The sequence below is a fragment of the Ranitomeya variabilis genome, chromosome 2, assembly GCF_051348905.1.
Source record: "Ranitomeya variabilis isolate aRanVar5 chromosome 2, aRanVar5.hap1, whole genome shotgun sequence".
NCBI classification, from domain to species: domain Eukaryota; kingdom Metazoa; phylum Chordata; class Amphibia; order Anura; family Dendrobatidae; genus Ranitomeya; species Ranitomeya variabilis.
The window spans coordinates 252239787-252816502 of NC_135233.1; the positions used below are offsets into that span (position 1 = coordinate 252239787).

Below are 576716 nucleotides of genomic sequence, written 5' to 3' on the forward strand. Positions count from 1 at the left end.
CTATCAGCTATGCAGCGCTTCAAGGGATCAGGAGCTGCTGACAGATTGGAAAAATATGCCAGAGGTGACCCCTCGGATGGTGTGCGAACCCTTAGGAATAATAATTTGTAGATTGTAAGCTTGCGAGCAGTGACCTCACCCCTAATGTCACTGTTTAAATTGTCTTAACTAGTACTGAATTTATTGTCTGTACATGTCCCCACTTAATTGTTAAGTGCTGCGGAATATGTTGGTGCTGTATAAATAAAAAATTATTATTATTAATCCCTCGCAGGCTCAGCGCAAAAGCCGCCCTTTTGATAGTAATGAGGAGGGTGAACAAGAACTGACCCTCAAACAGGCATCTGAACAATTAATGTTAACCAGATCATCTTACTGAAAAAATAGAAGATGTGCACACTGAGGTGGGCCGTCTAAGGCAGGATATGCAAGCCATGACAGGACGTATCAAAGAGGTGGAAACGAGTGTCACAAATAGAAGACACCATCACGCCCATGGAGGCTAAGTTGACAAAGGTAGCTGGCTCTATAAATGCCTGGAAACAAAAAGCAGATGATTTGGAGAACAGACTGCGCTGGAATATCCAAATTATTAGTCTGCCGGAACGCTCAGAGGGCCAGCAACCTGAGCAATTTTTAGAGGGCTAGCTTAAAACCTCTCTGGGAGATGAATGCGCATATTCCTCACTGTAATGAGCGGTCCCACGTGACCGCTCACACAGGACAGGCTGCCGGCGCTGAGAGGAGACATCGCGGGAGCTGGGTGAGTATTTCTTCTGCAAGGGGCCGGGCGGCGCACTGGGGATGGGAGGCGGGAGGTCCCAGCAACTTTATTTTTAACAAAAAAGAAAAAAAAACTTGATCATTCATCTCTTCTCTCCTGCGGGGAGAAGAGATGAATGCCGCCTTCAGCACAACAGCGGGGAGGACAGCGCTTACTGTAGCGCTGTCTCTCCTGCACGGTCCGTGTGGTCCTCAGGCGGCACACGGGCGGCACATGGATGCCGCACGTGTGCCACGTGAGCACACGAACACAGATAACTCCGGTACCGATTTCTCCGGTACTGGAATTATCTGGACGTGTGAAAGAGGCCTTACATAAAAAGGGTGACCTCAAGGGAAGATGACGAGATGGAGCAACGACTGAAAGACTCGGAGACCACATATATATCTGATCCAACTAATGGTAATAGAATTGAGTGGCTAACTTCCCAGAGGTTATATGCTCAGCATACAGACACTAAATCTATAAACGTAAATTATTTTTTACTCGTCAATCCTATTTTGAATTAGGAAACCAAGCTAGCAAATTTCTGGCCTTCTTGGTACGCCAACACAACATATCTAATACTATATTATAGATTCGAACACCAGACGGATCACTTGTATCCTCAACTGAAGAAATACTTCACTGTTTCCATGATTATTACAAGTCGCTATATACATTTAAATGTGACTTTGATATTCTGTAAAACCTGGATTATTTAGCGGATGTAGCATTTTCCGCACTGAGTTCAGCCCAGCGAGCCTTCATGGATGCTGAGTTTACCTTGGAGGAGATAGTGTGCTATGACTGATATGGCCTCTGGGAAGACTCCTGGTCCAGACGGGTTTCCCATTGAATTATATAGGAAATATCGTGACACACTAGCACCACTTTTATTGAGTGTTTCGGGGGATGTGGGAGGAAGGATCTATTATACTTAAGAAGGAGGGGAAGGACCCTTTGGAATGTGGATCTTACCACCCCATATCGTTGGTAAATGTAGATTATAAAATTTTTACTAAAATTCTAGCTACTAGACTAAACTCGATTATGTTAGACCTTATACATCCGGACCAAACGGACTTTATGACGGGTAAAAATACTTCTATTAACATTAGACGAGTCCAGTCGGTGGTTCAATATAGCTCATTGGTACCAGACAACTCCTGGGCATTGGCATCGCTGGATGCGGCCAAAGCCTTTGACTCCCTCGAGTGGCCCTTTCTATCAGCATGTCTGGAAAAATATGATTTCGGTGATAAATTCTTAAAATGGGTAGGTCTATTATATATGAAGCCTAGAGCCCGTATAATTGTAAATTGCTCCATTTCTAAACCCTTCTCACTATACAGAGGGACCCGCCAGGGGTGTCCCCTCTCCCCGGCCCTCTTCGCCCTCGCGATAGAGGCACTGGAGATACGCGTAAGGTCCTCTCCTGACATTAGAGGTATAGACATAGCTGGTCGTGTGGATACCATCGGTCTATACGCTGATGATATGGTGATATTTATGGATAAGTGGAGGAAACATTGCCACAGGTAATTGCCACTATAGACACATTTAGTAAATACTCAGGCTTGTACATAAATTGGGACAAATCCGCGTTGATGCCCCTCTCCCATATCCCAATGCCTCATCTTGAGACTCTCTCCTCCCTCCCTATTGTACCCAGTTTCAAGTATCTAGGCATCCACATTTCTCAATATAGTAGATCTGATTTACAACTTAATATATTCCCATTGTTAGAATCAATCTAATTAAAATGATACTGCTCCCCAAGCTCAGTTATTGTCTTCAACACAGTGCTGTGCGCATACCTAAATCCTTTTTCGCGAATTTGAACTCTCAAATCACAACTTTCATATGGGGGAGGTCTAGGCCCAAACTCAAGTTATCTACGCTACAGAGACCAAAGCAGGGGGGTGGAGCGGCGTTGCCGAATTTTTATCTAAATTACTTGGCTGGTCAGGCTTGAGCAATCAATAAATGGATGCCCAAGAATTGTCTCCCTAACTCTGTAAGCCACCTGCTTCATTCGGCCCAAATTGGTTGTCCACTAAACTTTCTGGAACTGGAGAAAATTAGTGTCCCCCGTTTACTACCCTTACTTCGTCTGGAACGATCAGTCTGGAGGCAAATTAAAAAAACTATTGGATTCATAGATATTATAGTGGAAATGCCCTTGTGAAAAAATGGCTATTTTTCAGCTCTGTTGAATCACCCGTCCACTAACTTTTGGATCTTGCATGGTGTCTCCTCAATAGGTGATCTGAATGGCGAGGGGATCTTTGTGTCTTTTGAGCAATTACAAACTAAACATGGTATACCAAGATCCCAATTTTTTCGATATCTACAACTAAGGTCAGCCGTTCTATCGCATATGAGACATACAGGTTCAGGCCGAGCTATATGCTCTCTACCCTTGATAGGAATTCTTAAGACCTTGGGGACCCTGCGAGTGATCTCCTCTTTATATACCTATATGCTATCTTCGGGAGCTATATCCACCATAAGATCTATTAAGGGGAAATGGGGGGGACTTCTTTCCAATATACAAGAGGAGGAATGGGAAGATATTCTTGAATCTCCAATTAAAGTATCCCCATCAGTTAATAATAGGATTACCCAGCTATACATAATACATGAATCGTACTTAACTTCGATACGACTTTTTAAAATGGGTCGATTCCAAACACCAGTGTGTCTGCGATGTCACTCAACGGATGCAGACTTTATTCACATGATATGGAGGTGCCCTATCATTCTTCATTACTGGAAAGAGGTGACGTCACTACTAACGTCTTTGCTATTAATTCCTGTTCCCCTTGATCCATTAATTTGTATATTTGGAATATGGGAGGAGGAGACTTGGGATTATTATATTGATATTTTCTTACGAGAGATGCTCTTTATGGCACGGAAGGTGTTGGCACTGCGGTGGATGGGGGGCTCATGTCCATCTCTGAGAACTTGGATCAACCTGGTAAATTAGATTATTCCATATGAACGTACGCTGTACCAGAACAGAGGGTGTCCAGGAAAATTTGAAAAAATCTGGGGTAGATGGAATTCTTCCCATCTTACTCTATAGATATGTCATGATTGGCTTTGGTGCTGGTTGGGGACATCGCATGGGGGACAGACAAGAGGTAAAGTTTCTTTTCCTTTCCATTTTTCTAATGCGGCAAATTAGTAGTTAGTGTAGTTACAGTTAGGCTATGTGCACACGTAAGAAAAGAGGTGCAGAATTTTCTGCACAAAATCTGCATCTCCTGGCAGAATCCGCAGCTGCGTTTTTTTAGTGCGTTTTTTGTGCAGATTTTACCACTGGATTTCTATTAATGGAGGGGTGCAGAAACGCTGCAGAAACTGCAGCACTTCTTTGAAATCTGCAGCGTTTCTACGCAGATTTTTCTGCACCATGTGCACAGCTTTTTTTTTTTTTTTCACATTGATTTACATTGTACTGTACATCACAGTGCAGTTCTGCAGCATTTCTGCTGCAGAAAAAAACGCTGCAGAACTGCACTAAATCTGCATCGTGTGCACATACCCTTATAATTCAAGATTTATGATTTTATGTTTCTACTTACATAACAAATATGGTGCAGATCACCTAACACACAATTTATAGTTACAAGATAACACTTGTTATAAATAAAATATGCATTTTATTGTATGTTTAACAATGCATAAAATTATATGTACTATATATTATGTTCAATAATGATGGATACAAATGTGTATGTAACATAGTTTATTTTGTTGTTAATAAACAAATTTAAAAAAAAAGTTTATTTCCACTGGTTGCACAGTCCCAAAACCATAACAATAAAATCCCTACCTGTCCATGTGCTAACTAAACAATGCAGACCCTGGCTACTCACGGCTGAGCCAGTCCCAGTTTGGTCACACAAAACCGCTATCGTCCATAGAAACCAGTAATGCTTGCAGTTTGTTGCACACGGACTGTGCAGTCTCTTCTCAGAGAGAGATTCTGGCTCGTCTCTTTCCAGCTCCAACACAACCGGCTCTACTCAGCTCCCCCCAGCTGACTGACTAGTTAACACATGGCCTGGTTTTAGTCATATCCAGGTACACCTGATCGGGGCTTGTAGTGCTAGGATTTATCCCCAGCCTACCTGGCTTTCCTACAACTGGTTGTGCATGACGTACCCATCCATTACCAATGGTCTCTGTCCTGACCACTTATATAAACAGATATTCCCCTTAATCTTATCCAAAAAGTACAAGAAATAAGATCCCACAAGTGCTGCCACCCAGCTTTTCCAAGATCTTGATTGCGTATTATGCCTAAATAAGTAATTAGAGCATTGGGTGTATCGCTGCACCGTTAGTCTGAGAAAAGTGGGTACAACCTGCTGTCAATGTTGCTCTGTAAGTATTGCCTGTATTATCCTTTAGAGCTAAACTCAGAATTCTGTTCCCATTTGAGACGACTTTAAAGTGCATGGTACATGCTGAGCCAGTTTTGTACAAGACACTGAAGAAGCAGGAAGTGTTGGGAGATTTGCCTCCAGATGTCTACAGAATTGTTAATGCAGCTCCTGAAGAATTGTCAATGAAATTCTAATGGTTGAGTGGGACTCCTACATATCTTTACTGCTATGAGGCTTCTTGTGTGCATTCACGCTCTATAAAGTCTGTGGGACGGCTAGTAAAGTCAGATTTATAATGCCAGATTGGGCTCAATAACCGCTCACTGGTTAAATTAAAACAATATATTTGTGAATCGCTATTTCAGCAATTGTCCAAAACGCAGACCGCAGATGTGATCACCACATATTATCCACACCGTGGCGTGACGCCCACTCCTCTCCACTACACGCAGGAGTCGCAGTCTCCTTCTTCTAGGTTAGAAAAACATTTTTAAGTAGATTTTAACGAATTGTTGCCTATGAATAAATAAGGATAATCCTGGCCGAGTCCTGACCTACTTTATTGAGAAGCTAATGATCAATAGGATGGAGAGCAGAGGTACCCGCTGGCACAGAGGAAGTGAATGCAGGGATGATAAAACCAAGCCTGAGCATCAGGGCACCAATTATAGCGACTAGGGACAAAGAACCGTCTGAGCACTCTCCATATCCCCCATTCAGTCGCATACTGCAATGTGATTAAGATAATGCACCAAGTAAACAACAGTATATATGGTCGTGTAACTGTATAAGTATATAACGCCTAAAAATATGAAACAACAACCAATAATTAAGGATTAAAATATAAATTTTATTGAAAACATAATAAGAACAATTTAAAATTCAGGAAAGGACCACCAGGTGGCAATAGAATGCAGGTTATCATACACGGGCATGACAGTAAATTTTTTAGGTAATTTTACATATTATGCACTGTTCATTTTTCATAATATATTCCATATGGAAAAATAAAATATAAAGTGCATATAGTGCATATAATAGAATTAATATGAAAAATAAATACTCAAAAAGTAAATACAGTGATAAAAAAATCAATTTTGCCCAGATAGTAAATTACCTCTAAAGTGCACTAAGTAAATCGCATAATATTGCGAAAAAATTTAATATAAAGTGCATATATCAAGAAAGTAATACTGTGCATGAGTAAACTATATACATAAATAAATATTATGCCTCCAAAAATAGATATAGTAAAGTGCCGTGCACAATAAATAAAGGAGGAAAACAAAGAAAAATAAACTCAAATAGTTACAAAGTACACCAAAACATAATCATATGAAATGTATCCATGATCAGACATACCCTGATGATAAACCCGCACGGCCCAACACGTGTTTCGCTTCAGCTTTGACGAGGGAGTCACGGATCGTGCCGTCGTAGCGATCAAAATTGCACTGTGTGACGGTACCCTAAGAAGTATTATCCTTTCAACAAACTTTGCATCAGTTAACTGTGAGTACATGAGGAATAACAGTATTACTGACCACTATATCAGTTGTACGACCTGGCAATAATTTTGTACAATTGTTTTTAGGAAAAACAATTGTCATTTGGATTGTGAAATGCAGAATTAAAAACCTGAGAATGTCAAAGAAGCGTCACATTAAATCAGCTGTATTTGAACATTTCACCATCACTCAAGATAGAAAACATTATGTCTGTCAGTGTATGACAAATGATCCAGACGAAAACAAATGCTGTGAAGCCAAGATCAGTGCATATTCAGGCAAAGATAAAAATGCTCCTACCAGAGCTTGTAATCTAAAGAGACATTTACAGCGCTTTCATCCAGAAGTACTGAAAGCAGTGGATGAGAGACTGCATCCAAACCAATGAACCAGTGCCCAGCTCTTCCAGCCAAACAAAGGAGCAGAGAACTTTACAGCCATCAGTTGCAAGATATTTTGTCAGTGACAAAGTTACTGTGACAATGACAGTAGATACATTTAAAAAACAGATCATAGAGCTTGATGTAAAGGATAGTGTGCCTATTTCATTATTTTCACGACCAGCTTTTATGTGTCTGAATGGGGAAATGGCCCGCAAGCTTGGTGTTTCTCTGGAGAGAGAGAGTATTAGAAAATTAGTAATCGAAGAAGCTTTTAAACAAAAGGAAGAACTTAAAAAAACTCTCAAGGGACGCTTTCTGTTTCTTAAAATGGATGCCTGCACACGTCACAGAGTGAACTATTTTGCCATCAATGTCCGATTTGTTTGTGACAAAAATGAAATCGATACCAAGACATTGGCAGTAAAAGACACCAAAGCTCATCACACCAGTGAGTTTCTCCAGGTCTTAGTGGAAAAGGTTCTGCAAGACTATGAACTTAAAAAAGAGCAAGTTCTTTCTGTCGTAACTGACAATGCTTCAAATATGATAAGTACTATTAAGCTAATGAATGAGAGTAATGATGGTGACCAGCAGCTAGAAGAACATTCTGGGTCCACAGACACAGAAATGTTTGAAATAGAGGAACACAGTATTGTAACTGAGGAGCAAACTGAAGTTGCTTCAGATGAACAGCAACATGATACTTTAGATGATCTTGTTAAAACTGTGTCAATACGTTCTTTCATTCATCACATGTGCTGTGTTGTGCATACGCTACAGCTGGCTATAAGAGACAGTCTGCAAGAAGGACATGCTGCTGCACTGATTGACAAGGTGAGAAAATTGGCTACTGTTGCCAGAACCCCTAAAGTTGACTCAATTTTGAAGAAACGTGCTGGAAAAGGGGCAATTATTGATCAAGTCACACGATGGGGCGGTACTTAATGATTCAGGGCTTGGTTGAACTGAAAACCTTTCTTGTAGACATGGCTAACCCTCAACTGACGCTAAATGAAAGTCAGTGGAATCAGGTGACTGAGCTGGAAAAATTGCTAGAGCACCCATTTACAGTGACTAAAAAATTACAAACAGAGGACTTAACTCCAGGTATTTTCTTAAAGGAGTGGAAGAACCTGATGTTTCGCCTGTCCCAAAGAGGAGGGTTAATTGCAAGTGGCATTGCTACATCAATGAAACGGAGAAAGGAGCTACTATTACAAAATAACATTCTTTTGGCAGCTGTTTATGTAGACCCAATGCATCGGATTCTTCTAGATGATCAACAGCTAACTAAAGGAAAAGAAGCTCTGTTTGAAATAGCAGTAAAGATGAAAGGGTTGCAGAACAATCAGGAGGAACAAGAAGAATTTGGTCGTCCTGCCACATCTTCACCCTCATCAACTGATGAAGAATTTAATTGCGAAAAATATTTGAATCACAAGGACCGTGCAAAGCGTTCCCGCATAGAAGAAGAGTCATCCCCATCAAAGAACACAGCCAGTACATTTCAGCAGAATTTTTCATGTGCACTAAAAGAAATTGAGAAATTTGACCGTTCATCAAAAATAACAGTGCAACAAGCGATTCCTCTGTATCCTGACATTGTCAGAGATGTTGCCCGAGTGGTTACTGCTTTGCCACCAACCCAAGTTAGTGTAGCGAGGTTGTTCTCTGCTCTCAAACTAATTAGATCAGATTTGAGGGCATCCATGAAGGCGGATCTGACAGAGGCAATACTTTTTCTGTGGACAAATTTATAGATTTCTTCTTATTAACTGCATAACAGTGTTTATTGCATATTTACTTACAAGAGTTTAGAAAAGTTTATAAAAGTTATTTGCTATATTCTAATTGTATTCTAATAAATATAGTTTTTGCTCTAAGTGGTCTGATTACTTATATGATGGTGAGAAACTGAATAAGCACGATGTTAATATTTTACAACAGTACTTTTATTGTTACAAATTGGCCATTTATGAAGGAGCCGGAGTCGGAACCTGATAAAATCCAGGAGTCTGAGTTGCAACTGTGGCTTACCGACTCCACAGCCCTGCTTATCATACCTATAACCTGCAGCCACCACTAGGGGGAGCTCCCTGTATACAGAGATACATTATAAGGTTTTGTCTGCAGCCACCACTAGGGGAGCTCACTTTATATAGAGATACAAAAGATTCTGTCTGCAGCCACCACTAGGGGGAGCTCCCTGTATACAGAGATACATGATATGATTCTGCCTGCAGCCACCACTAGCGGGAGCTCCCTGTATACAGAGATACATGATAAGATTCAGCCTGCTGTCACCACTAGGGGGAGCTCCCTGCATACAGAAATATAACATTATGTATGCAGCCACCACTAGGCGGAGCTCCCTGTATAGAGAGATATATGTTAATATTCTGTTTGCCACATTACTGGGTCAGTCACGGACCCTCTGTGCCGGACTGCTGGGTCAGACACTGATCATGCTCTGTGTCAGATTAATCATCTAATATATAAAGCTGAATGTGTGTGTGTGTGTATGTATGTATGTATGTATGTATGTCCGGGATTGGCATCTGAACCGTAGCAGCTACAGCCACAAAATTTTGCACAGTCACACGTCTGGACCCCGAGAGCGTCATAGGCTATGTTGTGAGGTGAAATTTTAACCCCGCGCTTTCCAATTCACCAAACAATTTTGCCCCTATCTACATAATGGGGAAAAAGTGAAAGGAAAAGTGTTGGAGGCGTCGCAGCTACAGGCACAAAATTTTGCACAGTCACACGTCTGGACCCTGAGAGCGTCAAAGCTATATTGTGAGGTGAAATTTTAACCCCGCGCTTTCCAAGTCACCAAACAATTTTGCCCCTATCTACATAATGGGGAAAAAATGAAAGGAAAAGTGTTGGAGGCAAATTAACAGCTGCCAGATGTGAACAAGGGGGACTTAAAGAATGACAGCGATGGCACCAAAGAGTATATACTGTACAGTTGCTAAGGTGGGGCCCCAACATGGGATAATCACACCACCACGGGGATATGAACACACACACAAAATGCGCCACACACTACCACGTGCTCGAACACATATACCACCCTCAGTGCACATTTCACCACACATACACCAACCTCGCCACATAAAAGTAGAAACACAAAAGTCGCCGCTCAAAACTCGCCACGCGCAAAACTCTCCACATGCAAAACTCGCCACACGTGCAAAACTCGCCACACGCAAAACTTGCACACGCAGAAAAATTGCCACACGCAGAAAAATTGCCACATGCACAAAAGTTGCAACACATGCAAAAGTTGCCTCACACAAAACTTGCACATACTCAAAAGGCACCACACATAAAACTCGCCACGCGCAAAACTCGCCATGCGCAAAACTTGCTGCACACAACTTGCTACACTAACCTGTCACATGCAACTCGACACACAAAAAGTTGCTACACGCATGTCGCCACACAAAACTCATCTCACAAAAGTCCCTACATGCATGTCGCCACACGCAACTCAACACACACAACTTGACACACGAAACTCGCCCTAAAACACACACAAGTCTGGTATCCTTCAAAAATAAAAATCTGATTAATAAGCAGACAAACTACAAGAGCAACAAATGTACCGTATAGGAATCCGGCAGCTGTCAGTCACATGACCAGTCTATTATGTGTATGTGTGAGCTAATATATACTGCCAGGGGGTGGGCTTACTGTTGGCTGGGGATTTATCAGGCTGCCATTTTAGCTTACAAATACTGAGGTAAAAATACTGACCAAATAACGTGTGAACGAGGGCTAATACAGGAGGAGATGGCATACAGCTATATACTATATACAGGAGATGACACACAGGTATATACTATTTACAGGGGAGATGACACACAGGTATATACTATATACAGGAGGAGATGACACACAGATATATACTATATACAGGAGAGATGACACACAGGTATATACTATATAGAGGAGGAGATGACATACAGGTACATACTACATACAGGAGGAGATGACATACAGGTATATACTATATACAGGAGGAGATGACACACAGGTATATACTATATACAGGAGCAGATTACCTACAGGTATATAGTATATACAGGAGGAGATGACACAGGTATATGCTATGTATAGGAGGAGATGACATACAGGTATATACTATATACAGGAGATGACACACAGATATATACTATATATAGGTGAGATGACACACAGGTATATACTATATACAGGAGATTACATACAGGTATATCTAATATATAAAGCTGAATGTGTGTATGTATGTATGTGTGTATGTCCGGGATTGGCATCTGTACCGTCGCAGCTACAGCCACAAAATTTTGCACAGTCACACGTCTGGACCCCGAGAGCGTCATAGGCTATGTTGTGAGGTGAAATTTTAACCCCGCGCGTTCCAATTCACCAAACAATTTTGCTCCTATCTACATAATGGGGAAAAAGTGAAGGGAAAAGTGTTGGAGGAAAATTGACAGCTGCCAGATGTGAACAATGAGGACTTAAAGAATGAGAGCGATGGCGACAAAGAGTATATACCGTACAGTTGCTAAGGTGGGGCCCCGACATGGGATACTCACCACACACGGGGATATGAACACAAACACAAAATGCGCCACACACTACCACGTGCTTGAACACATATACCACCCTCAGCACACATTTCACCACACACACACACCAACCTCGCCACATAAAAGTCGAAACACAAAAGTCACCACTCAAAACTCGCTACATGCAAAACTCGCCATATGCAAAACTAGGCTCACGCAAAACTCGCCACACGTGCAAAACTCACCTCATGGAAAACTCACCTCATGCAAAACTTGCACACACAGAAAAATTGCCACATGTACAAAAGTTGCACCACATGCAAAAGTTGCCTCACACAAAACTTGCACATACTCAAAATGCACCACACATAAAACTCGCCACGCGCAAAACTCGCCATGCACAAATCTTGCTGCACACAACTTGCTACACTAACCTGTCACATGCAACTCAACACACAAAATGTTGCTACACGCATGTCGCCACACAAAACTCATCTCACAAAAGTCGCTACATGCATGTCGCCACACGCAACTCAACACACACAACTTGACACATAAAACTCGCCCTAAAACACACACAAGTCTGGTATTGTCCTTCAAAAATAAAAATCTGATTAATAAGCAAACTACAAGAGCAACAAATGTACCATATAGGAAATACGGCAGCTGTCAGTCACATGACCTGTCTATTATGTGTATGTGTGAGCTAATATATACTGCCAGGGGGGAGGGCTTCCTGTTGGCTGGGGATTTATCAGGCTGCCAATAGCAACCAATCACAGCTCAGCTTCTATTTTGCTACAGTTAATTAACCTGAGCTCTGATTGGTTAATATAGGCAACAAAGACATTCTCAGTATAACAAAGCTAATATATGTTGTGAAATGCTTCTATTTGCTTAGTTTTTGCCTTTTAATAATTACATTTCTATCTATTTGTTTTGTGGTTTTTGTGTGCAGAATAAATTTTTGTTAACACATTCTATTTTGCTAACAGCAGTCATTAACCCGGGCGAAGCCGGGTAGTACAGCTAGTAGAATCATAAAATGTTAGCGTTGGGGGGACTGCAAGGGTCATCGTGTCCAACCCCCTGCTCAATGTAGCTTCTCCCTTTCAGTTTCATTCCATTGCTTCTCGTGTTTCCATATGCAAATGAGAATAATGATGATCCCTCTACACTGTGACATCCCGTAAGATATTTGTAGACCGCTGTTAAGTCTCATCTTGGCCTTCTTTTTTGCAAGCTAAACATTCCCAGATCCTTTAACCATTCCTCGTAGGACATACGCTCACCATCCTGGTAGCTCTTCCATCCTAGAACTGTGTTTGCCTTTTTTCTGCTGCATCACACTGGACTCATGTGCAGTCTGTGATCTATTAGTATACCCATGTCTTTGTCACACGTGCTGTTGCTTATGTCTATTCCTTCCATTTTACAGATATAATTTTAATTTTCCTTGCCCAGATCTGGAATCTTGCATTTTTCCATGTTAAATACCATTCTGTTAGTCATACCCCTTGTTCATGCCTATCTAGATCCTTCTGAATCCTTTCTCTGTCTTCTCTAGTGTTAGCAAACCCTCCTAACTCTGCATCGTCTGCAAATTTGATTAGTTTACCTTCAGTTCCCTTATCTAGATCATTTATAACAATTTTGAACAACACTGGGGCCAGGACAGAGCCTTGTAGTACCCCACCTGAAACACTCTTCCAATTGGATGTGCAAACATTTATTACCACTCTTTGAGTACGATCACTGAGCCAGTTATGAATCCACCTAACCGTAGCCTTGTCAATCCCATACTTGGTCATTTTTTCAATAACAATAGTTTGAGATACTTTATCAAATGCCTTGCTGAAGTCGAGATATCCTATATCTACCGCATTTCCGTGATCCACCCAGTCAGTGATTCCATCATAGAAGAAAATTAGATTAGTATGGCATGACTTGTTTGCTCATGTGGAAAAAAGGGAATCCAGCTCCAAGAGATAAAATCACTTAAATTTAATGGTATTCATTTAAAATAGAAATAGGAAATACCGCGCTACAAGTGCCTGAGGCTACTCCCAAACTTAGCAACTCCGTGGTCGGTCCTAAAGGGTCATAAGCACCCCCCGTACACAATACTGGTACGCGTGCCACCTCAATAGTTTCTTGTGCATAAACTATTGAGGAGGCACGCGTACCAGTATTGTGTACGGGGGGTGGGGGTGCTTATGACCCTTTAGGCCCACGGAGTTGCTAAGTTTGGGAGTAGCCTCGGGCACTTGTAGCGCGGTATTTCTTATTACATAATTGGTATTTTCTTATTGACAGATTAGGCGCAGTATCTTGACATACCAGCAGCACCTGTGCGGTTGTAGTTTTAGTTGTAGCACCAGTGTATTTTACAAATCTCTAAAATAGAAATAGGCTATAAGACATACAAAAACCGGGTATACCGGAAGGAGTGTGCCTGGCTAAACTCTACATGTGTTTTGAACACACAAGTGTTCTTAGTCTCAGTTTTCCAGAGATTTTGGTGGCTAGTGGTTCTGCAATTTCCTCTGCTAACTCTTTCAGTCCTTTAGAATGTAATTCATCTGGACCAGGAGATTTATATTCATTTAAATTAGCTCAGTGTTCCCTCACCGTCTCTCTGTTTACAGATAGTGTGGACTCTTTTATTCCTTCTATGGCACCGTGAAGATCAGTTGATGTTACAATTGCTTTCTCAGACAACACCGATGCAAAATAGGAATTAAAAAGTTTGGCCTTCTCAACATTGTTTTTGACCACTTCACCCTTTTCATGCTGTAATAATCCTATAGCATCTTTGACTTTTCTTTTGCTTTTGACATATCCCCAAAATACTTTTTTGCTGATTTTGCTCTCCCTTGCAAGCCTTACTTCATTACTGGCTTTAGGTCTTCTAACTCTGGCCCTGCAAACAGCATTATATTCTTCTTTAGATATAATCCCATCTTTACATTTGATTGCTGGGTCAGTCACTGATCATCCTCTGTGCCGGTTTTCTGGGTCACACACTGACCCTCTGTGCCGGATCGCTGGGTCGCACACTGACCCTCTGTGTTGGATCGCTGGGTCACACACTGACCCTCTGTGTCGGATCGCTGGGTCACACGCTGACCCTCTGTGCCCAATTGCTGGGTCACACACTGACCCTCTGTGTCGGATCGCTGGGTCGCACACTGACCCTCTGTGTCGGATCGCTGGGTCACACACTGACCCTCTGTGTCGGATCGCTGGGTCGCACACTGACCCTCTGTGTCGGATCGCTGGGTCACACGCTGACCCTCTGTGCCCAATTGCTGGGTCACACACTGACCCTCTGTGTCGGATCGCTGGGTCACACGCTGACCCTCTGTGCCCAATTGCTGGGTCACACACTGACCCTCTGTCGAATCGCTGGGTCACACACTGACCCTCTGTGCCGGATTGTTGGGTCACACATAGACCCTCTGTGCCGGATTGTGACATGCTGACCCTCTGTGCCGGATCGTTGGGTCACACACTGACGCTGACCCTTTGTGCCGGATTGTTGGGTCACATGCTGACCCTCTGTGCCAGATTGCTGGGTCACACACTGACCCTCTGTGTCGGATCGCTGGGTTACACACTGACGCTGACCCTTTGTGCCAGATTGCTGGGTCACACACTGACCCTTTGTGCCGGATTGTTGGGTCACATGCTGACCCTCTGTGCCGGAGTGTTGGGTCAGACACACTGACCCTCTGTGCCGGATCGTTGGGTCACACACTGACCTTCTGCGTTCTGGGATCCGGATTCCATTAGGTTAGAACTCTCCTATTATAAAAATCAAACTGAACGTCCGCCACGTTCTGACCAATCAGCGCCGAGCTCAGGTGCTCTGTACCCAATCAGTGGTGAGCAGGAGGAGCACATTGTGACGTCACGCCTGGGTCCGCTCACTCTCGGCTCGCCGTGTGTCCGTGCGCTGCTCGCAGGTTTCGGGGTACATGGCGTCCGCCCCCGGCACACACGGGCTGCCCCGCGCCTTCCTCCACAGCCTGCGCACCCTGTATGACATCCTGGACGATGAGCGCCGGGGGTACGTGCACATCCAGGAGATAGAGAGCCGCTGGCGGGGGGCGGACACCCGAGCGCTACCCCCCGGGGTGCTGCTGTGCCTCAGGAAGGTGGCGCCCCCCGATGGCTACCTGACTTTCGATCGGTTTGTTCATGGCCTCCGGACTTCAATGCTGAACTCACAGAACCAGGAGAACTACCAGGCGGGGGCGCCGAGAGTGCCTGCAAAAGTGCCTGGGAAAGTGGGGTACAGCTGCAAACCCCAACCCCTGGGGGTGCGGTACATGAACGGCAGCAGGCCCGGGGGAGAGGCGCTGCCCGCCTGCAGGAGTGTGGAGCCAGAGCGCGGACCGAGGCGAGGTAATGGGGGACAGGAGGGGATAGTCACTGGAGGACATGTAGTGCTCACCTGCAGTCCTGGGTGAGATCACCAGCCCAGCTCTGCTACATCGGCATGTCTGCCCCACAGCCAGCAGGACTATCCAGCACGTCACTGCACATACTATATGATGATGTGAGAAGCTGGGTGAAATCTGCTGTAGACCCCATAATGGTAGCCATATTGATTGTCACCCAGCTTTTCCTAGGATAGCTGTGTTGTTTTTAAAGGAACAGTACCAATTACAGCAGCCATGTGTCACTGGGGGCTTTCCTTCACTGCACACTCTGGTCCAGGTTGACCCCCACACCCTACAGGGTCATTACTGGTTATTGCTCACAGGAATACTCCACATGTGCCTTTATGCTGCAATGTTTACACAGCTGCAGGTGGAAGTCCTCACACCCCACAACTTGTCCTTTTGGCCTCCATCTGGATCAGGGTCAAAGAGCAAATATTGGTGACCAGGTGAGAACCGCCAGCCCCACCCATGCTACTGGTAACTGACAGGAGTATACTGCAGTCCTCTCCTATTCCCAGGATCCATCTTATTCTGTACTATTTTTCCTCCTTTCTCCAGTTACATCCAGAGCTGCATTCACAATTCTGCACGCTGTTGAGCTTACTTCCCTGCCTGTGCAGAGCCAAATCTGAATGCAGCTTTGGATGTGACTGGAGCACAAGACTCTGGCTCAGTACTAGACAACGAACAAGTTTGCTTTCCTAGTAGTTGGCCTGAATGTTTTGTAAAGCTTTGCAGCGACCACCTTGCATATATTTATGTGCCCGTGTATATTTCCACAATAATCATACTCTGCCTGATTTCTCTAGATTGTAGGAATGTGTGGACGGGCGGTGACCACCTTGGGAATGTAAAGTGCGATTATTCGCCATATAATCACTTCCATGTGACGCTGTAAAGCCCCCTCCCCTGAGCTGAGGAAAGCCAAGGCCACACTTCCTTGCTTGTCAGGTTTGGACCTGCTCGCACAGTTGTTTTACTAGAGATTCCTTAAAGTCGGGGTTATTGAATTTCTCTTTGAGAGGGGAGAGTAATTCTATTCACTGATGACAAGCAGAGATCTTGAGAATGTTCAGGAAGTATATTAGAAAATTGAGAAACTTTTCAATGATAAAAGGGTACTCTCATTTCATTAAGTGATGGCATTTCATCACATGTTAAAGTGCAGGCAGCTCTGGTGTGGTTTTCTCTGCACAGCGGCTCCTCGTCCATCCTGCTGTGCAGGACATTGCAGTGTGGCCACAATTAACGAGGAATACTTGTGTCCTGTCACCACCTCAGAGCAAGCACTGGACTCTCTGGAAGGACTGTGCCATCTGGCTGTCACAGGACTGCTGAATCCAGTGATTGGCTGCAGTGGTCAAATGATCGGAGCAGTGTTTATAGATATTTCTCCGCTAACTCTGTTTATTCACCTGACTGCTGCTGCCAATCAAAGGTTTCAGAAGAGGTCTTGTGACAATACGGCCAGCACCATCACATGTGCCCAACAACATTTTTTCAAAGGAGCGAACCTCAGTTTCCTTGGACAGTTGCATTGTCTAATTGCCTCTGTGAAAGCTTAGAAATGGGTGCAGCGCTGGTTTAGAATTGGTGAGGTTTTAGACAGACCCTAGTGATACACGCTCACTTTTTAAGATGAGAAAACCCCTTTAAAGGGAATCTGTCAGCAGGGTCTTACTTTGTAATCTGAAGACAGCAGGAGATGGAGGCTAATCACAGAAGGGAAGTGTCACTTGTCAGAGTGCGGTTTACTCATTGTAAAGGATTTATCACTAAGATATTACCATTGGGGACTACACTAGTCCGGCAACGCCCCCTCCTGTTATAAGTACCTCACTGGCTATAGACACAGAGCCTGCTGTGGGCGGGGACAGCTTGCTCAGCTCTGCTTCATGCTACATCAAAAAAGTCTGTCAGAACTGCTCCACCCAGTAATCTTAAGTGATACATCGTTGGAGTCACCTCCTTACCTACATTATCTGCTCTCAGATGAGGTCACAAAACCTGCTGACAGATTCCCTTTAAGTTTTCTGTGTTTTTTGTTTTGCTTTTTTTTTTTTACAAAAGGGAGAAGAATTCATGACTCCTAAGCATATTATGTAAGTGCCAGCGCTCTTGCACAATCTCCGCTCCGGAGTTCGGGAATTTATTTTTCTTCCCTTAATATATTTATTAGAAGCAGGTGACTAATTCAGTTAATCAAAGTCTCTGGGTCATGTGGACCCCATTCTACCTACCCCCTCCTTCATATGGGGTTGCTCCTGAGCTGCACCATAAATTTGCTGTATTTCACAGTTCTATAACTCCGATCATGAACGTCAACTACAGAGTCATCTGGAAGTTATGGTAAATGTCTCCCCCGTTATATCTGGAAGGGTCCATGGTCTCCTGGACTCGGTGTGGACTGTTTGTGGTCACTGACTTCTCATTTGTATCCCCACCAGGAGAAGACGTGAAGCCCATGTGTAGGTCCCACAGTGATTCAACAAGTCAAGGCCTAGGGGACCAGTGCCGGCACCAGCGCAGGCTTGGAGAGCACCGACGACACACCATCACTAATGGGGTGGATTACAGCGTGGTAAGGGTTCCTGGCAGTTGGTTATATCCCCCCAGGAGAGTGCTGTATGCTCCTGGAGCATTTGGAGAGAAGACAATTGTGTACCTTCCTGCAATAACTATAACGTGGGAGGGGGCGCTCCACAAGGTGGCAATGTAAGGTGACAGTAAAGATCAGGGGAACTTTGGTCCTAAGTGACACTTACAGAAAACTCTCATTAGTGACCGCAGCAGTTATCAGTGAGAGCCTGGGATGTTGGGGTTTACAGCAAAATTTCAGTAATCGGATGATGACTATTTTTCCAGTCCTGTAGATGTAGTGCCACCATCTCTTGGTGAATGGGCAGCACTGGGATCACTGGAAGATTGCTAATAATGCCAGGCTAGTACAACTTTGGCCAATCGCTTGCACTTTTTTTTTTCTCGATTCATTGTTGCTCGTATGCCACATGGTACATACAGGATCTCAAAGCTGAGCGTTCTCTAATGATGGATCTGTCTGTCTACAGCTAAAGAGGATGAAGGAGATGGAACATGAGAAGGATCTTCTGCTGCAAGGACTGGAGCTGGTGGAGCGAGCGCGGGAGTGGTACCTCCAGCAGATCCATAATGTGCAGGAACAGCAGAGGAACCTGGGAAAAACAGTAGGCATCACAAGGTGGCATTACAGGGTGCACTACCAGCCTCAGATTCAGGACATCTAGCGGGCTATGTGATTCTGCTGCACTTGTGGCACGATTTTCATTCCTTGAACTACTTCTGTTTAAGGGAACCTGGCAGCTGATAATGGCCTGATCCATGGGAGGGATGGATCACATGCTGGCTGCGTGATTTCAGCCATTTATGCTTCACTCTGAAATATTGAGGAGTTTCAGAGGAAAACTGCTTAAAGGGAATCTGTCACCTAATTGTAGCCCTATAATCTGCAGCCACCGCCATCAAGGGCTTATCTACAGCATTCTGGAATGCTGTAGATAAGCCCCCGATGTAACCCGAAAGATAAGAAAAACAAGTTAGATTATACTCACCCAGGGGCGGTCTGGTCCGATGGGCTTCGCAGTCCGGGTCCGGCGCCTTCCATCTTCATACGATGATGTCCTCTTCTTTGCTTCCTATTGCGGCTCCTGCGCAGGCGTACTTTATCTGCCCTGTTGACGGCAGAGCAAAGTGCACAGGTGCCGGGAAAGGTCAGAGAGGCCTGGCGCCTGCACACTGCAGTACATTACGCTGCCCTCAACACGGCAGACAAAGTACGCCTGCGCAGGAGCCACGACACGAAGCAAAGAAGAGGACATCATCGTATGAAAATGGGAGGAGCCGGACAGTGACGCACATCGGACCGCCCCTGGGTGAGTATAATCTAACTTGTTTTTCTTATTTTTCAGGGTACATCGGGGGCTTATCTACAGCATTACAGAATGCTGTAGATAAGCCCCTGGTGCCGGTGGCTGCAGCTTATAGGACCAAAATTAGGTGACAGAATCCCTTTAGGCTACGTTCACATTTGCGTTGTTGGGCGCAGCGACGCAACCAACAACACATGTACACAACGCAGCGTTTTGCGACGCATGCGTTGTCATAAGATCCTACAGATCGGGACTTTCGGCGCAGGGAAAACGCTACAAGTAGCGTCCCCTGCGCCCTGGCTTGTGTGTCTATATGACGCATGCGTCATAAAACGCAGTGCAACGCATACCGGCGCATGTCCATGCGCCCCCCATGTTAAAGATGGGGGCGCATGACGCATGCGTTGGTATGCGTCGACGACGCTGCACCCAACAACGCAAATGTGAACGTAGCCTTAATAGTCGCCAGGGACAGAGCCGCACAGGAGAGTAGTCGGACAACGGTTCCCTGGCGGCTTCTCCCCACTGCTCCCTTTGATTGATTGGTCTGTCCCTATACACGCACACAGGGAGAGGCTTGCCATTAGAGCTTTTTAAACTGTTTTTCTCTGCAATCATACAGCCAGTGTCTGATCTGTGGCTCGGGCAGAATGTATCAGCTTTCGCCGGGTTCTCTTTAAGGCTACTTTCACACTAGCGTTAACTGCAATCCGCCACAATGCGTCGTTTTGCCGAAAAAACGCATCCTGCAAAAGTGCTTGCAGGATGCGTTTTTCCCCCATAGACTAACATTAAGCGACGTATTGCGACGGATTGACACACGTCGCAACTGTCGTGCGACGGTTGCGCCGTGTTGTGGCGGACCGTCGGGACCAAAAAACGCTACATGTAACGTTTTTTGCTCACGACGGTCCGCTTTATCCGACCGCGCATACGCGGCCGGAACTCCGCCCCCACCTTCCCGTACTTCCCCGCACCTCACAATGGGGCAGCGGATGCGCTGGAAAAATGCATCCGCTGCCCCCGTTGTGCGGCGGAGACAACGCTAGCGTCGGGAACCTCGGCCCGACGCTAGTATGAAAGTAGCCTAATATGTGAATTCCTCCAGTCCTTGTCCCTTGCTGTTTGGAGCTACATTTAGATTTCCATCAGCCTCAGGTTACATAGTAACATAGTTATTAAGGTTGAAGGAAGACTTTAAGTCCATCTAGTTCAACCCATAGCCTAACCTAACATGCCCTAACATGTTGACCCAGAGGAAGGCAAAAAAAAAACATGTGGCAAAGAGTAAAGGTACCTTCACACTTAACAACGATAGCGATCCTTGACGTTGCAGCGTCCTGGATAGCGATATCGTTGTGTTTGACACGCAGCAGCGATCAGGATCCTGCTGTGACATCGTTGGTCGGAGCTAGAAGGCCAGAACTTTATTTCGTCGCTGGATCACCCGCTGACATCGCTGAGTCGGCGTGTGTGATGCTGATTCAGCGATGTCTTCACTGGTAACCAGGGTAAACATCGGGTTACTAAGCGCAGGGCTGCGCTTAGTAACCCGATGTTTACCCTGGTTACCAGTGTAAATGTAAAAAAAACCAAACACTACATACTCACATTCCGGTGTCTGTCGCGTCCCCCTGCGTCCGCTTCCCTGCACTGTGTCAGCGCCGGCCGGCCGTAAAGCAGAGCATAGCGGTGACGTCACCGCTCTGCTTTACGGCCGGCGCTTACACAGTGCAGGGAAGCGGACGCCGGGGAACGCGACAGACACCGGAATGTAAGTATGTAGTGTTTTTTTTTTTTTTTTTTTTTTTTACATTTACACTGGTAACCAGGGTAAACATCGGGTTACTAAGCGCGGCCCTGCGCTTAGTAACCCGATGTTTACCCTGGTTACCTGGGGACTTCGGCATCGTTGGTCGCTGGAGAGCTGTCTGTGTGACAGCTCTCCAGCGACCACACAACGACGAAACAGCGACGCTGCAGCGATCGGCATCGTTGTCTATATCGCTGCAGCGTCGCTTAATGTGACGGTACCTTTAGCTCCACTTTGGGGAAAAAAAATTCTTCCCGACTTCACATATGGCAATCAGACTAGTTCCCTGGATCAACGCCCTATCAAGGAATCTAGTATATATACCCTGTAACATTATACTTTTCCAGAAAGGTATTCAGTCCCCTCTTAAATTTTAAGTAATGAATCACTCATTACAACATATGGCAGAGAGTTCCATAGTCTCACTGCTCTTACAGTAAAGAATCCGCGTCTGTTATTATGCTTAAACCTTCTTTCCTCCAGACGTAGAGGATGCGCCCTTGTCCCTGTCTCAGGTCTATGATTAAAAAGATCATCAGAAAGGTCTTTGTACTGTCCCCTCATATATTTATACATTAACATAAGATCACCCCTTAGTCTTTGTTTTTCCAAACTAAATAGCCCCAAGTGTAATAACCTATCTTGGTATTGCAGACCCCCCAGTCTTCTAATAACCTTGGTCGCTCTTCTCTGCACCCGCTCTAGTTCAGCTATGTCTTTCTTATACACCGGAGACCAGAACTGTGCACAGTATTCTAAGTATGGTCGAACTAGTGACTTGTATAGAGGTAAAATTATGTTCTCCTCATGAGCATCTATGCCTCTTTTAATACATCCCATTATTTTATTTGCCTTTGTAGCAGCTACCTGACACTGGCCACTGAATATGAGTTTGTCATCCACCCATACACCCAGGTCTTTTTCATTGACGGTTTTGCCCAGAGTTTTAGAATTAAGCATATAGTTATACATCTTATTACTTCTACCCAAGTGCATGACCTTACATTTATCCCCATTAAAGCTCATTTGCCATTTATCAGCCCAAGCTTCTAGTTTACATAAATCATCCTGTAATATAAAATTGTCCTCCTCTGTATTGATTACCCTGCAGAGTTTAGTGTCATCTGCAAATATTGAAATTCCACTCTGTATGCCCCCTACAAGATCATTAATAAATATGTTAAAAAGAGGGCCCAATACTGATCCCTGTGGTACCCCACTGCTAACCGCGACCCAGTCCGAGTGTGCTCCATTAATAACCACCCTTTGTTTCCTATCCCTGAGCCAGCTCTTAACCCACTTACACATATTTTCCCCTATCCCCATTATTCTCATTTTATGTATCAACCTTTTGTGTAGCACCATTATACCAGTTCTCGTCTTTCCCATTTCCCCATATCTCTTATTGTGCTGCTATAAGTCGCCTCCCTCGATGAGATGACTAAAAGGGTATTCCTAGAGTTGATATCCCCCAGTCATTGGGACCCCCAGTGATCCTGTGTATGCAACATAACCTCCATTTGTTGTCAGTGGGACTTCCAGAAAAAGCCAAGTACAGCACTCAGCTGTTTCCGGTCAGTTTATAGACAATGAGTGGACCAGAGATGAGCGTGTGCACCTTCTGCTCCTTTCAAATTGGGGCTTTTGAAAACCTGATTGTTGGTATCAAGAGCACTATTCTCAGAAACACTAAGGGTCCAAATTGTCAGATTTTCCCCACCCCCAAAGATCAGCAAGTGTCCTCTATACCTTTCTAGGAATATCCTCTGACTATTTGTTTTTTTTTTTGTTTTTTTTTTAAACTTCCAGGACCCCTTCAGCGAAGCACCTCTCAACCAACTGCTCCCCAAACTCAAAGATGTGAATCGATGTCTGAGTGAGCTGGTGACTCCGTGCAAGGTGAGAGAACAAGGGACAAAGAAAGGATGCTGGGTATCCCGTGCGTGACGTCTCATGGGTGAAGCAAGTTGTTTTAAAGGGGTTATCCACTACATTATTTAATGTAACAAATGGGCCCATGATGGTCTAGGTCAGGGGTGAGCAAGTAATTTTTCCGAAGGGCCACATGAGAGACCGTGACTGTTGTGGAGGGCTGAAGCAATAGGCTGAAATTAATTATGCTCACTATTAATATATTATAATTATTTTATAGTATCACTTAATATTGAGCAGAATTAAGTATACTGACATCCCCTTATATATGGTGTGGGCCCCCTCCCACGGCCTCCATGTATATGGGCCCCTACATGGCCTCACTGTGTACGGCTAAACATCCCATACACATATAAAAGAAAAAAAACACCTACTCTCCTCGCTCCCGTTTTCCCCGGCGCTTTTCTTCTGTCCCCTGTGAACTTACTCTCCGCTGCAGCACAGCGATGAAGTGACCTCCAGCCCTGTATTCACCGCTGTCTGCATCCTGAGGCTGTAGACAGCGGTGACAGCTGGACGCGGCAGAGACTATGATGCTGCCTGTACCTCACTGTTTTCAGCTCCTCAGCTGTCTCAGTCCGCGGGTCGCATGGTAATAGCCAGAGGGCCAGATGTGACCTGCAGGCCGCACTTTGTCCAGCTCTGATCTAGGCCTCTGTGCTCTTCATTCCAGTAGAAACCTCACATGATCACTGTAGTTTTGATATTGAATCAATTTTTCTTGTAAAACCACTAATGCTCACTACAGTTAGCAAAGTGAAAGCTCCCGCACAACTGCTTTAAGGCTCTCTTCACATGAGCTTTTCCTGTCTTTGGAAGAGCTGAGTAATCCCCACTTTGCTTGCTATGACCGCTCCACAAGTGCTACCCCGTGGTCTAAGAAAACTGGATGACTACTGGATCTCAACAGTGAGGGACTTCTGCATCTGGAGGCCATTATGTAACAGTCTTCTTTATCCTCTTCAGGCCGCTGTACAGTCCTCATCCTCCTCTTCCTCTGCGGCCGCCACACCCCACATCCCCGGACAGCAGCAAGCAATGAATATGCTGAAAGAACAGAACCGTCTACTCACAAAGGTGAGTGTGTGTCTACAGCAGAGGTCTCCTGCATGTTAGGAGTTGTAGTTTCACAACAGCCACAGTTTGGAGGGCGCTCGGTAAGGAGATTCTAGACCATTCTGGAAAACTCTGCATAATGCGGGATTGTGAATGCCAACCACAAAGAAAACCGCTGGGTGTCTATAGTCTCCAGAAAATGTAAACTTTATTGAAAAACGCCAATTTAAAACCGTGGCAATCTCAGAGTAACATAGTGGACTAAATAAGCGCAAGCATTGTTAGGGTAAGTTCACACATGGCGTTTTTGCTGCTTTTTTTCGGCAGCAAAACCTGATCTTGGCAGGAAAGAAGATCAGGTGCGTTTTTGTTGCGTATTTGGTGCGTTTCTTGTGCGTTTTTTTTTCTTTGTCCTTGGATTTTCAGCAGCAAAAACGCAGCAAATGATACCTGCGTTTTTGATGCGTTTTTTTCAACACCCATTCAAGTCAATGGGTGAAAAAACTTTGCAAAAATGCTGAAAGAAGTGACATGCTGAAAGAAGTGACAGGCTCTATGTCCAAAAAACGAGGCAAAGCACAAAATACTGATCACACAAAAAACTAACGTGTGTGCATGAGATTTCTGAAATCTCATAGGCTTTGCTGGTGTTGTAAAAAGCAGCTGAAAATTAGCATAAAAAAACGCAGCAAAAACGCCTGTGTGAACTTGCCGTAAGTCACATACCATTAGCCCCCGGAGGTTGTTTGCACGTTAATGACCAAGCCAGTATTTACAATTCTGACCACTGTCACTTTGTGGTTATAGCTCTGGAACACTTCAACGGATCCCACTGATTCTTAGACTGTTTTCTCGTGACAAATTGTACTTCATGATAGTGGTAACATTTCTTCAATATAACTTGCGTTTATTTGTGAAAAAAATGGAAATTTGGCCAAAAGTTTGCAATTTTTAAACTTTGAATTTTCATGCTCTGAGGGAGAAAACCACTGGGCGCACGACAGGGCTCTGAAGGGAAGGAGATCCATTTGACTTTTTGAATGTAAAATTTGCTGGAACAATTGGTGGACACCATGCCCTGTATGGAGAGCCTGATGTGCCTAAACAGTGAAAATCCCCAACAAGTGACACCATTTTGGAAACTAGACCCCTCAGGGAACTCATTTTACAAACTACACTCTCTCTCCAATGAATTCTTCTAGTGGTGCAGTGACCATATTGACACCATGGGTGTGTCACAAAATTACCGTATTTTCCGGCGTATAAGACGACTTTTTAACCCCCGAAAATCTTCTTAAAAGTCGGGGGTCGTCTTATACGCCGGGAATCGTCTTGTACGCCGGTGTATATGGTGGGTGGGGAGGGGGAGTGATCCTGATGACGAGGGGGCGTCTCACAGGAAAGTGAGTAATCCCCATTACCTTATCCTAGCGGTGCAGCGTGGGGGTGTCAGTGCTGGGAGCGGCGGCGGCTGCTGTGTTCTGGTGCGGCGGCTCCTCTTCTGTGTGGGGCCTCTGTGCTGTGGGGTGGCGGCGGCAGCGGCGTATCTTTATCCAGTTGGGGCTCCTCCGGCATCTCCTTAGCCCTGGAGGCCCCGCCGCAACTCCATCGGTGCAATGTGGTGGCCTCCGGGAAAATGGCCGCTGCTCAGATTCAGATCTCGTGTCCCGAGATTTCGGGACGAGATCTGAATCTGAGCAGCGGCCATTTTCCCGGAGGCCACCGCATCGCACCTATTGAGCTGCCTCCGGGAAAATGGCCGCTGCATTGCACCGATGGAGTTGTGGCGGGGCCTCCAGGGCTAAGGAGATGCCGGAGGAGCCCCAACTGGATAAAGATATGCCACCGCCACCCCACAGCACAGAGGCCCCACACAGAAGAGGAGCCGCCGCACCAGAGCACAGCAGCCGCCGCACCAGAGCACAGCAGCCGCCGCCGCCGCCACTCCCAGCACTGAGACCCCCACGCTGCACCGCTACGATAAGGTAATGGGGGATACTTACTTTCCTGTGAGACGCCCCCTCGTCATCAGGATCACTCCCCCCCCCCCCCCCCCCCCCCCAAAAGGCACATATTCACCGGCCCTATAAGACGACATAGGGTGTATAAGAAGACCCCCGACTTTTAAGAAGATTTTATATTTTAACTGGTAAAGTTGGGGGGTCGTCTTATACGCCCAGTCGTCTTATACGCCGGAAAATACGGTATATACCATTGGGCAGCGAAGACAAATTAACTACATTTTTACCACCAAATATTTGTTTTGACCCCAGATCTTACATTTTCGCACAAGAAGTGGGTAAAAATGGCACCAAAATATTTCCCACAATTTCTACTGAACGTGGAAATCCCCCTTATGTGGCTGTACAGTGCTACTTAGCCATACGGAGAAACTCTGGAGGAACAGAGCGCTATTTGCCTCCTGGAGCACAGATTTTCCTAGAATGGCTTGCTGACTCCTTATATAGAGCCCCTAATTGCTAGAAGAGCACAATTTCCCCCCCCCCCCCCCCCCCCCTCAAGTGACCCTATTTGGGAAACTATACCCCTTGGGGTATTTATCTACAGGTCTAGTGGCAACTTTGACTCCATGGGTATTTACCATGAACAAGCAGCAATGAATGTTGCCAAGTGAACATTGCAGACTGCCTTTGTAGTGACCGGTATGTTATTCCCAGGTGGTACTTCTGGAGACATGCGCCTGTAAGTTACACGGGCTCTTACCGATTCAGGAATGGCAAACGTGAACGATATATGTGGTTTAGGTACACTGTGGGGCTCAGAAGGGAGGGGGCACTTGGCTTTGGAAGCAGAAACTTTGCTGAATTTCTTTTGGAGGGTGAGCGGCCATCTCGTTTTTCCAGAGCCTTAGTACTACCAGTAACGTGGAAGCCCCCTATATTTCCGTTAACAGATGACAGACCTGAGTGGGGACTTGGATTATTTGTGGATTGAGTTGAAGCTTTTATTGGGACCTTTTTACATAACGTTTGGGATCACAGTTATCTGGCACGCTACACTGAGCGCTTACTTTGGGGTTTCCATCTAAATCTCCGAGTGACATGATGGATGAAATCCCCAATGAATCCATTCACTATAATGAGGCAGCAGAGTTACTGTGGACTCCGTCTGGCCTCTGTTCAACGGTGTCCTTTTCAGAAGTACTCAAAACTGTGTCTGACGGCACTTTTATGCAATCCTAAAAAGACACCGCCGGATCACAGGTCCTTTGGCGTCAACCGTGCCTCAATCTGCCTCATTATAGGGAATTTTCCGTTGAGGGTTCCGTCTGAATCACGCATTTGAGACTTACACGGAAACCCCAGTGTGACCGCTCAGTGCAGGATAAATGTGCACAGAACCTTACTGCTATCTTTGGGAGGCAGAATGAAAAAACAGCCGGTGAAGAATTGGTTTTATTTATAATTTACGCTGTTCCTCATGTGGTATGAGTGATTAAGGCTACTTTCACACTAGCATCGTACTCGGCCCATCGCAGTGCGTCGGGCCGATGTACCGACGCTAGCAGTGAATGCGCCGCACAACGGGAGCAGCGGATGTTTTTTGCAGCCGACGGTCCGGCGCAACCGTCGCATGACGGTTGCGACGTGTGGCAATGCGACGCTTATGCAAATCAATGGTGCAAAAACGCATCCTGCAAGCACTTTTTTCAACCAAACGACGCATAGCGACATGCAGTGCACGACGCTAGTGTGAAAGTAGACTAAGAGACTTTATTTTATCTATCGCTTCATTGGGGACATAGGAAACCATGGGTGTATGCTGCTGCCACGAGGAGGCTGACACTATGCACAAAAAAATTAGCTCCTCCTCTGCAGTATACACCCTACCTACTGGCACTAGGTTAATCAGTTTTAACTTCGTGTCAGTAGGAGGTGGTCACGGGTCTTTTACTAGACCTAGATCTACCTCAGTTTTGAGTATTTTCTTGTAACGTCTCCATTTATTTCTTAGATGGATCTTCTCCCTTACCTCAGATGGGATACAGTGTGAACAGTCACACTGTACTCCCACATAGAGACTGAGTTTGGCGTGTACTGCCACCCCGTATCCTCATGTGTCTAGCCGGCAGGACCCCAACACCTAACACATGAAGAGTGTTTAGGTGACTTCTAACTTTGGGCCTGGTGCCCATCTCCCACCCACTCGCCCACCAGAACCTGTCTGTTTCATGAGGCATGGAAGTCACCTCAATCCAAGAGGCTCGGACTTCTATCGATGGTCTTCTATGGAGAGGTACATCTCGTTTTCTCTCCCTCTCAGGTTCCTGTCCAGAGCTGTTGAGGAGAAGGTTCAGTTAAGGATGAAGAAAAGATGGAGGAAGACCAAGAAGAAAGATCTAACTTTCCCTTATTTTATGTTTCTAAGGATTTAGGGCATGTATAGACCTTTCCGTCTATACTGGGCTTGTTTCCTAGGTTTACTGCTTAAGGTATGTTTACTGGTGCAGCTGTTCCCCAGGCTTCCTATGTGGGCAGGCACTGGGGACGAGCAGCACAGCAGGGATCGGGGATGCAGGGTTATGGCACCGTTAACTTTAGGGCCTCCGCGTCGCCCTCCCCCGGTTTCATCGGTTATTGTTTTCCAATTTAGGCTTTAGCGCAGCCTAGCCTCAACTGCCAGCTCCGCCCATTTTCCCAGCATCATCAGGTTGGCTTTTTTCCCACCCCTCGTGGACACGCCCCCCTCTTAACTCCGGTTCCCCCTGCCTCACCGTGCAAGTTTTCTGCACACGCCCCCTTCCCTCCAGTGGCTCAGAATCTCTGAGCACTTTTCACTCTGCGGGCCCTCCTCTTCCTCCCTGCTGTCGCCATTTGCCTGCATGGGAACCTGGAAGGTCTATATCTCCTGCAATTGTCCTGGAGCTCACCTACAGCCTGGAACCAGACAGGACCTGCAGACTGACACTCCTCAGCTTATGCCTTTCCGTCCCCTAACCTTCTGGCATTAGTTAGTGGGTCTGCTTATCATTCCTTATCCTAAAGGAGAGCAGTTTCTCTTCTTCCTCTGCTTGTCAGGCACTTTGTTTACTCTTCATGTAAATGCAAACTCCCTTCAGGTTAGTCTCTCCCCTCTGTCAGGTCTGCTACAACCCCAGGAGAGAGTGGTGCCCCCTATCCCAGTGTGGGCTACCACTGTCGCAATCTGTGATAGACCTTATCAAGATGTTGCAGGCCCTGGTGTCTGTTCTTGACACCACAAAGAAAGGAAAAAAAAATGGTTCCAGCTTCTTGTAAAATGTAAAACTTTAATCCAACACGGTAAAATCAGAGTAACTCCTGGGACAACACCATAGCACTGTATGAGGCAAGCAATGCGTTTCGACCGACACAGCGGTCTTTGTCACAGCTGTGACAGTACTCAGTACATCTCATCAAGACGGAGTTCTGGGTTTCTTTCATCTATCGGTGAGCTGGCTTCTTTTGTCTTTTCCTTTGTCTGTTCTTGACAGACTGCCCATTCCTACCTCCGCCATTGCTAGTGGATCGCAGGACTCGCCAACTGTGCCTACCAACATGGGCCATAAGAGATCTAGCAAGGAGCGTCATTCTAGGTTTTTTCCCCATCCTCCTCCCCTGAGTCAGGCAAGGCGGTTTCGGATGTACTGTCCGAGGATCATTCGGACCTGGATTCTGACCAGGCCTATATAATATGAGACATTGTCCAGAGCCTCATTGTTGCGGTCAACCAGACCTTTAGCATTAAGGATACCACTACGGAACCTGCAGAACAGGCGGTTTAGTTTAGATGGTCGAAACTAGCTCCCACACAGCAAATTTTTGGAGGTACTTTCCAGGGAATGGGAAAACCTGACCAGACGCTTCCAAAGAGGGAAGCACTTCGGCATCCTATATCCTGAGCTTCTCTGACTGTGGACCCTCCAGTTTCCAGAGTGTCCACCAAACACGGTCCTCCCTCAAGGACTCCAATTACCTGATCACAGAGTCCTTCGCAAAGTCTGCCTATGAAGTGGCCACTTCTACATTGTGCCCTGCCTTTGCCACCACCTGGGTGTCAAAGTCCATAGCTGCATGGGATAAACAACTCTGTCAGGGCATTCTTTATGGAGCCCGACCAGAGAAATTGGTCGACCTCGCGGACCAGATTTCTCAAGCAGGGAAGTACATGGTATCCGCTTCACTGGATGCCGCTTCGTGTGCTTCTCAGGCGTCCAGCAATTTAGTGGCCATCCGACGGACTATTTGGCAGGCGGACTTATCTTAAAAAAGTCCCTTACCAACTTTCTTTTCCATGGTTCTCATCTATTTGGCTCCAAGTAAAGGAGGCCACCGGAGGGACCAGCTCTTTCCTTTCTCAGTTCAAACCTCGCCGTCCTCTGAAGCGTAAACTTCGGTCCTTTCGCCATTTCTCTTCAGAGGATTTCTCCCGCCAAGAGAGGCCACAGGCTCTCCAGGATCGGAAAAGGGCTTCCTTTAAAACCCACCCCCTCCTGGCGTCCCTGTAATGCACAGGGTAGATCCACCAGGTGTAGACCTGGCAGTTCTTTTTCTGTGTAACTCCTCCCCAGATTCCAGAGAATCTCCCAAGCTGGGTTGCCGCCTCCGGTTTTTCAGAGATGTCTGGTTCAGCTCGGTTGATGACACATGGGTCAGGGATGTTGTATTCTCAGGATACAAAATAGATTTGTTCGTGGCCCCGAGATCGATTCTTCGAATCCCGTCCTCCAAGACATGCTTCTGTGGTTCTGGAATTATTCGCGTCCATTGCCTCCCTTCTCATTTCAGGTGTCCTCATTCCCATCCCAGACCAGAAAAGTTTCACAGGGTTTTATTCAAACCTATTTTTTGTGCCGAAGATCGGCTTGGTTTGACCCATTCTGGATCTAAAGTTACTGAAAAGGTCCGTCTGCGACATTTCAAAATGAAGTCCCTTCATGCAGTAATTGCTTCCATGGAGCCGCAGGAGTTCCTGTGCTCCATGAACATCCAGGACGCCTATCTCCATGTCCCTATCTTCCCAGGGCATCAGAGATCTCTGCATTTTGCTGTACGGTAGGACCATTTTCGATTTGTCGCTCCCAGGGTTTTCACAAAAATCATGGCAGTGATAACTGCCATTCTGCGGATCAGGGGACTAGTGCTCATCCCATACCTCAACAACATGCTCATCAAGGCTCCGTCCTTTTACCAGGTCTAGGAATGTCTGTCCATCGTTTGACACCTTGTCTCAATTTGGATGGCTAATTAAACAAGGCGCAAAGTCTTGCTTTGTCCCGTCTCAGCGCCTCATTTTTATAGGCACGCTGTTTAACACCCTTCAGACAAGGGTTTTTCTTCCCAAGTAGAAGAGAGCAATCCTCCAGCGGGGTGTTCGCTCTCTGCAGGGCCCTCGGCCTCTATCTTTCCGCTCTGCCATGGCATTCCTGGGAAGGATGGTGGCAGCATCGTAAGCAATTCCATTTGCGCAATTCCGTTCAAGACCTCTTCAGATACGCTGCAGACACAACCACAAATGTGAAACCAGCCTAAGGCACACTCTACCTGGGCAGTGGGCACCTCCTTTTCTTTTTTTTTGGTGGAGTGGGAATTGTCGTTCCGCGTGCTGTAAAATTACAGCGGTACCTCATTTATTTTTTATGTTTTGCCACTTTTACACAACAGAAACTTTAATAGAAAAAAATAATTTTTGCATCACTTTTTGTTCAGCAGAATGATAAAAAAAGGCAAAAAACAATGCTTTATTTTTTTTATGGTATTCACTACAGGGGTTAACTAGTGGGATAGTTTTATAGGTCGGGTTGTTCCAGATGCGGCAATACCAAATGTGTGCATTTATTGTTTTTTAATATTCATATGAAAAAATATACTGTACATATTTATGGATACATGTTCTTTTTTTGTTTGTTTTTTTAAAAATATTTTTACAATTATTTGTAAAAAAAAAAAAAATGCTTTTTTTTTTTTTTTCTTTCTACTTTGTCCCACCATGGGACATTTTTTGCAGGTTGATCGCTTGTATAGTATGGGGCTGCAGCAGAATCTCCATACTAATCCAAACTGTACTGACAGAGTAAGTTGCTGATCATGCTCTGAGCATGATCTAGCAACTTTCCTAGCTCAGGTGACCCAGATGTCGTCATGATGAAATCAGGTCGCCATGGCAACGAATGGGACCCCGCGATAACGATGCGGGGTCTCCGATTCAAGGGCACAGTGGCTCCTGGAATGCTGCGACTGAGTTCAATTGCAACATTTAGGTGGTTAAAGTGCCGGGAGTGGTGCGGGCCACTCCTGGAAATGAATGCCGGGTATCGGTTGTTAGAATCAGCTGACACCCGGCGGCGATCGTGCACAGCCTGTGTGCTCACGATCGCGTGTACATAATAAAACGTCCCACGTCAATAAGTACCATAGTGCAGGGATGTATTATTATGGACCACATCGGAAAGAGGTTAAAGTTGAAAAAAAAACTGTATAGGGATTATTTAAATTGCTACATAAAAGACATCGAACACAAAGGCTACTTGGCCTCACTTATGTGCTGAAAACTTGTGAGATGTGGTCTTGGTGCCCTGACGTACAGTACGTTTCACCCTTGCTTCAACAGGGGGCTGATAGGCATCATAGCAGATTTAAAAAAATAATCTGATGGTTTGCAAAATCCCATAATCTTGCATCCCAGTTACAAATTACCTGAATATAACAATTACTATAAATTTAGTATGTGTCCATCTATATTCTCTCTTTTTGCATGTCCAGGAAGTGTCTGACAAGAGTGACCGCATCACCCAACTGGAGCAGGAGAAGTCTGCATTGATCAAACAGCTGTTTGAGGCGCGGGCCCGAAATAATCAGGAAACTAACGCCATGGACTCCACCTTTATATAGCTGGACTGAATCCCTGCATATCTTGCAGGCTTTGTGGGCAACTGGCACCGTGGCAGAAGCAAGAATGGCAAGTATTTGGCGGTGGTACATTGTTCTTACGGTACATAGGTGACTGATGGCAGATACTTGGCATTTATGCACCAAAAGACTTAATATTTGATGAAACACTCCTAGCGGCTAATGAGATTTTGTTAGTAATGTTTTATTCTCCTTGGGCCTGCGTGAGATTTTATTTCTAATGTTTACAGCCTTAAATGTGCTGCTGGACAGACTTTAACTGTTTACAATGACTTAAAGGAGGATAATAAACTCTGCAAGACAAAACAGAAAATCGCTCGATTGTCAGGAACAAGTGCGTTCACAGTAATGCAAGTCTTCCACAGGGTGGCAGCAGAGTCCACCCAGCACTTTGTATGGCGCGATTCACTCCAACCCTGCATGATGTTCCACGGGGACAATTTTATTGAGTTCTATGGATATTTAAGCTCCTGCTTTTTTATGTCATGCTTCACTTGTAATGAAGGTACTCTCGTTTAAGGATTGGATTTAACAATTTTATGCACAAGTGAATTATTATTTTACTGTAATAGACTGTACAGGTGCTATACTTTTCCTGCAGTTTGACTTGTATCTCAGATGAGAAATCAAAACCGTCAGACACTAAGTGAATGCCATGAAAAATTCACAAAAGCAAATTCAGATTTTCATGTTTGTTTGTTTTTTTCTAAATAAAAGATATATTTGCACATCTTTTTAATTCAATATATTGACTCAATCGCTTGTCATTTCATAGCAATCAATTATGTTAGAATTGAACAGCAGCACAGTGTATTTAAGGTGTTCCTTGGGGCCAGTACTACTGATTTCCGTCACGTAGCTATGAGTGTCTCTGGAGATATGTGACCTCTGGCACTAGTCCTCTGGACCCTATTGTCTGGTGCCCTGGATGATCACTGCTCAGTAACTTGTCTTTCATTCACTGTATTGGGTTATTCTACTGAACCGTCTTCTTCCAGGCCTGAAATGGCTGATAACAGGGAGCAATATCCAGAATAGAACTGTACAGCAGAAGAGCGATGCCAGCATTGGGCTGTTCCGGTACCGGAGACCTCACCCGGAACTGAATGGTTCAAGTCCTGATGGTGTGCCAGTCATGGCAATCTTAACATGTAGCGTTTTACTTTTCTACTGATGTAACTGTGTAAAGGGTTCATGTAGATAATTTTTTTTTTTTTAATTCAATTTTGGGGAAACGGGTAAAGTTCTGATCGCTTTATTTATTTTTTTAGGGACTGAAGAACGGCAATATATATATATATTTTTTTTTTCCTTTTGCCTCTTTTCAGGGTTTTTAACGTACAGGTTAATTTTCATGGATTGGACTTGGACACAGCACTAGATACGTTTTTTTTTCTGAACTGGAGGAAGGATTGAAAGATGTTACAAGGGGACCTGATAGGCACTGGAACATTTGCATGATGTGATCGTTCCACGTAAATGCTGCTGTCAAAGAATTTATGCTTTGCAAATAATATATACTGTATATATTGCCATTTTATAGCTTTCCATAATTTCTTTGCTTCTCCATATTCTTGTTCAGATGCCCTTGTTTCTAGAAATGTCATAAATGAATAATTGTAATTAGGCTCTTTGGAAGGATAAATCAATAATTACTAATCACACAGTGAACGAGGAATCAGACATTTGTTATTGACAGTAGCTAAGTTATGGGTTGTATCCCTGCCCCAAGTAACAATGTAATCATTGCCTCCTACACCCTCAATAAATAAATAAAGGAAGTGGACTCTGACAGGGAGAGGTACCAGACGTGTGACTGCTGATCTATCGTAATGAGAACATACAAAATCCATCTCAACAGAAAATAAATTGTAAGAACCGTCTGTCTTGGTTTATGAATATAAAGCTCCTTTTTGGCTCGGCCATGTTGATTTTCTGGAGAAGCAAAGACAATGTCATGTTGTAACGTCTGGAACATCCACATCATGTTCCAGCCAACTTGCCTCTGGCCATCAGAGATCTGCAAAAGGGAGATTTATTTCCTTCCTCTCTGTACACCCAGCAAATGTTTTAATTGCCCGTGTCTGCTCCGGAGAATAATGGCCTTCCCAGCAGTAATTATTTGGTCCATCGGCCAGTGCAGATCACAAGTGTTCTCTTGGCTTCCACTTGTGTGTGTCTTTTAATCATTTTTACACCACACAAAGGCCATGTTCTCCAGCTGCCAAAACTTCACAACTTGCCTGGCTGCACTGTGGCATTTAGATAATGAGAAAGCTGGATGGAATTCAGGGTAAAAGATTGCAGCAAGATAAGACGGCATTATACCCCAGATCACAGCAGAAAGAGCACAATTATGTATCGCAGATACAAGGTCAAGACCATCAGGAACACATCCAGGAATAGACGAGTGTGCACTCAAATATAAAGGCACCAAGAATAAAGCCTATATACAGAAATATAACTGCTATAATACTGCCCCTATAGTGGTAGAGATAAGTATTTGATCCCTTGCTGATTTTGTAAGTTTGCCCTCTGACAAAGACATGAACAGTCTATAATTGTTAAGAGTAGGTAAATTTTTCCATCATACATGATGGCACCACGAGAGAGGGGATCCGCCCATCAAGGAGAGGAAACCTTCAAGATAAAAGGGGCGGCTCCTCTCTCCACATCAGTTCTGAGGAAGATCAGGGAGGACAAGGCCAGAGTGATTGTAATAGCTCCCTTCTGGCCGAAAAGACCATGGTTTTACTGGCTGAGAGTGATGTCAGTGACGGACCGGTGGGTTCTCCCGGAAGACCAGGACCTTCTAACACAGGGTCCCTTCAAACACCCGCAGAATTCTGGGCTACATTTGACAGCCTGGCATTTGAACGGTCGTTGTTAGAGAAAGAAGGGTTCTCAGCTGGTTTAATATCCACCTTGCTCAGTAGCAGAAAACCAGTAATGACCAAGATCTATGGGAGAATATGGAAGAAATTCCTGTCCAGTTCAGGGCCAATACGGGAAGGGGAGGTCCCGATAGTGGCAATACTGGAGTTCCTGCAAAAGGGCTTAGATCTGGGGTTAGCTGTTAGTACCCTCAAAGTACACATTTCAGCCTTAGCAGTCCTTTTCAACTGTGACCTGGCAAGCAATAGGTGGGTGGTGAGGTTTATCCGAGCCTGTAGTAGAGCCGACTCTGTTCCATCCCTTACTCCTCCACCATGGGATCTAAATTTAGTGTTAACAGCTTTGACAGAAAGCCCCTTTGAGCCGTTAAATACAACATCAGATAAAGTACTGACATTAAAGACAGCTTTGTTAGTGGCACTTACATCGGCCCGTAGGGTGGGGGATTTACACGTGTTGTCAGCTGACCCCCCCTTACAAATTATGGACGATAGGGTTGTATTAAAATTAGATCTGGCATATCTCCCCAAAGTGGTATCGAGATTCCATAGGGCTCAGAGTATAACCCTACCCTCTTTCTGTCCCAATCCTAGTAACAAGAAAGAGGAGAGACTCCATTGCCTAGATGTCAGGAGATGTATCCTACAGTATCTAGAGGTGACAAAATCCTGGAGGAAGCAGAGGGCTTTATTTGTTTCATTCCAGGGGTCAAGGAAAGGCCTTAAAGCCTCAAAACAAACTATTGCTAGATGGGTGAGAGAGGCCATTATTCTAGCGTATAGTAGTGCAGGCAGGGTTGTTCCACAGGGTCTGAAAGCCCATTCCGCGAGGGCCATGGCGACGTCTTGGGCGGAGAGAGCAGATGCTACCATCGACCAAATCTGTAAGGCGGACACTTGGTCCTCTCCGTCTACATTTTTTAAACATTATAGGCTAGACCTATCTGCTACCTCTGATCTCACATTTGGGAGAAGAGTGTTACAAGCAGTGATCCCTCCCTAAAGAGAATACAAATCTCTGTAACTCTCTCGTGGTGCCGTCATGTATGATGGAAAAACACGGGTATTACATACCTGGTAATGTGTTTTTTCATGAGACATGACTGCACCCTTATATTCCCACAATTTTGATCACGTCATTAGTTGGGTGCATTATTTGTATTATACACTCCCTGGGGTATCGGTGAATAGAACCGTATAGGATGTATTATTTATGTGTACACTAACCAGCGGAGTTCCTCTCGTACTCTGTAAAACAACTGATGTGGAGAGAGGAGCCGCCCCTTTTATCTTGAAGGTTTCCTGTCCTTGATGGGCGGATCCCCTCTCTCGTAGTGCCGTCATCTCATGAAAAAAACACATTACCAGGTATGTAATACCCGTGTTTCAGATGGACAATCAACTTTGCTGTATTTGGTTGAATCGGAGCAGAGAGTATCGCCCTGTACACACAGGATTCATCCTGCTTCTTCAGTCACATCATCAATAAACACTAGTGACCCAGTGCCACTGGAAGCCATACATGCCCACGCCATCACACTGCCTCCACCATGTGTTACAGAGGGTGTTCTGTGCTTTGGATCATGAGCCGTTCCGAGCCTTCTCCATACTTTCTTCTTCCCATCATTCTGGTAAGGTTGATCTCCGTTTCTTCTGTCCATAGAATGCTTGTCCAGAACTGGACGGCTTCTTTAGATGTTTTTTGGCAAAGTCTAATCTGGCCTTTCTATTTTTAAGGTTGATGAACCCCGTCACGATATTCGCTGTACATGTAAGGCGCATGTTGAAAGCGAGTTTATTTAGTGGATTCCTGCAATTTACCCACCCCATTCCCGGCAGGTGATGGCTGCGTATTACAGCAAGGATCTACCAACAATCATGGGTGAAGCAGTGCTCTGCTCACAATTGTTGTCATGACAGCTGAGGGTGAGCTGATGACCCCTATAAGGGCTCATACTCATTTGCGAGAAAAACGGACACGTGCACTCCAAGAAAAAAAAAAAAAAAATCGGATTGTACTCTGACCAGTGTTATTCAATGGGTTACATCTCCTCTGCAATTTTTTTTTTCTCCGCTGAAATCGGACTGAGAAAAAAAAAAAATCGCAGCTTGCTGCCTATCTCGGACGAGACTCGCCAATGCAAGTCAATGGATGTAGTAAAATCACACTGACAGGTTAGTATAGATAGAATAGAAATATACACATAGAATACACATATATACACATATGTCAGTGACACACATATATGTATTTATATTACATAGAGAGAAGAAAAGCCGGTAATTCATCTGCCGGCTTCTGTAAAATCACAGCAGGAGCCAAGATAGAAGAGCTGGATTACATACAGTAAATATACATAGAATAGGTAGATATACAGATGTCAGTTACAATTAGTACAGTGTGTATCCAAATTACTGGACATGTATTTAATAAAAGATTATTTTACGGAAAACAATGGCGTGAGCTCACGCACAATTTTTAAAACCAGCAGAGGGAAAGCCAACGACTGGGGCAGATGTTTATAGCCTGGGAAAGGGGTAATACCCATGGAGCTTCCCAGGCAATTCATATCAGCTCACAACTGTATACTTAGCCTTTACTGGCTAGTAAAATGGGGGACCCCCCAAAAAAAATGACGTAGGGCCACCCCATTATTAATAACCAGCAAAGGCTATGCAAACAGCTACGGGCTGATACTAATAGCCTAGGAAGGGGTCATGGATATCTCCTAAAAACAAAAGCACTCAGCCACCCCAGAAAAGGCGCATCTCTAAGGTGCGCCAATTCCGGCACTTAGCCTCGCTCTTCCCACTTGTAGCCAGGTACGGACTGGGGCTGAAATTCAGTCCTGGCATTTGAAATCACACAGGCCCATATTGTCCCCGTCCCCATAAACCAGATGGGATATATTACCCTGGATGGAGGAAAGGAAGATTATCTACAAGACTAATATTTCTAATGCTACCCGTGACCTGCTGGGGTAAGTGATGGAGTTAGCAGCTTTGTGCTCCATCACAACTCTTAACAGTATGGGTATCTTGAGAACACTGATTCTGTTAACGTAGCAGACAAGCCAGCCCACAACCAGACAGGCCCTTCTGGCATTTGCCAGATGGCCAGTCTGGCCCTGCCTGTAGCGGAGGCAAATGGGGTAATAGTTGTGCAATGTGACTTTTTCAATGCAAAATTGGCTGGAAATGAGATCGGACGCCATGTCGTGTTTGGAGAGCCCCTGATGTGCCTAAGCAGTGGAAGTTCCCCACAAATGACACTATTTTGGAAACTAGACCCCCCCCAAGGAACTTATCTAGATGTGTGGTGAGCACTTTGAACCCCCAATTGTTTCACTAAAGGTTATAGAGGCGTGAAAATAAAAAATATTTTTTTCCACAAAAATTATCTTTTAGCACGCAATTTTTTATTTTCCTAAGGTATACGGAGAAAGTGGACCCCAAAACTTGTGCAATTTGTCCTGATTTTTGTACGCTGATACCCCATATGTGGGGGGACAACCACTGTTTAGGCGCATGTCAAAGCACGGAAGGGAAGGAGCGCTGATTTGCAATGCAGACTTTGATGGAATGATCTGCGGGCGTCATGTTGCGTTTGCAGAGCCCCTGATGTGCCTAAACAGTAACCCCCCCACAAGTGACCCCATTTTGGAAACTAGACCCCCAAGGAACTTATCTAGATGTGTTGTGTGAACTTTGAACACCCAAGTGTTTCACTAAAGTTTGACGCAGAGCCGTGAAAATAAAAAAAAAATTTCCACAAAAATGATTTTTTTAGCCCCCAATTTTTTATTTTCACAAGAGTAAGGCTATGTGCACACGTTCTGGAATTTTCGTTTTTTTCTTTCGCTATAAAAACATGATAAAACCGCAAAAAAAACGCATACATTAAGCATCCTATTATTAGAATGCATTCCGCATTTTTTGTGCACATGCTGCGTATTTTTCCGCGGCGGAATCGCATTCCGGAAAAAAACACAGCATGTTCATTCCTTGTGCGGAATTGCGGGGATTCCGCACACATAGGAATGCATTGATCCGTTTACTTTCCGCATGTGGCTATGCCTACCATGCGGGAAGTAAGCGGATCATATGCGGTTGGTACCTAGGGTGGAGGAGAGGAGACTCTCCTCCAGGCCCTGGGAACCAAATAATTGTTAAAAGAAAATAAAAATAAAAAATCACGATATTCTCACCTTCCGGCGTCCCCGGCAGTCTTCCCGCTCCTCGCGATGCTTCCGTTCCCAATAATGCCTAGCGGCAATGACTGTCATGACGTAGCGGTCTTGCGAGACCGCTACGTCATCACAGGTCATTCTCGCAATGCAATACTGGAACGGGAGCTGCCGGGAGCATCGCGAGGAGCGGGAAGACTGCCGGGGACCCTGGAAGGTGAGAATATCATTATTTTTTTTTATTATTATTATTTTTAACATTTAGATCTTTTTACTATTGATGCTGTATAGGCAGCATCAATAGTAAAAAGTTGGTCACACTTGTCAAACACTGTTTGACAAGTGTGACAAATCTGTCAATCAGTTTTCCAAGCGATGCTACAGATCGCTTGGAAAACGCTAGCATTCTGCAAGCTAATTACGCTTGTAAAACGCTAGTGTTTAGCGGGAAAACGCATGGCAATTTCGCATGCGTTTTTCCCGCGGCAGGGAGTTCTGGAATTGCCACGAAAATTTCCGCTGCAATTCCGGACGTGTGCACATAGCCTAACATGAGAAATTGGACCTCAAAAGTTGTACAATTTGTTCTAAGTACGCTGATACCCCATATGTGGGAGAAAACTACTGTTTGGGCACACTTCGGGGCTCGGAAGAGAATTTGTGACGTCTTGGAATGCAGACTTTGATGGAATGGTCTGCGGTTGTCATGATGTGCCTAAACAGTAGAAACCCCCCCACAAGTAACCCCATTTTGGAAACTAGACCCCCCCCAAGGATCTTATCTAGATGTGTTGTGAGAACTTTGAACCCAAGTGTTTCATTAAAGTTTATAATGCAGAGCCATGAAAATAAAAAATCATTTTTTTTCTACAAAAATTTTTTAGCCCCCAATTTTTTATTTTCACAAGGGTCACAGAAGAAATTGGACCGAAAAAGTTGTTGTCAAATTTGTCCTGAGTACTGTTACCCCATATGTGGGGGTAAACCACTGCTTGGGCGCACGGCAGATCTCGGAAGGGAAGGAGCACCGTTTGACTTTTTCAACACAAAATTGGCTGGAATCGAGATCGGACACCATGTCACGTTTGAAGAGGCCCTGATGTGCCTAAACAGTGGAAACCCCCCAATTCTAACTCCAATCATAACCCTAACCACAACACACCCCTAACCCTGACACACCCCTAACCCATCATCCGTAAACTTAATCCAAACCCTAACCCCAACTTTAGCCCCAACCCTAACTTTAGCTCAATTCACTTTAGCCCAACTCTAACCCTAATGGAAATAAATATATATTCTTTTTATTTCATTATAGTTCCCTAACTAAAGGGGAGTTTTATTCATTATTTTTTTATTTTGATCGCTGTGATAGGGTCTATCACACTGATCAAAATGAACCAATATGAAAAATCTATTGTTGCATTGTGCCGGTCGGCAGATCTCTGCGCATGTGCCCACCATTTTCTTACTGGAAGAAGACGCTGGCGGCCGTGGGGGTAGCAGGAAGACCCAGGGAAATCAGGAGATACCTGGGGGGGGGGAGGGGAGAGAAGAAATTGAATGGCAAATGTGGCTTTTTTTTTTTTTTTTTGCGGTCGCCGTTACATGGTTAATAACGGCGATTGCAACCCTGGGGTCGGTAAAAACCGACCCGAATCATGTTTTCTGGGGTCTCGGCTACCCCCAGCAGCCAAGACCCCAGAGAAACTCCAACTCTGGGGAGCGCTATACACTTTTTCCACAGCATTAACAGCGCTGTGGTTTAAGTACCCTTAACTACTGCCATTAAAAGGAGTATTAGCGGCTGTTAAAGGGTTAAGTCCCATAAGGTGGCTAGCCATAACGGTGAAAAGTAAATAAAAAAAAAATTGCTGCATTCAGAGAAGTCCGATCTATCGAAATATAAAAACAATTAATCCGTTCAGTAAATACCGTAACCAGGAAAAATAAAAATTTAAGAATGCCAAAATTACATTTTTTTCGTCCCTGCAATTCCACAGAAAAAAAAAGCTGTAACAAGTGATCAAAAAGTCACATCTATCCCAAAATGGTACTAATAAATACGCCATCACGGCCCGCAAAAAAAATAAGCCATCATACAGCTGCATTGGCTGAAAAATTAAAAAATTTTGACGTCTCAGAAAATCGCATGCCACTGCGATTAGGAATCAGCTGACTCCGCACAGTCTGAAGAAGGCGGAGGGAGATGAGTGAGAGGCGAAGATATGCACTGCGCATGCCCAGGAATCCCAGCCCCGCAGTGAGAATAGATCAGAAGACACTGCGGGGCGTGATGTCTGGCAGGGCGGCCGCACAGGCGCAGTCAGCTAGACTGCAAATGAGGACAGAGGACGGGCAGCGCTCACTGCGCAGGCCCAAGGCATGAGAAAAGAGCGCGGGCGCCGGCTCATTTGAAAACAGCGTTGAGGAGGTGGCGCCCGGAGTGACAGCTGTGCTGCGTCTGATTAGCAAGGAATGACATCGCCTCCCTGGCGATTTCAGGGTATGAGGGGGCACATTTTATGAGCGTTTATTTCAGCATGTGCAGGGAGCATAACTAAAAGAGCCACCTTGTCACAATGCAGCATTTGTGCTGCACATGGTGGCTCTTTTAGTTACAAACGCCTGAGGATGGGGGACAGGTTCCCTTTAACAAATTAAAAAAATAACTGGACATGTTTGGTACTGCCGTACTGATGAGAATCAGATTGCAAGGTCATTATCGCCACAAAAGGTAAACCATAGAAACCATTACCAAAACCCAGTCAGAATTTTGTGAGGGTTTTTTGTTTGTTTTTTTCTCGTTCTCCAGTACACTATGTGGTAAAATGAATGGTGTCATTCAAAAGTACAACTCGTCCCTCAAAAAACAAGCCCTCATATGTCTATGTTGGCAGAATAATAAGTTATAGCTCGGTGAAGAAAGGGAGGAAAACACAGAAACGCAAATTGGCTGTTATGTGAAGGTGTTAAATACAAAAAAAAAATGCACATATGTGTTATCGCAGTGTTCAGAAAAGTCTGATATATCATAATTTAAAACAACCCGATTGGAAAACAGAAAAAATTCAAGAACGCCAAAAGTACTTTTTTTGTCAAAGTAATTCCACAAAAAATTCTGTAACAAGTGATCAAATATTCACATTGATCCCAAAATGATAGTAATAGAAATGTCGTCAGGCCTTGCAAAAAATAAGGCATCACACGGCTCCATCGGTGGAAAAGAAATTATTTTTTTTTACCACTAACATAATAAACAGGACTTGTTGGGTATCACTGTAATCATTTTATCATTCATTGACCTATCTTTAGATTTAGCGCGGTGACCTCTTACCGATATCACTGTAATCATATTGATGAGGAGAATCATATTGCCAGGTACATTTTTACCACAAAATGTACACCATAAAAACAATTCTCCGAAAACTATGTCAGAATTGCATTTTGTTTTTTACATTTGGATTTTTTCCCCCCATTTTCCAGTGCACTATGTGGTAAAATGAATGGCGTCATTCAAAAGTACAACACATCCCACAAAAAATAAGCAGTCATTTCTATGAGGACAGAAAAATAAAAGTTATGGCTCTGGTAAGAATTGGAGGAAAAACAGAAATGGAAAATAGCCATGGTGTTAAGAGGTTAATAGTTTGCAGATTGTGGGGAACCCTCTGTATTTGCTCTCATGCAGTCTTCTTTTTATGGTTGACTTAGATACTGAAACACCTGCTTCACGGAGTGTTCTTCACTTTCGTGGGGTTTTTCTTCACCATGGATTGAATCCTGTGATCATCCACCGCTGTTGTCTTTTGTGGATGTTCATGCCTTTTTGAGTTCCCCAGCTCACCTTTTTTTCCCAGAATGTACCAAACTGTTGATTTGGCCACTCCTAACATTTCTGCTATCTCTGATAGATTTCCTCTTTTTTTCTGCCTAATGATGGTCTGTTTTTCATTCACTGAGTTATCTTTGACCGCATGTTATGGGTTCACAGCAACAGCTTTCAAATGTAAATGCCACACCTGGAAGCAGCTGACCTTTTTCCTGCTTAATTGATGATGGCTTAACGATGCAATAGCTCATGCAGGCCATTAAATAGCTTTTTATATAATTGTCCAATTGATTTTGGTCCCTTTTTGAAAAAGAGGCAGTTACATAATAAAGAGCTGTAATTCCTAAACCCTTACTAGGATGTGACTACCCTCAAATTAAAGCTGAGTCTGTACTGTAAGCCCATATTAATTATATATCTGTATCTTAAGGCTATGTGCACACGCTGCGGAATGGTGTGCGGATTTTTCCGTACTGATTTTGATAAATCCGCAGGGCAAAAACACGCAGCATGTGCACAGCGGTTTTTATTTTCCATAGGTTTACATGGTACTGTACACCGCATGGAAAACTGCTGCGGATCTGCAGCATCAAAAACGCAACGTGTGAACATGGCCTAAATGTGTTTTCGTAAAAAGCTAAATGCCAAAATTTGTCACTGTCCAAATATTTCTGGACCTAACTGTACACTATAATACTGCCATGTATGTATAAGAATGTAACTGCTATAATACTTCTATAGGTAGATCTGTCAGTTAAAATGCACGGTCTTGTTCTGTGATTGCATTGTTGTTTAGTGGGCTGCTCTGTTCTCCTCTACACATGGGTTGCGTGCTATCTGTCCTGCAAGAGTTTACATAGATACTTGGCTGGCTCAGGATTTTTTGCATTTTGTGGTGGATTCAGGAACAGACCTCCGTTTTTTTTCAGACATGTTTTGTAGTTAAGACAGACTTGGAAAAAGTTGAATGATTTTTCTACAATGGCTTTTTTTTTTCCAGGTGGGAGATCATTGACTGCACATTATAATAATGTTATACCCAAACATAGTTGGTTCCTTCTCTTATTAATATAATTATGTCCATGCTCTAAAATTCAAGTTAATTGCAGATATCTGGTTATGGACAAATAACTACAAAATATGGCAGCAGTTTAGAATGAGCACCCCACAATGCTTGCATATCTCCAGCTCTAAAATATTTTCACGATGTAGATTTACAATTGTTATGCTGCAATAAAGTGAACATTTACTTGGTTTGAAAGTAAAAAATATTTAAAATGACAATATAATCAGTCATATTCCTGGGGGTGCTAATTTATACACCGTGACTGTGCCAAAAATAAACACTGAGAATTTAATGTATCTGGTTCTTCTAATTCTGCACTAATTGGCCACAAAATAATGAAAGTGAATATATGATCCCGTATTGGGGCTTGTGCAGACATTTGGTTTTGAGTGCAGAAAAATCTACTGGAAATATTGGAGGGTTGCCATGAAAAACACTGCGTATAATATATACTAGTATTTGCTTGCTGTTTTTTCTCCCGCATTCATTTGAAAGGGAGAAAAAACTATGAAAGGATGTAGATTTCATGGATGGTTTAAAGCTGGAAGGAAAAAATAAGCAGCACATGCAGAAGATTTCAGAAATATCCTAGTATGTAGGGAAAGTATTATAGCAGTTATATTCTTGTACATAGGAGCAGTATTATTGTAGTTATATTCTTGTACATAGGGAGCAGTATTATAGTAGTTATATTCTTGTACATCGTAGCAGTATTATAGTAGTTATATTCTTGTACATAGGAGCAGTATTATAGTAGTTATATTCTTGTATATAGGGGGCAGTATTATAGTAGTTATATTCTTGTACATAGGGGGCAGTATTATAGTAATATCCTTGTACATAGGAGCAGTATTGTAGTTATATTCTTGTACATAAGAGCAGTATTATAGTAGTTATTCTTGTACATAGGGGGCCATATTATAGTAGTTATATTCTTGTACCTAGGAGCAGTATTATAGTAGTTATATTCTTGTACATGGGGGCATGTTGTGAATTTGGTTTCTGGGCTCCCCCGGTGGTCACTGGTGGTACTGAACTTGTGTGCTTCATTTCCTCTGTTCACCTGTTTCCATCAGGATGTGGGAGTTTTCTATTTAACCTTGCTCCTCAGTCATTTCTATGCCGGCCAACAATGTTACCAGAAGCCTTTCTGTTGCATGTTCCTGCTCCTAGACTACTATCAGCTAAGTTGGACTTGTAGTCCTAAGTTTGTTTAGCATTTTTGTTCCAGTTCTCTGTGATTGATTATTTCTGAGGCTGGAAGCTCTTGTGAGCTGAAATTGCCACTCTGGTGTCATGAGTTGATATTAGAGTCTTAAAGTAATTTCAGGATGGTGTTTTGAAAGGGTTTTCAGCTGACTGTGAAGTTCCCTTTTCTGTCTTCCTACTATCTAGTAAGCGGACCTCAATTTGCTAAACCTATCTTCATACTTCGTATGTCAATTTCCTCTGAAATCACCGACAATATATGTGGGGGCTACTGTCTGCCTTTTGGGGAAAATTTCTCTAGAGGTAAGCCAGGTCTGTATTTTCCTCTGCTAGGGTCAGTCAGTTCTCCGGCTGGCGCTGGGCGTCTAGGGATAAAACGTAGGCACGCTACCCGGCCACTGTTAGTTGTGCGGTAGGTTTAGCTCACGGTCAGCTCGAGTTCCCATCTTCCAAGAGCTAGTCCTTTTTGTATGCTTTACTACGTTCTCTTGCCATTGAGAACCATGACAGTTTGGCCGGCCAAGGGTTAAAATAATTGGCAGAAGAAAGGAGAGAAAAGAAGTCTGCAGAGAATTTTTTTTTTTTTTTTCTGAGTTTGCTCATTAGTTGATTCACTAGCATCTCTGCTTACTGCAGCCTTCGTCTCTCTCTCCTTCTAATCCTTGAATGGTTCTGATTTCACCTGATTAAAATGGATCCTCAGAGTTTAGCTACAGGTTTGAATAATCTCGCTATGAAGGTTCAAAGTTTACAGGATTTTGTAATTCATGCTCCTATATCTGAACCTAGAATTCCTTTACCTGAATTTTTCTCCGGGGATAGATCTCGCTTCCAGAATTTCAAACATAATTGTAAATTATTTTTGTCTCTGAGATCTCGCTCTGCTGGAGATACTGCACAGCAGGTCAGGATTGTAATTTCCTTGCTCCGGGGCGACCCTCAGGATTGGGCATTTGCTTTGGCACCAGGGGATCCTGCGTTGCTCAATGTGGATGCGTTTTTCCTGGCTTTGGGGTTGCTTTATGAGGAACCTCATTTAGAGATTCAGGCTGAAAAAGCCTTGATGGCCCTGTCTCAAGGGCAAGATGAGGCTGAAATATACTGCCAAAAATTTCGTAAGTGGTCTGTGCTTACTCAGTGGAATGAGTGCGCCCTGGCGGCGAATTTCAGAGAGGGTCTCTCTGATGCCATTAAAGATGTTATGGTGGGGTTCCCTGTGCCTACAGGTCTGAATGAGTCCATGACAATGGCTATTCAGATTGATCGGCGTTTGCGGGAGCGCAAACCTGTGCACCATTTGGCGGTGTCTACTGAGAAGGCGCCAGAGATTATGCAATGTGATAGAATTCTGTCTAGAAGCGAACGACAGAATTTTAGGCGAAAAAATGGGTTGTGCTTCTATTGTGGTGATTCAACTCATGTTATATCAGCATGCTCTAAACGTACTAGGAAGGTTGATAAGTCTGTTTCAATTGGCACTTTACAGTCTAAGTTTATTCTATCTGTGACCCTGATTTGCTCTTTATCGTCTATTACCGCAGACGCCTATGTGGACTCTGGCGCCGCTTTGAGTCTTATGGATTGGTCCTTTGCCAAACGCTGTGGGTTTAATTTAGAGCCTCTGGAAGTTCCTATACCTCTGAAGGGTATTGACTCCACGCCATTGGCTAGTAATAAACCACAATACTGGACACAAGTAACTATGCGTATTAATCCGGATCACCAGGAGATTATTCGCTTCCTTGTGTTGTATAATCTACATGATGTGTTGGTGCTTGGATTGCCATGGCTGCAATCTCATAACCCAGTCCTCGACTGGAAAGCAATGTCTGTGTTAAGCTGGGGATGTCAGGGGACTCATGGGGACGTACCTTTGGTTTCCATTTCGTCATCTATTCCCTCTGAGATTCCGGAATTTTTATCTGATTATCGTGACGTTTTTGAGGAGCCTAAACTTGGTTCACTACCTCCGCACAGAGATTGCGATTGTACTATAGATCTGATTCCGGGCAGTAAGTTTCCAAAGGGTCGTTTATTTAATCTATCTGTGCCTGAACATGCTGCTATGCGGGAATATATTAAGGAGTCCTTGGAAAAGGGACATATTCGTCCTTCGTCATCTCCCTTAGGAGCCGGTTTTTTCTTTGTATCTAAAAAAGATGGCTCTTTGAGGCCGTGTATTGATTATCGGCTTTTGAACAAAATCACGGTTAAATATCAGTATCCTTTGCCACTGCTTACTGATTTGTTTGCTCGAATAAAGGGGGCCAAGTGGTTCTCTAAGATTGATCTTCGTGGGGCGTATAATTTAGTGCGAATTAAGCAGGGGGATGAGTGGAAAACCGCATTTAATACGCCTGAGGGCCATTTTGAGTATTTAGTAATGCCTTTTGGTCTTTCAAATGCCCCTTCAGTCTTTCAGTCTTTTATGCATGACATTTTCCGTGAATATTTGGATAAATTTATGATTGTGTATCTGGATGATATTTTGATTTTTTCGGATGACTGGGACTCTCATGTCCAACAGGTCAGGAGGGTTTTTCAGGTTTTGCGCTCTAATTCCTTGTGTGTAAAGGGTTCTAAGTGCGTTTTTGGGGTTCAAAAGATTTCGTTTTTGGGGTACATTTTTTCCCCCTCTTCCATTGAGATGGACCCTGTCAAGGTTCAGGCTATTTGTGATTGGACGCAACCCTCTTCTCTTAAGAGCCTTCAGAAGTTTTTGGGCTTTGCTAATTTTTATCGTCGATTTATAACTGGTTTTTCTGATGTTGCTAAACCGTTGACTGATTTGACTAAGAAGGGTGCTGATGTTGCTGATTGGTCCCCTGCTGCTGTGGAGGCCTTTCGGGAGCTTAAGCGCCGCTTTTCTTCCGCCCCTGTATTGCGTCAGCCTGATGTTACTCTTCCTTTTCAGGTTGAGGTCGACGCTTCAGAAATCGGAGCTGGGGCGGTTTTGTCGCAGAAAAGTTCCGACTGCTCCGTGATGAGACCTTGCGCGTTCTTTTCTCGTAAATTTTCGCCCGCTGAGCGAAATTATGATATTGGTAATCGGGAGCTCTTGGCTATGAAGTGGGCTTTTGAGGAGTGGCGTGATTGGCTTGAGGGGGCTAGACATCAGGTGGTGGTATTGACCGACCACAAGAATTTGATTTATCTTGAGCCTGCCAGGCGCCTGAATCCTAGACAGGCGCGCTGGTCGTTATTTTTCTCTCGGTTTAATTTTGTGGTTTCTTACCTTCCGGGTTCTAAAAATGTGAAGGCGGATGCCCTTTCTAGGAGTTTTGAGCCTGATTCCCCTGGTAATTCTGAACCTACAGGTATCCTTAAGGATGGAGTGATATTATCTGCTGTTTCCCCAGACTTGCGACGGGTCTTGCAGGAGTTTCAGGCGGATAGACCTGATCGTTGTCTGCCTGGTAGAATGTTTGTTCCTGATGATTGGACCAGTAGAGTCATCTCGGAGGTCCATTCTTCTGCGTTAGCTGGTCATCCTGGAATCTTTGGTACCAGGGATTTGGTGGCTAGGTCCTTCTGGTGGCCTTCCCTGTCGCGAGATGTGCGAGGTTTTGTGCAGTCTTGTGATGTTTGTGCTCGGGCCAAGCCTTGTTGTTCTCGGGCTAGTGGATTGTTGTTATCTTTGCCTATTCCGAAGAGGCCTTGGACTCACATCTCCATGGATTTTATTTCTGATCTCCCTGTTTCTCAGAAGATGTCTGTCATCTGGGTGGTGTGTGACCGTTTCTCTAAGATGGTCCATTTGGTCCCCTTGCCTAAATTGCCTTCCTCATCCGAGCTAGTTCCTCTGTTTTTTCAAAATGTGGTTCGCTTGCATGGTATTCCGGAGAATATCGTTTCTGACAGGGGAACCCAATTCGTGTCTAGATTTTGGCGAGCGTTCTGTGCTAGGATGGGCATTGATTTGTCTTTTTCGTCTGCTTTCCATCCTCAGACTAATGGCCAGACCGAGCGAACTAATCAGACCTTGGAGACTTATTTGAGGTGTTTTGTGTCTGCGGATCAGGATGATTGGGTTGCCTTTTTGCCCTTGGCGGAGTTTGCCCTCAATAATCGGGCTAGTTCTGCCACATTGGTTTCTCCTTTCTTCTGTAATTCGGGGTTTCATCCTCGTTTCTCTTCCGGTCAGGTGGAGTCTTCGGATTGTCCTGGAGTGGATGCTGTGGTGGAGAGGTTGCATCAGATTTGGGGGCATGTGGTGGACAATTTGAAGTTGTCCCAGGAGAAGACTCAGCATTTTGCCAACCGCCGTCGTCGTGTTGGTCCTCGTCTTTGTGTTGGGGACTTGGTGTGGTTGTCTTCTCGTTTTGTCCCTATGAAGGTTTCTTCTCCTAAGTTTAAGCCTCGGTTCATCGGCCCGTACAAGATATTGGAGATTCTTAACCCTGTGTCCTTTCGTTTGGACCTCCCTGCATCTTTTTCTATTCATAATGTCTTCCATCGGTCATTGTTGCGCAGGTATGAGGTACCGGTTGTGCCTTCCGTTGAGCCTCCTGCTCCGGTGTTGGTTGAGGGTGAGTTGGAGTACGTTGTCGAGAAGATCTTGGACTCCCGTGTTTCCAGACGGAGACTTCAGTATCTGTTCAAGTGGAAGGGCTACGGTCAGGAGGATAATTCTTGTGTGACAGCCTCTGATGTTCATGCCTCCGATTTGGTCCGTGCCTTTCATAGGGCTCATCCTGATCGCCCTGGTGGTTCTGGTGAGGGTTCGGTGCCCCCTCCTTGAGGGGGGGGTACTGTTGTGAATTTGGTTTCTGGGCTCCCCCGGTGGTCACTGGTGGTACTGAACTTGTGTGCTTCATTTCCTCTGTTCACCTGTTTCCATCAGGATGTGGGAGTTTTCTATTTAACCTTGCTCCTCAGTCATTTCTATGCCGGCCAACAATGTTACCAGAAGCCTTTCTGTTGCATGTTCCTGCTCCTAGACTACTATTAGCTAAGTTGGACTTGTAGTCCTAAGTTTGTTTTGCATTTTTGTTCCAGTTCTCTGTGATTGATTATTTCTGAGGCTGGAAGCTCTTGTGAGCTGAAATTGCCACTCTGGTGTCATGAGTTGATATTAGAGTCTTAAAGTAATTTCAGGATGGTGTTTTGAAAGGGTTTTCAGCTGACTGTGAAGTTCCCTTTTCTGTCTTCCTACTATCTAGTAAGCGGACCTCAATTTGCTAAACCTATCTTCATACTTCGTATGTCAATTTCCTCTGAAATCACCGACAATATATGTGGGGGCTACTGTCTGCCTTTTGGGGAAAATTTCTCTAGAGGTAAGCCAGGTCTGTATTTTCCTCTGCTAGGGTCAGTCAGTTCTCCGGCTGGCGCTGGGCGTCTAGGGATAAAACGTAGGCACGCTACCCGGCCACTGTTAGTTGTGCGGTAGGTTTAGCTCACGGTCAGCTCGAGTTCCCATCTTCCAAGAGCTAGTCCTTTTTGTATGCTTTACTACGTTCTCTTGCCATTGAGAACCATGACAGGGGCAGTATTATAGTAGATATATTCTTGTACATGTGAGCAGTATTATAGTAGTTATATTCTTGTACATGTGAGCAGTATTATAGTAGTTATATTCTTGTACATAGGGGCAGTATTATAGTAGTTATATTCTTGTACATTGGGGGCAGTATTATAGTAGTTATATTCTTGTACATCGGAGCAGTATTATAGTAGTTATATTCTTGTACATAGGGGGCAGTATTATAGTAGTTATATTCTTGTACCTTGGAGCAGTATTATAGTAGTTATATTCTTGTACATGTGAGCAGTATTATAGTAGTTATATTCTTGTACATGGGGGCAGTATTATAGTAGTTATATTCTTGTACATAGGGGGCAGTATTATAGTAGTTATATTCTTGTACATAGAGGGCAGTATTATAGTAGTTATATTCTTGTACATAGGGGCAGTATTATAGTAGTTATATTCTTGTACATAGGGGCAGTATTATAGTAGTTATATTCTTGTACCTAGGGAGCAGTATTATAGTAGTTATATTCTTGTATATGGGGGCAGTATTGTAGTTATATTCTTGTACATAGGGGGCAGCATTAGCAGATCAGTGGACTGTGAGGGCCATTGTAAAACCTCCAGCTTGCACCTTTGGAGGTTGTCTGTTGTTGATTTTGAAGTGTATTTAGGATTGTTATCTATTTGTAGAAACCAAGGTTATATCGGTTTCACACATCCTGATATTTCCGGTACCGGAAAAAACAATGCTGGAGATATCAGTGTCCGTGTGTGTAATACATGTGGCAACTGTGTACCGCATGAGTACCACATGCAGTAGCACCTGGGAAGCATCGGTACAGTAAGCGTTGTTTCCCTAATGACACATGGTTGTCAGTGTGCATGTGTGTGACGTTTTACAGCCCATGCAGCTGTTAAACGGCCCCTCAAGGTGCTCAAAACCACACTCAAGAAGTTTATTAACCCTTCAGGTGTTTCACAGGAATTTTTGGAATGTTTAACAAAAAAATGAACATTACATTTTTTTTTTCACAAAAAATTTACTTCAGCTCCAATTTGTTTTATTTTACCAAGGGTAACAGGAGAAAATGGACCCCAAAAGTTGTGGTACAATTTGTTCTGAGTACCCGAATACCCTATATGTGGGGGTAAACCACTGTTTGGGCGCATGGCAGAGCTCGGAAGGGAAGGAGCGCCATTTGACTTTTCAATGCAAAATTGGCTGGAATTGAGATGGGACGCCATGTTGCGTTGGGGAGCCCCTGATGTGCCTAAACATTGAAACCCCCCACAAGTGACACCATTTTGGAAAGTAGACCCCCTAAGGAACTTATCTAGATGTGTGGTGAGCACTTTGACCCACCAAGTGCTTCACAGAAGTTTATAATGTAGAGCCATAAAAATAATAAAAAAAAATTTCACAAAAATGAACTTTTCGCCTCCAATTTTTTATTTTCCCAAGGGTACCAGAAGAAATTGTACCGCAACAGTTGTTGTGCAATTTGTCCTGAGTACGTTGATACCCCATATGTGGGGGTAAACCACTGTTTGGGTGCATGGCAGAGCACGGAAGGGAAGGAGCGCCGTTTGACTTTTCAATGCAAAATTGGCTGGAATTGAGATGGGACGCCATGTTGCGTTTGGAGAGCCCCTGATGTGCCTTAACATTGAAACCCCCCACAAGTGACACCATTTTGGAAAGTAGACCCCCTAAGGATCTTATCTAGATGTGTTGAGAGCTTTGAACCCCCAAGTGTTTCACTACAGTTTATAACGCAGAGCTGTGAAAATAAAAATTCTTTTTTTTTTCCCACAAAATTTTTTTTAGCTACCCGGTTTTATATTTTTCAAAGGGTAACAGGAGAAATTGGACCCCAAAAGTTGTTGTGCAATTTGTCCTGAGTACGCTGATACCCCACATGTGGGGGGTAACCACCGTTTGAGTGCATGGCAGAGCTCGGAAGGGAAGGAGCGCCATTTGGAATGCAGACTTAGATGGAATGGTCTGCAGGCGTCACACTGCGTTTGCAGAGCCCCTAAGGTACCTAAACAGTAGAAACCCCCCACAAGTGACCCCATATTGGAAACTAGACCCCCCAAGGATCTTATCTAAATGTGTTGAGAACTTTGAACCCCCAAGTGTTTCACTACAGTTTATAACGCAGAGCCGTGAAAATAAAAAATCATTTTTGTCCCACAAAAATGTTTTTTTAGCCCCTCAAATTTTTATTTTTCCAAGGGTAACAAGAGAAATTGGACCCCAGAAGTTGTTGTCCAATTTGTCCTGAGTACGCTGATACCCCATATGTTGGGGCAAACCCCTGTTTGGGCGCACGGAGAGCTCGGAATGGAAGGAGCACTGTTTTACTTTTTCAACGCAAGATTGGCTGGAATTGAGATCGGACGCCATGTCGCGTTTGGAGATCCCTGATGTGTCTAAACAGTGGAAACCCCCAATTCTAACTGAAACCCTAACCCAAACACACCCCTAATCCCAACCACACCCCCTAACTCCAACACACCCCTAACCCCAACCGTAAATGTAATCCAAACACCAACCCCAGCCCTAGCCCCAACCCCAACCCTAATGGGAAAATGGAAATAAATAAATTTTTTTATTTTAAGGGAGTGATGAAGGGGGGTTTGATTTACTTTTATAGTGGGTTTTTTAGCGGATTTTTATGATTGGCAGCTGTCACACACTAAAAGACGCTTTTTATTGCAAAAAATATTTTTTTGCGTTACCACATTTTGAGAGCTATAATTTTTCCATATTTTGGTCCACAGAGTCATGTGAGGTCTTGTTTTTTGCAGGACGAGTTGACGTTTTTATTGGTAACATTTTCGGGAACGTGACATCTTTTGATCACTTTTTATTCCGATTTTTGTGAGGCAGTATGACCAAAAACGAGCTATTCATGAATTTCTTTGGGGGGGGCGTTTATGCCATTCTGCAGGACCCGGATGTAGCCCCGCGGCCATTTTGGATCCGGGGCCTGTAGGGAGGAGACGCTCGGTAAAAGGTGAGCACATCGCCTTGTACCGAGGGTGTCAGGGAAGCCCGCAGGGAGCCCCCTCCCTGCGCGATGCTTCCCTATACCCCCGGAACGCTGCGATCATGTTTGATCGCAGTGTGCCGGGGGTTAATGTGCTGGGGGCGGTCCGTGACCGCTCCTGGCACATAGTGCCGGATGTCAGCTGCGATAGCTGACACCCGGCCACGATCGGCCGTGCTCCCCCCCGTGAGCGCGGCCGATCGCTATGACGTACTATCCCGTCGGTGGGGATACGGGCCCACCCCACCTCAATGGGATAGTACGTCTAATGTCAGAAAGGGGTTAAGGTCTGACACCTTGGTCAAAGTTATCTGAGCACACAAATCTCCAAGGGTGCCTAAACTTTTGCATCGACCTGTTTTCGTTTTTGTAATTTTTAAAATTAAAAAAAGGCAAAAGTATATAGTCTAAAATACAAAGGAAATGTGTCATCTTAAACTTTAACCCTTTTCGAGATCATTTAGTCTTCACCTTTTTGACCAGAGGTGGTAACTTTTACATGTCACTGGATATGATAGATATACAAATTTATAACTCCATTTGGAAGTGTATACATTTCTCAGCAGGAGGTGGCTTTGAACACAGGTAAAGTACTTACCATCCTAAGGATAAGGGCTCTTTTATACTTGAGAGAAAAATGTGATTTTTTGTTTCACGACATCCGTATTGCTGTCCAATTTTTACGCACCGGTGCCCTTTGAAAAGCCGGTAATTCAGCGCGGTGTACAGTAAAATCACACTGACAGATTAGAATAGAAAAGATAGATATATACACATAGAATAGGTATATATATATATATATTTTATATTTAATACAGAGCTAGATAGCAGAATAGCCAGTAATTCATTTGCCGGCTTTTGCTATCTCCTTCCCAAACCTGACAGGATATGAGACATGGTTTACATACAGTAAACCATTTCATATCCCTTATTTTATTACATATTCCTCACTACTAATGTAAGAAGTGTCTTTGTGTAAAATTTGGTGGCTCTGTTAAAATAAAGGGTTAAATCCCGCGCAATTTTCACCGCCAGAGTGGTAAAGCTAGTGACTGAGCGCAGATATTAATAGCCTAGAGAGGGACCATGGTTATGGCCCCCCCCCCAGCTAAAAACATCTGCCCCCAGCCACCCCAGAAAAGGCACATCTGCTAGATGCGCCTATTCTGGCACTTAGGCCGGGGACACACTTAACGTATAATAAAGCGGTCCGTTTTTCACGGACGAGAATCGCGCAAATGTTTCCAAAACAGTGATCCATGTGCAGTGCGAGTATGCGATTTCCTCGCATCAAATGATCCCTTTGACATCCGTATGGCATCCGTATGCCGAGATTTTCTCGCAGGCTTGCAAAACCGACATCTCATGGATTTATGTGCTCAAATGTTCGTTAAAAAATATATACAGTATACATATATATAGATATGTCATTGAGACACATATATATATATTCTGTATTTATATTTCATTCAGCGCGATATCGGTGAAAAGCCGGTAATTCAATTGCCGGCTTCTCATTTCTCCTTCCCAAACCCGACATGATATGAGACATGGTTACATACAGTAAACCATCTCATATCCCCTTTTTTTTGCATATTCCACACTACTAATGTTAGTAGTGTGTATGTGCAAAATTTGGCCGCTGTAGCTGCTCAAATAAAGGGTTAAATGGCGGAAAAAATTGGCGTGGGCTCCCGCGCAATTTTCTCCGCCAGAGTGGTAAAGCCAGTGACTGAGGGCAGATATTAATAGCCTAGAGAGGGTCCATGGTTATTGGCCCCCCCTGGCTACAAACATCTGCCCCCAGCCACCCCAGAAAAGGCACATCTGGAAGATGCACCTATTCTGGCACTTGGCCACTCTCTTCCCACTCCCGTGTAGCGGTGGGATATGGGGTAATGAAGGGTTAATGCCACCTTGCTATTGTAAGGTGACATTAAGCCAGATTAATAATGGAGAGGCGTCAATTATGACACCTATCCATTATTAATCCAATTGTAATAAAGGGTTAATAAACACACACAGACATTATTAAAAATTATTTTAATGAAATAAACACACAGGTTGTTTTAGTATTTTATTGTTCTCTCAATCCATCAGAACACCCTCGCTTGGCAAAATAATTAACCCACAAGGTGGCATTAACCCTTCATTACCCCATATCCCACCGCTACACGGGAGTGGGAAGAGAGTGGCCAAGTGCCAGAATAGGCGCATCTTCCAGATGTGCCTTTTCTGGGGTGGCTGGGGGCAGATGTTTGTAGCCAGGGGGGGCCAATAACCATGGACCCTCTCTAGGCTATTAATATCTGCCCTCAGTCACTGGCTTTACCACTCTGGTGGAGAAAATTGCGCGGGAGCCCACGCCAATTTTTTCAGCCATTTAACCCTTTATTTTACACGCTACAGCGCCCACATTTTGCACATACACACTACTAACGTTAGTAGTGTGGAATATGCAAAAAAAAAGGGATATGAGATGGTTTACTGTATGTAAACCATGTCTCATATCCTGTCGGGTTTAGGCAGGAGTAAAGAAAAGCCGGCAATTGAATTACCGGCTTTTCTCTAACACCGCTGCGTATTTCTCGCAAGTCACACTGCTGGTCCGTGTGGAATCCGATTTTTTCTCGCACCCATAGACTTGCATTGGCGAGTCTCGGCCGAGATACGCTGACAATCGCAGCCTGCTGCGAGTTCCCTCGGATCCGAAATACGGTGGAGAAAATATCGGATGATGGGAGCTGGACCATAGATTAACATTGGGCCGAGTGCTATGCGATTTTTTATCGCATAGCACTCGTCCGTATTACGGTCTAGTGTGACCCCGGCCTTAGCCTCTCTCTTCTCTCTTCCCACTCTCGAGTAGTGGTGGGATATGGGGTAATAAAGGGTTAATGTCACCTTGCTATTGTAAGGTGACATTAAGCCAGGTAAATAATGGAGAGGCCTCAATAAGACACCTATCCATTATTAATCCTATGTTCATAAAGGTTTAATAATACACACACACACATTAGGAAAAAAGTATTTTAATGAAATAAAGACACAGGGTGTTGTAATAGTTTATTATACTCTCAATCCAAATGACGACCCTCATTCTGTAAAAAAGGAAAAATAAAAATACAACAATATCCCATACCTTTTTGCCGTTAGAGTCATGTCCCACGCTGTAAATCCATCAGAAGGGGTTAAATAATTTTACAGCCAGGAGCCTGTTAATGCAGCTGTGCTCCTGCCTGTAAAAACTGGGGAATGAATGGACTGCAGGGGAATGTAGCTACCTAGACTTGCGGTGCTGCGCCCCCTGCTGGCATAAACTCATATGAACTCTAGCGTGAGAAAATATTCAGAAAAATTCCCTGTGGCTCTGTGCTGTATACTACGTCAGGGCTGTCCCACACGTCCAGATAATTCCGGTACCGGAATAAATCGGTACCGGAGTTATCCGTGTCCGTGTGCCTGGGAACTCACGGAGGCCATACCTGCGGCACACGTGTGCCGCCCGTATGGCGAGTGGGTACCACACGGAGCGTGTGGTACCCACTCTGCATGGTGCTGAAGCTGCGATTCATATCCTCTCTGCAGTAACGTTTGCTGCAGAGAAAATATGAAGAATAGTGTTAAAAATAAAGATTTAGGTGTCCGCCGCCCCCCCACCCCCTGTGCGCCCCCCCGCTGGTCAGAAAATACTTACCCGGGTCCCCCGTCGGCTGTCGCTCCTTCTTGGTCTTGCCGCGGCTTCTCCTGCATGCGGTCACGTGGGCCCGATCATTTACAGTCATGAATATGTGGCTCCACCTCCCATAGGGGCGGAGCCGACTATTCATGATTGTAATTGATCGGCCCCACGTGACCGCATACAGTAGGAGGCGCGGCCAGACCAGGAAGGAGCGACAGCCGACGGGGGACCCGGATAAGTATTTTCTGACCAGCGGGGGGGCGCACAGGGGGTGGGGGGGCGGCGGACACATAGATCTTTATTTTTAACACTATTCTTCATATTTTCTCTATAGCAAACGCTATGTGGCGCTTACTGTAGCGCTGTCTCCGGCACGCCACACGGACCCCAGACGGAGAATGTCCGTGTGAGGTGCGTGTTTTACGCGGACCCATTGACTCTATTGGGTCCGTGTAAAACGTGCGCTCCCACGAACACTGACATGTCTCCGTGTTTGGCACACGGAGACACGGTCCGCACACGGTCCGCAAAAAATCAATGACATCTGAACAGATGCATTGATTTTTATGGGTCTACGTGTGTCAGTGTCTCCGGTACGTGAGGAAACTGTCACCTCACGTACCGGAGCCACTGACGTGTGAAACCGGCCTCACTGGGCAATATACTACGTGGACATGCATATTCTATAATACCCGATGCGTTAGAATCGGGCCACCATCTAGTATGTGTGTATATATGTATATATATATATATATATATATATATATATATACACACACACCTATTCTATGTGTATATATCTATTGTATTCTAACCTGTCAGTGTGATTTTACTGTACACCGCGCTGAATTACCGGCTTTTCAAAGGACATCGGTGCGTAAAAATCGGACAGCACTCGCATGGTCCGAGTGCTGTGCGTTTTTTTTTTGTCGCACCCATTGACCTACATTGGCGAGTCTCATCTGAGAATCGCAGCATGCTGCGATTTTTTTCTCAGTCTGATTTCAGCTGAGAAAAACATTGCAGATGAGATGTCACCCACTGAATAACATTGGTCCGAGTACAATCCGATTTTTTTATCGGGTTGCACTCGTCCGTTTTTCTCGCAAGTGGAAATGAGCCCTAATAATAAATCTCCATTCTAAGGTATGATAGGAAGGGTGCTCTGATTAATCTTTATCATGATATCTGAATGATCATTCCCGGCAGCCTCCTCTTCTTTGTCACCAGCTGCACTTGCTTTGTATAATAGGATTGCTCTGCTGTGTGTAGAGTACACATTAGTCATTGGGCATCTTCTACACCGCTCCCATCATCTGCAGCTACTCCATTGTCTTATTCTTAAGAAACCATCAAAGCTTTGGTGTCTTGTGTCTCTAGTGAGATGCCAACATCCACCACATCACAAGGTCACAGCTTTACATCAGGGACAATTGGGCTAAATATGAACTTTGGGGGAGGGATGGTGAGAAAGTTGCTGGAGAACATGGAAACAGAAATGCCAGAACAATTTTAAAGAGGTTGTTCACTACTTTATCATTGATGATCTATCCTTAGGAGAAACCAGAAAACTGACCAGCACCCCCTGAGGGTATGTTCACACGTTGCGGATTCCATTGCGGATTTTTCCGCAGGTAAAACGCCCTACGTTTTACCTGCGGATTTAGTTCAGTTTTTGTCCGGAATTCGCCTGCGTTTTTACACCTGCGGATTCCTATAAAAGAATAGGTGTAAAATGCTGCGGAATCCACACAAAGAATTGACATGCTGCGGAAAATAAACCGCACCGTTTCTGCGTGTAATTTTCCGCAGCATGTGCACTGCGGATTTGGTTTTCCATAGGTTTACATGCTACTATACAAAGCTTGGAAAACTGCTGCGGATCCGCAGGGCCAAATCCGCAACGTGTGCACATAGCCTAATTAGTGTGAACACGTGCACAGTGCAATGACTTCACAATGTACAAACAAGGATAGGTCATCAATGTCTAATTGGTTGGGGTCCGACACTCGCCACCACCGCCAATCAGCTGTTCTCAGTGTTGGCCGGAAATGCTTAATTGCGGAGCTGCTCAGTCTTCTGATAGTGTCCTATCAGACACCAATGCAGCATCAATAGTAAAAAGATATAATGTTAAAAAAAATAAAAAAGTGATATTCTTACCTTCCGGCGGCCACCGTAGCCTTCCTGATGCTTGCGATGCTGCCGGCAGCTCTGGTTCCCAGTGATGCATAGCGAAATGACCTGATGAAGTAGCGGTCTCGCGCTACGTCATCACAGGTCATTGTCTTGCTATGCATCACTGGGAACGAAGCATCGGGAAGGATGAGTGGGATGCCGGAATGTAAGCATATCGCAATTGTTAATTTTTTTAATTTTTATCATGGGTTGTGTTGTGTATGCATTTTTGCAGTGAAAAACCACGGTGAAGACGCATACACAACGTGTGCACATAGCCTTCTAGGATGCACTAGAACAGTAAAAAAAAAAGGGCAACAGTGAATCCGTTTTTTACAATCAGCCCAGGATCCGTCTTTTCAACATTTTGACTGATTGTAAAAAACGGAAGTGTGAAAGACGCCTAAATCTTCAAGCAAAGACTGTAAACAAGCAGGGCTGCAATGTAAAGCATGGTGGAGAACACAGTGTGAGCTTTGGACAAGCCACGGCAGGAATTTTACAGAAAATCAGACACTATTAAAGAAAATGCATCCAAGTTTAAAGTCCTGGAGCATAGCTGTGTATATGACATGAGGGATATATATCCGTGGTAAAACAGGAGCGGAATTAGAGACCAACCCAGAGTTCACTAGATACAAGACCTGCTCATAGCTGTGCTGTAATGGATCCGGAGTGAGGGGCAACTGATACTGAGCCCAGGAGCAAATACACATTGGTCACTGGGTGAGTTAAGGACACTTGTGGGTTGTTCTGAAAATAGAATATATTCCCAGTGTTATATAAAACTCTGTTGTCACGTCGCAATCTTATCACTACAAGAATAGCAAAATGTGAAATTCATCCCACACGTATCATATAGTCCAGATCCGCATCTGGTATCATATATTGCTCCCAATATCTCCAAAATAGCCATCATGGAAGCCAATGTCGCAAAAGTGTCACATCAAAGATCTGCCGAGTGACAGCCTTGTTGCGGTGTTTTTTAGGGGGTTTCCATGACAACGATGATCTCAAAGGCAGAAGTGTTACTTTATTTACCAAGATACAAGCCACAATGCCAGCTGGGCGGGGGTGCCGGCTTCCTCATTTGGTACGCTTCCTGCCCAGTGCCCTTTAGTTGTTAATCCACGCTTGTAACTTCTATGTCTAACAACCACCCCCGCCACCGCACGCTGAGCCATCAGATGTCCTACACCCTGGTCCTCTGCACATGCAGGATGAATTACACGTGTCACTATCTCATGTCCCTGGTGTCGGCCCATCATTTCCCCATAACCCGACATGTGCGTCATAGTCCTGGTTTCCCTAATATTTCTGTACTAGGGTAATACTAACAGCGTCTATACTCACCCCTTACAAAGTCACACTGTGATGTCGAGAAAGTGTTACTTTAAGGGTATGTGCACACGTTCAGGTTTTTTCGCGATACAAACGCTATAAAAACTCATTAAAAACGCATACATTATGCATCCTATTATTTATCTTTATTATTTATGTTTTGTGCACATGGTGCGTTTTTTTTCAGCGAAAAAAACGCATCGCGGTAAAAAAAGCAGCATGTTCATTAATTTTGCGGATTTTCCATGTTTTTCCCGCAATTCTATGCATTCGGAAAAAAACGCACAAAAACCGCATCAAAAACGCATGAAAAAACGCAAAAAAAATGCATGCGGATTTCTGGCAGAAATATCCGGTTTTTGTCAGGAAAATTTCTGCACGAAGTCCTGACGTGTGCACATAGCCTAAGTGTCGTATGCTGTAAGATTTGGAGTTGGTGTAACGGTGTCCATTCCCAATGACACCGGCATGCCGATATCTGACTTGACAGTGGATATTTTAACACATGGAACGCTGTGCTGTCACCCTGGGGTATATTCACACTGTCTTTGCATAGAGAGCGGCAGCTGTAACTGCACCCCCAGCACTGACTGACAGCCAGCTCATTATCTACAGATTAGTAGCGATTTTTCCATGACAGGTTCCTTTTAAAAAAAAACCAACAAAAGATTCTGGCAGAAAACATTAAGAAAAGATTTAGGAAACAGATACGTCCATAGAAACTAGTGTTTTTTGACACCTATGGCAAATGTGTGCACACTGAGCAGTGGTCCAGATAGGGGAAGCCGCTGAGAATCCCACCGGAGGTGGTGGGGGGGTAGACTGAGGTCTGGAGATGACTGAAGCTTGAAGACCGCAGACCATCTGAGACAGCATAGAGATGGGCTCTGGAGGAACAACCCCTGTACAGCAGCAGACGTTGGAAAGTTAGAGACTCCGTTGTACGAGAATCATGGGCTACCTACTGTCAGGAGCACCTTTTCAAATTTAGCAAAAGGGCTGGTTACCCAGAGTCTTCTCTGAGGCCTCAAGAGATGATCAGTGAACGTGTAATGTGAAAGAAGAGGAAATTGTGTCTGCAGGTGTCCACACCAGGAAGATGAGTAATACTAAAACCTGTGTCTGCTTTGCAGCAATCCCCCTGCAAAAACAGTGTCATGAGTAAATACCACCTCAAGTAAAAAAAAGTGTGAGCACTGAACATTGATAAAGATAAACACCGCTGTAAATCAAAATTGTTATTCTTAAAGGGGCGAGGAAAAGTGACTGAAGGGAGAAGCGCACAATAGGGTAAAACCCCAATATAGCGGACAGTAAAAACAATAGGTTTGCTCACCTTTGATGGTTGTGTGAAGACATCACCACTATAAGGGTATGTGCACACGTAGAATGGTCCACTACAGATTTTTACGCAGTGGATTTGATAAATCTGCAGGGCAAAAACGCTGCGTTTTTGCTGCAGATTTATTGCGGATTTCACTGCGGTTTCACAACTGCGGTTTTCTATTGGAGCAGGTGTAAAACCGCTGCGGAATCCGCAGAAAGAAGTGACATGCTGCGGAATGTAAACCGTTGCGTTTCCACACGTTTTTTTCCGCAGCATGTGCACAGCGTTTTTTGTTTCCCATAGATTTACATTGTAATGTAAACTCATGGGAAACTGCTGCGGACCCGCCGCTGCAGAAACGCTGCGGATCCGCAGCAAAGGCTACTTTCACACTAGTGTCGGGCACTGCACGTCGCAATGCGTCGTTGTGGAGAAAAAACGCATCCTGCAAAGTTGCCCACAGGATGCGTTTTTCTCCATAGACTTTTATTAGCGACGCAGTGCCACACGTCGCAACTGTCGTGCGACGGTTGCGTCGTGTTTTGGCGGACCGCCGCCACAAAAAAAGTTACATGTAATGTTTTTTTGTGCGTCGAGACCGCCATTTTTGACCGCGCATGCGCGGCCAAAACTCCGCCCCCTCCTCCCCGGACCTTACAATGGGGCAGCGGAAGCGTCCTAAGACCACTTCCGCTGCCCACATTGGACATTTTTTTCACAGTATGCGTCGATACGTCGGGCCGAAGCAGCGCTACAGCCCCGTACCGACGCTAGTGTGAAAGCAGCCAAAATCAGCAGCGTGTGCACATACCCTAAAGGCTTACCTAGCCGGCTGCCGCTGCTCTGTGGTTGGGGAATATCCGCCAGATTTAATTAATTTATTTTTTTCCCGGTAAATTCAAACAACTTTAAAAATTGTCTGCGCTGCTGGAAAAAAAAAAGCCTCTTGCTGCGATATTCTTAGAAGGTTCTTTATTGTCCACTACGCATTTCAATGCCGCCCTGGCAGCAGCTTCTGTAAAAAACCAACAGGTCTGTTTTGGTAAACTCTTAAAGAGGTGGCATCCCAATTAGGCTGTGTGGACTCAGACTGTGCTGGAACAGGGTCTGCTCTCTAAATACTGCAAATGTGAATGTATTGCAAATTACAAGGCACACACAGTCTGTGGTCGGGTGGACTCTGTAAACTGGTAGTAGTTTAGTGACTTGCAGACCCCCAGTGAATCAACAGTCTAGGACAAGGTGCGAGGCAGGCTCCCTAAAGGTACCTTCACACGAAACGACATCGCTAGCGATCCGTGACGTTGCAGCGTCCTGGCTAGCGATATCGTTTCGTTTGACACGCAGCAGCGATCAGGATCCTGCTGTGATGTCGCTGGTCGCTGAATAAAGTCCAGAACTTTATTTGGTCGTCCGATCGCTGTGTATCGTTGTGTTTGAAAGCAAAAGCAACGATACCAGCGATGTTTTACACTGGTAACCAGGGTAAACATCGGGTTACCAAGCGCAGGGCCGCGCTTAGTAACCCGATGTTTACCCTGGTTACCAGCGTAAAAGTAAAAAAAACAAACAGTACATGCTCACCTGTGGGTCCCCCAGCGTCTGCTTCCTGACACTGACTGAGCTCAGGCCCTAAAGTGAAAGTGAAAGCACAGCGGTGACGTCACCGCTCTGCTGTTAGGGCCGGAGCTCAGTCAGTGTCAGGATGCAGACGCTGGGGGACGCGCAGGTGAGCATGTACTGTTTGTTTTTTTTACTTTTACGCTGGTAACCAGGGTAAACATCGGGTTACTAAGCGCGGCCCTGCGCTTAGCAACCCGATGTTTACCCTGGTTACCCGGGGACCTCGGCATCGTTGGTCGCTGGAGAGCGGTCTGTGTGACAGCTCTCCAGCGATCAAACAGCGACGCTGCAGCGATCGGCATCGTTGTCGCTATCGCTGCAGCGTCGCTTCGTGTGAAGGTACCTTTAGACATACAGCAGCACAAGTTCTGCAAAAGTCATCAACAATCTTGGGATTCAATCTGACCACTATGCCCAATAAGTGGGAGAGTGACCACCAAGCCATATACCTATGCACAGACTATAACCACCCCCCGTCCCATCCTGACACTGCTGTCACAGTCCAATGTAGGTACATGAAGCGGACTCCGGAGAGGAGTCTGCGCCATAGGGGGCCGGTGTCTACTGCGTTACACAGCAAGCACCTGCAAATAACTGCGGTCTCTGTTTATCCAGAGCGTTCGTTATCGCCTTTATCCTTGTGCACACTGCAATCTGTCTGACTGATGAAGGTCATTATATGACGTCTTCTTTACTTTTGGATTGCCAGTACACAATAAGATATCTTCTTATAACATTTACCTGAGTGCCAAGTTTTCTACAAGATTTACATAGGATAGGATCCTACTTGGACACCATCCACAGGAGTGACGTAATTACTATTTTGATCCAGTTTAATTCCATGTCATGGAGTGCTGATGGTTACTATGGCTGCTGGAGACCACCTCAAAGCCCTCATCATCGCTGCCATGTTGGCTGCGCCCAGCTTGTGCCTTCATAAGTGAATGTCAATATAATTATATATCAACAACCAATTACAGGTTCAAATCCACTATGAGGACTAGAAAAACAAAGTAAAAGTAAAAGAAAAAGTATAACATGTTAAAACAATATAGAGGTTCAAATAAGCCCCATTTTTCCACTTCAAAAATAAATAAATAGAAAAAAAATGTGGTTTTGTTGTGTCCATAAAAGTCTGATCTATCAAAATATACAACTAAGCGCAAAAGAAAAAAAATTCTAAGAGCCAGAATTGTCGATTTTTTTTTCTAATGTATTTGCAACCAAAAATTATACCAATTAGTACGTCAACTCAAGAAAAATAAAAAGAGTTTACAAAAATGGCAGAAATCTAATTATTAGTTCTTGTTCACAAAGTTGTAATATCTTTTAACGCAAAAAAAAAATAAAATTATATATATATATACACATACATACACACACACACACACAATACAGACCAAAAGTTTGGACACACCTCATTTAAAGATTTTTCTGTATTTTCATGACTATGAAAATTGTACATTCACACTGAAGGCATCAAAACTATGAATTAACACATGTGGAATTATATACTTAACAAAAAAGTGTGAAACAACTGAAATTATGTCTTATATTCTAGGTTATTCAAAGTAGCCACCTTTTGTTTTGATGACTGCTTTGCACACTCTTGGCATTCTCTTGATGAGCTTCAAGAGGTAGGCACCGGAAATGGTCATCCAACAATCTTGAAGGAGTTCCCAGAGATGCTTAGCACTTGTTGGCCCTTTTGCCTTCACTCTGCGGTCCAGCTCACCCCAAACCATCTTGATTGGGTTCAGGTCTGGTGACTGTGGAGGCCAGGTCATCTGGCGTAGTACCCCATCACTCTCCTCCTTGGTCAAATAGCCCTTACACAGCCTGGAGGTGTGTTTGGGGTCATTGTCCTGTTGAAATATAAATGATGGTCCAACTAAACGCAAACCAGATGGAATAGCATGCTGCTGCAAGATGTTGTGGTAGCCATGCTGGTTCAGTATGCCTTCAATTTTGAATAAAACCCCAACAGTGTCACCAGCAAAGCACCCCCACACCATCTCCTCCATGCTTCACGGTGGGAACCAGGCATGTAGAGTCCGTCCGTTCACCTTTTCTGCGTCGCACAAAGACATGGTGGTTGGAACCAAAGATCTCAAATTTGGACTCGTCAGACCAAAGCACAGATTTCCACTGGTCTAATGTCCATTCCTTGTGTTCTTTAGCCCAAACAAGTCTCTTCTGCTTGTTGCCTGTCCTTAGCAGTGGTTTCCTAGCAGCTATTTAACCATGAAGGCCTGCTGCACAAAGTCTCCTCTTAACAGTTGTTGTAGAGATGTGTCTGCTGCTAGAACTCTGTGTGTCATTGACCTGGTCTCTAATCTGAGCTGCTGTTAACCTGCGATTTCTGAGGCTGGTGACTCGGATAAACGTAACCTCAGAAGCAGAGGTGACTCTTGGTCTTCCTTTCCTGGGGCGGTCCTCATGTGAGCCAGTATCTTTGTAGCGCTTGATGTTTTTGCAACTGCACTTGGGGACACTTTCAAAGTTATCCCAATTTTTCGGACTGACTGACCTTCATTTCTTAAAGTAATGATGGCCACTGGTTTTTCTTTACTTAGAATTTGTATTATGGCAAGAAAAAAGCAGCTAACAGTCTATTCAGTAGGACTATCAGCTGTGTATCCACCAGACTTCTGCACAACACAACTGATGGTCCCAATCCCATTTATAAGGCAAGAAATCCCACTTATTAAACCTGACAGGGCACACCTTTGAAGTGAAAACCATTGCCGGTGACTACCTCTTGAAGTTCATCAAGAGAATGCCAAGAGTGTGCAAAGCAGTCATCAAAGCAAAAGGTGGCTACTTTGAAGAACCTAGAATAAAAGACATATTTTCAGTTGTTTCACACTTTTTGTTAAGTATATAATTCCACATGTGCTAATTCATAGTTTTGATGCCTTCAGTGTGAATGTACAATTTTCATAGTCATGAAAATACAGAAAAATCTTTAAATGAGAAGGTGTGTCCAAATTTTTGGTCTGTACTGTATATATATCTTCCTTCTCATCCCCCAGTGGGAGTTTGAGGGTTCTGCGCAGGATCTTAGTTGTTCCCTGCATTGCGCTTTTCTGGTCAGAGAGCTCAGATGTTGCTCCTGGGATCTGTTGTAGCCATTCTTCCAACTTAGGGGTCACTGCTCCAAGTGCTCCTATCACCACTGGAATCACTGTTTCCTTCACCTTCCACATCTTCTCCAGTTCTCCTTTGAGGCCCTGGTATTTCTCCAGCTTCTTATATTCCTTCTTTCTGATGTTGCTGTCACTTGGCACTGCCACATCTATTATCATTGCTGTCTTCTGCTCCTTGTCTACTATCACAATGTCTGGTTGGTTAGCCAACACCTGTTTATCCGTCTGGATCTTGAAGTCCCTCAGGATTTTAGGCCCTTCATTCTCAACCACTTTCTCTGGGATCTCCCACCTGGACTTAGGGGGGACTTAGCCCATAACCTGCACAGTTCCTGTATAAACATGGTCAAAATTGTTGGTACTCCTCAATTAATGACAGTAAAAACCCACAATGGTCACAGAAATAACTTGAATCTGGCAAAAGTAATCTAATATATAAAGGTGTGTGTGTCCGGGATTGGCATCTGCACCGTCGCAGCTACAGCCACAAAATTTTGCACAGTCACACATCTGGACCCCGAGAGCGTCATAGGCTATGTTGTGAGGCGAAATTTTAACCCCAAGCTTTCCAATTCACCAAACAATTTTGCCCCTATCTACATAATGGGGAAAAAGAGAAAGGAAAAGTGTTCGAGACCAATTGACAGCTGCCTGATGTGAACAAGGGGGACTTAAAGAGTGAGAGCGATGGCGCCAAAGAGTATATACCGTACAGTTGCTAAGGTGGGGCCCCGACATGGGATAGTCGCCACACACAGGGATATGAACACACACACAATGTGCCACACACTACCACGTGCTTGAACACATATACCACCCTCAGCACACATTTCACCACACATACACCAACCTCGCCACATAAAAGTCGAAACACAAAAGTCGCCACTCAAAACTCGCCACGCGCAAAATTCGCCACATGCAAATCTAGGCTTACGCAAAACTCGCCACACGTGCAAAACTCACCTCATGGAAAACTCGCCACACGCAAAACTTGAACACACGGAAAAATTGCCACATGCACAAAAGTTGCAACACATGCAAAAGTTGCCTCACACAAAACTTGCACATACTCAAAGCGCACCACACATAAAACTCGCCACGCGCAAAACTTGCTGCACACAACTTGCTACACTAACCTGTCACATGCAACTCGACACAAAAAGTTGCTACACGCATGTCGCCACACAAAACTCATCTCACAAAAGTCGCTACATGCATGTCGCCACACAAAACTCAACACACACAACTTGACACATGAAACTCGCCCTAAAACACACACAAGTCTGGTATTTTCCTTCAAAAATAAAAATCTGATTAATAAGCAGACAAACTACAAGAGCAACAAATGTACCATATAGGAAATACGGCAGCTGTCAGTCACAAGACCTGTCTATTATGTGTATGTGTGAGCTAATATATACTGCCAGGGGTGGGCTTCCTGTTGGCTGGGGATTTATCAGGCTGCCAATTTAGCTTACAAATACTGAGGTAAAAATACTGACCAAATAATGTGTGAACGAGGTCTAATACAGGAGGAGATGACATACAGATATATACTATATACAGGAGGAGATGACACAGGTATATACTATATACAGGAGATGACATACAGGTATATACTATATACAGGAGGAGATGACACACAGATATATACTATATACAGGAGAGATGACACACAGGTATATACTATATACAGGGGAGATGACATACAGGTACATACAATATACAGGGGAGATGACACACGTATATACTATATACAGGAGCAGATGACACAGGTATATGCTATATACAGGAGGAGATGACACAGGTATATACTATATACAGGAGGAGATGACATACAGGTATATACTGTATACAGGAGGAGATGACATACAGGTATATACTATATACAGGAGGAGATGACATACAGCAGGTATATACTATTTACAGGGGAGATGACATACAGGTATATACTATATACAGGGGAGATGACATACAGGTATATACTATATACAGGAGATGACATACAGGTGTATACTATATATAAGGGAGATGACAACATGTATATCCTGAGGGGAAAATGAGAGGTGTGAGGTGAAAATGAAAAGGTGTGAGTGCAAAATGAGAGGAGTGAGGGAAAATGACCGATGTGAGGTCAAAATGACAAGTGTTAGGGGAGAATGAGAAGAGTGAGGGGGAAAATGAGAGGTGTGATGGGAAAATAAGAGAAGTGAGGTGCTATAACTAACCACAGATATTTACTATGCCCAGGCAAAGCCGGGCTCTTCAGCTAGTAATAAATAAAAGATCTATGAAACTGAACAATTGAATGTCAGACATTGCCTTTCAACCATGCTTCCACAGAATAAAAAATAATAATAAAAATAAAACTCATGAAATAGGTCTGGACAGAAATGTTGGTACCCCTGAAAATAATGTGACAAAAGGGACATGTTAAATCAAGGTGTGTCCACTAACTAGCATCACAGGTGTCTACAATCTTGGAATCAGTGAGTGGCCTGTATATAGGGCTACAGATACTCACTGTGCCGTTTGGTGACATGGTGTGTATCACACTCAACATGGACCAGAGGAAGTGAAGGAAAGAGTTGTCTCAGGAGATTAGAAAGAAAATTATAGACAAACATGTTAAAAGGTAAAAATTATAAGACCATCTCCACGCAGCTTGATGTTCCTGTGACTACACTTGCACATATTATTCAGAAATGTAAGATCCATGGGACTGTAGCCAATCTCTCTGGAGGTGGCTGCAGGAGGAAAATTGATGGCTATCGCGGCGGCCATTTTCGTGAAGCCGAGATGCGAACTCTGCTTCACGAAAATGGCCGCCGCGATAGCCATCTGCGCACGCGCGGATGCCCGCGGCCATTTTCCTGAAGCCGCGGCCAGCAGAGCGCCGCTTCTGCGCACGCGCGGCCAAAGCAAGATGGCCGCGCCCACCGACCGCCAATGAAATAACCGACATCGCTGCTATTTTCACTCCCCTGTGCAGGATTCGGGACCTTGGACATGCGCACACCACTACGCCACCAACGTAATGATGAGCCTGATCTGGGGGAGAAACGGCACTGTGACCACGCCCATCCGACCTGACCAACTTGAGTGACAGGACAAAACGGCCACTTCACAAAGGTATTTCGGCAGCCTAACGGGGGTGTAAAGGCACCGAAAAGGCACTAATGTAAAGCCCAGCTCTGCCCCTATTTCACACTATTTTTATCTAATTTTTAAAAAACGGGGTGATAGGTTCCCTTTAAGGGTATCATTTCTGTCCAGGCCTATTTCATAAGTTTTATTCAAAAAAATTCTGTGGAAGAATGGTTGAAAAGCAATGTCTGACTTTCATTTGTTCATTTTCATAGATTTTTTATTTATTATTACTTTTGTCAGATTCAAGTTATTTCTGTGACTATTGTGGGTTTTTCTGTCATTAAACGAGGGGTACCCCAACAATTTTGACCACGTGTGTATACAATTCCCGCTACTTGGTTGAGGTGTTCGGTATACGCTGTTCCTGCCTGCATCTTGTGTCCTGCCACTATGTGTTGGACCGTTTCTAAGGTTTCTTTGCATATTCTGCACCTTGGGTCTTGCCTTGTGTGGTAGATTGCTGCTTCTATGGATCTGGTACTTAGTGCTTGTGCAGCGCCCCCACCGCCGCAGGGCCGAGGGGTACCCGGTACCGGGCCTACGAGTCTCTGCTTCTGGGGGTTGTCACGGCGGCTAGGCCCCGGTCCGTGACCCTGCCGTGGGGCGCACAGTAAATAATAGGTGTGGATGTTGGTGTTGTAACGGTGCAGTTGTGGGGTGCAGGTCGCAGTAAATAACGAGGACACCAGGTTGCAGTCTCTTTACCTCTTTACTGGAGATCTCTGAGTCCTCAGTCCAGAATACGGCTCACCAGTCTGCGCAAGTCCGGCCGGTCCAATGGCACCTCCAGAGTTCTCTTCACAGGTGGAAATCGGTGCCTTCCTTCTTAGCGCTATGTGTTGTAGTCCTCCCCTGCTGTGCTTACGGAAAGTACCCCACAACTGTTGTGTCTGTTTCTTAAGTTCCCTCACAACTCGATTAAATGATGTTCTTCTAATCGTCCGTCCCTTCCTGATGTTACGGTTAGAACGGCACCCGTTTGTCGGGTAGGCCTGGAGTTCTTCCGGGACCCTAGAGACGCCCCTCTCCCGCAATTGCCTCCCAAGACTTCATAGGTGATATGTGTTAGACAGCCCGCCTTAAACTGACTGTCCTGCCGCTGTTTAGAGTATTGCTTGAAGCTGAATGTTATAATACTCCCTCGGCGTTCCGGCCACCGGTAGTGCGCCTCAGTAGGGTGTTGCTACGGTCTTACAGCACGACCCCTACTGGAATTCTCCTATCGCTTGATCTCGTTTCTCACTCAGCACAATCTATCTCGCTTCTAGTCCTTTCTTGGGCCCCGCCGCTTCCCGGAGCTGGCGCGGACCCGTTACGTTCTTTCCAATGCCAAGCCTCTGTCAGGATCCCACCCCTGACAGAGACCCTACTGTCTCTTCCTCCACAACACCCTCTGCCACTGGGTGTTGCTTCGTCCAATCCAGTCAGCTTTCTGATCTAACTTCCTGCCTGACCCCCGGTTTACCCACTATGGTGGGGAGTGGCCTAATGAATAGCACCCTTAGCTCCCCCCGGAGGCCCAGCTGTGAAATGTATTGGTGTCTGTGATACCTGATCAGATGAACTCCTTCAGTGCCATCAGACGCACCGTAGCTCCCCATAGTGGCGGAGCCACAGTACTGCAACGACCAGGACTCTGGGGCGCTGCACTCCCCCCTGGTTAAACACAGTACTCCGGGACTGGGAAGAAAACAACAATACAAGTTAGCAAAAAGACATACAATTTTGTTGAGTGCAATAACAATAAGTATACTTGAACAGGCTTCCCTTTATGGGAGGTAAGGACACTTGAACGTTACAAACATAGTAAAATATCATAGCAACATGCTATATTTAACTTTTCTTACCCAACCGGGTATTCTACTAAGTGCAAACATTATTGAACAATAATTTAACTTTGCCCTTAAGGATATACACTCTTAATCCACTAAAGACCTTCCTATAATCACATTATAAGGTATTTCAACTTTTCATTCTCCTTCTTTAAATCTGCAGGACCGCCTGTCCTATCGGCACCAGACCTACTGCCTCTCCTTTCAGTTACAGGACCGCCCCGTTCAGCCAGGGCCTACTGCCTTTTCAACTACTATACACAGTATAGAACATAACTTTTCTTTCAGTTTGAGAACACCGAGCCGGCTCTACTTGGCTCCTATAAGGACTCACCCACTAACCCCTACGGGTTCACTTTCTGCCCTTAGTAACACATTACTAACTTTCGATGGGGAACGCAGGGTTTACCTTCTATCCCCCCCCCTTTTCTTATCAACATTATCAACTATCTTCTTTTCACAACATTACACTTTCTCATTACTTCCTTTTACTTTTTCTTCCAGAGAACATTATCAGCATTACAATTAACTAATGGCATACATATAACCTTTACATGTAAATATTATCATCATTTTCTTCCATTGTCATTATTGCTACCGATCTTAAAGCAATATCACCATTTACGTGCAACAAATGAACATCCCCTTTAAGAGGGTACCAAGTCTCTATGAGGTAGCGTATCTTCTCAGGCTACCAGTCCATACTCAGCAAAGGTTCCAGTGCGGTATCTTCGCAAAGAGTCCTTGTTTAAGTAAAACCAGTAGGGAGCGCCTTTAATAAGGTGCAAACTATATACAAAGAAGTTCTGATCACGCACTGTTCATGATTTCTCAGTTTTTCTAAAACTTGTGCAAAAACTTGTAGAAACGAGACAAACAAAACAACAAGGATCCCGGGTCAACAAGGGGATCCATAAAAGGGGTTAACCCTGAACGGGTTGTAGCAGCGGTACAGTAACTATATACAGTTAAGAGGAACAGTAGAACCTTACTGTGGTGGAGCGGGAGGTGGTCTCCTATCCGGTCTCACCAGGCCCACAGCTCGCACTGGTGAACCAGGACGCCGTTCCGGTCCCAGCAATGATAATATCCCTCGGCGGGAGGTCCTCCTTACTGGCAGGCGCACACGTCCCTCCGGGGCACGGCATGGCTGGGCTTCTCGTGGCTCCGCGGGGCCGGGCTCTGCTGCTTTCCCCACTGGATCATCCCCTTCTGGTGTTCCGGCAGCAGCCTGGAGGGCAATGCATCGCTGCACGCCTCGCGCCATCCAGCCAGCCTCCCCCGTAGCCCTCCTCCATCGGGTGTAGGTGACGGCATCGCCCGGCTCCAGATCGCGAGCGATCCTCCCGCTGCAAGGCTCCACCTCCTCCCGGTCTACGCGGACCTGTATCGGCTCCCCGATCTCCTGGATCACTCCCCTTCCACACTGGGGATTAAAGGCCACCACCACATCCCAGTGTGATGGCGGGATCTCCGGAGCACTAATGAGGTCAACCGGTTCTGTAGGCTGGGGCCGGCTCCGCCATGCTGCCATCAGACGCCGTAAATGTTCGGCGTCCGGCATGATCTTCAGGCCCGGCGCGGGTAGCGTACCTTCAGCCGCGGCCAGGTGGGAAGCAACAGGAGACAACCTGATCTCTGTGGGCTGGCCTAGCCGGTTAAGTACACGGGCATCGGCCTTCAGCCGGCGGGCTAGCTGTCGGGCCTCGGCTGCAGCCACACATTCGTCAGACAGCGGCAAAGGGGGTCGGCCCATTGGTGACTCTGTGAGGGTCAGACCCCGCAGCGTTGGCGTTTCTGGGGCTATCCCAGGTTGCGCAGCCTCAGGCCGGATCGGGTCAGCCCCGCGTGGTGCTCCTGGTGCCGCCATCTTGGTCTCTCTTCCCGCGTCTTCTTCCCGCGGTCTCTTCCGTGGGCGGCCCCGTCCCCATGGTCTCCACCCTCCGACCAGGATCAGGAGGCGGACCTCGGCCGTTGACGGGCACGTCCTCAGGACACAGAAATATTTAGACTGGGCGGCCATTGCTGTTTGCGCTCTCCAGCTTGCCTACGCCCACTCCACGCCCCTCCTCTCTTCCCGCGCTCTCCTCAGCGCTGCAATGGCGGCGGATTTTGGCGGCAACTGGCGCAGCACAGTCCTTGCAATAAAGTACAGTCCAAACACAATAAATCACAGTTCCTAGGCACACATGACCTGACTCTTCAGGCTTAAGTAGATCCTGTTCGTGACGCCAAGTTGCAGCGCCCCCACCGCCGCAGGGCCGAGGGGTACCCGGTACCGGGCCTACGAGTCTCTGCTTCTGGGGGTTGTCACGGCGGCTAGGCCCCGGTCCGTGACCCTGCCGTGGGGCGCACAGTAAATAATAGGTGTGGATGTTGGTGTTGTAACGGTGCAGTTGTGGGGTGCAGGTCGCAGTAAATAACGAGGACACCAGGTTGCAGTCTCTTTACCTCTTTACTGGAGATCTCTGAGTCCTCAGTCCAGAATACGGCTCACGAGGCTGCGCAAGTCCGGCCGGTCCAATGGCACCTCCAGAGTTCTCTTCACAGGTGGAAATCGGTGCCTTCCTTCTTAGCGCTATGTGTTGTAGTCCTCCCCTGCTGTGCTTACGGAAAGTACCCCACAACTGTTGTGTCTGTTTCTTAAGTTCCCTCACAACTCGATTAAATGATGTTCTTCTAATCGTCCGTCCCTTCCTGATGTTACGGTTAGAACGGCACCCGTTTGTCGGGTAGGCCTGGAGTTCTTCCGGGACCCTAGAGACGCCCCTCTCCCGCAATTGCCTCCCAAGACTTCATAGGTGATATGTGTTAGACAGCCCGCCTTAAACTGACTGTCCTGCCGCTGTTTAGAGTATTGCTTGAAGCTGAATGTTATAATACTCCCTCGGCGTTCCGGCCACCGGTAGTGCGCCTCAGTAGGGTGCTGCTACGGTCTTACAGCACGACCCCTACTGGAATTCTCCTATCGCTTGATCTCGTTTCTCACTCAGCACAATCTATCTCGCTTCTAGTCCTTTCTTGGGCCCCGCCGCTTCCCGGAGCTGGCGCGGACCCGTTACGTTCTTTCCAATGCCAAGCCTCTGTCAGGATCCCACCCCTGACAGAGACCCTACTGTCTCTTCCTCCACAACACCCTCTGCCACTGGGTGTTGCTTCGTCCAATCCAGTCAGCTTTCTGATCTAACTTCCTGCCTGACCCCCGGTTTACCCACTATGGTGGGGAGTGGCCTAATGAATAGCACCCTTAGCTCCCCCCGGAGGCCCGGCTGTGAAATGTATTGGTGTATGTGATACCTGATCAGATGAACTCCTTCAGTGCCATCGGACGCACCGTAGCTCCCCATAGTGGCGGAGCCACAGTACTGCAACGACCAGGACTCTGGGGCGCTGCACTTGCTCTTGTGTCATTATGACTAGTGCCTATATATAGAGAATCATGTTGCCAGATATAAGCCTAGTATGACCATGATCGGGCTGACCTAGAGAATCATGTTGCCAGATCACTTTTACCACACAGTGGATGTTCAAGAAGACAAAAACACAACAAATCAAAAACAAAAAATATTGTCAATGTCGGAGATTTTTTTTTTTCACCTTTACATGTCAATGGGAATTTTTTCCCTTCTTTCCAATACATTTTATGGCAAATTGCTGAATGAATACCAGCCTCGCACGGCTACGTCAATGGAAACATAGAAAATAGAGAGGAATAAGCAAAAGTGCAAAAAGTGTAGAAGCTTTAAGCTTCTCCGCCTCCCTAAGGGGGGAAAAAGGAATATTCATGTCTGACAATTCAGCGGGACATAACACCACTTTTTTTCTGAGTATGAAAGAAAGCTTGTGCCCTGAAATGAACTGCAGCTGCGAGATCAGTATCACCAGCGGGAATGTTCTGCATCTCTGTATGTCTCAGGCTGCAGTAACCGAGGGGGTCCTGATCCGTCACGGCATGTGATTATTCCACGTGACTGCGCCTCCCCTGCAGTGCTGCCGGCACCCCCAGTACATAACATTGTCACACACTTATATTTCTAGGACAAGTAACCTCTGAAGCTTGTAAGTTGGGCCTCCATTACTGCATTATATTGGGTTGTATGATTTTTTATTTATCACGGCGCTGTCTGTCTGCAATTAATTACCACTTTTTCTAAAGTTCCACCAGCAAGCAAGCTCCCTTCCCCAGTTCTGTAAAAAGATTTGAGTGCGGCTCAGAGTCCTCTTCTCACAGATGAAATTGATCCCCAGTCCCCTCTTCTGACCCCGCCTCGTATGTTCCTCTTTGGCACATACATAAATGTGGACAGGATGGACGCACAGCTGTGCTGAGGAGTTGTCCTGATCTGCAACTCCCCAATGCATTGATTTCCTGTTCACAAAACAGTTATCCAAGAAGTAACATATATCACTGGATGAGTTTAGTAAAGATCCAGGAGAGACAAGAGTATCATATATACACACGGGTCTATAACGTCACTCCAGCCTGAGAGAAGACTGAGGCCACAAAGATCATTTACACAGAGCAACTAGAGGAAGGACATACAGTACATACAAGTCAGAATATGTAATGTATGTGCACAGTGACTGCACCAGCAGAATAGTGTGAGCAGCTCTGGGGTATAATACAGGATGTAACTCAGGAGCAGTAATGTAATGTATGTACACAGTGACTGCACCAGCAGAATAGTGAGTGCAGCTCTGGAGTAGTATAATACAGGATGTAACTCAGGATCAGTAATGTAATGTATGTACACAGTGACTGCACCAGCAGAATAGTGTGAGCAGCTCTGGGGTATAATACAGGATGTAACTCAGGAGCAGTAATGTAATGTATGTACACAGTGACTGCACCAGCAGAATAGTGAGTGTAGCTCTGGAGTAGTATAATACAGGATGTAACTCAGGATCAGTAATGTAATGTATGTACACAGTGACTGCACCAGCAGAATAGTGAGTGCAGCTCTGGAGTATAATACAGGATGTAACTCAGGATCAGTACAGGATCAGTAATGTAATGTATGTACACAGTGACCACACCAGCAGAATAGTGAGTGCAGCTCTGGGGTATAATACAGGATGTAACTCAGGATCAGTACAGGATCAGTAATGTAATGTATGTACACAGTGACTGCACCAGCAGAATAGTGAGTGCAGCTCTGGGGTATAATACAGGATGTAACTCCGGATCAGTAATGTAATGTATGTACACAGTGACTGCACCAGCAGAATAGTGAGTGCAGCTCTGGGGTATAATACAGGATGTAACTCAGGACCAGTAATGTAATGTATGTACACAGTGACTGCACCAGCAGAATAGTGAGTGCAGCTCTGGAGTATAAGGGTACGTGTCCACGATCAGGATGGCCGGCGGTATAGTCGGAGCGGCTAAGCCGCTCGGCGCTAAGCCCCGCCCCCTTCTGGGACGCGATGATGCCGGATGTGTTAACTGTACACATCCGGGATCATCGCACCCCTCACATAGGGCCCTGTGATATTCCTTGCGGCGACGCAGCATCGCCGCAAGGAACACGGACATGCTGCGATCTGAAAAGACGCGCAGCATGTCCGGAATCGCAGGGCCGCCGTGTGCGTGTTTCCACGCATAGTGGACACGGGATTTCAAAAAATCCCCTCCACTATGCTGGAACATCTGGACGCTGCGTGTTTGACGCTGCGGCCCCACGCAGCGTCAAACACGCAGCGTTAACTGACCGTGGACACATACCCTAATACAGGATGTAACTCAGGATCAGTAATGTAATGTATGCACACTGACTGCACCAGCAGAATAGTGAGTGCAGCTCTGGAGTATAAGGCTATGTGCACACGATGCAGACTTGCTGCGGATCCGCAGCGGATTTTTCCACGCAGAAACGCTGCAGAACCGCACCATGATGTACAGTACAATGTTATTCAATGGGATTAAAAAAAGATGTGCGGAAAAATCAGTGCGGAATTGCCGCGGATTTCAAAGAAGTGCATGTCACTTCTTTTGTGCGGATCTGCAGCATTTCTGCACCCCTCCATGTTAAAAATCCGCAGTGGCAAAAACCGCAGAAAATCCGCGGCTGCAGATTCTGCCAGGAGATGCAGATTTTGTGCAGAAAATTCTGCACCTCTTTTCCTATGTGTGCACATAGCCTAATACAAGATGTAACACAGGATCAGTAATGTATGAACACAGTGATTGCACCAGCAGAATAGTGAGTGCAGCTCTGGAGTATAAAGCCCTTGGTTGTTGTTCTTATTGTTACTTCTTTACAATAAGATCATATGATTTACATAGTTGTGTAGTGACGTATCATTAAATTTGGTAGAACACAGCTAATATCTAATTAGTGGCTCTTTGGCAGTTAATAACGTACTAATGAAATTAAGCAATTAGGGTTGCACAGAAAATTACCTAAGAAACACAACGCGATAATTTGCAGATACTTGTACTACTATCTTACTTGCTTGTCTTGTGAAACTGCAAAAACTTGTTCACACTGGTAGTGATCATTGGGGCCAACTTTACATAGTATTTTGCAATTTATCCAATGTTGTTACCATGTCAAGAACATTGGGAGCATTCTCTCATGGGATGTGCTCGGAGTCCTCTGCATATGAAGGAAGACCTAGCAACAATTTATATTATGTCCACTAGAACAAGACCTTTGCCATGGGGGAAGAAATAAGCAGCAGTGCCAAAGAGCCCAATGGACCCAGTTCTTCCCCAGTCTTGACATTTTCTGTGAAGCAAGGGTAGAGATAACACATTAACTCCTTCACTCTGCAAGCATTCCAGGCCTTAAAGGGAACCTGTCAGCAGGATTGTGCTCAGTAACCTACACACAGTGTCAGGTCGGCGCCGTTATACTGAATAAAATTATACCTGGTGATGAAATCCGTCTTGTGGTTGTTTCTTAATCTTTATTTTCAGTTTTGTGTCAATGATATGCTCGTGTCCTAAGGTGGGGTTCATGTATGTGGTGCTCTGATTAGGTATTCATAATGCAGACTGCTGACAGGTCACTGATCCCTCACTGAACTGCCCCTAGTTTACATAATGAATACCATTATACACTGAATTTAAAAAATCTAAACACTTCTGCAGGTAGGTTCCAGCCGTGGCACCTGCGCTGCAGCATAATCGCATGGTTACTGTGCACTTAATAATCCCTTTTGCAGGTTTACTGGGGCTAGGAAAAACAAAGTAATTTTGAAAATGGGGCCCGGGGTGCCTGCACAGTAGCAGCTATTCGTGTATATAGAGATCTGATAGCTGCTGTTGCGCAGGTGGAGCCATCTTCATGGAGAAGAAAAAAAATGTCCTCCTCCAAGATGGCGCCATCATAGTGGAGGACTTTTTTCTTCTCCAGCAAGGTGGCGTTTTGTTTTTTTTCTTCAGTATGTACAGGTATTCATTATGTAAACTAGGGGGCAGGTCAGTGACCTGTTAGCAGTCTGCATTATGAATATATAATCAGAGCACCACATGAACCCCGCCCCAGGGCACGAGCATATCATTAACACAAAACTGAAAATAAACAACCACAAGACGGATTTTATCAACCAAGGTATCATTTTATTCAGTACAACGGCCCACCTGACACTGTGTAGGTTACTGTGCACAATCTTGCTGACAGATTCCTTTTAAGAACCAAAGCAAATTTAGCAATTCTGCTAGGGAAGGTTTTAACATCATAGCTTTGTGAAATTGTATGTATCCCCATAAACGTGATAGATAGATAGATAGATAGATAGATAGATAGATAGATAGATAGATAGATAGATAGATAGATAGATATAATTGTCTAAGGGGTACTTCCGTCTTTCTGTCGGCAACTTCCGTCACGGATATTCATTCGCTGATTAGTCTCGCCAGCTGCCTGTCATGGCTGCCGCGACCAATCAGCGACGGGCACAGTCCGATTAGTCCCTCCCTACTCCCCTGCAGTCCCCTGTGTGTAACATCTAATGTTAAAAATAATTAAAATAAAAAATCATATACTCACCTTCCGACGCTCCGGTGACCGGTCCATGCAAGCGGCAGGTTCCGCTGCTAAGATTGGTGTGTGACAAGGACCTGCCATGACGTAACGGTCATGTGACCGCGACGTCATCGCAGGCCCTGCGCGCCTGCGCGAGAAGGACCTGCCGTGACGTCACGGTCATGTGACCGCGACGTCATCACACCCTCGGACCAGAAGCTGCCGCCTGAAACGAACACAGGTGACAGAACTACAAGGGGCCCTCGGAAGGTGAGTATATGTTTATTTTTTATTTTTTAACCTGTGACATACGTGGCTGGGCAATATACTACGTGGCTGGGCAATATACTACGTGGCTGGGCAATATACTACGTGGCTCTGTGCTGTATACTACATCGCTGTGCAATATACTACGTGGCTCTGTGCTGTATACTAAGTCACTGGGCAATATACTACGTGGCTGGGCAATATACTACGTCACTGGGCAATATACTACGTAACTGGGCAATATACTACGTGGCTGTGCAATATACTACGTAACTGGGCAATATACTACGTCACTGGGCAATATACTACGTAACTGGGCAAAATACTACGTAAATGGGCAATATACTACGTGGCTGTGCAATATACTACGTAACTGGGCAATATATTACGTGGCTTTGCAATATACTACGTCACTGGGCAATATACTACGTCACTGGGCAATATACTACGTGGACATGCATATTCTAGAATACCCGATGCGTTAGAATCGGGCCACCATCTAGTATATGTATATATATATATATATGCGGATGTATGCGGATGATACGCTGCGCACACAGACGCAAATGTGAAAGCAGCCTAATGTACACACATATCAATATAGTGGGCCCGTGGCAGCTATGCCAGTGGGTGTCTGTTCTCACCCCAAAATATAAAAAGTGCCTAGATAAGCGAGAATCTGCGGAGAACACCCTGGCTTCTTGTTAGCCAGACTGTGAATGAGGAGACCGGCCTACCTTATTGTGCTGCTTGCCCATTAATGACCATGTAAAAAGGCATGTCCATAGTCATTAAAGGGTTAAGGCTGCATTCACAAGTTATTATGCTTTTTTTTAGCCACAATCACTGTAAAACTACAATGTTTTTGCAATGATTTTTTTGAAAGTCATCAGAAACCGATGCATTTCTGTTGCAATAGTGCTGTAAAAACACACCATGACCATGATGTGTGAGAGCAGCAAGCAAGATATGAAGCCCCCTGTTCACAATATTATTACACTGGGAGGACACCACTCAGGATTTTCATCTATTGGCCAGAGCAGAAACCACCTACAAAAAACACCTCTCCTTGGGGGATTGGCATATTGGGTGCCGACCAACATGGACAACTTCTTTAGCAATCCACAGTGTATTTATGCACACGTCACCCAGCTCCATAGTGGAGGAACATGTTAATAATCCTGTGAATTGAGAATCCTAATCCTCCACCGATTTCCTCCCATCTGGAGCATTCACAGTATTACAGATGAACCCTGTATCTCCACAGTAGATGCACATAGGGACCCATAGGCTGAGTTATGGTGTGGATTTATGAAAGCTTCCGCCACTGGGAAATGGGCCAGCTCTGCTTAATGAGCTGTCCTGGATTAAATATCTGGAATGGATTCCCCACCTTTCCAAATGTACAGCTTAACCCTCTCCTTCCCTCCTGTAAAGTACACCATGCTCACTCAATAAAACAGGCTGTTAAGGAAGGAGTTCAGATTTCCATTCAACAAAAACAAAGCTTAATTGTTGTGAATAGTAAAGTTTCACAATTTTTTTTTATTTTCTTTATTCTTTGAGCATTAATTCCTCATGTTTTTCAACATCTCTTCAAAGAAGGGAAACGTTCTAATCCATATTGAGAGATGGCGACAATTTCCCCCTCATGTCCAGCTGACACACGCGGGGCCCCAGACCATGTATCAAGGCTCGTCGTTGGAACAAGTTGTGCACAAGTCAATAAGTCATAATGTTCGTTTTCAGGAGTTAAAAGGAACCTGTCAGCAGGATTGTGCACAGTATCCTACTGTCAGGTCAGCACTGTTATACTGACTAAAATGATACCTTGGTTGATAAAATCCGTCTTGTGGTTATTGTTTAACCCCTTCGCGACCTGCGCAGGTCGCTTCCCTCCCTGACCACCGGGACCCTGACCGTTTGTTTTGAACAGCTGATATGGGCCCGGTACAGCCGCGGGTGGAATCGCGATCCATCGGCGGCTATTAACCCTTTAAATGCCGCTGTCAAACTCTGACAGCGGCATTTAACGCGCGCTTCCGGCCATCGGGCCGGAAATCCGCCCATCGGTGACCCCCATCATGTGATCGCGAGTCACCGATGGGTTGGCATGACAACCAGAGGTCTTATGGAGACCTCTATGGTTGTCACTGCCAAATTGCTGTGAGCGCCGACCACCAAGTGAGGTATTCTGCTACATACAGGTGATCTGATTTATTATAAAAAAAAAAGTTTAACTCCTTAGGCTGCCGTCACACTAGCAGTATTTGGTCAGTATTTTACATCAGTATTTGTAAGCCAAAACCAGGAGTGGGTGATAAATGCAGAAGTGGTGCATATGTTTCTATTATTCTTTTCCTCTAATTGTTCCACTCCTGGTTTTGGCTTACAAATACTGATGTAAAATACTGACCAAATACTGCTAGTGTGACAGCAGCCTTAGTGACAAGCCAATTTTTACAATTCTGACCATTGTCACTTTATGAGATTACAGCTCTGGTACACTTCCACGTATCCCACTGATTCTGAGACTATTTTTTCATGATATAGTGTACTTAGTGTTATATATGTTAGTGGTCAAATTTCTTTGATATAACTTGCGTTTATGTATGAAAAAAATACAAAATTTGGCAAAGATTTAGAGAATTTTTTAATTTTCAAACTTTTAATTTTTGTACCCTTAACTCAGAGTGGTGTCACACAAAATAGTTGATAAATAACATTTCCCACATGTCTACTTTACATCAGCACAATTTTGGAAACATAATTTTTTCTTTTTTTGTTAGGACGTTTATAAGGGTTAAAAGTTGACCAACGATTTCTAATTTTTTCAACAAAATTTACAAAACCATTTTTTTTAGGGACCACCTCACATTTGAAATGAGTTTGGGGGTCAATATAACAGAAAATACCCAAAAGTGACATTCTAAAAACCATTAAAGTAGCCGAGACCCCGGAGAAATTCCGACTCTGGGGGGCACTATACAGTTATTTCTCAGCGCCGCTAAAAAGCGGCGCTGAGACATAAGTACCCTTAATTGCTGCTGTTAAAAGGAGTATCGGCGGTCATTAAGGGGTTAAATCACCCCCCTTTTGCCCCATTCAAGATACAAACAAAAAAATCAAACATACACATATTTGGCATCGTCGGGATCAGAATCGCCCGATATCAATGAAAAAAAAAGGATCATTACGTTTTTTTGGTCGCCACAACATTGAATTAAAATGCAACAGTGCGCCATCAAAATATCGTATCTGCACCAAAATGGTATCAAAAACGTCAGCTTGGCACGCAAAAGATAAGCCCTCACCCAACGCAAGATCATGAAAAATGGAGACGTTACTGGTATCGGAAAATGGCGCAATTTTTTTTTTTTATACAAACTTTGAATTCTTTTCCTCCATTTCAATAAAAAATAAATAAAAAGAACCTAGACATGTTTAGTCTCAATGAGCTCATAATGACCTGCAGAATCATAATGGCAAGTCAGTTTTAGCATTTGGTATTTTTTTTACAGTTTCACCGCACTTTGATTTTTTTTCCCATTTTTGAGTACACGATATAGTAAAACCAGTGGTGGCTTTCAAAAGTACAACTTGTCTTGCAAAAAACAAGCCCCAACATGGCCATATTGAAGGAAAAAATAAAGTTATGGCTCTGGGAAGAAGGGGAACGAAAAACAGAAATGCAAAAGCGAAAAAGGGCAAGGTCTCAGAAGGGTTAATCTTTATTTTCAGTTTTGCGTTAATGATATGCTCATGCTCCGGGGTGGCCTGTGGGCGGGGCTATCGGTGGAGCTTTATGTGGTGCTCTGCTATGCCATTTTGCTGGAGAAAAAAAAACCTGAATCAAAATGGCGCCGGAGGTGGCGTCTGCGCAGTAGCATCTATCAGTGATCTGATAGATGCTACTAGGCAGACGCATTTTGATAGAGCCAATTTTTTTTTCTGCCTGTGCAGTAGCATCTATCATGTTCCGAATGATGCTACCAGGGCCGGACTGGCCATCGGGCAGTTCTGGCAAATGCCAGAAGGGCCAGTGCCAGTAGTGGGCTGCTGCACGCCGCATTACCCTTCCCCCCCCCCCCCAGCGCCGCCGCATTCAACTATACCGGCGTCTATAACGCCGGTACAGTTGAGTGCAATGATGGAGGAGAGAGGGTCACCTGACGCTCCCTCTCCCATCATTCCCCGCTCTGCCTCTGACACTGCGGGTGCGCACGCACTCACTGTGTCCCAGGCAGTGCAGCGGCAGCCGCATAGACAGGAGCAGGGAGCAACGCGGGCACGAGGTGAGGTGTGTTTTTTTTTTACTGGACTGTGGGGCAATTCTAGGGGGGGAAGAGAGATGTGGGCTCTGCTGTATACTACTATGTGGGCAGTGCTGTATACTACTACTGTGTGGGCTCTGCTGTATACTACTATGTGGGCTGTGCTATATACTACTATGTGGACTCTGCTGTATATTACTATGTGGGCAGTGCTGTATACTACTGTGTGGGCTCTACTGTATACTACTATCTGGGCTGTGCTGTATACTACTATGTGGGCGGTGCTGTATACTACTATGTGGGCTCTGCTGTATACTACTGTGTGGGCTCTGCTGTATACTACTATGTGGGCGGTGCTATACACTACTATGTGGGCTCTGCTGTATACTACTATGTGGGCTGTGCTATACACTACTGTGTGGGCTCTGCTGTATACTACTGTGTGGGCTGTGCTATACACTACTGTGTGGGCTCTGCTGTATATTACTATGTGGGCTGTGCTGTATACTACTATGTGGGCTGTGCTATATACTACTGTGTGGGCTGTGCTGTATACTACTATGTGGGCTGTGCTATACACTACTATGTGGGCTCTGCTGTATACTACTATGTGGGCAGTACTGTATACTACTATGTGGGCAGTGATGTATACTACTATGTGGGCTGTGCTGTATACTACTGTGTGGGATGTGCTGTATACTACTATGTGGGCAGTGCTGTATACTACTATGTGGGCAGTGCTGTATACTACTATGTGGGCAGTGCTGTACACTACTATGTGGGCAGTGCTGTACACTACTATGTGGGCTGTGCTATACACTACTATGTGGGCTGTGCTATACACTACTATGTGGGCTCTGCTGTATACTACTATGTTGGCTGTGCTATACACTACTATGTGGGCTCTGCTGTATACTACTGTGTGGGCTCTGCTGTATACTACTGTGTGGGCTCTGCTGTATACTACTGTGTGGGCTCTGCTGTATACTACTGTGTGGGCTCTGCTGTATACTACTGTGTGGGCTCTGCTGTATACTATTGTGTGGGCTCTGCTCTATACTACTATGTGGGCTGTGCTATATACTACTGTGTGGGCTGTGCTGTATACTACTATGTGGGCTGTGCTATACACTACTGTGTGGGCTGTGCTATACACTACTATGTGGGCTGTGCTATACACTACTATGTGGGCTCTGCTGTATACTACTATGTGGGCAGTGCTGTATACTACTATGTGGGCTGTGCTGTATACTACTATGTGGGCTGTGCTGTATACTGCTACGTGGGCTGTGCTGTATACTGCTACGTGGGCTGTGTTATCTGCTATGTGGGTTGTGCTATATACTATGGGGGGGTATATTATATTCTATGGGGAGGCCGTGTTATATACTATGTGGCTGTTATATATACTATTGTGGGGGTATATTATATTCTATGGGGGAGGCTGTGTTATACTATGGGGGGCTGCATTATATTCTATGGGGAGGTGCGCTATATTATATTCTATGGAGTGGCTGCATAATACTCTGGGGTGGCTGCATTATATTCTGTAGGGTGGTGGCTGCATTATACTATATGTGGGCTGCATTATACTGTATCGAGAATTATGGGGAATACGTTATACTATGTGAAGAACTATGGGGTGCATTATACTATGGGAAGTGAATTGTACTACATGGATGACTATGGCAGTGCATTATACTATATGGAGCACTATGAGGAGTGTATTAGGCTATATGGAGGACTATGAGGAGTGTATTATGCTATATGGAGGACTGAGCAGTGTATTTTAATATATGGAGGACTATAGGGAGTATATTATACTATATGGAGGACTGTGGTGCACATTATAATATATGGAGAACTATGGGGTGTATTTTACTAAACAAGAAAAATGCTGCATATTCAGATTGTTTTTGCTGGAACAAAATATTGTAGTTACTCACCGATAATGGTATTTCTCTGATCCCATGACGGCACCACGGAGAGAGGGATCCGCCCTCAGGGACAGGAAACCCACAGGTTAAAAAGGCGGGACCTCTCCTCCACCCCAGTTGGTTTACAGAGCCTTAACAGGACTTCAGCTGTAACTTAATTGGTTATTTACATGCACAGAAAATATCATATACATATATATGCATTAAATTTCTTAATATTATATATATATATATATATATATATATATATATATATATATATATATATATTTTTTTTTTATTTTTTTTTTGCGACACCTCGTGACTAAACAAAAGAAGTGTGTACACCCACACGTGAAAAGGGAGGGAATATATGGGTGCCGTCATGGGATCAGAGAAATACCGTTATCGGTGAGTAACTACGATATTCTCTTACCCCCATGACAGCACCACGGAGAGAATTTCATAGAATACATTTAGGGTGGGATTATTGCCTCCAGGACCCTTCTACCGAAGGTTAGGTCTGAAGAGGTAGATAGGTCAAGTTGGTAGTGCTTGAAAAATGTAGAAGGTGAAGACCAAGTGGCTGCTCTACATATCTGGTCAATGAATGCTCCAGCTCGCTCTGCCCAAGAAGTTGCCACCGATCTGGTCGAGTGAGCCTTAATTGTGCTTGGAACCGTTTCCTTAGATGAGGTATATGACAGGGTGATGGCGTCCCTTACCCATCTTGCCAACGTGGCTTTTGATGCTTTCTGCCCCTTGTTTGGCCCCTGAAAACAGACAAAAAGAGCCCTCCCTTTCCTACACTCCCTCGTGGCTTATATATAATGGGTCAGACACCTTTTCACATCTAGGGTGTGCAATGTCCTTTCTTTTTCATTTTTGGGATTTGGACAAAAGGATGGTAATGATATTTCTTGATTTCTATGAAATTTTGACGCCACTTTAGGAAGGTAGGCTGGATCAGTTCGGAGGACTACTCTGTCTTCTAATATCTGGGTTAAAGGTGGATAGGCTGATAAAGCCTGTAAGTCACTGATCCTACGGGCTGAGGGCAGGGCTACTAGTAGACAAGTTTTCAGGGACATTATCTTTAGGGGTGCTTGCGATAAGGGTTCAAAAGGCGCCTTAGTTAGTGCCGACAGCACCAGATCAGATCCCAGGGAGAAGAAGTGTGATGCATGACGGGTCTAGATCTGGATGAAGCCCTAACAAACCTTTTTACCCAGTGGTTCCCTGCCAGGTCCTGGTCTCTCTATACATAAGGCACATAGCTTTTTTGCCCATGTAGTTGGTAGATCTGCCAAGCAGAGCGGGCACACTTTATGCTGGATACGGAAAGCTGTGGGTTCCCCATCAGGGACAGGAAACCGAACTGGGGTGGAGGAGAGGTCTCGCCTTTTTAACCTGTGGGTTTCCTGTCCCTGAGGGCGGATCCCTCTCTCCGTGGTGCCGTCATGGGGGTAAGAGAAATCCTTGTTCTCAGCAGCACATCGCCGGTGTAAACTGTAGATGTGCTGCTGATAACATGATACTGTATGGTGATCGGTTAGTGATCTATTAGTGATCGTTCTGTCCTATCATTATTCCTCAGCTGGTGAAAAGAGGCTGGGAAACAAGCATTGAACAACTTCAGTATTGTTGATCAAACTCATTTAGCGGCCTGAACTCAGCGCTTCTAAATAAAACCGAAATGCTTTTGTGTGATGTGCAGTATGTTAGCATTTGGGGCCCCATTTTAAACTTTGCCTAGGCGTAGGGCCCCACTTTGCCTAAAACCGTCCCTGCCTACAAGTGTACAAAGATATAATACAGTCACCATGTGACAAGTGAGCCTGTGTAACTTCAAATGCCAGGGCTGAATTTTAGTCCCAGTCCGGCTCTGGATGCTACTGGGCAAGCGCAGCCGCCATTTTGATTAAGATAATTTTTGAATGTTTTTTTTTCCTCAATAAATTTATTTGACTAAATTAAATGAAAATATGGATATTATAGATCATATCATGCTACAGTGCAGGCTCCGCCGCCTGCATGATGAATGTGTATTTTTTTTTTTAAACAATAACCTATACAGTATGTAAAATAGGGGGCAGGTCAGTGAGGGATCAGTGAATCCGGGGGCCGCCAGAAGGTGAATATATAACTATTTTTTATTTTAATTTTTTTTTTTAAGGGCCTGAGAGTCTTCTCTCCTCCACCCTGGGTACTATCCACACATGATCCGCTTACTTCCCGCATGGTGGGCATAGCCCCATGCGGAAAGTAAGCGGATCAATGCATTCCTACGTGTGCGGAATTGCCGTATTTTTCCACGATGCGATTCCGCAGCGGAAAAATATGCAGCATTAGCACAGCATTGTGTTATCCCATTGAATTCAATGGGTTTTGTTGTGTATGTGTTTTCGCTGGGAAAAAAAAAGCGGCAAAAACGCATACAATCCGCAACGTGTGCACATAGCCTAAATGTCAAATCACATATCAGAATACCCTTTTTTGACATATAAACAAATTGTTCATTAACTTCTTGCCATCAAATTGGGCTTTGTCAAGCCTGACAAAGAAGGGAAAAGAACTTTTAGTAGAAAATTATAACAAAATAGAAAAGTCAAGAAGAGATCCTAAATAATGATGAGCGAGTGAACTCGTTGCTCGAGTTTTCCCGAGCACGCTCGGGTGACCTCCGAGTATTTATGACTGCTCGGACATTAAGTTTTCATCGCCTCAGCAGCATGATTTACAGCTATTAGCCAGTTTGATTACATGTGGGGATTACCTAGCAACCAGGCAACCCCCATATGTACTCAGCCTGGCTAATAGCTGTAAATCATTCAGCTGCCATGATGAAAACGAAATCTCCGAACACTAACAAATACTCGGAGGTTACCCAGGCGTGCTCTGGAATACCAGAGCAACGAGTACACTCGTTCATCACTAATCCTAAACGGAGAGGAAGAGAAGAGCAAGGTTTATGAATCCACCCAGATTAAGGTATGTACAAGTACAATATATGGTTTCTTTATCACCACATATTGTACTCCGTGAAATCTCTGAATAAAACCCATCCTTGCCAAGTATGGAAAAAGTTGTCTGAGCTAATTTTATTATGAGCAGAGAGTCTTTCCATTCTTCACAAAAAAATAATTTCAAGAGACCATTCTTGGATAGATGGAGTGATTCTAGAACGCCAGTGTCTGGGAATGACTGTCCTAGTGGCGGATAAACAGTGTCTCAGCAATCCTCTTTTGATAGATTTAAGAAACTGGTATCATAGAAAGAAGTCCGATCTGGGGAGTTCTAGATGATGATGTGTTTGTGAACATCAAAGACTTTGCTCCAGAGTCCACTTATTTGAGGGCATTCCCATCATTTTCACACCTCCAGCATTTATTGTAGACAGAGGGAAATATGTTATGAAGATCCGCTGGGCAACTATACCATCTAGTTATGATTTTCTAGTTTTTTTCTTGAGCTTTGCAAGCCAATGCAAGTCTGCGTGTGCAAAAGAAAGTTTTGTTCCATTCCTCCTCCGAGAAAGTCATCCCAATCTCTATCTCCCATTCTTTAACCAAAGGAGCTCTGTATTAGGCTGGGGTCACACTTGGCGTAAGACAATAGGCCACGTATTATACGTCCGTACTACGGCCGTAATACGGAGAAATGTTCCCAAAATATTGATCCGTAGTCAGGGTGTGTCAGCGTATTTTGCGCATGGCATCCTCCGTATGTAATCCGTATGGCATCCGTACTGCGAGATTTTCGCGCAGGCTTGCAAAACCGACATCTAATGGATTTATGTGCTCAAATGTTCGAGAAAACATATATACAGTATATATATATATATATATATATATGTCATTGAGACACATATATATATATTCTGTATTTAGATTTCATTCAGCGCGATATCTGTGAACAGCCGGTAATTCAATTGCCGGCTTTTCATTTCTCCTGCACAAACCCGACAGGATATGAGACATGGTTTACATATAGTAAACGATCTCATATCCCCATTTTTTTTGCATATTCCACACTACTAATGTTAGTAGTGTGTATGTGCAAAATTTCAGCTCTGTAGCTGCTAAAATAAAGGGTTAAATGGCGGAAAAAATTGGCGTGGGCTCCCGCGCAATTTTCTCCGCCAGAATGGTAAAGCCAGTGACTGACGGCAGATATTAATAGCCAGGAGAGGGTCCATGGTTATTGGCCCCCCCTGGCTACAAACATCTGCCCCCAGCCACCCCAGAAAAGGCACATCTGGAAGATGCGCCTATTCTGGCACTTGGCCACTCTCTTCCCACTCCCTGTAGCGGTGGGATATGGGATAATGAAGGGTTAATGCCACCTTGCTATTGTAAGGTGACATTAAGCCAGATTAATAATGGAGAAGCGTCAATTATGACACCTATCCATTATTAATCCAATTGTTTGAAAGGGTTAAAAAACACACACACACACGATTTAAAAGTATTTTAATGAAATAAACCCAGCGGTTGTTGTAATAATTTATTGCTCTCTCAATCCATTTGCAGACCCTCGCTTGGCAAAATAATAAACGCACAAGATACATACCCTCAGCTGAACCGTCACGTCCCACGAGGTAATCCATCTGAAGGGGTTAAAATATTTTACAGGCAGGAGCCCTGCTAATGCAGCTGTGTGCTTGTGCTTGTAATTCCCCGGCGAATGAATGAAATGTAGGTCATTGACCTACATTTCCTTCAGTCGCGGTGATGCGCCCCCTGGTGGATGTCCTCATATGACCTGGAGCGTGGGAAAAAGTTCCCAGGCTGCAGTTCATGAGAACATCCAGCAGGGGCGCATCACCGCGACTCAATGTAAGTACAGATCCAGCTTTCCTTTCAGCACCCGGGGATTACAGGCACGAGCGAGTGGTTTATCGCAGCTCGTGCCTGTAATATTAGTTAACCCCTTCAGATGGATTACCTCGTGGGACGTGATAGGACATCAGAAGGTATGTATCTTGTGCGTTTATTATTTTGCCAAGCGAGGGCCTGCAAATGGATTGAGAGAGCAATAAATTATTAAAACAACCGCTGTGTTTATTTCATTAAAATACTTTTAAATCATGTGTGTGTGTTTTTTAACCCTTTCAAACAATTGGATTAATAATGGATAGGTGTCATAATTGACGCTTCTCCATTATTAATCTGGCTTAATGTCACCTTACAATAGCAAGGTGGCATTAACCCTTCATTACCCCATATCCCACCGCTACAGGGAGTGGGAAGAGAGTGGCCAAGTGCCAGAATAGGCGCATCTTCCAGATGTGCCTTTTCTGGGGTGGCTGGGGGCAGATGTTTTTAGCCACGGGGGGGCCAATAACCATGGACCCTCTCCTGGCTATTAATATCTGCCGTCAGTCACTGGCTTTACCATTCTGGCGGAGAAAATTGCGCGGGAGCCCACGCCAATTTTTTCCACCATTTAACCCTTTATTTTAGCAGCTACAGCGCTGAAATTTTGCACATACACACTACTAACATTAGTAGTGTGGAATATGCAAAAAAAAATGGGGATATGAGATGGTTTACTATATGTAAATCATGTCTCATATCCTGTCGGGTTTGTGCAGGAGAAATGAAAAGCCGGCAATTGAATTACCGACTTTTCACTAACACCGCTGCGTATTTCTCGCAAGTCACACTGCTGGTCCGTGTGGAATCCGTATTTTTCTCTCCCCCATAGACTTTCATTGGCGATTTTTTTGCGCAATACGCTGACAAACGCAGCATGCTGCGATTTTCTACACCCGTACAACGCCGTATATTACGGATCCGTAATATACGCCTGATAGGACTAGACCCATTGAGAATCATTGTGCCGTATGTAATGCGAGTTTTACGGACGTAGTTTCTGCGCTCTTACGTCCGTAAAACACGCATGTGTGACCCCGGCCTTAGTCTGGGATGACAAAATAAAATATATTTGGTAGATCGTATGCTTGGGTGCAGCTTCTCCAATCAGCAGTGAATCAAACTGAGAAGGGTCGGATTTGAGCACCGAGAACAGCTGAAGGGAATCAATGAATGAACGGAACCGGAGGTATGAAAACCAACTACAACTACTTGATTGCCACTGTTTGGGGCTCTTAGTGGGTACAATGGTGCCCTTTATATATACAATATATACATAAGGGTTCATTGGAGCAAAGATGTAAAAGTGTAGGGGAGCTGCATACTATTTGAGCCATTACGATCATCATCAATTATTGATTTACAGCTTGTCACTTCTGTACTGTCAGCACATTTCAAACCACAGCAGACACAAGGAGATCTCCGCTGTAAGATTACAGCCTGGTCTGAGTGCTGCCATGCCACATAAAACATCCATGTGCAGTAATGTTTATGCCGGACGACCATTCAGTGCAAACCAGGGATGCAGAAACCGGTCAATACAAAGCAATATCCCTCCCTCATATGGGAAAACTGAATGCAGAGCATCCGATCCTCAATACCACAGTCACGTTATCTCCCAATCTCATCATAAATCTTTCATGGGGTTTAAGGAACTTACTTTAGTAACTTTCCTCTAAGATGCAAAGTCACTAAAGTCTTGGAGCTGTCCTCTTATATCCCGTATCTATTAATCTATGGGAGAATAATATGCTTTTCCAAGGTCTCTGAATGGCATCTCTGCCCAGCTACAATCAATGGTGAGAACAAGCTCTGTGGTGGGTTTCCAGTACTCGAATCGCTGCGTCTAGCAGGCTTCCTTTACTTCTAATGTCACTCGTCAATGGTCCTTTTTTTTTTTAGATTTCATACCTTAACCCCCAATATCATGGAAGTATATGACGTTATTGACAAGCAGCACTCCTGACCATTTACTACATGGATAGCGCTGCCTCCTCACCCAGTGCCACCTCTGCATGGCCAGCCTCCTCCTAGTGTCCAATATCAACTACTCCTCTTCACTTTTCAAGTCACAAATACAGTCAGAGGTGAAAGTCAAAGCAGAGCGCAGAGTCTAGAACAGAAAGAGGGGAAAACCTGTGACCTGCACCAGTGTCTGTAAGCGAGCGCCTGATTGCTACAATGTAAATTGTAAAAGTACTTATTTTCCCAAAAGGAAAGCCTAGCAATAATTTTACCAAATCCTGGAAAACCTCATTATAGGGAATCTGTCGGCAAGTTTTTACTGATGTAGGTGCAGAGGCCCTGATTTCAGCCACGTGTCACTTACTGGTCTGTATTTTGTTGTTTAACCCCTTTGTGCCATGGGACGTACTATTCATCAAAGCCAGGACATGTCAGCTGTTTTGAACAGCTGACATGTGCCCGCAATAGGCGCAGGTGGAATCGCGATCCACCCGCACCTATTAATTAGTTATATGCCGCTGTCAAACTCTGACAGCAGCATTTAACAAGCGCTGCTGGCCATCGGGCAGGAAATGCTCACATCGGTGACCCCTGTCACTTGATCGGGGTCAGCGATGCGTTGGAATGACAACCAGAGGTCTCCTGAAGACTTCTATGGTTGTTGATGCCAGATTGCTGTGAGCGCCACCCTGTGGTCGGCGCTCATAGCAATGCTGTAATTCAGCTACATAGGAGCGATCTGAGCAGACATGTTTTAAAAAATATGAAAAAAATAAAAAAAAAAGTATCAAAAGTTCAAATCACCCCCCTTTCACCCCATTCAAAATAAATAATAAAAAAAATATATCAAACATACACATATTCGGCATCGCTGCGTTCAGAATCACCCGATCTATCAATAAAAAAAAAAAGGATTAACCTGATCGCTAAACGGCATAGCGAAAAAAAAATCAAAACGACAGAATTACGTTTTTTTAGTCGCCGTGACATTGCATTAAAATGCAATAACAGGCGATCAAAAGATCATATCTGCTCCAAAATGGTATCATTAAAAATGTCAGCTCGGCACATAAAAAAAAACCCTCACCCAACCAGAGATCACGAAAAATGGAGATGCTACGGGACTCAGAAAATTGTGATTTTTTTTTCTTTTCCAGCAAGGTTTGGAAATTTTTTTTCCCCATAGGGGTGGAGCCGCATATTCATCCCTGTAATGAGCGGCACCACGTGACCGCTCACACAGGACAAGCTGCCGGCGCTGAGAGGAAGCATTGCGGGAGCTGGGTGAGTATTTTAATGCAAGCGGGCGGACGCACAGGGGGTGGGAGGCGGGAGGTGACCACAAACTTTATTTTAAACACAAAAAAACCCCAAACCTTGATTTTTCATTCCTTCCCTCCAGCGAACGCTGCTGGGGAGAAGGAATGAATGCCGGCTTCAGCACCCAAAGCAGAGGACAGCGCTTAACTCTAGTGCTGTCTCCTGCATGGTCCGTGTGGTCCTCAGTCGGCACACGGCTGCCGCACGTGTGCCACACTGATGTGCCACGTGAGCACACGGACACGGATAACTCCGGTACCGGAATTATCTGGACGTGTGAGACTGGCCTAAAGCAAATTCTGAAGAATCACATATTTATACACAACATAGCACTTGTATTTTTTTTCCCGTTTTCTAGTACACAACATGGTAAAACCCAATGGTGTTGTTCAAAAGTACAACTCGTCCTGGAAAAAAACTGGCCCTGATATGGCCATATTGACGGAAAAATAAAAAAAGTTATGGCTCTGGGAAGAAGGGGAGTGAAAAACGAAAACAAAACAAAAAAAAGTCCGGGGGTTAAATAACATTACTTTACAAAGCACAAATAACACCATCATACAGTATTCATATTAAAGAAAACCGTACTGGATTTACATAACATGGTAAAACCCTAGCTAGATACTTTGTCACCAATTAACAGTGCTGAAACAATGCAAAAATGTAATCATGCTGAAATAAAAAATATCTCCATACAGTGTTCCTATGATACTGCTATGAAGTGCACAAATAAGACGCCATACAATACAGTACTCAATACTGCAACAGTAAAGATACGCGAATCAATTCACAGGACCTGGGTCACCCGGCCAAATCAGTGCTGTGGCCGCCGCTGACAAGGTGCCTCTTCTGATTAGTAGATCCAGGGTGATCCCATAATCATGACACTGTTCTGGGGAAGCAAATCAGAAGAGGTGTCGGGAAAACCGGCGTGTAGGAAGCAGATCGCAGGTCTCACATCCGGGGGCTAGAAACTACTGATGTAGTGGTTGATGAACGCTTGGGATGGGCTGAAACGTATCCTACCATTTCATCAATTTCATGCCAAAATAAAATAAGTTGCATTGAAGTTGTGAGTGCCAGGACCACACACAGCGAGATACGGCCGAGTCTCGCAGGTTAAAACCAAGCTCTGGCACCGGCACTCCAGAGCGGAGCGTGCGGCCGCACAGCAATACATGGAGCCGCACGCTCCGCTCCGGAGTGCCGGCGCCAGAGCTTGGTTTTAATCTGCGTGACTCGGCCGTATCTCGCGTATGTGTGACTTCGGCCTTAGATTTATTTCCATGTGCACCACCTGATTACACGAATATTATGACTATTATACAAGATATTTGTCTGAACTTGCTCACTAATCTGCAATTATCCTTGATGGCTGGAGGACTGATCTTTCCTATTATTTGGGCCATCTGCCTGCACTGGGGACTTTTCGTCACCTAATACATAATTCATGTTCCACCTGCTCACCACAGTTCACCCTCCTCCATAATGTGCTCAGATGTTTTGAAGATAATGACTGAGCTAGAAAAAGTTGAGTAACTACATATTTATGCTAACGTTTGTATCCAGACTTTCATTTGTATGGAACCTTGTTCCTTCACACTTATAACGGCTCACACATTTGTTGCTTGGGGTTGATGACATTAGCCAGGCACCTCGGCCACAAATAGGTCCTAGCAGAGAACGGATTCTGCCACCTGAGCTCCCACAGTGCACTGCAGTCTAAAAACAGAAAAAGTTGTGAATGGAGAGAAAAAACTCATGTAACTGTAAGATCTGAGCAGATTATTGAAGCGAAGGATTTACTGCATTACTTCACATTCCAGTTGGATTGTAACTGCAGAGATTGTTGTATAGTGGAGACGAGTCATTCTTTAAATTCCCCCTTTAAATGCACAAAAAAGATGACGAAGTATGAATGATATGTGGGTGCTCTCAGCATTGTGTGTATGAATACAAGTATATTGATTGTCTGGTAACTCTGGGAGTCTGAACCCCTGCAGTCCCTCTCCTCTCTTAATGTGAATCCTAGGACTCCCCCATGTGATACTTTCCCTGGGCCTCTTGCCCAGAGCCTGGTTAATTTCAAGAGTTACCATGACACAAAATACCTTGTTAGGCAGCGAATGGGACCCAGCAGGAATGTAAATGAGATCAGGATTTCCAGGACCTGCAGCTCAATCCAGGACACATCCCTGAAACTCAGACTTAACAATTAGTGATGAGCGAACGTGCTCGGATAAGGCGTAATATGAGTATGTCTTGCGACTGTTTGAGAGCCACAACACATGCAGGGATTGCCTTACAAACAGGAAAGTGTTGCGGCTGTCCAACAGCCCGAGCATGCTCAGATAACACCTTATCCGAGCACGTTCAGTCATATCTAATAATAATACATGGTCCTGTAAAATGATATATCACACTTAGTAGGCATAAGATGCTAAACATTGTCATGTTTGTTTTTGTATAACTGAAGTGGTTTTCTGCAAATCATTCCATCCAGCATTATAGTAGTCATATGCTATGACTAAAGACAAGCGTTTGAAGGCGTTTGCTTCTAATTTTATATGTTTTTATTATCAGTGTGGTGATGGAGTTGTCATTTTTGTTCTTCATGGAATTTTTTTTTTTTTTTTTTTTTTTTTTTATGGAAGAACCTGATGTTGGAAATTCATCCTTTTCTACAAATCCTTGTTGCACCACAAGCTTCCGTGCAGTGATCTCCATATATGTAAGCTGACTATAGAAGGTTTTCTTTCATTACTAATTGCAGTATTATGGCAGTTATATTCTTTTACATAGTGGGCAGGATTATACAGTGGGGAAATAAGTATTTGTTCCCTTGCTGATTTTGTAAGTTTGCCCACTGACAGACATGAACAGTCTATAATTTTAAGGTTAATTTTAACATTGAGAGATAGAATATCAAAAATAAAATCCAGAAAATCACATTGTATACATTATATACATTTACTTGCATTTCCCAGTGAGAAATAAGTTTTTGATCCCTCTGGCAAACAAGACTTAATACTTGGTGGCAAAATCCTTGTTGGCAAGCACAGCAGTCAGACGCTTTTTGTAGTTGATGATGAGATTTGCGCATATGTCAGGAGGAATTTTGGTCCACTCCTCTTTGCAGATCATCTCTAAATCATTAAGATTTGAGGTTGTCACTTGGCAACTCGGAGCTTCAACTCTCTCCATAAGTTTACTATAGGATTAAGCAAACTAGGCCACTCCATGACCTTAATGTGCTTCTTTTTGAGCCACTCCTTTGTTGTCTTGGCTGTATGTTTTGGGTCATTGTCTTGCTGGAATACCCAGCCACGACCCATTTTTAATGTCCTGGCGGAGGGAAGGAGGTTGTCACTCAGGATTTTAAAGGTACATGGCTCCATCCATTCTTCCATTGATGCAGTGAAGAAGTCCTGTTCCCTTAGTAGAGAAATACCCCCAAAACATGTTTCCACCTCCATGCTTGACAGTGGGGATGGTGTTCTTTGGGTCATAGGCAGCATTTCTCTTCCTCCAAACACAGCAAGTTGAGTTAGTCCCAAATACCTCAATTTTTGTCTCATCTGACCACAGCACCTTCTGCCAATCACTCACAGAATCATCCAGGTATTAACTGGCAACCTTCACATGGGCCTGCACATGTGCCTTCCTGAGCAGGGGGACCTTGCGGGCATTGCAGGATTTTAAAACTTTACAGCATAATGTGTTATCAATGGTTTTCTTAGTGACTGTGGTCCCAGCTGCCTTGAGATCATTAAAAAGTTCCCCCTGTAGTTTTAGACTGACCTCTCACCTTCCTCATGATCAAGGATACCCCACGAGGTGAGATTTTGCATGGTGCCCCAGATCGATGTCGATTGACAGTCATTTTGTATTTCTTCCTTTTTCTTACTATTGCACCATCAGTTGTCTTCTTCTCACCCAGCACCTTACTTATGGTTTTGTAGCCCATTCCAGCTTTGTGCAGGTCTATGATCTTGTCCCTGACATCCTTATAAAGCTCTTTGGTCTTGCCCTTGATTTAGAGGTATCAGTCTGACTGATTAATTGAGTCTGTGGACAGGAGTCTTTTATAAAACGTGACTATGTAAGACAGCTGTCTTTAATGCAGGTAACGAGTTGATTAGGAGCGTCTAACTGGTCTGTAGGAGCCAGAACTGGTATGTGCACACGATGCAGATTTAGTGCAGAATTGGTGCAGAACTGCAGCAGATTTTTCTGCTGCAGAAACGCTGCAGAACTGCACTGTGATTTACAGTACAATGTAAATCAATGGGAAAAAAAAAAAGCTGTGCACATGGTGCAGAAAAATCTGCGCAGAAACGCTGCAGATTTCAAAGAAGTGTACGTCGCTTCGGGTATGTGCACACGTAGGAAATGTGGTGCAGAATTTTCTGCACTAAATCTGCATCTGCAGATTTGATGCAGTTTCTATGCAGTTTCTGCGCAGATTCTATGCAGTTTCTGTGCAGTTTCTATGCAGATTCTATGCAGATTCTATGCAGTTTCTGTGCAGTTTCTAGGCAGATTCTATGCAGATTCTATGCAGTTTCTATGCAGTTTCTGTGCAGTTTCTGTGCAGTTTCTATGCAGTTTCTGTGCAGTACAATGTAAATCAATGGGAAAAAAAAAAGCTGTGCACATGGTGCAGAAAAATCTGCAGCAGAAACGCTGCAGAACTGCACAAAAGAAGCGACGTGCACTTCTTTGAAATCTGCAGCGTTTCTGCGCAGATTTTTCTGCACCATGTGCACAGCTTTTTTTTTTTCCCATTGATTTACATTGTACTGTAAATCACAGTGCAGTTCTGCAGCGTTTCTGCAGCAGAAAAATCTGCTGCAGTTCTGCACCAATTCTGCACTAAATCTGCATCGTGTGCACATACCCTTCTTTTGTGCAGTTCTGCAGCGTTTCTGCTGCAGATTTTTCTGCACCATGTGCACAGCTTTTTTTTTTCCCCATTGATTTACATTGTACTGCACAGAAACTGCACAGAAACTGCACAGAAACTGCATAGAAACTGCATAGAAACTGCACAGAAACTGCACAGAAACTGCATAGAAACTGCATAGAATCTGCATAGAATCTGCATAGAAACTGCATAGAATCTGCGCAGAAACTGCATAGAAACTGCATAGAAACTGCACAGAAACTGCATCAAATCTGCAGATGCAGATTTAGTGCAGAAAATTCTGCACCACATTTCCTACGTGTGCACATAGCCTAGGGTATGTGCACACGGGTCCGCAGCAGTTTCCCATGAGTTTACATTACAATGTAAACCTATGGGAAACAAAAAACGCTGTGCACATGCTCCGGAAAAAAACGCGCGGAAACGCAGCGGTTTACATTCCGCAGCATGTCTCTTCTTTCTGTGGATTCCGCAGCGGTTTTACAGCTGCTCCTATAGAAAACCGCAGTGAAATCCGCAGAAAAACCGCAGTAAATCTGCGATAAATCTGCAGCAAAAATGCTGCATTTTTTGTCCTGCAGATTTATCAAATCCGCTGCTTAAAAATCCGCAGTGGACCATTATATGTGTGCACATAGCCTAAGGGTATGTGCACACGTAGAATGGTCCACTGCGGATTTTTCCGCAGCGGATTTGATAAATCTGCAGGGCAAAACTGCTGCATTTTTGCTGTGGATTTCCCCCGGTTTTTTTGCGGATTTCACTGCGGTTTTACAACTGCGGTTTTCTATTGGAGCAGCTGTAAAACCGCTGCGGAATCCACAGAAAGAAGAGACATGCTGCGGAATGTAAACCGCTGCGTTTCCGCGCATTTTTTTCCGCAGCATGTGCACAGCTTTTTCTGTTTCCCATAGGTTTACATTGTAATATAAACTTATGGAAAACTGCTGCGGACCCGCAGCTGCAAAAACGCTGCGGCTCCGCAGCAAAATCCGCATCGTGTGCACATAGCCTTAATGCTTGGTAGGGGATCAAATACTTATTTCTCACTGCAAAATGCAAATACATTTATATAATGTGATTTTCTGGATTTTATTTTTGATGTTCCATCTCTCAATGTTAAAATTAACCTACCCTTAAAATTATAGACTGTTCATGTCTTTGTCAGTGGGCAAACTTACAAAATCAGCGAGGGATCAAATACTTATTCCCCCCCCCCCCCTTTACACAGGAGCATTACTCTACAAGACATACCGTATATACTCGAGTATAAGCCGAGATTTTCAGCCCAAATTTTTGGGCTGAAAGTGCCCCTCTCGGCTTATACTCGAGTCACGGTCGGCGGGTGAGGGAGAGAGGGCGCTGAGGCATACTTACCTGCTTCCGGGGCTCCTGGCGCTCCCCCTGCCCGACCCACGGTCTCCGGGTGCCGCAGCTCTTCCTCTGTCAGCGGTCACGTGGGACCGCTCATTAGAGAAATGAATAGGCGGCTCCGCCCCTATGGGAGTGGATCCCATAGGGGCAGAGCAGCCTATTCATTTCTCTAATCAGCGGTGCCGGTGACCGCTGACAGAGGAAGAGCTGCGGCACCGAAGACCAGCTGTCCGGGGGAAGGAGCGGGACGCCGGGAGCAGGTAAGTATGTCATATTCACCTGTCCGCGTTCCACACGCCGGGCGCCGCTCCATCTTCCCGGCGTCTCTCTCTCCGCACTGACTGTGCAGGTCAGAGGGCGCAATGACGCATATAGTGTGCGCGCAGCCCTCTGCCTGATCAGTCAGTGCGGAGAGAGAGAGACGCCGGGACGGGACGCTGAGGAGCTGCAAGCAAGAAAGGTGAGTATGTGATTTATTATTTTTATTGCAGCAGCAGCAGCAGCACAGCTTTCTATGGCACATCTATGGGGCAGTAAGGAACGGTGCAGAGCACTATATGGTACAGCTATGGGGCAATAATGAACGGTGCAGAGCACTATATGGCACAGCTATGGGGCAATAATGAACGGTGCAGAGCACTATATGGCACAGCTATGGGGCAATAAGGAACGGTGCAGAGCACTATATGGCACAGCTATGGGGCAATAAGGAACGGTGCAGAGCACTATATGGCACAGCTATGGGGCAATAAGGAACGGTGCAGAGCACTATATGGCACAGCTATGGGGCAATAATGAACGGTGCAGAGCACTATATGGCACATCTATGGGGCAGTAAGGAACGGTGCAGAGCACTATATGGCACAGCTATGGGGCAATAAGGAACGGTGCAGAGCACTATATGGCACAGCTATGGGGCAATAAGGAACGGTGCAGAGCACTATATGGCACAGCTATGGGGCAATAAGGAACGGTGCAGAGCACTATATGGCACAGCTATGGGGCAATTATGAACGGTGCAGAGCGCTATATGGCACAGCTATGGGGCAATTATGAACGGTGCAGAGCACTATATGGCACAGCTATGGGGCAATTATGAACGGTGCAGAGAACTATATGGCACAGCTATGGGGCAATAATGAACGGTGCAGAGCACTATATGGCACAGCTTTCTATGGTAGAGCTATGGGGCAATAATGAACAGTGCAGAGCACTATATGGCACAGCTATGGGGCAATAATGAACGGTGCAGAGCACTATATGGCACAGCTTTCTATGGTACAGCTATGGGGCAATAATGAACGGTGCAGAGCACTATAAGGCACAGCTATGGGGCAATTATGAACGGTGCAGAGCGCTATATGGCACAGCTATGGGGCAATTATGAACGGTGCAGAGCACTATATGGCACAGCTATGGGGCAATTATGAACGGTGCAGAGAACTATATGGCACAGCTATGGGGCAATAATGAACGGTGCAGAGCACTATATGGCACAGCTTTCTATGGTAGAGCTATGGGGCAATAATGAACGGTGCAGAGCACTATATGGCACAGCTATGGGGCAATAATGAACGGTGCAGAGCACTATATGGCACAGCTTTCTATGGTACAGCTGTGGAGCAATAATGAATGGTGCAGAGCACTATATGGCACAGCTATGGGGCCATAATGAACGGTATGGAGCATCTATTTTTATTTTTGAAATTCACCGGTAGCTGCTGTATTTTCAACCCTAGGCTTATACTCGAGTCAATAAGTTTTCCCAGTTTTTTGTGGCAAAATTAGGGGGGTCGGCTTATACTCGAGTATATACGGTAATTATAGTTGCTATATTCCTTTACATAAAAGACAATGTCGTAGTGAAAAAATTAAAATCCATAAAGACATCTCCATTGAGGGGACATATCACCCTCACATTAAACATGAGATTAATTATAACTGGGGAAGTGAGAAACTAATTATAACTGGGGACGTGAAAGTGAACCAACAATTCAACCTCCATTGAAATAGGATCTCCTGCTGTGAACAGGTAATTACAACAGAAGATCTGCTCTGAGAACCAGATACCAAGGCTACGATGTGTATATTCAGAGGCAGAGAAGTGCACTTCCAAGGCAAGAGTTTCCCCTGTTCAAAGCACTGATTGTACACTTTCGGAAGACAGTGGTCAGTGATAAATATTGGCATTTGCATGGATCCGATATTTATGGGAGATATATTTTCGGCATCATAGTGAAGGGATAAACATAAGGCATTCACTTACATCACAGTAAGGCCATTCTAACCCCTCCAACTTAATAACGTTCCAGTAGATAAGGGTATCCATGCCATATTTCATCACCATAGAAAGGTAAAATCATAATATGAAACATGATGACAATATCTACCCCCTGGAACCTCCAGGGGTAAAGATATCCTGAAAGTTCAGGATCCCAAACTTCTAAAAGCTCTAGCATATCCAACAACCAGCCCACATGAGCTTACCAAGGGGATGTATGTGGGCGTAACCTTGACCTAAAAGAAAAAAAAAAGAAGAATCAGAGGTTCGGCTTCTGTCATTGTTCATTTCTGGAAGACACAGTTCTTTGTGAGTGTGTTCCATTTTCCAAATTGGAGTGCTTGTCTGCATAAAGATAAGAGCCATTCATGCAACATCAAGTTAATTACTTTTTATTGTATGTAACTGTATATATCATATGCTTTTGTTGACATTTTGTAACATCTTTGCAAAATTTTTTTTATAAACACTGCCTACCTTTCCATATTAAATGTATAAAATGTAATAGCTCTGTTTCTGGTGCTCTGTAAGCCGCACCCCTGAAGCCATACGCTGCCTGTAACGGGTATTCAATCGGCCTGTATAAATTATTGATGGTGGCAGCTAGTAGTACCTTTATGTTATAATGGACTTGGCGGTGACCGCTCCGGGGTATATATGTAGAGTCCATGCATTGAAATTGGAGGTGTATATACTATATGCTCAGTGTGTTCCCCAATAACTGGCCTACTAGTTGAAGCAAATGTGGCCTCATCCATCCCTTATCAGTCACTTACCTAACTGTCCTGACGATTGGAGGCAACAGAGTTGCGTCCCATGACAAATTGGTGGCAGTGGTGGAATCTACGTGATCTCCCCTGCTATTCTCTTTGACAGACAATATTAATCATAATATATACAGTATTTATGGGACAGTATTCTAGCGGATTAATTATTGTTTGTGACGGTAGCATTTAATGTATTGTATTTGTGAAAACCATTTTGTGCATTTTAGCCTAAAGGATTACCCTTCTAGAATATGCTGGATTGAAATAAATGGTGTGTGATTGGCTTCTAGGACAGACCTATATATGACCCCTATGTGCTGCCCTTAGCCTTACAAAGGAACTTCTGGATATGGGCCCTCAGGCCCCTGGCAGCGAGGTTGGCGTATTTTACAATCACACAGAGATGTTGAGATAAAACGTCTGTCTAGTCACTGGTACAAAGCCGCTCTCTGTATATCAGAACAAGACACTTCTTGTATTAATCCATGTTACAATGACTTTCCTTTAATGCGTTGTAATCACATGTATTACAAACCACTAGATAAAAAAAAAAAAAAAAAAGACATAGATCATTGCCGGCAATTCATAGCAATGGAGACCACAAAAATAGCAGAACACACATTAGCCAAAATTACAATTTTAGAATTCTGAAAATTTTGGAATTAGTCCTACGTTTAGATCAAACATGAAAAACAAGTTCAAAAGTTCACTTCATAGAAGAACGGACCACCCATATAGGTTTTTCTACATCAAGCATGTGTATGGTTTATCAAAGGAGGCAGAGGCCATCAGGGGAGTCTTCTCACTGATGAGAAGCAGCTAGCCATGCGACCTCCTCTCTGCAGAATGGCTATAAGGGCTGGCAGAGGCAAAGGGCAGTGGCGAGGGGCACAGGCAGAACGCTATTTTCCAGCCACCTAATTGCCCCGTTAGACGGATCAGCCTGTTGTGATTTCAAACATTGTCAAAGAAAATCAAGCTTTTTTAAAACAAGCACGAAATGATCGTGGGAGACTGAACTTTATACACCTGTATCTTTTATATTTTCTGCATGTAACTATGAATAATTCATATGATATGACTGATAAGTTTATTTAGCATTGTTTCTTGCCCTGCAGGACCGCTCACAGCCCTATGATTTCTATTTTGAACTGTGTAATGCTACTTTTTTCCTAATCGGTAATTAACTCTTTCTGACTGATTCCCCAAGAGATTACAGGAAACGCAACAAACGATCAGCTTATTGGCAGGGGTTCTTGTAGGTGCAACATCTTCGAAGGAAGCACAGATCGCGGATCCAACTCCCTAGAGTTATGTGGAGTTTTATCACTTTTGCTAATATGATTAGGAAATGGTTGGGTCTTTTTTTTTTCCATATCAATCTTGTCAATACTTAAAAGCTTGAAATATTGGAGACATGGTGCAGGATTAGAAAAATCTGGCAGTTGTCCTCTAATACAGCGCCACACCTGTCCTCAGGTAGCACTTGGTATTGCAGCACAGCCCAATGCACAGCGGCAAAGGAGAAAAAAAAAACAACCTATGGATTAGGCTGGTGCTATTTCTGGAAGAAAGCGGTCATGTTTTAATGAGGATTTTTTTTCTTACAATGGCGAATAACCCTTTCTTGGTACCTGGTTGGGCTCTTGAATTTGCCAGTTTTTCGGTTCCAATAGGACAATTCCTGGCGTCTAAATCACAAGACCTGCGATTATGTCCTGAAATGAAACAGATGTCACAGCTCCAACTCCTCACACCTTCTTATTACTGAATATCTCACACAAGATATCTATAAAAAGACATGCCAGTGGACTCGGTGGGACGGAGATAGGATGTATTGAAAACATTTTGCTTCCCACCCTTAGTACTTAATGCCCCAATTGTAAAAGTGAATGCATGCTTATCTTTCCTAATAATTAGAAAAAAAAAGCCCAACACTAGTGGTCACACAGGCGCCATGACACTTCCCCCTCATTACATATGACGTAGTTGTGGAAACATTAGTTTGGGTCAGGATCTCACCGGACGGCCTTTCCTTCGGCCGGGGTCACACCAGCGTATTTTCTCTTATCAGGAAGCATCAGGCTGATTATGCTAATCACACTCTGATCATAGTTTGAAAAAAAACCAAAACATTTCTCCACCTTCTCCATTCTTTCAGTCCATAAAAATAGGACTACACCCGAGTGCAGTCCGATTTTTTTCCATGGACGTATTGACTTACATGGCTGAGTGTGGGTGGATAATTGGATCCAACCCAGGCATGTTGCAAGAAAACAAAATTGGACATATGCATGACCCCATTGAATAACATTGGTCTGAGTTTGATCGGATGTTTTGTTGGATGGCACTCGAACACAAAATTATTATGATATGTACACGAGCACTTGGGCCAAACAATCACCACCAATTTCCACCAATCACCAGCAGCCCATTAAATGATTACATATGCATAATATATGAAGAGTGTGTTCTGATGGTGTGTACAGTGTGGAGGAGCGTCCTGTGTTCACCACCCTGTGTCCCCTGGGCAAGGTGTGCACAGTGTGCATCTGTTGTGTATATACCATGTGTCATATAACTGCATATGGTGGGAATATTTTATATATCGCGTATGATGTATTTGAAGGCGGTGTACATGGTATGTGAGTCATACATCAGTAGTCCTCAGCCTGTGAGGATTATTAAGTAATGGCGTTATTGCTCATTCTGTGCTGCTATCCACTGTATAATTAAAGGGGTAGTCTGGTCCAAATCGATAAGTCTGCTGTCACTCTGTGTGTCTGCAGGCTTATGAATCCCCCCAGAGCTCGCACTGTGTGCCGAGGGAGTTTTCCAGTTTCTGAGTCAGTGGAGTGAGGCCACACCCTCTAGTAGGACACTGGAAGACCACATCACTAGATGGGCGCTGTAAGAGTCATGTCGGTCTGGTAGTCGGGGGCAGATATATCTCGCCCAGGTACTTGTCCTATGTGAGTTAGGCCGCTCAGTATCTTCAGGATACCGAGGGGTTAATAAGTGCAGGAATAAAGGATGACCAGCTGGGGGTTTCCGTCGTCAGCCTGGGGCACACAGATTGCCTGTCTGTGTGAGACAAACGTGAGTGGGAGCTGTGCTCAAGGACTATGTGTTGTTAGCTGGGTGGGAGAAGCCCCCCCAGTTGTTAAGATAGCAACGTATTGGTTTAGTTAGTGCCGGACAGGCTAGGATTTATTTTTATGTTTTGTTTTTTCTATGTTGCTTTCACTTTAATAAACCTGACCTAAGGTCAGCCAACTTGGAAACCTGCTGTCGCCTCAGAATTCAATGCACAAACCACGTGACCTTTGACCCCAGCAAAGGCGATCCCGGAGTGTTTTGTTACATTGTGGTGGAGAACGCGGGCATTAACGTGGCACAGGCGACAGTATGGAAGACATGGTGAAAGCCCTAGTACAGTCCACTGCCGTACAGCAGCAGGCCACTGCCGCACAGCATGAAGCTAATCGCTTGATGGCCGCACAGCTGAAGGAGTTAGTGGACATGACGGGTGCAGACCGCCAGCTTCTTCAACAGGTGGCGCAGCGCCTGGTGAGCATGTCTGAGGCGGACCCGGAAGCAGAGTCCAGAAGGATCCATGTGAGTCGATACTGGCAAAAGCTGACTGCAGAAGATGACGTCGAGGCATACCTGACAGCGTTTGAGCGGACGGCCTTGAGGGAGAAGTGGCCGAAGGCACGTTGGGCCGATTTGATTGCCCCGTTTCTCTCCGGCGAGGCCCAAAAAGCTTACCATGACTTGGACCCGGAAGACGCTCAGGACTTTGAGAAGCTGAAAGCTGAGGTCCTGGCCCGGCTGGGGGTGACGACGGCTGTCCGTGCACAGAGGGTACACCAGTGGATATACCAGCCAGATAAACCGCCGCAGTCTCAGATGTTCGACCTGATCTACTTAACAAAGAAATGGTTGCAACCCGAGGTACTGACAACACCAGAAATAATCCAGCGGATTGTCCTGGACAAATACCTGAGGGTACTACCACCAGCGCTGAGAAGGTGGGTAAGCCAAGGAAATCCCACGACCGCGGATCAACTTGTGGAGTTGGTCGAGCGTTATTCCGTGGCAGAAGGACTTCCCGACGAAACCGCTAGCATCCGGTCCGTGCCTCCTCCTCGTGGAACCGGTAAGACTGTTCCAGGGACTGCGGGTGAAGGAAAATCGCCTAAGACTGTGGGGGAGGAACACGGGACTGCTCGCACTCCGAGACCGAGAGTGTTGGATGGTGATCTCAGTAGGGGGCCTGTTAGGTGTTTCCGCTGCCATGAGAAGGGCCATGTTTCTGCGAACTGTCCTGTTACCACTGAACCCATGCAGTGCGACGTTACAGACTCTAAAAAACGCATGTCTTTGATTACAGGGCTAGTGAGTGTGAATGCGGGTCAAAATGATACAGCGAAGCACCTGTGTGAATTATCTGTTGATGGGAAGAATGTTGTGGCATTACTAGACTCTGGAAGTGTGGTGACTCTGGTGAAAGCCAGTCTGGTGGCACTTCCATCTGGTCCGTCTGACAAGTTTTCTGTAACATGTGTGCATGGGGACACTTGCTCGTACCTAACAGCAGTCATATGGATTTCCACTCCCTATGGGTCTGTACAACACAAAGTGGGACTCGTTCCCGCATTGTTACAGGATATAATCCTGGGCAGGGATTTTCCCCATTTCTGGCAGTTGTGGGAGAATCAGTTGCTCCTTCACGGTAGCTGTGCCCGTGAATCTTCTCCCATGCCATCGGGAGGTCCCGAGCCCCTAGAGGAGGCCAAACAGGAAGACGTTGCTGGGGAGGTTATTAAATCTAACTTTCAGTTCCCCTTCTCAGTTATGGCGGGGGAAACTGAGGAAACTCAGCGAGAGGCGGAGGCAGACAGCCATCCAGCACCCTGCCTGCCAGATTTGGAAGTCCAGTTGGATGACTTCCACAGCGAGCAAATGAAAGATCCCACCCTGTCTCCGGCTAGGAAAAATTTAAAAATGATAGATGGGGTACCCGTAGAACCTAACACTAGGCTGGCATACCCATACATGGTATTTGAGAATGATTTGCTCTACCAGGTAGAGAAAAAAGGGGAAGACACTGTACAACGGTTAGTGGTACCAAAACCTTATCGGCGGAAGGTACTCGACCTGGCCCACGGGCATATAATGGGGGGACATCTGGGGGTACAGAAAACCACAGAAAGGATATCACATTGTTTTGTGTGGCCCGGTATACATAATGATGTGCGTAACTATTGTGAGTCCTGTCCAGAGTGCCAAATCTCTGCGCCTAAACCTCGGTTCTGTAGCCCTTTGGTACCCCTCCCTATCATAGAAGTCCCATTTGAGAGGATTGGGATGGATTTGGTTGGGCCCCTTCCCCGGTCCGCACGTGGGCACCAACATATTCTCGTCATCGTGGACTATGCCACTCGTTACCCGGAAGCCATCCCTTTGCGTAACACAGCTACCAAGACGATTGCCAAGGAATTGGTACAAGTGTTTAGTCGGGTGGGAATTCCAAAACAGATACTCACCGACCAGGGGACTCCCTTTATGTCGAGGGTAATGAAGGAGCTCTGCCGACTCTTACAAATAGATCCGTTGCGTACATCTGTCTATCACCCCCAAACAGATGGCCTGGTTGAGCGGTTCAACAAAACCTTAAAACAGATGCTCCGGAAGGCGATAGACAAAGATGGGAAGAACTGGGATTACTTGTTACCCTATTTGCTGTTTGCCATTAGGGAAGTTCCCCAGTCTTCCACAGGCTTTTCGCCTTTCGAGCTGTTGTACGCCCGTCGTCCCCGTGGACTGTTGGACGTCGCAAAAGAGACCTGGGAAGGACAAGTCACTCCCTTTAAAACGGTGATCGACCATGTAACACAAATGCAGGACCGTATTGCCGCTGTGATGCCCATTATTAAGGACCATATGCTACAGGCCCAGGGAGCCCAGAGGCAAAGTTATGATAGAGGTGCTAAGGTCCGTACATTTGCATCTGGGGATAGGGTGTTGATCCTGATCCCTACGGTAGATAGTAAATTTCTGGCGAAATGGCAGGGTCCCTTTGAGATCGTAGGTAGAGTTGGTGAAGTGAACTATAAAGTGTACCAGCCTGGTAAGAGAAAACCAGAACAGATTTATCATGTGAATCTGATAAAGCCCTGGAAAGACCGCTCTGCCCTAACGGCGGATCTGCCCCATCCGGTTTGCTCACCTACCGTACCGGAGGTGCAGATTGCCGAGACTCTCTCGGAACGACAAAAATCTGAGGTTAAGCAGTTTTTGTTACAGAACCGACAGTTTTTCTCGGAAAAACCTGGCCGGACTAAGCTGGTGAAACATGAGATTGTCACAGAACCTGGGGTCACAGTTCATGCGAAGCCCTACCGGATCCCGGAAGCGCGCCGTGAAGCCGTCTCCCGGGAAGTAATGGCAATGGTGGACTTAGGAGTCATTGAGGAGTTGCACAGCGCCTGGTCCAGTCCAATCGTGTTGGTACCTAAGCCGGATGGCTCCATCCGGTTTTGTAATGACTTTAGGAAACTGAATGCGGTTTCTAAATTTGATGCGTACCCTATGCCCCGGGTCGATGAGTTAATCGACCGGCTTGGTAAAGCCCGATACATTACGACCCTGGATCTAACAAAGGGGTACTGGCAGATCCCTCTGGCGGAGGCGGCCAGAGAGAAGACGGCATTTGCTACACCGGAATGTCTGTTCCAGTATGTCTACATGCCGTTTGGACTTCACGGAGCTCCAGCAACGTTCCAGAGATTGATGGATCGAGTCTTGAGGCCCCACAGGCAGTACGCTTCGGCCTACCTGGATGACATCGTAATTTACAGCATGGACTGGGAAACTCACCTCCGGAAGGTACAGGCAGTGATTGATGACCTACGAGACGCGGGCTTAACGGCGAACCCCAAGAAATGCCACATCGGACTTGAAGAAGCCCGCTACTTTGGCTACGTGATTGGCAGAGGAGTGGTTAAACCACAGATCGACAAAATACAGGCAATTCAGGGCTGGCCGCAACCAGTGAACAAGAAACAAGTACAAGCTTTCCTGGGGATTGCCGGCTATTATCGCCGGTTCATACCCAATTTTGCAGCCATGGCTACCCCTTTGACGGACCTTACCAAAGGGAAGGGTTCCGTCATGGTAAAATGGACCTCGGCTGCTGAAGAGGCCTTCCACAGCCTGAAACGGGCTTTGTGCTCTCAGCCAGTACTAGTGGCTCCTGATTTCAGCCGCGAGTTTGTGGTGCAAACTGATGCCTCTGATACTGGTGTCGGAGCTGTACTTTCACAGGTGAGGGACGGAGTGGAACACCCGGTCCTCTACCTCAGCCGGAAACTGAATGTACATGAGCAGAGGTATGCCGTAGTTGAAAAAGAGTGCCTAGCCATTAAATGGGCTCTCGACTCCCTCAAGTATTACCTGGCGGGTAGGAAGTTTAGGCTGGTCACGGACCATGCCCCTCTCAAGTGGATGCACCTACACAAGGACCGTAATAGTCGGGTAACCCGGTGGTTCCTTGCTCTGCAGGCGTACTCTTTTACGGTGGAGCACCGCCCCGGGATGCAGATGGGGAACGCTGATGCCCTGTCCCGAGTGCACTGTTTCAGGAGTGCTCTTGCTCGACCGGAGCGGTCTGAGCAAAGGGGGGGGATATGTAAGAGTCATGTCGGTTTGGTAGTCGGGGGCAGATATATCTCGCCCAGGTACTTGTCCTATGTGAGTTAGGCCGCTCAGTATCTTCAGGATACCGAGGGGTTAATAAGTGCAGGAATAAAGGATGACCAGCTGGGGGTTTCAGTCGTCAGCCTGGGGCACACAGATTGCCTGTCTGTGTGAGACAAACGTGAGTGAGAGCTGTGCTCAAGGACTATGTGTTGTTAGCTGGATGGGAGAAGCCCCCCCAGTTGTTAAGATAGCAACGTATTGGTTTAGTTAGTGCCGGACAGGCTAGGATTTATTTTTATGTTTTGTTTTTTCTATGTTGCTTTCACTTTAATAAACCTGACCTAAGGTCAGCCAACTTGGAAACCTGCTGTCGCCTCAGAATTCAATGCACAAACCACGTGACCTTTGACCCCAGCAAAGGCGATCCCGGAGTGTTTTGTTACAGCGCCCACTGAAAGCCCACATCACTAGACGGGCACGTCACTAGAAGAGCGCTGACTGGAAGCCCACATCACTAGACGGGCGCCCACATCACTAGACGGGTGCTCACTGGAAGCCCACATCACTAGACGGGAGCCCACTAGAAGCCCACATCACTAGAAGGGTGCTCACTGGAAGCCCATATCACTAGACGGGCGCCGACTAGAAGCCCACATCACTAGAAGGGTGCTCACTGGAAGCCCACATCACTAGAAGGGTGCTCACTGGAAGCCCACATCACTAGAAGGGTGCTCACTGGAAGCCCACATCACTAGACGGGCGCCCACTGGAAGCTCACATCAGTAGACGGGGTGCAGCCTTGCTCAATACAAGTGTATGGAGGGAGGCCACGGCCACTAGACAGACTCTGGCTGGGAATATGTATAAGGGTGCGTGTCCACGGTCTGCAATGACGGCGCTTTGGACGGAGCGGAAACACCGCTCCGCCCAAAGCGCCGCCCCCTTCTGCACACGCGGTGATTCCAGATGTGTTCATTGCACACATCTGGAATCTCCGCACCCTATACATAGGGCCCTGTGATTTACCTTGTGGCGACGGAGCATCGCCGCAAGGTAAACAGACATGCTGCGGTCTAAAAAGACGCGCCACATGTCCGTTAACGCAGGGCCGCCGGATGCGTGTTGGCACGCATAGTGGAGACGGGTTTCATAAAATCCCCTCAACTATGCTGTAACATCTGGACGCTGCAGGTTGAACACTGCGGCTGTATGCAGCGTTCAATTCGCAGCTAACCCGGATGTAATAATGAATGTGGACACATACCCTAACTCATACATACCCTCCAGGCCTGGGTCTGAAACCAACGAATCCCCGCAGCGCATAGTGCGAGCTCTGGGGATTCATGAGTTTGCAGACACACAGAGTGGACTGCAGACTTATCGGGCAGCACGGTGGCTCAGTGGTTAGCATTGCAGCGCTCGGGTCCTGGGTTCAAATTTCACCAAGGACAACATCTACAAGTTTGTATGTTCTCCCCGTATTTGCGTGGGTTTCCTCTGGGTACGCCGGTTTCCTCCCACACTCCAAAAGACATACTGATAGGGAATTTAGATTGTGAGCCCCATCGGGGACAGTGATGATAATGTGTGCAAACTGTAAAGTGCTGTGGAATATTATTATTATTTATATAGCACCATTAATTCCATGGTGCTGTACACGAGCAGGGGTTACATACAGAGTTATAGATATCGTTTACAGTAAACAAATTTATGTTGACAGACTGGTACAGAAGGAAGAGGACCCTGTCCTTGCGGACTTACGCTCTACAGGATAATGGGGAAGACAGAAGGTCGGGGGTGCAGCAGCTCTGGTGGTGGTGAGGCAGAAGAATGGTTATTGCAGGCTGTAGCTTTCCTGGAGGTTCCGTCTGAAGGATCCGAGGGTGGTGAATAATCGGATGTGTTGAGGCGTGGAATTCCAGAGGATGGGGGATATTAGGGAGAAATCTTGGAGGCGGTTGTGTGAGGAACGAATAAGTGTGGAGGAGAGAAGGAGGTCTTGGGAGGATCAAAGATTACGTGAGGGAAGATAGTGGGAGATTAGTTCAGAGATACAGGGAGGGGACAGGTTGTGGATGGCTTTGTACATCAGCGTTAGCATTTTGAACTGGATTCGTTGGGGAATTAGGAGCCAGTGGAGGGATTTGCAGAGGGGAGAAACAGGAAAGGAGCGAGGATAAAGCTGGATTAGGCGGGCAGCAGAGTTGAAGACAGACTGGAGTGGTGCAAGAGAGTTAGCGGGGAAGCCACAGAGGAGGGTGTTGCATTAGTCGAGGCGGGAGATGATTAGGGTATGCACAAGAGTTTTAGTAGATTGAGGGCTGAGGAAGGAACGGATTCTGGCAATATTTTTGAGTTGGAGGCAACAGGAGGTGGCAAGAGTTTGGACGTGTGGTTTGTAGGATAGTGCAGAGTCGAGAGTTACTCCGAGGCAGCAGATTACAGATGCGAGAGAGAGCGTCATGTCGTTTACCATAATAGATAGATTGGGTAGGGGACATACGATAAGTGGAGGAAAGATGAGGAGTTCGATTTTGTCTACATTGAGTTTTAGGAAGCGAGCGGTGAAGAAGGAGGATATGGCTGATAGACACTCCGTTATTCTGGACAGCAGAGAGGTGACATCTGGGCCAGAGAGGTAGATCTGAGTGTCGTCCGCATACAGGTGGTACTGGAATCCATAGGACTTTATGAGTTATCATAGGCCAAGGGTATAGATGGAAGAAAGTAGGGGCCCCAGGACAGAGCCTTGAGGGACACCAACAGAGAGAGGGCGGGATGAGGAGGTAGTGTGGGAGTGGGAAATGCTAAATGTGCGGTCGGAAAGTTATGAGGAGATCCAGGACAGGGCAAGGTCTTTGATGCCAAGGGAAGAAAATCTGTAGCAGTAGGCAGTGGTCGACAGTGTCGAAGGCAGAGGACAGGTCGAGAAGGAGGAGGATGGAGAACTGTCTGTTGGCTTTGGCTGTGAGTAAGTCATTAGTAATTTTGGTCAGGCCAGTTTTGGTGGAGTGGTGGGGGCGGAAGCCAGATTGGAGGTTGTCAAGGAGAGAGTTAGGGTATGTGCACACGTTGCAGATTTCCTGAGGATCCGCAGCGATTTTTCCGTGCAGAAACGCTGCAGATCTGCAAGTGATTTACTGTACAATGTAAATCAATGGCAGAAAAAAAAATGCTGTGCTAATGGTGCGGAAGAAATCTGCACGGAAAATGCAGCAGATTCAGAAAAGGACCATGTCAATTCTTTTTGCGGATCTGCTGCGTTTCTGCACCCAATCCATAATAGAAATCCGCAGGGGTAAAAAACAAAAAACAAAACACCCAGATTCTGACCTGCGTTTTCTGCCAAGAAATGCAGAATCTCCACAGACAATTCCACAGTCAAATCTGCAACGTTTGCATATAGCCTTAGATGAGAGGTGAGAGGAAAGTTGAGGTTAAGTTTGGTTAATTTTATAATTTCAGCCAGAGAAATTTTACAGGAACAGCAATGCCATTCATTTATTTTATTTTCTAATTTATGTACTGAGAAAAGGGGTGAGAGCAAAACAAACACTAACATAAATTAATTTTTATTGCTCCTTTGAGATTTGAACTTGTGATTGTTTGATCACTTGTACTATATACTGCATATTTCAATATATATTAAAATTACTGATCACCTTCAAAACGCAGACCCAGGCTGTGCTTCATGTCATATATAGGTGGCAATCTCCGGCTGCTGTGATAACCCATTAGCACCCCACAGTCGTGACCCACTCCTACAAGGATTGAAACCATTTAAGTGCTAATGTCTGAGTGATTGGGTCATCTAAAATAATTAAACAGCAATGATTGAAACGATAGGCGCCGACTATGCGGAGTTGGCTCAGCTCCTGAGGGTGCTCTATACAACTGCACCGACACAAGACGTACCGGTACGTCATAAGTCAAGAAGGAGTTAGAGCTACTGCACTTCAAATGTTAGGTACGCTTCACAAATGATGGAGGCCGAACCGTAATAGCAGCTCATAATTTTCTCACCCTACTGAATGTATATATAAGGTGGGTTATGACTGCTTGGCCAGTCAGTAGGGCGAGATAAATGGAGTCCATTTATTATGGCACACACAGTCGTATAGGAAGATAAAACACAATCATCTGAAAGGTGCCGGTGTAAGGCTGTGTGCACACGGTGTGTTGCAGCAGTGCTTTTTCTGCATGGAAACAGGCCAAAAATGCTAGGGAATCCTTATGCCAGCTACAGTGCCTGGTGAAAGTATTCGGCCCCTTGGAACTTTTCAACCTTTTCCCACATATCATGCTTCAAACAGAAAAGGTACCAAATGTAAATTTTTAGTGAAGAATCAACAACAAGTGGAACACAATTGTGAAGTTGAACGAAATTTATTGGTTATTTTAAATTTTTGTGGAAATTCAAAAACTGAAAAGTGGGGCGTGCAATATTATTCGGCCCCTTTAACTTAATACTTTGTTGCGCCACCTTTTGCTGCGATTACAGCTGCAAGTCGCTTGGGGGATGTCTCTATCAGTTTGGTACATAGAGAGACTGAAATTCTTGCCCACTCTTCCTTATCAAACAGCTCGAGCTCAGTGAGGTTTGATGGAGATCGTTTGTGAACAGCAGTTTTCAGCTCTTTCCACAGATTCTCGATTGGATTGAGGTCTGGACTTTGACTTGACCATTCTAACACCTGGATACGTTTATTTGTGAACCATTCCATTGTAGATTTTGCTTTATGTTTGGGATCATTGTCTTGTTGGAAGACAAATCTCCGTCCCAGTGTCGGGTCTTTTGCAGACTCCAACAGGTTTTCTTCAAGGCTGGTCCTGTATTTGGCTCCATCCATCTTCCCATCAATTTTAACCATCTTCCCTGTCCCTGCTGAAGAAAAGCAGGCCCAAACCATGGTGCTGCCACCACCATGTTTGACAGTGGGGGATGGTGTGTTCAGGGTGATGAGCTGTGTTGCCTTTATGCAAAACATATGGTTTGGCATTGTTGCCAAAAAGTTCGATTTTGGTTTAATCTGACCAGATCACCTTCTTCCACATGTTTGGTGTGTCTCCCAGGTGGCTTGTTGCAAACTGTAAACAACACTTTTTATGGATATCTTTGAGAAATGGCTTTCTTCTTGCCACTCTTCCATAAAGGCCAGATTTGTGCAGTGTACGACTGATTGTTGTCCTATGGACAGACTGTCCCACCTCAGCTGTAGATCTCTGCAGTTCATCCAGAGTGATCATGGGCCTCTTGGCTGCATCTCTGATCAGTCTTCTCCTTGTTTGAGATGAAAGTTTAGAGGAACGGCCGGGTCTTGGTAGATTTGCAGTGGTATGATACTCCTTCAATTTCAATATGATCGCTTGCACAGTGCTCCTTGGGATGTTTAAAGTTTTGGAAATCATTTTGTATCCAAATCTGGCTTTAAACTTCTCCACAACAGTATCACGGACCTGCCTGTTGTGTTCCTTGGTCTTCATGATGCTCTCTGTGCTTCAAACAGAACCCTGAGGGTATGTGCACACGTTGTGGTTTTTGCTGCGGATCCGCAGCGTTTTTGACGCTGCGAATCCGCAGCAGTTTTCCATGCGCTGTACAGTACAATGTTACCCTACGGAAAACAAAAACCGCTGTGCCCATGCTGCGGAAAAATGCAGCATGTCAATTCTTTGTGCGGAATCCGCAGCGGTTTGACACCTGCTCCATATTAAAAAAACGCAGGTGTAAAACCGCAGCAGAATCCGCACAAAAACCGCAGTAAATCCGCGATAAATCCGCAGGAAAAACGCAGTGTTTTTTCCCTGCGGATTTATCAAAATCAGTGCGGAAAAATCCGCACACCAGGACGCAACGTGTGCACATACCCTGAGACTATCACAGAGCAGGTGCATTTATACGGAGACTTGATTACACACAGGTGGATTATATTTATCATCATTAGACATTTAGGACAACATTGGATCATTCAGAGATCCACAATGAACTTCTGGAGTGAGTTTGCTGCACTGAAAGTAAAGGGGCTGAATAATATTGCACACCCCACTTTTCAGTTTTTGAGTTTCCACAAAAATTTAAAATAACCAATACATTTTGTTCAACTTCACAATTGTGTTCCACTTGTTGATTCTTCACCAAAAATTTACATTTGGTATCTTTATGTTTGAAGCACATGTGGGAAAAGGTTGAAAAGTTCCAGGGGGCCGAATACTTTCGCAAGGCACTGTAATTCAATGAGAATCCTCAAGTGTTGTACATACGATCAGTTATTTTCCTTTGAGTGCGTTTTTTTTCTGTAGAATGTCAATTCTAACGTTTATCACCCACTGCCTTCAATTGAGTCAGTCAAATCTGCAGCAAAAAAAAAAACAGGTATAAAAATGTTTGCGGACTTCCTATGGTGTTTCCCTCTCTGTCATCTGTACGAGAAACACTGGCGGTTCTGATCAGCGGTAACGTTATGGTCGATAAGATAGTTACAGTCGGTCAGAGCGCTACAGGGTCATGCTGTCAGCGTACGATTATATTCCTACCAACTGCAGCTTCTGCATGCAATATGTTAGCGCTATATAAAAATAAAGATCATCATCATCATCATCATCAATTTGGACCAGCCACCCCTTTAACCTAGCTTTATAGTTTTAATAGATGTGTTAACACATATAATTCATCTCTCCAACCCACAGTACAATTAATGTCACCATCATTCATATAATTTAACTCATCCACCCCATTACAATTGATGTCACCACCCACTCCCAATACTTAGAATGTCGTCATACCCTGTTCAAAGTATATTGAATTTACAGATAAATAATTTCATACTAGAATCCCCCAAATCGAAACTTTGTTGATTTGTCCAAATCCAGGCACCAATGAAACACAGGCTGACTACAGGCTTCATGTCAGGTGACCCATGGTCAGCTCACAGCAATCAGTATCTGGACCTTGACATACAGATATCTGAATTTGGCTTTAAGGCCGGGGTCACACTTGCGAGTGCAATGCAAGACCGGAACATGCGGCTGCATGTATTTCTATGCAGCTGAACGCTCCACTCCCGAGTGCCGGCGGCAGTGCCGAGACTCATGCAAGTTTCTCGCATTGAACTCGCAAGTGTGACCCCTGCCTAAAGCTTGTTCACATGTCTTGTACCTACAGGGCAGTGCAGACATCCGATATTCTCGTACCTACAGGGCTGTGCACACGTCCGATATTCTCGTACCTACAGGGCTGTGCACACGTCCAATATTCTCGTACCTACAGGGCTGTGCACACGTCCTATATTCTCGTATGATAGCACTCGTACCTACAGGGCTGTGCACACGTCCAATATTCTCGTACCTACAGGGCTGTGCACACGTCCTATATTCTCGTATGATAGCACTCGTACCTACAGGGCTGTGCACACGTCCTATATTCTCGTATGATAGCACTCGTACCTACAGGGCTGTGCACACGTCCAATATTCTCGTACCTACAGGGCTGTGCACACGTCCGATATTCTCGTATGATACCACTCGTACCTACAGGGCTGTGCACAAGTCCAATATTCTCGTACCAGAGCACTCATACCTAGAGGGCTGTGCATACGTCCGATATTCTCGTACCTACAGGGCTGTATACACGTCCAATATTCTCGTACGACAGTACTCGTACCTACAGGGCTGTGCACACGTCCTATATTCTCGTATGATAGCACTCGTATCTACAGGGCTGTGCACACGTCCAATATTCTCGTACCTACAGGGCTGTGCACACGTCCGATATTCTTGTATGATACCACTCGTACCTACAGGGCTGTGCACAAGTCCAATATTCTCGTACCAGAGCACTCATACCTAGAGGGCTGTGCATACGTCCGATATTCTCGTACCTACAGGGCTGTATACACGTCCAATATTCTCGTACGACAGTACTCGTACCTACAGGGCTGTGCACACGTCCTATATTCTCGTATGATAGCACTCGTACCTACAGGGCTGTGCACACGTCCAATATTCTCGTACCTACAGGGCTGTGCACACGTCCGATATTCTCGTATGATCCCACTCGTACCTACAGGGCTGTGCACAAGTCCAATATTCTCGTACGAGAGCACTCATACCTAGAGGGCTGTGCATACGTCCGATATTCTCGTACCTACAGGGCTGTATACACGTCCAATATTCTCGTACTACAGTACTCGTACCTACAGGGCTGTGCACCCGTCCTATATTCTCGTATGATAGCACTCGTATCTACAGGGCTGTGCACACGTCCAATATTCTCGTACCTACAGGGCTGTGCACACGTCCGATATTCTCGTACGACAGTACTCGTACCTACAGGGCTGTGCACACGTCCTATATTCTCGTATGATAGCACTCGTATCTACAGGGCTGTGCACACGTCCAATATTCTCGTACCTACAGGGCTGTATACACGTCCAATATTCTCGTACGACAGTACTCGTACCTACAGGGCTGTGCACACGTCCTATATTCTCGTATGATAGCACTCGTATCTACAGGGCTGTGCACACGTCCAATATTCTCGTACCTACAGGGCTGTGCACACGTCCAATATTCTCGTACCTACAGGGCTGTGCACACGTCCGATATTCTCGTATGATACCACTCGTACCTACAGGGCTGTGCACAAGTCCAATATTCTCGTACCAGAGCACTCATACCTACAGGGCTGTGCATACGTCCGATATTCTCGTACCTACAGGGCTGTGCACACGTCCGATATTCTCATATGATACCACTCGTACCTACAGGGCTGTGCACACGTCCGATATTCTCATATGATACCACTCGTACCTACAGGGCTGTGCACACGTCCGATATTCTCGTACCTACAGGGCTGTGCACACGTCCGATATTCTCGTACCTACAGGGCTGTGCACACGTCCTATATTCTCGTATGATAGCACTCGTATCTACAGGGCTGTGCACACGTCCAATATTCTCGTACCTACAGGGCTGTATACACGTCCAATATTCTCGTACGACAGTACTCGTACCTACAGGGCTGTGCACACGTCCTATATTCTCGTATGATAGCACTCGTATCTACAGGGCTGTGCACACGTCCAATATTCTCGTACCTACAGGGCTGTGCACACGTCCAATATTCTCGTACCTACAGGGCTGTGCACACGTCCGATATTCTCGTATGATACCACTCGTACCTACAGGGCTGTGCACAAGTCCAATATTCTCGTACCAGAGCACTCATACCTACAGGGCTGTGCATACGTCCGATATTCTCGTACCTACAGGGCTGTGCACACGTCCGATATTCTCATATGATACCACTCGTACCTACAGGGCTGTGCACACGTCCGATATTCTCATATGATACCACTCGTACCTACAGGGCTGTGCACACGTCCGATATTCTCGTACCTACAGGGCTGTGCACACGTCCGATATTCTCGTACCTACAGGGCTGTGCACACGTCCTATATTCTCGTATGATACCACTCGTACCTACAGGGCTTTGCACACGTCCGATATTCTCGTACCTACAGGGCTGTGCACACGTCCTATATTCTCATATGATACCACTCGTACCTACAGGGCTGTGCACAGGTCCTATACTCTCGTACGATAGCACTCGTTATGTGCACATGTCCGATTTTTTTCCTTGGACCGAGTAGTCCATGGAAGATATTGTAGACATGTCCCCTTTTGATATGAGAGCCAGATCAATATCGGCAATGCAAGTCTAGGAGTCTGTGAAAAAGATCAGACTGCATTTGAATGACATCTAAGTGCAGTCCGATTTTTACTGACGGTCACAAAGGGGAATGTTGTAAAACTTTCTTTTCTCTCCACGTACGATAAACTGGTGATACTCGGACTGCACTCTGATCAAAGTCTGATCAGAATAATCCGTCTGTTTTTCTCGTACATGGGAAATACTTTGTACTGAGGGTGGAAGATGGCATAAATTGCACTGGAGGTAATGGCGGCATTATTTGTGTTAAGGGTAGATTGTGACATTAATTGAACTCCATAGAACTGGCAGTATATTAATACTGGGAGTGGGTGACACTGATTGAACTGTGGATGGTGGCATTATGGACGTACGTAGTCAGAGATCGGGACGCAATGCTCGGACTGTCTGGGACTTTCCCGAGCGCAGCGTGACAGCTTCATGTCCTATATGGCTGTCTGACTGCGCCCTATATGTGACATGTGACAACCAAACAGCAGCAGTAATTGTACTGCTGATAATGCCCCTGGCATCATACCTTATTAATGGATGCATTAGTAAGTTAATTATCTGTGGAGAATTAAACATTGTTATGGGGTACTGAGCAGACAATGTATGTAATATAAATAGTCAAAAACACTTTGTCCCTTCACATCAACATTCACTTTCACTGGTGTCGCTTGTTATGCCTTTTGTATTTCCCTATTCGTGAATGTTTTATGCAGGAAAATAATCTACTGGCAAATTAGCAGTGTGATCTCCTGCCTGCTGAGCACCCCGAGGTTGCATTCTTACCATGGGCTTTGGTGCGTTCTTCATGATACGTCACAAATGCAGCGTCTTCCAGTTCCAGCAAAGTGGATGGGATTTATAGAGATCTCCTGCCTTCTGTGCTTTTATTTTACTCAGCGTAAACTGACCTGCGGTGCATTCTTCAAATCCGCAGCATGTCACTTTCTTTTGGTGGTATACTGGATTTTCTGTGCTGATTTTTCCCCATAGACTTACATTAGACGTGGAAAATCTGCAAAAAACCCCAACAAAACGCACAAATGCAGTTTTAGTGCGTTTCTGCAGCAGAAACACATTAAAACGCATGTAGTCTGCACCCAAGTTTTGCCAAAATCAAATACCAGTAAGTATCAAAAACAAAGCAGCTTTATTTAAAGCAGAACACACCATAAATAGACAAAGCCTGCAGTGCCAAAAAATGGAATGAAAAAATTCAAGTAGCCCATACAAGAAGCTCCAGAAATGCTGCAGCTTCAAAAACTCACCAAAGCTCATTGTGGGAATGTAGCTTTACTTTAGGATGCAATGGACAGCAGCCTTGGGAGCACCTGGGTAACATGTGTTTGACTAGGGAGTTCTGTAATGTGCATGCTGTTGGGTTGTGTATACGGTCAGCTCTGCACTTCATCTGTGTGTTGTATATTTCTGTGGTGGGCATGTTCTTTGTGCAGAGTGTGTGCAGTCTTGCTACACCCCAGACTCAGCCTTCTTGTACCTTGTGCACCTTCCCACCCAATAGCCTGTCTGCTGCCTCCTCCCACCTCCTTGTAAGAGCTGCAGGGACCAGACACAGCTCACAGCTGTTAGAGATGGCTAAGAAGCTGCTAGCTGTGTTCCTGCCCATTCTCCTCTGCCTCATTGGGGTGATAGGGATCCTGTTGTTGTCTCTGCCTGCAAAGGACATCAATGAGCCCCCCAAATACAAGGTGAGTGAGTGCAAAGCCTGCATGGTCAGGAGCCCCTGACAGCAGCTTGGAATTGCATGTACGTTCTGCTATAGCAATGCTGGTCTCCAGCAGGCAACATGAGGTTCCACCCACAGCAAGCAATGTATGGAAGGATTCCCCACAGGTATGCTGTGTGTGAGTACGGGACGATTCCCCACAGGTATGGTGTGTGTGAGTACGGGACGATTCCCCACAGGTATACTGTGTGTGAGTACGGGACGATTCCCCACAGGTATACTGTGTGTGAGTACGGGACGATTCCCCACAGGTATACTGTGTGTGAGTACGGGACGATTCCCCACAGGTATACTGTGTGTGAGTACGGGACGATTCCCCACAGGTATAGTGTGTGTGTGTGTGTGTGTGTGTGTGTGTGTGTGTGTGTGTGTGTGTACGGGACGATTCCCCACAGGTATGGTGTGTGTGAGTACGGAACGATTCCCCACAGGTATACTGTGTGTGAGTACGGGACGATTCCCCACAGGTATACTGTGTGTGAGTACGGGACGATTCCCCACAGGTATGCTGTGTGTGAGTATGGGACGATTCCCCACAGGTATGCTGTGTGTGAGTACGGAACGATTCCCCACAGGTATAGTGTGTGTGTGTGTGTGTGTGTACGGGACGATTCCCCACAGGTATGCTGTGTGTGAGTACGGGACGATTCCCCACAGGTATGCTGTGTGTGAGTACGGGACGATTCCCCACAGGTATGCTGTGTGTGAGTACGGAACGATTCCCCACAGGTATAGTGTGTGTGTGTGTGTGTACGGGACGATTCCCCACAGGTATAGTGTGTGTGTGTGTGTACGGGACGATTCCCCACAGGTATGGTGTGTGTGAGTACGGAACGATTCCCCACAGGTATAGTGTGTGTGTGTGTGTGTACGGGACGATTCCCCACAGGTATGGTGTGTGTGAGTACGGGACGATTCCCCACAGTTATACTGTGTGTGTGTGAGTACGGGACGATTCCCCACAGGTATGCTGTGTGTGTGAGTACGGGACGATTCCCCACAGGTATGCTGTGTGTGTGAGTACGGGACGATTCCCCACAGTTATACTGTGTGTGTGAGTACGGGACGATTCCCCACAGTTATACTGTGTGTGTGAGTACGGGACGATTCCCCACAGTTATACTGTGTGTGTGAGTACGGGACGATTCCCCACAGTTATACTGTGTGTGTGAGTACGGGACGATTCCCCACAGTTATACTGTGTGTGTGAGTACGGGACGATTCCCCACAGTTATACTGTGTGTGTGAGTACGGGACGATTCCCCACAGTTATACTGTGTGTGTGAGTACGGGACGATTCCCCACAGTTATACTGTGTGTGTGAGTACGGGACGATTCCCCACAGTTATACTGTGTGTGTGAGTACGGGACGATTCCCCACAGTTATACTGTGTGTGTGAGTACGGGACGATTCCCCACAGTTATACTGTGTGTGTGAGTACGGGACGATTCCCCACAGTTATACTGTGTGTGTGAGTACGGGACGATTCCCCACAGTTATACTGTGTGTGTGAGTACGGGACGATTCCCCACAGTTATACTGTGTGTGTGAGTACGGGACGATTCCCCACAGTTATACTGTGTGTGTGAGTACGGGACGATTCCCCACTGGTATACTGTGTGTGAGTACGGAACGATTCCCCACAGGTATGCTGTGTGTGAGTACGGAACGATTTCCCACAGGTATGCTGTGTGTGAGTACGGAACGATTTCCCACAGGTATGCTGTGTGTGAGTACGGAACGATTCCCCACAGGTATACTGTGTGTGAGTACGGGACGATTCCCCACAGGTATGCTGTGTGTGTGAGTACGGGACGATTCCCCACAGGTATGCTGTGTGTGTGAGTACGGGACGATTCCCCACAGGTATGCTGTGTGTGAGTACGGGACGATTCCCCACAGGTATGCTGTGTGTGAGTACGGGACGATTCCCCACAGGTATGCTGTGTGTGAGTACGGGACGATTCCCCACAGGTATGTTGTGTGTGTGTGTGTGTGTGTGTGTGTGTGTGTGTGTGTGTGTGTGTGTGTGTGTGAGTTCGGGACGATTCCCCACAGGTATGTTGTGTGTGTGAGTACGGGATGATTCCCCACAGGTATAGTACACACCAGGAGTTAGCACAGTGGTCACATACAGTATGTATACTAAGCTATAGGACACCACAGGTTCTAGCATGTCCTGGTAAAGATCTGAAGTCACACTATCCAGCTACACTGTTGCAAGAATGCATTAAGTTGCAACCCAACTTGCATTTGGTGTGATTTTCAACTGAATAGAAGTGAATGGCGACAAAGCTGCTCATGTAACTTTTCCTAAGTGTGTGTGTGTGTGTGTGTGTTATATTGCAACTAAAATATTTTTGGTGTTTTTAATCCACAACTTTTAAGATGTCTGCTTGCTGTCAGTGAATGGAAATGTCTCATAATGTTACATGCTTCTCACAGCTGAGCATTTGTTTCATCTGTATCCAATTGAGACAGTTCTCTGAGCTAAAAAGTCTGCACTCCAGAACAATACAATAGTGTAATGTATCAGGACAGGATAAATCCCTCTAATACTGGAACCTGTTCATGAATTTTGGGCAAAATACCGTAAAACAAATTCTATGTCTGAACCATTTTACAACCTTTTAGTGCTAAAAGTCACACGTTTCACTACATGACGCAAAATTTTGCGCCAAAAATAAAGCTGGCCTATGTAAAATCACTCCAGGGAAGAAGTGGAGGACATCTACGCCAAACTTTGCAACTTGTTTTAAAGTGATAATTGACAAATCGGCCAAAAACCTCTGGGAAAGCCGTGCCCAAAATGACAAACACGAAAATAAATGGCAAATAAAGGATTTAAGAAAGGCGCAAAGGAAAAATGGATAAAGGACAAATGACGAGGTTGGTTTTTTTAGTCGCACAAGTTGAGACCATGACAATATTGCCATGTAATGTATGATGACTTGTACTACATTAATAGTAGCGCCCATCTCTTTTTACAAAAACAAAATATCTGGAGGGTAGCGTTGACCATACATGACCTGCTCCACACATTGCATAACTGTCAGCCAAACCACTCCTTGTCCGTTCGCTGACTCTTCCAGCTCCCCCTTGGAGAAAAACACTTGGCCAATAGTTATCTCTGCAGACTCCCCCCAATGCATAGAAACACTCAGCCAAGTTATTTCTATCAACTCCTCCATGAAGAAAAATGTTTGACCAACAGCTATATCTCCTGACTCCCTCATGTACACAAACGCCTAGCCAACAGCTACAGCATGTGAAAAGTATTTTACACGTCACCAATTTTCTAAGTATTTCTAAAGCTACTATTGACATGAAGTTCTCATCAGATAGGTGTCTGTAAGAATCCATCCAATCCACACAGGAAAATAAAGAACCCAATTTATGGTTTTATGTGTAATAATGAGAAATGACTCGGGGGGGGGGGGGGGGGGGAAAGTATTGAGCAGAAAGCCATGACAGCAGCTCAAACCTATCAGTAATTAGAAAGCAATCCTGCCACTTGGTGAAAAATATCAGCTGGTTTAACTGATGGCCTATAGAAAAAAAAGACTCCCCACCAAGGTGCCACACTTGCATTAATTACTTCCAGTCTCTCATTGTTGATTCTTTACTTGGTTGCTTAAAGGGACTCTGTCACCTGAATTTGGAGGGAACAATTTTCAGCCATAGAGGCGGGGTTTTCGGGTGTTTGATTCACCCTTTCCTTACCCGCTGGCTGCATGCTGGCTGCAATATTGGATTGAAGTTCATTCTCTGTCCTCCGTAGTACATGCCTGTGTAAAATGGTGATGGGTTTTTTTTTAAATCATAAACAGTGTTGATACAGTAACTGTGTTCAGCCACCAGAGGTCACCCTTGAGTAATAGACAGGATAATTACAATGTTGTTGCAGTAATTTGGTTCAGCCACCAGAGGTCACCCAGGAGTAAAAGACAAGAAGATTCTGGAAACAGGACAGTTACCTCAGAGAGAGTTTCTGGGCGTTTGAGAAGAAGCAGCGCGGTGATGGAGAGTGGGGAATCCAGATCTTGAGGCATTCCTGTTTGGGACTGTGTGATTTCAAGAAAGCTATTCTTGTGAGTAAACAGAGAAGTGTGACCAGTCACCGACTGTGTAGTTAGCTAGGGATAGCTAGATAGGAATCACAGCCTATTTAAGGACACTCTTGTATGAAGAATTGCCTGACAACTAATAGACACTGTGTGGATTCCTGCGCTTCACGATTCTGGCTGTGGGATATTCCTGGAATTATTTGTGAACTTTATCTGGATCTGCATCAGAAGATTTGGTGGCTCAAATACCTATTTAATCCGCTGCTGGATGTCTGTATAACAAATTCAGTTATTTACCGCTGAAGCATATATTGTGAAAGAGTATACTGTGAGCACTCAACAATAATACCGTGCACTGCGTATACACTGAGTATATACTGTGAGATATATATATATATGTTGGGAAAAACCGGGTACCCGTGATTTATTGTAAATTAGGCGGGAGGCGGGTGTAAGATTGTATTCCTGAGAGGACCACGTGTCACAGGCACAGTATAACCCCGTGTAGGCCCGTTACAGTTAAGGGAAGGAGTGGTATAGTTGTGGGGTAGTCTGATTCCTGTCTGTGAAGCTGGCACTTGGGGTCTCTCAGGCTGTATAACTTGTATTCTGTGAGTTGTGGCTGTTGTGGCCCATATTGTGTTGGGAGAGAAATTCTGTTTTTTTTTTTGCAATAGTTATAAAGAAAAGTTGGTTTAATATCATATTGTGCCCTGAGTCATTCATAGCAGCGCCGTATTCTGTTCTCGAGCAGCGACCGGCATAACGGTCGTTACATTTTGGCGTAGTCGGCAGGATACGGTGCTCGCTATGGATGTTACTGATGGAACAGAAGGCGCTGTCACTCCTGCTGTAGTTATTCACCCCCCTTCCCCCATTGTTTCTGTTAGAGATCGATTAGTGGGTTGCTCTGCCACGGGAGCGCTGCTTAATCATCTGGCCAAGTTTGATGGATACAATCTGCTGCTCAGTGATTGGGAAGGCAGGTTAAAGAATGCCATTGCCTTGCTCGGTGTTAGCCCCCGACTGCAGCCAGAAGTCGCGCTGAATGCTTTGGAGGGGGATGCCCGCAAAGTTGTCTTGTTGAAATCCGAGGATAAGCGAAGAACAGTTGATGACATCATTCGGATATTGAAAAATGCATTTGATCACGTGGCAGCGGCAGGGCAACTGCGAGTACAGTTTTTCGCTCGGACCCAGAGAGACGGAGAAAGTCTGATCCAGTATGCTATAGCATTGGAGGAGCTGCATCAGGAGGTTAAAAGGAAGTCAACTGTGACTGTGGGTACTGAGGCCGAGGTTGACAGCATTCTTCGGGATCAGTTCATTGAGGGGATCCAAAGTGAGACACTAAGGAGTGAATTGTTGCTGAAAGCTCGAAGTATTCCTGGTATTACCTATGCTGAAATTCAGGAAGAAGCAGTAGCACGGACCTTAGAAGTAAAGCCCGTTCTGCAGAGGAGTAACCTGCAAGTGGCTGATACACAAGGGCCGGGGCCAGATCCCATCCAGACACAGCTGGCAGCTTTACAGAAAACCGTGGAAAGCCTGGCAGAGCAGATGCAGCAGATGCAGGTTCGGGAAACACCTCCGATGTACCCGGCACCGCCTAACCCCTCTATTCCATTGTATGGGCGGTTACCCTATGCCTCAAGGGAAATGTCGACTGCTATAAGACCCTGGCCATCCAGAGGTTTGGCAAGAAGACCGGTGCAATGCTGGCGATGCAGGGAATTTGGTCATTTGCAGCGAGACTGCCAGAGGAAGCTGGCAGATGAAGCTTCATCATCAGTAAAAGAGAGGCCCTCGCTGTAGTTGGGCATACGGCGGGGCAGGAACGAAAATCAGTGCCCAATGTCTGTTCTGAGGATCTGATTGAGGACAGTCCAACTTTGGAGGTGCAGTTTGCAGGCAAGAAGGTGGCATGTCTGGTGGATACCGGGTCGGAGGTGACTACGATGCCAATGAAGTTTTTTAAGGAGCACTTCGAAGGGACTGTCAAACCGGAGTCGGGACATTTATTAAAACTAAAGGCTGCCAATAATGAGGAAATCCCAGTGGCGGGCATTGCGTGGATGAAGGTACAGCTGTGTGGTCAGGAGTTGGTGACCAAGGGAGTGGTGCTCGTGACGACGCAGGCGAGACCAAACCTTCCGGTGGTTCTGGGAATGAACATCCTGAGAGAGCTGGATTCCCTTCTGTTTGAACGTGATGGTCCGCGTTATTGGAAGCGGGTGACGCCCCACAAAGTCACTCAGAGAGTCCTACAGCAGGTGGTCCGTTCATGCGGCATTCAGAAGAGTTCGGCAGAAGGAAGAGCAGTGGGAGCGGTGTATGTCCCACGCGGGTCTGCTGTTGTGATCGGTCCGGGTCAAGAGAAGCTTGTATTGATGCCGGTAGGGACACACAGAAAACTGAATGGTGTGGAGGTGATTCTGGAACCGACCAGTCGGTCAGAAGACACTAATAGTCTAATGGTAGCCCGAACAGTGGCCGTTGTACGATATGGAAGTGTACCGATAAGGTGCTTGAATCTGCAAGATCATGAGATGACTCTGGCGGAAGGCACCAAGCTGGCTGATGTATATGTGTGCGGCGAGAGAGTCATTCCCAAAAGTCAGTTTACACTAAGAGCAGACCACAGGACTGCCTGGACCCTGTCAATGCAGACGACAACCGAAGAGTCCCCCACACCTGCGTGGAATGGCAGGAAGATCATGGAGATTATGGGGGTGGATGAGTCCCAGTTAACATTTGAGCAGGCGCGCAGGCTGGAGGATACACTGTGGGAATATCAGGCTGCTTTCTCCAGGGATGATGAAGACTTTGGTTGCACAAAGGCAGTGGAACACGAAATACCCACAGGAGATACCCCTCCGATTCGAGAGAGAGATATCGTCAGATCCCGCCGAACCTCTATCAAGAGGTTAAGCGGATGATAGCGCAAATGCTAGACAATGGGGTGATCCGCCAGAGTCAGAGTCCTTGGGCCGCACCAGTCGTGTTGGTACGGAAGAAGGATGGGTCCATACGGTTTTGTGTTGATTACCGCAAGCTGAATGCACATACTGTACGTGATTCTTATCCATTACCAAGAATCGAGGAATCCTTGTCCGCACTAGGGAAGGCAAAGTATTTCTCTACGCTTGATTTAGCCAGTGGCTACTGGCAGGTGCCCGTGGCGGCTCGAGATCGGCAGAAGACAGCATTCATCTTGCCGATGGGTCTGTTCGAGTTTAATCGGATGCCCTTTGGACTGGGTAATGCCCCAGGAACATTTCAGCGATTGATGGAGTATTGCTTGGGTGACTACAATTTTGAATCTGTGTTGATCTATCTGGATGATGTAATCGTATTCGGAAATTCATTCGATGATCACCTGAAAAAGCTGCGACAAGTGTTGCACCGACTGAGAGACAATGGACTTAAGATCAAGCCAAAAAAATGTCAACTGTTCCGGACGCAGATTGAGTACCTGGGGCATGTAGTGTCGGCTGAGGGTGTGCAACCAGCACCGAGTAAAATTGAGGCCATTCAAGGGTGGCCCAGACCCAAGACCCGGAGAGAAGTACAGGCATTTCTCGGTCTAGCCGGATACTATCGCCGATTTGTAAAAGACTTTGCTAAAGTGGCTGAGCCACTGAATGAGCTGTTGAGAGGGACGGCGCGAGGGCCCAAGAACCAACCCATCCAATGGACAGATCGACAACAACAGGCATTCGATCAGATCCGGGATGCCCTTGTGCAGGCACCTTTGTTGGCGTATGCACGTTTTGACCGACCTTTCATTCTGTACACTGACGGGAGCCTCCATGGCCTGGGAGCTGTGTTAGCCCAAGAGCAGGAGGGGCGTGAACGGGTTATTGCATATGCCAGTCGGTCTCTACGAGACACCGAGCGAAACCCAGATAATTATAGCTCATTTAAGTTGGAGATGTTGGCCTTGGTGTGGGCTATGACTGAGAAATTTGCAGAGTACCTTGCTGGCTCTGAGATTTTTGTGATGACTGACAATAACCCGCTGGCACACCTAGAGAATGCCAGGCTCGGAGCCCTAGAGCAGAGGTGGGTAGCACGGATGTCCAAGTTTAATTACCGGATTCGGTTCCGTTCTGGTAAAGAGAACTCCAATGCCGATGCACTGTCACGAGTGACTTGTGGTACTCCCCGGCATGTTGTGGATGAAGACCTTGAGGATACCGAGATTCCTGACCTGAGACGATTACCTGTGTTTGTGGATGTGGCACGGTTAAGTGGGGTGGCGACACAGGTCGCCACTTTGCTGGGAAAGACTCGTCAGGAGTGGGCCGATTTACAGGATGCAGACTCCGAGCTGTCACGAGTAAAGAAGTGGCTGAGTCAAAAGTCCTGGCCCGACAGAAGGGTGAGAGCTCGGCTGGGTGCAGAGGGGCAGAAACTGCTACGGCAGTGGGATCGATTGGCCATAACGGAAGGGGTACTGTATCGCTGGATCTACATAGCGGCAGAGCTGGGGTACCGTTGGCAGGTGGTGATCCCAGCCTCAATGGCTCCAGACATTGCCCGAGAGGCTCATACGCAGGGTGCACATTTTGGACCTGAAAAGACGTATAGATGGTTGCATCGATTTGTGTACACACCTGGCTTGGAAGAAGTCGTGAGAGAGGTGTGTGCTAAGTGCCGACCCTGTGAATTGAATAAGTCTCCAGAACAGAGAGCTCCAGTTCAGACAATCGTGACGTCTGCCCCGCTGGAAGTATTAATGGTGGATTATCTGTCCATTGGGTACTCCAGCAGCGGTCATCACTCATGCCTGGTCATGACCGATCATTTCACAAAATTTGCTGTGGCCATTCCCACTAAAGATCAAACTGCTAAGTCCGCAGCAGAGGCGATCTGTAAACATTTCATGCCGGTGTATGGCTGCCCCCAAAGAGTGCATTCAGACCAAGGTACCTGTTTTCAGGGTCAGCTCATGACTGAGTTGCTGCAGGTCTATGGGATTCAGCAATCACGGACGACGCCCTATCACCCGCAGGGAAATGGAGCTTGTGAGAGATTCAACCGAACGCTGCTCCAGATGCTGAGAACGCTGGAACAAAGGCAAAAGGGGCGATGGCCTGAGTTTCTCCCTGAACTTATGTGGGCTTATAATAACAGAGTCCATAACACTACAGGGTTCACGCCTTATGCGATGATGTTCGGCCGGCCAGGACGAGAAATTGGAGAGCTGAGTCTGACAGTACCGGATGAGCCGCAGTATCGTACAGCCAGTGAGTGGGTCCAGGACCACCGAAGAAAACTGCGAGAGATCCATCAGATAGTGAAAGAACGTGTACGGGATCATCCACACCGAGATCGAAAACCAGTGCACGGGGATGAGTTCCAGGTGGGTGACAAGGTGCTAGTGCGGGTTACACGTCCAGAAGGGAAGTTGAGTGACAGGTGGGAGGATACGCCTTACACAGTAGTGGAAAGGGTGTTCCCAGGAGGAAGTGTGTACACTGTGGTCCCTGAGGGGTGTATCGGACCTCGTCGCACGATGCATCGGAATTGGTTAAAGCGGTGTATATCCGACGCACCTGTCTGTTCTCCTGAGTCATCTGATCCAATGATGGTGCAACCGAGCAATGTTGAGTGTTACTGTTGGGATGACTGTGATGGCGACCTCTCAGAAATGCAGAGTCCGACAGTGCAAACTCCTGATATGCCCACTGATGTTACTGTTCCACCAGATACGACAAATGTTTCGTTGAACCCGACAGGTACTGGCTTACGGAGGTCAGAGAGGAGCACAGCCGGAATTCCTCCGATACGATATAATCCTGATGAGTATGTGTTGCGTGTGAGTTGTGAGAAGCCATTTGTCGGGACGCCAAATTGAAAGTGGGGTGGAGTGTAAAATGGTGATGGTTTTTTTTTTAAAATCATAAACAGTGTTGATACAGTAACTGTGTTCAGCCACCAGAGGTCACCCTTGAGTAATAGACAGGATAATTACAATGTTGTTGCAGTAATTTGGTTCAGCCACCAGAGGTCACCCAGGAGTAAAAGACAAGAAGATTCTGGAAACAGGACAGTTACCTCAGAGAGAGTTTCTGGGCGTTTGAGAAGAAGCAGCGCGGTGATGGAGAGTGGGGAATCCAGATCTTGAGGCATTCCTGTTTGGGACTGTGTGATTTCAAGAAAGCTATTCTTGTGAGTAAACAGAGAAGTGTGACCAGTCACCGACTGTGTAGTTAGCTAGGGATAGCTAGATAGGAATCACAGCCTATTTAAGGACACTCTTGTATGAAGAATTGCCTGACAACTAATAGACACTGTGTGGATTCCTGCGCTTCACGATTCTGGCTGTGGGATATTCCTGGAATTATTTGTGAACTTTATCTGGATCTGCATCAGAAGATTTGGTGGCTCAAATACCTATTTAATCCGCTGCTGGATGTCTGTATAACAAATTCAGTTATTTACCGCTGAAGCATATATTGTGAAAGAGTATACTGTGAGCACTCAACAATAATACCGTGCACTGCGTATACACTGAGTATATACTGTGAGATATATATATATGTTGGGAAAAAACGGGTACCCGTGATTTATTGTAAATTAGGCGGGAGGCGGGTGTAAGATTGTATTCCTGAGAGGACCACGTGTCACAGGCACAGTATAACCCCGTGTAGGCCCGTTACAGTTAAGGGAAGGAGTGGTATAGTTGTGGGGTAGTCTGATTCCTGTCTGTGAAGCTGGCACTTGGGGTCTCTCAGGCTGTATAACTTGTATTCTGTGAGTTGTGGCTGTTGTGGCCCATATTGTGTTGGGAGAGAAATTCTGTTTTTTTTTGCAATAGTTATAAAGAAAAGTTGGTTTAATATCATATTGTGCCCTGAGTCATTCATAGCAGCGCCGTATTCTGTTCTCGAGCAGCGACCGGCATAACGGTCGTTACACCTGCACAAGGCAATCTTCCCTTACGCAGGTGTGTACTATGGAGGACAGAGAATGAACTTCAATCCAATATTGCAGCCAGCGGGTAAGGAAAGGGTGAATCAAACACCCGAAAACCCCGCCCCTATGGCTGAAAATTGTTCCCTCCAAATTCAGGTGACAGAGTCCCTTTAAGATCTTGGTTGTTGACCATCGATCAACCTTATTAGAGATTCCTATCCCCAGATACTGACAATAATACAGTGGTACTCCTCTTTACTGCTAGTATCATTGGTGCTCCTCTATTTTGTAGATAACCATTATAAGCAAGTTTATTTCTATTTGTTGGTGGTCCACCACATTTTAGGAACCTCAGTACCTAGTTTCTCCTGGGTATCGACTTGATTAGGCTACGTTCACATTTGCGTTGCGCAGAACGCATGCACAACGCAGCGTTTTGTGATGCATGCATTCATTTTTTGCATGATTTTTGGCGCAGAAAAAACTGCATCATGCAGCGTCCTCTGCGCCCTGACAGTTGCGCCAAAATGACGCATGCGTCACAAAACGCAAGACAACGCATGTCCATGCGCCCCCCATGTTAAATATAGGGACGCATGCGTCGCCGCAGCTGCGCCCGACGCTGCGCCGCACAACGCTAATGTGAACGTAGCCTTAGCTGTAATCATTGGAGGATCCTTTTTATAAGATGACCCTTCATCCCAGTGGGCATCTCTGTCAGCTGTTTTTGAGGACCACTTTTTAGTTTATTTGAGTGCTCTATGACCTATGATTATAAAGCCTTTGTATAATGTAACTGTGGGGCAGAGCTTTGTGAGGACAAAAGTTCATGGTCTTGGTTATTTTATCTTGGATGCCAATTACTTGGTAAACATGATCATGGTTGTAATGGTTTATATGTGCTCAGAGGTGTATCTAGCCTGTCCTGCACCCGGGGCAAAGGATCAGTTTGGTGCCCTTCCCCCCCCCCCCCCCCAACCCCTCCCCCAATTGAATCTTAACTCTATTGAAACTGTATGACCAAGCCAAGGTGCATTCCTGAATCCCCATTATGTTAAAATAGATACCAATATAAGTAAAATTAATTGAGTCATCAGTAGGTTAAGTGTTTTTGAATATCCATATTGAATCAGGAGCAGTATATAATCCTGCATAAAGGTTAATAATGGCCCCATAAGATCCTCCACAGACACATTTGCCCAATACAGTGCTCCACAAATGTTGATTATGGCCCCATAAGATGCTCCATAAATATATTTGTCTCATATAGTTCTGCAGAAACATTGATTATTCCCCATAAGATGCTCCATACAGACACTTGCCCCATTTGATGTTGCTGCGATTTAAAAAAAAAAATAAATAAAAAAAAATTAAAAAAACTCACATACTCACCTCCTCCGGCGCTCAGGCCCCCGGCACTTTCAATATTCACCTGCTCCTCGTTCCAGCCGCCGCTCCATCTTCAGCACTGGTGCTCAGGCAGAGGGCGCACACTAATCACGTCACCGTGCCCTCTGACCTCAGCGTCACTGCTGAAGACAGAGCGACGCGGGAACGAGGAGCAGGTGAATATTGCGCAGCGCTCCCCTCCCCGTTATACTCACCTGGTGCTGTGCAGTCCCTGCTTCCCCGGGGCGGCACTGCAGCTTCTCCCTGTACTGAGCGGTCACCGTTACCGCTCATTACAGTAATGAATATGCGGCTCCACCCCTATGGGAGGTGGAGCCGCATATTCATTACTGTAATGAGCGGTACCATGTGACTGCTCAGTACAGGAAGAAGCTGGGGAACGGGGAACCGGAGACCTGCAGGGACCGCACCGCCAGGAGTAGGTGAGTATCTCAGTGTGGGGGCGGCAGAATGCCGACGAGGAGCCTCCTTGTACTGCTGCATCATCAGGTGGCCCGCTGGCGCCCCCTGTCGGCTGCGCCCGGGGCACATGCCCCGGCTGCCCCCCCCCGGATACGCCACTGTATGTGCTGACAAGCAATGAATGGGGAAATCCCTCTACAGCGAAGCAAAGAAGTGCTTGATTACTGCACCACTGAGTCTCTTCACAATACTCCTCTGTCTTTCGGACCCCATGGACCCTGTAGATAATTAACATCTCACAATGGCAGGAAATAGATGGGATTCTATTCACGGACTGTTTAGCATTGCAACATCTGGAGCTGAAGTTTACAGTGACTACAATAGTTAGGCTACTTTCACACTAGCGTTAACTGCATTACGTCTCAAAACGTCTTTTTTCAGAAAAAACGCATCCAGCAAAAGTTTTTGCTGGATGCGTTTTTTCCCCATAGACTTGTATTGGCGACGTATTGCGACGGATTGGCATACGTCGTGTGCGTCGTACGACGGATGCGTCGAAATTTGGCGACACGTCGTCGGCAAAAAACGTTGCTTGTAACGTTTTTTGTCTCCGCCTAAAAAACGTGTCGCGACGCATCCTGCGGCATGCGTCGATGGCTACAATGGAAGCCTATGAGCGACGGATGCGTCGGGACACGTCGTACGACGCAATGCAGCGCTGCAATACGTTTTTTTACACTGAGCATGCTCAGAAGCTGGATTTTGTTGCCAATTGGCCAGACACCCCCAAATCTATATAAACCTGGCCTGGGCCTTCAACCCCACATATATGGCCACGTACTTAAGTGCCATGTATATAGGTGCCACGTATATAGGTGCCACGTACTATTAATACTATAACCACGTGGTTATACGTGGCACTGAAATATCGTGGCACTTAAATGCGTGGCACTGAAATATCGTGGCATTTACGTGAAATACGTGGCACTTATGTACGTGGCACTTGTGTACGTGGCACTTATGTAAGTGCCACGTATGTAAGTGCCACGTATGTAAGTGCCACGTATGTAAGTGCCACGTATGTAAGTGCCACGATATTTCAGTACCACGTAGTTATAGTATTTATAGTACGTGGCACTGAAATACGTGGCACTGAAATACGTGGCACTGAAATACGTGGCACTATGACTGTCAGAAAATGTTCATTAAACGGTTAGGTGTGAGGTTAGGGGTAGGGTTAGGTTTTGGATCCCTTTATCATCATCCGTAGTTCATTAATCTGATGTATCCAGAGTCGCCTCCGTCTCCGTTGCTGCAGAAGCATCCTACGTCTTTCCGCTGCCGCCTCCTTCTCCTGCACTATGATATCCAGGCGATTCGTCTCAAAGATAACGTCGGTAACCAAACTAGCAATCCTCACAAGAACACCTTCCATCGCTGCCACAAAACTAAAACCCTCAAAGATGGGCTGTAAAAACAGTAACTATATAGTTTTCCATATTTTCCAGTAGCCAATCAAATTTGGGAGCCTCCCATTTTAAAAACGGATCCGTCGTAAAAACGGATGCAACGGATGGTAAAAACGGATGCAACGTATGCAACGCATCCAGTATTTCGACGGAAACGTTTAGCGGATTTGCGACGGATCCGTCGAAATGCTGTATGCGTTGCATACGTTGTTCACTTTTTTTTTACGCATCCGTTTTTTCGGTAAAAAACGGATTTGCGACGTAATGCAGTTAACGCTAGTGTGAAAGTAGCCTTATACAAATATTAAAAAAACATATACTCAAGATTATAGTGGTTGTAGACATGTCAGTATTAGTCTCCCCATTAATATTCAATTTGTAGAAAGTGGGATACTACATTGTACAACCTGCATAGGTCACTTTTTTTTGGGATATCTATAGTATGTAAGACTCCAAAACAGGTGATACTTAGAATTTAAAATGTAATTTATTGAAACAAAAAAACTTAAAACCAAATATACATATCGATCAATCAAAAGATAAATAAATCAACAAGTGCAGATTCCATTAAAAGAGGGACTGTTTAGCCATAGGGAAGCCACCAATTATCAACAACGCTATGAAGTCTGGTATATTACAGTAATGAAAGTCACTATTAGATGCAAAGCTGAATTGCAAAATGATATACTGCCAAGTATTAAGTCCCGTGAGTGACCATAATAGCCTTTGTAAATAATATAATAACAAGGTTCTAACACATAGGTAACCCTGATATAATTACATTCAAGGCTTTACGAAGTTACATGGGCTAATAATCGTGTGGTAATAATGGCTAAAAGTAAGATGAAAACAAAATAACAATGTTACTTTACCAGAGCGATGTGGTGTGGCTGTGCCTCAGCGTCCCTCTGCCCCAAGGGGCAGAGGGACGCTGAGGCACAGCCACACCACATCGCTCTGGTAAAGTAACATTGTTATTTTGTTTTCATCTTACTTTTAGCCATTATTACCACACGATTATTAGCCCATGTAACTTCGTAAAGCCTTGAATGTAATTATATCAGGGTTACCTATGTGTTAGAACCTTGTTATTATATTATTTACAAAGGCTATTATGGTCACTCACGGGACTTAATACTTGGCAGTATATCATTTTGCAATTCAGCTTTGCATCTAATAGTGACTTTCATTACTGTAATATACCAGACTTCATAGCGTTGTTGATAATTGGTGGCTTCCCTATGGCTAAACAGTCCCTCTTTTAATGGAATCTGCACTTGTTGATTTATTTATCTTTTGATTGATCGATATGTATATTTGGTTTTAAGTTTTTTTTGTTTCAATAAATTACATTTTAAATTCTAAGTATCACCTGTTTTGGAGTCTTACATACTATAGATATCCCAAAAAAAAGTGACCTATATATTATGCTTAGTGGTACTTGATCCTCTAGTAATGGGGCAAAATATTGAGGGCAAACTTATGTGAGGTATTGTACAACCTGCATATGAATACAAAATATCCCCAAAAAAACACCACTCCAGAAACATAAAATGGAGTTTTATTGCAAAAACAAAAAATAAATTAAATATGAACCAGATCATAACTGATGCATGATAGGGGCTTCAAAAAAGGACGGTAAATCAAGTGTAGAAAAAGGAGGTGGTGAGTAAAGTCTGACCATGGGTACATTAGAGATTATTATGCAATGTGAAGCAAAAAATTACTGATCAAATTCCAAAATACGTATAAATATCTATCATTAGAATTGGTTAGCCCATATAGAAGCAAACGCAGAATATTGCTTACCCATGATAGAATCAGCAGAACATAAATGTTACCACAACCACCTCAGTTGTTACCCAGTTGTGGTAATGTTTATGGTCTGCTGATTCTACCATGGGTAAGCAATATATTGCGTTTGCTTCTATATGGACTGACCAATTCTAATAGTTATTTACACTTTATATGTATTTTGGAACTTGATCAGGTTTTTTTTTTTTTTTTGCATAATCTCTACTGTACCCACGGTCAGACTTGGCTTGCCACCTCCTTTTTCTACACTTGATTTATTTATTTTTTTTTTTTTATCCTCTAACATGCATCAGTGACTACAATAGTCTGTCCAGGATACAGAGGTGGACATAAATCATGTTCTTTAAGGTTAAATTCGATTAATTTTGCCTTCAAGGGATTCAACATGAGTCTGGAATACCAAGAAGACCTGGAGAAATGCAAAAACTAAGGGCTCTTTCAGATGTCAGTATGTCCGGTACGTGTGGTTTTCACACGTACCGGAGACACTGACACATGTAGACCCATTCAAATGAACATGTCAGTGTGTTTCCACGGACCCTGTGTCCGCAGGTAAAATATATTGACATGTCACAGCACGAGCCGCAAAACGTCCCACACACGGATAACATCAGTGTGCATTGAACTGGAAATTAGTACAGACACCTTTCCATTTTCTAATCTGTGGGCTTGATGTCACCAGATAATAGAAATGTGACATCAACACCACAAATATTACCCTACTTGCCACTGCCATAGGGCAAGTCGGAAGAGCCAGCCAAAGTGCCAGAATTGGCGCATCTAATAATGTGTGTGTGTGTGGGGGGGGGTCAATATCCATGAACCCTTATCAGCCTGAGCTAGATAGATATATCATAGCGCACGAATACTCGCTTAGCAACGGGATTCAAGGTACACAGGAACACTTTTTAACACAAACAGTCTCTGCGGTTTATTAAAGAATCATAAACCGTATCACGAACAGTCCAATACACACTGTATCGGGACATCACATTAAGTTGTGGTCACTAATCATGTTGGACCTCAGTCCGTCCAGTTACCGCACAGTTCATAACGCTTCTTAGTACTCGGCCTTACTACGGAGTCTCTAAATACGCCAGACTTCTCTGCCCAGTTTGCGCAGGAGACCACACGCCGAACAGTTCATTATATCCACTGGAGAAGCTGCCTAACGGGATCACCAACTTGCCTGACAGACATACACCAGTTGGTTCCAGACCCACCGAAGGACAGTAGCTTCCCCCACACAGTAGCCGTCACCGGCTCTGCAAGTCATTGGCCTCACCTCGTGCTCTTCAGTGATCCAGTCCTACTCCCAGGACCTCCCAACACAGGCTATTCAGGATGTCCGTACCCGGTTGGGATTGTCCAACACAGGCCACTTGTGCCAAAGCCCCACCATGTGCCATTCAGGGAGATAGCACTCCCAACACATAGGCTTTTCCGGGACCTTGCATACGGACCATACAGATCCAAACACTCCACCATGTGACCCACACCCTGGTCACATTATCAACCTGTAACCACTCCCATAGATGGGTGGTGTGTGTGGCTAGTTCGACCCGCACAGCTCTCAGAACTAGCCCTGCCAGCCTCCCTCTAAAATAACACAATTATTTGTGGGACTACAGGTCCCAGAACAACCTTACTTAAGGCTGACAGCGCAGAGTATCTTCCTCTGCGACACATATAATGGCCATTCACAATAATGCTGGACTTTGTCTCATCACCACAGTTAAGCCTGCGATTGCCATGCATTCCTATGGCCTCAATACGCCTCCATGCGTATTCTGGGGAGACTGTTATGACCCCAATGGCAGAGGGTCTCTGCAATAAATACCAAGTCTGCAAACACAAAAAACCAGCTCATAGGGCAGTGGTAACTGGGCTGACCGTATAGCTAATCCTAGCACCACAAATAGCAGCAGCCGGGGAACGTGCCTACGTTGGTTCTAGACGTCTCGCGCCAGCCGGAGAACTAACTAACCCTAGAAGGGAAAAGATAGACCTTTCTTGCCTCCAGAGAAAAGACCCCAAAAGTTGGATACAAGCCCCCAACAAATAATAACGGTGAGGTAAGAAGAAAAGACAAACGTAAGAATGAACTAGGTATTAGCAAAGAGAGGCCCACTGACTAATAGCAGAATATAGTAAGATGACTTATACGGTCAGCAAAAACCCTATCAAAAATATCCACGCTGGATATTCAAGAACCTCCGAACCGTCTAACGGCCCGGAGGGAGAATACCAGCCCCCTAGAGCTTCCAGCAAAATCAGGAATCACATTTAGTACAAGCTGGACAAAAAATAAGAGCAATACAAATAACCAAAAAACAAGGAAGCAGGACTTAGCTTAATTTTGCATGAACCAGGACCAGCAGACAGGAGCAAACAGAAATGACTGATTACAACGATGCCAGGCACCAGACTAAGAATTCAGGAAGTTCATATAGCAACACCCCTGGACTAACGACCCAGGTGGGTGCCAAACTAGGGAAAGACAATCTCAGAGTCATACCACTAGTGACCACAAGAGGGAGCCAAAAAAGTCTAATTCACAACAGGAGACTATGCAGTGCCTCCTACCTGTAACACTGCATCACTAAAATTATATATATTTATATTTATTTATATTACTATACAATATATTACATTAAAAAAAAAACACAGCTTGGGGACCCCTCTACTCTTCCTATCCGGCATTGCTGAGGGTTGCAGCCCGCAGCTGTCAGTTTTGCCTGACTGGTTATCAAATACAGGGGGACCCACACTGTATTTATTTATTGTGCAAGTGGCGGATGATAATTACTCCCATCAACCACCGCCTTCTCTCACTGTAAGGGTATGTGTCCACCTTCAGGATGGCCGGCGGTTTGGACGGAGCGGCAAACTTGCTCCGCCCAAAACTCTGCCCCCTTCTGGAGACGCGATGATGCCGGATGTGTTCAATGCACACATCCGGCATCATCGCACCCCACACATAGGGCCCTGTGATTTACCTTGCGGCGGCGCAGCGTCGCCGCAAGGTAAACGGACATGCTGTGATCTAAAAATACGCGCCGCATGTCCGTAATCACAGGGCCGCCGAGTGCGTGTTACCACGCATAGTGGAGACGGGATTTCATAAAATCCCCTCCACTATGCTGTAACATCTGGACGCTGCGGATTGAACGCTGCGGCTCCACGCAGCATTCAATCCGCTGCTATTCTGGATGTAAAACGGCACGTGGACACATACCCTTAGAAGAATACAATGGGACATGCTCTGAATTTTATAAATGCAAACCCTTCCCAATACACCAGGAAAGCCCTGCTATTGTTCCCTGTGGTGATAGGGGAGATCTGCGTATAGTAAGCTCCATGTCCTATATCGGGGTTTGGACATTCTTATAAACCATTTGACATCTTTACACTAGGTGGGGAAGTGATGGGAAATAAACACTGGGAGATTGTTCGCATTCTCTCAGATACAAATATCCGTGAGATGAGAGGCGCTGCTGGTCTGCAAGCAATTAGAGATTTCTCAATATATAAACAAAGTTCATATTATCCTTCTTAATATCATGTTCTTTGTAATCCTGGATTTGTCCTCAGGTTTCTGAGGCTGGGTACAACCATAAGTGCTCAGAGCTTGAATGGCATTTTCTTTATCCAGCAGACTCGGGACTGGGCTGCCAGAAGTTTGTTGTTTGTGTACATTGCGTGTGGGTGACTCTATACTCTCCTTTCCTCTAAGGGCTACATTGCTTTATAAAGGCTGACTTTACTAGATACAGCTGCATTTTCCCTATTGTATGAGTTGTTACTCTGTGGCTTGCATCCGTTTCCTCTGGAAACTTCTATTTTTTTTGTCATTTTTCACGAGTCTCATTTCTTCTAAAAAAACAAACAAAAAAAAACGCATTCTGTGTCTAATTGGTACTGGATTTTCTGAATTCAGGTTAGGATGAACTTGGGCTGGTTTTACCGAAGTTCTTAAATGCAGAGCGGAGAAGGACTTTGGCTACGACTCTGGTTGCAGGCGAGTTGATAACCCTAGGGTACCTTGAAAACGACAGTCGGAACTAGTAGAACAGTGTTTTGTTTTTTTGTATAACTGCAGCGCCCCAGGGTCCTGGTCATCGCAGTGGTATTGCTTTCCTCTCGGGGAGAGTGATGCTACGTTTGGAGGCAAAGAAGGATAACTGCATCCAGGTATCACAAACATGCAATACATTTCACACTCCAGGCCACCAGGGGGAGCTTCTGCTCCTATTTATTAGGTCACTCCCCACATAGGTAAAACTGGTCGCCTGTAGGGAAAGTTAGCTAGTTGCTGGCTGAGCTCAGCTCAGTTAGTTGGTCCCTTACAGGGGTGGGATCGTGTCAGTGAACGAAGGAGAAAGGACACGGAGCTGTGCATGCCCTCAGAGCTGCAGCTCCTAGGAAGAGATATTCAGAAGGCAGAACTGTGTTGCAGCGAGTGTGAAGGAAGTCGTAGCAAAGGAGAGGATACCAGAAGGGGACCAGCCCTACACAGGCTGCCTCCTTCTGAGGCGCAGAAGCCCGGTGACCAGAACACCGAGGCAGTAAGCACCTTTTATGCTTTGCTCCAGAGACCGGCAAGACAGCTAATTGCAAGTTACCTGTCCGCCCTACACCCAGGAGGCACGGTGGCAACCTTTGTTTGCCGGGGCGTGCTAGAGTCCCTATAAACAGCCTCAAGCCACCAGTGATACGGGTTTTTCCTATCCTATATGGGGGACAGAGAGAAAGACATTACATCTGTGAGGACCTTATGTGAAGCCTTAGGCAGTAAGGAACTACAACACTGCAGCGCAAGGGAAGGCTACTAATTTCCACCTGTACAAGGGGACTCTGGACTTGCCTCCAAACCATCTGGACTCTGCCTGCCCTGTGGTCTGGTGCCCTGGACTGTGGATGCTGAAGTCTTCAGTAAAGTGTCTGCAACCTTGTGTCTTCGTTCTTCTTTGCGCCTCTCACCATCTACACACCGGGAAGCCCTGGGGATATACTTCACCTGTGGGAAGGTATACCATCTAGCTGCCATATCATCCCCCCCCCCCCCAGCGGACCCCTTAAAGCAGCGTCGATCACCCTGACCGAATACCACAGGTGGCGTCATGAACATTCCCCTTAAAGACCTTTCCCTTTTGCACGGATGTCCCAGGGCCACGGACTGGGTCAGCCACCGTGACATCCCCCCCCCGTGAACCGCAGGACCCCACGGCCCCATGGGGGCGCTCCATAACATGCATGTTTCAGTATTTTGCGAGTCACAATTTGATCCTACTCGCCTGTGTTATGGAGCATCTGCACAGAGCAATCTTTGGCCGCATCCTCACTTATCAATGGAAGCCATGATGCCAGTAATTTTGGCAGCCCATCAGTGCCAATGTCTTGTAAACAAAGAGTGGGAGTACTGTTGGAGCATCAACGCTGGGCTACCTTTTTTATCTTGGTATTTTATTACATCCGCTTTTAAAACGAAAGTTGGGCAACCCCCCCCCCCCCCTTCTTTATCTTTACTTGGAGGTGAGGGGGCAAAAGTTCAAAATAAAAAATAAAAATGTCAACTACAGTCACTGGCTTACAGGAATGTAAAACTACAATATAAAATTCAACACTATTAATAACTATAGGCAATAAACAATGTATAAACAAATGCCATTAAGAAACAAATAGTGTTTTCCCTGTAAATCTTGGATATTTTTGTACTATTTTTACACACTTAAGTTCCCAAGACCTATGAAGAATTTCCTGAAACTTTATAATGGTGGCTCATACAATGGAGAGGAGCGGTGGAGTATAGTGTTCTACTTCTATATTGTTCCATAATCTAATCCAAAAATAGTCCTGGGAATCCTTGTGAGGCTGTAAGATCTCATCACACCTCTCCACTACGCAGCATCCAGGAAATAACTCTGCTATGTGAATCTTGTAAGTGTTTCGGGAAAGGTTGAGCCTGATAGAAATAGCGCACTCAGGCAGGAATTACATTAGGTGTTGAGAAAATCCATACATTAATGACTAATTAGGTGAGAGCCTGAGTGTTCCCCATTCATAAAGAATGGATCACTTAACAGACCCTTCCACTGTTGGGGGAGGGAGAGGAAAATGCCTATAAATTAATCATGGCACATTTATGGCATAACTTTTTTTCATAAATTTTTATTTTTTTCATGCTGATTTCAGAATTGACTTCAGATTTTTCCTATCATGTAAGGATTTTGAGAAATGATACGAAACATTCTGTTATAATTCTAAAAACTCATATATGACCTTTTTTTGAAACAGTATATTCTGAATTTTCCACTGAAATAACATAAATTGCTGATCTACACATGCAAGCACTTATTATGCGAATTCCATGCTGTGAATCGTTCGGCTGACCGTGTACGGAGCATAGCACATCTCCTGGGCAGGGGAGGAATCAAAAGACAATACTGACTTTACAGCAGGGGATCACTGAGGATTCATTTTGTGAGGTAAAATATTTCACTGACTGTTTTTAAATGATATTTTACCTCACAAAATGTATCCTCTGCGATCTCGAGAGCAAAGACGGGAGAAGTCAGCACATGGGGAAAGAGAGAGTGGATAGGTGGGTGAGCACATGGGGTGGGGGGGGAGAGATTCTCAAGCTGCAAAGCCTGCCTCCATTGTGACATTACCGCCCTCCCGATGTGATAGCATCGGGCCTCCATATAGTTGCTATCATATATGCAATTTGCCTGAATACTTTACCATTTTAAAAACTGAAGATTTTGAAATGTCAGTGTCTCGACAGCAGTAATAATTTCTGCTACATAAGCGGAGAATATATATAATGAAAGCACAAAAGAAGGAAATTACTCCACTTGTTAAGAAAGCATGTGAACTACAGTTAAGTCCATATATATTTGGACAGAGACAACATTTTTCTAATTTTGGTTATAGACATTACCACAATGAATTTTAAACAAAACAATTCAGATGCAGTTGAAGTTCAGACTTTCAGCTTTCATTTGAGGGTATCCACATTAAAATTGGATGAAGGGTTTAGGAATTTCAGCTCCTTAACATGTGCCACCCTGTTTTTAAAGGGACCAAAAGTAATTGGACAATTGACTCCAAGGCTATTTCATGGACAGGTGTGGGCAATCTCTTCGTTATGTCACTCAATTAAGCAGATAAAAGGCCTGGAGTTGATTTGAGGTGTGGTACTTGCATTTGGAAGGTTTTGCTGTGAAGAAAACATGCGGCCAAAGGAGCTCTCCATGCAGGTGAAACAAGCCATCCTTAAGCTGCGAAAACAGAAAAAAACAAGCCGAGAAATTGCTGCAATATTAGGAGTGGCAAAATCTACAGTTTGGTACATCCTGAGAAAGAAAGAAAGCACTGGTGAACTCATCAATGCAAAAAGACCTGGGCGCCCACGGAAGAAAACAGTGGTGGGTGATCGCAGAATAATCTCCAAGGTGAAGAGAAACCCCTTCACAACAGCCAACCAAGTGAACAACACTCTCCAGGAGGTCGGCGTATCAATATCCAAATCTACCATAAAGAGAAAACTGCATGAAAGTAAATACAGAGGGTTCACTGCACGGTGCAAGCCACTCATAAGCATCAAGAATAAAAAGGCTAGACTGGACTTTGCTAAAAAACATCTAAAAAAGCCAGCACAGTTCTGGAAGAACATTCTTTGGACAGATGAAACCAAGATCAACCTCTACCAGAATGATGGAAAGAGAAAAGTATGGCAAAGGCGTGGTACAGCTCATGATCCAAAGCATACCGCATCATCTGTAAAACACGGCGGAGGCAGTGTGATGGCTTGGGCATGCATGGCTGCCAGTGGCACTGGGTCACTAGTATTTATTTATGATGTGACACAGGACAGAAGCAGCCGAATGAATTCTGAGGTATTCAGAGCCAGACTGTGTGCTCAGATCCAGCCAAATGCAGCCAAACTGATTGGTCGTCGTTTCATACTACAGATGGACAATGACCCAAAACATAATGCCAAAGCAACCCAGGAGTTTATTAAAGCAAAGAAGTGAAATATTCTTGAATGGCCAAGTCAGTCACCTGATCTCAACCCAATTGAGCATGCATTTAACTTGTTGAAGACTAAACTTCAGACAGAAAGGCCCACAAACCAACAGCAACTGAAAACCACCGCAGTGAAGGCCTGGCAGAGCATCAAAAAGGAGGAAACACAGCGTCTGGTGATGTTCAAGACTTCAGGCAGTCATTGCCAACAAAGGGTTTTCAACCAAGTACTAAAAATGAACATTTTATTTAAAATTATTTAATCTGTCCAATTACTTTTGGGCCCTTTAAAAACAGGGTGGCACATGTTAAGGAGCTGAAACTCCTAAACTCTTCATCCAATTTTAATGTGGATACCCTCAAATGAAAGCTGAAAGTCTGAACTTCAACTGCATCTGAATTGTTTTGTTTTAAATTCATTGTTGTAATGTCTATAACCAAAATGAGAAAAATGTTGTCTCTGTCCAAATATATATGGACTTAACTGTATACTTTGAATGTTTAATTGGAGATCGGGACAAACAGTAGGCACCTCATGTTGAGCATCTTGTTCTAGAAGCCTTAGAGCATGGCTGAATGGATCACTACTTTCAATGCCGTTCGCTGTCCCAATGATATGGAGAGAGCAGAGAAATCATGTAACAGATTGCTATTTCTGCCTTACAAATGTAACAGGATATTCAGCAAAGAACAAGAAATCAATAGAATATCCTAATCTTCCTTCAGTCATAAGACCAGGGCCCCCTGATGAAAGTCTTCGTGTTTCAAAGCCGCCCAAAGTATGGACAATGGAGGATGCCGAAGATGAACTAATAATATCAGTGGAAAATGAAACTGCTGCAGACCCAGACTTTGATCCTTCTACATCTAATCTACATCTGTTCAGTCAAGCTGATCTAAGTGACTTGGTCAGAGATTGGAAATTGTCAAGAGGCAGGCAGAATTATTGGGATCAAGGCTACAAGAACGGAATCTCTTATTACCATTAACAAGAGTTTCTGGTTTTCGCAGTCCTCAAGAAGACCTTAATCAATTTTTCAACCATGTCGACAGTTTAACCTTTTGCAACGACGTCTTGGGGTTGTTTGGTGCTCTTGGATGCAAACATGACCCGAAGGAACGGCGACTGTTCATTGACTTGTCAGTTTTTTTGGGTTTTTTTAAGTCTGAAGGCTGTTTTACTACACAACGGAATTATCTATCCTTCTATACCTATTGGACATGCCGTACACATGAAACAAAAGTATGAGAATATGGAGTTACTGTTGACCCACATAATTATAGAAATTATAACTGGAACACATGTAGTGATCTAAAAGTTGTTGCCCTTCTTCTTGGACTGCAGCTTGGATATACCAAGTATTGTTTTATTTGTGAGTGGGACAGTCGTGCACGAGAAATGCACTATTTCAGAAAAGACTGGCAACTCCACAAAAACCTTGTTGCTGGACAGAAGAATGTTAAACATTAATCCCCTCGTTGATCCTGCAAGGTATTTCTCCCTCCTTTTGCATATTAAACGTGGGTATGCCAACCAAAATCTATTGAGATCCTAGACAAACAATGGGAAACCAAAGGAAAAACAAGGATCCCTAAAAATTAACTTTTAATGAATAAAGTTTAAAAACATTCCAAAATTGGAGACACAGCACCAAGTATTGAAGGAATTACCATAGGAAAATAAATATATCTCAGTAGTGTCCTACTGTGCCCTGCAGGTCCATTTGTCTCATTGTCCTGATGCAAGATGGCAAAAAAGGGAGGGCTCCGCAATCAACAACTGTTTAGCCGTGTATCACCCATAATAGGGTTATGCAAAATAATACATGCAATAAATGGTTTCAATAGCCATATACTCATCTGAGCTGTAATGCATCAAAATAGAAGCGGAGATAACCGTCCACATAAAGGTTACTGGTCACCGATGCGTTCTCCCCCCGTGGGAATAACTGGTATCCATCAGGGGATACTGGCCATCAAGATAACAAAAGGCTGAAGAAACGCCCACTCACCTGGTCTTTTTATATTAATCTGCATGTAAGTGTGCGCCGTATTCCGGAAGTGAGGTGACAGAGTGGCGACATGGAATGCAAATGCGCTCCACCGATGTAAAGAGTATCTGGTTTAGTTAGCTGCACTTATATGTTATTTGGGCAAGTGGGTGTAACCAGAGTATACTTTCATAGGCCAATCAGTGTGTAATCAGCATTTAGTATGGTTGGGATCTGCTATGGACCACCATGGGTAATACCTTTTATGTCGCTTCGTTTATTGACATACATGATGTTGGCACGAATACATATTACTTGATCCAACTTCATTAACAAACCGTACTACTATCTTTGGTATATGTGGCCTTTTGAAGTTCAATAAAGGACGTTATTGGGACACTTTATTTATCATGTCATGACGTCGTGCATGTTTGATCATTGTGTGTGGTTATCTTGTCTAATCAGTCCCCTTTATTGGGCTCTTGTAAGGCATTTGATATTTAATATATTTTAATATGTACTATTCGTTTACATCTTTATATATTAATATACATGCGCATTTCACAGCCACATTGAGCGTGACGATACTAGGGTAAAATCCTCTTCTTAGAACACGCAGCCGCCTATTGCTGCAGTGATTATGATATTCTCCTCAAGTGAATCTCCCTCCTTCTTGGGGGTGGAGTTGTGAATCGGCGCGTGCGCATAGATGTTTCCTAGCGGCCATCTTGGTACTCAACTTCTTAATTAACGGCACTCCTATATTTGTGGTTGGCGCATGCGCATTTCTCTTCTTTGTGGCCATGTTTGTACTCCTCTACTTACTTCCTTATTGTATCATCATTTCCGGTGTCCAGCACGCTGGTACTCTGTGCGCCGTCACTTTACCATGCCGTCCTCTCACAGCTGATTTGGATGTTTCCATTTGGGTATGTAACATTTGTATATATAAGGTAGTCAGTGGTACAATTCGGCACCTGCTCCTGACGAAGCCACTTGTGTGGCGATACGCGTTGGGCTTCTGCCCCCTGGACCTCTGTGGTGATTGGTATCATGGTTATGTTCTCTGAGCAGTAGCATCTATGGTGGTATAAGCATTCGCTTTGCTTGGTGCCTATTTGTACTTTCTTGCCGCAATAATTTCACATTCTTGCACAGAGATATAGTATAGTGGGATAATGTTTTGGATTATTTAATCCAGACCACCTGCACCTATATAACATCCCCACTATACAGGATATGACTCTACCTGTTACTATAGGTTTACCTAGTAAGAAGATTTTCAACTGTTGTTATTTCTAAGTTTCTTAGTTTTCCAGTATACTTGATATATTCCTTTTTATAAATATTTGACCTATCAGATCCCTGCCATCATTTTGTATTTCAGGTATGCACTGTGTTAAAAAAAAACAAAAAAAAAAAAACTGATTAGCAGCTAATAGTGATGTATATCCTTTACCACATCATGCTGCGAGCTGGGCCACGCTGGTTTTCATAATTGTATTTCCTGTTATACTTATATTTGGGGTTCATAACCACCTAAATTTGCTTAGGCTCTTAAAATTTATAAACTTTAGATTGTAATTGTATACCTATGTGTATTAACATACTGTGTCCTATCACCTATCATGTCCAGAGGAAGGTTCCAAATTTGGAACCTATGTTGTTACTTGGTTTTAAATTGTTTTAATTAGTGTGGTGTGTCGTTTTGATTGACAAATAAACATTTCTTGTATTTCTATTAGCATTTTAGTGGTGGTCCCTATGTTATAGCTTGACATCTTCTTTTGGTTCTGTTTGAGTTATATTGCAAGTCAAGCTTTGGGTTGACCGCCTATTTCTTGTTATTATATGGGATGGTGCCCTCCACCCCCCCTTTTTGTCTGCGCTCCACCGATGTAAAGGAAGCGGCGCTTCAGAATAAACATACAATTGTAATTCAATATGACATAAAGTATAAGTATACCTGGCAGAAAAAATTCCTATACATTGAGTGGCACTAGATGAAGCTCGTAAAGGACATCTGCTCATTGAGGCCCAGCAGGCTCAGTGATTTAAGCAGATGGATCCATCAAGTGCACAAAAGACTTGTGCGGACAAAAACAAAAAAAGGAACATAAATGGAGAATACAATTGTCCGCACATCTTTTGTGCACTTGTTTATTTTGAGCTGAATAAGTTTACGCCCCCTTATTATAGTGCCTATATTGTTGAGCGCAGTGCGTTCCACGAAGCTATATGGTATCACTCACGGCATCATGGGTACGGCTAATTTAGCCTTTATTCTGAAGCGCCGCTTCCGTTACATTGGTGGAGCGCATTTGTGTTCCATGTTGCCACTGTCACCTCGCTTCCGGAATACGATACGGTATGGCGCACGCTTACATGCAGATTAATATAAAATGACCAGGTGAGTGGGCCTTTCTTCAGCCTTTCGTTATCTTGATGGCCAAGTATCCCCTGATGAACCCCTGTTATTCCCACGGGGGGGGGGGGGGGACGCACGCATCGGGCATTGCTCAGGGATGTCAGTTTTGAATAGTCTGACCAGTGACCTTAATGTGAACGGTTATCTCCACTTCTATTTTGATGCACTACAGCTCAGATGAGTATATGGCTATTGCATTATATTCTGTACAATCACACTATTGCAACCGTTTTTTTTGCATGTATTGTTATTATGAATAGCCCTATTATGGGTGACACATAGCTAAAGAGCCGTTGATTGCGGAGCCCTCCCCTTTTTTGCCATCATGCATCAGGACAATGAGACAAATGCACAACTATTGCATCCTATTTGCCCACACTTTACATTGGCTTATATAGGGATGTCTATATTGTTTAGATCTATGGTGGCTAATTGTCCATTATAGCCTCAAATATCAAGGAAAAAAATATCCCGTCAGACTTGATATATACTTGATATATATATATATATATACTAGATGGCAGCCCGATTCTAAAGAATCGGGAGTCTAGAATCCATATATACTTTATTTATTCAAATGTAAGAATAATACAATTAATAAATAATAGTAAGAAAGAACAAAAAATGGCTGCACTCACCAGCTCTTGACAATTCTTGACAGTACGGCACATTTCTGATTGGTCGCTCGCAGCAGGCGGCAACCAATCAGAAAAGTGCCGCACACCACGAAGGCATATATCTTTGTCCACCCTGAGCGGGTGTAGGACGCTGGTGACGTCGCTTATCTCCGGACATTATCTCCGGACAAAGCCACAGAAGTTGGCACAAATTGCCGGAAGTAGTATTCTAGGCAATTATATATTAGATTTTAATGTTATCAGTGTTTACCTTTGAACGTTTATATTGTATTGTCCTGTCACCAGCCATGTGTACGATTATCGGCCGAAAGCCTCTCTGGAACCAATAATCACCCCATGTAAAGGTATCTTTATAAGTTAAAGATTCAGAATACTATGACTTTTATCATATCCTGAACAGTCAAGTTTTTTATGAACCGTTAAGGTTTTCTCGTTGAAGTAAAAAAAACTCTGAGTGTTTACAGTTTGAAACCATAAAATGTTGAAAAATTATGTCATTCTTGAGTATATCACTCAATGGTGCTCATAAACGTGTCAAATTTGATCTATAATATACTTTAATATACGTTACTTTAATCTTTAATATACTTAAGAACAGGGCCCCAGACATCACACAGGGGGTCTGAAACACCGCACAGTGGTCCAAAATATCGCTGTGCTCTGCCTGGGGCCCCATATGCTGCCTGGGGCCCCTGTGCTCTGCCTGGGGCCACTGTGCTCTGCCTGGGGCCCCATAGGCTGCCTGGGGCCCCTGTGCTCTGCCTGGGACCACTGTGCTCTGCCTGGGGCCCCATATGCTGCCTGGGGCCCCTGTGCTCTGCCTGGGGCCCCATATGCTGCCTGGGGCCCCTGTGCTCTGCCTGGGTGTACGACACTGGTGACGTCACTTATCTCCGGACAAAGCCACGGAAGTTGGCACAAATTGCAGGAAGTAGTATTCTAGGTATATATATATATATATATATATATATATATATATATATATATATATATATATATATATATATATATATATATATATATATATATATATATATTTATTTTTTATTTTTTTTCCCCCCCTACGGTAATCCCTTCAATATTTATATTAAACTAGATGGTGGCCCGATTCTAACGCATCGGGTATTCTAGAATATGCATGTCCACGTAGTATATTGCCCAGTTACATAGTATATTGCCCAGCCCCGTAGTATATTGCCCAGTGACGTAGTATACAGCACAGAGCCACATAGTATATTGCCCAGTTACGTAGTATACAGCACAGAGCCACGTAGTATATTGCCCAGCCACGTATGTCACAGGTAAAAAAATAAACATATACTCACCTTCCGAGGGTACCCTTGTAGTTCTGTCGCCTGTGTGCGGTGCAGGCGGCAGCTTCTGGTCCCAGGGTGTAATGACGTCGTGGTCACATGACAGTGACGTCATGGCAGGTCCTTCTCGCGCAGGCCCTGTGATGACGTCGCGGTCACATGACCGTGACATCATGGCAGGTCCTTGTCGCATACCATCCTTGGCACCGGAACCTGCCGCTTGCATGGAGTGGTCACCGGAGTGTCGCAAGGAGCGGGAAAGGCGGCGGAAGGTGAGTATATAATGATTTTTTTATTTTTTGTATTTTTAACATTAGATGTTTTTTACTATTGAGGCTGCATAGGCAGCATCAATAGTAAAAACTTGGTCACACAGGGTTAATAGCGGCGGTAACTGAGTGAGTTACCTGTGGCATAACGCGGTCCGTTACCGCCGGCATTAACCCTGTGTGAGCGGTGACTGGAAGGGAGTATGGAGCGGGCGCCGGGCACTGACTGCAGGGGAGTAGGGAGGGACTAATCGGACTGTGGCCGTCGCTGATTGGTCACGGCAGCCATGACAGGCAGCTGGCGAGACCAATCAGCAACTTGGATTCCATGACAGACAGACAGAGGCCGCGACCAATGAATATCCGTGACAAACAGAAAGACAGACAGAAAGACTGAAGTGACCCTTAGACAATTATATAGTAGAAGTTACTTTTTAGGGATCCTTTGTTTTTCCATTGTTTGGGATCTCAATAGATTTGATTTTGCTTGGCATATAGATTGATATGGCAGGTTTCCTTTCAGGACCATTGGACACTAAGTGGTCGGATGATGCGAAGGAGGCCTTTTCTGACATTGAAGGGACTAGCGACTCATTGACTACTCCTACTTTAAAATCCCTCTTCACAGACCTTCTAATTGCTTATAAAAACAATATAAAGTCATGGTGGGAAGTAGAATCGTAGGAGAATTACATTAAACATAAGATTATACCATATGGACTAAGGATACATCTTGTACCAGCCCCTAGGTGTATTTCCTCAACACTTCTTGCAAGGTGGGAGGAGGAATCAATTTCATTGTCTCTGAGATTTCTGCAAATTCTAGTAGACAAAGAAAAAAAGGACATTTGAAAACACCTCCATTATACTCAAAGACCTGACTGAAAAATGTTAAAATTAAGACTGACTCTGAATTCCCGAATAGGGAGGAATCATATCTGTGCTATGTTGTGCTTAAATATGTGATTCATCAGAATTTGTATTAGTCTATGCATGATGAAGAGACCTGTGTAGTCTCGAAAGCGTGCAATTTGTTACCATCTTTTTAGTTAGCCATTAAAAGGTATCAACCACTGAGGACTCTCAATTCTAAACATTTTTCTACTGGCTAACACGGTACCAAGATATATATCGTTCCTGTATCGAATAGGGAGGAGACACTTAAACAGCAGTGGAGAGATTCCACTTAGAGATAAAAGACAGAAAACATAAACTGTTTTTAAAAGACTGTTCGGAGTTCAAAGATAAACGAGCTTACCCCTCCCTACAGGTAAAACCTACATCGAATACACAAGTATCATCTTCAGAAGTAGACTCTGCACCTAGGGAATTTCTATCTAGACAACTCCCTACATCTAGGGGACATGGGGAAAATGGGGCCACAGATGGCAGGCCCATGGTTCAGAGAGGGTATTTCCCTCTGACTCCTCTTCGTCATCTTTTTTAGAGGATCGGGGGGGGGGGGGTCTTACCTATCATTTGAGTAATCAAACTCCCAACAATCAACAGAAATAGGGGTACTTCCAAGCAAAAACCAAATTATTAATCTTTCTTCCTATGACCTTACCATGATGGAGAAGAGTGTTAACTGAGGACCTTTGCTTTTGTCCCCACCAGAAGATTTGATCCTTTCAATTGGATTAAGGACCTAAATCTTTTCACTAGAAAACTTAAGTGGAGACGTTTCTTTCAAAAAATGATCTACAGAAGTGTCAACAATTGGTGATCTCACATGGTGAATTGGCTTACTTGGAGGTACTCACTAGTTTGGCAGCAAAAGGGAGTAGAGGAATTGGCGAGGGCCCCTCTTCGGAATTAAAACCTATTAGTAGAAGAATGCCACCCCTAGTAACTACGGAAGTGTTGATTTTTTTTTTCTGAAATTGGTGACTGAGGAAATCCATAAGATAAATCCTTGTTTTGAGTCAACCCACCCTAAAATGTCTGTCATTGAGAGGAGGGCACTTGAGGATTTGAAAAATAACTCCCATTGTAATCAAGCCTTCTGATTAAAGGCGGAAACTTCGTTATAATGGATAATTGCAAATATGTGGACATGTCTTGCAATTTTATCAGGTCATCATATGAAGTCCTTAAGTATGATCCTATAAAATAATATACCCTGGAGTTATCAGATTGTTACACGGGCCCTCCAATTTAGGCTTATTTCAAAAAATGAATTTGATTTTCTTTTTCCCAGGTTTCCTACTGTAGCGACCTTTTATGCACTCGAAAGTCCATAAGGGCATCAGCCCCTTAAAAAGACGTCCTATTGTCTCAGGGGTTGATGCCCTATCTCAAAATTCTAGCGTGTATCTGGATAGATTATTGCGACCATTTGTTGGCCCTTCCCTCCTACATCAGGGATACTAGTGACCTCCTGACCAAATTGGAGGGGATTACAATCGCTTTCGGACACTATCATTGCCTCCATAGATGTGGAGGCACTGTATAGCAGTATCCGACATCTGGATAGCCTTAAAGCCGTGAAATTTTTACCTGGGTGGTAGAGAGATTAATCTTGGGCCACACAACCTATTCCTGATTTGAACTTCGGGGCTTTGTTTTACAGCGGAATTATTTTCTCTTCCATGGTAAATTCTACCACCAGCTTTGGGTTACAGCGATGGGCTGGTGGGAGGACACTTTCATGTTCCGAGACGAGGATGAGGTGTGGGACCCCAGTATTATTTTCTGGGGCTGCTATATCGACATCCTTGTCCTCTGGAAGGGAGATGTCGAGTCTTTCACTGGATTTATGCAGTACCTTAATACAAATATTGTGGGTATGGCATTCACTTACGAGATCGGCATATAGTATTACATTCTTGAATGTCTTAATTTCTAGACAAAAAGATGGCTTATTGAATACTATGATTTTTCGAAAACTCACGGCTACAAATAGCCTGTTAAGATGGGAAAGCCACCATCTGTTTCCATTGAAGAGAGGTATTCCTAAGGGACAGTTCCTTAGATTACGAAGGAATTGCTCCTCATTAGGAGACTTTGAGGCCAAATCATTGGATCTGAAATATTGCTTCAGAGAGATAGGGGATACCCTAATGACATCATTAATTCCACTTATGGCGATGCATCTAACTCTAAGGGTATGTGCACACGCTGCGGATTTTGCTGCGGAACCGCAGCGTTTCCGCAGCTGCGGGTCCGCAGCGGTTTCCCATGAGTTTACAGTACAATGTAATCCTATGGGAAACGAAATCCGCAGTGCACATGCTGTGGAAAAAAACGCGCGGAAACGCAGCGGTTTATATTCCGCAGCATGTCAATTCTTTGTGCGGATTCCGCTGCGGGTTTACACCTGCTCCAATAGAAAACTGCAGGTGTAAACCCGCAGCTGAAACTGCACTAGAAACCGCAATAAATCCGCAGTAAAAACCGCAGCGGTTTTGCACTGCGGATTTATCAATTCCGCTGCGGAAAATTCCGCAATGGAATCCGCAGTGTGTGCACATACCCTAACAGAGCCTCTCTTTTGGTACCTAAAACAAGAATGGACATGAAACCTATCACACGTCTCATTGGTCATCAAAAGTACCAATCAAAAAAGGTGTATGATATACATAGGACACACTGGCAGATTCTGAGATCAGACCCAGATATTTGTGATTGCATCTGTCACCTACAGGAGAGGGAGGTCAATAAGAGATATTGTTGTTCACAGCCACTATGATCCCCCTAAAAAAAAACGAGCACATGGTTGGCAAATAGATCCAACGGGACTTTTAAATGTGGGCACTGCTCTTTTTGTAAATATCTACAGCCCTCCAAAACATTTAAAAGTTCGGTGACTGATAGGAGCTTTCACATGAGATTTTGCTAATTGCAAGACAGCGGGGGTTGCTTATCTCTGCAGGTGCACTTGCCCCAAGGACTATGTTGGCAAAACAAAACGTGAACTGCGTGTACATATTGGGGAACACCTTGGGGACATCAGGCACGGCAGGGATACGCCTCTCGCGTGACATGTGAATGAGATACATCAGGGTGATCTTGGCTCAATATCATTTGCCGTCGTAGAGGTCATTTCCCCCTCAGCAAGACAAGGGGATTGGGATAAAAAGATTATCCAAAGAGAAACCAGATGGATATATCTGCTTAAATCAATGAGCCCTCTGGGCCTCAATGAGCAGTTGTCCCTTACGAGCTTCATCAAGGGCCACTCATTAATGTATAGGATTTTTTTCTGCCAGATATACTTATACTTTATTCATATTGAATGACAATTGTATTCTCTATTTATGTTCCTTTTCTGTCGGCACAAGTCTTTTGTGCACTTGTTTATTTTGAGCTGAATAAGTTTACTCACCCGTCTTGTAAGCTAATTATTACTAATGGGGCTACATGCCCTTCCCAGAGAACTTTTATATTATAGTGCCTATATTGTGGAGCGCAGTGCGTTCTACGGAGCTATGTGGTATCACTCACGGCATCATGGGTACGGCTAATTTAGCCTTTATTCTGAAGCGCCGCTTCCGTTACATCGGTGGAGCGCATTTGCGTTCCATGTTGCCACTCTTGTCACCTCACTTCCGGAATACAATACGATATGGCGTGCGCTTCCATGCAGATTAATATAAAATGACCGGGTGAGAGGCTGAAGAAAGGCCCATTCTTTATCTTAATGGCCAGTATCCCCTGATGAACCCCCCCCCCCCCTTCCCCGTTATTCCCATGGGAGGGAAACGTCGGGCATTGTTCAGGGATGTTTGCTTTGAATGAAGTCTGACCAGTGACCTCAATGTGGACGGTTATCTCTGCTTCTATTTTGATGCACTACAGCTCAGATGAGTATATGGCTATTGCAACCATTTATTGCATGTATTATGCATAACCCTATTATGGGTGACGCATAGCTAAAGAGCCGTTGATTGCGGAGCCCTCCCCTTTTTTGCCATCATGCATCAGGACAATGAGACAAATGCACAACTATTGCATCCTATTTGCCCACACTTTACATTGGCTTATATAGAAAAAAACGAACAAAGTGATCACAAGGCTATTTATAATATCAAAATACAAAAAATGTTTTTATTGTTCATATAATGCATAGTTAAAAACCATAACACCAAGATTCAGAGGGACAAATAACCCACCCTTTACAATCACCCATGAAGGACACACAGCTCCACAAACCAGCAGCTACCATGGATAAATAACTCCTATTGGGTGACTATTAATATAAGAAACAATGGACCTATCACAATCACTTGGGTCAGCCACATTGTATGTCATTATCAATACCAGTCACCCATAGCTTCACCCTACTATTGCCCTGCGTGTATAAGGAAAATCTTACAGGACCGTGCTTAATACAAGGCTTAGGTATAATTACCAGTAGGGGCCCGTGATATTGAATGCCGCCGAGATCTGCAGCAGCGCGTCCGCCCCTTGGCTTATATAGACATTGTTTTTTAAAGGACTTATTAATAGGCATTTTAAATTGTGAGCCCCATCGGGGACAGTGATGATAATGTGTGCAAACTGTAAAGCGCTGCGGAATATGTTAGCGCTATATAAAAATAAAGATTTTTATTAAATGGATATCTATATTGTTTAGATCTATGGTGGCTAATCGTACATTATAGCCTCAAATATCAAGGGGGAAAAAAATATCCCTTCATTCTTGTTGGTGGCTTTTTTTTTTTTTTTTTTCACATGGGCAATGGGTGTATTGGGACACAATTTTTGTAGCTATAGGGATTTGTATAGATCAAAAGAAGAGGCAGCACTCCATTTTCAAAAAAAGGTGCAGGATTTATTCAAACCCACATGTCTGTGCGACGTTTCAGCTCTACTGAGCTTTTCTCAGGCTTGAGAAAAGCTCAGTAGAGCTGAAACGTCGCACAGACATGTGGGTTTGAATAAATCCTGCACCTTTTTTTGAAAATGGAGTGCTGCCTCTTCTTTTGATCTATACTGAATGTGGACGACCAGATAAGTTATACCAGTGTGCTGTTCCTTTTTTACTATTTTATAGGGATTTGTAGGGACATCAGGGCGAGCCGCCATTGAGTGGGAGCACCTTCCGCTGAAACTTAGGGTGCCAACCTCTACTGCCAGACACAGTGGTAAGTACAGTGGACCTGCAGGGCACAGTAGGACACACTACTGAAATATATTTATTTTCCGACGGTAATAAGGCTTTCACACATCAAAATTTGCCGGATTGTGCCAGATTGACAGCAAAAAAACTGAAGGGGGGGGGGAAACAACGGATCTTACAAAAGTTGCCGCCGGATCTGTTTTTTTTCTCATAGACTTGTATTTGCGACAGATGGCCTCACGTTTCATCCGTTTTTTTTGCCGGATCCGTCAAATTGTTGTTCTGGTGTTTGGAGAAAACTGACATAGTAACTTTTTTTGTGTTCGTCGGAAAAACGGACAGCGACCCTCCCCTCTGTATCAGTCTCATTGTTAGTCTGCTTACTGTAAGTGATATTTGTATTCTGATGTAACCCCTTCTCGTTTACAGCACCATGGAATTAATGGTGCTATATAAATAAATAATAATAATTTACTTTTTAGGGATCCTTGTTTTTCCTTTTGGTTTTCCATGTTAAACTTGGGCTTGGGCTTGGGCAGCATGGTGGCGCAGTGGTTAGCACAGCAGCCTTGCAGCGCTGGAGTCCTGGGTTCTAATCCCACCTTGGACAACATCTGCAAAGAGTTTGTATGTTCTCTCCGTGTTTGCATGGGTTTCCTCCCACATTCCAAAGACATACTGATGGGGCTCACAATCTAAATTCCCTATCGGGGACAGCGATGATAATGTGTGCAAACTGTAAAGCGCTGCGTAATATGTTAGCGCTATATAAAAAAAAAAAAAAAAAAATAAAGATTATAAAAAGATTATGAAAAATTGTCAAAGCAATGAACAAAGAAACAGAAGCCTTTTCTTACTTTCTGCCAGCTGACGGAATAGTACGTTTTGAGGTGGGCTCCGGCGGTGAGCCCACCTCAAAGCCGCGACATGTCAGCTGTTTTGTACAGCTGACATGTGCGCGCAATGAGCGCGAGCGGAATCGCGATCCACCCGCGCCCATTAACTAGTTAAATGCCGCTGTCAAGCGATGACAGCAGCATTTAACTAGCGCTCCTGGCCGCGCGGCCAGGAGTACTCGCACCGCTGACCCCCGTCACATAATCGGGGGTCATCGGTGCATTGCCATAACAACCAGAGGTCTACTTGAGTCCTCTATGGTTGTTGATGGCCGATTGCTTTGAGCGCCACCCTGTGGTCGGCGTTCAAAGCACACCGGCATTTCTGCTACGTAGAGGTGATCGAGTTGTGCGTGCTTCTAGCCTCCTATGGAGGCTATTGAAGCATGCCAACATTTTTTTAAGTGTTTAAAAATATAAAAAAATTAAAATACATAAAAGTTCAAATCGCCCCAATCAAAATAAAACAATAAAAAAATCAAACAGTTTCATCACACTTGGGATTTTTTTCCCGTTTTCTGTTACACGGCCTGGTAAAACCAATGGTATCGTTCAAAAGTACATCTCGTCCCGCAAAAAATAAGCCCTCACATGGCCATATTGATGGAAAAATAAAAAAGTTGTTATGGCTCTGGGAAGGAGGGGAGCGAAAAACGAAAAAACGGAAAAAGCTCCGGGGTGAAGGGGTTAAAGAAGGTATTTTTATTGACCCACAGATCAGAGATATAATGAATGACCGTAGCTTTGATGGTCTTTTTCAAGGTGCTGAACAAGTGGCATGGAGAGACTTAAAGATGTGACCTTCAACTTCCTTGGCAACAGCAGGGCACCGAACTTTGGACAACATACTCCCAGCATATAATTTGATGAAATGCAATATGTCACTAAAAAGGCATTTTCTACATTCTCACTTAGACTTTTTTTCCAGCCAATCTTGGTGCCGTTAGCGATGAACACAGTGAAAGATTTCACCAAGACATTGCGCTGTTGGAAAAAAGTTGCCAGGGAAAGTGGAGTACGTCAGTGCTGGCTGACTACTGCTGGAATCTTATTTGAGAAGCATCTGACACGGATTATAAACGAAAGTCGTCTGGAAAACACTTTAGAACAATTGCTTTTGCTACTGACATCGATGCACATGTATGTAGTGTCTCGGACGTCATAATGTAGACTATAAACTGTTGTTTCTTAACCCCTTACTGCCAACTGACGGAATAGTTAGTCAGCTGGCAGTATCTCCCGCTTTGAGGTGGGCTCCAGCGGTGAGCCCACCTCAAAGCCATGACATGTCAGCTGTTTTTAACAGCTGACATGTGCCCGCAATAGGCGCGAGTAGAATCACAATCCGCCCGCTATTAGTTAAATGCCGCTGTCAAACTCTGACAGCGGGTATTTAAATGCACTTCCGGATGCCGTTCCAGAAATATGCGCAGCGACGACCTCCGTCACATGATCTGGGGTCATCGCTGCGTTGCCATCACAACCAGAGGTCTCCTCAAGACCTCTATGGTTGTTGATGGCAAATTGCTATGAGCGCCACCCTGTGCTCGGCGCTTATAGCAAGCCTGTAATTCAGCTGCATAGAGGTGATCTGAGCATCACCTCTATGTAGCAGGGGCGAGCGCTCTATGGCAGCTTCTACCCTCCTATGGAGGCTATTGAAGCATGCCAAAAGAAAAAAAATTGTTTTAACCCCTTAGTGACAGAGCCAATTTGGTACTTAATGACCGAGCCAATTTTTACAATTCTGACCACTGTCACTTTGAGGTTATAACTCTGGAACGCTTTAACAGATCCCGCTGATTCTGAGATTGTTTTTTCGTGACATATTGTACTTAATGTTAGTGGTAACATTTCTTTGATATTACTTGCGATTACTTATGAAAAAAATGTAAATATGGCGAAAATTTTTAACATTTTGCAATTTTCAAACTTTGTATTTTTATTCCCTTAAATCAGAGAGATATGTCACAAAAATAGTTAATTAATAACATTTCCCACATGTCTACTTTACATCAGCACAATTTTGGAAACAAATTTTTTTTAGTTATAAGGGAGTTATAAGGGTTAAAAATTGACCAGCAATTTCTCATTTTTACAACACCGTTTTTTTTTTTTTTTTTAGGGACCACATCACATGTGAAGTCATTTTGAGGGGTCTATATGACAGAAAATAACCAAGTGTGACATAATTCTAAAAACTGCACCCCTCAAGGTGCTCTAAACCACATTCAAGAAGTTTATTAACCCTTTACGTGCTTCACAGGAACTGAAACAATGTGGAAGGAAAAAATGAACATTTAACTTTTTTTTTTCAAACATTTTACTTCAGAACCATTTTTTTTTTTTTTTTTTTTAATTTTCACAAGTGTAAAAACAGAAATGTAACCATAAATTTTGTTGTGCAATTTCTCCAGAATACGTCGATACCCCATATGTGGGGGTAAACCACTGTTTAAAGGGCCACTGTCACCCCCCCCCCCCAGCCGTTATAAACTAAAAGAGCCACCTTGTGCAGCAGTAATGCTGCAGTCTAACAAGGTGGCTCTTTTAGTTTTTGATTCATTTATTACCTCAAAAAAGCGTTTTAAAAATTGGCCACAAATACCAGATATTATACCTGGAGGCGGTCCGAAGCGTCCTGTATGAATCCCCCAACTGCCGTCACTCATCTCTTCAGGGGCGATGGCCCCCGCCCCCTGAGCGCTGTTATCGTCTGAAATCCGGCGCCTGCGCTGTGCGTGCCTGCCTGGGGCCTGCGCAGTGTTCATTGTCAGTGCGGCCACACTGTTACTGAATCCCCGCCCCGCACTGTGTTATTCATTATGCACAGTGCGGGGCTGGGGTTCCTGGGCATGCGCACTGCCCTGTTTAGACGCTCCCCAGCTCCGACGCTCCCCCGCCTTCCCAGGAACCCCAGCCCCGCACTGTGCATAATGAATAACAGTGCGGGGCGGGGGCTTCAGCAACAGTGTGGCCGCACTGACAATGAACACTGCGCAGGCCCCAGGCAGGCACGCACAGCGCAGGCGCCGGATTTCAGAAGATAACAGCGCTCAGGGGGCGGGTACCATCGCCCCTGGAGAGATGAGTGACGGCAGTTGGGAGCTTCATACAGGACGCTTCGGACCTCCTCCAGGTATTATATCTGGTATGTGTGGCCAATTTTTAAAACGCTTTTTTGAGGTAATAAATGAATCAAAAACTAAAAGAGCCACCTTGTTAGACTGCAGCATTACTGCTGCACAAGGTGGCTCTTTTAGTTTATAACGGCTGGGGGGGGGTGATAGTGGCCCTTTAAGCGCACCGCAAGTGACCCCATTTTAGAAAGTAGACCCCCACCAACCCTAACCCTAAATTTAGCCCCAACTTCTCTAGCTGCCGGCCGGCAGATCATGGCGGGCACACTGTGCATGCGCCCGCCATTTTCTTACCGGATGAAGAAGCCGGCGGGCAGGAGGGCACACAGGAGGACCCAGGGACACCGGTAAGTATAACAGGGTCCCCGAATCCCCCTATTTCTCTGTCCTTTGATGTGCGATCACATCAGAGGACAGAGAATTACACATCCCCTTTTTTTTTTTTTTTTTGCGGTCGCCGGTAAACAGTTAATTACCGGCGATTGCAAAACAGGGGTCGGTAAAAACCGACCCCGATCATGTTCTTTGGTGTCTCGGCTACCCCCGGCAGCCGAGACCCCAAAGATCTTCCTGGTGCCGGCCGGTGGGCGCACTGCGTATGCGCCCGCCATTTTTTGGCCGGAACAAGATGGCGGCGCCCATAGGGAGCCACGAGGAGCACCGGGGGAGACAGGTGAGTATCGGGGGGCAATCGGGGACCCCATTTCTCTGTCCTCTGATGTGCGATCACATCGGAGGACAGAGAAATTAAATGGGAAATCGCGTTTTTTGGGTTTTTTTGCAACCGCCGGTAAATAGTTAATTACCGGTGATCACAACCCGGGGGTTGGTTAAAAAAAAAACAGAATCATGTTCTCTGGGGTCTCGGCTACCCGCGGTAACCAAGACCCCAGAGAAAATCCGACTCTGGGGGGCGCTATTCACTTTTTCCACAGCGCCGTTAATTAATGGCCCTGTGGTTTAAGTACACTTAACTGTCACCGTTAAAAGGCGTATCAGCGGTCGTTAAGGGGTTAAAGATATATTAAAAAAAAAACATAAGTCCAAATCGCCCCCCCTTTCGCCCCAATCAAAATAAAAAAGAAATCAAACCTACACATATTTGTATGGCCGCATTCAGAATCACCCGATCTATCAATAAAAAATAAAAAAAAAAACCTGATCGCTAAACGACGTAGTGATAAAAAAAAAAATAAAAATTAAAAAATCAAAACGCCAGCATTGCGTTTTTCTGGTTGCCACGACATTGCATTAAAATGCTATAATGGGCAATCAAAAGAACGTATCTGCACAAAAGTGGTATCATTAAAAACGTCAGCTCGTCCCACAAAAAATAAGACCTCATGCGGCCATATTGACGGAAAAATAAATGGCTATGGAAAGAAGGGGAGCGAAAAGGAAAAAAAAAAAAGCCATGAAGGGGTTAAAAACCTTACGTGATTCAGACTTTTGGATCACCTATTTGTGTTCAGCATATCAAAATCTATAAGATACAATGAAATTTTCTCAGGGGACAAGAACTTCCCTGAAACTTGTTGCGCAGTGTAACCTTCCATATTTTGTTGTCAATTGTGTACTACAAAGTGAACTTTTATGTGCGCTTTATGGCAATCACAATGGACAGGGGTTGAATAATGACCAGAAAAGTATTCATAGACTGGAAGAGATCAGGGAGTGTTAAGAACTTGGTACAGGGTGGTATTTGTGTAGAAGAGTTGCTATTCTCTTGCCTATGCCTTCAGCAGTATAGAGCTGTCATCTGTCAATATATCCAGGGGCATAGTTATAATGTGTGCAAGTATTGCAATAACACCTGGGCCTTGGAGCCTAGGGGGCCCAAAAGATCACTCATGTCCATATGACAAGACCATTATTATTATTACAGATTTGCAATAATTGAGTGCCACAAGCTTCAGGTTATGCCATTGAATATATCCCGCCTTTTAAAGGGAACCGGTCACCCCCCCCCCCCCCCCCAGTTGTTTCAAACTAAAAGAGCCATCTTGGGCAGCAGTAATGCTGCATTCTGACAAGGTGGCTCTTTTAGTTCTGGGTGCTGTAACTAGAGAAATAATCCGTTTTATAATTTGTCAGAAATACCTTGTCTTCAGTCAAGGAGGCCGGCGTTTCCCCCCTGCTTCAGACGCCACACAGCTGTCACTGAAATCTTCTTAGCGGTGCCGCCTCCTCAGCGCTGTTTTGAAAGTAGCCAGCGCTCTTTTTTCCTGCCTGGTGAAATTTTTAAAACAGCGCTGAGGAGGCGGCACCCGGCGCCGCCAAGAAGATTTGAGTGACGTCTGTGTGGCGTCTAAAGCAGGGGGGAAACGCCGGCCTACTTGACTGAAGACAAGGTATTTCTGACAAATTATAAAATGGATTATTTCTCAAGTTACAGCACCCAGAACTTAAAGAGCCACCTTGTCAGAATGCAGCATTACTGCTGCACAAGATGGCTCTTCTAGTTTGAAACGACTGGGGGGGGGGGGGTGACAGGTTCCCTTTAATGATGGTGAGATGACTGCTTACCCTGATCTGCTAATATAATGAGATGACTTGATCAGCCCTAAAGCTAGGATCCTACAGTGTGGCTGCAACATACCTGTAGCCACCAATAAGAGCTTCACTGTGCAATAACCTGCAATCTTGTGGGCTTAATCGCAACTGTACTTGGGTGTGGCTGCAATTTCTGTATGCAGTGTGAACACTACTCTTAGACATTGCTGAATCTGTCCCAGTCTACACAGTAAAGCCTGTCCCACACGTCCAGATAATTCCGGTACCGGAAAAAATCGGTACCGGAGTTATCCGTGTCCGTGAGCTCACGTAGGCCATCCGTGCGGCAGCCGTGTGCCGCCTGGGTACCACACGGACCATGCAGGAGAGACAGCGCTACAGTAAGCGCTGTCCCCCCAGCATGGTGCTGAAGCCGCTATTCATCCGTTCTCTCCAGCGCTCGCAGGGGAGAAGGGATGAAAAATCCTTTTTTTGTTTTTATGTGTTTAAAATAAACTTTAGGGCATCCTCCTCCCCCCCCCCCTCCCACCCCGTGTGCCCGGCCGCCGGCATTAAAATACTCACCCGCCTCCCTCGACGCTTGCTCTCCGCCCCGCAGCTTCTCCTGCACTGAGCGGTCACGTGGTGCCGCCCATTACAGTTGATGAATATGCGGCTCCACCCCTATGGGAGGTGGAGCCGCATATTCATGACTGTAATCGGCGGCCCCACGTGACCGCTCATACAGTAGAAGGTGCGGCCAGGACAGGACACTGCGAGGGAGGCGGGTGAGTATTTTAATAACAGCGGGCAGGCACACAGGGGGTGGGAGGGGACAGGGATCTTTATTTTAAACACGAAAAAAAAAATGGATTTTTCATATCTTCTCTACAGCAAACGCTGCTGCAGAGAAGATATGAATGGCGGCTTCAGCACCACGTGGGGGGACAGCACTTACTGTAGCGCTGTCTCCTGCACGGCACACGGACAACGTCCGTGGGCGGTACGTGTTTTACACGGACCCATTGACTTTAATGGGTCCGTGTAATACGTGCAGTTTCACACGTCAGTGGCTCCGGTACGTGAGGTGACAGTTTCTTCACGTACCGGAGCCACTGACACACGTAGACACATTAAAATCAATGCATCTGTGCAGATGTCATTGATTTTTTGCGGACCGTGTCTCCGTGTGCCAAACACGGAGACATGTCAGTGTTCGTGGGAGCGCACGTATTACACGGACCCATTAAAGTCAATGGGTCCATGTAAAACACGTACCGCCCACGGACGTTCTCTGTGTGCCGTGCAGGAGACAGCGCTCCAGTAAGCGCTGTCCCCCCCACATGGTGCTGAAGCCGCGATTCATATATTCTGTGCAGCAACGTTTGCTGTAAAGAAGATATGAATAATTCATTTTTTTTAGTGATATTTCGTGTTTAAAATAAAGCTCCATGTCCCCACCCCCTGTGCGCCCCCCGCTGTTCTGAAAATACTCACCCGGCTCCCTCGTTGGCTGTCGCTGCTTCCTGTCCTGGCCGCACCTTCTCCTGTATGCGGTCACGTGGGGCCGCCGATTACAGTCATGAATATGCGGCTCCACCTCCCATAGGGGTGGAGCCGCATATTCATTACTGTAAATGAGCGACCCCACGTGACCGCATACAGTAGAAGGTGCGGCCAGGACAGGAAGCAGCGACAGCCAACGAGGGAGCCGGGTGAGTATTTTCAGAACAGCGGGGGGCGCACAGGGGGTGGGGACATGGAGCTTTATTTTAAACACGAAATACCACTAAAAAAATGGATTATTCATATCTTCTTTACAGCAAACGCTGCTGCACAGAAGATATGAATTGCGGCTTCAGCACGATGCAGGGGACAGCGCTAAACTTTAGCGCTGTCTCCTGCACGGTGCGTGTGGTACCCAGTGGGCACACGGGAGGCACACGTGTGCCACACTGATGTGCCACAGAAACGCAGGGGCACACGGACACGGATAATTCTGGTACCGGAATTATCTGGACGTGTGGGACAGGCCTAAAGCTGTAAGGCGAGATACATACATACATACATACATACATACATACATACATACATACATACATACATACATACATACATACATACATACATACATACATACATAGTTCTCAACTCCTGTGTACAGCTGTATTTCAGATCCCACTGGCCTTCTGTGGCCGTTGAGTGAAGCGCTGATACAGCCAAGTTGCCAGTGATATGCAGCTGTTGGGTCACGTTTTACAAAGGTATAGAGCTTTGGATGTGATTGGGGGAACTTTGATATGAAAATACGCACATAAACAGAGAAGTGTTTGCAGTATTCTTTGACTTTATATGTCGATTTCCATTTAGATGCTATTAAAAAATGGAATTGCACTTTTAAATGATTTGCCAGGATTCTACAAATTATTGATTAATTTCTGTGCCCTGCAGCATTGTAGTAATTGTCAATATTTTCCATCCTGATGCTAGTCTGGCCCTTTTCAACTCTGCATTGTACTTTTTCAGAAATAACACAATAATTGGAGAATGCTGAGACTGTTATTGTATGGGTAGATGCCAAATTTCCAGGCTGTGCGTTCTCCAATCTGCTGGATCGAACTACAGTAACTTGTGCATCATTGCGATCTCACAAGATCCTCACCCTAACGATAGCTGCAGTTTGCAGATGCTGTAATTTCATTTGAGCGTCTACGGACTTTGGTAGTTCATTATAAATGTCTATTTGAAAACTGCATAAATAGTACTTTCACAATTCAAAAAAAAAAGAGGACCTCCTAGATTTTTGTAGGTGGTGTCAGACCTCCCTTTTGCCACTGACTCACCCAAAACCTCCATAAAAGCAAGGTTCATGAGGAATAGGCAACACCCAAATGTACATTTGGAGGGATTGGAAGAGGTGACGTGTAGGTGAAGATTGGAAGGGGCCAGGAAAGTGGCTGTGATTGCATGAAATGTAATGTCTATGCCATAATTGTGCTTTAATCTATAATTGTGCTTTAATCTATTTAATTTCTAAGGTGCCAAATTGAAATGGCAGACATGGTGGTGTTATACAGTATCTGTGGTTGTGCCATATGGTCAATATGAGTAGTATACAGTACCCCCAAAAACACCACCTTACATTAGCAAATAACAGTATTCACAGCCCCCACATAACACTGCTATATGCAGGGGTGGACACTGACAGCTTGGGGCCCCTGTGCAAGAAATGTCTGGACCCTCCCTCCTTGCCCGGCACGCCGCTTATTATGAGGGCAATCTGGCAAGTCCTGCTCCTCCTCCACTATTGTCTCCAGCGTGCTGTGTGGCCGGGCCTGACTACAGGTAAAACTTGCCATTGGGATGTGCCATGCAGGACAAACAGCAGCCAGTGAGCGCTCTCATCAGGCTGGTGGGGAAAGTGTTCACTGGCCAGCGTCTCTTCCTGCATGATACGCCCCCTTTAATTCCTACGTTATGCGCATCGGTCTCTCCCCGGCTCTGGGTATCAGAATGATTATGGGTGGCAGTGAGGGGCCCAATGCTGCATGACACCAAGCCACTCCTCACACCCGCTTGTAATCTTGACTGGCCCTATGGTGGCTGTGTGGTTCACCACTATGGGTAGTGTGCCCCTGATTGCAAGGGTCCTCTTCCACCTCCAAGCCTCGGTTATATGGCCATTTAGTGACAACATAATGTGATGTAGTAAATGACTAAAACTGCTATAAAGTCAAATGGCACTATATGCTTACCAAACAAACCTCCAAAGAACCACTGTTTATAGCTGCACCAATTTGCTTTAGAGACATGAGCCTTTTTTCCCCTGAACTCTGACCATGTTTACTAGCCTGTCAGACTCGTCATGTTTTGTGCCTTGAAAATCTCTTCCACATTATGTTAAGACTTGCCTGGATTCTTGCACCTGTGAATCCAAGATTCAATCATTTAGTGCAGAGAATGGCGTCACTAGAGGCATCTTGAGTCTTGGTAGCGACCTTGCACCATGTGCTCAATAAAAAATGGCCACTAAGTGCGAATATAGTGGATGGGGAGTGTATAAAGTAGGGCAGCTCCCTAAGGGAATGTTCAGAGTCTTTTTTTTTTTTTTTATGAGTTTTTAGAGATAAAATTTAGTTTTGATAAGGACCAGAAACTCTTCAAATCAAGAAGAGAAAAAAGTAAAATCACACTGTCTATATGCATCCTGCGTGTTGCCCAATTTATTTTGTTGGAGAGCAAACGGATCCCCCAGAGCCTGTCCCATTCTGATCATCAAAATCCGATCAGAATAGGACATGCTCTTTGTTTTGTGGATCTCATTCCTGGATATAAAAACAGGATGGATGTGCACCCTTATTTTATTTCTAACGACGACTCAAATGTCTGAATCCATTTAGGATATACAGGCATACAGGTCTTTCAGAAGTGTAGCAAGCATAACAAACATACTTAATCATAAAAAAGTCGTCATTTTCCTCCTTTTTCATTTTTTCTGAGTGTGTTTGTTTTGTAAAATATTACTCTTTACTTGAAAATGTTTATTACTATAGTATAAGATTGGCTGTTAACCTATAAATGATAGTGAAAAAGTTAAATGGCTAATTTTTTATTTTCCTGGAAAAAATGTGCATTTTTTTTTTTATTCAATAAAAATTACAAAAAACAAAGTGTGCATGTGACGCTAGTCACTACTCACCGACAAGCCGTGAGGCAGGGTATTGAAACGTTCCGGGGTCAGATACCAAGAGAGCAAATGGTAAACAAAAGGGAAAGGCAAAGTCGGGTCATGGTCAGAATATCAGCAAGATGGCGGATCAGAACAAAGGGGCTAGGCAAACGAATTGTCAGAAGAGGTCCAAGGTCAGGCAGCAATAAATCATTTAATAGAGCACTGAAATACAAGGCAAACCACTGAGCAGATGCTACAACTGGCAAAGTTCAGTGACCGACAGCTTGGCTAAGTAGTTGGGTAATCATGTGGAACAGGGAACACCTGTAAAAAGCTCAGCACCTCCCAGACTCAGATTGGACACCTGAGCTGTCCATTAAAACGCTGAAAGATCAATACACCCATGCACCAGATTGGACGACTGAGCTGTCAGTAACTGCATCCAAGACATACTGAGCAGAGGAATTGTAAGCTGTAACCGTACCCCCTATTCTGGGGGAGGGCAGTGGACCCCCAGGCTTCCCAGGAAACCTAAGATGGAAGGCACTGAGCAAATTATCAGCCTTCGTTTGGTTCAATGAACCAGAAATTGGATGGAATTTTGGACCTGTCCCTTGGAAAAACACCAAAGGAACAAACCCTTTTAATGGGGATCTGTGGAACACATTGGGTATATGAAAAGACTGAGGAAGTTTTTAATCTAGAGGTAACCGGATTGACGGACTACCTCCAGAATGTCGTACGGACCAACAAATTTAGGACCCAACTTACTACCAACCGATGGTACTTTCAGCTTAATATATTTGTGGGAGAATAACCAAACCTTATCCCTTAGTTTTGAAGAACTTTCCCATTAGCTGTCTGGGTGTTTGTTTGTTTTTTATGCAAAGTTGAGCCACCCCAATATTCTTTAGAACCTCACTCCACAAATACCCCCCCCCCCCCCTTCAGTGGACTGATTGACCCAACTGTTAAAAGCGAACCTGGAAAGATGTAAAAATGAAGACCAGTCCTCCTGCTGAGCCACAACGAAACATCTTAAAATTTGAGCCAATGATTGATTTGTCCTGTCTGACCGTTGGTTTCAAGGTGGTAAGCAGATGACAATTACAAATTGATCCCCTATTTCTTACAGAACGCTCTCCAGAACTTGGGAGTCAAATTGTGCCCCCTGTTGTGAACTCTGTTTTTGAGCTCCCTCTTGTGGTCACAACTGGTACTGTGTGAGTGCTGTCTTTGGGCTCCCTCTGGTGGTTCTTTCTGTCATTCTGCAGGTCTGAGGCAGGATCAGCTGTCTCGTTATCTCTTAGCTGGTTTCCTATTTAGTTCACCTGGACTCTCATTTGTTGCCTGCTGTCAATGTCTTCAGTGCTATTTTGGAGCTCTCCTGCAGTCCTTCGTTATCAGTCTCTTCAAGAGAAGCTAAGTTTTGCTTGGTTCATTTTTTGACCATCAGTGGTCACATGTTTCTTGGTTTAATTTTGTCCAGCTTGCTAATATGTGATTTCCTTGCTTGCTGGTAGCTCTAGGGGGCTGAGTTTCTCCCCTCACACCATTAGTTGGTGTGGGGGTTCTTGTATTCTCAGCGTGGATATTTTGCATAGGGTTTTTTACTGACCGCACAGTTCCCTATCTGTCTTCTGCTATCTAGTATTAGCGGGCCTCATTTGCTTAATCTGTTTTCATTTCTACGTTTGTGTTTTCCCCTTACCTCACCGTTATTATTTGTTGGGGGCTTCCTATATCTTTGGGGTGATTTCTCTTGAGGCAAGTGAGGTCTTACTTTCCCTCCAGGAGTAGATAGTTTCTCAGGCTGCGTCGAGACGTCCAGGATATTAGGCACGTTCACCGGCTTCCTTTAGTGTGTTGGTTAGGATCAGGTTTGCGGTCAGTCCAGTTACCACCTCCCTAGAGCTCGTGTCTATGTTCATAAACTTAGCTAGTCCGTTTTGTGATCCTCAGCCACTAGGATCATAACAGCCCCCAATCAGAAGCAATGTTCAGAGGATTACCATGCAATCTCGCCACCTGATTGATAAATAACCTGGAAAGCGTTTTTCAGCATTAGGTATCCCTGATAATGGAACAAATTGAGAGCTTGTTTACTGAATTGGTCAACTACCACCAAATAAGTTTTTCTACCAAAGACAAATCGGTAATGAAATCCATGGACAAATGAGTCGTTGGTCTTTCTGGAATTGGCAGTAGAGACGGTTATGACAGACTTTACATTGTGCTCAAGTTTCGCAAGTGTATACAAAATTCTTATTATACATGGATAATCACCAAAACAGCTTAGCAATAGCTTTCCATGCAGCAGTAACCCCAGGATGACCAGTCAAGAAGAAAACGTGAATCTCCTGCAACAGACTTTAGTCTTTGGTTTACTGGGACAAATAATTTGGACCCTGAAGTAGCGGAAAGGGTTGGGCTTTGCAGAGTTCCGCATCCAACTCCAAGGATACCATAGAAAACACAATACCCTGAGGAAGTATGAGGGATGGAGGCTCTAGAGGAGAAACCGAATCCAGGCTGTGTGATGGTGTCAGCCCTCACATTCTTGGACCCCCGCCTGATTGTGATAGAAAAATTAGGATCATCTGGCCTATAGTGGGGGTTAAACATTTAACTGATTTCAATATGATACTACTTTTTTTTTTTTTTTTTTGTTACGTGATCTGATGAATGGAGCCCTCTTAAGAATGTCTCCATTCTTCAAACATAATTAAACTGTGAGCAGCCTGCAATTTCCAAAACCATAATTTCTCTCCGCAGACAAAAATTTCCTAGAAAAAATGCACATGGTCGCAAGCCTTGAGATAACTGCCCCTATCCTGATTTCTAAAGCATCCACATCCATAATGAACTGTTTCTGGAGGTCGGGTTGGATTAAAACTGAAACATGCATAAAATATTTTTAATTTATTAAATGCCCCAATAGCATCTGCGATCAAATCTTAAGAACTGCCCACTTACGTTTTAGATCGGTGAGAGGTTTAACAATCTGTGGAGAAACCTCTAAAAATGTTTCTGTAATTGGCAAATCCTAAAAATAAATAGCAATGCTTTAACCCCCAAGGGTGGTTTGCACATTAATGACCGGGCCAATTTGTACAATTCTGACCACTGTCCCTTTATGAGGTTATAACTCTGAAACGCTTCAACGGATCCCAGTGATTCTGACACTGTTTTCTCATTACATATTTGTACTTCATGTTAGTGGTAAAATTTCTTTATTACCTGCGTTTATTTGTGCAAAAAACAAAACGGAAATTTGGCGAACATTTCGCAATTTTCCAGCTTTAATTTTTATGCCCTTTAAATCAGAGTTAAGACACACAAAATACTTTAATAAGTAACATTTCCCACATGTCTACTTTACATCAGCACAATTTTTTTTGTTGTTGTTAGGGAGTTATAAGGGTTAAAAATTGACCAACAATTTCTCATTTTTACAACACTTTTTTTTTTTTTTTTTTTTTAGGGACTACATCACATTTGAAGTCACTTTGAGGGGTCTATATGATAGAAAATAACCAAGTGTGACACCATTCTAAAAACTGCACCCCTCAAGGTGCTTAAAACCACATTCAAGAAGTTTATTAACCCTTCAGGTATTTCACAGGAATTTTTGGAATGTTAAAAAAAAAAAAATGTAAAACTTTTTCTAGCAAAAAATTTACTTTAGCTCCAAGTTGTTGTACAATTTGTCCTGAGTACGCTGATACCCCATATGTGGGGGTAAACCACTGTTTGGGCGCATGGCAGAGCTCGGAAGGGAAGGAGCGCCATTTGACTTTTCAATGCAAAATTGACTGGAATTGAGATGGGACGCCATGTTGCGTTTGGAGAGCCCCTGATGTGCCTAAACATTGAAACCCCCCCACAAGTGACACCATTTTGGAAAGTAGACCCCTTAAGGAACTTATCTAGATGTGTGGTGAGCACTTTGACCCGCCAAGTGTTTCACTACAGTTTATAACGCAGAGCCGTGAAAATAAAAAATCATTTTTTTCCCACAAATTATTTTTTAGTCCCCAGCTTTGTATTTTCCCAAGGGTAACCAAAGAAATTGGACCCCAAAAGTTGTTGTCCAATTTGTCCTGAGTACGCTGATACCCCATATGTTGGGGTAAACCCCTGTTTTGTCGCACGGGAGAGCTCGGAAGGGAAGGAGCACTGTTTAACTTACAATGCAGAATTGGTTGGAATTGAGATCGGACGCCATGTCGCGTTTGGAGAGCCCTGATGTGCCCAAACAGTGGAAACCCCACAATTCTAACTGAAACCCTAGCTCCACCACACCCCTGGAAGTAAATACATTTTTTTTACATTTTATTATTTTTCCCTAACTAAGGGGGTGATGAAGGGGGGTTTGAGTCAGGGTGGATAAAAATCAATGTTTTTTTAAAAAAATCAAAAAAATCGGATTTTTTTGATTTAAATCGGATTTTTTTCAATAAACTGCTTTTTGAGGAAAATATTTTACCATCCAAAGGTTCTTCCATCATGAGATAAAGCTGAGTTGTTTTAACTCAGTAGAATAAAGGCTGTATATGTGTAACATTCACAATGCCATGCTCTTCCAGAGGTTTCTGTAGGATGCTGACTATCCAACAAGTTTGGGCATGTCAACTGAATGGAAAAAGAAACTAAACCAAAAGTGAAACCAAGCTAGAAGTGTGGAATTAAAGGGGCAGTATGAACAAAATGTGGAGGCTATTAATAGTTTATACAATTAAGACATGCTGCTTTTAAACACCTACCTATTGCCATATAGTAAAACAAAAAAGATTTTTACTTACTTTGGGGTCCCCCCCTCACCCTGGCGTTAGATCGTTGCCCCTAGTTTCGTCCGTGTAACTATGGGCGCACATGCGCACTGCTCTCACTTCTCATTTTAATCGTGATTTATATTAAAAAAAAACCTTTTGATTTAAATCAGTGATTTAAATCATGATTAAAATCATGATTTAAATCGATCCGATTTAAATAGAAAAAAATCTTTTGATTTAAATCGTGATTTAAATCATGATTTAAATCGGCGTGATTTAAATCAATCCACCCTGGTTTGAGTTACTTTTATAGCGGGTTTTTTAGCGGATTTTTATGATTGGCAGCTGCCATACACTAAAAGACGCATTTTATTGCAAAAAATAGTTTTTACATCTCCACATTTTGAGAGCTATAATTTTTCCATATTTTGGTCCACAGAGTCATGTGAGGTCTTGTTTTTTGTGGGACGAGTTGACGTTTTTATTGGTACCATTTTCGGGCACGTGACTTTTTTTTTTTTTATCGCTTCTTATTCCGATTTTTGTGAGGCAGAATGAACAAAAACCAGCAATTCGTGAATTTCTTTTTATTTTTGGGGGGGGGGGGCGTTTATACCGTTCCACGCTTTGATAAAGCAGCTTTATTCTTCGGGTCAGTACGATTACAGCGATACCTCATTTATATAATTTTATGTTTTGGCGCTTTTATACGATAAAATCTATTTTATATAAAAATAATAATTTTTGCTTTATTCTGAGGACTATAACTTTTTTTTATTTTTTTGCTGATGCTGTATGGTGGCTCGTTTTTTGCGGGACAAGATGACGTTTTCAGCGGTACCATGGTTATTTATATCCGTCTTTTTGATCGCGTGTTATTCCACTTTTTTTGGGGGGGGGGTATGATAATAAAGCGCTGTTTTTTGCCTTTTTTTTTTTTTACGGTGATCACTGAAGGGGTTAACTAGTGGGACAGTTTTATAGGTTGGGTCGTTACGGACGCGGCGATACTAAATGTGTACTTTTATTGTTTGGTTTTTTTTCGTTTTATTTAGATAAGGAAATGTATTTAGTGGAAAATATATATATATATATATATATATATATATATATATATATATATATATATTGTAAAATTATATAATTTTTTTTTAACTTTATAACATATCATGTTATAGTGTCAGATCGCTGATCTGACACTTTGCAGTGCACTGTGTCAGATCAGCGATCACACAGGCACTAAAGGAGGCTTGCCAGCTCTGAGCAGGCGCTTGCAAGCCACCTCCCTGCAGGACCCAGAAGGCCCCCCACGGCGATTATGGATCCGGGCCCTGCGCAATGCTTCCCTATGCTGCCGGAACGCTGTGATCGCAGTGTTCCGGGGGTTAAAGGGAACCTGTCACACACCCCACCCCCCAGTCGTTTTTAACTAAAAGAGCCACCTTGTGCAGCCGTAATGCTGCATTCTGACAAGGTGGCTCTTTTAGTTCTGGGTGCTGTAACTGCCGAAATAATCAGTTTTGTAATTTGTCCTAAATACCTTGTCTTCAGTCAAGGAGGCAGGCCTTTCCCCCCTGCTGCAGACGCCGCACAGCCGTCGCTCAAATCCTCTTGGCGCCGCCTCCTCATCGCTGTTTTGAAGTGATTCGGCGCCTGCGCTCTTTTCTCCTGCCTTGGGCAGGCGCAGTGAGCGCTGCCCGTCTGTCCTCATATGTAGTCTAGCTGACTGAGCCTGTGCAGCCGCCCTGCCTGTGAATCCCAGCCCCGTAGTATGAATAAATAAGAAGACACTGCGGGGCTGGGATTCACAGGCAGGGCGGCTGCACAGGCTCAGTCAGCTAGACTACATATGAGAACAGACGGGCAGCGCTCACTGCGCCTGCCCAAGGCAGAAGAAAAGAGCGCAGGCGCCGAATCACTTCAAAACAGCGATGAGGAGGCGGCGCCCGGCGCCAAGAGGATTTGAGCGACGGCTGTGCGGCGTCTGCAGCAGGGGGGAAAGGCCTGCCTCCTTGACTGAAGACAAGGTATTTAGGACAAATTACAAAACTGATTATTTCGGCAGTTACAGCACCCAGAACTAAAAGAGCCACCTTGTCAGAATGCAGCATTACTGCTGCACAAGGTGACTCTTTTAGTTAAAAACGCCTGGGGGGGTGACAGGTTCCCTTTAATGTGCCGGGAGCTGTCTGTGACCGCTCCTGGCACAGTGCCGGATGTCAGCTGTAATAATCAGCGCGGCCGATCGCCTATGACGTACTATTCCGTCCATGGGAAGTAGGGCCCACCCCACATGGACGGAATAGTACGTCTAATGGCAGAAAGGGGTTAAGGTCACAAGGTTGAACCCAATCATTTAAGGCCTGCACCTTCACAGGACCCATCTTAAACCCTTCAGTCGATTACAATACAATATATCCTAGGAACGATATCTCTTGAAAAGAAAAGGTACGGTTCATTTTTTTCAGTTCAACAAATAAAGAATTCTTTCTAAGCTTTTGTAAAGCAATACTGACATGTTCCTTGTGCAAATCCAGATAGAATATCATCAAGGTATACCACAATAAACCTTCCAATACAATCCAAGCTATTGTTTTATAAAATTTTAAAATACTGTTGGTGCATTATTTATTTAACTCCAAAAGAGCATGAAAACATTTTCAAATAACCCCTCCAGATGTTAAACTTCATCTTACACTCCTCACCCTCCTGGATGGGTATCAAATTATAAGCCCCTTTTTTTTAGATCCAGTTTAAAAAAAAAAATAATAATAATTTGACCCCATAAAGTGATTTACACAGGTCAGGGATAAGTGGGTATTTTTTTAACTGTAATTTTGTTTAATTCACCAAAATCGAGGCACAGATGAAGGCCACCATCTATTTTCCATAAAATAAATCCAGCAGCTACAGGCGAGGAGGAAGGACTGATATGACCCGTCCATAAACTCTGGGTATCGAGACTGCTGGTGGTGGTATGACTGTCCTAATCAAGCGTTACACCACCATTCCCACAAAGCAGACACAGACCTTCACCACCTACTGACAAACAGCCTGGTGTCTTCATTCAGGTATATGAAGATGAGAGAGCCATGACAAATGACAATAACCTACTGGGCAAGTTTGAGCTGACTGGCATCCCTCCTGCTCCTTGTGGTGTTCCAAAGAATCAGGTGACATTCAACATTGATGCCAATGGTATCCTGAATGTGTCTGCAGTGGACAAGAGCACCGGCAAGGAGAACAAGATCACAATTGCCAACGACAAAGGTAGTCTCAGCAAGGAAGACATCGAGCGCATGGTCCAAGAGGCTGAGAAGTACAAGGCGGAGGATGACAAGCAGAGGGACAAGGTTTCCACCAAGAACTCCCTGGAGTCTTACGCCTTCAACAAGAAAGCCACCGTAGAGGATGAGAAGCTGCAGGGAAAGATCAGCGATGAGGACAAGCAGACGATCCTGGACAAATGCAACGAGATCATCTCCTGGCTGGACAAGAACCAGACTGCAGAGAGGGATGAATTTAAGCATCAGCAGAAGGAGCTGGAGAAGATCTGCAACCCCATAATCACCAAGCTGTACCAGAGTGCTGGTGGCATGCCAGGAGGAATGCCCGGCGGCTTCCCAGGAGCAGGCGGCGCTCCCTCCAGCGGTGCCTCATCTGGGCCCACAATTGAGGAGGTCGACTAAACAAGAACGGGAAAAGCATTCCCTCAATGACTCATAGGGCACAAATGTTCAATGGCTGTTCCTAATTCTCAGTTAGGCTGTGTGCCCACGTTGCATTTTTTTTTTATGCATTTCAGCCGTGTTTTTGCCGCAGAGAAAACTCTTAAACGCATTCCCATGCAAGAATATGGGATTCCGCAGTTGCTGTGCCCATGCTGCAGATTTTCCCGCTGCGGAATCTCATAGCAGTAACATCCGCAGCATGTTCATTATTTCAATTATTATTATTAGTTCAACATTCTATCTTTTACTATAGATGCTGCCTATGCAGCATCAATAGTAAAAAGTTGGTCACACTTGTCAAGCACTATGCTTGGTAAGTGTGACCAACCTGTCAATCACTTTTCCAAGCGATGCCTCAAATCGCTTGGAAAAGCGCAAGCATTCTGCAAGCTAAAAACGCTTGCAAAATGCTTGTGTTTTGCGGGAAGGGAGTTGCGGAAATGGACCTTTCCGCAGCATTTCTACAACGTGGGCACATAGCCTTAAGCTTCTGTTTTGGGGCGTTAATACTTGAATTCACTCCATCAGACGTGGAACGCCGTGGCGCTTTACTTGTACTGTAACAAACCGGTCCAGAGAAATAAAGTATTTAACTGGCAAAAAAAAAAAAAATTGGGGAATTATCTTGTAACCACTACATCACTCTCTGCTGCAGTCACTGATTTAATTGGTCCATTCTATTCACTGGCCTCAACCTATTTTTGGAATTTTTATAATAAACTGCATTGTGTGTAATTATGAAAATCCATTTCACACATTCCAGGACCATATTATAATTTATTTTTTTTTGCCATTCCCCTAAACAAGAAGCCCCTTTTAGCGGTCTGGGGTTCTCCACATTCCAACTCTGTACAGTCACAATTGAGATCCTCATCTATTATATTTCTGGATCTCAGAGGGGATGTCAATGAGGACAAGGTCAGTGGAACCAGAACTGTGTCCAATCTTGGCTGGAAATATTTGAATAAGATAACAGGCCCACAGCTGCTGGATGAGAGAATTTGGGTGGAGAAAAAAAAAACAATTTTTGTTGGAAGAATAAAAAAAAAACATGGAAAGAATTCTGTTTTCTTTTCCAACTTGGCACAGGAAACGTATAGAAAATTTGTTAAAAAATATCCTGCAATGTATTTTTTTTTTTGGTCCTTATTTGTTAAATTATTGGCAGATGGCTCTTAGTCATATGAATTTCTTTGAAAACAAACTGCCAATTTGTCATTATTTTTCTCATAAAGGTTGTCATTGTCTATTCATAGGCTCATACACTGTTAACCAAGCAGATTTAAATTAATCTGTCAGGCCTCATTCACATGTCAGTATTTTTGCATCAGTGTGTTTTATACCAAAGCCAGGAGTGGAACTTACAAAGAAAAACTATAACTGAAAGATTGACACCTATTCTGTGTTTTGGCATAGAAACACTGATGCAAAAACATATGAATGAAGCCTCAAAGTGATTTTTCTCCACAATCAATTTGCTCAGAAATCCCCCTCACCTCACATTGAGAGGATTGCAGCTCGGACGACAGCATAACACTGCTGCTAATTAAAAGCTTTATTTTGAATCCGTACCCTCCTATGTATGTGCGCTCACAGAAGCTGCGCACCCCTCTTGGAGGAATTTTTCAATGGTGGCGGTCTCAAGTATTGGACCCTCAAATGTTATAAAGGTTTACTTTTTAAATTGAAGGTGTTAAAATATTTATTTTGTATTAATTATTGATCATTTTGTAATAAAATTAAACACCACTTTTTTTTTATTATTATTTATTAATCTTTACTTCAGCCACTGGGGGCTGCCATTTGCATTTGGGGTGTGTGTAAATGTCGGAGTACGACACTTATACGGCAGCATGTGGGCATAATAGTCTGCAGTTGCTGTCCACCTGCATCTTTTATATTGAGGCTGCTCCTCCGGCCTCTAACTGTAACTGTAACTATAAGCCCCCAGTTGTCTGCTTTACTTTGGCTAGTTACCAAAAATAGCGGAGACCCAACTTTTTTTTTTTTTTTTTTTCATTTAGTTGTACTGGTAAACACCCTTTTAGTCACACATGAAAGACACTACGGCTATGTGAACAGGTTGCAGATTTGCCTGTGGAATTTTCTGTGCAGATTCTTCTTCTGTGCAAAAAATAATTGTGACGTAATTCCTTGTCCAACCTCTTAATTTACATACTCCATTGAAAAATGTTTACACACACAGATCCATCTATAAATAGATCATCTATAAATAGATCCATCTATCGATGGATAATACCAAGCCTGTTGAATTAAAAAAATAAATAAAAAATTAGCGTGGGCTCCACCGCAATTTTCTGCGACAGAGAGGGAAAGCTGGGGGATCTTTTTAGCCTGGGAAGGGGTTAATACCCATGCATCTTCCCAGGATATGAATATCAGCCCGCAGCTGTATATTTAGCCTTCACTGGCTATTAAAATAATAAATATATAAACATTAAAAAATGACGCGGGGTCCCCCTATAATTTATAGCCAGAAAGGCTATGCAGACTATTCATAGCCTAGAGAGGGGCCAATTCTAGCTCTTAGCCTCTCTATTCCCACTGCCCCGTAGCAATGGCATATGGGGTAATAGGGGGTTAATGTCACCTTTTTGTATTGTAAGGTGACATAAAGCCCGGTTAGTAATGGAGAGGAGTCAATAAGACACCTATCCATTACTAATGCAATAGTAGTGAGAGTTTAAAATAAAAAAAAAAAAGCCAGAAAAAAGTATTTTAATATTTTTAATTTCACCATACTTACAACCACGCCTAATTCCCCGAAGCCATCGATCACCCGCAAAAAATAATAAACCAACAGTATACTCCCTGTTCCGATGTAGTCCAATTAATAACGAGTGTCCCACGACAATCTCCCCTATAGAACAGTGACATTGGGTGATGTCACTGCTCTATAGGCCTCCCACGATGCACTGACAGGAGATAATGGATCCTGCAGTGCATCGCTGAAGAGGTTACCTTAGTTCATTCTCTCGCTTTACGGCAATGCTGCTTGGGAATTTTCTCAGCGTTGCCGGCGAGAGAATGAACTTAAGTGACCTCTCTCCCGGCAGCGGTGGAGGGATATACATAGCGCGAAGATTACCCCCGCTTTCAGTTCATCTCGAGGGGGGGACCTGTAGATCGCTGACATCACCCGATGTCACTGTTCTATACGGGAGATCGTCGTGGGACACTCGTTATTAACTGGACTACGGCGGAAAGGCAAGTATAGGTTGGTTTAGTTTGTTATTTTTTTTATTACAGGAGAATCGAGGGCTTCGGGGACTAGGTGATTGGTTGTATGTTATGTCTGTACTGTATGTTATATGTCTGATGGGACTACTTTCCCATCATTGGCAATGCTGTCACTGTGAGCATTCCTTGCCGGATGGGAGCAGTAGTCCTTATCAGACAATGGAGACACACACACACACACACACACACACACACACACACACACACACACACACACACACACACACACACACACACACAATCCACACTCAATACACACACACTCAATACACACTCAATACACACACACTCAATACACACACACTCAATCCACACTCAATACACACACACTCAATCCACACTCAATACACACACACTCAATCCACACTCAATACACACACACTCAATCCACACTCAATACACACACACTCAATCCACACTCAATACACACACACTCAATCCACACTCAATACACACACACTCAATCCACACTCAATACACACACACTCAATCCACACTCAATACACACACACTCAATCCACACTCAATACACACACTCAATCCACACTCAATACACACACACTCAATCCACACTCAATACACACACACTCAATCCACACTCAATACACACACACTCAATCCACACTCAATACACACACACTCAATCCACACTCAATACACACACACTCAATCCACACTCAATACACACACACTCAGTCCACACTCAATACACACACACACGTCCACACTCAATACACACACACACACACACACGTCCACACTCAATACACACACACACACACACGTCCACACTCAATACACACACACACACACACGTCCACACTCAATACACACACACACACACACACACACACACACACGTCCACACTCAATACACACACACACCCCGATCTGCAGCGTTTCATCCGCAGCAAAACCGCAGATCTTTTTTACATCTGCGGGTTTGCTGCGGATGTGCCTGACACAATGGAAGTCAATGGGTGCAGAAACGCTGCAGATCCGTCAAAGGAATTGACATGCTGTGGAAAAAAAGCCGCAATTCCACGCATTTTTTTCCGCAGCATGTGCACAACAAATGTCAATTTCACATAGACAAACATTGGCTGCGCACTACACTGCGGATTTGATGCGAATCTGTGCGGTCGAAAACTCCACTGAAATGCATCAAAATCCGCAATGTGTGCACATAGCCTAAGGGTGCAAGTTTATTTGTAGGGGGCTTGTGAATTGTATACCACTGCACCCATAGAAGTGGACAGAACAGGGTTGCACATTTCTAAGGGAGCAATGGTGTAATGTGACCCCCCTACATTACCTTCTGTGAGAGCAGTGGTGTAATGCGTGACCATACCCCCCCCCCCCCCCCATCTACTTCTGTGGGAGCAGTGATATAACATGACCATGCTCGCTCTACTTCTGTGGGAGCAGTAATATAGTGGATGGAGCGGGGTCACACATTACACCACTGTTCCCATAGATGTGGGGTTACATCTTGCATACATTAGATACTGCGTAGCTAATCCCATCCTGTGTGATACATGCCGCTGAGCTCAATATCTACTCCCATTGTGATAAACTACACTTAGCCCTGTATCTAATCCAAGAGCGTTAAGGTACCTTCACACGAAGCGACGCTGCAGCGATAGCGACAACGATGCCGATCGCTGCAGCGTCGCTGTTTGATCGCTGGGGAGCTGTCACACAGTCAGCTCTCCAGCGACCAACGATGCCGAGGTCCCCGGGTAACCAGGGTAAACATCGGGTTGCTAAGCGCAGGGCCGCGCTTAGTAACCCGATGTTTACCCTGGTTACCAGCGTAAAAGTAAAAAAAACAAACACTACATACTCACCTGCGCGTCCCCCAGCGTCTGCTTCCTGACACTGACTGAGCTCCGGCCCTAACAGCACAGCGGTGACGTCACCGCTGTGCTTTCACTTTCACTTTAGGGCCGGCGCTCAGTAAGTGTCAGGAAGCAGACGCTGGGGGACGCGCAGGTGAGTATGTAGTGTTTGTTTTTTTTACTTTTACGCTGGTAACCAGGGTAAACATCGGGTTACTAAGCGCGGCCCTGCGCTTGGTAACCCGATGTTTACCCTGGTTACCAGTGTAAAACATCGCTGGTATCGTTGCTTTTGCTTTCAAACACAACGATACACGGCGATCGGACGACCAAATAAAGTTCTGGACTTTATTCAGCGACCAGCGACATCACAGCAGGATCCTGATCGCTGCTGCGTGTCAAACTAAACGATATCGCTAGCGAGGACGCTGCAACGTCACGGATCGCTAGCGATATCGTTACAAAGTCGTTTCGTGTGAAGGTACCTTTACTCTAAGTATATCTAATTGCGCACCTGATACACTCCACGTATCTAACTCCAGTTAATGATAAAGCGAGTAGCACAAATTGACATAATTGGTGCTGCCAGCCGTCCTCGGTTACACGGTTTACCTGTCAGTATCGCTGGCAGTTGCCAACAAAATGGCTCCTCGCTGTGATCCTAAACTTGCAAAAAGGGGAGGAGTGGGGAGACATCAGATACATGTGCATAAACTCTGCCCAGTTTTACTGCAGTCGTAATGTGAGCTAGCACTACACTAGGTTTTCCGGGCAAATTTCAGCAGCTGCTCTCCCTAGTGTTCAAAAGTGGAAATGCAAAACTTTTTTAAATTTTTTTTCTTTTTTATATTTTACATTATTTTTAAAAAATATATCAGTAATACATTTTTTTTTTTTTTTAAATATGGCATCTTCCCTTTTTTAATACAGCTTATAAAAATGCACTGAGAAACTTGAAGGTAACCCATGTAGTAAAAAAAAATAGAAATGTTACATTCTGGCTGATAATGTCAGATTGACTGGCAAGTTTTACAACCAAACACTGTATGTATGTTCTTAATCTTTATTTTTAATTTAAAAAACCATGAAACTCATGCCTACATGGAATAATTTACAAAAGATGCTTGGTTGAAATGGTTAAAATCTCATCCAGACTGTGGGGGAAAAATTGGTAATAAAACATATTTGGTAACTGCACTTTCAGTCTAACTTACTACCTCCTATTTACAAGACTATAAGGCTATATTCACATGTTGCGTTTTTTTATTTTTTTTATTTTTTTTATTTTTTTCCTCTACTGCATTTTTAGCAGGTTACGTTCATCTCTTGTTTGTGTATGCTGATAGTTTTGTGCATAAGGCTGGGTTCACATTGCGTTAGTGGCGTCCGTTAGACTGACTACGTTACACCGCGGCATAAATGCGGTGTAACGTAGTCCGTTACGGCCGCCATTGACTGCAATGTCGGACGCCCACAATGCGCTAGGGATGTGCCGTCATTGAGTGACGGACCCGGAGACGCGGGCTGCAGCGTTTCCGGGTCCGTCACTGCTAGCGCAGATAGAGCTAGCAGATGCTCTATCTGCGCTAGCGTGCTGCCAGAGTCGGCACTTGCGTTACAGCAGCCCGTTTGACGTATGTGTTGAACGGGCTGCTGTAACGCAGTGTTAACCTAGCCTTAAAGAAAAATCTAATTCCACTTATTCAGATTTTGGCACCAAAAACACAGCAAACCTGATACCTGTGTTTTTGCTCTACCCATTGCTTTCAATGGGTGAAAAACATTGTAAACCAGATGTGTCCATGAGATTTCAGAAATCTCACTTTGCTGGTTCTGTAAAATGCAGCTGAAAATTTGCATGCAAAAACGCAACGTGTGAACATGGGCTCATATTGCCCCTATGTACAAGAATATACCTACTATAAGGCTATGGACACACGTTGAGTAAAATTTCTGCAGTTCTTGTCAGGAAATACGCAGGGCAAAAACGCACAGAGAATTGAAATGCAGCAGAATATTTTCTGCACCAAATCTGCAAGTCAAAAATAAGCAACATGTGCATGACGCTTCAGGTTTCTTATTCACTTTTCTGGCTTCAGATTTCTTCAGGTTTCTCTAGAAAAAAAAAACCCATGAAATCTGCAACCTGTGCGCACAACTACTGATCTATATACTTATGTACCCCATTACTTACAAGTGCTGTTTTCTCCCACAGTATGGTATTGTGTTGGATGCAGGCTCCTCCCACACCGCACTATTTATTTACAAGTGGCCGTCAGATAAAGAAAATGACACTGGTATTGTGAGCGAGCACAGCATGTGTGATGTACATGGTAAGTAAAAATGCCTCACAAGCTCCCACTCAACTATTAGTTTACATAAGATCATGACATTGTCTTTTAGGCCGGCGTCACACTGGCGTGTTTTACGGACGTATGAGAGGCGCAGAAAATACGGATTGCATACGGTACCATGATTCTCTATGGCCCAGCTCCTATCTGCCGTATTTTACTGATCCGTATTATACGGTCTTGTACGGCCGTAGAAAATCACAGCATGCTGCGTTTGTCAGCGTATTGCGCAAAAAATCCGCCAATTAAAGTCTATGGGGGCGAGAAAATTACGGATTACACACGGACCATGCGTGTGACTTGCGAGAAATACGCAGCGGTGTTCTCTAGAAAAGCCGGCAATTCAGTGCGGTGTACAGTAATATCACACTGACAGAATAGGTAGAATAAATGTGTACACGTAGAATAGGTGTGTGTGTGTGTATATGTATGTGTATATGTATGTATATATGTATATATATATATATATATATATATATATATATATATATATATATATATATATATATATATATATATATATATATATATATATATATATATATATATATATATATATATATATATATATAAAAATTTATATTTCAATATCAGCGCAAGATAGCATAAAAGCCGGTAATTCAATTGCCGGCTTTTGCTCTCTCCTTCACAAACCCGACAGGATATGAGACATGGTTTACATACAGTAAACCATCTCATATCCCTTTTTTTATTACATATTCCTCTTTACTAATGTAACAAGTGTCTGTGTGTAAAATTGTGACGCTCTAGCTATTAAATTAAAGGGTTAAATCCCGGAAAAAAATTGGCGTGGGCTCCCGCACAATTTTCTCCGCCAGAGTGGTAAAGCCAGTGACTGAGGGCAGATATTAATAGCCTAGGGAGGTACCATGGTTATAGGACCCCCCTGGCTACAAACATTTGCCCCCAGCTACCCCAGAAAAGGCACATCTGGAAGATGCGCCTATTCTGGCACTTAGCCTCTCTCTTCCCACTCCCGTGTAGAGGTGGGATATGGGGTAATGAAGGGTTAATGTCACCTTGCTATTGTAAGGTGACACTAAACCAGGTTAATAATGGAGAGGCGTCAATTATGACACCTATCCATTATTAATCCAATAGTATGAAATGGTTAATAAAACACACCCACACATTATTTAAAAAGTAATTTAATGAAATAAAGACACAGGGTGTTTTTAATATTTTATTATACTCTCAATCCACCTCAAGACCCTTGTCATCTGAAATAAAGTTAAACAAAACAAACAACAATATTCCATACCTTCCGTCGATCAGTCATGTCCCACGCTGTAAATCCATCTGAAGGGGTTAAATAATTTTACACCCAGGAGCTCTGCTAATGCAGCTGTGCTCCTGTCTGTAAAATTTGGTGAATGAATGGAATGCAGGGGAATGTCCTGTAGTTACCTCGAGTCGCGGTGATGCGCCCTCTGCTGGATGAACTCTTATGATCTCGAGCCTGGGAACTTTTCTGAAACGTTTTTAGCCAGGGGGGTCCTATAACCATGGTACCTCCCTAGGCTATTAATATCTGCCCTCAGTCACTGGCTTTTCCACTCAGGCGGAGAAAATTGCGCGGGTGCCCACGCCAATTTTTTCCGGGATTTAACCCTTTAATTTAATAGAGCTTCAAAATTTTACACACAGACACTTGTTACATTAGTAAAGAGGAATATGTAATAAAAAAGGGATATGAGATGGTTTACTGTATGTAAACCATGTCTCATATCCTGACGGGTTTGTGAAGGAGAGAGAAAAAGCCGGCAATTGAATTACCGGCTTTTATGCTATCTTGCGCTGAATTATGTATATGTGTGTGTGGGTGTATATATGTATGTATGTGTGTGTGCGTGTGTGTGTGTGTGTGTGTGTGTGTGTGTGTGTGTGTGTATATATATATATATATATATATATATATATATATATATATATATATATATATATATATTTATTGTTTTTAGGAATATTTTAGCCGATGGCTCCATGATTTGTCCATTTTGCAAGCCTGCGCCAAAAAATCGCCATACGAATGACACACGAATACATTTGTCCGTAAAAATCGCATCCTCGCATTGAATACGGAACAGTGTTTTGGGAAAAATAATGCGTATTACGGCCGTAAAATACGGACCGTATTTCCCTACGCTGAGTGTGACGCCGGCCAATTCATCTGTTAGAGCAGCTCTGGACAACACACTTCTGATCAATCAGTTAAAATTGTGTACCATTTTTATGGACTATGGACGGCTCTCATAAGGTTTTTATTAATTTCAGTTAAAGGGTATTACCTGGTTTGAAATTACTATAAATATTTAAGAACTAAGAGTTTTACAACTGTACCTCCAGGGTGTTATCAAAGGCATTTTGAAACCAATAACTGGAAACACTTGGTGATCATATTTATAAACAAGTGTTTCTGCTGTCATACTTTTATTGTTGTATAAGAATGTTATTTCAATGGTGACTATTGCTCCATATCGTGGATTTGACATGTGACGTCTGTTCTTAGGTCCTGGGATATCCAGCTATTGGCAGAATCCACCTAATGCAGGGAAGAGTCTGGAGGCCTGTCTGCAGAAGGCTGTGAACGATATTCCGTCCAATCGACATTCCATCACTCCACTATACTTAGGCGCAACGGCGGGGATGAGATTGCTCAAGTATGTACCGGCAGACAGTCCAGGTCTTCACTCTTCATCGGCACTAGTAATTTCTTGCCGAGGATACCTGGCACAGTGCTTATCTTGTAATATTCTGTTCAGTGCATGAAGGTCTCTGCTCCAAAGACCATACTGAATTCCTGAGATGTTAAGTTGTGCACCAATTCTTCAAGAACTACAAATGTTATCTAACGATTCATACAATAAATTAGATTCCCCCTCCTACAGAGCTGCATTCTTGGGTTGATGTTTCTGACACATCCTGTTCTTGGGCTATATTGGTGGAAAATGTTGCCAAGTGATCACCTGACTCCCTTCCTAAAGTGTGTAACTGAATGTAAGCCTATTAAGGGGCGACACCAGTCACGAAGATATTATCATTTTCATAGAAAATAGGGAGAAGATGTTTCAACTTCATGAGCTAGAGGCAGTCCCACTTCTAAATAAGTGTCATGCGTCTGGGTTTGAACCCTTGAGCCTGTACTTTGAGTTCAGCTTCTCTGTCCACCGAGCCACACCAGATTTACTATTTCTCCGGGTGTTTAGTTTCTGTTACCCTAAAGAGACTGAAGCTAGGATAACAGGTGTTATTTGCGATGAAGGAGAGAGACCAGCAGCACTGTCCTCTTTATGTATAGTTTGCTCAAAGAAGGGATTTGTGGTCAAGACTAATCGCAGTAGAACCATACCTGTTATGACTCCTTGCCCGATCAAAATAATAAAACACTACAGCAAGACATAGTCTAATTTTATTTTTTTTGTGGTGCTGAGGTATCTACTTTGAGATGTCTTCATTTACTCATTTGTATGCCCTATTACCTTTTGGGTGCAGCTTTATATACTTTCCCCCTGCTGGTATTTCCTGCCAGTGATGATCTCATTTGAATGTTCAGTCATACTGCTGTAGTTTAAGCCAGTCAGTGAAAGACCAGCTAGGGTTCATCTCTCTGCTGTTTATGTTCTTTTCCCTGCACCTATCTTCTATTTCTCTTAAAGGGAACCTGTCACCTACTTTTTCGTATATAAGCTTCGGCCACAGCGATTAGTGGCTTATGTACAGCATTCTGTAATGCTGTAGATAAGCCCCTGATGTAACCTGAAAGATAACAAAAACAAGTTGCATTATACTCACCTGGGGGGGCGGTCCAGTCCGATTGGCGTCGCGGTCCGGCGCCTCCCATCTTCATGCGATGACATCCTCTTCATTGCTTCCTGTCGCGGCGCCTACGCACTGCAGCACTTTACTCTACCCTCAACAGGGCAGATAAAGTACGCCTGCGCAGAAGCCGCGACAGGAAGCAATGAAGAGCATGTCATCGCATGAAGATGGGAGGCGCCGGACCTGGACCACGATACCGCCCCCCCAGGTGAGTATAATATAACTTGTTTTTCTTATCTTTCAGGTTACATCGGGGGCTTATCTACAGCATTACAGAATGCTGTAGATAAGCCCCTGATGGCAGTGGCCGAAGCTTACATACAAAAAAGTAGGTGACAGATTCACTTTAAGGAAATAGCTGGCATACTCTCTAACAGTACGTACTTTATCCTTTATTTTGTAATTCATGGTTTGTTTTACTCGCTCTTTCAATTTCAGCACACCTTCCCTTCTGTAGGTAATTTACATTCTACGCTCTGCCCTTTTGGCTGTTTAGGAGGAACGTGAGCACTAAAAGCCCTTTAAAGGGAACCTGTCAGCAGAAATGACAAGGTAACTTGCAGGTTTGCAGATAATTTGCAGGTTAACGGCATTATGCTGCCCAGTGCCTGCATGCACCTGAATGCAGTGGGGAGAAAATTATTTTAGGCTATGTGCAGACGTTGCGGATTTGCCTGCGGATCCGCAGCAGTTTTATATGCGGTTTACAGTACCATGTAAACCTATGGAAAACCAAATCTGCAGTGCCCATGGTGCAGAAAATACCGCATGGAAACGCTGTGGTTTTCCGCAGCATGTCAATTCTTTGTGCGGATTCCGCAGCGTTTTACACCTTCTCCTCAATAGGAATCCGCAGGTGAAATCCGCACAAAAAACCCAGGAAATCCACGGGTAATCCGCAGGTAAAACGCAGTGCGTTTTACCTGTGGATTTTTCAAAAACTGTGCGGAAAAATCCGCACACTAATCCGCAACGTGGGTACATAGCCTTATTCTCCCTGCCAACATTCTGTTTCGGTCATGGGGGCAGGGGTGGCACCAGTTCACTGTTGTAACCGCGCTCCCGGCCCTGACTGACAGCCGTCCCAATGCAGAGCCAGTGTCTGTTAGTGCCAGGGGTGTGGTTACAGCGGCCACTTTGTATACTCAGAGCAGAGACTGAACCGGCCCAGCGTCCGTGATTGAAACCGAATGCTGACGGGGAGAATAAAGTTTACTTTCTCTCTGCTGCGTGCAGACGCCGGGCAGCATTACAGCACTGTTAAACTGCAGATTAACCCCATATTTGCAGGTTAACAGAGTTAATTTTCCGGTGACAGGTTTCCTTTAAGGCAGCATAGGTCTGAGTTGCCATCATCGAGTCTGTGTTTAGGACACGAGTTTATCTCCACTCACGCAGGAACCACAAGGTCAGGATCTCTAGTCTGTTGAGGACCCGGCAGGGTCAGTTGCAGTCTTTAGTGTGTGACATTTTTCCTGAGTGAGTTGCTACATGATCATAACAAAATGAAGCTATATTCACCAGCAAGCGCAGGCCACAACTGTAGTTTTCACCAGGACAGGAAGTGATTGGAGATGAGCGAATTTTATCGGGGTCCCTGCTTGTTCGACAACTAGAACTGTTAACGAATAAGCTACAGCAGGAACCCGGATACATGAGCACGCCGGCTGATAAGTTGTTCGGCTGTGTCAGTCACAACACATGCATGGAGAGCCTGTGTGTTGGGCTCTCCATGCATGTGTTGTGACACTGACACAGCCGCGACACATATAGCTGCGGAGCTGATCAGCCGATGCGCTCCATGTACCCGGGTTCTCGCTGTAGCTTATTTGGTAAGCGCTATAGCTTGTCGAATAAGCAGGCACCAGATCAAATTTGCTCATCTCTAGAAGTGATGACCTGTGATTACCTACAGCGGTCAAGTGTCAGAATAACGTGATTTCAGTACTTCCTGTTCCAACAAAGATGACTGAAGTTTTGTGTGTGTGTGTTTTAAATGAAGGATGCCTCACTAACTAGGTTTAGTTATGTACAAGAATAACTATTATAATACTGCCCCATGTACAAGAAAAAAACTACTATAATACTGCCTCATGTACAGGAATATACGGTAACTACTATAATACCCCCCCTCCCCCATGTACAAGAATACAACTGCTACAGTGCTACCTCCTACAAAGGCCACACAGTAATTTTACTAAAGTTGGTGACACAAGGTGTAACCACATGCACTTATGGACATCATGTAAAGTGAAGCTGTGACTTGCACATCTGAGTTTGTTCCTTTTTATTCCCAGCTGGACCAATCAGAGCGCCTCTGACCATGTACTAGAAGCCGTGAGCAACACAATGAAGTCCTATCCCTTTGAATTCCGCGGGGCCAAGATTCTGTCGGGTCAGGATGAGGGGGTGTTCGGCTGGGTCACAGCCAACTATCTTATGGAGAATTTCATCAAGGTATGAACCAGTACTGTTTGCAGATATACAGGTCCTTCTCAAAAAATTAGCATATAGTGTTAAATTTCATTATTTACCATAATGTAATGATTACAATTAAACTTTCATATATTATAGATTCATTATCCACCAACTGAAATTTGTCAGGTCTTTTATTGTTTTAATACTGATGATTTTGGCATACAACTCCTGATAACCCAAAAAACCTGTCTCAATAAATTAGCATATTTCACCCGTCCAATCAAATAAGTGTTTTTTAATAACAAACCAAAAAACCAACAAATAATAATGTTCAGTTATGCACTCAATACTTGGTCGGGAATCCTTTGGCAGAAATGACTGCTTCAATGCGGCGTGGCATGGAGGCAATCAGCCTGTGACACTGCTGAGTTGTTATGGAGGCCCAGGATGCTTTAATAGCGGCCTTAAGCTCATCCAGAGTGTTGGGTCTTGCGTCTCTCAACTTTCTCTTCACAATATCCCACAGATTCTCTATGGGGTTCAGGTCAGGAGAGTTGGCAGGCCAATTGAGCACAGTAATACCATGGTCAGTAAACCATTTACCAGTGGTTTTGGCACTGTGAGCAGGTGCCAGGTCGTGCTGAAAAATGAAATCTTCATCTCCATAAAGCATTTCAGCCGATGGAAGCATGAAGTGCTCCAAAATCTCCTGATAGCTAGCTGCATTGACCCTGCCCTTGATGAAACACAGTGGACCAACACCAGCAGCTGACATGGCACCCCACACCATCACTGACTGTGGGTACTTGACACTGGACTTCAGGCATTTTGGCATTTCCTTCTCCCCAGTCTTCCTCCAGACTCTGGTACCTTGATTTCCGAATGACATGCAAAATTTGCTTTCATCAGAAAAAAGTACTTGGGACCACTTAGCAACAGTCCAGTGCTGCTTCTCTGTAGCCCAGGTCAGGCGCTTCTGCCGCTGTTTATGGTTCAAAAGTGGCTTTACCTGGGGAATGCGGCACCTGTAGCCCATTTCCTGCACACGCCTGTGCACGGTGGCTCTGGATGTTTCCACACCAGACTCAGTCCACTGCTTCCTCAGCAATCTTCCTCAGGGTCCGGTCACCTCTTCTCGTTGTACAGCGTTTTCTGCCACATTTTTTCCTTCCAACAGACTTACCATTGAGGTGCCTTGATACAGCACTCTGGGAACAGCCTATTTGTTGAGAAATTTCTTTCTGGGTCTTACCCTCTTGCTTGAGGGTGTCAATGATGGCCTTCTTGACATCTGTCAGGTCGCTAGTCTTACCCATGATGGGGGTTTTGAGTAATGAACCAGGCAGGGAGTTTTTAAAAGCCTCAGGTATCTTTTGCATGTGTTTAGAGTTAATTAGTTGATTCAGAAAATTAGGGTAATAGGTCGTTTAGAGAACCTTTTCTTGATATGCTAATTTATTGAGACAGGTTTTTTGGGTTATCAGGAGTTGTATGCCAAAATCATCAGTATTAAAACAATAAAAGACCTGACAAATTTCAGTTGGTGGATAATGAATCTATAATATATGAAAGTTTAATTGTAATCATTACATTATGGTAAATAATGAAATTTAACACTATATGCTAATTTTTTGAGAAGGACCTGTAGTATTGTGCAGTACATCTTGATGACTCCTATATTGCAATGCTATAACTGTGTCAGCTTTCTAGAGTGCCTGTGTATGTGTATTTTGCCTGTGTACCTATCAGTTTTTAATATGGTTGGCCACTTTTTTCCCTTTTTTGTGAAACTCTCCTTACAAACTTTTAAGAACTTCTGTCCATATAGTGGCTGCTGATAGAGAAGCAAGTGACTAGACCAGTCCATCACACTCCTCCAAATTAAGAAATCAAATCCTCATAGAGGAAAGATGTTGTTCTTTTGGAAGAGGCTGGTCATCTGTTACTTTTCCATTAGTATTTGAAGGCCCAAATCAGGAATGGGTAAAAAATGCACAAGTGGTACAAATGTTTCCATTTGTTCTTTTTCTCTAGTTGTTAAACTCCTGGTGTTGGCTTACAAATGCTAATGTAAAATACTGACCTGTAAATGTGGCCTAACATGGACAGCAGAGTTAAGGTACCGTCACTCTCAGCGACGCTGCGGCGATATAGACAACGAGCCGACCTAAACTAGATCGCTGGAGCGTCGCTGTTTAGGTCGCTGTAGAGACGTCAAACACAGCAACTCCAAAACGATGCAGGAGCGATCCAGTGACGTAACGGCGACTCACTTCTCGTTCTCGCTGGTTGTTAGCTCCATTACATCCACTGTTAGCGTCGTTGCTTTTGATGTCAAACATGACGATACACGCCGACCTGGCGACGAAATAAAGTTCTGGACTTCTAGCTCCGACCAGCGATGGCACAGCGGGATCCAGATCGCTGCTGCGTGTCAAACACAACGAGATCCCTATCCAGGACGCTGCAACGTCACGGATTGTTGTCGTTCTCTTTGCAAAGTTGCTGAGTGACGGTACCTTTAGGTTTGTGAGGAGAGCTGCACTAAGAGAAAATGGCCAATATCTGCTAATATCCAAATAGCATTATATGTATTAATCTGGGTGACAATGTTTGATTTGATAACATAAGCATGATACAATTGGCTTTGATCATGCAAGTAGTGTCAAGAGTGCCAACTTTACAAGAGCAACTATTCATTGCCTCTGGGCAGTTGGCATCTAGTCTTGGGATTGTCTTTCGCTTTGCCGATGTTTTTAAGATGGAAGATAAAACAAAACATTATTGGAGCATTATCAAGGCTTGAAAACAGACAAGACATTTGGGCATGGCTTTTGTGGCTGATGCCAGGAAGCAGGTGAGGTGCACTGTCTATTTACATCCTATCGCAATTCGCCAGGAGGTCTGATCTGGTGAAATTTGTAGGCTGGTCATGTTCTAATGAATAATGAAATAAAATGCAAACAAACCACTACAATAAGGGTCGTCTGTCCTGGTTGAGATTGCAGGCAGCAATCTACATTTGCTGACTTAGTTTTTGATGCACTTGCTCTTTTTTTTTTTTTTTTTTTTTTATAGTGGATTTACTTGCAGAAAGTGTAATACGATACCAACCATGTGAATGAAATAACACTGCAAATTTTTAGTTATTGTGGATTTTGCAATTCTCAGTATGTCAAGTCTTTCTGGAGATCGTAATTGTAACAGTGATGACATTTGTGGCAAATCTGCATGTAATGTAGTGATTTTGTGAAAGATTTTAAGTTACCAGGTGAATCTGCATTGAACAAGTTCTCCTTGTCTAGGGCTACTATTCTGTAGGATGGCTGTAAACATTGGGGTATTACAAAGCTACAGTTTTGGATGAGCTGTATAATATGTTAAAGGGGTCTACTTTTGTAAGGGTCAAAATTGTAAAGCAAATTCCCATATAAATGGGATTCAAAAGGATGCACATGTGCTGCTACTTCCCCATTGATGGAGACGTGCAGCTATCAGCTAGGTCAACAGATCCACATCACCCAGCATAAAGATTGTTAGCCCCCCTACAAAAGACAAAAGTATAAATTGATGGTTACTGGTATTCCCACCACTGGGACCCATAGCAATCCTGCAATTGGAGTTTTAGAACCCAGAGAACAAGGCTTGGCAGCCCTGCCCTGGACAGAGCACAACTGCAAATGCTCGGCCTAAAGCGGCATTCATTCTCTATGGGACTGAAAGAAATGGCTGCGCACTGTACTTGGCAGGCAATTCCATTAACAATCGATGGAATGGAGGCCAAGCATGTGAACATACTCTCTATGCAGAACAGGGCGTAAAGCCCTGATCTCAGGATTGTTTGGGGGTCCCAGTGATCAGCAAGTTATCCCATAGCCTGTGGCTAAGGAATAATTTTGTTATTTGAGAATAACCCTTTTAATAAGTTATGATGGATTCCTTATAAATGCTGCGTTTGCTATTCAGCTTTTATGCACAGTACAGACCAAAAGTTTGGACACACCTTCTCATTCAAAGATTTTTCTGTATTTTCATGACTATGAAAATTGTACATTCACACTGAAGGCATCAAAACTATGAATTAACACATGTGGAATTACATACTTAGCAAAAAAGTGTGAAAGGATTTAAAATATGTCTTATATTCTAGGTTCTTCAAAGTAGCCACCTTTTGCTTTGATTACTGCCTTGCAAACTCTTGGCATTCTCTTGATGAGCTTCAAGAGGTAGTCACCGGAAATGGTTTTCACTTCACAGGTGTGCCCTGTCAGGTTTAATAAGTGGGATTCCTTGCCTTATAAATGGGGTTGGGACCATCAGTTGTGTTGAGCAGAAGTCTGGTGGATACACAGTTGATGGTCCTACTGAATAGACTGTTAGCTGTTTTTTTTCTTGCCATAATATAAATTCTAAGTAAAGAAAAAACATTAAAAAAAAAAAATGGCCGCCGCGATCTCCATCTGCGGCCTCCCGCGGCCATTTTCCTGAAGCCCCGTGAAGCAGAGCACTCCAGCGCGATCTCCATCTGCGCACGCGCGGCCTCGGGAAGATGGCCGCCACCACCGAAATTCAACCCGGCTCTGCTGCTCACATTGCATTCCGGGCCACTGCGTCACCTCACCGGTGGAAGGGACCCTGTGCACGCCATGCCGCACCTCTGCCGTCGCCACACCACTGCTCAACCCCCCCCATGGACACCAGGCCGTGGCGTCGCCCACCTAAGCAGGAAGGGACCCTGCTCAGGTGCACGCCACACCGCATCACCCCACCTCTGCCGACACCATGCCTCCTGTGACCCTGCTCTGCCACCGCCAGCCTTCAGCTAAGGCTACTTTCACACTAGCGTCGTGCACTGCACGTCGCTATGCGTCGTTTTGTAGAAAAAACACATCCTGCAAAAGTGCTTGCAGGATGCGTTTTTTCTCCATTGACTTGCATTAGCGACGCATTGCCACAAGTTGCAACCGTCGTAAGACCGTCGGACTGTCGCCACCAAACGTTGCATGTAAAGTTTTTTGGTGCGTCGTGTCCAGCATTTCCGACCGCGCATGCCCGGCCAGAACTCCGCCCCCTCCTCCCGGCACCTCACAATGGGGCAGCGGATGCGTTGAAAAAAGCATCCGCTGCCCCCATTGTGCGGCGCTTCCACAGTGTGCGTCGGTGCGCTGCAACGTCGCATTGCAACGTGCAGTGCACGACGCTAATGTGAAAGTAGCCTAAGATACTGTAAATTCGGACAATAAGACGGACCGCCATCTTATAAAAAATCTTTTTTTCTGCAATTTTCACCCCAAATTTGGGGTGCGCCTTATAGTCCGAAAAATACGGTAATTATATTAGTCCGGCCCTCTAAAACCATCCCAATTTCTCATGCGGCCCCATGGCAAAATTAATTGCCCACCCCTGAGCTAAAGGGTCTGGAGCTGGTCCCAGATATGGCATTTGCATTTGGAAGCTGTGAACCCACAACATGCAGTCACAGAGGCTCTCAATGGGAAACAAACAGACCATCATTACGCTGGGAAAAAAAAATCCATCAGAGCAGAAATGTTAGGCTAGGTTCACATTGCGTTAGAGCAATCCGTTTAGCGCTAGCGGATTGCGCTAACGCAATGTTTTTGTAGGGGCCGCGTTTAGGGGTCGCACTAACGTCCCCGCTCTCGCAGATCCCCGATCTGCGAGAGCGGGGAACGGACCTCGGGCGCGTCGCGGACGCTGCAAGGAGCGTCTGAGGCGCGCTACAAAAGAACGGCACATCGCTAAAAAAGGCCGAAAAAGGCACGCGCTAGCGATGCGCTGCAGGCGAAATTTACATTGCTGTCAATGGGTGCGCTAACGGACCCGTTGCACGGCGTTAATTGCGACATTTTCGCCGTGCAACGCTGTCCGTTAGCGTGCACACATTAACGCAATGTGAACCTGGCCTTAGGAGCGGCCAAATCAGTAGTTTGGTAAATTCTACAAAAAATCTTGGTGTCACGAATAACAGCCAGGAGAATCGTACATGCTGCCTCCAGTCGTCAGGACAATTACACAGTGGGCTGGCGAGATGGATGAGCACGCTGCTGCTTCCATTACTAGGTTGGTCATTGGGAGAACCCACAGTGATCGTATGGTATATACACCTCCGGTTCCAAGTGTGTGTGTGTGTGTTTTGGCCCTTTCCAGAGATCTTGAAAATGTAAATCGTGTGACTAGGAAGTAAAAACTCCATATTCTCCTTATGAAATCCTATCTGACTGGGGGAAGCAGTTACACTGCTTGGTCTTCACAGGGGGTCATCCTATATGAGCTTGGATACTAGCTGGTGAGGCTGGACCACCTGCTGAGCTAGGTGTCATTTTACTGCTGCACATGCTGAAGGAGAATTGTAAGCTGCCATTAAATGCCCCCCCCATATTCTTGACACTTGGGTACTCCAAAAAGGCCCAGACGTCCACGGAAGACAACAGTGGTGGCTGATCGAAGAAAAACCCCCTTCAGTATCTAAGCCTATTGAAGACTTCATGAAAGCAAATACAGTGGGTTCACCACAAGGTACAAACTATTAATCCACCTCAAACCTAGGCCAGATTAGAGTTTAGATGTGTTTGGCAAAGACACCAGCCCAGTTCTGGAAAAGCATTCTATGGACAGATGAGACCAAGATCAACCTGTACCAGAATGATGGGAAGAAGAAGAAAAGTATGGCGAAGGCTTTGAATGACTCGTGAATCAAACCAAAGCATAATCTCTGTAAAATGGGGTGGAGGCAGTGTGATGGCCTCATCATGTATGGCTTCCAATCGCGCTGGGTCACTAATGTTTATCGATGATGTGACTGAAGGATGAATTGTGAGGTGTATAGGGTGATATTTTCTACTCAGATTCAAACAAATGCAGCAAGGTTTATTTGGACAGCGCTTCACAGGACAGATGGAAAATTACCCAAAACATACTGTGAAGACAATCCAGGAGTTTTTAAAGGCAACAAAGTGGAATATTCAGCAATGCAGCAGATCTCAACCCTATCAAGCATGCAATTCACTTGTTATTAGGGGGTTGCCTGATCTAAAATGACTGCATACTTGTGAATCCTCCCAGTGCACGCACTGTTCTGTGAGGATTTACTGGTGTTCATGCTGGGAATGGCGGTCAGTTATCTGGAAGTATGTGATATGCATACTCCTAGCCAGAACCAGGTGACTTTCTGGCTTTGTGCAATACATGTGTATTGAGTGTGCTGGAAACAGTCTAGTTGGCTTCTGGCCTGGAGTATAGACATTAGCGAATTTCATCAGCTCCCTCCTTATTCGGCAAGCTGTAGCGCTTACTGAAGAAGCTGCAGCGGGAACCCGGATACATAGAGCGCTCCTATAATCAGGTGTCCGGTGCCGCAGCTGCATGTCGCGGCTGTGTGACAGTCACGACACATGCAAGGAGAGCCTGTGTGTCGTGACTGTCATGCAGCTGCGGCGATGGATACCTGATTATCGGAGCGCTCCAGGTATCCGGGTTCCCGCTGCAGCTTCTTTGGTAAGCGCTATAGCTTGACGAATAGGAGGAAGCCAAAAATATTCGCTCATCTCTACTGGAGTATGCATATTGTATAATAATGATCATGTGACAGCCGTTCTCTGCGCTGACATGGGTGAATCCACACTGCACTCAGTACATGCCCCAGGAGGATTCGCCAGTCTGCAGTCACATACAGTGACTTGTCATTTTAGACTGTACAACCCTTTAAGACAAAACTTAATGCAGAAAGACCCACAAACAACTGAAGTAAAGGCCGGCAAACATCGCAAAGGAGAAAACCCAGTGTTTAATGACATCCATGGCTTCAGGCAGGCATTCCCTGCAAAGGATTCTCTACAAAGTATCAAACATTAACATTTTTGTTCAACCCCTTTAGTTGAACCTGAAAGTCTCCACTTCAATTGCATTTTGGTTGTTTTCATTTTAAATAAGTGTCACGTAGAGCCCAAATCGCAAAGGTTCGGTCACCAAATATTTCTGGACCCAACTGTAACCTTGAATTCTAAACTCCCTTACAATCTACATGGAATGCTAAATCTTAAGACTATTCTGAGTACAATTAGATTTATTTGCCGGTGTCAGGTTTCTAATTATTTAATATGTCATGTGAAAAACTGCAGTAACCTGGCCGACTGGTTGGAACCTGTATATTACTCTTGGCACATAAACTGTGTATAAAGCTACAGGGTCTCAAAACAGGAGAGTCTGTGTTTCCTTTCCGAGTGATAAGTTTCTGTATCCCTTGGATGTCTCTGTGGATCGGGTCATTTATGTGATTTGCTTGCATAAATAGATCCTTGTATTTACGTTCTATACCTGGGGGCTGCTGCTTTTTGTGTGCAAAGGGACCTTTTACGTTTATACATGCCTGGTATGAGGGGGTGATAAACTGTGTATATTCTTTATACATACAGTATATTTTCTAATGTTATGCATCTCCTGAACTGAGAATTGTAGGGTCTGAATAGGTGAACACTCATACAGCTTGTCCATAGAAGTAACATTAATATACACTTTTTTTTTTTTTTTTTTTCAGCTTTGGACAATCACAGTTTTAGACAAGTGATTTGACTGTGAGGAAACCTGACAATAAGGCCCCTTCCACACGTCCCGTGTCTCCGGAACGAGTGGTGACAGTTTTCACACGTACACACATTCAAATGAATGGGTCTATGCACATGTCAGTGTGTTTCCACGGACCATGTGTCCGTGGGCAAAACACGCTGACATGTCCGTTTTTTACCGTCAGCACGGACGGCAAAACGTCCCACACACGGAGAACAAACTTTCATGTCCTCTGTGTGACACGGACAGCCGCCGGGGAAGAAGAGCTACTGTAAGCGCTGTTCCCCAGCGGCTGGTGCTGAAGCTGGCTGTCCCCATTCTCCCCTGCTCTAGAGAATGATGAGCGTTATATTAAAGACCCAACGACAGCAGGTGTGAGATTTTGGAACTGTTAACCCCATCAACCGACACCTGCTGTCACTAAGAACAGTGGCAGTAGGTGCGGAGGATGGGGTTACTCCACAGCCACCGGCTGCGATCGTTCGGAAATAAATGAATGAAAATCATGACGTGGGTTCCCCCTATTTTATTAACCAACCAGACAAAACTCACAGCTGGGGCTGCAACCCCCAGCTATCAGCTTCTGCAAGGTTGGTTATCAAGGATAGAGGGGTCCCCACTCTGTGTTGTTTTTTTGTTTGTTTGTTTTTTCCAATTATTTTAAATAAAAAAAAAAAAAAAAAAGGCATGGGGTCCCCCCCATTTGACAACCAGCCTTGCTGAAGCTCACAGCTGGGGGATGCTATTCTGAGACTGGTAAGGGGCCATTGATATGCCCCCAGCCTAAAAACAGCTGCCTAGAAAAGGCGATCTCCTGTAACAAAAATTAAAATAATAAACCAACAATATAGCATGCCTTTCCGTCATTGTGTCGCACGCTGTAATCCAAGTCTGGGAGCTAAATGGTTTTCAACCAGGACGGTGCCAAGATGCAACCTTCCCGGCTGAAAACCACTGGTGAATGAGCCTGTTGAGAGCGCAGCATCATTCACCAGCGGTGACATCAAAAACCGTCCCAAAAGCCACCACCTGCTGTCGTTAGGACTTTAATATAACGCTCAGCATTCTCTTCTGCTCGCCGGCATTGTAGGGGAGAATGTTGACAGCCGGCTTCAGCACCAGCTGCTGGGGAACAGCACTTACTACTTCCCCGGTGACTGTCCGTGTGGTACTGAGGCCACACATGGGTGGCACACGGCTGCTACACGTGTGCCACACGTAGTACACACACGGACACTGATATCTCTGGGACAGGACATGTGAAAACAGGCCTAGGTGTTGCTGCAGGGAAAACTAACACTAACGGACAAATTCAGCATTACACAGTTCTCACTTAGGCTACGTTCACATTTGCGTTGTTGTGTGCTGCGACACAACGCACGCAAAAACGCATGCAAAACGCAGCGTTTTGTGACGCATGCGTTAATTTTTTTAGCGCAAACAAAAAAGCAACATGCTGCGTCCTCTGCGCCCTGACGCTTGCGCCAAAAAAACGCATGCGTCACAAAAAGCAAAACGCATGTCCATGCGCCCCCCATGTTAAATATAGGACGCAAATGTGAACGTAGCCTTTTAATAGTGGACTGTCAATGTAATGCACAATAGTCTTGGGTCCTCCGGAGTGAGGGGATGCGCTTCTATAGACGCTATAATGGACAGATTCTCTTTGATATAAATGAGACAGATTTATAGTGAAACAGGAGTCCAAATTAATATAGTTTTGTGCAAATTGGTCTTATTCTGCTGCGGTCAAACATTTAATGATCGGGAATTTAGGTATTGAAATAGTTAAGTGCCCTTTTCAAGGGAGGTGTTTTTTTTGGATACAAAATACCCCAATGGTATGAATCTCAAAAACGATCTATTTATTGAATAATACTATTTTAATAACTGCATTATAACTTTTCCAAGACCCTTCTCTTTTAGCACATACAATCACCAATGCAACATATTCAAATATTTGTATACAGCTTTACGGATTGGTTTTAATGGATCTCAAATGTTGTTTCTATGATCCTTTGTGATTGACTACATGCGTAACACAGCAGAAAGGAGTTGGGTGCTTTTACTTTACCTTGTGCCGTTTTTAATGCTTTACAAATAAAGCATATTTTATATATTTAACCAGCTTAACATGCCATAGACCTTTTTCGTTACTGAGGAGCAATGAATGCTGCAACCCCTTACAAATATTTAGGCTATAGAGAAGGAACTAATATAAAACCAAAAAAGTTCCCAATTGGGTCTGGGTAGAGTAATAAATATGCCCAAAAGTACCAATGAGGAGAAAAACTGGGGTATAGATACAAATTAATAATTTTATTGCATAAATATCAATGGAAATTTACAGACAAACAGGTGATACGATGCAAAAGACAGTTAAAGAGAGTCAGCAGTATAAACATGGATAGATGCCGAACAGAGAAAATTGAAAAACTGCATGGCCACCGGCATCGCAGCATAAGGTGCAAAAAGCAATAATAGCACCTGAAGCACTGCACTAATGAAAGTCTGCCGTCAGGAGTTAAATATCAATAGGGAAACATGGTCCACGTAGGTAAAGGTAACCAATAAGTATAAATAACCAGTCAATACAGCTAGTTACACATAATCCACTATAGAGAAGGAACTATATGCCTTCCCCCTTCCTTTCTTTTTTTTTTTTTTTTTTGAGGAATTGGCACTGTGCCTATAGGCCCAGTTTATAATAATGTAAACCTGTAAGATGGTTGGCTTGTACATTCGACATGTTTCTGCTGATATATACACTTCAGAAGTACAGTGAGATAACTACCTTCTTCTTTCATTGGTCCTGCAGTACAGCTGGATTGGACAGTGGCTCCGGCCAAAGAAGGGGACACTGGGAGCCATGGATCTTGGTGGAGCATCAACACAAATTACTTTTGAAACCTCAGACAAGATTGACAATCCGGAGAATTTGGTAAACCTGCGATTGTACGGCCAGTCCTATCGCCTGTACACCCACAGCTTCCTGTGCTACGGGCGAGATCAGGTCCTCAGGAGGGTCCTGTCAAAAGTGCTAAAGGTAATATATGTTGTAAAGGTAATATATGTTGTATCCTTAACTGAAGTGGTTATCCTTACACCGTACTAGCAAAAATAGGTTCAGGGCTAATTTGGTACTATATATTTAATACACTGTAAGGTTAGGTTCACACATAGTGATCTCCACTGAGCACTGTATCGTGGTTCCCATGGAAGTCGCAAAAAAAAAAATCTCTATAAACAAACCAGGATTCCAATAGTAACCCAGACTAGGCCCCGCTGAAGCCTTTCACTATTGAGGCCTACAGTTACTTTAGACAATGGTCTCCGTCTTGGCAGTTTTTTTTCCACTTAAAACAAGGACATTTTTTATGCATGTCTATTTGGCCTTCGTACATGTTTTTTGTGCCAAGACTGAGGCCAGCCAGTGTCTAAAACTACCCCGTCATATAATGATTGTGAATGGCTGTATTGGCGTTTCCTGGTCAGTATTTTATCTCCTGTATTTGTTCCCCTCCTGATTTCGGCTTCTAATCAGCGAAAAAATTATAAGAAACACGTCATCACTTCTGTATTTATCACCCAGTCCTGGTTTTGGCTTACAAATACTGATGTAAAATACTGAACATGTGAATGTGAGCTAACAGTGAAGACCAGAGAGCACCAATTGCTGATGTTTAATTTCTTAAATTGCTGTCAATCTACTTGCTCCAATTCTTGCACCAATCGACCACCCCACTACACGCAACTCAGTGATGGCATGCCACTGAGTTAACCTGGTAGTTGGTGACATGCTGAAGGCCCCCATGGCTGCAATCCTAATACACCAGTAACTGCTAATAGCCATTGTTTTCAGTATATACTGTAAATTGTGATGCCATAGTATTGCAGAACAAGGGATCAAACAATCAGAGGATCAAGTCTTTAAAAAAGAAGAAACAAGAAGTTGAACTACTTTTTGTTTCACAGCACTTGGAATTTTTTTATTTTCAATTTCCAGTACTTGATAATATAAAATGAATGGTGTTCTCCAAAAAAAACTCTCATTTGTATAGCTTTGGCCTGAAATTTTTTTTTTTTTTTTTTTTTTTTTTAAAGTCCTAAAAATCACGACCTTTGGAAGAAGGGGAGGGAAAATGATAGCAAAAATTGTCTACGGTAGGAAGGGGCTAAAAACCAATGGCTGTCTGATTTTTCTCCTTGTAGAAGGATGTTTATGACCGTTGGACAATGATTGAGATTAGGTTTATGGCAAAATACCAACAGTTAAAAGATTTACAGCACCATCTAGTGGAAACTGTGTAAATGCACCACAGTAAATTTTTCAGACACTGTGAAAATAAGCTGCAAATACAACACTACATAAACCGTTTCTATTTAAAGGGATTGTGTGGGATTTTTATTTTAGATGTAGAAATTTTCAAACAACGCTATAGTAGCCCTCCACGGGTCAAGCATTGTCCCAGTCTTTGTTGACGGGCTGCATTGGTGACGTCGCACCTACAGAACGCTTGACCACTACATCCAATCACTGGTAGCTCATTCTGTTTGTCGGCATCACAGTGGGGGCCCAGATGGCGGCGGTCTGATTTACTGCGCAAATTACGCGCAGGAGCAGTGAATCATTCGGCTGATCCCGGTAGCAGATGCGTGACGTGTCTACAGGCAGAGGAAGCCGGTCACATTAAAGGGGTTTTCCCACGAACGAAAGTTCATTTTAAAAATTGACTGTGTCTGACCATGTACGGAGCATAGCACATCTCCTGGGCAGGGGAGGAAGCAAAAGATAATACTGACATTACAGCAGGGGATCACAGTGGATTCATTTTGTGATGTAAATATTTCACTGACTGTTTTAAAACAATATTTTACCTCACAAAATGTATCCTCTGCGATCTCCTGCTGTAATGTCAGTATTGTCTTTTGCTTCCTCCCCTGCCCAGGAGTTGTGGTATGTTCGGTACATGGTCAGACACAGACTATTTTTAAAATTAACTTTTGTTCGTGGAAAAAACCCTTTTAAAAAGCGAATATTAACGCCAACATGGCTCCTCCTAAAAAGTATGACAATGAAAGGAAAGCAGCAAAGGCACAACGTCGAAGACCACAAAAGGCAAATGAGACTCTTGAAGAGTGACAGCATCGCTGGGACAAAAACAATACATATAAGCGTAGGCTTCAAGCACATGAGTCCCCTGATGCAAAAGTCATTAGATTATCACAGGATGCCATTAGGCAACAACAGCGCCACATGCCTGCCCCATCGTGACATTACCGCCCTCCCGATGCGATCACAACAGGTCTCCATCTAGTGTCAAAATAAAAATGAATCCCACACAACCTGTTTAAGGTTATGAATCTTTATCATAAAATAAAGAAAATCTGAGAGTGGGATCAATTCTCCAAACCGTCTATATGGGCATGTAGGGCATTGGAAGCTGAATAAAAATATCTTTACATGTGATTTGATGAATCCTTCCTGAAAAATCTACATTTTTCTTAATATGGAAATGAGCTACAGTAGATCACGGTCAGTCATTACATGTCTCTCACTGGTAATTCACCCTTTCATTCAGTACAAGCTCTGGAGGCAAATTCTAAGATTGAGCGATGACCTGCCCATAGATCGTAACGGCAGATTTACGAATTAAAATGTGGATTTATCTGGAATAAAACGTCAGATCGCCGACATCAAGTTATCGATTTATTCATCTTCCTAGACCTACATGGCCAAATAGACGGCTTAGAAGGGTTGATCTTATTGACAGATTTCCTTTAACATGGGAATCCTCTTGTGTGCAGTAACGTAGTGCATGCTGGTAGAGCCTCGGTATCCTGTATCCCCTTAAAGACCGCCAATAAGCCTTTTAACGGCGGCAGTTAACCCTTTCACGACATGCGCAGTAATAGTACGGCGCATGTCGGGTCCCCTGCTTTGATGTGGGCTCCGGCGGTGAGCCCACATCAAAGTCGCGACATGTCAGCTGTTTTGTACAGCTGACATGTGCGCGCAATAGCGGCAGGTGAAATCGCTATTCACCCGCCGCTATTAACCTGTTAAATGCCGCTGTCAAACGCAGACAGCGGCATTTAACTACCACTTCCGGCCGGGCGGCCGGAAATGACGTCATCGCCGACCCCTGTCACATGATCGGGAGTCGGCGATGTGTCAGGACAGTAACCATAGAGGTCCTTGAGACCTCTATGGTTACTGATGCCGGCCTGCTGTGAGCGCCCCCATGTGGTCGGCGCTCACAGCACACCTGCATTTCAGCTACATAGCAGCGATCTGATGATCGCTGCTATGTAGCAGAGCCGATCAAGTTGTGCCAGCTTCTAGCCTCCCATGGAGGCTATTGAAGCATGGCACAAGTAAAAAAAAAATGTTTTTAAAGATATGAAAAAAATATAAAAAATATAAAAGTTTAAATCATCCCCCTTTCGCCCCATCATAAATAAAACAATTAAAAAAAATCAAACCTACACGTATTTGGTATCGCTGCGTTCAGAATCGCCCAATCTATCAATAAAAAAAAAGCATTAACCTGATCGCTAAACAGCGTAGCGATAAAAAAATCTGAAGCGCCAGAATTACATTTTTTTGGTCGCCGCGACATTGCATTAGAATGCAATAGCAGGCGATCAAAAGAACGTATCTGCGCCGAAATGGTATCATTAAAAACATCAGCTCGGCACGCAAAAAATAAGTCCTCACCCGACCCCAGATCACGAAAAATGGAGACGCTTCGGGTATCGGAAAATGGCACGTGTGTTTTTTTTTTTTTTTTTTTTTTTTTAAGCAAAGTTTTGAATTTTTTTTCACCACTTGAATAAAAAATAACCCAGACATGTTAGGTGTCTATGAACTCGTAATGACCTAGAGAATCATAATGGCAGTAAAAGTTTTAGCATTTAGTGAACCTAGCAAAAAAGCCAAACAAAAAAGTGTGGGATTGCACTTTTTTTTTGCAATTTCACCGCACTTGGAATTTTTTTCCCATTTTCTAGTAAAGGACATGGTAAAACCAATGGTGTCGTTCAAAAGTACAACTCGTCCTGCAAAAAATAAGCCCTCACATGACCATATTGACGAAAAAATAAAAAAGTTATGGCTCTGGGAAGGAGGGAAGTGAAAAACGAAAACGCAAAACCGAAAAAGGGCCGCGACTTGAAGGGGCTAAGGGAACTTAAACCACAGCGCTGTTAATTAATGGCACTGGAGAAAGTGTATAACGCCCCCCAGAGAACATGATTCGGAACAGTTTTTCCTGACCCCCGAGTTGCGATCGCCGGTTATTAACCGTTTACCGGCGGTCGCAAAAAAAAAAAAAAGCGATTTGCCCTTTAATTTCTCTGTCCTCCGATGTGATCGCACATCAGAGGACCGAGAAATAGGGGGATCGGGGACCCTGTTATACTTACCGGTGTCCCTGGGTCCTCCTGCTTCTTCTCCTGGCCGCCGACATCTTCCTCCGGGAAGAAAATGGCGGGCGCATGCGCAGTGCGCCCGCCATGATCGGCCGGCAGAGGAAGATTCTTCCTCTTGTTTTATTTTGGTCACTGTGAGATCCTATCACAGTGATCAAAATAAAAAAAAAATAGTAAGTAACCCCCCCTTTATCACCCCCTTGGTTAGGAAAAAATAATAAAATTTAAAAAAGTATGTATTTCCATTTTCCAATTAGGGCTAGGGTTAGGGTTGGGGCTAAAGTTCGGGTTAGGGTTGGGGCTAAAGTTAGGGTTAGGGCTGGGGTTAGGGTTAAAGTTAGGATTAGGGTTGGGGCTAAAGTTAGGGTTAGAGTTGGGATTAGGGTTTGGATTAGGGTTGGCATTAGAGTTACGTTTGAGATTAGGGTTAGGTTTGGGGTTAGGGTTAAGATTAGGATTAGGGGGGTGTTGGGTTTAGGGTTTTGATTAGGATTAAGGTTAGGGTTGGGATTGGGGGTGTTTTGGGATTGGGGTTGTGATTAGGATTTTGGGTTGGGATTAGGGTTAGGGGTGTGTTGAGGTTAGGTTTTGAGTTAGAATTGGGGAGGTTTCAACTGTTTAGGTAAATCAGGGGGTCTCCAAACGAGACTCAAAAAGTCAAATGGTGGTCTCTCCCTTCTGAGCTCTGCCGTGCGCCCAAACAGTGGTTTACCCCCACATATGGGGCATCAGCGTACTAGGTACTAGTTGGACAACTTTTGGGGTCCAGTTTCTCCTGTTACCCTTGCGAAAATAAAAAAAATTGGGGGCTAAAAAATCATTTTTGTGAAGGAAAATTTTTTTATTTTCACGGCTCTGCGTCAAACTTCTGTGAAGCCCTTGGGCGTTCAAAATGCTCACCACACATCTAGATAAGTTCCTTGGGGGGTCTAGTTTCCAAAATGGGGTCACTTGTGGGGGGGGGTTCTACTGTTTAGGTACATCAGGGGCTCTGCAAACGCAACATAATGCCCGCAGACCATTCTATCAAAGTCTGCATTCCAAAACGGCGCTCCTTCCCTTCCGAGCTCTGCCATGCGCCCAAACAGTGGTCCCCCCACATATGGGGTATCAGCGTACTCATGAGAAATTGGACCACAAAATTTATTGGGCAATTTATCCTGTTACCCTTGAGACCTCTATGGTTACAGATCCCCGGCAGCTGTGAGCGCCACCCTGTGGTCGGCGCTCACAGCACACCTGATTTTATGCCGCATAGCAGCGAACAGCAGATCGCTGCTATGTAGCAGAGCCGATCGTGCTGTGCCTGCTTCTAGCCTCCCATGGAGGCTATTGAAGCATGACAAAAGTAGAAGAAAAAAAAATGTGAAAAAAATAAAAAAAAATTAAGTTTAAATCACCCCCCTTTCGCCCCAATCAAAATAAATCAATAAAAAAAAAATCAAACCTACACATATTTGGTATCGCCGCGTTCAGAATCGCCCGATCTATTAATATAAAAAAGCAATAACCTGATCGCTAAACAGCGTAGCGAGAAAAAAATCCGAAGCGCCAGAATTACGTTTTTTTGGTCGCCGTGACATTGCATTAGAATGCAATAACGGGCGATCAAAAGAACGTATCTGCACCAAAGTGCTATCATTAAAAACACCAACTCGGCACCCAAAAAATAAGCCCTCAACCGACCCCAGATCATGAAAAATGGAGATGCTACGAGTATCGGAAAATGGCGCAATTTTTTTTTTTATAGCAAAGTTTAGGTTATTTTTTACCTAAGTGGTGAAAAAAAATTCCAGTCATGTTAGGTGTTTATGAACTCGTAGTGACCTGGAGAATCATAATACCAGGTCAATTTTAGCATTTAGTGAACCTAGCAAAAAAGCCAAACAAAAAACAAGTGTGGGACTGCATTTTTTTTGCAATTTCACTGAATTTGGAATTTTTTTTCCCGTTTTCTAGTACACGACATGGTAAAACCAATAATGTCGTTCAAAAGTACAACTCGCCCCGCAAAAAATAAGCCCTCACATGGCCATATTGACGGAAGAATAAAAAAGTTATGGCTCTGGGAAGGAGGGGAGCGAAAAACGAACACGGAAAAACGGAAAATCCCAAGGTCATGAAGTGGTTAAATGTGAGATGGTCCATAAAAAAAAATAAAAAAAAATGGTTTTGTAAATTTTGTTGTAAAAATTAGAAATTGCTGGTCAACTTTTAACCCTTATAACTTCCTAACAAAAAAAATGTTTTTTCCAAAATTGTGCTGATATAAAGTAGACGTGTGGGAAATGTTATTTATTAACTATTTTTTGTGACATATCTCTCTGATTTAAGGGCATTAAAATTCAAAGTTTGAAAATTGCTGAATTTTATTTTATTTTTTGCCATATTTCCATTTTTTTTTTTCATAAATAATCACGAGTAATATCAAAGAAATGTTACCACTAACATGACGTACAATATGTCACGAAAAAACAGCCTCAGAATCAGCGGGATCCGTTAAAGCGTTCCAGAGTTATAACCTCATAAAGGGACAGTGGTCAGAATTGTAAAATTGGCTCGGTCCTTAAGTACCAAATTGGCTCTGCACTAAGGGGTTAAACTAGACTATATATATATATAATATTTAGTACTAAATTAAGTTGTTGTGTTTTTGTTTTGTTTTTTTGTCTTTCAGGAACAAGGTTACTCATCCAATGTTCAGAATCCATGCTGGCCAAAGAATTTTAACAAGTCATTAACATTTGAGGATGTGTATGACAGTCCATGCACGGCGAGTGAGAGGCCTCCGAACTATGACCCCTCAAAGTCCTTGTTAATGAATGGCGGTGGGGACGCAGAGCAGTGCCGGGGACTTGTAGAAAACCTTTTCGAATTTTCTGACTGTCCATTTTCCTCCTGCTCCTTTGATAAAATCTTCCAGCCCAAAGTGTCTGGGAATTTTATTGTAAGTTATAAAAAGTTATCTACTTCTGAGGTTCTAATTCTGTATGATCTCGGGAAAGCTGGTTGACTGTCAATGCAGCTACAACAGCCCCTTACCCCCTGGGGTCATAGCCCAGCATAAATATAGGAAAGTTGTTTTGTGGGTCTGTTTCTGAGAATTTGCATTTACTAGGAATAATATTTCATTCAAAATTGACCATATACTGAATTCTTGACAAATAATACAATTAGTGGAGTTGCCTGCTATTGTCATGGAAATTTTTATAGTCACATTTTATCATGTATTAAAGTCCATTCTGTGAACTCACAACTTAGTGCAATAATAGTTATTGTTCTCTTTCAGGCTTTTGCAGCTTTTTTTTACACCGTAGACTTCATAAAATCTGTGATGAACATGCCAGTTAACTCTCTAGACGATCTGCGGACAGCGACCGATGCCATCTGCTCCTCCAGTTTCAATGAAGTGAGTCACTGTAAACACACTCAGCGCAGTCACTCAATATCCCTATGGAAAATCTTGATTCGCAAGCACTCATTTACTGTAATTGTAGAACTCCTTTTTTCTCCAAATGCACTGGAGTTTAGTGCTAAAATATATAATAAAGCAGCTGCTGTATTGCACATAGACTTTGGTACAGTGGATACGTATCACCCATGGCTTAGATACACTGGCTTGGATATAGAGTTCTTCTTGCTGGACTAAGGTGTTCAACTTTTTACGTGAAATAATTCCTAAGTGTGTACAGTGCTGCTCATAATTATTGGCACCCCTTAATTTTTTTCAGAGACTGTGCAATATCTTCAGAAATAAATGGAGATATACCAAAGTTATATCTTCAGGATTTTTTAATTAGTGGTCCAAAGTAATACAATAAAACATTGTTTTTCAGCTTACATATTGCAATTTCAAAGAAGAAACAAAATAATGGGCAGCAATAGTCACCCCTAATTAATACTTGGTTGCGCACCCTTTGGCACTGATGACAGCCTCCAAACGTTTCTTGTAGCCATCTATAAGCTTCTTGCACTGCCCAGCTGGTATTTTCGCCCACTCTTCTTTTGCAGTTTGTTCAAGCTCTTGAATGTTTGCAGGGTTCTTTTTCCCAATGGGAGATTTCACCTCACCCCAAAGAGTTTTCAATGGGATTGAGGTCCAGACTCATTGCTGGCCATTTTAAAACGGTCCTTTTTTTAAATTTATTTATTTTTTTCAACCATTCCTGTGTACTTTTGGATGTGTACTTTTGCCATTGTCTTGCTGGAGGACCCAAGATCTTTGACTCAAACTAAGTTTTCTTACACTGGGTAGGACATTTCACTCTAAAATCTGATATTTCATTGATCTTCATCATTCTTGTGATAACAGTCAAGGCCTCCAGTACCAGACGCAACAAAACAACCCCACAGTATTATGGATCCTCCACCATGCTTAACTGTTGGTATGGTGTTATTTTCCTTATAAGCTTCATTGCGCTGTCTGTAAACAAACTGTTGCTTTGCATTGCCAAAAAGCTGTCCTCAGAACATTTTCCCAGAAGGATTGTGGTTTGTCAAGGTACTCTCTGGCAAAGAACGGTCATTCCTTTTTATCTTTTTCATCAGTGGTTTCTTCCTTGGCCTTCGCCCATAAAGCTCTTCTTGGTTTCAACAAGTACCATACGCTGCACACTAAACCATGACCCCAGACTGTTTCAGGTGGGCCTTCAGGTCTTTGGATGTTTGAAGCAGTGTTTTGCTTTGTTTTTTCACCTTTTGCACCAACCTTCAATGACATTTCTTGCCAATTTTACATTCTCCCCCACCCCGTCTGGGGAGGTTCTTAAAGAGAACCCGTCACCCCCCCCCCCCCCCCCCCCCCCCAGTCGTTTCAAACTAAAAGAGCCACCTTGTGCAGCAGTAATGCTGCATTCTGACAAGGTGGCTCTTTTAGTTCTGGGTGATGTAACTTGAGAAATAATCAGTTTTATAATTTGTCTGAAGTACCTGGTCCTCAGTCAAGTGGGCCGGCATTTCCCCCCTGCTTCAGACAGCACACTGCTGTCACTCACATCTTCTTGGCGCCGGGCGCCGCCTCCTCCTCACCGCTGTTTTCAAAAGTAGCCGGCGCCTGCACTCTTTTCCCCTGCCTGGTGCAGGCGCAGTGAGCGCTGGCCGTCTTTCCTCATATGCAGCCCAGCTGACTGCGCCTGTGCGGCCGCCCTACCTGTGATTCCCAGCCCCGCAATGTGAATAAATCATAAGTCACTGCGAGGCTGGGATTCACAGGCAGGTCGGCCGCGCAGGCGCAGTCAGCTGGGCTGCATATGAGAAAAGACGGCCAGCGCTCACTGCTCCTGCACCAGGCAGGGGAAAAGAGCGCAGGCGCCGGCTTCTTTTGAAAACAGCGGTGAGGAGGAGGCGGCGCCCGGCGCCAAGAAGATGTGAGTGACAGCAGCGTGCATTACTGCTGCACAAGGTGGCTCTTTTAGTTTGAAATGACTGGGGGGGGGGGGGGGGTGACAGGTTCCCTTTAACGGTCCAATGCTTCGCAAACTTCTTAATAACATTGGTATCCCAATTTCAGCAGTGCTCAAAGTCTTTCGGGGATGGCTTTATACCCTTTGGATGTCTTGTGTTTGCTAATAAAGCGGTTTTGATGTCCTTGGACAGCTCCTTTCCTCTTCATCATTCTGACAAAGGAATAGGGCCTACTATGTGGCTTTTTAAAACACTGAAGTCACCATTCATTGGCTAATTCATGTCACATGGGCACAGACAATCGCAGGTGATTATCATTTGTGATTTACCATAGCCGAATCAAAATGTTTCCATACTAATTTAATGTAAAGAGTGCCCACAGCAAGCTCTTTTTTGTTGTTGTTTCCCTCTCATGGTTTTGTTTTTTAAATTGTTGCTTATCATTTGCGCTCTTGTATTTAACACAAGTGCTCTATACAAAAAAAAATCACTTGATTCATTTTATTTTTTTTTTCAGGAGATATTCCACATTATGTACTTTAAACTTCATGGGTGCCAATATCCTATGAGCAGAACTGTATTTAATCCATGTATAACTGATGCGGAGGCTAGCTAGTCACATGTGATTTTGTGGTGCTCCCAGTATTGGTCCAATAACTTCAACTTGCTAAAAACGAAAATGTTAGGTGCGGTACGTATTATCAAAGATATAACCCTGGGAATCACCTTTTTTTTTTTCCTCCTCCTCTATAGCTTTCCAGCAAAGCTCCTGCAAGCGTGCAAAAGCATCTCAACGGTTACTGCCCCACAGCTAACTTCGTATATCTGCTGATCAGCAAAGGATACAAATTTGATAATGAAACCTTCCCCGACATCAGCTTTCAGAAGAAGGTGGGTATCTTTATTAAGGTGACACGGGTCTCATAAATTGTCACTATTCACCTGGCTTTTGAGTCTATCCAGTGCAGTATTTACCACAGGGGTCTCCAACTCTGCTGGATGTATGGGCCGCACATAGAAAATAAGAATTTAAGAATTTTGAATCTATAACTTGAATTTTTGGAGGGCAACATTCTTTGCAGGTCAAAGTGACATTTTTCGTGATACCATTTTTTTTTTTCAATACACCTTTTTGAACATTTTTGCCGTTTTTTTATTTTATTTCTTTTATAGGTTGGGTTGTTATGGATGTGGCAATAACAAGCGTACACTTTTTTTTTTTTTTTTGTTTGCTTCCTTTAGTTTTTATATAAAACAGCATTTTTAGTGGCAAAATAATTTATTTATTTTTTTAAACTCAATCTTGTCGTTATTTGCCCCATACTTGTCTCCATCCAGGTCCCCATATTGTAGTTAAAGTATATACTCGAGTATAAGCTGAGATTTTCAGCCCATATTTTTTTTAGGCTGAAAGTGCCCCCCTCTGCTTATACTCGAGTCATTGTCCCAGGGGGGTCGGCGGGGAGGGGGAGTGGTGGCTGTGACATACTTGTAGCGCCCCCACTGCCGCAGGGCCGAGGGGTACCGGGCCTCTGAGTCTCTGCTCTGGGGTTGTCACGGTTGCTAGACCCGGTCCGTGACCCTGCTGAGGGGCGCCCAATGAAAGGTGTGGGTGGTGATGCTGTAGTGGTGCGGTGCAGGTCGCAGTAAATAACGAGGACACCAGGTTGCAGTCTCTTTACCTCTTTACTGAAGGCTTCAGGATCCTCGGTCCGGAATACGGTTAACCGGGCTGTGGGAGTCCGGCCGGTCCGATGGCACCTCAAGAGTTCCCTTTGCAGGTGGAAATCTGTGCCTACCTTCTAGCGCTTTTGTGTTGTGGTCCTCCCCTGCTGTGCTTACGGGATAGTCCCCACAACTGTTGTCTGTTTCTGAAGTTCCCTCACAACTCGATTATGATGTTCTTCTTCGTCCCCCAGATGATATGGCTAGGATGCACCCGTATGACGGGTAGGCTCGGAGCTCTTCCTGAACCCTAGTGTCGCCCCTCTCCTGTTGTTGCCCCCTATGTCTTCTTAGGTGATTTGGGTGAGACAGCCCGCCTATAACTGACTGTCCTGCCGTAGGTTTGAAGTAATGCTTGGAGCCTAATACTTCCTCGGCGTTCCGGCCACGCGCCTCAGTAGGATGTTGCCTCGTCTTACAGCACGACTCCTACTGGTGTTTCTCCTTGTTGTGTTGATCTCGTTTCTCACTCAGCACAATAAACCTCGCTTCTTGTCCTTTCTTGGGGTACCGCCGCAACGGAGTGCAGGCGCGGTCCCGTAACGTTCTTTCTGTTCGCTAGGCCTCTGTCAGGATCCCACCCCTGACAGGGACCCCCCTGAATCTTCCCCTGCAACACCCTCTGCCACAGGATGTTGCCTGGTTCCAACCCAGTCAGCTTTCTCCCTAACTTCCTATCCAACCCCCAGTTTTACCAGATTGTGAGGAGTGGCCTAATACATAGCACCCTTAGCTCCCTCTGGAGGCCAGACTGTGAAGTGTATTGGTGTCTGTGATACCTGGTCAGGTGAACTCCTTCAGTGCCATCAGACGTACCATAGCCCCCCTTAGCGGCAGAGCATCAGTACTGCAACGACCAGGACTCTGGGGCGCTGCATACTCACATGCTCCTGGCATGATCCCTGCATCTTCGATGGTCTCCGGGCGCTGACAGCTTCTTCCAGCGTTGAGCAGTCACATGGTACCGCTGATTACAGTAATGAATATGGACGCGACTCCACTCGCATAGGGGTGGAGCCGCATATTCATTACTGTAATGAGCGGTACCGGTGACCGCTCAACGCTGGAAGAAGCTGTCAGCACCCGGAGAAGACCATCAGGGAAGCTGCTTTGGACCGCGCCGGGAGCAGGTGAGTATAATGGGGAGGGTGAGCAGCATTGCGTGATATTCACGTGTCCTCATTCCGGCGCCGCTCCCTCTTCCGCGTTGTCTGCTGTGACGCTCAGGTCAGAGGGCGCGATGACGTGGTTAGTGCGTGCCCTCTGCCTGAACGTCAGTGCAGAGGACGTGGAAGACGGAGCGGCGCCCGGCGGTGGAATAGGACAGGTGAATATTGCAAGTGCCGGGGGCCTGAGCGACGAGAGGTGAGTATGTCTTTTTTTTTTTTTTAATCGCAGAAACAGCATATGGTGCAAATATATCTATGGAGCATCTTATGGGGCCATAATCAGCATTTGTGCAGCATTATATTGGGCAAATGTCTCTATGGAGCATCTTATGGGGCCATTATTAACCTTTGTGCAGCATTATATGGGGCATATTTTAATATGGGGCATCTTATGGGGCCCATCATGAACTGTATGGAGCATTATATGGGGCTCCTGATTCAATATGGATATTCAAAAACACTTAACCTACTGATATCTCAATTAATTTTACTTTTATTGGTATCTATATTTTTATTTTTGAAATTTACCAGTAGATGCTGCATTTTCCACCCTAGGCTTATACTCGAGTCATTAAGTTTTCCCAGTTTTTTGTGGCAAAGTTAGGGGTCTCGGCTTATACTCGATTATATACGGTATATCCCCTATTGTGCCATTCTTCACATACACATAAGAGGAAGGGGGAAAAATTGGACACACATTCAATTGAAATATATTTGCAGCGCCCCAGAGTTCTGGTCGTTGCAGTACTGTGGCTCCGCCACTATGGGGAGCTATGGTGCGTCTGATGGCACCGAAGGAGTTCATCTGATCAGGTATCACAGACACCAATACATTTCACAGCCGGGCCTCCGGGGGGAGCTAAGGGTTCTATTCACTAGGCCACTCCCCACCATAGTGGGTAAACTGGGGGTCAGGCAGGAAGTTAGATCAGAAAGCTGACTGGGTTGGAACCAGGCAACACCTTGTGGCAGAGGGTGTTGTGGGGGAAGATACAGTAGGGTCTCTGCCAGGGGTGGGATCCTGGCAGAGGCTTGGCAACTTGAACGAACGTAACGGGACCGTGCCTGCTCTGGGTAGCGGCGGTGCCCAAGGAAGGATCAGAAGCGAGATAGATTGTGCTGAGTGAGAAACGAGATCAAGCATTAGGAGAATACCAGTAGGGGTCGTGCTGTAAGACCGAAGCAACACTCTACTGAGGCGCACTACCGGTGGCCGGAACGCCGAGGGAGTATCATAATATCTAGCTTCAAGCAATACTCTAAACAGCGGCAGGACAGTCAGTCTAAGGCGGGCTGTCTAACTCATATCACCTATGCAGTCTTGGGGGGGCAACTTGTGGAGAGGAGCGACTCTAGGGTCCCGGAAGAGCTCCGAGCCTACCCGTCAAACGGGTGCCGTCCCAACCAGGACATCAGGGAGGGACGGAGGATTAGCAGAACATCATCTAATCGAGTTGTGAGGGAACTTAAGAAACAGACACAACAGTTGTGGGGACTTTCCGTAAGCACAGCAGGGAAGGACCGCAACACCTAGCGCTAGTAGGAAGGCACAGATTTCCACCTGTGAAGAGAACTCTGGAGGTGCCATTGGACCGGCCGGACTTGCGCAGCCTGGTGAACCGTGTTCTGGACTGAGGACCCAGAGATCTTCAGTAAAGAGACTGCAACCTGGTGTCCTCGTTATTTAACCGCGACCTGCACCCCACAACTGCACCGCACCATCACAGCCTCACTATTACAGCAACACCACCATCATCCCATCATATCTTTCACTGTGCGCCCCACGGCAGGGTCACGGATCGGGCCTAGCCACCGTGACAACCCCGGAGCAGAGACTCAGAGGCCCGGTACCGGGTACCCCTCGGCCCTGCGGCAGTGGGGGCGCTACATATTGCTGAGCAAAGACCAGCTCTCTGCACAGCAATACAAATCAGAGGCCAACTGCGGACATCTGTGTGCCATGCATGGCAGTGACGTCATACACAGGCACGCAGATGTCAGCTGCTGGCATTGGTATTGCTGTTCAGAGAGCAAAGTCCGTGGGCCGCATGAAGCAGTCTCAAGTGCCGCGTGTTTGAGAACCCTGATTTACCGGAAGCTGACTTTTATATGTAATTTTTATTTACTGATCTGATTAATTTTGTGCTTGTTTTCTACAAGGCTGGTGACACTTCCATTGGCTGGGCCCTTGGATATATGCTGAACCTCACCAACATGATACCTGCAGAAGAGGCTTCTGTTCTCAAAGCCACCAACTTTAGCTCCTGGGCTGCTCTCATCTTTCTGTTCGTGATAATCATTCTTGTGGGTCTGGTTATCTTCTTCAGCACCTTCAGGTCCAGTAAACAGCAGCAAACAATATGATGTCAGACAACGATGGATGGGTCACGTCTTATTAGTTTTTCTCTGCCCAACAGAGAGGATTATTGCATATCCAATTGAGTTCCTGTATAATCCAAACTGGGTTTGATATCTTCATATATTTTAATTTGAAGCTCAGGCATGGAATGTGACAACGGATGTCTATACTGCACCCACAAGGAAGATCCATAATGATGTGTATAAGTTTTACAAAGGAAGAAGGCTTTTAATTGACATTTTTTATTGTATTTCTTTTCCGATGTTAATGTGATCAGTTGCTAACATAAGCACCATTTTTTTTTCTTTTTTTATGGTGCAAATATTTCTACACATTTTGGGTGTTTGTTCGGATACAGCCCTTCTATTGATGGTAGTATTTTGGGCTTTTAATAAGTATGGCTGCTCACAGGAGAGGAGTAATAAAGCTGCCCATGCATAGGTTCACACATTCCAAAATCCGTCTATATCCAGATTTGCATATCCCACTAAATATTTATGCTAAAAATAAGTAAAAATAAAAATAAGTTAAAGAAAAAAATAAATTAAAAAAAAAAATAAAAAGCATGGCAGCTGGAAAATCCTATATTCTGCTGCTGGTATGTTTTATATGTGTCTAGAGTCCAAGATGGACCTGGAAATGCACAAAATAGTTCTAATTCACAAGACTTAAATGCTTTCTTATTTTATTTACATGGGTACATAAGGACAATGGATATTACAATTCTCCCCATTGAAGACTTTTTGTGTATCGGGGCAGCTGTATATTACATCTACAGGTGTTTCTCACAAAATTAGAATATTATCAAAAAGTTAATTTATTTCAGTTCTTCAGTACAAAAAGTGAAACTCCTATATTATAGTCATTGCAAACAGAGTGATCTATTTCACGTGTTTATTTCTGTTAATGTTGATGATTATGGCTTACAGCCAATGAAAACCCAAAAGTCATTATATCAGTAAATTAGAATATTTTATAACACCAGCTTGAAAAATGATTTTAAAATCTGAAATGTTGGCCTACTGAAATGTATGTTCAGTAAATGCACTCAATACTTGGTCGGGGCTCCTTTTGCATCAATTACTGCATCAATGCGGCGTGGCATGGAGGCGATCAGCCTGTGGCACTGCTGAGGGGTTATGGAAGCCCAGGTTGCTTTGATAGCAGCCTTCAGCTCCTCTGCATTGTTGGGTCTGGTGTCTCATCTTCCTCTTGACTATACCCCACAGATTCTCTATGGGGTTAAGGTCAGGCGAGGTTGCTGGCCAATCAAGCACAGTGATACTGTTGTTTTTAAACCAGGTATTGGCACCTGACCACACTGCCAAAAGTTGCAAGTCCTGCTGGAGAATGAAATATCTCCCCTGATTGTGGAAACTTCACACTAGACCTCAAGCAGCTTGGATTGTGGCCTCTCCACTCTTCCTCCAGACTCTGGGACCTTTGATTTCCAAATGAAAAGCTAAATTTACTTTCATCTGAAAACACCACCTTGGACCGCTGAGCAACAGTCCAGTTCTTTTTCTCCTTGGCCCAGGTAAGACGCTTCTGGCGTTGTCTATTGGTCATGAGTGGCTTGACTCAAGGAATGTGACACTTGTAGCCCATTTCCTGGATACGTGTGTGTGTGTGTGTGTGGTGGCTCTTGAAGCAATGACTCCAGCAGCAGTCCACTCCTTGTAAATCTCCCCCAATTTTTGAATGGCCTTTTCTTAGCAATCCTTTCAAAGCTGCGGTTATCCCGGTTGCTTGTGCACCTTTTTCTACCACGCTTTTTCCTTTCACTCAACTTTCCATTAATATGCTTGGATACAGCACTGTGTGAACAGCCAGCTTCTTTAGCAATGACCTTTTGTGGCTTACCCTCCTTGTGGAGGGTGTAAATGACTGCCTTCTGGACATCTGTCAAGTCGGCAGTCTTCCCCATGATTGTGGAGCTACTGAAACAGACTATGGGACCTTTTTAAATGCTTAGGAAGCCTTTGCAGTTGTTTTTTTGTTAATTATTCTAATTTTCTGAGATAGTGACTTTTGGGTTTTCATTGGCTGCAAGCCATAATCATCAACATTAACAGAAATAAACACTTGAAATGGATCACGGTTTGTAATGACTCTATATAATATAGGAGTTTCACTTTTGGTATTGAAGTTTAACTTTTTGATATTCTAATTTTATGAGAAGCACCTGTATATTAATACTATTGTTTGCTTAGGTTATATGTGCACTTTTTTTTTTTTTTGTTTGGAGGGGGGGTGGGGGGGGGGAAGCGTTATTTTCATGAAGTAGTTTTCATTTTTGTTTTTTCTGAAGCTTCTCTGCAGCTGTTTGTCTGGAGACATCTCCCTCAGGAGATTCTTCAGAGAAGTGACGTACAATTTTGTTCTTCTAAATCTCTTCTGGAAAAAAGATAACCTTGAAAAGATCCACATATCAGCAGCAAAATGGATTTACAATAGCAAGCGTTTTCGGGAGGATACACTGTGCGCACATACCCTAAGTTTTGCAATAGTCATGTTGATAATTATTAGGCATCTGATCATAAAATGATGGGGAAGGCCATGTAGACTAACGCCAAATGAAGGGTAGATGGTTCATCTACAGTCCGCATAGCTGACCTATGTATATATGTATACTAGTTTAGTGATTTTCCCCCAAGCCTTATGCCGTTACCGAGGCAATTGTGAAGTCTAGGCCACATATGGACTGAATGTAATACACAATTTTATGTAGTAAGAAGTTTACTGCACGATTATAAAGGGCATATAACATTACTTAGTTATATATACCCACATAATGTAACTAACTATACATGGATGATTTTTTTTATGTTGTTGTGCAATACTGCCACCTACTTTAACACTGTATTACTACATCTGGATCTGTTTATAGGTTTTGAATGACGCAACCCTCTGACCAGTGGCATCAATCCAGCCCTTTATGGAGACTGTATATCAGATTTATTATCATTAGGGCAGTGGTTGCTGACTATGGCTTATGTCAGGTCTTTCTACCCGATGATTTTAGTGTTCTAACAAATGGGCATGAGCAATGTTATAACTATTGGTTATTATTGAATGGCATTAAAGGTCATAAAACTGTGCATCTACTCTATTTCTAATTATGTGCTGCATTATGATTATTTAAATTGCATATATTATGTTAGAAAGCTACAGTGTCAATAGATTGTTGTTGTTTTTTTAACACTATCTATTGTATGAAGATCTGATTGTGGTCAGTGAATGGAAAAATGTCATTTTCATTCAGATTGGTAAAGTGTCCTGGTCGCACAGGTGCAAATCACATCACAAAAAAAGTACTAATACTTTTAGCGATACAGCAGTGTCTGCAGGACTGATTTGTGACAAATTGTCAAGATCTGGAATGTTTCTGTTCACTGACGGCATGCAGGGATCTTAAATGGTAAGGAATTGCCGAATATTTAATTATACAGGCCATTCAGTTGCTACATTGCCTGGAAAAATTGCTGTATCTACTGAAAGACAGTCGACCGTAATGAAATTTGGATTTTACATACTTTTGTCGCCAAGATTCACTGTGCTTTCACTTCTCATTGACCAAGAGACTTCTCATGCCGAGTGATCTCGCTGACTTGTCGCCTGGCTGGTCATCTCCAGTACGAGACACTTGCCGCACACCTTTTTGTGTGATGTTTGCATTTCACTCCTACCAAATTCATTTTCCGTTTTTGCTCCCCTTCTTCCCAGAGCCATAGCTTTATTTATTTTTTCTAAAAAAAACCCAAACTTTTTCAGTCAATATGGCCATGTGAGGGCTTGTTCAAAAGTACAACTTGTCTCGCAAAAACACCACCATTGGTTTAAACATATCATGTACTGGAAAACGGGGAAAAAATATTCCTAGTGCGGTGAAATTGCAAAAGTGCACGTAGAAGCGTCTTGGACGCGAAACGGCCGTCGTCCTTCCCCGAATTCCTCCTGCACCTGCCTGTCCCATGAACTTTGTCCACAGATCCACAATGGTTTAATAATGGACTTCGTTGAAACAGCTCATGGGTGAGTGCTGCATTTTTTCTGCTCTTGCACATTTTTTTGCTAAACTGACCTGCCGCTATGATTCTCCAGGTCATTATGAGTTCAGACACCAAACATGTATAGGTTCTTTTTTTATTTAAGTGGTGAAGAAAAAAAATAAAAAAACTTGTTTAACCCCTTTCTGACATCAGACATAATAATCTGACCATGTGACCTGGGTCTATCTGACCAGGGACGGATTATTACATCCGCGCAATTGCCCGCACACACGGGCAAATAAAAATCTAAATATATTGTATCTATAAATAAATATTTGAAAAAAATATAAACTAATTGTTTCCAGCCAGCTAACGCTCGGCATGCTCATTGCTATCTAATTAACGCTGCTGGTGATTAAACTAAAGATGACAACATTCAATAGCGCTTACGCAGGTGGTAAATTAACGTGTGGTAATGTGTGAGGACAGAGCCTCGTATGGTAATTTGTGAGGAAGGAGCCTTGTGTGGTAATGTGTGGGGACGCAGCCTTGTGTGGTAATGTGGGGGGGCGTTATTAGCTGTGGTAATGTGGTGGGTAGGCGGGATTATGTGTGATGTGGTGGGGGGGCGGGATTGTGTGGTAATGTGGTGGGATTATGTGTAGTAATGTGGTGGGGGCGGGATTGTGTGGTGATGTGTTGGGGGGTGGGATTGTGTGTGGTAATGTGGTGGGGGGCGGGATTATGTGTGGTGGGTGGTGGGATTGTGTGTGGTAATGGGGTGGGCATGTGGTGGGGGCGGGATTATGTGTGGTGGGTGGTGGGATTGTGTGGTGATGTGTTGGGAGCGGGATTGTGTGTGGTAATGTGGTGAGGGGTCATGATTGTGTGTGGTGGGGGGCGGGATTGTGTGGTGATGTATACAAAACTCCCAAATACATTTTGTGAGCGCACGAGGTCTGGCAGTAAATACGCCAAAAGACCCCGACCTCACCAAATCAGCTCAAAACAAACCATGCCAAAAGGAGAAAAATTCAGAGCAATGATTTATAAAACAAACTTTAATTGCCATAAATAGTACAAAAATATATATCAAAACATTACATTATTTGATGACTAGAGCACAGGATGAATGTCCCAGGAATGCTGGAAAAGCGCCCATCCCCCCGCTCCCCCAGATGTAAATACCCTTGTAATGGTATGCATAAGGAAAAGCACCTACACTATCCAACCAAGGTCACCCCAAAACAGTGGGATTCTATAGTAATGCCATTAAGTATGGTGGTGGAAAGAGGGTGCTAGCACTTACCACTACACAGAGGTAGGAGGGGGCGGTCGGGCGATGGTCCCCAAGGCACGTTTCGTGGCCACCAGTGCCACTTCCTCAGGGGGATAACCATATACTGCCTAACAGGACCTTAAAATAGCCCTTGGCCCCGGTCACATGGTACACAGCAGCCAATCACAGTGGCGCCATCGGCACATATGCACTGTGTCTGGCAGGTCCCGGCCGTGAAACTCAGTGTCAGACCAGGTGCGCACGCCCAGGGCAAAAAAATGCCCGGAGCGCACACACCGGGCCCTGAGACGCCGGTCCACACAGGGACAGGACGAGTCACAGCGCGATGCGCACGGCCACTGATGAGGGAAGATACTAAGATGCACAATATAGGTATAAAAGCTACTCCCTCCACATCCACTACTCATAGCTACTACCAATACAGGACAATTGGGGACCCATCAAAAATACAGCTCATAATAAAAACCGGTAAATAAATAAATATACAAAGTGGAACTAAGCCGTTTTCTATACATCGGCTTCACATTATAGTGGGAAAGGTGCATCGCTTCAGTATAACAGTCTCCATAGTAAGAATATTTGTCCCATTTTCTCTGAAGCAGATGTCTTGATGAGTCCACTTTGCCCCGATTTGGATGGTATCCACGCTGGTTACTTGAATGGAGCCAAGGACATATTCAAAAGGCAAACCTTAAGGCCATGTGCACACGTACAGTATTTTTCGCGTTTTTTTCGCGTCTTTTCGCTATAAAAACGCGAAAAAAACGCTAACATATGCCTCCCATTATTTTCAGTGTATTCCGCATTTTTTGTGCAAATGTAGCCTTTTTTTCCGCGAAAAAATCGCATCGCGGAAAAAAAAGCAACATGTTCATTAAAATGCGGAATTGCAGGGGATTCCGCACACCTAGGAGTCCATTGATCTGCTTACTTCCCGCACGGGGCTGTGCACACCATGCGGGAAGTAAGCAGATTATGTGCGGTTGGTACCCAGGGTGGAGGAGAGGAGACTCTCCTCCACGCACTGGGCACCATATAAGTGGTAAAAAATAAGAATTAAAATAAAAAATAGTCCTATACTCACCCTCGATGTCTTCCCGCCTCTCCGCTACATGCTGCCGCTTCGGTTTCTGTAGCTGGTGTGCGGTGAAGGACCTGCCGATGACGTCACTTTCTTGTGATTGGTCGTGAGCGGTCATGTGACCGCTCACGTGACCGTGACGTCATGGAAGGTCCTGCGCGCACACACCAGCTATAGGAAGAGGAACGGACGCCGCCGAGGAGATGTCTGGGTGAGTATAAGCATTTTTTTATTTTTTTTATTATTTTTAAACATTCTATCTTTTACTATAGATGCGGCATAAGCAGCATCTATAGTAAAAAGTTGGTCACACTTGTCAAACAGTATGTTTGACAAGTGTGACCAACCTGTCAGTCAGTTTTCCAAGCGATGCTACAGATCGCTTGGAAAACTTTAGCATTCTGCAAGCTAATTACGCTTGCAGAATGCTAAAAAAAAACGCGAAAAAAACGCAAAAAAAAAAAGCGGATTTCTTGCAGAAAATTTCCGGATTTCTTCAGGAAATTTCTGCAAGAAATCCGGACGTGTGCACATACCCTAAGGCCTCGGATCAATTATTATCACTAATAATGTAAATAAACCAGAGGTTAAAAACACAAACATAAAAACAGATGCTAAAACCAAAAAATCCCGAACCATACATGGGATAAGGACGCCCAGGGCTGGAAGGGTCATATACTTAAATACAAAAGGAAGCAGAGGATGACACCTTGGCACACACAAATAAGGAATAAACAATAGGGAGTACAAACGGTACCAGGGATTCCCAGCCAGTCTCCCATGCTGGTCCTTGCCTAGCCTCAAGCTGCTTAGCATTTACGATCTGACGAGGGCAGGCACATTCAGCTTAGTGTGGCCATTAAGTACTCATAAATAGGGAGCAAAGCTTAAAGCCTCATTCAGACCCGCTGGTGACATAGTACCAAGTCTAACTATCCACCTAGTTTCTTTTTGTGCTAGAAGTTTTTTATTGTCCCCACCCCGAATACCCAAGTGCAAGGCATCAATACCCCTCACCTTTAATAGATTTGCATTGCACTTATGGTGCCGCAAAAAATGTCGTGGAATGGGTTTAAGGTCCGACGTGTCGGTCACTGTCTTGGCCGCACCAATGTCCCGGACACGCTCACGGACACGGACTCTCAGCTCCCGTGTGGTAAGGCCTATGTAAATCATAGGACACTGGCATGTCGCATAGTAGATTACATTAGTGGTGCTGCATGAGATCCGTTCCCTGATGTCAAATTCTCTCGTTCCATCGGTAGAAGTGAAACTGGAGCATCGCAGGACATTGGTGCAGGCAAGACAGTGCCCGCACGGGAAACACCCCAAAGTGGGGCCCCTCGAACCAAATGGGTTACTCGGACCGGGGACATAGTGGCTACGCACCAGCAGGTCATTCAAATTTTTGCATCTCCTAGAGGTCATCTGAGGGTATGGGCCAAGGGAGGCCGCCAGGGAGTTCTCGGCCCCAAGAACTGACCAGTGCTTGGCAAGGATGGAGCGCATCCCATTCCACTCATGATTGTACGTAGAAATAAAGCGAATGGTGCCAGCCCCATTCCTGCCAACCTGCCGGTCACGTGGATGCAGTAGAGTCTCACGTGGGGTCTTTCTGGCGCGATCATAACCATGTTTTATGGATCGCCGGCTATACCCCAGAGCCAAAAATCGGTCCCTGAGATCAGAGGCCTGTGCCTCAAATTTTGACTCAGAGGAGCAGATTCGCCGCATCCTCAGGAATTGTCCGATCGGGACGGCCCTAACCGTGGATGGATCATGTGCCGATGAGGCATGCAACAGTGCGTTAACAGAGGTCGACTTCCTGAAGACATCCGCCTGGATACGACGATGGTTGTCGATCTCAAGACGGACGTCCAGAAAGTCGACCGCAACCTCACTGTAAACGTGCGTAAGTTTAATATTAAGAGTGTTGTTACTCACAGCACCCATAAAGTCCTGGAGCTGCTGGACAGTCCCATCCCACAAAAAAAGAATGTCATCAATGAAGCGATACCAGCACAGCACATGGGAGGCGGCCGGTGGGCCCTCGTCGCCAAAAAGGAATCTCTCCCAATAACCAAGGAAGAGATTACCATACGAAGGCGCACAGGCCGCGCCCAAGACAAGGGGGGGGAACATTGTGGTCTGGCCAAGTGATAAATATGAGCGAGAGGCATTCCGCCAGCTCCGGAACTCTGACACCTACATTAGGTTGTCCTCCAATCCGATGGTGATATACCTGCGGGAATTAGAGCAGGTTCTATTTGGAGCTTTCGAGGGGGGTATTATCCCCAAAAAGGTCTTCGATGGTTTGATGGTCAGATCCCCCAGAACTCCTACCTTTTATTTGTTGCCCAAAGTCCACAAGGATGCCCTCAACCCCCCGGGACGTCCGATTGTGTCTGGGATTGGGGGTTTATGTGACCGTGTGTGTCAATTTATTGATTTCTATCTGAAGCCCCTAGTCCAGACATTACCTTCTTATATCAGTGACACCACGGATGTCCTAGCACGGGTTGACGGCATCCTTGTGGACAAAGCAACCCTTCTCGTCACTGCTGACGTTGAAGGGCTGTATACTTGCATAGAACACTCTTGTGGGTTGGAGGCGGTTCGCTTCTTCCTCGGGACCTCCGATCTGGACGGCCCTTTACGTGGATTGATACTTGAGCTGCTGGACTTTGTTCTCACACACAATTTTTTCGTCTTTAAAGACGTTTTTTATTTACAGAAGCGCGGCGCAGCCTGTGCGCCTTCGTATGCTAATCTCTTCCTTGGTTATTGGGAGAGATTCCTTTTTGGCGACGAGGGCCCACCGGCTGCCTCCCATGTGCTGTGCTGGTATTGCTTCATTGATGACATTCTTTTTTTGTGGGATGGGACTGTCCAGCAGCTCCAGGACTTTATGGGTGCTGTGAATAACAACACTCTTAATATTAAACTTACGCACGTTTACAGTGAGGTTGCGGTCGACTTTCTGGACGTCAGTCTTGAGATCGACAACCATCGTCGTATCCAGGCGGATGTCTTCAGGAAGTCGACCTCTGTTAACGCACTGTTGCATGCCTCATCGGCACATGATCCATCCACGGTTAGGGCCGTCCCGATCGGACAATTCCTGAGGATGCGGCGAATCTGCTCCTCTGAGTCAAAATTTGAGGCACAGGCCTCTGATCTCAGGGACCGATTTTTGGCTCTGGGGTATAGCCGGCGATCCATAAAACATTGTTATGATCGCGCCAGAAAGACCCCACGTGAGACTCTACTGCATCCACGTGACCGGCAGGTTGGCAGGGATGGGGCTGGCACCATTCGCTTTATTTCTACGTACAATCATGAGTGGAATGGGATGCGCTCCATCCTTGCCAAGCACTGGTTAGTTCTTGGGGCTGAGCCCTCCCTGGCGGCCTCCCTTGGCCCATACCCTCAGATGACCTCTAGGAGATGCAAAAATTTGAATGACCTGCTGGTGCGTAGCCACTATGTCCCCAGTCCGAGTAACCCATTTGGTTCGAGGGGCCCCACTTTGGGGTGTTTCCCGTGCGGGCACTGTCTTGCCTGCACCAATGTCCTGCGATGCTCCAGTTTCACTTCTACTGATGGAACGAGAGAATTTGACATCAGGGAACGGATCTCATGCAGCACAACTAATGTAATCTACTATGCGACATGCCAGTGTCCTATGATTTACATAGGCCTTACCACACGGGAGCTGAGAGTCCGTGTCCGTGAGCATGTCCGGGACATTGGTGCGGCCAAGACAGTGACCGACACGTCGGACCTTAAACCCATTCCACGACATTTTTTGCGGCACCATAAGTGCAATGCAAATCTATTAAAGGTGAGGGGTATTGATGCCTTGCACTTGGGTATTCGGGGTGGGGACAATAAAAAACTTCTAGCACAAAAAGAAACTAGGCGGATAGTTAGACTTGGTACTATGTCACCAGCGGGTCTGAATGAGGCTTTAAGCTTTGCTCCCTATTTATGAGTACTTAATGGCCACACTAAGCTGAATGTGCCTGCCCTCGTCAGATCGTAAATGCTAAGCAGCTTGAATTTTTCTCCTTTTGGCATTGTGTGGTGATGTGTTGGGGGCGGGATTGTGTGGTAATGTGGTGGGGTTGTGTGTGGTATTGCCAAGAGCAAGCGACACTACTCCGTTCTCCTCCTCCTCGACCTGTCGGCTGCCTTTGACACAGTGGACCATTCTCTATTATTACAGATGCTCTCATCCCTTGGCATCACAGACTTGGCCCTATCCTGGATCTCCTCATACCTAACAGACCGGACATTCAGCGTCTCCCACTCACACACCACCTCCTCACCTCGCCCCCTATCTGTCGGAGTCCCACAAGGTTCAGTCCTTGGGCCCCTGCTCTTCTCCATTTACACCTTTGGCCTGGGACAGCTCATAGAATCTCATGGCTTTCAGTATCACCTCTATGCTGATGACACACAGATCTACATCTCTGGACCAGATATCACCTCCCTACTAACCAGAATCCCTCAGTCTGTCCACTATTTCATCCTTCTTCTCCGCTAGATTTCTCAAACTTAACATGGACAAAACAATAGAATTCATCATCTTTCCCCCATCTCACGCGACCCCCCCAACGAACCTATCCATTACAGTAAATGGCTGCCCACTCTCCCCAGTCCCACAAGCTCGCTGCCTCGGGGTAATCCTTGACGCTGATCTCTCCTTCAAACCACATATCCAAGCCCTTTCCACTTCCTGCTGACTTCAACTCAAAAATATTTCACAAATCCGTTCATTCCTCAACCAAGAATCTGCAAAAACCCTAGTCCATGCCCTCATCATCTCTCGCCTCGACTACTGCAACCTCCTGCTCTGTGGCCTCCCCTCGAACACTCTCGCACCCCTCCAATCTATTCTAAACTCTGCTGCCCGACTAATCCACCTGTCCCCCCGCTATTCTCCGGCCTCTCCCCTTTGTCAATCCCTTCACTGGCTCCCCATTGCCCAGAGACTCCAGTACAAAACCCTAACGATGACATACAAAGCCATCCACAACCTGTCTCCTCCATACATCTGTGACCTCATCTCCCGGTACTTACCTACACGCAACCTCCGATCCTCACAAGATCTCCTTCTCTACTCCCCTCTTATCTCCTCTTCCCACAATCGTATACAAGATTTATCTCGCGTATCACCCCTACTCTGGAACCTTCTACCACAACACATCAGACTCTCGCCTACCATCAGAATCTTCAAAAAGAATCTGAAGACCCACCTCTTCCGACAAGCCTACAACCTGCAGTAACCACCGATCAACCAACCGCTGCACGATCAGCTCTATCCTCACCTACTGTATTCTCACCCATCCCTTGTAGATTGTGAGCCTTTGCGGGCAGGGTCCTCTCTCCTCCTGTACCAGTTATGACTTGTATTGTTTAAGATTATTGTACTTGTTTTTATTATGTATACCCCTCCTCACATGTAAAGCGCCATGGAATAAATGGCGCTATAACAATAAATAATAATAATATTGGGGTGGGGGGCGGGATTGTGTGTGGTACTGTGGTGGGGGGCGGGATTGTGTGTGGTACTGTGGGGGGGGGCGGGATTGTGTGTGGTAATGTGGTGGGGGCGGGATTGTGTGTGGTGGTGGCGGAACTACTGTGCAGGGGGCGGGATTAGCACGTAATCGCGAAGATATATATATATATATATATATATATATATATATATTTGGTATGTCTGCGTCCGCAACAACCCAATCTATAAAATTGTCCTACTAGTTGACCTCTTTAGTGAACACCATAAAAAAGGCAAAAATAATGCTTTATTATACCACTGAACAAAAAGTGGAATAAAACGTAATTAAAAAGAAACTCAAAAACCTGGTACCGCTGAAAACGTCATCTTCTGCAAAAAAACAAGCTGCCATACAGCTCCATCAGCAGAAAAATAGTTATAGCTCTCAGAATAAAGGGATGCAAAAATAATAATTGTCTATGAAAGTTTGTGTAAAAGCGCCAAAATATAAACAAGATAAGTGAGGAATCACTGTAATCGTACTGACCCGAAGAATAAAACTACCCTATAAATTTTACCACACACGGAATAACATAACCCAACCCAAAAAAAAAAATCCTGAATTGCTGGTTTTTGTTCCTTCTGCCTCCCAAAAATTGGAATAGAAAGCAATCAAAAAATCTCATGTGCCCGAAAAATGGTATGTGATATATGTGATGGTGTAGCCCTGTGGCAGCTAGGGGGCGCTCTGTGCGCTCTGCGAGATATGCATGGAGGCGTATCTGTTGTGGTGATATTCGTGGTGAACCTGTAATCGGCAGTGTTGTGAATGGCTGATATGTGTCGCAGAGGGAGTCTGCGTAGTAAGTCTGATGTTTTGTGTTTATGCTGGGACCTGTAGTCCCTCAAGAGTTTCTGTAATGTGTATAGTTAAGTTTGGGTGACTTACTAGGCTAGTCATGAAAGACGGGAGGGTCAGACTAGCCACACATCCACACACACATCCAGGGGTGTGGTTTCAGGTATATAATGTGACCAGGATGTGGGTCACATGGGAGGTGTGTCCGGTAGGTCCTGTGTGGTTCCTGTGTGGAACCTGTGTATGGACCTGACCGGTGAAGGTGCTGGATCGTCCTGGGAATGACTAGGGTCCGGAGAGCACCTGGGAACGGTGCGGGACTGTCCTAGGAATGACTAGGGTCCCGAATGGTGCTGGATTGGCCTAGGAATGACTAGGGTCCGGAGAGCACCTGGGAACGGTGCGGGACTGTCCTAGGAATGACTAGGGTCCCGAATGGTGCTGGATTGGCCTAGGAATGACTAGGGTCCGGAGAGCACCTAAGACCGTGAGACTTGGCTTCGGGTGGCCTGGGTATTGGATGTGCCCGGCTGCGGAAGGACGTCCTGAAGAATACCCGGACTAGGCCACCGGCGTGATCCTGGTAACCTGAGGTAACGGGTGGAGGACGGGGTCCAGGACCTAAGCTGACAGGTGGAGGACGGGGTCCAGGACCTGTTGTGACAGGTGGAGGACGGGGTCCAGGACCTGTTGTGACAGGTGGAGGACGGGGTCCAGGACCTAAGCTGAAAGGTGGAGGACGGGGTCCAGGACCTAAGCTGACAGGTGGAGGACGGGGTCCAGGACCTGTGGTAACGAGGTGAGGACCAGGATCTGCGGGGCCAGAGACTGTTCCTGTGTGGGGAAGCTGCAGTCCTTCGGTGAGGTCCGGACTGACTACTGTGTGCCGGACAGGCAAGTTGGGGACCCCCGTTAGGCAGCTTACCCAGAAGCATGTTAACAGAGTGTGGGGAAGCTGGAGTCCTTCGGTGAGATCTGGACTGACTACTGTGTATTGACCAGGCGAGTTGGTGATCCCCGTTAGGCAGCTTACCCAAAGGCTGTTGGAAGAGTCGGCAAGGTGGAGCAGGAGCTCCCGTCAGGTACCAAAGAGACTGTTGGTGCCTGTTGTATTCTATGTAATGAACTGTGCTTAACCCGGTTTATGTGGCTTAAATAAACCGTATGGACTGCTTTCTTTTATAAACCCGTGCTGTGTGCTTAAATATCGCGGTCAAGCGAGTGTCCCCCAACACTCTCAGTAAGAGAAACCTTACAGGTACCAATAAAAACGTCAACTCGTACCTGCAAAAAACAAGCCCTCATATGACTCTGTGGGCCAAAATATGGAAAATTATAGCTCTCAAAATATGTTGATGCAAAAACTATATTTTGCAATAAAAAACGCATTTTAGTGTGGAAGCAGCCATACATAAAAACCCGATATAAATCTGGTATCGCTGTAATCACACCAACCCAAAGAATAAAGTCGCCTAATCGCTTATACCCCATGAGTAACAGCACAAAAAAATAAAAACAATTCTTCACCTGCTATTGACTTTTTTTTTTTCATTCTGCCTCCCAAAGATCTCAGTAAGGCTCGGCGCACATTTATCCTGCGCTGAGCGCTTGCATCGGGGTCTCAGTGTAAAGCTATGTGCACACATTCAGGATTTCTGAGCAAAACCGGACATTTTCTGCAAGAAATCGACATGTGTTTTTTGCGCGTTTGACGCGTTTTTTTCCGGAGCATCCCAATTCATTAAATAGCTGGAAAAAGCGAAAAATCCGCAAAATTAATGAACATGCTGTGTTTTTTACCGCAATGCGGTTTTTTCCGCGAAAAAATCATGTGCACAAAAATTGCAGAATGCATTCTAAATGATGGGATGCATAATGTATGCATCTCTTATGCGCTTTTATAGCGAAAAAAAACGTGTGCACACAACCTAAGTCTTTGAAATACGTGATTCAGTCGAAACCCCCAGCGGAAGATTCCCTATAATGAGGCAGATGGAAGCACTGAGGACGCAGTCTGACATGTGATCCGGCGGTGTTCGTCTTTTTAGGCCGGCGTCACACTAGGCGTATGAAAATACGGTCTGTTTTTTATGGCCGTAATACGCAGTAATTGTCCCAAAACACTGTTCCGTGTTCAATGCGAGGATGAGATTTTTACGCACAAATGTATCTGTGTCATCCATATGGCTTCTGTACGGCGATTTATTTTTTTTTTGCGCACGCTTGCAAAATGGACACATGGAACCATCGGCTCAAATATTCTTAAAAACATATATAGTGTGTGTGTGTGTGTGTGTGTGTGTGTGTGTGTGTGTGTGTGTGTGTGTGTGTGTGTGTGTGTAACATAAATATATATATTATAATATATACACACATAATATTACAGCGCTAGATAGCAGAAAAGCCGGTAATTCAATTGCCGGCTTTTGCTATCTCCTTCACAATCCGACAGGAAGTGAGACATGGTTTGCATACAGTAAACCATCTCATATCCCTTCTTTTTCTGCATGTTCCTCTTTACTAATGCCCCCCCTCCACCCCAGAAAAGCCACATCTGTAAGATGCGCCTATTCTGGCACTTAGCCTCTCTCTTCCCACTCCCCTGTAGCGGTGGTATATGGGGTAATGAAGGGTTAATGTCACCTTGCTATTGTAAGGTGACATTAAGCCAGGTTAATAATGGAGAGGTGTCAATTATGACACCTATCCATTATTAATCAAATAGTACAAAATGGTTAATAAAACACACACATTATTAAAGTATTTTAATGAAAGACACATGGTGTTTTAATATTTTATTCTGCTCTTAATCCACCTGAAGACCCTTGTCACCTGAAATAAAGTTAAATCATTTTACACCCAGGAGCTCTGCTAATGCAGCTGTGCTCCTGCCTGTAAAACTTGGTGAATGAATGGAATGCAGGGGAATGTACTGTAGTTACCTCGAGTCGTGATGATGCGCCCTCTGCTGGATGAACTCATATGAACTTGAGCGTGGGAAAATATTCAGAAAAGTTCCCAGGCTCGAGTTCATATGAGTTCATCCAGCAGAGGGCGCATCACCGCGACTCGAGGTAACTACAGTACAGTCCCCTGCATTCCATTCCTTCACCAAGTTTTACAGGCAGGAGCACAGCTGCATTAGCAGAGCTCCTGGGTGTAAAATGAGTTATCCCCTTCAGATGGATTTACAGTGTGGGACAAGACTAACGACGGAAGGTATGGAATATTGTTGTTTTTTTTTTTTTTTACTTTATTTCAGGTGACAAGGGACTTCAGGTGGATTAAGAGTATAATAAAATATTACAACACCATGTGTCTTTATTTCATTAAAATACTTTTTAATAATGTGTGTGCGTGTTTTATTAACATTCCGTACTATTGGATTAATAATGGATAGGTGTCATAATTGACGCCTCTCCATTATTAACCTGGCTTAATGTCACCTTACAATAGCAAGGTGACATTAACCCTCCATTACCCCATATACCACCACTACACGGGAGTGGGAAGACAGAGGCTAAGTGCCAGAATAGACGCATCTTCCAAATGTGCCTTTTCTGGGGTGGTTGGGGGCAGATGTTTTTAGCCAGGGGGGGGGGGAGCAATAACCATGGTCCCTCTCTAGGCTATTAATATCTGCCCTCAGTCACTGGCTTTCCCACTCTGGCAGAGAAAATTTGCGCGGGAGCCCACGCCAATTTGTTCAAGAATTTAACCCTTTAATTTAATAGCTAGAGACCCCAAATTTTACACAGAGACACTTGCTACATTAGTAAAGAGGAATATGCAAAAAAAAGAAGGGATATGAGATGGTTTACTGTATGTAAACCATGTCTCATATCCTGTCAGGTTTGTGAAGGAGATAGCAAAAGCCGGCAATTGAATTACCGGCTTTTCTGCTATCTAGCGCTGAATTAAAAAAAAATATACCTATTCTATGTGTACTCATTTATTCTGCCTATTGTATTCTATTCTAACATGTCAGTGTGATTTTACTGTACACCGCACTGAATTGCCGGCTTTTCTATAGAACACCGGTGCGTATTTCTCGCAAGTCACACGCATGGTCCGTGTGTAATCCGTAATTTTCTCGCCCCCATAGACTTTCATTGGCGTATTTTTTTACGCAATACGCTGACAAACACAGCATGCTGCGATTTTCTACCTTAACATACCGTATATTACGGATGCGTAATATACGGCAGATAGGAGCTGCCCCATAGAGAATCATTGGGCCGTGTGCAATGCGTATTTTCTGGACGTATTTTCTGCGCTCATACGTCCGTAAAATTTGCTAGTGTGACGCCGGCCTTAGGATTGCATGAAAGGAAATGGACACTGCTAAACAGAGGCCAGACTGAATCCAGAGTAACTCTACTGCCTCATAGCAAATGGATCCCTCAGGGGTTTCATCTGAATCACGTTACTCCGATTTAGATGGAAACCCCAAAGTAAGTGCTCAGCGTAGCATGCTGGAGATCTGTTCCAAAACGTTTTGTAAAATGTTCATAAGAGCTTCAACTCAATCCACAAAAAAACATGCCCCACTCAGGTCTATCATCTGCTAATGGAAATATAGGGGGCTTCCACGTAACAGGTAGCACAAAGGCTCTGGAAAAGAGAAATGGCTCTTCACCTGGCAAAAGAAATTCAGCAAATTTTCCGCTCCGAAATCCAAATGCCCCTCCCTTCTGAGCCAAACAGTGCATCTAAACCATATATTGCGTCCAAGTTTGGCATTTCTGAATCAATGAGAGCCTGCCGAACTTACAGGTGCATGCCTCCAGAAGCACGGGCTGGGTATAACATACTAGTGACTACAACGTACTGGTGACTACAACTGCAGTTTGCAATTTTCACTTGGCAACATTCCTTGATGCTTTTTTTTCTGGAAAATACCCTTTGGGGAATTTATCTACAGTTGTAGTGACAATTTTGACTTCAAGGGGTATAGTTTACAAAATGGGGTCACTTGAGATGGGGATTCTGCTCTTCTAGCAATTAGGGGCTCTGTATATGGAGTCTGCAAACTGCCTCCTGGAGCACAGATTTTCCTAGAACAAATAGCTCTCCATTCCTCCCGAGTCTCTCCCTCTGGCCGGGGTCACACTAGACCGTAATACGGACGAGTGCTATGCGATAAAAAAATCGCATAGCACTCGGCCCAATGTTAATCTATGGTGCAGCTCCCATCATCTGATATTTTCTCCACCGTATTCAGGATCCGAGTGAAATCGCAGCATGCTGCGTTTGTCAGCGTATCTCGGCCGAGACTCGCCAATGCAAGTCTATGGGTGCGAGAAAAAAATCGGATTACACACGGACCATGCGTGTGCATTGCGAGAAATACGCAGCGGTGTTAGAGAAAAGCCGGCAATTCAATTGCCGGCTTTTCATTTCTCCTTCCCAAACCCGACAGGATATGAGACATGGTTTACATACAGTAAACCATCTCATATCCTTTTTTTTTGCATATTCCACACTACTAATGTTAGTAGTGTGTATGTGCAAAATGTGGGCGCTGTAGCGTGTAAAATAAAGGGTTAAATGGCGGAAAAAATTGGCGTTTTTAATATAGGTGACATAATTGACGCCTCTCCATTATTAATCTGGCTTAATGTCACCTTACAATAGCAAGGTGACATTAACCCTTCATTACCCCATATCCCACCGCTACACGGGAGTGGGAAGAGAGTGGCCAAGTGCCAGAATAGGCGCATCTTCCAGATGTGCCTTTTCTGGGGTGGCTGGGGGCAGATGTTCGTAGCCAGGGGGGGGGGGGCAATAACCATGGACCCTCTCTAGGCTATTAATATCTGCCCTCAGTCACTGGCTTTAACACTCTGGCGGATATGAGATGGTTTACTGTATGTAAACCATGTCCCATATCCTGTCGGGTTTGGGAAGGAGAAATGAAAAGCCGGCAATTGAATTACCGGCTTTTCACATATATTGCGCTGAATTAAATATAAATACAGAAAATATATATATATATATATATATGTGTGTGTGTTTTGACGAACATTTGAGCACAAATACATTAGATGTCGGTTTTGCAAGCCTGCGAGAAAATCTCGGCATACGGATGCCAAAAGGATCATTTGATGCGAGGAAATCGCATCCTCGCACTGCACACGGATCACTGTTTTGGAAACATTTGTGCGAATCTCATCCGTGAAAAACTGACCTTTTTTTTTTTATACGTTGTGTGTGTCCCCGGTCTATGGCTAAGTATTCAAATTGCCTCTTCAGTAGTACTGTACAGCCACATATGGGGTATTGCCATGTTGAGTACAAATTGTATGACAAATTTTGGTGCCATTTTTTTTACCCACTTGTGTGAAAATGTAAAATCTGGGGCTAAAACAAAATTTTGGTAGTAAAAATGTAGTTATTTTATCTTTACTGCCCAGTGGTAGAAAATTCTGTGACTCACCCATGGTGTCAATATGAACACTACACCTCTCAATGAATTAATCTAGGGGTGCAGATTGTAAAATGGGGTCACTTATTGGGGGTTCTGCTCTTCTGGCACTTCATGGGCTCTCCCACTGGGTCATGGCACCTGCAAACCATAACGGTAAAATCTAGCGCTCCTGGCCTTCTGAGATTGGCACTGTGCGTGAAGAAATATTTCCCGATTTACATGTAAGGTATTGGCGCACTTACGAAAAATGGACCTCAATTTTTTTTTTTTAAATCCTATTAGCCCTTACAAAAATTAACAGCTTGGTGCTAAAACAACATTTTAGTGTTAAAAATGTAATTTATTCTTTCTTCACTGCTCAGTGGTATAAAATTCTGTGAGGCACATGTGGTGTCAATATGATCACTGCACCACTAGATGAATTCATTGGGGAGTGTAGTTTGTAAAATTAGTTCACATATGGGGGGTTTCTGTTGTTCTGGTCCTCTGCCAATGTGACATGGCACCCTCAAACCATTCCAGCAAAATCTGAACTCCAATATGGCGCCTCTTCCCTTCTGAGCTTTGCACTGTGCCTCAAAAGTAGCATTCCCCTACATATGGGGTAACTGCGTACTCGGAATAAATTGTACAACAAACTGTATGGTGCAGTTTCTCCGGTTATCCTTATAAAAATGCAAAGTTTGGGGCTAACATAACATTTTTGTGAGGAAAATGTCCCTGTCCTCGTTACGTATCACCCATGTCCAGCAACAAGCGCACCCTGGCAGAAACCTTGCACACCCAGACACCCACAGGCTCTCTGACTCTATTCTACCACTGGCATCCATATCCTCACTCCACAACACACAGTGCCACTGCTTTCTACAATGCCACTCTTGCATCAGCTATTAACACGGTCGCCCCTCTTGTTCATTTCCGAGTGCGACGTTTCAATAGACAACCCTGTCACAATAACGCCACTAAAAAGCTCCGGCAAGTGTCCAGGGTTGCAGAGCGTCATTGGAAGCAAACAAATTCGCCAGACTATTTCACTGCATTCAAACAGGCAACACTCGCTTTCAAATCAGCTCTCACCTCTGCTAAACAGGCCTACTTCACAACCCTCGTGTCTTCCCTATCCTACAACCCCAAACAGTTATTCAAAACCTCTAACTCCCTCCTCTGCCCGCCCCCCCCACTGCCCCCTCCATCATCCCTCATCTCTGCTGAGGACTTTGCCACACACTTCAAAAATAAGATTGACCAAACAAGGCAAGTTTTCATTGTTCAACCACAACGCCTTTGTATACCAGACCAATGCCAAAACCCCATAACCTCCCTCTCCAACATCACTGATGTACAATCTGATTTACCCCCATCACTCCACTAAGACAGCCCTGTCCAAAATTACTAGCGACCTACTTATAGACAAAGCTAACGGACAATACTCTACACTCCTCCTTCTAGATCTGTTCTCTGCTTTCAACATAGTTGACCACGGCCTCCTACTACAGATCCTCTCCTCCTTTGGCATCAAAGGCCTCGCCCTTACCTGGATCTCCTCATTCCTTTCCACCCGCACATTCAGCATCTCCCACACTACCTCCTCATCCCACCCTCTCTCTGTTGCAGTCCCCCAAGGCTCTGTTCTAGGACCCCTACTCTTAATCTATACACTTGGCCTGGGGCAACTCAAATTCCCATGGATTCCAGTACCACCTTTATGCTAATGACACTCAGATCTACCTCTCTGGCCCAGATGTCACCTCTCTGCTGTCCAGAATCCTGGAGTGTCTATCAGCCATATCCTCCTTCTCGTCTCGCTTCCTCAAACTCAATGTGGACAAATCTGAATTCATAATCTTTCCTCATCTCACAGATCTTCCCTACCTGACCTATCTATCACAATTAACGACATCGCGCTTTCCACCGTACCGGAAGTCCGCTGTTTCGCAGTAACTCTTGACCCTGCCCTGTCCTTCAAACCGCACATCTAAGTTCTTTCCACCTCCTGTCACCTCCAACTCAAAAATATTTTCAGAATCCGTCCTTTCCTCAACCCTCAATCTACTAAAATGCTTGTGCATGCCCTCATCATCACCCACCTCGACTACTGCAACATCCTTTTCTGTGGTCTCCTTGCTAACACCCTCGCACCTCTCCAGTCCATCCTTAACTCTGCCGGCCGACTAATTCTTCTCTCTCGTCGCTACTCCTCTGCTTCTCCCCTCTGCAAATCTCTTCACTGGCTCCCATTCCCTCAGCGTATCCAGTTCAAATTACTAATACTGATCTCCAAGGCCATCTATAACCTGTCTCCTCCATATATCTGAACTAATCTCCCGATATCTTCCCTCATGTAATCTCCGGTCTTCTCAAGACCTCCTTCTCACCTCTACACTTATTTGCTCCTCACCCAACCGCCTCCAAGATTGCTCCAGAATATCCCCCATCTTCTGGAATTCTTTGCCTCAACACGTCCGACTATCAACCACATTCGGATCCTTCAGACGGAACCTGAAAAACCCACCTCTTCAGGAAAGCTTACAGCCTGTAATAACCCCGCTTCCTCCTCACCACTACCGGAGCTACTGCCTCACCAACACCGGAGCTGCTGCAACCCCCAACCTACTGTCTCCTTCCACACCATCCAGTAGAATGTAAGCCCACAAGGGCTGGTTTCCCTCTATCAGTCTGTGATTGTTAGTTTGTTTACATTACGTGATATCTGTAATTTGTATGTAACCCCTTCTCATTTACAGCACCATGGAATCAATGGTGCTATATAAATATATTTTTTTTATCTTCACGGCTCAACATTATAAAACTCTGTGAAGCACCTGGGGGTTCAAGGTGCTCACTACCCATCGATATACATTCCTTGAGGGGTCTAGTTTCCAATATGGGGTCACTTGTGGGCGGTTTCCACTGTTAAGGCATATCAGAGGCTCTCCAAATGGGACATTCGCCAATTGTTCCTGCAAATTTTGCATTCAAAGTCAAAAGGCGCTCCTTCCCGTCCGAGCTCTGCCGTGTGCCCAAATAGTGGTTTTCTCCCTCATATGGGAATATCAGCATGCTCAGGAGAAATTCCACAACAAATTTTGGGGTACATTTTTTTTTTTATGTTACCCTTGTCAAAATAAAAAAAAATTGGATCTGAAGTCAATTATTTTTTTTTCTGTGGAAGAAAGTGTTTTTATTTATTTTTCACATTCCAAAAATTCCTGTGAAGCACCTGAAGGGTTAATAAACTTCTTGAATGTGGTTTTGAGCACCTTGAGGGGTGCAGGTTTTTAGAAAGGTGTCACTTTTGGGTATCGTCTATCATATAGACCCCTCAAAGCGATTTCAAATGTGATGTGGTCCCCAAAAATTTTTTTTGTAAATTTTGCTGGAAAAATGAAAAATTGCTGGTCAACTTTTAACCCTTAACTTCCTAACAAAAAATATGTTGGTTCCAAAATTGTGCTGATGTAAAGTAGACATGTGAGAAATATTATTTATTAACTATTTTATATGATATATCTGAGATTTAAGGGAATTAAAATTTTAAGTATGTGTATATACAGTATGTATACATGTGTGTATGTAAAATATATATATATATATATATATATATATATATATATATATATATATATATATATATATATACACACCGTATTTTCCGCTTTGTAAGACGCACTTTATTTCCCCCAAATTTGGGGGGGAAATGGGGGTGCGTCTTACAAAGCAGATATACCGCTTACCGTTACAGGCTGGGATGAGGGGGGTGTCCGCTGCCGCCCGCTGCTGCTGCTGCCGCCCGCCACCGCTGTCGTCCACTGCTACTCCGGTGCTGCGGGGGCTCTGGCGACATTTTGTGAAAGACCAGAGCCCCCCAGCAGTTCGTCCATGCGTTCCTTCCTGTATGACTGACTCCGGGAAAATGGCCGCCGAAATCTCGGGAGATGAGATTTCAGCGCTGAGATCTCATCTCTCGAGATTCCGGCGGCCATTTTCCCGGAGTCAGTCATACAGGAATACATGGACGAACTGCCAGGGGGCTCTGGCCTTTCACAATATGTCGGCAGAGCCCCCGCAGCACCGGAAACAGCCCTGCAGCCCCGAAGCCCCCCTGCAGCACAGGAGCCCCCCGCAGACCGCCTCATCCCAGCCTGCAGCACAGGAGCCCCCCTGCAGACCCCCTCATCCCAGCCTGCTGCACAAGAGCCCCCCTGCAGACCCCCTCATCCCAGCCTGCTGCATAGGAGCCCCCCTGCAGACCTCCTCATCCCAGCCTGCAGCAATGATCCACTCCTGCCTCCAGCAACGACCCTGGGACCCTGATCCACCGCAGCCACAACCCCTGGTAAGTAATAAGACGCATGGATTATAAGACACCCCACCAATTTATTAAAAAAAGTTTTTTCCTATTTTTCTCCTCAAAATTTGGAGTGCGTCTTATAATCCGGAGCGTCTTACAAAGCGAAAAATACGGCGCGCACACACACACACACACACACACACACACACACACACACACACACACACACACACACACACACACACAGCTCAAAAAACAAAGGGAACACTGAAATACCACAACCTAGATATCAATGAATGAAATATTCCAGTTGTAAGTCTTTATTCATTACATAGTGGAATGTGTTGAAAACAGTAAAACCTTCAACTTCAGTGGAAATGCCTCATGACAAGGAAATGATGCTCAGTAGTGTGTGTGGCCTCCACGTGCCTGTATGATTTCCCTACAATGCCTGGGCATGCTCCTGATGAGGCGGCGGATGGTCTCTTGAAGGATCTCCTCCCGGACCTGGACTAAAGAATCTGCCAACTCCTGGACAGTCTGTGGTGCAACGTGACTTTTGTGGATGGTGCAAGACATGATGTCCCAGATGTGTTCAATCGGATTCAGGTCTGGGGAATGGGCGGGCCAGTCCATGGGTTCAATGCCTTCATCTTGCAGAAACTGCTGACACACTCCAGCCACATGAGGTCTGGCATTGTCCTGCATTAGGAGGAACCTAGGGCCAACCGCACCAGCATATGGTCTCAGGATCTTATCTCGGTACCTAATGGCAGTCAGGCTACCTCTGGAGAGCACATGGAGGGCTGTGCGGCCCTCCGAAGAAATGCCAACCTACACCATTACTGACCCACTGCCAAACTGGTCATGCTGAAGGCTGTTGCAGGCAGATCGCTCTCCATGGCGTCTCCGGACTCTGTCACATGTGCTCAGTGTGAACTTGCTTTCATCTGTGAAGAGCACAGGGCGCCAGTGGCGAAGTTGCCAATCCTGGTGTTCTGTGGCAAATGCCAAGCGTCCTGCACGGTGTTGGGCTGTGAGCACAACCCCTATCTGTGGACGTCGGGCACTCAGACCATCCTAATGGAGTCGGTTTCTAACCGTTTGTGCAGACACATGCACATTTGTGGCCTGCTGGAGGTCATTTTGCAGGGCTCTGGCAATGCTCCTCCTGTTCTTCCTTGCACAAAGGCTGAGGTAGCGGTCCTGCTGCTGGGTTGTTGCCCTCCTATGGCCCCTTCCACGTCTCCTGGTGTACTGGCCTGTTTCCTGGTAGCGCCTTATGCTACCACGAGTGTGAAAGCGCAACTAACATTCAAAAGTGACCAAAACATCAGCCAGAAAACATTGGTACTGAGATGTTGTCTGTGGTCCCCACCTGCAGAACCACTCCTTTATTGAGTAGGTCTTGATAATGTGAAATTGATTGTCAAACAGTGTTGCTTCCTGGACAGTGGACAGTTTGATTTCAAAGAAGTTTGATTTACTTGTAGTTATATTCTGTTGTTAAGTGTTCCCTTTATTTTTTTTGAGCAGTGTATTATATAATCTCTCTCTTCCTTCTCACCCCCAACGGGGGTGGTCTTTTGTTGTCCTTTCTCATTCCTGGGTCCTCTACCAGAGGCCTGGGAGTGTGAGAGTTCTGCGCAGGATCTTAGTTGTTCCCAGCATTGCGCTTTTCTGGACAGAGAGATCAAATGTTGCTCCTGGGATCTGTTGTAGCCATTCTTCCAATGAGGGTTCACTGTTACAAGAGCTCCTATCACCACTGGAATCACTGTTGCCTTCACCTTCCACATCTTCTCCGATTCGCCTTTGAGGCACTGGTATTTCTCCAGCTTCTTATATTCCTCCTTTATGATGTTGATGTAACTTGGCACTGCCACATCTATTATCATTGCTGTCTTCTGATCCTTGTCTACTATCACAATGTCTGGTTGGTTAGCCAACACCTGCTTATTTGAAAAGAGAAGCTCTTCGTTTATGCCCCTGGGTGCTAAACTACCCAAGTCATGAATCCATATGGACTCACACCTGTGTAGTTCATCCATGACACTTCCTCCCCTGATGGGATGTGGGGACCCTGTCCACTACCATCACCTGTAGTTGTCTACATGATCCATTATGAAATTCCAAAAAATGAGATGCCACTGAAGCAATGGGCTTACCAAGTGATTTATCCTTCTTGGCACATACAGTATATTGGGCGTGTTGCTGCATTCTCCGGTGCAGTTCTTGGCTGGTCTGGCCTACGTACAGTTTGGGACAGCCACAAATAAGGAAATAAATCACACTTCTGGTGCGGTAGCTAGAGTAGTGCCACGTATAAATAGGGTCCGGATGAGACAGCACGGTGTTCCTTCTGTTGGTAACAACATAGAGGCAGATGTTGCAGCTGTCACATGGGTATGTACCGACCAGTATCGTGCCACTTCCCAGAGTCATGGTTGGTCATGTAAAATGGCAGGAGCAAAGTGAGTCTCTGAGATTTTTAGATCTCTCTGCAATGAGCTTGGGGGAGTCCTTGATGAAAGGAGTCAGTCTAAGTTCATTGAGGAGAAAGACCCAGTTCTTTTCCAGGATCTTGTATATGTCATTCCAATGGTTATTTTAGGGAGAGATGACATTGATTTTGGCCAGTTGTTGATATGACCGTGACCTCAGTAGGTCCTTACGGTCGACTTGTTCAGAAGCCTAAAAAGTGCTTTTCCAAGTTCTGGGGGCTTTCTGTTCTCGACTGGGGGTGCAGCTCCTCTGCCTTCCATCCACAGTCAAATGGACAGACCGAGCGCATTAACCAGAATTTAGAGACCTACCTTAGGTGTTTTGTTGTCGAAAATCAGGAGGAATGGGCATCCTACTTGCCGCTGGAAGAATTTTGCTATCAATAATCACCATCAGGAATGTACCGGCAGGTCATCGTTCTTTGGTGCATACAGTTACCATCCTCAGGAGATCCTGAAGAGGAACATTTTGCTTCATCGCACTCCTCAGTGTGATGGGGGGGGTTCTGAGAAATTTGAAAATTATGGGAGACGAGTACGAAGTATGGCTGACAGAAAATGCATGTCAGGTCCGGGCCTGAATGTGAATGACTTTGTCTGGTTGTCTACCAGGAATATCAGGTTAAAGGTTCCTGGAAGTTGGGACCTAGATTCATTGGTCCCTATAAAATAACCGCAGTCATTAATCCAGCATCGTTTCGTCTTAAGCTACCTCAGTCTCTTAAGATCTGTAATGTCTTCCATAGGTCTTTTCTCAAGACATATGTGGAACCTCTTGAGCCCTCACTCCTACCACCGCCCCCAAGAATGGTTGATGGAAATCTGGAGTTTCACATTTCGAGGATTGTAGATTCTCGCCTCCAACGTCGTTCCCTACTATACTTGGTGCACTGGAAAGGTTATGGCACAGAGGAAACAATGTGGGTCTAAGCATCAGAAGTGAATGCCCCCAGGCTGGTTTGTTCATTTCACACCTCTTGTCCCGAGAAGCCTGGTCTTGAGTGTCCGGAGGCCATTCATAGAAGGGGGGTACAGTCATGGGTGTGTCAGAGGCTGCAGACAGTCACACTGCATTTAGCTGCAGAAGGTCTCAGCTGTTGGTTTTGCAGACTCCTTCCTAGTCCTTCTGACTTTAGAGTCGGGGGAGGTTGCCACTGGATCCTAATTGACACACCTGGACCGGGGTGTATATAACTCCGAGCTTGCTGCTTGAGGTTGATATTTCTATCAGGCTCAGAGAGAAACACAGATGGCCATCTTCCTCCTTAGTGTTGCTGGAGGACAACTGCTATGGCTCCAAGCCTCAACCGGAAAATGGAAATAGAAATATCAACCACAAGTGCTAGTCACAGTGCAACTGTCTAATATTTTATTGTATTTTGTATGTTAACATTTTTTTGTGGTTAGTTGTTCACGAAGATTTGTGAAGATGGACGAGGTCTCCAAGCAGTTGGCTGACTTCTGACAAGGGGCGGTGTCTAGCCTCTTTATGGGACTTGTCACCCCCTCTCCACCTAGGACCCTGAGAAGCGCAAACCGGCACGAAACGGACGTCTTCCGTTGCGTCTCCTCTTCACACTTCCTTGCTGTTTTTATGTGATTTCCAAATAAAGGACATGAATGGGACGGAAGCATTGTGTGTTGCCAATTTATTTTTTTACGATGTTCACTGAAAGAGTTAACTAACTTATTTACTTAAATGTACAGTTGTGCTCACAAGTTTACACACCCCGGCAGAATTTTTGCTTTCTTGGCCTTTTTTCAGAGAATATGAATGCTCCCATCTTCTTACGATCACGTCCTCTTCTTGTCTTCATGCCGCAGCTCCGGCGCAGGCGTATTTTGTCTGCTCTATTGAGGGCAGAGCAAAGTACTACAGTGCGCAGGCGCTGGGAAAGGTCAGAGAGGCCCGGCGCCTGTGCACTGCAGTACTTTGCTCTGCCCTCAACAGGGCAGACAAAGGACGCCTGCGCCGAAGCGTGAAGACAAGAAGAGGACGTGATCGTAAGAAGATGGGAGGCCTCAGACCGGACCGCGACGATCATCGGACGCCCCTGGGTGAGTATAATATAACCTCTTTTTCTCATCTTTCAGGATACATCGGGGCTTATCTACAGCATTCCAGAATGCTGTAGATAAGCCCCTGATGCCGGTGGGCTTAGCTCAACTTCCATTTTGAGTGTGACAGGTTCCCTTTAATATTGCCCCCTCTAACATCAATGACTGACACCCATGGAGTCAAAATTGTCACTACATCTGTAGATAAATTCCCAAAGGGTTATAATTTCCAAGATGGGGTCATATGGGGGGTTCTGCTGTTCTGCCACCTCAGGGGCTCTGTCAATATAACATGGCACCCTCAAACAAGTGCAGAAAAATCTGCACTGTAATATGGTGCTAATTCTCTTCTGAGCTTTGCACTGTACCTCAAAAGTGGTTTTTGACCACATATACGGTATCTGTGAACTCAGGAGAAATTGCACAACAAACCTTGGGGTCCATTTTCTCTTTTTGCCCTTGTGAAAATATAAAATTTGTAGCTAAAAAAGATTTTTGTGGAAAAAAATATTATTTTTTTAATTTTCATGGCTTAACATTATAAACTTCTGCGAAGCACCTGGGGTTCAAGGTGCTCAATACACATCTAGATAAGGTCCCAAAGGGGTCTAGTTTCCAAAATGGTGTCACTTGTGGGGGTTTCCACTGTTTAGGCACAAACGCGACATGGCATCCGCTAATTATTTAATCAAATTTTGCATTCCAAAAGTCAAATGGTGCTCCTTCCCTTCCAAGCACCCAAACAGTAGTATTCCCCCACATATGGGGTATCAGCGTACTCAGGAGAAATTGCATAACAAATTGTATGGTACAATTTGTCATTTTACTTTTATGTAAATGCAAAATTTGGAGCTAAAAAGTTTTATTTGGGAAAAATGATTATTATTATTATTATTTTTTTTTTTAATTTCCACGGCTCTACGTTATAAACTTTTGTGAAAAACCTGTGGGTTCAAGGTGCTCAATACACCTAGATAAGTTGCCTATGGCCGGCGTCACACTAGCGAGTTTTACGGACGTATGAGCGCAGAAAATACGTCCATAAAATACACATTGCACACGGCCCAATGATTCTCTATGGGGAAGCTCCTATCTGCCGTATATTACGCATCCGTAATATACGGTATGTTACGGGCGTAGAAAATCGCAGCATGCTGCGTTTGTCAGCGTATTGCGCAAAAAATCCACCAATGAAAGTCTATGGGAACGAGAAAATTACGGATTACACACGGAACATGCGTGTGACTTGCGAGAAATACGCACCGGTGTTCTATAGAAAAGCCGGCAATTCAGTGCAGTGTACAGTAAAATCACACTGACAGAACAGAATAGAATAGGTAGAATAAATGTGTACACATAGAATAGGTATGTATAGGCTGTAGGCTAATAATATCTGCCCTCAGTCACTGGCTTTCCCACTCTGGCGGAGAAAATTGCGCGGGAGCCCACGCCAATTTTTTCCGGAATTTAACCCTTTAATAGCTAGATACCCCAAATTTTACACAGAGACACTTGTTACATTATTAAAGAGGAATATGTAATAAAAGAAGGGATATGAGATGGTTCACTGTATGCAATCCACGTCCCATCCTGTCGGGTTTATGAAGGAGATAGGAAAAGCCGGCAATTGAATTACCGGCTTTTCTGCTATCTAGTACTGAAATATATATATATATATATATATATATATATATATAGAGAGAGAGAGAGAGAGAGATCGTAGGGATTCACTCGCTCAGGTGCGTTGGAGGAAACAGGAGGCACGTTCTCTTTAAAAGTTCACAGGTTTATTTGCACCATAAACCATACAGCAAAACAGAAAACAAATAGCCTGGACACAGGGATCTCTATCCACCATGACAGATTCCCACACTCCCCCTGGAGGCTAGCATTAGGCTTTCTTTAACCCCTTCATGACCCAGCCTATTTTGGCCTTAATGACCTTGCCGTTTTTTGCAATTCTGACCAGTGTCCCTTTATGAGGTAATAACTCAGGAACGCTTCAACGGATCCTAGCGATTCTGAGATAGTTTTTTCGTGACATATTGGGCTTCATGTTAGTGGTAAATTTAGGTCGATAATTTCTGAGTTTATTTGTGAAAAAAACGGAAATTTGGCAAAAATTTTGAAAATTTCGCAATTTTCACATTTTGAATTTTTATTCTGTTAAACCAGAGAGTTATGTGACACAAAATAGTTAATAAATAACATTTCCCACATGTCTACTTTACATCAGCACAATTTTGGAAACAAAGTTATAAGGGTTAAAATTTGACCAGTGATTTCTCATTTTTACAACAAAATTTACAAAACCATTTTTTTTTAGGGACCACCTCACATTTGAAGTCAATTTGAGGGTTCTATATGGCTGAAAATACCCAAAAGTGACACCATTCTAAAAACTGCACCCCTCAAGGTGCTCAAAACCACATTCAAGAAGTTTATTAACCCTTCAGGTGTTTCACAGCAGCAGAAGCAACATGGAAGTAAAAAATGAACATTTAACTTTTTAGTCACAAAAATGATCTTTTAGCGAAAATTTTTTTATTTTCCCAAGGGTAAAAGGAGAAACTGGACCACGAACGTTGTTGTCCAATTTGTCCTGAGTACGCTGATACCTCATATGTGGGGGTAAACCACTGTTTGGGCGCACGGCAGGGCTCGGAAGGGAAGGAGCGCCATTTGACTTTTTAAATGAAAAATTGGCTCCAATCTTTAGCGGACACCATGTCGCGTTTGGAAAGCCCCCGTGTGCCTAAACATTGGAGCTCCCCCACAAGTGACCCCATTTTGGAAACTAGACCCCCCAAGGAGCTTATCTAGAAGCATAGTGAGCACTTTAAACCCCCAGGTGCTTCACAAATTGATCCGTAAAAATGAAACAGTACTTTTTTTTCCTAAAAAAATTATTTTAGCCTCAATTTTTTCATTTTCACATGGGCAACAGGATAAAATGGATCCTAAAATTTGTTGGGCAATTTCTCCTGAGTACGCTGATACCTCATATGTGGGGGTAAACCACTGTTTGGGTGCACGGCAAGGCTCGGAAGGGGAGGCGTGCCATTTGACTTTTTGAATGGAAAATTAGCTCCAATCGTTAGCGGACACCATGTCGCGTTTGGAGAGCCCCTGTGTGCCTAAACATTGGAGCTCCCCTACAAGTGACCCATTTTGGAAACTAGACCCCCCAAGGAACTTACCTAGATGCATAGTGAGCACTTATAACCCCCAGGTGCTTCACAGAAGTTTATAACGCAGAACCGTGAAAATAAAAAATAATTTTTCTTTCCTCAAAAATGATTTTTAGCCCAGAATTTTTTATTTTCCCAAGGGTAATAGGAGAAATTGGACCCCAAATGTTGTTGTCCAGTTTGTCCTGAGTACGATGATACCCTGTTGTGAATTTGGATTCTGGGCTCCCCCGGTGGCCGCTTGTGGAATTGGACTTGTCATCCTCCTTCCTGTTTCACCTGGTTCCATCAGTAGTGGGTGTCGCTATTTAAGCTCATTTCTCTGGTGGTTTCTTGCCGGTCAACAATGTTATCTGATGCCTCTCAGTGCTTGTTCCTGCTTCTAGACAACTACTAGATAAGTTGGACTTTTGTCCATGTTTTGTTTTGCCTATTTGTTCCAGTTCACAGCTGAAGTTTTGTTACTGTGTCTGGAAAGCTCTCGTTGATCAGGGATTGCTACTCTGGCGTTATGAGTTAATACCAGAGTTTAAGGTAATCTCTGGATGGTGTTTTGTTAGTGTTTTTCTGCTGACCATGAAAGTATACTATCTGTCTTCTGCTATCTAGTAAGCGGACCTCAAATTTGCTAAGACTATTTTCCTGCTGCGTTTGTTGTTTCATCTGAACTCACCGTCATTATATGTGGGGGGCTACTGTCTTCTTTGGAATATTTCTCTAGAGGTGAGCCAGGTCTTATATTTCCCTCTGCTAGCTATTTAGGTCTTAGGCCAGAGCTGGGCATCTAGCGATAAATAGGAAATGCTACCTGGCTATTTCTAGTTGCGCGGCAGGCTTAGTTCATGGTCAGTATAGTTCCATCTTCCGAGAGCTTGTCCCTCTATAGGCTTGCTATGATCTCTGCCTGCAGAGATCATGACAGTTTGACCGGCCCATAAAGTGTTAAAGACCCAGGTTGAGAAAGGAGAGTTATAAGAAGTCTGCTGGAATTTTTTTTTTTTTTTTTCCTCCAGTCTGCCTTGCTGCAGTCTTTTTTCTCTCTCTCCTCCTAATCTCTGTATGGCTCTGTGTGCACCTGACAATAATGGATCTCCAGAGTGTAACTGCGGGTTTGAATAATCTCATCACGAAAGTACAAAATTTACAAGATTTTGTGGTACATGCTCCGGTATCTGAGCCGAGAATTCCTTTGCCGGAGTTCTTCACAGGGAATAGAGCTAGCTTCCAGAATTTCCGAAATAATTGTAAGCTTTATTTGTCCCTGAAGTCTCGTTCAGCTGGAGACCCTGCTCAGCAGGTTAGGATTGTGATTTCCTTGCTCAGGGGTGACCCTCAAGATTGGGCCTTCTCATTGCCAGCAGGGGATCCTGCGTTACGCGATGTGGATGCGTTTTTTCTGGCCTTGGGCTTGCTTTATGAGGAACCTCATTTGGAACTTCAGGCAGAAAAAACTTTGATGGCACTATCTCAGGGGCAAGACGAAGCTGAAGTTTTCTGCCAAAAATTCCGTAAATGGTCTGTGCTTACTCAGTGGAATGAGTGCGCCTTGGCGGCAACTTTCAGAGAAGGTCTCTCTGATGCCGTTAAGGATGTTATGGTGGGGTTCCCTGTGCCTGCAGGTCTGAATGAGTCCATGACAATGGCTATTCAGATTGATAGGCGTCTGCGGGAGCGCAAACCGGTGCACCATCTGGCGGTGTCTATGGAAAAGACGCCAGAAAGTATGCAGTGTGATAGAATTCTGTCCAGGAGCGAGCGACAGAATTTTAGACGGAAGAATGGATTGTGTTTCTATTGTGGGGATTCTACTCATGTTATATCAGCATGCTCTAGGCATCAGGTGGTGGTATTGACTGACCACAAAAATTTGATTTATCTTGAGACTGCCAGACGCCTGAATCCTAGACAGGCGCGCTGGTCTTTATTTTTTTCTCGCTTTAATTTTGTGGTGTCATACCTACCGGGTTCTAAGAATGTTAAGGCAGATGCCCTTTCTAGGAGTTTTGACCCGGACTCTCCTGGTAATTCTGAACCCACAGGTATCCTTAGGGAGGGAGTAATTTTGTCGGCCGTTTCTCCTGATCTGCGGCGGTCCTTGCAAGAGTTTCAGGCGGATAGACCGGATCGTTGTCCGCCTGATAGACTGTTTGTTCCGGATGATTGGACCAGCAGAGTCATCTCTGAGGTACATTCTTCTGCATTGGCAGGTCATCCCGGAATTTTTGGTACCAGGGATTTGGTGGCAAGATCCTTCTGGTGGCCTTCCCTGTCACGAGATGTGCGAGTCTTTGTGCAGTCATGTGACGTTTGTGCTCGGGCCAAGTCTTGTAGTTCTCGGGCTAGCGGACTGCTGTTGCCCTTGCCTATTCCTAAGAGGCCTTGGACACACATCTCGATGGATTTTATTTCAGATCTGCCTGTTTCCCAGAAGATGTCTGTCATCTGGGTGGTCTGTGACCGTTTCTCTAAAATGGTCCATTTGGTTCCTCTGCCCAAGTTGCCTTCTTCTTCTGAGTTGGTTCCTCTGTTTTTTCAGAATGTTGTCCGATTGCACGGTATTCCTGAGAATATTGTTTCTGACAGAGGTACCCAATTTGTGTCTAGATTTTGGCGGGCATTCTGTGCTAGGATGGGCATAGATTTGTCTTTTTCATCTGCTTTTCACCCTCAGACTAATGGCCAGACCGAGCGGACTAATCAGACCCTTGAGACATATCTGAGGTGTTTTGTCTCTGCTGACCAGGATGATTGGGTTGCTTTTTTGCCATTGGCAGAGTTCGCCCTCAATAATCGGGCCAGCTCTTCCACCTTGGTGTCCCCGTTTTTCTGTAATTCGGGGTTTCACCCTCGATTTTCCTCCGGTCAGGTGGAATCCTCGGATTGTCCTGGAGTGGATGCGGTGGTGGAGAGATTGCATCACATCTGGGGGCAGGTTATGGACAATTTGAAGTTGTCCCAGGAGAAGACTCAGCGTTTTGCCAACCGTCATCGTCGTGTTGGTTCTCGGCTTTGTGTTGGAGATTTGGTGTGGTTGTCTTCTCGTTTTGTCCCTATGAGGGTCTCTTCTCCTAAGTTTAAACCTCGGTTCATCGGCCCTTATAGAATATTGGAGATTCTTAATCCTGTTTCTTTCCGTTTGGACCTCCCTGCGTCCTTTTCCATTCATAACGTTTTTCATCGGTCGTTATTGCGCAGGTATGAGGTACCTGTTGTACCTTCAGTTGAGCCTCCTGCTCCGGTGTTGGTTGAGGGTGAGTTGGAGTACGTTGTGGAGAAAATTTTGGACTCTCGTGTTTCCAGACGGAGACTCCAGTATCTGGTCAACTGGAAGGGTTACGGCCAGGAGGATAATTCTTGGGTCAATGCATCTGATGTTCATGCTTCTGATCTTGTTCGTGCCTTCCATAGGGCTCATCCTGGTCGCCCTGGTGGATCTGGTGAGGGTTCGGTGCCCCCTCCTTGAGGGGGGGGTACTGTTGTGAATTTGGATTCTGGGCTCCCCCGGTGGCCGCTTGTGGAATTGGACTTGTCATCCTCCTTCCTGTTTCACCTGGTTCCATCAGTAGTGGGTGTCGCTATTTAAGCTCATTTCTCTGGTGGTTTCTTGCCGGTCAACAATGTTATCTGATGCCTCTCAGTGCTTGTTCCTGCTTCTAGACAACTACTAGATAAGTTGGACTTTTGTCCATGTTTTGTTTTGCCTATTTGTTCCAGTTCACAGCTGAAGTTTTGTTACTGTGTCTGGAAAGCTCTCGTTGATCAGGGATTGCTACTCTGGCGTTATGAGTTAATACCAGAGTTTAAGGTAATCTCTGGATGGTGTTTTGTTAGTGTTTTTCTGCTGACCATGAAAGTATACTATCTGTCTTCTGCTATCTAGTAAGCGGACCTCAAATTTGCTAAGACTATTTTCCTGCTGCGTTTGTTGTTTCATCTGAACTCACCGTCATTATATGTGGGGGGCTACTGTCTTCTTTGGAATATTTCTCTAGAGGTGAGCCAGGTCTTATATTTCCCTCTGCTAGCTATTTAGGTCTTAGGCCAGAGCTGGGCATCTAGCGATAAATAGGAAATGCTACCTGGCTATTTCTAGTTGCGCGGCAGGCTTAGTTCATGGTCAGTATAGTTCCATCTTCCGAGAGCTTGTCCCTCTATAGGCTTGCTATGATCTCTGCCTGCAGAGATCATGACAATACCCCATATGTGGGGGTAAACCACTGTTTGGGCACACGGCAGGGCTCGGAAGGGAAGGCACGCCATTTGGCTTTTTGAATGGAAAATTAGCTCCAATCATTAGCGGACACCATGTCGCGTTTGGAGAGCCCCTGTGTGCCTAAACATTGGAGCTTCCGTACAAGTGACCCCATTTTGGAAACTAGACCTCCCAAGGAACTAATCTAGATGTGTGGTGAGCACTTTGAACCCCCAAGTGTTTCACAGAAGTTTATAACGCAGAGCCATGAAAATAAAAAATAATTTTATAATAATAAATATTAATAATAAATAATTTTTTATTTTTGCAAGGGTAACAGGAGAAATTGGACCCCAAAAGTTGTTGTCCAGTTTCTCCTGAGTACGCTGATACTCCATATGTGGGAGTAAACCACTGTTTGGGCACATGCCGGGGCTCGGAAGGGAAGTAGTGACGTTTTGGAATGCAGACTTTGATGGAATGGTCTGCGGGCATCATGTTACGTTTGCAGAGCCCCTGATATGCCTAAACAGTAGAAACCCCCCACAAGTGACCCCATTTTGGAAACTAGACCCCCCAAGGAACTTATCTAGATGTGTGGTGAGCACGTTCAACCCCCAAGTGCTTCACAGAAGTCTACAACGCAGAGCCGTGAAAATAAAAATCATTTCTTTCCTCAAAAAAGATGTTTTAGCAAGCAATTTTTTTATTTTCACAAGGCTAACAGGAGAAATTGGACCCCAATATTTGTTGCCCAGTTTGTTGTGAGTACGCTGATACCCTATATGTGGGGGTAAACTACTGTTTGGGCACACGTCAGGGCTCGGAAGGGAAGTAGTGACATTTGAAATGCAGACTTTGATGGAATGGTCTGCGGGCGTCACATTGCATTTGCAGAGCCCCTGATGTGCCTAAACAGTAGAAACACCCCACAAGTGACCCCATGTGTGATGAGCACGTTCAACCCCCAAGTGCTTCACAGAAGTTTACAACGCAGAGTCGTGAAAATAAAAAATCATTTTTCTTTCCTCAAATTATGTTTTAGCAAGTAATTTTTTATTTTTGCAAGGGTAACAGGAGAAATTGGACCCCAACAGTTGTTGCCCAGTTTGTCCCGAGTACACTGGTACCCCAAATGTGGGGGTAAACCACTGTTTGGGCGCACGTCGGGGCTTGGAAGGGAGGGAGCACCATTTGACTTTTTGAACGCAAGATTGGCTGGAATCAATGGTGGCGCCATGTTGCGTTTGGAGACCCCTGATGTGCCCAAACAGTGGAAACCCCTCAATTCTAACTTCAACACTAACCCCAACACACCCCTAATCCTAATCCCAACTGTAGCCATAACCCTAATCACAACCCTAACCCCAACACACCCCTAACCCTAATTCCAACCCTAACCCTAATCCCAACCCTAACCCTAATCCCAACCCTAACCACAACTGTAACCCCAACACACCCCTAACCATATCCGTAACCCTAACCACAAGCCTAATCTTAACCCTATTTCCAACCCTAGCCCTAATTCCAACCCTAACTGTAATTCCAACCCTAACCCTAAGGCTATGTGCCCACGTTGCGGATTCGTGTGAGATTCTTCCGCACGATTTTTGAAAAATCTGCAGGTAAAAGGCACTGCGTTTTACCTGCGGATTTACAGCAGATTTCCAGTGTTTTTTTGTGCGGATTTCACCTGCGGATTCCTATTGAGGAACAGGTGTAAAACGCTGCGGAATCCGCACAAAGAATTGACATGCTGCGGAAAATACAACGCAGCGTTTCTGCACGGAATTTTCCGCACCATGGGCACAGCGGATTTGGTTTTCCATAGGTGTACATGGTACTGTAAACCTGATGGAAAGCTGCTACGAATTTGCAGCGGCCAATCCGCTGCGGTTCCGCGGCCAATGATCCGCTGCGGATCCGCGGCCAAATCCGCTGCGGATCCGCGGCCAATGATCCGCTGTGGATCCGCGGCCAAATCCGCACTGTGTGCACATGCCATAACCCTAACCCTACCCCTAACCCTACCCCTAGTTCTAACCCTAGTTGAAACCCTAACCCTAGTGGAAAAAGAAAAAAAAAATATTTTCTTTATTTTATTATTGTCCCTACCTATGGGGGTGATAAAGGGGGGGGGTTATTTATTATTTTTTTTATTTTGATCGCTGTGATAGAACCTACCACAGCGATCAAAATGTACTTGTAACGAATCTGCCAGCCGGCAGATTCGGCGGGCGCACTGAGGATGCGCCCGCCATTTTGGAAGATGGCGGCGCCCATGGAGAAGACGGACCGACACCGGGAGCCTCGGTAAGTATAAGGGGGGGAAGATCGGGGCACGGGGGGGGGCGTCGGAGCACGGGGGGTGACATAGGAGCACAGGGGGAAGCGGACAGGAGGACGGGGGAGCGGAGCACAGGACGGAGGGGACTACGGGACAGATCGGTGGCTTGGGGGGCACTTCAGGGTTTCCAGCCATGGCCGATGATATTGCAGCATCGGCCATGGCTGGATTGTAATATTTTGCCAGTTTTTTAGGTGAAATATTACAAATCGCTCTGATTGGCTGTTGAAATTGAAACTGCCAATCAGAGCGATCGTAGCCACGGGGGGGTGAAGCCACCCCCCCTGGGCTGAAGTACCACTCCCCCCTGTCCCTGCAGATCAGGTGAAATTGGAGTTAACCCTTTCTCCCGATCTGCAGAGACGTGATCATTCCATGACACCACATAGGCGTCATGGGTCGGATTGGCACGGGTTTTCATGACGCCTACGTGGTGTCATGGGTCGGGAAGGGGTTAATAGGTCTAACCACACCCAGAACCCATCACATGATCAGACATGTGGTTGTGACCTCACCACAGGTCCTGCAACAAACATAGACAGGCATGGTTATGCCCCTTACCCAGGGTGAGGTATATGGGTAGCCAGACCCTCCCATCTCTCATAGCTACCCGTAACCCGGACCCAAATATACTAAGCAACTCCTTATTGCTTTATGTGCAAACACAAAACACTCCGACAAGCCTTCTCTGTGATACATACCTCCTGTCGATTAGACACCCTTTAGCCATGCTACATACCTCCCCCTCTGCCTAAAGCCATGGGGCTTGGCACTTGTCCTTAACCGACTAGAGACCTCTCTCAGTCGTCCCTGACAGTCAAACAGTCTGCTACAGGATCCCCTGCTGAGGTCACTTAACCCTGAGCTAACTGGGGCACCACTGCTTCTACCTGTTTCATCAGGCCACCTTCTCCCATGGTCTTTATTGCCTGAAAAGCAGTTCTTCCCTGTATCTCTATATCCTCTGTTAGCTTGGGGATTTCGAATCTTTAGAGAACCTCTTCGTCTCTCTATACAGCAAGTTGAAGGTGGTGGCAATCTGTTTGCTAATATTGACCTGTTCCCTCTCACATCTTAGCTGCTCAACTTCTATTAGGTAACTCATGCGATACCCCAGGAGCATCCGGATATTTTCAAGACTCTCCATGGATCCGACAACAAGGAACGGAACCATCTTATCTTCACCCACGACCTGGGCCTCGTCATCACCCAGAACTCTCAGTCTCTTCACACCGGACCTATTCACCATCTCCTGCATCACTCGGCCAAGCCTCCCGATGACTTTTCCCACCAAATTTCTGGATACCAGAATGATGTCTTCCACCAAGCCAAGCCGATTTTGAGCTTCTCTCGCTAGCTCCAGACGTCGAGCGGCTTTCTCATTCTTCAACGTGATCATTTGTTTTGTGCGGAGGCATTGTAGATGCATCTCTCTCAGGACAGCCACCCGCTTCACTGTGACTTCTCTAGACGAAAGTATGACCAGTTGATGAGTCTCAGGCGCCCAGTGCACACTACACACCTCTACTGCCTTTCTAAATGCCTCATGCACACCTTCACCAGTACAGGCTTCTTGCACCTCTTCAGGTACATCAATCACAGTCTTGAAGAGCAGGGTCTCACTCTCTTCAAAGACAGACGGCTCCCTTTTTGCCTCTGACTTTTCCACCAAGACGTCTGTCACGACCGGGTGACTTTTCTTCCGCTTTTAGCACGAACTTTTCCTCAGTCTTTTCTTCCGCTTGAGCTTTCGCCAAAATGGGTATTGGCAACTCCTCTGCCAGGCAGCGACGTTCCTCCTCTCTGGAGAAGCTCCTGCTGATGTTTTTATTGAGCCATTCTGAGCACATCCATATCTTTCAATATGGCCCTATTCATGGCCTGACACGCTGATAGGTGACCTGAGTTCAACGACCTCCTTCTCTAGGTCACCCACTTTGTGCTCAATTGCTTGCCTCAGGACCCTTTCTTGTTCAACAGTTTCTTTAATCCCTTCAAGTCGCGGCCCTTTTTCGTTTTTGCGTTTTCGTTTTTCACTCCCCTCCTTCCCAGAGCCATAACTTTTTTATTTTTCCGTCAATATGGCCATGTGAGGGCTTATTTTTTGCGGGACGAGTTGTACTTTTGAACGACATCATTGGTTTTACCATGTCGTGTACTAGAAAACGGGAAAAAAATTCCAAGTGCGGTGAAATTGCAAAAAAAGTGCAATCCCGCACTTGTTTTTTGTCTGGCTTTTTTTGCTAGGTTCACTAAATGCTAAAACTATCCTGCCATTGATTCTCTAGGTCATTACGAGTTCATAGACACCTAACATGACTAGGTTATTTTTTATCCAAGTGGTGAAAAAAAATTCCAAACTTTGCTTAAAAAAAAAAAAAAAAGTGCCATTTTCCGATACCCGTAGCGTCTCCAATTTTCGTGATCTGGGGTCGGGTGAGGGCTTATTTTTTGCGTGCCAAGCTGGCGTTTTTAATGATACCATTTCAGCGCAGATACGTTCTTTTGATCGCCCGTTATTGCATTTTAACGCAATGTCGCGGCGACCAAAAAAACGTAATTCTGGCGTTTCGGATTTTTGTCTCGCTACGCTGTTTAGCGATCAGGTTAATGCTTTTTTTTAATTGATAGATCGGGCGATTCTGAACGCGGCGATACCAAATATGTGTAGGTTTGATTTTTTTTTTTATTGTTTTATTTAGGATGGGTCGAAAGGGGGGTGATTTAAACTTTTATATTTTTAATGTTTTTCACATTTTTAAAAACTCTTTTTTTTCACTTTTGCCATGCTTCAATAGCCTCCATGGGAGGCTAGAAGCAGGCACAGCCCGATCGGCTCTGCTACATAACAGCGATCATCAGATCGCTGTTATGTAGCTGAAATGCAGGTGTGCTGTGAGCGCCGACCACAGGGGGGCGCTCACAGCAGGCCGGCATCAGTAACCATAGAGGTCTCAAGGACCTCTATGGTTACCATCCTGATGCATCGCCGACCCCCGATCATGTGACGGGGGTCGGCGATGACGTCATTTCCGGCCGCCCGGCCGGATGCGGTAGTTAAATGCCGCTGTCTGCGTTTGACAGCGGCATTTAACAGGTTAATAGCGGCGGGTGAATAGCGATTTCACCCGCCGCTATTGCGCGTACATGTCAGCGGTACAAAACAGCTGACATGTCGCGACTTTGATGTGGGCTCAGCGCCGGAGCCCACATCAAAGGGGGAGACACGGCATGCGCCGTACTAGTACGGCGCATGTCATGAAGGGGTTAAGCAGCTCTATGTTATGGTCCTGCTCTCTTTTGGCCAGCACATGTCGCACCACCAGTTCTTTAATTAAACTTTCAAACGGGGGCTCTTGCCCACCCACACTCTGCCTCTTCAGAGTTCCACCTGTTTCTGCATCCACCTCTATGGTCTCTCCTAGGCTCTCTGTTTACTCTTAGGTACCTCTGGACTCTTGGTAACTTCAGAGTTCTCCATCTCTTCAGCATCAGGTACTTCATCATACTGAGCCAGTTCAGTCTTTCCAGGCATTGCAGATGTGGGTCTACTACAGGTCTGTTCTAACTCCAGCCCTACCTCTGTGTTGGGTTGTCAGAGGTAAAGTGACCTCCTTATCAAAGACAGTAACCTGATCTGTAACTGACCCTGTCTCTTCCTCATCATCTCTCTTCTCAGAGGGCGTAACCTGTCCCGTCTTTTTGCGTCCCCCGCGACGAGATGAAGATTTGTGATTTTTACTGGGCTCCTCCTTACTGAACTCTTTTCCCTTTTCGCTCGAGTCACAGTCTGGATAGGAGTCACCCCCTCTCACTGTCATCCTGGAACAGCAAGTCCCCACTTAAACAGGTGTCAGACCCACACTTTCTTCCAGTCTCCTGTAACTCTGGACTATTGACATTAGGTGGCGCTACTTTCTCTTTACACATCACACCACTCGGAATCACTACAGCCGCCTGTTGTGGTGAGGCTCCCTTAGGGTCACTCAGACTCCGTCCTGAGCAATCAGACACTCCCCTTTCCTCCCACAAGTCCCAAAACCTTTCAAAGTCCTGGCCTATAACAACAGGGAATGGCAAGTCTGGGACTACAGGCACATCATGGCTGGCAAGAACAGTGGGCGTCTCAATGATTACCCTGGATACCGGATAATCCCTAGTGACCCCATGAACGCAGTGGACTTCCATCTTCCTTCCGGGAATCAGATAGACAGGGAGTGTGGCGCTCACCAGCGTCACCAGGCTCCCTGAGTCCAGAAGTCCAGTCACGCACACTCCATTGACTTCTACAGAACAGCTCTGTGTCATTTTGTCAGATGCAAAGTCAGTACAACATTCTGAACATGCGCTGTTCAAACACTGAACTCGGCAACAGTCCATCAGCGCATTCGCCGCCACCCCTTTTTTGGACTCCACCCCCTTTTGGGTTACCGCCCCCTTGTGGACCATTTTCTTCTTTAGGGGCTCCACCCCCTTTAGGGACTCCACCCCTTTTGGGCAACTACCCCCTTTTGGGATGCCGCCCCTTTTTTGGGATGCCCGGCCCCTTTTTGGCCAACCATAATTATTTGGGGTCACCGCTCCGTTTTGGGACTTCACCCCCTTCTAGGGACACCACCCCACTCTGGGGTACACCCCGTGGACTTCCCACAGCACTCTCAGGCCCCAGTTTGCACAACACAGCAATGTGACTCTGGCCCTTTAAGAGTCTGCACACATTAAACCAGCAATGTTTTTTGTTTTTTTTTCACTCTCTTTGCTGCAACTGCCGCTACACTTTACAAGGCTCTGCACTCCAAACTTCGTGGACCCGCCGATCCACAGCAAGCCGCTTGTCACCTTCGTGACCCCACCGAGCCACAGCAAGCTGACTCTCAGGAAAAAAAAAGAAACACCTGGACTCGCCGGTCCACAGCAAGCACCTGCACACGTGCTTTATAGAAAAAAAAACAGTCTTTCACTGACCCCGGTCAGTACAGCACACAGACTTCGGTCTGTTTCACACCCGGCTTTACAGCCCAAACACAGTTTTTCACTGATCCCGATCAGCATAATACACGGTTTTCAAACCGTCACCCGTTGGCAACTTCACGGGTTCCTGGACACCCCTCAGCCTCAGAGGTGCCCAGACACACTGTCTCTCTTTTCTTCCACTCTGACCCCAGTCAGAACACACGGACACCTGTCCGTTACCTGTTGGTGCTGCCACACAGGTTCCCGGATCCCTCTTCTCCTCAGAGGTATCCACAAACTGCAGTTCTCACTGACCCCGGTCAGTTTTTACTCACGGTTTTTCAAGACCGTCCAATCTTCTGGCTCAGACCAGCCAGCGCTGCAAGACGTGCTCCTTGGATCAATGCCCCGCATCCGAAACACCAATTGTAGGGATTCACTCGCTCAGGTGCGTTGGAGGAAACAGGAGGCACGTTCTCTTTAAAAGTTCACAGGTTTATTTGCACCATAAACCATACAGCAAAACAGAAAACAAATAGCCTTTAGCTCAGGAAAGGAAAATACAAATGTCCAGTCCTTCAGGCTCAGTTCTTTGGAGGCTTTCTCCTCCACACACACAGACTCCTGTCTGTAGTGTCCCGCCTGGACACAGGGATCTCTGTCCACCATGACAGATTCCCACACTCCCCCTGGAGGCTAGCATTAGGCTTTCTTTAATAGGTCTAACCACACCCAGAACCCATCACATGATCAGACATGTGGTTGTGACCTCACCACAGGTCCTGCAACAAACATAGACAGGCATGGTTATTCCCCTTACCCAGGGGTGAGGTATATGGGTAGCCAGACCCTCCCATATACACTCACCGGCCACTTTATTAGGTACACCTGTCCAACTTCTTGTTAACACTTAATTTCTAATCAGCCAATCACATGGCGGCAACTCAGTGCATTTAGGCATGTAGACATGGTCAAGACAATCTCCTGCAGTTCAAACCGAGCATCAGTATGGGGAAGAAAGGTGATCTGAGTGCCTTTGAACGTGGCATGGTTGTTGGTGCCAGAAGGGCTGGTCTGAGTATTTCAGAAACTGCTGATCTACTGGGATTTTCACGCACAACCATCTCTAGGGTTTACAGAGAATGGTCCGAAAAAGAAAAAAAATTCAGTGAGCGGCAGTTCTGTGGGCGGAAATGCCTTGTTGATGCCAGAGGTCAGAGGAGAATGGGCAGACTGGTTCGAGCTGATGGAAAGGCAACAGTGACTCAAATCGCCACCCGTTACAACCAAGGTAGGCCTAAGAGCATCTCTGAACGCACAGTGTGTCGAACTTTGAGGCAGATGGGCTACAGCAGCAGAAGACCACACCGGGTACCATTCCTTTCAGCTAAGAACAGGAAACTGAGGCTACAATTTGTACAAGCTCATCGAAATTGGACAGTAGAAGATTGGAAAAACGTTGCTTGGTCTGATGAGTCTCGATTTCTGCTGCGACATTCGGATGGTAGGGTCAGAATTTGGCGTAAACAACATGAAAGCATGGATCCATCCTGCCTTGTATGGAGCATCTTTGGGATGTGCAGCCGACAAATCTGCGGCAACTGTGTGATGCCATCATGTCAATATGGACCAAAATCTCTGAGGAATGCTTCCAGCACCTTGTTGAATCTATGCCACGAAGAATTGAGGCAGTTCTGAAGGCAAAAGGGGGTCCAACCCGTTACTAGCATGGTGTACCTAATAAAGTGGCCGGTGAGTGTATATCTATAGATATATATATATATATCTATATATCTCCTGCGAGAAAAAATTGCCGTACGGAAGCCATACGAATGCCATATGGATGACACATGGATACATTTGTGCGTAAAAATCGCATCCTCGCATTGAATACGGAACAGTGTTTTGGGACAATTGCTGCGTATTACGGCCGTAAAAAATGGACCGTATTTTCATACACCTAGTGTGACGCCGGCCTAAGGGGTCTAGTCTCCAAAATGGTGTCACTTGTTGGGGGTTTCCACCATTTAGGCACATCAGGAGCTCTCCAAACGCGACATGGCAACCGCTAAGTCTAAAGGAATATTTTTGTAAATGTTTATTTTTTCCTTCCACATTCCACAAATTCCTGTGAAGCACCTGAAGGGTTAATAAACTTCTTGAATGTGGTTTTGAGCACCTTGAGGGGTGCAGTTTTTAGAATGGTGTCACTTTTGGTTATTTTCTTTCATATAGACCCCCTCAAAGTGACTTCATATGTGATGTGGTCCCTAAATAAAAATGTTTTTGTAAAATTTGTTGAAAAAATGAAAAATCGCTGGTGAACATTTTAACCCTTATAACTTTCTGACAAAAAAACATGTTGGTTCCAAAATTGTGCTGATGTAAAGTAGACATGTGGGATATGTTATTTATTAACTATTTTGTGTGATATGATTCTCTGACTTAAGGGCATAAAAATTAAAAATTACGAAATTTTCACCAAATTTCCGTTTTTTTTTCACAAAGAAACGCAAGTCATATCAAAGAAGTGTTACCGCTACCATAAAGTACAATATGTCACAAGAAAACAATCTCAGTATAGCCGGGATCCGTTGAAGCGTTCCAGAGTTACCTCATAAAGTGACAGTGGTCAGAATTGTAAAAATTGGTCTGGACACTAAGGTGAAAAAAGGCTTCATCCCAAAGGGGTTAACAGATTTTATGGTCTTTTATTAAATCTTTCTACTAGACAATCGGTTTGTGGATGGTAGACTGACGTGCACAATTGTCTGATCTGGAGCAGTTTACACAATTCTTTAGTGACCTTGGACATAATAGGAGTCCCCTGACCCATAAGGATATCCTTTTGGTAGCCCAAGGCGGCAGAACACGGCAATAAGTTTCGCCGATGTAAGACAAAGAGGGATCGCGTCCTGGGTAACAAGTTGCATAATGTGTTGGTAACCACAGACTGATTTCACTATTGGCCCTACCAGATCAACAGCAATCTGTTCAAAAGATACCTTTATAACAGGCAGAGGAACCAGCGGACTACGAAAGTTTGCTGTGGGTGCAGTCAGCTGACACTTTGGGCATGACTCACAAAACTTCTGAACAAACCCTGGGCCAAAAGAACTGCTGCAGAATATGCTTCTGCATTTATTTAGCTCCCAGATGACCTCCCAGGGCGTGTTTGTGGGCCATCTCAAGCACCGCCTGGTGGTATGACTGGGGCAGTATTATTTTGTTGTGGATTTTGTCATTATCACTCATTTATCATTATCACCCATTTCCGGGCTAGTGTGGGATCCTGGAGCTGAACTGTCCCAAAAGACCCCCGGTATACTTCCAGCTCCGGAATTGATGTGGTCTCCTTGACTTCTCCTGCCAAGACATCTAGAGGAAACCCAGAGTGTAATCCCAATTCCCTATGATAATGATCCATATGGCAGGTATCCCTGACTCTGGATCTTCTGGTTCTTCACACGGATATACGTCATTCATACAGGGTCCCAGGCATTGTGCTCCTGCGCAGGTGTACTTCCCTGCCCTGACTACAGCAGAGTAGAGTATTACAGTGCGCATGTACCGGCCTCTTTCACCTTTCCCAGCGCCTGCACACTGCAGTACTTTACTCTACTCTAGTCAGTACAGAGAAGTAAGTCTGCGCATGGGCGCAATGCTGTTGAGACTGTGTGGATGACTCATGGACATGTCATCCACAAGAAACAAGAAGGATGGCATCCCAAGAAGTCATGCGCAGGACCAGGACCAGCAACACCCCTCAGACCAAACTGCCACAAAGGTGAGTATACTAAAAGCTCTTTTTCTTGTCTTGTAGGTTGGATTGGGGTGCAGATATATAGCCTTATAGAATGCTGAATATCAGGCCTGAAAGGTGGTGTTTTTATCGAATATCGGTCAAACCTGGTGACAGATTTGCTTTAAAGTAAATTATAGTCAATGCTGCAGTTTTCACATGTAGTGTAGCTCTTAAGCATTTTTTTTAATAATACAGGCTAAAGCCAGAAAACCGCAGTGGAACTTTTTTAATTTGTAAGAAGCCATTTTGATATTCAATGGAAAAAAACTGCAGTAAAAACACTGAAATAATTGTCAAGTTGGATTGTTGTTGTTTTTTTAAATGCAAGGAAAGAATGCACCATTTGAACGGGATTTTTAGACATTTCATTTATTTTTCTGTTCCTGTAGAATGCTACAGAGGATGGGGTGCTTGCCCAAAAAACATAAAAAAGGCATTAAAAATATTACATGCGAGCAAATTCTAAAGATATTCATCTCCAAGTTGTAAGGGAATGCTGGGAGGTGTAGATGTCTATTATTTTGTAGTGTATTTCCCTTTATACTATCCTTAATGATTCAAGGGTGCATAGTAAAACCTTTCTGGATATACAATTCTCAGCATGGCTTGAGTGATCAGACTGAGTATCCCACAGCATCTCAGTGAAGTAATTTTGTAATATTCATACAAATTTGCAGACGACAGCGTAATTTAGAATGTTTCAGACTTCATCAGCATTAACGTGCAGCGTTTGGGCGGATCAGGGTTTGGCCTATTCTGTCCCAGATTCCAGCTTTATCTGAATGAGGTCATCTTGCCACAGAAGACTGATACTTAAAATTTAATGTGAATGTGCAAAGTCCTTTGTTTATTCTGGATATGATTATCCAGGGAGAATGGCGCAATAAAATTTTAAGTGTTCATTTAAAGGGAACAAAAGACAGAGAATGTGGTGCATGCTAAGAAGCCAGAATGATTTAGAGCAGAAAAAGCTAAAATAAAAAACATGTATTAAACAGATAACTTTTTGCATATGGAGTCTATGGGTGCCAGAATACAATGTATGGCATTCATTATAGGCATATCTAGGGGTATGTGCCTATAATCAGGAATTGCAGCAGTTTTGACGCTGCGTATTTATGCAGTGTCAAAACCACAGCGGCCAGATGTTACAGCATAGTGGATGGGATGTTATGACCTGGTGGTTACGGAGCGGTACTGAGATGACCTGGTGGGTAAAACCAATCATGGACAAGCTTAGAGGAGGTAGCAGCTCCACAGACAGTAATCACTGATATGACCTAGTGAATACGGAGCAGCACTGAAATGACCTGGTGGGTAAAACAAATAATGAACTAGCTCTGAGGAGGTGGTAACTTTACTGACCGCAATCCCTACTCCTAACACCAACACTAGAAATGGCCGTGGAGCGTACCTAACTCTGCCTAGACGCCTCTGCACAGCCTAAGAACTAGCTACCCCTGAAGCTGGAAACGGAAAACTATCTCGCCTCAGAGAAACCCCCAAAGGAAGATAGCCCCCCACAAATATTGACGGTGAGTGGAGAGGGAAATGACAAACTCAGACATGAAACTAGATTTTAGCAAAGGAGGCCAATACTATCTAAATAGACAGAGATAGAAAAGGCTACTGTGCGGTCAGTATAAAAACTAAAAGTCCACGCAGAGTTTACAAAAAATAACCACCACACCGACTCACGGTGTGGAGGGGCAAATCTGCGACCCCAGAGCTTCCAACTAGCCGGAATATTTCATAATGACAAGCTGGACAAAAGAGACATAAATTAAACTGAACAGAAGGTCATAAGCAGGGAAACACCCAAAAACTAGCAGAACTTATCTTAAGCTGAAAATGGACTGGCCAACAGAGAACTTCCAGGAAAGGACTGAATCCACAGGAGAAACATTGACAGCTGGCATCAACTACAGCCTAAAGCCCAGTTAAATAACAAGGCCAGGGAACCGATTAGTGAACGCAGCTGCTAAGTTCCACTTGAAACCACCAGAGGGAGCCCAAGAGCAGAACTCCCAAAAATACCATTCGCAACCACAGGATGGAGCCCAAGAACGGAATTCACAACAATGGGATTTCTAGAAATCCCATGTCCACTATGCATGTATTTGCACCTGTGGATCCCCAGCGAAAACAGACATGCGGCACATTTTTCAGGACTGCAGCACGTCAATTTCTCTTGCAGAGATGCTAGTCTCTGCAACAGAAATTTCATCAATAGAATGTATTGAATGCAGTAAATCCCCACAGTTCAGTGTACACAAGCGGATTTACCCGCATTCAATAGAACGCAGCAAAAATACGTTGCATCCAAAGTGCTACTACTTCCAGATTTCCAGATCGTGGACACATATGGCTTGGGGCACATGGGCTTTTTATAATGGATCCATTAAACATATGTCATTAAGCCTAAGAGTGACAAATCATTTAAATGGATTCCTAACAACAGAAGAAGCTTTCAATCAAAAGCTGAAATGACATCAGTTTTACAGAATCATCATGGAAATCCATTAAATAAATCCATATTAGTCTATTTTGGACAAATGACAGCTTCCCTGTACCTTCTATGTCAAGAGCTTTTTCCTGGTGTAAACACTATAACGAGGCAAGAATGCATGATGTGATAAAACCTTATTCCAAACACAATCCTCCAATGTGTGATTATGCATATCTGTCAAACGTTGAGTCCCTCCTGCCCTACAACATGCTGCCCACAAATAGGGCTAAAATGTAAAATACGTAGAAGTTAGTGAAATGTGTACAGTATACTGATACAGATCTGCCAGTAGGGGGCATCATGAGGCAACATAGTAATGGCAAAACTTCTACAACCATCCTAAATCTTTGATGAAACCTCAGAAAAATAATGACTCCAATCCAAAAGAAGATGCAGAGGATTAGAAATAATTCTGTGGCAGCTGTACGACAACAGAAGTGAATAGGGAAAACAGCAGACTAAGGCCGGCGTCACACTCGGCGTAAGACAATACGGTCCGTATTTTACGGCCGTAATACGGCCGAAATACGGTGAAATGTTCCCAAAATAGTGATCCGTAGTCAGGGTGTGTCAGCGTATTTTGCGCATGGCATCCTCCGTATGTAATCCGTATGGCATCCGTACTGCGAGATTTTCGCGCAGGCTTGCAAAACCGACATCTAATGGATTTATGTGCTCAAATGTTCGGGAAAACATATATACAGTATATATATATATATATGTCATTGAGACACATATATATATATTCTGTATTTAGATTTCATTCAGCGCGATATGTGTTAAAAGCCGGTAATTCAATTGCCGGCTTCTCATTTCTCCTGCACAAACCCGACAGGATATGAGACATGGTTTACATACAGTAAACCATCTCATATCCCCATTTTTTTTGCATATTCCACACTACTAATGTTAGTAGTGTGTATGTGCAAAATTTCAGCGCTGTAGCTGCTGAAATAAAGGGTTAAATGGCGGAAAAAATTGGCGTGGGCTCCCGCGCAATTTTCTCCGCCAGAATGGTAAAGCCAGTGACTGAGGGCAGATATTAATAGCCAGGAGAGGGTCCTTGGTTATTGGCCCCCCCGTGGCTAAAAACATCTGCCCCCAGCCACCCCAGAAAAGGCACATCTGGAAGATGCGCCTATTCTGGCACTTGGCCACTCTCTTCCCACTCCCTGTAGCGGTGGGATATGGGGTAATGAAGGGTTAATGCCACCTTGCTATTGGAAGGTGACATTAAGCCAGATTAATAAAGGAGAGGCGTCAATTATGACACCTATCCATTATTAATCCAATTGTAGGAAAGGGTTAAAAAACACACACACACATGATTTAAAAGTATTTTAATGAAAAAAACACAGCGGTTGTTGTAATAATTTATTGTACTCTCAGTCCATCAGGAACACCCTCGCTTGGAAAAATAATAAACGCACAAGATACATACCTTCTGCTGTCAGATCAGGTCCCACGAAGTAATCCATCTGAAGGGGTTAACTAATATTACAGGCAGAGCTGCGATAAACCGCTCGCTCGTACCTGTAATCCCCGGGTGCTGAAAGGAAAGCAGTGATCTATACTTACATTCAGTTGCGGTGATGCGCCCCTGCTGGATGTTCTCATGAACTGCAGCCTGGGAACTTTTTCCCACGCTACAGGTCATATGAGGACATCCACCAGGGGGCGCATCACCGCGACTGAAGGTAACTATAGGTCATTGACCTACATTTCCTTCAGTCGCGGTGATGCGCCCCCTGGTGGATGTCCTCATATGACCTGTAGCGTGGGAAAAAGTTCCCAGGCTGCAGTTCATGAGAACATCCAGCAGGGGCGCATCACCGCAACTGAATGTAAGTATAGATCACTGCTTTCCTTTCAGCACCCGGGGATTACAGGCAGAGCGAGTGGATTATCGCAGCTCTGCCTGTAATATTAGTTAACCCCTTCAGATGGATTACTTCGTGGGACCTGATCTGACAGCAGAAGGTATGTATCTTGTGCGTTTATTATTTTTCCAAGCGAGGGTGTTCCTGATGGACTGAGAGTACAATAAATTATTACAACAACCGCTGTGTTTTTTTCATTAAAATACTTTTAAATCATGTGTGTGTGTGTTTTTTAACCCTTTCCTACAATTGGATTAATAATGGATAGGTGTCATAATTGACGCCTCTCCATTATTAATCTGGCTTAATGTCACCTTCCAATAGCAAGGTGGCATTAACCCTTCATTACCCCATATCCCACCGCTACAGGGAGTGGGAAGAGAGTGGCCAAGTGCCAGAATTGGCGCATCTTCCAGATGTGCCTTTTCTGGGGTGGCTGGGGGCAGATGTTTTTAGCCACGGGGGGGGGCCAATAACCATGGACCCTCTCCTGGCTATTAATATCTGCCCTCAGTCACTGGCTTTACCATTCTGGCGGAGAAAATTGCGCGGGAGCCCACGCCAATTTTTTCCGCCATTTAACCCTTTATTTCAGCAGCTACAGCGCTGAAATTTTGCACATACACACTACTAACATTAGTAATGTGGAATATGCAAAAAAAAAGGGGATATGAGATGGTTTACTGTATGTAAACCATGTCTCATATCCTGTCGGGTTTGTGCAGGAGAAATTAAAAGCCGGCAATTGAATTACCGACTTTTCACTAACACCGCTGCGTATTTCTCGCAAGTCACACTGCTGGTCCGTGTGGAATCCGTATTTTTCACGCCCCCATAGACTTTCATTGGCGATTTTTTTGCGCAGTACGCTGACAAACGCAGCATGCTGCGATTTTGTACGGCCGTAGAAAGCCGTATAATACTGAACCGTAATATACGGCTAATAGGAGCAGCCCCATTGAGAATAATTGTGCCGTATGTTATGCGAGTTTTACGGACGTAGTTTCTGCGCTCTTACGTCCGTAAAACTCGCCAGTGTGACGCCGGCCTAAAAGGGTACATGCATATGCGACATTTCAGCTGCAGACTTCCTGCAGAAGAAATCTGCAGTAGTATAGTTAAGAAAATGGTGTGATTAAGCTGCAAAAGGTGCATTTCAAAGGGTGAAATCTGCAGCATAAATTCACGCTTTGGATCTTAAATCTGCAGCAGTGTCAATTTACTCTGCGGATTTCATTTGCAGCAAGTGCTTGATATTCCTTATATCCATTAAACAATGAAGAAAACGCTAGCGTTATTTTAAGCAAAAACACTGACAAAAGATCTCAAAAGACGCCTGGCATCTTTTTAACTTTTTTATTTACTTTTATTGTAAAGTATTGAGCGCTTTCCTAGCGTACAATGACGAATTTCTTTAAAATAAAATCAATAAAAAATTCAGATCTGCAGAATACAAATTTTTGGGGAAATTTATAATGAATTCAATTAGTTATAAATCGATAAGATCATATCTATTCCTTATTCCAACAATCTTTCTTGAAAATTTTAACATACACAAATATGGGATAGGGGGAAAATTGGGTAAAAGAGGGATTGGGGTTAGGGTGATTCGCTTTATTAGGGAACATTACATGAAGAAAAGGAAAGTCAAGTTGTTTATATCTATTCCTGACCTATGAACCGTATGTTTCCAAGGACTGATAGTCCCTGGCAAGCATACCATACAGTACACATAAGGCTTTCGTCCCAACGATCAGGAATAGCAACGTTTTTGACGCTGTGTCCAAAACGCTGCCTTCTACTTGCCGCACTTGTTTGTCAGTACATGCGGATTCACATAATAGAGTCTCCACTACAGAAATAGACATGCTGCAGATCGTAAACCTGCACTAGCGGTAAATAGAAGCACAGTGGGCATGGGATTTCTATAAGTCCCATCCACTGTGCTTCTAATGTAGAACACTGCTACTCCTGATCGTGGGCACATAGCCTAATACTGCCATATGGTGTGTTATCACAGCTCCCTATAGTAGTCTGTGCATAGTTGTTGTCTTCATTTTGAAACCAATTTTCGCTGCGATAGTGTCGGCTTCTTGCTTAAATTTCATTGTACTTATAACTATCTTGGAAATTTGCATATGAAATCACCCTCCCCAAATCCATGACAGCCAATGATCTGAAGAGTAGATTTGCTAAATCTTTATACGATTTACCATTAAGGCTATGTGCACACTTTGCAGATTCCACTGCGGATCCGCAGCGGATTTGACCGCTGCGGATCCGCAGCAGTTTCCCATGAGTTTACAGTACAATGTAAACCTATGGGAAACGGAAAACGCTGTGCACATGCTGCGGAAAAAGCCGTGCGGAAACGCAGCGGATTACATTCCGCAGCATGTCACTTCTTTTCTGCGGATTTTCACCTGCTCCAATAGGAAAAGGCAGATGAAAAACCGCAGGAGAATCCGCAGTAAAAACCGCAATAAATGCGCAGTAAAAACCGCAACGGGTTTTCACTGCGGATTTTGGAATTCCGCTGCGGAAAAATCCGCAGTGGAATCCGCAAAGTGTGCACATAGCCTTAAGCTCTTTGGGGCCTTGCTTCTGTCAGGAAATGTTTTATGCTTTGCTGAATTTGTGAGAGCTCATTATTAATTAAACCTATTGTATTTACTGGTGTCGTTCACACTAGCCCATCACATAATCTCAAGTCTGTTAGACCAGATGTATCTAAGCTTATCATCTGTGATACTGTGCTGCTGAGCCAGTGTATCTAAACCCATCATGTACAATACAGTCTCGGAGAACCTTACATATCAGCAACTCAACATACCAAGGACAAACCTTTAAAACCTGTTTGGATCCCAGGCGACAATGGACAGATAGTGGTGGTCAATATACGGTAAATAGAAAAAAATCCAGCTCGACGAGGTGGTGAAAAAGCAAAGTCTTGGTACTTTATTCACTTCATATCAAAAAATAGAGGATAAAACAACAGCACAATATAATTAAAAACACTATCTACGCGTTTCTGGTGACATAGCACCCTTGCCATGAGAACCCAGCAACAATCTGAATATAGACCCAGTATACTGTACTCTTAGCATTAAGTTGTCTGCAAGTAGAGCAATCTACACAGGCTGCACATTACATTGGGCCAATGTTTATTATAAGAAGCACGCTGCATTATGATATTTTATGTGAAGGATTTCATAACTGTTCTGTCTCTTTATTTCATGGACATTGTGATGAGCACATTTGGTCTAAGTATACTCCAGTGTAACCTCTTTACTTATTAGGCCCTGCATTAACCCCGCTTAGCTCCTTAGGGATAGTGGGCGATAAGCAGGTGGGCTGATATTGCATGCATGTTCGGGTAATTTGGGTTTGTGTAATAATTGTGGATTTTGAATGTGTGGTAATGTTGTGATGTTACTGTATTAGTGTTGTAGTAGCAGTATGTGTGTGTGTGTGTGTGTGTGTGTATGTATGTATGTATATATATATATATATATATATATATATATATATATATATATATATATAAATTTATTGTCGCCAGCTTAGGTATAAATAGATATGTATGTAATAGACTGTAGACTTTTATGTGTAATAAATATGCTTTATTGATCCACTGTTTGGCTCAGTTAGTATACACTGACTTAGGGTTGAGCGACCTTTCGTTTTTTAGGGTCAAGCCGGGTTTTGTGAAACCCGACTGTCTTAAAACTCGAGTCGAGTGTAATCAGCCGACCACCGTGTCTCTCTCTCTCTCTCTCCTCTTTTCCACATCGCTCCCAGAACGCTCATTTTACACTTTGCACATCGCTGTAATGCACGCGAAAAAAAATGCCTGTTGTTGTCTACGCCCCCTAACACCTACGTCAGCACTCTACCACTCCTTCATTGGCTGCAAAAATGGCGCTAAACGCGTCATACGAAACGCGACTTTCGCGCCTAGATCGCGTACCGCATGGCCGACCCCACACAGGGATCGGGTCGGGTTTCATGAGACGCCGACTTTGCCAAAAGTCGGCGACTTATGAAAATGAACGACCCGTTTCGCTCAACCCTATACACGGTAGTATAACGAACAGAAAACGTTAAGGCATTACTAAGTAGATAATAATTATTAATGGTCGAGCTTGACGATATTAGTTAATATTGGAACCCGATAGGTGCAGGGAGAATTCTCCCTTTAATAATAATATTAGTATTTTTGGCGGGTACTTGTCCTTTTTCACAGGATAGCTTACCTGTGGCACATCTACAAGATATAGAAAGAACAGATCTTGGATGACCAACTGACAGTAAACGCAGAACCACAAGAGCCAATATGGCTGACATGACAGCTATTCTGTTTTAAAACTTGAAATTGGGTGGTCCATTTACATGGACAAATTCCTGAAAATAATGAGCACTGATTAATTCTGCAAGTCAATCGGTACTTGTTTAAAGGCCCATTCACCCTCTGACGAAGGATTTTTCCGAAACGCGCGTTGGGGAGCGCTGTACTTGGAGGAACGGACGCTGTAGGTATATATTATATAATTTCTTGCTAGATTGTGTGCTTGTTACAGTGGACATTGGCACATGTATTACCATCCCATTCTTGACTAAGGTTTATCCTTATTGGTATAAAATACATATAAGCCCCCCTTTTTTACTCCTAATAATATTTATACACCTTACTCTTAGTATATGATATATGTTGGATTTGGTATATACATTTATATTTTATTATTTGGATTATTGGTTTGTAATTACTCACTTCATTGCAATTGCACCTTATTATATATATACATATATATTTTCTTACACACATTTACACTTTTTTGCACTTTCTGCACAGTGCCCCCCCCCTTTCCCCCTCCCCCCTTTTTATACACAGGCTATATACTTATACATCAGATACATGTATATACTTTAAAGGTGCATTATGTTTATTGAGGGTGTCTTATGTCCATTAGGGTTCAAGTCCTACATGAATTTGTATGAATTTAAGTTTTTTACTATTTTCTGTCCGTTCTGCTATTAATCTATTGTCATATAAAAAATATATTTTGTTATTATTGCTCCAAGTACAGGCACATTATTAAGTGCCATTTGCCCAAAAATATTAATAAATGCATTCTTTTATATACATTTATTTTGGCCTTTTTATATTTTTTTTTCATATTTTATATATATATTATATTCTTGCTTTGACTTCCAGTCTGGTTTTATATGATTAGGAGCATATACAAACTGTATGGGGACTAACTATTGTTAATGCCTTAACCCCCGGGCCATTTTCCTTTTTTGTGTTTGTTTTTTGCTCCCCTTCTTCCCAGAGCCATAACTTTTTTATTTTTTAGGTCAAAATGGCCATTTGAGGGCTTGTTTTTTTGCAGGGCGAGCTGTACTTTTGAACAACACCATTGGTTTTAACATATCGTGTACTGGAAGACGGGAAAAAAATTCCAAGTGCAGTGAAATTGCAAAAAAGTGCAATTTCACAGGTTTTTTTTTTTTTTTTTTTTACCATGTTCACTAAATGCTAAAACTGACCTGCCATTATGATTCTCCAGGTCATAGACACTAAACATGTCTAGGTTCTTTTTCATTTCAGTGGTAAAAAAAAATCCCAACTTTGGTAAAAAAAAAAAAAAAAATCTGTAGCGTTTCCATTTTTTGTGATTTGGGGCTGGGTGGGTTTTTTTGTGGGTGCCAAGCTGACATTTTTATTGATACCATTTTGGAGCAGAAACAATGTTTTGATCGCCCGTTATAGCATTTTAATGCAATATAGCGGCGACCAAAAAAATGTAATTATGGCGTTTTTTACTTTTTTTCTCGTTACGCCGTTTAGCGATCGGGTTAATTTTTTTATATTGATAGATCAGGTGATTCTGAACGTGGCGATACCAAATATGTGTATGTTTAATTTTGAATGGGGCGAAAGGGGGGTGACTTGAAGTTTTTTTTTATTCTTTAAATATTTTTTTAATTTTTTTTTTTTACTTTTTGCATGCTTCAATATTCTCCAGCAGCTCCCACCTGCTGTCATCGTTCGGACATTAATATAACTCATCATTCCCCTCTGCTTGCGCCGATCGACGGCAGAGCAGGGTAGAATGATGAGAGCCGTCTTCAGCACCCGGCGCCGGGGAACAGCGCATACTGTAGCGCTTCTTCCCCGGCGGCCGTCCGTGTGGTACTGATGCGGAACACGGTGGCCACACGTGTGCCGCACGTATTACACACACGGACATCTCCAGTACCTTTTTTTTCTGGTACTGGAAATATCAGGACGCGTGAAACCAGCCCAAAACGGGATCCGATGAAGGTGATCACAGGCTGGTGATCAAGAGCAAGCCAATTACTAGCTGTGAAAAAGGACATTTAAGACCGGGGTCACACAGCTGTCGATTCTCTCATGCAAGAGTATGGGGCTGATTATACCAATGACACTTGGATCAAATTCTGTCAGAGTTTGGTCAGAGTGTAACCTTAGTGTAATCCAATTCTCTTGCATGAAAGAATCGTATCACATGTTCGGAGGAGACTGAGAGCTTAATTTTTCCATCTTCTCCATTGTCTCTGTGCGCAAACATCAGACTGCACTCGGATGACATCAGAGATCACACACCGATAGACATGTATGGGTGTGTGTGATCCATTCATCAGATGAACCCACAGCATGCTGCAATTGTGGTATGATGCCGAATAGACATGAGAAAATAATTGCAGATCTGCACTGCCCCATAGTAATAACATTGGGCCGAGTGCTATCTAATAAAACATCGCATGGCAATAGGCCATATTATACGGTCGCGTAAGCGAGGCCCAAATTGTATTATATATGTGATTGTAAGTTAGCACTATGCATTAGTAATTGCTGACCTCTTGATGGTGATCACTAGGAAACTATTGAGCCACAATAATTTCATTGTAAGCCATATCTATCTGAAGAATTAGGCCTTTGCTGCATGCTGCTGAAAAGTGGAGAAGTGGCTGTGCATGCGCCGGTCTACTTGTAGACTTGAGTCTGCGTGAGCAGGGCCGTATTTAGAGTTTCTGCTGCCCTAGGCACTTTTGATGCTGCCTTCTCCTTTGGTGAGTATGACACTATCGGCAGTGACTTTGGCAAAAATCGCTGATGTGAAAGTAGCCTTTTGCAGCAGATCCAGCAGTTTTTCGGCATCTGCCATGTAATGGATCACTTACGGCAACACTGCGTTCGGCCTCATTCATTCCCTATGCGACTTGCGGACATGTGCGGCACTTGCGGTTTTGCAGCGATCCGGCAAATGCGGTACTTGCAGCAATGGAAAAAAAAACGCTGCTAGCAGTGTTTTTTTTGTCTCACTGCAAGTGCAAAACCTCAAGTGCCGCACATGTCCGCAAGTCGCATAGGGACTTGTATTGAACTTTTCATTTCCCAATTCCTCTTAAAGGAAGAAAAAAAATATTCCAAACAAAATATAAACTGGAATGCATATGTTAAGAGGGTGTAACATCTTAGTGGGGTCTGATTTGTATGGTATCTACGTATTCTGTTGCTTACAGCCAGAGCAGGGGCAGACATACCATTTGTGCAATCTGGACAGCCACACATTTCCACCTCCAGAGTAGTAAGGAGGACCTTTTCTACCTCCAGAGCAGTAAGAGAGCCTACTTGTAGAAATGTTAATTATGATGAGTGATCAGACCGCAAACGCTCATATACTGTTCTTGCATGAGAGCCCTCTTCTATGTGTGTCTTCTCCTGACCAGAGGTTCAGAGGCATGGTGTGCTTCCGAGGGCTGCCTTATCCAGGTCAACCCGTATGAAATGGCCTCAATGCCTGTGCACAGACATCCCTCCACCGGACCCGGTAATGACCGCTCGCAGTAGCATACCGGCAGAGGTGTACCTAGGTTTTCTGGCACCCGGGGCAAGAATTCAGTTTGGTGCCCCCCTCCCCCCCCTGCCCAGGACATATGTTATTTGCACACTAAAGGTACCTTCACACGAAGCGACGCTGCAGCGATAGCGACAACGATGCCGATCGCTGCAGCGTCGCTGTTTGATCGCTGGGGAGCTGTCACACAGACCGCTCTCCAGCGACCAACGATGCCGAGGTCCCCGGGTAACCAGGGTAAACATCGGGTTGCTAAGCGCAGGGCCGCGCTTAGTAACCCGATGTTTACCCTGGTTACCAGCGTAAGAGTAAAAAAAACAAACAGTACATACTCACCTGCGCGTCCCCCAGCGTCTGCTTCCTGACACTGACTGAGCTCCGGCCCTAACAGCACAGCGGTGACGTCACCGCTGTGCTTTCACTTTCACTTTAGGGCCGGCGCTCAGTGTCAGGAAGCAGACGCTGCGGGACGCGCAGGTGAGTATGTACTGTTTGTTTTTTTTACTTTTACGCTGGTAACCAGGGTAAACATCGGGTTACTAAGCGCGGCCCTGCGCTTGGTAACCCGATGTTTACCCTGGTTACCAGTGTAAAACATCGCTGATATCGTTGCTTTTGCTTTCAAACACAACGATACACGGCGATCGGACGACCAAATAAAGTTCTGGACTTAATTCAGCGACCAGCGACATCACAGCAGGATCCTGATCGCTGCTGCGTGTCAAACTAAACGATATCGCTAGCGAGGACGCTGCAACGTCACGGATCGCTAGCGATATCGTTACAAAGTCGTTTCGTGTGAAGGTACCTTTAGTCATTTACCGACGAGCTCCTCTCCCTAATGCTCTCAATGATCAGTGAAAAACAGAAAAGCAGAAGAGAAGCTCGTTGTCACAGGACCACAAGTATGAAAATCACATATGAGTGAAGTGTCCATGTGATGACTACTGGAACCTGCAGAGCTGAATCCTGACATCGCAGGCTTCTGAATTCTCACAACTAATGCACTGCACACTTTTAGGCCATGTTCACACTTTGCGGGTTTTACCGCGGATCCGCAGCGTTTTTGCAGCTGCGGGTCCGCCGCAGTTTCCATTGCGTTTACATTTACATGTAAACCTTATGGAAACAGCAATCCGCTGTGCACATGCTGCGGGAAAAACCGCGCAGAAACGCAGTGGTTTACAACCCGCAGCATGTCACTTCTTTGTGCAGAATCGCTGCGATTCTGCACCCATAGGAATGCATTGATCCGCTAACTTCCCGCATGGGGCTGTGCCCACGATGCGGGAAGTAAGCGGATAATGTGCAGATGGTACCCGGGGAGGAGGAGAGGAGACTCTCCTCCAGGACCTGGGAACCATATTAGTGTAACAAAAAAAAGAATTAAAATAAAAAATAATGATATACTCACCTCTCAGCGCTGCACGCGGCTGTCCGGTTTCAGGGTTGGTGTGCGAGCAGGACCTGTGGTGACGTCGCGGTCACATGACCGTGACGTCACGAAGGTCCTTCTCGCACAGCATCTTTGGAACCGGATCGCCGCGTGCAGCGCCGAGGAGATCGGGACGTCAGAGGGGGTGAGTATAACCATTTTTTATTATTTTTAACATTACTATTGATGCTGCATATTGCTGCATATGCAGCATCAATAGTATAGGAGTAAAACCAGCAGCGGAAACTGGAAGACAAACCGTGATAAATCTGCAGGGATAACCGCAGCGGTTTTGCCCTGCAGATTTATCAAATCCGCTGCGGGAGAACCCGCAGAGCACACCGCAAAGTGTGCACATAGCCTTAGGATTCTCCCTGGCTGGTGGACAGTCATGTCAGCACAAGCATGCGATTTGTATACTTCTGACCACATTCCGACTAGACGTGCCCGGCCTCGCTCAGTTCATTTTCATTGAGTGAGGCCACACATGTCTAGTCAGCACGTGACCGCATGTATGTAAATCGCCAGCACGAGAGAATCCTGACAGTGTGCAGTGCGCACTGTGAGAACTCAGAAGTCTGCAGTCACAAAGAATGACTGCAGACTCATTACAAACCTGGACATCCCCTTTAATGCTCCTAACATAAATAAAAACATGAGAATTAGTCAGTATCACAAATAACATTTACATCAAGGTACCTTATAGATGATGTTGTCTTTGGAGTCGTTCTCCTTCTTTTCTTCATCTTGTCCAGGCCCCATGATGGGTTTTCCCACAGCCGTCGCTGCAGACTTCCATCTTCTCCGCTTTTTTGCAGAAAATCTCCACATGACGCCCTAAGGGTAAGTACACTCCCACTACTCAGATTCTATTCTGTGCCCACTCAGTTTTGTCCACCCATACTGCCTCCTTACACTATTCCCCACCCTCCTCATACTGTCTCCTCTCACATCCGCCTTTTCACCATACTGTCTCCTCATATTTACCTCCTCACTTTCTACACTGCCTGCTCACCTGACTCCCCATACTGTGTCTGCACACATCCCATCACCCTCACTCCCCGTACTCTGTCCACATACATTTTTCACATCGCTACTCATACTGTGTCCACATACATTCCCCCGTCGCTCCCCATGTCTGCACCCATCCCCCATACTGTTTCCTCATACACGCCCCTCATTCCCCCAGTACTGTTTCCTCATACATGCCCCCCGTTCCCCAGTACTGTTTCCTCATACATGCCCCCCATTCCCCAGTACTGTTTCCTCATACATGCCCCCCATTCCCCCAGTACTGTTTCCTCATACATGCCCCCCATTCCCCAGTACTGTTTCCTCATACATGCCTCCCACTCCCCAGTACTGTTTCCTCATACATGCCCCCCATTCCCCCAGTACTGTTTCCTCATACATGCCCCCATTCCCACAGTACTGTTTCCTCATACATGCCCCCCACTCACTAGTACTGTTTCATCATACATGCCCCCCATTCCTCTGTACTGTTTCCCCCTTTGCTATTCATTTTGTGTCCTCAAAACTCACCCCACACATTAAAAACCCCCATCCCCACTCAAATTCTCCACACATAATAAATTCCCCCATCCCTGTGCACTTAATCTTCGGTGTCCTCAGCTCCACTGGGTAAGCTTATTGACTCGAGTATAAGCCAGGTATGTATTGTCCCCTCATTCCTATCCCGGTATGTGTGGTTCCACCCTACCTGTTCTTCTCTGTGTGGCTCCCCTTGTTGTATGCATGACTCCCCTGTCCCATCTTGTATGCATGGCTCCCCCCTCCCATCCTGTATGTATGGCTCTGCTCCCCCTCCTCCCATCTTTGTATGCATGGCTCCCCCCTCCCATCCTTGTATGCGTGGCTCTGCTCCCCCCTCCTCCCATCTTTGTATGCGTGGCTCTGCTTCCCCCTCCCATCTTTGTATGCGTGGCTCCGTTCTTCCCCCTCCGCCCATCCTTGTATGCGTGGCTCCGTTCTCTCCCCTCCTCCCATCCTTGTATGCGTGGCTCTGCTCCCCCCTCCTCCCATCCTTGTATGCGTGGCTCCGTTCTCCCCCCTCCGCCCATCCTTGTATGTGTGGCTCTGTTCTCCCCCCTGTTCCCATCCTTGTATGCGTGGCTCTGCTCCCCCTCCCCCCATCCTTGTATGCATGGCTCCATTCTCTCACCTTCGCCCATCCTTGTATGCGTGACTCCGTTCTCCCCCCTCCTCACTTCCTTGTATGCGTGGCTCTGCTCCCCCCCATCCTTGTATTCGTGGCTCCATTCTCGCCCCTCAGCCCATCCTTGTATGCATGGCTCCGTTCCCCCCTCCTCCTCCCATCCTTGTATGCGTGGCTCTGTTCCCCCCATCTTGTATACGTTGATCCCCCCGTCCTCCTTCTCCTCCCCCGCCCGTCATACTCACCCTCCTCACAGCGCGCTGAACGGACTCTTCCACCTGCACCTCTGTCTCGACTCCTGGCGCCAAAGATTCTTCCTGTGTGAGCGGTCACATGGTACCGCTCATTAAGGTCATGAATATGTGTCCATATTCATCACCTTAATGAGCGGTACCACGTGACCGCTGTGAGCACAGGACTTGCTGCCGGCGCTGAGACCAGGCACCGCTGGAGGAGGGTGAGTATATCGCCTTCAAGGAGGTGGGGAGTATGCAGTATGGAGCACCATGTGGGGCCATGATACAGTATCGAGTACTATGTGGGGCCATTATACAGTATGGAGCACTATGTGGCACCATTATACAGTATGGAGCAACATGTGGGGCCATTATACAGTATGGAGCGCCATGTGGGGCCATTATACAGTATGGAGCGCCATGTGGGGCCATTATACAGTATGGAGCGCCATGTGGGGCCATTATACAGTATGGAGAACCATGTGGGGCCATTATACAGTATGGAGCACTATGTGGGGCCATTATACTGTAGGGAGCATCATGTGGGGTCATTATACTGTATAGAGCATCATGTGTATTATACAATACTAGATGGTGGCCCGATTCTAACGCATCGGGTATTCTAGAATATGTATGCGTAGTGTATAGCACAGCCCACGTAGTATATTGCACAGCCACGCAGTACATTGCGCAGCCCGCGCAGTACATTGCGCAGCCCGCGCAGTACATTGCGCAGCCCGCGCTGTACATTGCGCAGCCCGCACTGTACATTGCGCAGCCCGCGTTGTACATTGCGCAGCCTGCGTTGTACATTGCGCAGCCCACGTTGTACATTGAGCAGCCCACGTTGTATATTGCGCTTGTGCAGCCCATGTAGTATATTGCGCAACCCACGTTGTATATTGCGCAGCCCACGTATATAGCAATGTGGGCATGATATCCCTGTTAAAAAAAAAAAAGAATTAAAATAAAAAATAGCTATATACTCACCTTCCGTTGGCGCCTGGATCCAGGAAGCGGTTACCGACGCTTGGGATCCACCGAAGCTCCGCCGAGCCGCTCGCGTCGGCCGCCATCTTCCGTTCCCAGGATGCATTGTGAAATTACCCAGATGACTTAGCGGTCTCGCGAGACCGCTAAGTCTTCTGGGTAATTTCACAATGCATCGCTGGGAACGGAAGATGGCGGCCGGCGCGAGCGGCTCGGCGGACTACGGAGGGTGAGTATAGCAGGTTTTTTGTTTTTTTATTATTTTTAACATTACATTTTTTTTTTACTATTGATGCCGCATAGGCAGCATCAATAGTAAAAAAATTGGGGACACACAGGGTTAATAGCAGCGGTTACGGAGTGCGTTACCTGCGGCATAATGCGGTCCGTTACCATCGGCATTAACCCTGTGTGAACGGTGACCGGAGGGGAGTATGCGGGCGCCAGGCACTGAGTGCGGTGAGTAAGGAGCGGCCATTTTCTTCCGGACTGTGCGCGTCGCTGATTGGTCGTGGCAATGGTCGTGGGCGTTTTGCCACGACCAATAAGCGACTTGGATTCCATGACAGACAGAGGCCGCGACCAATGAATATCCGTGACAGACAGACAGAAGGACAGAAAGACGGAAGTACCCCTAGACAATTATATAGTAGATGAAGCACTATGTGGGCAGTATGGAGCACTATGTTGGGCCATTATACAACATGGAGCACTATGTGGGCACATTATACAGTATAGAGTACCATGTGAGGACACACATTTATTTCTCCACCTGTAGATTTTTTTGTTTCAGTTTCATTACAGTAGTAACATGTATTTGTATATTTAGCAATTTGGGTGTTTCTCAATTGTGATTGGTTAAAGGGGTTTTCCCACTAACAAAGTACATTATTTTTATTACAAGATCTTTGAATTATAATTTCCATTTCCACAATTGGTTGTGTTAAATAAAATGTTCCTATGCTGAGATAATCTCATAAATGTGCCCCTGCTGTGTGTACTGTATAACAACAGTGACCTATCGGGACATGGTCTGATCATGCCACAGCTGCTCGGCAGGGGAGGACACAGAGAGTATACGCACAGGACAGCACGGGATCACAGTCGATTCTCTTTGTGAGGTCAAACATTTCCCTGCCTGTTTTTTAAATGTTTTACTTCAAGGAAAGAATCATTTGTGATCCCAGCTGTAATGTCTGTATAGTTCCCACTGAAGTCCGATCAGCCTGTTATTTGATTTTCCACTTTGATTTTGAGCATCATTCCAACTTCAGACCTCCATGGGATATTTTGATTTACATTGATCATTTTTATGTTTTATTGTTCTCAACACATTCCACTATGTAATGACTATAGATATGCAGCAGGAGTATTTCATTCAGTGATATCTGTGCTGTGGTATTTTAGTGTTCCCTTTACTTTTTGAGCAGTGTATATACATATGATTGCATGGCGGTGCTGTCACACGTACAAAATATAGTAGAACGAATATGCACAAAATAAACCAGATTTCTCCAAGAAGTTACACTACCATTTTCCTATTATTAATGATGACGCCTATCACCATAGCTCCCAACCGTCCCTCATTGTGCGGGACTGTCCCGGTTTTGTTGCTTCGCCCCGATGTCCAGCACGGGACGCTCTGATCCCGCCCCCCGCCCGCCCTCCCTGCTTGAAGACGATACTCACCTCACCTTGCTCCAGCAATGCCTGGTTTCGGCGTACACAGCTCGCCCTGCGTGAGCGGTCATGTGGTACCGCTCATTAAGGTCATGAATATGCGCATATTCATGACCTTAATGAGCGGTATCATGTGACCGCTCACGCAGGAAGAAGGTGCTGCGCCGGGAGTCGGGACAGAGCGAGGGGGATGTCGACATGGCCGCGCGATGTTAGACAGGTGAGTATGAGGGACATGTGAGTATGTGGAACGTGGGACGGGGGGATCAAGGAGGACATAAACCAGCGCGCCATGCAAGATGGGAGCGGGAGCGGCGGGTGGAGAGATAAGCCATGCATTCAGGGGGGAATATGAGCCTTGCATTCAGGGGGGGGGGGAATATGAGCCTTGCATTCAGGGGGGGGGAATATGAGCCTTGCATTCAGGGGGGGGGGGGAATATGAGCCATGCATACAGGGGGGGGGAATATGAGCCATGCATACAGGAGTGAGGGGATCATGTGGGATCATTATACAGTATGGAGAACTGTGTGGCCATTATACAGTATTGAGCATCATGTGTGGTCGTTATACAGTATGGAGCATCATGTGTGGCCGATGGCCATTATACAGTATGGAGCATCATGTGTGGTCATTATACAGTATGGAGCATCATGTGGGATCATTATACAGTATGGAGAACTGTGTGTGGCCGTTATACAGTATGGAGCACTATGTGTGACCATTATACAGTATGGAGCACTGTGTGGCCATTATACAGTATGGAGCACTGTGTGACCATTATACATTGTGGAGCATCATCCACAACAGGAGGAAAAAAAGGAGGAAAAAACCTCCACTATTCTAGAAAAAACACCACAGAAAAACAGGCAAAGGTGCTTACCTGTCTAGGCCTCAAATCAAATGTACTCTCATGGTGCAGTGGGCCCCAAGTAAAGATGGCGACTACACAGGTGTGGTAATACCAAATGAGACAGCCAGCCTACAATCAGGGATTGGCCGCTGGGCACACCAGTGCAAATAAATAATCTGCAGCAATGTTCACACAGAGCATGCACAGCAACTGAATCCTAGCCTATTAGTAACGCCATGTGGCGGGCTGACCAGTGCTAACTGTAATGCGTCCTGTGTCAACAGAGGCCACAACCTCTATTGTGGAGCATCATGTGTGGCCATTACACACTATGCAGCATCATGTGTGGCCATTATACAGTATTGAGCATCGTGTGGCCATTATACAGTATGGAGCATCATGCGTGGCCATTATACAGTATGGAGCATCATGTGTGGCCATTATACAGTATGGAGCATCATGTGTGGCCATTATACAGTATGGAGCATCATGTGTGGCCATTATACAGTATGGAGCACTGTGTGTGGCCATTTTACAGTATGGAGCACTGTGTGTGGCCATTTTACAGTATGGAGCATCATGTGGGGTCATTATACCGTATGGAGCACTGTGTGGCCATATTTTTTTTTGTTTATAATTATTGTATATAAAACAGTGTGATCAGCAGTGCTAAATGGGTGTGGTTGGGACATGGATATGGGTGTGACTAGTTATGAATGGGTGTGGTCAGAGGCGTGGCCTAAAATTTGCCGCGTTGCGCGCCACAAACTTTGTCCCTCTTTCCCATCTTCAAAAGTTGGGAGGTATGCCTATCACACCTGTGGAATAAACCTTCTCGCTTTCATCGCTTTGTCAGCATCAACACTTTTGCTACCTTTATCTATAACATTTAACTTTTCGACGTTTTTTTAGCTAATGTTTTGGTCCCTTGTGCTAAAGAATGAGATCTAATTATAATAACTCCTCCATAAATGTACATGCAGCAATGGCGCAGAATAACCTTATTCTCCACAGAATTTACCTCACCGGCTATGACCGCAAGCAAGTGTCCGCTCCTGAGGTAAATGCGCGCCGCCGGAGGGAGCACAGTGCGCATGCGCACAAGGCAGCCCCCTCCCGTCCTATGCGCGTTCACGCTCCTTCTGTCTGTCAGTGATTGCTGCTCCGCCGCGGACACGATGCAGCCGCTCCCCGGATTAGCCTGAGACATGGGGGGATATAATGGCTCGGGGATCCCTCTGGGGACCGCCGTGTGCTGCTGTCTGCTGCTCCTGGCGATGTGTACGGGAAGCCCAGGTATGAGACATGACGGTGCGGGGATAGGGGCAACATGGATGAGGCAGGTGTCACCTCTAATGGACTCCTGAGGTAGCAGGTTTATTTACTGTGCCGTGCACGAGACTAGATGAGGTACCTCATAATGTTCATATATAGTGTGCATCTGTATACGTGTGTATGTATCCATATGTGCAGTGTATACTGCACAGTATAAATGTGTACAGTATGTGTATATGTGTATTTATCCATATGTACAGTGTGTAATGCACAGTATAAATGTGTACAGTATGTGTATATGTGTATGTATCCATATGTACAGTGTATAATGCACAGTATAAATGTGTACAGTATGTGTATATGTGTATGTATCCATATGTACAGTGTATAATGCACAGTATAAATGTGTACAGTATGTGTATATGTGTATTTATCCATATGTACAGTGTGTAATGCACAGTATAAATGTGTACAGTGTGTATATATTAATAGTGCATCCATATGTACAGTACAGTGCATGTAATGGACGATATAAATGTGTGTGTGTGTGTATATATATATAATATATATATATATATATATTCTTAGTATACTTGTGTCTCCATCTGTTTTTGCACTGTGGACTTTGGTTGCTGTGTCGCGTTTTAACATCATCGCGTGTATTGTTATTCTGGGTGCGTGTGATGTAATTCTCGCAAAAAAATCTGGATTTTGGTCACATGACTTTGATAATAAAGTTGCAGACAACCATGAGTTGTGACACTTACAAAATGGTCACATGATCCTATGTCTTAGGCAGTCGCACCTGTATCATCAGATGACCCATCAGATTGGCACCCCCTAGGACAGATATATAAGATGTCTTCCTCCTAAACACCCCCATCAGATTGGTACCCCCAGGGCAGGTATATAAGATATCTCCCTCCTAAAGACCCCCATCAGATTAATGCCCCTGTAGTGCAGGTATATAAGATATCTTCCTCCTCCCCCTAGACCCCCATCAGATTGGCACCCCCTAGGGCAGGTATATAAGATATTTTCTTCCTATAGACTCCCATCAGATTAATGCCCCTGTAGTGCAGGTATATAAGATGTCTTCCTCTTACCCTAGACCCCCATCAGATTGGCACCCCCAGGACAGATATATAAGATATCTTCGTCCTATAGACCCCCATTAGATTAATGCCCCCGTAGTGCAGGTATATAAGATATCTTCCTCCTCCCCTAGACCCCCATCAGATTGGCACCCCCTAGGGTAGGTATATAAGATATTTTCTTCCTATAGACTCCCATCAGATTAATGCCCCTGTAGTGCAGGTATATAAGATATCTTCCTCTTACCCTAGACCCCCATCAGATTGGCACCCCCTAGGGCAGGAATATAAGATATCTTCCTCCTATAGACCCCCATCAGATTAATGCCTCACCTGGGGCAGGCACATAAGTCCTCTTCCTATGTACGCTCAGCCCATGATATGAGTTCGGTTGCATAGTGACATAATCATATTAGCCGTTAAAATAGACATCGATGTAACTGCGACCCAACTGGCGCAAAAAGAACGAATCTGCTGGGTATTTAGTCACATGACTTTACTGCCATTGACTGACTGGAAATTACAACATATGACCATGACTTGTGATGCCTAAGATATTCAGACGGCCGTACGCCGCAGACAATCGTATATACGCATACGTTCATCCGCTGACCTATACTGCGTCTGTTAGAAAGTTGAGGCTTCTGAAAGATTACGGTTTGTAGCTGCTATATATAGTGCAAGTGAATGGGAGAGCTGTGAGACAAAAAACAAGCAGATGGATTTTGGCCACTTGCTTGGGTTGTACCTTTTATGGGTTGCTATGTGCCCTCATTCACTTGCACTATGCTGTGATATAGTGGCGGTATACAGCCATTTTTGACTGCATGAACTGTCATGACCAAAGTTGCTGTGTAGGCATGGCGGCCAGCGAGAGTCTGCATCCCTCCTGGCACATCGGACATTCTAGTATTTCCTGCAATGATGTAATAATAGTTCAATACCTAGAGATAATGATCTGGGGATTATAACCTCTGTTATGTTACCATCAGTATAAGGCTGCAGTCACACTATATCAGTATTTGGTCAGTATTTTACATCAGTATTTGTAATCCAAAACCAGGAGTGGATGATCAATGCAGAAATGGTGCATATGTTTCTATTATACTTTTCCTCTATTTCTCTATTTGTTCCACTCCTGGTTTTGGCTTACAAATACTGATGTAAAATACTGACCAAATACTGCTAGTGTGACGGCAGCCTAATACTGTATATGTTTCTTTTGTGCCATATGCATTGGCTTTGGGCATTTAGGGCATGCAATGATATTAGAGGATAATTTCTCCCACTAGAAGCGGAGTGCGGTGAATGATAGCTCACATGGAAATGGCCTGCATCCATCCAGTCTGTCAGAAAAGTTTCCTAATCCACATTTCCTCCTGTCGGTGGTCATACAGGGAGTGGGCAACACAATAAAAGTTCCAATGTTATTGTGTAGAGAAGCCTATGGGAAAACTCCTGAAAAATACTATTAATGCCAATAAAAAAAAGCCAAAGTGAGTAAAAACACCATGAAAAAGTGCCTTATAGATTTACCTATTGATTTCTAGCCAACGTGGTCTCAGCATTTAAAAAGAATTTGTTGTTAGGTTTTTACCACCTAATGTGAGCGCAGCATGAAGTAGGGGTAGAGACCCCCATTCCTTTAATGTGTCATTTACTGGACGGCTTGCTGTAGTTTTTAATAAAACGGCTGTTTTTTCAACCGGAGATTGATTAGAGGACTAGTAAACCTGCTGCCATGTAGTCCTCCAATTTCATGAGCTCTGTATGATCCTGGTACAATCACTGGCAAGTTTCTGTGTACACTGCACATAGGCAGAAAGCTGCCAGTCAGTGGTGGGGGCAGGGTTACACAGAGCTCAGGTCTGTAGCCTAGGATCAAAACTGCAGCAAGAAGCTCTGAATGTCACATATTAAGGCTATATGTACATGTTGTGCATTTGACTGGAATTTTCTTTGCAGATTCTGCATTTCTTGGCAGAAAACGCAGGTCAGAATCTGCTTTTTTTTTTTTTTTTTTTTTTTCGGATTTCATACTTTTTTTTTTTTTTTTTTTTTTTTTACCCCTGCGGATTTCTATTATGGAATGGGTGCAAAACGCAGCAGATCCGCAAAAATAATTGACATGGTCCTTTTTTTGAATCTGCTGCGTTTTCAGTGCGGAATTTTCTGCACTATTAGCACAGCATTTTTTTTTTTTGCCATTGATTTCTATTGTACTGTAAATCACTTGCGGATCTGCAGCGTGTCTGCCCGGAACAAAAAGGCTGCGGATCCACAGGAAATCTGCAACGTGTTCACATAGCCTTAAGGAATCTGGGTCTCTGCCCCTACATCATGATGCTCTCAGATGGGGCTGCAAAAACTGGTGACAGGTTCCCAGAATTTCCTTAAAAAATGCTGCATATGCAGCCACCTTTGATGTTGTATTTTGATACAGTTTTGCACTAGTGCAGAAGGTCATGATCCCTCATCGTCCTTACTAAAGACAAAAAGAAAAAATTTATAAAAACTTAAATCCTAAACCTCATTAGAATATTTTCTAGCCACCTTAACCCCTTCCCGACCCATGACGCCTATGCGGCGTCATGGAATGATCGCATCCCTGCAGATCGGGTGAAAGGGTTAATTCCTATTTTACCCGATCTGCAGGGAGAGGGGGAGTTGTACTTCAGCCTAGGGGGGGTGGCTTTGCCCCCACGTGGCTACGATCGCTCTGATTGGCTGTTGAAAGTGCAACAGCCAATCAGAGCAATTTGCAATATTTCACCTATGAAAATGGTGAAATATTGCAATCCAGCCATGGCCGATGCTGCAATAGCATCTGCCATGGCTGGAAATCATGTACTGGCCCCCCCACCGCCCCCGATCTCCTCCCCAGTCGTCCGTTATGTGGCCCGGTCCTCTCCGTCCTCCTGTTCGCTCCCCCGTCCTCCTGCCCGCTCCCCCGTGCTCCTGTCCGCTCCCCCGTCCTCCGATCCCCCCCCCCTGTGCTCCGATCCACCCCCCCACCACCCCCTCATACTTACCGATCCTCCCGAAGTCGGTCCGTCTTCTCCCTGGGCGCCGCCATCTTCCAAGATGGCGGGCGCATGCTCAGTACGCCCGCCGAATCTGCAGGCTGGCAGATTCGTTACAGGTACATTTTGATCGCTGTGGTAGGTTCTACCACAGCGATCAAAATAAAAAAATAATAAATAAACCCCCCCTTTATCACCCCCATAGGTAGGGACAATAATAAAATAAAAAAATATTTTTTTTTCTTTTTCCACTAGGGTTAGGGTTAGAACTAGGAGTAGGGGTAGGGTTAGGGTTACGGGTAGGGTTAGGGTTAGGGGTAGGGCTATGGCATGTGCACACAGAGCGGATCAGCCGCGGATCCGCAGCGGATCGGCCGCGGATCTGCAGCGGATTGGCCGCGGATCCGCAGCGGATTGGCCGCGGATCCGCAGCGGATCCGCAGCGGATCGGCAGCGGATCGGCCGCGGATCCGCAGCGGATCCGCAGCGGATTGGCCGCGGATCTGCAGCGGATCCGCAGCGGATTGGCCGCGGATCTGCAGCGGATCGGCAGCGGATCGGCCGCGGATCCGCAGCGGATCCGCAGCGGATTGGCCGCGGATCTGCAGCGGATTGGCAGCGGATTAGCCGCGGATCCGCAGCGGATCCGCAGCGGATCTGCAGCGGATTGGCCGCGGATCCACAGCGGATTGGCAGCGGATTGGCCGCGGATCCGCAGCGGATTGGCCGCTGCGAATTCGAAGCAGTTTTCCATCAGGTTTACAGTACCATGTACACCTAAGGAAAACCAAATCTGCTGTGCCCATGGTGCGGAAAATTCCGTGCAGAAACGCTGCATTGTATTTTCCGCAGCATGTCAATTCTTTGTGCAGATTCCGCAACGTTTTGCACCTGTTCCTCAATAGGAATCCGCAGGTGAAATCCGCACAAAAAAACACTGGAAATCTGCTGTAAATCCGCAGGCAAAACGCAGTGCCTTGTACCTGCAGATTTTTCAAAAATCGTGCGGAAAAATCTCACACGAATCCGCAACGTGGGCACATACCCTTAGGGTTAGGGTTGGAATTAGGGCTAGGGTTGGAAATAGGGTTAAGAATAGGCTTGTGGTTAGGGTTACGGATAGGGTTAGGGGTGTGTTGGGGTTACAGTTGTGGTTAGGGTTGGGATTAGGGTTACGGTTGGGATTAGGGTTAGGATTAGGGTTGGAATTAGGGTTACGGTTGTGTTGCGGTTAGGGTTGTGGTTAGGGGTGTGTTGGGGTTAGGGTTGTGATTAGGGTTATGGCTACAGTTGGGATTAGGATTAGGGGTGTGTTGGGGTTAGTGTTGAAGTTAGAATTGAGGGGTTTCCACTGTTTAGGCACATCAGGGGTCTCCAAACGCAACATGGCGCCACCATTGATTCCAGCCAATCTTGCGTTCAAAAAGTCAAATGGTGCTCCCGCCCTTCCAAGCCCCGACGTGCGCCCAAACAGTGGTTTACCCCCACATTTGGGGTACCAGCGTACTCAGGACAAACTGGGCAACAACTGTTGGGGTCCAATTTCTCTTGTTACCCTTGCAAAAATAAAAAATTACTTGCTAAAACATAATTTTTGAGGAAAGAACAATTATTTTTTATTTTCACGGCTCTGCGTTATAAACTTCTGTGAAGCACTTGGGGGTTGAAAGTGCTCACCACACATCTAGATAAGTTCCTTCGGGGGTCTAGTTTCCAAAATGGGGTCACTTGTGGGGTGTTTCTACTGTTTAGGCACATCAGGGGCTCTGCAAATGCAATGTGACGCCCGCAGACCATTCCATCAAAGTCTGCATTTCAAATGTCACTACTTCCCTTCCGAGCCCTGACGTGTGCCCAAACAGTGGTTTACCCCCACATATGGGGTATCAGCGTACTCACAACAAACTGGGCAACAAATATTGGGGTCCAAATTCTCCTGTTACCCTTGTGAAAATAAAAAATTGCTTGCTAAAACATCTTTTTTGAGGAAAGAAAAATGATTTTTTATTTTCACGGCTCTGCGTTGTAAACTTCTGTGAAGCACTTGGGGGTTGAACGTGCTCACCACACATCTAGATAAGTTCCTTGGGGGGTCTAGTTTCCAAAATGGGGTAACTTGTGGGGGGTTTCTACTGTTTAGGCATATCAGGGGCTCTGCAAACGTAACATGATGCCCGCAGACCATTCCATCAAAGTCTGCATTCCAAAACGTCACTACTTCCCTTCCGAGCCCCGGCATGTACCCAAACAGTGGTTTACCCCCACATATGGGGTATCAGCGTACTCAGGAGAAACTGGACAACAACTTTTGGGGTCCAATTTCTCCTGTTACTCTTGCAAAAATAAAAAATTCTGGGCTAAAAAAATATTTTTGAGGAAAGGAAACACATTTTTTATTTTCACGGCTCTGCGTTATAAACTTCTGTGAAGCACTTGGGGGTTCAAAGTGCTCACTACACATCTAGATAAGTTCCCTTGGGGGTCTAGTTTCCAAAATGGAGTCAATTGTGGGGAGTTCCTACTGTTTAGGCACATCAGGGGCTCTGCAAACGCAACCTGACGCCCGCAGAGCATTCCATCAAAGTCTGCATTTCAAAACGTCACTACTTCCCTTCCGAACCCCGACGTGTGCCAAAACAGTGGTTTACCCCCACATATGGGGTATCATCGTACTCAGGAGAAACTGGAAAACAACTTTTGGGGTCCAATTTCTCCTATTACCCTTGGGAAAATAAAAAATTGTGGGCTAAAAAATCATTTTTGAGAAAAGAAAAATTATTTTTTATTTTCATGGCTCTGCGTTATAAACTTCTGTGAAGCACTTGGGGGTTCAAAGTGCTCACCACACATCTAGATTAGTTCCTTGGGAGGTCTAGTTTCCAAAATGGGGTCACTTGTGCGGGAGCTCCAATGTTTAGGCACACAGGGGCTCTCCAAACGCGACATGGTGTCCGCTAATGATTGGAGCTAATTTTCCATTCAAAAAGCCAAATGGCGTGCCTTCCCTTCCGAGCCCTGCCGTGCGCCCAAACAGTGGTTTACCCCCACATATGGGGTATCATCGTACTCAGGACAAACTGGACAACAAAATTTGGGGTCCAATTTCTCCTATTACCCTTGGGAAAATAAAAAATTCTGGGCTAAAAATCATTTTTGAGGAAAGAAAAATTATTTTTTTATTTTCACGGCTCTGCGTTATAAACTTCTGTGAAGCACCTGGGGGTTATAAGTGCTCACTATGCATCTAGATAAGTTCCTTGGGGGGTCTAGTTTCCAAAATGGGGTCACTTGTAGGGGAGCTCCAATGTTTAGGCACACAGGGGCTCTCCAAACGCGACATGGTGTCCGCTAACGATTGGAGCTAATTTTCCATTCAAAAAGTCAAATGGCACGCCTCCCCTTCCGAGCCTTGCCGTGCACCCAAACAGTGGTTTACCCCCACATATGAGGTATCGGCATACTCAGGAAAAATTGCCCAACAAATTTTAGGATCCATTTTATCCTGTTGCCCATGTGAAAATGAAAGAATTGAGGCTAAAAGAAATTTTGTGTGAAAAAAAAGTACTTTTTCATTTTTGCGGATCAATTTGTGAAGCACCTGGGGGTTTAAAGTGCTCACTATGCCTCTAGATGAGTTCCTTGGGGGGTCTAGTTTCCAAAATGGGGTTACTTGTGGAGGAGCTCCAATGTTTAGGCACACAGGAGCTTTCCAAACGCGACATGGTGTCCGCTAACGATGGAGATAATTTTTCATTCAAAAAGTCAAATGGCGCTCCTTCCCTTCCGAGCCTTACCATGTGCCCAAACAGTGGTTTACCCCCACATGTGAGGTATTGGTGTACTCAGGAGAAATTGCCCAACAAAATTTAGGATCCATTTTATCCTGTTGCCCATGTGAAAATGAAAAAATTGAGGCTAAAATAATTTTTTTGTGAAAAAAAAGTACTTTTTCATTTTTACGGATCAATTTGTGAAGCACCTGGGGGTTTAAAGTGCTAACTATGCTTCTAGATAAGTTCCTTGGGGGGTCTAGTTTCCAAAATGGGGTCACTTGTGGGGGAGCTCCAATGTTTAGGCACACGGGGGCTCTCCAAACGCGACATGGTGTCCGCTAAAGATTGGAGCCAATTTTTCATTGAAAAAGTCAAATGGCGCTCCTTCCCTTCCGAGCCCTGCCGTGCGCCCAAACAGTGGTTTACCCCCACATATGAGGTATCAGCGTACTCAGGACAAATTGGACAACAACGTCCGTGGTCCAGTTTCTCCTTTTACCCTTGGGAAAATAAAAAAAATTTCGCTAAAATATCATTTTTGTGACTAAAAAGTTAAATGTTCATTTTTTACTTCCATGTTGCTTCTGCTGCTGTGAAACACCTGAAGGGTTAATAAACTTCTTGAATGTGGTTTTGAGCACCTTGAGGGGTGCAGTTTTTAGAATGGTGTCACTTTTGGGTATTTTCAGCCATATAGACCTCTCAAACTGACTTCAAATGTGAGGTGGTCCCTAAAAAAAATGGTTTTGTAAATTTTGTTGTAAAAATGGGAAATCACTGGTCAAATTTTAACCCTTATAACTTCCTAGCAAAAAAAAAAATTTGTTTCCAAAATTGTGCTGATGTAAAGTAGACATGTGGGAAATGTTATTTATTAACTATTTTGTGTCACATAACTCTCTGGTTTAACAGAATAAAAATTCAAAATGTGAAAATTGCGAAATTTTCAAAATTTTTGCCAAATTTCCGTTTTTTTCACAAATAAACTCAGAAATTATCGACCTAAATTTACCACTAACATGAAGCCCAATATGTCACGAAAAAACAATCTCAGAATCGCTAGGATCCGTTGAAGCGTTCCTGAGTTATTACCTCATAAAGGGACACTGGTCAGAATTGCAAAAAACGGCAAGGTCATGAAGGGGTTAAATAAGCGTCTGTGGCGGATGAACTATATATGGTGGCAATTGGTGTAGGTCGCTTATGTCACCCCATGGTTCACTTACTCTACATTAAGATTTGTGTTCCAAAATGTTGAGGCATTTCAATCCACGCCCCTTGTATAAGCCACACATGCTTTCTAGTGAGGTTCATTAAGTGTGCAGATCACAGAACCTGGTGCAGAGCATGTGCACTATGTTTGGGGCAAATGAATCCAGAACTTTGGTGACTTTAGCTTAGTAAATCTCCCCCATAGTGCGGCCTCTAGTGATGCCCTTACGTTGTGCGGCCTCTAGTGATGCCCTTACGTTGTGCGGCCTCTAGTGATGCCCTTACGTTGTGCGGCCTCTAGTGATGCCCTTACGTTGTGCGGCCTCTAGTGATGCCCTTACATTGATAAGGAACTGGATGGTTCATCTTAGGGCTCATTTCCACATGCGAGGCACACGTCCGTATCTCGCATGTGGAAACCAAGCTCTGGCGCCGGCACTTTGGAGCGGAGCTGTGCAGCTCCATGTGTTCCTATGCGGCCACATCCTCCGCTCTGGAGTGCCGGCTCCACAGCTTGGTTTCCACATGCGAGATACGGACGTGTGCCTCGCATGTGGAAATGAGCCCTTACTGGAAGAGTCTTCATTGCGTTGGAGCCAATATACAACCATGTGAGTTGTTTCCAAGTGTCCTAAATGTTGGTAATGGAGGTGGACATTAATCTGGACCTACTCAATTAGCCAGAATGAAGGGGCTTTATTAAGATATTCCATGGATTTCCATATAATGATCAGTCAGCCATCAATATTGGCTAACTACTGGCCCCCTCTTGTGATCCAATAGGGGTGTATGTCATATTTTCTTTGCTTGTTAGAGAAGGCAGAAGTTGGCTTAAAACATGAAACGTTTCTTTTGGTGTGAGTCAGCGAGGAAGGCGCAGAACCTGTTCTCAGTGTGTTATTATAAAGCATGTGCCCCATCTGTTTATTTAGCTTGTGCAGATATGTTACTGAGTTGTCCTTGTCCCAGCTCATTTTCTGTGTCGGGAAAAGTTTTTTTTGTGTTTTCCTGCTACCACCCACTGTGGTCCCTGCAGCTTTCCTTGTGTCTTTGTTCTACATGTAGCCGATTATTATAAGGGACATATACTTTTTAATGGAATTATGCATTTTAGTTTACTACTTTTGTCCCACTATGGCATATGGCACTAAACGGGGTAGTCTTACCACCCACTAAACTGACTTGCTATGGGGAATCCAAATTTTGGTCCTGTAATAAGGACAGGCCATTGATTTCAGGTGGGGCGATGGGGGTCATTGTAGTGTTGCATGGAAGTGAATCAAGTCCCATTATTATCATGTGCTGCAATTAAGAGGGGTCATCTTTCTTCTTGGGATCCTCTGAAACATTTGTTTTTGTGCTGTACTAGTGGATGCATGTAATTGAAAACATGCAGAATCAATAGGGCTTCCATGCAAAAAAGGAAGTGAGAGGCATGTGGTGCAAAGGAGTAGGACTTCCCTCTTTTTAGCATCAGAGAGAGCCTAATGCAGGGCATAAAAATGGTGAAAAAAAAACATATGACTGACTGAGTGGTGCGCTGATAATGGTCTAATGTTCAGTCAGTAAGTGGTATGATTCCAAGTTGTTGCTTCAGTAGGCATTATTACTATTAGGACATGCTATAGAGATTCGCCCGGTGTCGATTCTCCTTCTCCCAGGATATCCAGGTCAATTGGGACATCCTATAGAGGTGTACAAAACCCAAGATAAAAACAAAAAGCAAATACCCTACCGTAACTAAACGTCAATAGTGCATGAAAATAATATAGGGTGCTTAGTGTCCTTATCCACACACGTGTCACTTGACAAATGGTAAGGTTTTCATGTTAGAGGTTAGAACCATCCAAAATAGGGTCACTGTGACCTAGGATGGCTTTTTCATTTTTTTTTTTTTTTTTTTTTAATCAATTATTAATGATGCACGGAAATCGTGTTATCCGAGTATGTTGCGCGTAGTCGAATAATGTTTGAGTCCCGGCAGCTGCATGTTCTGCGGTTGTTAGGCCATGTGCACACGTAGGTTCGGGTCCCTGCGGGTTCTCCCCCAGCGGATTTGATAAATCTGCAGAGCAAAACCGCTGCGGTTATCCCTGCAGATTTATCACATTTTGTCTTGCGGTTTCCGCTGCGGGTTTACTCCTATACTATTGATGCTGCATATGCAGCAATATGCAGCATCAATAGTAAAGTTAAAAATAATAAAACATGGTTATATACTCACCCTCTGACATCCCGATCTCCTCGGCGCTGCACGCGGCGGTCTGGTTCCAAAGATGCTGTGCGAGAAGGACCTTCGTGACGTCCCGGTCATGTGACCGCGACGTTACCGCAGGTCCTGCTCGCATAGCAAACCTGAGACCGGACGGCCGCGTGCAGCGCTGAGAGGTGAGTATATCATTATTTTTTATTTTAATTTTTTTTTTTTTTTTTTTTTTACCACGAATATGGTTCCCAGGGCCTGGAGGAGAGTCTCCTCTCCTCCTCCCCGGGTAACAACCGCACATTATCCGCTTACTTCCTGCATCGTGGGCACAGCCACATGCGGGAAGTAAGCCGATCAATGCATTTCTATGTGTGCAGAATCGCTGCGATTCTGCACAAAGAAGTGACATGCTGCGGGTTGTAAACCGCTGTGTTTCTGCGCGGTTTTTCCCGCAGCATGTGCACAGCGGTTTGCGGTTTCCCATTGGTTTACATGTTTACTGTAAACGCAATGGAAACTGCTGCGGACCCGCAGCTGCAGAAACGCTGTGGATCTGCGGTAAAACCCGCAACGTGTGCACATAGCCTAACAGCTGCAGGGACTCAAACATGTTATTCGAGCATGCCTAAGATACTTGGATAATACGTTATCTGAGCACGTTCGTTCATTACTAATTTTTATTAAAAAAAATAAAGCCATTGCATCACATCACGGTGACCCTACTTGTGACAGTCCTAACCTCTAATATTAAAACCTTACCATTTGTCAAGTGACGTGTGTGGATAACGGCACTAAGCACCCTAAATTATTTTCATGCACTATTGCTGTTTATTTGCTGCGGGATATTTGCTTTTTATGTTTTTTATCTCGAGTTTTGTCTGTTTAGTGGCCAGTGTGAACATGTGCTTACATGCTGCATGCACATCAACTTATATTCTAGTTCATCTATTCAGGTGTTGTCATATAGAGATGTGCCTGGTGTCAGCTCTCCTTCTCCCAGGATGTCTGGTGTGCCCGGTGTCTGCACCTCTTATCCCTGGAATATCCATGTCAAATAGGATGTCCTATAGAGGTGTACCTGGTGTCTGCACCTTTTCTCCCAGGATATCCAGGTCTATTAGGACGTTCTATAGAGGTGTGCCCGGTGTCAGCACCTCTTTTCCCAGGATATCCAGGTCTGTTAGGACGTCCTATAGAGGTGTAACGGGTGTCTGCACCTCTTTTCCAGGATATCTAGATCTATTAGGATGTCCTATAGAGGTGTGCCCGGTGTTTGCACCTCTTTTCTCAGGATATCCAGGTCTATTAGGACGTCCTATAGAGGTGTGCCCGGTGTCTGCACCTCTCTTCCCAGGATATCCAGGTCTATTAGGATGTCTTATAGAGGTGTGCCCGGTGTCTGTACCTCTTATCCCTGGATATCCAGGTCTATTAGGATGTCCTATAGAGGTGTGCCCGGTGTCTGTACCTCTTATCCCTGGATATCCATGTCAAATAGGAGGTCCTATAGAGGTGCACCTGGTGTCTGCACCTTTTCTCTCAGGATATCCAGGTCTATTGGGACGTCTTATAGAGGTGTGCCCAGTATCTGCACCTCCTCTCCCAGGATATCCAGGTCTATTAGGATGTCCTATGGTGTGCCCTGTGTCAGCTCCTCCTCTCCCAGGATATCCAGATCTATTAGGACGTCCTATAGAGGTGTGCCCGGCGTCAGCTCCTCCTCTCCCAGGATATCCAGGTCTATTAGGACGTCCTATAGAGGTACCTGGTGTCTGCACCTCTTCTCCCAGGATATCCAGGTCTATTAGGACGTCCTATAGAGGTGTGCCCGGTGTCAGCTCCTCCTCTCCCAGGATATCCAGGTCTTGATGATTACATTTCACTGTTCATATCCTGGTGTCAGCTTAGCATGCTGGTATTGTTATGTTACTCTCTCACAACTCGGGCTGCGGCTGAACGATTAGTCACAGGCTGTCAGGTTTGAGGGATTTTTCTTTTCAACGGCTTTATAAATTGGTGCCAGATTCTCAGTGTCTCCATGTTCTTTCCTGTTTAACATGAGTCTATTGTCTCAGCATAAATTGGCATTTTCCTGTGTTCTTTTGCATGAAGTTATAAATGCTGGCAGCGCCCATGTTATTGGAAGGACGATTTTTCAGTTTCCAAGGAATTGACCTGAAACTCTTCCCGCAAGACACCTCCGGATATAAAACTTTTGCTCTAAATAGAAGTCCTTAAGTCGTTGTTCTCTGAATTTGAGCAAAGCATGGTACTCTATCTATAGGAATGCTGGGTGACTGCTAATAATGGTTGTGAACTAGCTCCCCTAGCCTTCTGAATGACAAATCAGCCTAGTAATGCTGTAATTCCTCCACAACAAGGCTAACTATGGTTGCATCTATCGTTCTTGCTCTAATAAAGCTTAAATTTTAAAAAATAAATAAAGCAATTCTGCAAATCATTCTTTTATTTGGTAACTACAGCTGCTACATAGTTCTATGTTCCCATGGTTACAGACTACAGATAAACCCCGTGTAGTCTGATTCTGCAGTCGTGTGTTTAGGTCAGTGATGGGCAACCTTTTGAGCTTGGTGTGTCAAAATTCGCCAAAAAACCGAGCATAACTTGGGTGGTGTGTCACCTTGATAAAAAAACATAATTTTGCGACATGTATAGTTTAAATAACAAATATGTATAATTAGAATTAACTTACCTGATTAGTGACTTCTTTGTTCATCTGTCAGTTGGTTTCTTTTGTTGGTCTTGCTATTATTTAACTTGTGTGGGGTGCCGTGAACTAAGATAAGTGAGGGGGAGGGGGAATTCTTCCAGTGATGGCGAACCTGTGGCACTCCAGCTGTTGCAAAACTACAATTCCCATCATGTCTTCACAGCCAAAGCCTTTGCTTTGAATGGCCAGCCATGATGGGAATTGTAGTTTTGCAACAGCTGGACTGCCACAGGTTCGCCATCACTGAATTGCCTCCCTCTCACTTATCTCAGTAATGGCCAATGACACCCCACAGTTCACTGGATGATGGTTGCTGTAGTAGTCACAGGGCCTCCAGACAGCAATCACAGGGCCTCCAGACAGCTATCACAGGGCCTCCAGACAGCTATCACAGGGCCTCCAGACAGCTATCACAGGGCCTCCAGACAGCTATCACAGGGCCTCCAGACAGCTATCACAGGGCCTCCAGACAGCTATCACAGGGCCTCCAGACAGCTATCACAGGGCCTCCAGACAGCTATCACAGGGCCTCCAGACAGCTATCACAGGGCCTCCAGACAGCTATCACAGGGCCTCCAGACAGCTATCACAGGGCCTCCAGACAGCTATCACAGGGCCTCCAGACAGCTATCACAGGGCCTCCAGACAGCTATCACAGGGCCTCCAGACAGCTATCACAGGGCCTCCAGACAGCTATCACAGGGCCTCCAGACAGCTATCACAGGGCCTCCAGACAGCTATCACAGGGCCTCCAGACAGCTATCACAGGGCCTCCAGACAGCTATCACAGGGCCTCCAGACAGCTATCACAGGGCCTCCAGACAGCTATCACAGGGCCTCCAGACAGCTATCACAGGGCCTCCAGACAGCTATCACAGGGCCTCCAGACAGCTATCACAGGGCCTCCAGACAGCTATCACAGGGCCTCCAGACAGCTATCACAGGGCCTCCAGACAGCTATCACAGGGCCTCCAGACAGCTATCACAGGGCCTCCAGACAGCTATCACAGGGCCTCCAGACAGCTATCACAGGGCCTCCAGACAGCTATCACAGGGCCTCCAGACAGCTATCACAGGGCCTCCAGACAGCTATCACAGGGCCTCCAGACAGCTATCACAGGGCCTCCAGACAGCTATCACAGGGCCTCCAGACAGCTATCACAGGGCCTCCAGACAGCTATCACAGGGCCTCCAGACAGCTATCACAGGGCCTCCAGACAGCTATCACAGGGCCTCCAGACAGCTATCACAGGGCCTCCAGACAGCTATCACAGGGCCTCCAGACAGCTATCACAGGGCCTCCAGACAGCTATCACAGGGCCTCCAGACAGCTATCACAGGGCCTCCAGACAGCTATCACAGGGCCTCCAGACAGCTATCACAGGGCCTCCAGACAGCTATCACAGGGCCTCCAGACAGCTATCACAGGGCCTCCAGACAGCTATCACAGGGCCTCCAGACAGCTATCACAGGGCCTCCAGACAGCTATCACAGGGCCTCCAGACAGCTATCACAGGGCCTCCAGACAGCTATCACAGGGCCTCCAGACAGCTATCACAGGGCCTCCAGACAGCTATCACAGGGCCTCCAGACAGCTATCACAGGGCCTCCAGACAGCTATCACAGGGCCTCCAGACAGCTATCACAGGGCCTCCAGACAGCTATCACAGGGCCTCCAGACAGCTATCACAGGGCCTCCAGACAGCTATCACAGGGCCTCCAGACAGCTATCACAGGGCCTCCAGACAGCTATCACAGGGCCTCCAGACAGCTATCACAGGGCCTCCAGACAGCTATCACAGGGCCTCCAGACAGCTATCACAGGGCCTCCAGACAGCTATCACAGGGCCTCCAGACAGCTATCACAGGGCCTCCAGACAGCTATCACAGGGCCTCCAGACAGCTATCACAGGGCCTCCAGACAGCTATCACAGGGCCTCCAGACAGCTATCACAGGGCCTCCAGACAGCTATCACAGGGCCTCCAGACAGCTATCACAGGGCCTCCAGACAGCTATCACAGGGCCTCCAGACAGCTATCACAGGGCCTCCAGACAGCTATCACAGGGCCTCCAGACAGCTATCACAGGGCCTCCAGACAGCTATCACAGGGCCTCCAGACAGCTATCACAGGGCCTCCAGACAGCTATCACAGGGCCTCCAGACAGCTATCACAGGGCCTCCAGACAGCTATCACAGGGCCTCCAGACAGCTATCACAGGGCCTCCAGACAGCTATCACAGGGCCTCCAGACAGCTATCACAGGGCCTCCAGACAGCTATCACAGGGCCTCCAGACAGCTATCACAGGGCCTCCAGACAGCTATCACAGGGCCTCCAGACAGCTATCACAGGGCCTCCAGACAGCTATCACAGGGCCTCCAGACAGCTATCACAGGGCCTCCAGACAGCTATCACAGGGCCTCCAGACAGCTATCACAGGGCCTCCAGACAGCTATCACAGGGCCTCCAGACAGCTATCACAGGGCCTCCAGACAGCTATCACAGGGCCTCCAGACAGCTATCACAGGGCCTCCAGACAGCTATCACAGGGCCTCCAGACAGCTATCACAGGGCCTCCAGACAGCTATCACAGGGCCTCCAGACAGCTATCACAGGGCCTCCAGACAGCTATCACAGGGCCTCCAGACAGCTATCACAGGGCCTCCAGACAGCTATCACAGGGCCTCCAGACAGCTATCACAGGGCCTCCAGACAGCTATCACAGGGCCTCCAGACAGCTATCACAGGGCCTCCAGACAGCTATCACAGGGCCTCCAGACAGCTATCACAGGGCCTCCAGACAGCTATCACAGGGCCTCCAGACAGCTATCACAGGGCCTCCAGACAGCTATCACAGGGCCTCCAGACAGCTATCACAGGGCCTCCAGACAGCTATCACAGGGCCTCCAGACAGCTATCACAGGGCCTCCAGACAGCTATCACAGGGCCTCCAGACAGCTATCACAGGGCCTCCAGACAGCTATCACAGGGCCTCCAGACAGCTATCACAGGGCCTCCAGACAGCTATCACAGGGCCTCCAGACAGCTATCACAGGGCCTCCAGACAGCTATCACAGGGCCTCCAGACAGCTATCACAGGGCCTCCAGACAGCTATCACAGGGCCTCCAGACAGCTATCACAGGGCCTCCAGACAGCTATCACAGGGCCTCCAGACAGCTATCACAGGGCCTCCAGACAGCTATCACAGGGCCTCCAGACAGCTATCACAGGGCCTCCAGACAGCTATCACAGGGCCTCCAGACAGCTATCACAGGGCCTCCAGACAGCTATCACAGGGCCTCCAGACAGCTATCACAGGGCCTCCAGACAGCTATCACAGGGCCTCCAGACAGCTATCACAGGGCCTCCAGACAGCTATCACAGGGCCTCCAGACAGCTATCACAGGGCCTCCAGACAGCTATCACAGGGCCTCCAGACAGCTATCACAGGGCCTCCAGACAGCTATCACAGGGCCTCCAGACAGCTATCACAGGGCCTCCAGACAGCTATCACAGGGCCTCCAGACAGCTATCACAGGGCCTCCAGACAGCTATCACAGGGCCTCCAGACAGCTATCACAGGGCCTCCAGACAGCTATCACAGGGCCTCCAGACAGCTATCACAGGGCCTCCAGACAGCTATCACAGGGCCTCCAGACAGCTATCACAGGGCCTCCAGACAGCTATCACAGGGCCTCCAGACAGCTATCACAGGGCCTCCAGACAGCTATCACAGGGCCTCCAGACAGCTATCACAGGGCCTCCAGACAGCTATCACAGGGCCTCCAGACAGCTATCACAGGGCCTCCAGACAGCTATCACAGGGCCTCCAGACAGCTATCACAGGGCCTCCAGACAGCTATCACAGGGCCTCCAGACAGCTATCACAGGGCCTCCAGACAGCTATCACAGGGCCTCCAGACAGCTATCACAGGGCCTCCAGACAGCTATCACAGGGCCTCCAGACAGCTATCACAGGGCCTCCAGACAGCTATCACAGGGCCTCCAGACAGCTATCACAGGGCCTCCAGACAGCTATCACAGGGCCTCCAGACAGCTATCACAGGGCCTCCAGACAGCTATCACAGGGCCTCCAGACAGCTATCACAGGGCCTCCAGACAGCTATCACAGGGCCTCCAGACAGCTATCACAGGGCCTCCAGACAGCTATCACAGGGCCTCCAGACAGCTATCACAGGGCCTCCAGACAGCTATCACAGGGCCTCCAGACAGCTATCACAGGGCCTCCAGACAGCTATCACAGGGCCTCCAGACAGCTATCACAGGGCCTCCAGACAGCTATCACAGGGCCTCCAGACAGCTATCACAGGGCCTCCAGACAGCTATCACAGGGCCTCCAGACAGCTATCACAGGGCCTCCAGACAGCTATCACAGGGCCTCCAGACAGCTATCACAGGGCCTCCAGACAGCTATCACAGGGCCTCCAGACAGCTATCACAGGGCCTCCAGACAGCTATCACAGGGCCTCCAGACAGCTATCACAGGGCCTCCAGACAGCTATCACAGGGCCTCCAGACAGCTATCACAGGGCCTCCAGACAGCTATCACAGGGCCTCCAGACAGCTATCACAGGGCCTCCAGACAGCTATCACAGGGCCTCCAGACAGCTATCACAGGGCCTCCAGACAGCTATCACAGGGCCTCCAGACAGCTATCACAGGGCCTCCAGACAGCTATCACAGGGCCTCCAGACAGCTATCACAGGGCCTCCAGACAGCTATCACAGGGCCTCCAGACAGCTATCACAGGGCCTCCAGACAGCTATCACAGGGCCTCCAGACAGCTATCACAGGGCCTCCAGACAGCTATCACAGGGCCTCCAGACAGCTATCACAGGGCCTCCAGACAGCTATCACAGGGCCTCCAGACAGCTATCACAGGGCCTCCAGACAGCTATCACAGGGCCTCCAGACAGCTATCACAGGGCCTCCAGACAGCTATCACAGGGCCTCCAGACAGCTATCACAGGGCCTCCAGACAGCTATCACAGGGCCTCCAGACAGCTATCACAGGGCCTCCAGACAGCTATCACAGGGCCTCCAGACAGCTATCACAGGGCCTCCAGACAGCTATCACAGGGCCTCCAGACAGCTATCACAGGGCCTCCAGACAGCTATCACAGGGCCTCCAGACAGCTATCACAGGGCCTCCAGACAGCTATCACAGGGCCTCCAGACAGCTATCACAGGGCCTCCAGACAGCTATCACAGGGCCTCCAGACAGCTATCACAGGGCCTCCAGACAGCTATCACAGGGCCTCCAGACAGCTATCACAGGGCCTCCAGACAGCTATCACAGGGCCTCCAGACAGCTATCACAGGGCCTCCAGACAGCTATCACAGGGCCTCCAGACAGCTATCACAGGGCCTCCAGACAGCTATCACAGGGCCTCCAGACAGCTATCACAGGGCCTCCAGACAGCTATCACAGGGCCTCCAGACAGCTATCACAGGGCCTCCAGACAGCTATCACAGGGCCTCCAGACAGCTATCACAGGGCCTCCAGACAGCTATCACAGGGCCTCCAGACAGCTATCACAGGGCCTCCAGACAGCTATCACAGGGCCTCCAGACAGCTATCACAGGGCCTCCAGACAGCTATCACAGGGCCTCCAGACAGCTATCACAGGGCCTCCAGACAGCTATCACAGGGCCTCCAGACAGCTATCACAGGGCCTCCAGACAGCTATCACAGGGCCTCCAGACAGCTATCACAGGGCCTCCAGACAGCTATCACAGGGCCTCCAGACAGCTATCACAGGGCCTCCAGACAGCTATCACAGGGCCTCCAGACAGCTATCACAGGGCCTCCAGACAGCTATCACAGGGCCTCCAGACAGCTATCACAGGGCCTCCAGACAGCTATCACAGGGCCTCCAGACAGCTATCTCCTCAGGCCTCAGAAGTGCAGCCTGGGACTTCTGGTTGGCGCAGCAGGGAGCAGCGCAATGTCGCCCAAACAACACAGATCCGACGCAGAGGCCTGGGACTTCCGGGAGCTGCGCCTGGCCTACCGGAAGTCCCAGGCCTAGACGCTCTGCACCGGAGCTCTGTTGTTTGGACCCACAGACCTCCTGCATGGCATCCGATCCGATAAAAAATCGGATCGGATGCCATTGTTGAGCATTCCGATACCGCAAGTATCGGGTATCGGCCGATATTTGCTGTATCGGAATTCCGATACCGAGATCCGATACTTTTGTGGTATCGGGTATCGGTATCGAAACAACATTAATGTGTAAAATAAAGAATTAAAATAAAAAATATTGCTATACTCACCTCTCCGACGCAGCCTGGACCTCACCGAGGGAACCGGCAGCGTTGTTTGCTTAAAATTCGCGCTTTTCCTTCCTTACGTGAAGTCCCGGCTTGTGATTGGTCGCGTGCCGCCCATGTGGCCGCGACGCGACCAATCACAAGCCAGAATGTAATTTTAAAATCCTGAAGGACCTAAAATTACGTCACGGCTTGCTGTGATTGGTCGCGTCGCGGCCACATGGGCGGCGCGCGACCAATCACAAGCCGGGACTTCACGTAAGGAAGGAAAAGCGCGAATTTTAAGCAAACAACGCTGCCGGTTCCCTCGGTGAGGTCCAGGCTGCGTCGGAGAGGTGAGTATAGCAATATTTTTTATTTTAATTCTTTATTTTACACATTAATATGGTTCCCAGGGCCTGAAGGAGAGTTTCCTCTCCTTCAGACCCTGGGAAAGAAGCAATTTCTATGGGGCCGCGGCCGGCGTGTCACTGAAAATGACTACGCGTGTCAGCACTGACACGCGTGTCATAGGTTCGCCATCACTGGTTTAGGTTTTGCTCACATATGCGTTGTGGCCTCTGTTATCAACAGAAGCTGTGAGGCTGTGCTGGATCCATCATTGACTTACAATAGGTCTTGTTGCGGTTTCCCTCATTTTGTCAGAAGGATACTGTCACCCACTTTGTTATTCTTGATTACTGATGTGATATAACTGCCTACATGGAGCTACAGCACAAGTATGAGTATACTATAGTCTGCTCTTTGTAAATATCAAGGAATTGGGAGAGAAAGGAGGGCACAACGCCGGAGCTATAGTATTTGTCTGTAACAAGGGAGACACATAGCTCTGCATGGGAGCTGTGCACATTAGGTCATAGGAAAGTAAAGGGGTTGTCCACTACTAATAAACTTATTTAAAAAAAAAAAAAATGAGCCCAACACGCAGCAAAATTTTTTGGATGTACTGTCCTACCGGACTTCTGTTTCTCCAAATTGCAGCAGTCTCCTAATCCGATCTTCTGTAGCAGACAGAATGGGACTTTGAGTGGTCTCTTCCTCCACCTGATGCCCCCTTCTGGAATAGGAAGCCAGAAGACCAGTGAGTAATTGTGGTGATAGAACCTGTAGATATGTATAGCGTGTTGTGTGTGGTTTTTTTGTTTGTTTGTTTTTTTCTTTTGTGCAGGGAGGGGGGTTTTGAGCTTTGCCATGGGCCCATTTGTAAAGTTCATTAGTGATGGACGTACACTTTTTTAGGGAGCATTCCCATCTAAGAGATTTGTCATATCCCTGAAAGAGGATCCCCTACCACGGCGTCTAGCAGGCTGCTGTCAGTGGAGACTTGGCCTTGTATGTGCGTCTCCATCTGTTTCTGTTAAAGACTTGAAGTTCAAGAAATCGAACAGTCTAACTCCATTTTGCTATCTTTTTAGCCATTTCTCTTTTCACAGTGGCCACAATATAGGAATCCAAGGACCACCTTTGTGAGAAGGGTAAGGCCTGCATATATCAGATACTTATGGTATATTCGGCACCTGTTTTTGGTGTCTGCAGCAAAAAAGACACAAATTATGACTTGGGCCACATTTGCAAAACAAAAATGTGGCTTTTATTTGTTACTTGCCAAATGAAAAAGAAAAAAAGATTTAAATGTAACATATATTATATTAAATTAATATAAATAAAAAAAGCCTGAGAATGGCTCCAATTGTGGCTCAAATTTTCGTCTGCTCAGAGCTGGTATAGTGATGATTCTCTGACAATCCTGCATGTGCTTTTTAATAAAATAAAAAAGAAAAGAATAACATATTCCCATCTTAGTAATTGGGCCATGGCGATTATCTAGACAAGTGTGCCATTTAGGAGAGCTGCCAACAACATGTTTGGAAGATAGAAGAGCAGCCATTAGTTGTCACCCAGTTTTACCATAAATAGCTGAATAAAACGTGACAGGAGAGGATGTTGGTGAATGGAGAGTAGCAATGGTCGGATTGCTTGTCATAGATCAGAGTAGGACTCTGTTCACACTGACGTTGTGGGTTTTGTTTGTACAGGAATCAATTCTTGTAGATAAATGATGGAGGTGATAAAAGCCAGTGTGGGCAGATTTATTGTCCGCGTGGGCCAGATCCAGCACTCTGATATCTTTCTTTGGCTTTAAATAACCGATTCCTGGAATTATCCAGTCGTATAATAATCTACATAGATCACCAGATGCTCCGTATTTGCCATTAAATTGTGTTTAATTTTAGATGTTTCCATCCCCATCTGTTACCCGCCTCATGAACTTACCTTTAGCCACTTGTGGGCCCTGGTAAGGCCGCTCCCTGCAGGGATTCCTCTGTCATACCTCCCAACCCGTCCAACCTGTCGGTCCCCGTGTGTCTTTTTACCATTACTGAACTGTTTATTTAGTTGACATGAAATCTCCAAGGACACGTTTCTCTTTATACACACTGGTTTTATATGTGCCATTTCTGACATTCCTCCGGGGTCACCGACCACTTTTGCCCCAAGCGAAATACCAATATGTACTACCCTGTATCCTGAATACATGTCTATTCTTCCTTTATTTGCACTATAGTACAATCTATCGTTTCCTGTTGTCAGATACTTCAAGCAGTAATAATAAAAGTCAGCCATTGCTCACTGTTATCAGCCCTTTCAAGATGAGAGCAGGTTGACTTTATGGTTCATCACTGAGAATTGGGGACAAGAAGTGAATAAAAAAATCACACTCATAAGTGTGGAGGACCTCCAGAAACATATACTGCAGGGCAAGTGGCCCTTTACCAGCAGATTCACACTTCCATTTTTCCATTCCTGGTAATTTTAGTGCTATGTCCATTAGGCTGTAATCTGCCTGTTATCTGCTGTCTGTCGCTTGTCATTCTAAGATTTTGTAATTCTATATTGTTCAATAAATGCTGGGATTAGTTTGTAGCAAGGTCATCCCCTGACAGCTCTGACAAGTTTGCCACCTCTGGATATTCACTGACAGCATGCACAGATCTTAATGTAGGGTGTAATCCCAGTCCTGGGCCCTGATCATTTCTTGCCACAATTTGTGGAGCTGTGACTCAAACTCTGATGTGTGCTGCATTTTATAAATCGCCCCCCCCCCCCCCCCCCAATCATTGACTTTATACCACGACGTGCTGATTATTAGATCTGAGCTATTATGTCAGGAGTGCTGCAGGGGTCACATTAACCTTCTGTTGGATGTACCCCACGTATCAGGCTCCTACGTTCCCATGGTATTGGGCAGCTTCATAGAGGAAGTAGTGATGGGGATGGGAAAGCACTGACTGCATATGGCACTGCGGACATGATGAGGAGGTTCATGGGAAGGCTGTGTTATGTGTTTGCATGTAGATTATGTATATTTACCTCGCTCTAGAATAGTATACAACAAGCTCATAAGTTAGTACTCCATCTAGTGCTCATAAATAGTACTGCAGTAGTTCATGCCGATGGAAATTGGGAGATGGCTCAGGTTGATTTTGACTTTGTAGTCTTTTTAAACACTTTACTGGATATAGGTGAACCCACATCTATCTTGAGAATGGGTCTCGCTGCCCGTGCACTCATTTATATAGAGGTGTTTCTATAGGAGCTCCAAAAACTAACACAAGATGATCTCCCCTGGATCGGATAGGTTTCAGAAACCTTTCTCTTAAAGGGTTATTGCCACTTGTGGGATATATGGCTTGTATTCATAGGCTATATCTATTACTTTTAGAGCCCCCACGTGTCTCCAGAACAGAGATCACCTTGCCTATGGCAGAAAATGAAAATGGAGTTGGCCGTGTGCACAGTCTATTCACTTCTATGGGAGTCATAGAAACATGAGCAAGCGTGATAACAAAAGCTAAATGGTAGAAATACATGTCCTTTAACATACAGATGGTGATTGCCATGTATATACATATCGTACATTTTTCTCCATGATGTGAGCTGTGTACGCTTTGTATCTGACTCCCTCACATTTTTACCCATTAGGATAAGTGACTCCTTTCCGTAGTCATTATAGTGGCAGACAATGTGAATTGGCGCTGTAGAGACTGCTCTCCACCTGTGTGCTCCTTTGTCTCCATGTAATCCCAGAAACAAGGCACAATGTCCCGCCGGCTGCAGCTTATTCTCCAGGAACAATGTCTGCTGCCTTGTGATGGGCTGATTACAGAGCGCAGCCGATAGCCTCCCCACTAATTGTAGGGTTCAGCTCGCCGCACTTATTTATCTAATTAAGAGCTCAGCTTCCAAAGCAAATAGAATCAGGATGTTCTGGTCCAGGGGAACCCATAGGGAGAATTGGTAAATGATCTAACATTGCCATTGAAGATAATGAGATTCTGTGCGTCTGCCTGAGGAGCGGTGGAAATACATGAGGTGGAGGGGTATAGGCCTATAATCCATGAGAGGAGCCTCTTAAACAAGGTGTTAGTAACATTGTCTGACGCAAGCAGAATAATTAGTTACTGTGATAACCAATATGGCTGCCATTGAAGACCCCAATAACTTAACTGACCCAGATGGCTGAACGGAAACTATTGACCAGTTATGCAGTGGTTGTGTAGAAGTGACAACCGCTGGAAACATAGAGATACTTTGGATATTTTTTTCTCCTACTGTAGGGTTAATCTTCCATCTGGTGTCCTTTTGGCCCCAAAAACCACAAAGCACTTAGAAACCAGTAAGTGTAAATCCAGTGGCTGAGGCAAAGCAAGGTCATCAAGCAGATAGCACTGTATGGTTTGTGTGCCACGTGTACCCGAGCATTTAACTCATAAGCCTCTTACAGATCTATGCTGACAAGCGCTGGAGAAGGATCCTCCTACTGCAACGTCCGGCAAGGTACATGGCAATATATCACTAGGTACATTACATGATGGGGGGCTTTAAAGAGAAGCTGTCAGCACGATTTTACACTATAAAGTAAAAACATGGCGATAATATCGCTGTTATACAGATTAATTTGGTAAAGAAATTCTTTTTTTTTTGTTCTGAGATTTCAGTGCAAAGGACGCAGTACTGTGCACTGTGACTTCTTCTCCTGCTCCAACCCTTACTCCTGCCTCTGATGTTTGGATTGACTGCTCACACAACCCACGGCAACATTTTATTGTTGCCTAGCCAGGAAATCAATCTCCAACTACAGCAATGACTTGCTCTGTCACCAGACTTCATACAAGGGCATGTCACTGAAAAAATCAATGACCTGTCATTCAAACACCAGAGGCATGCAGAGGGGCCTGGGCAGGAGGAGAAGACACAATGCACAGTCCCGCCCACATGCACCATCTCATTACCAGAAAATGTCAAATCCGGATTATAAAATAACAAGTGAGTTTCTTCACCAAAGAGATCAAATTAGTCTGTAGAACAGCGACTTTATGGCCATGTATTTTATTTACACTGCAAAATCGTGCTGAGAATTTCTCTTTAAAACCCATCCTGCTTGTTATTGACATACCATATCACATGTAACAGAGTTGGATACACCAGATCCACAGATAGCAGCATCATCATTATTTTGCTTTGCTTATATAGCTTGTCATCACTTTACCCATTGGGGCTCACAGTCTAAATTCCCTATCAGTATGATCATATAGGATAAGATTAGATACATTATCACATGCAACAGGCCTAGATACACAAGATCGTCAGACAATATCACACAGGATAGGGCTAGATACACAGCTCAGCAAACAGTATCGCGCAGGATAGGATTAGATACATGGCTCAGCCGAGTACGAAACCGTATAGGATTAGATACATCATACATGATAGGATTAGATACCACAGCTCAGGAAACAGAATCCCACTAGATGGCATTATATACCTGATAGGATTAGATGTAAAGCTTGGCACACAGTATCGCACGTGATCGGATTAGATACATCATACAGCAGGCAGGGTAGTGTGGATGACCTCATTTTGCTCCAAAGATTTTGCACACACTGATAGAATGTCATTCTTCTAACAATATTTGTGCCAGAAGGGTTAAGAATTTTCTGCTGTGTTTTGCGGAAATATTTTGGCTACTTTGACTACATTTTGTATTTTCTTGTTTTACAAGCATTTGTATACTTGTAGCAATGTGTTGTGCCTGCTTGATGTGGAAAAGTGAAAATTCTTACGTAATTAAAGAAAAAAAAAATTACAAAATGAGCAGAATATTGTTACTTAGCTGGGGTTGGGGATCGTGACATTTGCTTTCATACCTGCTTGACTCATTCACTTGGGATACGAAAACCTTTTGCTGTCCTTTTTGGCCTCCTTCACACCAAGGCTGTGGAGTCGGTGTCCATTTTGGTGGAGTTTTAGTTGGTATAAAATGTACCGACTCCTAAAATACATAGTAAATTGGGTACAGTAGTACAATGCAGGATGTGCTGTAAATGTTTTCTAATTGAGAAAATTATGAAATGTCCTATAAATTTCTGTTCCTGATATATAAGGATCTCTGCTTTTAGATGAGCTGAATCTGTGCTGCACTTTGTACATGTCGGTAGTGACCACTTCTGTGGGGTCGGAGGTGAGATGAATCTGTGCTGCACTTTATGTACATGTCGGTAGTGACCAGTTCTGTGGGGTCGGAGGTGAGATGAATCTGTGCTGCACTTTATGTACATGTCGGTAGTGACCACTTCTGTGGGGTCGGAGGTGAGATGAATCTGTGCTGCACTTTATGTACATGTCGGTAGTGACCAGTTCTGTGGGGTCGGAGATGAGATGAATCTGTGCTGCACTTTATGTACATGTCGGTAGTGACCAGTTCTGTGGGGTCGGAGATGAGATGAATCTGTGCTGCACTTTATGTACATGTCGGTAGTGACCAGTGCTGTGGGGTCGGAGATGAGATGAATCTGTGCTGCACTTTATGTACATGTCGGTAGTGACCAGTGCTGTGGGGTCGGAGATGAGATGAATCTGTGCTGCACTTTATGTACATGTCGGTAGTGACCAGTGCTGTGGAGTCGGGGAAACTGAGGAGTCTTAGGTTTGGCTTATCGACTCCACAGCTCTGCTTCACACGTCTGTTTAAAACCGGTACAGGAAAAACAGTACCTGTGTTAAGTTTGTTCTTTTGTTTTTTTTTTTCCTGGTTTGTCAACAGAAAAATAAATGATAAAGCTTCTGCTATACTTTGCCATGTTAAACACAGATGGCACATGGATACCATCCATGTACTGTGTGTTTGACACAAACACGTAGACTTCTAATGGCCTTTTGCATCTCTGCTCTTGGTATAAAGCAGACTTCATAGGTTATAATGGGTACTTGTGGTATCCATGAAAAGCTGATACAACACATACTGCAAACACAGACATGTGAAGGAGGCCTCAGTGTGGAGGTTGTATCCTCATTAGTTCTGAGATACAGGGACTTTGCTTCTTGGAGCTCTTCTTTAGTGTCAGTGATCTATTGTTTTGGAAGGGGTATGATCTATACTAGAGAGCTGCAGTTTTAATTTTAGATTTCTATTCCCTTTTAGTCTTTTTAGATTTTAGGGGGTCAGACTCCTGGCTGTTGGTCATACAGATGCTGTAGACAGGAGGAGTGAGATTGTGTCTTATTTTATCCTTTCTGATCTGGCTAAATCCTGGACGACGTCGCTCTCATCCCCCTTCATCAGCTTCGGTCTAGCTCTGCCCTCTTATATATTACTTCTTTCTAATACTGAAAGCATCATGGCCGCAGGTGTTTGTCTATTCTAGATTAGTACTATTTTTGCTAAAATATTTGTTTCCTCATTGATAAACTGTAGAACACTTACGGTAGTTATTTTCAATAGAGCGGGATTGCCCATACACAAATGCCCCTCCATACAGACTAGTTAATCTTTGCTGTGGTCTTGAGGGTGGTGGACCAGCGATAAATGGTGGTCCGGGCATTGAGTAGGTGCTAAACATATCACTAGACAACTTGGTCTGCAGGCAAGTCATAGTTGCCATTCTGGAATTTAATAAAACCTAGTTTTTACCTAATCCCAAAGGGGATGGCGGTGGGCTCTACTGCATATCTAGGCAGACCTGCCATTGTGTAGTGTGTAGGCACCTGCAAATAGCACAATTTCCAGCATTTAGTCTTGGCATTCTCGCAGCATGGACCCACGGACTAGACCAGAGCTAATTACTAATTCCAAGAAAATTCCTGCTATGTGTCATTAGTCTTTAGCTAAAATTTACTGGCATTCATTAGTAAACCTGATTCTCCCATGATCACTGGTGTGGCAGAGGGGGCATTGTAAGGAGGGGTAGTCCTGACCGTGCATGCAGGCGCTGTTCAGTCCCAGGTGCCATGGTGTTTCTTGTAGATTGTCCCCCATTGAGTTGAATGGTTAGCATTAGCACCCTTGTGACTCTTCCCCCGTTACAGATCTGTGAGCATTTGTTGTAATCTATCGCCCAGATATGATTCTGACATCTGATCTTATTTGGGTGTGGAAAGATGCAGGATCTCGTTAGACAATTAACACTCAACAGTTGCTAATTGCTCAGTGTTAGTTTGCTGTCGCAGGATCTGCTACGTTTCTCCGCCAGGAGGGGGATATTCCCTGGATATTGCAGTCAATGGTTTCAGTATATCGGAGCCTAATTGTACACAGACAGTGACGGAGTATCTGCAGCCGGTCAGCGCTTTCACGACTGTAACGATCCAGGCTCCTGCGGGGGTTCAGTATGGGTCCTGCATTTCTTCATTTCCTTGCTGGGCTCTGCAGACAAAATCTCCCATATAAATGGTTGATTACGTAATCCAATCCTGCAGTTAAGGATAAAAATATTATGTAGAGAAGCACAGTTTCAACTAATCAAAGGGGAACGCTGATAAAAAAAAAAAAATAGTAATAAAATAAGAATTTTTCTGCATTATCAGTTTCTTTCTGAACTGCAGCCTTTCTTCCTTTCAGCTGCTTTGTTCAGTCATGAGGCTCCTTGTTTGCTTCAATTTAACGTATATGACAAGAGAAGCTCCTGAATTACTGTACGAGCTGGATGGATGCCAAACAGTGGCAGTGGTCATCCACATGCTATCGTGGCATTCGCTTTATGTTGTATGGTGGTAGCTGAAGGCTTCTGTATTTCATCTCATCACTCCATCTGCTAATGTGGTATTATTTCATCAGGTATCTCCTAAGGCAGTGTTCCCCCAACTGCGGTCCCCAAGAGCCCCCAACATATCATGTTTTCAGGATTTCCTTAGTTTTGCCCAGGGGATGGAATTATTACCTGTGCAGGTCCTGTAATTATCACCTGGGCAATACGAAAGAAATCCTGAAAACATGACCTGTTGGTGGCTCTTGAGGACCTGAGTTAGGCAACACTGATCTAAGGAATAGCATAGTCTCTTTTTTGTGGGGAACTCCTTTAACTATTATTGAGTAAAAAGATTTGCAGGACCCTGGTCCAGTGGCCACATCAGTAGTCAATGGCCATCAGACTAGAGCCCTCGGAACCTTCTCCTACCTGCTGGCATTCCTGATACCTCTTCTGATTTGTAGGCCTGGCTCTATGTCTTTATTGTGGCAAGACACATACTGTACAAGCCATAATCATCAACAGAAATAAACACGTGAAATAGATCACTCTGTTTTTAATGACTCTATATAATATGAGTTTCACTTTTTGTATTGAAGAACTGAAATAAATTAACTTTTTGATGATATTCTAATTTAGTAAGAAGCACTTGTACATGACATGCCAAGCCTAGCATTCAGAAGTGACACCATGGATGCCATCTGGTAGGAGAAGGTTTGCAGGGCTCTCTGGTCCTCCTGTCACAACTACCAACATGGCCACTGGACCAGGGTCCTTTCATATCTTTTGCTCAACTCTAATACTATTGTACACCAGCTCAGTGGAGACCCTAATGACACATTTGGATTTATCCTTGGCTAGTGTCACCCTATGGAAGTATTTTGCATGTACACTGGAAACCGTCCTGGCTTACACATTAAATGGGGCGTTGATTTGGGCAGTACGATGGCTTGCTTGTACTGTGATTAGGAACATGCTGGAGGTATGTGGCTGAGACCCAGTGCCGAAGCATGATAATATATAGTACAGACCAAAAGTCTGGACACACCTTCTCATTTAAAGATTTTTCTGTATTTTCATAACTATGAAAATTGTACATTCCCACTGAAGGCATCAAAACTATGAATTAACACATGTGGAATTATATGCTTAACAAAAAAGTGTGAAACAACTGAAAATATGTCTTATATTCTAGGTTCTTCAAAGTAGCCACCTTTTGCTTTGATGACTGCTTTGCACACTCTTGGCATTCTCTTGATGAGCTTCAAGAGGTAGTCACCGGGAATGGTTTTCACTTCACAGGTGTGCCCTGTCAGGTTTAATAAGTGGGATTTCTTGCCTTATAAATGGGGTTTTGACCATTAGTTGTGTTGTGCAGAAGTCTGGTGGATACACAGCTGATAGTCCTACTGAATAGACTGTTAGAATTTGTATTATGGCAAGAAAAAAGCAGCTAAGTAAAGAAAAACGAGTGGCCATTATTACTTTAAGAAATGAAGATCAGTCAGTCCGAAAAATTGGGAAAACTTTGAAAGTGTCCCCAAGTGCAGTGGCAAAAACCATCAAGCACTACAAAGAAACTGGCTCACATGAGGACCGACCCAGGAAAGGAAGACCAAGAGTCACCTCTCCTTCTGAGGATGTTTATCCGAGTCACCAGCCTCAGAAATCGCAGGTTAACAGCAGCTCAGATTAGAGACCAGGTCAATGCCACACAGTGTTCTAGCAGCAGACACATCTCTACAGTTAAGAGGAGACTTTGTGCAGCAGGCCTTCATGGTAAAATAGCTGCTAGGAAACCACTGCTAAGGACAGGCAACAAGCAGAAGATACTTGTTTGGGCTAAAGAACACAAGGAATGGACATTAGACCAGTAAAAATCTGTGCTTTGGTCTGAGGAGTCCAAATTTGAGATCTTTGGTTCCAACCACCGTGTCTTTGTGCGATGCAGAAAAAGTGAACGGATGGACTCTACATGCCTGGTTCCCACCGTGAAGCATGGAGGAGGAGGAGGTGTGATGGTGTGGGAATGCTTTGCTGGTGACACTGTTAGGGATTTATTCAAAATTGAAGGCATACTGAGCCAGCATGGCTACCACAGCATCTTGCAGCGGCATGCTATTCCATCCGGTTTGCGTTTAGTTGGACCATCATTTATTTTTCAACAGGACAATGACCCCAAACACACCTCCAGGCTGTGTAAGGGCTATTTGACCAAGAAGGAGAGTGATGGGGCGCTATGCCAGATGACCTGGCCTCCACAGTCAGCAGACCTGAACCCAGTCGAGATGGTTTGGGGTGAGCTGGACCACAGAGTGAAGGCAAAAGGGCCAACAAGTGCTAAGTATCTCTGGGAACTCCTTCAAGATTGTTGGAAGACCATTCCCGGAGACTACCTCTTGAAGCTCATCAAGAGAATGCCAAGAGTGTGCAAAGCATTCATCAAAGCAATAGGTGGCTACTTTGAGAATATAAGACATGTTTTCAGTTGTTTCACACTTTTTTGTTAAGTATATAATTCCACATGTGTTATTTCATAGTTCTGATGCCTTCAGTGTGAATGTACAATTTTCATAGTCACGAAAATACAGAAAAATCTTTAAATGAGGTGTGTCCAAACTTTTGGTCTGTACTGTATATGTAATTACTGTGGTCTAAGCACAGCACTAGATCATGGATCTCTTGGTCAGTATGGTGGTCTGTATTGGTGCATCTACACCTGCTGCCCACTGCTGCTATATGCAACCTGATCAACGTTTTTTGCCAACTTTCTCCAGGTATTTAGTGAGATCCCAGTTTACTGATCCCAGTCTTCCCATAGCTGCTTGCATATTTCAGCGTGCTGTGTAATTAATGGCCCCTCCGTCTCCATCGCATGGCATCTCGTGCTTAAGAGGCCGCACTTACCGCCACCTGAAGTGCTGTTTTCTCTGTAATGTTTAACATATTATTCAAGTGGATCCAGGCTTTATCAGCAATCACTCTAGTAAACACCCAGGATAAGTGGAGCACTCTGCCCAATGAAATACTTCATGGTATGCTGCTCCGCAAGCCCAAGGCCTGAGAAGTGGACAGTGATCACTATGTCCTCATGACATAAAGGGACTTCCACCTGTAGAGCATGTTCTTGTATAGTGACCTGAGCTGATGCAGGATATGTGTCATGGAGAGTTGCTGTGGTGTATATGGTATCCGTGACCACAGCTGACGTTGATGGTTGGGGATATAGTAACTCAGTTGTAATGCCGCAGGTGTCTACAAATTTAGCCAAATACAAAGCATTTTGTGCAGGTCGCTTTCTGGGTGCGGACATCTTATTACGGTTTTCTCTGAGGCCTCCTCCTACTGTTCACATCATGCATTTTATTTTGTCCCTGTGACTTAAGCAGGAAAGTGTTTCCTGTCCAAATCACGTTGCTCTGTTCACCTCGCCCTCTTTATATATGAGGACTACACCCTGCATTTCACAGGCTTACACCCAGGTGTACTGCATTATGTCAGACCTGTGCTGGAGCCGGGCACTTAGGTGAGAGAGGTGCACCTGATTCTCCTCCTAGCCAGTGTCCATCATATGATATATTGTATAGGATTCTTACATGTGAAAACAAGTGCAATAAACTTCCTTTTATACAATATATTAAGGTTCAGAAACCCTGCTTATTCTGCATTTCAGAGCAGAAATGTACCCAGTAGTCCAATTACCCAATGGCTTGATGAAATGCTGTGCCAGCACTGCTAGGCTGATACTAATGCCCTGGCTGAGATGGCATCAGCACCAACAATACTGAGCATGTCAGCATTTCTTAGACTAGATCAATATATACACACTGCATTATTGTATTAAGACCAAATGTCTAATAGTTAGCAAATCTTCAGTCCTTACAGAACTGTGCAAATGCTTTAGGGTGGTATGGAAAAAATGCTTCAAAGTAAGAAGCTTTCGAAAATAGAAGTGTTAACAGATTAATTAAAAAAGAAAAAGCAAAGTGAATGAACAAAAGAGAAATTTAAGTCCCATCAATCTTGGTGACCGCCCGTCGCCTCCATTGTCAATATCTGTTGACCACCTTTCGCCTCAATCATTAGTATCTGGTAACTGCCCGTGACTAGTCATCTCCATCATTAGTATCTGGTGATCACCTGTCACCTTCTTCATCACTTCTCGGCACTTGTACACAGTTTATAAACGAGCTCAGTAGGAGTTTGTTCCAAACATCTTGGAGAAGTGACCCCCACATCTTTTGTGTATGAGGCTTGTGCAGATCTTTTCGTGTCTTCATGTGACACCAGCCAGACTGGATGATGTGACATCAGGGCTCTGAGGGGCCACATCATTACTTCCAGGGTCCTTGTTAATGACATTGGCTGGGTGTTTGGGGTCATTCTGCTCCATAATACATTTAGAGACCATCAGACCCCTCACTGATGATATTACATAATGGATAAGTATCTGCCTGTATTTTGTATTGAGGGCACCGTTGGTCCTGAACAAATCTCCAACTCCATTTGCTGAAAGGCAGTCTTAAATTTTCAGGACCCTCCATTAGGCGTCACTGTCCACGCTAACCAGGGCCGTATTTAGAGTTTCTGCTGCCCTAGGCACTTTTAGTGCTGCCTCCCCCTTTGGTGAGTATGACACTATCGGCAGTGACTTTGGCAAAAATCGCTGATGTGAAACTAGCCTTTTGCAGCAGATCCGGCAGTTTTTCCGCATCTTCCACGTAATGGATCACTTACGGTCAACACTGCGTTCGGCCTCATTCATTCCCTATGGGACTTGCAGACATGTGCGGCACTTGCGGTTTTGCCGCGATCCGGCAAATGCGGTACTTGCAGCAATGGAAAAAAACACTGCTAGCAGTGTTTTTTTGTATCACCGCAAGTGCAAAACCGCAATTGCCGCACATGTCCGCAAGTAGCCATCACTCTGACCTAAAACTACACTATAAAGCTTTAGAAAAACAATTTATTAACGGACATATTCCATTGACATATAATGAGGGCTCCAGGCTACGGCGTAGACTGGGACGGGCAGTCTCCTGGTCTCCATTCTCTCTCTGTGCACACCCTCAGTCCCTGCCTCACTGCCTGTGCTGCATTGTGCACAGACCTCCCTCCACCGGACCCAGTAATCGCCGCCCGCAGTAGCATACCAGCAGAGGTGTATCTAGGGTTTCTGGCACCAGGGGCAAGAATTCATTTTGGTGCCCCCCCTCCGCCAAGGACATATGCGGTTTGCACACTCAGTCATGTGCCCATGAGCTCCTCTCACTAATGCTCTCAATGTTCAGTGAAAAACTGAGAGAAGCGGGAAGAGAAGCTCGGTGTCACAGGACCATGTGTGAAAGTCGCATGTGAGTGCAGTGTCCATGTGACGACTACTGGAACCTGCAGAGCTGAATCCTGACATTGCAGCTTCTGAATTCTCACAACTCATGCACTGCACACTTTTAGGATTCTCCCTTGACAGTGGACAGTCATGTCAGCACAAGCATGCGATTTGTATACTTCTGACCACATTCCGACTAGACGTGCCCGGCCTCGCTTAGTTCATTTTCATTGACGGAGGACACACATGTCTAGTCAGCACATGACCGCATGTATGTAAATCGCCAGCACGAGAGCATCCTGACAGCGTGCAGTGCGCACTGTGAGAATTCAGAAGTCTGCAGTCACAAAGAATGACTGCAGACTCATTACAAATCTGGACATCCCCTTTAATGCTCCTAATATAAATAAAAACATGAGTTAGTCAGTATCACAAATAACATTTACATCCAGGTACCTTATAGATGACGTCGCCTCTGGAGCCGTTCTTTTCTTCATCTTGTCCAGATCCCATCCACAGCCGTCTCTGCAGACTTCCATCTTCTCTGCTCTTTTGCAGAAAATCTCCACATGACGCCCTTAAAGATACAAGTGTCATTATAATGCTCCTGAATACAAAATTGCCCCTCACTATATTGTCTGCACAAAATATGACCCCCACACTGTCCCTCTTATAGTACATGCTCTTCACACTGACCTCTCCTTTTCATATCGGCTCCCTCTTCACACTGTCCTCTTACACTGTGTCCTCCCTATAGGGCCCAGTATTTATACTCCATCCTCCCACCCTGCGTGCATGGCTCCCCTATCTTCCCACCCTGCGTGCATGGCTCCCCCATCTTCCCACCCTGCGTGCATGGCTCCCCCATCCTCCCACTCTGCGTGCATGGCTCCCCCATCCTCCCACCTTGTGTGCATGGCTCCCCCATCCTCCCACCCTGCGTGCATGGCTCCCCCATCCTCCCACCCTGCGTGCATGGCTCCCCCATCCTCCCACCCTGCGTGCATGGCTCCCCCATCCTCCCACCCTGCGTGCATGGCTCCCCCATCCTCCCACCCTGCGTGCATGGCTCCCCCATCCTCCCACCCTGCGTGCATGGCTCCCCCATCCTCCCACCCTGCGTGCATGGCTCCCCCATCCTCCCACCCTGCGTGCATGGCTCCCCCATCCTCCCACCCTGCGTGCATGGCTCCCCCATCCTCCCACCCTGCGTGCATGGCTCCCCCATCCTCCCACCCTGCGTGCATGGCTCCCCCATCCTCCCACCCTGCGTGCATGGCTCCCCCATCCTTCTCCCCTGTCATACTCGCCTCTCACCGCGCGGTGCAGAACTTCCCGGCATCTCTGCAGCATCTTCCTTCCTGTATGAGCGGTCACGTGGTACCGCTCATTAAGGTGATGAATATGTCCATATTCATCACCTTAATGAGCGGTACCACGTGACCGCTGAAGACAGGACGCGCTGCCGGCGCAGAGACTGAGTTGCAGCCACCGCTGGAGGAAGGGGAGTATGAAGTCTTCAGGGAGGGGGGTTTCACTTGACCCCGGACTTTTATTTAAAAAAATAATAATAAAAAAATAAAAGAAAAAACCTAGCTCAAGTGCTGCAGCCCTAGGCACATGCCCTCAAGTGCCTAGTGGCAAATACGGCCCTGACGCTAACCTTCTTTGTCGTGCTGTGCTCCAGCTTTTCACAAAAAAAAATGCTTTTGTTATAAGCGAATAGTTCACATTTTACTCCTCCATCCAGAGAACCTGCTGACATTTTCTGCACCCCAGTTTCTATGCTTTCATGCATAGCTGAGTCATTTAGACTTGTTTCCATTTGGTAGGTATAAAAAGATGACTTTTCTGATCGGTGGATGGGTGTAGCTGAGTCCCACTGTTTTCTGCCTGTTCTGAGCTGATGGCACTGCTGGACATCTTCTTCATGTTTTTCATCTACTGCACTAAGTTTCCTTGGCTGACCACTACTTCTACCGTCCTAACCATTGCCCATTTCTTACTGCCCTCAATAGTGAGAAATATAGAATGACAATTATCTATCACATAATATAACCAGGGAGGCATCTAATTGGCTCCAAATGTATTCTTCAGGAAAACGAGGAGTCCTGAAAGTGATGATGTGGCCCCTCACGGAGCCCTGATCTCCACAACACCGAGGCTGTGTGGAATTGAATGAAGAGACAGAAGGATTTTACCAAATCTTTTTTGTAAATTACTAAAAAAAACATATAAAATCAGTATCACAATAATCAACACGAATTGGAGAAACAAATACAGGAAACAAAGAAGTTGGTACACTGGGAAGTATAGCGTAAAATACATTGTATAGTCCATATGAAATCCGTAAAATACAAAAAAGTATTATGCCAGAAAAAAGTGTCCGTATGGAAAGTAAAAAGTGCTGAGTGATGCGTAAATAAGCCAGTGACAATCCTGCATACCATCATTCTATCTAGCAGCATATAGACCACACATTTAGTACTATTAGCAAAGGTAACATCACCTGCAGTGTATGAAACCAGGGACCCACCACACCCGACTCTCGCTTCGCAATGAAATGCTTCGTCTACGCTTTTACATTTGACAAATACATGACATTTCTGTTAAGCAGCAATATTTCCACCGCCTGATCCTTCTTTCTCCAGACTTCTGCCCTTTACCACCAGGGAATTTCCTGGCCATTGATCCAAAATGTAAATGTTTCGCTCACTAAGCCACTTGGTTGTCACGTTTACCTGTGTCATGGTCTCCATTATGCTGGAAAAAAACATTGTTCATCACCGAATTGCTCCTGGATCGTTGGGAGAAGATGCTTTTAAAGGATGGTTAGATCTCCTTCTTTATTCACGGCAGTATTCACATGAGTGCCCTCAGTATGCGTTACTAGGACTCGTAACAGAATTCACCTTTTTTTATCTGGAGAATTGTACTTCTAGATGTTCCAAACAATCTGAAGGCCATTTTTTATACCCTGTTTTTTGAGCGAAGTGGCATGTGTTCAGGTTGTCTTAACAGCCTCAAATCATGCAGCTGTGTGGATCAAACATAATTTACGAGCACGCCCAAAAAACTCGGAGAACACTCGAGCATACTCGGAAAACTTGAGTAACGGGCACACTCGCTCAATCACTAGTAGGCAATTAAACAGCGTGCTGCTGTCAGCATATGCAAAAGCAATCAAATGCTCTTTGACATTCTTAATGATCCAATAAATGCTTTACTTGGGGGTCAATTTAACAATTGGCAATGTTCTTGCTAGTAAAGCCCTTTTGATGCAGAGCAATGATGACTGCGCATGTTTCCTTGGAGGCAACCATGATTAACAGAAGTAGACAATGATTTCCAACACCATTGCCTCTATTTGAATCAACCAGTCTTTTCTTATAATTCAATTAGCCTGACTGCTAAAGAGAAGATCACTGAAATGATGTAAGCATGTCACTTTGTGGCAGGGCTGAAAATCAATGGAAATGGGGGTTTTGAGATTTTTAATTTTCATAGGAAGGAATGATTTATTTTTTTTACATTTCATTTGATCATTCTTTATTATAATCTAGAGTTACTGAAAATTGCAACTATAAGGCTATGTGCACACGTTGCGGATTTTGCTGCGGATCTGCAGTGGATCTGCAGCTGCGGGTCCGCAGCAGCTTTCCATGCGTTTACAGTACAATGTAAACCTATGGAAAACGCAATCCTCAGTGCCCATGCTGCGAAAAAAACGCACAGAAACGCTGCTGTTTACATTCCGCAGCATGTCGATTCTTTGTGCGGATTCCGCAGCGGTTTACACCTGCTCCATAATAGGAATCCGCAGGTGGAATCCGCATAAAAACCGCGGTAAATCCGCAGGTAAAACGCAGTGCCTTTTACCTGCAGATTTCTAAAATCCACTGCGGAAAAATCCGCAGAGCTCCTTTCTACGTGTGCACATACCCTAAAGGTGTAAACAGCCGCCTGTGTGTCATCCAAAATTTGTGTCCATCTCAAAACTTTTGGCAACAACTTACCGTATATACTCGAGTATAAGCCAACCCCCCCCTAATTTTGCCACAAAAAACTGGGAAAACTTATTGACTCTAGTATAAGCCTAGGGTGGAAAATGCAGCAGCTACCGGTGAATGTCAAAAATAAAAATCGATACCAATAAAAGTAAAATTAATTGAGACATCAGTAGGTTAAGTGTTTTTGAATATCCATATTGAATCAGAAGCCCCATATAATACCCCATACAGTTCTTTATGGCCCCATAAGATGCTCCATATACAAATATGCTCCATGCAGTTCTTTATGGCCCCATAGATGCCCCATATACACTATGTTCCAAATTATTATGCAAATTATATTTTTCTCGGATTTTCCTAAATGGTCGGTCCAAATGAGTCAGTCTAATAAGTCATCACCCTTTAGAGTATACATCGAATTTTATTGAAGAAACCTCCCAATAATAACAGTATAATCTCCAAAATGAATAAAACCTCAAAATGTACTGTTCCAAATTATTAGGCACAGTAGAATTTCTAGACATTTGATATGTTTTAAAGAACTGAAAATGCTCATTTGTGGAATTTGCAGCATTAGGGGGTCACATTCACTGAACAAAAAAGCTATTTAACTCCAAAACATCCTAACAGGCCAAGTTACATGTTAACATAGGAACCTTTCTTTGATATCACCTTCACAATTCTTGCATCCATTGAACTTGTGAGTTTTTGGAGAGTTTCTGCTTGTATTTCTTTGCATGAAGTCAGAATATCCTCCCAGAGCTACTGTTTTGATGTGAACTGCCTCCCACCCTCATAGATCTTTTGCTTGATGATACTCCAAAGGTTCTCTATAGGGTTGAGGACAGGGGAAGATGGTGGCCACACATGTTTATCTCCTTTTATGCCCATAGCAGCCAATGACTCAAAGGTATTCTTTGCAGCATGAGATGGTTCATTGTCATGCATGAAGATGATTTTGCTCCTCAAGGCACGTTTCTGCTTTTTATACCATGGAAGAAAGTTGTTAGTCAGAAACTATATACTTTGCAGAGATCATTTTCACATCTTCAGGAACTTTAAAGCAGGGCTGTGGAGTCGGAGTTAGTTTTGGTCGAAGTCGGTAGAAATGTACCGACTCCGACTCCAGCTTTTAAAAAAGATTATTAATATTTCATAATTGAACTTTCATATGAATTTTATAAGTGTTACTCAAATATATGTGTTCTATCAAACTATGAGCAACAGTGATAAGCAGTTCTGCTGGAGATAGAGACATTTCTTACTTCTTGTGTGTCACTGTTCTCCACTGCCCTTATCTAATCTTGTACTTGGTTAACCTCATGGTGCCCCTACTTACAATGTATGAAACTGAAAGTGAAAATGTGTTGCAAATTCTTAGTAGTAAAGCTCCTCCTCTAGACTAGATGTTTACTAGGTGTGCGTCTTCCAAGCATCTCACAGCTTCTACTCAGAAGAGGAAGACTGTAAGAAGTATTATCCTTTCAACAAACTTTGCATCAGTTAACTGTGAGTACATGATGAATAACAGTATTACTGACCACTATGTCAGTTGTACGACCTGGCAATAATTTTGTACAATTGTTTTTAGGAAAAAACAATTGTCATTTGGATTGTGAATGCAGAATTAAAAACCTGAGAATGTCAAAGAAACGTCACATTAAATCAGCTGTATTTGAACATTTCACCATCACTCAAGATAGAAAACATTATGTCTGTCAGTGTATGACAAATGATCCAGACGAAAACAAATGATGTGAAGCCAAGATCAGTGCATATTCAGGCAAAGATAAAAATGCTCCTACCAGAGTTTCTAATCTAAAGAGACATTTACAGCGCTTTCATCCAGAAGTACTGAAAGCAGTGGATGAGAAAGACTGCATCCAAACCAATGAACCAGTGCCCAGCTCTTCCAGCCAAACAAAGGAGCAGAGAACTTTGCAGCCATCAGTTGCAAGATATTTTGTCAGTGACAGTTACTGTGACAATAACAGTAGATACATTTAAAAAACAGGTCATAGAGCTTGTTGTAAAGGATAATGTGCCTATTTCATTATTTTCACGACCAGCTTTTATGTGTCTGAATGGGGAAATGGCCCGCAAGCTTGGTGTTTCTCTGGAGAGAGAGAGTATTAGAAAATTAGTAATCGAAGAAGCTTTTAAACAAAAGGAAGAATTTAAAAAAACTCTCAAGGGACGCTTTCTGTTTCTTAAAATGGATGCCTGCACACGTCGCAGAGTGAACTATTTTGCCATCAATGTCCGATTTGTTTGTGACAAAAATGAAATAGGTACCAAGACATTGGCAGTAAAAGACACCAAAGCTCATCACACCAGTGAGTTTCTCCAGGTCTTGGTGGACAAGGTTCTGGAAGACTATGAACTTAAAAAAGAGCAAGTTCTTTCTGTCGTAACTGACAATGCTTCAAATATGATAAGTACTATTAAGCTAATGAATGAGAGTAATGATGGTGACCAGCAGCTAGAATAACATTCTGGGTCCACAGACACAGAAATGTTTGAAATAGAGGAACACAGTATTGTAACTGAGGAGCAAACTGAAGTTGCTTCAGATGAACAGCAACATGATAGTTTAGATCAGAGGTCCCCAACCTTTTTTGCACCAGGGACCGGCTTTAAGCAAGACCAGTTTTCCATGGCCCGGTGGGGGCGGGGCAGGGGCGGGGCTTTGGTCATATGGGGGTGGGGTTATGGAGGGATGGAGCTTAGTGCATACTTATCATATAATTATGACATTTATAATGAGAATGTGATTCAACTTACCATAGGTTCAGAATGAGTGGGAGCACCATGCTTGTTTCCCTGGTGCTCTGCACCATTATTGCCCCATAGCTGTGCCATATAGTGCTCTGCACCGTTGCCCCATAGCTGTGCCATATAGTGCTCTGCACCGTTGCCCCATAGCTGTGCCATATAGTGCTCTGCACTGTTGCCCCATAGCTGTGCCATATAGTGCTCTGCACCATTGCCCCATAGCTGTGCCATATAATGCTCTGCACCATTGCCCCATAGCTGTGCCATATAGTGCTCTGCACCATTGCCCCATAGCTGTGCCATATAGTGCTCTGCACCATTGCCCCATAGCTGTGCCATATAGTGCTCTGCACCATTGCCCCATAGCTGTGCCATATAGTGCTCTGCACCATTGCCCCATAGCTGTGCCATATAGTGCTCTGCACCATTGCCCCATAGCTGTGCCATATAGTGCTCTGCACCATTGCCCCATAGCTGTGCCATATAGTGCTCTGCACCATTGCCCCATAGCTGTGCCATATAGTGCTCTGCACCATTGCCCCATAGCTGTGCCATATAGTGCTCTGCACCATTGCCCCATAGCTGTGCCATATAGTGCTCTGCACCATTGCCCCATAGCTGTGCCATATAGTGCTCTGCACCGTCCATTATTGCCCCATAGCTGTGCCATATAGTGCTCTGCACCATTATTGTCCCATAGCTGTGCCATATAGTGCTCTGCACCATTATTGCCCCATAGCTGTGCCATATAGTGCTCTGCACCATTATTGCCCCATAGCTGTGCCATATAGTGCTCTGCACCGTTCATTATTGCCCCATAGCTGTGCTGCTGCTGCAATAAAAATAATAAAACACATACTCACCTGTCTTGCTTGCAGCTCCTCGGCGCCATCTTCCCGGCGTCTCCCTGCACTGACTGATCAGGCAGAGGGCGGCGCGCACACTATATGCGTCATCGCGCCCTCTGCCTGCAGTCAGTGAGGAGAGAGAGACGCCGGGAAGATGGAGACAGCGCCCGGCGTGTGGAACGAGGATAGGTGAATATGCGATACTTACCTGCTCCCGGCGTCCCGCTCCTTCCCCCGGACAGCTGGTCGTCGGTGCCGCAGCCTCTTCCTCTGTCAGCGGTCACCGGCACCGCTTCATTAGAGAAATGAATTATGTGGCTCCGCCCCTATGGGAGGTGGAGCAGCCTATTCATTTCTCTAATGAGCGGTCCCACGTGACCGCTGAACAGGGGCGCCGCGGACCGGCTGAAAAACCCCAACGGCCCGGTCCTGGTCCGCGGACCGGCGGTTGGGGACCTCTGGTTTAGATGATCTTGTTGAAACTGTGTCAATACGTTCTTTCATTCATCACATGCGCTGTGTTGTGCATAAGCTACAGCTGGCTATAAGACAGTCTGCAAGAAGGACATGCTGCTGCACTGACTGACAAGGTGAGAAAATTGACTACTGTTGCCAGAATGCCTAAAGTTGACTCAATTTTGAAGAGACGTGCTGGAAAAGGGGCAATTATTGATCAAGCCACACGATGGGGCAGTACTTACTTAATGATTCAGTGCTTGGTTGAACTGAAAACCTTTCTTGTAGACATGGCTAACCCTCAACTGACGCTAAATGAAAGTCAGTGGAATCAGGTGACTGAGCTGGAAAAATTGCTAGAGCACCCATTTACAGTGACTAAAAAATTACAAGCAGAGGACTTAACTCCAGGTATTTTCTTAAAGGAGTGGAAGAACCTGATGTTTCGCCTGTCCAAAGAGGAGGGTTAATTGCAAGTGGCATTGCTACATCAATGAAACGGAGAGAGGAGCTACTATTACAAAATAACATTCTTTTGGCAGCTGTTTATGTAGACCCAATGCATCGGATTCTTCTAGATGATCAACAGCTAACTAAAGGGAAAGAAGCTCTGTTTGAAATAGCAGTAAGGATGAAAGGGTTGCAGAACAGTCAGGAGGAACAAGAAGAATTTGGTCGTCCTGCCACATCTTCACCCTCATCAACTGATGAAGAATTTAATTTAGAAAAATATTTGAATCACAAGGACCGTGCAAAGCATTCCTGCATAGAACAAGAGTCATCCCCATCAAAGAACACAGCCAGTACATTTCAGCAGAATTTTTCATGTGCACTAAAAGAAATTGAGAAATTTGACCGTTCATCAAAAATAACAGTGCAACAAGCGATTCCTCTGTATCCTGACATTGTCAGAGATGTTGCCCGAGTGGTTACTGCTTTGCCACCAACCCAAGTTAGTGTAGAGAGGTTGTTCTCTGCTCTCAAAATAATTACCGTATTTTCCGGCATATAAGATGACTTTTTAACCTGACCTGACCGCTCACGTGACCGCGACGTCATCGAAGGTCCTTCACGCTCTGCATTCTTAGGAACGGAGGCAGACGCTTGCAGCGGTGACAGCCAGGGTTCGTCGGAGGGGTGAGTACATCCATATTGTTTATTTTTATTCTTTATTTTTTACATGAATATGGATCTCAGGGCCTGAAGGAGAGTCTCCTCTCCTCCAGACCCTGGGAACCACACGCCGTATAAGATGACTGGGCGTATAAGATGACCCCCGTCTTATACGGCGGGCATATCCCAAATTCCATATTTTATATGGAAAAGTTGGGGGTCGTCTTATACACCCAGTCGTCTTATACACGAGAAAATACGGTAGATCAGATTTGAGGGCATCCATGAAGGAGGATCTGACAGAGGCAATACTTTTTCTGAGGACAAATTTATAGATTTCTTTAACTGCATAACAGTGTTTATTGCATATTTACTTACAGGAGTTTAGAAAAGTTTATAAAAGTTATTTGCTATATTCTAATTGTATTCTAATAAATATAGTTTTTGCTCTAAGTGGTCTGATTACTTATATGATGGTGAGAAACTGAATAAGCACGATGTTAATATTTTACAACAGTACTTTTATTGTTACGAATTGGCCATTTATGAAGGATTCGGAACCTGATAAAATCCAGGAGTCGGAGTCGCAACTGTGGCTTACCGACTCCACAGCCCTGCTTTAAAGGGCCCTACCAGCTGTTTCCCCATGATTCCGTGATTCCGTCCCAAAACATGACTCCTCCACATCCTTACTGATGTTGCAGCCTTGTTGGGACATGCTGGCCATCCACCAATCATCCACTACTCCATTCATCTGGACCATCCAGGGTTGCTCGACACTCATCAGTAAACAAGACTGTTTGAAAATTAGTCTTCATGTATGTCTGGGCCCACTACAACCCTTTCTGCTTGTGAGCACTGTTTAGGGGTGGCAGAATAGTAGGTTTATGAACCAAAGCAAGCCTTTGAAGGATCCTACACCTTGCGGTTCGAGGGACTTCAGAGGCATCAGCGGCTTCAAATATCTGTTTACTGGTTTGTAATGGCTTTTTAGCAGCTGCTCTCATTATCCGATGAACTTGCCTGGCCGAAACCTTCCTCATTATGCCTTTATCAGCACGAACACGACTGTGCTCAGATTCAGCCACAAATCTCTTAACAGTAAGATGATCACGCTTAAATTTTCAAGAAATATCTAATGTTTTCATCCCTTGACCAAGGCATTGCACTATTTGATGCTTTTCGGCAGCAGAGAGATCTTTTTTTTTCCCCATGTTACTTGAAAACTGTGGCCTGCTTAATAATGTGGAACATCATTTTTAAGTAGTTTTCCTTTAATTAGAATCACCTGGAAAACTAATTATCACATGTGTTTAAGATTGATTTCAGTGATCCATTGAGCCCTGAGACACAATGCCATCCATGAGTTTATTTGAAAAACAAAGCAATTAAATCGTTTTGACACTTAAATCCAATTTACATAATAACGTGGAACACAGTGTAATGCTCCATGCAGTTGTTAATGGCCCCATATAATGCTCCATGCAGTTCTTTATAGCCCCATAGATGCCCCATAGATGCCCCATATAATGCTCCATGCAGTTCATTATGGCCCCATAGATGATCCATATAACATTGTGCCACATGTAATGCTGCCGCTGCACTAAAAAAAAAAAATGACATACTCGTCGCTGCCCGCTGCTCCTCAGCGTCCCGTCTCTCTGCACTGACTGTTTAGGCAGAGGGCGGCGCGCACACTAATACGTCATCGCACCCTCTGACCTGAACAGTCAGTGCAGAGGACGCGGAAGACGAGGCGGCGTTGGAACGAGGGAAGGTAAATATGAAATGCTCAACTGCTCCCGGCGCTCCTGACGCGGTCCCTGCATGTCCCACGGTCTCCCGGTGCGGCAGCTTCTTCCTGTAGTGAGCGGTCACATGGTACCACTCATTACAGTAATGAATATGCGGTTCCACCCCTATGATATTAGAGTCCATATTCATTACTTTAATGAGCAGTACCAGTGACCGCTGAACAGGGGAAGAAGCTGCCGCACCCGAAGACCGTGGGACATGCAGGGACCGCGTCAGGAGCGCCGGGAGCAGGTGAGTATTTGACAGTCTTCGCTCCCCCTCACCCATGACTCGAGTATACGCCGAGAGGGGCACTTTCAGCCCATTTTTGGGGCTGAAAACTCGGCTTATACTCGAGTATATATACGGTAAATCTGTAGTCAGTTCTCCAAGATGTTTGGAACAACCTCCTGCCGAGTTGCTTCAAAAACTGTCTGTAGGGGACTGAGAAGAAGTCATGTAGGTGACCATCGATCACCAAACTTGATGGGATTTGCATTTTTTTTTTGTTCATTCACTTTCTATTATGGTAGTTGATAAAAAAAATAAACTATTAACACTTCTACGAATGAAGCTTACAGCATTTTCTTTCCCACCTACTGCAAACATACCCACCGTAGGGCACTGTAAATTGTGGGAATATTGGTATTTTAGAGCATTCAGCTCTTTTGCATAGTGAAATCATTACAAGCCAGATCTGTCACTCTGCAGCCAGCATAGCCTGGGTGGTAAAGACGTCCTAGAGGTACTTGGGGATCAGGAAAAGGATACAGCAGCCACATGACAGGATTCAGCGATGCTTCTCACACATCCCAAGGCTATAAGTGCAACCAACCAGGCGCTGATGCTGCCCTTACTAAGGCCTTGTATCATCTGGATACGCAATCTGGATAAGTTATTGAGGGGGGGGGGGGAAGGACCTAAAAAAGACCACAGAGAAAGTGGCGCTAAAAGTATAGAGAATAAGGCGCAATTACAAAATCCACTAATAAGCCAATTACTCCAGAAAACTGGAGAGACAGCGATGATGAATAACCTTTTATGTTCCAGATTTAATTGTGAAAAATCTACAGCGGGAAACGATGGCAGAACAAATTAATGGGATTTTATAAAGTGTCATCCCTACGCTGTATTATCCTTCTGGGGATTCACTTGTAATGCACATTTTTCCATCGGTAGTATGCATGTCTGGTGTTTGTAATACTGAAAGAGGATGGATCTGTTGCAGATTTTGACTTTCTTAATAAACTTAATGGTAAAATCTGCACCAAACCCCCAAATTTTGTGGAGTTTTCTGCAGATTGTCCCAATACGCTGTGGGACCTTTAAAAGAATAAAAACATATTCTACAAAGTGCAAGATAAAAGAAAAGAAAAAAAGCACCAACCCTCGCCTCCCCAGGACTCACTTTCTTGTGATGTTTCATTGCACATGGGGCGAGATGTCAGTGCAGGAGGCCAGGCTGTATGGAGGCCATCAGGTTGTAGTATATTAAGAAAGCAAATAATGTGTATTGTTTATTCATGCATCAGTTTTCAGAAAATTGTGCCAAAAACTGCAACATACATGTCATATTAGGGTTATTTGTATTTATACGCTTATTATTGGAATCAATGAAGTGACTAAATAGTGCTCTGATACTGCACTCCATGAATATCGCAATCATGGTGGGTCTCAGTACATAGTATGTGTTGCTTGATGAGCCACCATCTTCTAGTGAAACTACAAATAAATATGTTTCAGTTCCCCTGTTGATGCGGCCGCTTGCTGTCAGTGAAGGGGCTGAAAGCCAACTTTGATGATGTGCAGGACCGTTCCCAGCACGCTCTCCTATGAGCCCCCTGTACAGATCATGTCAGGGTGGTGTTTTGTTCTTTTACAGAATCCAGGCTGCATTTTTATTTGGAAGCCATTGTTTTGATAAAGCGATGGGCACTGAGTCTCATAAAAGCTGCCTGCAGAAGCTGACCCTAATATTGGAACAGTTAGCGTATGTTCACAAGGAGGTTTTTATGTGGATTTTTCACGTTGGCAAAATCCACATTAAAAAAAAAAAAAAAACTTCTAAAAAAAACCCCTCAAAACATGCATGGTGTGGTAAGTGCATGTGGCTTTCGACGCTGTTTTGATCTGGTTGTTTATATTTTTCAGCTCTTCTTTTAATTATATGGGGTGCAGTAAAAGGGTGTATGTTTTTCCACGTTTCTGCGGGGGAGGGGGACTTCAAAAGCTGTGATTAAAAACAAATAGATGCAGAAAACGCGCCAAAGATTATTATTTTTTTTCTTTTATTTACCGTGCGGCGGGGAAAAAAAGGATGCAAAATGTGCTCTGTAGGTGAGGTTTTCCATCCAAATGAATGGGAAGCTTGTTGCAGATAGATTAGCTGCTGTTTTTACTTGGATTTTTGCATTAATTCTGCTCCAAAAAGTTTTTAGGGAAAACTCCATGTGGACATGCACTCAGGATATGTGCACAAAGAGGTTTTTTTCTAGGAATTTTACATCACATTCTGTTCCGACATCCACCTCAAGTACTCTGAATTATGCTTCACGATTACAGAGAGAGATAACTATAGTGATAGACAGGTGTTTTGGGGGGTTTTTTTTGTTTGTTTTTTCAGCTTGGCAAAAAATAAGTAAAGTCAATTCTCAAGGATTTTATGCACCAAACATGGAGCTGCTATCTAAACTTTCCTAGTATGTTAGGGCAGGAGCTACTCCTTCTAGATTGATCCTGGATTATCTTTGCTGATAACACCAGGTGACTGTAGTAGACGACTTTCCTTCTGTGCAGTCCTGATGTATGCCCAGGCATCAGGACCTGCTGCCACGTCAGCTAAGCAAAGACTGATCTACAGGACCGCCCTGCACAAACACTGCCGGATCACCTGTACAGCCGGATCACCTGTACGGCCTCCTCCGGCACCCGCTATTCCCTGTTGGAGAAAGCAACTCCACAGAAACGAGTGCAGGGCATTAGGAGGGATTAAGATCGCATGTGTTATGTATAAAAGGGACAGAATCTGGGGATCATGTTGGATTACGGTGTGCCTGAGACATCTCCTCTTTATGATTAGTTGCCATCCAGAAGTTTGGAAAGTTTTTGCTTTCCCTGGTTCAATCCCCTATAATACGGCCCTTGTACTATCACATCTGCCATGTCTTCTAACCACAGGGAAGCCTCAGGTGTCTGCAGCTCCTGCTGCTTCGCTGATTGCAGCGTTGGTGTGTATGCAGATGCCGGCATCTTCTCATCTGTATGATTCACGTCTCCATTATGTCAGATATGCCAAGGACCCCTGATTCATCCTGGCCGATGCATTCTCATATGTCAGCTCCTCTCTAAGGGGATGGCGTCAATAGAAGATGTGCATGATTGGGGGTGATCTTTCATTGTCTGACTGGGCACCCTGAGCCTTGTAGTACGTAACAACTGACTGGAGGCAAGTGCATAAGCAGTATTGAGTGCTGTCTACATATCCGGTTATGCTGATACTTTTGGTCCTACAAGACCTGTACTGGTAAAATTCATCCCTGTTTGCTATCTATTCTGTCTCTAGTAGATTGGATGGCGTAGAGTTAACCCAACACATGAAAGCCAGGATAGTGCAGTGCAACGTTTTATGACTAGCAACAAACATATCCGCTGGCGTTACCATGGTTTCATTGATCCTTGGTGTTAATGAGGGGTGAAGTTAGGTATCCTGTTCTGTTTCTCACAGCGCCCCCTTCTGTGTACATGGGTATGCAGTCATATACGGTATACAAATATTTAGTTTTCTATAATGAACAGCCCTTTAGAAGACTGTCGGACCACGATCAGTAATACTAGTGTTTCTGGACACAGCGTATTTTCTCTGGGTCCAAAACGCTGCGTTGTACAGTACAAGCGTAGTGGATGGGATTAATAGAAATCCAATGCCCACTGTGTTTCTTTTTTACACCTCATAAACTCCCCTGCGGTGCATGTTTCCGAGTCGCAGCATGTCCATTTCTTGCGGGAACACCCTCATCTGTGTGGAATTTCCCCATAGAGTTGCATTAGATGCGGTAAATCCTCAGCTTACAAAAAAAAGCACAAGCGTTGTAAGTGCGTTAATGCAGGTGTCTTTAGCCTGGTTTAACCAAATAAATAATTGAAACTGTATTGTGACCCCAGACCCCCCCCCATATTTTTGATAACCAGCCAGGAGGCTGGGAAGGTCCCTGGTTTTTGTTTCATTCCCAGTCTAAAATTACCAGCCCTCAGCTGCCCCAGAATTGGCACATAACATTAGATGCTCCAATTCTGGCTCTGCCCAGCTGTTTCCAAGTGCTCTGGTGCGGTGGCAATCTGCTTAATGGTAGTTAGGTTTGATGACAGCTGTAACTTGTCAAAAATCACAGCTGTCATCAAGCCTTGGGGTTAGTAATGAGAAGTATCTGAGACACCCCCATTACTAAGATAGAAAAAAAGTGCACTTACCCGTGTATGATGGTCACAACTTTATTTGGACATATTACAAAAGAAGCAGGGGAGGGTGTGGAAAAACGTGGACAACGGCCGTTTCGTGCCTCAGCACTTCAACGGGTCCTTTCACTGAGGGGAAATGAGGAGGATCTATATGAACACCTGCAGCAACTTCTGCTCCTCCTTCCACTCCCGTCAGTGAAGTGAAACAAACACCTATTACCAAATGTGAACAATAAACAAATAATTATAACATAAAAACATAATTAAAATCACAGCAACCAAGATATGAAAAAACATTGCACATATTTCTGAGTTTTTAAAGGCAGACGGTCATGTCTATCCTTTCATTGAGACCTAAGGGTCCTAATGCGCCTGCGCATAGGATCCATCTCCCTTCTCTTTGCAATAGCAAGCGCTGCAGGTCTCCACCTTGTCGAGGTAAGAAGACCTTCTCTAATCCTGCGAATCGCAATGTCTGCACTTTACCCTCATGATGGTTTCTTACATGGTTAATCAATTTCGGGACCCCCTTGCCTGTTCTTATAAAGTTGAAATGTTCTCTTATTCTCACAAATAACGGCCTAATTGTCTTACCGATATAGTAGAACCCACAAGGACAAAAGATCACATATACTATATGAGTGGATCTACAGAATATAAAATCCCTAACCACATGCTGAATGGGGCCAATTTTAATACGAGTACCTGTAAGATGGTAACTGCAGAAATTGCAATGGCCGCATTTGAAATTCCCTTTGGGGGTGCTGGCAGTGAGCAATCTCTAATATTTTTGCTCCGTCTACATGCAAAAAGAGGCCCCCTCTCGACCATATCCCTCAAATCAGAGTCCTGGCTCAAAATCTGCCAATTTTTACGAATAGCTGATCTTATACAGGCATCCATAGGTCCGAATTCAAAACAAAAGACAAACTTTTTTTCTTTTTTGGACCTGTTTGTCAGACTTCCATTCGAGTCGATATTCACAGCCCTATTTAAAGCCCCATCAAGGACAGGTTGTGGATACCCTCTTTTTGTAAACCTCTTATATAGATCCTCTGACTGTTGTCTGAAGCCTACCGGGTCGTTGTTAATCCTTTTGACACGTAGAAATTGACTAAAGGGTAAAGCCTGTTTTGTGTAGTGGGGATGGGCACTATTGTAATGCAATAGAGCATTCGTGGAGGATGGTTTGCGGTAAACCTCTGTATGTACAGTACCCCCCAACACTTTTAATCTGACATCCAAGAAAACTAATTCATTTCCTCCAAACTGAGAAGTGAACCTCGTATTCATGGCGTTCGATGTCCCCAGGTACTCCACAAATTGTGCGAAAGTCTCCTGGTGTCTATCCCACACCAAGAATATGTCGTCCACAAATCTTGAAAAAAAATTTATGTGTTTTAAAAAGGGATTTTTTGTGGAGTAGACGTACTCTTCTTCAAATTTGGCCAGAAATAAGTTGGCTAGGGTACAAGAAACTGGCGTACCCATAGCCACTCCCTCAATTTGGTTATACCAATTATTGTCAAATTGGAAAGCATTGTGTTCAAGAATGAGGGACAAACCCTCACAAATGAATGCAATGGTACCTGTATCCGTCGAAGTCTTTTTGAGGATAGATCCAATAGTGTCGATTCCCAATTTTTGGGGGATTCTCGTATAAAGGCTTTCAATATCAATTGAAGCTAGGCAAAAACCCTCCTGCCATACGAAGTTTTTAAATGTACCTAGAAAATCCCCAGTATCTCTTACATAAGAGGGTATATCACGTAAAAGGGGACGCAGTAACCAATCCAAATAAGCCGATAGGGGTTCTGTGAGTGACCCTACTCCCGAGACTATGGGGCGTCCCGGTGGCCATATAGCAGATTTGTGGACCTTTGGAATATGGTACCAATGCGGCTTTCTCGGATAATCAGGCAGCAATTTATTAGCCTGTTTCTCAGAAAAAACCCTACTCTCCACGTAGCGTCTCAAAAAAGAACGTAAAATACCTTTTTTTCCTCCCTTATCTGCCGAACGTATTATAGTATCTGACCACCCCCGTATTTCTTTCAAAGCCTGTAATTCTCCTGGTGATAGATTATTTGGAAATTTTTTGTACAGGAGAGATTTGGGATTTATGGTTGGAGAAGGAGAAAATGTACACGAGGATGCTTTATTATTGCTCAGTCTCTCGGATCCCACCTTTTCCATGTCCGATCCAAAAGATACACCTAGTGTACCATTCACCGGGGGAGTTAAATCTACTTATATGCCCCAAATATCTCCTGGTAATCTTATAGATGTTTTTGAAATGCAGGTTTTAAGAGATATTGAATTTCTCCTGTACAAAAAATTTCCAAATAATCTATCACCAGGAGAATTACAGGCTTTGAAAGAAATACGGGGGTGGTTAGATACTATAATACGTTCGGCAGATAAGGGAGGAAATACCGTTTTGTTAACAAGAGAGTATTATGAAAAGGAGGCTCTAAGGCAGTTGTCTTAGATTAACACGTATGAAAAATTAAAGGGAGACCCCACATTCAAATTTAAGGGTATTTTATGTTCTTTTTTGAGACGCTACGTGGAGAGTAGGGTTTTTTCGGAGAAACAGGCTAATAAATTGCTGCCTGATTATCCGAGAAAGCCGCATTGGTACCATATTCCAAAGGTCCACAAATCTGCTATATGGCCACCGGGACGCCCCATAGTCTCCGGAGTAGGGTCACTCACAGAACCCCTATCGGCTTATTTGGATTGGTTACTGCATCCCCTTTTACGTGATATACCCTCTTATGTAAGAGATACTGGGGATTTTCTAGGTACATTTAAAAACTTCGTGTGGCAGGAGGGATTTTGCCTAGCTTCAATTGATATTGAAAGCCTTTATACGAGAATCCACCAAAAATTGGGAATCGACACTATTGGATCTATCCTCAAAAAGACTTCGACGGATACAGGTACCATTGCATTCATTTGTGAGGGTTTGTCCCTCATTCTTGAACACAATGTATTCCAATTTGACAATAATTGGTATAAACAAATTGAGGGAGTGGCTATGGGTACGCCAGTTTCTTGTACCCTAGCCAACTTATTTCTGGCCAAATTTGAGGAAGAGTACGTCTACTCCACAAAAAATCCCTTTTTAAAACACATAAAAAATTTTTCAAGATTTGTGGACGACATATTCTTGGTGTGGGATGGACACCAGGAGACTTTCGCACAATTTGTGGAGTACCTGGGGACATCGAACGCCATGAATATGAGGTTCACTTCTCAGTTTGGAGGAAATGAATTAGTTTTCTTGGATGTCAGATTAAAAGTGTTGGGGGGTACTGTACATACAGAAGTTTACCGCAAACCATCCTCCACGAATGCTCTATTGCATTAAAATAGTGCCCATCCCCACTACACAAAACAGGCTTTACCCTTTAGTCAATTTCTACGTGTCAAAAGGATTAACAACGACCCGGTAGGCTTCAGACAACAGTCAGAGGATCTATATAAGAGGTTTAAAAAAAGAGGGTGCAGACATTGCGATTCGCAGGATTAGAGAAGGTCTCCTTACCTCGACAAGGTGGAGACCTGCAGCGCTTGCTATTGCAAAGAGAAGGGAGATGGATCCTATGCGCAGGCGCATTGGGACCCTTAGGTCTCAATGAAAGGATAGACATGACCGTCTTCCTTTAAAAACTCAGAAATATGTGCAATGTTTTTTCATATCTTGGTTGCTGTGATTTTAATTATGTTTTTATGTTATAATTATTTGTTTATTGTTCACATTTGGTAATAGGTGTTTGTTTCACTTCACTGACGGGAGTGGAAGGAGGAGCAGAAGTTGCTGCAGGTGTTCATATAGATCCTCCTCATTTCCCCTCAGTGAAAGGACCCGTTGAAGTGCTGAGGCACGAAACGGCCGTTGTCCACGTTTTTCCACACCCTCCCCTTCTTCTTTTGTAACATGTCCAAATAAAGTTGTGATCATCATACACGGGTAAGTGCAGTTTTTTTCTATCTTCGTATGGACTACAGTGTGTTTCTTCACAAGTTGCACCCCGTTGTTAGCAAAAAGGTATTTTTTTGTCGGCTTCTTCTGTGATTAGGGGTTTTCGCAAAACAGAGCCTAACTACAAAAACAGCTGTGCGGAGGATTTTCTTTGCTTTGTGCAGTGTTCCATGACCCCCATTACTAACTCGGTAATTAAAAATAAAAACACAAACACCCTGAAAAAAATATTTTACTTGAATACAGTCCCCACCCACTATCCCTCGTTCACCAATTTATAAAAAAGATAAATATACCATGCAGGTGCGAAGTAATCCACCGAATCCGAAGTAGTCCAGAAAAAGAATATCTGAAAAACATAAAGACAGAAACCATAACAAGACAGTCCCTTGTTCACCAATGTATTACCCAAAATGTTCCCACGAAGCTCCACTATAGTCCATGTTCCCTGAATCCTGCTTTGGTGCTATTCACAGGTACTGACGACGTCGCTCATCATCGTCGCTGGCTCCGACTGCAGTCAGCGACACTCGGTGGCTCCGATGAGCGTTGTAGTCAGTATCTGGAGCCTGTGAATAGCGGTCACTTTACTGCTATTCAGCCGGAGCAGGATTCAAGGAACATGGAGTACGGTGGAGCTTCGCAGGAACATTTTGGGTAATTAGTGAACGAGGGACAGTCTCCTGTGTTTTCTTTCTTTTTTTTTTTTTAAATGTTTTTCAGGACAACTTCTTATTCGGTGGCATACTTCGGACCTGTGTTGGATTTTTATTTTTATTTTTAATAAGTGGTGAACAAGGGATAGTATGGGGGCGTCTATATTCAAATAGAGTTGTTTTCTATTTAATTACTGGGTTAGTTATGGGAAAGTCTGATAAACACCTGTCCATTACTAAAATCAGGGCTTGATGGAATCTGTGATTTTTGACATCACAGATGTCATCAACCCCAACAAACACTGCCGTTATTGCCACTGCACCAGGGCAATCTGGAAGAGCCCAGCACAATTCTGGGGTGACTGCGGGCTGGGAAGGGCCAAATAACCAGAGACTTTCCCAGCCTCATAATATAAGCCCGCTGTCTGCTTTACCTTAGCTGGTCACTAAAATTAGGGGGCACTCAACATCCTGTTGTTGTTGTTGTTATTATTCTTAAACATTTACACTGGCGCTCATATCTCCAATGACCCAAATCCTCAGCAGTTGGAATCAAACACAGTACCAATGCCCAATCTGTCAGACAAAACTGAATATAGATAAAAAGATTTGATGCTGCGCTCGAGGTTGGTTTTGTAAAGAGTGACCCTAAATCTGCATGGGTCTGTTTCCAACAATAGATAACAGATATAATAGCATGAATAATTGCTGGTACAATGCAAAAACTTTCAATATGTCAAAATCATAGTGGATATTCCAACCAGGGAATCTCCCGAACCACAAGTAAGGGAGAATAATAATAATAATAATCTTTATTTTTATATAGCGCTAACATATTCCGCAGCGCTTTACAGTTTGCACACATTATCATCACTGTCCCCGTTGGGGCTCACAATCTAAATTCCCTATCAGTATGTCTTTGGAATGTGGGAAGAAACCGGAGTACCCGGAGGAAACCCATGCAAACACGGAGAAAACATACAAACTCTTTGCAGATGTTGTCCTTGGTGGGGTTTGAACCCGGACTCCAGCGCTGCAAGGCGGAGAAGGGCAACTCTGAATACAGCAGGAGACCCCAAGCTAAGGGTACCCCAATTGCCCCACAAATCGTCCAGTAATGTCCCGAAAAAAACTAAAGGGCCTACCACCTGCCCTCCCATGAATCAGGATTTTTTTTTCTAGTAAAATCAACAAAACAAAAAGAGGAGGGGTGTCATGATTCCCAATGGCAGGGAAACATCAGAACACAAAAATAACGAACGAGCTCTGGGTGATGGAATCTCGAGCTGACCGTGAGCTAAATCTACCACACAACTAATAGTAGCCAGGGAGCATACCTACGACTTCCTAAATGCCACGCGCCAGCCGGAGGACTAACTACGCCTGGTAGAGGAAGGAACAGACCTGGCTTACCTCTAGGGAAATACCCCAAAAGATGATAGCAGCCCCACACATGTAATAACGGTGAGTTAAGAGGAAAAGACATACACAGTATGAAAGTAGATTTAGCAAAGAGAGGTCCACTTACTAGATAGCAGAAGGATACAAAAGAGGACTTCACGGTCAACTGAAAACCCTTTCAAAAAACCATCCTGAAATTACTTTAAGACTCCTGTGTCAACTCATGACACAGGAGTGGCAATTTCAGCCCGCAAGAGCTTCCAGCTACAGAGAGTAACAAAAACTGCAAACTGGACAAAAGATACAAAACAAAAGGACAAAGTCCACTTAGCTGATCAGCAGACTAGTAGCAGGAACATGCAACCGAAGGCTCTGGTTACAATGATGACCGGCAAGGAAATGACTGGAGAGCAAGGCTAAATAGGAAACTCCCAAACACTGATGGGAGCAGGTGAACTGAGACAGCAAAGCACACACAAGTCACCAGTACCACCAGCAACCACCAGGGGAGCCCAAAAAGCGGATTCACAACAGTACCCCCCCCTTAAGGAGGGGCACCGAACCCTCACGATAACCGCCAGGGCGATCTGGATGAGCCCTATGAAAGGCACGAACCAAATCCGAGGCATGAACATCAGAGGCAGTTACCCAAGAATTATCTTCCTGACCATAGCCCTTCCATTTAACCAGATATTGAAGTCTCCGTCTGGAAATACGGGAATCCAAGATCTTCTCTACAACGTACTCCAATTCACCCTCCACCAGCACAGGAGCAGGAGGTTCAGTAGAAGGAACCACGGGTACCTCATATCTCCGCAACAACGACCGATGGAATACATTATGGATAGCGAAAGATGCCGGGAGGTCCAAACGAAAGGACACAGGGTTAAGTATCTCCAAAATCCCATAAGGACCGATGAACCGAGGCTTAAACTTAGGAGAAGAAACCCTCATAGGGACAAAACGGGAAGACAACCACACCAAGTCCCCAACACGAAGGCGAGGACCAACACGACGACGGCGGTTAGCAAACTGCTGAGTCCTCTCCTGGGACAACTTCAAATTGTCCACCACTTGTCCCCAAATCCGATGCAACCGATCCACCACCGCATCCACTCGAGGACAATCCGAAGATTCCACCTGACCAGATGAAAAACGAGGATGAAACCCTGAATTGCAAAAGAAAGGAGAAACCAAAGTGGCAGAACTAGCCCGATTATTAAGAGCAAATTCTGCCAACGGCAAAAAGGCAACCCAGTCATCCTGATCAGCAGACACAAAACACCTCAAATAAGTCTCCAAGGTTTGATTAGTTCGCTCCGTCTGGCCATTAGTCTGAGGATGGAATGCAGACGAAAAAGACAAATCAATGCCCAACCTGGCACAGAATGCCCGCCAAAATCTAGACACGAACTGGGTTCCCCTGTCAGAAACGATGTTTTCCGGAATACCATGCAAGCGAACCACATTTTGAAAAAACAGAGGGACCAACTCAGATGAGGAAGGCAACTTAGGCAATGGTACCAAATGAACCATTTTAGAAAAACGGTCACACACCACCCAGATGACAGACATCTTCTGAGAAACAGGGAGATCAGAAATAAAGTCCATAGAGATGTGCGTCCAAGGCCTCTTCGGAACAGGCAAGGGCAACAATAACCCACTAGCCCTAGAACAACAAGGCTTGGCCCGAGCACACACATCACAAGACTGCACAAAAACACGCACATCCCGAGACAGGGAAGGCCACCAGAAGGATCTAGCCACCAAATCTCTGGTACCAAAAATTCCAGGATGACCTGCCAGCGAAGAAGAATGAACTTCCGAGATGACTCTACTGGTCCAATCATCAGGAACAAACAGTCTACCAGGCGGACAACGATCAGGTCTATCCGCCTGAAATTCTTGCAAAGCACGTCGCAGATCTGGAGAGACAGCAGACAAAACCACCCCATCCTTAAGGACACCAGCAGGTTCAGAATCCCCAGGAGAGTCAGGCTCAAAACTCCTAGAAAGAGCATCTGCCTTAACATTTTTAGAACCCGGTAAGTATGAAACCACAAAATTAAACCGAGAAAAAAACAACGACCATCGTGCCTGTCTAGGATTCAGGCGCCTGGCAGACTCTAGATAAATCAGATTCTTGTGATCCGTCAAAACTACCACCTGATGTCTGGCACCCTCAAGCCAATGACGCCACTCCTCAAATGCCCACTTCATGGCCAAAAGCTCCCGATTACCAACATCATAGTTTCGCTCGGCGGCCGAAAATTTTCGAGAAAAGAACGCACAAGGTCTCATCACTGAGCAGTCGGAACTTTTCTGCGACAAAACCGCCCCCGCTCCGATCTCGGAAGCATCGACCTCAACCTGAAAGGGAAGAGAAACATCAGGCTGGCGCAACACAGGGGCAGACAAAAAGCGGCGCTTAAGCTCCCGAAAGGCCTCCACAGCAGCAGGGGACCAATTGGCAACATCAGCACCCTTTTTGGTCAAATCCGTCAGAGGTTTAGCAACGCCAGAAAAAACAGTTATAAATCGACGATAAAAATTAGCAAAGCCCAAGAATTTCTGAAGACTCTTAAGAGAAGTAGGCTGCGTCCAGTCACAAATAGCCCGAACCTTGACAGGGTCCATCTCAATAGAAGAAGGGGAAAAAATGTACCCCAAAAAGGAAATCTTTTGAACCCTTTACACACACAGAATTCTCCCGCAAAACCTGAAAAACCCTCCTGACCTGTTGAACATGAGACTCCCAGTCATCAGAAAAAATCAAAATATCATCCAAATACACAATCATAAATCTATCCAAATATTCACGGAAAATATCATGCATTAAGGACTGAAAGACTGAAGGTGCATTAGAAAGGCCGAAAGGCATTACTAAATACTCAAAATGGCCCTCAGGCGTATTAAATGCGGTTTTCCACTCATCCCCCTGCTTAATTACGCACCAAATTATACGCCCCACGAAGCTCAATCTTAGAGAACCACTTAGCCCCCCTTATGCGAGCAAACAAATCAGTCAGCAAAGGCAACGGATACTGATTTGACTGTAATTTTATTCAGGAGTCGATAATCAATACAAGGCCTCAGAGAGCCATCCTTTTTAGATACAAAGAAAAAACCAGCTCCTAAAGGAGATGAAGAAGGACGAATGTGTCCCTTTTCCAGGGACTCCTTAATATACTCTCGCATAGCAGCATGTTCAGGTACAGATAAGTTAAACAAACGACCCTTTGGAAATTTACTGCCAGGAATCAGATCTATGGCGCAATCACAATCTCTGTGGGGAAGGGAGTGAACCAATTTTTGGCTCCTCAAAAATATCACGATAATCAGACAAAAATGCCGGAATCTCAGAGGGAATAGATGACGAAATGGAAACCAAAGGTATGTCCCCATGAGCCCCCCGACATCCCCAGCTTAGCACAGACATTGTTTTCCAGTCAAGGATTAGAAGGAGAGAAAGGCAAAGGCTGTAATTAGAGCTGAAATACAACTGATCCAACTATGGAGCAAGCATAGGGGAAAAAAAAAAAAAAAATCTACAGACTTCTTTTTTCTCTCCTTTCTTCTGCCAATAACTTTAACATTGTCCGGTCATACTGTCATGATTCCCAATGGCAGGGAAACATCAGAACACAAAAATAACGGACGAGCTCTGGGTGATGGAATCTCGAGCTGACCGTGAGCTAAATCTACCACACAACTAATAGTAGCCAGGGAGCATACCTACGACTTCCTAAATGCCACGCGCCAGCCGGAGGACTAACTACGCCTGGTAGAGGAAGGAACAGACCTGGCTTACCTCTAGGGAAATACCCCAAAAGATGATAGCAGCCCCACACATGTAATAACGGTGAGTTAAGAGGAAAAGACATACACAGTATGAAAGTAGATTTAGCAAAGAGAGGTCCACTTACTAGATAGCAGAAGGATACAAAAGAGGACTTCACGGTCAACTGAAAACCCTTTCAAAAAACCATCCTGAAATTACTTTAAGACTCCTGTGTCAACTCATGACACAGGAGTGGCAATTTCAGCCCGCAAGAGCTTCCAGCTACAGAGAGTAACAAAAACTGCAAACTGGACAAAAGATACAAAACAAAAGGACAAAGTCCACTTAGCTGATCAGCAGACTTGTAGCAGGAACATGCAACCGAAGGCTCTGGTTACAATGATGACCGGCAAGGAAATGACTGGAGAGCAAGGCTAAATAGGAAACTCCCAAACACTGATGGGAGCAGGTGAACTGAGACAGCAAAGCACACACAAGTCACCAGTACCACCAGCAACCACCAGGGGAGCCCAGAAAGCGGATTCACAACAGAGGGGTAAATGCTCCAAGACTAAAATAGGAGCTTCTGTAAGTAATGATTCTCAAAAAATATACAATTTATGTACATATTAATTATCTGATAGTGAAACATCCCTTCTCCAAAAAGGCCTCAAGTTTGCACCTACAGCAACGGCAAATCCATTCAATTTGTACATCTGCATGAAAAAGTATTTAAGCAATTTGGCTTTGAAAAAAGTATTTTTTAAAGAAGGAAAAGTCTGCGAGCAGACAACCAGTTCAGGAGACACATAGGTATAGCCACACGACACTGACTAATCCATCTAGATTTATTCCTAATCAAGAGTATTCGAACGCTTTCCTCACGTTTGATGTGTTAGTTACCTCAGATGTTAAGAAATTGTATAGAGGTAAATCCAAATTTATACCGCATAATCTAACACAACAAGAAAGAAAAGCCCTGAAGGATCTACAAGTGAATAACGACATTTTAGTCCGTCCTGCAGACAAGGGTGGAGGGATAGTAGTATTAAGTCGTGCTATGTATAGGGAGGAGTCGGATAGACTCCTTAGTGATACAATCACTTACAAAACACTAAGAAGTGACCCAACCACATATTTTATCAAAAAACTGTATATCCTATGCGCTAAGGGGAAGTCTATGGGAATTTTGAACAAAGAGTACGAATTTGTAATGAATCATACCCCCAGCACAGCAGTATTTTATCATATCTCAAAGTTGCATAAGGATCCGGTACGCCCCCTCGGGAGACCTATTATATCAGGTATTAATAGCCTAACAGCTAATCTATCGAGGTATGTGGACATTCACCTACAAAGATGCATGTCCTTGATACCGGCGTACCTTACTGATACGGGCCATGTTCTACAGGTTCTAGAACGGGTCAAGTGGAAATCCCATTACATCCTGGGAACAATGGATATAAAATCGTTGTATACAGTGATTGACCGGGAGAAAGGCTGTCAGTCAGCAGGCCTTGAATTTATTGGGCATATACACAGCTGAGCAGGTTAAATTTATCCAAGAATGCATATATTTCATTTTACGACACCAATTACTTCCTGTATGAGGATCAGTTCTTCCTGCAGACTTGGGGCACAGCTATGGGGACATGGTTTGCCCCTAGCTATGCCAACCTGTATGTAGCCAAATGGGAGTAGTTGTTTATAGGGAAAGATGGGGGCCTACACAAGGGTTTGGTTCTATGGTGTAGTTTTATCAATGATCTCCTATTTATCTGGGAAGGCACCCAAAAGGAGCTTGATTCCTTCCTACTATATCTGAACATAAACGATTTTGGCCTGAAGTTCACCCCCACAACTAGTGCAACTGTTAACTTTTTGGACCTTAACATTTTTATGGAGGAGTATCAGTCATGTACCAGGTGCTACCGTAAGGAAGTTGATTCTAACAGTTTCATTCACTTAACAGTTGCCACCTCCCTATTTGGCTAACAAATATTCTGAAAAGTCCATTTATGAGAATTAGGCGCAATTGCGCTAATGTTGACTACAATAAAGAATCGGATCATCTAATACAGAGATTCATAGAGAAAGGTTGTACGAAATCTACATCCAGTTTGGCTTGTTCTAATTGAGAAGATACCTCAAAAGCATATTGGCACACAGTGCAAAATCTACAATTTCAGAACCTCGGACTATCAAGGACCAAATATGTCAGCTACCGTTTATTATGGAATTCCATGCAGGCTATAAAAAAATTAACGAGAATTTTTAAAAAACATTGGACCGTTCTTCAAAAGGACAAATTGGTGGGTGAACTCCTACCAACTGCCCCAAAATTTGTGTATAGGAAAGCTCGAGTGTTGGGTAACCTAATAGCTCCAACCAACAAGTTGTCCAGCAGTAAAATCGGGTCGAATAAAACCTAGAGAATCCAACAGTGGCTTTGTACCTTGTGACAGTTGTTTTAGCTGTTTAAACACCACATTTAAGAAAACCTGACAACCGACATTTACAGACTCCGGTGGCGAAAGGGAATTTAATATTAAAGAGAGCATTTCCTGTTTCACCACGGGGGTCATCTATTTGATCCAATGTCCCTGTAAAAAAATTTGTGGGGCACACTAAAAGGCGCCTCATGGTGCGTATCAAGGAACACTTAGTGAATATTCAAAAAGGCCATGTAGGACACCCACTTTCGCAACATTTTAAGGAGAAACACAATCCACAAAGGCGTGATCTTTACCGGCATCATGGTCCACCAGAACCCAAGAGAGGGTGATTTTATCAAACAGATGTCCAATATCGAATCCCAATGGATATCTACTCTAGACGCCTTGGCCCCAAAGGGCCTAAATCAGGAACCTGAGCTATTTGCCTTTTTAGACACAAGGGCCAGTATTGATTAATGATACAGTGAATTGTGTGGGATTGATTCACTGGCACTATGGAATGATCTGAATGTCATAACTATTCATGTATATACCACCAGCATAGGTAGTATCTCAAATAGAAAAATTTAAATATACATTTCTCGTAGGGGCTCCATGAAAGGACTAAGTCCTTTGGACTCGATCACTGTTCATGTCTCTATTTTTAATATTTCAGTATTTTTCATGATTTGGTAATAGCTACCAGTCCCAGGCTCTCCCTTCTCTGAGGAATGAGAAAAGTGTTGAGAGATATGGATAATTATAGGCGAGGTATGTTTTTATGTCTTTTATGTGGTTCACAAATAAAGGTTATTTTAATTGTTTCATTAGGACTTAAAAAATAAAAAGAAATGAATTTTTAATAGATATATTTGTTAGTGATGCTATTGTACACCCAGCCTGCCAATATGGCATTTTAACTTCATATGATTTGGGATTCCCTTTTTTACACATATCGGCAATAATAAAGTTTGCATATATTTAAAGTGAGGTTTATTCAGTTGGATTCCATAGTCAAATGGCGGCATGTTAGTGTTGGTAATATAGGTCAAAACCTATGTAATGGGCCTCTCTAAGGGTTTATTCAAACAACCTCTTCTGTCATGGTTTAACACTGTAGGACCACATATATATTCCAACACAAACTTGAATACCTTCGGATTTCATTTTTTGGTCAGCGAAAAGGGGATAGCTCTCCTCCTTATATTTGGCTGATCGGCGGGTCAGTCATATGTGTATACAGAGGAGATTGACGTTGGGGTTGGAGTGAGGGGTGGGACAGACGCCTACATATAGATGGGATCTTGTGTGGGGGCGACCACCCTGATGAAGAAGAGCGGAGCTCTTTGAAACGCATTGGTAGTCCTTTTTTTATCCCAGTGCGCCTCCTTACTCACTGACGTCACACGTAGGTGGAGCCTATCGGCCATTTTTTCCTTTCCCGCTCAGTATCCAGGGATGCCACCGACCAGGGCATCCCTGGCTCTATGTAACGCCTCATCCCCTTATCCCACTCAACATCTCATCTCATGGGGAACGCTTGCAGCGGATCAACCACATCGCCTGCTCACTAGGACACATGGCTTATCACACCATCTATCCCACACAGGTAATCCAGTCACTGGGTATCTTTTTTTTTTTTTTAAATGTTACCCATGTTATTAACTTGGGTTGATCACCAGTATACAGATGAACAGTGATTCCCACGAGTGTCATAGGATCTCACACAATACGGGGAGTCTAATTGTGGTTCGGGAGATTCCCTGGTTGGAATATCCACTATGATTTTGACATATTGAAAGTTTTTACATTGTACCAGCAATTATTCATGCTATTATACCTGTTAGCCATTGTTGGAAACAGACCCATGCAGATTTAGGGTCTCACTTTGCGAACCCATCATCAAGCGCGGCATCAAATCTTTTTACCTTTATTATTATTATTATCCTTCTATATTATTTCAAAACACTCTTTTTCAGTGATTACTTTGTATCTCCATTCATACTGCACCGACACACACAAATGATACACACACAAATGATACACCATTTGAAAGGTAAACTTGCCCCCTTCAGCAAGAAAACAGCCAAACAAACCACACATCCACACTGTTATCACAAAATACATTTTTCATAAATCTGCAGTAAGGAAAAATGACCTGCAGGTGGCACCAAACTACCCCAAAGCATACTAATACAAAGCTGAAACAAATCCTAATATTTGCCTTGGGGGCTTTCCAGCTTGCTGAACTCCTTGCCCAGCCGATTCCAGGCAGGTACATATAAAATATTTGCTAGAAGATATAAATGAATGCAGCCTAAAAGGGACCGGACAGGTTCTGAACCATCAGATTTTCCGTATTATTGGACAGTCATTGAAAAGTCTATCTTCCTTCTAAGGTTGCAGCTTATTGGTGACCTGGATTCACCTCTGGTTCCAAGCAAAAAACTGCAGCGTTGACATAACTCAGACTGTACATTGTCTCCCGATGGGAGAGATTGGTGGAAACAGCCTTGCAAAAATTGAAAGAAAATAAGTAAATAATAATCCAACCGTAGGGAAAAAAAGGTATAATAATCTGCAGATATAACTTTTTTTTTTTTTTTTTTAAAGGGATATTCCCAATTATTATAAAATGGTGTAAATAAGCTGAGTTATGGGGTCAATTCTCCTACATTATTTTTACTGTCAAAGTGGCACTGCTGTTCAGGGAGCTGCTCTGTTCACATACATAGGGCTGTGTTGCACTTCCCTACACTGCAGTTAGATGGCAGTGCTGCTGTGGAGGGGAAAAAATGCTGCTGCCCCTGTTCTTTTGCAAGGTCCTGACAATCACACCCCTTCTGATCAGTAAGTACCATTATGTTTAATGTTGGGGGATCTCCTTTAGGCTGGAGTCACACACAACGTAAAAAAAATCGGTCCGATTCACACAAGAATTGCAGAAATGTTCCCTGAACAGTGATCCGTATGCCATCCGTGTTCAGTGCGAGGATGCGATGTCCTCACATGTAAGCATCCGTATGACATCCGTATGGCGAGATTTTGTCGCTGGCTTGCAAATTGGACATATAATGGATCCATGGGCTCAAATATTCGTGAAAACATATATACGGTGTATGTACTATATGTCTGTCTCTCTCTCTCTCTCTCTCTCTCTCTCTCTCTCTCTCTCTATATATAATATATATATATATATATATATATATATATATAATGTGAGACCCCTACCTCTCTGTGTTCATCATCTCATTAAATACATTTACATTTGACCAGCTTGATTTTCCTGAAATTGCCTGTGCCCCCGATAACCATTGTGCGAAAATTTTGCACAGGCCTACTAGTTGTTATTATTATTAGGTTAGTAGATGTACAGTGAACTACACATGCATGGCACGAATTATATATCTCACATCTAATCTAACATACCAAAGGGACACAATCGCATAAAAAAACCCCGCGTGCTGCAAAATCTCAAGTGAGCTGAGGTGCAGGATTCATGCGGAAATTCATCTGCGTGAAAGCCTGAACAAACACTGATCGTGGGAACCCTTACAGCACAGCTTCTGGTAGAGCGGCTGATATATGTGCATGATATCTACAGTATATAGTAAAACTATATAGACTCCTGTCAACCTCTCTCCACACTAAAATGGCTGCTAACAGAGAACAGCAGATTGCATTTACCTGCAGTGCAATTACAGAGCCTTTAGAGACTGTGTTGCTTTATGAGGAATTCTAGTTTTTATGGTCATTGCAGTAGGTGTTTATATACTGGTTGTACTGGAAATAGAGCTTTTATTACACAATTGTATTTCAGGTAGAAGCCAGCGTCTTATAGGCGGGGCAGAACTGCCAGGGAAATCCTAGTTGATATAAGCTCCTTGCCTAAAGGTACCTTCACACGAAGCAACGCTGCAGCGATAGCGACAACGATGCCGATCGCTGCAGCGTCGCTGTTTGATCGCTGGGGAGCTGTCACACAGACCGCTCTCCAGCGACCAACGATGCCGAGGTCCCCGGGTAACCAGGGTAAACATCGAGTTGCTAAGCGCATGGCCGCGCTTAGTAACCCGATGTTTACCCTGGTTACCAGCGTAAAAGTAAAAAAACCAAACAGTACATACTCACCTGCGCGTCCCCCAGCGTCTGCTTCCTGACACTGACTGAGCTCCGGCCCTAACAGCACAGCGGTGACGTCACCGCTGTGCTTTCACTTTCGGGCCGGCGCTCAGTAAGTGTCAGGAAGCAGACGCTGGGGGACGCGCAGGTGAGTATGTACTGTTTGTTTTTTTTACTTTTACGCTGGTAACCAGGGTAAACATCGGGTTACTAAGCGCGGCCCTGCGCTTGGTAACCCGATGTTTACCCTGGTTACCAGTGTAAAACATCGCTGGTATCGTTGCTTTTGCTTTCAAACACAACGATACACGGCGATCGGACGACCAAATAAAGTTCTGGACTTTATTCAGCGACCAGCGACATCACAGCAGGATCCTGATCGCTGCTGCGTGTCAAACTAAACGATATCGCTAGCGAGGACGCTGCAACGTCACGGATCGCTAGCGATATCGTTACAAAGTCGTTTCGTGTGAAGGTACCTTTACTCTTACTGTTGGATCCTCTGTGAAAGTTCATATACAGGTTTTTATGATGGTTTTGTGATCACCATGCTGTTGCTGCTGTAGGGCTGAGCTTCACACATCATTTATGTGCTGATTCATGTGACAGATGTAGCAGCTCTTGTACATGATGTAGGACAGGACACAGGTACATGGCGGTCACTGATGGATGCGAGCATCATATGGCTGCTCCCTGTCATATATACATCTGCCTGCAGAGATCACTGCATGACCCCCTCCTTCTGTGTCTGTATGTATGTACGTGTGTATGTATGTATGCGCACTCACATACAGAGGTGGAAATAAGTGTTTGATCCCTTGCTGATTTTGTAGGTTTGCCCACTGACAAGGACATTAACAGTCTATAATTTTAAGGGTAGGTTGATTTTAACATTGAGAGATAGAATATCAAAAATAAAATCCAGAAAATCACATTGTATAAATATATTTGCATTTTGCAGTGAGAAATAAGTATTTGATCCCTCTGGCAAACAAGACTTAATACTTGGTGGCAAGCACAGCAGTCAGACGCTTTTTTGTATTTGATGATGTTTGTGCACTTGTCAGGAGGACTTTTGGTCCACTCCTCTTTGCAGATCATCTCTAAATCATTAAGATTTGAGGCTGTCGCTTGGCAACTCCCTCCATTAGTTTCCTATGGGATTAAGGTCTGCAGGCTGGCTAGGCCACTCCATGACCTTAATGTGCTTATTTTGAGCCACTCCTTTGTTGCCTTGGCTGTATGTTTTGGGTTATTGTCTTGCTGGAAGACCCAGCCACGATCCATTTTTAATGTCCTGGCGGAGGGAAGGAGGTTGTCACTCAGGATTGTACGGTACATGGCTCCATCCATTCTCCCATTGATGCGGTGAAGTAGTCCTGTGCCCTCAGCAGAGAAACACCCCCAAAACATAATGTTTCCACCTCCATGCTTGACAGTGGGGACGGTGTTCTTTGGGTCATAGGCAGCATTTCTCTTCCTCCAAACACGGTGAGTTGAGTTAATGCTAAAGACCTCAATTTTTGTCTCATCTGACCACAGCACCTTCTCCAATCACTCACAGAATCATCCAGGTGTTCATTGGCAAACTTCAGATGGGCCTGCACATGTGCCTTCCTGAGCAGGGGGACCTTGCGGGCGCTGCTGGATTTTAAACCTTTATGGCGTAATGTGTTATCAATGGTTTTCTTGGTGACTGTGGTCCCAGCTGCCTTGAGATCATTAACAAGTTCCCCCCCGTGTAGTTTTAGGCTGATTTTGCACCTTTTCATGATGGATACCCCACGAGGTGAGATTTTGCATGGTGCCCTAGATCGATGTCGATTGACAGTCATTTTGTATTGCTTCCATTTTCTTACTATTGCACCAACAATTGTCTCCTTCTCACCCAGTGTCTTACTTATGGTTTTTGTAGCCCATTCCAGCTTTGTGCAGGTCTATGATCTTGTCTCTGACATCCTTATAAAGCTTTGTTCTTACCTATGTTGTAGAGGTTACAGTCTGACTGAGTCTGTGGACAGGAGTCTTTTATAAAGGTGACTGTAAGACAGCTGTCTCTAATGCAGGTAACGAGTTGATTGGGAGCGTCTAACTGGTCTGTAGGAGGCAGAACTCTTAATGGAATGCAAATAAATGTATACAATGTGATTTTCTGGATTTTATTTTTGATATTCTATCTCTCAATGTTAAAATGAACCTACCCTTAAAAGTATAGACTGTTCATGTCTTTGTCAGTGGGCGAACTTACAAAATTAGCAAGGGATCATTCCTTCCTTTTTGCGGACTCTCCCCATCTCTGTGTTGTTTTGTGTCTTTGGTATTTTCTTCCACTTCCTTTTTAATATCCCTCTTTCCCCGTCCGCACAAAATGCAACTTGTTGCGTTCCCGTGCGGTCGGCGGGCATGTCAAAACAACGCATACACATGCATCCGCATGTTCTGCGTACCCAATGTTAAAGATAGGTCCGCAAAGCCCCCGAATGCTAATGTGAACTTAGCCTTACTCCATGTGGGTTTTTGTTTTCACTTTGTCTTTCCTCCCTGTCTTCTTCTTCCTCCCTGTCTTCTTCTTCCTCCCTGTCTTCTTCTTCCTCCCTGTCTTCTTCTTCCTCCCTGTCTTCTTCTTCCTCCCTGTCTTCTTCTTCCTCCCGGTCTTCTTCTTCCTCTCTCTACCCATGAGGATGTGATGGCGGCTGCCATTCTGTTAGACATCCCCCTATCTAGTCTCTGTTGTGTGGGTATGAAATCCAATATTCCAGGACCTTCCTGTCTGTATCCGAAGCTCCTCGTCAGCCTCCAGAATCCCTATAAATCCCCGTGTAAAAACGAGCAGCGGACCTGGAGCAGAGGGAGGCCATGTCTCTGTGACGGTGTGCCTGACATGTATGACGGGGTCTGCACGTGCCCGGACAATGTGGAGCGTGATGTGGTGTCACGTGTCTATGGGAATATGACAGGAATACAGATGACATTGTGATAAATGCGGCATATGGGCAGTTCATTACCTGGACAGCTCTGCTAATGGGCTAATTAAATGTCTTGGGAGGCTTCTCGTTAGTGCAGCGGGGAGCGCCAGCGCCTCATGGTTAATGGTCTCCATGAGAGACGTGCGCACATATACAGCACAGTAATCCCATTATTACGGCACGTGTCGCTGCATTCCCACCTCTGATATCCTCTTATTTACGTTACATTGTGTTCATGTGGACCATAAAAGCACAGTTGGATTTGTGATACCGTATAATGGCCGCGCCTGCACATCAGGGTCTTCTCTTGGTCCCTGAACTTACCGAAGGCATCAATGGGTTATATACATGAAGCCTAATCCTTAGATAATGACCTGTTCTGCTGCTTGCTGTCAGTGAATGGAAAACTGTGAGATTCATATGCTAATGGTTACAATTGTGTCCAGTGTAAGATGAGCGGATCCCTTTCCCTTCACTCATACATTGTAGCAAACAGTCAGCATGGAGAGATTTATGACGCTGACACGTCCAGCCTGGAATTGCGGCCTGTCGTGCCATTTACAGTGGTCCGGCGGCAGCAGATATGTATCCGACTCTGGGCTAATGTCACCGGAGTGAATCGGCAGCGCAGGACAGGAGGCGCCACTGCTGACTGGCAATGTGTCACCAAGCTCTGTGCGCATTGCTGCGTAATATGGAAGCAGTAGTGGTGGTGGGGTCTTATCCCCCCTCGCAGTGTTGGCAGATTGTGACACCCCGGATAAATGATCTGATTGATGCCTCTCTAAAGTAAGTTAGTAAAAAATTAGGCACAAGAACCACCTTTCCTGATATTTCCATCTCTGGTTACTGGTGGTCGCAGTGGATTCCCAGGAATGATGTTGTTCTCTTCTGTTCTCTTATTTACTCATCGATTCATTGCCCATTTCATAAACAAGCGGGTTATCTACACCCATCATTCCTGAAGGTGTTGTGCCACCTGGTGGTCATAGTGTGACATTACAGGGTAAGGAGTGCTGCATCACTAGAGTATGTTCTTAGTATGGTGGGCAGACGTGTCCCGATGGAATGGATGATGGATACTGAGTATTTTGGGAAAACAGTGTCCTGCTCTGGGGTGAGGCGGTGATTTGGTCCTGGTTTGTGGTGAAGAAATAGCTGCATATAACCCCCGAGTGTTGGCGCGTCGTCATCCGGCGCCCCCCAAGTGTCGGCACATCGTCAACCAATGCCCCCGAGTGCCAGCGCAGTAAATGATTACACTGATAATGGACTTAGATGGTGAGCTAACAGTTAACAGGCTGCTGCGCTGTGTGCAATATCCGCGCTGTCAATAACTGCTGATTGGCCCGCACTGAAGTATTAAGCCTGGTGCTGATAGAAAGCCATCATCAAGACACAAGACAGATGTTCTCTGTGGATCAGGGGCTAATTTCATTGAGCCGGCTGTGTGTCTGCATAGAGCAAAATATTGTCGCAGGCGTGGGTGGAAAAATGGCGTCAGGGAGCGATCTGTGCTTGAATGACCAAAAACTGCACAGAATCGGGAAACCTGGTATCTGCGCCTGACTACAGCTGCCTTTTTGAGGGTCCACTCCTGTATGGAGACCTGAATTAACCTCTTGGTGTTTGTCACTTTCGGATCCATGTTTAAAGGGAAAGTCCCTTGTTTTGTTTGTCTAACAGCACTAGCTCCTTGAGATGAGAAATGAGTGGCTTGACCTTCAAAATGATGGTGTTTGCTTTAACCTCATCGTCCCTTCTGTTTGTGTTTTTCAGCTTCTCAATGCCGTAACAGTTTAAACTGTCCTCTGCACAACAGGGAGGTTTGCCCCCCAGGCTCCGCAGAGTGCGGCCCTTGTATTCGCGGCTTCAAAGAAGATGGCGAAGGGAAATGCGAGAAGGCAAAGTCGGGTAAGTGTGTAGAAATGGCGCCATCAATTATGAGGGTTGTCTTCCATCTGTTGTGTCATGTACAAATGAAGCAGACATTAACCCCTTCCTTTAGTAGGACACAATGGCTGGTCTTCTGTCAGGTCTGCATGTATGGAGCGGATCAGGAGCTGTATTGAGATGGAGAACAAGGGAAAAAATAAACGTATGTGGGATTTTATGTATGGCTTCAAAACTTGCGGCTATGCCAAGCTTATAATGTATCCACATAGCAAACTCGGACCGTGATAGTAAAGAAAAATGGACAGTCGGTGAAAATTACGGAAGAAAATGGCGGATAAAAAAAAACACCAAAACAACCCAGATATATCAAAATGTGTGACACAATAAATCTTTATTATTGGTCAGGTGATAACAAAAGATTACAGAGTAATAACCATGTAAAAGCAAGAGACGCACACCCAGGATGATAAAAGCATGTTTCTAGAGGGAGTCATATAACGTTAGTGACTATACACCTCTGTGCATCGTATCACATAAGTAATATCTTGTGTCCAGAGCATAAAGTTGTATACAGGGCTAGTGCGAAGAGACAGGTATAGGTGCAGGCAATACTCGCTGCTCCGTGTAATCGTTCACGTCAGGATTATTACCCACATTCTGCCCCGAAGAATTAGATGGGAAGAAAGGCAAATGGGCAATTGTAAGCACACAGTGCTGCATAATATGATGATGCAGTATATTAAGAGGATTAACACTTTGATTAAAATGTAATCAAGTTTGGGACCATGATAATCACACTAACCTGTTACCAGGTCATTTTTACTACAAACTAAATACCATAGAAATGATGGTTAATTTTTTTTTTTCACAATTTCACCACTCTTTAATTTTATTTATTTTTTACTATTTTTCACTAGATGATAAAATGATTGGTGTCCTGCAGATAACAAGCCTCATAATCTATCAAGAGTTTTTCTCATCACTCCATCCATGTGCCATAAAGTGCATGGAGCAAGGAACAGCAAGGCAGTGGCCATACGGCTTCATGTAGTCCCATAATACCCCCATCAGCGGAAAAATCAAAAGTTATGGCTCTTGCAAGAAGGGAGGGAAAAAAACGAAAGTGCAAAAACAAAATGAAAAACAATAAATAAACCTAGCACTGTAATAAAGGAAAAATATATATTAAACAATTGACTAATTTTGACAGCCAATCTCCCCCAATATTCCTGTGCTGTAGGAGGTGCGTTCAGTTGGCTGCTCCGCTCAGGTCTGCTCCATCTGTACTTGCTGCCTGTTTTGTTTTTAGTTTTTCCATCACTAATCCGTCCATGAATATGATGAACCGTCCCCTCCGGTCTGCTGATTAATAGACATTGTTGTTCTGCTGTTAGGAATATTCATTGCTGCTGAGCAGATGCCCGGTAATCCCCACAACTCGTGCCCAGCCAGAGGCTGCTACTTTCACATGTCCACACAGGGGTGGTAGATGTTCCAGTTGGACCTGGAAACAATCACAATCCTACGGCACAAGGATCTCCGAGTTCAAAGCCAAAGTGGCCTGTAACATAGCCATAAGTCAGTGTACCATAAAGGCTGCTATGGGGCCCTCTCTAGCAGGGGCCCAGTCCTTGTACCCAGACAATTTTGAGTGGTGAGAACATGTGCAAAGTATATGGTGGAGTGGAAAAAAAAAAAAAAAAAAAGAAGCCTTCTGGGAGACCCGTTTTGCCTGTCCTCCATCTAAGGAGATGTCCTGATGCCATATTGTGAGTTCCCCGGCAGTAGTTTGGGATCACTCCTGCTAGCTGTTGAGGAATTACTACTTCAGCATTTCCTTCCTAGTGTAAACAGTCATCTTCTCGTTATTCTCCTCTCTCTTGTCTGAGATAATACTCTTGGTTTACCGGTGCAGGGCAGATCTGGTTCTGTTGTCTCCGTGTGGACGGATCATGTGCCTGTATCTGGCCGAGGAGGAGCCCCTTTGTAGGTGGCCGGCCCGACACCTCAGATGTATAATATACTGCTCGTTGTTATCACATGGCGGCTGGGACCGCCTTCACCCGGTGGGCTTCTTATAAAGCTGCACTAGGTGCCATCCTCCTAGAGAATTCTTGTTACACTATCTGCGGTGGAGCCCCACAGCCTTATGCTACTCTTGCAGGGCCCCTAGTCCTTGGTTATAGAGACATGAGACTTCCCCTTGCAGCTCGTACCCTTGAGTACAGGCTCTTTCCGTCCTTGGTTGACACCTTGACTCCGTCATACAAGGCCAGATGGCTTTGGTGGCTGAGATTCCATGTAACCCAATGCTTTCTGTCTCTGAGGCCACAGGGACCTTTCTGGTTCGATAACACTCGCATGTACTGAAATAGATGCTGCCTGAATCCTGGATTAATCCTTGCTTACCCGGGAACATTAATCTGCAGCCTGTCTTATCTCCTTTGCTGTGTTTCTGAGCGCAGCCTATTGCTCCCTGTTATCAGCCGTTTCAGGCTGGAAAGGATTTTATTGATTTGATGTGTCCTCCGCAGTGCCACCTTGTGGCAGATTCTCCTCTGTGCGGCTGGCTGGGACGTGCTTTGTATTCGCAATTGCCGGATGATCTGAATTATTCAGGCTGCTGATTACACAGCAGGTGGAAAATTTACCAACAATTACACACTATTTCCATTCATATAACACATCGCTGTTGTTACCAGTGAATGGAGGACTAGATGTCCCAGCAACCCCCCTGAATGCTGCGCAGCATATGACTCCACAGATGGCAAGCTGTAAATTACCTAAACCTGCTGTAATGGATTGAATGGCCCCGTGGCTGTCATTTTCCTTGATGTGGAAGATTCCATGCGATAGATTATGGATAATGACATTGTAGTGTTACCTGGCTCAGGAGACTGCGGCATTAAACATTCATGGAAAGCGTCTTTATTGTCGTGGTCGCTCTGATGCCCAGGGGTACACGCCAGCTCTAGTCGCTCTCATCCAGCACTACAGACAGAAGACCTCACCCTCCTAATGGCATCTCAGCTCTGGTGATTATCTTGTCTAGAAAATGGAATAGACCTTTAAAACTGATGCCCTCTAGGACGCGATATATGTTGTATGTACTAACCCTTAAGGTACCTTCACATTAAGCGACGCTGCAGCGATAGCGACAGCGATGCCGATCGCTGCAGCGTCGCCGATCGCTGCAGCGTCGCTGTTTGATCGCTGGAGAGCTGTCACACAGACCGCTCTCCAGCGACCAACGATGCCGAGGTCCCCGGGTAACCAGGGTAAACATCGGGTTACTAAGCGCGGCCCTGCACTTAGTAACCCGATGTTTACCCTGGTTACCAGCGTAAAATGTAAAAAAAAAAAACAGTACATACTTACATTCGTGTCCCCCGGCGTCCGCTTCCTGCACTGACTGAGCGCCGGCCCTAACAGCAGAGCGGTGACGTCACCGCTGTGCTGTACTTTCACTTTACGGCGCTCAGTCAGTGTGGGAAGCGGACGCCGGGGGACGCGAAGGTGAGTATGTACTGTTTGTTTTTTTTACATTTTACGCTGGTAACCAGGGTAAACATCGGGTTACTAAGCGCGGCCCTGCGCTTAGTAACCCGATGTTTACCCTGGTTACCAGTGTAAAACATCGCTGGTATCGTTGCTTTTGGTGTCAAACACGACGATACACAGCGATCTGACGACCAAATAAAGTTCTGAACTTTCAGCAACGACCAGCGATATCACAGCAGGATCCTGATCGCTGCTGCCTGTCAAACTAAACGATATCGCTAGCCAGGACGCTGCAACGTCACGGATCGCTAGCGATATCGTTTAGTGTGAAGGTACCTTAGAGTGAGATGGAGCGGTTGGCATTTATGGCCCCCTAAGAGCCTGTGACATCTGCGGCAGTAAGCGGGCAATGTAAATGTTGTGTTATAGTCGGCCCTTACCATAAAGGCGTCTTACTTCCCAGCATCTCCCCCTGGGCCTTATTTTAGAGCTTGGCTTCTTTTTCTGCTGGTGACGTGTTGGGTGATTCTGTACTTTTGGAGAGACGCCACCTTCCTCCATTATTAGGCAGTGGATGCCCTATGGGCATCACCATCCGCTGTATGTGTAGTGACTAATCCTCGGGGCCTACACTCTCATGTATGCGGCATCGTAGCTAGCGACTTTTCCAGGGACGTGATGAAGAAGGCACTCCTGGGTGTGCAGATCTGGGGCGGCCTGCAGAGCCAGAACAAAAGGGTCTGATTTGGCAGTAAATATGGCAGACGGGAACATATGTTTTATATAGTGTTCGGCATTGCTGACCATGTCGCAGTATTTCAGCATTCTTTGTGTGGCAGACTGCTAAGATAGACGTGCTGCTGTGGCCGGGTCGGCAGTACACTGGTGGCTGCTACTGCTTCTACATACTGGTTCCCAACAGGGGATGGAGAATGGCCTCCTGCTACACCGCTGCTAATGGTGCCACGAGGCCTGGGCTGCCCTGCAATCCCGACTACGGCAAAGTGGGTGATTGTCATGGTGGCCGTACGATTGGTACTTAGATGGTCGACTGTCCAGGGCAATCACATGATGACGAATGCCGGGTTCTGATTGGGTGCTTCTGCCAATTCGGGTGACATGAGCATCCTACTGATAACGTGGGTGTGTATAGTAATGGTGGGGTCCAATCCAGGGGAATCCGGTGGTTAAATAGCAACTCTACTTTGAGCATCAGTGCCACCCAGTGGGTTGTACACATTCGTTCTTTGTTTTCTACGCCGGCCACTGATCCCTGACTCTCGTCCTTTTTTGCATCCCTGTAAAGCAAACTATTAAATGTTCCCTTAGAGATTGTTACTCATGCAGTTGCCTGCATGTAGCAGTGCTGGTTCTGGCGCTGCATGTGATCACTTGTAACCAGACACAGCGTTGGGACCTCTCAGGCTATTGATATATTAATTGTTGCCCACGGAGATGTTTCCCTCGCTGCGCGCTGTGATTGGCTGCTGCCGCTGTGTTGCAGTGTGCGTGGGATGAGAGGAGAGTTCCCTGCTTCTCCCACACAGTCTGAGCTCAGTGAGCGCTCGCCCGGCTGTGCCACTGCCTTATCCCGGCTGTGCCACTGCCTTATCCCTGCTGTGCCGCTGCCTTATCCCTGCTGTGCCGCTGCCTTATCCCTCAACTGTTCCTACAGGCAACATGAAAGCCACGTACCTGCTGCTTACAGAGTGGCTGTGTGCCCTGTGGTCGCTGGGCACCGGCTACCACCTGCACCACAGAGAGCCGGGGCACCGGCACCATGGAGGTGAGTGCACTCCGCACAACTGCTACAGCCATCATCACACCAGGGGCTATGGAGACTTTGGTTTTGTGTTTTGTTTTTTTTTGTTTTGTTTTGTTTTTAAAGATAGAAAAAAGTAAGTATAGTGACATTTTCTATTCTAAGATTTTTTTTTTTTCTTCGCTTTAGAATACTTTTTTACAAGTGCAATTTGAAAGCATTTTAGCTTTTTTTTTTTTTTTTTTATTAATATTCATCAGACATTCTTTCATCGGGCATTTTATGATGGCATCTCATTTTTCAGCTTTTTTTTTCCCTCAATTTGTCTGCCAAATGTCATAAGTTTGGATTTTTCCATTTGGGCATGGGCTTGTTTTTATCAGGATGAGTTGCACTTATTATTTTTTCATTATTATTTATCATTTTTAGAGCACAATCGATTCCATGGTGCGGTACATGAGAGGATTACATACAAATGCAAGTGTGTCTCACAAAATTAGAATATCATCAAAACTTATTTCAGTTCTTCAATACAAAAAGTGAATCTCTTATATAGAGTCATTACACACAGAGTGATCTATTTCATGTGTTTATTTCTGTTAATGTTGATGATTATGGCTTACAACCAATGAAAACCCCCAAATCATTATCTCAGTAAATTAGAATAATTAGCAAACACCTGCAAAGGCTTCCTAAGCATTTAACAAGGTCCCTTAGTCTGTTTCAGTAGCTCCACAATCATGGGGAAGACTGCTGACTTGACAGATGTCCAGAAGGCAGTCACTGACACCCTCCACAAGGAGGGTAAGCCACAAAAGGTCATTGCTACAGAAGCTGGCTGTTCACACAGTGCTGTATCCAAGCATATTAATGGAAAGTTGAGTGGAAGGAAAAAGTGTGGTAGAAAAAGGTGCACAAGCAACAGGGATAACCGCAGCCTTGAAAGGATTGTTAAGGAAAGGCCATTCAAAAATTTGGGGGAGATTCACAAGGAGTGGACTGCTGCTGGGGTCATTGCAAGAGCCACCACACACAGACGTATCCAGGACATGGGCTACAAGTGCCACATTCCTTGTGTCAGACCACTCATGACCAATAGACAATGCCAGAAGCGTCTTACCTGGGCCAAGGAGAAAAAGAACTGGACTGTTGCTCAGCGGTCCAAGGTGTTGTTTTCAGATTAAAGTAAATTTTGCATTTCATTTGGAAATCAAAGGTCCCAGAGTCTGGAGGAAGAGTGGAGAGGCCACAATCCAAGCTGTTGAAGGTCTAGTGTGAAGTTTCTACAATCAGTGATGGCTTGGGGAGCCATGTCATCTGCTGGTGTAGGTCCACTGTGTTTTATCAAGGTCAAAGTCAGCACAGCCGTCTACCAGGACATTTTAGAGCACTTCATGCTTCCTTCTGCCGACAAGATTTTTGGAGATGGACATTTCATTCTCCAGCAGGACTTGGCACCTGTCCACACTGCCAAAGGTACCAATACCTGGTTTACAAACCACAGTATCACTGTGCTTGATTGGCAGCAAACTCGCCTGACCTTAACCCCATAGAGAATCTGTGGGGTATTGTCAAGAGGAAGATGAGACACCAGACCCAACAATGCAGACGAGCTGAAGGCTGGTATCAAAGCAACCTGGGCTTCCATAACCCCTCAGCAGTGCCACAGGCTGATCGCCTCCATGCCACGCCGCATTGATGCAGTAATTTATGTCAAAGGAGCCCCGACCAAGTATTGAGTGCATTTACTGAACATACATTTCAGTAGGCCAACATTTCAGATTTTAACCCCTTTCTGCCAGCTGACGGAATAGTATGTCAGCTGGCAGATCCCCTGCTTTGAGGTGGGCTCTGGCGGTGAGCCCACCTTAAAGCCACGACATGTCAGCTGTTTTGTACAGCTGACATGTGCGCGCAATGAGCGCGAGCGGAATCACGATCCGCCCGCGCCCATTAACTAGTTAAATGTCGCCGTTAAGCGCTGACAGCGGCATTTAACTAGCGCTCCCGGCCGCGCGGCTGGAAGTGCTCACACCACTGACCCCCGTCACATGATCGGGGGTCAGCGGTGCATTGCCATAACAACCAGAGGTCTCCTTGAGACCTATGGTTGTTGATGGCCGATTGCTTTGAGCGCCACCCTGTGGTCGGCGCTCAAAGTACACCTGCCTTTCTGCTGCATAGAGGTGATCTGTATTTCACCTCTATGTAGCAGAGCCGATCGTGTAATGCATGCTTCTAGCCTCCTATGGAGGCTATTGAAGCATGCCAAAATTAAGAAAAAAAAGTCTTTAAAAATATAAAAAAAGAAAAAATATATAAAAGTTCAAATCACCCCCCTTTCGCCCCAATCAAAATAAAACAAATAAAAAAAAAATTAAACATACACATATTTGGTATCACCGCGTTCAGAATCTCCCGATCTATCAATAAAAACAAAGGATTAACCTGACTGCTAAATGGCGTAGCGAGAAAAAAAATCAAAACGTCAAAATTACGTTTTTTTGGTCGCCGCGACATTGCATTAAAATGCGATAAAGGGTGATCAAAAGAACGTATCTACACCAAAATGCTATCATTAAAAACGCCAGCTCGGCACGCAAAAAATAAGCCCTCACCCGACCCCATATCATAAAAAATTGGAGACGCTACGGGTATCGGAAAATTGCGCAATTTTTTTTTTTTTTTTTTTTTAGCAAAATTTGGAATTTTTTTTCACCACTTAGATAAAAAAATAACCTAGACATGTTAGGTGTCCATGAACTCGTAATGACCTGGAGAATCATAATGGCAGGTTAGTTTTAGCATTTGGTGAACCTAGCAAAAAAGCCAAACAAAAAACAAGTGTGAGATTGCACTTTTTTTGCAATTTCATCACACTTGGAATTTTTTTCCCGTTTTCTGTTACACGGCATGGTAAAACCAATGGTATCGTTCAAAAGTACATCTCGTCCCGCAAAAAATAAGCCCTCACATGGCCATATTGATGGAAAAATAAGAGTTATGGCTCTGGTAAGGTGGGGAGCGAAAAACGAAAACGAAAAAACGGAAAAAGCTCCGGGGGTGAAGGGGTTAAAATCATTTTTCAAGCTGGTGTTATAAAGTATTCTAATTTCCTGAGATAATGACTTTTGGGTTTTCATTGGCTGTAAGCCATAATCAACATTAACAGAAATAAACGTGAAATAGATCACTATGTTTGTAATGACTCTATATAATATAGGTGTTTCACTTTTTGTATTGAAGAACTGAGATTAACGTTTTGATGATATTCTAATTTTGTGAGACGCACTTGTATAAATGACTGAACAAACTATTGATGACAGTCTAGGAGGACCCTATTATAGAGGGCACCATATAATACACTGAAAATGGCACATTTTACCTATACTGCTGTCTCTGATCGCTGCTGCTCACAGCAAGTTGCTGGCTGAATACCGTTCTTTCGCCCACATTTTATAGTGCGGGGTTTGCTCCGGATGCTGCTCTATACACCCGACGTGTTGGGAAGGAGTTAGGATATGGGACGGGCCCTCCAGCCCCATGTGTAATTTGTTGTATCTGAGTTAAGGGTCGAGCGTGAGCCACCATAGGGCTCTATGTATCATTCTTGTAGGATAGACATATGCATAGCAGATCAGTAAAACCCCTCACCTCCCTCCAGCGAACCCCTCAAATGCTTATATTTTCTGCAGTTTAATTATTAAGCTGATGAGAAGTTAACCCTTTCCCCGCTGAAGAGAACTGATACAAGAGAGCACTAACGTTCTTTCAAATAGTCTGTTTTCTCATTGTTCGTCCACCTTGAAGGTTGACTCTGTGTAATTTTGCTGTTGACCAGTAGGGTGTGCTGCCGCGCTGCGGCTGAAGTGGAGGGTAGCTGGGGGGGTAATGCTGTGAGGGGGCTGCCTCACTGTGCAGTCCTGACCCTACTAACTCCTTACACAGTGAGAAGATAGGTGACTTTATAATATACTCTCTATTTTCAGCTGAGCGGCCGTCTCTAGGCCGACCAGACCTATGTTTTCAGATTGATGGTACTGATGTGTTTATTCTCGTAGAAGAGAGCGTAACTAAACAGCTCAATTATGAGAGGCGCAAGTCCAGCTTTTAGCTTCTGAACATAAAGAAATATTTGTTTTCACTTACAGTAATCAGAAATCTGGTAAAAGTGGAAAAGTGGAAAGTGGTAAAAGAATGAGAAGCAGGAGGATTGCACGTTTTTCATGGTGCAATGGATCATTTTACTTACATAAAACATGACCGTCCCTTTAACCCCCACAATCTCATTAATAGTTGTAAGACTGTCCCAAAAGTGTTAGACATTTAATTTAGTATCCTGTAAATGGAATTTAGTTACTATTAACCCCTAATCATGCTGCAGAGTTTCACCAAACACTAGTAAAGTTGTTTTTGGGGGGGTATTTTGCCCCCTCACCTACACTTTTTTTTATTATTATTATTATTATTATTATTATTATTATTATTTTTCATGCAAGCAGCCATGTGAGCTCTTGTCTTGAAAATGTTTTGCAGGAAAATTTACTTTGCATTCAATTGATTTTAAGAGTAAAACGGATCAAATCTTTTTCCCCTTCCTCCCAAAACAAATTCAAATTTTTTTTGCTTCTTTTTTTTTTATTTTGTCTTTAACTTATGATCATCTATTTGCCGCTTTATTTCACAGGTAATTTTGTAGATACTAAATCATATGTATATTATTTTCAGAATAGCTAGGGTAGTACTTGTCTCCCCAATGCAGAAATGTACCATTAAAAGGTTTGGCCAACTTTGGGGGAGACTATTTTTTTATTTTTAAGGGAATATGTCACCTTTCAATCTATGTGCGCATGTATGTCTTGCAAAGACAAGACCAGCCATACTGTTATATAGACAGTCTGTTCAGTTCTTCTGTTACCTAGAATCTGAATCTATATACAAATGAGCCTGAAGTGCTTTCAGCATGTTGAAGCACTTCCCAAGCCTTTGCCAGTCCGGCTCTATTCTCTGTCTAGCGCTGACTTCTGCTTGAAGTCACAGATCAGCTGAGCTGTCAGTCAAGCAGAAGGCAGAGCTAGCTGGAGAATAGAGCCGGACTGACAGAGGCTTAAAAATGGTCCAGAGCACTTCGGCCTCATTTACTTATAGATTCAAGGCAGATTTCAAGGCAATGAGGGAAAGGAACAGACTGTCTAGCTAAATGGATGGGATATAAATAATTTTTTTGGGGGGGGAATCTTGTTTCCTTTAATTTTAAATGCATGTGTCTGAGGCTAGAAATCATGTTTGTAGTTTTCTTTCTATATACCGTACTATGAATTGCACTTGGTCTGTCTACTCATGGCTAGGGAATGAGTTAACTGAGGGTCTGTTAGTGAGCTCAGTCTGTAACCCTTTTATTTGTATTTTTCTTAATCCCTCTTGGCTGATTTATGACCACTTCAACTGAATGAGAAGGGGATAAAAGAGCCAAACGGTACAACAATTTTAATGAACCCAATTATGTTTTTTTGTTTTTTTTTAATCTTTAGCCCCGAATACATTTTAAGTTAAAAAATCAAAAATAAATGTCCACAAGGTGGAAAAAAATAAAATAAAGCAGTTCACAAGACAGTTTATGATAGCTGAGCAATGTACTTGACTGTCCCTGGGGGAACAGCGGAATGTCTGGTGTATACGTGAGCCAACAGATGATTTTGAGCGAGGAGGATTTATATAATTTTACATATAGCGCCATTAATTCTGTAGCACTTTACAGACGACATCATCGCTGTCCCCATTGGGACTCACAATCTCCATCTCTTATCAGTTTGTGTTTGGAGTGTGGGAGGAAACCAGGGAACCCGGTAGAAACCTGCGCAAACACAGGGAGAACATACTTGTAGCATATCTTGGTGGTATTTGAATCTAGCGCTGTAAGGCCGCCGTGCCAGCCCCTGAGCCGCCGTGCTGCTCATATTGAAAGTCCGTGCTCTATCCTTTTGTTTTCCTGGTAATAAGCCCCTTCCGCCGGTATCTGACAAGTTTACTGACTCTGTAGTGATGGCCGAAAGTGGTCGGATAAGGTGTTATGAGCATGCTCGTGTGCTAAGTGTCTTCGTCGTGCTCGAATATTATGTTTGAGTCCCCGTGGCTGCATGTACGCGGATTGTAGTCCCTGCATGTGTCATGGCTGTCGAACAGCCTTGAGACATGCAGCCGCAGTGACTCAAACATTTCGAGCATGCCGAAGTCACTTGGTTAGCTCGCAAAGCGTGATCCGATGGCTCCTTATCCGAGCACTTTCGCTCATCACTATTGACAAGCTCACTGACTGTCCTGTATGGTAGCCATGTATTCCATAGCTGCCTTCTACCTGAGATGTTTGGCCAGCCTGTCTCTGTTTGGCCAGCAAATACTGATTGTCTTCTAATATGTCTGCAGAGAGGTGAGAACTGCTTATTCTGTGATCACAAGTTAATGAGAAGACAAACAACTCACCTGAGGCCATGTCCATTGTGTCATCTGATAGAAATCTTATCTGAACCAAACCTTTAAAGACTCCATCCTTATCCAAATGTCCTGCTTGTGAGGGGCCAGATCACCATGGCAGCTTTACTAAGGCCATGTTCACATGTCCAGTAATCATCCAGGATCCAGCACCAATCTGTTAGTCACTTTTTAAATAACTGATCACTGTTGGATCCAGATAGCAAAAATCAGATTCTTTAGAAATGAAAGGTTAACGGATGGCTGATTAACTGGTCCGTTTCCCATAGACTTCAATGTTCAAAAAGCAGAGACCAGTTATTTAAAAGTGGACTAAAGTGGTGTCTGCACAACGTTTTTGCTGATGGATTGCTGCTGGAACCATTCTAGCTGATGATTACTGGATATGTGGCCATAGCCTTACATCTGATTCTCGCAAGTGTCAAAGCCCTCTGCGCCCATATGGCCCATTTCACAGTGCCCTCCATACAGTGCATGTGCCAGTTACACCAAATTCTCAGTCCTATCACAGCAGGTCAACCTGTTATGTGCCAGCACCATGAAAATGGGCCAGCGGGTCCCTTCCTACACCCAGTTGTACTTCCCCAATGTGATTGCTTGGTGCCCATGACCTTGTTACGGCAGCCAGGAGCCCAAGAAGGCCCTCGTGTCTATATATAGTTTCATATATAAATATATTTTTATATATAAATATATTTTCATATATAAATATATTTTTATATATAAATATATCTTTATATATAAATATATTTATATTATTATAACAATTCTCATCACCCTTTTCTAGAGCGTAACTATCATCTAAAATAACATTGTTTTTCCCCTCACGTGTACTTATTCAAACTAATAAAACCTCTTCGGTTTGGTGAATGTTGAGACAAAAATAAAAAAAATAAAAAAATCTTAATTGTAAAATTACTGTTTAAGGTCATTCCTGTCTCAAAAAAGGAACATGGTATGTCAGCTAGGCTTGGAGTGTTCCTTTAAATATGGATACAGAAAAATATTTCTTAGAAAAATAAAAGGTAACAGTACTATGTATTGGCTATCGGCCACTGACAACTCCTCAAATTGTAATATTTTGCTTTAAATGCGGTCATTCTTCCACTTGCCACTAGAGGCAGCATTCACTAGGATCTGCAGCCCATTGCTCTATTGCCTTCTTGGCTCTTTCTATTGTGTTTAGGTGAATAGAGCAGTGTCACCTCCCCCGAGTTGCACTCTATTGGTATAACATGTTTGCTAAACACAGCTATGAGCCAGAAATGTTACACCCCCTGTATTCATCCCAGAGGGGGGCACAGGCAGCTCTTTTCTCAAACCATTTGCCTTGTTCTTGAGGGACATTTCCCAAAACTCGTTACCATCTGTACAGGTCTTGTTCACCTATTGAGCTGCAGGAAGGAGGTTTATTTGCTCAGTTTTGTAGAGGCAGGTGTGATGTGTTAATGAAAACGGACCCCCACAGACTGCAGCTCTTCAGCCAGATATCATTATTTTCCCAAATATACAAAACTAATTGGCTCATGGCACCAATATTGTATTCCAGCGTCTTCTGAAATTACATTACCATTTCAGTGCAATCAAGTCTAGGCGATACTGAAACAAGTGATGGGAGCGTGCGCACAAAGCTTTACTTGCCCCAAGGGGTCTTTACTCCATGGAGCCTGGCGAGGCAGGCTTTTCAAGTGGGGAAACCTAGCTATACTTGGAAAGGGGACTTAAAACTAGAGGAGAAAAGCAATTTTTGGGGAAGCAAGTCATTATTTGTGGGTGGCGGAGGCCATAGTATGGTGATACTAGTATTGACGGTATTGAGCAGAGCTGTACTTGGGTCAACAAGTCTTTAAGAGGCAGCGGGATGATATTTGAGGGAGCTGAACTGTTCTCATTGTAGCAAGAATTTTTTGGGGGGAGGGAGTTGGGCTACTTACCTTAGGGTAGTGTATCCCAAACTGGTGTCCTCATGGCCCCCCACAGGTCATGTTTTCAGGATTTCCATAGTATTGCACATGTGGTGACAAGGCATCAGGAATTCTCTCACCTGTGCTATACTATAGAAAACCTGAAAACATGACCTTGGCGGGCCATGATCACTAAAGTTTGGGAAACACTGCCTTAGGAATGGAGTTGTAGATATGAAAGCAGAGCAATTCTTAAGAATGTAGAGCTATATTTCAAGTAGGTGTGTGCTTGGAGTGGCAGGGCAATATTTGTGTTCTTAAAGAAAAACTTGGTAAGCAAGGCCTCTGCCCTTTTTGGCCAGGAGGCCTGGGGCCAGGCTTCTGCCCTTTTTGGCCAGGAGGCCTGGGGCCGGGCTTCTGCCCTTTTTGGCCAGGAGGCCTGGGGCCGGGCTTCTCCCCTTTTTGGCCAGGAGGCCTGGGGCCGGGCTTCTCCCCTTTTTGGCCAGGAGGCCTGGAGCCGGGCTTCTGCCCTTTTTGGCCAGGAGGCCTGGAGCCGGGCTTCTGCCCTTTTTGGCCAGGAGGCCTGGAGCCGGGCTTCTGCCCTTTTTGGCCAGGAGGCCTGGAGCCGGGCTTCTGCCCTTTTTGGCCAGGAGGCCTGGAGCCGGGCTTCTGCCCTTTTTGGCCAGGAGGCCTGGAGCCGGGCTTCTGCCCTTTTTGGCCAGGAGGCCTGGAGCCGGGCTTCTGCCCTTTTTGGCCAGGAGGCCTGGAGCCGGGCTTCTGCCCTTTTTGGCCAGGAGGCCTGGAGCCGGGCTTCTGCCCTTTTTGGCCAGGAGGCCTGGAGCCGGGCTTCTGCCCTTTTTGGCCAGGAGGCCTGGAGCCGGGCTTCTGCCCTTTTTGGCCAGGAGGCCTGGAGCCGGGCTTCTGCCCTTTTTGGCCAGGAGGCCTGGAGCCGGGCTTCTGCCCTTTTTGGCCAGGAGGCCTGGAGCCGGGCTTCTGCCCTTTTTGGCCAGGAGGCCTGGAGCCGGGCTTCTGCCCTTTTTGGCCAGGAGGCCTGGAGCCGGGCTTCTGCCCTTTTTGGCCAGGAGGCCTGGAGCCGGGCTTCTGCCCTTTTTGGCCAGGAGGCCTGGAGCCGGGCTTCTGCCCTTTTTGGCCAGGAGGCCTGGAGCCGGGCTTCTGCCCTTTTTGGCCAGGAGGCCTGGAGCCGGGCTTCTGCCCTTTTTGGCCAGGAGGCCTGGAGCCGGGCTTCTGCCCTTTTTGGCCAGGAGGCCTGGAGCCGGGCTTCTGCCCTTTTTGGCCAGGAGGCCTGGAGCCGGGCTTCTGCCCTTTTTGGCCAGGAGGCCTGGAGCCGGGCCTCTGCCCTTTTTGGCCAGGAGGCCTGGGGTCGGGCCTCTGCCCTTTTTGGCCAGGAGGCCTGGGGTCGGGCTTCTGCCCTTTTTGGCCAGGAGGCCTGGAGCCGGGCTTCTGCCCTTTTTGGCCAGGAGGCCTGGAGCCGGGCTTCTGCCCTTTTTGGCCAGGAGGCCTGGAGCCGGGCTTCTGCCCTTTTTGGCCAGGAGGCCTGGAGCCGGGCTTCTGCCCTTTTTGGCCAGGAGGCCTGGAGCCGGGCTTCTGCCCTTTTTGGCCAGGAGGCCTGGAGCCGGGCTTCTGCCCTTTTTGGCCAGGAGGCCTGGAGCCGGGCCTCTGCCCTTTTTGGCCAGGAGGCCTGGAGCCGGGCCTCTGCCCTTTTTGGCCAGGAGGCCTGGAGCCGGGCCTCTGCCCTTTTTGGCCAGGAGGCCTGGAGCCGGGCCTCTGCCCTTTTTGGCCAGGAGGCCTGGGGTCGGGCCCCTGCCCTTTTTGGCCAGGAGGCCTGGGGTCGGGCCCCTGCCCTTTTTGGCCTGGGGTCGGGCGCCTGCCCTTTTTGGCCGGGAGGTCTGAGGCTGGGCCTCTGCCCTTTTTGGCCAGGCCTCTGCCCTTTTTTGGCCGGGAGGCCTGGGGCCGGCAGGGCTGTGGAGTCGGTAAGCCAAATCACCAACTCTGACTCCACAGCCCTGATTTGCTACTGCGCATGTAAATAAAGTGCAGCACAGACTCATCTAAACTAAAAGCCGAGATCCTTAGATCAGGAACAGGACAGACATTTATATGACATTTCATAACTTTACCAAATTATTATGAAAACCTTTACAGCATAGTCTGCATTGAATTACTGCACCCAATTTATTATGCATTTCAGCAGTCTGTCGGTCCATTTTATACTGACCCCGACTCCACCAAAATGGAAACCAACTCTTCAGCCCTGGGGCCCAGGCCTCTTCTTTCGGCAGCTGGGTTCGTGCCGGGCCTCTGCCTTTGGTGGCAGGTCTTGGCCCGGGCCTCTGCCTGGAAGAGGAGGTTCATATTTGGCGCAGGACTATGATTTGGAGAGCTTGGTTGTACTTGAAAGAGAGGGGACATATTTGAAGGTGCTGATTTGGGGGGAAACAGCGATGTGCTGGGAGGTACAGGGATACATTCGATGGGGGCAGCTGGCGGTTCTTTGATTTTTTTTTTTTTTTTTAATTTTTTTTTTCCAACAATGGTGTCCTCCTTGGTCATCTCCCATGAAGTCCACTTTGGCTCATACAATGACGGATGGTGCTCTCTGACACTGATGTTCCTTGAGCTTGAAGTTCACCATTAATCTGTTTTTCTGGGCTCTTTTGTTACCATTCGTATTATCCGTCTCTTTGATTTGTCATCAATTTTCCTCCTGCGGCCACGTCCAGGGGGATTGGCTACGGTCCCATGGATCTTACATTTCTGAATAATATGTGCAACTGTAGTCACAGGAACATCAAGCTGCGTGGAGATGGTCTTATAACTTTTACCTTTAACATGTTTGTCTATAATTTTCTTTCTAATCTCCTGAGACAACTTTCCTTCACTTCCTCTGGTCCATGTTGAGTGTGATACACACCATGTCACCAAACGGCACAGTGAGTATCTGTAGCCCTATATACAGGCCACTCACTGATTCCAAGATTGTAGACACCTGTGATGCAAGTTTGTGGACACACGGCGATTTAACATGTCACATTATTTTCAGGGGTACCATCATTTCTGTCCAGTCCTATTTCATGAGTTTTATTTATTTTTTTAAATTCTGTGGATGCATGGTTGAAAAGCAATATCTGACTTTCATTTCTTCACTGTCATAGATCTTTTATTTATTATTACTTTTGTAAGATTCAAGTTATTTCTGTGCCCATTGTGGGTTTTTCTGTCATTAAACGAGGGGTACCAACAATTTTGACCACGTGTATATCTGGGGAGGTGAGAGTCTGTACAGAATATCTGGCAGGGCACTGTGCCTGGTCGCCATAGAGGCTGCACCAGTGCACAGAGGTATTTACCAGCAGCACCTTGCGCTGTATAATGTTTTATGGCTGCTTCCTAACCACAGATGCTCCTTTCTCTGCTCCTCTCAGATTTATTACCTTGCACTTCCTCTGCTCTGGTGACAACAGCTTCTCCCATCCACCTGCAGCCTACAGGTGGCTATGATGCTCAGGGAGCATGGAAGTGACAACTATCCTATGTACATATGGCGAATATTGTGGTTGTCATACTCACCCTTTCCCCAGCCTGCTGCAGTTGAGTTACTTGATGGAGCCCCCCATATTAGGCTGGTATTCAGCAACACTATCTTTGTCCAGCTGATTCATAAAATGGAGATCTTGCTCCAGAAGACTAGGGAACATAATAGGAGTAGTAGCTTTGGTACAGGTTCGGGAGCAGTGCTATGCATATGTATATAAAAAAAGAAATAGTTTGACGGCACCGCTACTGGGCGATATTACCACATCCACGGTTGATACCCTCTAAGTTAGACCTCACCTGTGAACTCGGGTGCTCATCCAGAAAAACAGTACATAATATGTGCAGCAAAAAGAAGAAAAAATATGGATAGCACTCACCGGTCCTTAAAACTTCATGCTTTATTCAAAAACCTAAAACATCGTGGCTAGGATAACAGGCTGATAGGATGTGCGAGCCACTGCTAACGACGGCCGTTTCGTGCTACACGGTGCCGTGTAGCGCGAAACGACCGTCGTTGGCACTGGCTCGCACATCCTATCAACCTGTTCTCCTAGCCACGATGTTTTAGGTTTTTGAATAAAGCATGAAGTTTTAAGGACCGGTGAGTGCTATCCATATTTTTTCTTCTTTTTGCTGCACATACTATGCATGTGTATACAGGCCCCTATAGGTCTTATTCAGCATGCACAAAGAACCCCCTTTTCCTTGCTGACTTGTTAGACCGCTTCTGTCTCCTCTACCATCCTTTAATAATTGGGGGTTTGGGGTGGGCTATGGAGGGGTAGGTCTTTTATCCACACATCTTCTGCTTGTGGGACAAGTCGCATGAGAGGTGATCACCTCGAGCCTTTTGATGAGTATTTGAAGGCTTGAGGTGGCCTCTTCATTTACAGCTTTAATCAGAAAATTCACCTTCGACAGGGAGGACACGAGCAGCATACAGACCCCAATGAAGGGGTTAAGTCACTGACTCCTAATCCATAGTAATTGCCTATAAGATCCTGTGGGTCAAGTGTGCGCCTAATGATGTGTGACGGACATTGATGGTATTCATTTCCCTCTACCCTCACAAATCCAGCAAATTCAGCTAAGCCTCCAGTTGTAATAACACCGTAAAGGAAGCCATTAGCCATAGTAGCTGATACCTACCAGGGGGGGACAAGCACTTTACTCCTCACACCTCAGCATACACCAGAGGCCCACTGCTCAGTTGCAGCCAGTATCTCTTCCATCTCCCGCTGCCATCTCTTCCATCTCGCACTGCCGTCCCCTCGCCAATATCTCTTCCATCTGCCGCTGCCGTCCCCTCGCCGATATCTCTTCCCTCTCCCGCTGCCGTCCCCTCGCTGGTATCTCTTCTATCTCCCGCTGCCGTCCCCTCACCGGTATCTCTTCCATCTCCTGCCATCTCCTCCCTGTTATCTCTTGCATCTCCCGCTGCCGTCCCCTTGCCGGTATCTCCATCTCCCGCTGCCGTCCCCTCGCCGGTATCTCTTCCATCTCCCGCTGCCATCCCCTTGCCGGTATCTCTTCCATCTCCCGCTGCCGTCCCCTCGCCGGTATCTCTTCCATCTCCCGCTGCCATCCCCTTGCCGGTATCTCTTCCATCTCCTGCTGCCGTCCCCTCGCCGGTATCTCTTCCATCTCCCGCTGCCATCCCCTTGCCGGTATCTCTTCCATCTCCCGCTGCCGTCCCCTCGCCGGTATCTCTTCCATCTCCCGCTGCCATCCCCTTGCCGGTATCTCTTCCCTCTCCCGCTGCCGTCCCCTCGCCGGTATCTCTTCCATCTCCCGCTGCCATCCCCTCGCCGGAATCTCTTCCATCTCCCGTTGCTTTCCCCTCGCCATTATCTCTTCTCTCTCCCGCTGGGAGAAAGGGGTCAGAGGCGCAACGGGACTCAACTGATTTCCAGCGGCATCTTCTAAGTATACTTTCTCTGAAATGCCAGAGGGTTGCAGTGAAAAAAATGGCAATTGTGCACAAGGCTCTGATTTTTGGCAGTGTGAATCAGATGATCGCTTCTCTTTACATGGTGTGATTGCCTGTGCGTGCAATCCCTGGCTCACCTCGCCCTCACCCTGCAGATGGGCCCCATGATCGCCACCTTAGTCCTCTTGTGACTGGACTGTATAAGAGAACGTTAATTCTTACTGTGGTACTGATATATCTTTATATTTTATAAATATTTACCTTATGTATGTATTTTATTTTTTCTACATGAGAATATTATATAACAATCACCCCCTTTTTTACCAGTTAATAAATAAGCAGATTTGGTATCATTACATCTGTGATAGTGCGCTGTATCACAAATTGTTTAAACTATACAGTAAACCGTATAATGAAGAAGGAAAGGGAAAATGCCAAAGTTGCAATTTTTTGGTTACCTCTTCTTCCTAACAAAAAATTGCAATAGTTATATGTACCCGAAAATATTACCAATAAAACTGTTTTGGGCATGCGAAAAAAAAGGAGCCCAACAATGGCTCCATCAGCTGGGGAAAAAAACTTACTGGTCTCAAACCAGATTTATTTATTTGTGACTACACTTTCGTTAATTGCCAAAATCGTACCCACCTGGAGAAAGATGTGCCCGGGTCATTTCTACCACACAATGGACACCATTAAAACCAAACCAAAATACAATGGCCAAATAGCATCCCCTTTTTTATTTTATTTTTTTCACAGCACTTGGAATTTTTTCTAAGTGCTGTGAAAAAGAAGTAGAGGAAAAAGCAGGAGTACAAAAATTAAAATAGTCCAAGTGGATGTTTCCATCTGCGTTTGTAATAACTTGGCGTTTCTTTTACTGTCTGTGTCTTTCAGTGAAGGTGAGCAGCCCAGAAGACGTCATCGACTACCTGGCGTCCATGCTGGAGAAGCAGAACCCGCGTCTCCCAGAATATGCACAGCAAGGTTAGCGATGCACAGGCCGTTGGATCGCTGTGGTTGCACCAAGTGAAGCATTTTGCTTTTCCATTTTGTCACTTTTGTATGCCACCTCAATTTCTCGTTTGCTGTCTGTGAATTTGAACATGGGAGTTTGCTACAAATGTGTGTGGTCATTCATCTTCATTACTTTGACTTCTGTCCATTACATCAGCCCCTTCTCTTATAACACTGCTGATCTTTAGGGTTAGTGGCTCTTTAAAGTCATCATCCTCTACAGGCCTGTGGGCAATCAACAGAGGGGATGCTGTAAATCTAATATGCAGATTGTTGTCTTATTAATCAGTCACAGAGCCCCTAATTATCCGCTTGTGTGCAACCACTCAGGATAAATGGAGCATGACCGCAGGAACACAGGCAGTGTAAACACTGTCAGCGGCACACACACGGGGTCACTTCCAGCCTGTGGAGGGTACTGTCCTGTAGCCACACGTCCCCATACGGATTTCCATAATAACCACCCAATCACTACTGAGCCTTCTACACAGGAAGATGGAATGTTGTAAAGGATGATCAATTGATTATGTAGGAAGTCAGATCAGTGCTTGTTTTCTTACATGATGCAATAATCATATGGAAACTGTTGTCGGCAGCACACCCCGTTCACAAGAGGTGGATGTGCTGCCATCCAACAAGGATTTTTTTTTTGAGGTTGGCATAAAATGTATGATTAGCAATAATCAAGTGAATTATCACTGTCCTGGTTTACATGGGCCATGATCAGGACCCCTTGATCTCACTAATGATCATTCTGACGATCATCACCCTGTATTTAATTCTGGTACATTGTGAAATTGTCAAGTAAGTAAATCTTAGTTACAGCCTCAGTAAGGTGACGGCTTCGGCGCTTGTCTAATTATTTATTTCTTTTAATCCCGTCAGTAAATGCCACACCTTCCCTGCCGCCATCTACTCAAGTCCCTAATCCTCCAGCGAAAGAACCATCAGGGCGAAGTGACGTACCGGGGGCCCCTAGAACACCTAGACGACCTCCTAATGATGCTGTGCTGCTAGGTACTGCACATGGTTTTGGCTAAATGTCATTGTTTATTATGCGACCACTAATATTGCTTGTACAGGGGCTATCATCCAGCTGGTCCAAACTCCTGAGTGGCAAATGCATTTATATCAATAGGTTGATTTTGCCCTTCAGGACTGTGGTGAAACCTGAGGATTGCATCTGAGTTCTTAGGAGGCTGCCAGTAAATCGTTAGTTTCAAGACCCTCATTCCCCTCCTCTTCCTTCTAACAAGTGTTCAACTTGCTGGATGAAGAGCCTGGGGAAGTGCTTAGGTGTAAAGATACCCTTTATGCTCTTTTCATGAGACATTATAAAGGGCTTGTTAATCAGTCTTCAAAAGGCCATTGTGTCCCTTATACATACCCTTGCCTGTTTTGTACAACATTCCAGTCAAAGGTGCAGACCCCAGGAAGGGATGAGAGGATGCTGCGTGACACAATAGAGTAATTTTTAACTCTGAGGAGAGCCAGGATGACTGACTGAGCGGAATACAATGGCCCCAGTGGAGAGCCCAGTGCCCAATCACTGCAGGCCTCACAAGACCCTTCTTGTTATCTGATCCTCCCACTCAATGATAAGACACCTGAATTCATTATCTAATGACAGCTCAATTTACATAAAGCATGATTAACGATCTAAAATCTAATATGGCTGTTATTGCATTTTACAACATCAAATCTGCCTAAGTAGATATGAAACCAAAAGCCCAAATAATTATTAATAAAGCTATATCTGAAACAATCTCCTTGGAAAGGGGAACCCGCCAGGGATGCCTTCTTTGCTCTTGCGATAGAAGCACTAGCAATATGGATGAGATCCACTCCAGCTATTAGGGGATTAAAATAGCGGACCGTATGGATATTATTGGTTTATACGCGGATGACATGGTAATATTTATGGATGAAGTTGAGGAGACCTTACCACATGTGATCACCATTGTAGAGGGATTTGGTACACACTCGGGATTATACATTAACTGGGATAAGTCTGCCTTAATGCCTCTTTCCCATGACTCAACAGATCACCTTGAAACGTTATCCCCACTACCGGTCGTGTCAAAATTTAAATACCTAGGAATAATTGTACCAAAATGCAGCAGACTTGATCTACAACTTAATATTCTCCCGTTGCTCGATCTGGTCAAACACAAATTTGCTATATGGAGTAAATTGCCTCTGTCTGTTTCTGGTCGTATAAATCTGATTAAAATGATATTACTTCCGAAGCTTAATTACTCCCTTCAACGTAGTGCAGTACCGGTCCCTAGATCTTTTTTTTTTTCAAGTTTAAACTCACTAGCTTTGTTCTTTATATGGGGGAAGGCTAGACCTAAACTTAAATTGTCTACCTTGCATAGGTCTAAATTAATGGGGGGGAGCGGCGCTACCAGATTTTTTTCTGTAATATTTGGCTGGACAACTTAGAGCTTTGGGACAGTGGATGCCTGGGGGCTGTTTGTCAAACTCAGAGAGTCATCTGGCTCATGCCGCAAAGATTGATTGCCCAATGGGCTTTCTGGAAATAAATAGGCCTAATACCCCTAGACTATTACCATTACTCCGGTTGGCGAGATTGATTTGGAAGCAGGTAAAAAAGGTAATTCACTTGGATGATATTATAGCCGAAATGCCTCTATGGGATAATGAATATTTCCCGGGGCTACTGAATCACCCATCTGCTCAATTCTGGATATCACATGGTGTCTTGTCGGTTAATGATCTTTATGAACAAGGAACCTTAATGTCTTTTGAACAATTGCAACTTAGGTATATCCCAAGGCCTCCATTCTTTCGATATTTGCAGCTCAGATCAGCGATTCAATCACACATGCGTAGTATGAACATGATGCGAGTAATATCATCCTTCCCACTGATAGGGATCCTTAAATCACAGGGACCCCATGGTCTTATCTCTGCACTATACACATATATGCTATCCGTGGGCGCTGATTCTGCTCTATTGCCAGTTAGAGAAAAGTGGAAACTCCTGATACCTGATCTTCAGAATGAGGATTGGGAGATGGCTCTTGAGTCCCCAACTAAGGTATCCCCTTCAACGAACAATAAAATGATACAAATGTATATAATACATCAATCATATTTAACCCCGTTATGATTATTCAAAATTGGGTGGTCTCAATCGTCAGAATGCCTCAGATACCATACAAGGGAAGCAGATTTTATACACATGATATGGGGATGTCCAGTTATTCTCTCTTTTTGGAAAGGGGTAACTTCACTATTGACCTCTCTAGTACATGTTCCTGTCCCTCTAAATCCATTAGTGTGTTTATTTGAGGTACTAGAAGAAGAGCTGTGGGGACACCATATTCAAATCCTGTTGAGAGAGACACTTTTCTTGGCAAGAAAGCTGATAGCCTTACGCTGGATGGGTAATACGCATCCATCTCTCAGGGCCTGGATTGAGCTGGTAAATTCAATCATACCATACGAACGAACTTTATACCAGAATAGGGGCTGCTTAGGAAAATTTAATGACATCTGGGATGTATGGAACTCGTCGTACCTTACTATATCCTTACGTAGCTGATGGCCTAGCTCCAATATGATAGAGCTCAAGTCAAAATATGCATTGTTCACGCTGTACTTCAATATTACTTTATTAATGTGATGGGGATTGTTTTGGCAGTAAAATAGTTTTAGGGTTTTAAGTACGGTACTTTAGACATACTGTAATACTTTGAGTTTATATGAACCAGTCTGTGCTTTGAGATTTGCATATGCGTGTATCCGTGCGGACTTGGATATATGTAAACCATGTATGTCTATTTGTTCTTTCTTTTGTTATTGTTGTTTAATAAACGAATTTTAAAAAAAACAAAAAAAAAAAAACAACCTGCCTAAGTAGGCAGGAATACGGGATAAAGGGGATATACCATTGCGTTACTAAACCGCCAGCCTGTCTGGGGTCTAGGAAAGCTGAAGGTACAGTCACATAACCCCTTCACAACATATGATGTACAGTTACAGCATGTGTAGTGTCCTTGTCTTTGCTTGCAATCCACATCTTTCCTGGCAGATGATTGCTGAATTAATCAGCCATCATCTGCCTCTAACAGCCACGGCTGGAGCAGCTCTCCACCCGTGGCTGTTATTATTTTAAATGCTGCACTTAATTTCTGATAGCTGCATTCAACATGCGCCGGCAAGGGGGTGCATCATTCCATGCACCCATGACGTGATCCCGGAGACGCCAATGGATTTCTATGACAGCAGGGGTCCTGGTGAAGAACCTTTAATGCCTGTCATTACAATACTTCTGTGAAAGCCAGAGTTTAGCTGGGGTTCATATTTCGTGCAACCCTCTCCATATATAATAAAAAAAGTTGCACTCTGTAGTGCTAAAGCATGTAAATATGAAATATGAATAGCAATACTGCTTCTGGATACTAGGAAAAAATAAGATGCTTAGCACATAATTTGGCCAATTCATGCATGCCCAGCAACCAACGACTTGGTGGTCTCAAGTCTGCTGGGTCCTAACGTGTCTAGTGTGAATACCTCCCTAAGATTGAGTCTGAATTCCTGGGTAGATGGGAATATCTCTCTGCAAAGTCTGATTATTTGGGTAGGTAGGACCCTGTTGCAATTAAAATCCACCACATGCTGGAGGCCAGAGAGCACGGTCAGAGAGCTAATATAAAAATGAAAAAAGACTGACTGGCACTTCCAAGCTAATGTGAACAGGTGCATGCTAGGAGCAACCCTCTCCATATATAATAAACAAAAAAAGTTACACTCTGTAGTGCTAGAGCATGTCAATATGAAACATGAATAGCAATACTGTTTCTGGATACTAGGTAAAAAAGGAGACTCTTGGCACATAAGGTGGTTTCAAATCTGCTGGGTGCTAACGTGGTATTCACACTTCAGGTCCCAGCAGCTTGAGACCACATTGTCGTTTGTTGCTGGGCATGCATGAATTGGCCAAATTTAGTGCTAAGCATCTAATTTTTCCCTAGTATCCAGAAGCCGTATTGCTATTTATATTGACATTCTTTAGCACTGCAGAGTACAACTTTTTTTGCTTAATGTTTGTGGACATGGCTGCTCCTAGTATGCACCTATTCACATTTGCTTGGAAGTTCCAGTCAGTCTTCTGTCATTCAGAAATGTTTGATGTATCAAAATATCAAATAATCCAATCACTAAATGGTGTAACAAGAAAATAAATGAAAACAATTCCTTCTTTCATTTTATTGCAATGCAGTGGTCGCCCAAAAGAAAAGAAGAGGCAACTGAAACATTGCATCTACTCCAAAATGCTATCATCCACTCAATGTGCAGAAAATAAGCCCTCATCCAGATCGTGGAAAACTTGAGACTCTACATGTCTCTGGGAAATAAGGAAAAAATAAATAAATTACATGTGTGTGTGTGTGTATGTATGTGTGTATGTATGTGTGTATGTATGTATGTGTGTATGTATGTGTGTATGTATGTATGTGTGTATGTATGTGTGTATGTATGTGTGTATGTATGTGTGTATGTATGTGTGTATGTATGTGTGTGTGTATGTGTATATATATATATATATATATATATATATATATATATATATATATATATATATATATATATATATATATATATATATATATATATATATATATATATTTATATATATATATTTATATATATATATATATATATATATATATATAGTGGCCCGATTCTAACGCATCCGGTATTCTAGCATATGTATGTATGTACGTCGCACTTAGCACAGCCATGTAGTATATAGCACAGCCCACGTAACACAGACAGCCACGTAGTATATAGCACAGCCACGTAGTATAAAACACAGGCCACGCAGTCTATAACACAGCCCACGTAGTATAAAACACAGCCCATGTACTATATAGCAGTGTGGGCACCATATCCCTGTTAAAAAAAATAAAATAAAGTTATATACTCACCGTCCGGCGTCCACCGAAGCTGTTCCGATGTGCACGATGCTGCTGCCAGCTTCCGTTCCCAATGATACATTGCGAAATTACCCAGATGACTTAGCGGTCTCAAGACCGCTAAGTCATCTGGGTAATTTCGCAATGCATCACTGGGAACGGAAGCTGGCGGCAGCATCGCGCGCATCGGTGCACGGCGGAAGGTGAGAATAGCATAATTTTTTATTTTTTTTATTTTTAACGTTATATCTTTTTACTATTGATGCTGCATAGGCAGCATCAATAGTAAAAATTTGGTCCAGGATGGGGCGACACACTGGCACTGACTTGAGAGTAGGGAGGGGCCAATTCGCGGCTGGACTAAGCCTGTCGCTGATTGGTTGCGGCCTGCTGAGAGCCGGGGGCCATCGGAAGGGAAGTATCCATATTTTTTATTTGTATTCTTTTTTTTCTTTTTTTTTTTTTACATTAATATGGATCCCAGGGCCTGAAGGAGAGTCTCCTCTCCTCCAGACCCTGGGAACCATCCAGGACCGCTCCTTGCACATGCCGTACCCGGCTTATAAGACGACCCCCGACTTTTGAGAACATTTTCAGGGGTTAAAAAGTCGTCTTATACGCCGGAAAATACGGTAGTTTATGAAGATTTCAGAATAATGCAATGAATACACAGGATTCGGCCGGCCGGGCGCGACCAATCAGTGAAGCGTGGTTCAAATCCTGCGCCAATTCGCGGCCGGACTGCGTCTGTCGCTGATTTTCGTGGCCGGGCGCGACTAATCAGTGAAGCCAGGGCCAGCTCCAGGTTTTTGAGGGGCCCGGGCGAAAGAGTCACAGCCCACGTAGCATATAACACAACCCACGTAGTATATAGCACAGCCCACGTAGTATATAGCACAGCTTAGGTAGTATATAGCACAGCGATGTAGTATATAACACAGCCCACGCAGTATATTGCACAGCTCACGTAGTATATTGCACAGCCACATAGTATATAGCACAGGCTACGTAGTATATAACACACACCATGTAGGATATAGCACAGCGAAGTAGTATATAACACAGGCCACGCAGTATATAACACAGCCCACGTAGTATATAACACAGCCCACGTAGTATATAGCACAGCGACGTAGTATATAGCACAGCCCACGCAGTATATAACACAGGCCACGTAGTATATAGCAATGTGGGCACCATATCCCTGTTAAAAAAAACAATTAAAATAAAAAATAGTTATATACACACCTTCCGGCGGCCCCCAGATCCAGCCCAGGCGATGCTCCTCGTGACGCTCCAGTCCCAGTAATGCCATAATAACCCATGATTATGTAGCGCTCCAGCGAGACCGCTACGTCATCATCTCGCGAGACCGCTACGTCATCATCTCGCGAGACCGCTACGTCATCATCTCGCGAGACCGCTACGTGATCTCGAGTCATTGCCACAATGCATTCTTGGGTCCAGAGCATCGCGAGGAGCGGAAAAAGCTGCCTCGGACGCCGGAAGGTGGGAATATAATATATATATTTTTTTATTATTATTTTTAACATTATATGTTATTACTATTGATGCTGCATAGGCAGCATCAATAGTAAAAAGTGAAGCGGTGTTTAAATCCCGCCCCAATATCTCTGATTGGTCGCTGCCCGCCAGGCGCGACCTGGGATTTCTGCGACAGACAGACAGACGGAAGTTACAGACAAACAGGCAGATGTACCCCTTAGACAATAATATATATATTCCCCGGCGCCGGCAGCTTCTTCCTGTACTGAGCGGTCACATGGTACCGCTCATTACAGTAATGAATATGCGGCTCCACCTCCAATAGGGGTGGAGCCGCATATTCATTACTGTAATGAGCAGTAATGGTGACCGCTCAGTACAGGAAGAAGCTGCGGCGCCGGGGAAAAGATGTGCAGGGACCGCTCCAGGAGCAGGTGAGTATAATGGGGAGCACTGAGCGATATTCACCTGCTCCTCGTTCTAGGCGCCGCTCCATCTTCAGCGTCTTCTGCAGTGACGCTCAGGTCAGAGGGGCGCGGTGATGTTTTTAGTGCACGCCCTCTGCCTGAAAGTCAGTGCAGAAGACGCTGAAGATGGAGCTGCGCTGGAACGAAGTCAGGTGAATATTGAAAGTGTCGGGGGCCTGAGCGACGGAGAGGTGAGTATGTGATTTATTTTTTTTATCGCAGCAACAGCAAATGGGGTAAGTGTCTGGATGGAGCATCTTATGGGGCCATAACGTTTGTGCAGCATTATATCGGGCAAGTGTCTGTATGGGGCCATAATCAACGTTCGTGCAGCACTATATGGGGCAAATGTCTGTATGGAGCATCTTATGGGGCCATAATTAACGTTTGTGGAGCATTATATGGGGCAAGTGTCTGTATGGAGCATCTTATGGGGCCATAATTAACGTTTGTGCAGCACTATATGGGGCAAGTGTCTGTATGGGGCCATAATCAAGGATTGTGCAGCATTATATGGGGCAGATATCTTTATGGAGCATCTTATGGGGCCATAATCAACATTTGTGCTGCATTATATTGGGCAAATGTGTCTATGGAGCATCTTATGGGGCCCATCGTAAACTGTATGGAGCATTATATGGGGCCCCTGATTCAATATGGATATTCAAAAACACTTAACCTACTGATATCTCAATTAATTTTACTTTTATTGGTATCTGTTTTTACTTTTGACATTTCCCGGTAGCTGCTGCATTTCCCACCCTAGGCCTATACTCGAGTCATTAAGTTTTCCCAGTTTTTTGTGGCAAAATTAGGGGGGGTCGGCTTATCCTCGGGTTGGCTTATACTCGAGTATATACGGTACATATACAGTATATGTGTGTGTGTGTATATATATATATATATATATATATATATATATATATATATATATATATATATATATATATATATATATATATATATATATATATATATATATATATATATATATATACACACACACATACTCTATCTCTACTATATAATTGTCTAAGGGTCACTTCCGTCTGTCTGTAATGGAAATCCCAAGTGGCTGATTGGTCGTGGCTGTTTTGCCGTGACCAATCAGCCTATGCAGCATCAATAGTAAAAAGATTTAATTTTACAAATAATAATAAAAAAAAAAGTTATTCTCACCTTCCGACGTCACGCGCTGTCCTCGGCCGTGCAAGCGGCCGGTTTCGGTGCCAAGGATGCTATGCGAGAAGGACCTGCCATGACGTCACGGTCATGTGACCGCGACGTCATCACAGGTCCTGCGCTCATACCAACCCTGGGACCGGAAGCTGCCGCTTGCACCACACGCAGGCGCCAGGACTTCAAGAGGCCTTCGGAAGGTGAGTATATGTTTATTTTTTATTTGAAGTATTTTTTTAACCACGCATATAGTGCCCACATTGCTATATACTACGTGGGCTGTGTTCAATACTGCTTAAGCTCTATATATAACGTGACTGTCCAATATACTACGTGGCTGTGCAATATACTATGTGCTCTGTTATATACTACGTAGCTGTGCAGTATACTATGTTGCTGTGTCGGTTCTGTTATATACTACGTCGACTGTGCAATATACTACAGGGCTGTGTTATATACTACGTAGCTTTACAATATACTACGTGGCTCTGCTATATACTACGTCGCTGACCAATATACTACATAGCTGTGCAATACACTACGTAGCTGTGCAATACACTACGTGACTGTGTTATATACTACGTGCCTGTGCAATATACTACGTGGCTCTACAATATACTACGTGGCTATGTTATATACTACGTGGCTCTGCTATATACTACGTGGCTCTGCTATATACTACGTGCCTGTGCAATACACTACGTAGCTGTGCAATATATCTATATATCTACAGTGTGTGTGTGTATGTATGTGTGTGTGTGTGTGTATGTATGTATGTATGTATGTATGTATATATATATATATATATATATATATATATATATATATATATATAATTTTTTTTTTTTTTTTTTTTTTTTAATTTGTTTTCAATGTATAAAAAAGAACTAAAGATGTTTTCTGTCTTCGTGATGGAACTAACCAGGGGAATCATACTGCCAGCTCAGTTATAAAGTGAACATGGTAAACAACCAAAGGAAAATGTCTTTATTTTATCAGATGTGATGGGGACATGATTATTGCTCTCCTCCTCACAGACTGCAGAGTTCTCTGGTCCATACAATGGCGGCTGCTGGAGGAGCACGTGACTAGTCCTGTCAATCAGACTGTCCAATAGAAAACCTCACATAAGAAAAGTGCTTTTCTATTGGAGCAGACTGATAGACAGGTCTGGTCACGTGCTCCTCCAGCAGCCGCCATTGTATGGACCAGAGAACTCTGCAGTCTGTGAGGAGGAGAACAATAGTAAGTGCCACAAAATCATGTCCCCTACACGTCTGCTAAAATAAAGACAATGTGGCCGCCCCGTTACCTGATTCTGCAGCCGGTGATGGTGTAATACAGCAGCTATAGGAGGCAAATAATGCAGAATTATTAATGAGACCACAAAATGATTTTTAGTCCCAAATGCATGCGTTTAAGTAAGAAAAAAATGTCTCCAAAGGTGGACAACCCCTGTAAGAAGTGTTGCGTTTGCGCTATGGCACCCTGCAATGATCACTTTTGCTGAATAGTTTACCCTCTACGTTCTGTGTCCTTGCAGGTGTGGTTGTGGCCTGTGCAATCGCTGGACTCCTGGCTTTGATTGTCGCTGGCGCATGTTGGTGCAGGTAATGTATACTGTGCTGGTGTAGGCAATGTGCTGAACATTGCAATAAGGGAATATTACTGTATCAAATCTTTCTGCAATTCTCCTATGAAGCAATTGTTTGTCTAGTAATTCCCTAGTTTACTCCCAATCTAGGTAATGCAGAAATTTTAGGGAATTGCTGTACATGCATTACCCTAATAACTGTGTATGTTCATCTGACCATCAGTTTTATCACTCTGGTCTGTCAGATTGTCAAGAGTCTTTCTGTAGTTGAACGTCTTGAGGTGAGATCTGATGTTGCCCTTGTCTAGACTGGAACCCGTAGCTCCAGCATTCATGTGTGTTCCTGTTCTGTCACTTCATAGGATGCGCAAGGAGATGAAGCTGGCAGAACGGACAGATTACCCCGCATACAAACAGTCGCCGCCGCCGCCATATGAAAAGACATCGGTATGTGGCAGATCAACCTTTTTTTTTTTTTTTTTTTCTTACGTTTTATTGAAAACCATTACACAACATTAAATGTATTCTTAAAGACTTATTTATAAGTAGGAAACTGTGGTCCAGCAATATGCATTGTTCTTTAAAAGGTATATATGAAGGAGTTGCTCAGGTACACGTATAATTGCACATAGACTGTGTTGAAGCATAGAAACGATATACACGGTTGTATCCACTGTGACCAGAATCGCACCTACCATGTTTTTATGGACGTTAATTATTTCTTCATTAAAATTGGACATTTTATTTACCTGCTTCTATGCTGGATTTTTCTTCTTCGTACTTTCGGAATGTGACCTAACAGGGAGCAATTTCAAACTTAGATACAGAATCAATCAAGGGAAAAAAAGCGATATTCATTCCTAACATCATGCATTTACATTTCAAATGTAGAACCAAAGGATAGTTTTGGAAACTAATAAAACGTAACTATAATCGGGACCGTTTGGTGTCAGTTAAGGTGTCCAGCATTTGGCAAATACCCTAATGGAAAATAAACAGATCCCCATTATAAATAAAGGGAAACATCTGATGTTTTTTGCATCCATCATGCAACAAATGCGGCTTACACAAAACTGATGGTGGTTCTGGTGATGCATTCCTGTACTGGTGGCATATTCATGTAGTGATGGTTGTTCTGGTGCTGTGTTTATGTAGTGATGACTATTCTGGTGATGTATTCATCATCAGAACCATAATCTGTACATGAATACAAAGCCAAAACTCCCAGTATGTCCTTAACAGTGGTGAGGAGATCTGGGAAAATTTATTAGCAGCCATCATCAGACTGGGGACCATACAGGAACCACAGTACTGATGATAATTAGTATCACAAATGAAAATGTACATCTTAGGCCTCTTTCACATATCAGTTTTTTGCCGTCAGTCGCAATCCGTTGGCTCAACGGATCCATCGCAGATTGTGAAAAACTGATGCAACGGATCCATTTCTTGGATGGATCTGACTAGCGGATCTGGCTAATTGGATCAGAGCATGCTCAGTTAAAAAAAAAAAAAAAAAAAAGCGAAATCCGTCGCCAGATTCCGTCATTTGACGGATCCAGCACCATAGGCTTCCATTCTAGAAAATGAGAGACCGCGACGGATCCGCTGTCTGTTTTTTCGACGTACACAAAAAACGTTACTTTGTCCATTGTCTCTGACACGGTGCCCTTTAAAAATTAAGTATTATTTTTATGCAGAGGGCATTTTAAGATCTGTCCATATTATGACCTAAATAAGCCTCTACCATTATCAGCAATAACTGCCACACCATCCTCCCTTATGAATCACGGCCTATACCATGGCTGTCCCTTCTCTAATTTTCCTTTTCACTTTCTATATCTCCACTGTCCCCCACCACCACCATGCTAACCTCTCTTCAAATTCTGCCTCCATTTCACTCTGTCCCCTCACCATATCCATTTTGTGCCCCTTTTCACACTAAGCTCTCCTACTGCCCACCAAGCTGCCCTCTTCAAACTGTAAGCACTCCTCACACTGTCTTCCTACAATGTATAATGGTCACCACAGGCGCCCATATGGTATTAAATCCACAACAACCTCACATTATATAGTATGGTTACCACCACAGCCCCCCATATATAGTTTGATGTCCACAACCACCACAGACCTCCAAAAATAGTATGATGTCCAAAACAGCCCCCTTGTATGCTATGATGATCTCCACAACACCCCATACAGTATTATGATCCACAAACAGCAATCCAAACAGTATGATATTCATCACAGGCTCCATTATGACTTCCACAGCCCTATATACATTTATGGACACCACAGCGCCTCATATACTGTGCTGTCCCCTCTTCATGGACCCTCATTTCATGCCCCCCCTGCACAGACCCTCATTTTATTCCCCCCATATGCACAGTGTTTATTGCTTTATCTGCACAGCCTTTCATTTTATCCCCCCCCCCCCCATTAGCACAGCCCCTCGCCTAATTTTTTTCCCCTCCTTCATCTGCGCAGCTCCTTATTTTACGCCCCCTTGCACAGTAGTATAAGAATTAAAAAAAAAAAAAAACAACTCATACTCACTCCCGTTTCAGTGTCTCCTCTTCTGTGAAGTGCAGCAGTGTACGCTGGACGGCACGATGACTTCACTGCACCTCGCCATCTAACGTCACTTGCATGTGCCTTCTCCAACAAGACGCAGGCCGGATGTGGCCTGCATCCTGCTGGAAATCCCGGCAGAGCAGGGGAGTTACGGCTCCTTTGCACCTGCCCTGGGTGGCACAATTGCATTCTTGTCTGATAAACACAAATGCACTGGAGAGCAGGGAGTGCGCGACAGCAGGGTTGCAGGACAGAGAGGGGTGAGCAGTGTCAGTGACCGACATCGCTCACCTCTGTGCCCGACATCGCTCACCTCTGTGCCCCAGCTATCACTGTGCTGAATGTCTGTGGCTGCAGGACGATTCTGGGCGGCTGCAGACATCCAGCATTTTTTTTCCCCAAAGTGCTTCCCCCTCCAGTAGGCAGGAAGTAGCCCCCTAGGCAGGGGCCTACCCGTCGCCCAGACCCTGACTTATAATATAAATAATACCTCAGTTGTGAAAAACTGTATGCTCTCCTGAGTTCTATATGTCCCATACAGTGGCTTGCTAAAGTACTCAACCCCATTGGCTTTTTACCTATTTTGTTACATTACAATCTGTGTTTAAATATTGTTGTAATCTGGTTTGTGTGTGATGCATCAGTACTAAGTAGACTAAGCTGGTGAAGTGAAAAAAAAAATATAGGCATAAATTAAATTGGCATATGTATTCACCCCTTTTGCTGTGAAGCCTCTAGAAATTTCTGGTGCAAGCAGTTCCCTTCATAAGTCATATGCTTAGTGACAGGATGTCCCCATGTGCAATCTGTGTCACATGCATTTCACTATATACACTTTACCTTTTTCTGAAAGGCCACAGAGGCTGCAACACTATTAACAAAAGATGCACCACTAACCAAGCAACACCATGACGACCAAGGAGATCTCCAAATAAGTCCGGGACAAAGTGGTTGAGAAATACAAGTCAGGGTTGGGTTCTGAAAAGATATCCCAATCTCTGATGATCCCCAGAGCACAATCAAATCCATTATCGTCAAATGGAAAGAACATGGTACCACAGCAAACTTTCCAAGAGAGGACCACCCACCAAAACTCTCAGCCAGGGTAAAGAGGTCATTAATCAGAGAGGCAGCAAAGAGACCAAAGGTAACCCTGAAGCAGCTGTAGGGTTCCCAAGCATAAATTGGAATATCTGTCTGTACGACCTCAATAAGCCATACACTCCATAGAGGTGGCCTCTAGGGATGAGTGAGTATAAAATTCCTTTACTTACACACACACATTTTAAAATTCGTTTTGAGTTTGCCAAAAGATATATGGGAGACTCCCCAAATGTATGGAGGAAGGTCTTGTGGTCAGTTAAGACCAACACAGCTCATCATCCCAAGAACACCATCCCCACAGTGAAACATGGTGGTGGTGGCAGCATCATGCTCTGGGGATGTTTTTCGGCAGCAGGGAAAATGGTCCGAGTCAAGGGGAAAATGGGTGGGGTGAATACTTTCGCAAACCACTGTACCTTATCAAACTTGTGAGGGCATCCTCTATTATGATACACTGTTTTCTCATATTTGTTTTTTGTGGTTACGGAATCAACCCAAGCCCTTAACGTTGGGGGACAATTACCCATTCATCGTGAAGCTATCAATTTCTTGGCAAAAATAGTTTCTCGAAGAAAGATTTTGGTATGATGACTTCATGTCTCCTCCTAAAGTAGCCCAAATATAATTTTAGGATCTAGTAGCCCAGGAATGCATATCAAGGAAAATAGGAATGTGACTATACTTTGCCAGAAGAAGAGAACAATTGGACCATTCGGTACAACCTTGATGGGGTTAGGTAGGCCTGGTGAATAATGTATAATTTTAGTCATTTTATTGTTCACTGAAGCAGAGACATAAAGAGGGGATTCCAAGATGTCCTCCCAGTCCTCCTCATCAATAGAGGGAATAAGCAGCTCCCACTTTCCTTTCACCTTCAGTACAGTAGAACCAATACCTATTGATCGCATGTATGTACAGCGTTGATACGAGACCTTGCGGTTTAAGAATACCAGTCAAAGGGAAGGTAGACAAGATTACCAGTGCATTTTGTGAATGCAATTGTGATTGGAGAGTGGACCTTAATTGAAGATGTCTAAAAAATTGGAATCTCTGCACAATATACTTTTTTTCTCAACTGATCTAAAGGTAATTGTATCTTCTGGTCATAAAGGTCGACAAGTAAAAGGACATTTTAAGTGCTCCAAAATTGAGGTGATGGGTGAGATTCCAAGGATGGAAAGTAAGGGTTGTGCCACAAATATCAGTAAAATTTAACACTTGTCAAGCCTGTCTCCAGACTAACCGCGCCATCTTGAGCACTGGCAACATTTTTGGATTGTCAGGTTTATCAAGCATCAAAAATCCTAGTAGACAGCTAGTGCCTGTCGCTTCTGCCAAGTGACTCTCCAAATTTGGGAATTGAGAATCTAGCATCCAACTACTTAGTGCCTTTAGCTGGCGTGCTATGCAATACAGAAAAAAATCTGGCCAAGCTGTACCCCCAAGTTTTTTTGGGTCTTTGAAGGGTAGATAAATTGAAATTTGGCCTGATAACTACCCCACATAAACGAAGACATTAATGAGTTAAATGTTGTGAAGAAGGACTTTGGGATGGGGATCACACTGTGTTGCAAAGTATAACTGAATTTTGGAAGTCCTGACACTAATGAAGGTAGTATCCCCCAGAGATTACGGTATCTTCTAATAGGGGCAGAATGTTAGAAGAGAGATCCTTTTAATGTCTTGATCAATGTTGTTCGCTAGATATTTAAATTGTGACCACTGGTAAAAGTGACAGATTCTAAATGGGTAGAGGGCCCGCATGAGAGGCATTAACACTGATTTATTCCAGTTTATAGAAAGGCTCGAAAATCTACCAAATGTATCAAAAGTTGAGATAACCAGAGGTAAAGTGTCCCTGACCTGGTCCATAAAAATGATCATGTCCTCAGCATATGACCCAATGGTATCCATCCCATCAGCTATAGATATGTCTTTAATTAGTGGCGTGGAGCGTATTCTAATAGGTAATGCATCACCGTGAAGAGCAGACAACCCTGACCAGCTCCTCTTCGAGATGGATGCAGATGGCAGGCCATTCACTACTACCTTACCTTTAGGAGCCACATATAGTATACGTATCCATGTACAGAATTGTGGGTCAAACTCAAATTTTTGTAGATGTGCCGCCATAAATGGCCATTCTACAGAATTGCATGCCTTCATCATATCGGGTCAGCCATTTTTATAGTTATATCTGTACCTGAGAAAGCTCGGTGACCATTGCAGCTTACAAGTAGGTTGTCACTCCTCTTTTTGAGATCTGCCCAGTCCCGTGTCTGTGGCCGAATCACCATTTACCTAGACAGATCTGCATTCAGGGGAGTTATGTATAGGACTGGTATTGGCAGATGAGCACAGATTGTTGGGGATTTTATTTCCTAATTCCGCCTTGTTTTTGCTTTCAGCCCGGTGATAAGAAATTGGCCCAAAATGCCCAAATGTATCATTACCAGCACCAGAAGCAGCAGATGATCTCAATGGAGAAGTGAGTGCTGTTCTGGCCTCAGTGTTCATGGCTTGGCTCCCGTTCAGGATGTGAAGAGATTAATGTCTTGTCTTGTTTATTTTTTGCTAATTATTTTTAAAGAAATAAAGATGAATTGAAACACCCAGATTCTGCCGTCACGTCGGACGAGGAGAACGAGGATGGAGACTTCACAGTGTACGAGTGTCCAGGGTTAGCCCCAGTAAGTGTGATTACTGGTCATTAAAGGGATGTATTATAAAATATTTGCAGTGGTTGTAATGTCCTTGCTGCAGGACCCCCACCCAATGCGACACATAAGACATCAACTTATAAGTAGCCGATAAACACTTAAGCCCTTCCTGACATATGACGTACTGATACTTAATATGTCGGGTCCCTGATTTTGATGCGGGCTCACAAGCCGAGCCCACATCTTTCCCGGTGGATGATGGCTAATTTAATCAGCCATCATCTGCCTCTAATATCTGTTAACCTGTTAAATGCTGCCGTCAATCTCATCGGCGTCTATTGTTCACCAGGGGGTTGCCGTGATTGTGGGGCACCGATGGGTTGCCTTGACAGCCGGGTCAGCTGAACACCCTGTCATTACAATTCTCCTGATTTGCTGATGCTCTGCTATGTATAGCACAAGAGATCAGATGACTAACAAATGCAGTAAAAAGAAAAAGTTTTTAACAGTATCAAAACAAGTAAAGTTCAAATCGCCCCCACTTTTTGTCCCATTAAAAAATAAAAAAAAAAGTATTCCTGCGTTCGTAAAAATCCGATCTAATAAAATAAATTAAATCTGTAAACATCGTAACGAGAAAAAAAATCAAAATGCCAGAATTACGTCATTTTATCCACCGCAGCATTGCAATAAAATCTAATAAGAGACGATTGTAACAGGGGTCTTGAAAAATAGAAGCTCAAGAAAACAAGAAATTTTTTTTTTAGAAAGCTAAACGTTTATTTTTTGTTTTCGACCAAGAAAAAAGTTTATTATCTGCATAATCATATTGACCTGGAGAATCCTATTTCCAGGTTGATTTTTACCACTTAGTGAACATAGTAAATAAAATGCCCTAAAAACAATTGTCAAATTGCACTTGTTTTTGCAATTTCAACGCACTTGGAATTTGTTTCCCCCTTTCCAGTGTATCACATGATAATATGATTGGGGGCATTCAAAAGTACAACTAGTCCCACAACAACAAGCTTTTGTACGGTTATACAAAATAAAAAAAGTTACATCTCTTGAAAGAACGGGAAAAAAAAATGGAAATTGCTCGTGGAATAAAGGGTTTAAATACTTAAAGTAAAGAAACCAAGAAAAAGCCATAGAAGTGCTCAAAGGGAAGAAAGCGTGCAGGGAATTTTAACTTTTTGTGTGTATGTGTGTATATATATATATATATATATATATATATATATATATATATATATATATATATATATATATATATATATATATATATATACATACATACATACATACATACATACATACATACATACATACATACATACATACATACATACATACATACATACATACATACATACATACATACATACATACATACATACATACACACACATACACACACATACACACACATACACACACACACACATACACATACACACACACACACACACATACACACATACATATAATTATATATATATATATATATATATATATATATAATATTTTTTTATTTCTCCAAACATTGAGTTTTCATTTTTTTCTGCTGATATTTAGTCCTCGTCATCCATGTTGCCGATTTTCACTTCTCCATTAAAGGCTACCAGTCAGGCGAGTCATACTGCCCATAAAGAATTGCAGCCTGGCTGAATGATTGAGGCAGGTGAAACGTTTTCTGAAACACTACAGCGTTTCCGATAAAATACACTTTGAAGAGTCGTCCGGGGACCAGACAAGTCGTCTCTGTTCCAAGTGGACTCTTCCAGGTGATTGTACAAGCGATAGAGACCTGTCAATCACCTGGTACTAGCAAGAGTCGGCCGGGCCTTGGCGCCTGATCTCCGGGTGCGGTCCCAGGCCGGATCTATAAAGTATATTTTCTCTGAAAGTGTTGTAGAGAATAATATACCTGGCTTTCATTCGTGCTGCTCACAATTTGACCCTGACAGGTTCCCTTTAAGCTCAGTGGGGATATTCTGCGACATACCTGGACACTGTAAATATAAATTGTGTCAGTTCCATTTAAAAAAAAATTACGCAGAATTTGGATGAAATGTGGTCCTCTTTTCTGGTGGAAGTCCAAGCAGAGGAATCTGCAGTGTCTGCGCACAATAGGCGTACATTCACATGCAGCAGATTTTTCTCGCTACTGAATATCTCTTCCATTTATTGGAATGAGGTTTCTTTGCTAGTCGGCACAGAGATTTCTTCAGACTCCATTGCGCATGAAATGTTTGCATCCAATCTGCCACGTGTGAACATACTATAGGGCTGTCATTGCACTAACGGTAAGGGTATCAGTGGTATTACTAAGCGGCCCGTCTAGATCACCCTGAATTGTTAATTGCAGATCTTCCTAATTAGAGAAAGAATTTATGGTGTGCACTCAGCCTTAAAAAGCGAGGTGCTGGTGGAATAGACCAAAGGTCTCAAATAATATTAAAGTATAAGATTCACCACACACTTTGTGTTATTAATCAAAACTTGATGTGAATTTATTGTACATAATCCGGCGTCGGACTTAGCAAGGCGCAGGAGCGCCGCTTACAGCATAAGATACTACAGATTCATATTACTGGGCAGCTACAAGCGAACATTAATACCATACTAGTGTAAGTTTATTACTACTGGGACAATCCCCGTCCATTTATCACTGTCTGAATCTGGAATAAAGCGATCACATGACAAAGGCTCTGGTTCAGCCGAAACGTTATAAGTAAAAGATCGCATAAGTTGTATATTCTGTTACGCTCCCAGATTATGTACAATAAATTCACATCAAATTTTGATTAATAACACAAAGCGTGTGCGGTGAATCTTTTACTTTACTATGATCTTCCTAATTAGACTTTTTTTTTTAAGTTAGGTTGTTGCCTATTAAAATTTAGTTTTGTTTTTTAAACCCTTTTCACACATTGGATATTCACGGACCAAGTACAGACCATCGCCCGTGGGTGTTTGGCATACATGAGGCTGTCAAGATCAAATCAGGAGACCCGTGGCAAGTCTGTATCCAGACCATGAATATTGGATATCCTGGGGGCAGGAATTTAAAATCTGTGCCCCTAAAGCCTCCAGCAGGCTATATGTATGCGATTTGGGCATGTAGTACAGGAAGTCCAGCAGGGAAAGCTTGTTAATAGGGCCTTGTAATCCTGTTTGGGATCCTGCATTGGTGTCAGGTTAACCTTTCAGTGCGGTGGAAGCGCGTTCCTTCACATAGGTGGTCATCCTCTGCTCAAACATATGTATGTAATCCCTTCTGCAAGAGATCGGCCAGTGCTATACAGTAGAGCCTTTTATCAAGAGGGCATCTGCTACCTTTCTACATGGGTAGAAGTTAACATTTAGGGGCAAAGCATGCTTCCTATATATAATAAATCCCTTACACCTGGTTATTTGGCAGTCACTCCTATGACGCCAAAGTCGCTGATGCTACGTTTGGGTGACACTCCATTACCAGGCCTGCAGTCCGCGTTGTATAGTCATGCAGCTGCCGGATAATTATATAACTTGCTAACTTTTGTGTTGATGTGTACTAACATTATGGATAGAAGCAGCAGCCTGCTCCATCCCCGCTGTTTGCTTGCAGGTTGTATGATAGTATGATCCTCTCAAAGAACAATGATGCTATTCATTAGCCTTGTTACAGTACAGCCACAAAGACTCAGCAGGGGTCCGTTTCATTGAAAACTGTCATTCTGTGCAGCCAGAGATTATCTTATCTGGATTTGCTGTTGATTCCTGTTCTTACCAGTCTGTTTAACATGCAGTATGTCGCAGAATTGCACTGCTGAAATTTCCATTGCAAAAGCTAAAGAAGTTATGATCAAAAATGTCCATTCATCCCACAACTGCACAACCTGATTATTATAAGACCTAAACCAGGGGCGTACAAAGAAATCATGGACACACACACTCAGTGGTCTCATAGAGGATCATATCCCACAACTCTGTAGCCCTTAGGCTGCTTTCACACATCAGTTTTTTGCCGTCAGGCACAATCCGGCAAAATTTTAAAAAAGGATCCGGCAAAAGTTACTCTCTCTGTGTTTCTCCCTCTCCCCCCTCCTCTCTCGCTCCTCTCTCTTTCCTCTCTCCCCTCTTTCTCCCTCCTCTCCCCTCCCCTCCCTCCTCTCTCCCCTCTCTTTCCTCTCTCCCCTCTTTCTCCTCTCTCCCCTCTTTTTCCTCTCTCCCCTCTCTTTCCTCTTTCCCCTCTCTCCTCTCTTTCCTCTCTCTCCTCTCTTTCCTCTCCCCTCTCCCTCCCCTCTCCCCTCTCCCTCCCCTCTCCCCCTCTCCCTCCCCTCTCCCCTCTCCCTCCCCTCTCCCCTCTCCCCTCTCCCCTCTCCCTCCCCTCTCCCTCCCCTCTCCCTCCCCTCTCTCTCCCCTCTCCCTCCCCTCTTTCTCCCCTCTTTCTCCCCTCTCTCTCCCCTCTCTCTCCCCTCTCTCTCCCCTCTCTCTCCCCTCTCTCTCCCCTCTCTCTCCCCTCTCTCTCCCCTCTCTCTCCCCTCTCTCTCCCCTCTCTCTCCCCTCTCTCTCCCCTCTCTCTCCCCTCTCTCTCCCCTCTCTCTCCCCTCTCTCTCCCCTCTCTCTCCCCTCTCTCTCCCCTCTCTCTCCCCTCTCTCTCCCCTCTCTCTCCCCTCTCTCTCCCCTCTCTCTCCCCTCTCTCTCCCCTCTCTCTCCCCTCTCTCTCCCCTCTCTCTCCCCTCTCTCTCCCCTCTCTCTCCCCTCTCTCTCCCCTCTCTCTCCCCTCTCTCTCCCCTCTCTCTCCCCTCTCCCTCCCCTCTCCCTCCCCTCTCCCTCCTTTCTCCTCTCTCCCCTCTCTCCCCTCTCTCCTCTCTCCCCTCTTTCTAATCTCTCTCCCCTCTTTCTAATCTCTCTCCCCTCTATCCCTTCTCTCTCCTTCCTCTCTCTCTCTCAATTCAATTCAAATTAGGCTGGGTTCACTCTGCCTTACAGCAGCCCGTTCAACACATACCTTAAACGGGCTGCTGTAACGCAAGTGCCAACTTGGCACAATCGCTAGCGCAGATAGAGCATCTGCTAGCTCTATCTGCGCTAGCAGTGACGGACTCGGAAACGCTGCAGCCCGCGTCCCAGGGTCCGTCACTCAGTGACGGCACATGGCTGGCGCACGCCCATTGTGGGCGTGCGCTAGCGATGCGTCCGACATAGAACTTAATGGCGGGGTTAACGGACTACGTTACACCGCGTTTATGCCGCGGTGTAACTTAGTCCGTCTAACGGACGGGTTCAACGCAGTGTGAACCCAGCCTTATCTTCATTGGAAGGACTAAGTACATGTCAGCATTAAACAAGCATATGGTAAAAATAGGGTGTGGGGTAGGGAGGCATATAAAGGTCCAGGATATCAGGCTCCTTTTAGATGATGGGGGATGTTTCCAGGGTGGGGAGTGTCCCTCACTGCGGAGTATTTGGGGCACCTCAGAAGGAAGTGGGCCTCATCCTCCACGGCCTCCTGGGGGCACTGCTGGCAGAATCGTCTCTCTCGGGGCTTGTAGTTCTGTGGGTGCCGCCCGGATTTTCTCTCTTTCTCTCTTTCAAATCCAGCGAAAAACCGGATCCATCGCTTCAGTTTTTTACAATTCGCCAGATTCAGCCTGACGGCAAAAAACTGATGTGTGAAAGTAGCCTTAGTAATTTTGACCCTATTGAAGTCCCTTAGTGTCCCCATGCACTAAGATAACTTAGAGATGAGCGAATATGTTCTTCAAACGATCACCAAGCAAAAATTTGGCACGAATATGGTACATTCGAATTTGTGATCAGTAACACGAGCATTTTTCTTAAAATCGGGAAAAGTCTGTAACATTCTGTAAAAGTGCAGGAAAATAATTGCGTTGCCACTAAAGTTTTTTTTTAAGTAGATGATAGCTTAAAAGCCAGCAATTCATGTGCTGCTTACAGTAAAATCAGAGTGACAGGTTAGAATAGAATAGATATATACATATAGAATACATAGATATATAATGCCAGTGACACACATATACAGTATGTGTGTGTGTGTATATATTTATGTATTACGTAATCATAGATAAATATAAGAAAAGCTGGTAATTAAGCAGCCATGTAGTGTAAAATCACAGCAGGAGCCAACAGGATAGAAGAGATAGATTACATACAGTAAGGGTATGTGCACACGTTCAGGATTTCTTGCAGAAATTTCCTGAAGAAAACCGGAAATTTTCTGCAAGAAATCCGCATTTTTTTTTTTTGCGTTTTTTTTCCGTTTTTTTCGCGTTTTTTTAGCATTCTGCAAGCGTAATTAGCTTGCAGAATGCTAAAGTTTTCCAAGCGATCTGTAGCATCGCTTGGAAAACTGACTGACAAGTTGGTCACACTTGTCAAACATACTGTTTGACAAGTGTGACCAACTTTTTACTATAGATGCAGCTTATGCAGCATCTATAGTAAAAGATAGAATGTTTAAAAATAATAAAAAAAATAAAAAAATGCTTATACTCACCCAGACATCTCATCAGCGGCGTCCGTTCGTCTTCCTATAGCTGGTCTGTGCGCACAGGGCCTTCCGTGACGTCACGGTCACGTGAGCGGTCACATGACCGCTCACGACCAATCACAGGACAGTGACGTCATCGGCAAGGTCCTTCGCCGCACATCAGCTACAGGAACCGAACGGCAGCGTGCAGCGGTGAGGCGGGAACACTGCGCGGGACATCGAGGGTGAGTATAGGACTATTTTTTATTTTATTTCTTATTTTTTGACCACTTATATGGTGCCCAGTGCGTGGAGGAGAGTCTCCTCTCCTCCACCCTGGGTACCAACCGCACATAATCTGCTTACTTCCCGCATGGTGTGCACAGCCCCGTGCGGGAAGTAAGCAGATCAATGGACTCCTAGGTGTGCGGAATCCCTGCAATTCCGCATTTTTAATGAACATGTTGCTTTTTTTTCCGCTATGCGATTTTTTCACGGAAAAATCGCAACATTTGCACAAAAAATGCGGAATACCTTGTAAATAATAGGAGGCATATGTTAGCGTTTTTTTTCGCGTTTTTATCACGTTTTTATAGCGAAAAAACGCGAAAAAAACGCTAAAAATCCTGAACGTGTGCACATGGCCTAAATACACAAAGAATAGATAGCTGTCAGTGACAAATACAATTAGTACAAGGTGTACTGTACATGTATTTAATGAAGGATTTTTTTTTTCTGAAAACAATGGTGTGGGCTCCCGCATAATTTTCATAACCATTAGAGGGAAAGCCGATGGCTGGGGGCAGATATTTATAGCCTGGGAATTGGATAATACCCATGGATCTTCCCAGGCTATTAATATACGCTCACAACTGTATACTAAGCCTTTACTGGCTATTAAAATTGGAGACCCTAAAAAAAATGACGTAGGGTCCCCCTATAATTAATAACCAGCAAAGGCTATTCAGACAGCTGCGGCCATGGATACTGGCACCCAATCCCCAGACTAAAAACATCAGCTCTCGGTCGCCCCAGAAAAGGTGCATCTCTAAGATCTGCCAATTCTGGCTCTTAGCCTCGCCCTTCCTACTTGTCCTGTAGCGGTGGCAAGCGGGGTGATAGTTGGGGGGGGGGGTTGATGATGTCACCTTTGAATCGTCAGGTGACATCAGGCCCCGAGGTTAGTACTGGAGAGGCGTCAATATGATGCCCCCTTACTAACCCCATAGTCACATTGTATGAAAACACAGACACCCAGAAAAGAGTGCTTTAATTGAAAGAATAACAAAGTTCTTTAATAATCTTAATTAAACCATACTTATTACCTTATCCGATCCCCCGACACACCCGTCCTCTGCAAAAGATTTAAAAAACTAAACAATAATATTCCTCAGCTTTCTGCAGAGATGATGATAATCCATTTGTCCCACGACGGGTCTAGCCATTTAGCCTGTCATACAGCAGAGACACTGAGCAGCATTTGCTACTGCTGCCCAGTATGTCGCGGTGGACTTATAGGACCTGTCTGATGCCTTCAGAAAGGTCCTGGGAGTTCACAGCCAATGAACTCCCTTCACCTACTGTCTGGCGTTAGCGCGAGCATCTTGGAAGATTTTCTAATGTCAAAACAGTATCTGAGATGTCAGTGTCCGTGTGTGTAATACTTGCAACACACGTGTGGCAACCTTTTGCCTCCCTTGTGCCGCATCAGTACCACACAGACGGGGGCCAGGGAAGAAATGCTACAGTAATCACTATTTCCCACTCCAGGTGCTGAAGACACCACTCATCATTCTCCCCTGCTCTGCCGACAATCAGCACGAGCAGGGGAGAGTGATGAGTTGTATTCAAGTGAGAACAATGACACCAGCCGACTGCTTTTGAGACTATTACACCAGCCTACACCGGTTGCCGCTAATAACAGCGAGAGCAGGAGCGGCTGGGAGTATTCACCAATCGCCGCCTGCGCTATAAATAAATAAATAGAAAAAAAACAGGGGGGTTCCCCTGTATTTTTGATAACGGGCCAGGCAAAACTTAAAGCTGGGGGCTGCAACCCTCCGCTGTCAGCCTCAGCAAGGCTGGTCATCAAGAATAGAGGGGTCCCCATGCCTTATTTTTAATTATTTAAATAAATAATTTAAAAAAAACTGTGTGGGGTCCACCCCCATTTTTGACAACCAGCCTTGCTAAAGCTCACAGCTGGGGGCTGGTGTTCTCAGGCTGGTAAGGGGCCGTGGAGGGGCTTCTTGCAGCCGTTCAGTCACCAGTGGTTCTCAGCCTGGACGGTCGCATCTTGGCACTGTTCAGGTTCAAAAATAATTATCCCCCAGACATGGATTACGGCATGGGACAGAACGACCAACAGGTGAGGGATATTGGTTTTTTTTTAACTTTAGTTTTATTACAAGAGAACAAGGGCTTCGGTGGAATGAGGCTTTAGGTGAATATAACTGTGTTTTGTTATTTTTAAATGAAAAAGGAAAACTGTGTTTAGTCTTATTTCTAATAAAATACTTTATTCTGGCTGTGTCTTTATTTACCATACAACTATAGGATTAGTTATGGATAGGTGTCTTATAGCCACCTCTCCAATACTAAGCCGTGGGCTTGATTTCACCGGACAATACAAAGGTAATATCAACCCCACAAATATGAACCCCACTTGCCACCTGTACAGGGCAAGTGGGAAGAGCCGAGCAAAGCAGAATAATCTAGTATTAGATGTGCCTTTTCTGGGTGGCTGCTGGCTGCTATTTTTAGGCTGGGAGGGCAATATCCCATGGCCCCTTACCAGCCCCCCAGCTGTCTGCTTTAGCAAGGCTGGTTGTCAAAAAAGGGGGGGACGGACCTCATGCCGTTTGTATTTTTTCATTATTTAAATAAATAATAAAAATAAAGAATGAGAACCCCTCTATTCTTGATAACCTGCCTTGCTGAAGCTTGACAGCTGAGGGTTGCATTCCTCAGCTGTGAGTTTTGCCTGGCTGGTTATCAAAAATACAGGGGAACCCACACAGGTTGTTTTTTTATTATTATTTATTTACAGCGCAGGAGCGGCTGATGAATACTCCCATCCGCCCCTCCTGCTCTCACTGTTACTAGCGGCATCAGGTGTCAGCTTTAGCTGATGGGAGCTGTAGTCCCATCAGCTGGCACCAGAGACCGGAGGTAAACTTTATACCTCCGATCACAGCTGAGTGCTCACGCTGTCTTTTGACAGCGTGGGAACCGTGGCTCTCTGACCGGCGGGGATGATTTCACCGCCGATCAGAAGCTCTAGGCCGGTGTTTCCCACGCTCTGCGTTATAAATGTCTGTGAAGCACTTGGGGGTTCAAAGTGCTCACCACACATCTAGATAAGTTCCTTAGGGGGTCTAGTTTCCAAAATGGGGTCACTTGTGGGGGGTTTCTACTGTTTAGGCACATCAGAGGCTCTGCAAACGTAACATGTTTCCCGCAGACCATTCCATCAGTTTGCATTCCAAAACGTCACTACTTCCCTTCCGACCCCCGACGTGTGCCCAAACAGTGGTTCCCCCCCACATATGGGGTATCAGCGTACTCAGGACAAACTGAACAACAACTTTTGGGGCCCAATATCTCCTGTTACCCTTGTGAAAATAAAAAATTGCGGGCTAAAAAATATTTTTTCAGGAAAGAAAAATGATTTTTTCATGGCTCTGTGTTATAAACTTCTGTGAAGCACTTGAGGGTTCAAAGTGCTCACCACACATCTAGGTAAGTTCCTTGGGGGTCTAGTTTCCAAAATGGAGTCACTTGTGGGGGAGTTCCAATGTTTAGGCACACAGGGACTCTCCAAACGCGACATGGTGTCCGCTAATGATTGGAGCTAATTTTTCATTCAAAAAGTCAAATGGCGCTCCTTCCCTTCCGAGCCTTGCCATGTGCCCAAACAGTGGTTTACCCCCATATGTGAGGTATCGGTGTACTCAGGAGAAATTGCCCCAAAAATTTTGATCCATTTTGTTGGCCATGTGAAAATGAAAAAATTGAGGGTAAAAGAAATTTTTTGTGGAAAAAAAAAGTGCTTTTTCATTTTTACGGTTCAATTTGTGAAGCACCTGGGGGTTCAAAGTGCTCACTATGCATCTAAATAAGTTCCTTGGGGGGTCTAGTTTCCAAAATGGGGTCACTTGTGGGGGAGCTCCAATATTCAGGCACACAGGGGCTCTCCAAGCGTGACATTGTGTCCGCTAAAGATTGGAGCCAATTTTTAATTCAAAAAGTCAAATGGCGCTCATTCCCTTCCGAGCCCTGTCTTGCGCCCAAACAGTTGTTCCCCCTCACATATTGGGGTATCGGCGTACTCAGGACAAATTGTACAACAACTTTCGGGGTCCAGTTTCTCCTTTTACTCTTGGGAAAATAAAACCCCTCAAACTGACTTCAAATGTGATGTGGTCCCTAAAAAAAAAATGGTTTTGTAAATTTTGTTGTAAAAATGAGAAATCACTGGTCGAATTTTAACCCTTATAACGTCCTAGGAAAAAAAAAAATGTTTCCAAAATTGTGCTGATGTAAAGTAGACATGTGAGAAATGTTATTTTTTAACTATTTTGTGTCACATAACTCTCCGGTTTAACAGAATAAAAATAAAAAATTAGAAAATTGCGAAATTTTCGCCAATTTTCCGTTTTTTTCACAAATAAACGCAAAAATTATCGACCTAAATTTACCACTAACATGAAGCCAAATATGTCACGAAAAAACAATCTCAGAATCGCTAGGATCCGTAGAAGCGTTCCTGAGTTATTACCTCATAAAGGGACACTGGTCAGAATTGCAAAAAATGGCCAGGTCATTAAGGTCAAAATGGGCTGGGTCATGAAGGGGTTAAAATACTGCTGTCACTCAGACAGATTTAAATGGTGCGTTTGTAGATGGATGTGTGCTCCAGCTCCATCAGCCCCTTATCCTACACAACCAGAAGACAATGGCCGCATTGCGCTGTTTTTATTATTCTCCAGTTCATCACACTTGGGATCTTTTTTCCATTCTTCACTACATTAGGCAATAAAGTGAATGGTGTCATTCAGCAAAAAAACAAATATTCATAACGGGGAAAAAAAATTGGATTTTGGAAGAAGCTTTAAAAATGAAAGCACTAAAATGAAAATTGATAACAGCGGAAAAGGTTTACTCTAGCGAGTGTTATATATGGTGCTGCTATTCTCCTATGTAGTGTGACTGCTTAGTGACTGTATGGGGTTGTGTACCACCTAATATATTTTTTTTATATTTATTTTTCAGACTGGAGAAATGGAGGTTAAAAATCCTCTCTTTGACGACTCTTCTCTCCACCACCCGACCCACAGCCATCATTAGCCGCCTCCGCTTGCAGACTCATATTCAAACCAAAACCCAACTCCAGAAAAAAATCAGCTCAAGACGTGAATCAGTCCGGAAACTTTTTTCCAGAGTATGATCAACGTGTTTGTTTTCTTTTTGGTTTTTTTTAATTTGCAAAAAAAAAAAAAGATTTTCCAGCGGTGTTGAAAGCAAGACTGTTAAACAAGCGTTGTCCTGGTTCTCCAGCCTCTGTCTGCTTTCACTTTACACTTCTGCGAGGAAGGTGGGATCATCACAGCGAGCAAGCAAGCTAGAAGACCACCTCAGACTAGAACTACGTGTTCCTATGAGTGCACAGAGCCAGTCAGGAGCACGACAGCTTGTCATTTCTATCAGTTCATTCGTCCGAAGCTAAAGAAGATGATTGTTACTTCCTGAAACATTTGCACTTTTATAGACTTACTATTGTTCTGTAACCCCCATAGATATATATATATATATATTATGTATCCGTTACTCACCTGCATTTCCAACCATACTCCCTTCTGGTTTATGCTGTTTGTTTTGTACAAACATTACAGGTCGGACATATATCCTGAAAAAAAATGATTGATTTTGTTTCAGAAAGAGAAGATAGTGCTAGACCTTAATGGTGTAATCTCCCTTAAAGGAGTAGCTCCACTTTGTGTGGTCTCCCTTGAAGATGTTCAGTGCAGATATATTATAATGGAACAGTGCAGAAATATTTGCACTATATTAGCGGACCTGCACATGGGATGTGTGCTGAGTTAACCCTTACACTAGAGTGCAGCCAAAAAAATTTGCAGTGCATGGTCTAGTGACCATGTTGGTGGATCATGGCCACGTTTGTAGATCATAGACAACCGACCAGATTCCTATGTCCCTTCTACCTGCCAGCATCCCCAACGCCTCACCCAGCGTGCTGTCATCATGGTGGCATGACATAGCCTTGGACATGCCGACAGGAGCAGGTTTGCAGAGCTTTAGTCCTGTGGCCGCAGACTACCAACATGGCTGCCCAACTATGGTCCTGCAAATCTTTTTTTCTCACCTCTAGCTCAGACAGGGATAGAAGCATCGTAATGTTGCTCTCCCCTTTTCAAGGTTAAAGAACAAAATTTTAATTAACCATCAAGTTAAAGAAGGACCTGAATAATTTAAGGGTTGTCTGGTGCTGACCACTGTCACATTGGGAGGTGAGAGGCGCTGTCAAGATGTGCATACAATTGATGGAGTGAGCTACCCCTTCTCATTGACTACACACGCTGTGATTGGGTTGGAGACAGTCGCCTGGATGATGGCCATAATTAACGCTGGCCACACATTAGATGGTCGCCGGCCGCACCATATTTCAAGGCTGTAGCTCTGTGCTGCCATCAAACAGCAATCCTATACAGATTCACTGGGGTTTTCCTCTTTGGAGAATGGTGGGAAGTCGTAACCCTATTTTAGCTCCTTATTTGCCAATAGTGATGGCTCCAACATAAGTGTCACCTTTTGAGTCATTTTAAATTTCTATGACTCCACAAAAAAAAAAAAATCCTAAAACCAGCTGAATCACAATATTGGGTGCTTTATCCACCTCCCTATAGACGCATGGTGCTCAGCTCAGATTCAGAAGTCATTGCTTCCATGATCTGACAATGTCGATAAGATTGCGTCCAACTTAAGCTGACATTTCCCATTATTCTCGTCTCCAACCACAGGAGGATGGTGGCAATACCATAAATAAAAGAAATGCAAACATTGTGGATGACGAGAGGCTGAACCTTAGTCCAGATCTGTCCATGTGTGGCACATGAAACGGGCATTCCAAATTCATCATGAAGATGGTAGACATCTGTGACGCCCCTCCCAGGGCTTGATTCTGTGGAGAGTTGTTGTGTCGTCTCTATTAATATTGGGGGCATCGGGGGAGGCCACAGATCCTAGACCTGCTATGATAGGAAATGTTAAAGACCTCTGAAGTTGCCCTGATCACAGACCAATACCATTCGTCCATTACCTTATGGATGGACGTTTGCTGAATCTAGCGCTGGTGACAAGACCTCCTGATGAGTATAAGGTCGCTCAACGGGGGGGCGCGGTTTCCTATCTTTATTGCAGTACTTGTAGAGTCCACCAATTACAGTTCAGATGATGAAATTATTTTTTTTTTTCTTTGCACAAATTGTAATTGTAAAATATCAGAGAAATACTGTGTGTCTGTCTGTGTCTTTCCTCTCGCAGATGCTGTTCCACTCCTTTTTCCTCACGAATATAATTAGACATTTTATTTATCTCAGTCCGTTGTTTGTTTCTTGGTGTAAATGTCACTAATTTTGGGGGGCATATCCTGGGGTCCCTTCTTTAACCTGCTCATGGGTTGTCACCAGTGCCACAGGATTTGGTTATTTTCCTCTAGCACCTTAGCCCCTTAATTCTGGGGAAAGGTCTCAATTCACGGACCCTTTTATCAGATGATGACTAAATATAGGACAGCGTCCCATTTTTATACAGCCCTCAAATGGCATATACGTCTGCGCTGCCTGTGTAGCTGTCAGCCTTCACTGTCATTCTAGTATTGTTCTCAGACTCCGGCCCACCCAGAGGAGATCAATTTGAAGCTTCCCTGCCAGGCGTACATTCCTGAACTATTGGAATAGAGTTTACATACCAATATAGTTCCTTTTACCTTAAATATAATAATCCAGAAATTCTGATTTTCAAAGAATTTTCTCTAATTTAGCATAAAAAAGTGCAGATGTCACATGATTCGGTTTAGACCCCTCAGTATAGCATTACAAGTAGCTTCCCTCCATTGGTATACATTAACGCACAATCAGAAATTACAATACAGCAAAATCTGTGTGAAGATACAGTGACCATGTACCCACTATAGTTGAGGTAGGCCATCTCATGAAGAAGCCACTGGAGTCCTCTGTATGTGAGATGTTCAATACCATCCCCCCCCACCCCCAGGCTCTGTACATGGACTCATTTTAATTAACTTTTAACAGTTAATTATTTTTTTTTTTCTTTAGTGTTAAACTTTTTGTTTCTCCCAGGATTCCTATAGGATGAAACCACCTGTTGATTCTCGCATCTGCATAGGTTTTTCACCTGATTCTCCTCCCTCTTTAGACCTTTTCCCTTCTTTCACCAATGGCTTTTCAGTCCCTGTGAATCTTCTTTCACATGCGTAATGCTCTTCCCTTGCCCCCAAGGGCAAAGCCCACAAAAGTATTCACCTTGATCACAACCCCCCCCCCCCCCCTTCCCAATCTTTTTGATGAGACCTTTAAACACATTCCTAGAGAAGACTGGAGGAGTGTCCCTGACTTTGGACAGGGAGATCAGATAATTAGATCTACAGTAAAACACCTTAAAGGGTTTTTCCAGGTGCCTAGTAGTTTTCCTTGAATGTAGTCTAAATATCTCTTTAAAATGAACAATCAGTCATGTGGGGGGTAGGCGACAATCAACTTGGACTCCATTGCAAAAATTGTTCAGCTTTAATTAACCTGGAATTGGGGCAGCTATAATTATCAATAGGATTGGATTTGGTAGAGATGTTGCTGACCATATTGGCCACTATCCATACAAAAAAAAGTTGGCAATTATAAATTCTGTGCCCAAAACTTTTTTTTTTTCATCCCCGTAAGCTATGCTTGGTGGAGTTTGGGACAAGTCGTAAAGCGTTGACCAGTACCTTTCCCAAAAACTGGAAATTTTGGCAGAAAATTTTCCTTACTGGTTATAAGAACTATCTGCCTCCACTGTCCTTGTAGATATTGGTGAGCTCTCCAAAATCCAACACAATGAGATCCACAGGGCTCTGATGAAAGGTGCAGTGATGAAAACAGGGCTTTTATCATTTTGTATTTATTTGGTATGGAATCGTCAAAAAATGGAGACAAAGGCCCGAAACTAACTATCAACAACCCAACATCATTGCGAAGAGGAGATAAGAAACTTATCTCATTCGTAGTTCTGGTGGTAAACTACCTGTTATGCAACTTTTCGGGAAAAAAATGTTAAAGGGTACATCTTAAAATTACATTACAAATAATGATCCTTCAGTACAATTGAATGACTTATGATGGTTATTGTACAGCCATCTCCATCTTCCAAAATTGTGCTTCTAAAGTAATGATATTAAAATGAAACGTGCATCAGATGAAAATTTTTTAAAAAATTTAAAATTTACATTTTTCTTCCCCCAACAAAAAAATGCAAATTCTTAAAATTAAGTTCATATCAGTTCCTTTGAAAATGAAGTTACAACATCATCAATTTTCCTTCCCAGTGACTAAAAATGTGTATTAGATCTAATACCGTATGGCCACAAAACTGATCTAAACCTTCCAGGTCCCAATGTCAAGTCCATAACGGAGACCCTCATCTATAGTATCATTTATCGCACTGATGTCTCCTTGTGTAGTCCTATGGCCTCTCTGCCCCCTATGGCCCCTTGGGCCTAGATATGACTGCTACCTTTGCACCTTTTATCTACAGTGGTTGATACCTTTTAATGGCTAAAGGTATCAACCACTGAGGACTCTCAATTCTAAATATTTGTCTATCTACTGGCTAACACGGTACCAAGATATATTTATTTCCTGCACCTTTTATCTATACACCCTTAGGGTACTGTCACACAGTGCCATTTTCATCGCTACAACGGTACGATTCGTGACGTTCTAGCGATATCGTTACGATATCGCAGTGTCTGACACGCAGCAGCGATCAGGGACCCTGCTGAGAATCGTACGTCGTAGCAGATCGTTTGGAACTTTCTTTCGTCGCTTGATCACCCGCTGACATCGCTGGATCGTTGTGTGTGACACCGATCCAGCGATGTGTTCGCTTGTAACCAGGGTAAACAACGTAAAAAAAACAAACAGTACATACTTACATTCCAGTGTCTGTCCTCCGGCGTCTCAGCTTCTCTGCACTGTGAGCGCCTGCCGGCCGGAAAGCGAGCACAGCGGTGACGCGGTGACGTCACCGCTGTGCTTTCCGGCTATGGTGCTTACACAGTGCAGAGAAGCAGAACGCCGGGGGACAGACACCGGAATGTAAGTATGTACTGTTTGTTTTTTTTACGTTTACGCTGGTAACCAGGGTAAACATCGGGTTACTAAGCGCGGCCCTGCGCTTAGTAACCCGATGTTTACCCTGGTTACCCGGGGACTTCGGCATCGCTCCAGCGCCGTGATTGCAAAGTGTGACCGCAGTCTACGACGCTGGAGCGATAATCATACGACGCTGCGACGTCACGGATCGTGCCGTCGTAGCGAAGAAAATGGCACTGTGTGACAGTACCCTTAGTAGAAACCACTAAAAGGTCTTGATTATATATCAACTGAAATTGCACATATGACCAGCTTATTCTACCGATACAGGCTCTAGGCCATTTTGACCCCTGCATAGGACAAGGCCTAAAAACCCATGGGAAATTCTAAAAAATTCCACCTCAGCTAGATGCTATATCTTATGAGATCAGGGTCAGGTGAGTGGTGCTCACAGAGATACGACTGACCCATTATAGTCAGATGTTATGCGCTATTGGGTGTCATAATAACTGGACTTTATTGATTTCCACCATTCACTCATAACAGATGTAAAGCAATGGGAAAAGCTCCAAATGATGCCAGTTGCCTGGAATATCCTATGATGATTGGATAAATATGGAGGACATTTAATTTTACCCTTGTGGAGACTATATGACCTGGGCCAGGCTTTATATTTCTAATCTGCAAATAACCCTAAAGGGGCAATGTATTTCTTGAACTTGTATATAGCAAGATATCTCCCCGTTGTACCATCAATTCATGGCTCATAGGCAAGCTATGGGCGTATAAAATAAATCATGGGCACAACATATGTCCCCTCACTCCCAAAATGTTTCACCAACTTATCGGTGTCCTCGGGATGGGACATAAGCTTGAAAGTAAAAACAAAATTGAAGTAATCAGCCAATCACATTTTCATGTTACACAGTAGTCCGTGTACAGACACCGTCATTTACAGGGATTCTGATTAACTTCCAAGAAAATTTTGCTTTTGTAGGAGGATTTTCCTTACATTTTTCTGGTCCACGAACAGCTGACAACACAGCAAAGGTTCTCTGTGTGGAAAGTTTTCAGTCAGGGAACTTACACAAAAATTTTTTTCAAGGCATTACCGTAAATCTACACTGTGAAGATCATCAAAAAGGGGTTGAAATTTGGCACAACAATAACTCTACCTAGAACGTAACGGCCTTCAAAAGTGAAAAGGCAGGAAGAGTATTGGTCCTGGAGGCTGTCAAGAGGCCGACAGTAACATTAAAGGTGCTGCAGGATTTTCTGAAGAGAACCTGCATGTAACAATAATCTCCCATATTCTTCATGGGTCTGCTTTGAGAATTAAATGTGTGTAAATAACGGTTTTACTGAATTAGAATAAAGGCTAAGCAGATATGGCAGATGCTATCGGACACCACTGATGAGGCCAAGGGAGCTGCTGGAAAAATACTCAGAACAGTCCCATAGTCACAAAAAGAGATCTGGGTGTCTGCAGCATAATGTGTATGCACAAAAAGTGGAGTATTTTTTATTTTATTTTTTTTTAGGAGGTATTCTGTAATCCAATTTTTCCCATAAAATTACGGCAAATTGGATGTAATTAGGAAGCTGAGAATTAACTGATAAGACTCCACAAAGCACCTAATCAATGGCACAGCAGGTTCAAAGTCACTGGTTTGGGGGTTGTCACCTCTTGTTTTACATTGAGCTCCCAGAATGTGGACAAACCAGTTTAATGCAATTGTGGGCATGTTTTCCCCAGTGAAGGAATCCCAAGGAAGAGGGATCAGCTGGCTTGGGGGATGGACCCTGCTAACAATGAATCAATGCCTGGAGGCATTGGCCTCTCACAGGCTCCTTTCTACTCTGACCCCCTGGGCAGAGCTGAGTGGGGCGATCCACTGGTTTCCATCCTACACAAGATAATTGCAGGTTTTGTTTTGGTGGCTCAGCTGGACACACACATGACCAACTGGTCCTCCATCATTATTTTAGGATGACATTACATTACTATGCACAAAAACATCCAAATACATGAATGTATATATATATGGAAGAAAGTGATGGATAAACGGTCGACCATCCAAGTCATATAATTGGGAAAATAATTATTTAGACTTTGACATAAGATGACATTTTGTTGTCACCCTAAGACATGCAACATAGCAGTAATGTCCAAAAATGGACACCCATTGGGGTCTGTCGGGGTGAATGACTATAAAAGCTCCGCTGTGTGTATGGGCCCTCCAGATAATGTGATTAGGAAGCTTCACAGCACCTAGTAAGGTTAGCTGATCACAATCAGCCAAGAATACCAGTAATTAATCTATTAACCTCCATATGACTGCCAAAGAAGAGCTCTAACCTCACAAATACTGCACCAAACTGTATGAAGTCAAATGACAGCCCTGGCCTTATCTCAGCCCAGGCTGTCTGACCCCAGAGAAGAGCAAACACTGGGCCATGGGGGTCTGTTTAGGTCCCTGTATGGTGTTATCAGCACCTAACAAGATTTTCCATGTCTGGTCCCAGCCAGCACTTGGTGGCAGGGGGTCTTTATTAACCTGATGGCAGGAATGATATAGAACATTGTCTAGGTCACTATAGGTGATGGCGGAAGGGTGACAAAGTTTGAGGGAAGCTCGCCTAGCAGAGCACAAGAGTGATTTCCATTGACTCCCAGTGTGTAACAGCAAAGAATCATCTCCTATCTATCATATAAAAAAGAGAGGCAGCACCCCAATATAGATGCAAAAAAAAGGATTCAACCCTGGTGGCAACGCTTCGGTTCACAGAATCTTTTTCAAGCCCTCTTTATATTGGACGTTTTTATGGCGGCTTGGCACCCACTATATATAATTAATAACCTAGTTAACAAGGCTGAAAAATGACAATTGTCCATCCAGTTCAGCCTTATACTCTGTCAGAATAAAAGAATAAATCCCCAGATCTGCTAATTGTGCTGTTCCATTAGTTTTTGTATATGTATCTATCTAATAAAAGAAAATTTGGCAGCACTACAAAAAAAAAAAACGGGTGCAATAAAACCTGTAAAGGTGATGTCCAAACCTCCAAAGTAGATAATCAGTAAAAATTGATGTTTTTTTTTTCCGATTATCATTTATCTCTTATCTATCTATTATATCTATTATCTATCTATCATCTATCTATTATTATCCATCTATCATCTATCTATCTTCTATCTATTATCTATCTATTATCCATCCATCTATCTATAATGTATCTATCATCTATAAATGTATATATCTTTAATTTATCTATCGATTACACAGGCCAACAAAAAACAACTTTTTTTATGTTTCTTTGATGAAAATAGGCAAATATTACTAATTTTGGGTCGAGAAACTCAAATATACCCACAGAATTGTTTAATTAGCTCTCGTTTTTTAGATACACGCCATGGAAGTATGTGCTGTAGGTAGCGAGAAGAATTCATTACAAGAGTATAAATTGCACAGTACAGTACACATATTTAGTATCGCCGCGTCCGTAACGACCCAACCTATAAAACTGTCCCACTAGTTAACCCCTTCAGTAAACACCGTAAGAAAAAAAAAAAAAAAACGAGGCAAAAAACAACGCTTTATTACCATACCGCCGAACAAAAAGTGGAATAACACGCGATCAAAAAGATGGATATAAATAACCATGGTACCGCTGAAAACGTCATCTTGTCCCGCAAAAAACAAGCCGCCATACAGCATCATCAGCAAAAAAATAAAAAAGTTATAGTCCTCAGAATAAAGCGATGCCAAAATAATTATTTTTTCTATAAAATAGTTTTTATCGTATAAAAGCGCCAAAACATTAAAAAATGATATAAATGAGGTATCGCTGTAATCGTACTGACCCGACGAATAAAACTGCTTTATCAATTTTACCAAACGCAGAACGGTATAAAGAAATTCATGAATAGCTGGTTTTTGGTTATTCTGCCTCACAAAAAACGGAATAAAAAGTGATAAAAAATGGTCACGTGTCCGAAAATGTTACCAATAAAAACGTCAACTCGTCCCGCAAAAAACAAGACCTCACATGACTCTGTGGACCAAAATGTGGAAAAATTATAGGTCTCAAAATGCCACGTATATAAGTGCCACGTATTTAAGTGCCACGTATAAGTGCCACGTATTTAAGTGCCACGTATAAGCAAAGTAATGATGGTAAGCAGTCTTCACAAGTGGAGTAATTGGTCTTCTTTGGTTGGCAAATGTCACATAACCACACACGTAACAAAAATTGTTAACAATATTTGCACATTTACGAGGCATTTTCAAAGTGTAAATTCTCTCCACAAAATTACTGCAACAAGAGAAAGAGACTTCAATTAGTACAAACTATGCAGACACAATTTATAAAATGGCTGACATTGGTTCAACAGGTCTGTAATCAGGTTTACCAATACACATTTGTTGAAAATTCAAAATTTCCCTATTTTCCTGCATAATAATCTTAAATGACCTGTATCTCAGCAACAAGAGCTAATAATGATTTTTAAGTAACATATTCGTTTTTAGGATGCTAAAATTATTACAAACCAGCTATTTTCATTTCAGAAACATTTTCACTGTTGGCCAGTGTTATCTATCTATCTAGAAAATTAGAAAAGAAACAGACGGCACTCCAAAAATTAAAGTGAAAAAACTGTGGCTTTACTGATCCATTAGCAGCAACGTTTCTGCAGAATTCTCTGCCTTTCTCAAGCCAGAATTCTGCCGAAACATTGCTGCTAATGGATCAGTAAAGCCACAGTTTTTTCACTTTAATTTTTGGAGTGCCGTCTGTTTCTTTTCTGATTTTCTATTTTGGAAGTTTGGACATTACCTTAACAGGTTTTATTGCACCCGGTTTCTTTTGGTAGTGCTGCCAAATTTGTATCTATCTATCTATCTATCTATCTATCTATCTATCTATCTATCTATCTATCTATCTATCTATCTATCTATCTATCTATCTATCTATCTATCTAGGCAAAAGTGACCACCATGCACAGCCATGTGTGAAATACTCAGTTATTTTAGATCAGAAATCTTGTGGCACATGATGGGTGAATAAACATCCACTTTTTTTCACAAGTAACTTTTGGAGCGCTGCTTTTTTTTTTTGTATATCTATCAACAGGAGTAATGAAGCAGCACCAGTTTCAGAGTAAAGGATAGGTGCCAGCTCACTGGTTGTAGCCAAACCAAATTATAGAGCAACATTTCTACTGGACGAAGTCTGTGGAGCTGAAACGTTGCCTGTTGTACATACGGCTTAATAAAAGTTTAACAATAATGTGGATTCCAACTCAACATTGATGTTCACCCCCATCAGAGTTCGGACAATGGCTCTACAGCAGTCCAAATGAGCGATAAGAGAAGAAATAGTCCAGCTTCACAAATAGTTTCTTTATTTAAATGGCATTCGTACAAAGGACATGAAAAGTCATGATGACAGGTGCTCTAGCGTTAGTGTAACGCTCGCATTAACGCATTTCAAGTGAACACTCCTCCTTAATCATCAATACAAAAGAAAAAGTTGAGTGCTGCCAGCTTTTTTCATTTTTATATCCATCCATCCAATAATCCATCTACACATCCATTAATCCACACATCCATTAATCCATACACCCACCCATCCAATAATCCACCCATCCATCCAATAAAACACCCATCCATTCACTGATCCATCCATCTAAATAATTCACCCCATCCAATAAGCCGCCCATACATTCACCCATCCATCCATTCACTCATCCATACATCCATCCAATAATCCACCCAATAATCCATCCATCCATTCACTCATCCATCCAATAATCTACCCATCCAATAATCCATCCTTTCACTCATCCATACACCCATCCATCTATCCAATAATCCATCCATCCAGCTCTTTATTAGTCTGCCCTGTCCTGACATTAGCACACCTATGTGACTCTTTGGGCATAGATGGAAGCTCTCTGGGTGATTACTGGCAGTAAATGGGTTTATTACAGATAATGTTTGGGGCTGAAGTTTGTAAAGTCCTGATCTGCTGAATATTCATTTTCTTCAGTGTAGGGACATCAGTATACCAGACAGACAGCTTACACTGGGTGTTTGCAGATATAACCTGTTGACTACAGGTATGGGGGGCATAAAACAATGGGGGCGTAACCTCCAGATGAACCCACTAGAAAACCACAAATACTGCTTTCCAATCAGTTTGCTCCTTTTTTCCCATCTTCATGGTCTTTGGAAGGGGAATTATTTATTTTTTAAGAGGGCCAATCACCTAGGAGGGCAAGCTCTATAGGCGGGTCTTCAGTTATGTAAATAGCCCCTTTCTTACTGAATTAGATTATTGCTAGGACAGCATTCCTTTCAAGCAAAGTTGTCTCTACTTAGGAGCTTCTGGAAAAGGAGTCTTGCAACTATCCCAGCAATACCAAGAACTTTATGGAACTTTTCTCTGATTTTTAGGTGAACGTCTGTCACCTCATCCACTCCAGAGATCAATCAGGACTTTCTGTATGGGAATATACATGATTCTAGGCTCTTCAGGATCAGCCCAACATCCTATTTAATTCTATCGGTCTGAGCACAGCGTTGGTCTTTCAGTTGGAATCAGTAATGAATCAGCAGCATGCCTTTAATTTTTATACAAACGGCTCTGGCCTTATGCAAGACGAATGGACATTTAGCGCTGGCCTAACTTATCAGCAGAATTACTGCTGCATGCCGATGAAATCGGAGTCTGGAGACCTTGGAGTACAACCTGTACTCCAATGGAATACACCGCCACAATTGGATCATGCCACCGAGACCCTCGGCCTCCCTGTTGGAGGACACCAAAATTATTGTGAAGAGCAGATGCCAAACTTTGTGGACAACGGGAACCAGAAGACGGATGAAGAGGAGGAATCGGTAATGACAGCTAAGTGCAGCCCCCCAATCTTCCTTCCACTTTCTATTACAGCTAGGCATGGGGTGCTGCTGCCTACTGGCAAATTACCCCAATTGGTGGCAATACAGCAGCTACCAACAAGGTCTCTGATTATTGCAAGTTCCTAACCCCAGGCCAGTTTGCATACAAACCAAGCCCCAGTGCAACCTTAGATAGCGATCTGTCCCGCATGGAGATCAGCCCATGTAGCTGTGCCAAGTGTAATTAATCTAGAACTTTGTATGATATTATGGGGAACTATTAAGCATCTTTTAAGCTTGTACTGTGTAGTTTTAGACATAATATTGAGGAACCCCAAGAGATAATTAGTTCCTGTAGTCACAATATGTATTGACCTTTTTGTTTTGTCATATTGAGGTGACCCTATGCAGTCCTGAAGTCTTGGTCTTGTTATTTTGAGGCTATTCTATAATCTTATATACTACTGAATGCTTTGTTTTGTTGTATTGAGGAGACCTAATTCTTAAATAATTCCATCTTGTTTCCAGCTCATGGTCTTACTGTATTGAGTAGACTTCACCTTGTATCATGGCCCTCTGGCATCCTGTTAGCTTAACCAAACCTTCCACTTAACCTTTGATCTGCATTGTGACCAGGGGTTAAGTAAAAGGTGAAGTTACCGCTGTCTGAACTCCTGAACTTGTTCTCTGAATGACGTGTACTGCTAATACTGGTTGGATCAAACCTTGTGCTCATGAATTTGTCCAATCTAAGAACTTGATCTTGTAGATTTGTGGCCTCTAATTTCTGTCACCACCCTGCAGTTGTAAAACTATAGCTCCATTAGCTATAGCTTTGAATTAGCTGGAGAGTTGCAGGTTGGAGACCACTGTTCCAGACCATGTTTAATCTTGGAGCACACAAGCATTAGTCTTTGTACTAAAGATGTCTGCATAATGAATGGACATCTAAAACTGTCAACCTAGCAATCCCTGTCTTGTTTTCATCTGAAAATTGGTGAACATTTCATATATTTGTTAATTTGTCCTAATATCTTTTGTTTTAGCCACAGGAGGAGGAAGGTTCAACATCTTCTGAAATGGAGGCGTTTACGAAGACTCTAAAATCTAAGCGTGTGAGCCTAGGGTACACTCAAGCGGATCTCGGCTATGCCCTAGGAGTGCTTTACGGTAAGGTCTCGTGTAGAGCTTTGTAATGGACAACTGGTTGGAGATTATTTCTTGGAATTTTGAGTATCTGAAATTTTTTATCTTTTGTTTTCCAGGCAAGTCATTTAGCCAGACGACTATCTGCCGCTTTGAGTCGCTACAACTCAGCTTTAAGAATATGTGCAAGCTGAAGCCAATACTAACAGAGTGGTTAAATGACTTGGATAAAAAAGCCAGTCCGGAGGAGGTGAGTAGAAATCATGAAAGTAGAGATTCTACGTGGCATTGACTTTAAGCAATCTTTCATGATGAGAACCTCTTTCTGTTTATCCATGGAATAATCTCTTGAAGCTACTATGGGGCTCATGATCAATTTGACTCTATTTGCCCTTCCAATGGATGATCTGAACCTATTTGAGGCTCATTTAAAGTAGAGAAATTACAATTTAGTGGGAATGGAGGAGTGAAAGCCATCATTAGGGTTGCAAGAAATTGATGGGAGGGTCATAGAACAACAAGGCCTCCCGCACCAACATTGGGGTTGGTATGAACTGGCACCAGAAAGGGGCTCTCAGAACCCTTACCCTTAATTCCCTATTAATCTAAGTTTAGTACTAAAAAAAACAAATTCTGTCTTTTTTTTTTTTTTTTACCAAAAAGCTTCTTAAAGGTGAGGCACGTCCCCCAGCCCCAAAGAGAAAGCATCGCACAAGTATCGAGAATAATGTAAAACAGAGACTGGAGAATTACTTTCTTAACTGCACCAAGCCAGGAGCACAGGAGATCTCCCAGATTGCCCGAGAGCTTGGAATGGATAAAACCGTAAGTGGTCTGCATAGATAGTCTTTGCTGTTACACACGGATTGGGAGTTAATGGATATTGTCCACTCTTGTGACAGTCATTGCTCTGCTTTTTTATTTTGATATTTTCTGCTTGTTGGGCTACAACCAGTGAGCTGGCACCTATCTCTAGTTTTGGAGCTGGTGCTGCGTCAATTCTTCCAAATAGGGTAGATAAATATTAATTAAAAAAAGGCAGCACACAAGATTAGGATGGTCAAAAGTGCAATACTTTGGTAATCAGCCCCTATCCTGCAGTGAAACAGCGCCCTGCACATAGGGGCTGATGGAAAATGTATTGCACTTCTCATCCTCCTAATCTTGTGTGCTGCCTCTTTATTTTTATATGGTGTGGTTGTTGGGCTGTCATTGTTGGCACCATTTTTTTTATTCAAATTTGAGGCTTGTGCTCCTTTTAATTTCCCTAGATACATAGATTTTAGCTGTAACCCTTTCCCATTTTTCATGTGTTTCATCTATTCCAGGTTGTCCGGGTGTGGTTTTGTAACCGCCGACAGAAAGGAAAGCGTCAGGTGAACCCGTACCTGAGGGAGAACATTGGTGGACACCCCGAAGTTATCCAATCCCTTTCACCTAATAATGCAGAGCACTTTTCCCTGCCGCAATTAGCCACCGCTCAAGGCTTCCCTACGGCCCAAATCCACTATAACCACCCAGTTTATATGCCTGGCTTCCATACAAACGAATTGTACCAGCAGAACATACCTCATGGCATGCCCATGGCCAACTATGCTAATTAGATCTCTGTCCTATGTGGTCATGACATGTAAAATGTTTATGTATGCAGAGTATAATCCTTTTGTCTGGGGTGGGTGGGGGGTGGGCAGGGAATTCAGAATTACTTTTTGTTTCACTTTTTATGTTTTTCCATGTAGTGTTGTAACTTACACAGTAAGAAATGTCATTAATCCTCCACCTCAGAACTGATTAATTTCTGGTTTAAAGGTGACTACCTTTATCTCCAGCTGCCTGGCATTGATGGAGAATTTTAACTTTACCTTCTGTTACCTTGTATTGCTAAACTCCATTTAACCTGGCTTAGGGTGCTTACCTACTGCATTTTGGCACCTGTTCAGTGGCTTTCATTAAGGCTTAAGTCCAAACCCCCATCAAAATGGGATTTGGGTGTATGCGTCAGTGAGGGCATACACTATAATGGTGCTGACAGAGAGCACATGCGCTCTGCCGTGCTTCATTTTTGGGCATGTACGCCTACTGGAGATGGACACCCAAATGTCTGAGTGTCTGCCTCCAGTAGGCTCACATGCTCAAAAATGATGCATGGCAGAGCGCATGTTCCCTCTGTCGGCACCATTATAGTCTATGGCCCCTTCGGCACATACATTCCCAAAGTTCTGGGGTTTTGACATAAGCCCCAATGTGAGCCACTGAACGGATGCCTAAATGCAATGTGAAAGCACCCTTAGTATTAACCATACAATGACCAGCTTTACTTCCAGCTGCTTGGAATTGGTAGTTAATCACTCTAGAGGGCTATAATCTCCTCTGATAACCATTTCCAAAAAATAACAATAACTCACCACTTCATCAGCCAAAGCTTGACTTAACCATGCCCAGCTTTACTTCTAGCTGCCTGGTATTGGTAAACTCCACTCAACCAGCCAAACCTTGGTGTAACTATACAATACCCAGCTCTACCTTCAGTTGCCTGACATTAATAACTTCGGTAACAGTCATGGCATGGCTCTGTTGTGCAAAACCTCCATTTCATTCAGGTGTCCTCCTCTTTCACCAGTCAAGGTGTAGCTTAGTCATGCAATACCTACTTTCCTTTCAGCTGCCTGGCGTTAGTGAATTATCTACTTCACTGACCAAGGCTTTGGTTAGTTGAACAATTCCCAGCTTTACCCACAGCTGCCTGGCATTGTTTCCACAGTCAAGGCTTGGCTATACCCTACCTATCTGCCCCATCTTTGTCTTAGTGAATTGTTTGTCCTTTAGAGAAGACTAAATTATTTGACCTGAATTAAAAATTAGACATTAGATTGTATTTGTATTTCCTTCACCGGGATTTTTCTCCAAGAGAAGATCTTGGGTCCCTGCGTCACTTTAATCACTAATTACGTTTTACTTTATTTCTAATTGCACTAAACAAGCCGCCATGATTACTTGTTCTGTCACCAGTACTATTACAATGAGGAGTGGGGGGTCTAGAACTGGGTTTTGACATTTTGACACTTTAATTTACAGTGTTGGATTTATTAGGGATGTTCATGAAATATGATGTAATAAAGGAAGGCTCTGCAGCCAATCAGACCAACCCTAGAGAAATAAAATGCCCGTAGGTGGCTATGGATTTTGTCCTTCCACCAACTTTCATACATGTCCCTCATACCTATCGACAACCCAATCACAGAAATGTAATTCGATGAGAAAATTCTGAATCTTGCATAGAAAAAATTATTCTGCCCTTTTTTTTACTGTACGCACTACCAGCACCAGTGTGCTCTCACATAACAGTACAGTCTATGCATTTCACTACACACTGAGAAGTTTTTTTTGTTGTTGTTTTTTTTTTTTTTTTTTTTTTTTTTTGGGGGGGGAGGTTTTGGAGCAGAAACTGAGCGGAAACTCCACAAAGCCTCTCTAAAAACTCCTCAAAAAGACTCTGTGCACACTTATTCTTAGCTCTGATGTGTTAATGTTCACAAGTTCTTCACTATTGTGGTTAAACACTGAAAAAAAATAAATGTGTGTGTGTTGGGGTACAAGAGGGTGGTGGGAGGGCGGGAGGGATACTGGGGGAAACCATGAAATGTGCAGAAGTTGGGGAGATTTGGATCAATCAATATTAAGAAACAGTCGGTGATTTTTTTTTTTTCCTTTTCTTAAACTGTGAGATGGATATTTTTATTTCACACTTAATTTTTCAAATAAAAATTGTAGAAAATTTCAACTTTGTGTGTTGCATTCTTTTTCTAAGGGGCTTATTTAAAAAAAAAGTTTAATCTGTTAGGAGGGGAAGGGATGGGGTTGTACATAGAAAAATCTTATTAATTGCAGCTCCCATATTGGGACAGCAGCGTGGCTCCTTCACATTCGGTATATCGGAGGATGCAGCCCCTGCTACCAAGTGAACCCTCATCCATTTACTAGTCCAGCTGTGCCCACGATGAGCTTTCTATGCTGCGTATTTTCGCTGCGTCAAACCACAGACAGAATCTTCCATTTCCAGCAACATGGATGGGGTTTATAGAGATCTCCCGCCTTCTGTGCTTTTATTTTACAATGCGTAATTGGACCTGCGGTGCGTGTTCCAAGTCCACAACATGCCAGTTTTGGGGATTTTCAGGTCTTTTCTGTGCAAATTTTTTCTACAGACTTGCGTTAGATGCAGAAAAAACGCACATGTGTTAATAATGCGTTTCTGCGGCGGAAACATATTGAAAATGCATGTAATCCTGCACATGACTATCAATAAAGTTTTATCAAAGCCAAATACAAGGAAGTATATAAAAAAAAGCCGCTTTATTTAAAACCATGACAAACCAATAAAAGACAAAAAAAGCAGCAATAAAAATGCAAGTAGCCTAATAGGCTAAACATTAAAAGCTCATCATGGGAACGTAGCTTTAAGGTTCTAAAGATGAGACCCTCCAGATGGGGTCTAAATCCATCCCTCCTGGTGGCTGAGGAGCTCTCACAAACATATACATTGTATGTTGTGAAATGTAATAATGGCAACCAAAAATAAATAAAAATTAAACTTTCGGTCCCCTTAATAATAAAAATATGTTGACATCATTATTAACCACCTGTACAGTAAATAGACCAAACTGATGCCCTGTAAGCATTGACCAGTTCCTCGCTAAGGCACCTCTTTTTCCTGCCCTACCTAAAATTAATAATTCACAGAAAAAGAATATAAACTAAAAGAAGTCACAGAAAATAGTAGGAGTCAATAACACAAAATTACAAAACTAATACACTAGCAGGGCGCAGCAGACCCCCATGATAAAAGTGGGAGCAGCTCAGGTACAAAATACTGATGAAACTGACACTCACAAACTTAAAATACATGGAGGGGGCTGTATTATAAATGGCCGCGTACTATCAAGAATGAACAAATTGAATAAATAAGAAAGATCAACATAACTTATTGGTGCAAAAATATAGAGGTATAATAGATTTCCGAGTCATCTTAGACATGGAATGAACATGGATTATAACTAGATAATAGGGGAATCAACATATATCCCATATAGTCAGGTGTATATTACATTCCCCATGCTTGTAAGGTGGGGAATAAACATGGGATTTATCAGATTATCACGAGCAAGCAACATTACGCTATCCTCCTCCTCCTGGACCTGTCCTCTGCCTTTGACACAGTGGACCATTCCCTGTTGTTGCGGACCCTCTCATCCCTTGGCATCACAGACTTTGCCCTATCCTGGATCTCTCATACCTAAGTTACCGGACATTCAGCATCTCCCACTCACACACCACCTCCTCACCTCGCCCCCTATCTGTTGGAGTCCCGCAAGGTTCAATTCTAGGGCCACTGCTCTTCTCCATTTACACTTTTGGCCTGGGACAGCTCATAGAATCTCATGGTTTTCAGTATCATCTCTATGCTGATGACACACAGATCTACATCTCTGGACCAGATATCATCTCCCTACTAACCAGAATCCCTCAATTTCTATCGGCTATTTCATCCTTCTTCTCCGCTAGAACAGAATTCATCGTCTTTCCCCCATCTCACGCAACCCCCGCAACGAACCTATCTATTACAGTAAACGGCTGCCCACTCTCCCCAGTCCCACAAGCTCGCTGTCTCGGGGTAATCCTTGACACTGATCTCTCCTTCAAACCACATATCCAAGCCCTTTCCACTTCTTGCCGCCTTCAACTCAAAAATATTGCACTGATCCGTACATTCCTAAACCAAGAATCTGCAAAAACCCTAGTCCATGCCCTCATCATCTCCCGCCTCAACTACTGTAACCACCTGCTCTGTGGCGTCCCCTCTAACACTCTCGCACCCCTCCAATCTATTCTAAACTCAGCTGCCTGAGTAATCCACCTGTCCTCCCGCTATTCCCTGGCCCCTCCCCTCTGTCAATCTCTTCACTAGCTCCCCATTACCCAGAGACTCCAGTAGAAAACCCCAGCGATGACATACAAAGCCATCCACAACCTGACTCCTCAATACATCTGTGGCCTCATCTCCCGGTACTTTCCTGCACGCAACCTCCGATCCTCACAAAATCTCCTTCTCTACTATCCTCTTTTCTCCTCCTCCCACAATCGCATACACGATTTCTCTCGCGCATCACCAATACTCTGGAACTCTCTAACACAACATATCAGACTCTCACCTACCATCGAAACCTTCAAAAAGAACCTGAAGACCTACCTCTTCCGACAAGCCTACAGCCTGCATTAACCACCGATCCACCAAACCGCTATACGACCAGCTCTACCCTCGCCTACTGTATCCTCACCCCTCTCTTGTAGACTGTGAGCCATCGCGGGCAGGGTCCTCTCTCCTCCTGTACCAGTTGTGACTTGTATTGTTCAAGATTATTGTACTTGTTTTTATAAACGCAGAAAAATAGAGCACAAATGTCCCAAACAACATAATGTATAAAAAATTCATTTATTGAAAAAATCAGATAAAAGGTATTCCAAATTTATATGTACATGCTAAATGCATCAAGAGACTTAAGTGGAGGAAATCTGAAGGCAAGCAGAGACTCTGGGAGGACAACACCATGTACCCCATGGAAGCAAACATCCAAAGCCAAATCTGTACAAAGGCCCACTGGCTTTAACAATCAAGGGAAATTTACAATACATCAGTGAGCCCTAGAATAGTTTCAACATGGTTCCAAGGATATATGCTTACCCATTATAGTCAGAAGAATGTCCCCACCTCGCCTCGCAGCCCCATAATAATTCAGTAGCCTCTCTATAATGAGTCTGGTCTCCATCATTTTTTATTATTTTATATGTTGCTAATATTTTTTTTTCTTGGGGCTGCGGGGCGAAGTGGGGACATTCCCCTGACTATAATGGGTAAGCATATATCGTTGGAACCATGTTGAAACTATTCTAGGGTTCACAGGGCTTATATTAATTTGCTTAAGTCTCTTGATGCATTTAGCATGTACATATAAATTTTGAATACCTTTTATCTGATTTTTTCAATAAATGAATTTTTTATACATGTTTGTATCTGCTTGGAGCAGTCCATTTGAGTGTATACCCTCTAATTGTCTTGGGAGAGTTCACAAATTTTGCTCTCGGCCTCAATGTATGGTAGTGCTTTATGATTACATTAATGTGTTGTTTTTATTATGTATATCCCTCCTCACATGTAAAGCGCCATGGAATAAATGGTGCTATAATAATAATAATATTCAATTCAAACAGATACTTTTCTCAGTGCACACTTTAAAACATTGTAATGGCCTTTGGGTGCAGAATTTGAGCAATATATATATATATATATATATATATATATATATATATATATATATATATATATATTAACATAAGGTGGGGGGACATATACCTGGATGGGGAACATATAACACGATAGGCTGTGCATTATACTATATGGAAGAGTAAAGGGAGTGCATTATACTTTATGGAAGACCATGTGGAGTGCATTATACTACATGGATAAATATGGGCTGTGCATTATACTATATTGAGAACTAAGGGGTGAGCATTATACTATATGGAGGAGTATGGGGAGTGCATTATACTATATGGAGGAGTACTATGGGGGTGCATTATACTGCATGTAGGACAATGGGCTGTGCATTATACTACATATAAGACTATGAGGTGTTGTCACGGGTTTACTGCGACAGAGAGGAACCAGAAGACCGCAGCGACTGATTTCTCCTACTCCTGCACTGATTATAAGCACTTCACTTTCTTATTAAACAGTGCAAATTTATTTTGGCACTGCAGGGGTTAATCTGCTAAGTCGAGAGCTCTTGGTGCTAAGTCTCTCAGCTCAGCACAATTAGTCACTCTCATCTCCTATATAAACTGGGTCCTGGCTAGAACTCATTGTCAGAGTTAGCTTATGCTGTATGGCTGGAGGTTGTTGATGATTATTATTGGAGAAAGTGTTTGGTGGATTTATCTGTGTCTGTTGCTAGATTTTGAGTGTGTGATAATTCCCTTTCTTCTCCTATTTTGGTTTGACCCCATCCTCCACTCCCCGATGCATTCCTCTGTTGTATGTGAGTATATTTGTTTGTTTGGTATTTTTCAATACCACTGTTTGTATTGCATAGTTAGTCTGGTTGGTGTATTACGCTATACTATTTCTCCCCTCTTCCCTGGGTGGGGGAAGGGTACCGACTGTGGGCGGATTCAGGAGCCATGAAAAGTACAAGACCACGGCATCTTCACCATCAGAAGTAATCCGGGGAGCAGGGAGACTTAGGGCACCCCCTAGCGTTAGAGACAGAGAAGGAGCACCTGGTCACGGGACACGGGACGACCCGAGTTATGACATTAGCTCTGACTGAACGTTTTTTCTATCCATTATGGATCCTATCACTGCTCTGACAGGGCAAGTGCAGCAGCTCAGCCTGGAGGTGGCAGATCTACACACTGTCGTTTTGCAGCACCCTAACACAACAGGTTTGGGGACCATGACTCCGTGCATGACACCGTGCAGCAGGAGGAACGTTCCTCCTGCTGCACGGCGCACTCTCGGACTGGGACACAGCGCTGCTCACTTGCAATTGACTTGCTTCTACCCGATGCGCTTTCCCTGGGTTATGGTGCCTACCTGTTCCAGAGCACATACCCGCTGCAGCAGGTCCATATAATTCGGACGCTCATTGTCGTTTACAGAGCATCCCTCCACTTCCAGTTCATGTTAAAGAATATTCTCATGAAGGTCTGGTGACGGATCAAAAACGTTCATAACCATTTTGTCTGTATGCACAAATAAAAGGAAGCTCTATTTTGTTCACATACGGAGTGCCAAGTTTATTACTACGTTAAGTGGAATTACCCCACGCTCCGTAGCCAGTTCTGTGAAGGGCTATCAGTAAGGGTGAAGGATGCCTTAGTCATGTATGAAACTCAAGTTTCTCTTGAGGTGGTCATGTCTCTGGCTATCCGTGTGGATTTGCCAGACGCATAAAGAGACAGCCCAAGGTGCGGGAGGTCCAGGGGCAAAGGAAACCTGATCTGAGGAACTTATGCAGTTGGGTGGTACAACTCGCTCTGGAAAGCAGTCTGTTGTTCGGCGTTAACAGAGAGTATGTTTTTACTGTAGTAGAAAGGGTCATTTCGTGGGCACGACTCTTTCACTATCCCATTGTAAACAGCCGCTGGAGAACTAAGGAGCCCGGGTTACAGGGAGGTTAGCAACCTGGGTATACATACAGTATCTCCTCCATGGGTAGGAAACAATTTTTTCTGCCTGCTGAAATCCATCTGGGCAAAAATAAGGTGGTTATTTTTTCCTTTCTGGACAGTGGGGCGAGATTTATATTCATCAATGCTAGGTTCATCCAGTTCCAGGGCCTCAAACCACATATGCTGACTCCCTTGGCTCATTCTGCACAACCCTGTGGTAGATTGGCAAACTCGGGAGGTGGTAAAGTGGAGTGAGTATTGTCAAGGACACTGCTTGGGTACCTGGCTTGCTAGGGTGGATACCCAGTCTATACTGAAATACCTGTCTGACTTTGGGGATGTGTTTTCACAGCAAGGCTGCCAAGAACTTTCTCCACATCATCCTTATGACTGCGGCATTAATCTTGTCCCTGGAGCCCTGCTACCAAAGAGTAAACTATATAATATCTCTGGTCCAGAGAGGCAGACCATGAAGAACTATATCGTGGAAAGTTTGAGAAAGAGTCACATCAGACCATCCTCATCCCCCCATTGCTGAGGTGTTTTTCTTTGTAAAGAACAAAGACAGGGTTACACCCTTGCCTAGATTTCCGCACACTCAATCAGATCATGGTCCGGGATCCGTATCCACTACCTCTAAACCCGGACCTCTTTAATCAGATTGTAGGAGCAAAATGGTTTTCCTAACTGGATCTCAGGGGGTGTATAATCTCATTCGTATTAAAGAGGGGGTGAGTAGAAAACAGCTTTCAATACACCTGAGGGACACTATGAGAACCTTGTGATGCCATTTGAGTTGATGAACGCTCTCGCTGTCACTCAGCACTTTGTAAATTACATCTATAGTCACCTGGTAGGCAGATTTGTTGTAATCTATCTTGATGACAAATTTATTTATTTACCAGACTTTGAGTCACATCAGGTACATGTCAGGCAAGTCTTACAGATACTCAGAACAATAAATTATTTGTCAAACCAGAGAAATGTATGTTCACGGTTGAGGAAACCCCTTTTCTAGGATATGTGTCATGGTTCAACGGTTTTCGCATGGATTCGGCGAAAGTCTAAGCGGTACGGGTTTGGGATTGTTCTGAGAATTTTAAGGCATTACAAAGGTTTATGAGTTTCACCAACTACTACCATAAGTTCGTCAAAAACTTTTCGGTTGTGGCCAAACCTGTGACAGATATGACCAGGAAAGGGACAGACTTTTCCAAGTGGTCCAGTCCGGCCTGTGAGGCATTCGATATCTTGACGGAGTATTTTGCATCTGCGCCGATTCTTATAGAGCCTGGTATCACTCAGCCTTTTATTGCAGAAGTTGACGTATCTGAAGTGGGGGGTGGGGGCTCTGTTGATGTAGGGTGCACCTCCTGCTAACTGGCGTCCATGTGCATACTTTTCTAAAGAAAATTGTCATCTGCAGAGAGAAATTGGGACATTGGTAGCAGGGAACTCTTGGCAATCAAGTGGGCCTTTGAAGAGTGGTGTAATTTTCTGGAGGGAGCAGTTCATCCTATTATTGTAATCACAGATCATAAGAATTTCGTATATATCTAATGTGTGCAAAATGTCTTTAAGCCTCAACCGGCAAGATGGGCATTATTCTTCACCAGGTTTAACATTTTTTTTACATATAGGCTGGAGTACAAGAACATTAAGGTGGATGCCTTTTCTCATTGTTTTCCTGCCGGTGGAGATAACTGTGAACCCGTTCCTATACTACAAAAAGGGGTGGTAATTGTGTCTGCAGTATGTGCTCCAATCTTGAAAAAGAGGTTGTTGATGCTCAGGTAGACGCCCCTGCTGCTGGTCCGTTAGGTAAACTGTTTGTGCCTGTGAATCTCCCTCTGAGAGTTCTTAGTTAACATCATGATTCAGTCTTGGTCGGACATCCCAGTAAAAAAGCCACCACAGTTCATCTTAATTTGTGTTTTTGGTGGTGAGGGGTACATCAGGATGTCTGGAAGTATATAGCCACCTGCAGTGTCTGTGTGCTTTCTAAGACCTCTCATACTCGTCCTTCTGGGTCTCACCAACCATTGGCGATTCCCATTAGACCTTGGATTTATCGGTCGTTTTTATCACTCATCTAGCTGTGTCGGCAGGAAATACTGTATGTAATTTTGGTGGTGGTGTACAGCTTCAGTAAAATGTCACATTTTATTTCGCTACCCGCTTTACCTAATGGCAAGACCTTGGCACAAATTTTCATCAGTGAGATTGTAAAATGACATGAGATCTCTATTGTGTCTGACTGGGGGTTTCAGTTTATTTCCAAGTTTTGGAGGGCGTTTTGCACCAGTTTGGGGATCCATCTGTCATTCACTTCTTCATTTCACCCGCAGTCTAATGGGCAAACTGATTGGGTTAACCAGAATCTTGAGACTTATCTTAGGTGTTTTCTGTCTGAGAATCAGGAGGATTGCATTACCTACTTACCTCTAGCTGAATTCACAGTAAATAATCGTTGTCATGAGTCTACTGGTAAGTCCCCATTTTTCAGGGCATGTAGGTTCCTTCTTTAGTTCAGCTCATTTAATACTAATTGTTCTTCTGGAATACCTGAAGAAGAACAATTGTCATCATCAATTATGTCTGTGTGGCAAGGGGTTATTGATAATTTGAGGAAGATGAGGTCCAAATATACGAGTGTGACTGATTGGAGACGTTTGGTGGGTCCGGACCTGTGTGTTGGTGACTTGGTGTGGTTGTCCTCAAGGATCATTAAGTTGAAGGTTCCCTCTTGGAAACTGGATCCTAGGTTCATCAGTCCTTATAAAATTGTGACTGTCGTCAATCCTGCGCCAGGCTGATCTGGTATTTTCATGTGGCACACCATGATAAACCCAGTTCTGAGGTTCCGGAGGTCCCTCGTAGAAGGGGCTACTGTCATGGGTTTATTGCGACAGAGAGGAGCCAGAAGACCAAAACATCTGATTTCTCCTACTCCTACACTGATTAGAAGCACATCACCTTCATATTAAATTATGTAAATTTATTTTAGCAGTGCAGGGATTAATCTTCTTAGTTGGGAGCTCCTGGAACCTTTCCTGCTTAAGGCTCTTAGCTGTGCACTGTTAGCTCCTCCCATCTCCTATATAAACAGGGCCCTGTCTAGCACTCATTGTCAGAGCTAGCTTACACTGCATGGCTGGAGGTTGTTATTGGTGGTTAATGGATTTATCTGTGACTGTTGCTAGGTTTCCTTTTCTTCTCCTTCTTTGGTTTAACCCCATCCTCCATTCTCCGGTGCGGTCTGTTGTATGTATGAGTATATTTGTATGTTTGGTATTTTTCGCTATCCCTATTTCCTCATTAGTCTGGTTGGTGTATTATAGTACACTACTACTCCCCTCTTCCCTGGGTGGGGGAAGGGTATAGACTGAGAGCAGATTCAGGAGCTAAAACAAGGTATGTGGCCACGGCATCTTCACCATCAGAAGTAATCCGGGGAGCAGGACAAGCTAGGACAGGGAAGGAGCCCCTGGTCCCAGGACACCCAACAATAGAGACTTGACATACGTCATAGGTCATATCCCATCACACTATGTGGGATCCTGTGCTGAGCCCTCATGTTTTCCGGCACGTCAACTGATTTTATCAGCTGACCTGCGCCCCAAACAACCGCAGGTGGAATCGTGATCCACCTGTGGCTGTTAACTAGTTAAATGCCGCTGCCAATCTCATGACTACATGACTGCGGGTCACCGTTGGGTTGGCATGACAACTTGGCGTCTGCAGGAGACTGGTGTGGTTGTCATTGCCGGATTGCTATGAGTGCCGCTCTATGGTCAGTGTTCATAGCAGATAAGCATTTTATATAAAAATGAAAGCATAAAAGTTCAAATCACCACCCCCATTCAAAATAAAAAAATAAAATATATATGGTATCGCCGAATTCAGAAATGCCCGATCTATCAATATATAAAAAGAATTAATCCGATCGGTAAATGACTTAATGAGGAAAAAAAATCAAAACGACAGAATTATGGTTTTTGATGGCCGCAACATTACAATAAAATACAATAATGAGAGATCAAAACATTGTATCTACACCAAAATGGTATCCATAAAAATGTCAGCTTGGAGGGCAAAAAATAAGCCATCACTCAGCCCCAGATCTCAAAAAATGGAGACGCTACAGGTCTCGAAAAATGGCGCCATTATTTTTGTACAAAGTTTGGATTTTTTTTCACAAATTAAATAAAACAGAACCTATACATGTTTAGTATCTACAAACTCGTTATTACCTGGAGAATCATAATGGCAGATGAGTTTTTGCATTAAATAAAAATTGTAAAAAAAATTGTAGAATTGCACCTTTTTTGCAATTTCACTTCACTTTTTCCAGTACACAATATGTTAAAATGAATGGTGTAGTTCAAAAGTACAACTCATCCCGCAAAAAATCAAGCCCTCATATGGCCATATTGACAAAAAAAATAAACAACTTATTGCTCTGGGAAGACAGGGAGAAAAAACAGAAACGCAAAAACGGAAAACCCCAATGTCATGAAGGGGTTAATATGTGATTTTCTTCATGACTGACACATTTATTGTACTGAGAAATAGCATTGTTCAGCCCCATTGTCACTGTTTTACCAGTGATAAGTCTGAGAACCTCATTAATTGTGTTTTAATATTAAATTAAATTAAAGTTTATTAATTGTTATGGAATTATGACTCTTTTTGTCCTTTTTGTGGTATTATGTGAGGTAGTTTTTCAGCTGAATGGGATCAATATGCAAATCTCGCATTATTTAGAGAATGTACTGATGGTGGTTCTGGTGCTGCATGCATCTACTGATGGTTGTTCTTTTGTTGAATTTCTGTACTGACAATGTTTCTGGTGCTGTATTCATGTTATAATGGTGTTACTGGTGCTGCATTCATGTACTGATGGTGTTTCAGGCGCTGCACTCATGTACTAACGGTGGTTCTGGTGCTGCATTTATGCACTGATGGTGGCTCTAGTGCTGCATTCATGTACTGACAGTGTTTCTGATGCTGCACCTAAGTGTTTACAGTGATTCCTGAACACATGTAGCAATCCATAGCGTGTTTCATGTTAAAAATTAAAAATCGTGACAGTGTAGAGATTTGATATTATGAGGAGGATTTGAGTGTTCTTTTGCTCCAAAAACTTAGTTTAGGTTAGAGTGTGTTCACACTGATTGTTTTTGAAGCAGAAACTGAACTGAAACTCTACAAATTATACTCAAAACTTGGTCATGGTGATGTATTAATGTACTGATGGTGGTTCTGGTGATGGCTTGAAAATTCCTGTTCACAAACGTCTTCATGAAATCTCACTGAGAGCAAGTGTGCGAAGAAGAATGGGCAAAAATGTGACCTCTAAATGTGCAAAACCGGTAGAGACAGACCCCAAAAGACTTGCAGCAGTAATTATAACCAAAGGTATTGACTCAGGAGGGCTGAATATAAATGCATGTCACAATTTTCAGATTTATATTTTTAAAATATCATTGTATCATTTCCTTTCACTCCATAAATACTTGCTACTTTGTGATGGTCTCATATAAAATCCCAATAAAGAAAATTTAATTTTGTGGATATAAAGTGAAAAAATGTAAAAACATTCACGTGTAAAAAATAACACTTTCAAATGTAAAAATGTACCATTCAAATGTAAAAGATAGTATTAAAATGAATACTATTTCAAGGCACTGTAGACATCTTTATATGGGATATGTGTTAAATTCCCTGTAATTTGCACAAATTCCATGCTCATTCTCAGTGGCATAACTGTAGTCCAATAGACCCCACTGAAAAATATGGACCTGGAGCCCCACCTGCATGTTAGTCAAATGTATGTATCCTTTTAGCAAAGTAGTTCCTATAAAGACATGTGTTTGCCCTCTATGTAGTAATGTTCCCTGTCCTGGCTACTTCTTGTAAAAACCTCCCCCATCATGGCCCCCTTCAGGTAATAATGTCCCCACCCTGGCCCCTTTTAGTAATAATGCTCCCCATCCTGGGCCCCATGCTATCAAATTTTCCCCATCCTGGGCCCCTTTCTAGCATAATGTTCTCCTACCTAGTATAATGCCCCCATTCTGGTATAATGTCCACCATCCTGGTATATTTTCACTCATTCAGGTATAATGTCCCCATTCTGGTATAATGTCTCCATTCTAGTATAATGTCCCCATCCAGGTATAATACCTTCCATTTTGGTATAATGTTTATCATCCATTTATAATTCCCACATTCAGATATAATGTCCACATTCTGGTATAATGTCCCCATCCAGATATAATGTCCCTATTCTGTTATAATGTCTCCATTCAGGTATAATGTCCCCATCCAGATATAATGTCCCCATTCTGGTACAGTTAAGTCCATATATATTTGGACAGAGACAACATTTTTCTCATTTTGGTTATAGACATTACCACAATGAATTTAAAACAAAACAATTCAGATGCAGTTGTAGTTCAGACTTTCAGCTTTCATTTGAGGGTATCCACATTCAAATTGGATGAAGGGTTTAGGAGTTTCAGCTCTTTACATGTGCCACCCTGTTTTTAAAGGGACCAAAAGTAATTGGACAGATTAAATAATTTTAAATAAAATGTTCAGTTTTAGTACTTGGTTGAAAACCCTTTGTTGGCAATGACTGCCTGAAGTCTTGAACTCATGGACATCACCAGACGCTGTGTTTCCTCCTTTTTGATGCTCTGCCAGGCCTTCACTGCGGTGGTCTTCAGTTTCTGTTTGTTTGTGGGCCTTTCTGTCTGAAGTTTAGTCTTCAACAAGTTAAATGCATGCTCAATTGGGTTGAGATCAGGTGACTGACTTGGCCATTCAAGAATATTCCACTTCTTTGCTTTAATAAACTCCTGGGTTGCTTTGGCTTTATGTTTTGGGTCATTGTCCCTCTGTAGTATGAAACGACGACCAATCAGTTTGGCTGCATTTGGCTGGATCTGAGCACACAGTCTGGCTCTGAATACCTCAGAATTCATTCGGCTGCTTCTGTCCTGTGTCACATCATAAATAAACACTAGTGACCCAGTGCCACTGGCAGCCATGCATGCCCAAGCCAACAAGAAAGGATTGGGCGCACTACATATACAATGTAAAGAAGTTTCTGCGGGTGCGGTGGCAGTGATAAAAAGACTATATCAAAGAAAAAGAAAAAGCATCACTGCAGTGAATCGCACACCTGCAAACAGTAAACGACAATATGTATAAAATACAAACTGTTTTATTAATAGCTCAAAAAACACATCACAAACAATAAAAACATAATTAAAAACATATAAGCACCATCAGAGACACACAGGAAAAATGGACCATAGCACAGTGTAATAACGTGACCCAAAACCTAATGGCTCATGGGGTGTAGCGCAGACCTGTATATATAGTATAGAGACAGTGCCCAGAAAAAGGTACAATAAATGATGCCTAAGCAAACAAAAATATATATATTAGGCACAATGGATAGTCCCATAAAGAAATAGTACCTGAGGGTGAGCCAAAGGAAAAAAAAAAAAAAAAAAAAAAAAGCCAATGGATCACAAATATGCAATAGTACCCCTAGGTCACAGCAGATATCACAGGAAATAAATTCCCATAAACATACAACCTGGTGAGGTGATGCCCCACACGTATCGCCCGGCGAACCAGGCTTCGTCAGGGAAGATCTTCCCTGACGAAGCCTGGTTCGCCGGGCGATACGCGTGGGGCATCACCTCACCAGGTTGTATGTTTATGGGAATTTATTTCCTGTGATATCTGCTGTGACCTAGTGGTACTATTGCATATTTGTGATCCATTGGCTTTTTTTTTTTTTTTTCCTTTGGCTCACCCTCAGGTACTATTTCTTTATGGGACTATCCATTGTGCCTAATATATATATTTTTGTTTGCTTAGGCATCATTTATTGTACCTTTTTCTGGGCACTGTCTCTATACTATATATACAGGTCTGCGCTACACCCCATGAGCCATTAGGTTTTGGGTCACGTTATTACACTGTGCTATGGTCCATTTTTCCTGTGTGTCTCTGATGGTGCTTATATGTTTTTAATTATGTTTTTATTGTTTGTGATGTGTTTTTTGAGCTATTAATAAAACAGTTTGTATTTTATACATATTGTCGTTTACTGTTTGCAGGTGTGCGATTCACTGCAGTGATGCTTTTTCTTTTTCTTTGATGCATGCCCAAGCCATCACACTGCCTCCGCCGTGTTTTACAGATGATGTGGTATGCTTTGGAGCATGAGCTGTACCACGCCTTCACCATACTTTTCTCTTTCCATCATCTGGTAAAGGTTGATCTTGGTTTCATCTGTCCAAAGAATGTTCTTCCAGAACTGTGCTGGCTTTTTTAGATGTTTTTTAGCAAAGTCCAGTCTAGCCTTTTTATTCTTGATGCTTATGAGTGGCTTGCACTGTGCAGTGAACCCTCTGTATTTACTTTCATGCAGTCTTCTCTTTATGGTACATTTGGATATTGATACGCCGACCTTCTGGAGAGTGTTGTTCACTTGGTTGGCTGTTGTGAAGGGGTTTCTCTTCACCATGGAGATTATTCTGCGATCATCCACCACTGTTGTCTTCCGTGGGCGCCCAGGTCTTTTTGCATTGATGAGTTACCAGTGCTTTCTTTCTTTCTCAGGATGTACTAAACTGTAGATTTTGCCACTGCTAATATTTCAGCAATTTCTCGGATGGTTTTTTTCTGTTTTCGCAGCTTAAGGATGGCTTGTTTCACCTGCATGGAGAGCTCCTTTGGCCGCATGTTTTCTTCACAGCAAAACCTTCAAAATGCAAGCACCACACCTCAAATCAACTCCAGGCCTTTTATCTGCTTAATTGAGAATTACATAACGAAGAGATTGCCCACACCTGTCCATGAAATAGCCTTGGAGTCAATTGTCCAATTACTTTTGGTCCCTTTAAAAACAGGGTGGCACATGTTAAGGAGCTGAAACTCCTAAACCCTTCATCCAATTTTAATGTGGATACCCTCAAATGAAAGCTGAAAGTCTGAACTTCAACTGCATCTGAATTGTTTGTCTCTGTCCAAATATATATGGACTTAACTGTATAATGTCCCCATCCAGGTATAATGACCCCATTCTGGTATTATGCCTTCCATTCTGGTATAATTCCCAACACTCAGGTATAATGTCCCCCATATTGGGCCACTTTCATTCTTCTCCAGCCCATGTTAAAAAGAAACAAAAAATTATTCTTACCTTCCTCCGCTCCAATGCTGCATGGCATCCTCTCCTGTAGCCAGCGCAGGAGACGACAGCTGACTTCGGCGTGCCAGAATGGGTAGCGCATGAAGTGACTGCCATGCACCGAGCGTCACTGGCAAGCTGACAGCAGCTGCTGGCCTCTGATTGGCCGGCAACGTGCATTACAGTGCAGGGATCTGATGGGTCTCTGCACTGCAATACATTTCAGCTAAATGTGCATACAAGGACACACATCTAGGAAAATGTACCATTGGGGACCCCCTTTTCCACATTGGCCCGGGTCGTGGTCACACTCTCTGCGACCAGGATTGTGACGCCCCTGTTCATTTCTCACCTAACAAGTACAAAGAGTACAACATACTCTTGTTTATACTATAAAACATAATTACCCAGGTATGTGCTCAAAAGTTTACATACCCTAACAAAATGTTTGCTTTGTTGGCCTTTTTTCATAGAATATGAATGATAACACCAACACTTTTTCTCCACTCATGGTTAGTGGTTGATTGAAGCCATTTATTGTCAAACTACTGTTTTATCTTTTTTAAATCATAATGTCAACCCAAAATATCCAAATGACCCTGATCAAAAGTTTACATACCCCATTTCTTAATACCACGTATTGCACCCTATAACATCAATGACTGCTTGAAGTCTTTTGTGGTAGTTGTGGATGAGGTTCTTTATTTTCTCAGATGGCAAAGCTGCCCACTCTTCTTGGCAAAAAGCTTCCAGTTCCTGTAAATTCCTGGGCCGTCTAGCTTGAGCTGCACGCTTGAGATCTCCCCTGAGTTGCTCAATAATATTGAGGTCAGGAGACTGAGATGGCCACTCCAGAACCTTCACTTTGTTCTGATGTAGCCAATGACAGGTGGACTTGGTCTTGTGTTTTGAATCGTTGTCATGTTGGAATGTCCAAGTACACTACCGTTCAAAAGTTTAGGGTCACCCAGATAATTTGTTGTTTTCCATGAAAACTCATACTTTTGTTAATCAAATGAGTTGCCAAATGAATATAAAATCTAGTCCAGACATTGACAAGGTTCGAAAAAAAAATTTTATTTGAAAAAATAATTTTCTCTCTCAAACTTTGCTTTCGTTAAAGAATGCTCCCTTTGCAGCAATTACAGCATAGCAGACCTCTGGCATTCTAGCAGTTAATTTGCTGAGGTAATCTGGAGAAATGTCACCCCATGCTTACAGAAGCCCCTCCACCAGTTGGTTTGGCTTGATGGGCACTTTTTGCGTACCATACGGTCAAGGTACTCCCACAACAGCTCAATGGGGTTGAGATCTGGTTACTGCACTGACCACTCCATTACAGATAGAATACCAGCTGCCTGCTTCTTCCCTAAATAGTTCTTGCATAATTTGGAGGTGTGCTTTGGGTCATTGGCCTGTTGTTGGATGAAATTGGCTCCAATCAAGTGCTGTCCACAGGGTATGGCATGGCGCTGCAAAATGGAGTGATAACCTTCCTTATTCAATATCCCTTTTACCTTGTACAAATCTCCCACTTTACCAGCACCAAAGCAACCCCAGACCATCACATTACCTCCACAATGCTTGTCAGATTGGGTCAGACACTCTTCCAGCATCTTTTCAGTTGTTCTGCGTCTCACAAATGTTCTTCTGTGTGATCCAAACACCTCAAACTTGGATTTGTCTGTTCATAACACTTTTTTCCAATCTTCCTCTGTCCAGTGTCTGTGTTCTTTTGCCCATATTAATCTTTTCCTTTTTTTAGCCAGTCTCACTGGCGTTTTGCGTGTACTATTTAATGAAGCTGACAGTTAAGGACATGTGAGGTGTCGATTTCTCAAACTACAGACTGTAATTTATTTGTCTTGTTGCTCAGTTGTGCAGCGGGGCCTCCCACTTCTCTTTCTACTCTGGGTAGAGCCTGTTTGTGTTCTCCTCTGAAGGGAGTAGTACACACCATTGTACGAAATCTTCAGTTTCTTGGCAATTTCTCACATGGAATAGCCTTCATTTTTAGGAACAAGAATAGACTGTTGAGTTTCACATGAAAGTTCTTTTTTTCTGGCCATTTTGAGAGTTTAATGGAACCAACAAATGTAGTGCTCCAGATTCTCAACTAGCTCAAAGGAAGGTCAGGTTTATAGGTTCTCTGATCAGCCAAACTGTTTTCAGCTGTGCTAACATACTTCCACAAGGGTTTTCAATGGTATTCTAACCATCCATTAGCCTTCTTACACAGTAAGAAAACACAAAGTACCATAAGAACACAGCAGTGATGGTTGTTGGAAATGGGCCTCTATACACCTATGAAGATATTGCATTACAAACTAGACGTTTGCAGCTAGAATAGTCATTTACCACATTAAAATGTATAGAGTGTATTTCTGAATCAGTTAATGTTAGCTTTATTGGAAAAAACTGTGCTTTTCTTTCAAAAATAATGACATTTCTAAGTGGCCCTAATCTTTTGAATTGTAGTGTACTTCCCATGCGCAGCTTCCAGGCTGTTGAGTGCAAATTTGACTCCAGTATTTGCTAATAATGTGATCTCTCGTAATGGTGCCAGCAGCTGGGATGCCTGATGACCCAAAGAAAGGAAGAGGGATTCCGGGTTGGAGACAGAACACAATCTGGAAAAGAGATTTAACAGAGGACTCACTTACATGATTGTTGTATGAAAACTCCGCCCACGGTAGTAACTTGACCCAGTCATTTTGATGCACGTTGATGAAGTGACATAGGAATCCAGAGACGATCTGATTGGTTCTCTCTACCTGCCCATTGGATTGAGGATGATAAGCAGAAGAAAAATCCAGCTCCACTTTCATTAGACTACATATCGCCCTCCAAAACTTCGACATGAACTGGACACCCCTGTTGGACACAATGTGGAAAGGAAACCCATGAAGGCGGAAAATATGCAAAATGAAGTAGTCAGCCAGTTCAGGAGCAGATGATAGACCAGAAAGAGGAATGAAGTGAGGCATCTTCGAAAAGCGGTCCACCACAACCCAGTTAATGGAACAGCCAGAGGAAATGGGAAGATCCATAATGAAGTCCATAGCGATGTGCTGCCAGGGAACTGAAGGAATTGGAAGGGGCATAAGATGTCCAGACGGAAGGTGCTTTGCAAACTTGTTTCGGGCACAGGAGGGGCAAGCCGAGACATAGTCCGAGATGTCTTTTCCCATGGTAGGTCACCAATAGTAATGGGAAATGAGTTGCAAAGTTTTCCTCTGCCCAGCATGACCAGCCAACTTGGAAGAGTGACCCCACTGAAGAACTCGCCTCCTGTCCGAGGTGGATACCAACGTTTTTCCGGGAGGAACCTGAGACAGATTGATGGAGGCTACTGACACCATACTGGACGGCTTGATGATGTGTTGAGGCTCTTCCTCCAAGTTGGGAGGCTGAAAGGCTGTAGAGAGTGCATCGACCTTGACGTTCTTTCTGGCAGGGTGGAAGTGAAGAACGAAGTCGAATCGAGCAAAGAACAAGGACCACCTGGCCTGGCGTGGATTCAGCCTCTGTGCAGACTGGAGGTAGGCTAGGTTTTTGTGGTCGGTGAATATGATAACTTGGTGGACTGCTCCCTCGTGGAGATGACCCCACTCTTTCAGAGCCAACTTGATGCTAACAAATCTCAATCTCCAATGGAATAGTTTTTCTTGGAAGCAGAAAAGAACTTTGAGAAGAAGCCACAAGAGACCATACACCCAGTGGAAGACTTTTGAGTTAGAACCGCCCCAGCACCTGTGGAGGAAGCATTCACCTCGAGGAAGAATTGTTTATCCACAAACAGTCAATGGAGCACAGGCGCAGAAGAAAAGGCTTTTTTCAGAGAAGTAAAGGCCTTCTCAACCTCAGGAGACCAATCCTTGGAGTTGACGCCTTTTTGGGTCAGAGCCAAGATGGGGGCCACCGGAAATGAGAAGTGTGGGATGAATTGACGGTAACAATTAGTGTATGAGCCGTGTATGGATCTTACCAGGGCAGGTGGTCGCTACGTACTTGTTTAGGTTGGTGTACTAATCCCTGGCGGTCCTCTTGGTGACGGGGCGGCTCTCGTGGTGGCCTTCGTTGGTGATGGCGCATACAGTGCAGGTGTTTTCGGTGCTGGGTGTCAGGCGCCGGGCGGTGTACGAGCGCTCTGTCCTTAGATACACAGACTTCCCATTCAGGCTCAGTTCGTAATTGAAAAACCTGCCAACGGGGTCCTTGGGCCCCTCCCAGGTGATGAACATTTCACTGCGCCCGACGATGTAGACCGCGAGTCTGTCCGGAGCGTGGTTTCCCCCGTCCAGTGTCCGGGTGACCACAGGGACTCTTGGGCTATGCCCCCTGGAGTTGCAGGAACATACGCTGAAAGTGTACGCGGTGGCAGGGGTCAGGCCGGCCACAATACAGGTCACATCAGAGGTGGTCTCCACAAGAAGGTCCTCTCTATACACTGCATATTTAATCCCCGGGCCAGAGCCGGCTGGCGGGTTCCAGGATAACCTCACTTTTGTGGCCGTGCGTCCTGCGACTTGGAAGTCTGTGGGGCATCCGGGCAGCGGCCGTCCACTGTCACCAGGGTGAGGGGGCTGGCCGGACTACGGTCTCCTTCAGTTTCCAGGACAACTTTCAGAGGATGGTGGCCAGGGGAGCAGCGAGGTATGACATATGAGAAGGAAGGTCCTCGGTACAGGAGGCGGTCACCATCATACAGGCTGCGGACAGAAGGGGAACATGTAATTTAGGGAAAGAGCAGTCTTAACCCCGGTCAGGCGAGGCCATTTGAAGATAGAGGCTAATTTTCCTGGATCCATCTTCAGACCTGTGCATGAGATAATATAGCCGAAAAAGGGCAGAGAGGGTTGCTCGAAGACACACTTCTCAAACTTGGCATACAGTTTGTTCTCCCTGAGCCTCTGCAAGACCAGGCGGACACTCCTCCGATGAGTGACAAAGTCTGGGGAGTAGATCAAGATGTCATCCAAGTAGACAACTACACAAGAATGGAGGAGATCCCTAAAAATATCACAAACTTCTGAAAGACCGCGGGCACTTTACTGAGCCCGAGCGGCATTACCCGGTATTCATAGTGACAATCTCAGGTGTTGAAGGCCGTCTTCCACTTATCTCCCTGGCGTATGCGAATCAGGTTGTAGGCCCCTCTGGTGGACCCTAGCAGTTGCTGCAGGGGACGAAGAGACGCCATCCCCGGAGTGGAGTGGACGGGTCATCCTTGACCAAATGGAAGAGGATGTGAAGGCTCTGGGCCCTGAGCGTGTGAAAGCAATAGAAACTACGCTGTGAGAAAATCAAGCCACATTCACCCGTCACGCCGAAGATTTCGGCTGTACTGAAGCCATCACACATGAGATACCGACTGAAGAAGCTCGTCCAATTCGAGAACGATACCGGCAGATCCCGCCCAAGATGTATCAAGAGGTGAAAACATTACTGAGGCAGATGCTGGATTCAGGAGTGGTGCAGAGTAGTCAATGCCCTTGGGCAGCCCCGGTGGTGCTCGTCAGGAAAAAAGGATGGGACCATCCGGTTCTGTGTAGATTACAGGAAACTCAATGCTTGCACTGTTCGAGACTCGTATCCGTTGCCCCGCATCGAGGAATCCTTGACAGCATTGGGGAAAGCCAAGTACTTCTCCACCCTGGACCTAGCAAGCGGATACTGGAAAGTAGCCGTGGCAGAGAAAGACAAAGAGAAAACCGCCTTCATCCTCCCTATGGGGCTGTTCGAGTTTAACCGGATGCCCTTCGGGCTCTCCAATGCTCCAGGCACATTTCAACGGCTGATGGAAAAGTCTTTGGGAGACTTAAATTTTGAGGCTACCCTGATCTATCTGGATGACATCATTGTGTTTTCGGCCTCATTCGAAGAACACCTTGCCCGGCTTGGACAGGTACTTGGAAGACTGTGGGCTCATAACCTGAAGGTGAAGCCAAAGAAGTGCCACCTCTTCAAGAGAGAGATCGAGTACCTGGGCCATATAGTGTCACAAGATGGAGTTCTACCCTCACCAGAAAAAGTGGCTGCTATCCAGAAGTGGCCAGTCCCTCGAACAGTGAGAGAACTCCAGGCCTTCCTGGGACACGCTGGGTACTACTGCCGGTTTGTTAAAGATTTCACGAAGGTGGCGGGTCCGTTGGAGTGCCGAAGACCCAGCGCATCCCCTGGGCACAGGGACAAGATGAGGCCTTCCAGGCTATAAAGAATGCCCTTACCTCAGCCTCGATTTTGGCCTATGCAGACTTCGATCAACCATTCCTGTTGTACACAGATGGTAGCCTTCATGGACTCGGTGCAGTACTTTCTCAGATAAAGGAAGGACATGAGAGAGTCATCGGGTATGCTAGCAGGTCCCTGCGAGACAGCGAAAGAAACCCTCACAATTACAGCTCCTTCCGGTTAGAGCTCCTGACCCTGGTGTGGGCCATGACAGAAAAGTTTGCAGGCTTCCTGACAGGTACCAAGGTTCAAGTTCAAACAGACAATAATCCCCTGGCCCACCTTGAGAATGCTAAATTGGGGGCCTTGGAACAACGGTGGGTGGCTCGCCTAGCCAAGTTCGACTTTACCATCCGTTATCGCTCTGCTACCGAAAACGCAAATGCTGATGGGCTGTCAAGAGTGACTGTGGAGACTCCAGTGGGAGATCTTGATGAGCAACTCGAAGAGGAAGAAACCCCAGACTTTCATAAGTTTAAGCCCCCAATGGTTGCGGCACAGTCAAGAAGGGAGGCCTGCGCATTACCCCGGTCCCTGGGGAGAACCAATGAGGAATGGGGACACGTTCAGGATGAAGACGAAGGGCTGAGACAGATGAAATGGTGGGTAACTCAAAAGCGTAAGCCTGGCAAACAAGAGAGAGATGATCTGGACTCTGAAATGAGGAGTGTGTTACACCTGTAGGATAGACTGGAAGTGCGAGAGTCAGTGCTATATCGTAAGAGGCAACAGCCAATAGATATAGTAAGTAAGGTGGCAAGTGGTCATCCCAGGAAGAATGGCTCAAGAAGTAGCTAAAGAAGCCCACAAATTTGGAGCACACTTCGGCCCCACAAAAACCTACCAATGGTTACAGCGGTATGTGTATTGCCCCCGGTTGGAGTTTGTGGTGGAAGAGGTTTGCCGGCAATGTCGAGTATGTGACCTCATTAAGAGTACCGAACAGAGGGCACCCATCCAAACCATACAAACTAAGGAACCGCTAGAAGTCTTGATGATCGACTATCTCCCCGTGGGACACTCAGCCCGGGGGCTGCAATACTGTTTGGTGATGACCGATCATTTCTCCAAGTTCGCAGTAGTCACTCCGACTAGAGATCAGACTACGGAATCGGCGGCGCGAGCCATCTGTCAAGACTTCATCCGGGTGTATGGGTGCCCAAAGCGCATCCACTCCGACCAAGGCGCATGTTTCCAAGGCAAGGTGATGGAAAAACTGTATCGTATGTATGGCATTGAGCGGTCCCGGACCACCCCTTACCACCCTCAAGGCAACGGAGCTTGTGAACGCTTCAACCGAACCTTACTTCAAATGCTGAGAACGTTGGAGGAGGATAAGAAGGCGTGTTGGCCAGACTATCTGCCGGAATTGGTCTGGACCTACAACAATCAGGTCCACTCCACCACGGGTTATACCCCCTATCTACTGTTGTTTGGAAGAGCTGGATGAGAGATCATTGAGCTGAATTTGGAACAGCCAGAGAAGCTGATGGAGCGAGCTGTCACCTCATGGGTGAAAGAGCATCGGCAACGATTGCAAACGATACGGCGGTTGGCGGGTCAGCAGCTGCAAGAAAATGAACATACGGGCCGCAAACCGACTCAAGAGTTACCCCTCCAACCTGGAGACCGAGTATTAGTCAGAGAGAAATGCCCCAAGGGAAAACTAAGTGAGAGATGGGAAGTACAGCCGTACAAAGTTATCGAGCTAGTGTTTGCTAATGGCCCTGTCTACAAGGTACAAACTGAGACTGGGGCATCCACCCCTAGAGTACTTCACAGAAATATGCTGTGGCCTTTCCGGTCTGAGGTCTGTTCTACGCCATTGTTGCCTAAAGGCGCTACTCCACTTCCTGAATCTGTCATGCTTGATGGTGAAATCGATGATGAGTGGTGGACCGTCGCTGACACAGGAGGGGGTCCTCAGCCACACAGAGACGGTAATCCTATGGATGTACCAGTACCAGCATGCGAGGACGAGACCAGACAAGAGCTCACAATGTCTCCTGCAACAAGTGTTCCTCTGGAAGATAGTCAAGCCTTGCCTGACAGCCAAGAGCTTCGGAGATCTCAGAGGTCTAATGCAGGGGTTCCACCAGTCCGATATGTAGAACAGTGTGCTCTGTCTGTTTTTGCAACTTTATTGCCTCCTCTATAGGTGCTGTTTCCGCATTGAACGTTCCTCCATTACACTTTGACCCTGATACTGTGATGGCCGAGGACGACCATCATTAAGAAGGGAGGCATGTAAGAGGGTGGTGCTGTTATGGATAGTAAGGAACATGCTGTCACTTTAAGAGGCTGCACCCCCTTGTCTGGCGTGATGGAATGTTCTGCTTCTCCCCTGCAATAGTCGGTGTGATGAACTAGTCTGGAAGAGTGCAGGTATGGAGCTGGAGCAGCGTGTGTGAGCTGAGGCTGCAGCAGAGAGGACTTTTTGTGCTGATAGCTGAAAGAGAGAAGAACTGTGTCCTGACATAGCTGCAAGAGAACCACGAAGATACAGAGAAAGGGATTTACAGTTTCCAGGAGCATCCCTAGGATCCAGAAGCAAGGAGAAGACCACGCTTCACAGAGCTGACAGAAAGCCATGCGCACCACCATATTAGACTGCTGGGGGCCCCCTGGGACTGGAGCTGATTCTCCAACATCACCGTGAGTCTGTTCCTGTTTGGTGCACCTGTTAGGGCCTAGTGTAGGCTTCAATAGTCAGTACACGGGAGCCGTGTGGCCTACTTAGTAAAGGCCAGGGAGGTTATAGGCAGAGTAGCATCATCACTTGTTTATTGTTTACATTTGCTGGTTAGACATATTTTGAGTCTGTAATAGTTGGTGCACCGTGCTATTTTACGGGAAAGATAACGTTCATAACTCTTGTACATTGTCTTTTGCCATTGTATACCCGTTTGCATCTTCCTCATTCACTTCATCCTTTGCCTTCCAATAAATGTACCCTTTGTTGTTTGCACCTCATCTTGTGTACAGTAGTCTTCCTGCACCGTGGTGGTCCCCCGGCCATCGCTTCACATACACCTTCTCCCCCTCCCCAGGTTCTCCAATTACATTCTCCCTCCCCATGTTCTCCAAATAGCTTCTCCCCCCTCCCCAGGTTCTCCTCATAGCTTTCCTGCTTCCCCCCATTTTTTGCCATACTGTGCTTCACCCCACCCCATGTTCTCCAGAGTATAACTCTCCCCCCATGGCTGTATCTTTGGCTTTGTGGCCACTTACCTGCTCCAAGCTCCAGCTTGTCCTCCTCCGCGGCACTCTGAACTGATTTCGGAAGCTTGATGAGGTCTCCTCATCACGCTGTCATGATGTCAGCAGGGTGCACATGCCGCAGCACATGGGGTCAGGGAGCAGAATGAGCTCCACTGACCACAGAAGTGGCGGCGCGCACAGAGGATCATTTGTATTCGCGCCTTAATGACGCGAATACAAATGAATGTGGCACGCCCTCTCTCGCCTCCAGAAAGAAGCCAGTTTTCTTAAACAGCTGGGAGGAGGGAGATTAAAAAAATAAAATAAATAAAACAAATATTTTTCTTTAAATCCCAACCCAGGCGCCGCCCTAGGCACCAAAACTCTAGTGCCTAGTGGGAAATACGGGCCTGAATATACATGCACCTGTTTATATGGGAAATGTGTTCATTCCCTGTTATCTATATATATTCCATGTTCATTCCCCACCTAACAAGCATAGTTATACAATATACACCTGTTTATATGGAATACACTGTGTTCCAAATTATTATGCAAATAATATTTCCTCATATTTTCTCTAAATTACCTATCTGAATTGCAGTCATTGTTATTTTCCAGTCATCTACTATTCTAGTATAATTGCAATGTTTTGGAACAAACTGCCTATGAAAACAGTATCTTTTTAAAAAAAATAAACACTCAAAATGCATGTTCCAAATTATTATGCACAGCAGAGTTTTCAACCTTTTTTATTTTATTTTGAACAAAAAAATGGCCAATTGTGAAGTTATAAGCATTATCAGCTTATTACAAAATGAAATCAAACAGTTTTCAAGTGAAAACTTTTTTCTAGGTGATGTTACATTTGCACATAGGACCCCTTGTTCGAAAGAAGCTTCTGAACTCTCTCGTCCATTGAATTTGTCAGTTTTTGGATGGTTTCTGCTTCAATTGTTTTGCATGTGGACAGAATACCCTCCCAGAGCTGTTGCTTAGATGTGACCTGACTCCCGCCATCATAGACACTCCTTTTGATGATGCTCCAGAGGTTCTCAATGGGGTTGAGGTCAGGGGAAGATGGTGGCCACACCATAAGTTTGTCCTCTTTTATGCCCATAGCAGCCAGAGATGCAGATGCGTTTTTTGCAGCATGAGGTGGTGCATTATCATGCATGAAAATGATCTTGCTGCGGAAAGCACGGTTCTTCCTCTTGAACCATGGCAGGAAGTGTTTTTAGAAACTCCACATAGATTATGGAGTTCATCTTTACCCCTTCAGGGATCATAAAGGGGCCAACAATCTCTCTCCCCATGATTCCAGCCCAAAACATTACTCCACGTCCTCCTTGTTGGCGCCTTAGCCGTGTTTTCATGGGGTGTCCATCAACCAGCCATCCTCCACTCCATCCATCTGGACCATCGAGCGTTGCACGGCACTCATCGGTGAACAAAACAGTTTGGAAGTCAGTCTTCATGTATCGTTTGGCCCACTGGAGCCGTTTCTGCTTGTGTGCAGTGGATAGAGGTGGTCGACAGGATGGTTTACGCACCTCTGAAGGACCCTGCATCTTGTTGTTCTGGGGACGTTGGAGGCACCAGCAGCTTCACAAACTTGTCTGCTGCTATGACCAGGCATTTTTGCAGCTGCTCTTTTAACCTTACGCAATTGCCTGTTGGAAAGGGTCCTCAATTTTTCCTTATCAGCACGCACACGTGTGTGCTGGGAATCAGCTACATACTTCTTGATTGTGCGATGATCACGATGAAGTGTCTTGGCAATGTTGATTGTAGTCATGCCTTGACCTAAATACTCCACAATTTGTTGCTTCTCAGCAGCCGACACATCCTTTTTCTTTCCCATTTTGGCAAAAAATGTAGGCTGCTTAATAATGTGGAACAGCCTTCTTAAGTAGTCTTGCCTTTATTTGGACACACCTGCCAAACTAATTTGCACAGGTATCTGCAATTGCTTTCAGTGATATAAAGAGCCCTGACACACATCACCATCAATGAGTTTAAATGACAAACAAAAAAATTCTAACCTTATCACTCCTAAACTCTTTGTGCATAATAATTTGGAACACAGTGTATGTGGTCGTTCCTCATATAAGAAGCTCAGGGAATATAAGGCCGGTTTCACATTTGCGGTTGTGTCCGCAGCGTTTCTTCTGCAAATATCCGCATGCGTTGTGTATTCCTATCTTTAACATTAGGGACGCATGCGTTTGCGATTGTTCGCGTTTTACCGCATTTGACGCCGCATGCATCGTTTCGTCGTCTGTGGCTTTTCGCGGAAATGCAACATGTAGTAATTTTTGGAGGCGTCAATTTACCGCCTGGAGACGTATGTGGTCGATTGCGCAAGGAATGCACCAAAAAAACGCATTTCTGTCTATATGAACGCATGCGTTTACAAGCACATGCGTTTGCTTGCGTTCGTGAACGCATGTGTTCCACAAGAGAAAAACATATCTAGACACTGATAAGCCACCCCCCACATACAAGGTGATAAAGGGAGGGAGTGGACATTTGCAGGTCACTACTCAGCAGACACAGAAGCAGACGAGACGCAACCTACATCCTTGGAGGAAAACAGGACACTGAACAATGTGAGTATATCCTATCCAATGCCTTTATTTTCTATTTTCTGTCTCTACATGTCCTAATTTCTGCCATTTCTTTCTTTCTTTCTTTCTGCATGCATCAGAATGTCTTCTTCTTCTGATGAGAGGCAACGTCCTGGGCCTTCTGAAGTAGAACATGTCAGTGAGGTGACTACTTGCCTCCTCAGATTGGTAAGTATTCACTGTCACATCTACACATATGACAATTTTGGTTTTTAATTTTTTTAGAGCTCTTCTTCTACTGTGGCTGAGACTGGGCAGGAGCAGCGGAGTCACGGTCGGGTGGCAAGGCGGCAGCGTGTATGTATACAAGGCTGACTGTTTACTGTAACCTCACTTTACTATTCTTGAATGTTCCTTTCTTTTTACTTTCCTCTTTCTTTACATTTTTCTTCTGGACTCCTTTTTTATCTTGACTTTCCTTATTCATGCCATTTCTCAGCCTCTGTTTTCTTTCTTTTCCTTATGTTAATGTATGCAACATTTATGTTTTAGGTTCCAGAACGGGATGAGGACCTCATTGACAACGATATCCTCATCTCCCTGGTCCATGAGCGAGTTCTGTTGTGAGACACCCGGGATCCACTGCATTCAAACAACGTGACGATCCGGCGCCTATGGAATGAGGTGGCCATAGCGATGTGGGATGGCTGGGACAACGCCCCGAATCGGGTCCAAAGTGCATGTGGTAAGTATTGCAATGCAGTGTGAAGCAGCAGAGACCTTGGCCATGCTCACACAACTGTGTGTGATGAAAGAAACTCTCAGGACTTTCTCTCATCACACACAGTTGTGTGAGCACAGCCAAAAGTCCTTTTTCTGACCTTTTTTTTTAACAGTGGCCAAAGTGAAAACACGTTGGCGTTCGATGAAGGACCGCTTCAACAAGGACCTGCGTCAAGAGAGCCGTGTTCCCAGTGGTTCAGGAGCAAGCATCAGAAAATACAAATACCATCATGTTCTGGCATTTTTAAGACCGGTCCTTGCCCAGAGAACATAAGTATTTTCCCCTTGCATTTGGTTGTATTGTATTGCCATAATCTGTATATTTCTTTTCCACAGGATTTTGCGTCTGGTTAATTCTTGGTATTGTAGCGCCCCCACTGCCGCAGGGCCGAGGGGTACCCGGTACCGGGCCTCTGAGTCTCTGCTCTGGGGTTGTCACGGTGGCTAGACCCGGTTCGTGACCCTGCTGAGGGGCGTACAGTGATAGATGTAGATGGTGATGTTGCGGTGCAGTGTAGGTTGTAGTAAATAACGAGGACACCAGGTTGCAGTCACTTTACTGAAGATCTCTGGGTCCTCAGTCCGGAATCCGGATAACCAGGCTGCGCAAGTCCGGCCGGTCCAATGGCACCTCCAGAGTTCTCTTAACAGGTGGAAATCTGTGCCTTCCTTCTAGCGCTAGGTGTTGCGGTCCTTCCCTGCTGTGCTTACGGAAAGTCCCCACAACTGTTGTGTCTGTTTCTTAAGTTCCCTCACAACTCGATTAGATGATGTTCTGCTAATCCTCCGTCCCTCCCTGATGTTACGGTTAGGACGGCACCCGTATGACGGGTAGGCTCGGAGCTCTTCCGGGACCCTAGAGTCGCCCCTCTCCACAAGTTGCCCCCCAAGACTGCATAGGTGATTTAGGTGAGACAGCCCGCCTTAGACTGACTGTCCTGCCGTTGGTTTAGAGTATTGCCTGAAGCTGAATATTGTAATACTCCCTCGGCGTTCCGGCCACCGGTGGTGCGCCTCAGTAGGATGTTGCCTCGGTCTCACAGCACGACTCCTACTGGTATTCTCCTTCTTGCTTTGATCTCGTTTCTCCCTCAGCACAATCTATCTCGCTTCCAATCCCTCCTTGGGCACCGCCGCTATGCTGAGCAGGCACGGTCCCGTTACGTTCGCTCAAGTTGCCAGGCCTCTGTCAGGATCCCACCCCTGACAGGGACCCTACCGAATCTTCTCCCACAACACCCTCTGCCACAAGGTGTTGCCTGGTTCCAACCCAGTCAGCTTTCTGTCCTAACTTCCTGCCTGACCCCCAGTTTTACCAGTATGTGAGGAGTGGCCTAATGAATAGAACCCTTAGCTCCCCCTGGAGGCCCGGCTGTGAAATGTATTGGTGTCTGTGATACCTGGTCAGATGAACTCCTTCAGTGCCATCGGACGTACCATAGCTCCCCTTAGTGGCGGAGCCACAGTACTGCAACGACCAGGACTCTGGGGCGCTGCACTCCCCCCCGGTTAAATCCAGTACTCCTGGACTGGGAAGAAAACAACAATACAGGTTAGCAAAAAGACATACAATTTTGAAAATGCAATAACAATAAGTAAGCTTGAACAGAGCTTCCCTTTATGGGAGGTGAGGACACTTGAACGTTACAAACATGGTTAAACATTATAAATTACAGGCTATAAATAACTCCTGTTACCCAACCGGGTATTCTACTCAGTGCAAACTTTTGAATAATAAGTTAACATTGCCTTTTAGGACGTACACTTCCTATCCACTAAAGACTTTACTTATAAAACATTATAATATTAATTAACTCTTTCTCTTTCATTCTCCTTCATTAAATCTGCAGGACCGCCTGTCCTAACTGCTCCAGGCCTACTGCCTCTCCTTTCTTTACAGGACCGCCCCTTTCAGCCCGGGCCTTCTGCCTTTTCAACTACTATACACAGTATAGAACATAACATTTACTTTCAGTTTGAAATCACTGAGCCATCCTTACATAGCTCCCAGGAGGACTCACTGGCTAACCCCGTACGGGTTCACTTTTCTGTCCTCATTCTTCTATCAACATTATCAAACATTTCTTACAATCAACTGGCTGGATTCATATAACTTTTACATGTAGACATCATCATCACTTTCTTTTTGTCAAGACATTATTGCTATCTATCAGTCTTAAAGCAATACCATTCTTTAAGTGCAACAAGTGAACATCCCCTTTAAGAGGGGACCAAGTCTTTATGAGGTAGCACATCTTCTCAAGCTACCAGTCCATACTCAGCAAAGGCTCCGGTGCGGTATCTTCACAAAGAGTCCTTCTTTAAGTAAAACCAGTAGGGAGCACCTTTAAGAGGGTGCAAACTATTTACAAGCAGTTTGTATCATGCACTGTTCATGATGGCGGCAGTTCCTGATAACAGGGGAAGGTAGGAAAAGCAAACAAAACAATAGGGATCCCGGGTCAACAAAGGGATCCCTTTAAGAGTTAACCCTCAACGGGTTTAGCAGCAAAACAGTAGAACAATAACTATTTAAATTTGCAGAGCATTAATATCTTACTTAAACCAATCAGGGGGCAGCACCGGCGGAGGCAATCCCTTAGGATATTGCCCGCCGCCTGGTACTGCGTAATGTGGAGTACTGTCCCATCTGGGGGTTTGTGTACCCACTGTCTTTGATGCTGGAGCAGCAGAGGCACCACCCACCTGAGGCGGTGCCTCCTTGGCCACGATGGTGGTTGAGGTGACGATGCTGCACGTTGTGGTCTTGACCATAGTGCACATTGGGGTGACCTCGGTGGTCCGGGTGGTGATCATGGGCTGGCCACATGGGGGCACCTTTGCTACAGGGGTCAGCTTCACTGGCACCTTAATCGGGGGCGTCACAGGGTTCTGCCTCTTGTGGACGTTCAGGGCAAACCACCCCTTTTCCCCAAAGTGCCTGGTGTAACTAACCCCGTCCCCTGGGTAGAGATCCCGGCCTGGGTGGCCCTCTCTGAGGTGCGACTCAACATCCCTCCAGTTCACAAACACCTCCGCATACAGGCCCGGCTCTTTAATGAAGCCCCAGCCTCCGCGGAGCTTGAAGGTGGTGATGATGCCCTGTCTGCCCGGGGCCTGGTGAGCGGTGGGGTCTTTGCGGGCCCGGTCCTTGACCGCCAAGTCTTTCTGATGATAGGCCTCCATCCCGGCCTGGTACTCCTTTTCCTTCTCCTTCCACTGCTGTTCCAGCCGGGCCTGGTATTCCTCCCAGCTCAGGGCCTGCACCATCTCCCCTTCCCGTGTCTTCACCCCGGGGAACCCCATAAGGTTGGACCCTGGGTTCTCCCAGCGGCACACTGTGCGTTCTGCACGGACTTCACACAGCAGAGCAGTGGGTCGAAGCGGGGCTTTCAGGCGGTGTTCCATACCTGTGGGCTCCTCCCATGGCAACAGGCGCTGAAGTCTATGGGTCCCAGGGAGAGGGGGTGCCGCAACGGGGCCTACTAATAAGCCCTCGGCCGGCGGGACAGGGTCGGCGGACTCACCAGCCGATGCGGGCTCCTCCTCCGCGGCGGGTTCCTCTGGCGATGTCAGCGAGGACCCCGGCAGCAGTATCGGATCCGATGCTAGGAGACTGCGGTCCGGCGCCGCCTGGTGCGGAGCCTGGGCTTTCACATTCAGCTGAAGGAGCTGGTCGAGCAAGCTCTCCATCTCGACCTGCAGGAGTTCGGTGCTGTCCACGGAGAACGGGCTGCTGTGCTCATCCGGGTAGATGGGGGAGACTTCCGCTTCAACCCCACTTTCGGGTTCAGAGCTGCTGGCCAAGGCGTCCTCCACGTGGGTCGCTTCCTGGTCTTTTTCCCGCTCTCTCCTTCATGGGCGGTGTCGTTTTCTCGGTCTCCGCCCTCCGTTGAGGATCAGGAGGCGGATCTCCGCTGCTGACGGACACGTCCTCACGGTGCAGAAATATTTAGACTGGGCGACCATTGTCTTTCGCGCTCTTCAGTTTGTCTACGCCTACTCCACGCCCCTCTTCTTCTCCTGCGCTCTCTTCAGCGCTGTAATGGCGGCGGATTTTGGCGGCAGGTGGCACAGCACAGTCTTTGCAATAAATCACAGTCCAAGCACAATAAATCACAGTTCCAAGGCACACATGACCTGATTTTTCAGGCTTAAGTAGATCCTGTTCGTGACGCCAAGTTGTAGTGCCCCCACTGCCGCAGGGCCGAGGGGTACCCGGTACCGGGCCTCTGAGTCTCTGCTCTGGGGTTGTCACGGTGGCTAGACCTGGTCCGTGACCCTGCTGAGGGGCGTACAGTGATAGATGTAGATGGTGATGTTGCGGTGCAGTGTAGGTTGTAGTAAATAACGAGGACACCAGGTTGCAGTCTCTTTACCTCTTTACTGAAGATCTCTGGGTCCTCAGTCCGGAATCCGGATAACCAGGCTGCGCAAGTCCGGCCGGTCCAATGGCACCTCCAGAGTTCTCTTAACAGGTGGAAATCTGTGCCTTCCTTCTAGCGCTAGGTGTTGCGGTCCTTCCCTGCTGTGCTTACGGAAAGTCCCCACAACTGTTGTGTCTGTTTCTTAAGTTCCCTCACAACTCGATTAGATGATGTTCTGCTAATCCTCCGTCCCTCCCTGATGTTACGGTTAGGACGGCACCCGTATGACGGGTAGGCTCGGAGCTCTTCCGGGACCCTAGAGTCACCCCTCTCCACAAGTTGCCCCCCAAGACTGCATAGGTGATTTAGGTGAGACAGCCCGCCTTAGACTGACTGTCCTGCCGTTGGTTTAGAGTATTGCCTGAAGCTGAATATTGTAATACTCCCTCGGCGTTCCGGCCGCCGGTGGTGCGCCTCAGTAGGATGTTGCCTCGGTCTCACAGCACGACTCCTACTGGTATTCTCCTTCTTGCTTTGATCTCGTTTCTCACTCAGCACAATCTATCTCGCTTCCAATCCCTCCTTGGGCACCGCCGCTATGCTGAGCAGGCACGGTCCCGTTACGTTCGCTCAAGTTGCCAGGCCTCTGTCAGGATCCCACCCCTGACAGGGACCCTACCGAATCTTCTCCCACAACACCCTCTGCCACAAGGTGTTGCCTGGTTCCAACCCAGTCAGCTTTCTGTCCTAACTTCCTGCCTGACCCCCAGTTTTACCAGTATGTGAGGAGTGGCCTAATGAATAGAACCCTTAGCTCCCCCTGGAGGCCCGGCTGTGAAATGTATTGGTGTCTGTGATACCTGGTCAGATGAACTCCTTCAGTGCCATCGGACGTACCATAGCTCCCCTTAGTGGCGGAGCCACAGTACTGCAACGACCAGGACTCTGGGGCACTGCAGTATTAATTTTCTTTTTTCTTTTTTCACAGCACATGGAGCACTACTGTTGGCCCAGGTTCTGGAGCGGTCCTTCATCAGACAGCCACGGACCCGTCCCAGCCATCCAGCAGCGCTGCAGCAAGTGGGCCTGCCACACTAACTGGTGACCAGGAAGCTGGTCCATCAGGTGTTCCCCTTTCCCAGTCCTCTGCCACTGCCTCTTTTTTTTGGGCTCCTCCCGGCAGCGGCAGAGGGTATCGGACAGGTCCCTCATGCCCGAGTATTTGCACTTGAGCTCGGTTTTTCACGAAGGACTCAAGGCTTTGGGTGACCGAATGGATATTTCACTTAGCCACATGAATACACGTATCCAGGAGGTCACCAAAAGCCTTGACCAAGTAAAAGCCGACCTCCAGAGGCCAGCACATCATTTTTTTAACCAAATTGAGCAGGGCATGTCGGAACACCTTACTCCTGATCTCCAGCTGAGTGTCATGCAGGCCTGCAATGCTGCTTACGTGCAGGCTATGCAGCAGAGTCAGTATTTTCAGCAGACAGTGGCGGCATATTTAACCTGTGCCTTCACTGTCACGATTATCCTCAATGCCGACCTCTCCTGCATACCACTGCACGGCCACCTCTATTCCTAGCAGAGCCGGACACCAGTACAGCACCACCACCATGCCGAGTGCTGTTGGACAGCCCACCGTCACCACCATGACAACCGCAGCTCCTGCTTGGACCTCCTCCACTGACACCACGATGCAGCAGGACCCTGGCATGGCCTTCTGTACCGCCACCACCACGATGCAGCAGGACCCTGGCATGGCCTTCCGCTCTACGAGCACTATGGACTCTGGCATGGCTGCACGTTCTACGAGCACTATGGACTCTGACATGGCTGCACGCTCTACGAGCACTATGGACTCTGGCATGGCTGCACGCTCTATGAGCACTATGGACTCTGGCATGGCTGCACGCTCTACGAGCACTATGGACTGTGACACAGTGCAGCCGGACCCTGACAGGTCACCCACCACGACCATGCCACGCCATATGAGCCCACCAAGGCTTCCCAGAACCCGGCAATCCCAAAAAAAAAAAAACAAAAAAAAACAGCGGACTCTAAGTATTCCTCCCCCTTCACCTCCCAGTGTGTCTGTAATGTCAAGTTTGTCTCACCCTTCCAGTGCGTCTCAAGCCTCTCGTGTGTCAAGCCCCATCCCCGAACTACCAGACCCCACTAGTTTCATTGCCCCTTCTCCTGCCACCTCTGCGTCGTCCACAGTTAGCCAGGCCTCAGTGCTTCACACCCCCTGTTTACATCACTCTAACCCAAGCTGGCGCAGTTAAATAAATATTTTTGTTGTTGAAAAATAAAAACAATTTTTTTTGGCACAATTATGTTTGGTTTACTGTGTCTTTCGCCGCCGGCAACACACACCGTGCGCCAAATAAACTTTGCCACACACTTTATTTTTTGGCCACATCATATCTCCAGTAGTTAGCAAATAAAAGACTGCAGCTTTGTGTATCTTTAGTATAGAGATATGAGGTGGGCCAAATAATTAATTAATGTATTATCTCCATAATCTCTTCCTTCTGCTTAGTCAGTGACTAGTGTAGCAGTTTGAAGAGAAAATGGTGGAAATACAAAGCAGAACTATATGCAACAGGTCAGGTGTCAAAAAAATGATTAGTTAGGACACCTGACCTGGTGAGTGGAGAACTGCCTTGTATAACCTCCATGTTCTGTAATCTATTCCACACAAATTGAAGGGACGATGGTGGTCATACACGGGATATCTATGCTCACCCGCACAGGTGTCAGAAATAGTGAATTCATGAGGCTGTTATATGTGCATCATGAATTCCTTATTTATGACACCTGACTTGATGACTATAGATCTCTTTATATGACAGTCATTGTCTCTTCAGTCTGTGTCCAATGGATACTGCAGAACAGAATCAGGACGCAATGACGTCAACAAGCTTACCACTAAAGCAACATGGCTGCCGTCACACTAGCAGTATGTGGTCAGTATTTTATATCAATATTTGTAAGTCAAAACAAGGAGTGAACAAATTATAGGTAAATTATGATATTAACATAATAACTAGCACCTCTTCCTTTATCACCCACTCCTGGTTTTGGATTACATATACTGATACTAAAGACAGACCAAATACTGCCAGTTTTAAGACAGCCTTGGTTTGTAGAGGAAATACATAGGAGACACGGTCAACACAAACAAAAATAAAGTTTATTAATGAGACATATTATTCACATTTAAGAAAATTACTTGTACAGATAAAATTACAACAGGACATTTACACAACATTGTCCTGCCATGACACACGTCCAATATCAGAATAAAAAAAGGCAGCAAATTGGTCCCGCATGTGACCAACTTCAGCAGTTGACCGCAGCAGGTGATGCTGGTAATCGGGCAGTGGGTGTGCAACTGGTTCATAAAGTTCAATGTTGAGTTGCTCCTTTGCCATTATATAATTGTGGAGAACCACACAGGCTTTGACCACCTCGTCGACTGTCTCCATTTTTAGATTAATGGCTGATGCAAGAGTGCGCCATTTTGAGACTAGAATGCCAAAGGTACACTCTACTGTTTTTCGGGCCCTGGTCAGTCTGTAGTTAAAGATCCTCCTTGTGTGGTTCAAGTCCCGACTGGAATATGGCTTCAGTAGGTTTTCACACATCTGAAAAGCCTCATCCCCAACCATAACAAATGGCATCGGTGGACCTTGAGTGTTGGGGAGCGGTTGTGGCCGTGGAAAATTAAAATTTTTGCCATACACAAGGCGGCCCATATCAGAGTTCTTAAAAGTCTGGGAATCGTTGCCACGGCCAAAAGCTCCAATGTCCACGGCGATGAAGCGACAGTCCGCATCGGCTATTGCCATGAGCACAACAGAAAAATATTTTTTGTAATTGACGTACTCCGATCCTGTTCTGGCTGGTTTGATAATGCGAAAGTGCTTTCCATCCACCGCTCCCAAACAGTTGGGGAAATCACACACATTCCAGAATTTTTCCGCAATTTCAAGCCACATTTCCGCGGTGGGTAGGGGTATAAACTCTTCCCGGAGCACATTCCACAAAGCCCGGCAGGTGTCCGCAACTATTCCGGACAGGGTGGATATTCCGAGCCGGTATTGGAAGTGGAGGGATGATAAACTCTCTCCGGTTGCAAGAAATCTGTAAGAAAAACAAACCAAAAAAAAATTACAATGTATTCTATTTATGGTGTGGTTACGCTAAAGACAGAAAGGAAAATACCCCAAAAATACATGTCAGAACACCCAAAATTTGGACTGTCATTGGTTTAGATTTGGAACATACCTTAATGTAACCAGCAGACGTTCCTCGGGTGGAATCGCTCTACGGAGCTGGGTGTCCTGTCTCCGTATGGCTCCTTGGACATGAGCAAGCAAATCCCGGAACGAGTCTTGCGACATCCTTGTATATTCATGGAATTTCTCCGGGTTGGCATTAAGCTCGCCATACAGCGTGTGATAGGCTCCACGGCTCTCACGTAGTTCGATAATGGGGTGTCTCCAAAAACACCTACGATGTCTCCTTCTCCATCTTTCGCGATTTCTGTCTTGCTCCCAAGCAAACGCACAGGCAAGAAACAGCTTGATGCTTAAATCAAGGTTAAAATAAAAGCTCTCCATGCGAAGATCCATTCTGACACAGCATACAGGAGCAAAATCTGAAGATTTCAGCTGTTCAAGTGTCTATATATTGAGATCCCATAATACACGCCCTCTGTAGTCCCAATGGCGGTTTCTGGTTATCTCGATTTCTCTCCTGTAAAATTTGTCACTATGCGCACCAAAAACGCAAACGCAGGAAAAAACGCATAGAAAAGCGTGCGAACGCGGCGTTTTTTTAATCTCATGCATTTCAGCATGCGTCTAAAAATAGCCGCGTTTGTACGCGTTTTCAAGCGTTTTTTCCTGCACTTGCGGATGCGGATTAAACGCTGCGGATTCGAACGCCAATGTGAAACTAGCCTAATATATATCTGTTTATATAGGATCTACAGTGGGGACAATAAGTATTTGATACACTGCTGATTTTGCAAGTTTTCCCACTACAAAGAATTGGAGAGATCTGTAATTTGCATCGTGGGCACATTTCAACTGTGAGAGACTGTAAATGGAATCTAAAAAAAAAATCCAGAAAATCCCATTGTATGATTTTTAACCCCTTTCTGTCATCGGACGTACTATTCCGTCCATGTGGGGTGGGCCCTACTTCCCAAGGATGGAATAGTACGTCCAGCGCGATCGGCCGCGCTCACAGGCTTCCCTGAGAGCCTCGGAGCAACGCAATGTGATCGCGTTGCTCCGAGCGCCTCTTACCTTCTATCCCTGCAGGCCCCGGATCCAAAATGGCCGCGGGGCTGCATCCGGGTCCTGCAGGGACTACTTCCGGGTCCGGAGCAGGCGCTGGTAAGCCTGCAGCGCTGTAAGTCAGATCGCTGATCTGACAGAGTGCTGTGCAAACTGTCAGATCAGCGATCTGTGATGTCCCCCCCTGGGACAAAGTAAAAATGTAAAAAAAAAAAATTCCACATGTGTAAAAAAAAAAATCCTAAATAAAGAAAAAAAAATATTATTCCCATAAATACATTTTCTTTATCTAAATAATAAAAAAAAACAATAAAAGTACACATATTTAGTATCGCCACGTCCGTAATGACCCAACCTATAAAACTGTAAGGAAGGAAAAAAAAAACGTGGCAAAAAACAACGTTTTATTATCATACCGCCAAACAAAAAGTGGAATAACACGCGATCAAAAAGACGGATATAAATAACCATGGTACGGCTGAAAACGTCATCTTGTCCCGCAAAAAAGGAGCTGCCATACAGCATCATAAGCAAAAAAATAAAAAAGTTATAGTCCTCAGAATAAAGCGATGCCAAAATAATTATTTTTTCTATAAAATAGCTTTTGTCGTATAAAAGCGCCAAAACATAAAAAAATGATATAAATGAGATATCGCTGTAATCGTTCTGACCCGAAGAATAAAACTGTTTTATCAATTTTACCAAACGTGGAACGGTATAAACGCCTCCCCCAAAAGAAATTCATGAATAGCTGGTTTTTGGTCATTCTGCCTCACAAAAATCGGAATAAAAAGCGATCAAAAACTGTCACGTGTCCGAAAATGTTACCAATAAAAACGTCAACTCGTCCCACAAAAAACAAGACCTCACATGACTCTGTGGACCAAAATATGGAAAAATTATAGGTCTCAAAATGTGGAGACGCAAAAACTTTTTTGCTATAAAAAGCACCTTTTAGTGTGTGATAGCTGCCAATCATAAAAATCCGCTATAAAAAACGCTATAAAAGTATAAAAGTAAATCAAACCCCCTTCATCACCCCCTTAGTTAGGGAAAAATAATAAAATTACAATTTTTTATTTATTTCCATTTTCCCATTAGGGTTAGGGCTAGGGTTAGGGTTAGGGCTAGGGTTAGGGCTAGGGTTAGGGCTAGGGTTGGAGCTAAAGTTAGGGTTAGGGTTGGGGCTAAAGTTAGGGTTAGGGTTGGGGCTAAAGTTAGGGTTAGGGTTGGGGCTAAAGTTAGGGTTGGGGCTAAAGTTAGGGTTTGGATTACATTTACGGTTGGGATTAGGGTTGGGATTAGAGTTAGGGGTGTGTCAGGGTTAGGGGTGTGGTTAGGGTTACCATTGGGATTAGGGTTAGGGGTGTGTTTGGATTAGGGTTTCAGGTAGAATTGGGGAGTTTCCACTGTTCAGGCACATCAGGGGCTCTCCAAACGCGACATGGCGTCCGATCTCAATTCCAGCCAATTCTGCGTTGAAAAGTAAAACAGTGCTCCTTCCCTTCCGAGCTCTCCCGTGCGCCCAAGCAGGGGTTTACCCCAACATATGGGGTATCAGCGTACTCGGGACAAATTGGACAACAACTTTTGGGGTCCAAGTTCTCTTGTTATCCTTGGGAAAATAAAAATTTTGGGGGCTAAAAATCATTTTTTGTGGGAGAAAAAAAGAATTTTTATTTTCTCGGCTCTGCGTTATAAACTGTAGTGAAACACTTGGGGGTTCAAAGTTCTCACAACACATCTAGATAAGTTCCTTGGGAGGTCTAGTTTCCAATATGGGGTCACTTGTGGGGGGTTTGTACTGTTTGGGTACATCAGGGGCTCTGCAAATGCAACGTGACGCCTGCAGACCAATCCATCTAAGTCTGCATTCCAAATGGCGCTCCTTCCTTTCCGAGCTCTGCCATGCACCCAAACAGTGGTTCCCCCCCACATACAGGGTATCAGCGTACTCAGGACAACTTGGACAACAACTTTTGGGGTCCAATTTCTCCTGTTACCCTTGGGAAAATACAAAACTGGGGGCTAAAAAATCATTTTTGTGGAAATTTTTTTTTTTTTATTTTCACGGCTCTGCGTTAAAAACTGTAGTGAAACACTTGGGGGTTCCAAGTTCTCACAACACATCTAGATAAGTTCCTTGGGAGGTCTAGTTTCCAATATGGGGTCAGTTGTGGGGGGTTTGTACTGTTTGGGTACATCAGGGGCTCTGCAAATGCAACGTGACGCCTGCAGACCAATCCATCTAAGTCTGCATTCCAAATGGCACTCCTTCCCTTCCGAGCTCTGCCATGCACCCAAACAGTGGTTCCCCCCACATATGGGGTATCAGCGTACTCAGGACAAATTGGACAACAACTATTGGGGTCCAATTTATCCTGTTACCCTTGTGAAAATACAAAACTGGGGGCTAAAAAATCATTTTTGTGAAAAAAAAAAATTATTTTCACGGCTCTGCGTTATAAACTGTAGTGAAACACTTGGGGGTTCAAAGCTATCAAAACACATCTAGATAAGTTCCTTAGGGGGTCTACTTTCCAAAATAGTGTCACTTGTGGGGGGTTTTAATGTTTAGGCACATCAGGGACTCTCCAAACACGACATGGTGTCCCATCTCAATTCCAGTCAATTTTGCATTGAAAAGTCAAACGGCGCTCCTTCCCTTCCGAGCTCTGCCATGCGCCCAAACAGTCGTTTACTCCCACATATGGGATATCAGCGTACTCAGGACAAATTGCACAACAACTGTTGGGGTCCAATTTCTTCTTTTACCCTTGGGAAAATAAAAAATTGGGGGCGAAAAGATCATTTTTGTGCAAAAATATGATTTTTTATTTTTACGGCTCTGCATTATAAACTTCTGTGAAGCATTTGTTGGGTCAAAGTGCTCACCACACATCTAGATAAGTTCCTTAAGGGGTCTACTTTCCAAAATGGTATCACTTGTGGGGGGTTTCAATGTTTAGGCACACCAGGGGCTCTCCAAACGCAACATGGCGTCCCATCTTAATTCCAGTCAATTTTGCATTGAAAAGTAAAATGGCGCTCCTTCCCTTCCGAGGTCTGCTATGCGCCCAAACAGTGGTTTACCCCCATATATGGGGTATCGTCGTACTCAGGACAAATTGCACAACAACTTTTGTGGTCTAATTTCTTCTCTTACCCTTGGGAAAATAAAACAAATTGGAGCTGAAATAAATTTTGTGTGAAAAAAGTTAAATGTTCATTTTTATTTAAACATTCCAAAAATTCCTATGAAACACCTGAAGGGTTAATAAACTTCTTGAATGTGGTTTTGAGCACCTTGAGGGGTGCAGTTTTTAGAATGGTGTCACACTTGGGTATTTTCTATCATATAGACCCCTCAAAATGACTTCAAATGAGATGTGGTCCCTAAAAAAAAATGGTGGTGTAAAAATGAGAAATTTCTGGTCAACTTTTAACCCTTATAACTCCCTAACAAAAAAAAAATTTTGGTTCCAAAATTGTGCTGATGTAAAGTAGACATGTGGGAAATGTTACTTATTAAGTATTTTGCGTGACATATCTCTGTGATTTAAGGGCATAAAAATTAAAAGTTGAAAAATTACGAAATGTTCAAAATTTTCGCCAAATTTCTGTTTTTTTCACAAATAAACGCAAGTTATATCGAAGAAGTTTTACCACTATCATGAAGTACAATATGTCACGAGAAAACAGTGTCAGGATCGCTAAGATCTATGGAAGCGTTCCAGAGTTATAACCTCATAAAGGGACAGTGGTCAGAATTGTAAAAATTGGCCCGGTCATTAACGTGCAACAACCCTTGGGGGTAAAGGGGTTAAGTAACTAATTTGCATTTTATTGCATGAAATAAGTAATTGATACAATAGAATAACAGAAGAGATTTAGGCCCACTCCTCCATACAGATCTTCTCCAGATTTTTCAGGTTTCACTGGGCAACATTGATTTTCAGCTCCCTCCAAAGAAGTTCTATTGGGGTCAGGTCTGGAGACTGGCTAGGCCACTCCAGGACCTTGAAATGCTTCTTATGGAGCCACTCCTTAGTTGCCCTGGCTGTGTGTTTTGGGTCGTTGCCATACTGGACGACCCAACTACGTCCCATCTTCAATGCTCTTACTGAGGGAAGGAGGTTGTTGGACAAATTCTTGCAATACATGACCCCATCCATATTCCCTTCAATGCAGTGCAGTTGTCCGGTCTACTTTGCACAAAATCACCCTCAAAGTATGATGTTTCCCCCACCATGCTTCTCAGTTGGGATGGTGTTCTTGGGATTGTACTCATCCTTCCTCTTCCTCTTCCTCCAAAAACAGCGATTGGAGTTGATACCAAAAAGTTATATTTTGGTCTCTTATGACCACATGACCTTCTCCCAGGCCTCTTCTAGATCATCCAGATGGTCATTGGCGAACTTCAAATGGGCCTGGACATGTTTTGGCGTGAGGTGAGCAGGGGACCTTACTTGCCCTGCAAGGATGTTAATCCATGACGATGTTGTGTGTTACTAATGGTAATGTTTGAGACCGTGGTCCCACCTCTCTTTAGGTCATTGACTAGGTCTTTCCATGTAGTTCTGGGCTGATTCCTGCCCTTTCTGAGAATCATCCTTACCCCACGAGGAGATTTCTTCCATGGAGTCCTAGACTGAGGAAGACTGACAGTCATCTTGCTTTTCTTCTATTTTCTAATAATTGTGCCAACAGCTGTTGCCTTCTTACCAAGCTGCTTGCCTATTGTCCTGTAGCCCATCTCAGCCTTGTGCAGGTCTACAGTTTTGACCCTGGTGTCCTTAGACAGCTCTTTGGTCTTGGCTATGGTGGAGAGGTTGGAGTGTGATTGATTGTGTGGACAGGAGTCTTTAATACAGGTAACAAATTTAAACAAGTGCAATTAATACAGGTAATGGGTGCAGAGTAGGAGGGCTTCTTAAAGAAAAACTAACAGGTCTGTGAAAGCCAGAATTCTTACTGGTTGGTAGGTGATCAAGTATTGATTTCATGCAATAAAATGTAATTATTTAAAAATCATACAACGTGATGTTCTGGTTTTTATTTTTGGATTCTGTGGAAGTGTACCTACGATAAAAATAATTATATGTTCATTCCCCTGTAGTCTGCTCATATTCCATGTTCATTCCCCATCTAAGGGTATATGTCCACGTTCAGGAAACGCTGTGTTTTTGACGCAGCGTTGTGCCGCAGCGTCAAAAACGCAGCGTCCAGATGTTACAGCATAGTGGAGGGGATTTTATGAAATCCCGTCTCCACTATGCATTAAAAAACACATGCGGAATTCCCGCAAAAACGCACATGTGGTGTTTTTTTTAAGAACGCAGCATGTCCTTACATAACATAAAAAACGTAAGGACAGCGCAGGTGACCTGCCAGTGACCTCAGGTGCAGATTTGGTCAGGATTTTACTTGCATAAAATCCTGACCAAATCCTGAACGTGGACACATACCCTAACACACAGAGAGAATACAATATACACTTCTTTATATGGGACATATATCCATTCCCTGTAATCTGCTCATATTTCATGTTCCTTTCATATCTAACACGCACAGAATGCACAATATACCCCTGTTTATATGGAATATGTGTTCGCGTTTTTTACTGTGGATTCTTCTGCGGTTTTTCATCTGCATTTTCCTATTGGAGCAGGTGAAAATCCGCAGAAAAGAAGTGACATGCTGCGGAATGTAATCCGCTGCGTTTCCGCGCGTTTTTTTCCGCAGCATGTGCACAGCGTTTTTCGTTTCCCATAGGTTTACATTGTACTGTAAACTCATGGGAAACTGCTGCGGACCCACAGCGGTCAAATCCGCTGCGGATCCGCAGCAAAATCCGCAAAGTGTGCACATAGCCTAATAGATCAGGTGGGCCATGCGTTGGGGCTGTAACCTGCGGTTGGTACAGAAGGCTGCCTTTTTCTGTGATTTTTTTCATACCTAACTTTACCAGCTATTGACTGTAATACAGAAACTCCATTTCTTTGAACAATCTAGTTGTATTTTTAGGATGCTCTCTACCACCCCATTCTTATCTATAATGCCCAAAGGCTGCACCCCATATTCACAATGGAGCCTAAGAAGTAATAAAGGATGAATAATCTACTGGAGTCTTGGCTTTTTTTCCCCAACATCTTTGAATTCAAATTATCTTTACAGCAGCTTCCTGGCATTGAGGACTTTACCAAATTTCTGCCTCTGCCCATTTTTCTATGGAGCTGTATTTCATTTCAAACTTTGGAGGATGCAAAAAACTTGTGGGGTCTCTGCCATGTGTGCATCAATGTTCAATGCAGTAAAAGCAAATAGTATGATTACAATGGTGCGCATACCTATAGAGTGGATGTAGGTACCCACCCTACTCAATAGATCAGCAGGGCTGCAGGCACTCTTGGAAGGTGAATGCTCTTTTCATATGGTAATTCCAGGCTTTGGCTATTTACCAGAAGTATCACTTGGGAACATGTGTCTCATGGCCCAGCTAGGAGGGTCAATTATAAACGGAGTCTCCCAGGAAAAAAATGGAAACATACCCTAAATAACATTGGCGTTCCTTCTAATAGATCAATGTGTAAAACTATGCATCCACATCTCTAAGGGGGTGAGGATGGGGGGCATCATATCTTCACTGCATATTATGGTGTCCATATTGGTTACATAGGTGTCAGTATAGTCATTAGGCTGGAGTTTCCCATCGTTTTGCTTCCCTAATGCTATGTTGTAGTATTACATGCAATGGTATATCACCACTGATGATATTGGTTATGTTGGAGAACTCATATGTTGGAAGTCATTTGGACTTTCTTTGGAAACCAATGTTGGGTGTTTTTCCTAAAAAATATTCCTCTAGGTGGCGCTGTTCACTTGCAGCAATTCTGCAGCATATCCATTTATTAACTTTTTTTTTTTTTTAGAAATAGTTACTCATGTCAATGGGTTCTGTCTGGGGGGCTGCAATACCAGACACAAACACAGCCAAGAGTGGCGCTGTTGTTAACTAATGAACTCATGTTTTGTTGCATGAAAACATTGCAGAAAGTCATGGTCATGCGAAACAGCATGTGTCTATACATTCTTATGCACCCCCATAGGTTAATGAAAAATCACAGTGCATTGTCTCTGAGTGTAAGAACACCACAGGGAAATGGCCACGTAAGCTGGCTCTGGTCACTCACAAGCCACTGCCTAAAGACATGTTCACAGGGAGTTTTTTACATTACTTTTGAGCTGGATCCGCTTCAAAATCCACATCAAAAATTGCTGCAAACACTCATTGATGTGGAATTTTGAAGTCAATCTGTTGTAAAATCCACTTAAAAAGCCATGTGTGAATGCGTACAAATAACGTAACCAAGACATATAGGAATAGTAATAATAAAAGAAACTGTATTATCAAATACTACTGTTGTCTGCTATAGGAATGTTGGGATTTGTAGTGCACAATGCAGTCATATTGTAGATTTAGCAGCAAAAACAGCTGCACCATGTAAATCCCCACTCCTAGGCCAAGTCCCTGGGAGTTCAGCTCTGAAGCAGCTGTAGGTCATTCAGAGGCAGGAATCTTCAATAATGGAGCCTGGAGTTGATGGTTTTATAGTATCTAATAGTGGGGAAATGGGTTCTAGTGATGTTGGGAGCAAAAGCCAAGATCCAATCAGTGTCCAATACGGGAGGCCTGCTGGGTATTTAGCATGGAGATTATGTATGCACATATGCTCATGGGGCTCATTAGTGACAATATGCCTCCCATAAAGGGGTTACATTGCCACTAATACAATTAATAACTAGTTTGCATCCTGATAATTTAGCACAAAAATATATATTTTAGTTGGGTGAGTATAAGGGGGCAAAGTGAAAAAAACCCAAAGCAATAGTTTAAAAAAAAAAAAAAAAAAAAAAAAGTTAAATGAATTAAGTTCTCAGCAAGGTACAAAGGGGGGAGGTGAAGGGATGGAGCTGAGCCAATGAATGGGAGCTAAGAGGGAGGGACAAGGAGGTAAGGTCAGCTCTTCAATGGCTGTACTTGATGCTCTTCACATTGCGGAGCTGGCTGGTCAGGTCAGAGGTGGCTCTTTTAGAGGGTTTGGGTGGGTCTGTTAGATTTTGGGTATCTTTGTTCCAGTATCTTTTCTAATTTCTTTTTAGCTTGTCCTGAGTTTGTCGCTTCTGAACTTCAGGTGCTTGGTTGGGGCAGGTACAGCTGAATATTTACCTACTTTTGGCTGAAATCATTTTTTTTTTTTTTTTTTTTTTTTTTTTTTTTTTTTTTTTTTTTTTTTGGAGAGGGCCATGTATAGCCAACAGGTTTACACAAATTCTTTTGCCTTCAACCATGGACACATGCAGGAAAGTTTTGGGGGCTACCCTTACTCTTCTCAGGCTTTCTTCTATCATCAGGCTAGGTCGGATAATTACGATCAGGGATTCCAAGCACTAGGGGACCACCCAACACAGGGCATAGGTTGGAACCCACCTGCTCCACTGGAGCCCTCCAGTTACGTTCATGCATGGTCACCTCAGATGGTGGAGCAAATGCGAACTAGCGTAGAGAGGGTGAATATTAAGGAGGAGGAAGATAAAGTGGAGAGTAGGTTCCCCAGTGTCCAGTACTACTATCCTTGTTGGAACAACATGTGGCCTGGTAACCCTAATCCCAGCATGGGCAACCAGCAGAGACCATGCAGTGTCTCTGGGTCCAGTGTGTATCCGATTCGAGACAACCGGAGCCCCAACATGCCAGAAGTACCCTCCGAGCTGCCGGTGGCGCAGAGCAGCAGCTCCGTCACCCAGGAGGCAGCCAAGAAGGAAGAGGTGGCCGAGGACCTGCCTGCGACAACCCCAGAAGTTCAGGACGAGGTGATGCCATGCGATGGTGAAGATGTCCAGGTAATACCCGTATAATAAAGCATTGATTTATTGATGATCCACATAATGGAAATATTACCAGTGTATACACTGTTTAAGGTCCAGTCCACCATTGTTTAAAGGGACATGGACTACTAAGGGTTATGTGGGGTTTCTGGACAAGTATTTCATAATGTACTTGTAATTAAAATGATTAGAAATGGTCCATAGATGAGTGTTGCAGCTTCTGGAGGAAAATGGGTATATGCATTAATGTGACTACAGGGTAGATGGTAATTTCATTAAAGTCCAATGGGAAGATATAATATCCGTAACATAAAACTTAACTAAGGTGTGTTTTATTGTAACCCCATAATCTGGTTAGTGATGCTACAACTTGGGGCACTGGCCACCCTGCCTGTGACCTAGACCTCTATATACCCTTGTTCCTTTTGACTTGGCACACACTTGACAAAGGCGCACACTTGAGACACTGATACCATATGATAGTTGCTTAAATTGCCTTGCCCTGAAAATCGTCACTTTATGGGGGATGGTTGGGTGAGTACAGGAGTTACCTGGACTCCTGATTTATTTCTTGTTCTTACATTGCCTCTAGTGGTGAAATGCATAATCTACACCAGGAGTCCCCCCACCCAGGCATCAAGTCTTCTCATATGGGCCCTTTTCAGACCATCCTTCCCCCACCCACTCTGGCTGCTACCCTCGCACCCACCTTGGCTACACCCCCTGCTCCCATTTTGTAAACTTTACAATGGCACAAGATGGCTGAAAATACATTTATAGGTAGTTTACTTTACACTCTAGACTTTACCTTCATTGTGCCTCTTTAGTCAAATTTGGTGTTAAAGTTGATTTTCTCCCTTCCCTCCCCCCCCCCCCAAGATCTCTGCTTGCTGTCAATGACAATTGTTTCCATTCTTACAGTGAAAACTTACAGATCTAATACTATTCCGAGCAGTTTGTCACCTGTTAACCAGTCCAGGCGATCCTCCGGCCGCCATACTAATACACTATTCCTGCATGTGTGCATACACGTTAATTGTAAATCGGAGATATATATATATATATATATATATATATATATATATATATATATATATATATATATATATATATAATTATTTTTTTTTTTTACATTCTGACAATCGGGTAGTGAAACTCAATACTTGAGCCGGTGTGTCACTCTTATGTGCTGATTGAAGACCCTGCTGCCTACAGATGTGTCTTATCTTGCTTTGCAGGAATTGCCCACCCAAAAGGAGATGGAGCAGTTTGCCAAAGACGTGAAACAGAAACGTGTGGCCATAGGCTTCACACAATCAGATGTTGGCTGCACCCTGGGCATATTGTATGGTAAGATTTTTTTATTTTGTTTTGGGGGGTGGGGGGATACATTATGGCTTCCAATTGGTAATAGAACTTCAATTACCAGCATACTTGCACAACACTATTCTAGGGTTGTCTGTTTTCCTGTGACTCTCAAATACATTTCTTTTTTTTCTTTTTTTTTTTTTTTCCCCTTTTCCTTCCCCACCACAGGCAAAATGTTTAGTCAGACGACTATCTGTAGGTTTGAATCCCTCCAGCTGAGCTACAAGAACATGTGTCAGCTCAAGCCCCTGCTGAATCGGTGGCTACGAGAGACTGAGAAAACCCCTAATCTGCAGGAGGTAGGAAGCAGTGGCATAAGTCAGGGTCTTTATAAAGGAGACCACCCACTCTGGCACACACTGCTCCCCTGCTGTGCCATATAAATGACCAATTTTCCCCCTTGCTCTCATCCACCATGCCTAGTTGAGTGGCTCCTCCATTGTCAGCCCTGCATGATCTACATCCACTCTTATATTTGGGGCACTTCCTCGGTGATTGAACATGACCGGTACAGTACCGCATCACCCATCCCACCCTCCTCACAACGTGTGGTGCAGATTAAGAGTTGAGTGAACTTGTTCGGATTCTGTCACTGAATCTGCCATATTGGTACCCTATTTGTGCCGAATGTATGTTTGATGATCGGTTCTGAACATATTTGTCAATTTCTACTCTCAGCGATCCTAATGACGTTTGAATACTGTAAAAACAATATTCGCTGCCAATCTTATTCGGAACTGAATCCAAACAAATTTGCTCAACTCTAGTGCAGATTATTTCATGGCAGGATTGATGTCGCATCCCTTTTATAGCACTTGCAGGGTTGTTCAGGATGGAGCTCATGCACCAGTGCTTAGAACTGTTCTCGGCTTGTTGCCTTAAAGGGAATCTGTCAGTGCAATTAACCCTCTAAATCAGTGTTCCCCAAACTCCAGTCCTCACGGACCCTACAGGTCATGTTCTCAGGATTTCCATAGTGTTGCACAGGTGAGAGCATTCCTGAGGGCTTGATGAAACTTCCACCACCTGTGCAATACTAAGGAAATCCTGGGAACATGACCTGTGGGGTCCGTGAGGACTAGAGTTTGGGAAACCCTGCTCTAAATTGTCTATATGGACATTTAGGTAACGGGAACCTGAATAAAATGACACCTTGATGTCTGTGATCCGATGTCCATTCCATAGAAATCCATGTTTTTTTCCAAATATGCAAATGAGCTGTTAAGATCTATGGGCAGAAAGGCGGAAACTTTAAGGGTACGTTCTCGCGATCAGGAACTGCTGCGGGTTGGACTCTACATATTTATGCCAAGTCCAACCTGCAGCTGCCACATGTTACAGCATAGTGGATGATTATTCTATAAACCCCATGTCTACTGTGCTTGCATCTGTGGGGACGGACATGCGGCACGTCTCTCCAGACCGCAGCATGTCAATTTCTCTTGCGGAGATGCTAGTACAATGTATTGGACGCGATGATTTCACACAGTTCAGTGTACACATGTGGAATCACCTGCGTTCAATAGACAGCAGCGCTTTGGACATGTGCTGTCACTCCTGGATCATGGGCACTTGGCCGGACACTAAACTAAAATATATTTACACTAAGCAGAGTGTAAATGTAGCCAGTGTGGAAAATCCTCTGAAAACCTAACACCGCTCCTAGCTGGGGTTGTCACATTCTGAGGGTATTTATACATTCATTGATGCAAAGCAGAGTTTGATTTGATGCACAAGGTAAAAAAATTGAACTAACTCTTAAGGCCCCGTCACACATAGCGATTTACCAACGATCACGACCAGCGATACGACCTGGCCGTGATCGTTGGTAAGTCGCTGTGTGGTCGCTGGGGAGCTGTCACACAGACAGCTCTCTCCAGCGACCAACGATCAGGGGAACGACTTCGGCATCGTTGAAACTGTCTTCAACGATGCCGAAGTCCCCCTGCAGCACCCGGGTAACCAGGGTAAACATCGGGTTACTAAGCGCAGGGCCGCGCTTAGTAACCCGATGTTTACCCTGGTTACCAGCGTAAATGTAAAAAAAACCAAACGGTACATACTCACCATCTGATGTCCGTCAGGTCCCTTGCCGTCTGCTTCCCACACTGACTGAGCGCCGCAAAGTGAAAGTGAAAGTACAGCACAGCAGTGACGTCACCGCTGCGCTCTGCTCTCACTGTACGGCGGCACTCAGTCAGTGCGGGAAGCAGACGGCAAGGGACCTGACGGACATCAGATGGTGAGTATGTACTGTTTGTTTTTTTTGGTAAACAGTACATACTCACCATCTGATGTCCGTCAGGTCCCTTGCCGTCTGCTTCCCGCACTGACTGAGTGCCGCCGTACAGTGAGAGCAGAGCGCAGCGGTGACGTCACTGCTGTGCTGTACTTTCACTTTCACTTTGCGGCGCTCAGTCAGTGTGGGAAGCAGACGGCAAGGGACCTGACGGACATCAGATGGTGAGTATGTACTGTTTGGTTTTTTTTACATTTACGCTGGTAACCAGGGTAAACATCGGGTTACTAAGCGCGGCCCTGCGCTTAGTAACCCGATGTTTACCCTGGTTACCAGTGAAGACATCGCTGGATCGGTGTCACACACACCGATTCAGCGATGTCAGCGGGACCTCAACGACCAAAAAACGGCCCAGGCCATTCCGACACGACCAGCGATCTCACAGCAGGGGCCGGGTCGCTGGTACGTGTCACACATAGCGAGATCGCTACTGAGGTCGCTGTTGCGTCACAAAACTTGTGACTCAGCAGCAATCTCGCTATGTGAGACGGGGCCTTTATGTACGAATGGTCTTGGATTTTTTTTTTTTTTTTAAATACTCATTGGGTGCAAACACTGCTTAAATTTCACCTTTGATGCAGATTTAAAGTCTTATTCTGCTCTGCACTGTGTATTCAGTTCAACATGAAAAATGTGTCTGGTCTTTAAGGTTCTTGCTAACATTGGTGCTCCTGTAATGCTACATATTAAGGCTACTGGACATATTTTAATTAACTGATCCGTCTTAATGTTCCAGTTGATCAACAAGGAGCAAGCCATGGTTCAGTCTAGAAAGAGGAAACGGAGAACAAATATCGACAACTCTGTGAAGGACACCCTGGAAGTTTGTTTCCTGAAAAACCCAAAGCCTGGAGCTCCCGATATGGCACAAATGTCACGAGAGCTAAAACTGGATAAAGAGGTAAGGATCCAATTCACCAGATGATACTTTATTTTTAAAATATCTCCAGAGGTGTAATCACTATTCTGCTAGTGTAGTGGCTGTAAATATTGCATTGATATTAGCTTGCCTGTACGTATGTGTACAGAGGCCTTAACAGCAGACTGGTGAGTACAGCTCCAGAATATAATGGTGTATATGCATGATTCCACCAGCAGAATAGTAAGTGCAGCTCTGGAGTGTTTAATACAGGCTGTAATGTGGTATCAGAACAGTAAGCAGTTCCTGATGCTAAACATTGGCCAGTTTGACAAGCCAACAATTGGTGACCCTTCAGATCTACTGAACCTAAGGTCTGTCTGTAAGTCCCCACCATCTGTCTTATTACTACGTTTGACACTTTTCTCTTTACTACAGGTCGTTCGAGTATGGTTTTGCAACCGCCGTCAAAGAGACAAGAGAAATGTCCCAGGCAGAGACTACAGTGGAGAATCTGTTGACATGCAACCCATGGTCAACTTCCATATGGGACCTTTTCCTGCACCCCAGGAGATGTCATCTCAGAATTACATGGCACCACCCCTGGGATCCGCAGGGCATGTCTATCATGGTTTTAATCATAGGAACAATGTGTTCCCACAGCAAATGCCCCATGGTATTCCACATGGAAACCATAATTAAATCCTGATTGGGCTTGTTGGCCTTTCTAAGTGAGGTGTAGATAAAGAGCTCAACTCCTCACTTTGGGGAACACAGTATGGCCACTAAAATGTTCGGGGACTTCATAATGGCTTCTTGTTGCTTTAGGTACTACTTTGACCTTGTTCTAGCTTCGGCCCATGTTAAGGGTTCCTTGCACCATGTGGTCCTGTAGAGGGGTGCTTCCTTTAGGCTTGTGCCTCTCGGGCAGATAAATGGCTTTGGCAAAGTCTTCAGGAAGCAAATTTACTTCTCAATTGCAGTTGAGTCTTGTAAAGATTCCAGAATGTGTGCTTCTCTGGTGGTGACATGAGCAGTACTTTGGTGGTGACATAAACAGATATTATGTCTGATTTCTAACTTTTTTAACTTTCTATATACCAGTGTCTTTGTTTTGTTTTTTAGTTTGTTTTTTTTTAAATGACCCCAAGTAAAGTTGTGCAAAAGGCCATAACTTACAATAGATCCATGAATTTTTATCCTTTATTTACTTTAGTAACATCCATAGCTGTATTAAGGAAGCACTCCTAATTTTTATTTTTTTTCGTTGTGCATATAGCTTGAGTATTAATATACTCCGCTTCTGCTCTCTCCAGCGCCATTCTTCTCGGTGACATTACTGTTATTTACAACTGGCTCAATGTACGAGCCGGAAGTCTTTTACCATGCAAGTCTATGGGGCCTCATCCTGACGCTCTCTAAACTTGCATTGTAAGTCACTTCTGGGTCACGCAGAGCGCAGCATGACCGGTGTATCAAGTGGTAACCTCACTTAAGAGGAGCAGTAAATGAGTAGATTAACTCTCCCTCTTCATAAATTAAAAAAATAAAAAAACATTAATGACAGTGCTTCTGTAAGGCATTAGCCCAGTGTTTTGCAGAATTCTGAATGCAGCTTTGGATGTGACTGGAGTAAGCAAAGTAACTCCATATTTGTGCAAAATCCCAATGTACATATGGATGCTCCTTCTGAGTTTTGTCCATAAAATCAAGCTTGCTGACTAACCTACAGGCTTATGCCCCTAATGGCCAAAATACTACTCCCCCCTCCCCCTCAAAAAAAAAATAAAAAGCAAAAACTAAAGTAAAAAATGCAAAATACAAAACTAATGGCTAAACTTTGTCTTAAAGTGACTATTACAAGAACTGTGCATTTAGCTCCACTATAATGCATGTTGCATTTGAACCTACTTTTATTAAGTAAATGTAATCTGTGCAATTGGAACAACACAACATATTGTGTAAACTCCACACAACCTTCATTATCTCTGCTAGGCTTATATACAAGAGTTTTACTATTTTAAGGTTGTGACTTTTTACTTTTGTAGTCCCTGTTGTCAAGATCAATGATTATATTTTACTTTGCAATCAAATCTTTTTTCTTCCTAATTACCTCAATTGAAACTCATTTAACATATTATGCTTGTCCATTCTGATTGGTCAGTGTATTAAAAGTTTACCTCCCAAATTTGCCTTGTCTGCATTTTTTTTTTTTTTCTTCTCTTCTGTGCCCTCTGCTTCAATGTAATGAATGCAGTGCCCTAATTGTATGTACCAGTGACTGCTCCTTGTGGGGTGTAATCTATGGAGAAGTCTGTATACCCTTGATGAGTGGCAAGATATTGCCCAAATGAATTGAGCAGACACGAGGAATTGGCCATGTTTTCTCCTCCATACACTAAACTAAGATGAGCCTGCCTCTATCCCCAGGTTCAGCTGATCGAGAGGTGTCAATTGCACATGTCCGATTTAGGGCTGCTGTGTGCATTGTCAGCTCATCTCTCAGAAACAGAGCTCGGCTGAATTTGCGCTCCTGTATGAGATGTCTTGGCCGAACAATCGCCAATGCCTCGTTATACAGAAATGTAACGTGTACGGCTAATATAAGGCTGACTTTGCCAACTTCTTAAAGTGGAATTTCCAAGTTTTTGCATACAATTTAGAGACTTCAACTTTAAAAAAAAAAAAAAAACACTGGCCTAAAATTATATTGGTATCTTTAGATGATGGCTTTTGCATATACAGGGTGGGCCATGTATATGGATACACCTAAACAAAATCGGAATGGCTGGTGATATCAACTTCCTGTTTGTGCCACATTAGTATATGGGAGGGGGAAAACTCTTCAAGATGGGTGACCATGGTGGCCATTTTTAAGTTGGCCATTTTGGATCCAACTTTATTTTCTTTCCAATGGGAAGAGGTTCATGTGACATCCAACTTATTGAGAATTTCACAAGAAAAACAATGGTGTGCTTGGTTTTAACGTAACTTTATTCTTTCATGAGTTAATTACAAGTTTCTCCGTTAACCTCTGCAATATGCCAATAGCAGTAAACACGTGAGGAGCGGATAGAAATTGGGCCACCCAAAAAAGTTTGCTTCATCACTGAACATAATGTTCTGTGTAAACTGAGGGTCCTGCTCCAATTTTTTTTGTTTTGCCCATTCTGAAAATTCAGCGCACCGATCTGGGTCATCCTCGTTGAGATCCTGCAGCAGCTGGATTGTGTAAGGGTGCCAATTGTGAGTAGCTAATCTGTCAAAGGGATGTTTGATGCCAGATCGGTGAGCTGAATTTGCAGAATGGGCAAAACAAAAATTGGAACAGAACCCTCAGTTTAAAAAGAACTTTATGTTCAGTGATGAGGCAAACTTTTTTTGGGGTGGGCCATTTATATGGATATACCTAAGTAACATGGGAATGGTGACAGTTTTCTTGCATTGAAATCTGCTGCAATGACCTGGGTACTGCGTTCACCAGACATCCACACAATTTCTATCCGCTCCTCACGTGTTAACCTCTGCGACATGTCAATGGCTGTAAACAAAAACTTGTAAATGACTCATGAAAGAATAAGTTACATTAAAACCAAGCACACCATTATTTTTCTTGTGAAATTCGCAATAAGTTTGTCACATGACCCTCATCCATTGGAAAAAATAAAGTTGGATTTAAAATGGCCAACTTCAAAATGGCTGCCATGGTCATCACCCATCTTGAAAAGTTTCCTCCTCACATATACTAATGTGCCACAAATGGGAAATTAGCACCAAAAATTCCCATTTTATTTAGGTGTATCTATATGCATGGCCCACCGTGTGGGTGTGTATTTTATTTTTTTTCTTGACCTTCTAAGACCAGTTTCAGGTGAAATCATCATCATCATCCATCCTACACATGTGTACACGCGCACACACACACGTTTTGTGTGGGGACTCAGTTATTCCAATAGAGCTTTAGTGCAATGCCAGACCAGACCAATGGACAGATGTGATGCAGTTTCTGGACAAGTGGTAGCATAAATTGGGTTGATCTGTCTCTAGATAGTCTAGGCCTGGGGCATGGATTCTCAGGCAAGAGAATCAGATCGTTATGTTAATGATATAAAACTCTGATCTGTGTTGGCTTAGGCAATGTATCCACGTTCCGTATTTGCTGTGGCTTGAACACTGCACACAGCCGCAGTGTCCAATCCGCAGCGTCCAGATGTTACAGCATAGTAAATCCGATGTCCACCATGCGTGCAGGGACGCCTCAGGCTTCCTTGGGTATACACACATGTGGCGCGTCTTTCCAGACGGCAGCATGTCTACTTATCTTACGGAGATGCTCAGTCTCCACAAGATATCACCATCCAATGTATTGGGTGCAGTGATTCTGCACGGTTCAATAAACACATGCGGGATCACCGTGTGTATGAAAGCTGGCAGCGCTTAGGATGGAGTGGGTATCTGCTGTGTGCAAAGCGCTGCCTTTACGGAAAGTGGAAATGTAGCGCCCCCACTGCTGCAGGGCCGAGGGGTACCCGGTACCGGGCCTCTGAGTCTCTGCTCTGGGGTCGTCACGGTGGCTAGACCCGGTCCGTGACCCTGCTGAGGGGCGTACAGTAATAGATGTAGGTGGATGATGGTGGTGGTGAGGCTGTAGTGGTGCGGTGCAGTAAATAACGAGGACACCAGGTTGCAGTCTCTTTACCTCTTTACTGAAGATCTCTGGGTCCTCAGTCCGGAATTCGGATAACCAGGCTGCGCAAGTCCGGCCGGTCCAATGGCACCTCCAGAGTTCTCTTAACAGGTGGAAATCTGCGCCTTCCTGCTAGCGCTATGTGTTGTGGTCCTTCCCTGCTGTGCTTACGGAAAGTCCCCACAACTGTTGTGTCCGTTTCTTAAGTTCCCTCACAACTCGATTAGATGATGTTCTGCTAATCCTCCGACCCTCCCTGATGTTACGGTTGGAACGGCACCCGTATGACGGGTAGGCTCGGAGCTCTTCCGGGACCCTAGAGTCGCCCCTCTCCACAAGTTGCCCCCCAAGACTGCATAGGTGATTTAGGTGAGACAGCCCGCCTTAGACTGACTGTCCTGCCGTAGTTTAGAGTATTGCTTGAAGCTGAATGTTGTAATACTCCCTCGGCGTTCCGGCCGCCGGTTGTGCGCCTCAGTAGGATGTTGCCTTGGTCTTACAGCACGACTCCTACTGGTATTCTCCTTGTTGCTTTGATCTCGTTTCTCACTCAGCACAATCTATCTCGCTTCCAGTCGCTTCTTGGGTACCGCCGCTATACTGAGCAGGCACGGTCCCGTTACGTTCGCTCAAGTTGCCAAGCCTCTGTCAGGATCCCACCCCTGACAGGGACCCTACCGAATCTTCTCCCGCAACACCCTCTGCCACAAGGTGTTGCCTGGTTCCAACCCAGTCAGCTTTCTGTCTAACTTCCTGCCTGACCCCCAGTTTACCCTCAATGGTGGGGAGTGGCCTAGTGAATAGAACCCTTAGCTCCCCCTGGTGGCCCGGCTGTGAAATGTATTGGTGTCTGTGATACCTGGTCAGATGAACTCCTTCAGTGCCATCGGACGTACCATAGCTCCCCTTAGTGGAGGAGCCACAGTACTGCAACGACCAGGACTCTGGGGCGCTGCAGAAACATACCCTTAGTGTAATCTCACATGAAACAATCGTAGCACAAGTGAGGGGGATGAAGAACAATTTTTCCATTCTGTGAGTCTGCAGAAATCAAACTGCACTCAGATTTCCACACACCCATAGACTTGAACGGGTGCATGGTATCTAATTTGCACTGCAAATAGTATGATGTGAAGAGAATTATTCAGCTTTTTTGGCATTAAAAAAAGCTATCAGTACTGCCCCATGGAACAATACTAATCTAATTAAAACCTAAAGCACTCGTTTTATGTATACATGAGTGAGGTTGGCACAGAATGACAGTACAAACCAAGTAAAGGTGTTCTATGCATCATGGTGTTGCCACGTTTAAATGCACCTTCCCACCTACTTGTTTTCAGTATGTCTCTATACACAGGGCATTACTGCCCTTACTGCTGTATGGGCCCCACTTCTAATGCTTCTGCTCACCGTATCCCATCGTGCAATGAAGCTTGGTGCTGGGGGGTTTTCTCGGAGATCCACAGCTTCCTAACATGCACGGCTGAGCAGCTCATGCTCCCTCTGGACTTCTGGTCAGGTGCGTACATGCCGTCCTGTACAAGGATGTGTCACACCACGAGTCCGGTTGCCACAGTGGCATTGCCTCCCTCACAGGGGGTGATGTCATGCCTGGAAGCAAGGAGGCAATCCCCTTTCCAGATACATCAGCAAGCAACACCTTACCTACTCCAGACCAGAAGGGGGGGAGCTCTAACACCTGATTTTGGGGGAGCTTCCCTATAAGTTCTGGCCTGGAGGCGGGGTTAGTGAGTTTTAGTTAGTCTGAGACAGTGAAGGAGGAAGAGGCAAGTGAGGAGAGCTGTGACTGAGCTCACCCCAGGACTGAGTGCCAAAGACCAGACACCAGAGTCCATGGTTCTGTGGGAACTGCAGGTCCACCAACTAGAAACGGAGGGCAGGAGATTGCAGGTCTCCTGGCTCAGCTGACACCCTGAGGTACAGCAGCATATGAGATCCTGGAGTCACCATGAGGGAGTGACACCTGGAACAGGCACAAGCTGCCTGCCATGCGGGTAGTGTGCCATTTAATGGGCAGACTGAGCGCAGTAGGGAGGCCTCCGACATCACCTGGATAGATGGATTCTGAATTGCTTGCAGGCTGCCGGATCTCCAATACCACCTGTTGCCTGTGCTCTGGACGGCACCATCAATCAGGAATTAAAAGGTAAAGAAAACTGCAGCCCTTGTGACCTCTAGTCCTTTCCCGCACCCTCAGTCCTGCACCCCAATGTCCACGGTCCCTGATAGACTGTACTCGTAACCCTGGGCCCTTGCTCAACCTGTGGGGAGCATAACCATCTCAGCTGCAACACCATCGGCCCCAGCGGTCACCTTAAGCAACGTCGGATATCTATTGCCGAATACTACAGATGGCGTCACGTGAAATCCCCTACAAACATTCCTCTCATCATTTTTATTACGCTCCCAGGGCAATGGACCGGGTCACTGCTGCTATGACCACCCCTTTAAGAATCATCCGACCCGGTTCCGAGAACCCACGGCCCTAGCGGGTGTCGCGACACGAGAAGCAGAGCTGCACCTGCATGGGTTCATCATAAAATGAATTAAATGGGTAGAGGGTAGGTGGAGGGGGACTGTAAATGATTTAGTGAAGAAAGGAAGGTGGACTGCACATGATAAAGTGAGGGGAAGGGGACTGCAATTGAAGTGAGTAGTAGTGGGAAGGGGACTATACATGATTAAGTGAGTGGGAGAGGGTGACTGCAAATGGGGAAGGGGACTACACATGATGAAGTGGGAAGGGGGACTGCAAATGATGAAGAGGGAACAGCACATGATGAATTTGGAGGAGGGGAATGGGATATGATGAAGTGGGGGGGGAGGGGGACTGCACATGATGAAGTGAGTGGGGGGAGGGAATTGGAAATTATGAAGAGGGGGACTGCAAATTAAGCGAGTGGTGGGAGGTTGACTGCAAATGATGAAGTGAGGGATGGGAGCGGGGAACTGCAAATGAAAAAGTGAGATGGGGAAGGGGATTGCAAATGATGAAGAGGGGGACTGCACATAAGGAAGTTGGGGGGAGGGGGACTGCACATGATGTGATTGGGGGAAGGGAGACTGCAAATGAAATGAGGGAGGGGAGGGTGACTGCACATGATGTGAGTGGCGGATGGGGATTGCAAATGATGAATTGAGTGGGTGGAGGGGTACTGCATATGATAAAGTGAATGGGGGAAGGGCACTGCACATGATGAAGAGTGGGACTGCACATGAAGTTGAGGGGGATGAGGACTGCACATGATGAAGTAGAGGGGAGGGGAACTAAAAATGATGAAGTTGTGAGGAGGGGGACTGCACATGAAGTTGGGGGGAGGAGGACTGCACATGATGAAGTAGAAGGGAGGGGAACTGCAAATGAAGAGGGGAACTGCACATGATGAAATGGGGGATAGGAGGACTGCACATAATGAAGTTGGAGGAAAGGGGGACTGCATATGATATAAGTGGGGGAGGGGGTAGTAAATTAAGTGATTGGGGGAGGGGGGCTGCAACTGATGAACTGAGAGGGGAAGGGGACTGCACATGATATGAGTGGGGGAGGGGTACTACAAATGATAAAGTGAGGGGGGAAGGGGACTGCAAAAGATGTAAGTGGGGGAGGGGTACTGCAAATGATGAAGAGGGGGACTGGAAATGGTGATGTTGGGGGAGGGAGACTGCAAATGACGTAAGTGGGGGAGGTGGGCTGCAAATGATGAGAATGGGGAGGGGGGCTTCAAATGATGACATGGGGGAGGGGACTGCACATGATAAAGTTGGGGAGAGGAGGACTGCACATGATGCGAGTGGGGGGAGGGGGACTGCAAATGATAAAGTGAGGGAGGAGAGGGGGCCTGCACATGATGTGAGTGGGGGGAGGTGGGCTGCAAATGATGAACTGAGTGGGAGGGGGACTGCATATGATGAATTTGGGGGGAGGAGGACTGCATATGATATGAGTCGGGGGAGGGGGCAGTAAATCAAGTGATTGGGGAGGGGGCTGCACATGAAATGAGTGGGGGGATGGGGACTGCAACTGATGAAGTGAGGGGGAAGGGGACTGCACATGATATGAGTGGGGGAGGGGTGCTGCAAATGATTAAGTGAGTGGGGGAAGGGACTTCACATGATAAAGTGAGTGAGGGAGGGGGACTGCAAATGAAGTGAGGGGGAATGGGACTGCAAATGACATAAGTTGGGAGGAGGGGGACTGCACATGATGAAGTTGGGGGGAGGAGGACTGCACATGATTAAGTGAGTAGGGGTGACTGCATATGAAGTAAGTGGGGGGGGTGCTGCAAATGATGAAGAGGGGGACTGCACATGATAAAGTTGGAGGAAGGGTACTGCATATGATATGAGTAGGGGGAGGGGGACAGTAAATAATGACGTAAGTGGGGGGAAGGGGACTGCACATGATATGAGTGGGGGGAGGGGACTGCAAATGATTAAATGAATGGGGGAGGGGACTGCACATGATGAAGTGAGAGGGGGAATGGGACTGCAAAAGATGTAAGTGGGGGGAGGGGTACTGCAAATGATGAAGAATGGGACTGGACATGCTGATGTTGGGGAGGGGGACTGCAAATGATGAAGTGAGGGAGGGGCCTGCACATGATGTGAGTGGGGGAGGTGGGCTGCAAGTGATAAAGAGTGGGGGAGGGGGGCTTCAACTGATGAAGTGGGAGGAGGGGACTGTACATGATAAAGTTTGGGGGAGGAGGACTACACATAATGTGAGAGGGGGAGGGGGACTGCAAAAGATAAAGTGATGGAGGAGAGGGGGCCTGCACATGATGTGAGTGGGGGAGGTAGGCTGCAAATGATGAAGTGAGAGGGAGGAAGGGAACTGCAAATGATTAAGTGGTGGCAAGATGACTGCACATTATAAAGTGAGTGGGGGAGGGGGACTGCAAATGATGAAGTGAGGGGGAATGGGACTGCAATTGACATAAGGTTGGAGGAGGGGGACTGCACATGATGAAGATGGGGGAGGAGGACTGAACATGATGAAGTGAGTAGGGGGGACTGCATATGAAGAGAGAGGGGGAGAGGTGCTGCAAATGATGAAGAGTGGGACTGCGCATGATGAAGTTGGAGGAAGGGTACTACATATGATATGAGTGGGGGAGGGGACAGTAAATGATGAAGTGAGTGGGGGAGGGGGGCTGCACATCATGAAGTGAGTGGGGGGAAGGGGGCTGCAAATGATAAAGTGAGGGGAAGGGGGCTGCACATGATGTGAGTTAGGGAGGAGGGTTTCAAATGATAAAGAAAGTGGGGGGAGGGGGGACTTCAAATGATGAAGTGGGGGAGGGGACTGCACATGATAAAGTTGGGGGAAGGGGACTGCACATGATGTGAGTGGGGGGAGGGGGGCTGCAAATGATGAAGTGAGGAGGAAGGGGAGAGAGCCTGCACATGATGTGAGTGGGAGAGGGTGGGCTGGAAATGATGAACAGAGAGGGAGGACGGGACTGCAAATGATTAAGTGGGGGAGAGGGACTGCATATGATGAAGTGAGTGGTGGGAAGGTGACGACTGCACATGATAAAGTGAGTGGGGGGAGGGGGACTGCAAATGATGAAGTGAGGGGGGAATGGGACTGCAAATAACATAAGTGGGGGAGGGGGACTGCACATGATGTGAGTGGGGGGAGGATTACTGTAAATTATGAAGTGAGGGAGGGGATGGGAGACGGGACAACCATCACCGCAATGGAGGGGTAAGTGTAGCATGATTAGTAAACAAGCATCGACTTTACTAATGAATAAGGGACATGGATATCAGTGTCTCTTGCTGCATAAGGCATCTAGACAAAGGAAAACGCTCTCTTCTGACATCCCCGTACACTGGAAATATCGGCTTGACCGATCGTTCTTGCAAATGATGAATTGAGGGTGAGGGACTGCAAATCATGAATTGAGGGTAGGGAACAGCACATGATGAAGTTGGGAGATTGGGACTGCAGAAAATGAAGTTGAGGGATTGGGACTGCACATGATGAAGTTGAGTGATTGGGACTGCACATGATGAAGTTGGGGGGAGGGGGACTGCACATGATGAAGTTGGGGGAGGGGGACTGCACATGATGAAGTTTGAGGGAGGGGGACTGCAGACGATGAAGTGAGTGGCGGTGGTGAACTGCAAATGATGAAGAGGGGGACTGCGCAAGATGCATTTGAGGGGAGGGAGACTGCACATGATGTGAGTGGGGGAGGGGGGCTGCACATGATGAAGTTGAGGGGAGGGGGTCTGCACATGATGTGAGTGGGGGAGGGGGACTGCACATGATGAAGTGAGCGGGGAAGGGGGACTGTACATGACAAAGTGAGGGGGTGGACAAGGCAACCATCCCTGCAATGGAGGGGCCATGTAGCATTAGTACACGAGCATTGACCTTACTAATGAATAACGGACATGGATATTGGTGTCTCTTGCTGCATAAGGCTTCCAGACAAAAGAAAACTATCTCTTTTGACATCTCCATACACTGGAAATATTGGTTTGACCGAGTGTTCCTGCAAACCATGAATTGAGGGTGGGGAACAGCAAATGATGAATTGAGGGTGGAGAACAGCAAATTATGAAGTGAGGGAGGGGACGGGGGACAGCACATGATGACGTGGGGAGGGGGACTGCACATGATGAAGTTAGGGGAGGGGGACTTCATACAATGAAGTGAGTGGGGGGAGGGGGACTGCAAATGATGAAGAGGGGGATTGCACATGATGAAGATGGGGAGGGGGACTGCACATGATGTGAATGGGGGGAGAGAGACTGCAAATGAAGTGAGTGGGGGGAGAGGAAATGCAAATGAAGTGAGTGGGGAAGGGGGACTGCACATGATGTGAGTGGGGGAGGGGGGCTGCACATGATGAATTAAGCAGGAGGAAGGGGACTGTACATGATTAAGCAAGAGGGGGACTGCACATGATGAAGTGAGACTGGGGACTGGGAAACCATCACTGCAATTGAGGGTCTGATGTAGCATGATTAGTACACAAGTACTGACCTTACTAATGAATAGGGGACATGGATATCAGTGTATCTTGCTGCATAAAGGCCCCGTCTCACTTAGCGACGCTAAAGCGATCCCGACAACGATACGACCTGTCAGGGATCGTTGCTGCGTCGCTATGTGGTCGCTGGTGAGATGTCAAACAGTGAGATCTTCCCAGCGATCGCTGCTGCGATCTCACTGTTTGACATCTCACCAGCGACCTGTAGCGACCTGTACAACGATGTCACATGGGAGCTATTATGACGATTCAGTGTCTGAGTCGTCAACGAGGTCGTTGTTAAGGTGTCAAACACAGCAATGTGTGCTACCCAGCGGGACCTCAACGATCAAAAAACGGCCCAGGCCATTCCGACACGACCAGCGATCTCACAGCAGGGGCCTGGTCGCTGCTACGTGTCACACATAGCGAGATCGCTACTGAGGTCGCTGTTGCGTCACAAAACTTGTGACTCAGCAGCGATCTCGCTAGCGATCTCACTTAGTGAGACGGGGCCTTAAGGCATCTAGACAAAGGAAAACTTTCTCTTTTGACACCTCTGTACACTGGAAATATTGGCTTCCCGTTCCTGCAAATGATGACTTGAGTGTGAGGAACAGCAAACGATGAACTGACAGTGGGGGATGGGGGACATCAAATGCTGAATCGAAGGTGGGGGGTGGGAACAGCAAGTGATTACTTGAGGGACAGCAAATTATTAAGAATTTTAAGGGTGGGGGAGTAAATGATAATGTTTAGAGACTGGGGATGGGGGACAATAAATGATGAATTGATGGTTGAGGACAACAAATGATGAATTGGGGTGGGGTGTAAGGAGTTAAAAGCACCAGAAGAGTCTGGGGGCGGTTACCTTCTCGGCTCTGTGCCCGGAACCTTTGAGCTGTGCCGCAGGTTCCCTAGGGGAGAGACTTGTAGACTGGGACAGGAGGGAAGCAGCCAGAGAGCGGGAAAGAGACGCATGGAGGAGAGAGAGCAGCTTGCAGAGCAGCGTGCAGAGCTGGGTGCAGCTGCGCTCCAGAAGAGAGAGAGAAAGAGACTGCCCAGAAAGACTGCATCTTGTAGAGACTGCTCAGAAAGACTGCATCTTGTAGAGACTGCCCAGAAAGACTGCATCCAGTGAGTACTTAAAGCGGACTCTGCTGTGACTATAGGGGGGCGCTTTGAGACCCGTTGAGAGACTACTACACCCTGGCCCCTGACTCCTGGTACAGAGACTTAACAGTGCAGAGCCCCTGTTTTCCTGGTACAGAGACTTAACAGTGCAGAGCCCCTTGTTTTCCTGGTACAGAGACAACCGTGCGGAGCCCTGATTTTCTGGCTGTGCTATAAAAGTTAAAGACTCAGAGCCTGTGCATACCACATTAACTCCCGAAACCCCAGGCAGCAGGCTCTCAGAGACTACTCTGCTCACGGACCACAGAGGGACGACAAGTGCCACTGATTCTCGGCGCCTACGTTAGAGAAGACGACCCTCCAAGCAAGTCCTCATGAGACTGATAAGTGTTCTTTTCTCAAGAAATCCTGCTTAATTCTGTTTTATTGTTTAACTCCCGTATTCTTGCATTGTTTTATTGCTAGTTATTTTCCATTGCTTCCTCCCTGCGAGGAGAACCTAATTCCTGTTATTAAACCCCTCAACTGTTGGTCTGCCTGTTCCGTGGTGACATACTCAGTACCTGCACGTTATTACATTTGGCGTAGTCGGCAGGATGTCACACGGTAGTGCGGATAGGGCAGACCAAGCAGCGGGGGAAGTTCCCAGGTCTAGCATTTCCCTGGGAGCCATGTTGAATAATTTGCCAAGGTTCACTGGGAACAATGTAATGTTGTGGAGTTGGACAGAGCGTATCCGGGGAATGATGCGGATGCACCCCATGACACCAGCCCTGGAGGCAGAAATTGCATTGATGGCTCTGGAGGGGGAGGCGCGGGATTCTGTCATGCATAGGTCCCCCCGGGAGAGAGATACCCTGGACAAAGTGCTGCGCATACTTGAGGAAACGCATGGGGACCCCACTGACGTAGGGGAACTTCGCATGCGACTGTTTCACCGGGTACAACGGGAGGGGGAGACCGTGACCCAATTCATGAACGCCCTACAAGAGCTTCACACTGCTATCAGACGAAAGGACGGTGTAGGGGTAGGGTCAGTTGATGTGGTGCTCAGAGATCAGCTAGTGACAGGACTGCGTGACGCAATGATGAAACAGGCACTGCGAGAGCGCATGCGAGTAAAGCCAGACATGACTTTCTCTGAGGTTGGCAGTGAGGCGCGTGTGCGAGAACAAGAACAGGGAGTGACGGGGCTGGTAGGAAGGGTGCAGAGCGGGGAGGTAACCACCACCGCAGGCAATATTCCCCAGTGGGTGGAGGACCTGAGAATGGAGATTAGACAGGTCCGTGAAGAAATGGCGGCCTCCAGAAGAACTCTGGCAGAGGGGCCCGGCCCTCTGGTGCGAGACAGAGAAGCTGCCCCCCGAAGGGAGGGTGAAACTACCAGGAGGAGAAGCCCTCTTACATGCTACACTTGTGGAGAGTCCGGCCACATTGCTCGATGGTGTCCCCGGCGGAGCCGACCATCCCTGCATCCTCCTTTAAACTAGGTGGCTCTGGGCTTGAGGGGCGCCGCTCAGAGCGTGAAGAACAGAGGAGGAGGAGTAAAAGTCCCCACAGCCTTGTTTCCACGTGCCCTCTGGTCTGGGCAGAAATCAATGGAAGAGCAGTGCGATGCTTGATAGACACCGGCTCACAAGTGACCACCATGCCTGAGAGATATTTCCGCCATCACTTCACAGAGGCGCTACGGCCCGAATGGGGTCCTGTGATCAAACTTATGGCGGCCAATCACTTGCCCATCCCGGTCGCAGGGGTGGTATGGATGAACATAGAGGTCTGCGGAAAAGACCTCGGGAGGAGAGGAGTGGTATTGGTGGATGGAGAGGTAGCTAAAGACCATACCGTGACCCTGGGCATGAATGTGTTAAAAGACCTCGGAAGCCTCATTTTCAACGAGTCCCCGGAACAGTTCCTACAACAATGGAGCGACCAAACTCCCCAGAGAAGGGTCTTCCAACAACTGATACGGACCGCCCAGGTCCGGGAAGCATACAGCGACGGAAAGGAACTCGGCAAAGTCGTCGTCCCCGCCTCAGTCAATCGAGTGTTGCCCCCTGGGCAGACAGTGCTTCCCCTGCCTGTACGAGCTGGCATCCCGCTGGAGGGAGTCGAAGTCCAAATTGAGCCCAGCAGAGCCGACCAGCTGCCGTCAGGAATATTGGTCGCACGGTCCCTGGCTACCGTGCGGGATGGAACTGTCCTTGTGCGCTGCATCAATTTGGGGGAGACAGATATAACTTTGCCCCCTAGAAGCAAAGTCGCTCAAGTCCTGGGCCTTCCAGACGAATTGGTCCCCACTGAGGCGGTACAGCTGACAGCAAGGCCAGAAGATCCGTGGCTGGTGACCGTCAAGGCGGAGGCAGCTCCGGACCCCAGGTTAATGCAAGAAGGGCGCCAGATACTGGAACGCATGAGGGCAGAGCTCTCGGAACTTACTCCGCAGCAGGTACCTCAGGTAGAAGCTGTATTGGGGAAATTTCAGGATGCGTTCGCCAAAGATGAAGATGACTTTGGACGTACCACGGCCATTACCCACGAGATACCCACCGGGGATGCGGCGCCAATCCGGGAACGGTACCGCCAAATACCTCCACAGATGTACCAGGAGGTGAAGGGAATGCTGTCACACATGCTGAAGAAGGGAGTTATACGTGAGAGTCAGAGCCCGTGGGCTGCCCCTATCGTCTTGGTGAGAAAGAAAGACGGGTCCCTGCGGTTCTGTGTGGACTATCGGCGGCTCAATGCTTGCACAGTGCGGGACTCGTACCCACTGCCCAGGATAGAGGAGTCCCTGACGGCACTAGGGAATGCCAGATATTTCTCCACGTTAGACTTGGCCAGCGGCTACTGGCAGGTGCCCATGTCTGAGCAAGACCGAGCCAAGACGGCCTTCATCCTTCCGATGGGACTGTATGAGTTTGACCGGATGCCCTTCGGCCTAGCAAACGCCCCAGGAACATTTCAGCGACTCATGGAGAGATGTCTGGGAGACCTGAACTTTGAAGCCACTTTGATCTACTTGGATGATATCATCGTCTTTGCCCCCACCTTTGAGGAGCATCTGCAGAGATTAGAGCAAGTTCTGAGTCGGCTACAGAAGTATGGCTTGAAAGTGAAACCCCAGAAATGTCACCTCTTCCGTACCGAGATTGAATACTTGGGACATGTTGTCTCCGCTGAAGGGGTGAGGCCTTCCCAGGAGAAGATTGCTGCGGTACAAGAGTGGCCAACTCCAAAAACGGTGAAAGATGTGCGTGCATTCCTGGGACTCACGGGATACTTCAGACGCTTTGTAAAAGACTTTACCCGCCTTGCTAATCCACTCCAGGAGTTGTTGAGGGGAGTGCCCTCTTGCGCCAAAAACAGGAACATACAGTGGGGGAAGCATCAGGAGGAGGCATTCTTGGCTTTGAAGAAGGCATTGACGGAGGCCCCCGTGCTGGCCTACGCTAACTTCACACAACCGTTCATCTTGCACACTGACGGGAGCCTGCAGGGCCTCGGGGCTGTACTGTCGCAGATGCAGGACGGGAAAGAGCGCGTCATCGCATACGCCAGTCGGTCTCTGCATGACTCAGAAAGGAATCCAGAAAATTACAGTTCATTCAAGCTGGAGTTGTTGGCGCTGGTGTGGGCAATGACTGAGAAGTTCGCGGAATATCTGGCTGGCTCAGAAGTTCATGTACGCACCGATAACAATCCGTTGGCCCATCTCGAGAATGCCAAGTTAGGCGCCCTAGAACAACGTTGGGTAGCCCGAATGGCCAAGTTCAGATACAGAATTTCGTATAAAAGAGTGTTGTGATCCGCTTTTTGGCTCCCCTGGTGGTGGCTGGTGGTACTGGAGACTTGTGTGTGCTTTTCTGCCTCAGCTCACCTGCTTCCATCAGTTTTGGGAGTTCCCTATTTAGCCTTGCTCTCCAGTCACTTCCTTGCCGGTCATCATTGTAACCTGAGTCTTTCAGTTGCATGTTCCTGCTACTAGTCTGCTGATCAGCTAAGTGGACTCTTGTCCTTATTGTTTTGTTTTTCTTGTCCAGTTTACAGTTTTGTCATTTCCTGTTACTGGAAGCTCTTGTGGACTGAAATTGCCACTCCTGTGTCATGAGTTGACACAGGAGTCTTAAAGTAATTTCAGGATGGGTTTTTGAAAGGGTTTTTCAGCTGACCGTGAAGTCCTCTTTTGTATCCTTCCTCTATCTAGTAAGTGGACCTCGCTTTGCTAAATCTACCTTCATACTGTGTATGTCTTTTCCTCTGAACTCACCGTCAATATACGTGGGGGCTACTATCATCTTTGGGGATTTCTCTAGAGGTAAGCCAGGTCTGTTCCTTCCTCTTCCAGGCGTAGTTAGTTCTCCGGCTGGCGCATGGCATCTAGGCAGCCGTAGGAATGCTTCCTGGCTACTGTTAGTTGTGTGGTAGATTTAGGTCACGGTCAGCTTGAGTTTCCATCACCCGAGAGCTAGTCTGTTATTTTTGTGTTTCTGATGTTCCCATGCCATTGGGGAATCATGACAGTATGACCGGCCAACAAAGTGTTAATTGTTTGGGCTGAAGCTGGAGAAAAAGAAGTGTTGAAGGAAAAATTTTTTTTTTTTCTTTCCCTCAGAGTTTTGCTGCCTAGCCCTTAATTGCTGTCTAGCTGCTTCTTACCTCCTCTTAACCCTTGAATGGCTCTGACCTTAGCTGTTTAACATGGATGTCCAGAGTTTGGCTGCAGGTTTAAATAATCTTGCTACGAAGGTTCAGAATTTACAAGATTATGTTATACGTACTCCTATTTCTGAACCTAAGATTCCTACACCAGAGGTATTTTCCGGAGATAGATCTCGGTTTCTGAATTTCAAATGTAATTGTAAATTATTCCTTTCGCTCAGACCTCACTCCTCTGGAGATCCTGTTCAGCAGGTTAAGATTGTGATTTCTTTGCTGCGAGGTGACCCTCAAAATTGGGCATTTTCATTGACACCAGGGGATCCTGCGTTGCTCAATGTGGATGCGTTTTTTCTGGCTTTAGGGTTGCTGTATGAGGAACCTAATTTGGAGATTCAAGCTGAAAAAGCTTTAATAGCCCTGTCTCAAGGGCAAGATGAAGCTGAGATATACTGCCAAAAATTTCGTAAATGGTCTGTGCTTACTCAGTGGAATGAGTGGGCCCTAGCGGCAAATTTCAGAGAGGGCCTTTCTGATGCCGTTAAGGATGTCATGGTGGGGTTTCCTATGCCCACAGGTCTGAATGAGTCCATGACAATGGCGATTCAGATTGATCGGCGTTTGCGGGAGTGCAAACCCGTGCACCATTTGGCGGTATCTTCTGAAGGGACGCCAGAGAAAATGCAATGTGACAGAATTCTGTCAAGAAGCGAGCGGCAGAATTATAGGCGCAAAAATGGCTTGTGCTTCTACTGTGGTGATTCCGCGCATGTTATATCAGCATGCTCTAAACGTACTAGGAAGGTTGACAAGTCTGTTTCTATTGGCACTTTACAGTCTAAATTTCTTCTGTCTGTAACTCTGATTTGTTCATTATCAGTTATTACCGTGGATGCCTATGTGGACTCTGGCGCCGCTCTGAGTCTCATGGATTGGTCCTTCGCCAGGCGCTGTGGGTTTGATTTGGAGCCTCTGGAAGTCCCTATACCTCTGAAGGGTATTGATTCTACACCTCTGGCTTGTAATAGACCACAGTTCTGGACGCAAGTGACTATGCGTATGACTCCAGACCATCAGGAGATGATTCGCTTCCTCGTGTTGTATAATTTACATGATGTTTTAGTGCTTGGATTACCATGGTTACAATCTCATAACCCAGTACTGGACTGGAAAACTATGTCTGTGTTAAGCTGGGGATGTCGGGGGGCTCATGGGGACATACCTTTGGTTCCTATCTCGTCATCTATTCCCTCTGAGATTCCTGCATTTTTGTCGGATTTTGGGGATATTTTTGAAGAGCCTAAAATTGGTTCTCTCCCTCCCCACAGAGAGTGTGATTGCGCCATAGATCTGATTCCAGGCAGTAAATTTCCAAAGGGTCGTTTGTTTAACCTATCTGTACCTGAGCATGCTGCCATGCGAGAATATGTTAAGGAGTCCCTGGAAAAGGGACATATTCGTCCTTCTTCATCACCTTTAGGAGCTGGGTTTTTCTTTGTCTCTAAAAAGGATGGCTCGCTGAATAAAATTACTGTCAAATATCAGTATCCGTTGCCGCTGCTTACTGATTTGTTTGCTCGCATAAGGGGGGCTAAGTGGTTCTCCAAGATTGATCTCCGTGGGGCGTATAATTTGGTGCGAATTAAGCAAGGGGATGAGTGGAAAACCGCATTTAATACGCCTGAGGGCCACTTTGAGTATTTAGTAATGCCTTTCGGCCTTTCTAATGCGCCTTCAGTTTTTCAGTCCTTTATGCATGATATTTTCCGTGAATATCTGGATAAATTTATGATTGTGTATTTGGACGATATTTTGATTTTTTCTGAGGACTGGGAGTCTCATGTTCAGCAGGTCAGGAGGGTTTTTCAGGTCTTGCGGGAGAATTCTCTGTGTGTAAAGGGTTCTAAGTGTGTTTTTGGGGTTCAAAAGATTTCCTTTTTGGGGTACATTTTTTCCCCTTCTTCTGTTGAGATGGACCCTGTCAAGGTTCGGGCTATTTGTGACTGGACGCAGCCTACTTCTCTAAAGGGTCTTCAGAAGTTCTTGGGCTTTGCTAATTTTTATCGTCGATTTATAACAGGTTTTTCTGGTGTTGCTAAGCCTCTTACGGATTTGACTAAGAAGGGTGCTGATGTTGCCAATTGGTCCTCTGCCGCTGTGGAGGCCTTTCGGGAACTTAAGCGCCGCTTTTCGTCTGCCCCTGTGTTGCGCCAGCCCGATGTCTCTCTCCCCTTTCAGGTTGAGGTCGATGCTTCCGAGATCGGAGCGGGGGCGGTTTTGTCGCAGAAAAGTTCCGATTGCTCAGTGATGAGACCTTGTGCGTTCTTTTCTCGAAAATTTTCTGCCGCCGAAAGAAATTATGATGTCGGTAATCGGGAGCTTTTGGCCATGAAGTGGGCATTTGAGGAGTGGCGTCATTGGCTTGAGGGTGCTAGACATCAGGTGGTGGTTTTGACTGATCACAAGAATCTGATTTATCTTGAGTCTGCCAGGCGCCTGAATCCTAGACAGGCGCGCTGGTCGTTGTTTTTCTCTCGGTTTAATTTTGTGGTCTCATATCTACCAGGTTCTAAGAATGTGAAGGCGGATGCCCTTTCTAGGAGTTTTGAGCCTGATTCCCCTGGTGATTCGGAACCTACAGGTATCCTTAAGGATGGGGTGATATTATCCGCTATTTCCCCAGATCTGCGACGTGCTTTGCAAGAGTTTCAGGCGGATAGACCTGATCGCTGTCCACCTGGTAGACTGTTTGTTCCTGATGATTGGACCAGTAGAGTCATCTCGGAGGTTCATTCTTCTACGCTGGCGGGTCATCCTGGAATTTTTGGTACCAGGGATTTGGTGGCTAGATCCTTCTGGTGGCCATCTCTGTCTCGTGATGTGCGTGTTTTTGTGCAGTCTTGTGATGTGTGTGCTCGGGCCAAGCCTTGTTGTTCTAGGGCTAGCGGGTTGTTGTTGCCCTTGCCTATTCCGAAGAGGCCTTGGACGCACATCTCGATGGACTTTATTTCTGATCTTCCTGTCTCTCAGAGGATGTCTGTTATCTGGGTGGTGTGTGACCGTTTTTCTAAGATGGTTCATTTGGTGCCATTGCCGAAGTTGCCTTCCTCGTCTGAGTTGGTTCCTTTGTTTTTTCAAAATGTGGTTCGCTTGCATGGTATTCCTGAAAATATCGTTTCTGATAGGGGTACCCAGTTCGTTTCTAGATTTTGGCGGGCATTCTGTGCCAGGTTGGGCATTGATTTGTCTTTTTCGTCTGCCTTCCATCCTCAGACTAATGGCCAGACGGAGCGAACTAATCAAACTTTGGAGACGTATTTGAGGTGTTTTGTGTCTGCGGATCAGGATGATTGGGTTGCCTTTTTGCCGTTGGCGGAGTTTGCTCTTAATAATCGGGCCAGTTCTGCCACTTTGGTTTCCCCTTTCTTTTGCAATTCGGGGTTTCATCCCCGTTTTTCTTCTGGTCAGGTGGAGTCTTCGGATTGTCCTGGAGTAGATGCTGTGGTGGATCGGTTGTATCGGATTTGGGAACAAGTGGTGGACAATTTGAATTTGTCCCAGGAGAGGACTCAGCGGTTTGCTAACCGCCAGCGTCGAGTTGGTCCTCGCCTTCGTGTTGGGGACTTGGTGTGGTTGTCTTCCCGTTTTGTCCCAATGAGGGTTTCTTCTCCTAAATTTAAGCCTCGGTTCATCGGTCCCTATAGTATTTTGGAGATTATTAACCCTGTTTCCTTTCGTTTGGACCTTCCGGCATCTTTCGCTATCCATAATGTGTTCCATCGGTCGTTGTTGCGGAGATACGAGGTGCCGGTGGTTCCTTCTGCTGGGCCTCCTGCTCCTGTGCTGGTTGAGGGTGAATTGGAGTACGTTATAGAGAAGATCTTGGACTCCCGTATTTCCAGGCGGAGACTCCAGTACCTGGTTAAATGGAAGGGCTATGGTCAGGAAGATAATTCTTGGGTAACTGCCTCTGATGTTCATGCCTCGGATTTGGTTCGTGCCTTTCATAGGGCTCATCCAGGTCGCCCTGGCGGTTCTTGTGAGGGTTCGGTGCCCCCTCCTTAAGGGGGGGGTACTGTTGTGATCCGCTTTTTGGCTCCCCTGGTGGTGGCTGGTGGTACTGGAGACTTGTGTGTGCTTTTCTGCCTCAGCTCACCTGCTTCCATCAGTTTTGGGAGTTCCCTATTTAGCCTTGCTCTCCAGTCACTTCCTTGCCGGTCATCATTGTAACCTGAGTCTTTCAGTTGCATGTTCCTGCTACTAGTCTGCTGATCAGCTAAGTGGACTCTTGTCCTTATTGTTTTGTTTTTCTTGTCCAGTTTACAGTTTTGTCATTTCCTGTTACTGGAAGCTCTTGTGGACTGAAATTGCCACTCCTGTGTCATGAGTTGACACAGGAGTCTTAAAGTAATTTCAGGATGGGTTTTTGAAAGGGTTTTTCAGCTGACCGTGAAGTCCTCTTTTGTATCCTTCCTCTATCTAGTAAGTGGACCTCGCTTTGCTAAATCTACCTTCATACTGTGTATGTCTTTTCCTCTGAACTCACCGTCAATATACGTGGGGGCTACTATCATCTTTGGGGATTTCTCTAGAGGTAAGCCAGGTCTGTTCCTTCCTCTTCCAGGCGTAGTTAGTTCTCCGGCTGGCGCATGGCATCTAGGCAGCCGTAGGAATGCTTCCTGGCTACTGTTAGTTGTGTGGTAGATTTAGGTCACGGTCAGCTTGAGTTTCCATCACCCGAGAGCTAGTCTGTTATTTTTGTGTTTCTGATGTTCCCATGCCATTGGGGAATCATGACAAAAGAGGAGCTGAGAATGTACATGCGGATGCCATCTCTCGAGTAAACTATTGCAAACCAGCACCCAGCCAGGATGAAGAACTGGAAGATGTAGAGGTTCCAGGTTTTGGAAAGACTGCCAGGACGGTGGCAGCGGCGCGGGAAATTGAACAGGAAGAGGCCTGTGTGAATTTGCTGGAGCAGCCCCGCGATGAGTGGGTCCGAGTACAACAGGAGGATCCGGAGCTAGCTCAGTTGAGAAGGTGGGTCGTGTCTGAACAAATGCCCAATCGACGTGAGAGGAGGTCCATGTCACCTGAAGTACTGAAGATGCTACGCCAGTGGGAGAGGCTCGAGTTGCGGGATGGTATCCTGTACCGGAAGGTATTCCTGCAAACAGAACTCAGTCTTGTATGGCAGACAGTGATTCCCTCGTCCATGATAGACCAGGTGGCTAAGGAAGCACATGAGAAAGGAGCGCACTTTGGGCCAGAAAAGACTTTCCAGTGGTTACAGCGCCTATTTTATCACCCCCACTTATGGAACACTGTGGATAAAGTATGTCGGCAATGCAGAAGTTGTGAGCTGGTCAAACCACCAGAACAAAGAGCTCCCACAGAGACGGTGAGGTCTTCTGGCCCCATGGACCTACTGGCAATAGATTACTTGACAATTGGACCAGCACATCAAGGTTATGAGCATTGTTTAGTGATGATAGACCACTTTACTAAATTTGCCGTAGTGACGCCCACGCGGGACCAAACTGCCGAGTCTGCGGCTCACGCAATCTGCAAACACTTCATTCAGGTGTACGGGTGTCCCAAGCGCATCCATTCTGATCAAGGGGCCTGCTTCCTCGGAAGAGTGATGGAGGAGCTGCACCAGCTGTACAAAATAGATAAGTCCCGGACCACCCCTTATCATCCACAGGGGAATGGGGCTTGTGAAAGATTTAACCGCACTCTGATTCAAATGCTGAGGACTCTGGAGGAGGACCAGAAGGCGAAGTGGACTGAGTCCGTCCCTGAATTGGTGTGGGCATATAACAATCGTAAACACAGCACTACCGGATTCACCCCCTACTCTCTGTTCTTTGGCCGACCCGGGAAGGGACTGGCAGAGCTGGCGCTGGAACCCGAGGAGGACTACCCACGGACGGGGGTGTACTCCTGGGTTCAAGAACATCGTCGTCGGCTGCGGACAATTCAACGTCTAGTGCAGGACCGGCTACAAGAATTGGAGCATCCCCAGGTAGCTCCTAAAAAGGGGACAGCCCTGTGGCCTGGAGACTGAGTCTTAGTGAGGGAAAAGCGCCCACACAACAAACTGGAGTACCGATGGGAGAAAAGGCCGTACCGAGTGAAGCGGCGGCTCGGCAACGGGGGTCCCGTTTATGAGGTCCAGCCCGAAACAGAAGAAGGGACTCCCACCCGCACGCTGCACAGGAATATGTTGCCTCCATGTTTGTCTCGAGATCCTGAATCAGTCCAATTGGCTCCAGCACCCCCACCGGCTGCGCCAGTGATCAATGTAGATGTGGAAGATGAGGAAGACTTCGAATCTCCTCCAGTGAACCCAGGAACAGGGCTGGTGCCAGATTCTACCAACGTATCGGAGGAAGCCTCGACTCCTCCCACAGCAGCTGACACCACCGCCCCTGCTGGTTTTAGACGCTCTGAACGTTCAACGGCTGGTGTACCCCCTGTTCGCTACAATCAGGATGAGTTCATCTGGCAGCAGATTGTGCAAGGACTAGAAGATTGCCAACAGGAGCTCCTGAAGATCTCGCCCGTGGAATGGCGAGCAGAAAGAGGGGGGGAATGTAAGGAGTTAAAAGCACCAGAAGAGTCTGGGGGCGGTTACCTTCTCGGCTCTGTGCCCGGAACCTTTGAGCTGTGCCGCAGGTTCCCTAGGGGAGAGACTTGTAGACTGGGACAGGAGGGAAGCAGCCAGAGAGCGGGAAAGAGACGCATGGAGGAGAGAGAGCAGCTTGCAGAGCAGCGTGCAGAGCTGGGTGCAGCTGCGCTCCAGAAGAGAGAGAGAAAGAGACTGCCCAGAAAGACTGCATCTTGTAGAGACTGCTCAGAAAGACTGCATCTTGTAGAGACTGCCCAGAAAGACTGCATCCAGTGAGTACTTAAAGCGGACTCTGCTGTGACTATAGGGGGGCGCTTTGAGACCCGTTGAGAGACTACTACACCCTGGCCCCTGACTCCTGGTACAGAGACTTAGCAGTGCAGAGCCCCTGTTTTCCTGGTACAGAGACTTAACAGTGCAGAGCCTCTTGTTTTCCTGGTACAGAGACTTAACAGTGCCGAGCCCCTGTTTTCCTGGTACAGAGACTTAACAGTGCCGAGCCCCTGTTTTCCTGGTACAGAGACTTAACAGTGCAGAGCCTCTTGTTTTCCTGGTACAGAGACTTAACAGTGCCGAGCCCCTGTTTTCCTGGTACAGAGACTTAACAGTGCAGAGCCCCTTGTTTTCCTGGTACAGAGACAACCGTGCGGAGCCCTGATTTTCTGGCTGTGCTATAAAAGTTAAAGACTCAGAGCCTGTGCATACCACATTAACTCCCGAAACCCCAGGCAGCAGGCTCTCAGAGACTACTCTGCTCACGGACCACAGAGGGACGACAAGTGCCACTGATTCTCGGCGCCTACGTTGGAGAAGACGACCCTCCAAGCAAGTCCTCATGAGACTGATAAGTGTTCTTTTCTCAAGAAATCCTGCTTAATTCTGTTTTATTGTTTAACTCCCGTATTCTTGCATTGTTTTATTGCTAGTTATTTTCCATTGCTTCCTCCCTGCGAGGAGAACCTAATTCCTGTTATTAAACCCCTCAACTGTTGGTCTGCCTGTTCCGTGGTGACATACTCAGTACCTGCACGTTATTACAGGGGCAGTAAATAATTATTAATTGTGGATGGGTAGATTAAATGATGTATTGAATGTGGGGGAGAGAAGTTGATAATTAGAGGGGGGGGGCAGAAGGTGCATGTAAATATAATCGGGGGAGCGGGAGGTACAAAGTGGGGCTGTTGAGGATGCAGTGACTGGTGTTGAATTGGGGGAAAGAGTACAGGGGCTAATTAATTTATATATTTATTAGGTGGGGAATAAACGAGCCTTTAATGCACATATTGTATGCAACCACTCGCTGTATGCATATGAACCTGGACCAGTACAGCTACATCTCGTTCCGGCGCCGGCGGCTCCTGCGGCTGGGCGATCGCGTGTCCCCGCTCATTAAGGTAATGAGTATACACTCCACGCCTATGGGAGTGGAGAGAGATGAATATTCGTTGCCTTGATGAGCGGGGACGCGTGGTCGCCCGGCCGCAGGAGCTGCCGACACCGGAACAAGATGGTGCAAGGGCACGCAGGGAAGGTAAGTAGGATGTTTTTTTTGTGTGTATGTATCTATATGCCTGCCTCCTGTGACCTGCTGCTCCCACACCGTAAACTGGGACAATGCCTCGTGTATAAGCTATGGGGGGCATTTTCAGCACAAAAATGTGCTGAAAAACACTTTTTATGCACAATTATATACGGTATATAATTTTAATCATAGCAGTATGTTGGGGGCCTGACAGGTTCCCTTTAAGAAGTTAGGTTTAGCTACTTAGTTTATAGTATTGGGGTCACCTCTGCATTCCCATGTTGTGATTGGCATTACAAAGTGTAGTGTGGGTTCTAATCCCACCTTGGACAACATCTTCAAAGAGTTTGTATGTTCTCTCCGTGTTTGCGTGGGTTTCCTCCGGGTACTCCGGTTTCCTCCCACATTCCAAAGACATACTGATAGGGAATTTAGATTGTGAGCCCCATCGGGGACAGCGATGATAATGTGTGCAAACTGTAAAGCGCTGCGTAATATGTTAGCGCTATATAAAAATAAAGATTATTATTATTATTAATACCGTTGACAACAGATTCAAAGCTTTATCAAGTGCCACTGCATCTCCATCCTGTGTGAATAATGGCCAAACAAATTTAACATTTCCAACTCCCTACAGCTCCTAGTTTTATCAAATCAGTAGTATTATCCTCAAATATTTACCTGTTACCAGCCAAGATGACACTTTGCGTACCATCACTAAACAAAGCTGTTGATGTGTTGCCAAGAGGGGACTCACCCTAGGCAACATGTTATCTCCTAGCCTACTAAAGAATCATAGCTCTTCGTCCACTTGCCTTTCTATATAAAGGGCTTTCACAAATGTGGGGGAAACAGGTGTAGTGTATGCCAATATGCTCTCAATAGAACTAAATGTTTTCCCATTTCATCTACTAGTAATTATACCATCATGTCCTTTATCAACTGTGACACTAATCATGTGGTATATTGTATCAGATATTTGCAGTGCCAAATTAGATACATCGGCTGTACAATTCGCAAACTAAAAAAAAGAATTGCGGAACATATATCCATATATATGTCTGTACAAGTCCTCTCTTTAATTTGTAAAGCGCTGCGGAATATGTTGGCGCTATATAAATAAAAATTATTATTATTATTATTATTATATCAACTGCAACAATAGCTCCTATTACAGAGCAACAAAGCATTTGTACCCACAAAGGTGATCTTTCACATTTTGCATTTTTTGGACTTTTGCCCCACGCCCCTGGAAGAAGCTCTGGGCGAAACGAGCGTCGGGGTGGAGGGGGGAAGACCTGACTTATCCTAACACTATTCTCTGTGATCTGCTGATCCTCTCATTAAGGTACAGTGCCATATCTTCTTTATACGTGTTCATAGCTCACTTGTCAATGCTGCAGTATACTGACTCTTATTAATACGAGATACATTCTACCCACAAACACATATCTCTGGTCATTTGGTGCACCATTAAGATTCAATAGAATCTATACTCAGGCTATGATCAGTATGCATATATATATATATAGTAATCTCTAACTATGCTGGCACACCTTATTGTGACTACTTTATTGATACAGCATTGAGGTTACAGGAATATCTCACTAATTTATTGTATTTTTACCACTTTATATTTTCAGGATACATAATAATTTTTGGTGACATATTTTTCCATGGTTTCCCTTGCTATATATCTTGTTTTTTTCATATAAATCTATGAATATACATATAAATTATTTTTAGGAGTATAGTGTGATAGAATCAGGGCTCCCTGCTGGACTCTTAGCCATAAATTGTTTTTGTGTCCTGTTCTGTAGTTTAAACTATGGTACCTTAATAAAGCTTTATACATTGTTTTATCTACACATGGTTCTCTTCTCTCTGCTATTGTGAATGTAAGTCCGTATTTTGTTGCATGTCATTTTGAAGTGCCATAAGTATTGATATGGACATTTTTTGGATATAATTACCTGAACACTGCATACTATATACAAAGCTCCTGTGTATAATGTCACTGGTAATTGCTGAATTATCTGTACACTGACACTATATGCAGAGCTCCTGTGTATAATTTCACTGGTGATCACTGTATTGCCTCTACACTATATACAGAGCTCCTGTGTATAATGTCACTGGTGATCTCTGTGTAATAATTATAGGGGATAACTCAGGAGACTCTTTGCATGGAACAAGACAACTACAGGACACAGTTTTATAAGTGGTAAAGTCTATATTATCACACGGTGATTCAAATAGGTGCAGAGAGAAATTCAAGTCCACAACACTTGGTGTAAATATTAAATGCAGCTTAGCAGTCTATAGGGAACTTCAGAGGAAAATGCAATCAAGCAGAAAGTCTATGAAGCACAGTTATTCTTGAGGATACTTGACACGAATAAGTCCTTGTCTTAGTCCAAACACAGATAGATATGCTTATAAGGCAGTTCAAATAATATCTTAGCACAACCAGGGAGGCCTGGGTAATAGTCTCAGGTTTTTGCAGAGCAGCAACAGCTTACATGTCCAGCAAATGCAAATGGAAGTAAACACGAGCAGCAGATGAAGGAGGATTACTGGAAACTGGTGTATGCAGCAGGAACTCAGAGCAGAGTAGCAGGATCACCACACAGGTTCACAGGAGCAGGTATATAGCCAGGGAGTCAGGAGCTGGATGCAAGGCAGAATACTCTAGCACAGACTGAAGGCTGGGGTGGAGTTTTATAGCAGGAAGACACAGTGCACATGAGACCAAAGACGCCATCTTGGAAAAGGGCAGTAATGCACAAAAGGTAATAAAAATTTTCAGAGTCCTGACACTCTGTATTACCTGTACACTATATACTATGTACATAGCTACTGTGTATAATGTCACTGGTGATCCCTGTATTACCTGTACACTATTTACAGAGCTCTTGTGTATAATGTCACTGGTGATCACTGTATTGCCTCTACACTATTAGCAGAGCTCCTGTGTATAATGTCACTTGTGATCTCTGTATTACCTGTACACTATATACTATGTACATAGCTCCTGTGTATAATGACACTGGTGATCACTGTATTACCTGTACACTATATAAATATATACAGAGCTCCTGTGTATAATGTCACCGGTGATCACTGTATATTATCTGTACATTATATACAGAACTCCTGTGTATAACCTCACTGGTAATTACTGTATTACTTGTATTCTAACACTATATACAGAGCTCTTATGTATAATGTCACTGGTTAGTCACTGTATTACCTGCACACTGATACTATATACAGAGCTCCTGGTTATAATATCACTGGTGATCACTGTATTACCTGTGCACTGGCAGTATATACAGAGCTTAATTATATGGAAGGAGAGGCAGAAAGGGAAATTATGAAGCTTTTATGACGACTTCATAAATTATGACAACTTGAGTTCTACAGAGGAGTTCATCCAATGGGTGCCGAATCAGCTGGTGATTGCAGCCATAATGAAGAGGAGGAGGGAAATTTCATCGGCACATTCCAACCAGATAATAAAACACATTATTTTATTTAATCAATTTAAAAAGGTTAAAAAAGACCTTGAAGCCTGATGCGTTTCTGGTGTGCAACGACACCCTTACTCATATACACACCCGAAATGTCTCAGGCCTCAAGGTCTTTTTTAACATTTTTAAATTGATTAAATAAAATAATGTTTTATTATCTGGTTGGAATGTGATGATGAAATTTCCCTCTTCCTCTTCATATACAGAACACCTGTGTATAATGGCACTTAGCATTGTGTTTTCTTTAATTAATAATCAGTATTGTAGTATTCGGTCACTATGTGATGGCAATATATGGTCTGGTCATGGTTTGGCAGTATTTTTCCCTTGTATGTGGTATTATTCGCTCACTGTGAATTTAATATGTGGTCCGGTGGTTTTTGTGCCTTGTATATGGTATTATTCGGTCGCTATGTGATGGCAATTTGTGGTCTGGCCATGGTGTGGCGGAATTTGTCCCTTGAAAGTGGTATTATTTGGTAACTATATTTTGGTGATATGTGGTCTGGTCATGGTGTGGTGGTATTTGTTCCTTGTATGTCCTATTATTCAGTAACTGTGTGATGGTAATATTTGATCTGGTCATGGTGTGTTGGTGTTTGTCCCTTGTATGTGGTATTATTTGGTAACTATGTGGTGGTAATATGTGGTCTGGTCACAGTGTGATGGTTTTTGACCCTTGTACAGTATGTTGGTCATTGGTCATTTTAAAAAATGTATTTGAATCATTCCCTTACAGAAAATAAATAAAAGTATACCTTAAGAGTATTGGATATTTTTAAGAAATGTTTAATAGGTTAGATGAGGGTAGGGTCTATCCAAAAGAGTCTACCTTGTCGTGGTCGCAACTTAAAAAAATCTTTTGGCCAAAACAAAAGCTTCTGGCGATATACACTGCTCAAAAAAATAAAGGGAACACGTAAACAACAGAATATAACTCCAAGTAAATCAAATTTCGGTGAAATCAAACTGTCCACTTAGGAATCAACACTGTTTGACAATAAATTACACATGCTGTTGTGCAAATGGAATAGACAACAGATGGAAATTATTGGCAATTATCAAGACACACTCAATAAAGGAGTGGTTCTGCATGTGGGGGCCACAGACCACATCTCAGTACCAATGCTTTCTGGCTGATGTTTGGTCACTTTTGAATGTAGGTTGCGCTTTCACACTCGTGGTAGCATGAGATGGACTCTACAACCCACACAAATGGCTCAGGTAGTGCAGCTCATCCAGGATGACACATCAATGTGAACTGTGGCAAGAAGGTTTGCTCTGTCTGTCAGCCTAGTGTCCAGAGGCTGGAGGCGCTACCAGGAGATAGGCTAGTACACTAAGAGACGTGGAGGGGGCCGTAGGAGGGCAACAACCCAGCAGCAGGACCGCTACCTCAGCCATTGTGCAAGGAGGAACAGGAATAGCATTGCCAGAGCCCTGCAAAATGACCTCCAGCAGGCCACAAATGTGCCTGTGTCTGCACAAATGGTTACAAACCGACTCCATTAGGATGGTCTGAGTGCCTGACATCCACAGATGGGGGTTGTACTCACAGCCCAACACTATGCAGGATGCTTGGCATTTGCCACAGAACACCAGGATTGGCAAATTCACCACTGGAGCCCTGTGCTCTTCACAGATGAAAGCAGGTTCACACTGAGCACATGTGACAGACGTGACAGAGTCTGGAGATGCCATGGAGAGCGATCTGCTGCCTTCAACATCCTTCAGCATGAACGGTTTGGCAGTGCGTCAGTAATGGTGTGGGGTGGCATTTCTTTGGAGGGCCGCACAGCCCTCCATGTGCTGACCAGAGGTAGTCTGACTGCCATTAGGTACCGAGATGAGATCCTCAGACCCCTTGTGAGACCATATGCTGGTGCGGTTGGCCCTGGGTTCCTACTAATGCAGGACAATACCAGACCTCATGTGGCTGAAGTGTGTCAGCAGTTCCTTCACAATGAAGGCTTTAAAGCTATGGACTGGCCCGTCCGTTCCCCAGACCTGAATCCGATTGAAAACATCTGGGACATCATGTCTCCACCATCCACCCCACGTCATGTTGCACCACAGACTGTCCAGGAGTTGGCAGATGCTTTAGTCTATGTCTGGGAGGAGATCCCTCAGGAGACCATCCGCCGCCTCATCAGCAGCATGCCCAGGCGTTGTAGGGATGTCATACAGGCACATGAAGGCCACACACACTACTGAGCATAATTTCCTTGTCTTGAGGCATTTCCACTGAAGTTGAATCAGCCTGTAACTTCATTTTCGACTTTGATTTTGAGCATCATTCCAACTCCAGACCTCCGTGGGATTTTAGTTGTGATTTACGTTGGTATTTTTTTAGGTTTTATTGTTCTCAACATATTCCACTATGTAATGAATAAAGATTTACAACTGGAATATTTCATTCAGTGATATCTAAGATGTGGGATTTTAGTGTTCTCTTTATTTTTTTTAGCAGTGTATGTGAATTGATGTTCAATTGGAACTGTTAATGAGTTATTGGTGAGTACGTGGAGCAGAACAGGAAAATTTTGCCAGCATCGGGCCCTGAAATTCCTAGTGGCAGCCATGGCTGTACGTGTATAATTATATAACACTAGCTGCACATAATGTGTACAAGAGATGCCCAGGCTATACCAGCATATACATATACAATTACACAACAAAAGGTTGTGAAAGTTACAGGTTTGATACAGGATACTCGGATTTTTAGCTTGTTCCTTATGAAACTTCTTGCAGAATTTCCTTAGAATTCAGAATTCACAAGACCAGTAAAGATCTCTGCTTGCTGTTGGCTAATGAAAACATTTTAGATAGCAACTTCACCTCTAGTGTTTGGGATGGATGGGGGCTATAACTAAGTATTTGTAAGGGTCAGTGAGAAGTATGAAAACTGTTGCTGCCCCTGCCTTGCGTAATAAAGCAGGAAACATATTTTGACTGTGTAAAGCTCCGCAGAGTGGTTGTTGTGTGCTAGGTGCTGTTTAGTTGCGCTCTGGCACTTTACAGACAAAGGGTCTCCCAGTGTGCTGTGGGGTGCTCCACACTCACTTGTAGGTCACAGGCCTCTGGGCTTCCATCCTAAGGAGCCGTGATGCACAATGCAAGGGACACCAGGTTCTTTGCAAGAGTCAAACTTTTGCTAAACAGTCCAAGTTCATCATGTGGATGCAGGTGGGATAGAGCAAAGCAATTCAGTGTTTCTTCCTCCTTAGTACAACTCCTGCTCTGCCACACATTAAGGCTGCCTTCACACTAGCAGTATTTGGTCAGTATTTTACATCAGTATTTGTAAGCCAAAACCAGGAGTGGAACAAATAGAGGAAAAGTATAATAGAAACTTATGCACCACTTCTGCATTTATCACCCACTCCTGGTTTTGGCTTACAAATACTGATGTAAAATACTGACCAAATACTGCTAGTGTGACGGCAGCCTAATTCTGGACTACCCAATGATCGCTGACTCCATCAGCCCCAGCGATTCATTGTCCACACCAGCAGTGTACCCGGGACCGGCCACCTGACCCCCATGTAACTCCATGTCCACGACCTCGTAATGTCGGAAGACCAGGCAAGACACTATTGGAATGTCCATCAGGGATCTCCATTTGGCCAATCAATGCCCTGAACTTTTGGCCCATGCTGCCCCTAGCAACCTACAACCCCTCCTGAACCCTCCTCCATACTTCAGTGGCTGACACTGAACTCTCTCTAACCAGGAAATGCCCCTTACACCAGGGTGTGCCTTGCTCCAACCTGGCCAACATAGGTCATCGAGTGAGGGTCCTGAGAGACGATCACGGTGGCTGGAACTCTTGCTGCCTCAGTCATGGCCGGTCTCCTGGTACTGGTGGTGGAGGACATGCTGCTGGACTCCGATTCTCCGCTGCTCTTCCGGGTCTGAGCAGTGTTGCTGGAAAGTGCGGGGCTACGGACATTGGAGCTCTGGTTGTGGGATTGTAATAATTATAGGGGATAACTCAGGAGACTCTTTGCGTGGAACAAGACAACTACAGGACACAGTTTTATAAGTGGTAAAGTCTATATTATCACACGGTGATTCAAACAGGTGCAGAGAGAAACTCAAGTCCACAACACTTGGTGCAAATATCAAATGCAGCTTAGCAGTCTATAGGAAACTTCAGAGGAAAATGCAATCACGCAGAAAGCCTATGAAGCACAATTATTCTTGAGGATACTTGACATGAATAAGTCCTTGCTTAGTCCAAAACACAGATAGATATGCTTATAAGGCAGTTCAAATAATATCTTAGCTCAACCAGGGAGGTCTGGGTAATAGTCTCAGGTTCTTGCAGAGCAGCAAACAGCTTACATGTCCAGCAAATGCAGATGGAAGTAAACACGAGCAGCAGATGAAGGAGGATTACTGGAACTGGTGTATGCAGCAGGAACTCAGAGCAGAGTAGCAGGAAAACCCCACAGGTTCACAGGAGCAGGTATATAGCCAGGGAGTCACCAGAGGTCAGGAGCTGGATGCAAGGCAGAATACTCTAGCGCAGACTGAAGGCTGGGGTGGAGTTTTATAGAAGGAAGACACAGTGCACATGAGACCAAAGACGCCATCTTGGAAAAGGGCAGTAATGCACAAAAAGGTAATAAAAAATGTTCAGAGTCCTGACATTACTCCCTCCTTAGAAGCGGCCTCAGGACGATCCTGGACCTGGTTTCTCAGGGAATCTCTGATGAAAACGAGAAATCTTCTGTTGGGCATTGATGTTTTCCACAGGTTCCCAAGAGTCTTCCTCAGGGGGATATCCCTGCCATCTTATCAGATATTGGAGCCGATTCCTGCGAATCCTGGAATCAACAATTTCCTCCACCACAAATTGTTCTTGCCCATCAATCACCACAGGCTGCGGAGGTGGCACAACACGTCCCTGGAAGGTATTAGGAGATACAGGCTTTAGTAAAGATACATGAAAAACTGGGTGTACCTTCATAGTCCTAGGCAGCTTCAGCCGGCAGGCCACAGAGCTCACAATACCGTTGATCTTGAAAGGGCCAATGAATTTCTGTCCAAGTTTTTGTGAAGGGACGTTTAACTTCAGATTCTTAGTTGATAACCACACGCAATCTCCTACCTTGAACATGGGTGCAGGTTTACGGAATCTATCAGCCGATCTCTTATAACGTTCTTGAGCTGTGGTCAGGGATTCCTTCAGAACCTCCAGATTTTGCCTCATCGCAGTCAGCCTTTCCTCCACTGCCGGAATCGGAGAATTAATTGGAGACCTAGGTAAGATACACGGATGATAACCCAGATTGGCAAAGAAAGGTGTAAATTTAGTGGAGGCGCTCTGAGAATTGTTATATGAAAATTTGGCTAACGGCAGCAACTCCAACCAATCATCCTGGAGATGGCTGACATAGTATCTTAGATATTGTTCCAGCGTCTGGTTGGTACGCTCAGTCTGACCATTTGTCTGGGGATGGTAAGCGGAAGAGAGACAGACATTAATATTGAGTGCAGAGCAAAACCCCTTCCAGAATCTTGAAGTGAACTGCACTCCACGGTCAGATGATCTCATCCGGAACCCCATGCAACCGAAAGACATTCTGTATAACCAAGTTCACTGTATCTTTAGCTGAGGGGAGGCCGGTGCACGGAACAAAATGAGCAGCTTTAGTCAGGCGATCAACTACCAACATGATTGTATTCATGCCCCCCGATGTAGGCAACTCCACAATAAAGTCCATTGATATAGACCCCCAAGGGCGGGACGGAACAGGTAATGGTTGTAGCAGACCCGTAGGTGCCACATGAGGAGTCTTGTAATGAGCACATACCTCGCAAGAGAGAATATAGTCCTTGGTATCCTTCAGGCAAGTTGGCCACCAGAAGAATTGGCTCAGGAACTCTTGTGTCTTCTGTACCCCCCTGTGACCAGCCAACTTGGAGTCATGTACCAACTTGAGGATCTGCAGACGGACGACCTCAGGGACGTAGATACGTCGATCTCTGAACCACATGCCACCCTTAAAGACAAGATTAATATCCACAGGTGGGTTGGCCAGAAATACATCACCGTCATAGGCCTCCCTGCACTCCTTCCACAAGTCCTGATCATGGATAATTCCGATGAAATTGGCATCAGATAGAATGGTCTTGGACAGGGCTCCAGGTACGGAATCCGCAGCTTGGATTCGGGATAAAGCATCAGCCTTCCCATTACGAGAACCTGGATGGTACGAGATAACAAAGTTAAATTGATTTAAAAATAAGTTCCAACGAGCCTGACGAGGAGAAAGACATCTAGCGGATCTAAGGAACTCTAAATTGCAATGGTCAGTTAGCACTATGATCTGTTGTGCAGCTCCTTCCAGATGATGCCTCCATTCTTTGAAAGCCGCAATAATAACCAGCAATTCCTTGTCTCCCACGTCGTAATTCTTCTCTGCTGGGGTTAGTCTACGGGAAAAGAAAGCACAAGGATGTAGCAGACTCTTCTCTCCAGTTCTTTGTGAGAGAATAGCCCCCAAAGCATCAGAAGCGTCCACCTCCACAATGAATGAAAGTGTTGGATCTGGGTGTATCAACAGCGGTGCTGATGTGAAACAGGTCTTAAGCCGATCAAAAGCTTCTTGAGCCTGTGATGACCACTTAAAGGGCTTTTCTTTCTTTGTCAAGGAAGTAATGGGACGGACGATATCAGAAAAATTTTGAATGAAGCGTCTGTAGAAATTTGCAAAACCAATAAAACGTTGGACCTCCTTAACGTTCTTGGGTACCGGCCAGTCAAGGATAGCCTGAATCTTACCAGATTCCATGTTCAGCCCCTGGGGAGAGATGATATAACCTAAGAACTGTATCTCAGAACGATGGAACTCGCATTTCTCCTGCTTAATATACAGATGGTTCTCTTTCAGACGTCTTAAAACAGTTTTGACATGTTCTTCATGTTCCTGTAGAGAGTCAGAAAAGATTAGTATATCGTCCAAATAGATCACTACAAACTGGTCCAACAAATCTCTGAAAATGCCATTAGCAAGGTGTTGAAACGTTGCAGGGGCGTTACAAAGCCTGAAGGGCATCACAAGAGATTCAAAGTGTCCATACCGGCATCTGAATGCTGTCTTCCACTCATCATCCCCTGGACGAATACGCACCAAATTATAAGCCCCACGAAGATCCAGTTTAGAGAACACCTTAGCATGGCGGACTCTTTCCAGTAATTCGGGAATCAGAGGCAAAGGGTTACGGTTTCGTACGGTTACCTTATTGAGTTCCCGATAGTCAACACAGGGTCTCAGGGTCCCATCCTTCTTCTTTACAAAAAAGATAGGTGCCCCTGCTGGTGAGGAAGAAGGACATATGAAGCCTTTGGCCAGATTTTCATCAATATACTCCTTTAAGGCTTGAAGCTCAGATGCCGCCAAAGGGTATACGTTACCAAACTAATAGCTGCCCCAGGAAGCAACTCAATGGGACAGTCATAATGCCTGTGTGGAGGAAGCTGATCTGCATTCTTCTTGTCACAGATGTCAGAGAACTCTTTATATGCTGGAGGTAAAGAAAATACCTGTACATGTGGTTCCGTAGCCGTGGACTCAGAGACAGCTTCTGTTAACGCTGAGTTGCTCCTTGTTGGAAAGATAATCTCCTTGGTCTCCCAGTTGATAATTGGGTTCTGAGAACGCAACCAAGGAATGCCTAAAATCACAGGAAAATGAGAAGAAATTAGCAAGAAAGAAAGTTGCTCCTGATGATTAGGCTCCAACAAAATTTCAAGGGGTACAGTCTCCTGATCCACAGGCCCAGAGATTAAAGGTGACCCATCCACTGTTTCCATGGTAATTGGAGAGGCTCTTTGCTGAATTTCAATACCATGTTCCTTGGCAAATGCGATATCCATGAAATTGCCACCTGCACCAGAGTCAATCATAGCTGCACTGGAAATCCACTGTCCTGAACACATGATCTTAATAGGGACAGAACAGTGAGAGTTCTTTTCCTTAAGCTCCTTGGGGGGTGAAGTCATAGAAAGTGAATGGAATACAGCGTTTAAAGGCAGGCTACATTCAGAGATGTCAGATTCATCATCACAGTTGTCATACTCCCCTACTGCTGCTAGCACCTTGTTAGGCCGTCTAGGACACTTAGGAAAATTGATCAAGAAGTGGTCAGACTGGCCGCAGTAGAAACATAGACTTTCACGAAGGTGATGCTTCCGGCGCTCATTGATCTCGCGCCTCTGAACGGAATCAATTTGCATGAGCACCTCCTCCACCTCCTGAGATGTTTTACCTGCAGGCTCTTTGGAAGGAAGGGAAAAGTTATAAATACGGTTATATGCAGCAAACTTCTCCTGCCTACGCTCAGTAAGGCGAATGTCAATGCGCACACAATGCTGTATAAATGTCTCTAGCTCTTGTGGTGACTCAGAGCGAGCTAGTTCATCTTTTACAATACCAGACAGACCCCTTTTAAAAATAGCATAACTGTCCCAATTGGTATCTACCGCTAATCTCCTGAATTCAGTGGCATACTCAATAACAGAACGTTTTGCCTGGCGTAAAGACAATAAAGCAGATTCAGCAAACATTAATGCCATAGCGGCCAAGAAATCATCCAAGTTATTTAACCATTGGTCACGAGACTCAATCATAGGATTCGCCCAGGCGAGCGCTCGTGCGGTCAGCAGCATTATTACACACAATACTTTGGATCTATCATTAGGAAAACGGTCAGCATGCACATCAAAATATAGCATACATTGATTCACAAAGCCACGAAATTTGTCGCGATCACCATTAAATATGAATGGGGGCAACTTAGGTGGGCTAGCTGATGGTGGTTGCCCAGGGGGAAAAGTCGCTTGTGCAGCCATTTGCGTGCTTATGTCCTGAAAAGCCCATGTATACTGGGACTCTATGCCAGCAAGTTTGTTTTCCTGGGCTGCCATGCGGATGCCTAAGTCCTGCAAAGTCTGTCCAAACACTTGTTGATTGTGTTCAAAGCTTCCAAACTTCTTTTGCAGACCTTCCACATCTTTCTGCAGTGATCTAATTATGGAAAACGGACCCGGTATACACATAAACTTTATTTTCAGTGACTGTCTCCTGGATGAACCCATAGCCCTTACTAGAATCATAATGCCGCAGGACCTCTTCCGTTAATTGGTGGCAGACTTTTCTGCCCCCGTGGAGCTGTAGCTGGGCCAGTACCCCTTTTTCCCGCTCTTTCCTTCCCTTGATCAACTGGGACACCCACTGGGCCCTCTCAGAGTCTGGTGCTGGGGTTTTCTCCACGTACATCTGTGGCATGAGGATTGGGGCTGCCTTTGGGACCAGAAACCAGGGCATTGGTAGGGGTTGAGTATACTTATGCCTACCGCCGCCAACAGGGCCTTCAATCTTGCTGCTTGGCCCACACTGACATGGCCACTAAATTCGGCAGTTTTGGATGCCGACCAGGAAACTTCCGCCCTGAGGTCCAATGCTGGAGTCTCTCAATGGTCTCAGTCAAATGAATCAGTGGCTGCAGTCCTACAAGCAGCATTTCCAGCTTCTGTTCCAGCAGCTTTTGTTGCCATTCGGACCGTCTAGGCCCACAACGAAGTGCAGCATTATAGAATCTCAGAGTGTACTTTTCCAGGACTCCACCGTTCTTTGGGTGGCTCTATTTCCGGCTGTCCTGCTCATGTTTCGGCAGTTCCCGCCCATTCTCTTTTGACTGGCTGAGACGAGCGAGGTTTATTTTTATTTCAGCGCACTCATTAGGGTGGGCTCTACTCACCATCGGCTGACCATTCTGGATAAAACCTTCCCTGGGCTAGACGGATTTTCATGCGGTTTCTCTTTGGGGACATCCATGATGGGCGGGTCCATCTAGTCATTTGCTCCACTCACCGCCATCTTGTCGTCAGTGTTCAGCACCATTTTTGTTTTTTACTGGATCCTTTCCCACATCTGTCAAGATTTTTATTGCATGGATCGATCCTGCTGACTACATCTAATGTAAAGTACTGCAGAGTAGTAGTCAAGACCGAGCTGCTGTTCAGTTGCATGCTGGCAATTTACAGACAAGTGTTGTTCCAGTCCCAGTGTGCTGCAGGGTGTGGGTGCATCACACTCACTTGTAGGTATTCTCTGCCTCCTGGCTTCCATCCTCAGGAGCCGCTGCACACAATGCAGGGGACATCTTTGCAACAGTCAAATTTTACTAAACAGTCCACGCAGAGGCGTAGCTAGGGTTTTGGTTCGGGGGGCGAAGCTTCTGAGTGGGCCCCTAACCAGGTAACCTTGATTACAACTCGGTGACGCATCCTAATACTGGAGGAGAATCTCAGCAGATGACCGCGCTGTTACTGAAGATAATCTCTATATAAAGACCAATATGGATATTACCGCCATATGGTCAGTGGTAGATACCAGCCCTACAGAACATATACACACAGTTACATATACAGTTATATGAAAAAGTTTGGGCACCCCTATTAATCTTAAGCTTAATGTTTTATAAAAATTGGTTTTCTTGCAACAGCTATTTCAGTTTCATATATCTAATAACTGTTGGACACAGTAATGTTTCTGCCTTGAAATGAGGTTTACTGTACTAACAGAAAATGTGCAATCTGCATTCAAACAAAATTCGACAGGTGCATAAGTATGGGCACCTCACCAGAAAAGTGACATTAATATTTAGTAGATCCTCCTTTTGCAAAAATAACAGCCTCTAGTCGCTTCCTGTAGCTTTTAATGAGTTCCTGGATCCTGGATGAAGGTATTTTTGACCATTCCTCTTTACAAAACAATTCCAGTTCAGTTAAGTTTGATGGTCGCCGAGCATGGACAGCCCTCTTCAAATGATCCCACAGATGTTCAATGATATTCAGGTCTGGGGACTGGGATGGCCATTCCAGAACAGTGTAATTGTTCCTCTGCATGAATGCCTGAGTAGATTTGGAGCAGTGTTGTGGATCATTGTCTTGCTGAAAGATCCATCCCCTCTGTAACTTCAACTTTGTCACTGATTCATGAACATTATTGTCAAGAATCTGCTGATACTGAGAGGAATCCATGCGTCCCTCAACATTAACAAGATTCCCGGTGCCGGCATTGTCCATACAGCCCCAAAGCATGATAGAACCTCCACCAAATTTTACTGTGGGTAGCAAATGTTTTTCTTGGAATGCTGTGTTTTTTTGCCGCCATGCATAACGCCTTTTTGTATGACCAAACAACTCAATCTTGGTTTCATCAGTCCACAGGACCTTCTTCCAAAAAGAAATTGGCTTCTCCAAATGTGCTTTTCCATACCTTAGCTGACTCTGTTTGTGGCGTGCTTGCAGAAACGGCTTCTTTCACATCACTCTCCCATACAGCTTCTCCTTGTGCAAAGTGCGTTGTATAGTTGACCGATGCACAGTGACACCATCTGCAGCAACTTGATGCTGCAGCTCTCTGGAGGTGGTCTGAGGATTGTCCTTGACTGATCTCACCATTCTTCTTCTCTGCCTTTCTGATGTTTTTCTTGGCCTGCCACTTCTGGCCTTAACAAGAACTGTACCTGTGTTCTTCCATTTCCTTACTATGTTCCTCACAGTGGAAATTGACAGGTTAAATCTCTGAGACAGCTTTTTGTATCCTTCCCCTGAACAACTATGTTGAATAATCTTTGTTTTCAGATCATTTGACAGTTGTTTTGAGGAGCCCAAGATGCCACTCTTCAGAGGAGATTCAAACAGGAGAACAACTTGAAAGTGGCCACTTTAAGTATCTTTTCTCATGATTGCATACACCTGGCTATAAAGTTCAAAGCTCAATGAGGTTACAAAACCAAAAAAAGTGCTTTAGTAAGTCAGTAAAAAGTAGGTAGGAGTATTTAAAACAAGAAAATGATAAGGGTGCCCATACTTATGCACCTGTCAAATTTAGTTTGAATGCAGATTGCACATTTTCTGTTAGTACAATAAACCTCAGGCAGAAACATTACTGTGTCCAACAGTTATTAGATATATGAAACTGAAATAGCTGTTGCAAAATTTTTTTTTATTTTTTTTTTTATAAAACATTAAGCTTAAGATTTATAAGGGTGCCCAAACTTTTTCATATAACTGTAATGTCTTAAGGCTGACGTTCTTTATGATGGAATCGTTTACTTTTCCTGTCTTTTCCATCTGGCCCAGACCAACATGACAACTTCTTCCAGCTGCAACTCTTCTGCAGAGAATACAACAAAGACACATTTCACTTCTCATATTCCAGCCCCATCACCATCTATTCCAACCTGCACAAACTCCTCATCCGGCGGATATCCCAATACTGAGCCGCTGCTGCCGTATGTGTCCCTATTACTGCCCCTGATATCCCAATACTGCGCCACTGCTGCCGTATGTGTCCCTATTACTGGCCCTGAAACCCCAATACTGAGCCGCTGCTGCTGTATGTGTCCCTATTACTGCACCTGATACCCCAATACTGAGCCGCTGCTGCCGTATGTGTCACTATTACTGCCCCTGATATCCCAATACTGCGCCACTGCTGCCGTATGTGTCCCTATTACTGGCCCTGAAACCCCAATACTGAGCCGCTGCTGCTGTATGTGTCCCTATTACTGCCCCTGATACCCCAATACTGAGCCGCTGCTGCCATATGTGTCCCTATTACTGCCCCTATATTTAAACTAGGCCACATCAAGTGGCAGTATACTTTTTCTGTGTATGTTAAATGTTTTTAAATATCCCTTTGCGTGTGCTTTTTTGCGTTGTTTGTATATGTTAAATAAAATTTGATACGCTTTATAAAGGTGATCCCCGCTTCCTTGTATGTCTTCTGGCCTTGTTTTTTTGATTACCTATTACTGACCCTGATACCCCAATACTGAGCCGCTGCTGCCGTATGTGTCCCTATTACTGCCCCTGATACCCCAATACTGAGCCGCTGCTGCCGTATGTGTCCCTCTTACTGCACCTGATACCCCAATACTGAGCCGCTGCTGCCGTATGTGACCCTATTACTGCACCTGATACCCCAATACTGAGCCGCTGCTGCCGTATGTGACCCTATTACTGCACCTGATACCCCAATACTGAGCCGCTGCTGCCGTATGTGACCCTATTACTGCACCTGATACCCCAATACTGAGCCGCTGCTGCCATATGTAACCCTATTACTGAACCTGCTGTGTGGTTCTCTGTGCCCTCTAAATTCTAAAGCACCCCTCTATAACATAGGAATGCCGGGTGCAAGTACCCTAGAAAACAGTGCGCATATTTTGCCCCTTTGATAGCCACAGTAACCTGAGTTCCTCTATAACAATAAGTGCCCATTTTACATTTAATAATGTCCCGAGTCTCCCCCCTGTACAGCTCCCCTATACACAGCATGATGCTCTCTTATGCACAGTATAATGCACCCTCACTGTATAGTACCACTCACACAGTATACTGACTCCTTAGTAGCCTCCAAACTGTTTGATGGCTCCAACAATGTATAATGACCCCCACACTGTAATCTCCATACTGTATGATGGCCCCCTAGATAGCTTCCATATACAGTAGCATAATGCACCAAATAGTCTACAATATAGTATAATGCACTCATAGGCAGACCTTTAGCATAAGGCAGACCCAATAGGCAGACCCTGTAATAAGGCAGTACCCCCATAGGCAGACTCTGTAGTATAAGGCAGCACCCCCATAGGCAGACCCTGTAATAAGGCAACAACCCCATAGGCAGACCCTGTAATAAGGCGGCAGACCCTGTAATAAGGCAGCACCCCTATAGGCAGACCCTGTAATAAGGCAGCACCCCCATAGTCAGCACCCCTATTGGCAGACCCTGTAATAAGGCAGCACCCCCATAGTCAGACCCTGCAATAAGGCAGCCCCCTATAGGCAGACCCTGTAATAAGGCAGCCCCCTATAGGCAGACCCTGTAATAAGGCAGACCCCATAGTCAGACCCTGTAATAAGGCAGCACCCCTATAGGCAGACCCTGTAATAAGGCAGCACCCCCATAGTCAGACCCTGTAATAAGGCAGCACCATCATAGGCAGACCCTGTAATAAGGCAGCCCCCTATAGGCAGACCCTGTAATAAGGCAGCCCCCATAGTCAGACCCTGTAATAAGGCAGCACCTGTTATGGACCTGGTGGTTAGGAGCACCCGGAATGACCTGATGAGTAAACTAGTAATCGGAACAAGCTCTGGGAAAGTGGGAACTCTGCTGACCGCAAACCCTACTCCTATCACACACACTAGAAATAGCCGTGGAGCGTACCTAACTCTCCCTAGACGCCTCTTCACAGCCTAAGAGCTAACTACCCCTAAAGATAGAAATAGAAGCCTAACCTTGCCTCAGAGAAATTCCCCAAAGGTAAAGGCAGCCCCCCACATATATTGACTGTGAGTTAAGAGGAAAGTCACAAACACAGGAATGAAACAGGTTTTAGCAAAAGAGGCCAGACTTCACTAAATAGTCAGAGGAAAGAAAAGGAAACTATGCGGTCAGCACAAAAAACTACAAAAAACCACGCAGAGTATGCAAAAAGACCCCCACACCGACTCACGGTGTGGAGGTGCAACACTGCACCCCCAGAGCTTCCAGCTAGCAAGGAAATATCATGATAGCAAGCTGGACTAGAATTTAGCAGTACTAAGAAATATATTCAGGCAGCAGTAACAACAAATGAACTAGCAGGGACTTCGCTTCTGCTGGAGTAGACAGGTCCTCAGAGAAGTCCAAGAGAGATCTGAACCAATACTGAAACATTGACAGCTGGCATGAAGTAACGATCTGAGTAGAGTTAAATAGGGAAACAAGCATAACAATAAACGAGGGCAACTGAGAAAGCAAACCTCAGAGACCAGCAGTTCCGCTCAAAGCCACCAGAGGGAGTCCAAGAGCAGAACTAACCAAAGTACCATTCATGACCACAGGAGGGAGTCCGAGAAATGGAATTCACAACAGTACCCCCCCCTTGAGGAGGGGTCACCGAACCCTCACCAGGGCCCCCAGGCCGATCAGGACGAGCCAAATGAAAGGCACGAACTAAATCGGCAGCATGGACATCTGAGGCAACAACCCAGGAATTATCCTCCTGACCATAGCCCTTCCACTTAACCATGTACTGGAGCTTCCGTCTCGAAATACGAGAATCCAAAATTTTTTCCACCACATACTCCAACTCCCCCTCAACCAACACCGGAGCAGGAGGATCAACGGAGGGAACCATAGGCGCCACATACCTCCGCAACAATGACCTATGGAACACATTATGGATGGCAAAGGAAGCTGGAAGGACCAAACGAAATGACACAGGGTTGAGAATTTCAGAAATCTTATAAGGACCAATGAAACGAGGCTTAAACTTAGGAGAAGAAACCTTCATAGGAACATAACGAGAAGACAACCAAACCAAATCCCCAACACAAAGTCGAGGACCACCACAACGACGGCGGTTAGCGAAACGTTGAGCCTTCTCCTGGGACAACGTCAGATTGTCCACTACGTGAGTCCAAATTTGCTGCAATCTGTCCACCACAGAATCCACACCAGGACAGTCAGAAGGCTCAACCTGCCCTGAAGAAAAACGAGGATGAAAACCAGAATTGCAAAAAAAAGGCGAAACCAGAGTAGCCGAACTAGCCCGATTATTAAGGGCGAACTCAGCCAATGGCAAAAAGGTCACCCAATCATCCTGATCAGCAGAAACAAAGCATCTCAGATAGGCCTCCAAAGTCTGGTTGGTTCGTTCGGTTTGGCCATTTGTCTGAGGATGGAAAGCCGAAGAAAAAGACAAATCAATGCCCATCTTAGCACAAAAGGACCGCCAAAACCTAGAGACAAACTGGGACCCTCTGTCCGACACAATGTTCTCCGGAATGCCATGCAAATGAACCACATGCTGAAAGAATAATGGCACCAAATCAGAGGAGGAAGGTAATTTAGGCAAGGGTACCAAATGGACCATCTTAGAAAAGCGATCACAAACCACCCAGATGACAGACATCCTTTGAGAGACAGGAAGATCTGAAATAAAATCCATGGAAACATGCGTCCAAGGCCTTTTCGGGACCGGCAAGGGCAAAAGCAACCCACTGGCACGAGAACAGCAGGGCTTGGCCCGAGCACAAGTCCCACAAGACTGCACAAAAGAATGCACATCCCGTGACAAGGAAGGCCACCAAAAGGACCTAGCCACCAAATCCCTGGTACCAAAAATCCCAGGATGACCAGCCAACACCGAGCAATGAACCTCAGAAATAACTCTGCTAGTCCATCTATCAGGGACAAACAGTTTCTCCGCTGGATAACGGTCAGGTCTATCAGCCTGAAACTCCTGCAGCACCCGCCGCAAATTAGGGGAGATGGCAGACAGAATTACCCCCTCTTTGAGAATACCAGCCAGCTCAGGGACTCCCGGAGAATCAGGCACAAAACTCCTTGAAAGGGCATCAGCCTTCACATTCTTAGAACCCGGAAGGTATGAAACCACGAAATCGAATCGGGAGAAAAACAGTGACCATCGAGCCTGTCTAGGGTTCAACCGCTTGGCAGACTCGAGATAAGTCAAATTCTTGTGATCCGTCAAGACCACCACGCGTTGCTTGGCGCCCTCAAGCCAATGGCGCCACTCCTCGAATGCCCACTTCATGGCCAACAACTCCCGATTGCCAACATCATAATTACGCTCAGCAGGCGAAAACTTTCTAGAAAAGAAAGCACATGGCTTCATCACAGAGCCATCAGAACTTCTTTGAGACAAAACAGCCCCTGCTCCAATCTCAGAAGCATCAACCTCAACCTGAAAAGGGAGCGAAACATCTGGCTGACGCAACACAGGGGCCGAAGAAAAACGACGTTTCAGCTCCTGAAAAGCCTCCACGGCCGCAGAGGACCAATTCACCACATCAGCACCTTTCTTTGTCAAATCAGTCAAAGGTTTAACCACACTAGAAAAATTAGCGATGAAGCGACGGTAAAAATTAGCAAAGCCCAGGAATTTCTGAAGACTCTTCACAGATGTAGGTTGAGTCCAATCATAAATGGCCTGAACTTTAGCAGGATCCATCTCGATAGTAGAAGGGGAAAAAATGAAGCCCAAAAAGGAAACCTTCTGAACTCCGAAGAGACATTTAGACCCCTTCACAAACAAGGAATTAGCACGAAGGACCTGGAATACCATTCTGACCTGCTTCACATGAGACTCCCAATCATCAGAAAAGACCAAAATATCATCCAAATATACAATCATGAATCTATCCAGATACTTTCGGAAGATGTCATGCATAAAGGACTGAAACACAGATGGAGCGTTAGAAAGCCCGAATGGCATCACCAGGTACTCAAAATGGCCCTCGGGCGTATTAAATGCTGTTTTCCATTCATCGTCCTGTTTAATACGCACAAGGTTATATGCCCCTCGAAGATCTATCTTGGTGAACCAACTAGCCCCCTTAATCCGAGCAAACAAATCAGACAGCAGAGGCAAAGGGTACTGAAATTTGACCGTGATTTTATTGAGAAGGCGGTAGTCTATACAGGGTCTCAGAGAACCATCCTTCTTGGCCACAAAAAAGAACCCTGCTCCCAACGGTGATGAAGACGGGCGAATATGCCCTTTCTCCAAGGACTCCGTTATATAACTCCGCATAGCGGTGTGTTCTGGCACGGATAAATTGAAAAGTCGACCCTTAGGAAACTTACTACCAGGGATCAAATTTATAGCACAATCACAATCCCTATGAGGTGGTAGGATACTGGATTTGGGCTCATCAAATACATCCCGGTAATCCAACAGAAACTCAGGGACATCAGAAGGAATGGATGAAGAAATTGACATCATCGGAACATCGCCATGTACCCCTTGACAACCCCAACTAGACACAGACATTGATTTCCAATCCAATACTGGATTATGAACCTGTAGCCATGGCAAACCCAACACGACCACATCATGATAATTATGCAACACCAAAAAGCGAATATCTTCCTGATGTGCAGGAGCCATGCACATGGTCAACTGAGTCCAATACTGAGGTTTATTCCTGGCCAAAGGCGTAGCATCAATTCCCCTTAATGGAATAGGATACTGCAAAGGCTCCAGGAAAAAACCACAATGCCTGGCAAACTCCAAGTCCATCAAATTCAGGGCAGTGCCCGAATCCACAAATGCCATAACCGTGTAGGACGACAGAGAGCAAATCAAAGTAACAGACAAAAGAAATTTAGGCTGTACAGTAGCAATGGTGACAGACCTAGCGAACCGCTTAGTGCGCTTAGGACACTCAGAGATAGCATGAGTAGGGTCACCACAGTAAAAACACAGCCGATTCTGACGTCTGTGTTCTTGCCGTTCAGTTCTGGTCAAAGTTCTATCACATTGCATAAGCTCAGGCCTCTGCTCAGAGGACACCACCAAATGGTGCACAACTTTGCGCTCGCGCAAACGCCGATCAATTTGAATGGCCAAGGACATTGATTCATTCAGACCAGCAGGCGTGGGGAAGCCCACCATAACATCCTTAAGGGCCTCAGAGAGACCCTTTCTAAAAATTGCTGCCAGGGCACACTCATTCCATTGAGTAAGCACAGACCACTTTCTAAACTTCTGACAATATACCTCCGCTTCATCCTGACCCTGACACAAAGCCAGCAAGGTTTTCTCTGCCTGATCCACTGAATTCGGTTCGTCATAAAGCAATCCAAGCGCCAGAAAAAACGCATCTACATTAAGCAATGCAGGATCTCCTGGCGCAAGGGAGAATGCCCAGTCTTGAGGGTCGCCACGTAACAAAGAAATAATAATTTTTACTTGCTGAATGGGGTCACCAGAGGAGCGGGGTTTCAAAGCAAGAAACAGTCTACAATTATTTTTGAAATTCAGAAACTTAGATCTATCCCCAGAAAACAAATCAGGAATTGGAATTCTAGGCTCTAATATCGGATTCTGAACTACATAATCTTGAATGCTTTGGACCCTTGCAGCGAGTTGATCCACACAAGAGGACAGACCTTGAATATCCATATCTACACCTGAGTCCTGAACCACCCAGAGATTAAGGGGAAAAGAGAGACAAAACACACTGCAAAGAAAAAAAAATGGGTTCAGAACTTCTCTTATCCCTCTTTTGAGATGCATTAACACTTTGTTGGCCAGCTGTACTGTTATGGACCTGGTGGTTAGGAGCACACGGAATGACCTGATGAGTAAACTAGTAATCGGAACAAGCTCTGGGAAAGTGGGAACTCTGCTGACCGCAAACCCTACTCCTATCACACACACTAGAAATAGCCGTGGAGCGTACCTAACTCTCCCTAGACGCCTCTTCACAGCCTAAGAGCTAACTACCCCTAAAGATAGAAATAGAAGCCTAACCTTGCCTCAGAGAAATTCCCCAAAGGTAAAGGCAGCCCCCCACATATATTGACTGTGAGTTAAGAGGAAAGTCACAAACACAGGAATGAAACAGGTTTTAGCAAAGGAGGCCAGACTTCACTAAATAGTCAGAGGAAAGAAAAGGAAACTATGCGGTCAGCACAAAAAACTACAAAAAACCACGCAGAGTATGCAAAAAGACCCCCACATCGACTCACGGTGTGGAGGTGCAACACTGTACCCCCAGAGCTTCCAGCTAGCAAGGAAATATCATGATAGCAAGCTGGACTAGAATTTAGCAGTACTAAGAAATATATTCAGGCAGCAGTAACAACAAATGAACTAGCAGGGACTTAGCTTCTGCTGGAGTAGACAGGTCCTCAGAGAAGTCCAAGAGAGATCTGAACCAATACTGAAACATTGACAGCTGGCATGAAGTAACGATCTGAGTAGAGTTAAATAGGGAAACAAGCATAACAATAAATGAGGGCAGCTGAGAAAGCAAACCTCAGAGACCAGCAGTTCCGCTCAAAGCCACCAGAGGGAGTCCAAGAGCAGAACTAACCAAAGTACCATTCATGACCACAGGAGGGAGTCCGAGAAATGGAATTCACAACAAGCACCCCTATAGGCAGACCCTGTAATAAGGTAGCCCCCTACAGTCAGACCCTGCAATAAGGCAGCCCCCATAGTCAGACCCTGTAATAAGGCAGCACCCCCATAGTCAGACCCTGCAATAAGGCAGCCCCCTATAGGCAGACCCTGTAATAAGGCAGCCCCCTATAGGCAGACCCTGTAATAAGGCAGACCCCATAGTCAGACCCTGTAATAAGGCAGCACCCCTATAGGCAGACCCTGTAATAAGGCAGCACCCCCATAGTCAGACCCTGTAATAAGGCAGCACCCCTATAGGCAGACCCTGTAATAAGGCAGCCCCCTCTAGTCAGACCCTGTAATATGGCAGCCCCCATAGTCAGACTCTGTAATAAGGCAGCACCCCTATAGTCAGACCCTGTAATAAGGCAGCATGCCTGTAGGCAGACCCTGTAATAAGGCAGCTGCCTATATTCAGACCCTGCAATAAGGCAGCACCCCTATAGGCAGACCCTGTAATAAGGCAGCCCCCATAGTCAGACCCTGTAATAAGGCAGCACCCCTATAGGCAGACCCTGTAATAAGGCAGCCCCCTACAGGCAGACCCTGTAATAAGGCACCCCCAAAGCCAGACCCTGTAATAAGGCAGCACCCCTATAGGCAGACCCTGTAATAAGGCAGCCCCCATAGTCAGAACCTGTAATAAGGCAGTATCCCTATAGACAGACCCTGTAATAAGGCAGGCCCACTCATAGTCAGACCCCGTAATAAGGCAGCACCCCCATAGTCAGACCCTGTAATAAGGCAGCCCCATATAGGCAGACCCTGTAATAAGGCAGCCCCCTATAGGCAGACCCTGTAAAAAGGCGGCACCCCATAGGCAAACCCCGTAATAAGGCAGCCCCCTATAGGCAGACCCTGTAATAAGGCGGCACCCCATAGGCAGACCCTGTAAAAAGACAGCACCCCCATAGTCAGACCCTGTAATAAGGCAGCAGATCCCCATAGACAGACCCTGTAATAAGGCGGCACCCCATAGGCAGACCCTGTAATAAGGCGGCACCTCAAAGGCAGACCCTGTAAAAAGGCGGCAGATCCCCCATCAGCAGACCCTGTAATAAGGCGGCAGACCCCCATAGGCAGACCCTGTAATAAGGCGGCAGATCCCCATAGGCAGACCCTGTAATAAGGCAGCAGATCCCCATAGACAGACCCTGTAATAAGGCGGCACCCCATAGGCAGACCCTGTAATAAGGCGGCACCTCAAAGGCAGACCCTGTAAAAAGGCGGCAGATCCCCATCAGCAGACCCTGTAATAAGGCGGCAGACCCCCATAGGCAGACCCTGTAATAAGGCGGCAGATCCCCATAGGCAGACCCTGTAATAAGGCAGCAGATCCCCATAGGCAGACCCTGTAATAAGGCAGTACCCCCATAGGCAGACCCTGTAATAAGGCGGCACCCCATAGGCAGACCCTGCAAAAAGTCGGCACCCCATAGGCAAACCCTGTAAAAAGGTGGCAGATCCTTATAGGCAGACTCTGTAAAATGGTGGCAGACCCAATAGTCAGACCCTGTAATAAGGCAGCACCCCTATAGGCAGACCCTGTAATAAGGCAGCACCCCCATAGTCAGACCCTGTAATAAGGCAGCACCCCTATAGGCAGACCCTGTAATAAGGCAGCACCCCTGTAGGCAGACCCTGTAATAAGGCAGCTGCCTATAGTCAGACCCTGTAATAAGGCAGCACCCCTATAGGCAGACCCTGTAATAAGGCAGCCCCCTATAGGCAGACCCTGTAATAAGGCACCCCCAAAGCCAGACCCTGTAATAAGGCAGCACCCCTATAGGCAGACCCTGTAATAAGGCAGCCCCCTATAGGCAGACCCTGTAATAAGGCAGCCCCCATAGTCAGACCCTGTAATAAGGCAGTATCCCTATAGGCAGACCCTGTAATACGTCAGGCCCACTCATAGTCAGACCCCGTAATAAGGCAGCACCCCCATAGTCAGACCCTGTAATAAGGCAGCCCCCTATAGGCAGACCCTGTAATATGGCAGCCCCCTATAGGCAGACCCTGTAATAAGGCAGCCCCCATAGTCAGACCCTTTAATAAGGCAGCACCCCTATAGGCAGACACTGTAATAAGGCAGCAGATCCCCATAGGCAGACCCTGTAAAAAGGCGGCACCCCATAGGCAGACCCCGTAATAAGGCAGCCCCCTATAGGCAGACCCTGTAATAAGGCGGCACCCCATAGGCAAACCCTGTAAAAAGACAGCACCCCCATAGTCAGACCCTGTAATAAGGCAGCAGATCCCCATAGACAGACCCTGTAATAAGGCGGCACCCCATAGGCAGACCCTGTAATAAGGCGGCACCTCAGAGGCAGACCCTGTAAAAAGGCGGCAGATCCCCCATCAGCAGACCCTGTAATAAGGCGGCAGACCCCCATAGGCAGACCCTGTAATAAGGCGGCAGATCTCCATAGGCAGACCCTGTAATAAGGCAGCAGATCCCCATAGGCAGACCCTGTAATAAGGCAGTACCCCCAGAGGCAGACGCTGTAATAAGGCGGCACCCCATAGACAGACCCTGTAAAAAGGCGGCACCCCATAGGCAAACCCTGTAAAAAGGTGGCAGATCCTTATAGGCAGACCCTGTAAAATGGTGGCAGATCCCCATAGGAAGACCTTATAATAAGGCGGCAGACCCCCATAGGTAGACCCTGTAATAAGGCGGCAGACCCCCATAGGCAGACCCTGTAATAAGGCGGCACCCAATAGGCAGACCCTGTAAAAAGGCGGCACCCCATAGGTAGATCCCCATAGGCAGACCCTGTAAAAAGGCGGCAGACCACCATAGGTAGACCCTGTAATAAGGCGGAAGACCCTGTAATAAGGAGGAAGCCCCTGTTGAGGGAGGATCTGGAGTGACCCTTCACAGTTGACCTAGTGATTTCCAAATTGATCCACAGAGCGTTGCCGGCAGGGGCGCCGCTACCATGTGGCAAGTTGAGCACTTTGCCTCAGCGGCACTGCCTTCAATGAAGAGAGGGGGCGGCAGATTCTGCCGATGTAGTAACTGAATTTGCGTCGTAAACGCAGGTTCAGTTACTACTGTATTCAAGGCTTCCAACCGTCCCGAATGGCCAAATCCCCTCATCCAGCCCTCCCTGACTCATGTGACCGGTCACGTGATCGTGACACCATCACAGGTCCTCAACCTGAAGTCACTCCTCTCCTGAATCTGCTGGGGCTGCTTATAGAAGGCCGTTCTGTGCGCACAGGACCTGTGACAACGTCACTGGATGGGAGGAGTCAAGGGTCACATGATCAGTGGCCTCAGTGTATTCAGGACTCTGCTGTGCTGATTGTCATGGTGCTGGAAGAGGGAAAGCTTATGCGTAGAGTCAGGAGGGGTTTACAGTGTGGATGTGGTGGAGCCGTGTGTGTACGGAGCGGAGCCGTGTGTGTACGGAGCGAAGCCGTGTGTGTACGAGGTGTGCGGAGCTGAGCCGCGTGTGTACGAGGTGTGCGGAGCTGAGCCGCGTGTGTACGAGGTGTGCGGAGCTGAGCCGCGTGTGTACGAGGTGTGCGGAGCTGAGCCGCGTGTGTACGAGGTGTGCGGAGCTGAGCCACGTGTGTACGAGGTGTGTGGAGCGGAGTCGCGTGTGTACGAGGTGTGCGGAGCTGAGCCGCGTGTGTACGAGGTGTACGGAGCTGAGCCGCGTGTGTACGAGGTGTACGGAGCTGAGCCGCGTGTGTACGAGGTGTGCGGAGCTGAGCCGCGTGTGTACGAGGTGTGCGGAGCTGAGCCCTGTGTGTACAAAGCTGACCCGTGTATGTGTACGGAGCGGAGCAGAGCCATGAGTATACGGGTGTATGGGGGGGCGCCATTTTGCATTTCTCCTCAGGCAGCAGAGAGGCTAGGTTCACCCCTGGTTATCGGCAACTGAAAATGACCAGACGGAGGCAGTTCCCCCATAGGCAGACCCTGTAATAAGGCGGCACCCAATAGGCAGACCCTGTAATAAGGCGGCAGACCCCCATAGGTAGACCCTGTAATAAGGCGGCAGACCCCCATAGGCAGACCCTGTAATAAGGCGGCACCCAATAGGCAGACCCTGTAAAAAGGCGGCACCCCATAGGTAGATCCCCATAGGCAGACTGTCATGTCCCACGACTTGAGAAATCATTTAATGTTTGCATTGTTTGTGTTCCATCCTTTCTTTCTAGGCAGAAGTTTGCCTTTCCCTTTATTTTGTCCCAACTCTCTCACTGTAGTCCTGTGATGTATGTTTGTTCACGCCCTTATTCTCCATTTTGTCATCATCCCCATATCTGTATGCATCCTATTACATGTCCTCTGTTGAATATTCCTTTTTACCTGCTACTTTCATCATAATACAAGAATTTCGGTTAAAGCAATCCTCTTTTCCTGGAGTCTTCTTACATGAGATCGTGGCTGAGTTAAGCTATCTGATAAATCGGTATGAACGTGAGTACAGGTCAATACGGAAGCGCCCAAAAGAATAGGTCTATCCAGGCACCACTGCGTTCTACATACCCATGAGTCAGAATAGTAAAAAGGAATAGCCTGCCTTCAGAGACAGTAACTCAAGGTCTGTGCTGAACCCCAGTGGAAAAGGACATTTCCCAGATACACAGTAACCCAGTTCCCAGCCAGACCCCAGCGTGCATAGAAGCACACACTGCAGATAAACAGTGAGAAGTATAACCCTCATCATCCACTCTTCCTGCCTGCAAACAAATCATGTCTGAAGCGAGGTATACAATGTCCCTACCAGACTTACAAACACAGGAAAGAGACCTAGATCCCCATCCACCAGCTAGTGAAAGAGGAAAACGTACAGTTAAACCTACATGGAAAGTCATGGAGAATTTAGAGACTGAAAAATGTGTTGTATATAGTGATGTGTCTTCACTATGGGAGAAAGTGCTGAGTCACATAGACACTGTATCAAGGCCTGCTTCTCATGAGTTACCACTAGAGGGAGTCCTAGAACAATTATGCACAGCATACCAAAGGTATATGGAGAAGACTGACCAATACATTATTCTCCTGAAGAAACTGAATCTGCCAGAGACTTTAAAAGAATTGCAAAGTTTCCAGCAGCTTAATTCTGAAAGGGACTGCACCGTACGTGACATTAAAACCAAGATAGAGGCTAAAATTGCACGGACACCAGATGCATCATCTCGCTCATCCAAATCGTCTAAGCACTCAAAACGCTCATCTAGGTCAAGTTCATCAAAATATTCCACTCTCAGCCAGCAGCTTATAAGGGCACGTGCTAAGGCAGAAACGTCTAAGATACAAGCAACCTTTGCGCAAAGGAGAGCAGAAATGGATGCAGCCACAGCACAAAAGAGAGCAGAAATGGATGCAGCCCCAGCACAAAAGAGAGCAGAAATGGAGGCAGCCACAGCACAAAAGAGAGCAGAAATGGAGGCAGCCACAGCACAAAAGAGAGCAGAAATGGATGCGGATGCAGCACGCAAGGAAGCTCTGGAGAAGGAATGTGAGCACGCAACAGCCATGGCGGAGTTAAGGATCCTGGAGCGAGCTATCAGTGGGAGTCAAAGAGACAGCATCAGTTTGTGTGAAGTGGAGGCGGAGGACCCTATTGAACGCACAAGAGACTACGTGCTAAGCCAAAATGGCGAACAGCAGATCATCACTAACACTTCTGATGGCGTTCATGCTTCTCCAGGACACCAGGATGCCGATCAACTTACAGAACCCTACACTCAAGGTCAGTACAATGCTCCCAAACTTGAACTTCCTTCGTATTCCAGTATGCGCCAAGACCCTGCATCTCATCAAACTCCACAGGCTATTATCTACACGCAACCCAATATACCGGCAGGTCATTATACTCTCGACAACCGCACAGTGCCAGCTCCGCATGTAGCAGAGACTATACCCACCAAACCGGTTGCTGGACTAAATGCATATGCCACTCCATACTTACCCACGTTTCAAGTCCAAGACGTCTCCACTCCTATGTACAACACCGCTCAGCCCACATTCGTGCATCCTAAGTCAGAAAGAACAGACATGTCCGACTTCGCAAGGTACATGATTCGCCGCGAACTTACTAAAACCGGTCTCACAAGGTTTGACGACCAACCTGAAAATTACAGAGGTTGGAAAAATGCCTTTAGAACCGTAACTAGTGACCTCGGCATCACTGCTGCCGAAGAGCTGGACCTGCTAATCAGATGGCTAGGACCACAATCCACCGAGCGTGTCAAGAGACTCAGGTCTGTACATATCAGTAATCCAACGGCTGGTCTCATGGCTGCATGGGAAAGACTAGAGAAAAACTTTGGCAGTCCAGAAGCCATAGAGGACGCACTGTTCAAGCGATTACAGAGTTTTCCAAAGATATCAAGCAAGGACAGTTCAAAGTTCCTAGAGCTCAGTGACTTGCTGTTAGAGCTCCAGCTGGCCAAGGCAGACACCCACCTACCTGGCCTCAGCTACCTGGACACTGCTCGTGGAGTAAATCCCATTATCTCCAAGCTACCGTACAACGTGCAAGAAAGGTGGACTACACTAGGGTCAAAATACAAGAAAGACCATCAAGTGTCATTTCCTCCATTCTCCTACTTCTGTGAGTTTATAAAAGACGTGGCAGAGCGCAAGAACGACCCAAGCTTTTCTTACCAAGAATCCAGTGGCCCAGCTTCACCTCCTTCTAAATACGTCAGCGCACGCTCGAACGACAGAAACCGCAGAGGTCCAGTGTCAGTGAAGAAGACGGATATTCTTCCCTTACCAACACCAGCCCCAGACAAGAGTAACAAAGGTGAAAAGATAGAGAACCCAAATCGTGAATGTCCCATCCACAAGAAGCCACATCCCTTAAAAAAGTGCATCGGCTTCAGGAAGAAACCGCTCCAGGAACGCAAGGAGCTTCTAAAGAGGTTCGGGGTATGCTACAGATGTTGTGCTTCTACTGAACACCTTGCTAAAGACTGTAAAACTACAATTAAGTGCATGGAGTGTGACAGTGAGGACCACGTACAAGCACTCCACCCATTCCGTCCTGACTCTACACTTACTCCTTCCCCCACCACGAGCCATGGCGGGGAGGACGCAGCTCAAACTGCAAGCCATACCACAATATCTTCTTCATGCACAGAAGTCTGCGGAGAAGACCTCTGGGACAAGTCCTGTGCGAAGATTTGCCTGGTGAACGTATATCCCAACGGTCACCCAGAGAAAGCCGTGAAGGTGTACGTCCTTCTGGATGATCAGAGCAACCGATCACTTGCAAGGTCAGAACTCTTTGATATGTTTAACTTAAAGGGAAATGCCTACCCTTACACCTTAGGTACCTGCAGTGGTGTTACAGAGGTTTATGGGAGAAGGGCCAGTGGTCTTACAGCGACATCTCTCGAGAACACCGTCGAGATACCGTTACCTACACTGGTCGAGTGCAACCAGATTCCATCCAATCGAGAAGAGATCCCAACGCCAGAGGCTGCTCTTCATCACCAACATCTCAAGGGGATAGCAAACAAGATACCAGCCCTCAACAACAGTGCAGATATCCTGATTCTGCTTGGCAGAGACATTCTCCGGCTGCACAAGGTGCGTCAGCAAATTAATGGACCACACGATGCACCATTTGCCCAACGCTTAGATCTAGGCTGGGTAATCATAGGCAATGTTTGCATACACAAGATGAAGAGACCTAACAACATCTCCTCTTACAAGACACACATCTTGTCAAATGGTCGCAGCACCCATTTCCAACCATGCCCACATCACTACTGGGTGAAAGAGAAAGTGAGCAACACCAAGTGGCAACAGGAATCCTTCAACAACATGAACACACTCCAGTCCTGGGAAGAAAACCTCGGGTCATCAGTGTTCGATTCCACAAGTAATGACAACAAGTTGGCACCCACAAGGGAAGATAAAGAATTTATAAAGGTTATGGATAAAGAATTTGTTCAAGACGACTCCAACAGTTGGGTAGCTCCTTTACCCTTTCGTTTCCCAAGAGTGAGGTTGCCGAACAACCTGCAGCAAGCAACTGCAAGGTTCTCATCCTTAAAGCGTACCCTAAAGAGGAAACCAGAGATGGAGAAGCATTTCATTGACTTTATGCAGAACATCTTTGACAGAAATCATGCTGAACCTGCGCCACCACTGAGGGAGGGAGAAGAATGTTGGTATCTTCCATCCTTTGGTGTCTATCACCCTCGCAAGCCTAATCAGATCAGAGTGGTGTTTGACTCCAGTGCTCAGTTTGAAGGCCTCTCTCTCAATAACCTGCTCCTAACTGGGCCCAACCTGAACAACAGCCTCCTTGGAGTATTGATCCGCTTCAGACAAGAACCTGTTGCCATAATGGCCGACATTCAGCAGATGTTTCATTGCTTCATTGTGAAAGAAGACAACAGAAACTATCTTAGGTTCCTATGGCACAAGGACAACAACGTCAACAATCAGGTCATAGACTACCGGATGAAGGTCCATGTCTTCGGCAACAGTCCCTCACCTGCTGTGGCGATCTATGGACTGAGACGGACAGCCCAGGAAGGTGAGAGAGAGTACGGTTCCGATGCTCGGCAATTTGTAGAGAAGAACTTCTACGTGGACGATGGGCTCAAGTCCTTGCCCACAAGCGAAGATGCAATTGACCTACTCTCCAGAACACAGGAAATGCTATCCACATCAAACCTCAGACTCCACAAGATTATCTCTAACAGTCAAGAGGTAATGAACGCGTTTCCATCTGAGGACCATGCCACAAACCTAAAGGACCTCAACTTGGGTTCCGATGTTCCTCCAACACAGCGCAGCCTTGGTCTACTGTGGGATATCAAACGGGACACCTTCACTTTCCAAGTGTCACCCTATGACAAACCCTTTACCAAACGAGGAGTCCTATCTGTCATAAATAGCATCTATGATCCTCTCGGGTTTGTAGCACCCATCACTATTCAAGGCAAGATACTGTTAAGACAGCTTACGGCCGAGAACACGGATTGGGACACCCCGCTCCCAACTCAGAAACAGCAAAGGTGGGAGGCGTGGAAGAAGTCTCTGAAGTTCTTAGAGCAACTCCAAGTCCCACGTTGTTATTCTCCAAGATCACCTTCGACTGCAATCAGAAGAGAAGTCCATATTTTCTCTGACGCATCTACAGAAGCCATAGCTGCAGTAGCTTATCTGATGACCTTAGGAGCTAACAAGGTACACTGTGGTTTCATCCTGGGTAAAGCCAAATTAACTCCAAAGCCTGCACACTCTGTACCCAGACTCGAGCTTTGTGCTGCGGTATTGGCAGTAGAAATTGCTGAAGTTGTACAAGACGAAATGGACATTACAATTGATTCCTTTACTTTCTACACTGACAGCAGGGTGGTACTCGGGTACATTCACAACCAAACAAAGCAGTTCTATACATATGTGAGCAACAGAGTTGAGCGCATCAGAAGTTTTTCTACCCCTGAGCAGTGGCATCACATCTCCACCGATTTAAACCCAGCCGACCGAGGTACAAGACTCGCAGCTGCTTCTAAGCTTGGTGACAACATGTGGTTGACGCCTCCCAGTCTCCTGTACGAAGATTTCTGTGCGAACAACACCAAAAATGCTTATGAGCTGGTGGAACCAGAATCTGACAAGGAGATAAGACAAACTATCTCTGCTCACTATACTTCAATGACATCTAGGCAAGGTTTGAAGTCTCATCGTTTTGAACGCTTTTCAAGCTGGTCCTCCGTTGTACGAACTGTAGCTCGTCTCATTCACATTGCTCGCTGTTTTACAAAGGACAAGCCCTCAGGGTGCCATGGTTGGCACGTGTGTAAGAGTCGTCTTACTGCCGACGACATAGACCATGCTGAACAAGTTATCATCAGGTGTGTGCAACAAGAAGAATATTCACATGAGATTGGCAGTATTACCAAGGGAGTCAGCGTGTCCAAAAACAGCACTCTACTCGACTTGAATCCAGTAGTCGATCATCTCAAGTTTCTAAGAGTGGGAGGACGTTTAAGTAAATCAGACCTATACGATAAGGAGCAGAACCCTATCATCATTCCAGGTCGACATCACGTCACTACTCTGTTGATTCGGCACTATCACGAACGAGTACAGCACCAAGGCAGACATCTTACTGAAGGTGCCATCAGGTCTGCTGGCTTGTGGATCATGGGAATGAAGAGGTGCGTCTCTTCAGTTCTCCATAGATGTGTCAAGTGTCGAAGGTTACGAGGAAAACACCAACAACAACAAATGGCGAACCTCCCAGCAGATCGACTGAGCATGGACCAACCGTTTTCATATGTTGGTGTAGACGTCTTCGGGCCATGGTCGGTTGTTACCAGGAAAACCCGTGGAGGAGCCGCGAACAGTAAGCGATGGGCTGTCCTATTCACCTGTCTCAGTATCCGTGCAGTTCACATCGAGGTTATTGAATCCATGGATACCTCCAGCTTCATCAATGCCCTAAGAAGATTCTTTTCCATCCGGGGACCTGCCAAACAACTCCGGTCCGACTGCGGCACAAACTTTGTAGGAGCCTGCAAGGAACTGCAGTTTGACAACTTCTTGTCCGACAATGGATGCACTTGGGTATTCAACCCTCCACACTCTTCACACATGGGTGGATCTTGGGAACGCATGATTGGTGTTGCACGAAGGATCCTCGACTCCATGTTGCTGGACCATAAACTTCCCCTTACTCATGAAGTTCTGGTCACCTTCCTCGCAGAAGTGTCAGCCATAATAAATGCTAGACCTTTGGTTCCAGTATCATCCGACCCCGATGCTCCAACGATACTTACTCCAGCTACACTCCTTACACAGAAGATTGGAGCCGCTACAGTCCCACCTGGGAATTTCGATAACAAGGACATTTACAAACGTCAGTGGAGACAAGTTCAACACCTGGCTAATGTGTTTTGGCATCGCTGGAAGACCGAATATTTACACTTGCTTCAAAACCGTCACAAATGGCAGACGCCTAGTCCCAATCTCCAAGAAGGAGACCTTGTTCTCTTAAAGGACAAAGAGGCTCATCGTAATGACTGGCCAATGGGACTTATCACCAAAGTCCTACCCGGTGAGGACGGAAAGACTCGTAAGGTAGAAGTTAAGGTGACAAAAGGGGGCTCTACCCGAACCTTCTTCCGCCCGGTCACTGAACTCGTGCTGCTTCTACGTAAGGAGGATACCACATGAACTGAACATGCTCCTGGACGTTGTTCACGGCGGGGAGCGTTCCTCCTCATTCCCCAGTTTATTGAATGTTGACATTTTCCATTGGATTGAACCCTTAACATTCCCATTGGATTCTGGGTTGGTGGAAGAGTTTGCATGTTTGCGGCTTCCCCAATCTGAAGATGGGTTTTATATACTTGAACTTATCTTTCGGTGTGATCTACGGGTCAACAACAACGAGTTGGACTTAAAAATCTTTTATGTTTATTATTGCATGCATGTTTTCTTCCTCTTGTTTTTTCAGGTTCGAACGACTTCGAAAAATTACGGACATCGTGAAATCCAAGGATTTCAGACGGGGAGTGTCATGTCCCACGACTTGAGAAATCATTTAATGTTTGCATTGTTTGTGTTCCATCCTTTCTTTCTAGGCAGAAGTTTGCCTTTCCCTTTATTTTGTCCCAACTCTCTCACTGTAGTCCTGTGATGTATGTTTGTTCACGCCCTTATTCTCCATTTTGTCATCATCCCCATATCTGTATGCATCCTATTACATGTCCTCTGTTGAATATTCCTTTTTACCTGCTACTTTCATCATAATACAAGAATTTCGGTTAAAGCAATCCTCTTTTCCTGGAGTCTTCTTACATGAGATCGTGGCTGAGTTAAGCTATCTGATAAATCGGTATGAACGTGAGTACAGGTCAATACGGAAGCGCCCAAAAGAATAGGTCTATCCAGGCACCACTGCGTTCTACATACCCATGAGTCAGAATACAGACCCTGTAAAAAGGCGGCAGACCACCATAGGTAGACCCTGTAATAAGGCGGCAGACCCTGTAATAAGGCGGAAGACCCTGTTGAGGGAGGATGTGGAGTGACCCATCACGGTTGACCTAGTGATTTCCAAATTGATCCATAGAGCGTTGCCGGCAGGGGCGCCGCTATCATGTGGCAAGTTGAGTACTTTGCCTCAGCGGCACTGCCTTCAATGAAGAGAGGGGGCGGCAGATTCTGCCGGTGTAGTAACTGAATTTGCGTCGTAGATGCAGGTTCAGTTACTACTGTATTCAAGGCTTCCAACCGTCCCGAATGGCCGAATCCCCTCATCTAGCCCTCCCCGGCTCATGTGACCGGTCACGTGATCGTGACATCATCACAGGTCCTCAACCTGAAGTCACTCCTCTCCTGCATCTGCTGGGGCTGCTCATAGAAGGCTGTTCTGTGCGCACAGGACCTGTGACAACGTCACCGGATGGGAGGAGTCAAGGGTCACATGATCAGTGGCCTCAGTGTATTCAGGACTCTGCTGTGCTGATTGTCATGGTGCTGGAAGAGGGAAAGCTTATGTGTAGGGTCAGGAGGGGTTTACAGTGTGGATGTGGTGGAGCCGTGTGTGTGTGGAGCGAAGCCGTGTGTGTACGAGGTGTGTGGAGCTGAGCCGCGTGTGTACTAGGTGTGCGGAGCTGAGCCGCGTGTGTACGAGGTGTGCGGAGCTGAGCCGCGTGTGTACGAGGTGTGCGGAGCTGAGCCGCGTGTGTACGAGGTGTGCGGAGCTGAGCCGCGTGTGTACGAGGTGTGCGGAGCTGAGCCGCGTGTGTACGAGGTGTACGGAGCTGAGCCGCGTGTGTACGGAGCCGAGCCGTGTGTGTACGAGGTGTGCGGAGCTGAGCCGCGTGTGTACGAGGTGTGCGGAGCTGAGCCGCGTGTGTACGAGGTGTACGGAGCTGAGTCGCGTGTGTACAGAGCGGAGCCGCGTGTGTATGAGGTGTACGGAGCGGAGCCACATGTGTACGAGGTGTACGGAGCAGAGCCATGTGTGTGTACGAGGTGTACGGAGCAGAGCCGTGTGTGTGTACGAGGTGTGCGGCGCTGAGCCTCGTGTGTGCGAGGTGTGCAGAGCTGAGCCTCATGTGTACGAGGTTTGCGGAGCTGAGCTACGTGTGTACGAGGTGTGCGGAGCTGAGCCGCGTGTGTACAAAACGGAGCCCTGTGTGTACAAAGTGTATGAAGCTGACCCGTGTATGTGTACGGAGCGGAGCAGAGCCATGTGTGTACGGGGTGTATGGGGGGGTGCCATTTTGCAGTTCGCCTCAGGCAGCAGAGAGGCTAGGTTCACCCCTGGTTGCCGGCAACTGAAAATGACCAGATGGAGATGTGTGTCTCTGTTTGGGAGGATCGAGCAGATCTCTAAGCCCCATTTATTGTGTCGCACTTTTCATAATCTTAACAAGATACACTTCAACCAATCATCATAAGAACACGCTCACAGTTCTTAACCTATAAGATTGCAGGAAACCCGAAAACTACAAATATGTCCATGTCTACGTGGCATAGAGAGAAGCATAGCAGCATGTACGTCAAGGCCTCGTAGAACAATACACCCTCAGTGTCATATCTTGTTCAGGCTGGAATAATCAAGGTCTCATAACAACTATTAACTTTAGCCTAGTAACACCACTCCAGTTTGGGTTCCTGTCCTAGATGGGAACACACAGGCTAAAGCATGAAGTTTTTCCTACCTAGGTCCTCAGCCTCTGCGCGGTGTCTGTGGGAACGGCAGAGATGGGGTCGCTGGAAGCAGCGTCGGGGGTGTCCTGCTTGTAGACCCCCCCTCGTCTGGCCATGTGGAGCGCGTCCCAGGGGTCGGGCAGTGCCGTCCTGGATCGCATGAGTACAGCGCTGATTCAGCGTTCTCATCAGCGCTGGTGAACCCGGAAGTAGTTGTTATACTTCCGGGGTAAGCCGGGGGAGGAGGCGCTGCTGCTAATATGAAAGAGCGGCGGCTATGGAATGTGGCGTGCAGCAAGATGTCCTCGGTAGGGGACACAGAGCACCCTCAGGTGGAGGTGCTGGAGCAGCGCAGCAAAAGCGGTAGCAGCCGCTCAAGGAGTAGCAGCGGTGTGGTACGGGGGCAGCAGCATGCGAGTGCCCCAGCGTCACGTGCGGATTCATCTCCTCCAAAACCGGTATTCTTGAATTCAGCCTTTGGTGAGAGTTAAAGATACACCTAGTGCTGATATGGTCCGTTTTTTCTTGTGCTTTGTTTTAGGTTAAGAAGTCATCAAAATCTAAACATAAGCAATGTGCATTATGCACAGTTCCATTCCCTGAAAGCTATAGTAAGAGGCTTTGCCAGGCTTGCATTTGTCAGACATTAGAGGAAGAGGCTCCCCTTCATTCATCAGACCTCAGGGCGGTCATCAGGGAAGAGATAAATTATTCCCTTAGAGGCAGTCGCCATGAAAGGTCGGTCGGGGGTGTATTGTCACGGGAGACCTAGGTAGGAAAGAGCTAATAACCCGGGCCCCTGCGATTTCCCTCAGACTAGGGAAACCCTGACTGACCCTCTCCCAGAGTTTACACTGATGGTGTGCATGTCTGGGCCTCCACCCTCGCCCTATCTCCTGTTTCAACCCTAGGCTGAAACCACCACCCACCACCCAGTGAAGACCACACTCCAATACCCACAGTAAGCACAGACAAGGATAATGGAAAAATAAGCACCACGCCGCAGTCACTCAGGAATACACTATAAGTGCAAAGGGCAAAACAAATACAAATATGGGAAGGAGAAAATAAGACAAAGGGAAATACACCACCAGCAACGATACTCCAACTACTAGCTCACCACTCCAGACCGAGATAACCACGCACAAGACAGAAGCTATAATCGGCGACGCCCAATGTTCAGGAGAACTATTTAAAGGCAGTGGGCATGGCCCAGCTTCCAATCCGAGCACCAGGTAAATTAACCCCGGACCAGCTAGATAAAATCTAGCCGACGCCAATGAGCGCATAGTGGACAAAAGCGGAATTACCGCTGTCTGTCGAACGACCTGGTCTGAACAGCGTCCGACATGACAGTACCCCGCCTTCTACGAGGGACCCCAGGGCCCTCACGGCTTATAGGACCCGGCTTGTCCGGATGGCGGCGGTGAAAAAACCTGACCAGCCGATCCGCATGAACGTCCGAGGCTGGTACCCAGGACCTCTCCTCAGGCCCATAACCATGCCAGTGTACCAAGTACTGTAAAGTGCGGCGCACTACACGAGAGTCAACCACCTTGGAGACTTCAAATTCCAAATTACCATCCACCAAGACTGGAGAAGGCATTGGTGTCGCGTCCACAAGACCCACCACCTTCTTTAACAACGATCTGTGGAACACATTGTGTATTTTATACACCGTAGGAAGCTCCAACCGGTACGCTACTGGGTTAATGACAGCGGCGACCCTAAATGGACCAATAAACCGTGGACCCAATTTAAGGGATGGTATTTTGAGTCTTATGTTTTTTGTGGATAACCACACCCAGTCATCCACAGTCAGGTCCGGACCTGGCACACGCCTACTGTCAGCCACACGTTTGTACCTAGCACCCACACTCAACAGGCGCTGTTTAACTCTCTTCCAGACTGATGATAATTGTGCTCCTAACTGGTCTTCCTCCGGGACGCCGGAAGAGCCCCCCTGACTCAAAGTACAAAATTGAGGATGAAGCCCGTAAACACAAAAAAACGGAGACTCCCCAGACGACTCCTGGTGGTGATTATTGATGGCAAACTCAGCCAAAGGAAGAAACTTCGACCACTCCTCCTGGTTATCCGAAACAAAGCAGCGTAAGTACTGTTCCAAATTTTGGTTCATACGCTCGGTCTGACCATTTGACTGAGGATGAAACGCCGAAGAATGAGACAACTTGATCCCCAGCCGTGAACAAAATGCTTTCCAAAAATTTGCCACAAACTGAGACCCCCTATCAGAAACGATGTCAGACGGAACCCCATGAAGTCTGACCACCTCCTGCACAAATACCTGAGCCAGAGTCTTAGCGTTAGGCAACGAACGCAAAGACACAAAGTGCGATATTTTTGAGAACCGATCAACAATCACCAAGATGACCGTGTTCCCAGCTGAGGAGGGCAAGTCAGTGATAAAATCCATGGAGATTTCCATCCATGGCTTACTAGGTACCTCGAGAGGAAGTTGTGTGCCAACAGGACGGGAGCGGGGCGTCTTAGTCCTAGCGCACGTGGTGCAAGCTGACACGTATGAGACCACTTCCTGTCGGATCTTGGGCCACCAAAACCGACGTGACACCAACTCCAAGGTACCCCTAACCCCTGGATGGCCAGCCAGAAGAGCATCATGATGCTCCGCCAAAACCTTTAAGCGGAGATGAAGCGGTACAAACGTTTTGTTGATGGGAAGCTCAGATGGTACCTCCTCCTGAGCCTCGGCAATCTCAGCCTCAACCTCGATAGTGAGAGCAGAAACCACAACACCCTTTTGGAGAATGGGTACTGGATCTTCCCGAGGCTCTCCCCCAGGAAAACACCTGGACAAAGCATCCGCCTTAGTGTTTTTAGAACCAGGTCTGTAAGTGACAACAAAGTTGAACCACGTGAAAAACAATGCCCAGCGAGCCTGACTGGGAAACAGACGCTTGGCAGACTCCAAATAAAGCAAATTCTTATTGGTCGGTAATAACAGTAACCTGATGAACCGACCCCTCCAAGAAGTGTTGCCATTCCTCAAAGGCCAATTTGATTGCCAACAACTCTCTGTTACCGATATCGTAGTTACGTTCGGCGGGCGACAGTTTCTTGGAAAAATAGGCGCATGGACGCAAACCGCTCAAGGATGAGCCTTGTGACAGCACCGCCCCCACACCAACCTCAGACGCATCGACTTCTACAACAAAAGGTTTCGATACATCTGGCTTCACAAGAATGGGAGCCGAAACAAACCTGTTCTTAAGCGATTCAAATGCACACACAGCAGCCTCAGGCCAAACGGAGAAATTGGTACCCTTTTTAGTCATGTCAGTTAGCGGTTTAGCAATGATAGAAAAATCCTTGATAAACTTCCTATAGTAGTTAGAAAACCCAAGGAACCGCTGAAGTGCTTTTAGGTTATCAGGCCGTTCCCAATGCAACACCGCTTGCACCTTAGCAGTGTCCATTTTAAAACCAGAAGCAGACACAATATAGCCCAAGAAAGGCAACTCCTGTACCGAAAATACACATTTCTCCAGTTTTGCATATAGCTTATTCTCTCTGAGAAGCTGTAACACCTGCCTGACATGATCTAAATGAGTATCACGGTCGCCAGAATATATGAGGATGTCATCTAGGTACACAATAACGAATTTCCCCAAAACATGCGAGAACACATCATTTATGAAATGTTGAAACACTGCAGGTGCGTTTGTCAACCCAAATGGCATCACCAAATTTTCAAAATGACCCTCAGGGGTATTAAAAGCCGTCTTCCACTCATCACCTTGACGGACTCTTATAAGGTTGTACGCCCCCCTGAGGTCAAGCTTGGTAAACCACTTAGCACCTGCCACCTGGTTGAACAAATCCAGTATCAATGGCATAGGGTATGGATCACGAACCGTAATCTGGTTTAACTCCCTGAAATCCAGACACGGCCGTAGTCCACCATCTTTCTTCTTAACGAAGAAGAACCCTGCTGCCACTGGTGAGGATGAAGGCCTGATGTGCCCTTTGCTCAAACTTTCAGCAATGTAATCCTTTAGCGCTTGTCTCTCCCGACCGGAGATGTTAAACATCCTTGCTTTAGGCAATTTGGCCCCTGGTTTAAACCTGATAGTACAGTCATAGGAGCGATGTGGTGGCAACTCTAAACAACCCTTCTCAGAGAACACATCCACAAAGTCCAGAAGTGACTCAGGAACGCTTGAAGTCACAGCAGAAACACATGTGGCCAAGCAATTCTCCTGACAGAAATCACTCCACTGAATTATGTCCTGAGTTTTCCAGTCAATAACCGGATTGTGTGTAGACAACCATGGAAAACCCAGAACCAATTGTGCTGGAAGACTCTTGAGCACCTTACATGTAACCTGCTCGAAATGAAGAACCCCAATATGGAGTTTAACCTCAGCCACAAACTCAGTAATCTCCCCCTGTGGGAGAGGAGCAGAATTGATGGTGACCACGCGGATAGGATGAGGCAGTTTTTCGATCCTAAAACCAGCAGTGCGTGCAAACTCCTCATCAATGAGATTTGTGGCAGAACCACTATCCACAAAAACAGTGATTGGCAGCTCTCTGCCAGTGACAACAACTTTGGCAGGGAGCATGCACTGAGAAACCATCATGGAGGATATACATAAGCTCAGATTGGACTCCTCCACACCCTCTGAGCTTAGAAGTTTTCCGCCGTTGCGTTTTTCTTTGACAGCAGAGGACAAATATTAACAAAATGACCAGTATTACCACAGTAAAAACAGGCTCCCTGCTTCCTGAGCACAGGGGCTCGATGCTTAACATGTGACACCCCTGCGATTTGCATAGGTTCCGTGGGCTCACCTGCAGCAAAATCACGTGAACCTACACCTTCTCCCACAGGCGGCGTCTCATGATCCCCCTGACGCAAACGGCGATCAATGCGGACAACAAGACTCATAGCGGAATCTAGTGAAGCAGGAGTCTCGTACATCAGGAGGGCTTTTTTAACCCTATCAAAAACTCCATGAATAAAGTGACTCCGCAGCGCGGGATCATTCCACTGTGTGTCGACTGCCCAGCGGCGAAATTCAGAACAGTAATCCTCTGCAACACGCTCCCCCTGGCAAATAGTGCGTATCTTAGATTCTGCTAGAGCCATTCTATCTGGATCGTCGTAAATGTGTCCTAGAGCAGAAAAAAAACTCTCCACAGAGTTAAATGTAGCAGAATCAGACGGCAAAGAAAATGCCCATGCTTGGGGATCCCTGCTTAATAATGACAACACCAGGCCCACACGTTGAGTCTCATTACCTGAGGAGATCGGGCGCATACGGAAATACAGTTTGCAAGCTTCACGAAAAGAAACAAATTTATTGCGTTCCCCAGCAAACTTTTCAGGCAAAGGAAACTTAGGCTCAGCAACTTTACCTGTAACTCCGGCTTGCAGATTAGACACTGCTAGTCCATGTTGCTGCACTGCCCCCTCAACTCAGTGACCTGTAGGGACAGCGCCTCCAACTGGCGGGTTATGGAAATCATGGCATCCATGGAAATAATATTGGCCGATTATAATGTAACGGGAGACCTAGGTAGGAAAGAGCTAATAACCCGGGCCCCTGCGATTTCCCTCAGACTAGGGAAACCCTGACTGACCCTCTCCCAGAGTTTACACTGATGGTGTGCATGTCTGGGCCTCCACCCTCGCCCTATCTCCTGTTTCAACCCTAGGCTGAAACCACCCAGTGAAGACCACACTCCAATACCCACAGTAAGCACAGACAAGGATAATGGAAAAATAAGCACCACGCCGCAGTCACTCAGGAATACACTATAAGTGCAAAGGGCAAAACAAATACAAATATGGGAAGGAGAAAATAAGACAAAGGGAAATACACCACCAGCAACGATACTCCAACTACTAGCTCACCACTCCAGACCGAGATAACCACGCACAAGACAGAAGCTATAATCGGCAACGCCCAATGTTCAGGAGAACTATTTAAAGGCAGTGGGCATGGCCCAGCTTCCAATCCGAGCACCAGGTAAATTAACCCCGGACCAGCTAGATAAAATATAGCCGACGCCAATGAGCGCATAGTAGACAAAAGCGGAATTACCGCTGTCTGTCGAACGACCTGGTCTGAACAGCGTCCGACATGACATGTATCTCCTGGATCTAACCCGTCCTTACAAGAGGGTGAATGTTCTCGCTCCTCATCGCCATCCTCCTCGGATGAAGAGGGAAGGCCATGTTTTTCAGTGGATAATATGGATGTATTGGTCAAGGGGGTTCGTGCAACTATAGGGGTTGCAGAGAACAAAGAACCAAGATCTACGCAGGATATAATGTTTGCGGGCTTGTGTCAGAAAAGTCGTAAATCATTTCCAGTAGTTGAAACAGTTAAAAACCTTATTAGACGAGAATGGGATAAGCAGGAAAAGGGGTTTTTACCGTCATCAGCAAAGAGAAGGTATCCCTTTGATGATAAGGATTTAGCTGAATGGATGAAAGTCCCGAAAGTGGACGCAGCCATGGCTTCTACATCTAAGTCAGGTACTTTACCACTGGAAGATGTAGGTCTTCTAAAAGATCCGTCAGATAGAAAGGCGGATATGTTTTTGAAAAAGGTTTGGGAGTCATCATCAGGAGCATTCAAACCTGCGATCTCTAGTACTTGCACGGCCAGATCAGTTATGGTCTGGATAACCCAGCTGGAAGAACAGCTGAAATCTAAGGTGCCTAGAGACAAATTACTAAACTCCCTGTCTCAGATCCGTGAGGGTGTGGCGTATTTGGCAGATGCATCAGTAGACTCTCTGAAACTTGCAGCCAGATCTGCGGGACTCTCGAATGCTGCTCGCCGGGCCCTATGGCTTAAGACCTGGAAAGGGGATGCTCAGGCTAGAGCTAAACTGTGTACTATTCCGTGTAGGGGTGAGTACTTGTTTGGCCCGGTATTGGATGACATCCTGGCTAAGGCTGAGGATAGGAGGAAAGGTTTTCCCTAAAGTATTCAATCCTACCTTTAGGAATACCTTCAAGAGGCGCTTCCCATACCGGAGACCCTACTCAAATCGAGATTGGGAGTCGACGGAGCCGAAGAAGAAAGGTTCAGACTTTAATGCCTCATCATCTTCTTCAAGACGTAGGCGAAATTACCGCTAAAACACATCTTCCAGTAGGGGGCAGATTGAAACATTTCTATACTCAGTGGGCCAGAATAACTTCCAGCAATTGGATTCTGGGTATAGTTGAGTCAGGTTTAAAATTAGAATTTCGGGAAAGACCTTCTGATTACTATGTATTGACTGCCCCTAATTCCTTAGATCAACAAAAGGCCCTGGAAAAAGAGGTTCAGATGTTGAGACAGAAGGAGGTTATTGTAGAAGTTCCAAAAGATCAGGAGGGGGAAGGGTTCTATTCCCCTTTATTTTTAATCCCCAAACCTGATGGATCCTTTCAAACCATCATAAATTTACGAAAGCTGAACAAATTTCTACAATACCATGCCTTTAAGATGGAATCAATTAAAACGGCGACTAAACTTCTTTATCCCAGGTGTTATATGACAGTCCTGGATTTAAAAGATGCATACTACCATCTGCCCATTCACAAAGATCACCAACGGTTCCTCAGAATGGCGGTGCGCTTAAACGATCAGGTCAGACACTTTCAGTATACGGCAATGCCATTTGGATTATCTATGGCACCAAGGGTGTTTACTAAGATCATTGCGGAAGTAATGGCCTATATCAGAGAACAGGATACATTAGTTATACCCTACTTGGATGACTTCCTAATAGTGGGAAGTTCGTTTTTCCAGTGTAAAAGTCGCCTAAACTGTAAAATATCTTCTCTACAGGACCTGGGTTGGCTGGTCAATCTAGAAAAGTCAAAGCTAGAGCCATCAACAAATCAGACTTAAGGTACCTTCACACGAAGCGACGCTGCAGCGATAGCGACAACGATGCCGATCGCTGCAGCGTCGCTGTTTGATCGCTGGGGAGCTGTCACACAGACCGCTCTCCAGCGACCAACGATGCCGAGGTCCCCGGGTAACCAGGGTAAACATCGGGTTGCTAAGCGCAGGGCCGCGCTTAGTAACCCGATGTTTACCCTGGTTACCAGCGTAAAAGTAAAAAAAACAAACACTACATACTCACCTGCGCGTCCCCCGGCGTCTGCTTCCTGACACTGACTGAGCTCCGGCCCTAACAGCACAGCGGTGACGTCACCGCTGTGCTTTCACTTTCACTTTAGGGCCGGCGCTCAGTAAGTGTCAGGAAGCAGACGCTGGGGGACGCGCAGGTGAGTATGTACTGTTTGTTTTTTTTACTTTTACGCTGGTAACCAGGGTAAACATCGGGCTACTAAGCACGGCCCTGCGCTTGGTAACCCGATGTTTACCCTGGTTACCAGTGTAAAACATCGCTGGTATCGTTGCTTTTGCTTTCAAACACAACGATACACGGCGATCGGACGACCAAATAAAGTTCTGGACTTTATTCAGCGACCAGCGACATCACAGCAGGATCCTGATCGCTGCTGCGTGTCAAACTAAACGATATCGCTAGCGAGGACGCTGCAACGTCACGGATCGCTAGCGATATCGTTACAAAGTCGTTTCGTGTGAAGGTACCTTTACCTTGGTATTCTGCTAAATTCAGAGGATCAGCTATGTTTTCTTCCAGAAGAAAAGAAGCAGAGGATTATACACAAAGTCAGGACTGTGATAAAAAAAACAGATCTGACCTTGAGAGACGCAATGTCCCTTCTAGGGTCATTAACATCTTGCATACCGGCTGTTCAGTGGGCTCAATTCCACACTCGGGTTTTGCAAGCTCAAGTCCTGAATGCAGAAAGGAGTCTCCAGGGACACCTAAGCGGAAGACTCAGGCTATCCGCCGCCACACTGTGCAGTCTGGGATGGTGGCTAGATATAGAACATTTGGCAAAAGGGGTACATTGGGAAATAGTACCAGACAACACGGTCACAACCGATGCCAGTCCAATAGGATGGGGAGCTCACATAGGAGATGTTTGGACTCAAGGGCAATGGTCTCTTTTAGAGACTCAAGAGTCCTCAAATTGGAAGGAGCTTACGGCAGTAAAAAATACCCTGCTCAGGTGGGTACCATTCCTGTGGGATTCACACGTAAGGGTCCAGTCAGACAACACGACAGTAGTGGCATATCTCAACCATCAGGGAGGGACAAGGTCAAAGTCTCTAATGAACACCACCACAGACATTCTCGACATAGCCGAAGCTCACTTTCGCTCTCTTTCTGCGGTTCACATACGAGGAGAACACAAAACAGAGGCAAATTACCTCAGCCGTCATTCTCTACGTCAGGGAGAATGGTCTCTAAACCGGCTAGTATACAAACAAATAGTGAGTCTGTGGGGGGTTACCCGTTATAGATCTGTTTGCTACAAGGGAAAACAGACAGACCAGGAAGTTTGCATCCCTTCGGGTAGCGGACAAACCTTGTGTAGTGGACTCCCTTCAGATTCATTGGGATTTCCCTCTAGCATATGCATTTCCCCCAATATGTCTAATCCCCCTAGTTCTCAGGAAGATCAGGAAGGAGGGGGCGAGAGTAATCCTAATTGCCCCCTTCTGGCCCAGGAGGGCATGATTCTCCTTACTCAGGGCAATGTCAGTGACCGACCCCTGGGTGTTGCCCGTGAGTCCGGAACTTCTTTCTCAGGGCCCATTTCGTTACCCCAATGTGGAATCTCGGCATTTGATGGCATGGAATTTGAGAGGGAGTTATTAAAGAGAAAGGGGTTTTCTGACGCTTTGATATCTACCCTTTTAAGTAGCCGAAAAGAAGTTACTACTAAAATCTACTCTAAGATCTGGAAAAAATTCCTTGCCTTTTATCAACATCCTTTTACGGATAAAATTCCAATTCCGGCTATTCTGGAGTTCTTGCAGAAGGGCCGAGAATTGGGGTTGGCGGTAAATACCCTTAGAGTTCAGGTATCAGCCCTGGGGGCATTATATAACAGCAATGTGGTGGGAAATAGATGGGTATCTAGATTCATTAAAGCTACTGAACGTACTAACCCAGTTCATATTGTTAGATTGCCGCCATGGGATCTAAATTTGGTTTTGGATGTGTTAACAGAACCCCCCTTTGAGCCGTTAGAGTCTGTCTCCATTAAAAATTTAACTTTAAAAACGTCTCTTCTAGTGGCCTTGACTTCTGCTAGAAGAGTGAGTGAAATGCAAGCATTGTCGGTAGACCCTCCTTATCTAACGGTTTTTCAGGATAGAATAGTTTTGAAACCAGATCCAGCATATCTGCCAAAGGTAGCTTCTAAATTCCACAGAAGCCAGGAAATATACTTACCATCATTTTGTAATAATCCAGTTTCGGCAGATGAGCAGAAATGTCATATGCTAGATGTTAGAAGAACAGTATTAGAATACTTGCACAAAACAGAACCTTGGAGGCAGAGTAGGGCTCTGTTTGTTTCCTTTCAGAATCCAAGGAAAGGGGCGAGTGTAACAAAAGGTTCTATCGCCAGATGGATCAGAGATGCAATATGTCTTGCCTATACTGCCAAAGGTCAAATTCCACCAGAAGGCATCAAGGCCCACTCCACTCGAGCCATGGCCTCATCCTGGGCGGAGAAAACGGACGTCTCCATAGACGTGATATGTAAGGCGGCAACGTGGTCATCTCCTTCCACCTTTTATAAACATTACCGTCTTGATCTATCATCTAAGGCCAACTTAGAGTTTGGCCGTTCAGTACTTAGTGCTGTAGTCCCTCCCAGGTGATTAGTCTTTGAAAGTCTCTCGTAGGGTGCTGTCGTGGCGATAGGAAAACCGGTTTTTACTTACCGGTAATAGGATTTTACAGAGTCCACGACAGCACCCGCACATTCCCGCCCGTAGTTAATCACTGGATTCCTGCACTCTATTGGAAGGTGTGCCTTTAGTTGTCACTCTTTAGAGGTGATGGTATTTAGTAATGTTTAAATATATATGATTGTGTACTAACTCAATGGCGGTGTCCCTTATACTCTGAAACACAAACTGGAGTGGTGAGGGGTACCGCCCCTTTAAATCCTGTAGGTTCCTGTCCAGATGGTGGGCGGATCCCCTCTCTCGTAGGGTACTGTCGTGGATTCTGTAAAATCCTATTACCGGTAAGTAAAAACTGGTTTTCTGATGACAGTGGAGGAGGTCTTTTGAAGGTAGCCATGCGCTTGGCTTCAACATCTTCATCAGGTAACTTTGTGAAATCGGTCTAGAGAAGAGCAGGGGTGGCAACGCTTTTGGTATCATCATTAGTTGTCTTAGTGCAGAATTTCCTAATACATACAGAAATACACCAAAGAACAAGTTTTAGTATTACATACATGACAAAGATAAAGGCAGTGATATGTAACAAACTTTAACTTCATAGTGCTATTGGGTTCTATATAATGACAGCAAGCAGGTCCAATAACCTGACACATACCACCAGGGGTGGATTAAGGGTTGCCAGGGCCCCGGGCTGTTCAGACACTGTGGGCCCCCCGGTCATGTGACGGGGTCATACGACGGGGTCATTCGACGGGGTCATCATATAACTGAACCAGATTATTCCAGAAAAATAGTTGCTGTGTGAAACTATAACCTGTCAGACATCCATTGATCTAGTCAATTTTCCCTTCAGTTCAGTATATAGTACAGTATACAGTGTATAGGTAACACTGACTCACCAGTGACGTCTCTAGGTGAAGTCCTTCATTTTTCATCCAGCACAGACCGCCATCACTTCATTCAGCCAGGACTCGTCTCTGCAGGAAATAACACAGTTATCTCGAGCTCCGCTTGCAGAACAGATTACTTAATTTTACCCAACTTCTACATTACACCACATGAAGAAAAAGAGGCGACATAGTGTCACTCTACACAGTAACAGGACCACCCCCCCCATTTAAAACAGTGTCCTCAAAAAATAAAATAAATACATCACTGCAGTAATAATATCCCTTAATTAGCCCCTATGGTAATAATAATATCCCCCATCCTGGCCCAGTGTATCTCATTCCTGGCTCCAGCCATATGTTCTCCCATCCTGCCCTCATGAGCATCCATCCTGCCCCATATGATCTCCCCATCCTACCCCATCAGTCTCCATCGTATCCATCCTGCCCCATGATCCTGCACGATCTGTCACCAATCATGCCCTGTATCTACATTCTTCCCATGTCTCCAGTCCTGCCCCTCGTGTGTCCAGCATCACTGCCCCCAGTGTCCAGCATCTCTGCCCCCAGTGTCCAGCATCTCTGCCTCAATGTCCAGCATCTCTGCCCCCAATGTCCAGCATCTCTGCCCCCAATATCCAGCATCTCTGCCCCCAATGTCCAGCATCTCTGCCCCCAATGTGTCCAGCATTCTGCCCCCAATGTCCAGCATCTCTGCCCCCAATGTGTCCTGCATATTGCCCCTATTGTGTCCAGCAATCTGCCCCAATGTCTCCAGCATATTGCCCCCAGTGTGTCCAGCATTCTGCCCCAGTGTGTCCAGCATCCTGCTCCCAGTGTGTCCAGCATATTGCCCCCAGTGTGTCCAGCATTCTGCCCCAGTGTGTCCAGCATATTGCCCCCAGTTTGTCCAGCATTCTGCCCCCAGTGTGTCCAGTATTCTGCCCCAGTGTATCTAGCATCCTGCCCCCAGTGTCTCCAGCATATTGCCCCCAGTGTGTCCAGCATATTGCCCCAGTGTGTCCAGCATATTGCCCCCAGTGTGTCCAGCATATTGCCCCAGTGTGTCCAGCATATTTCCCCCAGTTTATCCAGCATATTGCCCCCAGTGTGTCCAGTAATCTGCCCCAGTGTGACCAGCATATTGCCCCCAGTGTATCCAGCATCTCTGCCCTGGGCCCCCCGGATTGCCGTTCGCAATAAAAAAAAAAACGAGTTCTCCTCACCTGTCCGTGCTCCTTCGGCGATGCTCCCTCCAGCAGCGCAAACTCGCCGGCGACTGACAATTACATCAGACGCCGGTGACGTGCGCGCTGCGGCTGTTGTCAGCTGCCAGCCTCCGATTGGCTGGCGGCTGTTAACTATTGACATGTGGGCGCGCGCTCGCACGTCAATAGCGTGCCGCAGCGCTGGAAGGGGCCCGGTGAGCAGATGAGACGGGGCCCGATGCGGGCCCCCTCTGCCCACCGGGCCCATATGCAGCGCCCCAGAGTCCTGGTCGTTGCAGTACTGTGGCTCCGCCACTATGGGGAGCCATGGTGCGTCCGATGGCACTGAAGGAGTTCATCTGATCAGGTATCACAGACACCAATACATTTCACAGCCGGGCCTCCGGGGGGAGCTAAGGGTTCTATTCATTAGGCCACTCCCCACCATAGTGGGTAAACTGGGGGTCAGGCAGGAAGTTAGATCAGAAAGCTGACTGGATTGGACGAAGCAACACCTAGTGGCAGAGGGTGTTGTGGAGGAAGAGACAGTAGGGTCTCTGTCAGGGGTGGGATCCTGACAGAGGCTTGGCATTGAAAAGAACGTAACGGATCCGCGCCAGCTCCGGGAAGCGGCGGGACCCAAGAAGGGACTAGAAGCGAGATAGATTGTGCTGAGTGAGAAACGAGATCAAGCAATAGGAGAATTCCAGTAGGGGTCGTGCTGTAAGACCGGAGCAACACCCTACTGAGGCGCACTACCGGTGGCCGGAACGCCGAGGGAGTATTATAACATTCAGCTTCAAGCAATACTCTAAACAGCGGCAGGACAGTCAGTTTAAGGCGGGCTGTCTAACACATATCACCTATGAAGTCTTGGGAGGCAATTGCGGGAGAGGGGCGTCTCTAGGGTCCCGGAAAAACTCCAGGCCTATCCGACAAACGGGTGCCGTTCTAACTGTAACATCAGGAAGGGACGGAAGATTAGAAGAACATCATTTAATCGAGTTGTGAGGGAACTTAAGAAACAGACACAACGGTTGTGGGGTACTTTCCGTAAGCACAGCAGGGAAGGACTACAACACATAGCGCTAAGAAGGAAGGCACCGATTTCCACCTGTGAAGTGAACTCTGGAGGTGCCATTGGACCGGCCGGACTTGCGCAGCCTGGTGAACCGTATTCTGGACTGAGGACTCAGAGATCTCCAGTAAAGAGGTAAAGAGACTGCAACCTGGTGTCCTCGTTATTTACCGCGACCTGCACCCCACAACTGCACCATTACAACACCACTTATTGCACTGGACGTCCCCCACTGACAGACAGGGCCACGGACCGGGTCTAGCCACCGTGACAACCCCAGAGCAGAGGCCCGGCTCCGGGTACCCCTCGGCCCTGCGGTGGTGTGGGGGCGCCCCAAAACTTGGCGTCACGAACAGGATCTACTTAAGCCTGAAGAATCAGGTCATGTGTGCCTTGGAACTGTGATTTATCGTGCTTGGACTGTGCTTTATTACAAGGACTGTGTGTTGCCACTTGCCGCCAGAAGTTCCCGCCAAAACCGCCGCCATTACAGCGCTAAGGAGAGCGCAGGAGAAGAAGAAGGGCGTGGAAGTGGGCGTGAACAAGCTGAAGAGCGCGAAAGACAATGGCCGCCCAGTCTAAATATCTCGGCCCCTTGAGGACGTGTCCGTCAGCAGCCGAGATCCGCCTCCTGATCCTTAATGGTGGGCAGAGACAACGAAAACGAAACCGCCCACGAAGAAGAGAGCGGGAAAAGGACCAGGAAGAAGGAGCGAGCGACATGGAGGACGCCATGGCGAGCCGCCTGGAGCCGGAGCGTGGGGTCGGAGCAGAGGACTCCCCCAGCCACCCGGAGGGGCACCGCAACCAGGCCTCCACCGCTGATGCTGAATTCCTGCAGGCCGGAGTGGACGAGCTCAGCGACCGACCCCGGCGGACGCAGCTGAGCACTGAGGCCGGGTGGAAGAAGGCCATCATCAGGAGCCTCACCGGACATCTGTCGGCAGCCTCATCTGGTCCGGAGCAGGGAAGAAGTCCCAGCGCTCCGAAGCTGGAAAGCAAGGCCCTGCCGGAAAGGGGTATGCTGCAAGCAGAGATGACAATGTCGCAGCACAAGGCCCTGCAACCAGCGTTCCAGACCCCAGCGGAGGCAGAGCAGACCGGCACCGGAGGGACCGCATCTGAAGCAGGTATGAAAGACGACCCTGCCCTGATGACCGACACCACTCCAGTGACTGCTAGTGCCACAGCTGCTGACTCCGTTCCAGTGACTGATCTTGCAGCGGCCGCTACCTCTGCTGCAGCAAATGCCCATACTCAAGCTGCGCAGACCTCCATCGCTGCGCATGATTTAACCATACATGAAGGACAGATTAACGGCGTTTGTCCAGCACTGGGTGTAACCCTGGACCTCACTTTGCCCAGGCCAAGAAGGGTTAAGTGCCAGGTGCAGCCCTGGAAGCCGTCCAACTAAACCTCGGAAACCTGAAACTGTAAATAGTTAACTGTTTATTTCCTTGCTGTTTTGCTGCTAAAACCCGTCCTGGGTTAACTCTTAAAGGGATCCCTTTGTTTACCCGGGATCCCTATTGCTTTTTATTTTTACTTTCACTTTCATTTTTGCTTTTTGGTTCACAATGTTATAAAAACTGCTGAATCATGAACAGTGCATGATCCGAACTCTTTTGTATATAGTTTGCACCTTATTAAAGGCGCTCCCTACTGGTTTTACTTAAACAAGGACTCTTTGCGAAGATACCGTACTGGAACCTTTGATGAGTATGGACTGGTAGCTTGAGAAGATGTGCTACCTCACAGAGATTTGGTCCCCTCTTAAAGGGGATGTTCATTTGTTGCACGTAAATGGTGATATTGCTTTAAGACCGGTAGCAATAATGTCAATGGAAGAAAATGCTGATAATATTTACATGTAAAAGTTATATGTATGCCATTAGCTAATTGTAAAGGAATGCTGATAATGTTCTCTGAAAGAAAAAGTAAAAGGAAGTAATGAGAAAGTTTAATGTTGTGAAAAGAAGATAGTTGATAATGTTGATAAGAAAAGGGGGGGGATAGAAGGTAAACCCTGCGTTCCCCATCGAAAGTTAGTAATGTGTTACTAAGGACAGAAAGTGAACCCGTAAGGGTTAGTGGGTGAGTCCTTATAGGAGCCAAGTAGAGCCGGCTCAGTGTTCTCAAACTGAAAGAAAAGTTATGTTCTATACTGTGTATAGCAGTTGAAAAGGCAGTAGGCCCTGGCTGAACGGGGCGGTCCTGTAACAGAAAGGAGAGGCAGTAGGTCTGGTGCCGATAGGACAGGCGGTCCTGCAGATCCAAAGTAGGAGAATGAAAAAGTTAAAGTGCCTTATAATGTGATTATAGAAAGGTCTTTAGTGGATTTAGAGTGTGAGTCCTTAAAGGCAATGTTAAATTATTGTTCAACAATTTTGCACTTAAGTAGAATGCCCGGTTGGGTAACAGAAGTAAATTATAGCATGTTGCTATGATATTTTTTTGCCATGTTTGTAACGTTCAAGTGTCCTTACCTCCCATAAAGGGAAGCCTGTTCAAGTATACTTATTGTCATTGCACTCAACAAAATTGTATGTCTTTTTGCTAACTTGTATTGTTGTTTTCTTCCCAGTCCCGGAGTACTGTGTTTAACCAGGGGGGAGTGCAGCGCCCCAGAGTCCTGGTCGTTGCAGTACTGTGGCTCCGCCACTATGGGGAGCCATGGTGCGTCCGATGGCACTGAAGGAGTTCATCTGATCAGGTATCACAGACACCAATACATTTCACAGCCGGGCCTCCGGGGGGAGCTAAGGGTTCTATTCATTAGGCCACTCCCCACCATAGTGGGTAAACTGGGGGTCAGGCAGGAAGTTAGATCAGAAAGCTGACTGGATTGGACGAAGCAACACCTAGTGGCAGAGGGTGTTGTGGAGGAAGAGACAGTAGGGTCTCTGTCAGGGGTGGGATCCTGACAGAGGCTTGGCATTGAAAAGAACGTAACGGGTCCGCGCCAGCTCCGGGAAGCGGCGGGACCCAAGAAGGGACTAGAAGCGAGATAGATTGTGCTGAGTGAGAAACGAGATCAAGCAATAGGAGAATTCCAGTAGGGGTCGTGCTGTAAGACCGGAGCAACACCCTACTGAGGCGCACTACCGGTGGCCGGAACGCCGAGGGAGTATTATAACATTCAGCTTCAAGCAATACTCTAAACAGCGGCAGGACAGTCAGTTTAAGGCGGGCTGTCTAACACATATCACCTATGAAGTCTTGGGAGGCAATTGCGGGAGAGGGGCGTCTCTAGGGTCCCGGAAGAACTCCAGGCCTATCCGACAAACGGGTGCCGTTCTAACTGTAACATCAGGAAGGGACGGAAGATTAGAAGAACATCATTTAATCGAGTTGTGAGGGAACTTAAGAAACAGACACAACGGTTGTGGGGTACTTTCCGTAAGCACAGCAGGGAAGGACTACAACACATAGCGCTAAGAAGGAAGGCACCGATTTCCACCTGTGAAGTGAACTCTGGAGGTGCCATTGGACCGGCCGGACTTGCGCAGCCTGGTGAACCGTATTCTGGACTGAGGACTCAGAGATCTCCAGTAAAGAGGTAAAGAGACTGCAACCTGGTGTCCTCGTTATTTACCGCGACCTGCACCCCACAACTGCACCATTACAACACCACTTATTGCACTGGACGTCCCCCACTGACAGACAGGGCCACGGACCGGGTCTAGCCACCGTGACAACCCCAGAGCAGAGACCCAGAGGCCCTGCTCCGGGTACCCCTCCGCCCTGCGGTGGTGTGGGGGCGCTCCACATACGCCCGGTCAATGGCAGCGGTCAATCTGAGCGGTTGCCCAGGACTCCCCCACACCACTGGGCCCTGGGCTACCACCTAGATTGACCTTATTATAATCCGCCACTGCTTACCACCCTGTGCTGCTGTTAAGTATTCCAGTTCTACAGTATGTTGATTAGTGACTATGATGAGTTTGTTTTGGACAGCAACAGTTTTATTAAGTATATCCAATATATCCCAAATGTGATCATCTAGATAGTCTGTTGCCCTAACCAATTTATCCCACATTTGTTTAATCATAGGGTAAATGAAAATAGAACTGACAATACCCATCTGTACTACATGTGGTCTCCACGAAGGGAAAAACCAAAACATTATGCCCTTTTATCTGCCACTAGCCTGTTTGACCAGCTTGCAGTGCGATGCGTGGATCCATGTCGGCCTTCCTTCCAGCTACACTGACGTAGGAATAATTAGGAGACCTGATAGGGACCGTCATACAAGAGTTCTAGTCCGTGTTTTCTAACATGCCTTTTCACGACCACAAAATCACCAGACTTCAAGTTGTACCAAATGCAAATATAAAGTAGTGGGGTTGATTGTAGTACAGCGATGCAACTTGACATAGTCAGGCAAAAGGAGTGAACACTGCAGCCGCAAGTGTCGTTGTACAGTCAGATGTCTTGGCTGTTGGAGTGTCAGTATTGCCGCAATATCATGCGGGGCAAAAATGTGCGTCTCATGTCCAAGAATTATGTCTGCTGTCTTGTCAAGCAACGAGTGAGTGGCGTGAACTGCCCTCATGCAACTTGGTGATGCTCGGGCCACGGGGTCGAGGCGGGCCGAATAATAGCACACTGACAGGGGGATAATGGGAGAAGGAGCATAGCGCCCCTTCTCTCAGCAATGCGATCAGGTGTATCGGCTAATGCCGGTACATCTGATCTTCCGATGATGGCGGGGGGTCCACTGCTGGCACCGGGGCCCCCCCGACTGCTTAGGGGCCCCATAGCGGCCGGCGGCAGAGTAGGGAGATCTATTCTCCCTGCTCTGCTGCATAATGTAACTGTAGCATAGCTCCAGGTGGGCCACCTCAGAGCACCGGGCCTGGGGCGCCCGCACCCTCTGCCCCCCCGGTAGCTACGCTACTGAGTCCACGTTCATCGGATGAGCACAAGAGGGATAGCATAAAGTAGGAATTTTAGCCTGCACTCTGCAATGGAAATGAGGTGCTGGTGCAACGGACCTAAGGTCCTATATCCAGAGAATCAAGATTCACCGCACACTCTAGCGGAATATCTTGCAGAAATCATACAATTTATTATGTGTACGTATGGGAGCAAAACAGACACAAGAAAAAACGACTATAAAGAATGACGTTTCTAACCCACTGGGTTCTTAATCATATGTCGCTGTGAAAAAGAAAACATACAAAATATAAATTTCACAGAATGGCATAATAGAATAATGACCTCATCTTGCGATAATACAATGACCCCAAGGGTAAAACCTAGTCTATAACAAAAATCATATCAACACGTATAACAAGAGTAACCATAAAGTAACCAAGCACACAAAGGAGAAGAGTGACCGAGATTTACCTTAATCCAGGTGTACAGGGGAAATAAGGGTACAGATTCAAGATTACAAGCACTGTGTAATCTGCAGTGGCTGTAAGGAATAGTGATATAATTAGGGATTGTATCCTATCCAAGTAAAAAATAGTATCTATGAAGCCCATTTGCCTAGAATAATGATTCGTTGTAGCTGAGCTATTGTTGTTATAGCCAATGTACCTACGGACCTGTGGCTATGTAGGTAACATCAGTGCATTGCTCCTACAGCTATATATGGTGATGACCGGATCTGTGTTTACCTTATCCTGCAGAGTGCTTGAGTGGTGCTCCCGAGCCTTGCTATGGCAGCATGTGCTCAGGAGGTATCTGCGGCGCGTTTAAATATAATATGTGCCATCGCCAGGAGGTGATGGGGAGACCAATGATGGTGGTGGAGAGGGCAACAATGGAGGTGGTAGGGAGGGCAATGATGGAGGTGGTGAGAGAGAACAATGATGGAGATGGTGGGGGAGAACAATGATGGAGGTGGCAGAGAGGACGATGATGGAGGTGGTGGGAAAGAACACTGATGGAAGTCATGGAGAGGGCAATGATGGAGGTGGTGGAGAGAGCAATGATGGAGATGGTGGAGAGGGCAATTATGGTGGTGGGGAGAACAATTATGGAGGTAGTGGAGAGGATAATGATTGGGGTGGTGGAGAGGGCAATGATGGGGTGGTGGAGGAGAACAATAATGGAGGTGGTGTGGGAGAACAATAATGGAGGTGGTGGAGAGGGCAATGATGGAGGTGGTGGGGTAGAACAATGTTGGGGGGTGGAGAGTGTAATGATGGAGGTGTTGGTAGAGATGGCAATGGTGAAGGTGAGGAGGAGGGCAATAATGGTATATGGAGGAGGACAATGAGGGATGTGGGGGGGATTGGTGTTGTGAATTTGCTTTTTGCTCCCTCTAATGGTTACTAGTTTTTTGACTCTGGTTTTTCTGTCATTCCTTTTATCCGCACCTGGGTCGTTAGTTAGGGGTGTTGCTATATAAGCTCCCTGGACCTTCAGTTCAATGCCTGGCAACGTAGTTATCAGAGCTAGTCTGCTGTGCTCTTGTCTACTGATCCTGGTTCCAGTTATATCAGCTAAGTCTGCCTTTTGCTTTTTGCTATTTGTTTTGGTTTTGTATTTTTGTCCAGCTTGTTCCAAATCAATATCCTGACCTTTGCTGGAAGCTCTAGGGGGGCTGGTGTTCTCCCCCCGGACCGTTAGACGGTTCGGGGGTTCTTGAATTTCCAGTGTGGATTTTGATAGGGTTTTTGTTGACCATATAAGTTACCTTTCTTTATTCTGCTATCAGTAAGCGGGCCTCTCTGTGCTAAACCTGATTCATTTCTGTGTTTGTCATTTCCTCTTACCTCACCGTCATTATTTGTGGGGGGCTTCTATCCAGCTTTGGGGTCCCCTTCTCTGGAGGCAAGAAAGGTCTTTGTTTTCCTCTACTAGGGGTAGCTAGATTCTCCGGCTGGCGCGTGTCATCTAGAATCAACGTAGGAATGATCCCCGGCTACTTCTAGTGTTGGCGTTAGGAGTAGATATATGGTCAACCCAGTTACCACTGCCCTATGAGCTGGATTTTTGTATTCTGCAGACTTCCACGTTCCTCTGAGACCCTCGCCATTGGGGTCATAACAGTTTGCCAGGCCAGTATTAAATGTTTAATGCATTGCAGAAGAGGGATTATAAGAAAGAAGATTCTGAGTTTTTTTTTTTTTTTTTTTCTTCCCCTTTACCTCAGAGTGGCTATGCTTGCTGCAGACATGAATGTCCAGACCTTGATTACAAGTGTGGACCAGCTGGCTACTCGTGTGCAGGGCATACAAGACTATGTTATCAGAAATCCTAGGTCAGAACCTAAAATACCGATTCCTGAACTGTTTTCCGGAGACAGGTTTAAGTTTAGGAATTTCGTGAATAATTGTAAATTGTTTTTGTCCCTGAGACCCTGTTCATCTGGAGATTCTGCTCAGCAAGTAAAAATTGTTATTTCGTTCTTACGGGGCGACCCTCAGGATTGGGCTTTTTCGCTGGCGCCAGGAGATCCGGCATTGGCTGATCTTGATGCGTTTTTTCTGGCGCTCGGTTTACTTTATGAGGAACCCAATCTTGAGATTCAGGCAGAAAAGGCCTTGCTGGCTATGTCTCAGGGGCAGGACGAGGCTGAAGTGTATTGCCAAAAATTTCGGAAATGGTCCGTGCTGACACATTGGAACGAGTGTGCACTGGCCGCTAATTTTAGAAATGGCCTTTCTGAAGCCATTAAGAATGTTATGGTGGGTTTTCCCATTCCCACAGGTCTGAATGATACTATGGCACTGGCTATTCAAATTGACCGGCGGTTGCGGGAGCGCAAAACCGCAAATTCCCTCATGGTGTTGTCTGAACAGACACCTAATTCGGTGCAATGTGATAGAAAAACCGCAAATTCCCTCATGGTGTTGTCTGAACAGACACCTGATTTAATGCAATGTGATAGAATCCTGACTAGAAATGAGCGGAAAATTCATAGACGCCGGAATGGCTTGTGCTACTACTGTGGTGATTCTACACATGTTATCTCAGCATGCTCTAAACGTATAGCTAAGGTTGTTAGTCCTGTCACCGTTGGTAATTTGCAACCTAAATTTATTCTGTCTGTAACTTTGATTTGCTCACTGTCATCTTATCCTGTCATGGCGTTTGTAGATTCAGGTGCTGCCCTGAGTCTCATGGATCTCTCATTTGCTAAGCGCTGTGGGTTTACTCTTGAACCATTAGAAAATCCTATTCCTCTTAGGGGTATTGATGCTACACCATTGGCAGCAAATAAACCGCAGTATTGGACACAGGTTACCATGTGCATGACTCCTGAACACCGCGAGGTGATACGTTTCCTGGTTTTACATAAAATGCATGATTTGGTTGTTTTAGGGCTGCCATGGTTACAGACCCATAATCCAGTCCTTGACTGGAAGGCTATGTCAGTGTCTAGCTGGGGCTGTCGTGGTATTCATGAGGATTCCCTGCCTGTGTCTATTGCTTCTTCTACGCCTTCGGAAGTTCCGGAGTATTTGTCTGATTATCAGGATGTCTTCAGTGAGTCTGAGTCCAGTGCACTGCCTCCTCATAGGGACTGTGACTGTGCTATAGATTTGATCCCAGGCAGTAAGTTTCCTAAGGGAAGACTGTTTAATCTGTCGGTACCTGAACATACCGCTATGCGTTCATATATCAAGGAGTCTCTGGAGAAAGGACATATTCGTCCGTCTTCTTCCCCTCTTGGTGCGGGATTCTTTTTTGTGGCAAAAAAGGACGGATCTTTGAGACCTTGTATTGATTATCGGCTTTTAAATAAGATCACTGTCAAATTTCAGTATCCTTTACCGCTGTTGTCTGACTTGTTTGCCCGGATTAAGGGTGCCAAGTGGTTCACCAAGATAGACCTTCGTGGTGCGTACAACCTTGTGCGCATTAAGCAAGGTGATGAATGGAAAACCGCATTCAATACGCCCGAAGGTCATTTTGAGTACTTGGTGATGCCTTTTGGGCTCTCCAATGCGCCTTCAGTTTTTCAGTCCTTTATGCATGACATTTTCCGGAAGTATCTGGATAAATTTTTGATTGTTTATCTGGATGATATTTTGTTTTTTTCTGATAATTGGGATTCGCATGTGGAGCAGGTCAGGTTGGTCTTTAAAATTTTGCGTGAAAATTCTTTGTTTGTCAAGGGCTCAAAGTGTCTCTTTGGTGTACAGAAGGTTCCCTTTTTGGGGTTCATTTTTTCCCCTTCTGCTGTGGAGATGGACCCAGTCAAGGTCCGAGCTATTCTTGATTGGACTCAGCCCTCGTCAGTTAAGAGTCTTCAGAAGTTCTTGGGCTTCGCTAACTTCTACCGTCGTTTTATCGCTAATTTTTCTAGCATTGTGAAACCTTTGACGGATATGACCAAGAAGGGCTCCGATGTAGCTAACTGGGCTCCTGCTGCCGTGGAGGCTTTCCAGGAGTTGAAACGCCGGTTTACTTCGGCGCCTGTTTTGTGCCAGCCTGACGTCTCACTTCCCTTTCAGGTTGAGGTGGATGCTTCGGAGATTGGGGCAGGGGCCGTTTTGTCGCAGAGAGGCCCTGGTTGCTCTGTTATGAAACCTTGTGCCTTTTTCTCTAGGAAGTTTTCGCCTGCCGAGCGAAATTATGATGTGGGCAATCGGGAGTTGTTGGCCATGAAATGGGCATTTGAGGAGTGGCGTCATTGGCTCGAGGGTGCTAAGCATCGTGTGGTGGTCTTGACTGATCACAAAAATCTGATGTATCTCGAGTCTGCTAAACGCCTTAATCCGAGACAGGCCCGCTGGTCATTGTTTTTCTCCCGCTTTGATTTTGTTGTCTCGTATTTACCAGGTTCAAAGAATGTGAAGGCCGATGCTCTTTCTAGGAGCTTTGTGCCTGATGCTCCTGGAGTCGCTGATCCTGTTGGTATTCTTAAAGATGGAGTTATCTTGTCAGCTATTTCTCCGGATCTGCGACGTGTGTTGCAGAGATTTCAGGCTGATAGGCCTGAGTCTTGTCCACCTGACAGACTGTTTGTCCCGGATAAGTGGACCAGCAGAGTCATTTCCGAGGTTCATTCCTCGGTGTTGGCAGGTCACCCGGGAATTTTTGGCACCAGAGATCTGGTGGCCAGGTCCTTTTGGTGGCCTTCCTTGTCAAGGGATGTGCGGTCATTTGTGCAGTCCTGTGGGACTTGTGCTCGAGCTAAGCCTTGCTGTTCTCGTGCCAGCGGTTTGCTCTTGCCCTTGCCTGTCCCGAAGAGACCTTGGACACATATCTCCATGGATTTCATTTCTGATCTTCCGCTATCTCAGGGCATGTCCGTTATCTGGGTGATATGTGATCGCTTCTCCAAGATGGTCCATTTGGTTCCTTTGCCTAAGCTGCCTTCCTCTTCCGATCTGGTTCCTGTGTTTTTCCAGAACGTGGTTCGTTTGCACGGCATCCCTGAGAATATTGTGTCAGACAGAGGATCCCAGTTCGTTTCCAGGTTCTGGCGATCCTTTTGTAGTAGGATGGGCATTGATTTGTCGTTTTCGTCTGCTTTCCATCCTCAGACTAATGGACAGACGGAGCGAACCATCAGACTTTGGAGGCTTATTTGAGGTGTTTTGTCTCTGCTGATCAGGACGATTGGGTGACATTCTTGCCGTTGGCTGAGTTTGCCCTTAATAATCGGGCTAGTTCCGCCACCTTGGTTTCGCCTTTTTTCTGCAACTCTGGTTTCCATCCTCGCTTTTCTTCGGGTCATGTGGAGCCTTCTGACTGTCCTGGGGTGGATTCTGTGGTGGATAGGTTGCAGCAGATCTGGAATCATGTGGTGGACAACTTGAAGTTGTCACAAGAGAAGGCTCAGCGCTTTGCCAACCGCCGCCGCGGTGTGGGTCCCCGACTACGCGTTGGGGATTTGGTATGGCTTTCTTCCCGCTTTGTTCCTATGAAGGTCTCCTCTCCCAAATTTAAACCTCGTTTTATTGGGCCTTACAAGATATTGGAAATCCTTAATCCTGTATCTTTTCGTCTGGATCTTCCTGTGTCGTTTGCTATTCACAATGTATTTCATAGGTCCTTGTTGCGGCGGTACATTGTGCCTGTAGTTCCTTCTGCTGAGCCTCCTGCTCCGGTGTTGGTTGAGGGCGAGTTGGAGTACGTGGTGGAGAAGATCTTGGATTCTCGCCTCTCCAGGCGGAGGCTTCAGTACCTGGTCAAGTGGAAGGGCTATGGTCAGGAGGATAATTCCTGGGTGGTCGCCTCTGATGTTCATGCGGCCGATTTAGTTCGGGCCTTTCATGCCGCTCGTCCTGATCGCCCTGGTGGACGTGGTGAGGGTTCGGTGACCCCTCACTAAGGGGGGGGTACTGTTGTGAATTTGCTTTTTGCTCCCTCTAGTGGTTACTAGTTTTTTGACTCTGGTTTTTCTGTCATTCCTTTTATCCGCACCTGGGTCGTTAGTTAGGGGTGTTGCTATATAAGCTCCCTGGACCTTCAGTTCAATGCCTGGCAACGTAGTTATCAGAGCTAGTCTGCTGTGCTCTTGTCTACTGATCCTGGTTCCAGTTATATCAGCTAAGTCTGCCTTTTGCTTTTTGCTATTTGTTTTGGTTTTGTATTTTTGTCCAGCTTGTTCCAAATCAATATCCTGACCTTTGCTGGAAGCTCTAGGGGGGCTGGTGTTCTCCCCCCGGACCGTTAGACGGTTCGGGGGTTCTTGAATTTCCAGTGTGGATTTTGATAGGGTTTTTGTTGACCATATAAGTTACCTTTCTTTATTCTGCTATCAGTAAGCGGGCCTCTCTGTGCTAAACCTGATTCATTTCTGTGTTTGTCATTTCCTCTTACCTCACCGTCATTATTTGTGGGGGGCTTCTATCCAGCTTTGGGGTCCCCTTCTCTGGAGGCAAGAAAGGTCTTTGTTTTCCTCTACTAGGGGTAGCTAGATTCTCCGGCTGGCGCGTGTCATCTAGAATCAACGTAGGAATGATCCCCGGCTACTTCTAGTGTTGGCGTTAGGAGTAGATATATGGTCAACCCAGTTACCACTGCCCTATGAGCTGGATTTTTGTATTCTGCAGACTTCCACGTTCCTCTGAGACCCTCGCCATTGGGGTCATAACAGATTGGGATGGGAGGAAGGGGGTCTTATAATGGACTTACGAACAGGGGAGGGGGAGGAGGACATTAGATATGAATGTAAAATGAATTGGGTGGTGGAGGAGGGTGCTAAGTCCCTGATAGCATCCTCCCCCACCTCACAATTTATTGTGATGCTATCGGGGACTTAAAATTTATTGGGGAATGGTAGAGGAGGCGATAAGGTGCATAGGACACTTTATAATGAACTGAAAGGTAGGAGAAGATGCTAACAGGGACTTGTAATGAATTGGGAGGTGGCGGAAGATGCTCAGTACCTGATAGTGTCTTCTCCCACCCCCAAAATCATTATGATGCTATCAAGTACTTATAATGAATGATGGGAACACAGGACAGGTACTAAGGCTATGTGCACACGTTCAGAATTTGCAGAAGAAAATTCTGCTGCATATCCTAATGTGTTGTCAGGAAGAAAGTTGCATAAAATGCATGTATTTTTTCCACATTTTTTGCCATGCTTTTGTTACGTATTTTTCCCCATTAGTATCGGTGAAATACACTGCAAGAATTGACATTATCTCTGGCATCGGAGGGCTATGCGATCCCACTTGCAAATTCATTGAGAGTTATCTTCTTCACCCCTTAGTGAAGATGCTGCCCTCTTATGTCAGGGACACCTCGGACGTCCTAAGGAAAATTAATGGTTTAACAGTGGATCCTGATATGACTTTTGCTACTGTAGACGTAGAATCCTTGTACACGAGTATTAGTCATTGTGATGGTCTGAGAGCAGTGGGTCTCTACCTTGAGATGAGCAATTTGGACCCCCTGCTGTGCTCTCTTATCCTGGAACTACTTGAATTTATGCTGATGCACAACTTCTTTACTTTCAAAGACCGGTTCTTTTTACAGCAATGCGGCACTGCGATGGGCGCGGCCTGCGCGCCTTTGTACGCAAACCTCTTTCTCGGTTATTGGGAGAGGGAGGTTTTCGGGGAGGCGCGCATGCCGCTTCCCATGCGCAGTGCTGGTACCGGTATATAGACGACATCTTCATTATCTGGCAGGGTTCGGTGCCTGGGCTCAGGGATTTCATCCATGGACTGAATCAAAACAATTATACTGTCAGACTAACTTATAAAATTGGTGTGAAAGAGATAGATTTTTTTGGATATCAAAATCATGATTGATGATACGGGCACCATTCAAACTCACATTTTTCGAAAAGAAACGTCTGTTAATGCGTTGCTACATGCTTCCTCAGCCCATGTTTCTTCCACTATACGAGCAGTCCCAATTGGGCAATTTTTGAGGATGAAGAGGATTTGTTCAGTGGAAGGAATCTTTGAGGCCCAGGCCCGGGACCTTACCAGTAGATTCCGGGAGAGAGGGTACAGTAATAGGAGTATAAAGCAGGGATACCATCGTGCAAAGAGGGTACCAAGAGACCAGCTATTCTCTAGAATAAGGCCCAGTGGTACAAGGGATCCACCACTCCGTTTTATCACCACTTATAACAGTCAGTGGGGGTCAGTCAGAGAGATATTAGACAGACATTGGCCGGTGCTCAAGACGGAACCCACTCTAAGATGTCTCATTCAGGATCGCCCACTTATCACAGCCAGGAGAGGTAGAAGCCCATGCTAGTGTGTAGTCATTACGTAGCTAATCCTCCAAACCCCTTTGAGGCGGGTAAGCAAAAATGGGGGTGCTATCCTTGTGGATCTTGCGTAGCTTGCCGTAACATTGTTCTAGCAACATCTTTTACCTCTGCTGACGGCAGTAGGGATTTCCGGATTACTAGTTATATATCCTGTAACACCACCTATGTGGTGTACTATGCCATCTGTGCCTGCAATCTGATCTATGTTGGACTTACTTCTCGTGAACTGAGGATCAGAGCGCGGGAGCACGTGAGGGACATTATGGCTGCGAAAAATTTGGATGAGAATGTTGAGCTTAAGACGATACCTAGGCATTTCAAGCTGTGCCATGGTTGTGATCCATCGTCATTAAAAATTCACAGGGTACATTGTGGTACACGTGGAGGAGATGTGAAAAATCCTTGGCGCAGCTTCAATGTCGCTGGATTGTCACTCTGGGCACAATGTCCCCCTATTGCTTAAATGAGAAACTATCATTCGCCCCTTTTCTATGATGGTGTGATTAACTAAAATAATTTTTATGTCCCCTTTTTCTCCCATTTTAATGCTGTTTTTTCTGTTTCGTTTTATTCAGTGACACAGTGGTGTATCACATAGGGATTTCTTTTTTTGTTTAATTGTTGCACAAGTTATATTATCTGATTGGACAACATCTGCTACTATTGGAGCGAAAGATGGATATTGAGAAATATGGATAACGAACATCATCTGATCTCCTAATGATGCAGAAGATATTTTTTCCGTCTTGACCTCCAGCAATTGTTTGTCATTTTTCTGTAATGGGTTCACCTGCTGTCATTGTTTTAATGTGTTGTGTATGTTTACAGCGTGTTTAATTACCGAAATATCCTGATCATGTTGCCCATAATTTTTCCCATAACAAAGATGGCCGCAGCGCGCATGCGCGGTGTGTCCCCAGGCTTGCCTGCGCCCCGGAAGGCATCCATGAGGCTCAGTGCGGGTCAGTGACGTCACAGGAAACATTTTCCTTGGCCTGCACTGGCGCCCGGATTGCCGGAAGTGACGCGGCTGCGGTCGGGGTCCTGCCTCCCATGCGCTCACACAAGCGCGGTGTGATTAGTACCGGGTATGATTCCCCCTCTATATATTCTGGGATATTCTCAGTAGACCACATAGCCCCCCGAGGAAGCAATATCACGCGAAACGCGCGTCGGGGCTTCTGGTTTGGCGCACACGGTTTGTGCTCTGCTCCCTGTCTTCTTACATTCGGGTAAGCAATAGCTTTTTGGCACTATTAGCGGCACTTTACCCCCTTATAAGTAGCAGCATGGCCAGATAATTTTAGAGACTTATTTTGCATAGGCCGGTACATTAACCTTATTTAGATGCTCTATGGAGGTGATGCACTAAACGTTGTATGTGCTATGCAATTTGTTAGTACCCCGTTTAATTACATTCAGGGCCAGTGGCACCCGTGTGGCCTGGTTCTTTCCCCTTTTATGCCTCACGTGCTTTTTCAATGATGTTGTGACATGTGTTTTGTATTTATGACTTATCTATTTTGTATGCTGTGTCTGTATTAATAAATATTTTCTCATTACATATATATACACAGCCTCAGTTTTTTTCTATCACTGGTTAGTGAGAGTAAGTACTCCTTTGTTGATGTAGGATTCATTCAAGAATTGACATTATGCAGATTTTATGGTTCAATATATTTTTATTGAAGTTCTAATTAACAATTGATGTTCCAACATACATCAAAATCAAATTTAGGTTGCACAAGAGGTACAATCAACAAAATGTAAGTACCGTATATTAACCAGCATCTACTTATTTGGAAATGGATTGTATAGTGCAACAAATAGTATTGAAACATTGTATCATGTTATGTGACTAAATTGTTGTATTCAAATTACGAGACACGATAGGGAAGAATCAGGGGGAACACAAAGTCCAACACAGGAGGGAGGTATAGGGAGGTGAATTTTGTATATTATGAGTGTGATATCAATGGCTCAAAATCACTAGAATGGCGATGTTAGCCAAATGCTAAATTCAGATGAATTTCTGAATTATGTCCAGGGTAACCGAGCTCTCATATATTCGTATGAAGCCAAATTCATCCAAGACTATGAGCTCTTCCATGTGAATAAGGTTATCTACCTACACAACCTATTCCAACTTAGAAAGACTGGTGTTTGATCGCCAATTTCTGGGGATAATCTGTCTCATTGCAGCTGAAAATACTCTAACTAGTCCCTTTTTAAGGGCAGAAATAGAAATAGGGAATATTGATAGTAAAGCTGTTTCTGGAGAGTTCAGGAAGTTAGTGTTGAATAATTTATTGGAGAGATCAAACAATCTTGTCCACAATTTGGATATTCGGGGGCAAGACCACCAGATATGTTTCATGTTACCTACAGTGGAGTCACATCTCCAACACTTATTTGTTATATTAGGATACAAGTGATGAATGCGGTCTGGTGTCCTGTACCATCTGGAGACGATCTTGTAATTAGTTTCCTGGATGTGACATGAAATGACATGAAATAGATATTTTGTGAGTAAGAATGAACGATTTATGGCAATCAGAAGTAGAGATGTTTTTACCTAGCTCCTTCTCCCATTGGTCTTGATAGGGAACACGGGTCCCCAGCACCTCTTCCCTCTTCAGCAACCTGCATAACAGAGAAATACAATGCAAAGGAAGTCTCCTCTCAATACAGATTTTTTCAAAATCAGATAAAGGTTTGATCCACGCTTCATGGCTGATAATTGAATGGTATTGATTATGGATATGGCGGTACTCCATCCAAGCCTGATCAGATGAACGCCCTGGTGTAATAAGACTCTCTAAGGGTTTTAAGCCATTTGAGGAGACAACCTGTCTCATCTGGGACAATGGATTGTCTAGTGTGCCTAAGAAATGGAAACCACTCTCATCCTGAGGATTACAGAGTATAGGAGACAACGGACCTGGAGCAGATGATATTTTAAATGTATTAATTATTTTGTCCCAGATATTTAAAAGAACACAATATAGAGGTGTTAGGAGAGATGCTATGGATCTAAAAGTATGTCCGCCCCAAAGTAGTTTAGCAAGTGGGACGGGATTTAAGTGTTCCTCCAATTCAGTCCATAGTCCCTTGGAAAGCGTTATCATGATATGCAAAATGCTATTTAATATTGATGCTCTATGGTGTGCCACAAAAACCGGGACACCCCTGAGGTTTTAGGTCTCGTCAAAACTGTGAATGATAATCTAGGTTTGGATGCCCCCAAATAAGTTTAGAAGAAATTGTCTTAATCTTTTGAAAAAAAGACTGGGTAAATTATAAAGAATAGTCTGGAACACATAAAGAATTCTAGGTAAAAGGTCCATCTTCAGAATGTTAATTCGGCCAAATCAGGAGACCAAGAACCTGGACCATTGTGATAGATCTTCCTCCGGGTTTCACTATAGAGGCACAAAATTAAGAGAGTAGATCTACTGGAATTGTAATACCTAAATATTTGATATGGTCCTTTCTCCATTTAAAGGGAAATATGGAGCTGAGATGTGAGGCCTCTGTTTCCGGAATGTTCAAGTTAAGGATCTCTGAATTAGAGATAGTTATCTTAAAGTTAGAGAGTATGGCACTGAAACGCTGCCAGAATCACTGGTAGAGAGATTCTCGGTGTTGTCACGTATAGTAGTAAATCGTTGGCAAAGATTTACCTTCTGTGCATTGTATTACCAATTGAAACCCCTGATATGGATACATTGGCCCTAATGGCGTTCGCCAGTGCCTCCATCTCTAACAGATGAAGGAGGAGTGAAACTGGGCATCCCTGATGGATGCCATTCTAGATTGTAAAAGGTTTGGAAATGCTTCCATTAACTCTTACCTATGCCATGGGAGAGGTATAAAGGGCCATGAGATATGTAACAACATATTGCTACCCAATCCGATTTTTTGGAGCGTCGCCCCCAGGAAGTCCCACCTTACCCTATAAAAACGCTTTCTCTGCATCTATAGACACTAGGCAGGTCGGGACTCCCCAGGAACGCACTCCGTTTATGATTGAAATCCTTTTGATAGTGTTGTCTCTTGCTTCCCTTCCCTGGATAAATCCCATCTGATCTTTATGTATAATATTTGGGGTTTTAGTCTCATAGCAATCATCATGGAGAACATTTTGAGATCAGTGTTGATGAGAGATATGGGGTGAAAATTATTTCAATGTGTGTGATCTTTACCTGGCTTGGGAATAACAGTTATATGTGCCAAAAGAGATTGTGGTGGAAATTTTCCTCCCAATGCAATGATGTTGGAGGATTGTAGAAGAATTGGAGCTAATTGTTGTTTGAATAGTTTGTAAAATGTTGGGGTGAAACCATCAGGACCTGGTCTTTTGCCTATCTTAAGTCCCTTGATCACCTCCATGATCTCCTCCTCTCTGAATTCATCTTCCAAATCTTGGGACTGGGAGTCAGTTAGGGGTGGGGGAGCAAAGGAGTTTAAGTACTCTATAATATTTTTATTTTTTATTTACTATAGATATATTTTCTCCCTTTATATGATAAAGAGATGCATAATATGAACTAAATTCTTCCACGATATCCGAATGGGCATGAACCAACCCTTTAGTCGGGGAATTAATGGATCTGATATGTGAAGAGAAGACTCTGGGGTGAAGTGCCCGAGACAGCCACTTTCCACATTTATTTCCATATTCAAAATATCCTTTGTGAATTTTGTCCTGAATGCTTAAGGATTTACGGTATAATATTTGGAGAATTTGTTTCTGGTTATTAGATATCTCAGCCTTTGTATTATCAGAGGGCTTGGATTTATTTAGATTTTCCAATGAAGCTAAGGATGAAAGGAGTTTTTTCAAGGTCTCCGCCTCTTCTTTATTGATTCTAGAACCATGGGCTATGAAAATACCTCTTAGCATACATTCTAATACTACCATTTTTGTGGGTTTCTAAAAATGTGGTTATGGTTTCTTCAATTGCATGGTCATGTAATAAGTGATCATTAAGGCTCCATGAGAAATTTTTAGGAGGTTACAATAATAGGTCCAAGGATCCCAGGACTGGGGAGTGATCAGACCACAAAAAAAATCCAATTGAACAGGTGGGAGAAGCATCTAAGGGATTGCGATACATATACACGGTAGTCTATATGGCTATATGTGTTGTGTATGGAAGAGTGATGGCTGTAGTCTTTTTGGCTTGGGGGGAGTACATAAATCTATCAAATGAAGCTGTTCTAATTTTCTTTTGATCTTGCAGACTGCCAAAAAGGGAACAGACGACTTACCCGAATCAATTGAGGGTCCATTTGAATGTTGAGATCCCCGCCCAAAATGATACAGGACCCTCCAGCAAACGCATCCAGAGTCTACAGCGTCTTCACACCAAATGAGCCCTGATCAGAGTTAGGAAAATAAGTGTTAGCAGTGACAAAGATCTTATTGGCGATGGAGATCTTTAAAATTACATTATGCAGATTTTAATCTGCTGCAAATCTTCAAGGAAAAAATAAGCAGCATGTGCATGAGACTTCAGGGATCTCATTCACTTTTCCTGTACTGTAAAACCTTGAATATTTTCCATGTGCACATAGCCTTACAGTTTACAGGGGAGAGTCAAAGACTGATTAATTATATTATTGGGAGCCAGAGATTATCGTTAATGGGGGGCACAGTGATGCTTATCACTTTCTTTTTAATGGTGCATGGCTAATAGTATATTAACGGTGGGGTACTTATCTGTATTCGGGGAGACACATGTATGTATACAATGTATGTGACCTTGTTATTTTCAGGGCTACAAAGATCATCGTGACAAGATGAGTCATGGCTGGGAGATGTCGACATGAAGATCTGACCAGATGGAGAACAAACAGGAGAAAGCGGCCCTAATCAGACGAGACGTCAGCGGTAAGTGCCTGGATGTAAATATTATTCTGTATCTGCTCTGCTCTGTGTCACGTGGAGTGATAATGTTTCTTGGTGACTGTGGTCCCAGCTGCCTTGATATCATTAACATGTTCTCCAGTGTAGTTTTAGGCTGACCTCACCTTCCTCGTGATCGAGGATACCCCACAAGGTGAGATTTTGCATGGGGCCCCAGATCGATGTCAATTGACAGTCATTTTGTATTTCTTCCATTTTCTTACTGTTGCACCAACAGTTGTCTCCTTCTCACCCAGCATCTTACTTATGGTTTTGAAGCCCATTCCAGCTTTGTGCAGGTCTATGATCTTGTCCCTGACATCCTTATAAAGCTCTTTGGTCTTGCCCATGTTGTAGAGGTTACAGTCCGACTGATTAATTCTGATTAATAGAGTCTGTGGACAGGAGTCTTTTACAAAGGTGACTATGTAAGACAGCTGTCTTTAATGCAGGTAACGAGTTGATTAGGAGCGTCTAACTGGTCTGTAGGAGCCAGAACTTTTAATGGTTGGTAGGGGATCAAGTACTTATTTCCAGGTCTCCACCTGACAGCACCATGGAGGACGTCCTTATCCACAGTGGGACAGGAAACCACAAGAGTTCAAAAGGACCCTCCCCCTACCACCCCTCAGTGTTTTTCCTGTCCCACTGCGGATAGGAACGGGATTCTGACCGTTCCCGGCAGAGGGTGTGGATCGGGGGGCTTGGCTTCTCCTTTCTCACCGCAAAATCTATGCAGGTTGACACCCGCCCTGAGGGTCCCTCAGCATACCCAGTGTAGCGCTGCTCCTGGGTTGTGGGTCAAATACAAGAAGAAGGAGGCGACAGGACTACAAGGGGCCCTGGAAGGTGAGTATATGTTTATTTTTTAACCTGTGACATACGTGGCAGGGCAATATACTACATAGCTGGGCAATATACTACGTGACTGGCCAATATACTACGTGGCTGGGCAATATACTACGTGGCTCTATGCTGTATACTACGTCACTGTGCAATATACTACGTGGCTCTGTGCTGTATACTACGTCACTGGGCAATATACTACGTAACTAGGCAATATACTACGTGGCTGGGCAATATACTACGTGGCTGGGCAATATACTACGTCACTGGGCAATATACTACTTAACTGGGCAATATACTACGTAGCTGGGCAATATACTACGTGACTGGGCAATATACTGCATAACTGGGCAATATACTACGTGGCTCTGTGCTGTATACTACGTCGCTGTGCAATATACTACGTGGCTCTGTGCTGTATACTACGTCACTGGGCAATATACTACGTCACTGGGCAATATACTACGTGGCTGGGCAATATACTACGTGACTGGCCAATATGCTACGTGGCTGGGCAATATACTACGTGGGCTGTGCAATATACTACGTGGACATGCATATTCTAGAACACCCGATACGTTAGACTCGGGCCACCATCTAGTATATATATAGGTGCATTGTTTTACAATTAATTTTTTGCTTTTTTTCCCCCTTCACAGTGAAGAGAATAAAAGTTTGTTGGCGTTCGATGAAGGATCGCTTCAATAAGGACATGAGAGAGGAGATTCGGGTTCGAAGTGGTGCTGCTCGAAAACTCAGAAAATATCAGTGCCATCATCAGCTTTCTTTTCTGAGGCCTGCGGTTGCTCAGCGAACGTGAGTATCTTTTGTGTTGTCTTACTATTATTTAAACTTTTTATTTTTTTTTACTAATGTTTTTCATTTATTTTCCACACAGAACCTGGAGCAGCACCACACAGCCTGAATCGTCCTCTGTTGGAGTGGCCCTTCATCGACCAGCCTGCAAACAGGCCCAATCCCAATCATCCACCAGCGATGGAGCAACCAGGCAGGCTTCACAGGCTGGGAAACACGCAGCAGGTTCATCTGGTTTTCCCCTCTCACAGACCTATGCCCGCTGCGAATTCGTACCAGTTTTCCATCAGGTTTACAGTACCATGTACACCTATGGAAATCCAAATCCGCTGTGCCCATGGTGCGGAAAATTCCGTGCAGAAACGCTGCGTTGTATTTTCCGCAGCATGTCAATTCTTTGTGCAGATTCCGCAGCGTTTTACACCTGTTCCTCAATAGAAATCCGCAGGTGAAATCCGCACAAAAAAACACTGGAAATCTGCTGTAAATCCGCAGGTAAAACGCAGTGCCTTTTACCTGCAGATTTTTCAAAAATCGTGCGGAAAAATCTCACACGAATCCGCAACGTGGGCACATAGCCTTAGGGTTAGGGTTGGAATTAGAGTTAGGGTTGGAATTAGGGCTAGGGTTGGAAATAGGGTTAAGATTAGGCTTGTGGTTAGGGTTACGGATAGGGTTAGGGGTGCGTTGGGGTTACAGTTGTGGTTAGGGTTGGGATTAGGGTTAGGGTTGGGATTAGGGTTAGGATTAGGGTTGGAATTAGGGTTACGGGTGTGTTGCGGTTAGGGTTGTGGTTAGGGGTGTGTTGGGGTTAGGGTTGTGATTAGGGTTATGGCTACAGTTGGGATTAGGATTAGGGGTGTGTTGGGGTTAGTGTTGAAGTTAGAATTGAGGGGTTTCCACTGTTTAGGCACATCAGGGGTCTCCAAACGCAACATGGCGCCACCATTGATTCCAGCCAATCTTGCGTTCAAAAAGTCAAATGGTGCTCCCTCCCTTCCAAGCCCCGACGTGCGCCCAAACAGTGGTTTACCCCCACATTTGGGGTACCAGCGTACTCAGGACAAACTGGGCAACAACTGTTGGGGTCCAATTTCTCCTGTTACCCTTGCAAAAATAAAAAATTACTTGCTAAAACATGATTTTTGAGGAAAGAACAATTATTTTTTATTTTCACGGCTCTGCGTTATAAACTTCTGTGAAGCACTTGGGGGTTGAAAGTGCTCACCACACATCTAGATAAGTTCCTTCGGGGGTCTAGTTTCCAAAATGGGGTCACTTGTGGGGTGTTTCTACTGTTTAGGCAAATCAGGGGCTCTGCAAATGCAACGTGATGCCCGCAGACCATTCCATCAAAGTCTGCATTTCAAATGTCACTACTTCCCTTCCGAGCCCTGACGTGTGCCCAAACAGTGGTTTACCCCCACATATGGGGTACCAGCACACTCACAACAAACTGGGCAACAAATATTGGGGCCCAATTTCTCCTGTTACCCTTGTGAAAATAAAAAATTGCTTGCTAAAACATCTTTTTTGAGGAAAGAAAAATGATTTTTTATTTTCACGGCTCTGCGTTGTAAACTTCTGTGAAGCACTTGGGGGTTGAACGTGCTCATCACACATCTAGATAAGTTCCTTGGGGGGGTCTAGTTTCCAAAATGGGGTCACTTGTGGGGTGTTTCTACTGTTTAGGCACATCAGGG

At 45.1% G+C, this 576716-nt stretch overlaps 5 protein-coding genes and 1 long non-coding RNA gene across 8 annotated transcripts; 5 read left to right on the plus strand and 1 right to left on the minus strand.

Annotated features, from left to right (window-relative positions):
- The first annotated feature begins 15523 nt into the window (after positions 1-15523).
- On the plus strand, positions 15524-35120 carry SAPCD2 (suppressor APC domain containing 2). Of its 2 annotated transcripts, XR_013221228.1 has the most exons (7): positions 15529-16029; positions 18518-18651; positions 19139-19273; positions 23598-23687; positions 24687-24797; positions 33518-33713; positions 34993-35120. XR_013221228.1 is itself a non-coding variant. In XM_077284619.1 (6 exons), exons 1-6 carry the CDS (start codon positions 15600-15602, stop codon positions 33644-33646), a joined length of 1029 nt encoding a protein of 342 aa, XP_077140734.1. In that variant the 5' UTR covers positions 15524-15599; the 3' UTR covers positions 33647-34408. The 2 variants fall into 2 exon arrangements, 1 of the variants encoding a protein (XP_077140734.1); XM_077284619.1 differs by lacking the exon at positions 34993-35120 and having other exon boundaries at positions 15524-16029; positions 33518-34408.
- Positions 35121-97525: 62405 nt separating this feature from the next.
- Positions 97526-288898, minus strand: LOC143805373 (uncharacterized). 2 transcript variants are annotated; one of them, XR_013221232.1, is made up of 6 exons: positions 288868-288898; positions 123816-124044; positions 107239-107322; positions 105044-105073; positions 98367-98450; positions 97526-98140 (listed from the first exon to the last, which is right to left on the minus strand). It is a non-coding gene; the product is annotated as an uncharacterized LOC143805373 (long non-coding RNA). The 2 variants fall into 2 exon arrangements; XR_013221231.1 differs by lacking the exon at positions 288868-288898 and adding an exon at positions 124298-124454.
- On the plus strand, positions 124554-224793 carry ENTPD2 (ectonucleoside triphosphate diphosphohydrolase 2). The gene is made up of 9 exons (XM_077284616.1): positions 124554-124738; positions 188626-188743; positions 191292-191442; positions 194899-195058; positions 206421-206648; positions 213714-213983; positions 214326-214445; positions 217193-217330; positions 221494-224793. Exons 1-9 carry the CDS (start codon positions 124622-124624, stop codon positions 221695-221697), a joined length of 1506 nt encoding a protein of 501 aa, XP_077140731.1. The 5' UTR covers positions 124554-124621; the 3' UTR covers positions 221698-224793.
- A 41-nt stretch (positions 288899-288939) lies between the features above and the next one.
- NPDC1 (neural proliferation, differentiation and control 1) lies at positions 288940-411805 on the plus strand. Its single transcript, XM_077284620.1, has 9 exons — positions 288940-289142; positions 360397-360531; positions 380552-380641; positions 381557-381688; positions 391318-391384; positions 391731-391815; positions 397455-397534; positions 397637-397736; positions 409462-411805. The coding sequence occupies exons 1-9, from the start codon at positions 289055-289057 to the stop codon at positions 409534-409536; spliced, it is 852 nt and encodes a 283-aa protein (XP_077140735.1). The 5' UTR covers positions 288940-289054; the 3' UTR covers positions 409537-411805.
- A 10703-nt stretch (positions 411806-422508) lies between these two features.
- On the plus strand, positions 422509-424234 carry LOC143809313 (POU domain, class 5, transcription factor 1.2-like). Its single transcript, XM_077292407.1, has 4 exons — positions 422509-422653; positions 422749-422879; positions 423293-423454; positions 423958-424234. Exons 1-4 carry the CDS (start codon positions 422563-422565, stop codon positions 424231-424233), a joined length of 660 nt encoding a protein of 219 aa, XP_077148522.1. The 5' UTR covers positions 422509-422562; the 3' UTR covers position 424234.
- A 47326-nt stretch (positions 424235-471560) lies between these two features.
- LOC143805366 (POU domain, class 5, transcription factor 1.1-like) lies at positions 471561-478764 on the plus strand. The gene is made up of 5 exons (XM_077284615.1): positions 471561-472454; positions 473678-473789; positions 473976-474106; positions 476843-477007; positions 477404-478764. The coding sequence occupies exons 1-5, from the start codon at positions 471858-471860 to the stop codon at positions 477665-477667; spliced, it is 1269 nt and encodes a 422-aa protein (XP_077140730.1). The 5' UTR covers positions 471561-471857; the 3' UTR covers positions 477668-478764.
- Positions 478765-576716: the final 97952 nt, after the last annotated feature.

Coding starts and splice junctions, on each gene's coding strand:
- SAPCD2 (XM_077284619.1), top strand. CDS start 15,600: ATGGCGTCCGCCCCCGGCACACACGGGCTGCCCCGCGCCTTCCTCCAC. Junction 16,030..18,517: donor AGAGCGCGGACCGAGGCGAG/GTAATGGGGGAC, acceptor TATCCCCACCAG/GAGAAGACGTGAAGCCCATG. Junction 24,798..33,517: donor AGAACCGTCTACTCACAAAG/GTGAGTGTGTGT, acceptor TTGCATGTCCAG/GAAGTGTCTGACAAGAGTGA.
- ENTPD2 (XM_077284616.1), top strand. CDS start 124,622: ATGGCTAAGAAGCTGCTAGCTGTGTTCCTGCCCATTCTCCTCTGCCTC. Junction 124,739..188,625: donor ATGAGCCCCCCAAATACAAG/GTGAGTGAGTGC, acceptor TTTCTCCCACAG/TATGGTATTGTGTTGGATGC. Junction 188,744..191,291: donor CAGCATGTGTGATGTACATG/GTAAGTAAAAAT, acceptor GTCTGTTCTTAG/GTCCTGGGATATCCAGCTAT.
- NPDC1 (XM_077284620.1), top strand. CDS start 289,055: ATGGGGGGATATAATGGCTCGGGGATCCCTCTGGGGACCGCCGTGTGC. Junction 391,816..397,454: donor CGCCATATGAAAAGACATCG/GTATGTGGCAGA, acceptor TTTTGCTTTCAG/CCCGGTGATAAGAAATTGGC. Junction 397,737..409,461: donor AGTGTCCAGGGTTAGCCCCA/GTAAGTGTGATT, acceptor TTTATTTTTCAG/ACTGGAGAAATGGAGGTTAA.
- LOC143809313 (XM_077292407.1), top strand. CDS start 422,563: ATGGAGGCGTTTACGAAGACTCTAAAATCTAAGCGTGTGAGCCTAGGG. Junction 422,654..422,748: donor TGCCCTAGGAGTGCTTTACG/GTAAGGTCTCGT, acceptor TTTGTTTTCCAG/GCAAGTCATTTAGCCAGACG. Junction 423,455..423,957: donor AGCTTGGAATGGATAAAACC/GTAAGTGGTCTG, acceptor CATCTATTCCAG/GTTGTCCGGGTGTGGTTTTG.
- LOC143805366 (XM_077284615.1), top strand. CDS start 471,858: ATGTATAGCCAACAGGTTTACACAAATTCTTTTGCCTTCAACCATGGA. Junction 473,790..473,975: donor CACCCTGGGCATATTGTATG/GTAAGATTTTTT, acceptor TCCCCACCACAG/GCAAAATGTTTAGTCAGACG. Junction 474,107..476,842: donor AAACCCCTAATCTGCAGGAG/GTAGGAAGCAGT, acceptor TTAATGTTCCAG/TTGATCAACAAGGAGCAAGC.